Source organism: Ursus arctos, unplaced genomic scaffold (assembly GCF_023065955.2).
Source record: "Ursus arctos isolate Adak ecotype North America unplaced genomic scaffold, UrsArc2.0 scaffold_29, whole genome shotgun sequence".
NCBI classification, from domain to species: Eukaryota; Metazoa; Chordata; class Mammalia; order Carnivora; family Ursidae; genus Ursus; species Ursus arctos.
Window position 1 is genome coordinate 3,716,101 of NW_026622974.1, and position 505,954 is coordinate 4,222,054.

The 505,954-nt window shown below is 44.3% G+C and overlaps 6 protein-coding genes across 16 annotated transcripts; 2 read left to right on the forward strand and 4 right to left on the reverse strand.

The window, feature by feature from the left end:
- Positions 1 to 3,946: 3,946 nt before the first annotated feature.
- Positions 3,947 to 9,843, forward strand: GUCA1A (guanylate cyclase activator 1A). The gene is made up of 4 exons (XM_026506966.2): positions 3,947 to 4,147; positions 8,832 to 8,981; positions 9,307 to 9,400; positions 9,674 to 9,843. The coding sequence occupies exons 1-4, from the start codon at positions 3,947 to 3,949 to the stop codon at positions 9,841 to 9,843; spliced, it is 615 nt and encodes a 204-aa protein (XP_026362751.1).
- Positions 9,844 to 12,300: 2,457 nt separating this feature from the next.
- GUCA1B (guanylate cyclase activator 1B) lies at positions 12,301 to 22,909 on the reverse strand. The gene is made up of 4 exons (XM_026506955.4): positions 21,762 to 22,909; positions 14,805 to 14,954; positions 13,098 to 13,215; positions 12,301 to 12,521 (listed from the first exon to the last, which is right to left on the reverse strand). Exons 1-4 carry the CDS (start codon positions 21,966 to 21,968, stop codon positions 12,394 to 12,396), a joined length of 603 nt encoding a protein of 200 aa, XP_026362740.2. The 5' UTR covers positions 21,969 to 22,909; the 3' UTR covers positions 12,301 to 12,393.
- Positions 22,910 to 29,140: 6,231 nt separating this feature from the next.
- Positions 29,141 to 47,347, reverse strand: MRPS10 (mitochondrial ribosomal protein S10). The gene is made up of 7 exons (XM_026507448.4): positions 47,020 to 47,347; positions 36,688 to 36,752; positions 36,527 to 36,599; positions 34,216 to 34,352; positions 32,696 to 32,804; positions 31,350 to 31,439; positions 29,141 to 30,861 (listed from the first exon to the last, which is right to left on the reverse strand). Exons 1-7 carry the CDS (start codon positions 47,065 to 47,067, stop codon positions 30,778 to 30,780), a joined length of 606 nt encoding a protein of 201 aa, XP_026363233.1. The 5' UTR covers positions 47,068 to 47,347; the 3' UTR covers positions 29,141 to 30,777.
- A 4,953-nt stretch (positions 47,348 to 52,300) lies between these two features.
- On the reverse strand, positions 52,301 to 256,678 carry TRERF1 (transcriptional regulating factor 1). Of its 5 annotated transcripts, none has more exons than XM_026507445.4 (18): positions 256,479 to 256,678; positions 255,975 to 256,056; positions 177,706 to 177,788; positions 123,701 to 123,815; positions 95,279 to 96,964; positions 93,793 to 93,839; positions 92,734 to 92,884; positions 91,443 to 91,697; positions 87,637 to 88,021; positions 86,957 to 87,023; positions 85,326 to 85,465; positions 85,090 to 85,193; positions 83,497 to 83,572; positions 75,769 to 75,857; positions 73,772 to 73,882; positions 67,500 to 67,700; positions 58,382 to 58,593; positions 52,301 to 55,250 (listed from the first exon to the last, which is right to left on the reverse strand). In XM_026507445.4, the coding sequence occupies exons 5-18, from the start codon at positions 96,869 to 96,871 to the stop codon at positions 54,926 to 54,928; spliced, it is 3,756 nt and encodes a 1,251-aa protein (XP_026363230.2). In that variant the 5' UTR covers positions 96,872 to 96,964; positions 123,701 to 123,815; positions 177,706 to 177,788; positions 255,975 to 256,056; positions 256,479 to 256,678; the 3' UTR covers positions 52,301 to 54,925. The 5 variants fall into 5 exon arrangements, with proteins under 5 accessions (XP_026363230.2, XP_044243157.2, XP_026363232.2 ...); XM_044387222.3 differs by having other exon boundaries at positions 58,382 to 58,629; XM_026507447.4 differs by lacking the exon at positions 91,443 to 91,697.
- A 104,846-nt stretch (positions 256,679 to 361,524) lies between these two features.
- Positions 361,525 to 476,606, forward strand: UBR2 (ubiquitin protein ligase E3 component n-recognin 2). Of its 7 annotated transcripts, none has more exons than XM_026507436.4 (47): positions 361,525 to 362,017; positions 370,597 to 370,856; positions 399,561 to 399,639; positions 401,477 to 401,590; positions 406,063 to 406,193; positions 408,489 to 408,627; positions 409,113 to 409,175; positions 413,634 to 413,754; positions 415,482 to 415,589; positions 415,968 to 416,056; positions 417,169 to 417,267; positions 427,035 to 427,198; positions 427,288 to 427,387; positions 429,279 to 429,407; positions 430,508 to 430,691; positions 433,132 to 433,193; positions 433,838 to 433,948; positions 434,936 to 435,001; positions 436,569 to 436,691; positions 436,829 to 436,892; positions 437,862 to 437,986; positions 440,718 to 440,770; positions 441,721 to 441,823; positions 442,811 to 442,859; positions 443,267 to 443,421; positions 445,169 to 445,271; positions 447,853 to 447,962; positions 448,073 to 448,153; positions 448,481 to 448,659; positions 449,574 to 449,773; positions 451,914 to 452,007; positions 452,672 to 452,833; positions 454,307 to 454,410; positions 455,112 to 455,190; positions 457,579 to 457,727; positions 458,092 to 458,147; positions 461,144 to 461,240; positions 461,487 to 461,554; positions 462,780 to 462,915; positions 463,611 to 463,701; positions 464,766 to 464,896; positions 466,481 to 466,589; positions 468,307 to 468,363; positions 469,639 to 469,716; positions 470,544 to 470,714; positions 472,708 to 472,809; positions 474,424 to 476,606. In XM_026507436.4, exons 1-47 carry the CDS (start codon positions 361,940 to 361,942, stop codon positions 474,563 to 474,565), a joined length of 5,268 nt encoding a protein of 1,755 aa, XP_026363221.2. In that variant the 5' UTR covers positions 361,525 to 361,939; the 3' UTR covers positions 474,566 to 476,606. The 7 variants fall into 7 exon arrangements, with proteins under 7 accessions (XP_026363221.2, XP_026363222.2, XP_048075663.1 ...); XM_026507437.4 differs by lacking the exon at positions 417,169 to 417,267 and adding an exon at positions 417,000 to 417,098 and having other exon boundaries at positions 361,533 to 362,017; XM_048219706.2 differs by lacking the exon at positions 417,169 to 417,267 and adding an exon at positions 417,000 to 417,098 and having other exon boundaries at positions 361,533 to 362,017; positions 463,614 to 463,701.
- A 2,252-nt stretch (positions 476,607 to 478,858) lies between these two features.
- On the reverse strand, positions 478,859 to 497,398 carry PRPH2 (peripherin 2). The gene is made up of 3 exons (XM_026507444.4): positions 496,130 to 497,398; positions 483,742 to 483,988; positions 478,859 to 480,685 (listed from the first exon to the last, which is right to left on the reverse strand). Exons 1-3 carry the CDS (start codon positions 496,708 to 496,710, stop codon positions 480,473 to 480,475), a joined length of 1,041 nt encoding a protein of 346 aa, XP_026363229.1. The 5' UTR covers positions 496,711 to 497,398; the 3' UTR covers positions 478,859 to 480,472.
- Positions 497,399 to 505,954: the final 8,556 nt, after the last annotated feature.

Sequence of the window (505,954 nt, forward strand, 5' to 3'; positions counted from 1 at the left end):
TTCTTAAGCTGGCGCAGGTCCCACATGGGTGTGGGCGGGGTAGTTCCAGAACGCAAAGACGGGGTGCTCAGAGCTCTGATCTGTTTCCGTGGAGGTGGAGGGCGGGGGACGGGCAGCCTCGGAGGGGGATCAGTCAGGCCTGGGATTGCTGCCCCTCCCGTCTCTTCCCAGCCCGCCTCCGCCTCCGCACACCTGCCCCACACGCTCCTTCCCCTTGGCACCGTCCCGCCAGGCGGATCCTCTCACGCTGCTCTGGCATCTGTCCCGGGAGGGATTCCTGCAGACAAAGCAGCCGGGGAAGCCGCAGGCCTCTCTCTGTCGTGTCCACCACACCAGCTGCCCGCTGCCCCTCCATACCTCTCTCGTGTGTTCTCCTCTTCTCGGAGGCCTCAGTGTGGACCCCAGCCCTCCGGACTTGGCACCCGTATCTGGGAGAAGAATGGAGAGCGGGACTGAGAGAAGCCACAGAAGGCTCTGGGATTGGGAAGCTGGAGGGTGTCGTTCCCACCCTGGGTCTGAGAAAAGGGATGGGGAGCCCCACCCCCAAACGTACTGAGACCCTGTCACTAGAATTGTCCATGCAGAGTGGCCACGGGGAAGCTGCTGGCGTCAGGGCTGGAGGGCCTCTCCACCTCCACCCAGGCCTTCCTCAGACATTTGAAGGCTCAGGCTAAAAGCATGGTATTGAGGTGTAAAACTTTGGTGTCACCACTTTGAATTTCAGTGAACCTCAGAATGATTTTTCTGTCCCCAGTTCCTCTTGTGTCACGTGGAAATAATCCCACCCCACAGGGCCGTTGGAAGCCTCTTCCGCAAGCGTAGCACGGTGCCCTGAGCCCAGGAGAGGCTGGGTGGGAGCTCAATCCTACTCTCGCCTCCTTCAGTCCCTCCTCCAGTCAAGCACACGCGCTCACTCAATGTGTTACAGCTCTCAAGCCCCTGTCAGTCAGGTGTGTTGCCCTCAGAAAGGTAACGGAGGAGTGTTTATGGAGGGGAGTGTTTGCAGAGAAGCGGCCTAGCCGAGGGACTGGTGACATGCCCAGAGAGTGGCCACAGAGGGCAGCCCGTCTTACTTCCAAGCCCGAGCGGTAAAGGGAGGGGGCTTTGCCACAGGAGCCCAGGGGAGTTTTCCTAGGAGCTGTGGTTGAAAGTAGAGTAAACCAGCCGGGGCCCCAACTGTGACCCAGCAGGGAGGGCAGGGAACAAATACCCAGCCTTCTCTCTCCCACTACCCGCCAGTCTCCTTCTACTGCTTCCCAGTGGACGAACCGCTGGGAGCCAGAGGGCAGGGGAGGCCGAGTGACCCAGTCGACAGGGGTCAGCCTCCTGGAGCTCAGCGCACAGAGAAAACTGGAAAATGAGTGGGGAGGGGGCCAACAGGATAACCAGCAACACAACCTTGTGGAATCCATGGTACTAGGTATCGGGAGGGTGCAAGAGATGTAGTATTCATCTGACGATACACAGCTGCTTATGATTCAAGAAATAAATGAACATTACGTGTGTTATTGTGGAAGTGTGAACGTTGTCATAGCTGTGGAGGTGACCCCCAGGACTTCCATCTCCTGCTGGTCTGCCTTGGCACAATCCTCCTCCTCGGAGTTTGGGGAGACCTGTGACTCGTGGCTCACCCACAGAACTTGACAAAGGAATGGGATGGCATCACCTTGTTTACTTATATAACTTTCCGTGTAGCAGATTGGAGAGAGGTTCTCCTTGCTGGCTTGATGAAATAAGCAGCCGCATCGAGGAGCCCATGTAACAAGGAACTTTGGACAGCTTCTAGAAATGGCAGGCAGCCTCTAGGACCCGAGAGTGACCTCCAGACAACATCTAGCAAGAAGCCAGGGCCCTCAGTCTGATAGCCAGGAAATGAATTCTGCCAACCACACGAATGAGGTAGAAGTGGATTCTTCCCCAGTCAAGCCTCCAGATGCAAACACGGCCCACACGACACCTTGCTCACAGCCCTTTGAGATGCGGGGCAGGGGACCCAGGGAAGCTACGCCCAGACTCCTGGCCCACAGCCACCGTGGGATAATCGATGTGTAGACTTGGCAGTTATTGACTCTGTGGTAATGTCAAAGCAGCGTGGAAAGCTAACATAACACGTAAGCAAACAGTGTGCTGAGGCAAGAAAAATGAATTCGGCAGAGGTTCGAGGGGCTCATGGAGGACAGGGGATATAAATAGGCAGCGATGGAAAAATGAGCTGTCACCTCATCCTCGAGCCCTTCAGCCCAAAGCCCGAACGTGACAGGACTCCAAGGACAAGGATGCCAGCCTGGGCCCCGGGTTCACTGGAGGAGTGTCCCCCATCCCATATCCAAGACGCTCGCCAGACAGCTCGGCGGAAGCAGGCGGGCCCCAGCGCCCCCGCCCAGTGCGCCCTGCGTTCACCACTTTAGGCAGAGAAGAGGCAAAGCAGTCCTGTTCGGTTTCTTTTTCAAAAATAGCTGTCCTCTGTTCTTGTGAGCAATATGTGTTCATTATAAACCACTTAAAAATACAAATAATTTTTGGGGGCGCCTGGGTGGCGCAGCGGTTAAGCGTCTGCCTTCGGCTCAGGGCGTGATTCCGGCGTTACGGGATCAAGTCCCACATCAGGCTCTTCCGCTATGAGCCTGCTTCTTCCTCTCCCTCTCCCCCTGCTTGTGTTCCCTCTCTCGCTGGCTGTCTCTATCTCTGTCGAATAAATAAATAAAATCTTTAAAAAAAATACAAATAATTTTTAAAAAGCCAAAATTAAAATTTCACTGGTGATGTCATGACCCAGAGAGGAGCCCTGTTAATGTGTTGGCTGCTTCCTTCTAGTTACAGGTATCATGAACACAACAGTGTTACGTGACAGGGACAACTGTCATCCTAGATGGGCCCCTAGGCTTGGCCTGGGAACTTTCCAGGACGAGCAGTAGCAGCTCACCATGCACCTGTGTGCTGGCGCCCTCTTTCTCTCTCTCTCTCTCTCTTTCACACACACACACACACACACACACACACACACACACACACACACACGTTCCCCAGGCCACTAGGCACACACTCAATGTCCCCCATCCCCATGCCCCGGGGAGGGGATGGTATCACGTGTGGATCAAATGCAAGGTTGAATTCAGGCCTCCTGGGACGAGAAAGATACAGTCTCTGGGAATGTAAGAGTGGTCAGAAGAAGACTAGAGAGTGTGTGTGTACATGGCCATGTGTACTTGTATGTGTTATGTAGGAGGGGGTTCCCCCTAGCTGCTCGGGACTCATCTTGGAAGCCCACAAACTCAGCATCACTCAGGTGCTCTATATATTAACGATCTGTGGTGTGACTGGAACCCCTTAGTTGTGACGGCCAAGTGCAGTGCACAGCCTGGATAACTGTACACAGCAGCCCTGTCAGGAGCCCACAGTTGGCCCAGCCGGGGAAAAGGAACCAGCTCTATCTCCTATGGACCCCAATTCCATGTCTGAAGGGAGGAACCAAAAACACTGAGAACCCACTCAAAGCAGGATAAGGGAATGGAGGTAACAGGATCAGAACAGCCACGGGCTGGCCACCCATTCTGTCCTGGTAAGAAGGGATAAGGAGATTGCAAAATGGGTAAGAAAATCCTCTCACCAGCAGCTCAAGGCTGTAATCCTGGGCCTCTGCTTCCCTAAGCTCTGTTCTATTTTCACTCCTCTTTCCTAGGGGCAGTCCCCATTGGCTGCAAGGGTTTAGCAGGGACTTAACACCGGGTCTCCGGTATCTCCTGGATTTGGTAGTGGGGTTGCACAGCCCCCCATTACCTTCATCCCTCTGCTCACCTCCTCCCGACATTTCCCTGCTCTGTCGGATTCATCAGACCCTCTTTGCTCAGCTCGGGACAACTCTGGCTGTGAGCAAGGAGGGCCCAGGGTTAGAAAGCCTAGCCACCCCTGCCTCCACCGTGGGTGCCAGCCCCCACAGGCCTGGGAGATGGGCAATGTGATGGACGGGAAGTCGGTGGAGGAGCTGAGCAGCACCGAGTGCCACCAGTGGTACAAGAAGTTCATGACCGAGTGCCCCTCGGGTCAGCTCACCCTCTATGAGTTCCGCCAGTTCTTCGGCCTCAAGAACCTGAGCCCGTCCGCCAGCCAGTATGTGGAGCAGATGTTTGAGACCTTTGACTTCAACAAAGTGAGCAGAGGTCTGGGTGGGGGGCGCTGGAGGCCCGGCCAGTGAGGGGCTGGGAGGGCGCAGGTGCCGGAACCTGGCCTCTGCCGGAGGAGGGGGCGTGCTTCTCTGTGTGTCTGGGGCTACGTTAGGGAGTCAGCTGATCTCATGTTCACTGAGCACCTGCTGGGACTCAGGCACTGGGGGTTCAAAAAGGAACCAGACCCCATCTGCGCCCTCACCTTCCAGGGGAAGACAGAGGGGCCCACAGGTTAGTGTACCCAGAGACCCAGCCTCATGGCTTCCTCCGCCTCGTCCACACACACGTCTCGGTTTACTCCAGAGCAAGTGCAAACCCTTACAAGACAGTCGTCGAGCACCTATTAAGCGCTGGGTGCTATACCTGGCGCTTTTGCCCAGGCCTTTGGAGGCTCACAGGTGCAGGAGGAGGGGGAGCGGAGAGGAGAGAGCAGGGTGATACGCCTCCAGCCCCGGCTGGCCTGGCCCAGGCAGGCCCGTGTTACGTGGGTCGTCCCTGATGCTCTGGGGACAAGTCAGGCTGCCTGGTCGCTGGGACGTCCAGGTGCTCCCGACTCCAAGGTGCCCAATGACCTCAGCTCACCTTCTCTCAAGTGGGTATGAAGTTCTGCACGATGGTCAAAGGGTACTCTCCCTGAGTCATCACCGGGACACGGGTGAGGACTTCCTGATCGGCTAGAGGGAGCATGGGGGGGCTGGGCACAGTGAGTTAGGGCCCTTAGTTTTCATCAGCTGGGTGGCCGTGCGCCCAACATCTCCCCATCAATCCTCCGCTCAGTACCCGCGTCTGCCATGATGTTGAGAGCACGAGTTAAGATGTTTGTTGGTTTCAAGAGCAAATCTTCCATTTATTTGGAGCAATTTGGTCAAGACGCAGTGGTAGAAGGACCCAAATCGACAAACCTGTCTCCCCACCCCACTGGGCTCCACCCAGGATGTGATGATGCCCTACCATGGGTCCACTTCAAGCTGGGGACAGGCTGCCCAGCTTTCTCGGTCCCCCTCCCTGCCCAGAAGGTCCAAACACCATTGTGGGCGGGGCTTCTAAGGACAGCTGGGGCTCAGAGGCTATTTAAAACTCAGTAATATTTAGGGTCAAGGGGCCAAAGCAGATTATGGACTTTGAGTCCCAACCTCAAGGGCAGCATCCTGGTGCCCAGTGGCTTTCCTAGAGGGGGTGCTGGGGAGCAGGGTACTGGAGCCCATGGCATGGAGACCAGAAGGGATGGCATCAGCATGCTGGGCCCCCCAGGTGCTCCAGAAGAAGGAATAATTCCTGAACAGGAGGGAGGAAAGTCAGTGGTGGAGCCTCAAAACTTTATGCCCAAAATACCGAAACATCTCAGCTTCTCACCTGCTAAGGAAACCCTTTCTCCAGAAGGACCCCCTAAAATCACATGTATGACACCAGCGAGGGACAACCCGCCAACCCTGTACTTGCAAGCATCACCTCCACTGTCCCACACCTGACTTCCTTGATTACGCCACGCACACCTTCACCTTGGGGCCTTTGTGATGCCTGCGACCCTCTTCCTACAGAATTCTGCTTGGCTCACACCTTCCCCCGCTACAAGTCTCTGCCCCAAATGTCTCCTTCCACTGACACCTGCCCTGATCTCTGGGTTGAAACCCTGTTTAACTGGGGTAGCCCCTACCCCTGCATTTCCTATCCCACTGCCCCCCTCACCCCACCGCAGAGCACATCTCATCTTCTAAGATGTGTTGAATAACATTTAGCTACTGTGTTTGTTGTCTGTCTCCCCGCTGGAATGTGAGCTCCAGGAGGACAGAGATTTTTGTCTGTCTGGTTCAATAGTGTATCCCCAGCACCTAGAACAGTGCCTGGACCACGGTAGGTGCTTAACAAGTATTTGTTATATGAGTGAATGAATATAGGAGAAATCATGAGTTCTATGGGCACATTTGCGTTTTATAATACACATTAATTTACATACATAATTATTAAAACAAAGAGTATCTTCGTAACATCTAAAGGGCCTCACAAAGACCAACGGTGTAAATCCCACCTGGGGCAGTATTGCCTTCTACCCACTGTCATGAGCGCAGAGCAGTGTAGATCGCGACGTGATGGGACACCAGAGCGGGAAGTTAAACGGGGCTGTGCAAACGATGGCCTGTGGGCCCATTTTTATAAATGAAGCTTCTGAGAACACACCGGGCTCACTTGTTTGCACGTCCCCCAAACTGAAATATTTGCTCTCTGGCCCTTCACAGCAAGCGTTGGCCAGCCCGTTCCTGAGTTAGCAGGCAGTCGCATCCTGGGGGACTGTGCTGGGAGGGCAGGGTTGGGGGTGCAGCAGTGTGAGTGGGGAGTGTGCCCGGGGGATAAGCAAGTACTTTGCTTACTTCGGATTTTGCCTGGGCTTGGCCGTGCCGGCGCTCACACAGGTGCGCACAGATCCATGGAAAGCTTCACCCCGCCGCGTCTGAGCCCCGGGTAGGATTTAGGCCATGCCTTTCCAGCCAAGGCTCGCTCGTTCACTGGTTGTGGGGTCTAACTCCTCTCCACTGCGGTTTCCATCTGAAAATGGGGACGAACATCCCACCTCCCAGGGGGGGTCGTGAGATTAAATGACGGAAGCAAATAAAACACCGGCAGGAAAGAAGTTAGTATCCTGCGGTATCATCGCTCAATCTCACCCAACCACAGCCTCGAAAAGCGGGCCCTGTCGTTCCCTACGTCCAGCTGAGGAACCGAGACTCAGAGAGGCCCTTCACTTGTCCAAGGCCACACCTCCCCTAAGACGTCAGTTAGCTCTTTCTGGCACGAGAGCCCCTAGTGTTCCATTGACCCTTTTTAGCCATTTTTTGAAAAAATTATGAAAGTAATTTTGTACAGCTCGCTGTAAACATTTCCCACAATAGAGAGAAAAAAACCCAAAAGTAAGGTGTCCTCGCCCCGTGTCCTCTTGCCCAGGGGAAACTCCTTGGCCGTTTTTCTTGCTTCTCTGAGCATTGTGGCATGGGGGGGGGGCTTGCTCTGTTCTGAGGACAACGCCGGGGGTGGTGGGACAAGGATGGAATGAGCTAAGGCGCACGTGAAAGCTTACGAACACCGCACAAATGTTCACTATGATCACGACACCCGCTGTGGCCTCACCTGAGGACCAGGGTGGGCACAGAGCCAGGAGATCTCAGAGGCCATCCTGCCTAGCCTCTGCTTGCATGCTTTCAGTGACAGGGAGCTCATTACTGCGTGAGGCTGGCCCGTCCGCCAGGGCAAATCTGCCGATTAGAGGTCTTCCTTCTGACCCCAAATATGCCTCTGGGTAACTTCCCAGTTCCAGAGCCGGGGTTGTGAGTAAGTGGAGGAACAGGGGCTGGACTCCAAGTTCACACGCTCTGAATCCTGTGCTCCTTACCTTAGAGTGCTCGGCCTTCCTGCAAAACACAGGCTTCCTCTCCCAGCCTCCCTGAGATGGGCAGAGGCAGGCCTACGTTGCCCGCTTCCCTGACGCCACTGGTGGGGCTGGCGGGGGGGGCAGAGGGTCAGCCTGTGAAATTTGGGGGGCCCTGGAGAAACACCTCACAGGCATGTCCTGTGCTACTCTCTTGCATGGTCAACCCCTCCCAGACTCCAGGGCATCACCTCTCCCAGGAAGCCTCCCTGAGCCTCTCCTCCGCCCCTGTCCTGGCAGAGTCCTGTGATCTTGTCCTGTGATTCCATAAAGTCCAGTCCAGACATGCTGTCACTGCATTACAGCATGATGGCACAGTGATCTCTCTCTTTTTTTTAAAGACGTTTATTTATTTGACAGAGAGAGACAGAGCACAGGCAGGGAGAGCAGCAGGCAGAGAGAGAGGGAGAGGCAGGCTCCCCACTGGGCAGGGAGTCCGATGCGGGACTCTATCCCAGGATGCTGGGATCATGACTCAAGCTGAGGGCAGATGCTTAGCTGACTGAGCCCCCCCCCGCCCCCGCGCCCTAGTGACGGCTCGTAGAAGCGACCCTACTGAGTGCAGTAGCAGTAAGAGCTACCATTTCCTGAGCACCTGCTATGTGCCAGCCAGTGTTGAGGGCTGCAGGTCCACGTAATCCCGCCACAATCCCACGGAGGGAGGTGCTATTATAACTATTACAGATGAGGAAATCGAGGGCCAGAGACATTGAGTTCTTTGTCCAGATCCCACAGCTCTGAGAGCGTGAAGGCAGGATTCAAACCTGCACCCCAACATGGCACTCCCTCAGGGCGGGTTCATATCTTACTGAGTTCTGAAGCCTCTGTCACCGAGGGTAGGACGTGCTCAGTAAAGGGAGAAGAATGAAGGGAAGAGGAAGAGAGGGGTTCCTTGCCTCCCTATCTACCCCTGCCCACTCCCCCCCTCAGAAAACTACTCCTTTCCCTGGGGGTTCTGTTCCCCCTCCCCCACCTCCACACACCTTCTTGCAGCCCGAAGGGCTCAAGTGGGAGAGTCACATGGGAGCAGCCAGTGACCGCTGGCACCAAAATGCCAGTGAAGAGAGAGCACCACCGTTCACACCCCGGGTGGGCGGGGGGCGGGGGTTGGTTCACCAGAGCTGCTGGCAGCCTCTGGGGCAGGCCGGGTGGGCTGCCTGGAGGCAGGGACAGAATTGGTGGGGCCACGCAGGAAGAGTCCTGGGGCCTCTCTGGGGCTCGGGCTCAAGGCGGCCGCGCCTCTCGCCCAGGACGGCTACATCGACTTCATGGAGTACGTGGCCGCGCTCAGCCTGGTCCTCAAGGGGAAGGTGGAACAGAAGCTGCGCTGGTACTTCAAGCTCTACGACGTCGATGGCAACGGCTGCATTGACCGCGACGAGCTGCTCACCATCATCCGGGTAACTCCAGGTGCAGAGGGCCCGGCCGGGCCGGGGGCAGCGGCCCGAGTGGACCCGGAGCTGCCAGCCAGCCTGAGGGCGGGTGTGGTGGGTCTTCAGCCGGCAGAACTGTAATCTCAGAAGGGGACACATTGGGACTGAGGATCCGGCAGGGGCGGGGGGAGGGTGCACGCTGCGTGACCCGGGCCACGGGCCGTCCACTCCCTGGGCCTCTGTTTTTCCATCTGTACCGAGACAAGCTCCTAAACCCCAGCGCTGCCTCTAGTGCCCACTCGGGCGCCACTGAGGCCGAGCGAGGATGGGGCCTCTCACTCTTTCTCCCCAGGCCATCCGAGCCATTAACCCCTGCAGCGACTCGACCATGACCGCCGAGGAGTTCACCAACACAGTGTTCTCCAAGATTGATGTCAATGGGGATGGTGAGGGGCCGGGATGCGGGCCTGGGGGGAGGGGCGGGGCCTCTGCGGGCCACACCCTCCGTCCGCACCTAGCCACAAGAGCTGGATTTAGGGACCCCTGGGCCAATCTTTGGGCTCTGGCCCCTTTACCTGCTCCCCTCACAGCCTCACTTCCCCTAGCGTTGGCTCTGTCCTGCTTGCAAGCTTCGGCTCTGGGCCCCCATACAATGCTACCGGGGAGACTGGGGAGACGGGAGCGCCCTCCTCCCCTGACTCCCTTTCTCTCTGCCCCAGGGGAACTGTCCCTGGAGGAGTTCATCGAGGGCGTCCAGAAGGACCAGATGCTCCTGGACACGCTGACACGGAGCCTGGACCTCACCCGCATCGTGCGCAGGCTCCAGAACGGCGAGCAGGAGGAGGGCGGGGAGGGGGCCGGCGGCGGCGAGACTGAGGCAGCCGGCTGAGCTCACCACCAGGCTGCTACTGTATTGGGGAGGGGACGTGTGTTGGTGCCTGGGTCGTCATTGTAATACTAGATGCAGTCTACTGAACTCAAGGGCTCGGCTCACCTCTTTGGGGTGCAGGGCAGCGGCAGAAGGGCAGGGGTGGGGGTCCAGAAGGATGGTGTCTGAGCCCTGTGCGTGACTCAGCTGGTGGTGACTGCCCCTGTTGGGGGGCCCTCAGGGCCCTTCCCCAGCTTTTCCCACTGACCTGCTCCAGCCCCCTCTTTCCGAGTCCGGGCAGCTCCGCTGCAGAGCTGGGCTTTCACGGACTCCGATGGAATCCTTGGAATCCTACAGATCGGGTGCTGGGATCACACCCCCGACCTGCACCGCCGCTCCCGAGCCCACTTGAGTGGTCTGTTGGTTTGTTCCTCCCTTCCACAAGCATCTATTGGACACCTCCTTTGTACGAACGCTAGACACTGGACGCACCAAGAAGAACTAGTTCTCATCCCTAAGGAACTAACAGGCTAAGCATCATTATAATAAAATACAGGAAGGGAAGCTATGATACTGTAGAAAGTCCTCATTCATCCAGAGGAAATCCGTCTTTATTCAGAAGTGACGGCACAGCATCCCCACTTTCCCTGCTGGCCCTGCAGTGGCCTGTGGCGCCCCGGGGTTTCCCACAGCCCTGCGACTCATTGCCCATGGCAAGTGTCCCAACCGTTCCTGGTCTAACCGAAATCCCTCTTGCTGCAGTGACACCTGACATCAGTTGGGAAGTGGGCCTGGCTGTTACAGGTGGGCCCCATTCCCATTCTTTGCACACCCCAACTTTAGGAATACCTGTCCAAGCACTTGGGGAAAGACACAGGCTGGAGCAGTTGTGATCATTTTTGCAAAGATGCTCCTTCTTCTGGCCTTTGAGTCTTCACTTCAGCTGGGTGTGGGGGAAGTAAAAGGAGGGAATAAAAATCCAAGGATAGGAGAGAGAAAACCAGGGGCAAGAGGAATAAAGCTCCCAGCTTGGCGAGAGCCCCCCCCCCCGTGGGCGGGGCGAGGAAGAGAGGGTCCTACGGATCACCCCAGACTGGGAAGTCAGCCAGGGCCTGCCTGAGCACAGACCTGGCGGGAAGGTGGAGATCAATGCCAGGGGCAGCCTGGGAAAAATGGGAGTTGGTATTTCTGCTCCTTCTCTTGGTGGCTGCCTCTTGGGAAATCCTGAAGGTGGGAGGTGGGAGGGTATTTGAACAGAATTAGGCCATTTCCCCAATGTCCGGCCCAGACCACCTCTTGACTGGCCGATCTGTGTCCCACCTGGATTACTACTCTTTTTTAATCGACCGTTTTTTATTTTGTTTATTTTTTATTCTAATCGACCTAAAATGTATTTCTAAAGGAAACTTTAGGACTATCACGCCTGCGAAACTGCAGTTCAGTAGGTGGTTTTATTGGTCCGTCAACATAAAGACGTATCTCTTTGAACGAGTTCCTGTTCTGAGTTCCTCACACACACCCCTCCCCCATTCAACCAGAACGACTCCCTTTATTTAAATCTGGTTTGTACACTGGGGCTGCACATAGAGTTTGTATGACAAAATAATTCCACATCTTAAAAAATTATAATCAGAAAACCCCCTGTTTTGTCCAACTTGCTCACTGAGCAGAGAAGATAATTGAGGTCAGGGAGAGAGAAAGGGCCATCTTGGGTCACACAGCTGCTGGAGGCAAAGCCGGGCCTCGAACCAGGTCTCCCCAGAGACAGAAAGAGGTTTCCCCATCCTTCAAGGAGTCTCCTCTGGCTTGTGGCTGGGAATCGGTGCAGGTCCGTGTGGGGGTTGGAGAGGCCGGTGTGGGATGAGGGGTAGGCAGGGGGAGAGCAGGGGTGTGTGGGGGTGTGGGTTGGCAGCAGGGGCTGGGGGACAGCACCAGGGCAGAGCTGAAGCAGCTCCTTTAAGCACAGCCGACCCCTCCGAGGCCGGAAGACCACAGCATTACTGGCTGCAATCTTCCCTTGCGGACACCCCTGGTGAAGACGAGTTGGGGAGGGGGAGGCAAGAACCCTCCCCATGAACTCCTCAGGATCCTGGGAGGATGTAATTACGATCACACACACACCCCAACTGCTAGTTTTTCTTCGGGCTCAACACCTTCCAGCCCCTGCCTTCACACCATGTGAGCAGTCTCATGGCTAACTTGGTCTATGGGACCCCCCCCATCCCTCAGTATTCCCCTGCTTCCAGCTAAGAACTAGGTAGGAAATTGTCGACGCCCCACAACCACCCAGACGAAGCATACATTTCCCAGAAGCAGCCGAAAGGAGAGAGGAAGCTGGTTCCCTTTGCCACCCCAGTAAATCCTCCCAGTGGACTGTGTCCTGTTGGCCACTTGAGACCGACAGCCCCTATCCACCCCCCTCAGCCCCAGTCCCTTCCATAGAGGACGCCAGATAAGACTGGGCACAAGCAGGCTGAGCCAGGGACCCTCTCACTATTCTGGAAACCTGGAGAGCCTGGAGTCTTGGAGGAGCCTGTGGACTCGGAGCGGGCTCCCAGGTCCCCAGACCCCTCAGAACATGGCACTTTTCCGCCTCTGCTGAGAGACCCAGCCACCGGGATTCACGTCCATTTGCAGCATCTTCATCACCCACTTGTCCCGGCGGGCACCTTCGATGAACTCGTTCAGAGACAGCCGGCCTGAGCAAGGGTAGGAGAGATGGTCGTGCGGGAGCGTGAAGAACTGGGGCTGGGGGCAAGAGCAGAGGCCTCCTCTCCCTCTTGGACAAGGCTACACCTCTTCACAAAGGAGCCTGCTGTCTGGGGGCCCGAGCTTGGGGGCTGGTCAATTCTCCTGGAAGCTTCGAGGGTTTCTTAAAGGGACTAGCTTTGCAAATGAATTTAAGTTTACTTTGGCCCCCTTCAAAATGTTCCTGAGGGCTCTTCTGGGGGTGTTCCCAGCCAGCTCGCTCCCTCCACTCGCCTACAGGGCAGAGGGCCTCAGTAGCCTGAATGGGGGGGGGGCCTGCCCTCTGCCCCTCTCTCCAATACCTCACCCCATGGGTTCCCCGGAATTATTATTATCCCATTTTCCAGATGAGGAAACAGTCCAGGCGGAGCGGTGAAATGGTTTGTCTGACTCTAAAGCTCCTGTGCTTTCCCCGCGCTTTGCCCAGCCTCCGTCGGCAGCTCCGGTGGGAGCTGAAATCACTCTTTCCAGCATCACGCGCCAGTGACAGCCCTGTCGTGTTATGCCCCCATCTCCGCCCCCGTTACCATCTCCGTTCTCATCCACCAGAAGGAAGATCCTGTCCACCACCTCCTCGGGTGTGAGCAGCTGGCCCTGCTCAGACTCCACTTCCACCCTGCAGGCTTTCTTCAGCTTGTAGATGGCCTGCGGGAGGGGACGGGGCTGCGGCCTCTGCTGCCGAGCGAGCTCCCTGCCTCCCTCTGCCAGGACCCCAGGCCCTCAGCCCTGCGTCCCCAGCACTGCCCGCCCCCCCCCCGGCCCAGCCGGTGCGAGTTAGGACCACAGGACCCAGACCCTACGAAAAACGGACCCGTCCTAGGGCTGTTCCCTCTGGGTCCCGCTGGCCTCGTTCCAACTTCCTGTCAGGCCTCACAGGCCACCCCGCCCTGATGCCAGTGGCTTTTCCCAGGTGAGTGTCACAGTGAACCCCAAACCTTCAGTGAGGGAGGTACCCAGCTGTGTGGTCTCAAATCCACACGGGGGGAGATGGAAATCTAGAGAGGGGAAGAGCATGTGTACTTGCGGGCGTGTGTGTAACATAGGGTGATGGGAGGCTCGGAGTCTGGACTGGAGGGAAAAAAACAGGTTTCTCCTTCGCACTGTGTCCCCTCCCCGTGAGGCACCGTTGGTGAAGGGAAGTGGGGAAGAGACAGAGGAATGTGAGGGTTTTCCTTAGTTCCTTGACGGGGCGCTCGGCGGACAGACGCCTGTCTTGTCAATCCTAGGGCCTCATGGCCCAGCGCGGCGCCTGGGACACGGTGGGCCCCACCGACAGGGTCTGGGCGCCCCGGAGCTACAGCCAGGCCTGGCACTCAAGGGATGGATGACCTGGGGCAGACCACAGAGCTGCCCGGAGGCGACTTCTTTATCTGTGACCTGGGGGGACGACCCCCACTTGGGAGTGCAGTTCTGGGAGGGAACAGGCTGACTCGGGTCAGCCGTCAGTCCGCTGTACTGGGGACTTTGTTCTTGTTCGTTCTTGCTAATTGAATATCAGCGTGGTGGGTCCTTCAAAGAACCAGCTTTTGGTTTGGTCGACTTTTCTTCTCTGGGCGCTTGTTTTCTATTTCATTCATTTCTGCTCTTTAGTATTTCCCTTCTTCTACTCTCTGGGTTTAATTTACTCTTTTTTTTTCTAATTTTTTTTAGAAGATTTTATTCATTTGTCAGAGAGAGAGAGAGAGCACAAGCAGGGGGAGCGGCAGGCAGAGGGAGAAGCAGGCTCCCCGCCGAGCAGGGAGCCCGATGCGGGACTGGTCCCAGGACCCTGCGATCATGACCTGAGCCGAAGGCAGGTGCTTAACGGACTGAGCCACCCAGGCGTCCCGTTTTTTTCTAATTTCTTGAGATGGCTTCTAAGATCATTGATTTCCAGTCTCTCATTTTCTAGCATATACATTTTCGGGCTAAAAAGCCTCTGCGAGCGCAGTGTTGGCTACAGTCCCCAGTTCTGTTACGTTAGGTGTGCGTTATTATCCAGTTCGTGTGATACAATTCCTCTGATTTCTGGAATATATAGGAGTGTGTTGCCTTATTTCCAAACCGATGGGGATTTTTAAGCTATCTTTTTTGTAATGGATTTCTAGCCTAATTCTGACTGTGGTCGGAAAGCACCCCCTGAATGCTTCCGATGCCGCTCCCCCGCCCCCCAGCCGCAGGGGCGCCCACCTGCGCGGCCAGGCCTCGAAGCCCAGCGGAGCTCCCGTGCGCAGGCGCCCCGGGCAGCCGCTCACCTCCACGATGTCGAGCAGCTCCAGGCGGTCGATGCAGCCGTTGCGGTCCTTGTCGTAGATCTTGAAGGTCCACTTCAGCTTGTGCTCCAGGGTGCCCCGCAGCACGAGGTTCAGAGCGGCCACGTACTCCAGGAAGTCGATGGTGTTGTCCTGCGGTGGGAGCGCGAACTGTGAGGCCCCTCCGGCCTTCCCCGGAGCGCCGAGGCCGGCCTGATTCTGGCCCGTCCATCCCCACACACTCCGGCCATCCTTGTGGCCTCTACCGCTTCGCTCATGGCTGTTCTCCAGCTCAGCATCCTTGCCCAGTCTGGGATCCCCCCATCCTACCCGCCCTTCCAGGCCCAGCTCAAGGGTCACCTCCTCCAGGAAGCCTTCCATCTCCAGCCACTTCAGCTACAGTGGTCTCTCTCGCTCTGTCTTCTAGCATTCACAACCCCTATACTCCGTTCCGCGCAGTTTGGGTCTTACTCTGGAGGCGTCACTTAGCCGTTCGGTACCTACGTCTCATTCTCTAGCTCTGTCCTATGTTCCTGGATAAGCGAGGGGCTTCCATTGCCTTTGTCTCTCCTTTGTGCTTGGCACAGGGCCTCGTCTGTGCAGAGTCAGGGTCTCATAAATATGTATGAATTCATGGATATGTGATTGACTTAATTTGAATTTGGGACTAAGGCAGTTCTGGAAGATTAGCTCACACTAAAAATGTCCTTCATCCTTTCTTTTTTTTTTTTTTTTTAAGATTTTATTTATGTATTTGACAGAGAGAGAGACAGCCAGCGAGAGAGGGAACACAAGCAGGGGGAGTGGGAGAGGAAGAAGCAGGCCCCTAGCGAAGGAGCCTGATGTGGGGCTCGATCCCAGAACGCCGGGATCACGCCCTGAGCCGAAGGCAGACGCCTAATGACCACACCACCCAGGAGCCCCCCTTCATCCTTTCATTCCCTCTGAGCCCGAGGGAAGGCAGTGGCTCCAGCTCGGCTTATCTCTAGGCCCAGGTGGGCATTACCCGCCCTGCAGGACAGGCCTCCTCCACCCCCACCCAGGAAAGGGCAGGGGAGACAGAACTCAGGTGCTAACCGCAGGGAGGGAGAAGGGACCAGAGTCCGCCTCTGTGGTGACTCTGACCAGGTCACTGAAACTCCTAAGAAGAACGTGCCAACAATGATTCCAAAAGCAGCCAACAAGAGGCAGAGGGACACTTGCTTCTTGCTCTTCTATGCCAGTCGAGTTGGAGGAGAGAGGCTGCTGGTGTCCGCAGTGGGCTGGTCAGGCTGAGTTTCACAAGGTGCTCCCACTTCCAGGAGCTCCTGCTTCTGAGGCCGGGGACCTCAGCTCTCCAAAGCCACAACCCAAGGGGTCGCTCTCCCAGGAGTGGCTGTCACGCACGGGGCTTTGTAATTGGAAATGACATCGCTGGCCCAAGCACCCCTGTCCCACTGGGCCCTGCCGCTCAGGAGCCCCACCCCCAGATAGATCAAGGGGTGCTTGGGCGAGCAAGGTGTAAGCAACAGAAGACGACAGGAAATGAGGCATATAGCAAAAAGTCTGAAAACCAAGAAGGAAACAAAACAAGCCCACCTCAACACCCAAAGTGTCTTATTCAACAGCTTTTATGTGATTACTTCTGGTCCTCCACAACCCCCACCCTGGATTTCTCTAACTGAGGTCAGACTGTAGCTATGGTTTTATCTCCTGGATTTTGATCTTAAAATGCCCCATGTCTTTAAAATTATTTGAAATCATTTTATTTTTTTGAGGGGTACTCTGCAGTCCCTCTTGCTGATCATGATTTTAATATTTTACGTTACACAACGAATATCTTTGTGTATAGATATGTTTTCTTATATCTCTGGTAATTTTTTTAGGGTAGATTCTTAGCGATGGTTTTTTTTTCCTCTTTTTTTCACTAGTCTTTAATGCACTGTGTGTGTAAGTCTACCGTTCTGTGAGATTTTGTCACATGTGTAGATAGGAGTAACTCTCAACACAAGGACATTGTCTTGTGTTGATAGTCACATCCTTCCTCCAGCCATAACCCTGGGCAGCCACTGATCTGTTCTCCAGCACTGTAGGATGTCCGCTTGGAGAATGGTATACACATGGGACCACACAGCGTGCAGCTTTAAGATTGGCTGGTTTTACTCGGCGCGGTGCCCTGGAGACCCATCCAAGCTGCTGAGCGTATCAACACCTCCTTCCCTGCTATTGCCGAGTGGCCCCCACTGCACGAATGGCCCCTCGCTGTTCTCCTCACTCACTGAAGGTTATCTGGCTTGTTTCTAACCACCCTTCCCTAGCTTTATTGAGATATAATTGCAGACTAGCCATTTAAAGAACATTGTGTGAGTTTAAGGTGTACAATGTAATGATTGGTTGGTTCTTTAAAAGGCTATTTTCGGCGTGCCTGGGTGGCTCAGTCGTTAAGCGTCTGCCTTCGGCTCAGGGCGTGATCCTGGCGTTATGGGATCGAGCCCCACATCAGGCTCCTCTGCTAGGAGCCTGCTTCTTCCTCTCCCACTCACTCCCCCTGCTTGTGTTCCCTGTCTCACTGGCTGTCTCTCTCTGTCAAATAAATAAATAAAATCTTAAAAAAATAAAATAAAAGGCTATTTTCATTAGTAATTGCTTATTAAGCTTACTAAAAATCAATCTTATGTTTCTTTTTTAATAAGAGTAGAAAAATGTATGCAAAATGGCTGGTAGGAGCCATCAATGTCACACATGCCATCACCCTCGGGTTTGTTATACCCACTTTATGGACGAGGAAGCTTAGGCTCAGAGGTTAAGTACGTTGCCCAAGGAAAACCCATCTAGGAAGTGGCAGAGCCTTTCAAGCTACATGTCTTCTCTAGTTCAAGTTGGAGAACTTTCCTTCTCCTCTCAAGGTCTATTACTGTCTGAAAAATGAGCCTCGTATCTAGCACCACAGAGAGAAAAACAAAACCACAAAACCACTGACAAATCCTTACTCCCCAGACCTACAGATTCTCCCACATTCTTTGTCTAGAACATTCTGTTCTCACAACATCCTCCCTCAGCATGATACGGTCACCACAATGAGCCCCTGCCTTCCATGAGGCACACTGTAGAGTAGCCCTTCCTGAGGAGTGACCTCACCTGTAAGGATGCTTCAACCCCAGGACCAGTCCTGGGAAGCTTCCAGCGGGGACTGATCTCATCCTCTGTGCCCGGCCCTCGTCAGCTTCAATTACCCACAGCGGCAATGGGAAGGTGATGGAAATGCCTCTGTCAGCTCAAGAGCAAGAGCAGAAGTGACAGGCGTGTGATCTGCTCTGTGGGATAATCTGCCCCATTTCTCCCTGAATTGGCTGCATTTGCGCACCAGCCCTGACCGTATTACCTCAGGTTACATAAAGATCCCAAATGACATTTGATTTCACCCTCCCTTTTCTTCCGTCCCAGTGCATCACAGGGCAACCGCCAGACAGAAGAGTGTTACAAGGGAGAGGAGTGGCAGAGACAGGCGCACCGCGCCAACCTCGTCTCCTCCAAACCCCCATTTCGATCCCCCTAGAATTGACATGTGAGCAAGATCTGTGGCCTCTTGATGTTATTTGCCTCAGAAAGTTCAGACCAATTGCCCAGAAATGAGACTCACTCATGTAAAGATTGTGCTGACGTGGGGAGTGGAGATGGGTATGGGTTTGGAGACAAAAATTAAGTGGGAAAAGAAAAGAAGGAAGTGTTCAGTCCCTGACAGAGGAACTTAACACACTTCTAGGAAAGCTCTTCCTTAGTAGTAGAATTCCAATTAATAAACAAAGAAGGGAGGGTAGAATTAGAAAATTATCGATGGGGCGCCGGGGTGGCTCAGTCGGTTAAACATCTGCCTTCGGCTCAGGTGGTGGTCCCAGAGCCCTGGAATTGAGTCTGGCTCCTTGCTCAGCGGGGAGTCTGCTTCTCCCTCTGCCTCCGCCTGCCACTCCCCCTGCTTGTGCTCTCTCTCTCTCTCTGCGTCAAGTAAATAAATAAAATCTTAAAAGAGAAAAGAAGTTATTGATGGATGCCAAACCTAGCCAAAGAAAATCTGAGCAGCAACAGGATATTTACATAGTCTCAGAATATCTCCCTGTAAAATGCTTGTTAATTACAAAGGAAGGTAACTTTGCAGCAGAGGAAACTGGCAGATAAAATGATGGAAGTTACCCACTTGGGAATGGGACAGACCAGTATCATGCGCCCTCAACAGGAGGCCCTGAGAAGGACATGACCTCCCTTCTGGGGCATCTGTGCCAGAAACGGAAAACCTGAAACTAATCACAAAGCTACACTGAACAAACCCAAACTGTGAGACATTCTACACAATGAATTGGCCTGCAATCTTCAGAAATGTCAGGGTCAAATAAGATAAAGAAAAGCTGAGATTAAAGATTCCGAATTAAAGGTTAAAAAGACAGGACAAGTAAAGTCAATGTGTGATCAGATAAAGAAAGAAGAAAGAAAGAAAGAAAGAAAGAAAGAAAGAAAGAAAGAAAGAAAGAAGAAAGAAAGAAAGAAAGAAAGAAAGAAAGAAAGAAAGAAAGAAAGAAAGAAAGAAAGAAAGAAGCTATAAAGAATATATTACGTGTCAATTTTTCAAAACTGGAATATGGATTAAGTAATGAAATTGGGTCGATGTTGAATTTCCTGATTTTTTAAAAGGATATATTTATTTATTTGAGAGACAGCATGCAGATGAGCAGAGGGAGAGGGAGAGACACTGAAGCAGACTCCACCCCCAGCACAGAGCCTGACATGGGGCTCGATCTCACAGCCCTGAGATCAGGACCTGAGCAGAAACCAAGAGTTGGATGCTTAACTGACCGCACCACCCAGGTGCCCCCGAATTTCCTGACTTTGATCTTTGTATTAGGTTATTTAAGAGAACGTCCTTGTTCTTAGGAAAAAACACACTGAACTACTTAGAGGTAAAAGGGCATGACGTCTCCAACTTTGAAAGAGAGGCACACACGTACACACAGCAGATAAGGCAAAATGGAAACAACTGGATGAAGTGCACACAGGAGCCACGTACACTACTCTTTCAGCTTGGGATACATTTGAAATCCTATCAGAATAAAAGTTACAGGGCACCTGGGTGGCTCAGTCGGTTAAGCGACTGCCTTCGGATCAAGTCATGATCACAGGGTCCTGGGATCGAGCCCCGCATCCGAGCTCCGTGCTGGAGTCCGCTTCGCCTTCTCCCTCTGGCCCCTCCCCTGGCTTGTGCTCTGTCTGTCTCTCTCTCTCTCAGATAAATCAATAAAATCTTTAAACAAAGTTATAAAGAAAGGAAAAAAGCAATCAATGCCTATCATGTGCTAACTTGTAAGAAGAGATGAGGTAGGTTTAAGGGGTTCAGCTATGTTACGCCCACGAGCTTGACAACCGCTTTTGGATCTTGAGTTGTTATCGTACTGAATTTTTAGATGAATATGGGCAAGATTGATGTATTTATGATAGTAAGTCTTGTCACGTATGACCTGTTTTGTTTTGTTAAAACTCATTTTCTCTCTGGGGCGCCTGGGTGGCTCAGTCGGTTAAACGTCTACCTTCAGCTCAGGTCATGATCCCAGGGTCCTGGGATCCAGTCCTGCATGGGGCTCCCTGCTCAGCGGGGAGCCTGCTTCTCCCTCTCCCACTCCTACCACTCCCCCTACTTGTGCTCTCTTCCTCTCTGTCATGTAAATAAAATCTTTAAAAAAAATCATTTTCTCTTTCTCAAAAAATTTCAAAAAACAAAAAAACCCAACAAAACCAAAGCCGCACTGCCTTCTAAGCAGGCCCACTTGACTGGGAGGCAGGACCCTTCCGTACATGATCTTGGCCAAATCAGTTCACTTCCTTTTGTCCTGCTTGTGTCATCATGTAGTTTGGATAAAGAAGTAGGCTGCGGTGGGCTTGGAGGAGAGGGAGCAGAGAAGGAGCTGGAAGAAGTCTGAAGCTCGGTCTGGGCCCTGCGAGGGAGTTTGTAGGGTTCAGCTCCAAGGAAGTTTCTGTTGCCCTGAGGACGCTCGCCCCACCCTCCATTCCCCAACAGCTGCTGAGATGCACGCTGACAGGTACCAGGCCAAGGTCAGCCCTGAAGGGCATTTCCAGTGATTCAGCCTAGAAAGTGAAGCTCTCCATGCATGGAGAAGTGGGGAATAGAGGCTTTCTCCAGATCAGTTATCTAGGCCCATCACCCTCCCCTCAATTTGGGGGGCAGAAATAGTACTTGAGGCAAATCTAATGATCTGAAGGATCATGGAGGCACTGGACAGACAACCTTCAAGAACGAAGGGATTTCTAAATTCAATCTCCAGATACGCACTTACAACATAGAGCATCTTCTCAGCTGCAGACGCCATCGGAAGGCTTGAAGAAATCCTGTGGCTTAATGATTTCTTGGAACCTTCCATGACTTGGAGACTCGTAAAGGACTTCTGCATTGCCTGTCCAGTTGCCCCATAAGCACAGGAGGCCCCTCCAGCGTGCTGGGTGGGAAGACTTGACTGGGCTCAACTCCAAGGACCCCAACGAGGGGAAGCTCACGGTCCCTTTGGGAGCTCTTTAGCTCCTTATCTTTAGGGTGACAGGGGCTCTGGTGGGTGTGAAAAACCACGCCCTTAGGCTGTAGGGCCTTGGCCAAAAATACACAGATTGCAGACTGCCCTGTGTGCCCTTCTGCCCAGCCTACCTTCAGCTCTCAGCAGGAGGAGAGGGGGAGTCAGGAAGAGCATAGAGACGGAGGGAGAGAAGGTGAGACAGAGAGGAGGGAAGGAAAGATGGGAAAGGACAGAATGATGGGAAGAGAGAGGAGTACGGGGGAAAGAGAGACAGAAAAGGTGGGCATGGAATGGAGAGAAAAGAGCAGGAGGCCTGGGGACGGGGCACTCCCTCCACCACGGATGGTCCTTCAGCTCAACAGGACATGAGCCAGGCGGGCTGGCCGCCGTCCTCCCTTCGGTGCCTCCTTACCCCATTCTTGTCGAAGGCTCGGAACATGCCCTCTACATACTGGGTGGCCTCCTCGTTGCCTGTGACCTTGAAGAAGCGCTTGAACTCGTGCATGAAGAGAGAGCCGCTGGGGCACTCCACCACGAACTTCTTGTACCACTCCTGGAGCTCGGCCACGTCCATCTCACTGGCCGCCTCCGCCTCCTCCCAGCTGAACTGCTGCCCCATCCCAGCCTGGGGGCGGGTGTCGGGGAGCCAGGCTCCGTGCCGCCTCCTGGGCTGCTGTGGATCGATGCCTTAGGCGAGGGCCCCCTTCCTGCTGCTCCTCTGCTTTGCCAGCCTCTTCGTCATCTCCTGGCGACTGAACACGATGGGCAACATCGGGGCAGGTGGCAGGGGGCGGGACCAGGCCAGCTAAGAACCCTAAGATCATTAGAAGATTCCTCTGGAAGGTCTGACCTCTAGTCAGCTAAGCTCCCCCAGCCGCACCCCTCCCTTCAGTCTCGTCAACTATGCAACTAGTGACCCTAGCAGATTCTGAAGGGGGAGAAGGGCCGGAAACGGACACCCCACCATCTCACACATGCTCCCTGTTCCTTTAGGTGGGCACCGTGCTGCTCCAGAGAGGCCCGACTTGGAGACCCAGGAGACTCTGAAGTCCAGAGAGGGAGCAAGACCGACTCCTGGCCCATAAAATAGAACCCGCTGGGGAGCTGGGGCTCACTCCTCCCCACGGGCCAGTGAGAAGCAGCAGAATCTGTGATGTGAACGTCCCCAAGCTCAGTCCCAGCAAGTCACACCCTTGAGTCTTGGAGATTTTCCATTTTCCAATTTAAAGGACAAATGCTTCCCTCCAATAGACTTCACCCAAGACCTAGGGACAGGGACTTCTTCTACTTTCTCTCCCAAGTGTGAGTACGTGAGAAGGATCTAGTAGCGTGGCTTAAAATATCTCCAAGGCTCTTGCTTTTATATTAAATGTCCTGCAAATTTCTTTTTGAATCAATTATATATTTGTGCTTATTTCAACGTAATATTAAAATGATACCTTCAGGAAACCAGAAGATCTGATGCACTTTTCTAGATTTTAGGAGCGGTTGTTCCAGTGAGTCTCACAATCTCAGGGGTTAACACTGCCTGTCTACTGTTGGCTGTTTGTTCCTGAATTGTTCTATATGCCTCCAGGCCTGCCCCCCTCTCTCACATAACCCCCCCCATACATCCTTAATCTCTTGACGTTCTTCTACGTTCTTGCCCTTCTGGAAGTAGGATCCCCACTTCCTGTCATCCTTTCAAGCGCTCACGAATTTTGCACCCCACCCACATCCCTTGGGGTCAGGAGAGTAGGGCTAGTTGCCTCTCTGCGCCTAATTGTTGCCTCCACTTTTTCTCTTTTCTGCCTCAAAAATGCTAGTCCCTTTGAAGCCATGTCCGACTCAACCCACTTGCCATGACTCACTGGCGACTCCACCACTTTGTCTCAAAGCACCAGATTTAGATTGGACCAGCTTTGGACATGGACTTCCACATTCAGGTGGAGAGCAGATCCATCCCCCACTCCGGCCTCAAAGGTCCCTCAAAGGTCTCCTTCATTCTGAAGAGCTTTTCTCCCACCCCAACTTGGCCTCCCATTCACTGTGGCCCCTTTGGCCAGCAGCTGCAGCATCTGGGAGCTCATTAGAAATGCCAATTCTCAGGCCCCACCTCTCCCACTGAACCCAGAACCCTGGGAATGGGCGCAGCAGTCTGTGTTTGAACAAGCCCTCTGCACGCTTCCAACACACGCTGAAGTTTGGGCACCACTACCGTAGGCTTTGGAAGCACACATTTCTGAACTGCCTCTGAGACATTCGCTTCCAGCTCACTTTCTAACACCTTTACCCAATAACGCACCAGCCTGAGCCCCGCAACCTGCTAATCTCGTTTTTTAACACCGGTCACCTTGTTCAAACCCTGGCCTTCCTCATCCTTATCCTTATCCACAGCCCAGCACTCTTGCCATTTCCTCGCCATGACCTTGACCTTCGTGCCCCTCTCTCCCACTGAGTACTCAGTTGGCAAAACCTGAACCCTGGCTAAAGCCACTAACCATTCACTAACAGCTCACCTGTACCTGGGAGGCAATATGCTCATCCCTGCTGATGTCACTCTCCCCCTCCTGAGATGACTTCTCCCCGAGCTGCCTGCCCTCAAACCTTCCACTCTCATGTCCAGCTGATGACCTTGACACAAACTTGGCTGCACAGGAGTAGATGCACCCGATGACCACTTCACCTCCCACGAGACTTCCCTGCACCTGTGCCCACGCTCTCGCCCTCTTCCTGGGCCGATGGAGGTGGGGTCCCTTTCCTCCTCCTCCAGCTGTGGGCTCCTCTGCTGGGTGTCATCTCTCTGGCTAGCGGAGCACTTCGCTCCCTTTCTCTGCTGCGCGCTCAGTCCGTCCTTCTCTAACGGACCCTTCCTGTCTGCAAACTGCCTTAGCATTGCCTTTACTAAAACAAAACCAAACAAGAATCCTTCCTTGACCCCAGCTCAGGGTCCCATTGTGGGGCTTCCAATAAGCCTTCATGGGTCAGAAGATAAATAGAGTAAATAAATACTAAATAAATATTAAAAATAGTTTATCACTCATTGGTCTAAAGATTAACATAATCCAGTGAGGACTGTACTTCTTCCTCATTCTTTCTTCTGATTTTGAAAGAAATGAAACATTGAAAAGAAATTAAAAATCTGGGGCGCCTGGGTGGCTCAGTAGTTAAGCATCTGCCTTCAGCTTAGGATGTGATCCCAGAGCCCTGGGATCGAGCCCCGCGTCAGGTCCCTGCTCTGCTATGAGCCTGCTTCTTCCTCTCCCACTCCCCCTGCTTGTGTTCCCTCTCTCGCTGGCTGTCTCTCTGTCAAATAAATAAATAAAATCTTTAAAAAAAATTAAATTAGAAATCCCGTGGGCCCCAGGCATGGTGCCTACTTGCCCCCTTGGACCTCCACCTACTGTCTTAATTTTGGCTCTTCTCACTCTGTGGCTACTCATTGGAGAGAACAGGCAAAAGGGACACTGGGTGACTTCCAAGACTCGGCCATCAAAAGCGATAGGGCTTCCGCCTGGCTCTCCCTCAGGACCTGCCCTAGGAGCTCAGCCCCATATTGTGGGAAGCCCAGAGCACTTTCAGGGGTTCCGGCTGGCAGCCCACCTCAACCACCAGGAACGTCAGGGGGGGTGTGTGAGTGACTCTGCAGATCACTCCAGCCCTCGTCTTGCAGCCACTGCAGCTGATACCAAATGGGGCACTGTCCCCACAGAGCCGCGACCAAGCTGTAATTCGTGTGCAAAGTGTCACTGGAGCCCCTAGGGGTTGGGTGTTTGTCATGCAGCAAGCGATGACCGAACATTCTCAAAACTGTTCTGCACCCTCTTCTTTCTTACTCACTCAGCTTACTCCGGCCAGATGGATGCTCATCCTCGTCACTCCACGGAGAAGCGGTCACCAGTGACCTACCTGCCATACGCACTCCGCCAACAGACGCTTCCCAGTTCAACCAACGAATTCTTTCCTCTAGTACTCCGGGTTTGAAGAACCTACGCTCCTCTGATCTCACTCCAGCCTCGCTCCCCTCCTTTGCTCCCACCTCTTCCTGTTTAACACATCTCTTCCTGCTTGGGGCTCCTAGGCTTGTCGTCGGTACTCTTCTCACCTCCCCACACTGCCCCTCCAGGTGAGCTCACGCACCCCAACATTATATACCATTGGTAGGCTGATAGCTTCCCAATTTGTACCTGCAGCCCAGACCTCTCCCCAGAATTCCATTTATGAGCCTAGCTGCCCACCGGCCATCTATACTCAGATTGCAGCCCAGACCTCTCCCCAGAATTCAATTTATGAGCCTAGCTGCCCACCGGCCAACTATACTCAGATTGCAGCCCAGACCTCTCCCCAGAATTCAATTTATGAGCCTAGCTGCCCACCGGCCAACTATACTCAGATTGCAGCCCAGACCTCTCCCCAGAATTCAATTTATGAGCCTAGCTGCCCACCGGCCAACTATACTCAGATTGCAGCCCAGACCTCTCCCCAGAATTCAATTTATGAGCCTAGCTGCCCACCGGCCATCTATACTCAGATTGCAGCCCAGACCTCTCCCCAGAATTCAGTTTATGAACTAGCTGCCCACCGGCCAACTATACTCAGATTGCAGCCCAGACCTCTCCCCAGAATTCAGTTTATGAACTAGCTGCCCACCGGCCATCTATACTCAGATTGCAGCCCAGACCTCTCCCCAGAATTCAGTTTATGAACTAGCTGCCCACCGGCCAACTATACTCAGATTGCAAACATGGCAAAGCCAAAGCCAAGCTCCCGATTTCCTGCTTAGATCCCTCCAGCCTTTTCCTCCTCTGTGATAGCAATACCATGTACCCAGCTGCTTAAGCCAAAAATGAGGAGTCAGTCTTCAGTCTTTTCTTCCTCTTAGATCTCGTTTCGATCTACCAGTAGGCCCTTCCGTCAGCTCCAGCGCCAAACCATATTCTGAATCCAACCATTTCTCGTCGCCTGCACTACCGCATCTCTCACCCAGGCTGTGTCCTCACACCTGGACCCCGCAGCAGGTCCTAGCTGGCGTTTCTGCCCCTTCCCAGTCCGTGCGCAGCAGCCAGCACACCGTGCTCTAAAGCACCAACCTGATCGGTCACTCTCCTGCTCCCAACCGCCCTAGGGCTTCCCAGTCACACTCAGAATTAAACCCATGCTCCTTCCCACAGCCGCGACACACGACGCGGTCTAGCCCTTGCCTACTTGGTCTTCGTGTTCCTCCGTCGTTGTCCCCAAGACACACCGAACTCATGGGCCCTTGCCACTCACCGACCTTGCCGCCCGGACTGCTCTCCCCCTACGGCTTCACGTGGCTGTCCTCTTGACACTCTTCCCTCCTCAGAGAGAAATTTCCCAAGCCCACCTCGAGTAGCCACTCAAGTCATTCTGACGCTATCCTTTCTTATTTGCTTCATAATGCTCAACTGAATCTTCTCCCCATCTCCTCACCCCTGAAGACACGTGCCCAGCAGCTGCTGCGGCTCTGCCCCGACAGCACCTTGACTGGCTGGGTGTGGAGGGGGTGTCATCCCTGTCTCTTTGCGTTTATCAATATTTAAGCAACACTGAGGAGGGACTGATGTATGGCACCTGTGCTCATGTTAAGAAACTATACGAATGGGGAGCGTCCGGGGGGCTCTGCTGGTGAAGTGTCTGCCTTTGACTCAGGTCATGATCTCAGGGTTCCAGGATTGAGCCCCACATGGGGCTCCCTGCTCAGCCAGGAGTCTGCTTCTTCCTCTCCTCCCTGCTTGTGCTCTCTGTATCTCTTTTTCTCTCAAATAAATAAAATCTTAAAAAAAAAAAAACAACTACGAATGAAATAACTTGATAAGCCTCTGGTCAAGGAACCTAAAATTCAATTGGCATTTTTCACGTGGGTCAGTTGCCCATGACCTGCCCTTAAATATTGCTGAGCTGTTGAGGTATAAATATATCATTTTAAAGAGGATTAGGAGCCATACAGAGAAATGATAGCTGGAAGTGAGTAACAATAGCAAGGATTTAAGGAGAGCAGGGTTAGGCATTGAGCAGGGATTTGCAGAGAACCCTGGGGATCGCAGGCAGTCAGCCATAAGCCTGGCTCCAGCAGCTGAGAAATGTTTGAGAGCCACAAGCTGGACTCTGCTGAACCCTGGATGGGCCTGGCCTGAAGACCTCCTGTAAACCATCTCCATGCTGGTTGTTCTCGTGACCCAGTGGGACCCCCTTGCTGAAGCCTCAACTCTCCTGCTGCCCCATCGGACACCACAGGGACTGCCTGTGTGTTATGCTTCTTGCCTTTATTCACACACATTTACATCTTTTATTCTTTAGGTATCTCCCCCCCCAAGTCAATCTCTTTACTTCTTTTTAAGTCAGCTCCACGCCGAGCGTGGAGCCCAATACAGGGCTTGAACTCACGACCCTGAGATTAAGACCTGGACTGAGATCCGGAGTCTCATGCTTAACCAACTGAGCCACCCGGGTGCCCCCAACTCTTCTAAGCTTTAGGGAAATGAGCACATTTTGCTCACGTAAAGGGGAAATGAATTTGGATTTCAGATTTGAACATTCTGCATTGAATATGTGGGTATCCGAGTACTTCCTACCCTTTCTAGGCTGTCCCTGTCTTGAACTGGACTCACACCAATCAGCTGCACTTTGGGGCTCAGCTTCTTCTGTGAACTGGGTGACCGAGTGGGCTAGTCATCACTTGGTTTTCTCTCCTGTAAAATGGAGGTGATAATTGTAACTACTTTACTGGGTTGTTATGAAGATTAAGTAAGATAGCATCCGTAATGACTATGCAAAATGCTTGGTATAATGGGTGGTGGTGATTATAATAAGCATGTTCTGTGTTTTCTCATCTAAATTAAACTTTGCATCAACTTCAGTGAGTACATAAGGCTTTGTAGCCACTGTAAGTGTTGTCCTTGCCTCGGAGATACTCTGAGGTCCTTTCCAGCTGGTTGTAAACAGTACCCACAGCACGCCAACACCTGAGCCTCACCAGATCTGCACGCCATCCGGTTAACAGCTGTCACATATCGATGCCTATTACCCGTCCGGTATGAGAGGCGCTGCTAAGCGATCTAATTTAACACTCCTAACCTTAATAAGTAGGTATTGTTTCCTACATTTTACTCATGAGTACACTGAGGCTCTGACAGGGTTAAGTATCCCACCCAAGTGTAAAGCAGTTAGGGGGTTAAACTCTTACCTGACTCAGGCCTGACTCCAAAGGCTTTGTTTTCTCTACTCTGCTACTCATTCATGTTGTGGTAAAACTAAATAATACCATGTAGGAAAGGAGCAACGGCAGCTTTAACAAGAAGAAATGTTAGGAAATCAGACTACTGGCTGAAAATAACTGCTGGATGTATTTACTGTGACATGTTTGAGTGGCCAAGGGAACCCATCTGTGATTTGCTTTGAAAGCATCAAAACTAGGCCCTGACTGAGTCTGATCTATGGAGGTTTATCGATAACTTTAAACAGAGGGTAAGATTATTTTATTTAATATAAAAGAAAATATATCTAGATCAGAGAAAGCAACAATGAACCCAGGGTTACACTTCAGTAACAAAAAATAATCTCACTTCCTTCCACCTGCCTTGTGATTCATTCAGTCAGGTCCTTTTCTCTCATGACCTCCCTTCCCCACATGGACAAAACATGGGGACTTGGGTATTAATTCTGATTTTCAAGCAGGTATTTTTCTAGGGAGAACCAATTAAAAAAAGCCTGTCAGGATGAAGAAGTTGTCTTGTTTATTCAGGAAGTAGGTTTCAAATATGCCAAATACTTTTGTCAAAGAAATACCACTAGTTTTTGTTATGTATGTAGTTTATTTGTATATTCACCTTAAAACAGGATTTTAATGTCATCTGAAGTGCTAAGCTAAGTAATCTGGTTTAGACTGATTTCGTCTGAAAACAGCTCGAAGTTGATGCATACCTTTCAAGGAGCTCACACGCAGAGTCACTGGAGGCAAATCTGTATAAATCATCTTATGATACAGTGATTAATACTGTTTGTAAACAAAAAAAAAGCTTAGGTGTGGATCTATATTTAAGAGATGATTTCAAGTAAAAATGGGTCACAGACTGCTGCTTTGCTAGATATAGTTCCATCATTATTGCTCGTTTTATCGGCTCGTTCTTAATCCCGAGGCTTAAACCTGGGGTAAGGATGCGTTAGGCGTTTGTGAATGACACCGTCAGCAACTGAGCTGTGAAGTGAATGGGGTCAGGGGCAGAAGGCTGTAACTGTTCTCTTGTTACCAACAGTACTGTAAGTCTGATACGTAAGCGGTGTGCGTTCAAATCGCTGGTATCTGATAGTAGGTCGGGGAAAAGAGAACCAGGACTCCAGTTTAAGGGGGGAAAAACTGAGAAGTCATAAGGACCCCAAAGATGTGAAGGAAACCGCAAGAAGACATGGACCCGACTGTGCTGTAAAAAGGAAACGAATCACTCCCTTGGGGTTGATACACCAGCAGTTTCAGCACATTGTAGCCTTGCCTCTTTCAGGCCTTTAACTCCGATTTAATTTCATGGAAAAGTAGACCTCTCCAAACAAAAAGAAGGCCATTTACCAAAAGAAAGAGGCCTTATCAATGTGAGGCTTAATAAGGAAAAATATGTATCTGTGCTCTGCACAGTTTTCAAAAGCCATTATTTCCATTCAATGTCTGGTATTTCCTACAGTGCTGGTTACAGAGCTAACAAAATAAAAGCCTGTTGAATGAATGAATCACAGGATGAAAAAGTGATAGTGATTTCTCGAGAGCTCAAATTCCTTAACAGTGATCCTCCCAGGAGGCCTGGTAAGGGTTTGGGCAGCAAGACGAGTTCAGTGCATGCCACCAATGTGCGTGAGCTGCTGCGTGATATATTCACGGTCAAGAATGTCATGCTTAATGACATTTAAATGAGGTAAAATTTGGAGGTTACCATCCCCAAACTAGCATCTGCCAGCTTGCGCTGAGGTACATACAAAGAACTTTAACTGTTCGGTGTTAAATTAACCAAATTAACCGAAGGTTCCTTCTAGGTGGCTCAAAAGGGAGAATGTGCGTAAGGGATATTTCAAACATTCACTTTCAGATGAAATGATACAAGTTAAAACCAGTGCGAACTAATCCTTGAACAGTAACAGAGCAACAAAATATAAACTCGATTCTTTTGGTGCACAGTAGTCGAAGTGGTTTGCTCACATTTGTTAAAATCAGGACTGAAATGATGACGTGTACAGAACAGGTCAAGTGGTTTTTCACCAGAGTCCAGTGTGTCACTGAAGTCCCACCCCTTGCTTTGAGCAGATCAGGGCATGTGGGCTTATGTGGGCTCAACGGGGCGGTCAGGTGGACTCACAGTCTCCCCGACTGGAAGCCTCTCTATGTCAACACACACGTCTGACCCCATCTCGGGGCCAATGCCGGCACCAGTGCACTCACTGAGCCTTTAGGACTTGCCTTCTTCTTTTTCTTCTGGTACCGTTTCCCAGACTGGCTCCTTGATGTGTTCTGGTAATTGTTCTAATTTGGTCTAAAAAGAGAAAAACAGAACTGTAACACAATGTGGACTTAGATCTTCAGCCACAAATTGGATTTATTCATTTTGTTCCCTCGAGTCCTCCTGTCTTCTTTTTTCCTTTTACCCCCCCCCCCCCCATCTCTGTGTAGGGCTCTGAAACAAGGAGACGACCCGGAATGGTACATAAAACACTCTCACGCAGACAGCCTATTTGACCCTCAGTGATCCCCAGGGACTGCCGAGGAATGGGGGCCCCATGCCTACAACTACTAAGGGGGAGGGAGACTCCAGGGGCGGCTTGGGGAGGACGTGGGCTGCACTGGCAGGGTTCTGCTGGGCTGCCAGCGCTGCACAGGGGGCAGAGACCCCAGCCACTGTGGCAACTCTGGCTCCGGTCCGCCTCAGGCCCTCCCCGCCACTCAGTGGGCCGGGACAGGGCTGCAAGTATCAAAACGACAATACAGATCTCTCTCCAACGGATCTAGAAATTCAAGTCATACCTTTGTCACCTCCATGGCAACTCCTTCAGGTAAGTTACGCTGAATATATTCCAAGTAGACATCTGCTGTACTTCCAGTTAGATGTTCTAACTAAAATTTCAAACATGAAATTGGTTCACGATATGCTGTTAAAGCAGAAATTTTAAGTTTTCTTTTTTTTTAGTAAAAGCGGTATAGCCTTTTGTCTGTGAAATCTTACAGGAATTCCAACTCTTTTTTTCTTTAGAGAGAGAGAAAGCGTGCATGCTGGTGGGGGTGGGACGGGCAGAAGGAGAGGGGAAGAAAGAATACCAAGCAGCTCCATGCCCAGTGCAGAGCTCAACTCGGCTCGATCTCATGACCCTGAGACCATGACCTGAACTGAAATCAAGAGTCAGACGCTTAACTGACTGAGCCATGCAGGTGCCCCCAGACTTCCAGTTTAAAAAAGTACTGGGGTGCCTGCGTGGCTCAGTTGGTTCAGCAACTGCTCTTGGCTCAGGTCATGACCTTGGGGTCCTGGGATCAAGCTCCACATCAGGGTCCCCACTCAGAGGGGAGTCTGCTTGTCCCTCTGCAACCCCTCCTCCCCCTGCTCATGCACTCTTGCTCTAATAAATAAATAAAATCTTTAATAAAGAAATAAATAAGCGGAGAGATGGACAGATCTTCCGGTTGACTGGAAGGGGGGAGCATGGCCCAGAACACCTTAAAACCAGGGCTCTATGGAACCCAGCTGGCAAGTGTGTGTGTTTGTTTTCATTACACTTACTAATAGTCATTTACTATGTGATGGGAGCATTCTAAGTGCTGTCAGGAAATATCTCATTTAATCCTCACACTAGCTTTATGAGACGCATACCATTATTACTCTCATTCCACAGATGAAGGAACCGAGGCGCAGATCACGCAGCTGGTACGTGCCAGTACTTGGACCTGCATGACTCCAGAACCCTTGCTCTCCTTAATCACAGGACTATGCTGACCCTACTGGACGCACAAATGAGTAATTGATGAGCGAAAAACGTTAATGCTTCCCATCGTGGACATGGAAGACCCATTAGTGTGTGAAAACAATCACTAGAACTATGTAAAAACTTGACTAGAATTTATGAAATATAAGCAAAATTCTTCCAGTTATTATTTTATGAAAATGAGCATAATCTGCATTGCTAGGTTAAAGTATGCACTACTCTAAAGGATGGCTTTATTTGAGTCTGACTTCCTATCACTAACCTTCTCTACAGCTATCGGTCACGGGCTGACCGACAGGAAGTCCATGCAGTCAACGTTAAAGGGCAGTTACAACGTGCTCGTGTGAAATTGTGGGCATTTCACAAATGCTTGAATGTCTGAAATAAACTCACCTCTAAACATCTGTAGAGTGTTCTCATTTCATACTGAACTCTGTGCTTCTTGAAAATATGCACTGATTTGAGAAGAGTAAACCGCTCTATTTTCCTTGGAGGTTCATGTCTGAAATGTCAATGGGCGGAACGACATCCTTAAGCTAAGTGATGTTAGAGCCTGAGTCACTGCTACCGAAGCAGGACTGCAGTTTTGCAGGTGAGGCTCATCCGCAATTACAGGCACCAGCTACCACGTTCAGACTTCCAGCTGTCAAGCCTGCTGTGCGCAACAGCTGCTGTCACGAAGCTCAGGCCAAAATATACACAGCACACAGCAAGGGAGCAGATACTGCACAGACCCAAACGAGCCTTGGCACGCAAGGGCACAGGCATATGCCTCCGGCTTTTACCCCCCACCGCCCCGAAGGCCGGCTCTGACCAGATGTATCAACTGTGAGGAGTAGCACTAGTGTGCTGCTGGGTGTGTTGTTTTAGGGGATTCTGCAAATCCACCCATAACCACAAAACTAAAAAGTCTGTTATGGGAAAGGTGTGGTTCCTTCTGTTTTCTTATAAGGCAAGACTGGCAAAGCCCTAAATGCGTCTTGTCCAGCATCAGAAGGGGCAGGTGACTAGACGAAAGAGGTGTGGTAGTCCCCCCTTATCCATGGTTTTGCTTTTAGCAGTTTCCGTTGCCCGTGGTCAACCGTGGCCCAGAAGCAGATGACAACTCCTCTGCGAGAGTCAGAAGGTTAATAGCAGCCTAACGTGACGCCTGCATCATTCACCTCCCTTCATCTCATCACCTGGGCATTTTATCATCTCACATCATCCCAGGGGTGAGCACAGCACAAGATGTTTTGAGAGAGGGAGAGAGACAGAGAGCCCATTCACGTAACTTTAATTACAGTATATTGTTGCAATTGTTCTATTTTGTGACTAGTTATCGTTGTCAATCTCTACTGTGCCTAATTTATAAATCTCTTCATCACGGGCATATAGGTATAGGAGAAAACAGACATGGTGGGTTCGGTACCACCCACAGTTCCAGGCATTTGCTGGGGGTCCTGGAAGTATCCTTCACGGATAAGGGGGAGACTACTATAGTTACACTTGACCCAGCAGTGATTTCAAGGCCATACGAAGCTAGCCTTGCTCCTGTATGAAATGACTGGGTGAGTGATGTTTCTGAAGGCAGTTCTGAAACAACAGTATATTAGACAAAGATCATCAGAGTCTAAAACGACTGCTTGTTCACCTCATTCACCACCCTGCCCCATGGAGTCCAGACATGACGGCTTCGTGGGTCTTCTTATGTCTGTGCAATTGCTGAAGAAAGGATTTCCTTTATTTTCCTTGTTCACTCATTCTAGTATTTAAAAATTCTAGTAGGCAGGAATACTGATTAGGACACTATGACAAACCTAAACTCTACCCACCGTGAGTTTCTATACTATTTTAAGGGCTCAGACCTAGCTGGGATCAGCACCATCTCGTTATAGCAGCTAACAGGTCAGATTAGGAAAGATCATACTTACACTTTAATAGAGATACCAAGTTCTTTTGCAGCAAGCACGGCAAAATATTCGTAACTGTCCAATACAGCCTTATCATGGCCTTTTACTAAAACTGACAGGCGCTTATATAATGTATCTGGTTCATCAGAAATGGTTATCTACAATTTTAAAATCAAAAAGAAAAGTTTCAGTTATGGTTCCTCTAATATTTATAACTGGAAAATTTCATGTATTATCCTCAATTGAACAATTTCAGAGTTTACTAATAAATGAGGAGAAAAATGCTGAGTAACATCTTAATACTATTAGCTTAATTACCTAGCTACTATCACATTCAGATCTCCACAATGACTCTTATAATCCGTGAAAATATAGTTTAAATCAAAAGGACTTTCAAGCAACCTACAAAGTCACGAGAGGAACCTTCTAACTTCATAGTTACTGAGCCCCAAATACACAAAGGGAAAGGGTTTTGGGGTCTGTTAACAAAGTAGGCTGGTCACAAGGTCGGAAGACTTGGACTGGGAGTTAAACTGCCACTCCCAGCTGAACGATAACAGGCAAGTCCCAGCATTTCACCGCACTGCAGTTTGCTCATATGTAAGATAGGGTCACACCTATGCCAGAGCTCACAGCATCACTGTAGCGAACTAGTAAGTAAACACAGATTAAAGTGCTTATAAATTATAAAACGTTGTCATACAAAGGCAAGCTATTGCTATTCGTATTTTTTATTAGGTTTTGGGTTTTTCTTTTTCTTTAAGATTTTATTTATTTATTTGTCAGAGAGAGAAAGAGAGCACAAGCAGGGGGAGCGGCAGGCAGAGGGAGACGCAGACTCCCCGCTGAGCAGGGAGCCCCATGCTAGACTCAATCCCAGGACCCTGGGATCATGACCTGAGCCGAAGGCAGACACTTAACCGACTGAGCCACCCAGGCGCCCCTTATTAGGTTTCATTCATGTATGTTTACCTGCCCTAATAAAAAAAACTACTCATTTCTAATTAAGATGTTACAGCACTGACTGTACATTTAACTTCTCCCTCTTCCACTCTAATACTTAAAGATCTTAGGAATAATGGGTCTGACATTTCTGACTTTCTTCCAAGAGATGAATTACAATCCCCTTCATTCATCCATTAGACCAGTAATTTATCTTACTAATCCAATGATTCAGGGTTAAATTACTTCACTCCTGAAAGAAGATCTACTTATTAAACCAGGAAGCTAGCTAGACATTTACTCCCAATTACCTCAAATAGGGTTGCTGGAAGAAGAGAATACACTGATATTCTGTATCATAACTCGTGGGGCAAGGAAAAGGGAATACAGCCCCAAGATGTGTTTTGATTGGTCCCTTCAGGGTTTTAAAGATAGTCTGAATCTGTCATGATAGGAAAAATCAAGAGATTTTGAATGAAAATTTGGATTTCAGGTTAGCTTGGAAAATTTAAGACCACGTGACATCACTAGGTCTGACGTCTCACACGGCAACAAGTGGCTGGAGTTAAGTGGCAGCTTTCTCATTTATAAAGGGCACGGACTGCCACTGTGCCCACCCCAACACCTCTCCTTACAGGCCTGCCCATGCGAAGACCTGACGTAGAGGCCCAGGGTTCGTGTGCACTGTCACGGAGACAGAGCCGCATCTACTCAGCGGGGACAACCACAGAGCAGTGCATTATGCATAACACAGTCCCCTTCCGGGGAGCGCGCGCGTGGGTAAGGCGGTCACACACGGACAAATGTCTAGGAGGAGTCATACCAAACTGTCACAAGGGATGATTTTTGAGGGCTGGAACTGAAAAGATTCAGAATTTGGAAGGACTGTTTAAACCACAATTTACACAAAAACTGGGTTGATAAATCATGGTTTTTACTTAAAGGAAACAAGGTTACACAGCTACTTCTACATTTTCTTTGCTTGTGGTCATGTTCTTCCTCACTGTGAACAATAAATGACTGTCCAGGCCCAGGCTCAATGCCTTAAAATGGACTTACGCTTCTAAGAAAAACATTTTCTATAACATAATATCAAGAATTCTGCATCATTAATTATGACGACCCTTCACATTGTGCTGAGCTGAAGCAAAAGTCTGCTTATTCCCACAGTAATGGTTATCTGGGGTAAAGAACTGATTCCTCGACTCCGTGATAGATGACATGAGCGCGCAGAGACATTAGAGAGTACTTCACTCAGGCACACCGTGCACCTGCCAGTATTCGAGAACAAAACACTTATTCATAAAGTGTTTGGGAAACAGCCCCAAATGAAATAATGAGAAAAACTTATTGCTAATATAGCTCCTTACCAGAAATAGGGAGTACATACCGTAGGCTTGGTCAAATCCTTGGGAATATCAACGTGTAGGTTTGAAAACTGTACCCATTTCATACTGGTGCTGCTATATGTGGAAACAAAGAAACACCTAAGTGAAACAGCACAAAAGCCCATTTCCCTATTCAATTTAGCACATCCAATTATATACTTACAGGAGAAAGCCACCATTTCTGGCTGTACTGCTCTTAGAACTGTTTACAGAAAAATTCCTTGAACCCTAAAAAAAGGGGGAGCATGTGTTAGAATTAAAGTCAATCCTCAAACATTCATAGTTTCCACTAAAAAAATCAAAAGATGTACAACGCTTCAAATTAAGGGCTATCTCATTATTTCAGATGAAGATACTAGGGTAACTAAAATGCCAGATTAGATTTCATTTAAAAACAAGAGGACAACTACAGAGTTGATCATCAAAACAGATACTCAAAATACTAGAGAATCTGTATGTCTTAAAGCTTTGGAGTAAAAACTTTTTTAAAAAGCAATTTACACAGACACACACAAGCAATCTCACATTGAAGCCACACCTATGATTTAAATATGTGGACATCAAGGAAAAACTGACTTCATTTTCCCATTATTTTTTTACAGATTAAATGTACTTTAATACTTATCTTGTCTATTCCCGAGTAATAAAGTCTCCTTAATTTATTAAGAGCTGAAATAAGAATTCTAAAGTACCCTTTTTTGAAGCTTTCATACATTTTTTTCTAACCATATGTTTCTTGGCTTGGCTGGGAGAGCTTAGCTTATAAATAAACTGAAATTCACAGTGAAACTGACACCCATCTTACACCACTGCTGCACCTCATACTCCCAGCAACCCAGGCTTTCCAAATCCTTTACTGTGGGCTCCCCCTGGTGGACAAAACTTCTGGTTGTAGGAGACCTATAGTACCATATATAATAATGTCATTTGCCATCTGTTTCCCCCTTGAGCTTTCCTGAGATTTAAAAATGTAACCTGAGAGGGGCGCCTGGGGGGCTCAGTCGATGAAGCATCTGCCTTCAGCTCAGGTCATGATCCCAGGGTCCTGGGATGGAGTCCCACATAGGGCTCCCTGCTCAGCAGGAAGCCTGCTTCTCCCTCTGCCTGCCACTCCCCCTGCTTGTGCACTCCCCCTGCTTGTGCACTCCCCCTGCTTGTGCACTCCCCCTGCTTGTGCTCACCGCGACAAAGAAAATCCTTAAAAAAAAAAAAAAAAGTTGGAGCCTAAAGTGCTGTTACAACCACAAATGAACCTTAAGAATTTTTTTAAGGTTTATTTATTTATTATTCATTTATTTATGTGGGGGCAGAAGAAGAGGGACAGAGACTCTCAAGCAGACTCTGCACTGAGTGCGGAGCCTGACACGGGGCTTGATCTCACGACCCTGAGATCCTGACCTGAGCAGACACCAAAAGTTGGATGCTTAACTGTACCGCCCAGGTGCCCCCGGCCTTAAGAAGTTCTTAAGTTTTTTTTGTTTTTTGAGGGGATGGAGCAGAGTCTGGGGAGTCCAGGTGTGCCTTAGTAGTTCAAAATTTCAACCTCTACTGCCACCTGACTTTCTTTAAGAACACTGGTTCTCAAAGGATGGTCTGAGGACCTGAGGGGCCCACGAGACACTTTCAGGAGGCCTGGGAGATTAAAACTATTTTCATAATAACAGCCGTCGTTTGCACTTTTCCACTCTCACTCTCAACCGTGTACAGCGAAGTTTTCTAGAGGCTACATGCTATGTGATAAAGCAACAGACTGCGGAAGCAGACAGGAGAATCCAGTTGCCCTCCATTAAGCCAGACATTAAAGAGTGTGAAAACCCATAAAGGGAAAACCTCATCAGAGTACAGTAGGGAGGCTAGAAGGAGGAGCCATACCACGGAATGTCAATTATAGAAAGAACTGTCAATTATAGGCCCCAACAGGAAAAGATATTCACTGAGTCTTCTACAAGAAACTGACTACCTCTTGCGCCTCAGCCAATGAAAAGCCATCACTCTGAACTCTTGCTTTTCTCCACTGGACTTTCATTCAAAACCCTTCCCATCTTCTTCCTTTTTCTCCATAAAATAATGTTTCCCTTCTTTGTTTATGGGACTTGCCTATGGTTTTGCAATAGCTTGCATGTCCCAAACTGCAATTCTCTGTCATTCCCAAATAAACCAATTTTTACTGGTAAAATAACTTTCGTTTTTAAGGTTAACATTACTTAGTGATGAGAAGTGGGATCCAGGAATGACCCTCAACAACTCCGGGGCTGGTGAGCAAACAGGTGTCAGGGCCCACAGAGCCAGTGAAGCTCACTGCTCTCTTACCAGCCCTAGAGTTGGAGGCTAAGTTTCTCCTGGACTTCAAGCCCTACTCTCTCTGTTTTGAGCTCTCCAGGCTTTATTTGGGATCTGTTTTAAGGCTTTGTCCTTTCAGAGAGTACTTGTCTGACCTTGGTCTGACTCCTTTTTGGAACCAGACGGTTCCTGTTGTAACTGTGCCTGCTTGGAACTGTGCTAGTTTTGGTCTACCTCCTTTCCAGAACTGGGCTGTTCCTACTGGTACTGTGCTGGCCTTTGGTCTGATTCCTTTCGAACCAGGTGTTCCTGCTGAAACTGCTGTTCAGGAATTTTTCTTTTTTTACTCTAGAGAAAAACCTCTAAGAAACAAGATCCCCAGTCATTAAAATACTTTGCGGGCAGCTCCCCTTCTGGAATACTGGTGGTTTTATGTTTAAAAGCTGCGGTTCCTCCTCATGCCCACGTCTAACTAAATGAACTGACTTAATATTACGAAAGTAATTTAGAACTTCAGTGGCCATCACGGGGAACTTTTTTGGTTTCCTCAAAAGTAAACCAGGCAGCCAAGTCTCCAAAATTGTCGAAATTGAATGGGATGCCTATTTTGATTGGTACCTTAAAGCTTCTAAGCATTATCAAGGAATCTAAAATTGCCTCTCTGCAAAATACAATTTCTAGACTCACTGAGGCAAAGACAAAAAGGCTCCTGAGTCTGAGGGACACGCCCCCACTCCCAGGAGTGTGGCAGCCACTTTATGCTCAGGCCCCACCTGTGGCGCCATCACCCCCCTCCCCCTTCTGGTGCCTCCACCTCGTCTACACCCTCAATCTCCCCATTCTACTTCTCTCGCCAAACTTCCCTTTGCACCCGAACCTCACCCTGCTCCCTCCTCTACTGAACCTATCAAAACCTGCCCCTTTAAAGTTAAATCTTTTTAAGACTTTTTAAAAAATTTTTTGAGAGAGAACATGCATGCGCCCAAGCAGGTGGAGAGGTAGAGGGAGAGAGAATCTCAAGCAGGCTCCCTGTCGAGTGCGGAGCCAGACGCGGGGCTCGATCTCACAACCCCAACCCAAAATCAAGAGTCAGATGCTGAACCGACTGAGCCACCCAGGCGCCCCTAAAGTTAAATCTTTTGAGGATCCAAATAACCCCCAAATTCCTTATGTTCCCTGGAGCGATGCAGAATTGAGAGCCGTGGTTAAAGTTCCTTATAGTGACTGAGAACCCCCATAGGCTTGCGGAAGCATTTCACATAGTTACTCAAACTTACCAACCCGGTTTCTCAGATTTTTTAGCAATTAGCCCACATGCATGTTGGTGGGGGCCAGGCCAAATACTGGCTGTAGCTAGCCCGATGGGAATATCTTGAAAGGAATTTAGAGGAACAGACCCCTAACTTTTGGTAAGATGCCAGAACATTCACTGGAGATCTCCACCAAGCAATTACAGTAGCTTTTCCTAAGCCTGTTGATTGGAACCAAATTCAGTCTTGCATACAAAAGACTGATGAACCTCTTCATGACTATTATAATTGCTTTCGGATTGTTTTCTTTTCTTTTCTTTTTTTTTTTAAAGATTTTATTTATTTATTCGATAGAGATAGAGACAGCCAGCGAGAGAGGGAACACAAGCAGGGGGAGTGGGAGAGGAAGAAGCAGGCTCATAGTGGAAGAGCCCGATGTGGGGCTCGATCCCGTAACGCCAGGATCACGCCCTGAGCCGAAGGCAGACGCCCAACCGCTGTGCCACCCAGGCGCCCCTTTCGGATTGTTTTCGAAGAAAATTCTGGTCTTCCTTCTGATGTTGAATCCATCAGGGTAATGTGATTCTTAATGGGCTGAACTGGGCTAACTCTTTTAGTTAAAAAAAAAAACCAAGATGGAGTGCGAAACTGTGTCCACTCCTGATTTAGTTAATTTGGAAAAACAGCTTGCTAGTACCCTAGCGCAGTCACCTAAAAGAAAGACCACTAAAATTCTTAATTTTCTTTTCATCTACTTTTTTAAGGAGGCTCCATGTCCAGCATGGAGGCCAATGTGGGGCCTGAACTCATGACCCCAAGATCCTGACCTGAGCTGAGATCAAGAGTTGGACACTTAACCAACTGAGCCACCCGGGCACCCCAAAATTCTTAATATGCAACTCCAACAAATGAAGGCCCTTAAACAAAACCAAAACTTCCTAGTTTCTACTATTGTTGCAAAGAGCCAGAACACTGGAAAAATATTGTTACCAGGGCGCCTGGAGGGCTCTGTTGGTTAAGCGTTTGCCTTTGGCTCAGGTCATGATCTCGGGGTCCTGGGCTCAAGCCGTGCATCGGGCTCCCTGCTCAGTGGGGAGTCTGCTTCTCCCTCTCTCTGCCCCCCGCCCCTGCTTCTTCTCTCTCTCTGAAATAAATAAAATCTTTAAAAAAAAAAAAAAAAGATTGTTACCATCTTAAGTGCTCCAGATGCCTTCAGCCCTCTACAGCCAGCTTTTCTTTTTTTTTTTTTTTTTTAAGATTTTATTTATTTATTTGACAGAGAGAGAGACAGCCAGCGAGAGAGGGAACACAAGCAGGGGGAGTGGGAGAGGAAGAAGCAGGCTTCCAGCGGAGGAGCCTGACGTGGGGCTCAGATCCCAGGACCCTGGGATCACAGCCTGAGCCAAAGGCAGATGCTTAACGACTGAGCCACCCAGGCGCCCCTACAGCCAGCTTTTCCAATGTCCTCATTCCCAAGACGGGGCTGCGAGGAACTACAGGGGCTCTTCCCAAAACTTCCTCTTACGTGGTTCAGAGAAACCACTGCTCAGATCAGGAATAAAGTCTTCATCCTACTGACACCAGAACTACACTCCTGGTGCTCAGCCCAGTGCTATAAAGCAGTCCCTGCCTTGGAGTTCTAGAACAGTTCAAACGGGTCTAACAAACTTCACCAGTTTCCTGTCTCTGAACCTGTTCTCTTTGGTCTAGGTCCGTTAGGAGATACGGTAGATACACACCCTTTTCTCCTTAGTTCCTCTGCTCCTATTCATTCATTGGGCCAAGATTTTTTATAAATATATCACGCTGGAATTTCTTTCTCTCAAAAAGGAACATAATTCTAGCATTTGACAGTAGTAATCAAAATGGCCAACCAGCGGGGGTTAAATGACCTTTTGACACCTTTCATTTGCTCCACATCTGACAGCACTGTAGTTGCATCTGGGGACACGGTCTGTCCCTATTGGGACAAATCCTCTTTCTGGGCAAAATCTTCAACTGACTGGCAGAACCCACAGTGCACTTCCCATCAAGATTCAAACAGATCCCTCAAAACCTCCCCCCAGAATGAATGAATATCCTATACATAAAGAAGCCCTGTAAGGCATCAAGCCTGTAACAGAAGATTACAAAGCTCAGGGCCTCGTTATCCCCTGCACTAGTCCTAGTAATACCCCTATTTTACCTGTGAGAAAACTCAATGGCCAAGGAAGGTTTGTCTAGGGCCTCTGAACAGTACATTGTTATCCCTTGGCCCCCTGTTGTTCCTCACGCCCATATGTTGCTGACATCCATTCCCACTGAAAGCAAAATCCTCATTGTGATTGACCTACATCGTGTGGTTTTAGTATCCCAGCTGGTAAGGATAGACAGTATCTTTTTGCTTCCACTTGGGAAGGATGGAAAGACACCTGGACAGTAAGGCCTCAGGGTTGCACAGAGTCCTTACTCTTCACCAACCTTAAAAACGGATTTGGATGACAGCCTTCTGCAGGATCTACTTGGTTATAATATGTACATGATTTGCTTTCTGCTGCCCTTCTCCAATCTCTTCTCAGTAAGGCAGCATCTACCTATTAAAGCTTTGGGCCTTGGCCTTTATTAAAAGAACACAAAGTCACTGAAGAAAAAACTGCAGTTCGCTCAAAGTCAGGTTTGATACTTAGAGCACGTGATCTCAGAACAAGGACTACATTGGATCCAGGGAGGCCTCATACCATCCTGAACTTCCCCAAACCTAAAGAGAAGTGCCAATTATGAGGTTTTCTTGGACTGGCTGGCTGCTGTCGAAATTGGATTTGAAACTTCTTTTATGGCTCAATCTCTATATGCTTTACTAAAAAAAGAAAAATGACAAACCCAACCCTATTATTTGGAAAAATCGAGAAGACAAAGCTTTTGGGATTTTAATAAAGCCCCCTGCCCCTGCCCTCAGATATCCTAATTACCAACTTCTCTTCTTACTCTTTGTATGTGGAGGGGAAAGAAACACCCTTGGAAGTACTCATCCCAAAACGTGGGGACCATGATGGCCTATAAGGTATTGTAGCCAATAACTAGACCCTGTAGCAGGGGGATATTCCCCTAATTTCTGAGCCATTCCTGCCACTGCACTTAGTTAGGGCCACTGAAGAAATAATCATGGGATCCCCTTTAACTATCCTTGAATTTTGGCTAAGGGTAAAGCTGCAAATTTATACCAATAGTAAGTGTGCCTTTGGGGTAGTTCATAACTTTGGAATGTTAGGAAGCAGTCAAGAAGTTTCCTAATCTCCAATGGGGATAAAATTAAAAACATCTCCTATATCCAAAATTTATTTGATACCATACTTTGGCTGGCTGCTCTGTTATTAAGGTTCCCAAGCATTCCAGACTCAACTCCCTGGGCACCAAAGGAAACCACCTCACTACTATTTTCAACAAAAATAGTGCTTTCAAAGAAATCAATAACCAAACCTCTGTCACGGTCCAAAGGGATGTTCCCCAAAATGACAATTTGGAAAAATTAACCAGAGATACCCAACAATTGGCCCCAGAGAGGGAAAAACAATATTGGAAAGAGAATAAGTGTTGGCTCGATAAAAAGAGAACTGTGATTTGGACCAAATAACAATCTGGCCTTACCAGAAATTCTAACATTCCCACTACTTACCACTGTACATGTATTAAACCACTGGTCTACTGACAAAATGACAGCATCACGAACTAATATTCATGGGGAAATATTAATAAGGCTGCAAAAAATGTCTACCTCATTCATCCCACCTGTCCAAAGTGCAATGCAAAGAAACCTGTTTGCATGAATTTCATACAACACCCCCATTTCATGGATATAAATATGTTTCAGTCATGGTTTATATGTTTCTCACTGAACTAAACCTTTCCCTTATAGATAGGCCACTGCTTCTTCTGCGGCTAAAATTCTGTTAGAAAGGATTATTCCTACCGGGGGAACCCCTCTTAAATTTCATAGTGACTGGGGAACCCATGTCACCAGTCAGGTGCTTTGACAAGTCTGTGCTGTTTGGCTGGTTTTACAACACTTTTATTGTATATATCTAAGCCTCAGTCCTCAGGGTTAGTTAAACTAACAGTACTATTAGAACTCAATTGGCAAAATTTGTAGAGACTCTCCAAATACCTTGGCCGAAAGCACTGCCATTAGTCCTTCTGAATCTCGGATCCACCCACACTGGAATGCAGACTCTCACTCTCTGAGCTAGTCACAGGATGCCCAGTGCACCTGGTCCCTGCCTCCTTGACCCACAATTGATAAAAGGATATATACGTCCTATTGTAAAGGCCTCATTATTTCTATAAAAAACAACCATGCTTTGCTAGAGCAATCTCTTCACAGTGCACTCTGGGGAGAGAGACCTTAACCATCACACCTTGCAACCTGTAGATTTCACCTACCGGAAAAGATACATCCACACAGACTCTCTTTAACCTCGCTGGGAGGGACCTCATCAGCTACTGCTAACCAACCCTTGTGCTGCCAAACTCCAAGGGAGAGAATCCTGCGTTCACATGACACATCTAAAGAAAGCATCAAACCCTGACTGGATCTGCACACTGTCTGATGACCTAAAGTAAACATTTCTGAAAACTGAAGTAGACGTCACCTGAAGAGGCAGCATTCCCAAGATGTCCAGGCCAAGCCTGTACACCTTTTCCTCACTATTTACTTCTACTATCTCTTTTGCGGAAAGAAAATGTCCTTGTCTGCATTTCCCAAACCCTTGTGAAAGCGGGAAACCTCTTCCTTTGAGTATGGCCTTTGAAAACAGCTGCATCATTATCCTGTGACAAATTAACCTTTCACGTGCCTTTTCTGAAGGCTGCGTCTCTTTGTTTAACCTGACTCCAGCATCTTACCCAAGTTCACCATCTCTGAACTTGCAACCTTCTGTGCTGTATTATTGGATTACATTTGGTTCCAAACAGTTGTTTTGAGGTAACAATACTGTTTGCATATATCTTTGAAGTTTTGCTATTTTTGCAAAAAGTTAATTAGCTACTAGCTTCATGTTTATGACTACATTGTATTTTCCCAAATGCACTCAGTTAATTATTTCAGCGTGTTTTGGCAGTTTCACTATTTTGTCTTCACGGCTACTTTAAACAGGGACTTCCAGGAGGCATACATGATCCCAGGTTTGCCTCTGCAGGGGGAACTTCTCTCTCCTAAGTTGGAATAAGTGCCAATAAATATTTCAGTTGGCTACCTTTAGACTTAGGGTCCTGGTTTAGAACCATCATACAATTTGGAATAGTTATATTACTTCTTTTGTATAATTATTTAAGTTTTGTACTTAGCCTGTCCAACTTTTGTAAAAACGATGTAACCAATAAGGAGATGATCTCCAGTGCTTACAAGCTCGATAATGTCCTGATAGATGGAAGTGCCTGAGCATTCTCCCTGCCACCCCTCGTTACTTGAATGTGACCTCAGTAGGCTTCCCATCTGCCCTTTCCCTTAGACATAAGACACGGCAACCCGGAAAAGTCCTTCCTGGTACTGAGGGACACAACTGCTAAACATGGAAATCGGACTCCCAATCAGCAATGCTTTTGAAGAAAGATCTTAATCAAAAAGAGATGTAAAAATAAAGGGAAACCTCACTCAAGTAGAGGTGGAGGCTAAAAGGGGGACCCACACTACTTAAAATCAATTACAGAAGAATTGCCAATTACAGGCCTCAATAAAAGAATCAACAGGAAACAATGATCAATTACAGGCCCCAACAGGAAAAGATGTACACTGAATATTCTACAAGAAACTGACTACCTTCCAATTCAGCCAAGGAGAAACCATTTTAACACTGAACTCTTGCTTTTCTCCACTGGACTTCCATTCAAAACAGCCCCTCCTAACTTCCTCCTTCTTTCTAAAATACATTTGTGCCTCTCCTTTATTTGGGGACTTACGTATGTTTTGCCGTAGCTTGCATGTCCCAAATTGCAAATCTGTTATTCCTAAATAAACTCATTTTTGCTGGTAAAGTCATTTTTAAGGTTAACAAGAAATTTACAAAAACATAAAACACTGCCACTCTTGGAACTAATTGTTTTGAAAAACTGAGTTATCTTTCCATAAAAGTTAATTAACATATGAGTTAATTTAATTTTTAAATAAATAAGCATTTTTAAGATTCTCAGTTTTATTTTCAAATAAGCTAAATATCCATTGCTAAAACCCACAAAAACAAAAGCTCTTTGAAGTATTAGAATGTTAAAGGGGTACTGAGGCCAAGAAATTTGAGAATCACTGCTTAAGTTTTTGCTTTGTCTCCAAAGAACGGCGAATCCTTAACCCATTCCTACGACTTCAGCGCTCTCATCTAATCTCAGAACCCCCGGATATCCGAAAAGTATCCCAATTTGGTTCCATGAGAGGTGTCTAAGATCTTGCACCAGTTCAGTCCCTAATTTTACCGAAGCAGTTCTTCTCTGAGCTTCAGTTTACTTTGCAAATCTGAAAGGAGGGGTTTGGAACATATGCTGTTCAATATTCTTTCCAGCTCTGACATGCTACGATTCTTCTTGTTCCCGTCTTTGCCCTCTTATGGTTTTTTTTTGTTTTAACATTTTATTTATTCATTCGACAGAGAGACAGCCAGTGAGAGAGGGAACACAAACAGGGGGAGCGGGAGAGGAAGAAGCAGGCTCCCAGAGGAAGAGCCTGACATGGGGCTCGATCCTGGAACACCAGGATCACGCCCTGAGCCGAAGGCGGACGCCCAACGACTGAGCCACCCAGGAGCCCGTGCCCTCTTATGTTTTTATCCCACGAGAGAATTCGAAATAAAACCTGCCCCTTCTCGCCACCTTCGGGCAAACAATGCGCCAGGATGAGGAATAAATACCGGAGAAAATTTCAGATGGCCAGGACGACATCTGGCAGTCAGATATTGTGGCTACTGTCCTGTCAGCCGGCTTAGCACCCCCAGCCCGCCAGGTACCTGCCAGAGACGCCGGCACATGGAGCCGAGCGCTGCCCGCGCCGCCATCTTGCCGTCCAGGCCTCCCAGGACCGCTTCCGGGGTCACAGCTGCGTCCTCAGACTATAGAGTTCCGCAAAAGGAGAGAGTGTAGCCTTGCGTCCCGGCACAGAAACAACCATAGAGACACGATTCCGCGGTTTTTGAGGGTGGGACTGAGAGTACAGCTGGCTTCCTTAGAGTCTGACGACTGGCCCGCGCTCGGTCTTGATAATATTGCATCAGCCCATGTCTAGATAGTTACCAAGTTTCTTCAATGTTTCCTCTTCAAATCCTGTTTGTCTTATGTAGTTCCTGTTTTGTTGGAGGCAACGTAATACATGCTTTGAAAACCATATAGTTAATATATTAGCAGCAGTTATTTCTGGGTAGTGGATTATTAATGGTTGATTTATTTTCCTATTTCTGTGTGTTTTAAAATTTTAACAAAATTTGTATTTCATTAAAAGGAAAAGTACCAGGGGTGCCTGGCCTGGCTCAATCACCAGAGCATGTGACTCTTCATCTCAGGGTTGTGAGTTTGAGCCCCATGTTGGGTGTAGAGATTACTTAAAAATAAAATCTTAAAAAAAAAAAAAAAAAAGGAAAAGTACCACTGCAATGAGTCTACGTCCTAACCCTTTACTTCATTTCAACAGCCTTGCTATGTTCCTTAATCCCATATTCCTTCCTCACACCATCTGACATTTTTGTGCCCCCTGCCACCCTGTACACCACTGTCCTACAGATCTTCCTAAGTCTTCATTTCCTTAAGTTACTCTAGTATTTCAGAATTTACAATTGCTGCCATTACCCAGTACCACAAGCCAAAAAGTTTTAAATCAAAAAATGTCTGGTTATTAATGTCCATCACAATTTAGCTCCAACTAAAAAGGCTTTTAACTGGGGTTTGCTATAATAAAAATCTCTTCCATTTGTGCAATTCTCTAAGCTTTATTTCCCCCAGGTGTTTTCACATATGCAATTCAGCGTAATGGGAAATTCTAGGCTTATAATTGGGAGATCTGGGTTTACCACTTAGCTGAGTGACTGTGGGCAAGTTACTTCTTCACGCTGAGCCTGAAGTTTCTCATATATCAACTAGAGATGATAACAATAGTTCCCACTTCAAATAGTTGCTATGCAGGATAAATGAGATGCTGATATGTGATGGTTTGGTATAATGCCCAGCACATAATGATGCAAGATAATGTCATCCACTCTTCGTAACATGAAGTTGCTTCTGGGGCGCCTGGGTGGTGCAGTCTGTTGAGCGTCCAACTCTTGGTTTCTGCTCCAGTTGGGATCTAGGGTTCATGGGGTCAAGCCCTGCATTGGGCTCTGCACTTGGCCAGGAGTCAGCTGGAGATTCTCTCTCCCTCTGCCACTGCCCCCCCTCCCAATCAATCAGTCTTTAAAAAAATTGCTTCTATCTCACCTGCCTTGCAAGATTGTTGAACAGGTTAAAAATAAAAAGATCAAGTTTATGAGAACATTTTGTGCCATCTAACTAAAGTACTATGCAAATATATCCCCCCACCAAGTGGGTATCACTTACCCTACTTTGTAGGGAAGAGAACCAAGGAAGAAGTAGCATGATTTTCCCAACATCACACAAATTGATGAGAATAGGAACAGAAACCAGCTTGGGGGCTCCTCGGACTAGCCTCTTCTCACTGGAACTCTGTCCGTGTGGAGGTGTGGCAGAGACGCGCAGTCTGTTTCTACGCCAGAGTGTGTGTAAACGCCGCACCTTACAACTGCACCTCTACTGTCCGGGACTGCGTCCGACGTTGGCAGGCTCCCCAGTGCCCTTTTCAGAGCTAGGCTCCCTCTCTGAATTGTGGCATTCAAAATTGGCTGGTCTTTTCCAGCCAGTGGGGTTCTCCAGTAGCTCTCCAACTCTGTTGTTGCTCCCCAAGTTTGCATGACTGCTTTTCAGCCTGCCTCCTGCCCGCTTTGAGTAGTCTCTTCTGGGTGACTGTTCTGCATCCACAATGATGGTGACATTCACCTAATTTGATCCTCACAGGAAGACAAAAATTTTATCCTAATTTTATAGGTGAGGACACTGAGGCTCAGAGTTGAAATGACTCACTCAAAGTCCTATGAATTAGTTACAGCTGAACCAATAACCATCTTCAAAATCCTAGCTCAGTACCCTTCCTCCTCTGCAGTGGGTTACTCTGTGATGAGTTCCAGTTCAATTTAAGTCCCTGTGGATTCAAGGAATAGAGATTCCCACTCCCCCAGCTCCCTGCAAGAGGGAAGGGCTTATTTTCATTTTTAAAGACACATGGCCTGAACTACTCCTAGAACTGGAAAAGTGGGTTCAAAGCAGCCTTAGGGACTGGATACCTTCTCCAGTTTTGAGGCCACACAGGGTCTCTCTAATGGTGAGCTTTCCCTGCTTACAAATAGCCTCTGCTCCCCCAGAACTCTGCCTTGCGCGTGGCCATTGCTGGTTGCCTCTGGCTCACTGAGTTTCCCCCTGCATACCCTCAAATATGGAGATTTGATTTGGTCCTCACATTTTCCTGGTCAAGATATATTGTATATCACCAAGCAGACTATGGGCCTAATAGTGTGGGATCAGGTGCCAGACCAGGTCCAGTTAACTGGGGGCCAAGGGGAGAGTCATTGTAAGGGGCAAAACCAGGTCTTGACAGCAGTGGGGCCGTAGACGGGGTTCTTTGCCATGGTGTGTAGGCAAGGACAGCGTTCTGCAGCCTGACCCCGCCATTATGGGCCTCTTCCCTACTACCTAAACTTTCAAACATCTGACTTACTGTAAGATGAGTAGGAGGCCAAATGATTCTAGGCAGTTGATGCCAGTACACCTTGCTTTATATTCAGGAAGGATAAAAGTCTGTGAGTCATATGCTTCTAACTTATACTTTGATTGCACCAGTTGTTCTGTTTTTTAAAAGTCAGCCCTTTTCCCTTGATTGTGATGGTTTCACAGGTATATACTTATCTCTAAAGATACAACTCACCAAGTTGTATACGTTAAACGCGTACAGCTTTTTATATGTCATTCATAGCTCAATGAAGGGATTTTTAAAAATGCCGATTTCTGCTAAATATAAAGTCACACAGGCAGAGGAAGTAATGACCTAAAACAGCCCAAAGCAGGCATCAGTGTGGTAAGGGTATGTGTGCTGCGATGCAAAGCAAGCATGTAAAGCTGTTCTGGCCTTCTCAACTCAAACGGAAGCATTAAACGCTTACCTTGGGGCAGGGGGTGGGGTGGGAAGGATCCTCTCTCTTATGTAAAGGAAATAATCAGTACTTTGGTTCTTTTATGCAGGGATGTCTGTGATCCAGAGATCATCTACGGTGCACTTAGGAACATCTTATTCAACTTCTTAACATGTCTTCTTAGTTGTGTTTTGCTTGTGTCAACATTAAAACTCGTGCTCATTCCCAGGGCACACCTCAGCTGGCTGGCCGTGACTGAGGAAGGTAGACTGGGGGTCTGTGAACTCCAAGAGGCTTTATTTACACACACACGCGCACACACAAATGGATAAGCATACCTGGAAGAGTAGAGGAAGTTAATCGATTTATTTCTAGTAGTATTATTTATAATTAATCAATTTAACAAATCGTTGCCGAGCACCTGATATTGCTGGGGGAGGCAGTGGTGGTAAGGGGGTTCAGGTTATTAATAAAACATGACCTTTGCTCTTCCCAATGGTGAAATTAGATCAAGTCCCAGGCCCCTGTAGGTTCTTTCTAAGTACTAATTGACAGGAAGGAGTGTTGGGTCTTTATATACCCTCTTCCCTATGGATAATACAGTGTGGAATAGTATCTTCTACATGGGGCTCACGAGTACTGAATGAATAAATATAAACGTAGGAAAACGTCTTTGGATTGGACATGTGAACCTCCGGAAGCCGAATTTAGATTTACAACACAGCTACATACACACTGCTTCTAGAGGGATAGCTATTTTATTTATACAGAACTGTCTAAAACTGACAGCAAAATATTAAAGTAAAATCCCCCCCCCCCCGCCAAAGAACCTAGATCAAGGTCTTGAACAGGTATGCCCCACTTAAATTGTGTAGAAAACCCAGAACTTTCAATTTCTCCTGAAGTTTTTCTTTCAAGATTTATTTATTGGGGCTCCTGGGTGGCACCCCGAGTTTGTTTTTAATCGTTAAAAAGTAAACACGCTCTGGAATTTGGAAATCGGGACTAGCAATGCATATACACCAGGGTGGACGGGACTTTGTGGCGAGTGTGTGATACTGAGCCCCCTCCAAGCTGCGCTCTGGGCAGTATGGTGTAGAGACCACCAACCCACCAAGGGGCTCATCCTATCTTTGCAGCAGAAATGTTATGTCCTGGCCTCCAGGATGTGTGTAGGGGGTGCTTTAGTGAGCCATTCAATCTCATCGGCAGACCTCTAAACTGGTCTAAGAAACCAACTAACAGGTAAGTTAGCATTTATCCAGCATTGAGAAGTCACTTCAGTGGCTAGAAAGAAGGAATGTTTAAGCCAAATGAAACTCAAAAAGATAACATTTTATTTTCAGAGCAGCTGATGCGGTATCGAATCAGGTTTTCACAAATAAACAGGACAGTGTCTATTTGCTTACATCTCTGTTTGATGAACGCCTATCTGTAGGAACTGTAATAAATGTCCGAGAAGGCTAATGCCCGGAATCTTTTAAGTAAAATTCTTCTGGCTCTCCTTCTGAAAAAAGGATTGTGAGAACTTAAAAAAATGCTTTTCACTCAGGGGGAAAATCAAGCTAGAATGCCTCAGTGTTGTTTTGAAGGAATGCACCTTTTTAGGACAAGTCTATAAAACATCTTTATTTGTCACATATGATGTTTAAATATAACTTTGCTTTCAAGCTTCAAACTTTTTTTTTAAACCCCTGGTAAAATAAGACTTTTGGTTCACCTTAACAAAAACTGACCTAGGAAGAAACATTTTTAGCAAAATGTATTATAAAATTCACTAGAAAATACTGTCCTCTTTTTGCCAAAATGTTACATAAAATCCTTATTAAAAATACACACGTTACAAAAGAAAAAATGGTGAAGATGCTAATACATAGTGCTCTGGATACGGGCCAAGGGACCTGCATTCCGGGGAACATACAGTTAAGTACACTAAATATTCTGATGTCAACTTATAATAGTGCAAACCTGAATAAATTACATCCTGAAATGGGAACGCATGCAAGTCATTTGCTGAGAACAGAACATAACGAAGTCAGAACAGGAAGCAATCACAACACTATTTAAAAATGTTTTCGTTTTTATTACATTAATTTTTTTCAAAAATACTTTTCTTTACAATAGAACTCCTAGAAAATATTTACAACCTTCCTCTAATAAAATATAACAGCAGTTAAATATATTTGAAAATAAGATGGGTTTTTCCATAAAATATATCTGTTAACTTTTTATATACAAGCTTTCTCAAAGAGGTCTAAATTCACTAATGAAAAACCATCTGATAGTAAACAGTAACGGTGTTGAAGACATTAATCTTTAGGAAGAGAAGTTCTTTGGGGTGGGGAGGGTGAGGGAAGCCAGGACACCACACGTACATGCAGGCGGAATCATCTCAGAAGAAATGTAAGTGCAATATTTTACCATGAAGTCAATTTTCTAAGTTGATGTTGTCAAGAGATACTACTCCAGGAATTTGAACTGTCTCGTTAAGGAGGAGTTCTTTGGTTATTTCAAGTCAAAGATGCTTACGTTATACTGCATGAAAAATCAAAATTAAATTGTGCATTACATTTTTGCCTTGGCAACTCCGTTTATTTTTAATGTTTAAAACTGGAACGGCTGGGCAAGTCTCCAAACACAGCAAGTACATTTGCTTTATAAACATGTTTCTGGGTGTTTGCTTCTCTGATAGAGAAGGCTTCATAGACCCGAGAGCAGACCCATTCCAGAATCACGCTCAGAAGCCGGCGCACGCAGAGGGAAGCAGTCACCGGGACAAGACGCAATCGGCTGATCTTACGGGATGGTTCTGGAACAATTCTGCCACAAAGTTGCTGCACACTGTCTAAGCAGTTCTAACTCGAAAACACGAGAGTATAACCTGTCTCAAATGACAGCAAATAAAACCTTTCTTTTGGCCTATAGGGAAGGGTGAATGAAACCTCCAAGACTTTTTTTTTTCCTCCCCGAAACGAAAAGAACCTTTATATTTATCTTCTGTCCATGGCTTTCCTGAGATTCAGAGAACACTGCCTATGCGGGGCCACGGTGGGCCACGAGTGCGTGCTAAAATGCTTCTGCCAGAGTCAAACTTAAAAGATGCTCACATCCTGTCCTCATGCTTCGGCTGACATTCTAATGTCAAGCTATTAATTAATGTACCAGCAAAGTAGCCTGGCACGATGGCACCCACCTACACAAGCTGGGGGAACCAGCCTTCCTGGGGTGGGGCAAGGCCTGAAAGCCCTCCTTCCAAAAGTCAGGCAGCATTAATGCTCAAGGGGAAGCCGCCAGGGGCAGTCCTCTCTGCTGGGCTGCGTCCCAGTCTGAAGACACTCATTTGCCCTAACGGGGGAGGGGACAGTCTGACTCGGCTCAAAAGCCTGAGCTAAATGCCATTTTTGAAGGATTACAGGCTTATTACCTTCAAGTACAAACAGCAACCCTGCTACAGGGACAGGAGGAAGCAGAGCAGAGTTCTGTAGCTTGAAGAATTCTAGAAGCGCTTTGGTAAATGACTTGAATGAATACATTCCTTGTTTGAATGCAAATATTGGTAGCTGAAGTGGTATCTGAAACCACTATTATTGGCCTTTAATGCTATTTCACTTGTATTTGCTATTAAATTGGTTAGGAAACAGTCCAGCAAAGGTGAATGACAGCAAAATCCCCGTGAATGAGGTTTCACAGTCATTCCAAGTGACACAAAGTAATTCCAGAACTCCATGGACCATTAACAGTGTTGCAAAAAACAATGGGCTCTTCCAGTCTAGTTTTTGGGCAAAAGAACACTTCTCGGTGTTCTGGAATGTGTGCCCCTCAACCACTCTCCCTAAACAGCCCCGGCAACCCCAGAGTTGGGGTTATTTTCCTCTAGACGGCTCACGCCGAGACATGGCTCTGCCAACCCACGAATTGGAGCCACCTAGTTCCCCAGGGGAGCACGGAAGAGGAAGCACTTGCGCTAGGAACCAGGTCCTCAGTAAAGCGTGGCCTTGGAGTGAAAGCCTGAAATCGTACAGTACGCCTGGAAACAGGCCAACGGTGAGAGGTGAGACAGGGAGAAAACTCATTTTCACATTTGGTCAACTTTCCAAATGGTGTACGTGCTAGGGGAAAGCCGTGTAACACAAGGGCTTGCTTTGCTCACTGGAAAGCTATCCCTTAGCACAGAATCTTCTGGCAGAGACTCCAAGTTCACTGCAAACTACAGAATGAGGTCAGAACAGAACAAAAATAACTCTTAGTGGGGAAGGGTGGCCCAAGGCCCCAACACGACGAGGGTAGCCTGCTTCACACACGCATACACACCCACACGCTCACGGCAAGCTTTGGGGTCAAAGGCAGCGAGGATGGTGGACATCTGAAAGCAAAAGAACATTGAAGGTCAGGTTTATTCCCTGCCAGGAATGAGTTCGTGGGAATGTAGCCCAGATGAAACACCTCTTAAATAGAGTTGTGCCAATTATTTATTCCCTCCAACCTCCCACAGAAACATTGATTTTTTTAAATAAAAGGAAAGAAACTGAAAAAAAAAATTTTTTTTTTCTCTAAACCTGAATGAAACGACCACTTTTTTAAACAGGTAGTTTAAAATGGTTACAAAACGAGCAGGGAGTCCCGGTTTCCTGATTAACGAAGACGTTGGCCGTGGGTGTTGGCTGTCTCTGCGTGACAAGCGGGAGCCTTACAGTTCCGCGTCACCCTGAAGCAAAACCGAATCTTGGTCATCCAAGAGGAGATCCGTGTCCACGACCTCGGCCTCTTCCATGACGCCTCCCAGCTGCTGGACAACGTCGCCATCGAGGATGTCCACGTCCTTCATGGGTTTGATGAGGCTCAGCTGGTCCAGGGGCAGCAGCCCCGGCGTCCCCGCAGGCCCCGTAGTCCTCTCGATGGTGGCGGCCATCTCGGCGGCAAAAGCCGCCTTCTGAGCCTTTTGTCTCTGCTGTTCCTCCTGCTGCCTGTGTGTTTTCATGTGTGCATTTCGGCTCTTGATCTTGAAGAAGACTCTAAAAATGAAGCAAAAGCAGCACGTGAAAGGTGGGAGATGGGAGTTCTCGGAAATCTGGGCGTCCTGAAGGGAATAGGGGCTGTGTGGTCTAACATCTGGTTTGGGGGGCTTTGACAAGAGTCCCCGGGTCCCCTAGGACCTCCTGCCCTGTGACTTGTGGCCTCTCCTCTCCAAGCTTTACCAGGGAAAGCGGGTGGGGACAGTGTCAGGCTTCCTCCCCGTGACAATGGAGGATGGATTCTCAAAGGTCTTCCCGTCCACCCGTGGTCCGCAGCACGTGTCTTTCTCCTCCGTTAGCTTCCCCGTCTCTCCTCATCACAACCCGAGAATCCCTCAATCATGCTGCTGGGCTCTGACAGTTCCCATAATAAAACCCATCACCGGCATTTGCTTCTCTCCCTGCTCTTCCACAGGCAAATTTCTTGAAGGCTCTGCCTGGTCCTTCACACTTGGTATATTCCTCTTTCCTCCACCCTCTCCAGCTGGACTCTTGTACCCTCCACTGCAGCTCCAACCTTCTTCTCAAGGTCACCAGTCACTCTCTGTGGCCAAATCCAATGCCCCCCATTCCATCTTTATTGTACTTGCCTTCTGAGCTGCACCCACCACTCCTTTTCGCCTAAGACCCCTTCTCGTTGGCCATTATACTATCATAATTTCTACCTTTTAGGTTTAGAAGGAAATAGTAGCTCTCAGTTGTGGGTAATTTTGCCTCCCCAGGGGCACTGGTGACGTCTGGAGACATTTCTGACTGTCACAACTCGAGGGGAGGATGGTATTTCTCGAGTCCAGTGAGCAGAGGCCAGGGGCATGGCTACGTATCGTATAGTGCGGAGGGCGGCCCCTTTTTCCCCAAACAAGGACTTATCAGACCCAAATGTCACTGCTGTGGTTGAGAAACTCCGAGACAAGGGGCCCACAAACGATGGTCAGTGGACCAAATCCAGCCCGCTGACTTTTTCTAAATGAAGTTTTACAGGAACACGGCCAAGTCTATTTGTGTATGGCCCGTCTACAGCTGCTCCGCCCGCAAACATACAGCTGAAGAGCCGTGACACAGACCGTACGGCCTGCAAAGCCTGAAATATTTCTCCCTGAACCTTTTCCAGAAACCGTTTGCCCAGATGTGAGGCTGCCTCTTTTGGGAGAGGGGGTGGCACGAACACCCCGCATTCATTCGTGAGCTCATGAAGGGAAATGGAAAAAAAACCCTCTGATTTCGAAGACAAGCGGACTTGATGAATCACAATTGCACATATTGAAACCGTTTCATGTAATGAACATAATTTCAGCAGCTAAAACAGGCGCTCGGCAAACATTTGCCTGTTATTCCTACTCCGGAAAACCAGAGAAAATATTTCTATTCTCCACAAAATCGTAACTGGAGTTATGGTATTAAAAGGTCCCAAGCAACATAAAAACAAGACAAGAAAAACACTTAATGGATGTCACTGAGAGAGAGAGCCAGAAAGCACAAGATGCTAATTCTGGTCTGAAAATGTCCTTTGTCTCCACCTGGTGGAATAAGGAGTTGCAGCCTGTGTGGAGCCCACGAGTGTGTGTTGGCTCCCCTCAGGGGACAGGTGGGAGATAAAGAGCATCAGCCTGGAGACGGTTCCTTTCGTCAAGTCAGGAAGCCTAATGATCCATCTGGGGGGCTCACCTCCCCATGGTAGGATGCAGGGGATACCTTGTCCCGGCTCCGCAGGGTATGAGAACGCGGGGCAGCCACACTAGAGCCATCTCCCCCATCTCTGTGCCTCACGGAGAGAAGATGCCGCTAATTCCCCCTCACCGTGGCGCGTCCAGCGCCGCCAGACGGAGTCAGGTTTACTCAGAGGCTGAGAGAGCCGGCCTGGGTCCGGCTGCACGGCCTGAATCCCGACTCAGATGTGCGCTGTGACAAACACCTCACCCTTTCTGTGCCTCAATTTCTCGGCTTGTCAAAAACAGCTACTGAAAATGCCTACCCTATCGCGCTCAAGATTCCATTAATCAATACCTGTGCAGGTCCTTTAAAACCGTGCCAGGCAAACAGCACCTGAGAAATGGCAGGGGCTAGCAAGTTGTCGGGAATAGCCTCACGAGTATTACCAGCGAGGTCCCGGCTGGCCTCAGTCACACAACGAAGGGTGCTAAAGGAAGTCACTCCCGGCAACCCCTCCAGGTCAGGCGGACTCGCTGAGAAGTGGGGTTCTGCCCTGGACGCCGTGGGAGGGAACCGTCACTGATACTTTCCACCTCAGATAAGCAGACCAACAGGATGGAGCAGTGGTCAGGAGCCCGGGCTCTGGCCTTCAACAGAGATAGGTCCAAATCTCAGCTCCGCTCCCATCGAGGGTGTGACCTGAGGCCAGTCATTTTACCTAACTTTCAGTCTTTATTTGTATGACCAGGATAAAAACCACCTCTGCATCACATGGAGTTTCTGTGTGAGGTGTCTGAGCGCTCGTGCATAGAGCATGTCACAAAACACGTGCTCAGCAAGTGCTGGATGCTACTATCACTGCCTACTGTCAGTTTTCCTTAGTTGTCTTAAATTAGACTTAAAACGACAGGCATGACAAATAGGCTTTATCTCCTGAGTCAACCCCAACCATTGGTTGTGCCTGCTTGATGCATTCACGTGCAAAAGATCTGAGGTCCTGTCTTAAGATGACAGCGAAGGGTGTAGCAATCGGTTAGTGATGTCTGCCCCAGACGCAGGACGGGGCCAGCAGTGGGAGGATAGTTCCTGCTAGGTGTTTCAGAGCCAGTCTCAAATCACTCAGCGGGAATGCAAGGAGAGCAACACTTGTGAACATGGTTTGGGTGTGAAGGGATGGAGTGGGAACAGAGTCCTACCCATCATTTCTTAAAAAGGAGTGAAGTTTTTGTTACTAGAGGTTTGCCCTGAAGTCGTCTGTCCTTATTAGGCATGAGGATATCAGAATGACCATATTCTGAGTCAGAGACGAGGTCCACCCACCCTGAGGCTCCGTGCAGACTGCAAGGATGATATGAGGGAGTATCTGGAAACACTGGGTTCTTTTTTCTAGCTGAAGAAACCTCAGACCATCTTGGCCCGGTCTCCACAGAGCAATTATTCATCACAAACTCAGATTCGGTCCCTGGTCCAATTGCACGTACTTGCCACACTCCTTGCAGGGGAAGATGGTAGTGGGGTCTGTCTCGCCGCTGGTGGTGCTGTGAGAGGGGGAGCTCTTCACCGAGCAGTACCCACTCTGGGCGCTGCCCGGCTTCTGCTTCCCGGAAGGGACGGCCCCCCGGGCTTTGGTCACCTGGTTGGTGCCACCGTGGATGCGAGCGTGGCCGTTCAGTGCCTGTCGGGAGCTGAACACCTGGGGAAGAAAGGGAGTGACATGACATCTACAGTCCTGAAAAGGAAATTAGGGTTATTAGTTACTCAATGGTGAAACACATGATACTTGAAACAGTGTCTAATGACGGGGCGCGGGGGTTTTACGTAAGCAAACTTTGGACACAGGCATGAAAAGGTCAAGGTCAAATACTACCACCACAAACACCATGCCCGTAAAAAACCACATTGTTGTTACACCTGGAGGACAAGAAACACTGTGGCACAGTCTGAAGGACAAAGCTCCTGTCTAGCAGTCGGGGGGCTGGGGGGCGAGATCCAGCATCCCTGTCTCACAGGGAGGGCCGCTGGGCCATTTCCCCGCTGCACACTTGATTTTTCCCCCATCTGTAAGGTGACGGAGTTGACCAGCTCTCAAACTCTTTTTTTTAAGTTGAAAATGGCCTCCCCTCCCCTGCCCTCCCCCCTTTTCTTTCCTCCTTCCCTTTCCTTTCTTTCTCTTACTTTAAGAAAAACAGAACAAAACAAAACAAACCAGGTCTTGCTCAAAAGCTCCAAGTGAAAAGCAGAGGTGCTTTGGCTGCAATAGAGCCAGCACCCCCGAAGGGAGCCTATTTGCTCAGCTCTGTCTCTGCACCATGGAAAGCCCTAGCACCCCAAGAAACACAGTTGGAAAGACACTGATAAATTCTGTTTATTATATCCAAGCCTCAATCAGTGGCCAACTGTCGAAGCAATGTTTCAGACTCCCGAATTTTCCTGTGGGACGATAAAAAGGGGCAGGACCTGGACAGTCTTTAGAAACTTGCCATAAAGCAGGCCCTCCTGACCTCAGTACGACTGACATTTGGGGCTGGATAGTTTTTGGTGGAGGGGGGGCCGTGTGAAGTAGGACGTTTAGCAGCGCCCCTGGCCTCTTCCCAGGAGAGACCAACAGCGCCTCTCCAAATGTGACAGAAATATCTCCGGACATTGCCACATGTTCTTGGGGAACAAAACCATTCCCAGTTGAGCACCGCTACTGTAAAGAGATACAATCCACTCCCCTGAATTTGAAGACCCCCAACTTCCAGCTTGTTAAACACATCAGCCAACAGGCATACCCACGGAGCCGTAGGTGGTTTGCTCTGGGTGAAATTCCTGAGTTCTGTTTACGGCCTTCCTGGGGAAAAAATAAAGCTATGGCTGATTGAGCAACCAAAACCTCCATAGGCTCAGGCAAGGAATAAGACCAACATGCTTTTTCCCTGTGAATTTTAAAAATCATTAAAAAAATATCCAGCTTGCCGAGCATTTCTGATGGGGAAAAGTGAAAGATGACTTCCCACTCAGTCAAGAAGCTACCGTACACAACTATGAGTTGATGAAACAGGGAATTTCTAAACAAATTCACCCAGAAATGCTGTCATTTAAAGTTACATCTTAACCATCCCTGAGAGGAAGAGCTCTACACAAAATGGAAATGACTCGGTGATGCTTCCAGGTCATTAAATATCAAAGAGAGAAACAAGCTAGCAATTTCTTATGTTCTCTTCGAAGCTAATGCAAAATGTATATATCTTTTTTCCTTACTTTTTCATTTTCTTTCTCAAATGTAAAATGAAGTGAATTTTTGCTTTGGTATCTAAATATTTTAAAGACTATTGCCTTTTCCATCTAAGTGACAGATTCATCCAGCAGCATTCTAGAAGACAGTATTGTCCTGTATAATATACAAGCAAAGATAAACACCAGCTTGGAGAAAACAGGGTTTCTTGTAAGGGAGTAACATTCTCATTTTTTGAGTAATACCTGTAGAACTCACCTGTACAGGTGTGCCTGGCTTTAAGAAATCTAATGGGAAAAGTTCAACAATTCAGACTAGAGGGGGACGGGTGGGGGTCTGAAAGTCTTAAGTTAACAGCTTAAAAAAAATATACCCTTTAAAATCCACTGGGAGCCTTAGACCAATCAGTATAGGTTCGTAAGGCCTTCCTTAGTGCTAAGAATGATCAAACGGTGCATCTGTTTTATTTTAGCTGAATAACATTTCCAACGTACTTGAAAAGTCCTGGGTCAAATAATTATACAGACTCCCTTTCAGCTTGTTCACATGATTAATTTGCTTAGTAAAAATATTTTTTTGGTTCTCCCCAAAGAATACAAGGATAAACTTTGGCTACATCTTTGTAATGACTTTCTCAAATTTCAAATTAATGACACTTGAGAGAATTAAGATGGCAGAGGAGTAGGGGACCCCTTTTTCAGCCGGTCCCCCGAGTCGAGCTGGATAGGTACCAGACCAGCCTAAACAACCACGGAACCAGCCTGAGACGCAGGAAGACGCATCTGGATCTCTACAAATGAACACCTCCAGCGCTGAGTATTGAGGTACGAAGCAGGGAGCCGTGAAACCTCGCACAGATATCGGAAGATAAACGGAAGGGGGAGGGAGCCGCCGCGTTCGGGCGCCGGGAAGCGGTAGCCACTTGCACGGGAGAGCGGGCGGGCTCGAGGTCGGCACCCGCAAAACAGCAGACTGAGACCGTGAGCCGGGTGCGCGCGCCACCAGGCATCTCGCGGAACCCCGGAATCCCGGTGCGCTCACTGGATCCAGACTGAGACCGGGAGATCCGGGAGCGCGCGCGGGGCGGCTGGCGGCTGGCGGCGTTAGAAACACAAAGGACAGAGACGCGCCGGCCCTGGAAGTGAGGGCTGGGACGCCGGGTGTGGGGCGCACATCCCGGGACGCTGCGGGGTTGAGCAGCACCAACAGTAACAGAGTTAAAGTGGCCAGAACATTAGTAGAGAACGGGCCTCAATCCTTCTGTTCTGTGACAGAGGCTGAGATTAGGCCGCTGCTGCTCTGACTCTCAGAAGAGGCACAGCAAACCGCCAGGGAAAGCCGCCAGAGAACAAAAGCCTGGAAATACCGGCTCAGGGAGTGCCCATCGCCATCCCCCCTCGCAGGGGACACGGAGACTCTACCCAAACAGGGCTGCCTGAGTATCGGGGCAGCAGGCCCCTCCCCCAGAAGGCAGGCTGAAAAATCAAGAAGCCCACAACCCGAGGCGCCTGGGTGGCGCAGTCATTGAGCGCCTGTCTCCAGCTTAGGGCATGATCCCGGCGTTCTGGAAAGGAGTCCCTCATCGGGCTCCTCTGCTGGGAGCCTGCTTCTTCCTCTCCCACTCCCCTGCTGCTATTCCCTCTCTCGCTGGTTGGCTGCCACATAAATAAATAAATAAAATCTTTAAAGAAGAAGCCCACATCCCTAAGATCCCTATAAAACAAGGGGCACGGCCTGGGACCCAGTCAATAATTTGGGCTCTGGACAACCCCGCAACCTCTCCTCATCAGAATGACAAGAAGGAGAAGCCCCCGCCCCAACAAAGAAAAGACAGTGAGTCTGTGGCCTCTGCCACAGAAATAATGGATATGGATGTAACCAAATTATCAGAAATGGAATTCAGAGTAACAATGGTCAAAATGATGAGTAGAATTGAAAAAACTATTAACGAAAAGGTTACTGAGAATATAGAATCCCTAAGGACAGAAATGAGAGCGAATCTGACAGAAATTAAAAATTCTATGAGCCAAATGCAGGCAAAACTAGAGGCTCTGACGGCCAGGGTCACAGGAGCAGAGGAACGGGTTAGTGAATTGGAGGATGGGTTAATAGAGGAAAAAACCAAAATAGAAGCTGCTCTTAAAAAAATCCAAGGCCATGAATGTAGGTTACGGGAGATTACTGACTCAATGAAACGATCCAATGTTAGAATCATCGGCATCCCTGAGGGGGTGGAGAAAAACAGAGGTCTAGAAGAGATATTTGAACAAATTGTAGCTGAAAACTTCCCTAATCTAGCGAGGGAAACAAACATTCGTGTCCAAAAGGCAGAGAGGACCCCTCCCAAGCTCAACCACGACAAACCTACGCCACGTCACGTCATAGTGCATTTCACAAATATTAGATCCAAGGATACAGTATTGAAAGCGGCCAGGGCAAAGAAATCTCTCACGTACCAAGGCAAAGGCATCAGAATTACGTCAGACCTGTCTACACAGACCTGGAATGAGAGAAAGGGTTGGGGGAGCATTTTTAAAGCTCTTTCAGAGAAAAACATGCAGCCAAGGATCCTTTATCCAGAAAGGCTGTCATTCAGAATTGATGGAGAAATAAAGACATTTCAGAATCGCCAGTCACTAACCAATTTCGTAACCACGAAACCAGCCCTACAGGAGATATTACGGGGGGTTCTATAAAAGTAAAAAGGCCCCAAGAGTGATACAGAACAGAAAGTCACAGCCAATACAAAGACTTTACTGGCAACATGGCATCATTAAAATCATCTCTCTCAGTACTCAGTCTTAATGTGAATGGCTTAAATGCTCCCATAAACGCCACAGGGTTGCAGATTGGATAAAAAGAAATGACCCATCCATTTGCTGTCTACAAGAGACTCATTTCAAACCCAAAGATGCATTCAGACTGAGAGTAAGGGGATGGAGTACCATCTTTCACACAAATGGACCTCAAAAGAAAGCTGGGGTAGCAATTCTCATATCAGATAAATTGGATTTTAAACTACAGACTATAGTTAGAGATGCAGAAGGGCACTATATTATTCTTAAAGGAAGTATTCAACAAGTGGATATGACAATTATAAATATATATGCCCCCAACAGGGGAGCAGCAAGATACACAAGCCAACTCTTAACCAGAATAAAGAGACATATAAATAAAAATACATTAATAGTAGGGGACCTCAACACTCCACTATCAGAAATAGACAGAACACCCTGGCAAAAACTAAGCAAAGAATCAAAGGCTTTGAATGCCATACTCGACGAGTTGGACCTCATAGATATATACAGAACACTACACCCCAGAACCAAAGAATACTCATTCTATTCTAATGCCCATGGAACATTCTCAAGAACAGACCATGTTCTGGGACACAAAACAGGTCTCAACCAATACCAAAAGATTGAAATTATCCCCTGCATATTCTCAGACCACAACGCTCTGAAATTGGAACTCAACCACAAGGAAAAATTTGGAAGAAACTCAAACACTTGGAGACTAAGAACCATCCTGCTCAGGAATGACTCGATAAACCAGGAAATCAAAAATCAAATTAAACAATTTATGGAGACCAATGAGAATGAAAATACAACAGTCCAAAACCTATGGGATACTGCAAAGGCAGTCGTAAGGGGGAAATACATAGCCATCCAAGCCTCACTCAAAAGAATATAAAAATCTAAAATGCAGTTTTTATATTCTCACCTCAAGAAGCTGGAACAGCAACAGAGGGACAGGCCTAATCCACGCACGAGGAAGCAGTTGACCAAAATTAGAGCTGAAATCAATCAAGCAGAAACCAGAAGTACAGTAGAGCAGATCAACAGGACTAGAAGCTGGTTCTTTGACAGAATCAATAAAATTGACAGACCACTGGCAACACTTATCCAAAAGAAAAGAGAAAGGACCCAGATTATTAAAATTATGAATGAAAAAGGAGAGGTCACGACGAACACCATTGAAACTGGAAGGATTATTAGAAATTTTTATCAACAGCTATATGCCAATAAACTAAGCAATCTGAAAGAGATGGAATCCTTGCTGGAAACCTATAAACTGCCAAGATTGAAACAGGAAGAAATTGATTTCTTAAACAGGCCAATTAATTATGAAGAAATTGAGTCAGTGATAAACAACCTTCCAAATAACAAAACTCCAGGCCCGGACGGTTTTCCTGGGGAATTCTACCAAACATTCAAAGAAGAAATAATACCTATTCTCCTAAAGCTATTTCAAAAAATAGAAACAGAAGGAAAGCTACCAAACTCATTCTATGAGGCCAATATTACCTTGATCCCCAAACCAGGCAAAGACCCCCTCAAAAAGGAGAATTACAGACCGATCTCCCTAATGAATATGGACGCCAAAATCCTCAACAAGATACTTGCTAATAGAATCCAACAGTACATTAAAAGGATTATCCATCACGATCAAGTGGGATTCATACCTGGGATGCAAGCGTGGTTCAACATTTGCAAATCGATCAGCGTGATACATCATATCAACAAGAAAAGACTCAGGAACCATATGATCCTCTCAATCGATGCCGAAAAAGCATTTGACAAAATACAGCATCCTTTCCTGGTTAAAACCCTTCAGGAATAGAAGGTACATTTCTCAATCTCATAAAAGCCATCTATGAAAAGCCTACTGCAAATATTATTCTCAATGGGGAAAAGCTGGAAGCCTTTCCCTTAAGATCAGGAACTCGACAAGGATGCCCACTCTCGCCACTATTATTCAACATAGTACTAGAAGTCCTTGCAACAGCAATCAGATGACAAAAAGGGATCAAAGGTATTCAAATCGGCAAAGAAGAAGTCAAAATGTCTCTCTTCGCAGATGACATGATACTCTATATGGAAAACCCAAAAGAAGCCACTCCCAAACTATTAGAAGTTATAGAGCAATTCAGTAACGTGGCGGGATACAAAATCAATGCTCAGAAATCAGTTGCATTTCTATACACGAATAACGAGACTGAAGAAAGAGAAATTAGGGAATCCATCCCATTTACAATAGCACCAAAAACTATACGTTACCTTGGAATTAACTTAACCAGAGACGTAAAGGACCTATATTCTAGAAACTATAAATCACTCTTGAAAGACATTGAGGAAGACATAAAAAGATGGAAAGATATTCCATGCTCATGGATCGGAAGAATTAACATAGTTAAAATGTCCATGCTACCCAGAGCAATCTACACTTTCAATGCTATCCCGATCAAAATACTGAGGACATTTTTCAAAGAACTGGAACAAATAGTCCTTAAATTTGTATGAAAACAGAAAAGGCCCCGAATCTCCAAGGAACTGTTGAAAAGGAAAAACAAAGCTGGGGGCATCACAATGCCGGATTTCGAGCTGTACTACAAAGCTGTGATCACAAAGACAGCATGGTACTGGCACAAAAACAGACACATAGACCAATGGAACAGAATTGAGAGCCCAGAAATGGACCCTCGGCTCTTTGGGCAACTAATATTTGATAAAGCAGGAAAAAACATCCGGTGGGAAAAAGACAGTCTCTTCAATAAATGGTGCTGGGAAAATTGGTCAGCTACATGCAAAAGAATGAAACTTGACCACTATCTCACACCATACACAAAAATAAACTCCAAATGGATGAAAGACCTCGATGTGAGACAGGAATCCATCAAAATTCTAGAGGAGAACATAGGCAGCAACCTCTACGACATCGGCCAAAACAACCTTGTTCATGACACATCCCCAAAGGCAAGAGAAACAAAAGATAAAATGAACTTATGGGACTTCATCAAGATTAAAAGTTTCTGCACAGCCAAGGAAACAGTCAGAAAAACTAAGAGGCAGCCCTCGGAATGGGAGAAGATATTTGCAAATGACACTACAGATAAAGGACTGGTATCCAAGATCTACAAAGAACTTCTCAAACTCAATACACAAGAAACAAATAAATAAATCAAAAAATGGGCAGAAGATATGAACAGACACTTTTCCAACAAAGACATACAAATGGCTAACAGACACATGAAAAAATGTTCAAAATCATTAGCCATCAAGGAAATTCAAATCAAAACCACAGAGATACCACCTTACACCAGTTAGAATGGCAAAAATAGACAAGACAAGAGACAACAATTGTTGGAGAGGATGTGGAGAAAGGGGATCCCTCCTACATTGCTGGTGGGAATGCAAGTTGGTACAGCCACTCTGGAAAACGTGTGGAGGTCCCTTAAAAAGTTAAAAATTGAGCTACCCTATGATCCAGCCATTGCACTACTGGGTGTTTACCCCAAAGATACAGACGTAGTGAAGAGAAGGGCCATATGCACCCCAATGTTCATAGCAGCAATGTCCACAATAGCTAAATCGTGGAAGGAGCCGAGATGCCCTTCAACAGATGACTGGATTAAGAAGCTGTGGTCCATATATACAATGGAATATTACTCAGCTATCAGAAAGAACGAGTTCTCAACATTTGCTACAACATGGACGGCACTGGAGGAGATAATGCTAAGTGAAATAAGTCAAGCAGAGAAAGACAATTATCATATGATTTCTCTCATCTATGGAACATAAGAACTAGGATGATCGGTAGGAGAAGAAAGGGATAAAGAAAGGGGGGGTAATCAGAAGGGGGAATGAAACATGAGAGACTATGGACTATGAGAAACAAACTGAGGACTTCAGAGGGGAGGGGAGTGGGGGAATGGGATAGGCTGGTGATGGGTAGTAAGGAGGGCACGTATTGCATGGTGCACTGGGTGTTATACACAACTAATGAATCATCGAGCCTTACATCGGAAACCGGGGATGTACTGTAGTATGGTGACTAACATAATATAATAAAAAATCATTAAAAAAAATTAATGACATTTGAATGAGTAACACTTGATGGAATACGAAATGCAAAACCTTCCAGACAGGTGAGATGGCCAGGAACGGGGGGCAAGTTGTTATAAAAGGGCAAGCCTTTTCTGTGGGCTCCCTGCAGGGCATTTCAATGCCTGCTTACAGGGCAGGACCCAGTGTCACAAGGCCCTGAGGGGTGGAGGGGCACCAAGAAACACGGGGTGTAAGTTCTGGAGGCCAAGGCTCATTGCAGAACCATGCATGGTGGCTCTGAAGAGCTCTGGATCCCATGCTTCCTGAGGGTAGGGACCTTCTCTGCGGCCCCTGAGTGCCCAGCACAGCAACATCTGCTGGCTGAACGAGTAAGGAAACGAAAAGACAGCGGAAAAAACACACAGCAATGTGGCATTCTCTTTGTGAAACTTTCCTTGCTGCAACTGCACCCTTTCTAAAATGCATTGCCTTAAAGCCAGGCACAGCCCATCGCCCTCCTAGTCCCAGGTCCCCGAAGGACGCAGCGACACTTACAGCCCCGCAGTTGGGCATCTCACAGATGAAGGAGCCGGAGGGCTGGCCGAGGGCCTGCAGCGGTGGCCCCTCCGCGGGAGCCAGCACGGGGCCTGGCGGTGGTTCGGGAGACTTGGGCACTTCGCTCTCCTCTTCTCTGGCGGATTTCCTATCTTCTTCCGGGTCCTCGTCCTCCTCTAACTCCTCTTCTTCTTCACTCGTCTGGTGGTGAGGCAGTAAAAGCAAGAGAGGGGACATCCCCAAATGGCACTTTTAGTGATAAACAGAGCCACCAGCCAGAGGAGGAGAGAGGGGCTGAACACGGGGGCATTCTTTCTGCCTAAGGGATTGTGACAGAGCCCTATGGGGAGGGCTATGGACTCTACCAGGTCAGTCACTGGGCGCTTAAGGCTTTGAGGTCGAGGAAGTCCCCCTGCCCCACTCTGGGTCCCCTCATCACTTATATAAAAATATGCTAAGGCAGGGAGGAGAGATTTCTGTGTGTAGAGTTTCTCCCCCTTGTTCAAGACCAGCAGACCTTGAAACGAATTAAAACTCACTTGTGAGCAGCTCTGTCTCCCCAAGAGAGGGTTTTCAAGCAGCAACGATACAGTGGAAACCCCTCTGGAGAGACACTAAAAGCCCATATAATGATTTGTTTCCAGGCCTTAGGATACATTTCCATGCAAGATGCCCCACATATCTGGTCTGACCCATGGCCTGTAGAAAGCATGGGACCCATGGTGCTCTGATGGGCTCCTGCTTGCTCTTGTCAAAAAAGAATCCAAGAGTGAACAACGACTTTGTGGAGAGAAAAGGGGAAGGGATAACCCCCCTTACCCTGCTTTTTTTTTTTTTTTTTTTAGACTGTCATCATGGGCTTGGAGAAATGCCTGCTAGAGGCATTCTATGAAAAAGAACATGGAAAATATTAGTAGCCTCGCTGCTACTGTGCCCCCTCCCCCTACTTCAGAACAGCAGCCAGGTGGAGAACAAAGCAGAAAGTCCTGCCTTCCCCAGAGTCGCTGGAGCAGCCCGGCATCCTGCTGTGGGAGGGTTGGGATGGAAGGCAGGGACGCAGGAGGCCCTCAGCCTACTTCTTGTTTAACTGCCTTACTCTGCTTCCTCCGTCCTCACGGAGGGATGCTGGCTCCTCCAGGCTGAGGAATGACTGAGGCTCAGGCTGAGAAAGGTTCTATGTTACATCAATCTCATTCCAGCTTCTGTTTCACAGCCCTTCACAGTTTACAAAGCATTTTCACGTTTGCGGTCTCACCCAACAAGCCAGAAACATCCTCCCATTTTACAGATGAGTAAACAAAAGGCATGTCCTGGTGCCTCCAGCCCTGACAGGCCGGTTGGGTCTGCCAGGCTCTGCTTAAAGCACAGGCGTTCCGGTTTGGTTTATCCCAGACAGTGATGTAACTCTGGGGGCGCCTACCATTCATAGAACCCAGAAGGGAAAATTCCCGAAAAGGACGAAGATTTCTAAGAGTAAAGCAGTGGGGCGCCTGGGTGGCACAGCGGTTAAGCGCCTGCCTTCGGCTCAGGGCGTGATCCCGGCATTATGGGATCGAGCCCCACATCAGGCTCTTCCGCTATGAGCCTGCTTCTTCCTCTCCCACTCCCCCTGCTTGTGTTCCCTCTCTCGCTGGCTGTCTCTTTGTCGAGTAAATAAATAAAATCTTAGAAAAAAAAAAAAAAAGAGTAAAGCAGTACCCTGGGATCCAGAAACCACAAGCTTTCTATCTCCAGTCTGGGTTGGGGGCAGGGGAGAAAGACAATGCCAGTCAGTACGGGGCCTCTGACATTCCCACACTGTTGCACTGCTGTCCGCATTTAATACCGTATACGTGCATATTTGAGATGATGCAGCGACAGGGCGTACTTAAGAAATGGCTTCAGTTTCCAGTGGGTTCATTACGATGAACTAGTAGCGATTACATTTGCTGAAAGACTTCGATGAGTACAGATGTAGGCCTGCTTCATTTTACAGAGTGATTCATGATACAGACCTTGTAGGCCTCTTATGAGTACAGAACACACGGGTTGATTTTACTTAAATGGTCTGATTCCTGTGTGAATCCTCATCTTTGAACCTCAAGGGTTTTCAGGTAAAACTATGTTATGTCAAACTCCTAACGATTCACTCCATTCCTTTCTGGAACTGGAACTCTGTGGACTCAATCTTGGTTTATTAAGCAGGCCATGGTCTATAGCTTGGCACTTAAGATAGATTACACAAGAACTATTAATGACCACAGTGTCTGTTTTACAGTGCTTGTTACAGTTACAATTTTCTCACAATACCATTTTTTTTTGGTTTAAAAACTCTTAGAAAGAGACATTCCATAATAGCCACAAATTTACAGATTAAATTATACTGTACTGTGATTATATACGTCTCTGGAATTTAGATGGGTTTTATTTCAACTGGCAATTTATACATGTTCACAAAATGATTTATCGTCAAGCCATATGGCTTACCGAAGTGACTAAGAGATACAAAGATAGGAGGACAAAAATCCTAACATGTACCACTTTGTATCAACAAGTTGGCCATTTCATGATGTATTGTGAAATGAAACACTGAATAATATTCCAAAATTGGGAGAAGGTGGGCAAATACAGGATGGGGAGGTGGTGATATATTTAACATGGTGCTTAAAACCTTGCATGTCTGCAGTAAGAGTTTCTTGAGGAGAATGATATTCTTATTTCTCAGGCATGCAAATGGAATTCACATTTTGAGACATTTGTAAGTTAAAATACAAATGCTCGACAGCCCAAATTTCCTGAGACATAAATCTGAGCGTCACAGTACTAATGATGATGATGATGGGGATGAAAACATGTTGAATGCCTGCTATGAATTAGGCACCACACACACACACACACGTGTGCACACGTACATATACACGAAATTTCTGGTGTGCACGGTAACCCCGTACACATTTTTCTTTTTTAAACAAATGAGGAAATTGGCCTGAGAACAACTTTCCCCAAGGTCACGTAGCTGGTAAAGAAGCTGAACTGAGCCTTCTTCATTTACTGGCCCTGCAGCAAATGTCCACAGGGGCACATGTGTTCATCTGCTTGCAGTTTAGATTTTCAGCCCAAACGCAGAGATCCTAAGCCCCTCCAAACCACTGGAGACAGCTGCCTGTAAATATCGAAGGGCAGCAGGAGGTTTCCCAAGCCCCCATCAGTGGACCATGCTGTAGTAACTTAGACCATGGGTGAGCTCTGCCCTTGGAGTCCTGACTGCTGTCCTCCAAAGTCAGCTACTTTTCTCACTTAGTTTCTCGAATTATGCAGAATTTACAACCAGATCCACAGACTGGCCGTGAGTGGAAGCATAAGCAGGGGTGGGAGACACGGAGGTGTGATCAGTACTTTCCTCCTACGTCCTTAACACAGCCCACCGTGGTCCCTTTCTTTTGCCTCCAAGGTGGAAGGACTATCATGGCTTCAGGCCAGAAGTCTACTCAGCTGAGTAAGACACTGTGTTCTGTTGGCCTTCTGGTTACCTCAAGAGCAGCCATTCCTCACGAACTCTCCTTTTCCCTTCTCCGCACAAAAGTCCCTGAACGACCTGAGTGTGTTCCATCATGTTTCATCCGGGATAAAACACTGAGGACCCATACTCAGGAAGCTATCCCAGGTGTCTAGGAAGGCCCAGAGGACAAAGGGACCGCTAGGACTGTGCTTTCTGCACCCTCCCCATCTCTTGCATGGTCCCAATTTTTCGTCTCTACTTTGAAAACTTTCCTTAGAAGTTTGGCTGTGCCTTTACAGTGCCCAAAAGGGAGCTGTGAGCTACCGTGTTGGCTTTGAATCAAGATTTTCCTTCCTTTCTGCCCTCCCACCCCTTTCTTTCTCCTTCATTCTTCCCTTACTTCCTCCCTTGCTTCCTTCCTTCCTTCCTTCCTTCCTTTTTTGTGGGCCTGAGTCATCTCTGCACCATAGCTTTTTGTTCTCCTTAAGGTAACATGGGGGGGGGTGCTTCTGATCCAGCTTAACACCGGCTCCTGGTGAATAAGCCCAAGAAGGTGTGGTTCCTTGGGCATCGTCTTAACCTCTCCTCTTTAGTCTGAGGCTACATGCTGGCCTGGGCCTTTCTGAGATCCAGAGCCCTGCTGGCTCACGACAGCCCCTCTTCCTTATGTGGTAACATCTTCCTTAGCAGCAATCCCCTGCTCTGAATCCCCTTGTGCACCCCATCTCCCTGCAGTGTGTTCAGAGAGGGACTGTTGCTATGATCCACAGTGACTCCTATCTGGGAATGATGTTCACTCAAAGCGTTCAACAAATATTTAGAGTATCTCTATTATGCCAGGAACCCCCCTAGGCACTTGGTAACACACAGCTGGAAAGACATCAATTTGCCATGATTTTGCCTTCTTCCAAAACATGACTCTGACAGAGGCCAGAATGTTTCAGAGCTGGAAGGGGCTTTCCAAATCAGCTAAGCCATCTGCCCCATTCTGTAGGTCAGTAAGCTTAGGAGCCAGGTCCTAGTTCTGCAAGGCCAGGATTCTTCATACTTCCTTGTTTGCTCTCTGGTCTGCTCATCTGGAAGGTGATGCTGTGTGTGACCTTGGGCAGCCCTTCCCCTCTCTGGGCCTCAAACCTTTGCCTGGGACATGGTGGAGCTGGATGAGAGAGAGGCCATAAGGCTCTATCCGAGCCTTTCTGGTTCTCGTCTTACGCTGCTTGTAAACACCCTTGGGGTTCATGCTAAAGCTTCCATTTGCGTATGCCACACCCTCCCAACTTCAGTATATGCTCCTGGTGGAGGGCGGGGCCCAGTTAACATCTCTGGGTCACCCACGGCACCACATACGTATTGTTTACACTGCGGGAACTCAACTGCATTGAGCTGATTGAGCCAGAAGAGGCCACATTGCTTTTTTTAAACGTTAGGCCGCAGGTGAGAACAACGCTCTTCAGATATAAGACAGCACATACTTCAACCACTCAGACAAAAGCCCTGGTCACGGGAAACCGCAAACATAGAACACCATCATCTCTAATGCAGATGTCAAGTTTTTCCTGATATCTGGGTCCAAATATAAATTCAAATATGTGTGTATATTTCACAGCTAGGATCATTCTTAGGTAGGAACCTGGACCTTGAGGCACTAATGAGTGCAAGAGTTCTTACACTTCTCTGAAAGAATTTGCATTTGACTGCTCGTGAAGTATCACACAGGGAATCAGGCTCAGACAACATCCTCACCAGCCATTTGACCACAGCTAAGTTACCTAGGCTCTGTGCCTCAGTTCCCCACCTCACAGACTGGCTATGAGGATTAAGTGAGTCAATACTGGTAAAGGGCCTAGCACAAGGCCCGGCACACAGAAAGTGCTATGTAAGTGTCCGTTAAAGAAAATAAGCCACGTTCGTGCTAACACTCACAACTGGGGCACGACCGGGAATGAACGTGTAGTTACAGATACTTACGACAATCATGAATTCCAAACACTTTCCCCGATGGTGACAGCCTGGAGTTTACTAATCTGTTCTAAGACATGACATTTTTACACACCCATGCATGGCAGGCGAGGTTTCCCCCAGCGCGTGGAAAGACTCCCCCTGGCTATGGATACATGAAAAAGACTGAACCGCAAGGACAAAAGTGATAGTAATTCCCGAAGCCACACATTAGGGGTTCGGAGAAGATTTCAATGTCTTCAGTCTTCAGCGTGTCATGTCTTTGGTGTATACTTAATATGCAGTATACTCTGCATCGTCCGCCACTGAAGGAAAGCAGTCTCGAGGATAAATGGTGATTAAGGATTAGAATAACACACACACTGCTAACTATTCCTTGATAACCGAGAGGTCCTGGCACTACCCAGAGGCCAGAGCTCCGCCTTGGTCGTGCTTCACGGATGCTGTGGTAAAACCCGAGGGTTCTGGTTCTCTGGCCAGCAGCATCTGTGACATGGGTGACTCAGAAAGGATATCCTGGGGGTCAAGGGCACCCACTTGCAAGCCATCAAGTCAAGGCTGGGACCACCCAGGTTTCACTCCCTTGGCCTTGCCTGCCGTGGAAGCCAGGCCAGCCCTCACCTCCTGAACTGAGTGCTGGGCAAACCCAGGACCACCTTCCTTCCGGCATCTCTATGCCAGGGAGTCGAGGCTTGAATCCCCCCAGGGAGCGGGCCCGTCAACCCACTCCCTGTGGTCACCTCAGTAAAGCCGAGCCAAACACCAGCCACTTACTAACCTGGGTGTGGGGCGGGGGCGGGGCCCGCATAAGCAGCGACCGGGCAGCTTCACTCACCACAGAATCATCGATTTCTGCCAGGCGTGTCCGGTGTTTCCGCCCCAAGCGCATTATCTTTTTCCACGTGTAGTAGTACTCCACGCACTGAGCCACCGTCTTAGACTTCACCTGCCGGGAAAGCCAAGTCCAGATCAGCGCAGCAGCGCCGGGTGGGCCAAGCCACAAGCTTTTGTGAAAACGTAACTTTGTAATAGCTAACAGGTGTATGCAATGCAATAAAAAAAAATGTAGATCCTAAAAACCTTCCTTCCCGTGCCTGGTCTCCGTCCATCCTGTTCTCACCCCCCACCCCTGCCACACAGCTAGCCCCTCTTCTTCATTTCTTGGGTCTCTTTCCAGAATCTCTTTACGCATATACCAACGAACACGAAATATATTTCTCCTCACAAGAGGCGGCACACTGTCTATGCCACATATGTCTATGTTTCGCAACTTGATTTTTTCTTTTTCACAATATAGCCTGGAGATCTTTTTTCATGTCGGCCCGTAGAGAGCTCCTTCCTTTTTTAACCCATAAAGCAGCATGCTTTTTCATTTAATGTGCTTGAGCGTATATGGCTCTCTGGCTGGTTGACCTTCAAAATCTATTTATGAAAAATGTTCCTTAGTAATCGAACAGGAGTGTAAGGCAAAAGTTACGATGGCAAGAGCTTAGTTTTTGCAGGAAACAAACTTTGCCCTGTCCTCCCCCAAGTGGGCAAAGGTACATGTACTCTAAAGAGAAAAAAAAAATGCCTTGTGGTTCATAGATCTCCAAGCTCAAGGTGGGGTTCAATAACGTGGGTTTTCTGGAGGCAGATAAAAGGCTGGCCATACTTCTGGAGGGGGGGCTATCGGTTACCCCAAACGTGAGATCAGAGGGGCACCACCCACAGCCCTGTCTTCCTGAAGTCGCCCCCTTCACATCACTGGATATCCTGAATTTCCACATTAGAGCTGCACAGGGAGTGAGGATACTGTCTCGGAGAGCACGTGATGAAAAAGCCGCGTGGCCTGGCAAGCATGACACATGACTCCATCACCAGTCCACACCGTGCAGGCCTGCAAGGGGTGAGGCCTCCAACAGGTCAGTCCCGGGGGAAGGGGACTCAAAAAGAGGACAGCATGGAAACTACTGAGCTTACGGGGGAGCCAAGAGCATGGTGGCCTCCAAGGCAGGGAAAGGCAGGGGTGAATACAGATCTGGAGATGGGGGAAAGAGAGAGAGAAGAGTCTACCCGTTCTGATTCTTGTCCATCAAGGAAGGCCCTATGTTAAGGACAGGAGACAGACACCCAGTGGGTGGTATCGGCTCGACTCACCCCAGAGCCAGTGGGAGTTATTACCTGCAACTCTGTTCTCCGTGGACCTGAACATTTTAATGACCTTAATAATACAATATGGCTCCAAGGTTCACTGATTTTCTGAAACACTCTTGGAATCATTTTAACTTTTAGCCTAAACCACCTCTTACCCAATTAAAGCCTATTAAGTTCATTATCTTCTGTCAAAGTGCTATTTCATCTGTGTAGAAAAGTTCTATTTTGTTGTGAGGTGCTGTATATACAAAATATTATTTTTATTATTACTGTCCTGATTAGGGGCCCAACACCAGAAACTCCGCTATTGGCTAGGGGGAAGGCACCGATCTTCCCTTCTCTAATTTCCCAGGAAAAAATGGTCAAAACACAAAAAATCTGTCAAATATACATGAAGTAAATTATGTAGATTGTTAGCCAACAGCCCCAGTTCTATTTATTCTGATAGGATGTATAAATTACACGTATTTATTAAGATAAATATAACCTCCTACCACTGCTATGTCCAAATAACTAGGTTCTGCTTCTCCCTCACATCCCCAGCACCTGAGCGACCCTAAGATCCTTCACCAGAGAGAGGTGGAAGACATCCTTCTCGTGAGAGTGTTAACTGAGTACCAAATATTTCCGTATGTCTTTAGGTGTCTAATTTCCCGAATTCGATTTCAAGTGAGCGATTGGAGAAAGCATGCTTACCATCTTCTGTACAAAAATAAAGTCTTTGCTGTAAGTGGCTAGTGCTTTATTAAACAGTTTTCTTTCTAGGGATGTCCACTTGTCCGAACCTACAAAACAGAAACGTCGTAAGAACGGCGCACGATTCTCCCTACGTTCAGGTGCTGGCTTACTTCGTTACAAAACATGACTGTTCAGCAAGTGATAGAACACATATCCAACTCCCGTTTGAACAAAAAGCCAGTGTAGTGTAATGGTTAGCAACCCTGACATCTGGGTTCAAGTACCAGCTATGGCCTTGACCTTGGCAAGTTACTGAACTCCCGAGACTTGGTTTGGTGACCCACAAATGGGAATAATTCTAATTGTCCTCGGCTTTTGAGATCTTTGTGAAGGTTAAAGAAGATAATGCACCACAAGTGCTTAGCTTAGTGACTGGAAAACAATGATGCCCCACAAAGCGTAGCTACGGTTTATGCTGCAATTATGAGTGCGAGCGTTCACATGGCGAGGGCTCCTCAACATGTGGCGGATTCGGCAGCACCCCCCCCCCAAGATGCTCGCCATCTAGCGGGGAGACAAACCAGCAGGCCACGGTGCTCAACGCGAGCCTCGTGCTCAGACTGGGGTCAGGTTTCCAGGTAGAGAAAACACCTGAGCTATGTTTTAAAGGACCCACAGAAAGAGTTCAGGCAAGGAGGAGATGGAAGGGAATTCTGGGGAGAAAATGTGGCTGAGGCAAAAGTGAGAGGCAACAGTGAGATCATTCATTCGTTCATTCATTCAACAGGTATTAGGTGTCTACTACATTCAAGACACTGTGCTAGGAAAAAACAACAACAACAAAAACCCTAGCATTTCCAGGTGCTTACTATGCCGGGTTCTAAGTACTTCACAGATAATAGTCATTTGGCTCCACCAATAGCCCTATTACCCATTTTACAGCTGAGGAAACGGAGGTGTTCAGAGAAGGAGCAGTAATCCAGTGTGGTTTAACTACAAGCTCCCAGTGAAGAGAAAGCAGATGAGGCTGGAGAGGTGAGTGGGACCAGCCCCTGAGAGGTCCACAGACCAAGGAGGAGAGCTCCCCCCGCCCCCCGCAGGCTGGGTTAGTGCGTCGGCGCTGGTGGCTGAACTTGATTTTCACATTCGTTTCCCCTCCATATATGAGAAAGCATGATATGCAGATCACCAGACAGGGTGGTCCTGGCCTGTTTGGGATAAGACATAAAGCTTATTTCTAGGATAAGTCCTATTTCTGGGGGCTTCAAGGAAGGCTCAATTCCTGTGGCTGCTTTGCAGAAAACTCTGCCTTGTTTTTCTGGTTTGTTGAGTTCTCCACATCTCTGATTCTTTGGACGGTATACGGTTAGGCCTTTGACATTCGTCCACTTCGCCGAGCTACGATCCCCCAAACCATAGCACTTTCCCTCCTAACCGGGATAAGCCTAGGATTTCCACGTTGCTATGGCTGACTGATGAAGATGAAAACACAGGAAACCTGAACTGTTTCTCCCATTGGAAGGTTCAGCCAAAATTAGTGAATCAGGCTCCTTGAGAGAATTTGTGAGTCAGTGACATAAACTCAGGTTTCTGAAATAAACACCTTCTCCGTGTGACTGGGTGACGCGTGCCCAAGCCAAGAGCTCTGGCTCCAGACTCAGAATATGTTCTGTGGAGTTGGGCTGGCTCAGCCCTCCAAAACACAGGGCCGCCACCACCTGATTTCTTCGGTTTGCAAGTTTATCTCCTGATTTTTATTTCCAGAAGGGAAGTGGTTTTCTGATTAATCCTCAGCAGAAAGAAGCATCTTCCACACCTTCTGGAGGCTGGGACATCTCTGGCTGTGTAGCCATCACAATAGGGAGGAGAAGAGAGGCTGGGTGTTTGGGGAAGCTTTGCTGGAGTGGACGTGAGCAGAGGAGGTCTGTGGGATTTGGGTTTCTAGAATGGTTCCATCAGTGTTCCTAAAACTCTGTGTACTATTCAGGGCATTGGAGTGCCAGCAACCATATTCCTCTTGCTCAGGAACAGAGGTAGAAGGAGAAAGACAGAAAGGATTACCAACAATTGAATTGAATAACCAAAGAGCAGTCATGGTTCTCTTTAGGTATCCATCAAAACTGCGAAGAGGTGAGAAGAATCAGAAATACAATGGTGGAAGAGGATCAGGATGGGGACTCGTCACATCGGCTGAACCCCTGGTCAAGCGACACCTCTGCAAGTCTAGAGCCCACACAGCTCTGGGTTGCATCTCAGATGGGGAATAAAGGGACATCTTGCTGATGAAGACACCCAACTAGATCGATGAGAGTCCTTTCCGCTCTCAGCCGGACCATACGTTTCCTAAGTTAGAGTGGGGCTCTAAGACCTGGTGAGACACTAACGGGGCCATGCGGCCTTCTCAGGCCAGCACCTGAGTGGGTCTCTATGGCAGGCACACTTGCTTCCACCTTCCACCCCACGCCAGGAATGGAATCATCACCTGATCACTGCCCAAGCAGCAGTGTCAAATGCCTGGGTCTACTTGTAAGAAGCATATCCCTTCGTGCTTTGAAGAGCCTGCCAGCTGCAACCTCACTGAACGGGAAGCTTCCTGGACCATCTGTCATGGGGGCCCCAGGCCTCCTGAGGGAAGGGAACTCCCCCTGCTGATTCCTCGGTGGTTCTTAGGGTTGCTGCTCTGTGATAGGGTCTTCAGTCTTCCCATTCGAGTGTGTTCATTCTGTATCCCAGTCCTGGATTGGAAGTGGGCAGCACGTGCCCAGAGAGTAAAACATGGCTCCTGTATGAAGTCCTCCAGGTTGTGCTTTTGTGCACAAGACAGCACCGCGTACGTGTGTCTGTCCAACAACGGCGTCCATGAAGTGAGAGGCAGAGGCAGGCCCAGACAAGCAAATCCATTCTTACGCTCACACCACAGCGGGGTCCATCTTCATGGCATCCTGATCACGAGATCGCCCACGGGGCTGAGAATCCACCCTTGGGCTCCTGGACTGAATTCCCAGGCCCAAGCCTAGAAATACCCGAATGTGCTCTTCTCAGATAAAGTCACTGTGCTGTGATAAAAACAGGTGACTTCAGGGACGCCTGGGTGGCTCAGATGGTTGAGCAGCTGCCTTTGGCTCAGGTCATGATCCTGGGGTCCTGGGATGGAGCCCCATGTCGGGCTCTCTGCTCAGTGGAGCCTGCTTGTCCCTCTCTCTACCTGCCGCTTCCCCTGCTTGTGCGCACGCTCTCTCTCTGTCAAATAAATAAATAAAATCTGGAAAAAAAAAAAAAAGGAGGTGACTTCAGTCAAGAGACCCCAGTCTGCAAATCTGGTCCTGCCACTTACTCCTGTGGCCTCAGGCAAAGGTACTCAACTTCTCTGGCTCTCAGCTTCCTCTTCTCTGACAGACAGCACCTTTGGTCCTAGGCAGGTACACAACAACTGTCACTGGCCACTTGGAGAGGAGATTCCAAGTCAGCCCACAGCTATGGGATACACACTGTCCCCTGCTGACATGCATTAATGGCACTGGGGAAGACTGCTGGTCTCTACTGGTGTTCCTAGTTCTGTGTGAGTATAATCCCACATCCTTACTCCTGGCTGCTGGTGGCTCCCGACCCCGGCAATTCCTTCTGTAATCCCATCAAGGAAAGGCTCAGGCGTCTCGTTCCCAGAGGCTCTGTCGGTTGGGAGCACTTCATTTTTAGACAAAGTTCTAAGCCAGCCCTTCCTGGATTCGGTGTCTTGGACAAAGTCCAGGATAAAATACAAAACCGAGGCAGGGGGCTGCCTCTAACCCTCCCCTTGCTCTGCCCTTTCTTCCTCTCCAAGATCCCTGCTGTCCACTCAGCATGCACGCAGGGTTAGTGGGCTGACATTCCCCCCGTGCTCATTTGTCCTACCTGGGGATTCCCGGCTATTGGGCTCTTATCAGCGGGGGCCCCTAACAAGCCGATTAAGGCTAATTACAAAGGGCCTAATTAACTGAGGAAACTGGTGCTGGAACAGTATCCAGAGGAAAAATGTTCTGAGCTTCGGTTGCTGGGAAACAGGCTCTGGACTGTGGATAAATTTGGGGCGATCTATAGCGAACCCAGGCAATTAAAAAGAGACGTGGAGCGGTGAGAGAATTGGGCTCAGAATCTTTTAAAGAGGGCCCTTCCGTCGTGCTCTCAAGACTTACAAAACTTTTGTGATGGTGCTGTTATTGCACATACACAAGGAAGACATGTGCACTGCAGGAAAAGGGGGACGGTTCTGAAATCAGATCTTCGTTTCTGTGAAAGGTTAAAAGGCTGAATAATTTTTTAGGGGTGGAGGATGAAGTTGGCTGCTGCCAAAGGCCCCCCTGGAAGCAGAAGGAAGGGAGGCCTCCTCCATCTAAATCCAGACCTCAAGCTTGTCCGCTGACCCTTTCTTTGCCAGCGTTGCGTCAGGCAAAGCTGGACAGTAAGTATTAACTCAGGTCCTGCCCTTGGGGTGACCACTCTCCAGCCAGAGACATGAGCTGAGAATGCCTGGAAAATGACGTCACAGCTGTGTTTCTTGCAAACTATTCTCTTGAGTACATAGTTCTGTCTCCTCATCAAACTGGGGAGCTTCTAAGAGAACAGGTCTTCACCAACTGGGTATTTCCTCCAGGAATCCTGAAGTCTGGAGTCAGGTCAGGGTTTGGGACCCAGGAAGAGCCTGGGCTGTGGTGGGAGCCAGCAGTGGACCCCTGCACCCTTGCCAGGAGGCATAAGGCCAGTGTCCGCACCCATCTGCAGGAACGATGGTTTTTTGATGGAAAAACCAAGGATGCAGCAAGCCCCTTAATCGCAACCAGGCGTCCTCCTCACCCTGAGTCCTCCATGCTCTGGCCTTCCCCACCCAACCCAAAAGCTAGCAGGGAGCATCTGCAAACTGCTACCCACACATGGGTGGACGGTGCCAAGAGAGGGCCGGACTGTGAGCCTGGGTGTGGATTAGCACGCTGGGGGCCACTGCAAAGGCACGTTCCTTCCTCCAAGGATCTTGTACAGGGCTCCTCTGGCATTGGCAAGCAGCCTCCACATCTGGGCAAGCTGCCCACCCACACTGGTATCTCTCCTGGGCCCCAGCACTGGTCATTTTTTCCTTTTCTTAGTGAATTGCTTGGGATGGGGCGGGAAATGTCATAAGTAAAGTAGGGGAAGTGATTTTTCATAGGCCTGGGGCCGTCTGTCTTCCCCAAACTTGTAGCCTCTGACTCCAAACTCAGTTGTTCTGCCTTGCCTCCAGGGCAGGGAGCTGGGGTGGGGTGACATTGGCCACACCCACAGAGCCAAAACCAAAGGCAATCCAGAAGACAGTGTCCCAGTGATGCTGATTTGACCTGACAAGAGTCCTACTGGAGAGCAACCCAGCAGGGCACAAAGGCCAAGGCAGGATGGGGCCGTGGGGATGAGATTCAGTGATACCCTGGAACCAAACTGAGGGAAGGAAGTGGTGGCTGATAACTAGGACATGTGATCGGGGTATACTCTGGGGCCTCCTCTGTGGCCTGGAAGGGAACTATAAAGGGATGGAGTCAGGCCAGACTTTACGGACCAGTGACCTCTGACCTTTTTGTTCATAGTTACACCAGATTCTCGGAGGCCCAGTCTGTGATCGCTTCCTGGAGAAGGCAGATGTCTGGCAGACATATGTGAGTAACCTTTTCAGATGTGAGACAAACGGCTAATGGAACACCAACCCTTCACACCTCAGCTCCACCTCTCTTGCCTCCAAGGGCTGAAAATTCCAGGAGGCAACTGAGCACTTCCTGGTTTGCCTGTGGGGGAAGGAGGCTGAGGCACATTAGTTCGGGACCCTAAAAGACTGGTAATTTTAGCAGAGTTGAGTTTCAAAATCCTTACTATTATTTTAGTATTTTTGTTTTGTTTTGTTTGGGGTGGGGGCGCGGCTTCTAGTCCATAGCTTTCCAAATGTTATTACGTCATGACACACACAGAACAATATAATACTCGCTTGGCATGGGGGGAAGAACCGGAGGGGGTTTGGGTCTCAGACGAGGCTGCTCACAGCTGGAGCTGACCAGCCCAGCGGCGCCGGCTACCCTGAACACCCCGTGGGTGAGGGCAGCTACGGCAGATGCCTGGGAAGCCGCCTGTCACCAACTGTCTCGCCCACTATACAAAGAAGCCTGAGACAGGCTCCAGGAGGCTGGACAGCCTGTCAGGGTTTAATGGGCAGCAGATGACCCTGGGAATTAAGAGGACTGAATTGTTTCCATGGCAGATTAGGGAGAACTTCCACATCTTCCTACCCACACTCGGGGCTGACACCAAGCAGGAAGTGATGGAGACAACATGAAGAAACTGGCTGGCTTAGGCCCTAGTTAAATGATGGATTTCTTATCCCTGTGTCCGTTCTGTGCTTGCCTACTTCCGGTAGTGGCCTGTGTGCTGACAGTGACCCACAGGCAGACATCCGGGGTTGTCTGTGCTCAGGTGAGTGGCTTCTGAGGCCCTTCCCCCGCTGTGACGACAGGCGGGAAGGCTGGCTCACGAGAGGGGCACAGTAAGTGTGGCAAAGGGTGGTGGGCCCAGTGGGCTGCCCACTGAGAACACTCTAGTATTCGTAGAGCAGTGCTCACCTTAGGCCACAGCCGGCTGTCTGGACCAAGGACTGGAGAAGGTTTGACCGGGTCCCCAAGCCCACTTAAGCATTTAGCACCTACCTATGCAGGGTCTGCCCAAGGCACCAAAGGCCCCTTCAAATGATTAACAATCCCAGCGGCACTGGAGGATTTAGCCCCCTCTGAAATGGAGGACCCCGGAAGGCTCATGGACGCCCTCAGAATGGATGGGTTTACCCATTACTGGAAATTAAAATGTTGATTTCAACTTCATTTTGTCACCTCAGGCTCCCCGACCTGTCACCTTCTCTCTTCATGATTCTTACCACATTCAACTCTCAAAGGTGTTTTCTCCTTCCCCCTTCCTGGTGATGCCATTGTTAACCCACACCGTCACCGGACACACTGTATACGGACATGTGTGTGTAATGTGTACATACAATATACATATATGCAAGCATATATATGCACGTAGGTATGACCGTACATGCAGACGCAGATGTCCTTCTCGTGCCTTGAGTGTGATCTGCTGTTGATGACTACTTCCTCCTCAGACTGCGAACTGCATGAGGCAGGATTCCATCTATGTCTGTCTTAGCACTTAGCACAGTTTCTTGTATGCAGCAAGTACTCAATAAATAATTACTCAATAAATGAATAATAATAACTACTGGAATATGCCGCACATTGTGCTACATCTACTATCTAAATCATCACAAAAATGCTGCAAGGGATGGAGCAGGAGCCCTGTTTCACGGGTGAGGAGACCAAGGTTCCAGAAGGCCAAGGGGTGTAGGCCAGATCTGAACCCACACCCACTGATTCCAAAGCTGAGGGGCTGCTTAGTGCTGGCTCTGTACTGTCCCCTCTGTGGTTCCTTCCCGCCTGTGCACCAGTCTCACCACCACACGTGCAGACACCATCCGCTATCACCCAGCTCTTGGCACAGCCACGAGGGGCGGGAGCCGGTACACACGCGCGACAGTACCCAGACGACAGACACAACCGCGCCACCAGCTATGCCCCAGAAGGCCTTGAGCTCACAAGGCACCATTAGGACAGGATTGGTCGATCTACTGTTAAAAAGTGACCCCACCAAACATGCAAAGAGCCTGCTGTCAGGAAGCAATGGGTCACAAGGCTCCCGGCAACCTACCGGCATAGTGGTAATTTGCTAAAGGATGACATTTTAACCTGACTGGCTTCCGCAGCAGCAGCGTTTCCAGAGCAGCCTGCAGACCCGGGGGAGAGAAAAGGCGAGAGTCAGTCACAGGTCTGTGGGCCACGGAAAGGGCGTTACCTACGGGGGAAAGGAGTCTGCACCGCAGAGCCAGGAGTTGGGGGTGCTGGAAGGAAAACCAGAGGGGGACTCCGCTAACTGGGGCTTCCTTTCTGGCCAGCACCCCACAGGTCACGGCACTCAAAACACCTCCCCCCGCCCGTGCCTGCCACCAGTTGGTCATGTCAGAGAAAAACAGGGGGCAGTGGAGACCCCACTCTTTCCATGGTGAAGGCTCCAGCTTCAGAGAGATGGTGGGGCCTCCTCTGAATGGAGACTGACTTTTTTGGGGAAAGGCTCCAAGGAAATGAGTGGGTGACTTATAACTGTTTTTGCAGAGGAACCTCATTTCATTACAATTAACATAAATAGTTGTATTAGTAATAACTGTACTATACACTGTCTTTCCAGAGAGCCTAGGTGAAGAACCCTTTCAAATATGCTTCCTTCAGCCTGGTCAACTTAAAAAAAAAAAATGGTGCCTGTGGAATTGTAGATGGGAACAGTAGATGGGTTAAGGGCACAGCAAGGTCTAGAATCTTGCTTCTCAAGTGTGGTCCATGGAACAACAGCATGGATGGGCATCCACTGGGGGCTGGTTGGAAACGCAGGACCTTGGGCCTCACCTCCAGAATTGGTGAATGAGAATGTGCATTTTAACAAGAGGCCCCAAGTGACCTGTGCGCACATTAAAAGTTCAAGAAGTGCTTCTCTGCAACACTTGTCTTGAAGGATTAAGGAGAGTTCTCTAACATTCTAGAAAATCCATGAAGCATACCAATAATCTCATAAGGTAGTACTGGGACACTTGTTTACTTGCACATTTTCATAAAATCAAAAAGCAAGAGGCTAGATTTGGTACCAAAGCCATGTATTTACTAAAGGGGAAACTGAGGTTAGTGACTCAGTGCCCTTGCCAGGAGGCCAGGTGGGCAGGCATATGATCCGCTAGGATCCTGGGAAAATGGCACCAAAGGTCTGAGTGTCAAAAGTGGAAGAATGACCCCAGTTGGTGCACAGCAAACCCTTTCTGTTGGTTAGGGAAGAAAGAGTTCTATGAACATCAAACTGGATGACTTCCATAGTAGAGGAGAAAAATCAGCAGAGTGGGATAGGCGGCTTCACACAAAGTCTTGTCTCAGTAAGGTTTTCTACTTCTATCACCAGAGGCCAGGTTTCTGATGTGACTCAGAAGACTGCTGAAAAGAAATTCTAATTTCCCAAGACAGATGTGACCATAATTATTACTTGGGAACAGACGCATAAACAGAAGTCCAACGGCAGGTTCTCCCGCAGGCTTTAAATCCTGACCCACTCAATGAGATAAGGAATATAGTGGCATGTTGATGGGTCCTGATCTGAGGAACTGGTTTTCTGGCATGTGGGACAACGCAGAAACTCAGGAAAATACTTTGCAGAATTCTGACACGGAGAATATGAATTGTGAAGTCTATTTTCACCGTTCCTTACCATCACATCACCTTTGGCCTCGAAAAGAGAGTGCAAAGCAAATTCAGAATTGGTCCCTCCACCGGGCAACGCACTTGAACAGCACAAATTCAGGAGATTCTCCACTGTTGGGGACAATGAGAAGCCACTGCATCAGAGAGAGCTTGGTCTCATGGACCAACACATGCAGCCTGGAGCCAGAGACCCCTGTGAGAGGATCAAGCTCTTCCCACCCAGTTCTTCCCACATGCCGATACCTCTTTGCTGGAGGTCATGGTTTTCCAGCTCTGGCCAGGGCTTCCATACCAGCGTGGCCTTGTGTGTGTCCTGGGCCAAGGCAGAGACATCCTGAAGTTCTGGGATCTCTGCTTGGAACCTCAAGCCAATGTTGATGCGTCTTTAAGGACAAAAACGAAAACAACAGTGTGGTCTTCAATTTGAGGTCAAGAGAAACCATCAGGAACTTGAAAAAGAAGGAAACCAGTTCCTTCTGCAAGAAGAATGCAGGGGCATTTCCTCAGAGTGTGATCCTAAGATTCCAGGCATGGCCTTTTCACTGGGAGAAGGAACAGCTTTAAGACTGGGGAGAGATGCTGCAGGGCGTGGGGGAGAAGTCTGCCTGGAGTGTCATAGCTCGCTGTAACTCAGACAGGGAGGCTGCTAATTGCAAGGCAACAGCTGCCCAGAGTATGGCCGCTGGCACCATTTAACCAGGAAAAATGGAACAAACATAATGTGCTTATTGTATTTGTTATCCCTTTCAGGCCACTTTCACGTAAATCATCCCATCTGAATCTCACAAAGACCTGTGATGTAAGCGAGGCAGTGATAATTATTCTCACTTAATAGGTGAGTTAACTAAAGCCTAGAAAGGTTGGGGCGCCTGGGGGGCTCAGTTGGTTAAAAGTCTGCCTTCAGCTCAGGTCATGATCTCAGGGTCCCGGGATTGAGCCCCGCATCGGGCTCCCTGCTCAGCAGGGTGCCAGCCTCTCCCTCTGCCCTCCCCATTCCCACCCCTGTGCATGCACGCGTGCTCTCTCTCTCTCTCACATAAATAAAATCTTAAAAAAATATATAAAGCCTAGACAGGTTAACTTCATCAAGGTCAAATAACAAAATGGTGCTGGAACACAGGTTTTCACATTCCTGACTCAATGTAGTTACCACTCTACCACCTGGTTTTTTTGAGCTTGTCTATGAAAATAGCACCTTTCTTGGGGCTCCTGGGTGGCTCAGTCAGTTGAGCCTCCAGCTCTCGGTTTGGACCCAGGTCGTGATCTCAGGGTTGTGGGATCAAGTCGGGCTCCTTGCTCATTGGGGAGTCTGCTTGAAAGATTCTCTCCCTTTGCTCCTCCCCCACTCACCCACACATGCTCTCTTTCTTTCTCTAAGTAAATACATAAATCTTAAGAAAGAAAGAAAGAAAGAAAGAAAGAAAGAAAGAAAGAAAGAAAGAAAGAAAGAAAGAAAGAAAGAAAAAATAGTACCTTTCTCTTCCATTATACCCCCCAGCCCCACCCACACCAAGCCTATTTGGAGGACCAGCCAAGAATTTTAGGGACGGGACATGGAAGGAAGGGCATTTGGATGGAGACTTGTAGAGATCTCAGTGTCACTGGGGATGTGCAAGCACGTGGCCACAACCATGCAGCTAGAGATGGGGACACTACGTTCTCCGAATATAGGGCTTCATGCTTTAGTACGCGTTTAGTCTTTGGCAGAAGCCTGTTAAAACACCAGTACATAAGAAATACCATGATCCTATAATTCCTCTAACTTCTCATTCGGTGGTACTTCTCAAAGCTCCTCATCCTCAGCTGAAGCTTCTGTTCTTAAAAAAACAAAACAAAACAAAAAACCCAAAAACCCAAAATTGGCTTTTTCTTACGGTTCCACATCAATGGTCTGCTCTCCAGGCCCTGGGGTGACTGTCACATTGCTGCCATCAATGCTGTCTGAAGCACAAAAACCAGAGGTCAGTGGTCAACAGGAAAGGGTACCGAAGACACTAAAGCCAATGAGCAAGCGACCTAAACGGTCATAATGGGATCCCTCTCCCACCCGACCCATGCCAGAGTTACCCCCGGTGGTCCTCTAGGGACCGGGTGGCATGTGGTGCTAAATGGCTCAGGGTGACTCATTTCTCACACTGGGGAAGGAGAAGCGGGCGCCCCCATTCTGGTTGGCTAAGCTCTATCGTTCTTCCCTGAAACCATTCTCGCTCTAGTAAGAGATACTGGCTGGCTCCCGGGCTCTCCAGGCTCGATCTTTACACGGCGTGTGCACAAGATGCGGAAGCCGGGTCCTGCAAATAATCCCTCATGCTATCTACCTACTTCGCACATGTACTTGGGGACGCGTCTCCGACGATTATGTGCGGCACAGGCTTAGGGAGCGCGTGCACACGTCAACTGTTCGCTTATGCCAAAGAGACCGTAATTCTGACTCCGGGGTCTCCCCAGCCGGACCGCGGTTGCCCCGAGGGTCCGCATCGAACACGCAGTCTCCGTAGAGACGACGACGACGAGCCGGGGCGGCCGTGGGGGTGTGGGGGGGGCGGGGACTCACTGGAGCGGCACAGCAGCACCCGCGGCGTGGGCGTCAGGGGCGTGAGGGGCAGCTGCGGGTGGGCGCCGGGGCCGTGGCCCGCGATGAGCACGTTGCTGAAGAGCCCCGAGCCCTGGCGCACCGGGCTCAGCATGGGCGGGGGCGTGTAGGGGGGCAGCTCGCGGGCGGGGTCCAGCAGCAGGTGGTCGCCGAGGACGCGCGGGGAGCGCAGCTGGCTCTGGTACAGGGTGGCGCCCGAGTACGAGGCGGCGGGGTTGGCGTTGTAGGAGGGCGGTGGCGGGATGAAGAGCGGCTCGGGCCGGTGCCGGAACTTCTTCTTCTCGGGCAAGCTCTTGAGGGGCTCCTCGGCTTTGGCCGCGCCCGGCTGATGCTTCTTGGGGATCTCCTAGAAGGGCAAGAACGGCCCGATTCGAATCCTCAGGCTTTCCCCACAGGCCGTTTCCACAGCTTGAGGGAAGGGAACCCCCAGGCCACTTGTCTGCCTCCCCCGCCCCCCATCCCCGGCCTCGAAAACCAGCCCCCTCCACTTCCCACAGGGCGAGTTCGGTGGCTTGAGGGGGGGGGCGGGGGGGGCTTGAAAACTTGGGTTCGGGAGGAAATCCCTAACGTCTGGAGATGGGGGTGGTGGGAACGGTGGGTGGGCAAGAAAGAATAAATTCACATTCTTTATTGCTTATCACCGCATTCCCATCTGGTGAGTGGAATCCAGCCGAGTGGGCCCTTTAATTCCCCAGCGCTCCCAGGGGACAGACATCAGGGACAGATAACACATGTTCTGAGAAGGGGCAGAATCGTCTATTCAGGGAAGCCGGGCAGAGGCTGCGGGGCAGGAAGAGGGGCCAGGCCTAGCCAAGGCTCCCGGGGCCGGTGGCCCACGCTGGGCTCTCCTTCGAGGTAACGCTGGGGCTGAGGGAGAGCCGTCTACGGTCTTTCAGGCCCGGTTCACGTGCTCTCCTAAAGACGGATCTGGTGACCCCCCCCCCCCCCCCAACTGCTCCCAGGACGGTGGCTCATTTGCAGCAAGCCCTTCTGGGTTGCTTCCTGTCAGCAGTGTTAGTTTATTTTATGGCAGCGGAACCAAGCATAGTCTGGAAGGAAGATCTGCCACATGGATACATATATACTAATAAGTAAACATATGCACATAAATAGATAAGCAGGGCATGCCAAAGCCAAACAGAAACAGACTCGGGTGTGTGCCAGCACCAGCCCAGAAAACCCGAGGGCTGCGTGTAGCTGGGTGTGGCTGGGGAGGGAGGTGCGGTTGGGAGAGGCAGTGGGGATACCTGCAGAAAAGTTCTGGGCAGTCTGTGGTACCCTCCCAGGCCCTGCAGGCCAGTGCCTGTCACAGCTGCAGTTCCTGGCAATTCCTGCCCCCAGGGTGGCACCCGAGTAGGAGGCAGCAGGGGGTGATGGGAAGGGCTGGCTGTGGTCATGTGACCAGCTGCCTCCAGGCCATGTGACCTGCTCCAGTCACCCCTCAGCTCTGGGCTCCCTCTGCTGCCCCTCCTGTTTCTCCCTCAGCTTCACTGTCTTCTGGGGTGCTGTCCCAACCCCTAGGAGGGAAGTCTAGGGAAGCTGAGGGGTGGGGAAGGGAGAGGGGACAGAGGGCCCCAGGGGGCTCTCAGCTCACCCCCAGGGGGCTCTCCTTAGGCCAGAGTGCCACAACCTGCCTCCTCTCCCCACCAGAGGGCTCACCACCTGAGGCTGAGGTGGAAAGAGAGGTCTGAGGAGAATGGGGAGTGGATGTTTCTGCCGCCCAAGTTGGGAAGCAATCTTGAAGCTTTCTACCCTGTTCCCAGGGAACTGATGAGGCCATCTGAGCACAGGCTGACCTTGCATGACTTCAACACAGTGCAGGAATCCAGACCTCTGCTCACAGGGTCAAAGATCCCTTTCACGCTCCCTTTACTTGAGCCTCTGGTCCTGTTACTCCAGCTCTCAACTCCAGGCAAGGCTCTTAGACCTTGGGCCAGGAAAGCCACCCAGAATGTCAGGTCCGGATGTCACTTGAGAGGAAGCATTTACAGGGTTCCCCCTCTACCAAGTTATTCCGACTCTGGAGGTGGGACTACTCACTGAGAGGTTTTAAAAGCTCCCAGAGCAGGGAGAACCACTGATGAGTCCAACCCCAAGCTCAGGGGAGAAACCCAGGCTTTTCAAGGGGGAGGGTCTCAGTTGCCTGCATCCCCAGGGTGCCAGTAGCAGAGTGGGGATTAGAACCCAGGGCTCCTCCCCGGACATTTTCATTTCTTTACATTAAGGGTTAGGACCTTGCTCCTATTTTTACTCAAACTCAGATACATGCTTCTAGTTCAGCTTATCTCCTTACTTACGATGTCTCTCTCACCTTTCCCACAAGGCCAGCTTCATCTCTGTCTTAAAAACCCGGCTCAGAACTGTCCCATGGTGGTCTTCTGAGCAAATTCATACCGAACTCTCTGCGTCTCCCCAGTCCCTAGTCACTTTAGCTGCCCAGGGGTGCTCCCCTATGGGGGAACCACTGTTTTTTCTCTGAGACCTTGGTTTCTGTCTTAAATTGGGGCAGGGGGTGCTGCCTGGGGCCCCTGTGTGACTAGGAACCATAGTCTCCAGCTTCAGGCTGTGAGTTCTCTGGGGGTAGAAACAGTGTTTCTCCCACTAAATCAGGGACTTTCCTGGGCAAAGAGGGAGCTTGGCTCTGTCATTTCATCTCTCTGCTTGTTACTGGCCACCAAGTCCTGCCAGCTTATAAGAACCGTGCTCACTCCCAGAGGTTCCCCCTCAGCCTCTCCTCTTCTGAGGCCTTGGTATTGCATACAGAACAAAGAAGGATCTTTCTGGACTTTTCTAGTTCTCCTAATTATCCACCCTACCCTTATTTTGGCCCAACCCCACCCTCATACCACCTGGAATCCCAGCAGCCACTTATTCTTTGAGGACAAATATGACCCAGGACACCACTTTGTGAAGAGGGAACAAATCTGATGCAGTCAACCACATGGGTTACAGACTCCCCCAGGGGACAGAAGGAGGGAAGAGGGAGGAAGACAGAAAGAGAAGGAGGGAGAGAGAAAAAGAGAAGGAGGGAGGGAGAGAAGGAGGGAGAGAGAGAGAGATCTCTGCCCCAGAGCCAAGCTAAGCTGCTTGGGTGAAGCACTTGGAAATTGAGAAAGAGAGGAGCTTCAGAGTGAGTGAGAAACACAGATCTCTTTGCTTTCCTGAGATTTGGGGGTGGGTGTCTCTCAGTGGAATTACTTTGGGAACCTGAGTGAATTAGGTCCTCTGAGGCTAATAATGCAGGTAGGAAGCATCCGGTTAGGCTGCCCATCAGAACGGATGCCAGGGCTACTGCATGGAGGCTTGCTGGGCCAGGCGTTCCATCTGTGGCTGCTGGATTTGAGGAGGTCTGGAGATCCTGAAGGGGGGGGCAGGGCCCCCGGAATAGCTATTTATTATGTGGGATGGTACTTCCATATTTTAATAGCTGTGATTACCAGCTGAGTTATCATCTTTGTTTTCATCTTGGAATACCTTCAGGTCTCTCAGAATCTAACCCAGACCGTTAGCCTGGTAGAGTAACAGGTGTTTACTGGGTAGCAGGCAGTGTGGACAAGGATGGGACGCCCAAGGCAGCCAGGGGGCTCACCCCGAGAGGCCAAGCCATGTCTGAGCTCAGGCCAGTGACCCTGGAAGGGCTACCCCATCTCCAAGAAAGCAAAGGGATGTTCCCACCCCAGGCGGGTGGGGGCAGAGCAGCAACTCACAGCAGGTGGGTGGGGGGCAGCCCCTTGGGGTGAGTGTGGGGGAGAGAGGGTCATCCTCACGAGCACGGGCATCTCGTCGTCCGACATCGAGCTGGCTGGCTTCTCTCTGGTGGAGGGGGCGGCAACGATGCTGTTGGCGAAGCCCTGAGAGCCTGGCTTGGGCGGGAGAAGCTTGACAGGGACAGACACGGGCATGACCATAGGCGTGAGGCTTTCTGCCTCGGGAGGGAGCTGCGGTGGTGGCGGAGGCGGCAGTGGCGGCTGGGGCTGAGGCTGAGGCTGAGGCTGAGGCGGCAGGGCCTTCTCTCCTTCCTCCTACACAGACAATAAAGGCTTTGATCCTGGGCTGAGAGCAGCCTTCCCAAGGGGGGGGGGGGGGACGCACTTGGCTTTTCCTGAAATGTTGCAGGACATCATGCATGGGTGACAGAGAACCACAGCAGGGTGGTTTCCTTCCTGCAACCCTGAGACCCTTGGCTCAAGTGATGCCAGTTGGCAGTGGACAAGGTCATGCACTCTATTTTCTATGTTTAAAGAATCCTGACTGTTATCACTTGTATAATTAAAACAGGTATTAAAATTTGGTGGTTGTCGTCACTTTTAAAGAAAAGGATATGGACTGGTAATCAGGCATAAAACAAAACAAAACACGTAAGCTCTTGTGTAGGACCTCTTAATTCTACGAGCCTCAGTTTACCCATCTGTCCAATGGAAGACAAATCTCTTTTATCTGGAATGGTCGGGAGATGGAGTGACCCGCGGTGTCCAGAATTTTGGTGAACAGAGAGTTAATCCAATCAACTAACATTTAGATCAACAGGGGCTAAGGAATTTAAGAAATCCTCCGAATTTTAACCTTAGTCTAAATCTGCATGGACAGTTCACCACATGGATATCCTCCCTGGATAATCCTGAGGGTATTTAAAGGCCTTCCACTGCTGGAGTCTAACACTAGTGCACCGGTGAGTAGAAAGTGCTGACCGAGAGCCCGTTGGTCACGTTAGCTTTCCCTGGCCATCGGCTACTGGTCTTAGGTGCTTTAAGCAACAGGAGTTAAAAATAAAATGGCATCTACGTATTCTCTTTGCTGTTTTTTCAGGATGTAGAGAGACTGGGATCCCTCAAAAGGTTTCTAGTCCCTCTGTTTTTGATCCTTGTTCATGAAACCAGTGGAAGTGGGGTCTGTTTGACGTGGCTGGCTCCTAGAGGCAAAGCTTAAGCACTCCGGTTAGGGAAGGACAGTGCCTCCCCAGGTACCCACCTGGGGGTCACATCACTCTCTGTCTGACGGCAGCAAAGCAAAGCAAGCAACACATGGCCTGGGAAGGGCCGGGCACTGGCTCCTGCTAACCTGTTTGAGGCTGGGGGAGGCTCTCATTCCCCCATGGGACCGCATGTGGCCATTCAGGGCAGGTAGGCTCTTGAATTCCTTCAGGCAGATGGAGCACGTCAGTTTGTTCTTGGCATCAAACTGCTCCCCAAACACTCCTTTTGGTTGGCTACTGTTCAAGGGTAGGGCCAAATGGAGAGGGCACACATGTTGACAAAGAGGAAGGGTGACTTATCACAAGACCTTACACCCCACAGTGAACGCATTTCATTCATCCAGGGCTCCCATGGCCCCACTTGTATTATCCCAATACCCATGGCCCCACTTGTATTATCCCAATACCCTGTAAGCCCACTCTACAGGTGGAAAACTGAGGCTCAAGAGTGGGAAAGGGCTTACTCAAAATCATGCAAGGGCTGAATAAAACGTCCTTCATTCCAGGCCATCAGGTGCTGTTTTTTTTTCCACCTCTGGCCTATTATCTTTCTAGAGTCAGCTCAGGCTGCCTCTTCCAGAAGCCTTCCCTTAGAGACACGGGTCTAAGTCCTTTGGTTCAGCCTCTAGACCACATGTCTTAGCCGTTTGTCAGGTTCTGGCTAAGAATTTACCATGCCCATGATGGGGGGGGAAACAAGTCTGTACTATTCACTGCTGATTCTCAAAGCTTAGCTCAATGCCTGGTATACAATAGGTACTCAATAAATACTGACTGAATAAACAGTGGACAGAACATGGCCTCTGGAGTCAATCCCACTATGGCTACTTACTTGATGTACGACTCGACTCCAAGCTCTCTGAGCCTGTTTTCTCATTTGTGAAGACACAGGAATAAGACCAAGAATGGCTGAGTGCTTACTATGAGCTAGGCACATGGTAGTCCTACCACCCCACTGAGTTGCTTTCTCACACAAAATGCAGAGTGCCGAGCGCACAGTAAATGCTCAGACACAATAGCTGCTATTATGATTATAAACTTCTCTGAGAAATTAACTTTGAATTTGAAAATGAATCTGGAGAGACAACCCAGGAAAACATCCCACTCTCCCAAAATGCCAACACGCCTTCTTGCATCCATCCTACCTTGACTCAGGGGACCCTGGCTGGGCTCTGCCATCAGGTAGGTGCATCTAATTTTGAGCCATGCAGGACATGGGAAGAAAGAAGAAAGAAAAAAAAAAAACTGTGTTTCTGATGGGAGGAGTCTTTGAGCTGAGGGAATCCCAGGGCCTGCGCTTCCTAGGATGTTTCCCCAAGCTCACAGGGGCCTGACAGTTCACGTCCAGATGCTGGGTGCACCTGACACTTCTTTCCCTTGCTTCCCCCAGCCCCCCAACTCGGTAACACACCCACTCCAGGACCTGCCGCCAGCCACCAGCCCACCAGGACTCAATCCCCCGCCTCGTCCCTTCCTTTTCTCCCTGTCCACCACTGTGTGCACACAGTCTCGATTCCCAAGACAGATATGGAACAGAGAGGTGGATGACACGGCATCATGCCCAGAGACCTCCTACTCATCGGGTCAGCACTGGCCATGTCCCCTTATTCTTACATTCGTAAAGGCTCTCCATTACCACCGGGCCTGAGTCTCAAGCAAGACAGGCTGAAGGGGAGCTCAATTCCAGCCTCCAGCCGAGCTGTCTCTCCATTTATCCTGGTCCCCTTCTCCCCTGAGCCTGTTCTCACATGATGGTAGCACCTAGAACATGCCAAGGCATGAACAGTGCCCAGCACACAGGAAGCAGTTTGTGGCTAATACCTTTGGGAAACAATCAAGGGTTAACAACCGTGGCCCACAGGCCTGCTGACGGTTTTTGTTTGGCTAGACCGTTTTGAAAAGTCCTGAATTAGAATGCCATCAGATGGGGCATGTGCCCTCCAGGCCACCACAGCTGGCACCACTCCTCATTCTCTCCTAACAAGACACTTTGCTTACTCCCTTTTCTTGCCTGGATCCTGAGCTAAGATTCTCATCTCTGAAGCTACAGGAGGTATCCCCTCTGGAAGGTTCCCAGCACCCCTTAGCATATTAAAGGCTCTGAAAAGCCCCTCAGCATTGCAACCTGATTCATTACAGGAGCCCCCCAAATGTATTTATCTGGAGAACCCCTCCCCCCAGCCATAGCTGTTAAACATTCTACGGTATTCCTGGTCTGAGCTATATACTTGGAGAAATGCTGTCGTACTGTGGTCTCCTTCCCAAAGGGGCAACAATTTCACAAAGGAATTCCTGGGAGGCTCAGACCTAAGGGGACCAGACACCCCCACTGTGTGGTCCCGGGCCCCTGACCCAGGCCTTGACCCCTCCATGCATCATTCAGGACCTCATGTGGTATCCCAGCCACTTCTGTAGCAAGATGAAGCTCAGCGGGCAGAGGACTGAGTCGAATCGATTCTGTGTTCCACGTGCCCGGCAGACAGCGTCCGGCACGTGTGGGTTCACGCCCGTGGCGTGAACAGAGAAAAGCCCGGGAGGGGCTGGCGAGAGGCCCGGGCGCGATCTCGACTCAGCTCTGGCTGGTGCTGCGGCCCACCGGGACACCCGGGGCCACTCCCACCCTGAGCATACCTGGGGCCACAGGGCGTTGGGAGACAGCTGCTGGTGCGGGGGCCCCATGTTGTTGAGGTGAATCCCGCCGGGGGACAGAAGCGGCCGATGGGGCAGGGCCCCGCCGAGCCGGTTCAGGTCCGAGCTTGCCGGGTCTCCCATTCCTGCATCGGGAGGCCCCAGGTCGCCGTGGGAGCTTAGCATGGCCTGGGCCTGCCTGTCGCTCGGGTAAGTCTTGGGCTGACTGTCCTCGCGCTGCTGGTGCTGGGGCAGGTGGCTCTGCTGGCAGAGGTGGTGGCCGTAGGGCTGCTGGGGCTCCTGGTAGTAGTACTGGGGCATGGAGCCCAGCTGGATCAGCTGTACGGCATGTGCCTGCTCCGGGCCGTACTGGTGGGGGTCCCTGTGATAAGAGGGGGGCTGCAGGTGCATCTGCGGCGGCGGCTGCTCTTGCAGGTGCTGCATCACGGACTGGGGCTGGTAATACTGAGGTATCTGCATCGGCCCCTGCCGCTGCTGCAGCTGCTGTGGCTGCTGCTGTTGCTGCTGCGGCTGCGGCGGGCGCGTCTGCTGCGGCTGTTGCTGCTGCATTTCCTGCAGGGACATAGGCTGCTGCCCAGCCTGCTGCTGCTGCTGCTGTGGGTAATACTGGTGCTGCTGCATCTGCTGCACGTGCTGGGACAGCATCTGCGGGGCCTGCAGTGGCTGTCCCCCCTGCACCGGCATCTGAGCCAGCGGCTGCTGGTAGTCATAATACAGGTGCCCCTGGCTGGCGTGCGGCCCGACCTGCAGAGCTGGTTTGGACAGCCCACCAGGGAAACCGGGGTGAGCCTGCTGGGCCACCTGCTGGTAGCGAGCAGGAAGAGCCGGCGCCGGGGGCTCCATGGGCTTCTGGGACAGCAACTGGCGGAGGGCACTGTCAGGGGCCCCATCCATCACTGCCGACTGGGTGTGCAGCACCTGGGCCATATTGTTGACCTGAATTCGCAGGTTTTGGTTGGCGAACACCTGGGTGAAGGAGTCTAGCTTGTGCAGGACACCGCTGGTGAGTTTCTGGGTCCGGATCTCACTGGCCTGGGAGTAGGTATATTGGTAGCCATCGGCGGGGTCAGGCTGGGCCGGGGTCCCCCACATCATGTTTGAGTTGGTCAGGTTGCCGCGTAGCTGGACATGGTTTCCAGGCCCGGTATGACCTCCCCACCCTCCCTGCCTCGAGGTATCCACTTGGCCCAGGTTTTTGGAGCCAACAGGCAAGCCTAGACCATCCCGAGTATCTTGAGGGAAGTGGGGGGAGATGGGTGATGCCTGAGGGGCATCCATTCCGGCCCCTGTGACTGTATTCCCATAGTTGTGGTTCAGCCCGCCATGGATGCCAAGCGGTGGCTGTTGGTAGAAAAGGTTCTCACCACTGTGGGCCACGTGATTGGTCTTGTAGAGTTGCTGATCTCCCATGGCACCTGCCTTGGCCGTGAACGTCCAGCCACAAAACCATAAAAAAAGGTCAATGAAACAAACCCAAAAGGACTGAAACCCTGAGAAGCTGAGGGAAGGCGTCCACACTACTCCACGGCTGACATGTCTGTGAACGTGGCTGCAGCCAGATGTCCCTGTTGGCATGTATCACTCGTGTGCAGGGCGGGGGGCTTTACATCCTCGCGCAGGCCGAGGTACGGACCGAACACCACCGGGGTGCAGAGACGCCGCTCACACCTACAAGACAAGGTGCAAAGCACAGGACAGGATTGACTTGGATGCTCTGCACGCACGATGACATCTACCCGGACCGATGAGAGAATTAAATACAAAACGGAGACTTGATTCGAAATAGCCTGTTTCATACACGGCACACCCTTTACACCGATTCTGCAGATCTGCGCCCTCATGTGAGACGTGAACTGTCTTACTTTCCAGCCATCGTTCAATGGCTCATTAGTTCATTGATTTGCTAATTCATTGTTTTGCTCACTGATTAATTTCTCCATTCTTCTGGGACTTGACACTATCCTAGGACCTGCAGAGGATGTGAAGGAGTTTAAGGCATTCATTTATCAACGTATCTGCTCAACAAATACTTACTAGACACGTACTAAGGGTAAGGCACAATGCCAGGAAGTGACGACGACATGGGCCAGCTCTTGAGGTGTTTATGGTTAGAAAAGGTGATGATGGGTCACGTGAATAAGTACGATACCAGAAGGAAAGATGCACGTAATAAAAAGGTAAAAATAACAGATAGAGGAACTCAGACTGGAGAGCTTATGCCGGGTAAGAATGGAACTTCCAAGGAGGAGTACTGCACACATTAGTTTGCCTGTCCTGTCAACACGGTTCTCTGCTTTCTGAGGTCCCCGCTCAGCAAACATCTCCGCACACTGCTGACTTGGCACAAAAACCATACTGGGGCAAGTCTTAGAACCGTGAACTAGGAAATCTGGAGAGACTGGTTTAGTCTGGTTTGAGTCGGATAGGTTCTTTAGGGGACTTCTTCTAACTGGGGTCTATAAGTGCCTGGGAGTCCACGAAGACTTTCCAAGCGCTACACACATGCACTTGAAGTTTTAAGAGAAAGTTTTCCTTTCTCTTAATTCCCAGGTCCTCCAACCTCCATAGAAGCTGCTTTCTAGAACTGATGGGTGATGAAGGTACAAGTTGATGTTTTATACTTGCACTCTCACGACGGCCCTCCTCCTCTACAAAAGGAAGACAGACCTCTTGCTCACCCCATCCCACATCTTAACTGGGCTTATTATTGCCCCAGTAACCCCCCGGCCACCATGTAAAAGGACATCTAGAAAACAAGCAACTCTAATAAATGAGTAGTGAATCTTCTTTGAAGCTGGATGGTTTCCAGTTCCTTTTTTTCTTAGGAAGGCCTAATAGAAGTAATTAAAGTCAAATTGTTAGTGACAGACTGCTATGTGATTTTCAGCATAGAACTCAGAAGCAGATCAAGAGCGGAGTGATCCTGTTTTTACAAAACTTCTCTCAGTTCATGAGAGTGAGGATACTCAGTGCTTACATACGTATGACGGAAACACGGAAATGCAATCAACGTTGGCCCCTGTCTCATATCTCATACCATACGTAACAGTCTCCCATGGATATAAAAACAAACTGAAGAAATAACCCAACGACATCAATATTCTATTTCTGGACGGGGTGATAAGTGTATGCGTGTGTTCACTCGGATAATTCGAGCTGTACACTCTGGTCATATCTAGGTACGTATGTTGTAAGTTAATAAAAAACTTTAATTTGAAAAGTCACCCAGCATCTCACCAAGAGATGCATCTTCAATATAATTTTAGGTTTTCTGTTTATTAATTATTTATCCAAACTAGCAATACATTTACGTTATTTTGACCAATTCTGTCTTATTAATAATTGTTAACAATAACTCAAACCAGAAGAAAATTTTAATACTTAGAGCTTTATGATTTCAGGAAATTGAAGAAGTTTTAATTTCATATAAAGTTGTTACAGAGAAATATGATAGCAACAAAACAAATGAAAGAGTTTCAAGCATAAAATCGATTACATATATATTCCATTAGGATGAAATTCCACAGGGGAAGTGAACAGAAATAAAATTTCAAGAAGAAAAAGGAACACTGACTATTAGTGAAGAGGATGTCCATGCATTTTTAAAACGGATGACGGCTGTTATCAAATGCTACGGTGCTTAGATTCCGCTGGATACACTTAAAACACTGACGTAACAGTTTTACTTAAAAACATCAATGTTTATAATATATTGGAAATTGCATCTTCTGCAAATGTCTCATAAAAAACATAGAGGGGGGTCATTACATTAACCACATCCGTTTATGGGGGATTTTAAGCAGCCAAGTGTGAAGACCATTGCAGTCGCCCCTCCAGCCAGGAGCTAGACTAAGTTGGTCTCTGTCTCTTAGGGACAAATCGAAAGCAAGGGATTTGGTTTGGTAGAATGACGGGTAGATGAAGGGAAGCAGTGGGAGGAAACCATGGTTGGCCAAGGACAGCTAGAGTAGGTCCTGAATGTGACCGCAAGTGGCCGCTGAAGGCTTCCGAGCAGAGGCACAAGGATGCTGGGCTTGATGGCGCTGAGCTTTAGAAGCCGGGAGACCCGCCCCCCTCCCTGAAAATGCGGTCTGCATCACCTGGGAGCTTGCCAGCAACTCAGACTCTCAGGCTTCTGCTCCCATCTACTGAATCAGGATCTGCATTTTATCAAGACCCCCAAAGTGATCTGCGTGCACGTTAAAATTGAAAGCAATGGATCAGCAGGCTCTTGCTGCACCCAGGTGAGACATAACTGAGACCTGAACTTGGATGACGGCGAGCAGAACAGAGGGAGAAAAGAGAGAATGTCTCCTGTGCTGCCAATGGGAAGTGACTCTCTTTCAGGGGCTTATGACCCAGTCGGGGGAGACACCCCTCATTTTCTCACATAAGCTCTCCTCCTTGACATCCCTGCTCATTCACCACTCTACCTTGCTGACTCCCAGTCACTACTCCCAGCCCAGAGGGTCTGGGCTCCTGCCCAGCTTGACTCCCCTGAATTCTACTTCCATGTTCAAAGGCAAAGTCAACATGATGCTCCCCAGAATGGATGCTCCTCTAAACTCTTGCCCTCGACTCCTCCCTCTCCCTTAACCAACTCCACAACCTATCAGTTTACCTCTTCATCTGTCTTCCAGACCATCCCAATAGCCTCCAACTCATCTCCCTGCTTTCAGTCTTGTCCATGCAACAGACACTAGCAGCAGAGTGAACTTTTCAAACATAACTCTGATCCCCTCACTGTTCAAAATTCTTTGATGGCACCCTAGTGTTCGTAAGGTTAAAAATCAAAATCATGGGCAAGGCCGATTGGGCTCTGCAGTTTGTCCCAGTCTGGCAATTAGCTCTCTACCCCCTTCCCATCCCACCACCCAAGCCATTCTGGTTGTCTCTCAGTTTCTTGAAGCTGCCACACTGCCTCCCACCACAGGACCTTTGCACATACTGGTGTGTCCACACACCCCTAATTTGGAAAGCTGTTCCTTTTCCCATATGCTCTTCATCTAGTCACATCCTGGGCATCCTTCATTCAGATCTCAGCTCAGACTATATTTCTTAAGGAAGTCTATCCTGACCCCAAACACAAGTCAACATCAGGGTCATTTCTTACACACTCCTTTCTTTCAAACCACTCTTCTTAGTCCATAATTGTACTTCCACCAGTGCCATTATTTGATTAATGGATTTCTCTCTATCAGAGCAGAGGCCCTGTCTATTATGCCTATGATTCTATTCCCAAAACCTACCGTAATGTTCAGCATATTGTAGGTCCTCCAATATGGATTTGCTAAAGGAGGGGTGTAATATTTGTTGAATGAATGAACTGATGAGTGAAAAAAAATAAAATAACAATGATCAAGTGTCCCACTGAATTGGTGTCAGCAGAAAAAGACACTCCGTGTGGGGGATGAATGTTAAGTTCTTATGGAGAACAGTTAGACTTAGCTGGGTCTTGATGGACAAACGGGGTTCATACAGAGATGAGAGGACCAGGAAGGGTATTCTGGCTGAGGGCATGGTGTGTATAAAAGAATGGAGTCAGGTGCAGGTGTCCTTGTCAGGAACTGAACTTGTAAGGCAGGGATAAACTGTGAGGGCTTTAAAATGACCTCTAGCGGTGTTATCCTGTGGGCATTAGGCCTGGTGATAACGGAATGCCCTGCCTAGCTTAAACTTCACCACCTAACCTTCCTCAAAAGGCTTTGCACCACGTTACCTCCCACAGGAAGAATTACTTATCGAAACTCACCGGATTCTGACCATGACCTGATTTCATGTCCCTCCACCGTGCCCCTGTGGGTGGAATGGAAGCTAGATAATGTTACTTCTGTTGATGTCTCTGCTTTGTGTTCTGAACTACAGGAATCTATTCTTTATTCTCTAATACTTAAGAACTGGAAATGCAGTTTATTTACAAGTACAGAACCCTACAAAGTCAGAAGTGGTCCCTGGGTCAGCAGCATAAGCATCATGCGGGAACTTGTTATAAATGCTAATAACTCTTGGCCCCCACCAGACCCACTGAATCAGAAACTTGGTGGGGGGACAGCAGTCTGTGTTTAAATGGGCCCTCTGTTGAGTCTGATGCCCTCTCCTGTTGAAGACTGCCGTAAAGCTCATCTCGTCTCCCCACACGACAGCTTTAGAAGCTGAGGCCCAGAGAATAGTGCCTGGTTCACAGTGGCAGGGATTCAAGAATCATACATCGAATGGAAGAGAAGGGAAAATAACTTCCCTAGGAAGACATAAGGAGGTAGTGGCAAAACTATGTGCTATTTATTTTATGTTAAATTTATTTATTTATTTTTAAAGATTTTATTTATTTGACAGAGAGAGAGAGTGCACAAGCAGGGGGAGTAGCAGGCAGACAGAGAGGGAGAAAGAAGCCCCCTCTGGATCAGGGAGCCGGATGTGGGGCTTGATCCCAGGATCCTGGGATCATGACCTGAGCCAAAGGCGGACACTTAACTGAGCCACCCAGGCACCCCTCTTTTATATTCAGTTTATAGATTTTAAAATTTTTATTTATTTACTTTCCCCAAGAACTTAAATACTTCCTGTGTGTGTGTGTGTGTGTGTGTGTATATATATATATACATATGTATATATATATAAATATATATATATAAATTTAAATAGGAACTATGCTTATGTGGTTCAAAATTCAGAAGGCATAACAGAATGTACAAAAGAGTGAAAATTACCCCCAAATAAATAAGTGCTTAAAAAGAAAGTGAAGAGTCAGAGCAGATTTTTTTTAAAAAGGGTATGTGTGAAAAGTCTTCCTCTTGCCTCTATTCCCAGATACCCAGCAGCCCAGCCCTCTTGGGACAATCACTCAGATTCTTGTGTATTCTAGAAACATTTGCCTTTTGCAAAGACGACAGCATGCCACAGTTCAGCATCTTGTCAAAAGGTATTTTAAACATACATTTCCAATCTAGAAATTGTTCTTGTCGATCTCCTAGAATTGTCATAATACCATCTCAGGATTCAAGTCTTAATGATTTTTCTAATAAGGTAACTGCTTTGCTCATTATGTAAAACATTTCCTATTGGGTAACTGGCACCAGGAGCTTTTTCACTCACGAACTAATTAACAGAACTACTACGTTCACATTTCTTTGATCAATGCCTTCCTTAGAGCAAGACTCTGGGATTCCAGAGTGGAATCAACAAACGAAGGCTTCCTTAGAACCCGAGATGCCCTCTCTGTCCTCCCCCCAAGCACGAGAGCCACACGGTCTGCCTCCACACCCATCTGCCCGCTGGCTGTCCCGTCATTCCAAGGCAGGGACAGCCTCCTACTCATCTTGTGTCCCAGTGTCTGCGACACAGCAGAGGCTCAATCAATGCTCATTGACCTGAGACGCTGAGCCAAGCAAACGAGACGGAGAGCACTTCACCCCTGCCATTGACCCAGGCACACCATCCATTATTTTTTGTTTCAGGCCGAGTGCCCTACAGCACCAGAATCATGGGGTACCGTAGATAACAAGGCCCTGCACACTTTCCAGCACAGGAGTTTTTCCGCACGGGGCCAGCTGGTGAGTATTCTCAGGTTTGTGGGCCATACGATCCGCTGCAACTTTGCAGCCGCGGCGTGAATGCAGCCATAAAATGATACATGCACAAATGGGCATGTCTGTGTTCCAATACAACTTTATTGACAGACACTGAAATTTGAATTGTACGCATTTTTTATATATCAAGAAGTATTACTGTTCTTCTGATTTTTCTTCAACCATGTACAAATGTAAAAACCCTTCCTTAGCTCACAGGTGGTATAAAACCAGGTGTGGGCTGGGTTTGGCCCCGCCAAAGTTTGTCTATCCCTCTTCTAGTGAATTAAAGTCCCTCCCTGCTCCCTCTGCACCCCCAGGAGCACCAAGAGAGAGCACAATCTGCAAGGAGGATATCTGTCCAAAATGACTGTCCTTTGAACCAGAAAGAGAAAGAGGGAGGAAGTTGACTTTGGCCAAGGGCTCAGCAGGACTTGTTTGCTTATAATTCAGCTGGGGTAACACCCTGCTCCTGCTGGACCACCACCACTGGTTGGAGGAAGAAAAACCAAAAAGATTTTCCTTTTTCCGACACTGGGTCATCATTCAGACACTGTATACACAATCCCCCAAATGACTTGGCTTGGGTTTTGGGCAAGCCTTCCCCTCAGGTCCGTCAAAGGAGCTTCATTTGGGTTCTCCTGGGATTCTTCTCACTCCAGCTCTCTCCCCAGCTCCGCAAAGGAGGCAGAGACCAAGGGCAATTCTCCAAGGAGTGAGCCCATGGTTCATGGTCTCCTTTACAACAATGTTGTCGTTCTAAATGCTTTCTGATTAGTCTTCTAAATAAAGCCGGTGGGTATTTTATGATTCTATAACCCAATTACCGCAGGCGAGTTCGGCCAATGATGGCTATTAGCACCAAGACGTTGCCCCTCGCAGGGTGACTAGTCTGTTCATTTCCTTGGCGGCCCACTGCTGCTCCCTGCCCTGGGTCTCTGCTGACTCCCACAGCGGGAGGATTTCCAAGACATCCTTTGTGCTCCAAGGGACACTTATTTCTCCTTCTTTCAGACTCACCCTGTGGCATCAACTGTCCCTCTAAGCCCAGGAACCAGGAAGAAGCCTGACGCACAGCCCAGGAACTTGCAAAATGGGAGTTTGGATTTTGCTTCCTGTGGACAGCTCACCATCAGTAAATGGCGACCGGAGATATTTCACTTTATTCTGTGCAGGGTCCTGGTCCTCACTGTCATTGCTCACTCCTTTGGGCTAGCAGTAGTCCCCGACCAGGGAATTAATTCTGTCTTCCTCTGGTGACAGCCACATGCCATTTCTTCTCACCCCCCCCCCCCCCCCCCGCCAAGCTGGCATGGAGGACATGGATGCTGAGGATGTGGGGAGATAAGGGATCACAGGAATCTAGGATGTCTTCCTGGAGGAGGCAGCTATGGTCTGAGTGTACCTTGTTGATGTATTCCTGTATATAGTTTTTCAAACCACCCTCCTCCAAAAATGGCTAGGCCTGGGGAGGGATATTACAAGTACGGGCTTTGACTCTGTGGCTACGGTACAATTAGATAGAGGGGCGCTGGAGGAGCAAACAGGAGACTCAGCTTTGCCTCCACTGACTCTCTGTGTGACCCCAGGCAAGTCATTTGTCCTGTCTGGACCTCAACCATGTTTTTATGTATTCAGATAATTAAAGTCAAGTTTTTCTAGAGGGAGCCTGAACAAAATCCATAAAATCCCTGCCTCACCTTTTATCAACTTTTAGAGGCTGAAATTAATGGTTCAGCATCTAATTAGTAGTCAAGGTGTAGAGCAGACAACTGTTCAGGGGTGATGCTACGGGGTGTCTATCTCCCCTAGCACAGTTAGAGAGATTAGAGAGGAGGAGGCCGCTGAGGGGAACCGATGTGGCCCAGCCCTTCCTGACTGCTCAGCACCACGTGGTGTAACAGCTCACGTGCACCAGCGGGATCCACGTCCGTCACGTCAGGACAGAGAAAGCCAGTTACAACCAGGCAAGAAAGCGCCATGTGGGGGCAGCGTGGGAAATTTATCCCCCAAACTTAGGGCTCCTTAGATCTCAAGGGAGAGAGGCAATAGGCTCTGGGGCGGTAATGCCAGGGGCGAGGTCCACACGGGCTACCTGACTCCTCCATGAGCGCTCCTTCCACCCACAGCTGGCCCCTCCTGGTGACGGGCAGCATGACAGATGACGCAGCCAAGAGGTCTGCAGAGAGAAGGCAGGGCAGGGGGGTTCACCTGAACGAGCCGCGCGGGAGGCCCTGAACACTGGCTACTCTCTAGTAACATGTTTCTCCTAAGGAGTTGCTAGCAGAATTTCAGAATCAACCACCAACCATAATGAAGACAGACCTGCGCCAGGAGACCTAACCGGGTCATAGCTGCTGGCCTCAAGAGGCTTACAGCTGAGTAAGGGGACTGGGGACTTCATGGCCCGGAGACTGGCATCCATGCCCTGCCCGTCCTTTTTATTCTTTCGTACAGCCTCACCCCAAGGACCTACTGCCCCAGGATTCTGCTAGAGGAGATAAAACCCTGAAAATCTGCATCTTTAAGCTCACAGGTCTGGGGGAACGAGGCTGGGGTGGGGCTTCCTAAAGACTCCAAAGAATTTCACAAGGAAGAGGCAGAGGAGGGGCCTCTAAGGGGACGAGGTCGCTCCAGCCAGGGCCCAGGAGGCACAGTGGGCAGACCCCTGCTGTTGGGGATGGGGGTGGGTATCTCTGTGGGGTGTCCAACTGGAGGGGTCTGGACCTAGGCCCACAGGGAGGCTCCACCACTCCCGTCCCCAAGGAGCTAGGACGTGGGCTTTGTGAACCCACATGTGGGACTGCAGCCAAAGAAAGGATCCCTATCCCTGAAGCTGTCCAGGGCAGGGCAGGGCGAATGGAAGATTCCCCTCCAGCTGCTCTGACGACGCCCTAGGGAGTTGGGGGGTGAAGAAGGACTGAAGGAGTGCTGGCTGGTGGGTACACCTGAAGCTTGTACTCTGTCTCCAGCCTCAGAGTGAATTAGAAATCTAAGAACACACAAGTCAAGCATCTGAGAGCTCCATTCCTGTCTATCCCTCAAGCCCCGCATCCAGCACCTGGGCTGAGCTGCCAGGAGAGTCTCTAGCAGGTCAGTGGTACGGACTGGCTTTCTCTGCAAGGGCCGGCGAGGAGGGGAGAAGCCTGCTCGGCCACCTGGCATAGCTCCAGCCCGTAGCCTCTCCCGCCTTAGGACTCTAAGTAGGCTGCCTGGTCAGGGGTTCTGTTCCCAAATGGAGCAGCTGGCATGGCTTTGGTCTGTGGCCTTTCAAGTCTGATGTCTATATAGAAAACAAATGCCCCTGGTACCCAAGGTCTCAAAGATGGGGGTAGGTGTCTTGGGGAAAACACAGCCCTTCTTTCTGGAAAACAGCTTACAGCTCACTGGGTTACAAAGTAAGTGATGCCCCCTGTATGTAAAATAATTGTGCCTTAGCGTTCTTCGTGCTGGGGCTGTCTGTCGGTCTCTCTTGGCTCTCTCTCCTGCATTTCAGACAGGGGGTTCCCCGGGTTATGACGTCAGTGCCGTGTCTGGGCATTCTGTAAACAGCAGCAGCAACACGGCCCCATCCTGGGGCAATGCCACGGCTCCTAGGCTCTTCACTTGTATGATTAGGGGGCTAAGACAAGCATCCCCACAGCCCTTTCTGGCTCAGAGTTCTAAGACTTTGGGGGAAATTCTGGGAGTCAAGAAACAAGCCAGAGGGACCTCTGTGTCTGGGGCTGGAAGCCTTCCCAGAGGCACTTCCTGAGTGGCTCCCTCCGCCAGAGCCCTGTAGATAGGATTCCAGCCCATCATCATGGCTCACGCCCCCACCTTTCCAATGCTGAGGGCAGCGGAGGCCCATCCTGCTCAGCTCTGGGACCCAGCGTCTGCCTCATGCCTGGCCCCGAGCTAACTAGGTGTTTGCTCAGGGAAGCCAGACAGAGGGCCTCGTAGACCATCTCAAACCTCCTGTCACCCTGTAGCCCCCTGACCAAGGTTTGACTCCGTGGCTTGGCTGCCCTGAGATGTCTCCTTTGTCCTTCATTGTGCGGAGGGAGGCCAGCCTCCATCAGATGAGAGGAGCTCCTTGTCCCAGGGCTCTCGGGAAGCTACTGAGCACAGGGCAGCAAACAGTGAACAGACCACAGGGGGGAACATCCTGTAAGAGGCAAAGCTGCTGGAGCTGCTGAGACCAGTTTTGTCAGGAGGGCCTCGTGCCAAATCACAGCATGCCCAGGCGACGAACAACCGTAGGCTTTAATCTACCGATGCTTCTAAGAATTCAAATATTATAAGCGAACATTCCCAACAACCTCCTCACCTGAGATTCCCACTATTGAGTTCTGTTTGCGGATGATGGGAGGGTCACAAAGCTTGGTTTCCGTCTACCCAAAAGCCTGCTGACAGGCCTCAGGCAATCATGAGGGTATCTTGCCCTTTTCAGGGTTTGCTCCCTCCTCTGATAATCCTTTCCATCCTGGGAAGCCCCCAAAGCTGTCTGGACTTGTCCAAGTCCAATATCCTGTTGGTCACTGGTCCCCATTATCTCACTGTCTCAAATTCTTACATATATATTTTTAAAGATCTTATTTATTTATTTGAGAGAGAGAGCAAGTAAGAGAGCAGAGGGAGAAGGGGCAGAGGGAAAGGGACAAGCAGACTCGCCCCTGAGCAGGGAGTGGTGCTCAACGTGGTGCTTGATTCCAGGACCCTGGGATAGTGACCTGAGCCAAAGGCAGACACTTAACTGACTGAGCCACCCAGGAGCCCCTCATGGTCTCAAAGTCTTGCCCAACCAATGTGCAGTTGCTGCTCTAAGACCAGAAGGCTGCAGTGATGCATGCACTTGGGGCCCCTCTGGCTGACATGAGAGGGCAGAAATGGGGCCCCTAGAGCCTGGGGGCCTTGGGGGGAGTGAGGACCAAACGCTAGAGGAAGGACTTACAGGCCCAGGGACACGTCTTTCTGCTTGTTAGAAACATGACTCCATCACGGGGTCACCTCAGGTATTCTATTTGTCAACCAATGCTAGATTTTAAGTCCTAAAGGGCAGAATTGTGTCTTAATACCTCTGTTTGTACGTCTCTCCCTCCCCTCTCCACTGTGCCATGACCAGCGTTGGGCCCGAAGTGGATCTGCTCAATGTTCACAGAATGCAGCAACAAGTTTGTCAAACATCAACGCTGTGTGCCTGGCTAAGGATTAGGACGTGAAGGAGACAATCCCCTTCCCAGGAAGCTGACGTGGCCCCGTGTTAAGCCTAGGTAGGACGCCAGCCTAAGAATGTTCTCCACAGTGCCCAGACGTCCTCCAGCCCTGTGTGGAGATAGACTGAAAGGGGCAGGCTACAGGCGGGAGGAGAGCATCGAAGACCATGCCCCCCTCCCCCCTGCATCACGCTGATGAGCTGGACTAATGCTGCTGAGCAGAGGGAAAGGAAGAATGATAAAGAAAGATAACGTGACTAACACGCACGGGATGCCGACCTCGGGCCAGGCCCGGTGCCAAGTCCCTCACATGCCCCCTGCCCCCCCCACCCCGGTGGGAACCCACACCCATCACACTTCACTACCTTACCAATCTCCCACAGGCACCCTGAGATAGCATTCTCGGATGAGTCCCCTTACGAACGAACCTCTGTGAGAATCTCTAGGATACACGCCCAGGAGTTCAGAATTCCCTTCCTAGGAAGTTGGTTACAGAAGCGGCAACAAATGACACATACGAACGACCTACAGACAAGCATGTACACTGCAGTAATGTTTTGAATAGCCAAAGACGGGACACCTCCCAAATGCTGACCAGCAAGGGGCTGAGTGAAGACCATTATGGAATAACCGCATGGTGGAATATTATGCAGCTGTGAAAAAGAACAAGGAAACTCACTATGGACCGATAGGAAAGCTCTCCAAAGTTAAAACAGAATATACACATATCTGTAAGTAGTCGACTCTCCGTATCAGCAGTCATATGTTCTGTGCAGTCACCGGGAACATGGAGTGCGTGAACACTCTACCACGAGTTCTAAGGGAAATACAAGGTAGGTCTCCGTGAGCCTCTGGTCACATTTCCATCAGCTCGTCAGTGCGCGACCTCGTTTTATGTGTGTAACTGCTTAAAGGCGCCTTATTTAATATATGTCGCTGGTTCGTAAACACCAAACTCACAGCTAACAGCCCCATAAACTTATTCAAATGAAGCTTATCTAACAAGTATGTTCTCCATAGGTCATGCGCAACCGTGCACTTAGGGGCACTAGCCAGCGTGTCTGCACCACACTGGAGCCACTTTAAAACAGCGAAATCAACAGGAAGCACAAAAATGTGAAAAATGTGGCATGAAACAGACTGGGAAAAGGACACCTGTTTATAGCACGGGAGTGGCAACAGGAGGGCAGCGCGTCACGCTGGACAGCCTCAGCTGGGGACGCGTGTCGGGCAAATCCAATGTCCCACTGCTCCTTGTGTGTCCATCAACGACTTCCAAAGTGTCGCCAAGCAATGGATTTGGGGGTTATACATAAATTTGAGAGAGTAGAAGAATTTGCAAATATGGAATCCGTGAATAGTGAGGACCCACTGTATATTCATGGTCGTTGTGCATAAAGAAAATCTGGAAGGATCCAAAAAACCAGTTAAGAGTTGTCTGTGGGGAGGGCCTGTGTCTGGGCTGCATGGGAAGAGAGTGGGAAAGAGACTTCATTTCATAGCTTTTCATGTCTCTCAATTATTGAACCACGGGAAGCTATTACTTCTTCAAAAATAAACAGACTCATAAAACACTGAAAAGCTTGCACGTACACTTAAAAGCCCTACGTTCGTGCCTTAAAATTTTATTTTAACTTCAAACACAAATATCTTACGAATCTTTCTGAGGCGGGGTCCGGCCTCTGCGCAAAGATCTACTGACTAGAGCTTTGCATTTGTCTTTCCAGCATCAGTCACCCCACCATGCATCATCGGTCATTTTCTAGTCCGAGGCCTGTAAAAACGAGCTGGAAGGTGAGGGCGCCCGCCGAGGAGGCACGAGGAGGCACGGCGCAGACTCCTGACAGGCACATCGTCTCTCTCCTCCCGGGGCCGGTCTCCAGCCGTGGTCATGCACACACCTGGGCAGAGATTTTTCTCAGAGCGTCTTGCGTCTATCAATTCTTTCTAAAGCATTCAGTTCACTTTTCACAGAAGGAGCATTTGTATTTCTTTCGTGCCCTCAGAGGTCATCGGCTCATGTCACGTCGAATTTGCGCAGTTCTGCTACCGAGCACAACTGGCAGAAGCAGGTGCTCGTGTAGCCCGGGCCACCCCTGTGAGGGTGGGGGCTGCGTGGGGGGGCTGGGGGCAGAGGGAGGAGGGCAGCCGGAGGGAGGTGGCGGCTGAAGCCTGCCTCACCTGGGCGTGAATGTGCTCTGTGAACCTGAACACACCACAAAGTGCAGGATGTTGTCGGGCCACGTCTTTGTGCGTCATTCCTCGTGCATGTTACGTGTCGGTTATGTCTATGGGTCACACAGACTCTCTGGGGCAGAGGGCTGGTCCCTCTGGTGCTCAGAGCAGAGCTGGGTGGGGGGCAGGACAGGCCCTTGGTGAACATCTTCTGAAGGGAGAGACCTTCCTCAAAGGCCTTCAAGGTCAGATTTCTGACAAAGCGGACATTTAGCCGTCACATTTTTAGGAAAAGGTAGAGGAAAGGCAGGTCTGTAAAATCTCCTTAAGTGCTCAACGAACCCCCAGAGAAGCTATTTGGGATTTAAGTCCTCAGTCTGGGCGTCCTCCCAACACCCCGCCTACACCTGCACCTGGCAACAGGGAGAAGGGGCCAAAGCTCATGATCTGAACCCAAAAGGCCTTTGTCTCAGCAGATGCCCCTGACTCTGCTTCTCAGAGGAAATGGAGGCTGCAGGCATTTACTCCCTCTGCTTCCTGGGCCCAAACGAACTTTCTCGCCTCCACCCCTGCCTCAACTCTTTCCTCTTCACTGAAGGGGACTGAATCACAAACATGGGACCCTGAAACACTATCCCCCCTCACTTACAATAGGTTATCAATTCCCGTCGACCTCTCCTCCATGGCATTCCCTGACCATTTGCTCCCCATTCCCCTGCTAACTCTACAATACAGTCTCTTCGTGGCCGGCCTTGCTCCCTCCAGCCCACTTTCCCCCCAGTAGCCCTGCCCATGCCACCCTGCTGCTCGAAAACTCCAGTGCTCCCCCGGCCGACAGGAGAAGGGTCCCCAGGGCTCAGCCTGGCACATCGGGCCCTCACAATTTGGCCTCATTTCCCTTTGCAACGATTTCCCCAACCATTCACCCATATACACCCCAAGCACCAGACCTAGGGAGCTACCCGAGTTTCCAGAATGGTGGTGCCTCTGCCTAAATCGCATTCTCTCATTCTCCATCTTCTCAGCCTACAAGTTCCTGTTCAGCCTTAGTGCCTTTCGTGAAAACTTCCCTGATTCTCAGACATGCACTATAACAAATATCTGGGTGTCCACTTTTTACCAGGCATAGTGGATATAATGGGGCTGGGGACATGCCCCGGCGTCAGCCCTCATGGGGCTTGCAGTCGAGAGTGGCAGCGTCAGACACAGACAAATGTAATTCTATGACCGTGATGAATGGCTACAGTATTGGGTCATGACCTCAGCAGAAAGGTCTGGGAAGGATCCTCTGAGGAAGTCATAGTGATGATGCCATCAGAAAGATGAGAAAGGGTGTGGAAATGGTGTGAAATGTCACGTTCCAGACATTGTCAAGGGCAGTACAGCCAAAGGCCCTGGGGCAGGTGAGAACAAGGTAAACATGAAGAACAACAACAAAAAGCCCAGAGTGGCAGGAATGCAGGACCAAGGAACGTGGGGATGAAACTGGGAGGGGGGCAAGGGCCAGGCCACCCAAGGTTCTTGAGCGTAAGGAGTTTCATCTTTATCCTAAGAAGTAATGGGGAACCAAAAAAGTGTTTTGAGTGGTGTGTCTGTGTGTGTGTGTCTTCCAAGCATGTGTGACTGACCAGATTTCTATCTTGAAAAGGCCACAGTGTAGACTAGAGGTCAACAAAATCTTTCAAAGTAAAGGGGCAGACAGAATACATTCTAGGGGGGGCACCTGGGTGGCTCTGTTAGTTAAGCGTCTGCCTTCGGCTCAGGTAATGATCCCCCAATGTCGGGCTCTCTGCTCAGCGGGGAGCCTGCTTCTCCCTCTCCCTCTGACCCTCCCCCTGCTTGTGCTCTCTCTCTGTCAAATAAAAAAATTAAAAAGAAATAAAGAATACATTCTAGGTGTTGCAGCCAGATGACAAAACCAAGGCTATGATGTAGACGCGTATGTAATGAGGGAAAAACATTTCTACAAAATTTTCAAGGAAACTCAAAATATAATAATAACTGAGTACTTTTTTTGGTAATACAGATCTGCTAATGAGAAGAGTGGAAATATTTTTTGGAGGGATAATATCTTGCTTAACTGGGGTTCAAAGCTAGTGTTCCCCCCATATTATCCAGTGTTCCTATGTACAAACCATTTTTAGCTCATGGGCCATAGTTTGTGGACCCATGGTGCAGACGTGGACTGGATGAGGGTGAGTGGGGACACAGGGGGCACTCAGCTTTACAGTGGTCCAGGCCAGGCAGCTCGCATGTGGGAGGTGATGGAGGGGCATTTCGGCTTGAACCCGTCAGAACTTAGTGATGGGGTGGGTATGGGGGCACAGGAGGAGCGGGTGTCAAGGTGATGCCCAGATGTCGGGTTCGTGCCTGTGAAGAAGGGGCACTGTGAGAGTTCAGTTTCTTTCGGAGACCTACAACAGGCGCTGCCCCTGAGTTAGCTGGACCGGGCGCTCCCAGGCTGAGAAGTCTGTGAGTTCCCTGGCAACAGGGAATACGTGAAGGCAGGGGCACGAGGAAGAAAGCCTGGAGAGAGAGCAAGGATGGGCCCAGGGCTCTGCGAGTCATTACAGCACCGGGAGCGCTGTGCCCCACCGGGCTATTGCCTCCGCCATCAGGCTAGCACCTCTTCTGAGGAGTGCCTCACCAACTCTGTATTCAGAGGCTGGCATATTACGTGGTACCCACTGGGCACTAAGGACATGAGAGGGAGGGTGGGAGAGAGAGAGGAAAGGGAGACCTTATGTTTCTACAGAATAACGTGGAAAAGACCCCCTCAATTCACAAGGGAATCCTTCTCTGAAGAGCAGACCACGTCCTTCCCAAGAGCTGCTTTTGATAAGGGTCACTGGACCCTCTGCAATCATGTTAAATCATGCAAGCGTGTGAGTACACACGCACACGTACACACAAATCTCCTCCCCACCAACCCTTGCAACAGGATTTGTGGTGATGGTGTATTAATAACACACCCATCAGCTGCCAGTTCAACATGTCTAAATATTACGTTCCATCACCCAGAATATCATTTTTTTTAATTAAAAATAAAAAGGAAAATGGCAATTCCACTCACAGCAAGGAGGGGAGAAAGCAAAAAAAGCCACAGCTTAAAGAAAATCAATTTTTCTCTTTTTCCCATTTTGTTTGTTTGTTTGTTTGTTGTTGTTGTTTAACGGAAGAATAAGAAGCTCATGGTTCCATCTCTTGAACAGCCCAGGGATGAGGTCAGTGCTGAGTGACCTGCCCGGATGACCATGGGGTGTGTTTGCTGACACCTGTGGAGCTCAGAGCAGACTGGTCCCCTGGTCCACAGCCACAAGTCCTCTGGCCCAGGGTGGGGTCTCTGACAGGAACAGCAAGGAGTTCACAGGAGGGTGTGTGTGTCCTCATGGCCAATAGTATCATTCTGGAAAGCAGCGCACGAAGCACAGACGTACGCTATTTTGCTTTGTCCCCACAACAACCTGTGAAGGCAGAAGTGCTTCCCCTATTTAAAAGATGAGGGAAGGGGCGCTTGGGTGGCTCAGTCGGTTGGGGGTCTGCGTTCGGCTCAGGTGATGATCCCAGAGTCCTGGGATGGAGCCCCGCATCAGGCTCCCTGCTCACTGGGGAGTCTGCTTCTCCCTCTGCCTCGGACCCTCCCCCCTGCTTGTGCTCTCTAATAAATAAATAAAATCTTAAAAAAAAAAAGATGAGGGAATTAATACGGAGGGGATAATCTGCCCAAAGTCACACAATTAGTGACAAAAGGCGGGGCCTCCATCGCTCTGACGCCCGAGCGTGAGGGTTCCTGTGGTTTTCTGCAGGGTCCCGAGTTCCCCGTCCCAGATCTGATTAGCATGAAGGTCCCCCCACCCCCCCCCCCCGAGTTGAAGACTTCCAGCTTTCTCTTTGACTCCGGAAGGGTCGAGGAAAGCCAGTTTTACCACAGTACAGACATGCCCTGGGAATCTGGCCATCAGCCTTTAGCAGCCTTCCACCCTCCAGCATACAGCCCTGAGCTTGAAAGTATGAAAAAGAAGCTGATGCCCTTCACACCAAAAAAACTTCCTATTTCTAGTCTGAAAGGGCTAAGCTACAGCTATCTGGAATTTTTTTTTTTAATTTTTTATTTTGTACACATCAGGAACTTCTCCCTGGAGAGAGACACACGGGTGATGCGGCAGGCGTCTTTCTCACAGAGACGCTCAGACCACCATCTGGAGTCAGAAGACCAGAGTTCAAATCCTAAACTTCCACTGGCAAAGTCAGAGCCCAGCAGACTGATCTTGTCTTTTTTTTTTTTTGGAGCCTCAGTTTGGACTGAGGAATGACAATACCTACTGCTCCATTTTTTCCCCCATGAGGATTAAACAAGAGAACGTTCGGGACGTGCGTGGCACCCAGTGAGGACTCAGGGAGCCTCACCACCCGGGGTGGGGCTCCTGTTGTTTTGTTTTGACTTGGGTACAGTTTAGATCAGGCCTCAATGACTCAGTCGTGATTGAATCGGTTTGGTTATTCGTTTCCTGGGCAACCTTGAGCCCTCCCTTTGTTTCAGTTAGCAGATCGGTGTCTGGGGCCGGCGCTGCCAGAAGTGGACACCGTAAGGAAGAGAGAAAAACTGTAAAAACCGTCCGCTGGGAAACCTCAGCTGTGCGGGGCCCTCTGGTGCAGGGACCAACAAGCACACCTACCCCAGTACCCTCTGCAAACACCACTGCATCACGGTGCCTTCACTTTTAGCCCTCACAAAGATCCAGAGACACCAGGGAGAGCCTCACGCGCACATAGCATATTCTTCCCTAGGCACAGAAACAACCAGAAGAACGTAAATGCTCACGGGACTTGCTCATTGTTGAGGGAAGGCCTCCCGGGCAGGTCAGCCCCCGCAAGAGAGGCCTTCGGCCCTCCCAGAGTCAGTGCAATTCAGGAGGTGCCTGAGAGGGACCTGGAGTGGGGCCACAGGTCAGGCCAAGTTCTCCCACGCGGTTACTGGTAATGAAGGAGGTGTTCTGCTTTCTGGGGTCTAGCCCTCAAGCAGGTCAAGACCCCCGGAGAGGAAAAGAGAAGTAATCATTTAGTGGCCATCTAAAGCTTAACAATATCCGTGGTTATCATTCGAGAAGAAAGAGTGCGCCCCAGTTACCCAGAAAGAGTCATTTCATCCCCTCCATGATACCAGATAAGGAGATAGTCTACTTCCTTTCCTATTTCAAGAGGGCCCCCAGCTCTCAGATTCCTGGAAACTGGCAGTAACTCTGTCTCTATCTGCAGTTTCCTGACTTTTAGTCACAGCCTCTCAGCCCACCTCAACAACGGTCCCTCGAAGGAAGCCTGGACAAGCCGTGCGATGGGGCTGTCCCAGGAAAGCGGGCCTGGGGTGGCTCTGGTGGCCCACGTCCGCCACCTGATCCCATGGGAAAATGAAAGCCTGCCCAGCGGAAGCACCGAACTCTCTCAGACCTCATGCCAGGGCAGGTGCGAGACAAGGAAAAAGGAGGCCAACCCAAGCCTTACGGTGTTGAGGACACTCACAACCCATTATTTTTCTGTGAGGGAGACCAGGCAAGAGGCTGCATTCCCATTCTGAGCTAAGCTATGGAAGCTCTGAGGGAGGAAGAGATTTCCAAAGGATCACCCATGCCAGTAGGAGCAAACTCGAGGGACTCGAGGGCAGAGGCCTCTGGTCCCAGGCCAAAGAGAACCCCAGAGACCACAAAACCACTGCCACTAAAACAGGACTAGGGCCTCCACATGACTTGAACGTTCTCCAAAAATACTCACAAGAAGGCATCACGAAAGTGCAAAAAACAAATCCTATTTATTTCTATTCCATCGATAAAAATGTCCCAGCCATCTCTGAATAGCTCCCATTTTGTTATCTTTCTCCCAACGCCCTCCCCCCCCCCCCCCCGCTGCCCCTGACTCTCGTTGGTCTTTTGGACCTAAACCAAGTCTTCCCTCTCCTTTTGATTATATGCACATAGATTATCTCCCTCTTCATGGGACACTCACAGGAAATTTAAACACTCTCAGATGGGGTTCTTTTAAGCCCACTTCCCCTGTCCTCCACCCCAACCCCCCACCCGGTTGCTGGTGTATTCAGGAAATGCAAACCCAATATAAAGATAACTCGGACCAAACAGAAAAAGAGACTGGCCCTGTGACCTTGTTGGGCAAATGACTTCCCCTCCCTGCACCTCAGACTCCGCTTCCGCAGAACGAGGAGGTTGGGCCCAACGGGCTGCAAGGAGGTCCCTCTGGCTCTGACCTTCGAAGGCTCCGCTGGGTGAGCACCCTCAGCCCCTGCCTGGTCCCAGGGCCACCCAACAATCCTGAGCCAGGATGCTGAGGCACTGGGGTTTTCTACCACTCACACCTGATCCCTAAGGATCCTACTACAGCGGTTCAAGAACACTGGGAGTCCGGACGCCCAAATCCAGTCTCAGTTCTGCCATCTTTTTGAAAAGGGAAGAGAGTGAGTGGGAGAGGGTATCTGAGCAGACTTACACTCCAGCTACTGTGTTTTAATTTTTAAAAAATAGAATAATGTATAGGACTAGTATAATAAAGATTTCTTTAAATAGATTTTATTTATTTATTTCTCAGAGAGAGAGAGAGAGCACAAGCAGGGGGAGCAGCAGGCAGAGGGAGAGGGAGAAGTAGGCTTCCCACTGAGCAAGAAGTCCAACATGGGACCCAATCCCAGGACCCTGGATCATGACCTGAGCCAAAGGCAGAGGCTTAACTGACTAAGCCACCCAGGTGTCCCTATAATAACGATTTAAAAAATATTTTTAGAGGGGAGACCACCCAACAGTGAGAAGCAACCAACAGTCAATCTCCAGAGCAGAGCTTAAAGACTCAGTTTATAACATCTGTCCACTGGCTTTTAGTGGCTCTGCCAGCACATGAATCCTTCGCCTGGGGCTCCTCCTGTCTGTGTCCATAGTAATCCTGGCTCCCCAAACTCCTAAGATAGCCCCAGATATAAGGTGTCAGACTTCCTGGTACTGGAAAACGGCACTGCGCAGGGCTGACCTGGAGGACATAGGCTGGGTTATCACCCAATGAAGACTACCAGTTGAGCTCCCCCTGGGCAAAGCCAGTTTGGATGGTATAAGTAATCAATCTTGGCTCACAGCTCTGAGTAACTAGAATGGAGGAGGGACAGGAAGCATGAGTCATCATTGGGAGAGTGCTGTTAATAGACTTTGAGGTTTGCAGACAGGGGTGGGGTTGGGCCTGGCCCCTCAGCTGGGTGGAGAATATCCAGGACATCATCTTGGGAGTTGTGGAGAACAAAGAAGACCCTCTCTAACCACAGCAACATCAATGCTCAGGCTCCTAGAACCTTCATCCTTCTAGATAGTAGAGTGACACTTAGAAAAGGAGACAAGTGGTTGACTCCAAATAAATCTGATACTTACAGACTGAATTTTTATTTATTTTTAAAAAGATTTTATTTATTTATTTGAGAGAGAGAGAAGGAAGAAGAGAGGGAGAAGGACAAGCCGACCCTACATTGAGCACAGAACCTGACTTGGGGCTCGATCCCACAACCCTGAGATCACAACCTGAGCCAAAATCAAGAGCTCAACTGACTGAGCCACCCAGGTGTCCCCTTACAGACTGAATTTTTAAAGAAATTTGCCAGTCACTGTTTTATGATAGTAAGCTGATGGCCTGGAGTCAACTGAAGCATTTGTTAGAGAGATAGAAGCCAAACGCTAATCAGCTCAAGACCACCATGTTCACTGGCCACGAGTGGTCAGCCACACTTGGGAAACCTGGTGAAACACAGTCAAACATTAACTGTAGGACTTCTCAGGGCGTTTGGTATGCTAGTCGATGCGGCTCTCCAAGAGGGGTCACAGAGGCCATCTGTCCCACTGGCTCATGAGAACACCCGGCTCGATGCCTCAGTTCGCACCATAAGGCCAGCTGCAATCTGCCTGCTCCCACCTTCCCTGACCACTGAGGAGCGCACAGTGCAGTCCCTCATGACAACCCACTCTGTACACCGAACACGTAATCGCACAAAGACGGTTTATCCTTTGTGTCTGATTTTGGTAGTAAAGTCTTTTAACATTAATAGACCTTATATTTCAGAGCAGTTTTAGGGTCACACCAACTCTACACATTTTTCAATGCCACTTGCTTACTGTATAAAGTCTAGAGTCACCATGAACAGCAGGCGCTGAAAAAAGGTGTTGCCTGATAGCTATCAAATCAGGAAGTGATACAAAACTGAGAGTGATATAAAGCCACTTAATTGAAAGCAGTGAGTGAAATAAAGTGTCACATCAGCTGTAAGAATGAAAGCAAAATGGGACCACCTCTCTTACCCCCACTGAACATGTGTCCGGCAGGGTAGCTGTGCCATCTTTGACCTGGGGAGGGGGGGTCCACAAGGGAAAAGTCCCCAGTGAGTGGTGTCATCAGAGGGCATGGCTTGGAAGGAGGGCTGAGATTCTGGAGTACCCCATTTCCAGAACCCACAGTTTATATCCTCTGCAAACACTGCCCAGATGGGTGTGCTCTGTTTTCCCTCAAACTGTCTTTAAAAACACCCCCCAGTTTGAAGTACATAATAGTGAAGCTGGGAATCCTACACTGCCCCTAGATTTCTGCCTCCATTTTCATTGTGGTTGACAAACCAGCTCTTGTCAACTTAAAAGCATCACTGAACGAAAGCTCGGGGCTCCAAGGGTGTGTCTTAGTCATAACAGTACTGACTATCATAGACCAAGTGCTGTGAGGCTCCAAGCTCCTGTCATGAGCTCCATGTGCACTGTCTTTTTAAAAAATTTATTTATTATTTGAGAGAGAGAGAGACAGGGTGCATGCGTTCATGGAGGGAGGGGCAGAATCTCAAGGAGACTCCACGCCGAGTGTGCAGCCTGATGTGGGGCTCGATCTCACCACCCTGAGATGATGACCTGAGCCGAAATCAAGAGTTGGATGCTCAACCCACTGAGCCACCCAGGTGCCCCATGCCTGCACTGTTTTATTTAGTCCTTGAATAGCTCTGTCTATTGTCCCCATGTTACAGATGAAGAAACTGAAGCTCAGAGACACCAGGCTAGTAAGTAGCAGAGCAAGGTTCAAACTCAGATCCTTCTCCCTGCCCTCAAAGCTCAGCATGTCTAACCGTGGTGCTCTGTGGCCTCCCCTCCGGTGAATGGCACACACGAGGAGACAGAAAAACCAAGAGCCGAAAGGATGGGGGCGGGGGCAAGGGGAGGGAGGAAAGTGGGAAGGAGAGAGTGGCATGCGGAGGAGAGGAAGCTGGGATCTGGAGGAGGTGCACATGGCGTCTGGCAGTGGGTCCAGCAGGCCTTTGAGAAGTGGGAACGAAGCAGGAAGGTTGCTAGTGACCGCTGGAGAAATAGGCCACAAAATATGCAGAAGCCATTTCCTCTCTCAAGGAAGATAAACAATAGATTCATAAACAAATTTTACAAAGCTGTCCAGCTATTTAAAGCATTCTGGTAGGGACTCATATCCTTTGTGAGCATAAAGTTCATCCACCAAAAATGGTCAACAGTTACCCTGGGGACAGGGAAAGTGGGAAAAGGGGACATGAGGGGATATACTCTTCACAGTGCATCACCTGCTAGCCCTACGACAGCCAGTTACGTGCCCTCTCTGAGCTTTGGTTCACTCTTCTACAATAAGGACTAGTAATTCCTGCCGTACAGCGTGATCGTGGAGAAGAAAGAAGATATACTTTCGGGCAATATGGCAGACCTGATACCCTACTTGACCTTCCCAATCGAAACAACTAACATGCTGGACAAAATTTAAAATATAAAAACTGTATACACTTCACTGAGCTCGTACTAATGCAAGGATTCTTCAAAGACCAAAACCAAACCCAAAGCAGGAACCCTGGGAGGTGAGCTAGCAGCAAAGCTGACTTTTGCCCTGAGGGTTCCTGTCAGACCCTAGAGATTCTATGCTTGCTGGGAGAGCTGCACAGTGTTCAGGAGACAGGAGGAAAAAACCCAATTCCTCCATAAAGTTGGGGCTCCACACTCAGTGAATGAGAAATAAACGCATAACACAGAAGGAGAATGCAAGGAAACTTGACCTTGGGCTGGTGGAACTGGAAACAAATCTCTCCTGAAAATTTGTGGGGTTTTTTTGCTCTCTCTTTCTTTTTTTAGAGAGGGAGAGAGGGGGAGGGGCAGCGGGAGAGGGAGAGGGAAAATCCCAAGCAGGCTCTGCGCCTAGTGCGGACTTGATGCAGGGCTCCATCTTATAGCACTGAGTGGAAATCAAGAGTCTGCGGCTTAACCAACTGAGCCACCCAGGCGTCCCTTTTCTTTTAGAGAGAGAGAAAGCATGTGCACGTGTGAGGTGGGGGGTCAGAGGGAGAGAATCTTAAGCAGACTCCGTGCTGAGCATAGAGCCCGACGTGGGGCTTTATCTCACGACCCTGAGATCATGACCTGGGTCAAAATCAAGAGTCGGACGCATAGCTGACTGTCACCCAGGCGCCCCTCTCCTGAAAATATGTAACCATAAGCTAGACCTCACATAGGTTTGGAGTTTGAATTCATGCTTCTTACATAGTCAGAGAAATCTTAGGTAGAAAATTGAAGTGATTTTTGGTTGCTAGTGACCCCAAACAATTAGCAGAAATTAATACAAATTCGCTCTGGAAAAGTCAATGTCAACGAATACTCAAATAAAATTCTCAAAGTTGCAAGGAAAATAAGCAGCTTGCAGGAAATAAGGCACCATGAGTAGTAGCCAGCAGATACAACAGACAGTAGAACTAGACCTCCAAGGATGTCAGAGTCTGGAATTACCAGACATGAGAGTTTATAATTTCTAAACAGCTACTTCAATATATTAAGGAATAAAAAAAAGAAGTTTGGAAATATGAGCAAGAAATAAGAGACTAGAAAAAATCACCAAGCAGAAAATTAATGAACCAGAACTTCTAGAAATGATAAATAAAACAACCAAAAGGAAAATGGATTGAATCAGTGGGTGCATTAAAGAGCGTTTGAGACCCAGAATACATGAGCTGAATGGAAAGCAGATTTGAAGAAATTATTCAGAGGTCAGCCCAGAGAGACAAAGAGATGAGAAGTATGAAACAGAGGTTTAGAGCTACAGAGAACATAGTGAGAAGGTCTAACATAAGTCTAACAGGAGTTCCAGAAGAAGATACTAGAGAGAATGGAAAAGAGGCAATATTCAAAGAAATGAAGGGTGGGAAATTTCCAGGACTGTTAAAAGACACCCATCTTCAGCTCTAGAAATTCCAACAAAACCCAAGCAGAATGAAGACAGAAAAACTTACGCCTAAGTTACATGGTAATGGAAGCTGGAGAACACCAAAGAAAACAATGTGGTGCTGTTGTTGTTTAAGATTTTATTTATTTATTTGAGAGAGAGAGAGAGCGAGCACAAGCAGGGGAAGGGGCAGAGGAGGAAGGAGAAGCAGACTCTCTGTTGAGCAGGCAGCCTGATGCAGGATTCGATCCCAGGACCCTAGGATCATGATCTGAACTGAAGGCAGACACTTAACCAACTGAGCCACCCACGTGCCCAGAAAACAATGTTTTTAACAGAGCCAGGGAGAAACAACAGGTCATTTATAGAGGAACAGCAATTGGACTGACAGCCGACTTCTCAACAGCAATTTCAAAGCCAAAAGCAGTGAAATAATGGCTTCAGTGACCTAAGAGAATAAATTCAGCAAAGCCACCTTTCAAGACGGAGAGCAAAAGAAAGCCATTTTCAAGCCAACAAAGGCCAAAAACCAAACCAAATGAAACCAGAACAAACCCTTGAGAGTTTACCACTACCAGACTCTCACTAAAGATTAATGCTAAAGGATTCATTTCAAGCAGAAGGAAAACGATCTGAGATTCATGAAAGAATGGTAAGAAAAGATACTGATAAGTATGTGGGTACACCTGTACAAACACTTACTGTATAAAACGGTGATGTCTGGTCGAGAAAAACAGGTCAGAATGGAAACACGGGATAATAATTATATATAGATTGGGAGACACAGTGACTAGAATCGAACCAGTCTATGGTTCTTGCATTGTTGGGGAGGAAGGTAAAGACCCTGATTAATTTTAGGCTTTGGTAAGCATGCCAGCTACAATAGCTGCAGTAACCAGTCCAAGAACAGAGCGAGCACAGCACAGAACTTCCAAATAAGAAGATGGAGAATGGAACGAGGGGGAAAAACATCTCAGTCGAGAAGAAAGAGCAGAAAAAGCTGCAAGTATATAAATGTGGTAGAAATCTATCTCAACCCATCAATAATATACACTGATTCTAAGCATCCAGACACCAAATAGCATTGCCTTAAAATATAGAAAACAAACATTTCAGCACTACCAAGAGAAACCGACAAATCCAGTGGGAGAGTTTTAATACATTTCTCTCCATAATTGGTAGATAAATCAGGTAAAAATAGAAAAGGACATACTATAGACCATTTGAACCGTACAAGGAACTAATTTGTTTTGACCATCTCATATAGAAAACTATATCCAACAACTAGAGAATCCACATTGTTTTCTAGAGCTCACGAACATTTGAGAAAAGAGATAAAATATGAAAAGGGAGCACGCCGAAGGGGTTTTGCTTCTTTCAGACTCGCCCCGAGGATCCAAACCTGTTTTGCCTTGACGTGCCTCGAGTCTAGCACAGTGACTCTCACAAAGGAGGCTCTTGAGATGTCCTGACCAAAGAAAGGTCAGTGGAGGATTCTCTGTGGAGGCTAGCAGAGGCTGAGTGAGCACAGGAGCCCTTTCCAACATGGAGAGAGACAAGAGGACAAGGTGAGTGAGGAAATTCTCCCTGGAGAATGGATACAGACAAGAAAAGCAGAGTCATGACCGCCTTCTTCACACCTGAAGACAGAGTCACGTGGAAGAGATTTTGAAAGCCCAGTCTTTGTGGTTCCAAATGGCAGAGCAGAGAAAGGCAGACAGGAATCACAGAGAAGAAGAGTTGGTTCCAAATTGGGAAGAATTTTCTAATAATTCACTGCTCAACTTCGGTTAGGAATTGGCCTGGCTGGTCCTATAAGACCCCTTACAACCCTGTGTGGGACAGGAGTCTGTCCGGGCTGTCCTGGGAGCCCAGGCCACAGACTAACCGTCCTTTCAATGCCATTCTTTCCAGAGATTCCTTCACCCCAAATTCCCTGGATATACAATCCCTAAAAGATCTGCCGAAGGTCCCAGATTCTGGAGGTGGTGGAGGAATAATGAGAGCTTTCGTCCCCAGATCCTCAGTTTGGTACCCTTTCTTCTCCACCACTGGCCTCTCTACTAACTGCAACGAGCCTGCTTTGCCCTGCTAGGCTGCCACGCACTTGCTAAGCCTACCCATGTGCCAGTAAACCCCATTCTGCCAGCACATGGTGCGAGATCACAGAAGCACAGAGAATTAGTTAAAATAAAAATGCCTGAACCTTCCAGGAGAAATCCAAGCAAGCTTACCTTGACCTCCGCAGCAGATGGTTGAGTTGGGGGCCTGGCTCTAGGGGCTTCTCCTGCGGCCGGCCAGTCATGCTGCTCTCATGCTGCTGGGCAGTTGGGAAGAGGAGGCCTGGTTCTGCGGGGGAAAGAGCAGGAAAGGTCACTCCCTCATCGTTTGCTCCCAGCTCTCCATTACCAGCCTGCAGGGGACACTATCTAAAAGCCCAGGGAGTTCCTGAGGCTGGCCTCACGCACTCTCATGTCCTCGGGGAGCAGGCAGGCATGGACCGGACAAACATTTCCCACACCCTACAATGTGCCATGCGGGGATCTGAGGACTGAGGCTAAAAAGATGAATTAGATGCACTCCCTGCTCTCAAGAAACAGTCGAGAGAGAGAGAGAGAGAGAGAGAGAGAGAGAGAGGCACATTTTTCATTACAATATAATTTGGTAAGTGCTATGATTTCCCCAAATTCATTCAACAGCCTACCTGTCCCACAGGGGAGCAGAGGCAGCTCGCAAGTGCTACCCACAGGCCTTCCCAAATTACTCGTCAGGAAGGATGAGTTGTCTTTGTTTGTGTTTTAATTTCCAATCCATTGCAGATAACTCTTTTTATAAAAGGTAATGAAAATGAACTGGTAGACAAATGAAATGAAAAAAAAATGCTCATACAAAGTATCACGTCTTCTGATTCAACAGATTACTCTGTCCAATCGGGACGAAGTTTCTACGGGCTTCCCCGCCATTTCTGTACTCGTCCCATGGACGGGTAAGCCATGTGCAGCCAGCGCCATGCCGCCAACCAGAGTGGAGCGGCATCGCTAGAGCAGAAGTTGACCCCGAGTTAGGCTTTCCCAGGATTCCTGGCTGATCTCTTGAGAGGGGGGCTAGCAACGCACTGAGGCCAAATTCACCCTGTGGACTACAGATCAGAGAGTCTCTCTCCGGGAAGGAGGGCCACTGCAGGAACATCAGGGAAAGAGCCAGTGTCGGGACAGAGCCAGTGGAACTTGCTGGGTTCAGTTTACAGAGCACGGGGCTCAAAGAACCTGGTCAAAACCTCCCAGCCCTCACTATGGCAACCCCAGCCGAAGCTACTGCCCCGAACAGGAAGAACAAAGTGTTATCTATGAAAACGGACTGGGACACTTCAGAAAATAAATCAGTTCGGAAATGTCAAGAGGGCTGCTGGTGTTCGTTCCTACTATTTAATGCCATAAAAATGATTTTTTTTTTAAATTGAGAAATCCTTTGTCTGTGACAGCCAGCTCCAAAAAAAGGCTTTAAATGCCTATTGCCTTAATACTTGAGGGAGAGATTACAAGTCATTTTCACCCATTTGAATGCTTAAGAGAAAGTGTTCATTCCTCTGAACTCTCAGCTTTTAAGTAGTTCTTATTTTAAACTTTAGAAGATAACTCCACAGAAGAAAAACTTCCCCTTTCAAAGTCTTTTTTTTTTTTAATCTCCAACACTCATATAGTCTCACTCCCTGCTTCCAATGCTAAATCATCTGCAATTTGGGAGTTTGTTGCTCATGAAATTCTAGTGAGAAGCATATCATAAACAGTCCTATAGCAACAGAATGCTTTTGAAGTGATGTCTGTGATGTTACAAAGATTGTATATCATTGTCTCTGTACGTTGGAGAAGAGAAGGTTATGGGGATAACTGTTTATGTACAAATAAGTCAACGTAGTAACTGGCAACCTGCGTCGTAGACGTTAGCAAGAAGCTAAACCATGGCGTGGGGTGGGAAGCAGGGACGTATTTCCCCCAGTTTCCATGACTAACACGCTGTCCTGACCCTCAGCAAGCTCTCCTGCCACAGCCCGAGTCCTTGGAGCTGGTGGTGTCATGGGCGAGAGCTATGCTTAGGCAACCAGAGAGTCAGATGTCATTGGTCATCTACTCTACGTCAGGTGCTGGGCTGGCCGCCGGGGCTCTCAAGAGGGGTTCTCCTTCAAGAGGGCCCAAGGCAGACATGGAAGCAGGTAACTACAACCTCCCTAACCTGTTTAAAAAAAGACCATACTGGCTGGAGTTAAGGCAGAGGAAAGCAAATCACTAGCTCAAGCCCTCTCTCCAACCATCCATTCATCCTCCAATGGTGGCTGAGTGATGGTATGTATGCACCATGCACGGGCAAGGCACTAGGCAGAGAACAGGGGAGACCAAAGTGGTCCCTGCCTTCATGCAGCTTATAGTCTAGCGTGAGAAACAAACATTAACAAATCAGAAATAACTGGAATAGCGATGTGCTCTAAAGAAGTATGGATACCGCTTTAAGAACATGTGATGGAGGGGTAGACCTACCATGGAAAAGGGTCAGTGGTGCTTTCCTAAGGAACCAGTCTTTAACCGGAGCCCTAAGAATACATTAGTGAAGCAAAACAGAGAGGGCAGCAGAGAAACAAGAGAGGAAAGGTGTTTCCAGCATGATGAACAGCCTGTGCAAAGGTCCTGTGATGAGAAGGAGCAAGGCACGTTCTAGCTATACGAAAGGAGGCTTATAAAAAGGACCAGACTGGTTCTTGGCCTCACACCACATTTCACTCACTGTGGTGTTCAAGGCAAGCATTAAAGATGTGCGGGTTTTATAAAGTGCCCCGGAGGTGCCTGTGGCAAGCCAGAGATATGTGGTGCACACGTAAGGGGCAGCTCTCTCACCCTGAGCTGGCGCAAGGCATCCAAAATAGGGGCCGCCTTGCTCTCCCTCCAATTTTAGACCAAGTTTTTGGCGCTCTTACCTATTTTCTTCCCAGCAGTGGTGACTTGGTTAAATTCAGTTTGGCCGGTAGTAAAAATTAGTCAATCAGCACTGATAAGACAGACAACGTGTGCATTTTGGAATGTGGACAAGCATTCCATTATTAAGATTATTGCTGGAGAAGCATCCTGGACGGGGTAGTACTTTAGGAAAATTCATACAATTTCATGCATGGAACATGAGCTTTGGGGCCCAGCAGACCTGGGTTCAAATGTGACTCCATCCCTCATTGGCTATTTGGCCCTTTTTCTTCTGTTAAAACAGGGTTAACTGCACTTCCTTGCAGGGGTCTCAAGGAGATCAGCAAAAAGCACACTGCGTGATTCCCAAAAGACCCTGAATAAGGGGCAGCATTACCATCATTGCACCCCAGTGAGTGGGGACAGGGACAGCCATGCCTTCCCTCAATGTGAAAACCAACAGGAGTCCACGGAATGATCTCCCTAACCACTACTGGGGCCGTCGGGTAGCTTTACAAGGGCTCAGGCATTACCCATCAGTGGCCAGGTATCCTGATGACTCACCGTTTCTTGGTGTGTACCCTCAGTGGTCCCCATTCACCTTGCTGAGAGTCCCCAGCAGGAAGTCCCACTCCATGCCAGGGCTAACCCTCACTGAGTCATGCCTCATCTGCCCCAGGCTCAACTGCATCAGAGGAATCCAGATGTCCTTCCGGGGATTGACGGGGAGCCCCACTCAGGAGCTCTGGCCCCCCACCACGAACAACGGGGGTTCCTTTGGACAAACAGCTGAGTCCCAGAGGGTAGAGGAAAGGGACCAGCTACCACATCCTACCACAGACTAGGCATGGTGTGGAGACTTCCCAGCGATCGCCTCTAATATTTACGACAATCCTGCAGAGTCACTGCGGGTATCACAATTTACCAAGTAGGAAACTGAGGCCTGCTGACTTGCCCAAGACCACAGAACTGAGTGCTGGAGCCAGAACCTGAAGCCTGGAAGCCTTTCCTCTTTACTCCATCACCACGCCGCCTTACAGGGGACAGAAATCTTATTGCCTCTTTCCCAAACGACCAAGGAGGACACGGTCCTGGAAGGTTGTGTGCCTTTCCAAGGACCTGCAGTCAACAAGCCACCAGGCAAGGCCAGACTCTTCCCACTGCCCCACGCTGCTGTCCGGGCCTCAGTTTCCCTTCTGCACACTCGTGGTGACAAACGCCACCTTACATACCACACTACTGTCAGAGTTAAGGGGGAGAACAAAGATTTAAAGAGCTGGGGGAAGGGAAAAATTAATATACAGAAACAAACACTTAAAATGGGTACTGAGAGGCTCAAACCCAAGAGGGAGGATTCTTCTCAGCCACGAAGCAGTTGTAATGAAAAGAAGAGCTCAGGGGCGCCTGGGTGGCCCAGTCGGTTAAGCATCTGCCTTCGGCTCAGGTCATGATCTCGGGGTCCCGGGACCCAGACCCATGTCGGGCTCCCAGCTCAGCGGGGAGCCAGCTTCTCCCTCTGCCTCTGTCCACCACCCCCCATCTTGTGCTCACACTCTCTCTCAAATAAATAAATAAAATCTTTTAAAAAAAAAGAAAGAAAGAAAGAAAAAAGAAAGTAAAGAGGAGCTCACATCCTGCCCTGATGGGCTGGGGGAGGTTTAGCTGGGGACACAGGATATACAACAGGGAGCCTCTGAAACGGGAAACAGGACCAAATGAAGTGTGAAGAATTCCCTCCATGCCACCCACAATAAATTAGAAATTGGCACCGATTTTAAAAAGAAGGAAAAGGAGGGGGGAGGATCCAATCTGTAGCTTTAAGAACAGCTAAGAAACGGTCAGAAGAGTAATCGATGCAATGAGCAATCTCAGACTCCAAGTGCTTGGGGGCCAGCCACTCCGCTCACTGACCACTGTGCAGAGACAATGGTGGCATGGAAGAAGATCTAATTTTCAAGTGAGACACATTCCCCCAACAGCCAGGGGAGGCCCAGAAGCTTTTTAGATGTGGGGGAAAAGTCTCATTCTCTCTCTAAACATCTCTTCTCTTCTTTTGGTGTCCCACTCCCACTCCCATGGCGGTTGAGAAAAACACAGCTGTCCTGCGTGGCAGGAGGGGGTCCTGTCCAGACCACTATGAGACAGAAGTGGACCATTTAATCCAGCCTTCTTGCACCTGGTTCATCCAGAACACAGAAGCTGGGCCATTCACATCAATAGCAGAATAGCTGAAACACAGAACATATCATCAGACAGACTCATTGTAGACTGCTGATGAAAGCAGGCTACTAGCCACACCGCAACCTCCTCAGGCCTCCCACCCCTTTGCTCACGGCCTCAGCCAGCCTGTCTTTCGGGCTTTACACACCCCAAGGTCTTTCCTACCCCAGGACCTTTGCACATACTGGTCCCTCTGACAAGGATGCTCTTTTCCCAGCTCCTCCCACATTAGCATCTAGTCAAGCTCTCAGGTTACACCTTCAGTGAGACTTCTCTGACTCTCCCAAAATATAAGTGTGTGCAACAGTATTTACACAGTTGCAATCAGTTAATTATTTGATTAGCAAGTTGGTCTCCCCAGTCGGACTGTAAGCCCTACTATCGCATGGGCAATGTCTGGTTTTTGTGTTCTGTTTTGTTTTTACCGTTGTGTTCCATGGGCTAACACAGCAGTTCTCAATCCTGACTGCACATCAAAATCATCTGGGGAGTTTAGAAAACCACGGATGCCTGGGTTCTACCACAAACCTATTAAACGATAGCGTTTAAAGCTTGCCAAGTGGTTGTAATATGTGGCCAAGGCTGAGAACCGCTGACTTGAGGAGGTCGTGAGTGCTGGGTTTATGCCCTAGAACATCTTGCAGCGGCCCAGGGAGTTACAGTAGGCCCTCGCTCCCTTCGCTTGTGTGTACAATGTAGCACTTAAATGTTGCTTTTCACTCCAGAGATTAAAGTTGAGGAAATTCCGGAAGAGGGAAACAAAATCCTCATTGTTAGGGAGGAATACTATTCCTTTCACTAAGTTCTGCCCATACAGTCCCCCACCCAACACACCCCTGTCCTCTCACCCTGCTTTATCACCTTTATCCTCAGAGCCACGGAATTAACCTGATGTGTTCCTGAAATGTACTTAAATATCTGGGATGAAATCTGCTCATTTTTTAAAAAATTAAAATAGCCCCAGTTACACAATGCAATAGGATGCAAAATTTCACACTAAGTTGTATTAAAACAGGAGAGTTCAAAGCCAGTTTGTACTGGGACACGCTTGCTGAATCAGCCGCTCTGTCCCTAAGTGATCTGTGTGCATATGTTAAGTGTGAGCAGCCCTGCTCTCCCCAGCTGTGCTGTCCAACATAGTAACTACTAGCCACAAGTGGCTATTTCAATTAAAATAATCTGAAATGAACTTAAAAACTCAGTTCTTCCGTTTTACTTGCCACATTTTAAGTACTCAGTAGCCACATGCGGCTGGCGGCTGCCATACTGGCCGGCACAGAACAGAACAGAACACTTCCATCAGTGCAACGAGTTCCGTGTGACAAGCATTCTTCTAGAGGGCAGTATCACTGCCTGGGCACTAGTGACGTTAGGGGCAGGATAATTCTTTGTTGTGGGGAGCTTCCAGCATATGGTAGAGCGGTAGTTCTCAACCTTGGGTGATTTCTGCCCTACAAGGAACACCTGGCAATGTCCAGAGACAGCTTTTGGTTGTCATAGCTGGGGGTTCTAATGGGCAGAGGCCAGGGGTGCTGCTAAAATCCCCACAGTGCATAAGACAGTCCCCACGACAAAGAATGACCTGGTCCCAAATGTCAGTAGTGCTAAAGTGAGAAACTCTGCTCTAGATTAACCAAGAAAACATAGTCATTCTCAGTAAAACTGGGGGCAGGAGACTCACAGACCAAAGTGCCCCTAACCCCTACCCCCCCCGCAACTTTGCCAAATTCAGAACCCTGAGAACAACTGTCTAGGAAAACTGGTGTCTCTATTTGTCAAGAATGAAGAATAAGAAGTCCTGGTTTCCAGAATAATCTATGAATTCATTTTTAAAATGAAGTCCCGGCACTTGGAATCTTAAGGACTGGGAAAAGTTGACATTCACTTTTGGCACTGTGATTTGGAATGTGTGATTAGTTCCATAGGAAACCACAGCCTGCCTGTCAGTCAGATGTAGATATTAATTCCTTTGTTCATGCATCTACTTATTCGAAAGTATTTACTGAACACCTACTATGTGTCAGGTACTCTTCTAGAGTTGGAAACAGAGCAGTAAATAAAAGAAACCAGGTCCCTGAGCAGTGGAGCTGACTTCCGACTAGAGAAGACCAACAGTTCACAAGGAAACACATACACCAGCAGCGGAAGGGTGGGAATGATAATGTCAGGAAGGAAAATAGGCCAGGGTAAGGAGACAGAGCGGTGAGGGGGTTGGATGTCTGAGGTCACCATTCTGAAGAATGAACAGGGAAGGTCAGCTGAAAAAGTGACATCTGGGCAGAGACCTGAATGAAATGAGATTGAACAAGGTAATTCGAGGAGGCAAGAGAGTCCCAGGCAGGGCGAAGAGTGGGTGCTGGGTCCTTTGGTGATACAAGCTTGAGGGAGAAGGGGGAGGGCTGGCAGAGAGGTCAGCGAGGCAGGCAGGGGCCAGGCGGCAGAGCTGGGAAGCCACTGGATGGCTCTGAGAAGAGGAAGAGATGGGGCCAACTATGGGATGACAAGAATGGAAAAGGACAGACCAGTCACGCGGCTGCTATGGCCTTCCAGGCAAGACATGGCGATGACATTATTAATCAATCAACGAAATCATTAATACTAAAACTAGCTCTCCACTTGGCCAATGCTATTCATATTCTGTCTCAGATAGCTCATGGGCAGGCCAAGCGTCCTATTCAAGCTACCTGTATGGGAAAATACACTCTGAGTTCCAAATGGTCAACTTGGGTTTTCAGCTGGGGACCGTGTGACCTGAGAAGAAACAGCACGAAAGGGAGTTGGGGGTTGGGAAGATTTGCAGGAGGAGAAAGGGAGGATTCCCCAATTGTCCCCCTTTCTCCAAAGCCATCAGAGAAGAGAAGTCTGAGAGGGGCCTTCCCACCATATTCTTCCAAGGGTGGTTGGGCAGCGAGTGGCTAAGACCCACTCTCCCACTACAGGCAGAGCAGAAGGGGAAGGACTGGTTCTCCTGGAAGGACGGCATTGCAGCTGAACAAAGGAGGGTATGAAGTCTCTTCCAGGAGCAGGAAAGCCTCTCCTTCTGGGATTTCTTGGGTTTCAGGGCAACACAGGGTCGGGGAAGCCGTGGAGTCAGCAGACGTAGCGCGCAATAACCCAGCTCTTCCTAGCTGCACGACACTGGGCAAGCCGCTCATCTCCCCAACCCTCTGATAAAATGGAAACGAGACCCTGCTTCTCAGTGTGGTTAGGAGGGGTCAAGTCAGACGCTGCCCATGTTGAGAGTAACAACAACGTCCAGCCCGCATGCCCAAATCTGGGCACGCGTGTCTTTTGGAACAGATGCAGAGCCCACCGTGGTCCACAGGCATGTCTGGGTCATTCCATGGAAAGGGGCTTCTCTTTCATTAATTTATCTATCCAACACACATTCACTAGGTCTTAGTGCTGGACGTGGTTTCTGGAAGTAGGCAGCCTCTACTCTCTAGGAATACAGGAGCAGTGGGGTGGTGGGAGAAAGAACAACAGGTTCCTCCAATCCTCTCTTTCCCTTGGTGCCTGGTGACCACTGCTCAGATGGTTTTCATACCTTTAGACTAGAACCAGCAGCCTCCTAGGACCTCCTAGGACTAGAGCTTGAAGCCTCCACCCTGGGGATAGTGCTATGTGCTCCCGTCCAGACTGGCAAGCAGGCCTGATCGTTTCTCCTGGAGGAAAAGGACAGGGAGGGAAAGGCAGGGCTGTCAGGAAGGCCTTCCTTCCAGCCGCCACTTCCTCCTTGCAGTGGACATAGCTCCAAGAGAAAAAGAAGACCAGGACAGGTCCGGGGCAGGCAGGACACCCACTCCTGACCCCCCGATGGCCCAGCGCTCAGCGTCTTCTCTAGCGCTTCCCAAGGAACGTCTTCAAGAGAAGGCCCCAGCTCTGAGTCATCTGAAGCAGAGAAGGGACCTTGTAAAAATAACTCCCAAGTATGAGGAACCTGTATTCACATTATTCACGAAACAAAGAACAAAAAAGCAGGGCAGGAAGCAGAGGAGGAAAGTGTCGTTCACATCAGTTTTCTTCACATGACAAGCAGCCAGGAACTCATTTGCTGAGCCCCATCTCTCTCTCTCCCCCCTCCTCTCCTCTCAGAGCAATTACATAAGCTGGAGAGAGGGTCTCCTTTTAACCTTTTGACTCTCCCACCCACCGTCCTTCAACTGTCACCCCCAAATCTGAGCCTTCCCGGTAATCCTGGACAGTATCCGACGGGTGCAGGCTGTGCCTTCCCCTGGTTGTCTGCCCTGACACAGGGAATCCCCTTGAAGCCCGAAGAGCCTCTGCCAAGTGGCAGGGGTGGCCTATCTGCCACTGTGACCAGACGTATTTTAGTAAACATTGATAAAATCAAAAGGAAAATGCCTCTTAATCCCATCGCTTTGTGAGAATATTTATTCCTATTTTTCTTTTTTGCTAAACTTTTAAGAAACTATGGTTGAGATCATATTGTATATACAATTTTGTATCCTGTTTCTAACATAAGCATTTTGTCATGTTATTAAAAGCTCTTTGTAAATATTAGCTTTAACTATCGGATAATAATTCACTAACATTATGGTACATTCCCTAATGTTATGAGAAACAGAAACCCGTATCCTCCCCGGACTTATTTTACCTAACGCAGGTACTTTTAAGTGACCCCCGACCACAGAATACTGCAATCATCACCCATCTCTGAGCACTTACTACTCTGTGCCAGGGACTCTGCCTCCCGCCATGTCAGCGGGCTGGGAAGGTCAGACGTGGGGATGGCTCCCTAGCATACCATCACACGCAAAATAGATCTCCTTTCTCCACACTTGGAACTTCGACACCTCCCTTGGTTGAGGGCCATCTCCCATTCCATTCTTCTCATAGGAAAACCAGGGCCTTGCCCTCACTCAGCTGAGGGGAGGCTCCAGGTCTGAGAAGCAGAGGACATGTGGACAACCGAAAAGCCTCGGATTGGTCATCAGGTACCCAGAGCTGGCCAACAAGAGCCTGCAGGCCAGCCAGCACCCTATTTATACAAAGAGAGCTTTCATGGAACACAGCCACACCCATCATTTACATATTGTCTATGGCCGCCTTCAGCCACAATAAGCAGACTAGCTGTGACAGAGACCATATGGCCCACAAGCCTAAAATATTTAGAACTTGGCTCTTTAAGACCGTTTGCTGACCCCCGTGTTTGGAGGCCAAACATCCTCCAAAATCCACGCTCCCCATTATTTAGTGAAAGGCGTCCCTCAGAGGCAGCTGTCCAGTCAGGAACTCCGTTTCCCACTCCTCCTGCTGCAAGATGGGACCTATGACTAGTTCTCATCAATGAAACGAGTGTCCGGGGAGGTATGTCATCTTGGGGCCATGCTGGTGAAGAGGTGGGTGAGCTTCTAACTACATTCTTTTTTCCCTTCCACCTGAACCCCGGGGCCTCCTGGGCTGCAGTAGTGTTTCCATCCTTTCTTCATCATTATTCCCCAGAAAGGAGCCATTTTGGACACTTTTTTCCTAATTGCCTTCCTCCATGAAATTATACCACAGGTACACTGTATATCTGGTTAGGTACTATGCATGTGTCCGTCATATTTATATAAGGAATGTAAGATTTGGCCCGTTGAGGGTGATATTGCCCCCACTGAGAATGTACCCTCTAAAACATAGCAGAATCACAGGACAGAGGTACCTGGGTCCCTGAATAACCTTGTAGAGGAACGCCAGGCACACCAAAACACTTGCATTTGACTTATAAGGGCAAGAAATAACTGATCATGTTAACTTCTCCAAAACTGGAAGATGAGTATGGTGGCTAACATTGCCTTAACACTGTTAATACGAGATCTAAATTTAATCATTTTTTTCAAAAGGATGGACTGGATAGGTATGTAACATTATAAACAGGGAATCTCTCCTAAATCCCAAAGAGGATAAATTTAGGATTAAAAGCCCCTCCTTGGACGGGGGAGAGTTTAGCCTGTTAACTCTTGAAGTGTTACAGGCAAAAATTTTAAACAGATGCAAGAAGGGTTGAGATTCCATCTTGATTAGGTGGAACATGGATAACACATGAACTGCATTCACTTATGTCCTTTTCATATGGATCCGTCATTGCAAAGATGAAAGTGAAAGAAAAACATTTTAAAAGACATCATTTCAGGGCGTGGCTTGGTTGGTTAAACATCCAACTCTTAATTTCAGCTCAGGTCATGATCTCAGGGTTGTGAGATCGAGCCCCTTGTCAGGCTTCATGCTGGGCAGGGAGCCTGCATAAGATCTTCTTTCTCCCTCTCCCTCTGCCTACCCCCCAACCCGCACTCACACTCTTTCTCTAAGAAAAAAAGAAAAAGAAAAGACATCATTTCAAATGACAAAGAGAACAGGTAAGGGCTACTAGGAAAGAGACTGGAAAAAATTTGTGGAAAATTAAGATTACAGAAGGTTAGAAACTGATGATGCAGGCCCAGGAAGCCTGAGCCCAGAGTAGACGTGAATATCATGGGAGTCCATCAGTCTGGCAGAATGGCCAAGAGGCTCATGACTCAGGGCAATGGAGGGCAGAAATCAGATGTGAGGCTGAACAAGGGGGATTATATGAAATCTGGAGTCAGAGGAGTTGAATCCTCCATGGGTGGCTCATGGGGCAGCCAGATATCCACTCTCCCCAGCGAAAAATGGCATTTTTTTTTCTCTGAAGAAACTGAATGGACTCGAAGAAAAGATATGAGATCCAGAAAGCAGTAGAACTAGTAAAATAGTAAAGGAAAATCCCAGATGACAATTGTGTAGCAGGCCTAGAGAGCAACCAGATCAAACTTGAGGAGAATAGAGGCTCTGGGAAGAAGGGAGGATATGTAAAATACCCAACTGGCTGGTGGGCTTGGGAGGAAGAACAATGACAATATGATAACAACAAATGGTTTAAAAAAAAAAGGCAATAAGATACTCTTGGAAAAATAAAAAGCTGTCAAAAAAAAAAAAAAAAAAAGACTCCTAATATATTATTACTTGGCTCCAAAGAGGATAATAGATCAGGCATCAGAGTCACACACTTAAATGCCTTCATGGTGAGGCAAGTAACTTAATGATCAGAGCAGGTGAGGTATCAGACAAGACCGGGCGTGTTCAGGGTGGTATGGCCGTAGACAGAGCAGGTGAGGTATTAAGCACACGCATACACTGAATGAGTGGTGGGGACTGTGGCAAACTGGGGTAGGCAAGCCCATTCTAAAGGAGGCATCCTCAAGCAGGGTTACCATTTGGGAAGTCAGACCATATGTGCCAGAGCTTCCAACTATTAAAACAATATCCCAAACTCTAACTCTTTTATGAAAATTCTATTTTAAAATATTGGCTGAAATTGAAAAAAAATTAGTAGGCAAACCAAACAAGTATGTCCAAGGGCAGACTGTCAATACACAATTTACTATCTACATATTCACAGTAAGACAAATCCTATCTGCTGATTTTTCAGTCTTTAGGATCAACCTACAGATAAAGCATAGAAGATTTAATGGCAATTAGAAAATAAAAATGTAAATGGTATCACCTTTGTTGTAAAGGTGAAAATAGAGATGACAGAAATTGGAAAACGGGAGCTAGCTGGGGTAAGAACACTAACATCTTCATCTTACTGAGAAGAGAATCAAGAAAGATTGTTGTTAATGAGCAAGAAATACGATAGCACATCTCACTTATAATGCTAACCAAATAGAGGAACTATAAATAACAATACAACTATGTTGTGAGGATGTGGGGAGGGAGGTAGAAGGGTGGTATGAGTGAGCTAAATCATCACCTATCACAACAGGAAGTAAGCTGATAATTTCTAAAATAGGAGTGAAATAAAAGCACCTTATTTTCAAATATGGAGATAAGTGCCAGAAAGAAGTAATTGAAAGAGTTAAAAGTGGTTGCCCCCAAGGGAGTGGGGCTGGGTTAGGGAGACAAGGGGACAGAAGACTGTTATTTTTATTATAAATTCTTCTGAATATAAACACCCCCAACCTTGGGGGGGAAAAGAAACTTTTGAAAGAAAATGAAACAGACCAATTCATGGGGTTGACTACTGAGATAGATAAGTAAGCCTACAAGCTGATTGAGTAACATAGTATAGATGGCACTCAAAAGGGTTTAAATGAAACTAATTAAATGAATGGACAAGTTACAGAGTTGTGGGAGGGTTAAGGGAACCAACAATATATGGTGCAGCACTCAGAGACTAACACCAGCAAGACGTCCTTACCACCCCTAAATCTGAAGGGCAAGAGGACGGAATGGTGTTCCGGGGGCCCAATGAGGCTGGAAATCTGGGAGAGGGGCTGAAGCTATTAAACACACACACACACACACACACACACACACACACACACACACCGGCCACTGCCAGAAATCAGATAAAGCAGAGAGGGAGCAAGAGGATTAATACTCCAACCTTTCTCTCCACCTGTTCTTGACTCTCCTGCTGGCATCTCCCATTAGTCAAACCCAATTAAACCTAGAAGGTAAGGTAGAGGAGTACAGCTGATGCTATCCACAGAGGTCAGCCTCCCCAAGACACAGCAAGGCAGAGAATGGATCCAGAAGGAGATGGGCAAAGACAGAGCAACCAACACAGACCCTCACGCTCTCCACTACCTGAAAATAAAAAAATAGATTAGATACCCAGAGTGGTAACTTTGACCTCCTCTAGTTCAGTAGCAGAACTAAGGGTCTGCCAGAAAGGGTCTGCCAGAAAGAAGTGACAAAGGATGTGTAATTTCCCCCCAATTTTCATTAGTAAATATAGATGGGTGACTTCCATACATAGGCTGCACATTTAGTCAAAGAGGAGAACCGAGATATATGAAGTAAGAATCCCATCGACATGAAAAAGGGAGTGAGACAGGCCTACACAGAAAGGTAATGATACAATGTGGTCTGATGGGCATCCAGAAATGTGTAACCACACATCTCCAAGCCCCAAACCAGGAAGCAACATACCTCCTCAGGCTTTCCGAAACAGGCGAGACTTGATTGGCCCTTGAAGGGCAAGTCAAACTAGACGAACAAGAGAAAGCAGCATCTGAGATATGTTCAGGGGCAGTGAGTAAGTGTGCTTGGTCACAGGAGGAATGAGAAACAAGCTGGTCATCAGGCTGGGACAACCTAAAGGAGGGATCCGAACGTCAGGCTCAGGAGCTAAAACCTTCAGATCAAGTGACATGACCGAAGCTGTAGAGAAATTACATGGGTGGAATGTGAACCAATGTCAAAGACAGAGCAGGTGGGGACATAAAGGACTTGCTCCTAGTAGATGCTTAATATCTGTGGAAAGATGAGAGGCCAGGGGCTAGGAAGGAAGGGAGGATGCATATAGGTAAGCACTGAGCTGTCATTTAAGATTGAGCTATAAGGTCTAGTAAATTTTTCTTGACCAACCCCTGCCTTTTCTCGTTAGTGGGAATGTTAAGGCCTGATTATCGGAGCTTGGAACATTTCCCTGAACTCATGTTTCCTGCTATTACTGTATGAAATCTCTTGAAGGCAAGAAGGGTGATTTATTCACCTTATGTCCCCATATCCTAGCTCAGGGCCTGGCCCATTAACAAGTGCCCCCCTGGATGGATGGATGGATGGATGGATGGATGGATGGATGGGGGATGGATGGGGGTTGAACGGGGTGACAGGGGTCTGCATTAGGATAGTAACAATGCAAATGAATGAAACAGGAGAATCAAGAGCATTTGGATCGTCCCAGGCCGGATGCCTGTCTCTTTTGGAAAGTGGGAGATTATAACTTAATTGCTTTATGATTCTGCAAACACTCCCCAGCTTGTGAGGGCATGTTTGGTTATTAACAGATCGTGCAACAAATTGGACACAGGAAACAAACCACGGATGACAGAAAGGTGGGTGGGGCTCAGGGCAAGAAGCAGACACCAAAGCGCCCTCTTACATACCATTTAGGAGGATGGGTCAGACATGTTGGCTCACTTTACTTTGAAGTTTTGGTTGCTTCATTTTTTCAAATTCATCTCAAGAGAAGGACAAGGAACATGAAGGCCGTTTCCAGAGAGCTGTTTCTCTACCACACACCAACATCTCATCTATTACCATAGGCTTGTTTCTAACTAATGGTCTTGGCAAAAACCGTAGAAAGCAAAACAGTGCCCTTACGTTAGGTTCCAGAAAAATACCAGCTGTTGAAATTAAACAGCCAGACTAGTGGCCTAATGATGAATAAGAACAACTTCCTTCAAAAAGTGCCATCACTACGCAAGAGACTTTGGGTCCTTGGACAATATAACAGTTCTAATCAGATGAACTATTGCCCTAAAGACCATAATTCTATTGACCAGGTATATAAGTACAGGATCTCCTACATCAGTGGACCAAAAAGTGATTCTGAGATTCTAGCTGGAATCTTCGAGACATTTAAGAACCCCTTGAGAGACGACGAGATGCCTACAAGTAAGGGAAGGCGATGGCATCTGATAAAAACTTCCAGTACTGCCCCAACAGAGTTGAGTAGTAGCTAATTCTCCACCTTTCCTGTGTTTGGGTAGGCAGAAAGAATATGTTTGCTATCTCTATCTCCTTGTGTCGGAGTGAGGTTGCCCAATGACACCGTGCATCTCTTCTGCCCTATGTATGTCCCCGAGTGATTTCAACAACAAAACTCCCAAGAACCCAGAGGAGGAACTGGGGCAGGTTCCTCGAGTCACATTTGACAGATGGAAAAATAAACCTGCATGAATCTGGATACGCAACTCGCCCCAGGGTCTCCAAGAGGGTTCCCTGACCCAGCCTGATCTGGAACACTGCTCTCCGGATGACCCGAATGCAAGGATGTGACCTCCTCAGTTTTCTGCCTCTGAATCCTAGCACAAAGCCTGGTCCTGGTCCTTAATCAGTGCTCAAGAAACAAAGGATGAACAGATGACTTCTGGCGTCAAACTACTGCATTAGCCTCTCTTGGGGTTGATTTCTTTGCCTGCAAAATGGGAATAACAATATGCTTCTCACAGGGTTAACGTGAGGAGCTGAAGCATTTGTACACGTATAGCTTTTACGACACTACCTGGCACAGGGTGGACACCCCTTACGATTAGCTATTACTATTACTGTCAATGGTGTCACTACTGGGAAGGAGAGAGTCAGGTAACACGACATAGTGGGGGGAGAACGACATCCTGGGGGGAGAGGCGGACCTTACCTAGGCTTGTGGGTAAGACACTCCTGAGGATGTGACATTGGAGCAAGACCTAAGTGACAGAAAGGAGTCAGCCCGGCTGGATCTGGGGAAGCAGGGGGTAGGGTAGGTGGGAGGGTGGAGGTGGGGGTGAGGCCGAAGTACGGCGGGGCAAAGGCTGAGAGACTGGAGTGAGCCTGGTGTGTCTGAGGGGTGGAAGGAAGTGGCAGTTTTGTAATGGCCACAATCCATTTTATACATCCCAATTCCTATCCCCAATTTTCAGGAGGAAATGTGGAATTATCCCTCTGAATAGCCAGCCCATTGTAGACAGAATAGTAAAGGCCACTCTTGAGGGTTTGGTCAATGTATCTTGAAAGACCCACTTTGCTGAAAGTTTTTTAAAAAGTCCCTTCAGCACCGTTCACACATTTCTAAAACAGATCTTATTTCTAGCCCACAGATGACTGGCCGGGGAAACTGAGGCTCCAAGCCACCTCAACCGTGGAAGTCCCCAGCTTCCGCTCAGCAACAGCTGCTGACAGCAACTTGCCAGCACCCACTGCCCCCGTCAGCCTCCTCGCCAAGCCTGTCTCACCAGGAGTAAATCTGGTAAATGTGGAGGAAGGAGGTAAGTCAATTCAGTAAACACTGAGGGGAAACACAAATTGCCAGGTAAAACCACTGCACTGAAACAGCACTGCCCGTAGCATTTGAGGTTATCCTATGCTATTATCACAGGAAGCCTCAGTTGAACTAACTCACGTGAGCCCTTTAAAGCCCTGGTCTTTAATTGGTCTTGTCCTGACTTTCTTTGAGGCTCAATCAGTCAGAGCAGATTTCAACAGGAACAGCCCCTCCTCTTAACCACCAGCCCTAGCGAACAACACTGCCCCCTAAGGCCAGCTCTTAGTGGCAGGAGAGATCTGGGGCCCTGCTGGTCTGAATCAGGTCCATACCCCTCATTGACATTCATCCTCTGCTTCTGGATCACCCCAATGTGAGGTGGGCTCTGCAACACTCCAGCCAGCAACTCCCCGGGTCACATAATGCTGAGTCCCAGACAGGGGCTGCCTCTTCCCCAGGACTAGCCTCCCACCCCCACGTGGGGCTAAGCAGTCCCAGGAGAACTGGCATTCGTGACCTGGCCTCCTTCTGAAAGAACTGAATGCAGCCGCGCTGACATCGGCAGCCAGCCCATCACTCAGGGCCCAGCAACTGAAGAAGTAAAAGTAGCCCCAGGAAACTCAAGGTTGAGGTGGTTCTGGAAGCACACCATGAAGGCAACAGACTGATCAATTCTACTGTTTAAAACTTATCAGTTGCAGATGCAAACACACAAAAAAGGGTAAACAAAATTAAAAGTCAACTAAATAAAAAAATAATTTTCCATATGCATATTAGTATCCTTCATATATAAAGAGTGTTTAAAAATCAGTAAGAAAATGATAAACACACAAAGGAAAAAATGGGTTATAGGCCATCCATGAAAGAAGAAATACAAACGGCACAAAGATATGAAAAATTGTAAGCCTTAGGAGACATCAAGAAAATGCGGATGAAAAGAACCTATATCAAACTGGGAAATATTTTTTATACCCTAGTGCCGTGTTGGCAAGAATGTGGAGGAAATAAGCATGCTCACACGTGATGGTAAGTTGACCAATGTCTATCAAAACTTTTAATGTGCACGCAGTCTGACCCAGAAATCTATCCCTTAAAATGTTCACATTAGACACACAAAAATATATGTTACATGATCTCCAGCACTGACAAGAATGTGGAGAAGCGGGCACACTCATTCCTGCTGGTAGAAATGAAAATTAGTATCATATTTATGAAGAGACATTTAGCAATATGTACCAGAAACATCTTAAAGTTTTGCATATTCTTTGACCCAAAAATCTACTCGCAGAAATTCACCCTTCAGAAATCCTCATATGCCTGAATATTTACTACAAGGATGCTCATGTGCTGGCTTTAATGGGGAGGTGGCAGGGGGGCAAAATTAAATGTGCAAAACACAAGCCCGGGGAAAGAGAAGGTGCAGACAAGGCATGGGATACTATGAAGTTGTTTAATGACTCCGTAGCCCCTCTGGTTAAAAAATGGAAGACTGTGGGGGCGCCTGGGTAGCGCAGTCGTTAAAGCGTCTGCCTTCGGCTCAGGGCATGATCCCGGCGTTATGGGATCGAGCCCCACATCGGGCTCCTCTGCTGTGAGCCTGCTTCTTCCTCTCCCACTCCCCCTGCTGTGTTCCCTCTCTCGCGGGCTGTCTCTGTCAAATAAAAAAAAAAAAAAAAAAAAATCTTAAAAAAAAAAATGGAAGACTGAAAACGTGTTTATCCCTCACCCCTTCTAGGACTCCATTAAAATGACAGTAAAGGAAGTCTTTTAATTGTACTAACTGAACACCATTAAAGAGAACGGGAAAGAGGCAGTTACCGAAATTATAGGAAGATGGCAAATGGACAGGAGGCAGCACTAAGAAAGTGGGACAGGGCGCTCCCAGGGAAGGATGTGGACGAGAAGGGTGTATGTGCTCTGTAGACTCCGGACAGTGCGGGAGGCAAGGATGTCAGGAATGCGGAAGGGCAGAACGAGACGAGGCTGGAAATGGGGACTGAGGGCAAATCAGAGAACGAAGACTGGCACACCCACAAACCCTCATCGCTCCCTCCCACCCACCCACACCTCTCTTGCAGGTGGGAGACTAGAGGCTCCTTCTCCAGATTCACTGAATGACAAGCAGGTCATCCCAAAGGGTGGCCGGGTCCCCTGTGGGTCACCCAAAAAAGCTCCCCAGCTGTGAACCACAAAGTCAGAGAGGGCAAAGGCAGAAGAGAAGGAAGGGCCACTGGAGGGCCTTAGAAGGGCCAATAGAAAGGAAGGATTCAGAGCCCAGGGTACGGTCTGACCTCCTTAGAGAGGTACTGGGCTGGATGCTGGCTGCCGTTCCCCCCAGCCCTGATGTTCTGGGCCACTCCGAGCCTCGGTCTAACCGAGGTCAGACCGTACCCTGGGCTCTGAATCCTAGCCATGCTGCCAGAGGCAGGTGCACCCCCAGGCGCCACGCACATAGTCACTTCTGCCCTTAGCCCCTCTCCCCTTCCCTTGAGCTCTGCCAAAGAGCTGGGAATGGAGAAGCTGTTTCCAGGGAAGTAAAATGTGTCACCGGCCATTCTTTTCCTGAAAAGTCAGGAAACATTCTAAACCAACCATGACATCCTTATAAAGAAGAGGCCCAGTGGGGCACCTGGGTGGTTCAGTTGGTTAAGCATCTGCCTTTGGCTCAGGTCATGATCCAGGAGTCCTGGGATCAAGCCCCACGTTGGGCTCCCGGCTCAGCGGGGAATCTGCTTCTCCCTCTTCCTCTGCTCCTCCTCCTGCTTCTCTCTCTCAAATAAATAAATAAAATCTTAAAAAAAAAAAAAGGGGGCGCCTGGGTGGCACAGCGGTTAAGCGTCTGCCTTCGGCTCAGGGCGTGATCCCGGCGTTATGGGATCGAGCCCCACATCAGGCTCCTCCACTATGAGCCTGCTTCTTCCTCTCCCACTCCCCCTGCTTGTGTTCCCTCTCTCGCTGGCTGTCTCTATCTCTGTCGAATAAATAAATAAAATCTTTAAAAAAAAAAAAAAAATTAGAGGCCCAGTGAGGGCCAGGGTGAGGTGTCACGTATGGGGCCAAGCCCAAGGAAGCCGTAGCTACTCCAACTTTTCCAGAGATCTCTACAAAGAGAGGAAAATGGCTTGGAAAACAGACTATCCATTACAGGATTCCCTCAGATGGGCAAGGCTCTCACAGATGGGAAGCTCACAGCAAAGCTACCCTACGCCTCCTTGGGCTGCAGGCGATACTGAAAGGGTAGAACTCGCATGGGTGGGGTTGGGGGTGGGGGCTGGGGGCAGGAGCAGCTCTCCTCAGCCTATTAGGCAGGTGACAGTCTTCCCCCGATGGGTGGGACAGTCCCATCTAAAGGCATGGAGACAACTCTTGCTCCTTTTCTAGGCCTCCTCCCCTCCACCGTTAACGTGACCTCTGTAAATGTGCCCAGAGGCTCTCAGAATTAGTCAGGGTCTATCTGAGAAGACTCCTTCCACTGGCTTCTTCAAGATGGTCAGTATTTATTTTCCTGTTTCAGTGCTTACTCTAAGAATTCCAAAAGGCTATCTATGTTCTGGCCACTAAGACCTAGGTCGAGAAGGAAATAGGTTCTAATTCAGTGAGAGGAGGGTCCTCTATGGACCCTCTGACTCAGTAATGCCAAGTCTTTCTGCTAAGCTGGGAGCCAAGGACAGGAAACTGGCCTGCTTTTATGGATCTGGTCTCCCATCGTGTTTCCAGCAAATAAATACACACACACACACACACACACACACACATATATATATACATAAATACACACACACATATTTGAAGAGCACACCCATGATGTTCCAGAGACTGGTGGACAGCAAAAAAAAAAAAAAAAAAAAAAAAAGGAAAGGGAAAGGAAAGGAATAGAGAAAAGAAAAGAGAAGAAAAGAAAAAAAAGAAAAAGCCCTTGCTCCCAAGGAGATCCTGGTAAGTGACGAGGTTGTAGGTTAATACAATACAAAAGTCTGATGCATGAGCCGGCAGAATGAACGGACTTCCCGCGGCCCATCACAGAAGCACACACTTACCAGTTACCAGCTTGCTCCTTAATAGCGACCAATCACGTGTTGGCCGGTGTTAACTCAGATGGTTCCTGATTAAGTTTATTTCCCCTCCTGCTTTTATCTTTCCTGGATTCCAAATAAACTGGGGAGCTAGGTTCCGGCAGCATTTTGGGGCACTCATGACTGCAGTCAATGCTTAAGGCCTCACTTGCATAAGGAAGTTACCATCCTCCTTGTCAGAAGTGAATGGGGCATCTGAAGGGATGTTTTCTGAAGGTCTTGTAACGTGGTTCCCTCAGGCACCTGACTCACTGGTCACTTCAGCTCCTTCCCTGCCGGGGAAGGTGCTCACTTGCCCGACACAAACTTTCGGCAGCCACATCAAAGCCAGCAGCTTCCCTTCATCCCGGGGCAGCTGGGCACAGGTGTCCTTTTGCCAGAGAAGAACTGACCTGGGTCCCTGAGTGAGGATGCAGAGCTCCTGCCATCATTAAGCAAAGGGACCTACCCCCAATTCCAACTGGCACAAGGGGCAGAAAATAACCACAAGATCCCAAGGGGGCCCCGTTACTGACTTTATCCTCCATGGGAGGAAAATGTAGGAGCCTCCAAGGGCCACATGGGCCCCTCTACTGCTTACTTAATGTGAAGAGGAAATTGCCCCAGACACCCACCAACGGACGCAGAGGCACCGAGGCCAAGAGGAGTGACGAATCCCAACGGCCACATCCCACCACGTCTCAGCCAGAAAGAAATGGAAAATTCCAAGGATACAGCAAAGATACATTTTTTTTTCTTTTAGGTTGGCTATCCTAGGTGGGCTTTCAGCAGGGGCCAGTGAAAAAAGAAACAATACAACTCTATAGACACACGTAGCTCAAAGGGGTGTGTGTGTATGTGTGTGTGTGTGCACGCGTGCCGATGTGTGTGCTTGTGTGTGTATATATTGGAAGATGTGTGTGTGAGTGTGTATGTGTGTGCGTGTGTTTGTGCGTGTGTATACACTGAAAGGGGTGCCAAGTCAAGAAGCCCTGAAAGGATAAACATGGAAATCTAAAATTAAAACAAAGAAAACTTCGGGAAGGCAAGTGGAGCCCCATGATCTGAAGGTAGTTGAGCCGTGGGGGTTAAGGCGAGCTTAAGACAGGAAGCACAGATGGGCCTGCGGCAACCCCGGACACGCTCACTCCATCTACAGCAGCTCCCAGCTCAGGCTCCGGGGCGACCTCCACCATCACTAGCCTCTCTCACATTTTAAAGCGACTCAAGCCCCAGCTCTAACATTCTCCGCAATTCTATTACCTAACAATATTATACAGGCCGATCTCGTGTATCAAATCTCATTACAAGAAAGAATTGCTTGGATGGGCCAAGTCACGGTGATGTTTTGATTTGGTTAGAAAAGAGTCTCTTTGGGAATTAATCCTATACAGCAAATCCTCTGTCTAGGCCTGACCACTTAGAGTGGTCACTCTCTGCACTGAAACGGCTGGTTCTGAGCGGACAGCAGCACAGACCAGAGAGAGGGGACAGGTGGGGAACACCATGGCCTTGCTTATGGCCACAACTCCCTAAGGGGAAAAGGGAAGGAAACTCCGAGACCCCGGCCAGGTAAGGCCCACTGGTGGTGGGGCGGAGAAGGCTCCCTCTGATATTTCGAAGCTGTGAGTAATCGATGTGGCCGTGGTCGAGGCAGAGCATAAGGACGCCCGCCCTGCACCTGAGTGACGCCCCCTAGGGGACAGGAATCGGAGCTGGGGCTCCAGTCTGAACTCACTCAGCCTCGTCATGGCTGAGATGCTTCCCCCTCTCTGGAGTCCTAATGTTCATAGGGAGGTGAATCTGACACACTAGTGTCAGGACTGACCTTGCTGGATTGTTACGAGGCTGCGTGACACCCAGGTCCCAGAAAGGACGACAACTACTGTGACATCTATACCGCCAAACCAAGCATTTGCGGGGTCTGATGGGAGGACTGACATCAGTGAGGCCAGAACGGGGCAGGGTGGGGAGGGGTCACTAGCAGCCAGAACTCTCGGTTCACCTGACAGTGGGAGCCAAGAGTCGGAAAGCCCTAGTCCCAGGTGCTGGGGTCTGCACCACGTACTCCTTGTTTCCGTAAGCACCTGGAGGGAGGGCATCCCTCTGCTGACGAGTCGGGGGCCCTGGAAACAGCAAGAGTAACAGCAGCCAGCACCCAACGGCGCTTACAGTGTGCACTCCGAGGTGTTTTCCATATGTTAAGTCATCTAATCTTCACGCCAATTCTATCATGGCCATACTATTTTGTCCATTTTACAGATGAGAACACTGAGGCACTAGGAGTTCAAGTAAGCAGATTTGAGCCCTGGCAGGGAGGACCCAGTCTGTCTGTGCTCACCAGGGAACGCCAGGGCCTGTGCTCCACACAGTTCTGGATTAAACAGTCTCCATGAGTGTGCACGGAGCATGCTGCTTATCGATGCCAGGATGGGCTCTGTCTGAGCACTTCTCTGTGCATTAACACTGGGATTCTCTCTCTTCTACTCTCCTCTCCAACCTCTCTGCTAACCTGGCTCCCACCTGCTCCAACTCCAGTGCAACCACCACCTCCTCGGGGAAACTCCGGCTCCCCCACCTTGGTTCAACTCCCATTATCGGCTGACAGACTCTCTCTACTTCATCTTCCCATCCCTTTCCATGGCTCCACATTATGTGTTTGTCTTTTTACCTAATAAATGCTCTTCTCGGGCACCCGAGGGGCTCAGTCCATGAATTCTCTGACTCTTGACTTCAGGTCAGGTCATGATCTCAGGGTCGTGAGATCGAGCCCCAAGTCAGGACCTGCACTCAGCACAGAGTCTGCTTGAGAGTCTCCCTCTCCCTCCCCACCCCCACTTGCACACTCACTCTCTCCTCTCTCTCAACTAAATAAATAAATAAAATATGTTTTAAAAAAGGAAATGCTTTCCTCCCTGGCTAGACTCTAGGCCAGCATCATCCAAAAAGACTTTCTGCAGCAGCAGAAACATCTTCTGTTTGTGCTGTTCAGTGTGGTAGCCCGAGCCACGTGTGCTTGTTGAGCACTTGAAATCTGGCTAATTAACGTAACCAGGGAACTGAGTTGAAGAATTCATTTAATTTTAATTAATTTAAGTCTAAATATCCACAGGATAGTAGTGGCCACTATATTCCACAGTGCAGGCCTAATCCCCACAAGGGCCCGTTTTTGCAGTGCAATATCCCAGAGTCAGGAGACAATAAACACTGACACGAATGAATGAGGAATGAACAGATGAAAGGAGGCAGGAGAGGGAAGCTGATGAGGAAGAGAGCAGCAGGATCCCAGGGGGCACCACATTCTTGCCTCCCATTCGCTCTGGGCCTTCCTGCCCACCTGGCCATCATGCCCCAGTGCTGGGCCTTGAGAAGCTTGTAGAGCCCTTCCACAGCCTCTCGGGTGCAGGAGAGTCTGGAGCCATAATGCCCATTTCTACCCTTCCCCACCCTTGACAGGAAGTATGTCTTCTGCAAGCTGTCTTATTCTACCTACTGGGGACGCACTGGGGTCAACAAGCCATCACCTGCAAGAAAAATTATCCCAAAGGAAGGATCATCGTTTCTTCTTCCGCACTTTAAGCTTTGCATCTCCTGTGTTTTTGGGGTGGGGGGTTCACATCACGCCTGCACAGAACTGAGTGGGGCAAATGATTCCCATCAGACCCTCAACACCTGCGTGAGAAACGTGACCTAAGGCAACAGTGGCTTGTGTGGCTCAGGGCAAATTCATAGCACCCCAGACTGGTGTTCAGCAGCCAGGGCTCTAGTTCCAGTTCTGCCCTTAAGTGTCACATGGCTTGGCGAAGCCGCACTGCCCGTCTCAGCAGCCGGCGCTCCATGTCCATGCGGGTCATATTTATTAAGCTCCTACTGCATGCAGGCTGAGCGTACGGCAGGGTATAGTGGTAGTCATGGTTCCCGCTCAGCGGAGCGCAGACCCTAGGAAATGCCAAAAGAAGAAAAATACAGAATGGTTTCCTTTCTTGAAGGAGGCCAGCTGGGGGCAATGGACTTGGGGGCAATGGAGGTATATCCGGAAAGGGGAGAGAAGTAAGGGATATAGGAAGATGCCAGAGAAACTCTAGCTACTGATGCATCCTTTGGACATCCTGAGCTGCTCTGTGGAACTGTGAGCACCGAGGAGCCCTGCTCTCTCTTTTTGCAGAGATGCGGCCCAAGGCCCAGTGGAGAGGGAGCCAGTCAGAGAAGGGCAATGGGCAGATGGTCAAGAGTCTTGAGGGCAGTGAAGCAAGAACTGTAATGTCTGCGACCTTCTCCAACATTCAAAGCACCTCTTTTCACTTAGACTTCTCCTCTTGGAAAAACTGGGTTCAAGTTCTGGTTCGACTGCCCCTCATAGAAACACTGGAGGAACTCACGGTAGCAGGTCGAAGCCCCTGTGGTTTGTCTCTTGTCCCGGTAAAAATCTGATTCACTCCTATTTAGGGAGTCCCCCACTTGAAGAGGAGTAGGTGTGGTCCATCCTCAAAACCAGCCTGGTCGGTTGCAAGAGGCAGCCATGCCCAAACCATCTCTATTGTGAGGCACGCGTGATGGAGAGCGAGAGGGGTATCCTGGTGGGGACTGAGAATGGCTCCAAGGAGACATGCCTCTGAGCTGAACCTTGAAAGACAGACAGAACTCTCACAGTTGGAAAGAGCGAAAGGTGTAAGCAGGAGGGACAGCCTAAGCAAAGCGATGGAGACAGGCAGGTCCCAGGTCGGTGGTTCTCAACCTGGCTGCATATCAAAACCACTCACGGAGATTTTAAAACGGACGGATGCCCAGGCCCTGCCACCCAGAGATTCTGATGTGACAAATCTGGGGTGGGGTCCCAGCACTGGTATTAAAAAGTCCCCAAGGCCAAGGGTTGAGATCCCTGCTACCTGGGCCCCCAGCACCACCATCACTCAGGAGCTTATTAGAAATGCAGTGTCTCGGGCCCCACCCTAGACCTCCTGAGTCAGAATCTGCACTTTCACAAGATCCCCAGGTGATGCGTGTGCACATGAAACTTTGAGAAGCCTTGCTCTGGGGCACTGGAGGAAGAGCGAGGAGTTGCATTTAAATCAACAGGCTTACATCTTTTTGTTCAAAGGCATCTGGCGCCCTGCTGTGGGGAAGTGGCAGGACCCAAAATGATAACCAAATGACCCAAAGGAGCCAGAGCTACGTATCAGAGAGCTGGCCTCCACTGAGCGCTGTGGGGAAAGGAGTGTTGCCATATGGCACAGATATGAGAAAGACGGAACTAAGAAGTTGGGGGGGGGGGGGCAGAGGAAGCAGTGTACTGACAAGACTGGGATTCTGTGAGGCAACGAGAAGAAAAGGTGGGCCACAGCGATGTGAATTCAGACTGCACACGTGCACGCATGTGCACAGACACATGCACACAGAGGCATGAAATTCAAAATGGCGCTGAAGATGTATCAGACTTTGAGCTACTTACCAGAAGCCAAGCATCCTAAATTAAATGCATCATTCATTAAACGGAATTTACAAAGAAATTAACAAGGCTCTACTATTAACTTCTGAAAAGCAGCAAGCTTTTTTGCTTCTGAGTATTATGGGCTAGAAAACGGCACTCGTTCACCTCCTCTCTTCCTATGCCCCACTCCCACCCAGGAGGATTTAAGATGACTTTCCTTGAATCCAATCTGCAATGTTACACAGACTTTGGAAGTGATCAGCCACGTTGCTGGAATGGGACCCAAAAGAGGCCCTTCCATACCATAACATTCTTATTTGGAACTCCATTCACAGCCCACACATAGCGAACTCCCAGGAGCATCTGGTTTTCTGTGGTGAGGATTCAACACACATTTGTTTTTACTTATTTTGCACAACTGGTCCACGCCCAACAGTTGGCTGGACAACCCACCAGCCATTCCTAACTCCTCCTGCCCACCTCCACTCCTGAAAGGCTGGAAAAACTAAATAATCCTTCACCAGCTTCCCTTGCAGCTAAGGGGTGACCACGTCATACTCACAGAACTGACGAGAAGAGACGCACAAGGACAGAAACCCAAAACACCAAGGACGGCGAAGCAGGAAGACTGAAAAGACCCCCACCCTTGATGTCACTGTTGATAACCACTGCGCCCATCCTAACTTCTTGCTTTACGAGAAAAAGTGTTGCCGTTATTTATGGCCCAAATCATGCCTGTGGGCTTTTCTATCCTCAGCCCCTCTCCCTTCATCGGCTTCACTTCCTTGTCTATTTACCATTTCCATCTCGTTTTTGCACCAACCTCTAGACTGCTACGTTTTCCCTTATTCTTTTCCTGGTTATAACCTCCACCCCCAACTCAGTAATAGAACAGCAGGGTCAGATACACAGCCCCCACTTCTGAAACACCAAGTCTGAATGTCCAATCCTTGATCCCCACACAGTAGCCTCTTCTTATCTCTGGAAACTTCCACATTGCTACAGATTTTACCCAAAGCTGTAAAAACAATGAGTAAATTCCACTATCATGTTTCTTTACATTTTGGGTTATCGTTATGAGCCAATAAATATGCAAGGATATTTCTCGAATGTGTTTATATTTTAACAGATCTTGAATTTCATAGCAGGTAACAAGACTCAGCTAACTCATCCAGGCTGACATTATCAACAAAGACAGAAGGCCTTGAATAAGTAACTACTCCTGAGAATGGATATGTAAACAGAAACACAATTTATGAACTAGCCCAGCCCGCTTCCCAATATTGACTCACGGAATCCCGACACTACCTGGCTGGCCCCGAACATTTAATTGGATATATGATTAGGCAAAACATATTCTAATCTTGATGAAGTTTAAGATTTCCTTCTTTCAGTGAGCTGCTTAACATACACATTCAACCGACATGTTTTCTGCAACTGTTGACCTGTCTTGGCTTCAGGCTGTGAAATGCTCGAAGGCAGGAACTGTGTCCAAATGGCGCTGCGTCCTTCCTCGCTGCACCCGCCCCAGGGCCAAGTCTGATCCCGTCCCCAAAACACCAGCAACCAAGTCAAAATCAGAAATAACATGGCAGTTGCCAGTCACAACCAAACAGCCTTTTCTTACCTGTACACGCTACAGAAATTAGTCACGTTTTCAGGGCTCCCTCATTTCAAGAATGATTCACCATTTTTTGTGACTCAGACACACCACCCCATTCCTGCTCTAGCTCATGAGGAGTGTGGAGCGAAAGCATCGGGGGATGGACAAGCACCCCAAGAGTACGCTGGGAGTGGCGAGCAGCCGGGCGGACCACGGAAGGGATGGGAACTCAGCAGGCCCATCGCAGGAGGTCAAGCGTTCTAACGGCAATTCTAACCGTTCGATTTCCCCCACAGGAATATTGCTGCCATGGTCAACCTCTGTTCATCGACACACAGACTGATCTATTTATTCTTTGGCAAGTGGCATTTTCCCCCCTTTCTTAGCTTTGTTTCTTCTTCACACACAACACGTGAAGCTTCAGGAGGTCATCTCTCCCCAACCATGTACATGAGCAAAAAAGAAAACTCTCTTATCAGATCACATCAAATTAACATTCTGAAAATTCTCCTGAAATGATCGACTTCTTTCTGGAACTTACTCTGACCAGCACCTCACTCCTCCATCACATGCCCATCTGACTGGGGTTTTTTTAGGGTTAGCCGTTATGCACTCAGCACTTGACCATGGCTGCTGGGAAACGGTTCAGAATCTGTTACTCCAAGGCAGGGGACTGTTCGGAGATGCCAAGAGCCCATCCGTGCTGACTAGCTCCCCAGTAGTCCCCCGCGTGCAATGCTAAACTCAGCCTGGTGGCTTCCCCGCACATCCTTCCACATCTGGGTGCGGGACTTTCAAGACCCCAAATCATTCACCAGCAGAGCAGGGAGTGGAAAGAACAAGGGGCTTTATAGACAGAAAGCTCTGGGCATGAACCCAGCTTTGTGTGACCCCAGGCATACCACTTAACTTCTATAAGCCTCTGTTTTTGCGTCTGTAAATTAATACCTGCCCTGCAGGGTTGTTTTAAGGATTACAAATAGTGTGGGAAGCTTCTGGCCCAAAGGGGATGCTCAGTCTTGTCAATTACCAATAATCGTCCTTATCACCATAGTGAGAAACACTTCAAAAACACACCCATGTGCTTACGGGGTACCTCAGTCAGAGGAACCCCCTGGTCTGTGCGCGTATCCATGCGGGGTTTTCATCCTGTGGCATGTCCCTGGGTCTACCTTCGATTCTAAGGCCCTGGGGATGCGAGGGGGTGAGGGCAGGGCAAGGTTTAGACAATACAGCAGAGGAAGGCAGGTTCCCTTTGGAGATGAGGCACCTGTTATTCTTGCGGGAGATCTGGCTTACTATGAAAATTCAGCAGGTGAGCTGTAAACTGTCTGAACAATGCCAAGACCTCAGGTCTAACCCTGACCTGGCTCCCTCTTCCACAGCCATGGAGCCCACACCCCTTCCAAGGTCAGCAGCTTCATGAAGTCACAGCGAGTTACCACTACCTACTGGCACTACCAGAAGAAAAACAAACAATCTGTTTTTCAATCCATCTTGGAAGCAACGGGGATAGGAGTTTCAACTTCACTTGTAGGAAGGACAGCATTTAAATGTTCAGTATCAATTCATAGGTTGACATCCCCCCTCCTGCAACTCCAGGCTTTGGTAATTATTAGTGAAGCCATCTGCTCAGCCTAATGAAATGTGCAATCTCCTGCACATATAATTAGTGAAGTCATTTTAATTAATTAAACAAATTAATTAATTGCAAGGATACTGCAACCATTTCCTAGGAACTGCATCCACCTCATTTATTCTGCATGTGTCTACTGGGCTCCCACCGAGGGCAGAGTCCCACACTCGTGCTCTGAGGAGATAAAAATACACCATGAGGAGAAGCGGAAGCCCCGTGTGTACAGTTTGACCGATGCCCATCCTCTCTCCTTCGGGTGACCAATTCATCTTGGTTTTCCTGGGATTGTCTTGGTTTGAAAGCTAGAAGTCCACGTCCCGAGAACCACCCCCCTCCACCCAATCCCAAGCAAACCAGGATGGTTGGTCATCCCACTACTGTTCAACTGGGGTCAAAGTTCACCACTACACAATCTCCACTGGAAAGGAGATGGCTAATACCGGGCATCCTGCAACCTGGCCTCCTGTCCAGGTAGACACTGTTTTTTTGTTTTTGTTTTTTAAAAAGATTTTATTTATTTATTTGAGAGAGAGAAAGAGAATCCAAAGCAGATTCCGTGCTGAGTGTGGAGCCCGACACAGGGCTCAATCCCGTGACGCTGAGATCAAGACCTGAGCCAAAATCGAGCGTTGGACGCTCAACCAACTGAGCCACCCGGGCACCCCTCATGGTAGACACTGTTAATTAATCAAGGAGTTCCTACTTACTGAGCCAACCCCAAATCTTTCTCACCTTTGCTCCGGGAGCCACTATTAATAATCCTGATTAAGAAGCACAGAAAATTAAATTTATTTTCCATGTATGACCTAGAATCATAGAAGCTCTAGGCTAGCAAAGGCCGTTGAAGTCTAGTCTAATCACTCATGCAGAGCTTAAATCCCCTCTATAGTATCCTCCGTAAGTGGCCAGCCAGCCTCTCCTTACATACCTCTAATGAGGGGGAACTCACTATCCCTTAAAGTAACTCTTCCTATCTTCAATAGCTTGGGCTATTATTATTATTATTAAACTCCTTCCTTTAATTACTGAAATGTCTGTCTCTCTTACCAGTCTCTTTTGGGAGGGAACCATATCATGGTGCTTCAAAGAATGAAACACATTATTAAATTCTTCCCTTGTCTTCTCTTTTCCAGGCCCAATTTCTCCATCTGTTCCTTGGTTTAAAGTTGGGAGTGCTGTCCCAGTCCTCTCACATCCCATTTAAGCCCCACCTGTGGTACAGTACCCAGGTATGCCCCCCCATGCCAGTGACCAAGCCACCGGTGCATTCTCCACTCTGTCATAGCACCTGGTAACTCCAGCACGCACTGACTCCTACCAGCTGCCCGACGCCATTTCCAAACGCACAACTGTTAGGCCACAGCTCCATGCACCTGCCACAGGACTTCCCAGGAGCTTACACTCCATCTGGAGTCCTGGGATATGAGAAACCCCACCAGACGGTAAGAAAAGAGACTCTAAATGACTGACTGCCAATTTCCCCGTTACAAACGACTTGCTCTAAAGGTTTGCTTAAAAGTGATTTCTTAAGAATCCTGACAGCCCGTAGCCACAGAAACCATATTTCAAATGATGGTTAGAACTCCTAGGCCAGCCCACAAAAGCCTTCTGAACTCACAATGCACCTGCAGCACAAAACCAAGAGTGCTGTTTTCCCGACACATAGCGGCCACTCACACAGCGGTTGCCACACGAACACACGCTCGCTACATCCCACTTCAGAGAACTAGCCAGGAGGTATACCCAGGGCTGTGTTACCCTGGGCTGTCCACGCGTGGGGTGTGTGTAGAGGGGGGCGGTGTTGACCTCGGAGGACAAATGACGACACGAGTTCTCCTCTGGTAAGACTCGCAGGTCCTTTAAGGGTGTGGCCCACCTACCCGAGGGCCTGTTAGGGCCAGGTTTGCTGTGAGGCTGCTGCCAGGAGACCTTCTGGAAGAATTGTGGTAACAGTTATGGAGCTTGGCTGTTGTCCGTGGCCGTGTTCAACAAACTACGGCAGACGCAAGAGTAGGGGTATTGCTCAAAGTCAGAAATTTAAAACTAGAAAAGTCACTAACTGTCGTGTTCCTGAGTCTTTAAGAGGGATCTTTACAAGCTGCTGTGTATGGTGACTGCGGGGAGCTGGGGGGGAGGGCGGGGAAGATGTGCTGACACCCCATTAACAGCAGTGAGGATGCTGAGTAGAGCTGCCAAGCCTCAGCTTTTCCCAACGGAAGCTCTATATCCTTCCTTCTTCCCACCTTGACCAACCCTGCCCCCCAACCCTTGCCCGGCCTTGGGCTGCTTTTCTTCTGAGGAGTCTACGGAGCAATCAGGAAGGCAGTGAATGGAATCTGTGGCCATGTGTCCTGGGCATCCGCCTAAAGCAGGAGCAGCTGTGCCCACCTGGAGGAAGGCAGGTGCTTACCTGGACTGAGCTGGACCTAGAGTCTAAAGCCTGCGATTTGAGACCCCACTCCACCATCCACTAGCACCCTGAACTTGTTCATTAGTGCTGCTAACCTCCCGGGCCTCAGCTTCCCCATCTCTAAACTGAGCTTAACATCCTCCTCTCAGGACTGTCCCAACTACACAAGAAATACAAGAAGCCAAACTTCTTGTAGGAGCTCTTTCCAGCACCGTTCCATGCACTTGGGTTAACTCATCTAAACTGTACAACAATCCTAATACTTTATAAATGAGGCCCAGAAACAGAGGGTTATCTGCCCCAAATTGTGCAGGCAATAAGCAACAAGGCCAGGACAACAGACAGAAAGCTACTCTGGAAACAACAGTGTGTTATGTAAATGGCAATCACTGTTATTGGTAATGAGAAACAGGAAAATGCACGGATGCTCACGTCTGTATTTCCTACCACGAGGATCTGAGTGGCTCCTGCCCAGCACCCCTAAGGTTCTGACAGTGGTTGCCCTCCAGCCCCTAACCCCGTAGGCATCTTAGCGGCTCGTGCTGTGCGCCCAACATTATAGCCCCACTTCATGTCCAAGACCTCCCCATCACCAGACCACCCTGTTTAAAACTGCAAAACGCATGTTACCCCTCCCCGCACTCCCACTCCCCTTCCTTATCTCATTTTTTCCCCCATAACATGTATCACCTTCTATCCTACCCCATATTGTATAATTGGTTATCGCCAGTTACCCCAACCAGACTGTAGGTTTCCCAAGGGCAGGGAGTTTTATTCTTTCTGTTCAATGTTACATCCCCGATACCCTGTATCCTGCTGGACACACGGGAGGCACTCCGTAAGTGTTTGCTGAACGAATGATAAATTAATCTTTACAGACAGAGAAAATGTCCTTAAGATACTGCTAAGTAGAAGAAAGCAGGCCCCTAAATTTTATATAAAATGATCCCATCTGTGTAAATATACCAGCGTGTGTATGTGTGCATGTCTGAACACATGTGTGAGTACACAAAAAAGAATCTAGAGAGATACATGTGAAAATGTTCATTGTCGTTCTTTCTAAAACATAAAGACAGCTTTAACTTCCTACTAAATGTTTTACCAAGACCATATATTATTCCTATAAATTTTTAAAGCTACTTACGTTGGAAAACAAACACTGTGTATACGCACACACACACACAGCAGAAGCATCAGCTGGTTAGGGGAGACCCAAGCCAGAGGTTAGGACCAGAGAAAGCTCGAAATACCCACCCTCCCAGTGGGGGGCCAGAGCTGCATTTCCACTCATGGATCAGCACTGCTGAGACAAATAACAGAATTCGGTTTATGGGGTCTGGGACAGCACATAGCACTTCCTTCAGAACTCCTCCAAAAAGGGAATGAATCAAAAAAGGAAAACTCTATAAAAATCAAACCCACTTTACTGCCTTTGTAAAGCAGTCTCAGAATTGTTTAATCCTCTGTGATTATTTTTAAATTACATTCGAATGTTCCAGAAACTGTAAAGCAAACCTAATATATAAAGTGAAGTATTTTGCAACCGAAACTCGGCTTCACGTTCAAGCGGCCTCATTCTCCCGCGCCAGCGTTCCAGAGGAAGTCGGGATCACGGAATTCCGCCCAGGACCCTGGGCCTGGCTCCGGCCGGTCTGCAGTCCCGCCTTCCTCCTCCTCCACGGTACCCACATACTCTGCACTCAGCCGCTCCCAGAGGACCAACCGACGGACTTACACGCCCTCTGTCACCCACGAATCACCGAGGTGCCCTCCACAGCACTATGTACACACGCCAGGGCCAGCTGTGGGCCCAGCGCCGGGCCAGGGGCCGCGAGGTGGAAGGAAAGGAAGCAAGAGAAGACGCCTGCCTTCAAGGAAGAAGTAACACGCGAGAAACGCGGAAGCAAACAATCAGACTCACTGAATGGAGCGGCACTAGATGGGTACTAAGAGCTCCGAGAACAGAGGTAAATGTGGGCAAGAGGCTTCGGAGAAGAGAGCCGAGCGCCGGAGGCCACAGGCCACAGGGCACCCAGGAGGCAGGAGCTGAGGGCTGGGGCTGGGACGAGGGAGGTGGGCCTCGGATCGCACAACACGGTGCTGCTGTGGGCACAGCGACGCCAGCGCTGCCACTTCCCCTGCCCTCCTTCCAGGCGTCACACGTGTGCAGAGAGCATCCCTCAGAGAGGAGTTTCAACTCCATGTGACAGCAGCTTCCACATCTTGGTTGAGTTTAGGAGCCAGGCAGAACCAGAGAGGAGGAGAAGGCAGCACACCAGCAAGGATATCTAGCCCCAAGGACTCTGGTCAACCCACAGAGATTCAGAACGCTGGTCTGGAAGGGCCTCTAATAGCAGAAATGCAAGCAGGGCTTGGGGCTTAGCATAAAAGAGCTGGGGAAGAAGCAGTGACGAAGGCAAGAGGAGAGGAAGAAACAGGCCCAATCAAGGACCTTGCAAAGGGAAAAGAAATAGGGAAAGAGCTGGCCAGGGCAGGGAAGGGAGCAAGTGGCATGTAGTTTGCCAGGGATAGAGGGGTGTCCTGGGACTCAGGACTTTCAGTATTGAAAGTGGGACCGTCCCAGGCAAACCAGGATGAGCTGGTCCACCCAGTGGTATCAATACCACTCAGGGATGCTAAGGGGGTGCTGACCCCTTGGTGCTCTCTGTCCCCTCCTTTGTGGGTCTGTCCTTGTTCATCAGCACCCCCTAGGGCAATGGGAAGGACGAAGATGTCAATGCAGGGAGGTGACCGTGCGCCCTTCTTGGCTTGGGTCCTCTCATCTCCACCACGAAGATTTCTGAAGGGCTCAGGTAGAAAATTCTTTATTGTTGTTGAAATAAAAGCTAGAATTACAGCCACTATCCTTTACTCAACTGTTTCTCTCTCAGGCATTAAGCTCACCAGCCACCCGCCAGGGCAGGACACAGCACCCTGCCATTAGGGAAGTGCCTTATCTGTACCTGGAAATCAAAGAAGGAGGGGTGGGCACACCCTGCTCTCGAAACCATCCCCATCCAGTCTCCGTCACTCTCTTTCCTCTCAGAGCTTCAGTTCCCATCTGTGTCTCCCCAAAGCAGGTCCCGAGAGGGTACTGATCCATGGCTTCTGCCCACCCATGAAATCCATTCATTCCACAAGACTTTACTGAGCATTTAGTATGGACAGACACCCTTAGGGACTATAAAGAACACAAAGAACTATAAGATACAGTCTCTGCCTTCCAAAAACTTATGGTTTGGGGAGGGGGTTGGGGAGTGGGGTGGAAAGGGGGTGCTATAGAGAAGGCGAGAATCATTTAATTAGTGAACACATATTTCCTTTGTTGTTAAAATGTGCCGAGACCTATACTGGAGGAATAGAGACAATAACCAGACGACTGCATAAACCACTGTAGGGACAATGAGGGTGATCTGGGAGTGCTCAGGAGGAACATCTACCCCGGGCACTGAACCTGGGATATGATGATCACCACTTCACTTTAGCATGGAGGTAAGTGCTGTGGAGGGTTACACACACACGCACACACGCACACACACACACACACACGATCACCACTTCACTTTAGCATGGAGGTAAGTGCTGTGGAGGGTTACACACACACACACACACACACACACACACACGATCACCACTTCACTTTAGCATGGAGGTAAGTGCTGTGGAGGGTTACACACACACACACACACACACACACGATCACCACTTCACTTTAGCATGGAGGTAAGTGCTATGGAGGGTTACACACACACGCACACACACACACACACACACACGCAAAGTGGTAAGGCCAAGCACTGACCTCAAATAGTTAACCAAATGATCACAGAGATAAAACCCATACCTAGGAAACAATCAGTGTATCACAGGACACAGGGTGAGGTGCTAACTGTAGAGTGCAGACCTTCGGCACCAAGAGAAACAGATGGAGAAGGTCCATAAAGCTGCCCAGAGGAAGTGGAAGTAAAATCAGAGATGAAATATTGATGGGGAAGGGTTTTCCAGGCAGCGAGAAGCCAATAGGTACCTGTCATTTTTCTCAAAAAGGAAAAGCAAATGTATAGTTACTCCTAAAAATGTTTCTAAGTGGAACACCTATTCACAGGTCTTTGGTTTAAGCAAATGAGGACCTTGCCAATAGTAACTTTCACAGACGTAAGTTACATTTAAATGAAAAGATAGGCATCAAATCTAATTTCAGCTGAACTGAAACGTACTTAATTTTGTAACTGCAGGTCCATGTACATACCTGCACGCATGCAGACACTCTCGTGCACGCACGAGCGCACACACACGCACACTCACACACACTACACTTGGCTCCTTTCTGTACGTCTGTGCTCAAGCCATCCAAACGCCATCCTTCCCTTAGAAGAACCCCATAATTCAGGGAAAGAAAAACTGAATTATCAGGAACAATCTACAAATTAATGACTGAGCATCGACCACATTGGTTTTTGCTATAATGATATTCACAAAGTATGAGCAGAAAGGTCACATTTGGTCTGATGGTACACCAGTCAGTCAATAACAAGTTGACAACTATTGACTGGCTGTCCATTTAATGAAGAGCCCTGTGCTGGTGTTGGGGGAATGGGAAGGAGGGGCTGGTGAGAGGGATCGGTAGAAAGAAGGCGTGATACAGTGAAAAGAAATGGAAGACTCATTAGACAAGGAGTCTGGTCCTAGTTCTATCATTGACAAGGCCTTGGGTAAGCCGATCCCATGGTGAACTTCACCTCCTTATCTGTGAACAGACCCCACCAACCTCTTAGGGTCATTTACACTTCAAAGGAGAGAACGTAGGCGTACAGTGCTCAGAAAAGCAGAGGGATCTACATAATGCATCATGGAGGTACCTCCCTGACTTCACTACCCCATCGACTTGTCTAACAGTCCCCTGAATCTTCCAGGCAGTCAATCTGTCCCATCCCCTCCACATGGTACTCATACAGGGAAGCAGAAGATTCAAATTAAGCCAACCAGGGGCAACTGGACTCAATTCTACACCTTTGGTTGATCCATTAAGGATCTTTCCTCCTACTTGATGAGAACAAGGAAACAGGCTGACCGGGAAGCTGTGGGATACCATTCTGAGGCTGGGAAGGGAGATCATCCCTGGGGAAGGAACCAACATTGAAGGAGACACACTGGGTCTTGGGTACTTCATTTGAGCCCCTGGATAAAGCCTCACCTGATGCCAGCTTCTAGTCCTAGACTGAAACCAGTCTGGGTTGGTTTTCAGTTAATCTGTCACCTAACAAAAGGAAAGAAACTATGGCTAATGCAACGTTATAAATGTCTCTAGTCCCTCACCAAGTCCTCATGGTTCCATAAACTACCCAGGGGACACTTCCTACCAAGTGTCCACCTGAGCTGGGAAGACATGAAAGGGCTCAGGCAAGGAACAAAATGAAGAAAGGCAATCATAAGAATAAGACTCAAGTGAATCCTGGGCCTGCCAATAATTCATTTGCTTCCTGTCCTCCAAGACCAGTGAGAGTAGAAGTAGTGGAAGAGGAAGGAACTCTCCACAATAAGCTGAAGGATCGGAGCTTCTGTCTCAGCTCTGTTTCTGCAAGCTTCCTCCAGATGTTTACCTACTCTCTTTTATGGTAACCACCGAAGAGCCCAGAGGAACAATACCAGTATCCTACTGATTTATTTTATATCTTAAAAAATTACTCAGGGCCTGCAGTACTGAGCTCATGCTCAAATTAAGTTTGCTAGAAATCTAATTTGGGATGAGTAATTTAATTTGGCTATTACAATTAAAAGTGGCACAGTTTTTGTGTTTTAGAGGAAAACCATATTAGATTCATCTAATCTTATTAGGTGAATATCACATTTAGATCACGTTATAGCTGGAACAGATATATACGGGATTGATTTCTTTCATAAATCACTCAGGAGACCAAAGGGACTAACCTTCTTCCTGCTCCCCACACATGCACCTGACACGGGTCAGAACTGGTGGTGAATGTCAACGAGGCCTCACGCAAAACTCCACCGCACAGCCCGGGAGATCACACGTCCAAAACATCGCCTACGACAACCTCGCGAGGCCTGCGGATGAGTGACTGAGGACTCCAGGGGACAACTGACTTGCTGAGGGTCACAGTCAGTGGCAGAGCTGAGACTCCCACTCAGCTCCCTGACCCCTACTTTGGCAACTGCCATTCTACCACGTGTGTTTTTAATATGCTCTAACATGAAAAACAGCCAGAGGGCCTCTGAGACCCCACTGCTTACTCACTTAGCTAAAACCATGGAGTCCTTCCGAGACCATCGACCTGTCCCCCTGCTGCTCTTAACTATCCTGCGGAGATAAAGAGGGCAATCTCATTATCTCCATGGGGGAAAAAAACAGTGCCCCAACTCCTCCTTCTTGAGTCTGTTTTCTCGATGACGACTTTAAACTCACTCACTTCAAGATAACTAAAATTTCAAAGTAAGAACATTCAAACCCTATGATGTGTCAAAAAAAGAATCTGCTTTGCTTCTTAAAAATGTTATTAATCTCAGAAGTACTGCTAACCAGGCAGATTCAGTGCGTATGATAGCACACATCGGGGTTCCAACTGTAGAGTTTAATCTTAAAAAATTAGGTCACAAAGCAAAATCAAGGAAAGGAGAAGCTAGATAAAAATATTTATAACATGACAACTTAATCAACACTGAGTAAAAATCTCTTATACATGATTGAGAAGAAGATGGAACACTTCAAAATAAAAATGGAAAAGGATGCAAAGAGGCAATTCACACACACACACACACACACACACACACACACACACACACACAGATACTGAGGGTCTCATGAAAAAATGTTCAAACCTACTGTAAGGAAAGCTTACAAATTAAAACCATGCAGTACCTTGTTCAACAATCGAACTGGCAAAAACCGAAACAACTCTAACGCCCATGGTAGTCAAGAGTGCTCTGAAATAAGAATCCTCAGACACGACTGATAAGAGTGTAAATAAGTCCACATTTCTGGTAATATGCATCACCAGCCTCAACGTGGAGCAAATTCATTCCCAAGAACTTTCCCTGAGGAAATAATCAGAGGAATACTCAAAGATTTATGCATAAGAACATTTATAGCAGCACTATTCGGAATAATAAAAATCTAGGAAAACCTAACTATACCATAATAGAAAAGTGGCTAAATCAATTATGATATATCAAAACAAGGAATAAAATGTAGACATTAAAACTCTTGTTTTTGAAAAAGATTCAAATACACAAAAGTTCACAAAATGATGCTATGGGGGCGCCTGGGTGGCTCCGCTGGTTGAGCGTCTGCCTTCAGCTCAGGTCATGATCTCAGGAGCCTCGGACTGAGCGCCATGTCAGGCTGCCTGCTCAGTGGGGAGTCTGCTTCTCCTCCCTCTGCCCCTCCTTCCCCTCGTGCACGCTCTCTCTCTCAAATAAATAAATAAAATCTTTAAAAAATGATGCTAAAATTGAAAACTCTTGACAGGATGATTCCATTTTGTAAAGAAAATACGTATCAGATACATTATAAATATAACAAATGGTGGCAGATTCAGCTAAATGTCTAACAAATATTCATGCTCTTTCCAGAGTGTAGAGTTTTCACTGGAAAGCTGTTACCCTGCCAGGGACTACATTTCCCAGTATCCCTTCTACTTAGGTATATCCATGTGACTATTCCCACCAATGGACTATAGGCCGAAGTGACAGGAAGCACTTTCAAGCTGAGGTGGTTAGTAAGTGACATGTCTTCTCCATGCTCTCTTCCTCCAATGGCCAACTAGATGCAGAGGACCCCAAAGCCCTAGAGAATGGAAGAATCATAAGATGGAAGGACCCTGGGCCACTGAATCACTCACTGGAGGGCTGACCACCAATCAGAAGCACCTATGCTGGATTAAGAAATAAACTTCTACTATGTCAAGTTATAATTTGGGGTTTTAACTGTTTCATCAGCAAGTGTTACTTTAACTAATATACAAATATAGAAGAATTACTGAAACGTAAATTACCAAATTTTACCCAATGCACTGTATGACAGACAAGTTACAGGTAAATTTTTTAAAAATGTATTCTTGGGGTACCTGGGTGGCTCAGTTGGTTAAGCATCTGCCTTTGGCCCAGGTCACGATCCCAGGTTCTGGGATTGAGCCCCACATCGGGCTCCTTGCTCAGTGGGAAGCCTGCTTCTCCGTCTCCCTCTGCCTGCCGCTCCCCCTGCTTGTGCTCTCTCTCTCTCTCTGACAAATAAATAAATAAAATATTTAAAATAAATAAATTAAATAAAATGAAAGGAAAATAAAAATGTATCCTTTCCACCATAAACACCTTATTTAATAACCAATAAAGACATTAAAAAAGCAAACTTTAGAGTGCAATCCTATATAATGAAACTCTTCAGTAAAATATTGAATAAGATTACAAAAATAAAAATGTAGAAAATTACAAAGGCTCAAAGGGAAAAAAAATCTAGACTTACAATCTTTAAAAATCTACTAAAATAATTCCAGACAAATGATTGTTCAAAAATGACATAAGGTTAAATGACAACAAACTAGGGAGAAAAGCTGCAATTTATACAATATATGAAATATTAGTGTCCTTTAATATGTAAAGAGCCCTGATGAATCAGTAAGTGGGGGGATAAATACAATAATTGGGGGGAAAGATATAAACACCTAGTCATAAAATAAGAAATACTGATGTACACGTAGAAAGATTTTCAACTCACTAATAATTCTAAAAATGCAAATTAAAATAAAATATTCTTTATCCCTCTGTCAGATTGACAAACATTTAAAATATTTTGACTATAGGGGCGCCTGGGTGGCACAGTGGTTAAGCGTCTGCCTTCGGCTCAGGGCGTGATCCCGGCGTTCTGGGATCGAGCCCCACATCAGGCTCCTCCGCTATGAGCCTGCTTCTTCCTCTCCCACTCCCCCTGCTTGTGTTCCCTCTCTCGCTGGCTGTCTCTATCTCTGTCGAATAAATAAATAAAATCTCAAAAAAAAATATTGTGACTATAGCACCCAATGTTATTGAGATTATGATGAAATGGATAATCATGTATGCTACAGGAGGGAGTTCAAAATGGTATCATATGTCCAACAAGTAGTCTGCCACAATAGAGGAAAAAAGGCCTTAAAAACTCTTGGATTTTCTAGATACTTCTCAGAAGAAATGAGTATGCAAAATTGTTTGATGAGGAAAAAAAAAGAAACAACTTAGATATCCATTTGTAAAGGGCTGGTTAGATCAATAAATTATGGCATGTGTGTGTGTTTTCCCATATTAGAATACACATAACTTAATAATATTAAGTTATGAGGAAGATCTAAATATACTAAAGCACAATAGTGTCCACAATATAAAAAAGCAGGATACAAAACAATATAGGGAGTACAATTTCTTGTTTAAAGGTGTGTATGTATAAGAGTATATATTGTAAATGCATAAGGAAAGAGTATGGAAGGATTCTTATAAAAATATTGACAGTAGTTATCTCCAGGGGGTGGGAATGTGGGTGACTTTCATTTCCTTCTTTATATTTTTCTATACTTCATACATTTTCAGCTGTGAATATGTATTACTCTTACCTATATTTTATTATGAAAAATTCTAAACATATATACAAAAGTAGCAAGAATATATGTACTCACTGCTCAGCTTCAATTTTCATACATGGCTGACCTTGTTTCATCTATACCCCACTACGGCCCCTATACCTGGATTATTTTAACATAAATCCTGGATATATCATTCAACCATAAATAACCCCCAACATACAGACTTTTTGTATTTAATAAACTCTCCACTGGATTGTTTTAGAGTATCTGATATTATATTGGTTCATAAACACTACAGCACATATCTTTAAAACATAACCATAAATAAAATTGTCACATCTAAAAATTAATAATTTTGCAATATCAAATATCCAATCAGTGTTCCAATTTTCCCAATTGTCTCATAAACGCCTTTTCACAGTTAGTTTGTTTAAATCAGGATCCAAACAAGATTTGCATTGGTATTTGGTTGATATGTTGTCTCTCGAGTCTTTTAAAATTTATTACATAGTGCTGCCTCTCCTTTTCCATGCCATTTTATTTGTGAACAACGTATGGGTCATATGTTCCAAGAACTTCCTGATTGCATCCTTATTGTGTCTTTTAACATGTGCCTCTATCCCCTGTATTTTCCTTCAACCGAGGTTTAGTTCTAGTGTCTGCTTGACTTCAGGTTCCATTAAATTTTTGTAAGACTATCTAAAATCATTGTTATTATTTTTGTAACCAAATAAAATAGTAAGCTAAAAAATGTTCTAAAGGAACCCAAAGAAATGCCAGCCTTTCTAATTCATCCATGTCAGCAATGCAATAAACTCAGTATCCAAGAGATATTTTTCAGAATACAGGCTAGGTCAAGGCTTTCTCACACAAGAAAGATGCTTGGTGACTATTCATGGATGCACTTATTTTTGCAAATGCATTTCTTTTACATTTTAAATCCCTGTTGGAGCACCTGGGTGGCTCAGTCAGTTAAGCATCTGCCTTCAGCTCAGGTCATGATCCTGGGGTCCTGGGATCGAGCCCTGTGGGGGGCTCTCTGCTCAATGGGGAATCTGCTTCTCCCTCTGCCCCTCCCCCTGCTGTGTGCTCTCTCAAATAAATAAATAAAATCCTTAAAATCAATCAATCAATCAATCCATCTCCCCTTCTGCTTCAGTGGTGAAATCTATCACTCTCTGAGCAATGGCACGCACTCCACTGGAAGCTTAAGTCATCCTATAATTGCAGAAGTCTTCTTTCATTTTCTTTTCTTTTTAAAAAAATGTAACGTAAGCACATACAGGCATACCGCAGAGATATTGTGGGTTCAGTTCCAGATCAATGCAATAAAGTGAATGTAGCAATAAAGTGCTTCAGATGAATTTTTGGTTTCTCAGTGCATATAAAAGTTTTGTTTATAGTATACTGTAGTCCATTAAATGTTCAATAGCATCATGTCTAAAAAAATACTATACATAACTTAATTTAAATACTTTATTGCCGGGGCGCCTGGGTGGCACGGTCCGTCAGCTGAGCATCCCGCTCTTGGTTTCAGCTCAGGTCCTGATCTCAGGGTCATGATCTTGGGGTTGTGAGATCAAGCCCCACATCGGGCTCCACACTCAGTATGGAGTCTGCTTAAAAGACTCTCTCTCCCTCTCCCTCTGCCCCTACCCCCCTCAAATAAATAATCTTTTAAAAAATAAAATAAAATACTTTATTGTTAAAAATGCAGACCATCATCTGAGCTTTCAGTGAATCATAATCTTTTTGCTGGTGGAGGGCCCTGCCTCCATGTTGATGGCTGCTGACTGATCAGGGTGGTGGTGGCTAAGGATTGGGGTGGCTGTGGCAGTTTCTTAAACTAAGACAACAGTGACATTTGCTGCATCATTTGGCTCTTCCTTTCAGAATGATTTCTCTGTAACATGTGATGCTGTTTGACAGCATTTTACCCACAGTAGCACTTCTTTCAAAACTGGACTTAATCTTCTCACACCCTGCTGCTGCTTTATCAACTATGTTTACGTAATATTCTAAATCCTTTGCTGTCATTTCAATGATCTTCCCAGCATCTTCGCCAGGTGTAGATTCCATCTCAAGAACCCACTTTCTTTGCTCATCCACAGGAAGTGACTCCTCATCTATTAAAGTTTGATCACGAGACAGGAGAAATTCAGTCGCCTCCTCAGGCTCCAAAAGTAACATCAAAGAACACCGACCACAGATCACCGTAACAAATATAAACAGTAATACGCGAGTCTGACGTACTGTGAGAAATACCCAAAGGTGACACAGACACACAAAGAAAGCAAATGCTGTTGAAAAACTGGCACCAACAGACCCCCCTCAACACAGGGCTGTCACAAAACGCTGCAAATGCAATAAATTGAAGGGCAGTGAAGCAAGTACGACTGTAAATGAAAATTTGGAAATGCGAGAAAATGAAAGACCCAAGCATCCATAATTTCACTCCTCTAACACAGTCACTGTTACCTATATGCTTTCTTACCATCTTTATTAGGGATACAGATTTTATACATAATTGTAATCGGTGAATATGGGTTCTAATACTCTTATTAAATTAACACTAAGTACATTAAAAAATACTTGTAGTTTATGTTAAGATATAAAAAAAAGAGCGGTAAGGGGATGCCTGGGTGGCTCAGTTAGTTAAGTGTCTGCCTTCTGCTTGGGTCATGATCCCAGGGTCCTGGGATCGAGTCCCGTGGCGGGCTCCCTGCTCAGAGGGGAGCCTACTTGTCCCTCTCCCTTTGCCCTTCCCCCTACTTGTGGTCGATCTCTCTCAAATAAATAAATAAAACCTTTAGAAAATAAATTTAAATTTTTTTCAGATTTAAAAAGAGCAATAATACATACACCATGTCCCTAGTCTGGCTTGAGAAGGAGAACTTTACCATCCCCGTGATAGCTCCCATGGGCTCCTCCCTCATCCTCTCCTCTCCGCCCACCACTAGCCTGAATTTTTGTCTATGCTCACTTGTTCTTATGGGGTTTGCCACATGCGTGTGGATGTCTAAACATTTTATCACTAATTTTGCATGTATCTGAACTTTATGTAAGTGGGATCAAGTTGCTATTCTGCAACTTGCCTTTTTAATTTTATGTTTTCATTTTAATTCCAGTTAGTTAACATACAGTATTATATTAGTTTCAGGGATACAATATAGTGATTTAACAATTCCATATGTCACCTGTGCTCATCATGGTAAGTGCCCTCCTTCATCCCCATCACCTATTTAACCCATCCTCCTAACCACCTCCCCTCTGGTAACCGTGAGTTTATTATCTCTAGTTGAGTCTGTTTCTTGATTTCTCTTTCTTTTTCCCTTGGCTTATCTGTGTTTTTCCTTAAACTCCACATATGACTGAAATTATATGGTATTTGTCTTTCTCTGACTGACTTATTTCACTTAGCATTAGACTTCCTAGCTCCATCCATGTCACAGAATAGAAAACCCAGAAATGAACCCACAGCTCCATGGTCATTACTCTTCAACAAAACAGGAAAGAATATCCAATGGGAAAAAGACAGTCTCTTCGAGAAATGGTGCTGGGAAAACTGGACAGCAACATGCAAACGCAAGGAATTAGACTACCTTATTACATTAGACACAAAAATAAATTTAAAGTGGATTAAAGACCTAAAAGTGAGACCTGAAACCATAAAAATCCCATAAGAATACATACAGGTAGTAAGCTATTTGACATCAGCCATAGCAACTTTTTTCTAAACAGGTCTCCTGAGGCAAGGGAAACAGATACAACTGCTTTTTACTTAACAGCTGTGTTCCTGAGACCTTCTGTGTCGTCATCGGCAGCTACGGTTCCTTCGATTTAACTGCACAGCTACATAGCTGTGTTCTGTAGGGAAACTACACTACAATTTATACTGCAATTTCTATATGTAAAATTATGACCATCATGTCACATTACTACGTCTCTTCAAAGTAATTGTTAATTATAGTCCAGTATTATGCTGAGAGAAGAACTATTTTATTTTATAGTTATCCAACAGTTGGACATTAATTTTGTGTGTGTGTGTGTGTCTCCTTTGTAAATAATGCATCAGGGAGTATCTTTGTCTAAATAGCTTATTAAGTATCATGTATTATTTCCTTCATAGAGGGGATGTGGGAAGATGGTTCACAAAAGTGGTATTACCGGATCGAAATGTATGAATAAATAATATGTCTCTTTAATATGTTGTATAACCGTTTCACAATATTGCAATACCACCAAAATTGGGCATTACCATTAAAGATGTATTCTTTGGCTAAAATGTTAAAATAGTATTTTGCTGATGTTTTAATCTACATATCTCTTATTACAAAGTTGACCATTTTCCATATATTTGTATGGCACTATATGTAATCATCTATTCGACTGTTCCAACAAGGTTTTAATTTTTTTAATTAGGCTTTTTTTTTATTTGTTTGAGCATGTCACAAAATAAAAATACTAATTCTGTCACGTTACTGCAGATCTTTTCCCAATCTATTGTTACCCCACTGGTTTTTTACATGAAGAAATCTTTGATTTTTTTTCTGTAGTTTGACTGACTATTCTTTTCCTGTTTGAGTGTTTTTCTTTTGTTTCTAAGCAATATTCAATTCTATAGCTTTCCTATACCTCTACATTTTGCACTTAATTGTTTAATCAATATGTAATTCATTTTGGTGAAGTTAGAATGATTTTTTCCAAATTGCTAACTATGCATCAAAATTATTTATTGAATAATCTTTCCTTCCCCGCTGATTTCTGATGAGTTCTTTATGATTTATCGAATTATTTATGAGAGGGTCTGCTTTTGAACTGTCCTGGTTCACTTACCTACTTCCTCCTCTTATGCTGGCATCACAGTGTTTTAATTACAAAGACTTCATTACGCACTTTAATATGTGGTAGTGCTATATATTGTAATAGCCAATAGATCTAACTCCCTTCTCTTACAGCCATTTCCAGAATTCCCCTGAGGTTCTCATCTACTTGTTTTTCCACATAGACTGATAACCATCTTGTCAAATTTTAAAAATCCTGATGGGGGCCTCCTGGGTGGCACAGCGGTTAAGCGTCTGCCTTCGGCTCAGGGTGTGATCCCAGCGTTATGGGATCGAGCCCCACATCAGGCTCCTCCGCTATGAGCCTGCTTCTTCCTCTCCCACTCCCCCTGCTTGTGTTCCCTCTCTCGCTGGCTGTCTCTATCTCTGTCGAATAAATAAATAAAATCTTTTTAAAATTAAAAAAAAAAATAAAAATCCTGATGGGACTTTGAGAGGAATGGCATTAGACTCATGAGCTGATTTCAGAAGTATCCAAATCCTTAGCTTAGTGGTTTTTTTTTTTTTAAGATTTTACTTATTTATTTATTTTAGAGAGAGAGCATGCGAGAGAGAAGTGGGGGTAAGAGCAGTGGGAGAAGGAGAGAGAGACTCTCAAGCAGACGCCACACTGAGCGTGGAGCCTTACACGGGGCTTGATCTCAAGACCCTGAGATCATGACCGGAGCCGAAATCAAGAATCGGACGCTCAACCTAGAGAGCCACCCATATGCCCCTCCAAATCCTTAGTTTTTACCTCACCATCTAGAAGGAATCGCTTTAAGTCTTCTTGATCTACAACTAAGCAATCTGTAATGATAATTTTATCCTTTTCTTTACAATATTTCTTCTCTAAAGTTAATACTTTCATTACTTTCTATATTGGCTTTTTGTCTTGATCTCAGGCATATCCAATAATGCCTTTATTGAGGCCCCCCAAAAGTATAATGAAAGTCAGCGGTATGAACCCAATCTTCCTTCTCATATGAAGGAACGGTCATTTTATATACTCGTTTTTAAGCGGTTTGTAAAAATTAGAAGTCGAATTGACTGAACGTTCTTTTGGAATTAATGAGATTATTGCATATTTTTACTTAAATAATTTATGTGAATCAAATGAAAATCTATGTATATGAAGCCATGCCTGCATTCCATAACCTACTGGGGCTTGGTGGAACATTCACATACCCCATTGTTGAAATCTACTCACTAGAATTTTATCTAAAATTTTTACATTCCTGAGCGAGACTGGTATACAGCCTCCCTTTGGGGGCTTGCCAGATTTGTTATCAGGGTCATGTTTGCTTGAAAAAAGAATCTGGATATTTTCCATCTTTTTTCTAAATCCTGGAACAGTTTATATAACACAGAAATTATCTTGTTCCTTGAAAGTTTAAAAGAACTTTCAAAGGCCTTTTGATATTTTAAAACATTGCACCTGGCACAGGTGTGTGCTTGTGCGTGTGGGGCAACCACGCACACCGGTGTCCATGTGGACACTACCATGTTTGTATATATTCCAAATGACACTCTAAGATCTTGATCTCTAATGTAACAGGGAACAGTTTTAGTATAATTTACTGCCTTCCTTTCCCCATGAAAAGGAAGTAAATGCCCAAGAGGATAACGTGCTAAGAAGTAACCCATTTTCCCAGGCTTTCATTCTAAGAGTCTCCTTTTTAGAGGCCCAGAAGGGAGGCTATAGATGGTGGTCAGGGAATACTGAATGCTGACCTATCCACACTTCACTGAGGCTGACCAAATTTGGCATCCACAACTTTACCACGGACATTTGGATCCAGGAAACCCAAGCTCTGAAAAGAAAAGGAGATCACCAGTCTACCTAGGTCACCTTGAATTCTGTGGTAAAGGTCTTCCAGTTTTGTAATCCACCAAGCCACCTGTGGGACACCATACCTGTTCCACAGCAATAATTCTAAAGCTTTCTCTACTTACTGCAGGGCTCCTGGACCAACGGCCCTGCAAGCATTCAAGGGAGCCACAAATAAAGATTCAGAAACATTATAGACAGAAAGTTTGTGTCGGTTTGTACCCCCCACCCTGCTCCAACCCAGATTCATACTTGAAATCCTAGCCCCCAATCTGATAGTATTAGGAGGAATCAACTTGGTTAAGATGAGTCACAAGGGTGGAGCCCTCTGATGGGATTAGTGTCCCTGTAAGAAGAAGAGTGTCCAGAGCTTCCTCTTTTTGCAAGGGCACAAAGAAGAGGTCAAGTGAGCACACAGCAAGATGGCGGCCGCCTACAAGCCGCCATTAAGAGGTCTCAGAATGAAACCTGCCTTGCCAACATTGATCTTAGACTTCCCAGCCTTCAGAACTGTGAGAAATAAATTTCTATTTTCAGCCACCCAGTCTGTGGTATTTTGCTATGTCAGCCGAAGCTGACTAAAGCAAGAGGGTTGTGGTAACGTCAGTCCAATAGAACACTGAGCTGTAACTATACGCACTGAATAGCCTGCCATAGAGAGAGATATACCTGAACAGAAACAAGTGTTAAGGAGTCTGAATAAAGATGGAGTGTCTACTAGAACAGGCAAGGGCCGTGCCGTAGGAGCATATGTGAGAATATACACAGGACACGGTGCCCAAGAATGAGGCTGTGAACAGGGCACTAACTGCATATGTGGTGTGTTGCAGAACGGTCTGCTTTTTCTTGAGAAAGACACATCTTAGTTCCTGTCCTTGTCCACAGAGGATCCATGAAATGTTAGAGGTCAACGACACATTAGGATTAGGTCACCTTTTGTCAGTCAAGATGATGAGCGTTCAAACAGCCTGGCGGGAAGGCATGGACCTCAAAACCCTCCTTGGCACTACGATTCCATAATTCCATTCAGGATTTCACACAGGCATGCAGGCAGTTTGTTCTCCCCCGCAACAATCACAGAGAAGTTGCTTTCACACCAGTCATGGCCTCACACAGAAGCTTAATCCCTGGCTGGAAGGCAAAACATGTTTGTGGCAAAGCCAAGCAGGCATGTGAAGTGAAGCAGAATGAGGAATGTTTTATTACTGTTTTGGATGCCAGGGGTGGTTGGGTGTATGTTTGGGGTTTTTTAATGACTCCAAAAGACATCTTAAAAAGTCATCCTCTTTTGGCAGCTCCAAGATGTAATTGTTACTACAAGTACTAACGCTTACCAGCGACTGACTGAGGCACACACCGATTTTCTCACAAGCACCCTTTCCTTTCTGGGGCTTTTCACCAAATTAAGTTCTCTCTTTCTCTCCCTCCCTTCCTCCTTCTGTGTGAGTGAGTGTGCGTGTCCGTGTGTGTGCTTTCCCACACATAGAGGCATATACCACACAACTGAAGGCCAAATCCAATTGAACAGACTTACCCTTTTTAGGGTTAAATTGTGGAAAAAGAAAAACTGAACTATTTAGTATTGCAAGATTTTCTTTCTACTGGTAGAAAATTACACTAACAATTCTAGGTTAATGACTTGAGAGTGAACAGTTTCTTCTTTATAAAATGAACTGGATTCATCAAGACTTGTGTTCAAGTGAATTTCTCCTCCTTTAAGCCAAAAAAAGACATGACTTAAGAGAACTCCTAGGCTCTAAGAGAATCTTCAAAAAAGTAGGATTTCCCCCCTACACGGCACATTAAGTAAATAATTTCCCATCTCCCCAACACTTGCTACCCATAGATTACAGCACAGGGCCCAAATATAATGGAGTTTTTATAGGTGATATCAGAAAAAAAAAATGTTCCTTTCTTGTATGATAACTGTGGTAACAGATGTTAGATATTTCAAAACATCCTTCCACTAAGGACGGCAAAATAAGAAGTTGGTAGCCCTAGGCCGACCCCTCCCAATGTTTTTTTGACAGTTTCCTCATCCAAGTGGAGAACCGCTTGTCTGAACCAAGGAATTTAGGGTCAACCATCTAGTTATCACTAGTTCTCACCTAGTTATCACAATGGTGACCTTCATCAGGGCCAACAAACAACCTAGAGAAAATTTAAGACTAATTGTAGTCAATATGCAGGGGAGAGGGTATGAAAAGTTTTAAGGTCTATAAACTTGTGGTCCATAAGTTCCGGGTTGTTCTGGAAGTTTTTCCTCTATCTGCAGGGCCCTCACTGCACCCTATCCACCCCTCACTACCAAGTTATCTCCTCCTGGTTTTGAAACACAGATGCTAAAGCTTGAAGGTGCCACTAATCTGGGAACCCCCAAATCAAGACACCTCACCCTGCTGAGATTCTGAGAGGTCAGCCTTATGGTACTAAAGGCGTTAGAGAACAATTCACAGCATTTTGTCAGTTAAAATTCAACTGAAATAAATGCCCAAGACTAGCTTCTTGCTACTGCAGCACCTCATCCAATCCAAGTGGTCCTAAAATCCGTCCAACCGGAAAAGCCCACCGGCGTGGTTGGTTTGGGAAGCCAAAGCTGAGGAGGGTCACTTGGCCCTCCAGAGCCTACATACTGAGAACAAAGACAAGAACATCAGCTGGGATAACGTCATCACAGGCCTTCAACTACTTATAAAACTGTTCAACTAAGGATACGTTAATAAGTGACTGTAAAATGAAAGTCCCCCTTTTTCCCAGGGATTCCATCTACCTTTAACTTAACTATATGCTACCTAAAATTTTCTCTTTTTAGATTTCCCCCAAAATGAATTCTAAATTAGAAACCGTTCCGGTGAAGAAAAATCCATAAACACTAAATTTTTTAATACCTTTATTTAACTCATCTCTAACGAATCCGTGATAAATAATATATTTGTTGTGAAGAGAGTTAATTTCCTAGATTAAATGTGCACTGAAACATAAATGTGACAGTATTTTGAGATACAGGATATTAATAAAGGTAACATTTATTGGGCCAGCTACTGGGACACTGGGCACTTTACTTGGATTACCACAGTTAATCCTTACAACAGACCTATAAAGTAAGTGCTATTCTTACTCCCATTTTATTTTTATTTTTTTAAGATTTTATTTATTTATTCGACAGAGATAGAGACAGCCAGCGAGAGAGGGAACACAAGCAGGGGGAGTGGGAGAGGAAGAAGCAGGCTCATAGCGGAGGAGCCTGATGTGGGGCTCGATCCCGGAACGCCGGGATCACGCCCTGAGCCGAAGGCAGACGCTTAACCGCTGTGCCACCCAGGCGCCCCTTTACTCCCATTTTATAGACAAGGTTTAAATGAGGAGACTCATTAATGTCATTTAATCTCCACCAACCCAGAATTTGAATTCAGTGTTTACTCTGGCTATAAAAAGGTTGCATACGCATATGAGAAATTAGGCAGAATTGTAGAAAGCATGGTTAACCTACTAGAAGAGCCTATGTTTTCAGACATACTGCAAAGCAGATGCTAACGGCAAGCCTTCCAACAGGTTCTGTCTAAACTATGCTACCGTAAATACTTTAAGATTCAGACTTGCACTAGTTAAACCCAGGTTTCCTCTCACTGTTACTTCCAAGTCAGTAAGGTTTCTATAGACGATACAGTATAGTGGATGTCAGCTGCCACTCTCCCGGGACCCATTTCCCTTCTCCCCTGGCAATACTCAGTTCTGTCCCCTCCTCTCCTCCCAGTCCTGGTGCTTTAGGGAAAGCTTATGCACTTCCCCAGGAGAGGGATAGACCAATCAGAAAAACCTCCCATCCCTGCCGATCAACAGACTGCTTTCACCTGACTACTGTGATTGGCTGAGGAATGAGCACGTGGCTTAATTCCCGCCAATGAAATGCCAGGGTTGGCTTGCAGGGGATGGAATTCTGGGAAAGATACTTTCTCAGTCTTTTAAGGAGTTACTGGCAGAGGGATGCTTTTTTCCTTCTGGCCAAAGGGATGCCACTATGAGCCCAGGAACTTCCGCGACCATTCTGCCTCCCTGAGAATGAACTGACATCATGGAAGAGTGACAGAGAGATGGAAAGAAACTTGATGGCTGATGTCATGTTGGGCTATTTCACATCCACAATGCAGTCAGTCCACCCCATCCCTGAACTTTGCAGATTACACAAGCCGACTAATAAATTCCCTGTGCTGTGGGAGCCCCTTTGAGTTGGGTTTTGTGATGGTCACAACCCCAGAAGATCCAAACTGATAAATGAGAAAAAAAAGCACTAATTCACAGCTTTCTCCTGCATGTGCTTAGATTTTACTTGACACTGTTTCTTAACTGTTTCAAGTGGTTTTGTGTTGGTCTTCTTAAAATGTAACAGGTTTTCAAGGAATGCTTTCAAGAATTCATGAGTGGCCTTGGGCAAGTCACTTGACCTTCCTGGGTCTTCCCAGCTGTAAAAAGGATGAAGTTTAACTAGAGGATTTTTGTTGCTCCACCCAGCCCTCCCAGCCAACAGTTCCATGTAGCTGACCTAATAATGCAAAGCTTCGCTTACTCCACCAGACAAAAACCCCTCTTTGGATAGAAACATCGTTTGCAATACAATCCAAGCCATCTGCATCTCTTGTTTGGTCAGCTATTTTCCACTTGCACCCCTACTTCCCCCTTCTGCAGTCAGCTCTGTGTCCCCCCCGAGGGTCTGATCTCAATGGACAGCACCAGTATGGTTCCCTGCCTTCTAGCTTCTGGCTGAGTGTGCCTAATGGGAGGCACCATGAGGAGACGGGAGAACTGACAAGGGAGTTCTATGAGGATATTTATTCTCTTGGCTCTTTCCCAGCTGTGCGGCTGAAGGTTGACTGCATCCTTCCACCAGAGAGAGCCTTTCCATGGAGCTTCTCTTTCCAGTTCTAATAACCAATCCCTCCCTCTTTCTTTCAGGACTAGGCATGGTAACAGCTCCCTGATACCACTAGCCCCGGGATACTTCCACATCCTGTGCTCGGTTCTCTTAACCCTGTCTACACCACTATAAACAGTCCCTTCAGGAGCGTCTTTGGGATGACTCCATTTGAATGCACCATCTGTTTCTTACCGGAACCCCAAGACATGATGGCTTAAAAATTAAATCAAAATCAAGCACAACAAAAAAGAAACAGAAGCAATCAACTTTGAGTCACATAAGAGAGATGAAAAGTGTGGCCCCTGCCAAGAAAAATAACCTGCACATACCAAGAGAATCAAATTAGACACCCACCACCCTCCTTTCCTCGCTGTCACTGAGAATTGTGGAAAACAGCCATCCCTTGCTATGCCAGGGTTTAAACATTTAAAAAAAAAAAAAAAAAAGTCTGTTTATACACAAACTTATTGACCCTTCAGACAACTTCTGTGTGGGACCTGGCAGGGGAATCCCAGCTAAGTGCCCACTTTCTAGAGGGACAAACTGAGCCTGGAAGAGAACACAGGGCTAGAGCTGATTAAAAGCAAAAACAAGAACACTAGAAATGTCCCAGGGCCAGCTCAAAGGCTCATTGGTCCAAGAATCTGCGTTTTCCAGGCTCGGCGGGGGGGGGGGGGGGGGGGGGGTGTCTCAGAACGGCCTTCTGTACTACCATTCTCCAGAGAGGTCTAATTCCCCCTGAAGACATCTAGAGCTACCATCCGTGAATGTCCTTTGGCTCCTTCACTGCTCACAACTCTGCAAAGTCAAGAGAAACAAGACGCAATGCCCTCAGCCCCATTCCGAGTAACGCCGAATGCCAGTATGTGAATCCACGATCACCGACTACTTCCCAAAGAAACTTTTCCAGAAATTTATGGCTGTCTAGGTGCACAGCAGCCTTCCTTCCCTTCTCGGGACATTTTCTGTTCCACAGATATCCAAGGAATGCTTTCAAGGACCCCTTCATCACAAAACATTTCAGAGCAGCTACCTGATTCAGGATTAAGAAGCTTAATCGTTCAGGGTCGTCCTGCTTCCATGTCTTCCTCCTTCAGCAACCGCCAGAGCCAGGGCCTGTAGGAGTGACCCAAAAAGCACATTCAGGATATATGGCTTCAACACGGGAAAGATCCTATCGATCAGGAGAGACTGGAGAAGCAGCCAAGGATGGAGCCCTGCAGAATCCAACAGCGAATGGACCGGCCCAGGAGGAGGCCCCTGCAAAGGCTGCTGAGGAGGGTCCCCGAGGAAGAAGAGAATGTAGGAGAGAAAGACACCCAATGCCATTCTGTTCCTCAGGCCTGAAACGCAGGAGTCACTGTGACTCCCCTCTTTCCCTCACACTCCACATCCAGTCCACCAACCAGCGAATGATGTCAGCTGATTCTTCAAAATACATGCAGACTCACCCCTTCTCATTCACCTCCACACCACCACTTTGGTCCAAGCCAGCAGCTTTTCTCCTTGTGTTATTGCAACGACTTCCTCACTAGTCTCCCTACTTCCACCCTCGCTTGCCTCTCTAGAATCCACCTATTAGGGGGATTGAATTGTGTTGTGGGTTGAACTGCATCTCCCCCAAATTCCTCAGCTGAAGTTCTAACCCCCAGTATCTCAGAATATGACCTTATTTGGAAATAGGGTTATTGCGGATGTAATTAGCTGTTGAGATGAGGTCATCCTGGAGTAGGTTGGGTCTCCAACCAGTATGACTGGCGTCCTCATAAAAAGGGGAAATTAGGAAGTAGGCACTCACATGGGGAGTACGCCACTGTGTGAAGATTGGAGTTCTGCTGCCACAAGCCCGGCAGCTTTCAGAAGCTGGGAGAGGGGCCTGGAACAAATCCTTCTCTAGCGCCTTCAGAGAGAGGGAGACCCTGCCAACACCTTGATCTCGGACTTCCAGCCTCCAGAACAATGAGAAAATACACTTCTGTTATTTAAGCAACCCAGTCTGTGGTACTTTTGTTATGGTGGCCCTGGCTAATACACCATGCTCCCCACAACAGCTTCAGTGACCATTTAAAAATCACTCTTCATGGGGCGCCTGGGTGGCACAGAGGTTAAGCGTCTGCCTTCGGCTCAGGGCATGATCCTGGCGTTATGGGATCGAGCCCCACGTCAGGCTCCTCCGCTGTGAGCCTGCTTCTTCCTCTCCCACTCCCCCTGCTAGTGTTCCCTCTCTCGCTGGCTGTCTCTATCTCTGTCAAATAAATAAATAAAATCTTAAAAAAAATAAAATAAAATAAAAATCACTCTTCTGCTCAAAAGACTCCTACATTGTTTTAGCTCTCTCAAAATAAAAGACAAAATCCTTGAAATGACCTTGGGGGCCCACATGACCTGGCCCAGCCTCTTCCTTGACCTTTTCTTCTACCGTGCCCTTCTTCAATTTCCTCTAGCTAGAATGGCTTCCTCAAACATCCCAAGCAGGCTCCTCCCTCAAGACCTCTGCACTTGCTCTTCCTTCTGCCCAGAAGGCTCTTCTCCCAGGGCATCCTTTACTTTCTTCAGGTTCCGGTGACAATGTCAATTTCTCGGTGAGACCTTCCCCGACACCCCCCAGCACCCTTCCTATCCCCCTTCTCCATTGTATTTTTCTTTGTAGCATTTATCAGCTCCTGACATTTGTTTATATTTTTTACCTTCTTCCCTCACACCGGTCTACAAACTCCCTGACAGGGGCATGGTATTATGGAGCACAATTCCATAGGGGCTCAAGAAATAGTTGCTGGGAGATTTATTTGTGGAATGAAAGAAGCCAAGAGAAATGAGAGGTGCAAAAAGGAGGCAGCTGTCCAATGTCAAAAGCAGCAAGGAGTCCAGAAAGATAAGGAGTGAAGTGTCTGTTGGGTGTGGCAATATGGAGGCCACAGGTGACCTGACAGGGGGCAGTTCCTTTGGAAGGAAGGAGCCCTCTGCAGCAAATCCAACCGGGACCCTCCCCTGGGCCCAGCACACTTCCCACAGGCAGAAAGCAGCCCGAGTGCGCTGTGTCAACTAAGGAGCAAAACCTGAGGGCAGATTCTTTCCAGATATCTGTCTCTAATGGGAGGAGAAAAGGGAATGAGAACTAGAAAGGGTGAAGGTTTGAGGTTTGGTTTCAGCCAGCTGACCGAAGGGGGTGAATTCCGAGGAGCTACAGGAGATGGGGAGGACTCAGGTACAGGAAGAAGGTTCTCTCTGGCCAGGAGGAGGGATGCATCCATCTCTGAGTGGAAGGAAATCAGGTTGGGATGAGCCCCAATGTCAGTACCCACAAGGGAGCAGAGGCAGGAACCTAAGTGGGGTCCAAGCTGAGCTGTCTGGAACTTGTCAATGAATAAATGAAGCCAGGTTGTCTCCTGACTGAAGAAGGGCAGACAGGAGCTTGATAGGGGGTGTGGTGTGGAACATCCCACTAAGGGGAATCATGTAGGTGCCGGGGCAGCCCTAAAACCGGAAGCCTCCTTAAATTGTATGCCCTTAGTGTCCTACTGGCCTCAAGTAGCGACAGGGGTTGGACAGCAGCAATGGTTTCACAGATGCACAACTCGCAGGGCTGTGGGGATTCTGGACAGACCTTCAGCAGGCTGGATTAGGAGAGTTCCCAGCACTGAATCTGGAGGCCCCAACACGCTCCCCGCTGGAGAGCCCTCTGAACACTCCCCCCACTCCTCCCCCAGGTCACGAATTGGGCCTCGTCCTCCACAGGAGGACTCACACTCTGCTGAGCACCCGCCACAACATGTGTGTGGGCCGCCACGCAAGCCAAACCCTCAGATGACCATCCCGTGAAGTGTTTTTAGCTTCCACACACAGACGATGAAACCGAGATTCAAGAAATGAAGTAACCTGCTTAAGGTCACACGGGCAGCAAGGGGCAGAGCTAGGGCTTGAATCCTTCCATTTCTCTGTCTTCCTTGCTATACTCATGTCACCACCCTAGTCCAAGCCCTCAAAGGTTCTCTCCTAAAATTCAACGGATAAATGTGTTCTTAACTCGCCTCCAGGCATTCCCCGTTTCCAGGGCAGCCAGCCAGGTGAGCCTTCCTCCTGCACGGTTGTTACCTAGCCCCATCCTGTTCAGTTGGCTTTGGCAGCTCCCGATATGGGAAGATTTCCAACACCACAGCCATTCCTTGGGATTCTTCACGAACACTTCTTCAATCTTGTTTCCCACAGGCAGCCTCTGCTCCACCCCATCCGGTATGCCCCTCCCTTTTCCAGGCCCCTCAGGCCCCAGGCCCCCCCACTTTCCTCCCCCCCAGCAGCCCCGCCCCTCTGACCCTTAAGGGTTTTGCAGTCTCTGTGGAAGGGAAATGCAGCGAGCTCAGAAGAGCCAGGAGGGCTAAGAAGCTGGGTGGTGCCGCTCAGTGGGCTGCAGGCTTGCTCTTCTGAGCTCTTCGGAGCTCACTGCATTTCCCTTCCACGTAGACTTCAAATCCCTTAAGGGTAAGTGATATTTGTGTTGAAAATGCTTGGAATTGCCCACTGTTCAACACAGGGACGCTTGACTGGTAAACACTGCTTGATCTACAGAACAATGCTGATGAAGCTCAGATGATACAGTTGTAGAAGTTCTTCAGAAAACAGAAGAGAACTGGGACGGGCAAGGGAAGGGACACAGGGCTGTCCTCAAGTTTCTGGAAGCGTACTCATTGTTCCTCTGCAGGAGCACCCGGAGTCTGGCATCCTGTAAGAGCTATCCCAAGAGAAGGAGGGTGCTAGATTTAGCTCCCCCTCTTCTTCCTGCTCCCACATATTCAAGGTCTTGGCATCCTTCCTTAGCTACCCCTTCACATGCTTTCATAGACATAGACAGATAGCCTCTCTTCTTCCCGCTTCAAGGGAAGAGCTTGAGATGTGAGAAATCCAGCTCGGTGGGGTTTGTGGTGACCAGAGGAATGGTCAGAAGTAGGAAAAAGGACACTCCATTTCTGGGGAATTGGGAGTCGGCCCTAACCCACTTCAGTCGTCAGCCACGGACCACACGATAATTTTGGGCTTCGTGGGGCCACCGGGAGAGGATGAGTGGGAAAGATCAAAGTCAGCAAAACACTCAAGGGCCATCAGATCGCACCCCATACCGACAGAATGGGCAGCACCTGATAACAGGTCTGGGAGAAAACGATGGGGGTCAAGGTGATGCTGTCTGCCAAGAGGCCCAGTGAGAAATCACGATCTCCTCAAACCAGTGGAACCAAAGGTGCAGCGGGGTCCTCGTGACATAGCTGAAATAAGAAGTTCTGGAGCCAGGCCTGGAATCCAACCCTGACCTTGTCACCCAGGGGCTGCCCAATCTTAGGCTGGTCCCTTCACCTCTCTGAGCCTGCTTCTGCACGAGCTACTGTGAGGCCTAAATACAACACACGTACAGAAACATCTAGCACAGGGCCCGGTTTTATATAAGGGGCCCAATAAATGTTACCCCCTCCCTCCTCCCAGCCTTCAAACCTCACAGCTCTCAACCCTGGATAATGAGAACAAGAACAGAAGCTACCGAGCGCTTCCCAGAGAGAAGGTCTGCAAAGAAAGATGGCAACCGTCAGCAAAAGGAAGGAGAACAAAGGGGCCACCCCATGGCCTCTAAGAGAGAAGCGCCGGACCTCTGTGAACGCCCGGGTTTCAAAACACAACAAAGCTTCGAGCCTCAGACCATACCCAAACAGGAAGTTTGTGACAAACTTAGAAAACACGCAGGCACGACTGCAGGAGGTTGCGCACCCCTCAGCAAAGATGAAAACCAGCACCTCGCGGGGGTCCGCGTGGAATAAAAGGAGCTTCCGTGCTCGGCGTTCCCAACGCACAAAACTCTTCCTGGGCATCAGGGAGCACCCGGCCTTGTGCTCCTCCTCACCTCGGGCACGTGGCCCGAAGCACACGGAGCTGCTCTGGTTTTCCAAAGCCGGGGTCTGGCAACTGCTCCCCACTCTCTGTCCTTCCCCTACCTCTGCAGGCATCGAGGACAGCGGACACCCTGGACAGCCGGGGGGAGGGGGCGGACTGAGGTGCGTGGGGTCACTTTTCAGCCCGGAGAACTGAGCACAGAAAGAGGAAGTGATGTGTGGAGGTGCCCGGCCAGTGTATGGTTCATCAGGGCCCCCCGGCACTTCACGGTGGGGTCATCAGGCTGCCATTTCTCCTCCTCCGAAACGCTGCCTGGCACTAACATTTGCATTTGCACTGTTCACACTGGCATGGGCACTACAGCCTCAGTTCACGAGTCTGTAAGCGCAGCCAAACAGGGACACACCTAACCTCCACCATTTATGTCCCACGTCCCCACCTAGAGTGAAAACCGGGAGGTCTCTTCCCGGTCGTTCACGATCACCCAGCACCTGTGGGAGCCTTGACACCAGGCCACACGCGTGGTGAGTGTGCTCCAGAAAATACCTGATAAATTAATAAACAACGTCAGTGCCCTTTCTACTGCCTCACCCCCTCCCAGGTTGTGTGCCTCTTGTCTTGATACACCCTCAGCAGACAGGTCCCCGGTTCCAGCCCTTCCGGGTGAAAGGCCAAGTGTAAACTCAGTCCCCTGATGATCCGCCTCACTGCCCACCCCCTCCTTGGCACCTCGGGCAGTGGTTTCCCCACCTCCCCAAGTCAGGTTCCTTTAAAAAAAAAATGACTCATTTAGGAAGAGACAAAACCAGAAACTTCAATGGTAAAGATAAAACTGCACCAAGTCTCTTTAAACAGCCCCTACTCCATGTAGAAATTAGATCTGATAAAGACGCCCCAAACTGGACCTCTTCATGCGGAACTTACGGTATATACAATTCTTCCAGTGAAAACATTTCCAGTAATGTCTCCTCTCTGAACTTTTCAGGGTCTTCTTCTTCTTCTTTTTTAAGATTTATTTATTCACTTTAGAGAGAGTGGGCAGTGGAAGAGGGAGAGGAAGAGAGAAACTTTAGCAGACTCCTTGCTGAGCCTGACAGAGGGCTCGATCTCACGACCCTGAGATGATGACCTGAGCTGAAACCAAGAATCAGACGCTCAACCGACTGCGCCCCCCAGGTGCCCCCAGGGTCTTCTTTATAAATGGAGGTGGACTCAGGCATCTAGTCAGTAGCTTTTTCAATTGAGAGAATGAGAAATAAAGTCCATGGTCTCAACTCCTGGTGCAAAAATTAATTATTTGATGTTTCACTATGTTTATGATTCCAAGTCACTGGACAAAGGACGTTGGCATTATCTCACTGGCCTACTGAGAATTATGGGGAGTTTTCCTTAAAAGTAAAACTTCTCGGTAGGTAACAAGTTTATAATGTTTGTGCACAGTGTTCGAAAGGAGTAAAATTATATAATACCATACACAGAACTGTAACATTTTGCGGCTAAAATGAGCAATTAGGAGAATCCTAACCCAGGGGTTCTCAACATTGGCTGCATTTAAGAAATTCCCAGGCCCCACCCTCAAAGATTCCGACACTTTTGGGCTGGAGCGGGGTTCTGACACTGGGTATTTTTTTAAATTCCCTAGTGATTTTAATGTGCGTCCAGGATTGAGAACCACTGATCTACTGCAGATAAGAAAACTGAGATCTAAACAAATTAAGGCACAGTCCAAGACTGCATAGCCAGAGACAAAACCAGAACTAAATCTGACATTTAGGACTTCTCGTCCAGTTCTCCAGGCTCGCTCAGGTTCTCAGCATTCAAAGGTTTGTTTAAAACATTTTTTTTTTTAAAGATTTTATTTATTTATTTGACAGAGAGAGACAGCCAGCAAGAGAGGGAACACAAGCAGGGGGAGTGGGAGAGGAAGAAGCAGGCTCATAGCGGAGGAGCCCAATGCGGGGCTCGATCCCAGGACTCCGGGACCACGCCCTGAGCCAAAGGCAGACGCTCAACGACTGAGCCACCCAGGCGCCCCTAAAACATTTTTTTTTTTAAGTTTGGGGTACTAACACAGAGTTGCCGACTTTTTGTCAAGCAAGGGTATTTTTATAAATATCTACCAATTACTGTCACTGCTTCCTGACAGGTCTCTTATTTGCATCCGGGTCACCCTCCCTACCCCAATCCCCGCCCTGGAGGTTAAGATTTGATAGTATCTGGCCCCTGCCTGCAGTCCCCCTCACCTCCACTCACCCTACTCCTCAGGGACATCCATGTGACAAATCCAAACAAAAGCCAGGCCTCAACACTTCGGCACCTCCTCCTTTCCCTAAGTCCACCATATCTATTTCTGAAAGCCCCTTCCCTAACTACAAACTACTTCCCGGTCCCTCTAAACCCACCCTTCAGCTTCCTCCTGACACGTGACAGCTAGTATTTGCACGAGTGACAACAACCAGTATTTCCAGTTTGTTATTTCATGCATATTGTCCCTTCTGCATTGTTCCCTAATCAAGGATATACTGGAAACTTTTAAAGAGGACTACCTCTGAGGAATAGAATTAGGGGTAAGGACAGGAGGGCAAGGGGAGTTCTCTTTATCCCCTTCAGTTTTAATGTGGGGCAAGCGTTTATTTTTTTTAATGGGACAAAACTCTCTCTCTCTCTCTCTCTCTCTCACACACACACACACACACACACACACACACACACACCCATAAGTGGTTTGCTTCCACTCTGTAAATACAGAAAATCGCCTGGGAAGTCTCCCTACCCAAGTTCTAAATGTAAATGATATCTGGGTGGCAGGATTATGGGTGACATTAATTTCAGTTCCCTTTTTCTTTGCTTATCTCTATTATGTTTTATTTATGTAATGAAGGAATCATGAAAGTTTAAAACCTGAACCAAAGCATTATGTGATCTCTGAAACCTACACAGCTTTGAGAAGTAAGGTGCCAGAGCAGGTCCCCATCTGGTACGTAGAAAATCTCCTTTTTGTAAAATGAAAGCTGTCTCTCTCCAGGACCGAGCCTACTGCTGTAACTGACCCCGAACCACACCCAAGCCCCGACGGTCCCCAAGAATAGATGCAGAAGAGGTGCCTTAGCCCAGCTGTTGAGCTTCTTCCAGGACCCATCTGGCCTCCTCAGCTTCATCTCCCCCTTCTCCCTGAATTTCAGCCCCATGGACCAGTTGTCTCGCCTGAGTGTCTCCTCCGGTCCACGCTTCCAAGCTTCCACCTAGGCTGTGTCACCCACCCCTACTGGTTTTCCTTCGTGAGTCTCTGCCGAGGCAAGCAGCTACGACCACTCCAAGGAACAATCAAAGCCACAACTTATAGATCAGGAGCTCAGAACACTTCAGATGGAGTGTAAACCATGGAATTCTCCACAGTCCCCACTGCTCCCTACTGTCTAACAAGTCAATGAAGAGGGGTGAGAGAGTCTTCCGGGCAGAAAGAACCATGAGCTCAAAGGCCTGGAGGTCGGCGGATGTGTGGTGTGTTCAGAGAAGGAAGGGGCATTTAGGAAGTTAGAGCATCTCCTAGTATGCGCAAGACCCAGCAGAGAGAAAAATCCAAAGGAACTCAACACAAAAATGTATAAGAGCTAGCAACGAGAGGCCCAACCCAAGGGTCTTCATCCTTCCAAGTGCTCGCCTACAATTCACTCTACCCTTCCAGTGTCTAGTTGGGTCTAGGCCAACAGGAGTGGGTGGAAAAATAGGAATAGAGAAAAAAGAAATGAGATTAAGCAACACCATTTGGAGGAAAACTGAGGTCCTCCCAGTGCAACTTCAAATCTTCCTAAATGGCTCTTGGCGATTCTTGGCTGGCGTGGGGGACATGGTCCTTAAGCCTCTCCGGAGGTCAGCCCCAGAGATGAAGGATGTTTGCCAATTATTCAAACTTCTGGGACCCTCAAGAGACATTTTTTAAGAACTCTGAAACTTCAAAACTGCAGAAACACAGACTGACCATGCTCTGTGGCCTGCGTGAGGCCTTTTGGGGAATGCTCCTGGAGGTCACTGAGCTCACACCACCTCCTATCTTGTAAGAAGGAAGCCTTCCACAATTTTGACTCCTCGAATGTCCACCTCCACTGGGCTTGAGTCTTGGCTAATGGTACACTCATCTGTCCGGGGAGAAATACCGCTCTGCCGAAGTTGTGTGCTATTTTAGGTAGGGGTATGTGCCTGTCTTCTCTCCCACAAACACTCAACTAGACTGTAAGCTCCTACTGGGCTCTGCTCTAGCTTATTTTCTTTCCTTTAATTTTTTAATCCTCCCTGTTGGCTTTCAGTGGGCATTTACTAACTGAGGAGAAAAGCAAGCCTCAGATCCATCAGTTCCTACCATGTGGCCCCTCTCCCAGGGTGACAGCCATCACTGGGCTCCATGACCGCTCACTCTGAGGAAATTCCTTCTGGCTCTGGAGTGGTAACAGCTTGCTTCCTCCTGCCCCCACCCCTCCCCCTCCCCCTGGTATTGGTCCACGGGCACCAGACCACCACTGTTGTATCCCTTAACGCTATAGCTCTATAAATAATTACTTTAATAAAGTGTCTTCAATTCAACCTTTTGAGTGAGTGAAGAGTTCAAAACAACGCTATCAATGACAACTGGAGTCTTCTTGGAGACTGAGGAGAGGTACACTCAAAATAGCCAGATATCCCCTGAGGGTGCGGCAGATCATTACCTCACGGGTTGCTGAAGGAGAGGTGTGGGGGGCTGAACGGGTTGGAGAAAATCTCACGGAGAAAATGAGATCTGAGCTGCGTCCTAACAATGGGTTCAACTGGGCCAAGTGGAGAGGAAGTAGGAAAACCATCCCAGGCAGTGGGACCCGCACACAGGCGGCATCGATCACAGGGTGGGGAGGGCCCCACTGCAGAGGAATGAGACCACGAGGCACTGAGAGGTCACAAGTATGTGTTCAGGAGTCAGACAGAATTGCTCGGAGCCCACCTCGGCCTCTCGTTAGCTACGCCACTGGGCAACCTACTGGCTCTCCCGTGTGTCGGTAAAGTCCCATGACTTTACCAGTAACATGGTGAAGATGAGGAGAGTAAGAGTGCCTACCTGCTGAGGTCACCGTCAAGATTTAATGAGGATGCACATAAAATGCTTAGGATGCTCAGGTGCCTGCCATCAATGAACATGACCTCTTTTTCTTGCTATCGTCAAAACCACCCAATGCCTATCCTGCTGACCTAATTCCACTTTCTTCTCGATAACAGCCCTGATTCGGGCAGGAGTGAACACTGGTTGACTGGTCACATGCTGAATTATCTAAGAAATGTAGGAGTCAGCTAAGCATTAGAATGCCCAGGCAGCCAGGGCTGGGTATTCTCAATTTGACACGTACACACTGTTCCTGCTCTGACCGGACCACCGACTGCATTAACGGAGCTCCCTAGGCTTCCAGGTGGATTTGGAGAAAGGGAAAGCATTTATTTCCCTCTTCTTCTTCCCTCGCCAGTTTGGCAGTAGCCGTAGCCCTTCAGGATCATGGCTATTGTTGGGGGCCCCTTCTCTAGAGCTCCCTCCTCCCGGCCCAGGGGAGGTAACAGCTTCCCGCTGTGGCCAGCTCTGGCGTGCCCCCTTATCCTCTGCCTTGTCGAACTCTGACCACACTTCTCTAAATACTCCTCGTTAAAGTCTCTCCAGCTAAACCCTTCGCGTGTGCCAGCCGTCTCATGCTGGGTCCCTAACCAACAGAGCCAGGGCCTCCATCCGTCATCAGACGCACAGGGCTGAAAGTGCAGCCCCGTCTCATGCCACTTTCCTCCTCCCCACAGAGCAGGATGTGAACAGCAGTGTTCACGATGTAAGCACCAGTGCCTTTGCCCAGGAGCAATCGTATGGGAATTTCACATCCCTAGGAATCTGGGTAAAACCCAAGAGGCTCAGGGAAAAGCAACTCTCCTAGCCCAGGCAGGGTGTATTCAAAGGCCCTGGGCTCCTCCACATTCATCATACAGTGGAGCCTCTCTGGATGTGCCCCTCTAAACTCATCACACAACAGAGCTCGAACAAAGTGACGGAATCTAGATCAGCGCCCGACACACAGTAGGCACTCAATAACTGCGTGTTCATGCAGGTCCTCTGACTAAGGATGCAAGCCTGAAATCGAAGAGCTCCTTCAGGAAAGGATACTCCAGGGAAGCCTCTACTGCATGTGGCGGCCCTGGAGAGGCCCTTTGTTCACCATCTCACGTGACAGGAAGCTCTGAGACGCCCCCACGTACAGGCAGCTGGCTTCAGACTTCAGTCCTGCACACCACAAACACTATTCTCTTGCCTCTTATCCAGTCATTCCAAAGGCTTGTAATCTCCTCAGCATCTCTTACTGATTCTGCTACTCCCCACTCCCTCATAGGACCAAACACAGTCATGGTTCAGTGCAGTTCAAAAGCATTTAAGCGATGGGATCCTGGGTGGCTCAGTCAGTTAAGCATCCAACTCTTGATTTTGGCTCAGGTCATGATCTCAGGGTCTTGAGATCAAGCCCCTCGTTGGGCTCCATGCTGGGTATGGAGTCTGCTTCAGATTCTCTCTCCCTCTGCCTGCCCTGCTCATGCTCTCTCTCTCTCAAACAAATAGATTTTAAAAAACATACACACACTTATTAAGTGCTTACTGTGTACAAGCACTGTGTCAGGCATTGTAGATCCAAAGATGATTTATTTTTTTTAAAGATTTTATTTATTTGTTTGAGAGAGAGAGTGATAGAGAGAGCTGGGACTGGGGAGGAGCAGAGGGAGAGGGAGAAACAGACTCCCCGTTGAGCAGGGAGCCCAACACCAGGCTCAGTCCCAGGGCCCTGAGATCATGACAGATTAAGGCAGACGCTTAACCAACTGAGCCACCCAGGCACCCCGAAGATCCAAAGATGATTAAGAAAAAGATCTTAGGGGCACCTGGGTGGCATAGCGGTTGGGCGTCTGCCTTCGGCTCAGGGCGTGATCCCGGCGTTGTGGGATCGAGCCCCACATCAGCCTCCTCCGCTATGAGCCTGCTTCTTTCTCTCCCACTCTCCCTGCTTGTGTTCCCTCTCTCGCTGGCTGTCTCTATCTCTGTCGAATAAATAAATAAAATCTTTAAAAAAAAAAAAAGAAAGAAAAAGATCTTAGAATCCAAGAACCACAAAAAACAGGAAGAAAGAGCATTTACTACTGAGTAGAGGGAATTCTCGAAGAGCTAGAGCTTGAACCACACTGGGTCCTGAAGGATGGGGCTATGAAAGGGGGACGGAGGGGAAGGCAGCAAGATATGAGAGGGACAGGGGAGGAGGAGCAGCCCTGGGCAGGGACAAGTAGGCCTGAATTGATAGCGACAGGAGCGGAAGCACTAGGTGAGGGGTTTGTCTCAAATTGGGGCCACCTGACTCAAGAACCAAGCATATTAACAAAGCAGAAATGAGACCTGACGGGAAAGATGTCCTCCCCCCCCCAGCAGTCTTTCACAAACTGCCCCCTTATCCCCCCTCCACCCCCTGGCTGGGAAAACAATAAAGGAAACTGGAGGCCTGGGGCAGAGACGCCTGTCCTGAAGGGATGTTTCTCAGCCCACCCCTCACCCACGGCCAGCCTGGCCCTGCCCTGTGGTCAGCTGGCTCGGCGAGCAGAAAGGGCACCTAGCCACCCCAGCTCCAGAGCCACGGAGCAGCCCAACCCCATGAAAACTAACAACCTTCCACACTCGCTTGCTCTTACTTGGAATTCTAAAATTATATGTTCACTCCTCTTACCTAAAAGCTTTCTCCCTTTGTAAGCTAATATGCAAATGGCTTGGATGAGGCTAAGTCTTAGCAGCCACAGATCCGCTTAGCACGAATGCTTCCAGAAGATCTTTCCTGGAAAACAGTCTTTGTATGAGGGATGCCCAAGAGATTATCTGTGGTTGGAGGAGAGGCAGGAAGAAGAGGGAGGGGCTCATGGAAGGAGAGAAGGCCGCTCTTGCGCTGAGCCCACAACACCCACCAAGGGCAGAGGGTAGAGAGCTCAAGTCCAAGCCTTCAAAAGACCTTTATTTTCAGGTTTTTCTTTTTTAAAAATTGAGATATAACTCGTCAACTGTAAAATTTACCCTTTAAACCACACACTTCAATGGTCTTTTAGCACAGTCACAAGGTTGTCCAACCATCGCCACTAACTTCAGGATTATTTTCATCGCCCCCCCAAAAACCCCACACCCACTAGCCATCGCGTCCCATCCCCCTCTTCCCCTGGCAACCACTTTCTGTTTCTATGGACTCGCCCATTCTGGACATTTCCTATAAATGGAACCATACAATATGCAAACTTTTGTGCGCAGCTTTTTTCACTTAGCATCACGTTCCCAGGGTTCCTTTGTGCTGCAGCACGCGCCAGCGCCTCGCTCCCGTCTGTGGCTAAATCATGCCCCCTGTACAGACATACCACATTTTACCCATCAAAGGACTTTCTGAAGGGCAAAGCAAATGATGTATCAGCAGAAAGGAGCTTCCAATATTCTTGGGGCTGCTTGGACAACGCAACCATTTCTAAACCATTGTCTTCTGAGCCTCCCACCAGCACCCAAGGACACCGTCCAAACCCTCCCCACAACACACGCATGATTTCCCAAACACACAGTGGCTCAGGCCAGAAGTCCTGAATCTCACCATAGGCCATGACAGCAACACCTCAAACTCCTACTGAGGAAACTTGTCATGATCCTTCATATGTGTTTTATAAATCTCCACGGTCCTGGGAATGGAAGATGGAAGAGCAGAGCCGGCCCCAAGGGCATGCAACCGGTGTAGGTTTAGAGGGCCCCACACTTGGCTAAAGGCACTACTGTCACCATCTTGAAAGTCTTCACCTTCAAACAAGGGGCCCAGCAAAGTATGTCGCTGGTCCTGGGCAAGAGGCTGGGGTTTGGGAGGGGGTTGGAACTTGACAGTCTCCCCAAAGAGACTGCTGTATGACGGCAGCTGACTGAGTCAGGTTGGGGTGCCAGGGAGGGAGATGGCAGATAAATGGGGAAGAGGTGCCGGGTCTACACGGGTGCTGAAAACCCAGCATCCAAACCGCCCAAGACCAAGCCTTCCTACCCTGACGGCTGAGCAGTCGTCTGATAAAAAGCCTCCCCGGAACAGCCTGACTAGTTGAAAGTAAACGTGGTAAGTCAACGCTGTAGAGACTCAGACTGTAAAGCAGGGTACTCAAACTGAAACTTGTTTGATCTTGTAATCGCTTACAGGTTAAGACCAAGAAGAAGAAAGAAAAAAACCCCACACTTACTACAGTAACTGGCACTGAGAAAACTTTTTAACATTTACTTTTTTTTTTCAACTGTCACCTCTATTTCCAGCATTATCAAGGAAGTCATGGTTTCACCAAAAACCCGGTATTCGATCCAAAGAGTGTCAGAGTACCGATGTCAGTATGAAGGGGAACCTTAGGAACAACCCATCCGCAAGAATCCCCAGGAGCCTTGACCTCCACCCAGGTTCAGTCCAACCTTTTATTTTATAGATGAGGAAGCTGAGCTGTGAGAGGGGAAGTAAGTAGCTAAGGCCACCCACAAAAAGAGGCAGGACCAGAGCCGGCAAGCTTTCAGCTTCCCCTTCCAACCTCCCAGCTTCATGAGTCCAACCAAAATTCATATATTGGGTGTATGCGCCCCCCGCCCCCAATCCACTCCTGGATCCTCAAGACAAATCGTGGGGTACCTGTCTTTGTCCTTGCGAAAAGGGAGTCTGTCTGGTCGTGCAGATAAGTTTAAGACTTATAAATCCCAAGGGAGAAGATGCAGCTTCCTTCCACCAGCACAATCGCTGTTCCATCATTTGGCAGAAGGCGAGAAGAGCTCCAGGGGAGGGGTCAGAGCCTTTCCATGTCCAGGGCATTTAAAAACACATTTCTTTTCTGGTAAGGGTGAAGGTTAACCGATTTTTTTCTAGTTATAGGCAAAAGGATAATGCAAGGTGGATGGGGTGAGGGGGCAACAGGGACTGCTGCCAGCCACCACACCCAAGACACAGGTCCAGATGGCCACCTGAAGGTGATGGGATCTCTGCCACCCACGAAGTTTTGTCCTTTTTTTTTTTTTTTTTTTGGCCTAACCAAATCAAACCATCCTTAACACCAAGTGATTTCAATTTGTGCTTTATACTCCCTTCCTCCCTTCCTCTTTGAACAGATACATATTAAGCACTTACAATGTGCCACACACGTTCTGGTTGCTGGGCATATAGCAGAGAAGAAAACAGACCATGTTTCAGTATTTACATTCCAAAGGGAAGAAACAAGGGAGAGTTGAATAAATGAATACATGCCTTTTAAGATGGTGACAAATGCTCTGGAGAAACATAAAGCAGGATAAGAGACATAGAGAATGGCAGGGAAGGAAGGCATTCTATCTAGGATGGTCAGGTTAGGGCTCTCAAAGAAGTGAGCCACCTGGGAAAGATATTCCAGGCAAAAGGACCAGCAAGGGAAAAGGCCCTAAGGTGGCAATGTCCTGGGATGTTCAAGAAACAGCCAGAAGTCTAGTGTCACATGAATGAGAAGCAAAGTGGCAGACAGAGAGGCAGTGCGATGGGAGCCAGATCAGGTCAGCCCTGAAGCCACAGAAATACCTTTGGTTTTACTCCAAGTGGAATGGGAGTGTGCAGGCTCTGAGCAGGGGGAATAACTGACCTGGCATAGGCTTTAGCGGGACTTCCCTGATTGCGACTGTTACCAGCCTCTTCTCTAGAGACCAGATGGAGCAGCTAGGCCATAAGCCCAGCACAACCTCTAAGCAACCATGAGAAAAACACTTCCCTTCTCTGGGCCTCCACATCCTCCTCTGTGAAATGGGAAGATAAGACGAGATGATGTCTAAAGTTCTTTCCAGGATATTCTTATATTCTGATCTTAAAACAGATTGTCCAAAGGGTTCCCAGGAGAAGGCAAGGGACCGCAGCCAAGTTTTAGAAGCCCTCAGTCACCCCACACTGCCTCCCCTGCCCCAAGCCAAATTCTCACCCAGCAAAAAGCACAGCTCTCTAGGGAGAGAGGTCCAGCCCAGGAAGCAGCCACGTCAGCAACGGCCTCTAAAGATTACAAAGGGTGACCACTAAAGATAGTGCAGCCTCCACGTGTTTTGGTGTGGGGCTGGGCGGGCAAAGGCCGGTAAAAGCGCCTGCAACAGCCCAATCAAAGGGTGCTGCTGAATCTGCCCCTTCCCCGGGCTGCCAGGGTCTCTCCTATCTCCCCCACGTCTATCGTAGACAGAGAAAGAAGGCTATGGGGCTAAGAACTGCTCCATCCAGCCCATTGCTTTGAGGGTTCTGTGTGCATCATACAGCATCAAACCAGGTCAGAAAGCAAGACTCAGGTCTCCTCCATCAGGCTAGATAAGCAGGGTTTGTTTCTCCCCCGTCAGACTGGGAGCTCCCCGAGAATATGAGCTATCTCACCATCAGACAGTGAATTCATCCTCTGCCTCCTCCATTAGACTGGGACTCCAGAGGGTAGGGCTGTATTTCCCCCAAGAGACTGGGAACAGCTGATGTCAGGGGCTCTGCCACCTCCACTGGACTGGAAGCTCCCTGGGGACAGGGCTTACGTGCCCCTCCACCTCCATTACCCCACTGCATTCCGTAAGTGTTCTGTAGGTTGTGTGAGTCCTTAAAAGAAGGTGCCGATTAAAGCATTCAGACTGAACCACCCACCCAGGCACAAACTCTTGTGATCTCCAGCCATTAAATGATCCATGAAAATTATCTGGATACAAACCTTCAAAGTGAATGAAAACAAAATGAAAACTTGGCTTCACCCAACGACATTTTGGTAGACTGCTTATAGGTTCCGGCCAAAGACGGTCCCCATTTTATAAATAACCCTTTCTGGTGGCTGTGGCTGAGGCCGAGCGAAAATGTACCTTGAGGACCAAAAGCAACGAGCTCACGAGCCCAGGCCTGACCGAAGCCAAGTCCTTCATGGGAGGGAAGCCCATGGCCCAGACACAACCAACCAGCCTCTCAATTTCCAACGTGGGCTTTTCCAAAGCAGTCACACTAGATGATGGTGGGAGACAGGAAACTGACCCCGGGATTTGGAAAGAGAAAAGTGAAATGAGGAGACCCATCTCAGACAGGCAGGCCCAAGCCTCCCTCGAAGGAGGAGTTCAGGGGTGGGCGGATGGAGATGGGGACAGAGAGCACAGGGCTGGCTCAGTAAAGCTCCTGGCGCCTCCTGGGAGAAGTAGAGCCCACCTGAGACAAGGCGAGGGGCGCTCGTGTTCATGTGGACTCGGGGAAGCCACCAGAGGCATCCCGAGAATCAAGTATGCTGGGTCATCTTAGCAAAGGGTTTCCACAGAACTGCAGAGGAGGGGCAAGAAGGTTGGAACCTCCGAGGGCCGAAACCAATAATTACAATCACAGTACTAATGGCGAACACCAAAAGGTACGGTGCTGAGTACTTTCCGTTCACTAACTCAGTTCATCTTCAGAGTCATGCCAATACTGCTCCCTTTTTACAGAAGAGGAAACTGAGGCCATCCCAAAGCTGTGGCTAGGTGAGGAATAAAGATTTCAACTGGGCAGTTGCCCTCCCCGGCACGGGCTTTTAGCCCCCTCCCTCTCTGAAAACAATGAGGGAAATCCTAGGGTATTTCTGCTGGTTCCTCTGAACCTCTGGGGTTAACGGCCACCAGCAACAGGCCTGCTGAGGGCTGGGGGACTCAGACAGGGCCCAGCAGGGTCCCAGTGCTGCCTCCCACTGTGCCAAGAGCCTGGATAACTGAAAATGCCATCATGCTGGCATCCAGGTCCCTCTCCTCTCAGGGGTCTCGGATTTAAAAAATCCGCCCCCCACTTTTTATGTGCAGGTATGCACAGGGCAAAGAGTAAGAAGGGTAGGGACAGGTCTCTGCTCCCACTGGAATCCCACAGGCGGTCCAAAACCTCAGGCAACATAGGATTGACTTATTTTTAAACAGTGTGCTGGTCACATTTTCAAATCAAATTTTCCACGTTTTTCTTCAACCTCCACATCTTTGCAAGTGAAGTTCAGCTAACTGTGACACTACAGAAGGTCCGAAACGTCTGAAAACTGAAGGGAACCGAGCACCTGTTTGTTTTTTTTTGTTTTTTTTTTTCAGATTTACCACTGGATCCCATTGCTTTACGAGGGCTTTTCATGTATTGACATTATTGGTATTTCGGGCTGGAAATTCTCTGCTGCGGGGGCTGTTCTGTACATTTCATAACGTTTAGCACCATCCCTGGCCTCCACCCACTCGATGCCCATGGCATTCTCCTTCCCCCCTGTCCCCAAATGTGACAGCCAAAAATGTCTCCAGATACTGCCCCAGCACAGGGGCAGGACAGTGGGGCAGAAATCGCTCTTGGTTGAGGAACGCCGCTTTAGGTTTGGATAACCCTCCTCTGGAAAGGTGTCTGAAGGTTGAAAAATAAAACCATATTTAACATCGTACTGAAAATGTGACTGACATACTACTTAAAATTAAGCGTATCCTATTTTCCCTGACTTCTCAGACACCACGTATTTGAACATTTCCAGTGCAGTCGCTATGCCTCTTTCCTGTGAATCTGCCTAAATGTATTTACTTAGCGCCCCCAGTGCCCGTACGCCACTCCACCCCCTCCCGACCTCGGCCTCCCCGGTCTCATTCATGTCCAACCCCAAAACCAATCCATCCTCACACGGCCATCACACCAGCAGGCACTTGCCGTCTGCGCGAGTCAGACTTCTCCCAGCCCTGAAGGAGCCGGGGGCCACCAGAAACCACTAGGCTCAGGGATTCCAGCAGCCTCCGAGGCAGCAGTGGCCACACCCAAGAAAACGGACCCATTTTCATCACTAGCGTGGTGGAAACATCCTACTCCCCAAAGCCTCATTTGAATGCGAGCATCGTCGGCCTCGGCCCCCCAGGAGTGAGCTCCGCCAAGTACAGAAATGGGTCAGACAGAGAGTGAATCTAAAAGATGATGAAATTTTGATCAACAACCTGGTAGAAAAATGGGCAACAGATATGAATGGAAAGAAAAGGAAATACAAATGGATCTTAAACCCGTGAAAAATGTTCAACCGCACTCATAAAGGAAATGCAAATTAAAACTGAGATACCAATTTTCATCTATCAGATTGGCAAAGATCAAAAACTTTGATAACTCGCTGTGTCGGCGAGGATGTCTCATTCATTGAGGGTGTTGGTGTAAATCGTTACCAACTCCTTGAAAGGATACTTGTAATGTCTACCAATATCACAGACATATACACACATGCTTCTACCAGCAACTTCGCTTCTAAGAATTTCTTCTGCAGACATACTCCTACATATGCAAAATGGTGTGTATACAAGGATACTACGGCAGGGTGATTTGAAATGACAGAAGACTAGAAAAAGCCTCAATAGCCACTGCTGGGGAATCGCTTTAATACCTCTCGGCTCATCCATAAGATGGAACGCTATGCAGCTATAGGACCCAGTGAAGGCATTCTCTTATGTCGTCATGCGGACGAATTTTCCATGTGTGCTGTCAGGGAAACAGGTGAGGCACAGACTGGCACGAACAGAATGCTAGCAGTTGTTGAAAAAACCCTATGTGTTCCTATGTGCATTTATGAGAAAGATAAGCCTTGAAGAAAGATAACCAAGAAGCTAGTAATACTGGTTATCTCTAGAGAAGGGAACTGGGAGGCACTGGGCAGAAGCATCTTAGACTATTGGTCACTTCCAACTTTTATGCCATGTGCACGTATTAATAAATAAAGAAAGGAACAAATAAACAGGAAAGGACTTTGAGTAATGCTCTAGCCCCTCTATTGTTATGCATGGACACACGCAACAGATATTAAAGGTCAGCGTCAATTATACATTTTCTGTTCCTGTAAGTATCCATTCTCGTCAGTTCAAACGCCCCACGTGGTTTTGATGCAAACGGAGGATGAGCTCCACATCCAAGAACACACTAGAAACTCACCAGCCTCCCTCCTCGCCTCGGTTTTGAAAGCAACCCTCCACAGAACTACTTTCCATATCTGAGAAATGTACAGTCTTGACACTGGAACCACCACCTTGAAGCTTCACATGTGGGCAAGTGGAATCCTTCAGAAGGTGCATGCACGATCCACCGTGAGGGACCCGGGGGGACCCACACGTTTAATAGTGCCTCAAAGCGCTATCAGCTGGGACCGTACATCACAAAAGTGACCTGGACCCCAATACCTATCAGGAGTGACAGGAACCCCCAGCAGCCACCCGCTTCCTCCCCGCAGCTCTGCCCGCGGCACCGTGTCAATGGCACATGACTGGAAGGGGCCACAGCCGTCACTGATTTTAAACCTATCCCACTACCACTGCCACTTCATCATAAAATAACCCTTCTATATATTTTAAGCTGTAAATCGCATTTGTCAAGTTCTAAATTGGGCTACAGCAATATTTATTCATCAAAGGATAAATCTGTGCTGCACAGCCATAAAACTGCCTAATAATTTAATACGCTATCATTCTTACCTGAAACTTGTCAAAAAGTGGCCTGAAAGAGGCGTGTGTGTTACAGTTGACTGGCGGTAGGTCTATAGTTTATGAAATAGTCTGTGTTTTTAATTCTCTCTATGGGGGGAAAATGGCACCCAGGACATGTCCTACACAAAACGGCAATTTGGAGATTCACTGAGCTCGTTTGGGGTAGAGAAAAGCAGATTCCCCAAAGAGGCCCAGGGACTTGTCCAACAGGGCCTCAAGATGGGTGGTAGACATAGAAAAGCAAAACAATTCAAATTATGGCATTTTGTATGGGGTGGGAGCAAAATGCACTAAGTTAGAGAATTCGTGTTGGGGGCAGGGCCATGGTGCCACAAGATAAGATGGGAAATCGTCAGAAGGGGGAAAAAAGATGCCGAGCTGCAAAATTAGTACAGCTGGGCCAAGATGCCAATTCCTGGGACCCTTTCAGATCTTCGGAGCAGTAAGCTTTCTGGACCTGGGGTTTTCACTTCATTAGGAGTATGTCCTTCCCACAGCCCAGCACCAAGCCACTGCTGTCTCGGGATGAATGCACAACCACCAAGCCCTGAGATCAAGGGTTCTCAACCTTAGCACGACTGACACCTTGGACTGAGAATCCTTTTTTGTGGGGCTGTCCTATGCATTGCAGGAGGTTGAGCAGCTATCCCAGGCCTCTACCCACTCACTGCCAGTAACTCCCCCGCCCCAAACCATTGTGACAACCAAAAATGACTCCAGACATAGTCAAATGTCCCCTGGGGGCAAAATCACCCCCAGTCGAGAGCCACTGGCCTGGAAGAATGAAGTCTAACTTGACCAAGGTGGGCCGATGGGGATAAATCCACTCTGCTCCAGCAAATGAACTGTCTGCCTGACACTGCTTTTTCTCTGAAGTTTTAAAATACGACTCTAGGGGCGCCTGGGGGGCTCCGTCGTTAACATTTGCCTTCAGCTCAGGTCATGATCCCAGGGTCCTGGGATCGAGTCCTACATCAGGCTCCTTGCTCAGTGGGGAGCCTGCTTCTCCCTCTCCCTCTGCCTGCTGCTCCCTCTGCTTGTGCTCTCTCTGACAAATAAATAAAATCTTTGAAAAAAAAGTACAGATCTAAACAAATGAAGACATGACGCACTGCTAACCTTCTCTCAATAGTGACGTCCAAGCCTGCCTAAGGGCCTAGAGTACCTAGCCAGACTTTGTTTCCCTTTCTCTTTGGTCTATCCTTCAACACCCCTCCCACCACACACACACACACACATCCCCCACCCACAAGCTTTACCTTTTACTACCAACCTACCCCCCCCCATTTCCTTTACGTTTTTCCACAACCTTGCGGTTTACGCGGGCACAACTACACGTTTCAGACTGGCATCCACTGGTGGTTAATGACAAGGTGGGTTTCTAAGCCACAGACACTATTAATTTTAAACCGTTCAAATTGACTCTCCTTGTTCATGGGCAAACTGGGGAGGCAATCCCTCCGCAGTGCTGAACACTGAACTCCTAACAGAACTTAACACAATAATCAAAGAGGGCGCGCCACTTTCTAATTAAGAAAAAAAAAGGCCAAGTTCATATATGTTCATGTTCTAGGCCACATTTCCCACAAGAATTTTATAGTCAACAGAGCAGGAGACTACATATAACCCGCGAGATTCCACCCAGAGAGCTGTCTAGCTCTCGGGCATTAAAACCCTCATGGGAGACAACAGAACCTGGACTGAACTCAGCTAAACGTGGTTAAAAGCTTCAGCTTTGATTTCATTGCGGAGTTTGGGGGAAAAAAAAGTTGGCTATATGAAGGCACAGGGTGGGAAAATTTCAAGGAAACTGGACTGGAGGTTTTGAATGATCTCTCGTGTATTTATACTCGTCCGTCAAGCAGTGAGACTGGGCGCAACCCCCACTGGCAGAAGAACAAGAGAGGTGAGCTGAGCCCCGGCCTCACACCAGGACTGTATCATGGTCACGGACTACAGTCAGTGGGTCAGCTCCCAGTCATGCAAACCAACCTCTCTGCGTGTCTGATTCACAAACAACGGAAAACCAGCCTGCCATGAGATTTGCCTGGAAGCTCTACCTTCCTCCCGCCTGGTTCATCCACTCGAACGTTACCACCTCAGCCTTAGCATACCTCCGAAGAGCTTGCTGTAATCACCAGAGTTAGAGACACCTAAGGCTGGGGCTCTTCAGAAGGTGGGGACTCCAGGAGCAGGTTGGTTAGAACTCCCCAATTAGCCCATGAAGGCCAAAGTTCTGCTGGAAGTGATCCTGTTTTGTTTTTTGCGGGGTTTTGTGTTTTTTTGTTTTTTAAAGATTTTATTTATTTATTTATTCATGTGACAGAGAGAGCACAAGCAGGGGGAGCTGCAGGCAGAAGCAGAGGGAGAAGCAGACTCCCCGGTGAGCAAGGAGCCCGATGCAGGGCTCCATCCCAGGACCCTGGGATCATGACCTAAGCCGAAGGCAGATGTCTAACTGAGCCACCCAGGCACCCTCCTGTTTGGGTTTTTAAAAACTCTTCTAGTCTCATGCCCTACTCCTTCCACCTGTCACGTACAAGTTTGCTAAACTGCTGATGCTCTCCATACCTCTACCCCAACAGAGATTTAAATCAAACAATACAGAAATGAAGTCACAAGAGGGTAGCAAGGTGCCCAAGTCTCACTGGTGCAGAAGGCCTCTGAGTATAACCTCTCCATCAGAACTTGGACTCAGACTCTCAGAGCAGTCCTTACATATACTCTGATCATGGCAAAGCCAAATGCCACAGACATAAAACAGAATTGGGGGGGCGCCTGGGTGGCACAGCGGTTAAGCGTCTGCCTTCGGCTCAGGGCGTGATCCTGGCGTTGTGGGATCGAGCCCCACATCAGGCTCTTCCGCTATGAGCCTGTTTCTTCCTCTCCCACTCCCCCTGCTTGTGTTCCCTCTCTCGCTGGCTGTCTCTATCTCTGTCGAATGAATAAATAAAAAAAAATCTTAAAAAAAAAATTAAAAATAAAACAGAATTGGGGAGAGAGGTAGCTTAAAAAAAAAAAAAGAAGAAGAAGAAGGGACGCCTGGGTGGCTCAGTTGGTTGAGCATCTGCCTTCAGCCCAGGTCATGATCCCAGGGTCCTGGGATCGAGCCCCCTGCATTGGACTACCTGCTCAGCGGGAGTCTGCTTCTCCCTCTCCCTCTGACCTTGCCCTTGTGTTCTCACATGCTCTGCTCTCTCTCTCTCTCAAATAAATAATATTTTAAAAAAGAAAAAGAAGACCTTAACTCTTCTTTGAACTAGGCTGTTCCCCAGTGTGTTTCCAGGGGCATCAGCCCACACAAATCTGCAAGGCCTCGGCAGGGGTGAGGTGCACCTGTGTGCTGGGGGCCAGGATGGCCATCCACCAGCAAAACTGACGGAGTCAGGGACGTGCCTTGGAGCGGCGAGCTTGCCCCAGAGAACCATTCTATTGCCAGGCCACCAACCAAACCCCCAACCTAGCCGTGTCGGAAATCAGTGCCAACGAACACAGAAGGCAACACAGGAGACGCCAGGTGTGACACATGTGAACTGAGGGACAGGACACCCGCTCCGTTATTTCAGGTCCCTGACTTATTGTTCCCGGCTTCCGTGGCCCATCTGTACAATGGAATTCCCTCAGCATCGAAGAGTGTGAGATCATACGCGTGACCCCGGCACCAGGCTCCTGGACGCAAAGAATGTGTATTATGTTGTTTAATATTAGCCAGCCACCAACAATGGAGCGCCTGTCCCTTCCCTCCCGACTTCATAGGCTTGGTGGAAGGGTACACTGTGGAAATGCAGGTGAAGAAGCTTCTACAAACACACGGCTCCTCTCGCTCGCACCGCTATTGTTGCTTCAACTCCCCAAACTCAAAGCCCCAACGGAGCTAATCCAACCTGAGCTGAGCGAGCTCCGATATCCGAACAGCCAACACCTATCAGCAGCCTCCACCCTCGGACCATATCCGCTCCTCAAATGAAAGCTGTCTGTCTACACTAACGATCCTTCTCTCCCTCCGGCCAGCCAGCGATCTGTCCCCGGGTGTGTGAAGTGTGCCCTCCCCAGCGGGAGGCCTCTGAGGCAGCGACGGGCCTGACGGGGGTCTTGTTAGAGTCAACACGGGTGGGCCCTCACCTTCCAGGAAACTAATGGTTAAAATGTGCGCGCTCTCCTTTTGAAGTCTGAGTGGGAAATGAGAAACTGAGGTAGAAGCAGACGGAAGAAAACCCGTGGGGGCAGAATTCCACTTTCCCCACCGTCTTTCATCAAGCACTAGAAGAGCTAAATCGAGTCTCCAAAGGAAGGTCTAAAAAGAGGAGCAATTTAAATAACTTTCCCCAGCCCTTAGTAGAGAAACGGAGAGAGGATCAAACAGCCTCCAGAACCCTGCCTGACATGAATTTGCATAACTTTGGCCAAGCGAGGGAGGAGGAGGGTGGTTTGCTTCTTCCCTAAACTTGTTTGACACCCACCCTGCACTCTCTCCAGAGGTCTCTTCACAGGCTGAACCTTTTCAAACAAACAAGAACTTCGACCTCAACAATCTAACAGAACTATATGATTTTAAAGAGAGAGAGAAAAAAAAGGTCAACAGCGTTCTGAGTACACAGCGCAGGCTTTGTTCTGCTCACTTCCCCACTTCCTGTTCCCTCCTCACCTCATCACTTTTTAGTTTTGAAGCGTCTGTGTTTGCTCTGGTGTCACTGCACGGTTTCAGTGGGAGGCCATCGGAGCGACCAGGATGAGGACTATACCGTTCTGACACACGAAATCACCCCCCCCCCCCCGACCATTAGGAAAGTACACCCCAGATTTCACTCCCCTCCCGTCAACAGTGGGTGTGCTAGGAAAACACTTGTGGGCGAGCTTTCCTTTGTGGGGAAGGTCCTGTGTGGGCAATGGCCACCTAACCGCTAGCGAATACCAGGTGGCTTAGAACTGGGAACCAAGGCGGAAAATACTTGGTACCCACAGACCAAGAAGTACCCTCGAGGAGGCACATTCCAGCCCTGAAATTCTTCCCCAAACCCTGCACTCCGGGCAGCACACAGCACTTGGGAAAGGAACTGAAAGATTGAAATGCTTTGTGAGGGGGCCCTGTCTAACCTCCGCCTTGGAGCAAAAGGTCAGAGCAAAAAGAGACATGAAGACCGTTTGGACAGCCCCTCCTATTACAGAGGAGGAAACCGACACCGAGACCTGTGTCACACAGCTCATTTATTAACAACACAGCAGGTCCTGGATTCCGGTTCTCCATCTCCCAGGGCAGGGTTTTTCAACACCTTATCCACTGAACACGGAAGGGCTGCTCAGTAAATGTTGGCCTGGCCACAAGGGACACATGAGGGGCAGGGAGGGTGACTCTAAAACGCTTTTGTCTGTTACGCACCAGAAGGTCCCATCTTCTAGAAGGACGATAGAGTACAGCCGGTCTTCCTAACCCGCTCTGACTCCTGAATGCCTGGAGTTAGGGGCTGTCCTTTAATGGGTCCCTCAACTAACTTACTGCATCCATCCACCATTATTCCCCAGACAGGAATAAAAAATTAAAATAAAATCTGGAAGGATGGTGTTGCATAAGGCATGGGACTGGGAATGGAAAACTGGGCTCCACACTTTGGTGTCTCGGGGGGGTCGAGGGGGAGTCATCCTGCCTTCCACACCTTCTTCCTGTGTCCATGTGTTCCACGAGAACGTTGACCTCCAAGAAGGTGCTAGCTGTGTGGGTCCTAAACCTGTGTCTCCTCTCCTACCCGCTGACGACCACAGAGCTCATTCTCGTCCTCCTACCTTCACTGCTCAGCCTTCCTGCTCGTGCTACCTGCCCAGAACACCTGGGGGCCCTCAGAACGGAGATCAGCACACCAGACGGGTCCAGGTGCATTTGCACCTGATTTGAGCTTACCTTAAGCCCTCGGCACGCCTTCCTGTGTCATCCCCATGCAGTAAGGCTCCAATCACCCAACCAATAAATATGTGACATGAGGCTACTGGGCTCAAGGTGCCTGGCTACCTACGGGGTGGGCTGTGTTTTAGGGGTGATGAGGCAGACATCCAGGACTGAACTCTAAACAGCCAAACCCAGCCCTTGCCCCATCAGCCTCGAGCTCCCTCCCTGGACTGACCATCTTGCAGCCATCTGCAACACCTGACTTTGTGGCCGATGTTGACATATTGACTTATCTGTCCTGCTCACTAGAAGGGATGCTCCATGAGGGGCACAGCCTGGTTTTACTCCTCCAGGCAGCCAGAGCAGCCCTCGGCACACAGCAGGGGTCACAGTCTGCTGAACGAAGGCACGAGCAGTCAAACCTGGATCTTCCTCCATCACGACCAAGGTACTGGACATCTCTGAATGTCCCATTTTCCTCATTTCTAAAACAAGGGTAATGCGAACGCATTGTTTATATGACTGGAGTAAAGATTAAACCACAAAATGATTGTAAAAGCATTTAGGATATACCTGCCACACAGCAAACAATCAATGCTAGCTATTACTTGTTAGGCAGTATTATTATAGTCACTGATGGAGACACAGGCAAATAAAGCCTCTTTATGATACCCTGGGCAGTTTTAAGGCTAAACAACTAAAATTCTGTGTAAGGAAGACCCACCCATAAAGAATCATTAAGAGAGGACTGGGCCACGGGCCTGCATAACTACTAGGAACCTCTTGGAGCTAAGTCTTGGCATAAATTTTTTTTCATGTAGTTTAAAGTCATGAGCTCATTTGGGTAAATGCTGCTTTATAAGGCCCTATTGTTAAATATCTTAAAGTTTATCTAATGCCTGCTTTTAAGAGCTTATGGTCCAGCTGGGGAAAATGAGACATTGATATATGAAAAAAAAAACCTACCAATTCAAACCCAAACAATGTATGTCAAATAAGAGCCCTGGACATTAGGGACGACTCAGTCGTTGAAGTCGGTTGAGCCATCTGCCTTCAGCTCAGGTCATGATCCCAGGGTCCTGGGATTGAGTCCTGTCAGGCTCCCTGCTCAGCGGGGAGCCTGCTTCTCCCTCTGCCTCTGCTGCTCCCCCCGCCCCCCGCTTGTGCTCTCTCTCTCTCTCTCTGACAAATAAATAAACAAAATCTTACCAAAAAGAGAGCTCCGGTCAGTAGGACTGTAAAGTACTGGTGAACGTTTAACAATCACCTTGAAAGAAAAGAAAGAAAAGAAGGAAGGAAGGAAGGAAGGAAGGAAGGAAGGAAGGAAGGAAGAGAAAGAAAGAAAGAAAGAAAGAAAGAAAGAAAGAAAGAAAGAAAGAAAGAAAGAAAGAAAAAGAAAAAAGTCTCGCTTGTAGCATTTGTCTATTTCCATGGTACAGATACACTCACTATGGCCAATCTCAAGCTCCCAGCGAGGGCCAGTGGACACGGAGCTGGGAAGAGGTGTGCACAATCGACTCTCAAGAGCTGGTGTGTAAGCCGGCTGTAGGACACCACTGGACCAGGTCCTACAATTATTCCTCAAGGTCAGTGCTGACCACTAACATCTTTATGTACTTCAAGTTGCAAAACGCAGCTAAGGCCACAGCTATACTTCACCCTCATCATTTAGTCAAAGGGTATATTGCCCTCATTCTGCAGATAAGGAAAACAGAGTGCCGAAAAAGTACCAAAAATGCTCAGGGTAGTTCTGCCAGTAAATGACATTATCAGGGCCCGAACCAGTGTCTTCCTGGGGAGCCGTGACCTCTCGCGGCCCCCACTGCCCCTGATAAGTAGGGCTTCCTAGAGGAGAAGCAGTTGCAGGGTGAGCGGTACGTGGAGACCAGGGCAGAAATGCAGGAGAGGTACCGTGGTTTTACCCGAGATGGTGAATTCACCAGCAGAGCCCAAAGGTCTGGGGAGCACATAAGATATGAAACAACTTGAAACTAATGAAACCGTTTGTTCAGCATGCTTCACTGGAGAATTGCTCTCCTAAAAACAGTGATCCAGTTATTAAAATCTGCATTCCCAAATTCACTGCAGCATAAGGTGAAGGAGCACAAGAAACGGAAAGCAATTTAAATGACAAACAATGGGGGGCTGGTGAAATCACTTATGGAAAGCTGCATCATGGAACGCTATGCCACCATCCAAAGTCGTGTTTCAGAAGAACAGTTTACAACTAGGAAATGCTCACAGAATATTGTTTTAAAAGCATATTACATAACAGTATGTGCAATGTGACTCCAGTTTTGTAAAAATGGACAAGCAGGCAAACACGCCCTATGTATAGATGCAGATAAAAAATGACTGGAGACATAGATTTCAAATCCTCGCACTGGTTTCTTCTAGAAAGGTGAGATTATGGATTTTTGTTTCTCTTCTCTATGATTTCCTGTATGCTCCAACTTTTCTATACATGTGTCGCTTTTATAACCAGAGAGCTAATAAGTGGACCCAATATTTCAGTGTGGATTTTAAAAGGCTGGGAAGAATAACTACGAAGAATCAGAGAAATAAACCCCAACGAGACAGTCCTCTGGAGCAAAGGTGCAGGTGTTCAGGACTCTAATACTTTCCTCCTATTCCCCAAGGAGAAAAGCCCCCCAAACTCCAACTCCGCTGTGTGCGCACGTGCACACACACACACACACACACACACACACACTGACCAGCACCTGCCTCACCTCCATACCAGCCCCTCCCCTCCTCCTTTAGGAGATCATCCTCTCAACCTCATCCTCTGATCTACTCCCAACCTGGATGGGGGCAAAACCTGGAGGACACAAAGGAGGATGGACAGCCACTAACAACTCGTGAGCAGTCCCCATGTGCTGTGCGTCATGCCAGGGGTTTCACACGTGTGAATTCAGTTGGGTGGTAATTCTAAACTGTAACTACCGATACCAACCTTTTAAAACGAGGAAAAAAGAAGTTCAGAAAAAATATCCAGCAGCCAGCAAGTGCCCAGAACTGGGAATGAAACCCAAGTCTAATCAAAATTGGCCTGTAGATGCTTAAGAGGCTTGCCCAATAACTTGACTGTCATGAAATGCAAAATAATAATACGCCAATTCAACCTACTTTAGTTTCTATCCAGGCTGGAAGTGAAATGCACCACCAGTCCTGAATTGAGAATATACAGATATTTAATAATTTAAAAAAGAAAGCAAAGGAAAGGGGGGGCCAACCCTCAGCTCTGCACTCATCCCTCATTCAGTGAAGTAAAAATAAAAATCGAACCTTCCCCCAACACATTGTGCTTTAATGAAAGCACCAAGCCAATCTTCTTCACTACCACCCACCCCAGCCCACTTCGTTTAAATTTAGGCAACCACCAGGCAAACTGCACCCAACTGCATTATCTGAAATGAAGTCATAAAGCCCTCATCTGTAACACCAGCGCCTGCTCCAAGGAAAATGGGGCAGGGCACCCAGGGCCGGCGTCCCTGGGGGGCATCCAGGGCTGTGCCTCGGAAGACCCTTTGCAAAGAACGAGGTCTACGACCAGCTCTGCCCGAATGGTGCTGTGTAACCTTGTGACAGCCAACTTGCCCTCTCTGGGTCTCAGTCACCAGTCTACAAAATCGGGGAGGGGGCCTCCTCCATGTACAGCTGTACGGCTCTCCAGGTCCTAGGACCCTGATGTGCAGAGGGCAGCCTGCTGGGCAAGGCCTGGATGCCCCACCCCACCTGCCAACACCCAGAATGAACAAACAGCAGCAACCCAAGATGTGGGTGATGGGGACGAAGTGAGTTGGCCAGACCTGAAACTGCCACAGTTCTTAATAAGCTCCAGCTTTGGAATATTCGGTTCCCACTGGGTGTTTGGTAACAGGAAGGAGAGACAGGGCTGAACAGCCAGAAGGGCTTCAGCAAGGGGCCCTCTGGTCCCACCCAGGCAGCCCTGTAAGGGATTTTGTCCACTGGGACTCAACAAGCTCCAAGTCCCTGACCCTCTCCCCACACTTGACTTTCTAAATGGGATCTGGCTGGAGAAAGGGAACTTACTAGCAAATGAAAAACTCTTTCTGGTTTTCTGGATGAATGTGAGGCTCTGGGGGTCCACAGGCTAGCTGGATTTTTCTTCCAGCAACCTAGTCCATAACTGTCTTTTCAAAGTTTCCTGCTAGTGTTTCATGAATGTGTCTAAGCCCTTATCTGTGGGTCTAGAGCGACTCCCTCAAGAAGAAGTACGAGGCACCTGGGAAAGGAGGATAAAATTAATCTTCCCAACTCAAGGAGAAGCACAGTCTTCACAAAAGTATAGCTCACAGCTCCACATTGGAGGCGACATTCAATGACTGTGCGCTCACTGAGACCCATGGATTGACAGCACTGTCTAGCCAACCTGGGACTCCAATCTCTGCAATTAATGGGTGGGCCGTCAGGTCTGATCAATGGTCTCTCGCGCGCGCACGGGCTCTCTCTCTCTCTCTCTCTCTCTCACACACACTCATGCAATTCCAGGCCTCCTCCAGCCCTGTCCCCTTCACAGCCAGACTCTCCCAAGCAGGTTGTCACTGTTTCCTCACCTGCTGAGCCAACGCTCTAAGACTCCATCAGACGGCCAGTAGGTGACCAGAACGAGTCAGAGACGAGAGTTAAGAGAACACAGAGGGCGACCAGTGGCCTCAAGGTTCTGAAGCTCTCAAGACCAGTGACTTTACTAATCAGCCTCAGGACGTGGGCGGCAAGCCTCTCAGACCTCTCTCTCCTCACCATGAATCTGACTGAACGGAGACCTCTGAGCCTGAGCCCCCTCCCCCAACACTCCCACCACGGCCATCATCACAACCCAGAACGTCCCACCCTCCAAAGGCAGCACTTTCAAGGCGAGTAAAAGTGAGACACACGTATTACGCTATTTTACCCAGTGCTAAATTTACCCAGCCCACATCCCCAAGAGGGGGAAATGACAGAGAATAATAAATATTTTTGATTGTAGGTAAAAGTATGACTGACGCATAGAGTAGCAAAAACCATGAACTCTGGAATCAGATCTGGATTCAAATCTAGACCTTTTCATTGAAAAGCTGTGTGACCTCAAGCAAGTTACTTGATGTCTCTGAGCTTCCTCATCTGTGAAATGAGAGTGTCTATAACCTGGAGAGAGTGTATAGAGGCGAGAGTATATATATAACTTGGAGACAATATATAGTAGAGAAAATAAATATAACTTGTGATTTATTCATTAGTTTCGACTGTGAAACTCCCAAGTTGTTCTCCTCAGCAGCCTGGGCCAAAAGGAGGAGAATTATGAGTCCCCCAAGAACTAGAAGGACCCAGACTCAAGAGGCAGAGTAAGAGCAGCAGGACAGGCACATGGGTCCATTGCCCCCAACACGCACAGTGCGGCAGGAGGTGTGGCCCTCACTCACAAACCCTCTGGCCCTTGCAATGAGCACTGCAGATATGCTCCAGGCATCTGGTTTTCAAACATTTTTAGCAGCAGAATCCCAGACCCTAATATAGAGAACAAAGATAAAAGGCAAGAGGCTCTTGCAGAAGCGGATTCTAAGATTAACAGATCTGCAGCCCTGAGCGAGCCTGGCAAACTAAAACTGCACTGTAACAGAGAAGAGGGGAAAGTGATGAGGGAAGGAGGAGAGCAAGTCATCGGAGCAGGGTGTCAGCTGTGTCACAGGATGGGGACCTCGAGGCCACTGTACCCATTTGCCTGACAAAACTGACAGCCCCTCAGGCACCTTCCTCGGCCAGTATTTGCTCCCCAAACCCCTCGTCAGAGGGTCAAAATGGCAAGACAGAGGCACCACGGAGACGGGGTCCAGAATTAAAGTATTATTTCATTATTGCCAAAGGTTTCTGAAGATTCAAACACCCACCCTGCCCCCTGCATGACGTTCACAGTCCTGACACCCCTCGTGCCTCAAGACATCTCTTGGGAAAGATGGGCCTGGAAGTCCCAAGGCCCAATCTCCAGCCTTCGCCCCAGGAAGTGCCCCCTCCCACTCCACCACTGCTCCTCGCCCGGCTCACTCTCACTGGCTCTCCTTTCAGATTTCGTGACATGGCATTCGTTCGTCCAATAAAAACCTCGCCCCAGCAAACAAGAGGATTATCGGCCGATTCAGCCAGCGGTCAAAAGCTTGTCTCCATTAGAGACGCATAAACAACCCATTCGAGCACAGAATGTGACTTGGTTTGGTCAGAAGATACCCGCAGAAGATACCCGCTCATCGGAGAGTAACATATACAGCAACTGTCTGATAAACCAGCCGAACAGCAACACTGCAGGAGAGCAGCACCCATGGAGGGCCTTCCAGAAAAGCATGGCCGAAATGAGACTAGTCCTTCCACCAACCACACCAAGTCTGAATGACGGGAGTTAAGACAGCGAAATAATTTCCCAGTATTCCTGCCAGATAGAAACCAACTCCACTTTGCAACCTGAACGCTACTGCTGGGGAATGACTGCTTCGGCATCCACAACTTCCGGGGAGAAGGTGATAAGGCAGTACGGTGGGAAGACCAGGGAGGAAGGAGCCACAGGATCCTGTGTTCAAATCCTAGCTCCAGCACTTGCTAGTGGTGTGCCCTCGATTAGCTGATGCAGGCAGACCGGATAAATGTAAGTAAAACACTCAGTAAACGCTCGCCCACTTTTAATGCCAACCTTCCTTCCACCTCCGGCCCTAACCCCAAAGGGAAGCAGCTCCAAGCATTTTGCGAAATTGGGCAAGCGCCCTTCAAGCCAGGTCAGGATCACCTCTGCGTGTGCGTGCTGCGGTATTAAGGAATCACGGTCATGGCATGGCCTTAGTCCTTACTTCCCCAAGTGCCTCCTTACAGTCTGCCCAGCACCAAAATTCTATTCATCCTTCAAACCTCACTTCCGATGGCTTCTTTGCCAACTCTCAACAAAAATTAACCCCTCTTCCGCTACTCCATCTTGCTTGTATGTTTCTTACAGCACTTAGTTGTTCGGCTTGGTATTACAGTTGTGTTAGGGTTCTGTGCCCCAACACCAAAGAAAAGATTACTCAGAAATGTAACTTTGTCTCCCTCATCCCTCAAAAACCTTCTGGGCCTGGCGCATTGCCTTGTCAAGAAATATTTCAGAAGGATGGATGGATGGGGAAGGAAACCATTCACATAAAATGCATTATCGTGCACGTGGTGAAAGCCCGTGTTACATAAGCCGACCAAACTACGAGGAGGAAGGGCTGACATTCCACAAAAAACACCAGCACTCCGGAGGGGAAACAGAAGTACTGATCTGGAACCTAAGCAGTATAGACCTGACTCCAGTCCTTCTGTGGTGTGAACTTGAACCGACCGCCATTATCTCCATGGGGCCTCAGTTTCTCTGGGTCAACTACCACCTGCTACCCCATGAGACAAATGGACAGACTCAACCAGATGGTGGGAAGGAAGGCACTATGGTGGGAAAGTGTTGTGTATTCCCCAGGGTGCAATTTTATTTTCTAAATGGTTTGGGTTTTTAGAGTAGGCTGTTTGTGACTTTTCTAAAAGAAAAGTCCAGAGGAAGAGAAATGAAACAGAATGTACAGAATTTTTTAAAAATAAAACAAAAATCAAGAGGAAGTGGGTCTCTCTCAAAGGTTTCTCATTAAACCAATAGTCAAATTTTAGTAATCAGCTTGTGTTATGATTTCCATGACAGATCAGAGCACATTAAACCTAAAATGATCAGAGAACGTATGGGCCCCCACCACAACCAGATTCCGCCCCTAGAGCTGCCCTGACGGTGAGGTCTTATTTTTCTCTACCACTAGCCGGGGACCCTGGGTTTCCTCGTGTACCTGCCTGCAGGGAAGAGACACTGATGAGCAGGAACGGACTGTCCAAATGCCAACACATAACCAGAAGATAACCTACACCTTCTGAACAGCCACGGCGCTGGGGGTTCTGGACCAGAGACTTCTTCCAGACTGAAGCCTTTAGGAAAGGAATGTGCGTTGCTGTACCCAGCACCAGACCTACTGTTGATATCAAGTAACCAGAGACTGACAGGAGGGACAGAGGGAACACGGGAAGGGGAGCTCCAGCGAGTCACTGCCACTGGAAGCAGGGGTGCTGCAGTGAGTGAGGGCTCGGAACAGAGGCCAGCTCCTCCTGCCAGACCCTCTGTAGTGCGGCAGGGAGTGGAGAAAGCCACTTTTGGTGACCACCACTTATCCACGCTCTTTCCGCTCTCTAAGCAGGGCCCACAGGACCGGCGGGGGGGGGGGGGGGGGGAACAGGTGGATTGGATTCCGGTACTAGAGCATTCTAGTAGTCCAGGAGTCGGTGTGATGCTGCGGAGGGAACGCTATCTTTGGGGTCAGAACTGTGTTAGTACCCTCAGTATCACACATACTCGGCCTCCCTAACGGACTTGACATGAGTAGGTTTTCTTCCTCCCACCAGATCCAGTTATCACAAACCCGAGGTCACAGGACCCACATCTTCTGTGCAGAGAAACACTCCTAGTCCCAGTTATGGGCGGTACTCCAACCCCAGCCGGCCCAGCCTGAACGCTGCACCATTATACACCAGGGAGAACCAAGCAAAGGCATGGATATGGCTCAATGTGCTACAACTCCAGAGACATAAAGGCCTAGAAAGAAGAGAGAGTACCAACTTATAAATTATCTCCTTCCCATGGCGGGATGCGGTAATCTCACCCTGAATCGTTTCTCGTCCTGAGCGCCCTTCGTTCACTGGCTTACAGAAGAGACGTCTCAACACGGGCTTACAGAGGGGATGTCCTGGGTGAGGGTCACAAGTAAGACACCAAGCACCCCCCAACCCAGGACTGTACCCTCTGGAAGGGCAGCAAACATGGGGTTGGAAGAGGCGGCAGTATCACCAGACAGACAAATTCCAGAAGCAAGGGGGCTCTGCTGTAGGAAAACAACCCCCACCACTGAAAGCTGAGGACGGCAGAAGAGGGGCTCAAGGAGATGCCAATGTGGGAGGAGGCAGAGGCAAAGGATGACCCCTTTATCCCACGGCCTTCACGGCAGGTGAGGGCAGCTACGGCAACCATCACCCTGAATGTCCCGAAGTTCCGATCGCAAACACGGCGTCACGACTGCCCCCATCAACTTTGGTCAGTTCCCAGAGAGGCCCAGACAGATACCCTTCACAGCCTGCTGTTTCAAGGGGAGGCACAAAGATCTCTGGGAGACCCAGGGCCAGACTGGCCAGAGCAAGGCAGGAAGATGTGCACTAAACTGCAAGGGTTCGTGGCCATCCTCTCAACACACCAGAAAAGCATGGTCTGGCCAGTCCCAGGAGACGCTCAGGAGGAGAGAGGATGGGAAAGGGGGTGTTCTACAAGGGCCAACAGCAAGTCCAAGGTGGAGAGGCAGAAACTATTAAGTGAACACAGAGGCCAATTTAAGATACTGAATTAAGTACCATCAAAACCAGGGAGTTCACTAATTACCCAGAAGGAACATCGTCTCCCCCCTCTTCTTACCACAGGGCTCCCTCCATCATCCATGCTCTCAAAATACAAGATTCACAGCACTTCTTGTCATTATAACTACCACTTTTTCTGCACCAGGCCTGTACTGAGTGCCTTAATTATCTCATCAAATCCTTGTAACAACCCCATTGAGGAAAGTTCCCATTTTACAGATGAGCAAACTGGCTGAGAGGTTACATAACTTACCCAAGGCCCGTGGCACAGATATGCGCGCGCGCGGACACACACACACGCACAGAAACATTTTATCTGTTCAATCAGATTTTAAATTCCATCAGAGCCCCAGGCCCCGCCACAGAGCCCGCCTGCAGGGAACCTCGTTGCTAGAACGGTTCCAGGCACGTACAGGGCACCCTGTGGCTGTCTCTGCAGCCACTCACGACTCCCCACGCCCTGCCCCACCCAGCCGCACCTGCAAGAGGGAACACGCTGCCCTGCGAATCTTCTCGAGTCTTCACAACCGAGTTCATCCTCAAAGACTAAAAATGCCCCAAGCCCTGTCTACCACTGGAGACCAGATGGAATTTCACAGGTTCATCTCTTGAAAGGAAAAGAAAACCATCACCTGCAGGCAGAGAGGAACCAAAGACATTTTTACTTAAAAGGAAAAAAGGTCTCTGGCTTTGAAGCGTTGCTCTCAGTGGCCGATAACCAAGAGACAAGAGTCGCTCCCTTAAAAAAAAAATTAATATTCCACTCAAAACCAAAAGCAGACACAAGCACAAACCTCCCGTTTAGAGGCAGGCGCACACAAATTTGCACAGACTTAGTTAACTGACTTCAAAATATGCCTACCACTGTTTTCTGGGTCAGAATAAACCTCCTGCAGGAAATTTGGGAAGGAGGAAGCTGAGAAGGCTACAGACCCTCACCCACGACCTTCCGACTACTTGGGACCACCACGAGTACTTTCTCTCTTTCTGCGATACTGATGGCCGGGCTGCCTGATGGCAGAAGGCCCTGTCCCTCCCGACTGGCGCCTGCCGGGCATCTGAAAGCTTTACAGTAAACGGTGACTCATCTACTACAGCCGCCATAGGCACCGCTAATGTAATGAGCTGAAGTTTGTTCCATCCACATGAAAGAGAAACACTGGGTGCAGGGCTGGGAGCCTGACTCAAACTGTGACCCCCGTTCACCGCCTCTCGTCAGCATTTAGCTGAAACCCAAACTGTAATTACCCGACTCTTGGGGACCAAGGGCAGGAGGAAGGGGGTTTTTCTAAGGAAGGGTCACATCCATAAACACAGAAGTGTCACTTCTCATCACTCTAAGTCTCCTCGTGCAACCACTTATTTGACAAATATTTAGGGAGCGTCTACTATGTCAGACGCTGGGCCAAGTGCCAGATAGACAGAAGCAAGTAAAATAGCATGGCCACGACCCTCATGGAGCTCCTAAGTCCTGCACTAGCTGCTTCACGTACTTTTTCTCACTGCATTTATGAAATTCTCATGCAACAGCTCCGTCCGACAGAGGCAGACACTGAGGCTGGGAGGTTAGAGCCGGGTCAAGGGGCTAATTTAAGTGGAGAGCCAGGACTCAAATCTACTTTGATGGCACTCTCGGGTCTGGGCTCTCAAACACCACGTTACCCTGCAGCACACAAATAAATAATTACAAATAATAATTACAATAAACTGGGTGCTGGCAGGGCGCCTGGGGGCCTCAGTCGGTTAAGCGCCTGATTCTTGGCGTTGGCTCAGATCACGATCTCAGGGGTGGTGGGATCGAGCCCCGGATCAGGCTCTGCACTCGACGGGGGCTCTGCTTGAGATTCTCTTTCTCCCTGTCCCTCTGCCCCTCTCACGTCTCTAAAATACATACATACATACATACATACATAGGAAGCTGACAGAGGGAGAAGCTCATGAGACAGAAACAATGAACCTCAGATAGGGTGGATTCTGGACACCTTCCCAAAAGGAAGCCATGGTCGGGGGAGGTGGGAATAAGGCCAAAAAAACAAGTAGAGGCGAGGCCTATCCTGGGTCGAATAGCGCCATCCCCTCTCCTAAATTCACGACCACCGGAAACCTCGGAGTATGATCTCACTAGGAAATAGGGTCTTGGCAGCTCAAACTCATCTTAAGCCCACCGATGGCCATAGGAGGAGTGAAAACAGACACAGAAACACACATGGGGAGGTCATATGACAATGAAGGCAGAGACTGGAGGGATGTGTCTACAAGCCAAGGAATGCCAAGCATTGCCGGCAGCTGCCGGGAGAAAGGGAACAAATTCTCCTTCAGAGCCTCGGGAGGGAACCAACCCCGCCAACACCTTGATTTCCAACTTCCAGCCTCCAGAACTGTGAGAGAACACGTTTCTGCTGTTGGAGGTCACCCAGCTAACACAAGGTCAGCTCTGGACAGGCCTTACACAGCGGCATAAGGAGTTTGGAGGTGCGGGTACATTCGGGGGCGTGTTTTATAAAAACCAGTCTGAAGCTTGCGCCCTTCAAAGCTGGGGACTCCAGTCCTATGGATACCTGTTAGTGACCTCCAGTGATTGTCCCGCCCACATGCTTGCTGGTCTCGGCCACACCTACGGTTTCAAGTGCCAGAAGGTACAGGCAGAGGGCATCTGACTTCAGCCAGGACCTTCTTCTGAGCAGACACCTGCCGCCCTCGCGGGTTTCTCAGACTCAACGTACCCAAGGTGTCTGGCCCACCGTGTTACAGCTGGGTTGCTTCCTACCTCTGTTGGTGGTACTACCTGCTGGACACCCACCCACCACCCCAAATTGGGGCTTACCCTAGACCTTCCTGTTCACCTCCACACCCAGAGGGTCACCAACTGTCCACTCGACTCCCACTTTTTCCACCCCTATCACGGGAGCGCTATGCTACCTCCGGGATTTCTCTATGGCTGCATCAGGAATTTTCATTCCTCTGGGACAGCCCGCCCCCCTTTCCTTACCAGCCCCCACCCCAATCCAGGTGTCCCGAATAGCACAGCCACGGCTAACTCAGAGAAGCCCAGCTCCCAGAACACCTGACCTCTGGCCCCACTGCACTGGCCTCAAGGCCTCTGCGGCTGATTCACGGGCCTCTAGCAGGAGCCCCACCCAAACTCGATTCTCGGTCTTCTCCTCCCACCTCTCGCTCCAACCCTCCAACTGTTCTCTCTGCTAACTCCTCCTTCCCGTGCTCGCTCAACGCAGAGTCAAAGGCCCCAAGAAGTCAACACCTTAGGACAGCCCGCCTGCTCTCCCTAGGAAGCTTTCTCATATTGAGTGATCTTTGTATCCGTCCAGAGTGGAGCCACGTTCACACTTGCTGCACTGGGGGATCTCCTCTGGCCTGGGGGCACCACCGAGGACGTTTGGAGGGTCGTGGAAGTGTTCACATGTTCAGTCAAGGCTAACGTACCCATTCCCCCCCACTAATGCCAGTGACTAGGTCCCTTTTCCACGGGGCTGGATAGTGCCTGACACTCCACCCCCACTTCCAGCTGTGCTCCAAAGCTTTGGCTATTATCTTACTCTTCAGAGTAACGCTGCGCCTTACTGCCCTTAGCACTGCCACTTTCCAGACAGCAGGGTGAGGCCCTGGGGGGTCAAGCACCCTGACTCCAAGTCTTACGGTGAGGAAGGGAAAGGGGACAGTCCGAGACAGCCGAGCTGTATCCCAGCTCACCACGTGGGGGGGGGGGGGGCCTGACCCCAGAACACAGTGCCCACTGCACGTCCCCAGGGACCGAGACAGCTTGGAATCCCCTCCTATGGGACTCTCCGAGCCTCAACTGCTGTATCTGGAAAACAAGTATGATGACCCCCTACCTCCAACAGTTACTGGGAGGATTTCAGTGAGGTACTGTGGGTAAAATTACGGAACAAAATGCCTGACCCACAGAAGGTAACTAATAAAGCACAGCTGGTTTAAATCGAAGAGGGGGAGAGAGAAAAAGAAAGAGGGACAGAGAGAGGCAGGCAGAAAGAGAGAAGCATCCACCTGGTCCTGGGAAGTAAAAAGTGGTACTGACCCCCTAGGCAGCAAGGCCAACGACACAGAAACAAACGCCACCGTTTCCCAGAGGCCACAAAATAATCACATCGGCAGCTATCACTCGTGGAAGGCTTGCGCTTTGTGCAAACCCTTTCCACAGATAACTCTAAATGAGTCAGTCCTCCCACACGCCTAGTAGGGAAGTTGGTTATCCCTATTTTACAGAGGGAAGGGCAGAGGCTCAGAGAAGTTGATTAACTTCGTCGAAGTCACACAGGCTGCCAGTCATAAAGCTGGGGCCGACCCCCAGGTGACTGACTCCAGGCCCCATATCCCTATCACTGCCTCCCTAAAATCAGTCAGACACCCATCATGACGCTCACCTTCCATCTTCTCCACCTCAGAAATTCCCTGCCTTTCGTCCTCTTCTCCTCACTCAGAGGGAGAAGCTGACTGCTCACTGGACAATGCCCACAACTCATCTTCTTAGGAGGGCATGTGGCACAGATGAAGGAGCACAGGAGAGGAAGGGGACTGTCCTGGACCCCTGTGAGCCCAGGAAGGAGCTCGGAGCCCTTCGGTCCCCTCGCTTCACAAGCTGCTATAAGGCTCATGTGAGGTAACTGACCTGGATGTGTTCAGAACATCCCACAGGGCTGCACAAATCCATCTCTGGCCTTCTGGAACCTTCCCTAGAAAATACCGCCCCTCTCTCTGGCATCCCCACACTCTTGTCTCTTGACTAGTCACTAGCTCCTTGCCCTGAGTAGCTCCAATTTCCCTCGTCCTAACATGCCACCTCTGATCTTGCTGTCTTCTCAGGACACTTGCCCCTTTGTAGAAATCTGTGCCATCCCCCCTCTGGGCTGTACAAGCTCCCCGCAGGCAGGGACCATCAATCAGACGGCTCTGTATCCCTAAGAGATTCGGCATGGGGCCTTTTTGGGGCAGGCATTCGGGGAACACCTTGACCAATAATAACTGAAAGCACAGAGAAATCCTAAGTCATTCTCACAACCAATGAGGGAGAGAGAGGTTACCCTCGTTTCACAATGAGGAAACTGGGGGGTCAGGTTAAGAAATCCAAGGACATCCAGCTCCCAACTAGGGAAGTCTGACACTAGAATTTCTTAGTGAGGCCCCAAAGTGTCCCAAACAGGCCGAATAAGGGGCTGACCTCCTTCCCTTTCCGCCTTGTCCCTAGGCCAGTCTTCTAAAAGCTTCAACTGCATGGTAAATCTGAACCTGTTCACCGGAAGATTCTCTTGAAGTCCCTGTCTCTTCCTCTTGGGCCACATCTCCCATTCCAAAATGGAGGCGGCACGTGTCTCTGTGTAATGTTTCCTGGGGCTGCCGGTGCCTTCCCAGGAGTATTTCAGTGGCTCTGCCGGCTGCCTTGTTTGGGGGTGTATCTGTCTGCCTCCCTCCCTCTGCTGCCTCGCTAGAAGTGACATTCTGCACAGTTGGGGACAAAACGAGGGAGAGTGGGCAAGGGCTCCCAGCGCTCTGCAAAGCTGTTAATGAAAAGAGTGCTCGCAAGAGCCAAGAGCTCCTGGGATCTAATTTGTGTCACCATTACCTCCTTCTGGGTGGAGACAAGGGGGCTGCAGAAGGTGTGTGACTAGCCCCAAACCACATGGCAACTCAGTGACTCAAATCCAACCCCTGCGGACGCCTTGCCCAGTGCTGTCTCTCCACCACAACACGGTGCCCACGTTTCCGCTCTTTACTACCAGAATTTCCCCTCCTTTCTTCTTCTAAAAACCTGCATTGCATATCAACAATTTTACAGGGGGAGGAAAAAAAAACCTGATCAAAAAACACATCAAATATGCTCTGCACTTTTCCGGAGCCGTATCCTTAGGTGTCATGGATTTTTCCCCGGCCTCCATCAGCGCAGGTCAGCTAGGCCTCCCTCTCCTCGTTCCACCTAACTTCACCCCACGCAGCCGCACACGGGTGATCCCACTGGATCGCGGTCCCAGAGTTTACGTAACCCTTCCCTAATTCCCTACACGTGGGTTACTTCCAGTTTTTTCCCATCTGTGGACAAGCTGATTGTCGGCCCCTTTGGGATTACTTCTGTGGGACTTATTCCCAGAAGTAAAACTACTGGTCCCGAGGAATGAACCGTGCCAGGGCCGCTTAAGCCCCACGTCGTCATGATGTCCAGAAAAACAGCTCCACCTTTCAGACACACGAGAGGCGCCCCGAGTTCTTTCCCACAGGCTTCCGCGCTGGGCTTTGTAAATCTCACCTACGTGCTCCTGATTTTATAGGCCAACTGAGCTGTTTGAACTCACGCATCTTTTGTGTTGAGGAAGCAAAACACTCCACATCTCAGGGTATTATCTGGGCTTCGTACGAAATGACCCTGTTACGTTACCAACAGTCTGAATATCTGCCTTTAAAATCTTTGCCAGTTCTGCGTATGCCTTTAACAACACGTTCTTTTTTTCTTAATTTTTTAAACAAGTTCTTACCCACTGGTTTATGGCACCTGTTTCCCTCGTACCCTCCGCTTCAGCACGCTTTTTATTATTATTTTTGGGGGGGGGAACCACCCACTTTACTGAGTCACACATAGCATAAACATGTCCCAGGGAGAGCGCCACCCCAAACCCTGGGGCCACACAGCCCGCCCTGAAATGACTGGGTACCCACGTATTCCTTTCACCTCACAGATTTCATTCCTGTTTAGCTGAACACATCCCGGCTTTGTCAATGATCATTTGTACGGAATTTTCACAAACACAGTTGCTCTCTCCAGCAAGGATAAGTATTCCATCTGCTTCCTCTGAGAGATGAAGAGTTTTTAAAACCACATTTTTAATATGTCAAGATTTTATTACCTATGACGACACGTAACTCGGAGTGCACCTTCTCCGTGTGGCTCTCTGGTGGTTCCCGAGAGCCACTTGAAAATAATGTCCTTTGCTATTGTTCGCCTTTCCAAATTTGCCGTGTGTGAATGTCTTCCATTTCTTTAGGTCCATTTCCTCGCACCAACCTCCCATTTTTCTGTAATACTGCACGGTTTTAATAACCACTGCTTGCCTGCCCCGTTTGCCAAGAGGAGCCCGCTGCTAAAAGATTTTCAAAAGATATTTCGGTATGCTTACCCACCAATTTTTCCTGATTATTGCTATTATTATCATTTTGCATGCTTTAGAAAATATGTCACTGGGATTTTAACTGCCGGGGCATGAAATCGAGGCAAAAACCTTGGGATACTGACTTTTCAGTACTTTAAACTTCTGATCAGAAACAGCCATGTAGGATTTTGTAATTTTCTTTGAATAGAAATTGTGTCATTTGCAAACAGTGATATTTTTATCTCTTCCTTCCCTATACCAATCCCTCTAGTTTCTTTTTGTTCCTATATTGTTATGACAAGCATCTGTTAAACTATGTTAAATAAAAGTAGCGATAAGGGACATTCTGGTTTAGTTCCTGTTTTTCAGGGCACGCTTCTAGTATTTCTCCACTTGGTATCTGCCATCCTGGAAGGCTTGGTGCGTGATTATATACAAGCAGGCTTTTTATCGTATTTCGGAGTAAATCCCCCAACAATCCTATTTTTAGTCTTAGGATGCTTTGTAACGCATCTATAATTATGTATTTTTCGGCATCTACTGAACCTAACTCATTCATTCATCGAATATTTGTTGAGCACTGATTAGACTCCAGGCATTGTGGTAAAATATTGGATGTTCTGATTTTTATGGCTTATTTCTATTAATAGTAGTCTCTCTGTATTAAACCACGCATATATTCCTGGGATGAGCCCTACTTGGTAATGGTTCAAGATTTGTTTTCCAAGAACCTAAGTGGCTATAAAATTCATCTGGAAAGGGGTGCCTGGGTGGCACAGTCGGTTCAGTGTCCAATTCTTGGTTTCTGCTCCGGTCATGATCTCAGGGTCACAGGATCGGGCCCTGCACTGGGCTCCGTGCAGCGCTTGGGACTATCTTTCCCTCCCACACGCGCTCTCTCTCTGTCAAATAAATAAATCTTTTAAAAAAATTCATCTGGAAAAAGTAATAGACAAGGATATTGAGTTATCAACCTCCAAGAAGCAGTTCCAATGTCGCCTCCCCTTTCTGAAGCAGAGGTCCCAGCTCCCTCCTCTGGGCCCCCTCTCCAGCCATTACCGCATTCACTGCAGGGACTGAAATACACTCAGATGTCCACCTCTCTGCCCCACCTCTCCGCTCCATCACTCCTGCCCTGAGGACAGAAGCATGGGTGTATCACTGGTGCTGAGCGCCAGGACTAGTGGATGAGAGTTGCTCAATAAATATTTCCCGGAGTAGTTAGGTCATTCATCTATTTGTTTATTTCACTGATGATTTTTTGCAGCTGTATTTCCAAGTGAAACTGATATGTAAAATCCTTCTGGGGATCAGCAGGACATGGACAAGCTGGCCCAATTATACACACACACACACACACACACACACACACACACACACAGAAGCTGTGGTCTGGGGCGCGGGTCTCCCGTCGGAGGAGATCCTGCAGATCTCCAGCTAGAGGATGGGCTCACAGTGACTTCCGGGAAGGGGACAGCATATGATGAGGTGATGAATACTCTCTACCAAAGGGCAAAGCCCTGTGACGGGGAGCCCAGGCAGTGACCCTTGACCACACAGGCATCTGGACATCTATGAAAAGGTTACCAAGGCTCCAGCTGGCAGGATGAGGCAAGATTCCAACGCCGGGGAGTAGGACCAGTCTTGTTAGTTATTGCTAATCAACACACATCCGTGCAGCAGACACCTTACACAACTGTCTTTCCAACCACCCCGTGAGGTATACTCAGTAGTTCCCGTCACACACACAAAGAAACTGAGGCCAGGCGGGTTATGTAATTACCCCAAGTCACACGGCCAGTAAATGGATGAGCTGGGATTCCGGCCAATGTCTTCCCACCACACCTTGCCATCTCCAGCAAGGGGCCTGGGCAAGGTCTTGGTCCCCGCACAGGACCCACATTATCAGGCACGTTAGCAGAACAGGAACCAACACAGAAGCCTCTTAGAAGAACTGAGACTCAGAGAAGGAAACGGGACACAGGAACAAGGCAGGAGGCCCCTGCCATGTCAGAGCCAGAACAGTGTCTGAGCCCAGAATCCTGGCCGGAAGGGACTGGAGTCTCTGCTTCCTCAGACCAGACGTGACTCTAAGAGCTGAGGGCAGGGCTGAGCTGCAGGAAATAACCCATGGGGCTGTCCTCCCCCGAGATGATGCAGGCTGGTTCTGGGGGGGGCACGCCCCTTTCAGCTCCACAGGCTGCAAGGGGAACCAGGGTCAAGCCAAGCAGGCCTTCCACTGCCACAGGCAAGTGTCTGGAATGGGAACTCATGGAACACCAAGAATCCCTCTGAATCAACGCCCAAAAGTCTTGGGCTTTGGTTTCCTTCTCTGTAAAGTGAGGGGGGCTGGACCAGATGCCTTCTGCAGGTACCGTGGGTTCCAGTTCTCATTTTGGGATGCTTCACCTTCACAGCACCATTTCAATCAGGGGTCTTATGATCTATAAATAGGCTTCAGGACGCTTGAAGCCCAGACAAGCAAAAGAATTGAGGGTTTCAGTGTGCATTCTGTACCTTCCACCGTCTAAGAGCACCTGGAAAACGTGTGGTCACTAATGAAGCCAGAGAAAGTGATGGGGCGGCGTGGGGGGAGGGGCATCCCATCTCCACTACTTCAAAGGACAGCAGTATGGATTTCATCACAAGAGTTAGAAGCGTCACCTTTAGACAGTTGATGGGTTCACTGGATACCGCTCACTCGGGAGACTTGGTGCCCAAAGATCAGGGAAGGACAAAGTGCCACTTTCTCTCCTTTCTTGCTCCTCAGCGGCCCGCCCCACGTGGAGCTGGTTAGAAACGCAGAAGCAGGGGTCCCGGCCTGCTGGATCAGAAGCTGCATTTAACAAACCCCAGACCCCATGGGATTCATGTGCACCTTAAAGTTTGAGAAGCGCTGTCGTACCTGTGTGGACGGAAATTCACGGGGAGAAAAAAAAATGAAGGATAACAGAAAAGTGAAAATAGAAGGAACAAATAAGAATGTGAGCAAATGTCCGGGAAGAGAAAAAAAGCCAAAAGTTGGCTCTTTGAAAAAATAATGAGGGGCGCGCCCGGCTGGCTCAGTCGGTAGAACAAGTGGCTCTCGATCTCGGGGTTGTGAGTTCGAGCCCCATGTTGGGTCTAGAGATTACTTAAAAATACAATCTTAAGGAAAGAAAAAAAGAATGAAAGATGTAAACCACTGGGCACAAGTAATTTCAAAAAAATACACCAAAAAGTCAGAAAAGAAACACAACGTGATAAATAAGCCACTGATACACTCTCTCAGGGTTTCAGGCACTCGTAAGCTAATCAATGAAAATTAAGGTGATGCTGACAAAAACAGAAGATGCCCAAATTAGAGCAAAAGGAAAGACAAGTAAACTCATCAGAAACTGAAGACAGGGCACAAAAAGGCAGAAACAACCAACGGAAAAGTGCCTGCGCCTAATGGCTCTGTCGAAAATCTTTCTGCAATGTGTAAACATTTTTGAACGTTCAAGTAAACAGCTAAAGCATTCATACTTTCCTTTTGACAAATTAAAGCACGCCTTTCAAATCTGACTCCAGTCCCCAGAGGGCTCCTCCGACAGGAGGTGCACATCTTTCAGGCCGGTTTTATATGAATACACGATGCCACCAAAAACACGAAACTGTCAAAAAGATACCTTTTTCCTTTTCAAAAATGGCATCACACACCTGTATCATCCCGCAACTGGCTTTCTGCACTCACCATGACATTTCCGAGATCTACTCTTCATCATAAGATGATCAACCTCATCTATTCCTTTGAACCACTCCTGCAGTGTTTTTCCAACTTTCTGGACTGAGTCCCATAATACGAGATCTATTTTATATGGTGACCCAGTTCACGCTTGGTGAACATGCAAAACTGAAACAGAAAGTCTCCCCAAATATCAGCCCGCACTGTGTACAAGGCTCTCCTGATTTTCCAGTTTCGCGCTGCCTCGCAACCCACTACGTTGATTTTCCTGGAGCCCTCGGGTCTGAGCAGCCCAAGTCGTATTTAGCCCTCAGCAAACACACACATACTTATTTATCCATCTTACTGATGGATGGATGCTCCCCTTGTCTCCAATCTCCTCCCACTACGACAACGTTCCGTGAACACTGCACACGGATGTGAATGTTTCTCTGGGGCAGATACCTAGGAGTGGGGCCACTGGGTCCTGAGACATGGGCATTTGTAATTTCACAAGAATATCACAAACTGCCTTCCAAAGCCATTGTATCCATTTGCTCCCACCAAGGATGTACAAAAAGTACCTTTCCTTTACACACTCACTAACTCAATATATTCTCAAAGGCTTTCATCTTTTCCAGTCTGACAGATGAAAATGCCATTTTACTGTAGTTCTGATCTGCATGTTTTATTGGAAGTTTGTGCATCTTTTCAAGAGTCGTTTATCCTTCTTTTCCTGTGAATTTCTGTTCCTGTCCTTTGTCCCATTAAGTCAGCAATCCTTTATTTCTAAGAGCTCTTCACATATTAAGAAAATTAGCTCCTCTTATCATATATGTTGCACATACTTTTTTTCTCAGATTATCACCTATCTTTCTGTTTTTTAAGATTTATTTTATTTGAGAGTGAGAGAGAGCACGCACACATGAGGGGAGGAGAGGCAGAGGGAGAGGCAGAGGCAGACTGCTCCCCACTGAGGTGGAGCCCAGTAAGGGGCTCAGTCCCGCGACCCATGAGATCACGGCCTGACCCAAAACCAAGAGTCAGACGCTCAACCATCTGAGCCACCCGGAGCTCCATTTGAACAGCTATCTTCTGACTTGGCTTATCATGGTCTCCTCATGCAAAACTTCTCATTTTTCTGCTGTCAACTTTATCAATCTTATATGTCCTCTGGGATTTGTGTCAAACTTAGGAAGGTCTCTCTACTCCAAGAATGTAGAAAGATTCTTCTAGTGTTTTTATACTTTCACTCTTTATTTAAAAATTTCCCCCATCTTTGATAAACTTCTTTTGATCTAAGGCACAAAGTAGGGATCCTACTTTCTGCACCTCTCCCTACCACAGGTGGCTATCTAGATGTGAAGATATTATCTTTCCCCATAAAACCTGAAATGCTGCCTTTATCACAAATGACACACACAGACACCCCTCCTATTTATTTTGGGGCTCCCTGTTCTGTCCCATTACTTGTTCAGTCTACTCAGTACCAAGTTATCTTAATTATTGCAGCTTTTAAAATGTTTACTATCTGTTACAGCTAGACCCTTCTCTCTTTTTCTTTGTCATATTTTCATGCAGGTTAATTTTTCCATATGAACTTAGAATCAGATTTTCTACTACCAGAATAAACTTATTGGTAATTTTTATTGCGATCACATCTTAAATGTATAGGAGAACTGATATTTTTCTAATGCTGACTCTTTCTAGCCAAGATTATATTCTCTTTCTAAGTATTTTATGTTCCTTTCTAGCACCGAAGTCACATAGAAATATAAGTTTTGAAGCTTATAACTAGAAAGTTAATCACTTTTGTTGCTTACATAAATGGAAATTTTTCTTCCATCATGTTTTCTAGTTGTGATACTGTTTATATGGGAGAGCTACTGACTCTTGCACATTAATTTCACACTCAACTACCTTAATAAATTCTGTTTGCCTTTAGTCTTGCCTCCCCCTCTTAGTTTCTATACCTCTTATTTCTTTCTCTTATCTAATTTTACCAGCTTATCCTTCCAAAACCAGGTGACGTAATTATGGCGTTTAATCATGATTTTATTGGGAATGCACCTACTACCCACCATTTCAATGCGAAGCAAATTTTGGCTACCAGTCTGACAAAGATCTGGTAGGTATCTAATTATTCCCACATTCTGAGTTTTTCTTAGAAAGAGATGCTTAATTTTTCGTAAACCTTTTCAGCATCTTAGACCCTTGCATATGGTGAATTTTATTAATAGAAATCCTAAAACGAACCTATCCTTGCATTCCTGTTCTGAAACCCACATGCCTATGCAGTGCCTTCAGTGAGCTGCTAGATTCTATTTGCTAACTGGTAGAATGTTGCACCGATATTCAGAAGTGCGATCACCTGGTAGTTGTGCGAGCACATACCGCTCTTTTGCCACATTTTATTACACTAGTTCACAGGAAAACTGTAAGCATTCCTTCCTTCTTTGCTCCAGAACAACGTAAATAGCATTAGAATCACCTGCCCCTTCAATATTTGAAAAACCCTACTTGTGAAACCCATCTGGTCCTATGACTATTTTAAGGAACAGCTCTTTGATAACTTTCTCAATTTCTTCTATGGTAATTGATCTGTTTAAATTTTATTCTGTTCTGGTGTCAGCTTATTGTGTGTGTTTTTTTTTTTAAGGACTGCATATGCTCACTTTCCATAAACTATTTCTAAACACAGACAAAGACCCTACCAGTGTACCTGTAAGAAGTAAACATAGCCTCCACCCCAAACCTTATCAGGACAACACCCAGGTGGCCTGGTTCCTAATATCTGCACCTGTCCTCCTGGCCCCTCCTTAACACATTATCTTTCCTCACCACCAGACTCATGGAAAAAGAGAATAGACAGATTTGCAATAAACCAGAAACACGAGGGCACTCATTCTCTCCCTCCAGTACCATTGGGGAATGGCTGTAGACAAGGGGCCCAATTCCAATCTCCCCTCCAAGGAGTCCCTTCCAGTCTCTTCTAGGCTTCTTTTCAGAGCCCTCACCAATCCCCACCCCCAGCTGTGAAGCCGCCCAAACCAAATCCTGGGCCTCCTGATGGACAGCCTCAAGGAATCCACAGGCGTTCATTCATCGAGGACCAGCTGAACGCCTGAGGCACGCCTGGCATACAAGGCTCCTGCACTCTAATAAAAGTGTGTTATCTGAGTGAGGGGTTAAGACCGGCCCACGAGTAACAACAAGATCTCAATAAGCAGCCCAAAATAACCAAGTACAAAATAGCACAGCAGAGCAAACCAAGGGTACAGAGAACAGAGAAATCACTGGACTACCCGGAAGGCTGCAAGAAAGAACACGTCAAACAAGGGGCCCAAAGCCAGGCTCAAGGAGAATCAGCCCAGGGCACTGATGGTATATGGTGGCATGCTGCCTGGCCAGGGGAAGGGGCAGATAAACCCGGGCCCCGGGGTGCAGAAACCCCAGCGAGAGGTTTGGCTATGACACAGCAGGCCATGGGAGGTACCATGGGCTCCCGTGCAGGGGAGTAACAGGAAGAAGTGGTGTTTTGGTCATCCTCCCCCCAACATTCTATGATGCCAGACTTGCATTCAAAGAAATGACTAGCTGTGCCAAGAACTCGGTGAGCTGAGGCGGGTAGGGGCACAGGAGGCATAAACCACAACCCTATGCTGATACCACAAGTGACAATGGACACACACACACACACACACACACACACACAAATCCAGGTTCTAATTAAAGACACCAGGCTGGAATCATACTGCGGTGCCAGCGTTTAAATAGTTTATTGCACTACACAATAAAAACCACATTGCCACAAATCTCTAACCTCAGGGGGCATCTGTGCTGGCCCAGAGCTTCTCCGGCGTTAAAGGACACCCAGATCACCTGAGAAGCTTGTTAAAAACGCAGATCCTGACTCTGCAAGTGTGGGTTCTGCATTTGCTCTAAGAAGCTCCCAGGTGATGCTGGACAGCACTGATCCAGGGACCATGCTTTGAGAAGCAAAGGACTACATGAAACTGAGGCTCTGATGGGCTCCCAGGTCATAGGCATTTAACCACAGGCGGAGAGAAAGCTCAGAGTCTCTGGGGTCTATAGCAGAGCACCCAAACTAACCAGCTCATTTTCTTGTTGAAAAACTCACCATGGGGGTTCAGTGCCAGGCAGGGCTCCCTCAAAGCCATTAGTAAATGGAAACCACCCCCCCGTTTCACAACTACCATCTAATTACTCTCCCTGTAACCTTCCACAGCAGCCCTAAGCCAGCTCTTCCAAGTGCTGATGCCATTAATCAAGTCATAAAGCCTTAAGCTCATATTATCAGCCTTGATAACAGAGGGTAAAATCAGCTACAACAACGGCCTTACCTCCCAGCTGAGACCGTCAGTCAGGCTAACGGACCGCACTTGCTTTCCATCCCAGGCCACGGGAAAACACACCTAACCAGTGAGGATCTCCTATCCTGGACAGGTCATGTAAGATAAATTTATCAGCTCTTGTATGACCCTCTGAGAAGATTCTGGAAACTGATCATGATCCACCATAATCCTAGCGACTTCTTTGCTGTCCCCATCTCTTTGGGTAATTTGGAAGCCGGAAGAAGCTTCTCCCCACTCCTTCTATTGTATCCCCTCCCCTTGGGTTGCCTACTTAGGCACAGAGTGACCCACTTCAAATCAACCCTGTCACAAACCACAGAGCTCCTCAACACAGCTCAATTCTTAAATCAGATGGCCTGTGTTTCAAGATGCAGGCCTATACCACTTGGAGATGAGGTGACTGGTCGATCAACAGAGCAACAATAACAGAAACTGTTCAAGGTAGACCTGGACCCTACCTCCATGTGACTCACAAGACACACACACACACACACACACACACACACACACACACCAGTTCAATGACGCAGATATCTAAAGTATATAGAATCTCAGCACCCTACTCAGTGCTACGGGATTTAGGAAAACAAAAATCCCTGAACTTGAGGAGTCAGTCAAAGAGGAGATAAAGTTCTTCATGGTCACGTAACAACTGAATTATAGTCCCCCAAAGGCTGACATCCACCAAGCAGGAGGGCTTCCTGTACTTGTGGCCCAAAGTCTATAGAACAAGGTCAATGACAGCTCCATGAAGACTAGGCCATCGACTCTAGAAGGAAATAAGCCTGAGGACCTGCTCTGCTTGGGGACAGTACTCCCACCATCAGTTGACTAAGCAATATGTGAAGAAGAAGAATTAATGTCCTCCAATGGCCACGAGCAAGTGACTCACCAAAGATTACACAGAGAGTTTTAAAGCTGGAAGCAGAACCCGAGTCCCTCAACTCCCAGATCAAGATTCTTTCGACTAAATCCCACTCCTCTCACCTCTGCTTTGGAATTACCCCATAAAATCAGAATTTGAAGTCGGCCACTTCTTTGCTTTTTATTCCACCCAACCTCAACCAACCTTTAGGACCCCCTTTCTTTTGAGGAAGCAACATAAAAACCCATCTGAACCTGGTCCCATTCTGCTCTCCATGGGATGGGTCAAGGGCAAAACAAAGTCACATCCCCTCTTCAGGACTTAGTTTCCTCTTCTGTAAAATGAGGAGGTTAGTGGAGATGACTTCTAAGATCCTTTCCAGCTTTTTTTATTTTATTTTTTTAAAGATTTTATTTATTTATTCGACAGAGATAGAGACAGCCAGCGAGAGAGGGAACACAAGCAGGGGGAGTGGGAGAGGAAGAAGCAGGCTCATAGCAGAGAAGCCTGATGTGCGGCTCGATCCCAGAACGCCGGGATCACGCCCTGAGCCGAAGGCAGACGCTTAACGACTGCACCACCCCGGCGCCCCAGATCCTTTCCAGCTTTAAATAAAACCAGTGGAAGCTTCACATTGCAGTCAGGAGGGAATAGGGGCTCCCCCTAACCATGGTCCCTGCATCATCCTGTTTTGTGCAGGGAGGATGGGCTATACAGACAACTGATAAGAAGCTACAGTTCACAAAAAATCTGTCCACCAATCACCTCCCATGGTCCACAAAGAGCTTCTCCAGACCACATTAGAGGAGGAACGGCCAGCTGCCAGCTATCTTCACAAACTTGCCAGGAAGAATTCCTAATTAAAGTTTTTGTTGCATTGCACTATTATTTCCTTTTTAATGACTTTTTAAAATTATAAAATTGATGTGTGCTTGTTTCACAAAACCGGAAAACATTTTATTTTTCATACCTTTTTAAAATCATAAAATAGTCATTCATTACAAAAAAATCAGAAAATTTGTTGAAAGAAAATCCCTCCTGTAAACAAGCCTATATCTATGTTAATTAAGTTAAGTCACAGTCCAGTCAAGGATCAAAGAAACCCAGGAGTTGGAACTGGCCCTCCAGAGGAACAGGTTGCATTCAGGGCTACACCACATAACATCTGAGGGAGCAGTCGGGGATCCACGGTAATGATCCAACCCAACCCCCTATCTCCACCGTCCCACAGGTGCCAGCCAGCCTCTGCTCAAAGACTTCCCACTTTCCAGCCCTTCTCCAAGCTTTGGGAAAGCTCGATCAATGCTTCTTCCTGCGGTAGACAGCAGTCATTACACGCACAGGTTTATAAAAGGCCTGAAGTTGGGTTCAATTCCAGACTCAGCCTCTTATATGTGCTCCATGACCCTGGGAAAGTCACTTACCTTCTCTGATCTTGATTTCCTCATCTCTAAGATGGGACTGGATAATATCTGCTTGAAAGAGTTGTCCTGAGATTTAAATGAGAAAATGTATGAAGAGTACCTAGCAAAGTGCCTGGCACAGTGTAAGTGCTCAATAAATAATAAAGACTAGTATTAAATCGTGGCTCATAACGAAGGCTTTCAAACTTTCTCCACTTTACCCCTAAAAAGAAATTATACTTTCTCTCATGACTCAGAACCTAAAATATCTATATATCCATACAAATATATAAAACCGAACAAATATTCTCAACAAACAAAGCTGACCCATACACCTCTGAGCCACTGAAAATCTGTCTTCCTGTTCTATTCTTTCCTTTCTGTTCTATTTCATCTTTTTGAATTGCTGGACTTCATCACTTAATTGATGGCACAACCCACTAATGGATTGCAAATTGCAGTTTGAAAAACACTGACTTACACTAAGAACCAATATCTCCTCCTGGAGATTCCACCTCTAGCTTTACTTTCTGGAGCCCCCCCCCGCCAAGAGCTCCACTCCACCTGTTCACCTCCTAGTCACTCCCCGTTCTCTCAAGCACTCACTGCACGTGGTCTGGCCTCCGATCGCCCTTTAGCCACCATCCCCCTCCTCTGGACTCCTCTCCTCTGCAAGCTTTCCCCTGTAATCCCTGCTGCCTGGTAGGGCCACGCTCGGTTACCAGGGGCTCTACGGCCCTGGCAGCTTCTACGTCACCTCAGGTCAGGCAGCCTGACAGGAGGATCTCCTCAAACCTTCCCACCAGGTGAAGTGTTCTTCCCCAGAGGAACACATCTAGGTTTCTTCCAGCCCGTCCCCAAACCCTCTCCGGCACTTTCATACAAAAAGACGCTCCCTCTACTTCCTCTGTCCGTCCACAGATGAGATTAGGATGCCTCGAGGCCCATCGATGAGAAAAGCGAAAGTGAGGACGAGTTTCAGTATGCATACGCGAGCCTGAGTCTACAACCAGAGACTGCTCCCTTCTCACTCATCTCTGAACTTAGCTCTGCCTGCTAAACCTGGAACCGAACCCAGAAGGCCTCCTCGCCCTGCCACATCTGGCTCTTCACGGCGAAGGGGGCCGATCCCACAGCTGGCTGCAAACACAGCCCCCCTCAGAGCTGAGATCCGCCGGCCCCACTTGCGCGGGCAGGAAACGGCAGACAGCACGTACGGCCACAGGTTCCCATATCCTATCTGCATTTGTGGTCGCCAAAAAAGGCATTCATGGTAATAAAAACATATATATATATAAAATGCACACACAGGCACCTCGAGTCACCACTCCGATAGGTAACATTTCGTAATCTGGGTTAAAAAAAAATCAATTCCAAAGCAATAACCAAAAAAAAAAGGCTACTATGCCTACAAAACCAAGCTGGCTCCTCCCCACTCCCCTCTCCTCACTGAGTGTCCAGGGAAACACATTCAAGAGAGTTGCCCCCACCCGAGGAATCTTCACAAGCCCAACACCCTCCATTTATTATCTTATTAGATAGAGCTGCGTCCCAAAACAATGTATTTTAAATTTTTTGTTGACTGTAAAATGTACTCAAAAGGTAGTATGCTGCATGGGCTGTTCAGGTCTTGCTTTAACTCCCACCTCCGATGGCTAATTTCACTCCTGTCCCTGCCCGTAGATGCTGTTCATTTATGACACTACCTGCATAACGACCCGTCACGTGACCACAAACTCATTCTCCAGCGGATCCAGCGTGTTGCTCCTATCAACAGTGCTCGGAGGAGGAACACTCTTACAGGACACGTCTCCAGGTGCCCCTGTGAATGAGTTTCTCGTGATTTTGTACACCGAGGTCACACAGTACTTCCAGGTCACACAGTACGCACACATACAACTTTACAAGACGATACCAAACCGTTTCCCAAAGTGGTTGCATGAGTTCGTGCCCCTACCCAGCTGTGCACGGGAGGCCCCGGGGCTCCACACTCTCTCCAGTGCATGCTTACGGCACAGCTTCCTCACGTCTGACCACCCAATGGGGATAAAACGGAATCAGTGATGTGAGTCGTATTCCCCGATTCCTAATGAAATTAAGTGTCTCGTAAAAAGAAAGATACTCTCCCAACCTAAAGCCCTGTACTCTTCTTTCACTGTTCTTATCACAGTCTATAATTACACATTTGTGGGATTATTTGATTAAAGCCCATCGCCATGCCTGCTTCCTTCACCACTGCACACTGAACAACAATGGAGGGCCGCTGTGTGCGTGTCGAATGAATGAATGCATGAGTAGCGGAGTACATGAGAAGATCCAGTTGGTCGTCAGGCTCCAATCTGATTTTATTAAAAGCCAGGGCTCACGAGTCTGGGTCTGACCTCCCCAGTGGAATTATCAAGGGGGTGAGGGGAGAAGTGAAGGGATGGTAGGGAAGGGAGGGGAAGTCCAGTCTTGGTCCAGGGTAATTCCCGGGGCCTCCCCAATAATGATAACACTAAAACGACTGCTGCTGTGAACTGCTGGCCTAACGTGGGCCACTCACTTGGCACCAACAGTAACAGCCATCATTCACACAGCGTGCTCATAAACCGAGCACTGTGCTGGGCGCCCACTGGAGTACCTGTCTGATCCCCACCATCTCTAGGGAATGGATGTTATTACTTCTTTTAAAGATTTATTTTATTTATTTTAAAGAGCCCGCACTCGTGGGCAGGGGGAGGGGCAGAGGGAGAGAGAGAATCTCAAGTAATCTCCCCACTGAGCCGGGAGCCCAACGTGGGGCTCAATCTCACGTCCTGAGATCATGACCTGAGCAGAAACCCAGAGTTGGATGCTCAACCGACTGAGCCACCCAGGCGCTCCACTACGAAATGGATATTATAGCCCCATTTTATAGCAAAGAAAATTGAGTCTCAGAGAAGCTAAGAAGTGCCAGCCACAGGACGTGAAGGGCAAACACACCTGCTGCCAACCCTGCCCCCTGGGCTTTTTATCTTCTCCGCACAGGACTGCTATTCCTCCCCGTCTCCCCCCACAAAGCTCTGCAGAGTCCAAGTTCTGCTCCACAGCTCACGAATGCTTCCCCTGCGGTGAGGGAGCGGTGCTTGAGTAAAAGACCACCCTGCTATCTGTCATTTAAACGTTCACCCTGAGGACACACTTACCTGGCAGGTCCCTGGCTACAAGGTGCTGAGTGTCCCCCAGCAGGCTGGCATGAGGACATCATCCACACCCGACTCTCCCAGAGTTCTCCCAAGTCAACACTTCTCACCAGTGGACATTCTGCAGAAACGAGCTCCTTTTCAACTTTGAAAGGGTTTTCACTGCAACTGGAAACAAACACCTGACAAATAACTACTCTACCAGGGCACATAACATGCTTTAACTCCGCAAGAAATACTATGTAGCCACTACAATTATACAATCCAGGCCAATGCATGGAAATATGCATGTGAAATTATGTTAAGTGAAAAAAAAAACCAACAACAACTCAAAAATAGTATCTACCTGCCAAATTAAGTACACAACGTGCCCTCAGACACCAGAGGGTAGTATAAATAGAACTGCCTGTTCACTAGGACCTTCCTTCAGTAAAGTTACTTAGGTTTCCATGGCCCCCCCAAAAGCTACTCGTCAACTATTTATAACAGGTGTGGGTTCAAAGCAATGCTACTAACAGTAGCAAAGAATCATCCCCAGCAAAAATGAAAGTTCCCTGAGGGTCATGCTCATGTCTGTTTTGTTCATGGCTGTATCTTTAATGAAGGGGTTGAAGGGGTCAGACTAGGGGTCAGTAGCTGGCCTGCTGCCAAATCCCACCACCTGGTTTTGTAAATAAAGTTTGATGGGAACACAACCCCACATCCAATTACGTGTTGTCTGTGGTTGCTTTTATGCTACAGTGGTAGAACTGAGTCCTTAATCCAGAGGACAGAGACATGGCCCCCAAAGCTGAAAATATTTACTCTCTGGCCTTCTATAGAAAGTCTGCCAATCCTTGATTTAATGTCTAGCCTGGTGTCTGCATACAGTAAGGATTCAATAATATGTATTGAATTAATTATTTTAAATAAGCCAAATCAAGCTAATAGATAAGAACAAAGACCTTATTTACCCAGGACACATATAAACAGATGCCTAACAAGTGGGAAATATACCCCTATATATTTAAATCAGAAGTAGGACTCCTGACACCCTCAGCAGGCGGTATACGCCTTGAGCATTTTCTTCCCCAGTGGAGACAGATGACACCAAATCGCGTGCACCGCAGAGCTACAGGGAGAGACAGCTGGTAAGGGCTTGGCAGGCCACCTAAGGCCAGGAGTAGGAGTCAAGTCTGGGTAACTAGTCAAGATGCTGCAATAATCCCCATGTGGGGCTCAAAGCAGGATTTTGGCCTCCTTAGTCGTATATTCTAAACAACTAAGCTACAGGCCCCGAACCACCTAGGGTGAAATCATTTCATTTATTTCCCATGTAACTTCTGGTCGGGACAATGCATCAGTAAACAACGGTAGGCTCAATTATTTTCCCCTTAATTTATCAGTACATCTGCATTATAATGCAACCGCGTATTTTTAGTTCTGCAGCCTTGATTATTCAGAGGCTGATCATTTGGCTGGTGGCTTTTGAAACTCATTATGGCCCCAGTACAGAAGACAGGAGAAAGGAAATGAAAGGAGGTGAAACTCACATCAGTTGGTGTTGCTACTTTATTAGCAGATGAAATGCCAAGATTGGGGTGGAGGGGGTGAGAGAGGGTGAAACCCCAGGTCTCCAGAGCTGAAGCTCTCCCCAGGGCTCCCATATCAGACCCCCACGTCTCACTTCTATCACTGCATGCTGACGGCCTATTGATAATTTTGTTATACTGGCCTATCTCTATGACGGCCCAAGAATATTACAGTTGACCCTTGAGCAACATGGGTTTGAATCGTGCAGGTCTGCTCCTACACAGATTTTTTTCCCGATAAATACGATACAGAACGATACATGTATGTTCTCTTATGATTTTCTTAATAACATTTTCTTTTCTCTAGCTTATTTTTTCGTAAGATTACAGTATGCAATACATATAACATTCAAAATGTGTGTTAACTATTTGTTATTGGTAAGGCTTCCTGTCAACAGTGGGCAATTAGGGGTGCCTGGGTGGCTCAGTCAGTTAAGCGTCTGCCTTCGGCTCAGGTCACGATCCCAGGGTCCTGGGTTCTACTCCCACATCGGGCTCCTTGCTCAGCAGGGAGGCTGCTTCTCCCTCTGCCTGCCGCTCCCCCTCTGCCTGTGCTCTCTCTCACTCTCACTCACTCTCTGGCAAATAAATAAATAAAATCTTAAAAAAAAAAACAGTAGGGGATTAGCAGTTAAGTTTTTGGGGAGTCAAAAATTATACACAGATTTTCGAATGTCCCTAAACACCTCCCAGCGTTCAAGGGTCAACTGTACTCTCTAAGCTCCCCTCCTTTGTTCATAGGGAGAAAACAAAACTCAAAAGCAGATTTGGAGTTGAAGCTCTCGATCGAACGAAGCCTTGGCCTGCTGAAGTCAGAGGACAGGTCTGCCCTGCCTGAAAAGCCAGAGCATGGATTCATTTAGGGAAACGTCTGTAAAAGAATGCTGGGAGGAGTCTGAGCCCCTTCCCCATCCACCACACACATTAATTACTCCCAGCAGGTCTTCCCCCTTCCCAGGAACCCACAGATCCAGAAGAATTTCAACACACTGGCTCTGAGCCACAGGGTTCCAAACCCAGGGCCCCCCAGTAGGGTCCCTCCTGCAGTAGAATGAGTACTGAGTGACCCAGGGCCCAGGCCCACAGACCCTTCAGGCCTGTCTGTACCATAACCACTGCTGAACAAATCAACCAAATCCACTCATTATTTTAAGTGAAAACTGACAGTCACACCCGTGAAGGACCACACGTCTACTTTCTCCTTGGGACGTTATTCCTCCAGCTGAATCATACAAAACACACCTCACTTCTCTCCCTTCTTGCCAGCCTGCCACCTCTGACCCCTTCCCTCCTGAGTCCTGCTGACCAGAGAAACGCTTCGATGCAGGAAGGCAACATTCTCTTCTCTGACTGACAACAAGTTCTCCAGCTGGTTGTACCCCGGGAGGTCCGGAACCCCTGCTCACCTCAGCCCGGTGGGCTTCAGGCTGTCCTAAGGGAACCAACCCCATGAGACAACCAAGGACAGGGGGAAGTGGAAGGAAGTGCCCGCCACGGCCGCCTCCTCGCACTTTCCCTGGGGCCTTAGCTCTGTCAGATTTTGAAGCATAATGAGTTTTGTTTCATAACAGTCTTAAATGAACTGGAAGGGGGAAGGGGATGACAATGATAAAAATCTTAATTAAAAAAATTCCTACAGGCAAACACTTTTCAGATCCTAAGATGTGATAAAAGTCTCTGGAGCTGGGGGCCCTACAGAGCCCCCAAGGACCCAGCACGCCACATATATTTCCTGGGTGCCTACTATGTGCCTGGCACGATGCTGGGTGCCTAGGAGCGGCAGTGAACACACACAAAGCTCTCTGGCTTCTCGGGGCTCATGTTCTAGAAGGGAGGAGACAGTAAAGATAAAGAACAAGTAAACTATATGGAATGTCAGATGGTTAAAGTGTTTTTTTTTTTTTAAGATTTTATTTATTTATTTGAGAGAGAGAGACAGATAGCGAGAAAGAGCATGAGCAGGGAGGAGAGGGAGAAGCAGGCTCCCCACTGAGCAGGGAGCCCAATGCGGGGCTCGATTCCAGGACCCTGGGATCATGACCTGAGCCAAAGGCTTAACCAACTGAGCCACCCAGGCGCCCCTACAGTGTTTTTAAAAAAAATACAAAGAGCAGATAAAGGGAACAGAGAATTCAGGCAAAATATGTTAAAGGGGACGAGCAATTCAGGGCGTGGTGCTGAATATGGTAGAGAGGAAAGCCTCAGTGAGAAAGATATGTCTGAGCAAAGACTTCAAGGGGGAGACAGCGAGCAATGCAGATGGGTATCTAGGTTCTGGAAGAGCAATCCAAGCATAGAGGACAGCCTATGCAAAGGTCCTGAGGCAAGAGCATGCCAGGTATGTCCAGGGAATGGCTAAGAAACACGGTGTGGCTGGAGCTGAGCGAGGGAAGTAGAGAACAGTAGGAGACAGTGTTGCAAAAGCAAGGTGGGGGAGGGAGCAGAGTGTCACCAGGCCACTGCAAGGACACTGGCTTTCACTGACTAAGGTAGGGGCCACTGAAAAGTTGTGAGCAGGGAAGGGACAAGTTCTCCTTCAATTCTCTGCCACCTTGTCATCCTTCCTACATATCTCCTTTGATACCACTTAATCGACATGCTCAAAGCCACCTCGCCCACAAAGCTCTGACAAACCATTCCAAGTTACAAACCCAACAACCCTAAGGAGACCAGCCAAGCCCCACACCCACCTCTCCCCCAAATCCATGTTAGACACAAAAGGGGAGATGAGCAGGAAGACGAAAGGGGGGAATGGGTAGGAGGAACACATCACAAACAGAGAGGGACAAGGAGACAGACTGGGACACAAACAGAAAGCTCCGAAGAGAGGCAGAAAGACCAACGTCAATGAGTTCTTCACTCTTCACCCGCACCCTGCAGCTCCTAAGGTCCAAGGCACCTGCTCTTCGCCTTCTCAATCCCTGCTGCCCCGGGGCAGCGCTGGTACCCCCATCCGCGGGCAAGCCCTCCCTACCCCTCACTACTCGTTATCCTGACGTCAAGTGGAACTGGAGGAAGGGAGAGAAGAAAAGGATTACTTCATTCTGCCTCTCTAAACTGCAAAGGCAGCGGCCCAGCTAACGCTAGCCGGTCGAACCAGAGGTGGAAGCCGACTTGGCTGTCATTCGATCCAACCCGGGATCCCCAGCAGACACCCTGTGAGCCCCCAGGCAAGCTTATCTGGTCAACCTCTAAAGCGAGCTCCCGCCGCACCCACCCAGTCCCAACCGCATTTCTGTCCCTGGCACCTCTTCTCCCACATCATCCCCACATTCACACTCATCCCCCAGCAACCACACTGCAGAGAGAGAGAAAAAAAAAGGCCAATTAAGAAAAGGCTGGGGAAGCTCTGGGATGAGCTAAAATGGGTAGAAAGGAAGTGATAAGTTAGAACAATTAGCTCCAGGTGGTATAGGGTAGGAGCTAAAAGTCCGGGCTCTAGAGCAGGAACTCATGGCTCAGCTCTGCCACCGACAGGCTGTGTGACCTTGGACATGTTACCTGTGTGACCTTGGGCAAGCTATCTTCCCTCTTGTGCCTCAGAGTCCTCATTTTAAAGCCATTATCATTATCAGTACCTGTGTCCTAGGGCTCTTAAGAGAATTAAAATTAGTATTATAAAGCATATAAAAGAATGTCTGGCTAGATGAATATTTTTAAAGGAATAAAAACACTTTTGAAAAACGAATGCTTCTCTCTGAACCATCTGAGATAGAAAAGTTCTATATTTATTTTTGTACCTGACATAGACATGGAAACAATCACTACTGATTAATATTTTCAACTCGGATCATTCATATTCCATGCTTTCAAATATAACAAAATGCTTTGGCACAAAGACGTTTATTGCAGCATTATTTTTAAAAGCAAGTTATGGGAAATGACCTAAGCATCCGACACTGGAAAAATGGTTGAGTAGATTATAAAAGCCATATGAAGCGGTTTTGCACTGATATTTTAAAAATCACCTAATAAAGAATTTTTATTTTTTGTTTTTTTAAAGACTTATTTATTTATTTTAGAGAGAGAGAGAGAGAGCAAGTCGGGGGAAGGGCACAGGGAGAGAGAGAATCCCGAAGCAGACTCCCCCCGAGCACAGAGCCCAGTGCGGGGCTCAATCCCAGGACCCTGAGATCATGACCTGAGCTGAAATCAAGAATCGGCTGCTTCACCAACTGAGCCACCCAGGCGCTCTCTTAATGAAGAATTTTTAAAGACATACAAAATACTTAAAATGTCAAATGATAAAAGACAAAAAAGCTAGACTTCCCTTTCAACTCTCATGACAAAACTGCTATTAAATTAGCCCTCCTGTATAGAACAAGTGTAAAAGGTAGATAAAATGTGAAATAATAATAAGACGTTTGAAGGTATGGGAGTGCAACAAGGCAGCTAGGCCGTGAAGGACCACGCCCCTAGAAGAAAGGGACGCTTGCTGAGGTACATATCAGTGCTGTTAGTTCTCCCCAGAACATTTGCTGACCTGGTATAACAAGCACTAAGGAAAAAGGCAGCAAGTTACAGCTTGCCGCAGCTTTCTGCCTGGACAAGGAAACAAAAGCTGGAGTTCAGGGCTAGAAAGACATCCAGGATTTGAGAGCCAAGATCCCAGGGAAAAGTGAACCACTCATACGTGAACCCAATGTTCTGCAGCAATTTCCCCTCGAGGCATTTGCTGACACCTAAACCACGTGGTTACAGGGCTAGGCCCTGGAAATCCTAACAGAAAAGAAAAAAAAAAAAAAAACTGTTAAAAAACCGAAAAGCTAAGCAAAGACTTAGGTAGTTTCACAGAGGTAGAAAAACAAATTGTGAGTATCGGGGTCTACCAAGGAAGTGGGACCCTAATATACACCTGCCCTAAAAGCAAGGGCAGATCAAAAGTAGAGCAGCCTTAACAGAATCAAGGTGATACAACCTCCTGAGCCTCCCCTTTTTCCACAGGAAATGCCCAGCATTCAAACAAAAATTACCAAGCACATTAGGAAATAGGACCAAACCAAGAGAAAAATACAATAATTAAAAACAATCGAAAAATATCTTTTTATAACTAAGATTTATGAACAATAAAAACAAACAAATTAAGAACTAACTAGATAGGTTTGACAACAAATAAACAGGAAAGAGATGACTAATGAGGTGGAAGATAGGTCAGTAGAAAAATATTCATACTGAAGCACAGAAAGTACAAAAACAAGCTTCAGGGATACCATGTAGGATACCATGAAAGAGTCTAACATATGCAAAGACCAAGAGCAGGAGAGAAATAATGGGACTAAAGCAATATTTGGAGAGAACTCCTCCCAAATTTTCTAAAATGGACCAAAAAAAATCAAGCCATGAATTCTAGAAGCTCTCCAAACTCCATGGGGGATACACACAAAGAGAGCCACACTTATGCACACCGTAATGAAATTGCTTTAAAAACAAAAGCAAAGCTAAAGAGAAAAGAAAATATTACTTTCAGGGCACCTGAGTGGCTCAGTCAGTTAAGCTTCTGCCTTTGGCTCAAGTCATGATCTCAGGGTCCTGGGATTGAGTCCCACACCAGGCTCCCTGCTCAGCAGGGAGTCTGCTTCTCTCTCTCCCCCCTGCCCCTCCACCCTACTCATGCTCTCTCTTAATTACTCTAAAATAGGAGCGCCTGGGTGGCGCAGTCGTTAAGCGTCTGCCTTCGGCTCAGGGCGTGATCCTGGCGTTATGGGATCGAGCCCCACATCAGGCTCCTCCGCTGGGAGCCTGCTTCTTCCTCTCCCACTCCCCCTGCTTGTGTTCCCTCTCTCACTGGCTGTCTCTGTCACATAAATAAATAAAATCTTTTTTTAAAAAATTACTCTAAAATAAATAATAAAGAAAAGAAAGTACTACTTTCAAAAGAAACACAATTACAACTGACTGATGACTTTTTAACAGAAATGAAGGAAGCCAGAAGACAATGGAATGTTATCTTTACAGGATTAAAAAAGGCAACCGAGACTTCTATACCCAGTAAAAATACCCTCCAAGTACAAAGGTGAAAGACATTTTCAGACAAACAGAAATTCAGAGAATTTGCACCAGCAGACACCCCCTCCACACGTGCACTCGCACACACACACTCCACACACAACTAAGGGGATTTCCTCAGAAAGAAGGAAAATACTCTGAGAGGAGAACACGAGCTTGGTCACACAGGAAGAAACGAGGAACATCCAAGTAGAGTAGAGATGTGGATTAACTTTAATTAATTACTGACTTTTTAAAACAATGTCCCTTGGGATTTACTATAGCGAGAGAATCAAAATCACAAGACCACAAAAAGCATAAAGGAGGTAAAGGGAGCCTAAGTGTTAGAAGTAGCTTGAACCATCCAGGAAATGGTTGAAGGACTGACTGGGGGTCAGCTCTAAAAACAAAAAACAAACTCACTCACCGATGCAAAGATACATATGTTGATCAAAACACTGGAAAGAAACACACCGTTTGTTTAAAACAGAGGTTCTATCTGGATGATGGAAAGCTGACTGGTTTTCATTGTCCTTATACTTTTCAGCATTTTCAATAGAACGACTTCTTTCTCAATATTTGATTTCATACAAAACTTGTACACTATTATACCCGTGGGAGGTAAAAGTAGCCTTCATTTTCTTATAAAGTTTCAAAAAGAACAAATTCCTAAAACTTTGGACAGGGACCCCGTAATTCCGCAATTATTAGCAACCATTATTCGTGTGAGCTGAGAACCCTGTTCACCCGCCAATATGAACCAGCTATCTGACACATCTCGTGCCCTGGGCAGGGCCTGACAGCTCACACAGTCTGTGTGTGGTAAGAAGAAAGCACTTCTCAAGTCTTTGGATAAGCATGAAGAAATTCTAACTCAGTTGAAAGAAGCACTTTTGATAACAATTCAGGTCATCTGCACAGTCTTTCTACAACAGAAATCCAAAGATCCTGCTAAATTAATAAATAGTAGTTATCATGCAAAAGACAGTTGTAACTCCACCTTGTAGCAGGAAAAAATTGAGCCCCAGAGAAGAACTGCTGTATATGTTCGAAAGGGTAACCCACACTACCCAGGAATTACCATTTTTTGAAAAATAATATTAGAGCTGATGAAGTGAGGTCGGGACTCTCACACGCTAAGAGTATGAATGAAAATTAATTTTTAAAAATGTTTTGAAGAACAATTAGGAAATATTACTGAGAACCTTAAAAACACCCACTATCTTTAACATAGCAATTCTCCTTTCCAGGAATTAATCCTAAGAAAATTATCTGAGATGTGATCAAAGATGTACGTACAAGGATGTCTATTGAAGCATTACTTGTAAGAGTCAAAGTAATAAGCTAAATTTCTCATAATAGTAGTTAAATAAATTCCGGGACCCAGTGCCCGGTACACAGTAGGTGCTCCATAAATATTTGTTGAACATAAAATCCATATGAGACTATATTTAAAAACTATGGGGAAAAAAAGGATCCAAAGAGTATTTAATGAGCAAGATACTAACATTAAATCCCATTCAAAATTAGCCCAATACTATTTTAAGGCGTAATATCATAGCTAATGTCTCCTTGCTAAGTGGCCAGCACAGTCGCTTACATGTATCGTCTCATTTCATCTCACCCAACCCCATTATTTCCATGGAGCGAAGGATCCTGGATCCAAAGCCAGGCAGTCTGACTCCAGAACGTAAACTATTAATCACCAGATTATGCTGTCTAGAAAAAATACTGGAAGGAAATTATTAGAAAGGTAACAGGAAGGAATTAAAGACAACTGCTCTTTTCTTCCTAAAACTGACCAATATTTTCCAAATGCTCTATCATCACTACGTACTATTCGTAGTCTCGCTGTCCAAACTAAAAAGTTCTATGAACCTTACCATTTACAGAATTTCAGTGAAAAAGTCTCAGCTCCAAAGACGCTTTGAATGGTGTCTTCTCTAGGTCTTCAAAACAGGAGAACACTGTAAATCTGAGCCATAACATTTTGACCAGGAAAGGGGACGGGCTGACAGTCTGCTCAACAGACCATGGAGCCCACGACCTCCACTGCACAGATAGCTGTCACTATCTGGCTGACAAGGTGCTGATTTATAAACGTATTCTGCCATTTATCCTCCCGATGACCCCTCTGAGCAGATCTGACCATCTCAGGAAAGCGAGGTTTAGGAAGGTGAAGTGACTTTCCGAGCAAGGTCATACCGAGCGCTCCAGCTCCGGTCAAAGGTCCAGCCACCATGTGCCCAGCCACCAACCATTCCCCCAAATCACGCTGAACAATCGGGGCAGACCTGAGAGCATATCCTGGCCCAAGCACGTCAAGGGAGATTGTGGGACACGCACGCACACACACCTCGTGCCCAAAACCCAGATACAGCACCGGGACCCAACCGTCACAGGGCTTCGCTCCTTCAGAAAACAATTATGCAGAAGAGTAAGTACATGGCTTTGTATTTGTCAGAGCACTTGTACATCCTTTCTCTCCTTTGATTCTTAAAATAAACCTTTTCAACCAGGAAAGCAAAGGTACTGAGAATAAGGGAAACGAAGCTCTGAGAGTTACACTGCTACCCAGGAGTACCCCACGAGGGTCAGTGTGGTGCCCCTTCCTCTGTGCTATCCCAGCCACATTCTAAACAGAACTCAGGCCACACTGACTGGTGAGGCTAAATGGGAGGCAGGATGAGGAAGGGGGAAAGGCACCTGCTTTTACAGTCACACAGGTCTAGGTTCCTGGGTTTGAACCCCTGCTCTGCCATTCACTAACTACCAGACCTTGAGCAAGCCTGTTCATCCCTTTGTGCCCCCACCTGCCTTCCCTTTATAATGGAGATAATAATGCCCTCCCCACCGAGTTGCTGTGAGGCTTAAATGAGGTCACATATATAAAATGATATCATGTGTCTGCACTAAGGAGGTAGCTGTCGCATTCTGCAATGCATCCTACCCCCAAACGTGCACGGCATGAGGTCACCAGGGCCAGCACACCTTAACTCACCTTCCTAAAGAAATGATCCTCTTACGCTTCTCTAATTCAGCCATCCTCGTTCCTTTCCATTACCTCAAAGAGCCTAGATTGAGCTCCGCTACTTCCCAGCCTCCTTTGCAAAACTCTCCACACGCTTCTTAAATTTAGGCCCCCAGAAGTGTCCTCAGAGGAGAATCCATCACAGGCTGAAGAAGACAGAAGGCTGAAACCCCAGCCTCTGTGCTCTGAGCTTCGGATTTGCCACAAGGGTTCAGACATGGAGCCCTACTGAGAAAAACGTACCCTGAAGAGAAACGAACAGGTGAGCACAGGGCAGATTTGGGAGGGGGGGGGGCCATCTACAGAAGTAGAGAACAAGGCTGGGGGCCCCCAAGAGGAAAGAGGTTTGAGGGTACCCAGAAGTGAAAGGGAATGCTTTCTGTAGTTTTCCTTAGAAACCAAAGAGGGCATCTGAAATGGAGACAGAAACGGTAGGAAACCCTGACTTGGTAAGATGGTGATACACTCCTTTGAACTCCTTGGCACAGCTTAAGAGTGCAGACCCTTCCCTTCCTGCTCCTGTCCTCTGAATACTTTCCTAACTGATCTCTTGGCCTACAGGCTCAGCCCCTCCAGCCTGTCCTCCATACCTCTGAGTGACCTTCTAATACAGAAATCTGACTTGTCCACATTCCCCATACACCTCTCCTCACTCCAAACCCTTCCATGACTCCCCTACTGCCTACAGGGTCAAGGCTAAGCTTCCTATCATGGTATCAGGTCCTCCCAGCCCAATCCCTTCTTACCTCTCCAGCCTCGTCACCTGCAACTATCACTGGGAACTTCCCATGTGCCAGGCCCTGGCTGGGTGCTGGGGACACAGTGATAAACAAGACGTGGCACAAAAATGAACAAGACCTAGCTCATGCCCTTTAGAAGCTGAAAGTCCTCTTGGGCAGACAGACACAGAAAGGGATCACTGCAATCCAGATGGACAGTGGAATGGTGACCCAGCCTGGGGTGCAAAGGGAAGGCCTCTGGAGGAAGGAGGAGTGAGCCAGGTAAGGGACAAAGGAGGAAAACATTCCTTGCAGAAGAAGCCTCAGGGCAAAGTTCATGAGCAGTGCTATCTAACAGAACTTTCTGCACTAATGGAAATGTTCTATATGTATGCTCTGCAATATGGCAGCCACCAGCCACATGTGGCTCCTGAGCACTTGACATGGGGCTAGTGCCACTGGGGAACGGAATTTTTTGTTTTATTTAATTTTTAATTAACCTAAACTTAAATGGCCACACATGGCTAATGGCTACCCATACTGGATGGCACGGTTCTAGAGCGCTAAACCGAAGGTGATGGAAAATAAGAGTAGATGGGTAAGCTTTTTTATTTTTTTCCTAGAGAGAGAGAGCTTGGGCAGGGGGTGGGGAGCAGAGGGAGAGGGAGAGAATCCTAAGCAGGCTCTGCGCTGAGCCCATCGTAGGGCTCAATCTCATGACCCTAAGGTCACGGTCTGAGCTGAAATCAAGAGTTGTATGCACAACCGAGCCACCCAGGCGCCCCAGACGGGTAAGCTTTGAGTGACGCTTCAGTAAAGCCAGACTACCTGTAGCTTCCTATACTCACCATGGTGTCTGCTAGTCCCTCCCCCCCCTTGCTTACCCGGCAAGCCCCCACTGAACCCACAAAACCCCACCCATGTACCACCTCTCTCTGAAGACTTCCCTGGCTGCTCTACACAGTCTCTCCCACTTACCCTTCTGCAATGTGATCGTTTTCTAGGCGGCATCACTGTGTACCAGATTCGTACGTTCTCCCACCTGTCCCTGCCAGACTCTGAGCTCCTTCTCTTACTAGTCCTGGTATTTCCAGCCACTGGTACGATCCGGGCCCATGGGAAGCACTCAATAATGCTTGAGGAACAAATTGTCAGCACTGACAAAGTCACTGTAGCCTGGCAGGGTGGGGAGGAGGGCACGCGGACAGCTTTGTCCAGGGGCTCGGGAAAGGCTCTCAAGGACATCCTGAGCACTCTACCCTTCACGGTCAACACCAGGCCTGGTGGTAGCTCTATTTTGTCCAGATTCCTAGAATCTAGGTGTCTGTACGGGGAAGGTGACTGCGCAGGCTTTGGGGGTTAGTCCTGGGTCTGGAGACCGGCTCGGCAACTCAGCACCGGCGTGTTCTTAAGCAAGGTGCTGAACTGCCCGGAGCCTCAGTCTCCTCAGGTGTAAAGCGGGCATCCCATCTGCCTCTTACAACTGCTGGAAGGCTGAAGCGACTACCACATCTGCGCAGGGCCAGGGACACCCAGTAAGCTCTCTGGCAACAGTAGCGACGACTCCTAAAGCATCTGAAACCCTCATTTGGATACCCCACAGCATATGCAAATTCCCAACCCCTAAATAAGGCTCTTCTTGGTGCTCTCCTGGATGCAAGGGATATAATCCAATCTCTGACTCACAACGTGTTGCCAAAATTCTCCTTGAGTTCCCAAGAGAAAATTTATTTTAATTCCCTCCAACTTTAAAAATTAAACAGTCCTTACAGCATTTTGGGGTGGCAGGGGTGACAATGGAGACCATGAAATCCGACAAGCAGCTTTAAAAAGGTTACAAACTGATCGGAGAAAGAAAGGAGGCAGCCGAAAGGGGTGAGCAGGGGGATGGAGGCGATCCCCTGAGTGTCTGCTATTATTGAATACCCCAACTCTCAAAGCAGCCCGGCCGCCCCCTCCCCCACGCGAGCTAAGCTCTGTTAATGAGAAAGCGGAGCTCTGCCTACATTTTACCACAATAATGATTTCCCCATTGCATTTTTACATGCCTGCCGCTTTATCATAGCAGAAGTAGACATATATTTTCAATAAATCCCTTCTCTCCTTCCTCCTCCCCAACTCCGGCTCGCCCAGTGAATGTTGTTCCCTCCGCGCCCTCCCCCAACGCAATCCCAACCCTGAAGCACAATGAGTTCCACTAATCAAAACAGAAAGAAAAAGAAAAATGGAAAAATCACAGCTGCTGAAAAACAGCATTCGCTACAAGTCAAAGCCCTCCACGTTTTTTCTGCACGCAGCATTCACTTCTTCAAGGACACATCACCCCCGCCCCATCAGAAACCTTATGTAGAGTTGCTCCAAGGGGAGGGGGGAGGGGGGGCGGGGAAAGAAATCTAATATTCACTCTCTTTCCTATTTTGACTAAGCCAGCACAGACAGAAATATAGATAAGGCCTCGAATAACTGATTTAACAAAATGTCACTTATTAAAAGAGATGGGGGATGGGGCTGCACTTGAATTTGAGAGCTCAGTTAAACCACCCCAGCTAAGGCTGCCAGGCCTCGCAGAGAGGCAAGGGGGAAGGAAGCATCCCCTACCTGGTCTCCTTCAGTGGCTGCTAGAGCTGACGCTGGTGGCACAGAGGCCAGGTCTTCTCCCTCCAATGAGAACCAATGGGGGGGGGGGGGAGGCAGGGGAACCAGAGGAGAGACAAAACCCAAAAGAATCCCCAGTTGATTCTTAAATATGTAAGTATTTATACCGCACCAACTAGTGCCAGGTGCCGGGGGTACACGGTGAGCGATGACCCAGTTCTGCCCTCCCCAGGGCAGTGCAGAAGGGGGAAGACACACCTGGGTAAGTATGACAACAGCATCCTAAGAGCCCGAGCCAGTCCTCCGGTAGCCCACCCCACAGCCCTGGCCCGGACCAGGCCCACGGGCCCGAGAGAGAGAGAGAGAGAGAGAGAGAGAGAGAGAGGTAAGGAATGAGCGTATGCCACCGAAATTGTCTGAATTCCATACCGGTTTCTAAAGAAGCTCAGACTCTTCAAAAGAAGAGAGGCCTCTAGATGTCCTTACCTACTGTGGCTCCCCATAACACCCCCTCAGCTCACATGTGTTCCCCCAATTAAGAAAGAAAAGTGAACGAGTCCCAGTACTTGAGAACCAGCCTCACTACTGGTGTCCTTGAGAGGACTTTTAAGGGAGTTTGGTATCTCCCATTGTGATGACATCAGAGGGAACTCAGATGACACCCCTATTTAAACGCCTAGGGCATCAACTCCAACTTTTTTTTTTCTTTTCCTTTTTAAAACATCTTTCAAAGAAGTTAGGTTGGAGGTGGTTTCCCAAGGGGAGAGGCCCTCAGAGCAGTCCCTGTTATGACAAAGATCTCCCCACCCAGGGGCCCTCAGGAAGCTTCCGAGGTAGCAAACGGCTCAGGGCCCAGTGTGGCCAAAGCCGGAGCCTGGAAACTAAAGGCCAGGCTGTCTAGAGACGACCGTGGCTTGCCCAGGTTCCTCCACTTAGGAGCCCCACAAAAAGGACAGGGCTAAGGGTAGGAGGCTGATGGAGAACAGCCGTGCAATTTGTTAAAGTCAAGTTTTGGCTTCAATTATGAGGCAGCCTTCAAGCTGTGTGCTCCAGAACGAGCCAGACGACTCAAGTTTTTAAAAAATGTAATGCCCAAAACATGCTTAAATCATCTGAGTCTTTCCAACTAAGGTCACTGGGAGTTAGAAGCCCAAGTTCCCAGATGATCGTCTTGGTTGCCCTGGCCCTCTCCATCTACTCAGCACCATATCCTTATTTATACTAGATGGCATTATCTATCTGAGGGTACACAACATTTGGAGACCATTCGAATTCTGGCATTAAACCAGGATGCTGGCTGGACATGTGGCTCTGGGTTAATCACTTATTTATATTTTTTTCAATTCTATGTCTTAAGCCTCGCTTTCTTCCGCGGTCAAATGAGAATATCAACCTCCCACGGTTGTTGCTTCTGTTGTCAGATAAAAGAAGACATACCAAAGAGGCTTTGGACCAATAAAAAAACTAGGTAAACACTGGTTACTTCAGTGATGGCATCCATTTCCTCTCCCCCTGATTTTTCGTTGATTATTTTCCCCTTTATGAAACCAAATTGGTATCAGTTCCACTGATCTCTCAAAACTGACAACTTGTATTTATTACACAAATACAAGGAGTCCCACTACCCACAGGTGAGCAAAATCTCAGTAACAGCGGCCTCTCGGTGACAGGTACAAGGGGGTTCATTACACCAGCCTGTCTGCTTTTGTGGCGTGGGAAAGTTTTCCCGTAATAAAAATTAATTCAAAATTAAATCAATGGAGCCTCACCCTCTGGCTCAGAGGCGAGAGGTCTGATGAGTGAAAAGCGCAAGGTATTTTTTAAAACTGGAAATGACTTTTTCCAGCACCACAGTATGAGAAAGGGCTGAGGGCTGTTTTTTTTAGGGAGACCAGCTTTCTAGAACAGGCTTCATTTGCAAAACAAAAGCCGAATGCAGATGAAGACCTGCGAGGACCCTCAGACCACAGTCCGGTTTCCTGAGGAGGCTCAAGGCTCCCCTGCACCCAGGGCACAAGCCAAGTGCGTCTGTCGCCTTGGGTGGGCAGGTCTCCAAGTTTAAATCCGGGAGCAGAGTCTGAACCGACACCGCCAGCAGGTCCCGGCCAGCAGCTCGGACGCCAGCCCTCCGACGGGAGGAGCGCTTTCGCTACCAGGATCCCAGCAGACTTGAAACCCCCAACGGGAAAGTGAGGCGAGAACCAGAGCCGGAGAGGGCCTGGTGCACGGAGGTTTGGGTCGAAGCTCTGGGAAATTAAGGGGCGCGTTTCAGTGGTTGTCAGGTTTTATATCTGAAAAGGCGATCTGGCTGAAGATCAATTCACCTCGCTGCTGTCGGTGCACGATGCCTTACAGTTTACATCGCACTTTCCGTACATTATCTGATGGCATCTCACAAGTGCAGAGGAGAGGCGCCAGATGGTATCACCCTCTCTTTACAGATGCGGACACCGGCTTGGAAGGCCACCTTGTCCGGAGCCAGCAGACCACGAGGGTGCTGGACCCCAACCCAGATCTTCAGCCACCTGCCTCACCCACCCACTCCTGTGCACACCCCATGGCGGGGGGGCGGGGGGGGGGCCAGGCTGGCAGGCTGTGGCACAGTCTCGTGAAAGGCAGCTCGAAGGAGAGGCCTCTTTTTTTTTCTTTTTTGGAGCTTCTTGCTCAAAACCTATGACACAGTGCCCACCAACTTTCAAACAGGGCTGAAAATCACAGATTTTTTTTTCCCAATGATAGTTTTCAAAGAAATCTAACGCGAGGCCCAAATTACTTTAACTGAAGACTCTTCCTCAGGCAAAAGAATCTGCTCTTGCCTCTATACGGCTCTGTAATGCAGTCAAATGTTGAGAAAAATGCAGTCGGATTTTCTGATGCAGTCTTAACCCTTGCAAGTCTCCGGTTGGCGTCAAGTCCTGAGCCCAAATACCTTCCCAAAGAGGGGAGGAGGGCGCAGCCTCAGCCTGGAGCACAGCTCCCTCACTTTCTGCTCATCTACACCTGTCTTCTCAGGTTTTCCCTCTGGTCTGGACCGAAGGCCCTCCCTGAGGCCAAATCTTCCGGAAACCTTCTCAAGGGCTTTAGTCAGCTGACCCAACTCCACCCATTGCTCTCCTCAATCACTCCCTCTCCAGGATCTTTCCCATCAATACACAAAGGCAACACCAGCACCCAAAAAAAAACCCTTTCCATTATGCGCATGTTCTTCCAGCTCCTGCTCTGTATCTCCGAACCCCTCTTCACAATCAAACTTTGCCAGGAAGTTGTCCACACATGCTATGACCAGTTCCTCACCTCCTAGTCCCCTGCGAACCCCTCCAATCTTGCCCCCACCCCATCCATTGCATTCCACTAAAGCTGTTCTTTGGAAAGTCCCCAGTGGCTTCCATTTTGCCAAATAATCCAGGGGTGACTTTTCTGGCCCTTATCAACCTCATGAAACATTTAACCCCCATCCCCTCCCCAACAACACACCAACACACACACACACACACACACACACACACACACACAGCCTTTCCTTCTCTCTCTATAGGCTCCTTAAGGCATCTCATCCAGTCTGCTGGATTTAAATACCACCCCCTGGCTGATGGCTCCCACATTCTTACCTCTTGCCTGGCCACTCCTCTGGTGCTGGACACCACTGTCACACTGCCTGCCTGACATCCCCACCTTGAGTCTAACAGGCACTTCAAACTTAGCAGCGCCCAAACGGAAACAGCTTGATTCCAGTCCCCTCCATCGCCATACCTGCCCCTCTCCACCACTGCAAGCCCCCTTACCAAGAGTTGGCAGTGTTACTTCCCACTGGAAAGTTCCAGTGGTTTCCCACTACACTTCAAGTGAAACGCAACCTTTCCAGAGGCCCCCAGAGTCCTGCACATTCACCTCACACTGCCCTCTCTCTGTCCCCCTTGTCTGCCTGTGCCTCTCCTTAGATCCCTCCAAAGCCAAAGTCCTTCCACACAGGCTCCCCTCCTCCTGGTGCTCTCTGCCAAACCTCAGAGCACGGCCAGGTCACTGTTCCCTGTGGTATCTTCAAAGCATTTATCACATTTTGCAATATGTATTTCTATACGTGTCTGCCACCCGTCTGGATGGTAAGCTAGAGGCTGGAGTGGGGGAAGGGGAGAGGGAGTTGATTATGTCTATTTTAATTACCATCATATTCCCGGAGCCTTAAGACAGTGTCTAGAATAGCAGGTGCTCAGTAAAGTAGCCACTGAGCATACCAATGAATAAAGTAGATCCAATCATGGCATGAAAATAATTGTTACCTTCTACGAGCCCAGAGTTACACTGCCGTTTAGGCACACGGGTTCTCTTCCCCCTTCCTCTCCAACAACAACAACAAAAAAGTTCAGTGTTGTCGTACCAACAACCCAACCGCTCAGCATAATCCCACCCATCCCCAGCTTGTTGTCTTCAACAAGGAGAACACAAAAACCATCCTCTGGCTCGGTAAACCCAAAGTAACCGGAAGACCTTATAAGCAGATACCATGAGCGCTAGATTCTTAGAAAATACCACACGGTCTTTTTGTTGTGCATTTGCTTTAACGCAGAAGAAAAGATACATTGAGAAGCCATGGGATCAAACTTGGGTTACCAGGACCGTCCTACTCCTTAAAATACCACAGGATCCTTGGTGACAAGTGCGTGCCAATAACTGGATGGCAGCTATCCCTGTCACCTCCGCCCCACAAAAGAAATCAACTATGCTTTACTTTCCCCTTTATTTCTTTGGTTCCCCTCCAACATGCAAATTCAAAAATATTATCAATCCACAAGATGCCAGCTAATTCTAATCCTCCCTGTTCCCTAAATCACACAGTTTTATGAGGTCATAAATAAAATGAGCTGAATTCGGCTGCTTTTAGAGCAGAACGACCAGCATCCATTCGTACTGCCTGCGGTCTGGGCCACTTGTCCACAACCTCACTTTTCTTGTCAATGTTCGAAGTCAATAAAAATATCAAGTGCTTTCCCCCCAAAAAATGCTCATGGTGAAATACAGGATATCCCAGAAATGACAGGAATCCAACATCATTATTATGAACTCTATCACTCACATACGACCAAATCCCAATTACCCATATGGGAATTCTCCGCTTTCTGGTGTCCCACTCCTCCTCAGGACTGCCTCCTCCTGTGGCCTGGGGATACCAGCTCAATTAACCTTAGACTTGACCAAGCATAATTAGGCAGGTAAGCCAGCTGGCTGGAGGGGAAACTTCCAAGATTAAGTGAAATTATTTTGGGTGCCTGGGATTATGTGCCCCCACGCTCTATTAGCACATTTTATTGGGAAACAACCATGCACTTTTTTTTTCCGAGACAGTGGCAGACTTTCGTTAAATATTTCCTTGTATTTGACGGTAAGATTATCAGGCTACTCAAGAGTCCTTTTCGGAATGCCAAGGTACAAATCCACTCTCTCCATGAAAAGACAAAAACAGAAGTTAATCAACTCGTCCTCGTCCGTGAAGCAATTTGGCCGTTGGCCCAGGAAGAGCCTGTCGAGACCTCTTGAGACCTCTCTCCACAAGACCCAAGTCACAGAATTTCAGAGATGGAAGAAAAGTCATGGATCAAATATGCATTTTTAAGATTAAAAAAAAGGCAAAACCCAGAAATGGCTAAAAACTGGTACCCTCCCAACTTTTCTTTTCACAGACATTTACTCCCTGCTTTGAGAATCAAATCACCTTAAAAGTTCTTTGTCACTTTACAAACACTGTAAACTGAGCCAATGACCCAACGCAAGACAATCGTAACACTTTCTGATTAATGGACTTGATGGAGAACCCTTAAACTTTCAAAAAAAAATCAATGCTTTTGATTATTACGACCAACCTATCAAAGGAGAAAAAGAATATTCTAAATAAGCTTTGTTTTTGTGACCACACATTTTATTATATAAGCAGCAGTCTGCTCTTTTACAATGAAAGCTCCTACTTCACCAAAAACCACAGGCCCAAGCCAGTTAAAGGAGGTAAAACTGAGTACTTTCCACACAGTTCATAAAACAACTGTTTTCACAGCAAGCTCACATAAACGCTATGTGATATTAACACATGCCTGCTATGTGGAAGCCAGCTTACCAAGCTGTGAAAAGACCCATGTTCACTATGGAACCTGCAAAATTAATATTCTCAATGCCCATAAAGCAGAAGGGAAATGTTCTTTTTTTGAGATGTCAAGCTGGCTTCTAAACAATCCTTTGGCGAAAATGGACATGCCTAAAAGGGCGGGGCCCCAAGAGGTGTGTCACTCCCGGTATCAATTCCTATAAATCAAATCCTGACAATCACCACAATATTTTAAAAAGAATGAATTATGATTCATGGGCCTTCAAACCTTTATTACCACAAGAACATTCTCAGCAAAAGAGAAAAAAAAAAAGCTACTGTGCCTTGATTAATGGCCAAAGCAAGACAATAAAATAAATCTCATAAATATAAGAAAAAAAAAAAGAATGACTGCTCTTGGCTTCAAGGGTAGACATGTAAATAATTCTACTACCCTGGGATAAACACACATAGAGATTTTGTTTACCCTCCCAGCATATACACCATCCAGCCTAAGATTCTCAGCAGGGAAAAATAATAGCGAATTTGTTTAACTAATGCCTAGTTAAGAATATTCGATAAGTGGCAATAATATTTAATTCCCAACGAACTCAACTCTCAGGCTGCTAAAAATCAAATTCTCAATCTGGAAATCTGATGACAGGAAGGAAAGAAGAAAAGCACCGTCCAGCAGTAACATGTAGAGAGATCTTTTTTTTAAACCCTCTTTTTCCCCTGCTAGAATTGAGCCTGTCCACAGAATTGCACAAAGCTTAACCAACTTTAGTTAACCACACACGTAGTAGGGTTTACTACCTGACCCTAAGGAAACATGTCTGGGTTTGAGTCCCTGGAGCTAAAATTATCCTGGCAAAGTTAAAACTCCCAGCATAATCAAGGCACCTGACAGCCAAGACCTAGAGTTCATCTGCAGAAAGCAGCAGGCTGGAGACCAGGAAAAGAGAGGCCAGGGGAAGCAAAGACTGCTGGTTAACTGGTTAAGCTTGGGAGTCCGCCTGTTATTCTTAACAGTGGTCATCAAAACCACATTTTCCATCACCAGATTGCTTTCTTGAAACGGTAAACGATGCAGAAGGTTGGTACCAACTGGGACAACTTAAAACTCCTTTCTTAAAGCTCTCCTCCATGGCCTGCTACAGTGAGCCTAGCCGGCTGTCGGGAGGCATTTGTTAAAGAACTCTTCAGTCACCCCTGGCTCCATCATTCCTAAGCATCACCTCCCCATACTTCACCAGACAGCCCAGGCCACGCTGTGAGCAAGCCGCTTCAACACTTCACTCGCCAAAGCCGTGTCTCGCCTGGGGAAGAGTTTCCACAAAGCTGGCTCTGACAGACCGGCCGAGGGCCCACGGAGGAACCAGAAGTCATTTTCTTTAACCTAAGGATGGCAGGCGCACATGCTCCAGCCCAGTGCTGGCCAGAGGCTGCCCGCCAGGTGCTCTCGGCCTCCGCCAGTGAATGGGTGGTTTTGTGTTATTTTTAAATATCTATTTCTTCAGCCCACCAGTAGTAACTTCCCAGTCTCCCAAACTGAAGTTAGGGAGTGAAGGGGCAGGCTCACCCTCTTACACATTTCTCTTATCTGGGTGGCCACTGTAACTTGGGGGAGTACCCAGCCCCCAAAGAGCCTCCAGGCGCAAATCCATACATATATGCATCATGTCAAAACCCCCCAAAGGCACATCCCTAGGGTCCTGCGGTTGCTTGGCTGGAAGAATGAAGGCTTTATAACATCACAACCCTCAATTGCAAGCCCCACCACCACCACCCTTTAAGCCGGGGCTGCCAATTATAGCGCCCACCTCAGCCCTCCCTCTTTGCTGGGATGCTGGACAGCCCGCAGAGGGACGAGGGAAGAAGGAAAGCAGAAAGAAGGCCCTGCTAACAGACTGAAAGTAAAAAAGTGGGGGGGAGACTTTTCCCTTCCCCTCCCCCGTCTTCTCACGGAGCATCCCCCAACTAATTTTTTTTTAAATGAAACTTAATAAGCTTCTTGCCTACCTTGGCTGTTTCTGCAACAAGTGCACGGGCAATCCGACAAGACCAGACTCCGCTTGGGGGGTGAGATGGGGGGCGAGCAGAGCTGATGGAGTAATTTCAATATTAATTTATGTCAGAGCCGCCTTCTCGAAGCGCTACTCACTTACAGTACTGCCCTCAGCCTGTAAACAAATATCGCTCCGCCAGGAAACATACTCCCCAGATGCAAGCCCCTTCCCCAGCAGGGAACAGGGCCCTGCGCCGCCCCCACCCCACCCCCAACAGTATGCTCCCCCACCCCGGGGAGGAAGCTCCGGGTTTCCAAAGCACCAACCCACCACCTCCGCCACCACCCCAGCAAGAAACTTACTCGGTCCGTCTACGCCTCCACCCTCCCTTCAGGAAATCTACTCTCCATATGCATTCAGCCTCCCCGCAGGAAATCTGCTCCCCCCTCCCCCCTTCTATATACATGCACCCCTCCCTCTCCTCCTCCCCACGCGCCCTCCCCAACCAGAAACTTACTAGCGTGCAAGCGTGCAGGCTCTCCTGATCCTGGAAACTTACTCCCAGATATAGCGCCCGCCAGCCCCCTTTCCCGGCCCTGCTCCCGTTCCTGCCCTCCGCGGCAAGCAACTCCAAACTCTCCGCATCCAGCCACTCTCCCTCCCCGGTGGAAATTTGCGGCGCGGGGCCGCGCGCGTGCATCCACCCTCCCCTTCAGGAAACTTACTCCCCATCTGCATGCACCGCCTCTCAGCCATCGCTTAGAGGGAAGGGGGTGTGCTAGGGAGACAGAAATACATATGTATCTCTCGCCCCTCCCCCGGCCGCAGCCCACTCGGGGCCGAGCCGCGGTAACCTGGCCTTACCTTTTGCATTGCTCCCCACCCTCGCCCCCTCCCTTAAACCTCCTTATCCGCTCCCCGGCGCCCCCCTTTTTTCACCCATTACCCACCCCTAGCAACCGTTCCCAAGCTCCTCTCGGCCTTTTTTTTTTTTTTAATCCAGGATGCAAATTCCTCCCCTGTCAGCAAATCGACTGTCAAATTATTTTCTTGCAAAAGGAGAAAGGCGGGGTGGGGGGGGAGCAGAAGCAAAAAGGGGGAGGGCGGGGGAAGGGAGAGAGGGACAGAGGAGGGGAGAGATATCCCTCCGCAGAGCTGGGTCTGGCGGCGGGCGGGGAAGCAGGAAGTAAGGTGTCCAGCGCCGCGGCCGGCGGGTCCTCCGCCGCGGCCCCCACCCGCGCCCCCTGTCCCCCCGGGCGCCGCGCTCGGGCGGGCGCAGGCAGCCTGGCGCATTGTTCGCAACCTCCCCAGCGGTGCGCTGCCGACCTTATTTGTGCGCTCTGCATGTGCGTGAGGTTGCACCTTTTGTAGGCTGGCGAGACTCTGGACGAAGATGGGGCGGGGGACGCGGACCGAGTTGCGGCCCCGCGCGGGACCTGTCAGCCCCGGGGTGTGGCGGACTCTCCGGCGTGACCGGAAAATCGAGGCCCGGGAGAAGGCGGCGTGGCCGGGAAGCTGCCGCCTTAGACCCGACCAGTGCAGGATTGCTTCCTGCGTAGCCGTCCCGGTTATTGTAACGCGCTTTGCAATTTAACGACGGGGATTGGGGGGGGTATTTATTTTTTTAAGGGGTTGCAAAGATGCCAGGGTCTAGGTGGAGTGCGGAGAGACGGCCTGTGCCTACCCCCACTGCGCCAAGGCTCGGCGAGACTGGGAGAGGGGCTGGGGCTCCCGGGAAGGGGCTGGAGGTTCGCGAAGCGCGCGGCTCCATCCCTCCGCCCCGATGGGGGCGGGGAGGGGGTGCTGCAGACGGCGCTGGAAACGCAGCTCTCTGGGGAGGGGTCTCCATCTCCGCGGCGCTGCAGGCCGGGGAGGGAGGTTGCCTAGGAGAGGAGCCGGGGCCGAGAGGGGAGGGGAGGGGGCGCGGGTGCCGCGGCAGCGCGCGCTCGCCCCTCCTCGCGCGCCATGACTGTGGAACGTGGTGCCGGGGAGGAGGGACGGCCGCCGGGGGCCGCCCGGGGCTGCTCGGTATTGGTGCGGAAACCCGAGCCCGGAGTCGCTCCTCGCGCTGTCTCCTCCTCCTCCTCTGCGGGGGAAACCGCTGCACCCAAACCGAGAGCAGCTGCGAGTAGGGGGCAGGGCGCGGGCTGAAAGGCGAGCCAAGGGTTCAAACCTCGGCGGCGCCAGGGGGGCGAGGGCAGGACGGGCCCCGGGTCCCGCGAAGGCGCTGCCGCCCGGCGGTGCAGCGCGGGAACCCAGCGTCTCCAGGCTTCTCTCGCGGTCGGAGGGAATGGGACCCCAAGGTGGCCTGGGTAAACAGACCACCTCGAGCCGGGTCCGAGGCATCTGTCTCATAAAGGGCCCACAAGACAGCGAGTAGTTTTTGCTCCAGGGAAAGTTAAACCATGCTCCCCCGCCCCCCAGTGTGGGGCAATCGGTGTGTCCCTCCCCCCAAATCTCGCGCAGGATAAATGAGGTGCTCCCCTCCCCAGACCTTCACCGCGGTCCCCCACCCCACCCCCACTCGGGCCTGGGTGGGGACAGGGCGGGGGAAGGCTATATGGGAGCTTAAAGCATGAGGTCATGGGCGGAGGAGGCTGCTGCCAAAAGCGGCCGAGGTTTGTGTGTATTTTGAGGGGTAACGGTTCTTCTTCAGCAGTGGTAAGTTCTCCTGCCTAACCCTACCAATTCTGGGGCCCCTGGGCCAGAGAGCCCCCGAAAGAAGAGGGGGCTCTGGGCTATTTCGCTCAATGAGTGTTTGGCCCGTGCCCAGCCCTTTATGAGGTCCTTCCATAGAAGCAAAGAAAGCTGAGGGACAGCACACAGTGTCGCGGGGACTGAGAAAGGCTTCAGATGCTCTGTCGCCCCCCCCCCCTTCTTCTGTCCTCTTTTCAATCGGACTGCTTTCTGTGATAGCCTCCTGCCCCCTTCTCACCCAGTCTTCCCTAGCGGCCGGAGGAGTCTCTCAAACTCTTACCCACACTCCTTCAAAACCTTCCCAATTGCTCTTAGAATAAAGGCAAGCTCTGACGCCCTTGCGTGATTTCGCCTCTACGGACCTCCCCACTCTCCCAGCTCCTCCCCTCCTGTACTGTAAGCCCGGTGGTGCTTCTTTGTTCTGCGTGGGGCGGGGGGTGGAGGGGGATCTCTAACCCTCACGCCTCCACCTCTTATTACTAACTCCTGCTAGACCTTAAGGATTCGACTCAGCTGTCGCTACCTCCAAGAAGCCTTCCTGAGCATACAATCTCATCTCTAACACCCTCGGGGGAGAAAGACCCTCCCTAGGACACCCCTCCCTCTCCCTTCAGCCCAGCTGCAGCCGGAGCTGGCCCCAGTTAACAGCCCTTTTCTAGCCGGGGAAGAATAGTTAAGCTTGAGCGCCATCATTGCGTGGGGGCCTAACCTCCTGGGAGGGAGTTAGCCAGGAAAGAACCTCCAAACACCCTGTTACCTCTATAGACCGGGAAGCAGCAGCGCACCTCCACGCCCCACCCCCCAGCACACACCCGTAAGTGTAAGGCAAGGAGAGGTCTTTCCATCTGAAACTCTTCCCTGGGGCAGACAGATAAAGAACCTGAAGCAAAGAGGGAGTAAGTAAATTGCCCAGGGTCAGTGCAGAAATTCACACTGTGGTCTTTCCTGTTCCTAAACCAGAAGATGCAGAAAAGAAAGGGTTTAGGATTTCGAACCCAAGGTTTCGCTGCTACCCAACCGACCATGCTTGAGTCACCTTCAGAGAACCCCTGCGTGCTTGGGCCAGTACCAACAGGGAGGTAGTATGCCTAATGGTTAGTCCAGCAGGCTCTGACCTTGAACGAGTTACTCAACTTCACTTGATTCAGTTTCTTTGCATGTAGAATTGGAATCGTGGTATCTGCAGTGTAGTGTGGTGAGGTTTAAATGAGTTAATATATGGAAAGGCCTTAGAACAGTGTCTAGACAAATTCTTGATTATTTGTGAGGGGGGTTAGGTGCCTCCTCCCTTCCCAAGGACCCTAGAAAATCAGGTCCCCAGAAACTACACTGATAAAACCATCAAAGGTGATCTATGGCCCAAAGAACTCAAAAACCCTGATAATGCCCAGGTAATACACAAAGACGCTATGTAGCCAATGGAGTCAACCTCAACAGTGCATGTGCTTGAGGACAATCCACGGGGTAGATAACCCCAATTCTGTGAGTGTCAGAGGGAGGACACCCGAAATTAAAAGATCACCTTGGATCTTTGAAGTTACAGTCAGGCTCGGGGCACCTGGGTGGCTCAGTTGGTTGAGGGCCTGCCTTCGGCTCAGGTCATGATCCGGGGGTCCTCGGATCGTTGGAGACCTGGTCTGGGTCATCTCCCTGCTCAGCAAGGAGTGTTTCTCCCTCTGCCCTTCCCCCTGCACGTGTTCTCTCTCAAATAAACAGATAAATAAAAGCTTTTAAAAAAAATCAGAGTCAGGCTGAAATACTCCTAATACTGTTGCAAAACCCACCTCATATGACCTAGACCCTCTTAGGGCTGCAAAAAATATAAGGGGATTATTTTTATTATCATTAGATCCTAGTCTTACCATTCTCAGTACCCCCTATGATAAGGGTTTTTTTAAAAAATGCATTCACATGGTTCCAGATTCAAATAAACATTGAGAAGTCTCTCTCCCACCCTGTCTGACACCCACTGATTCTCCCTCTGTGGAGGCAACCAAGGTTAGCCTTCAGAAGACTTGTTTAACTTTTTCAGCTGAGGCCTTCAGAGAGCTCCTTGGATTCCTATTTAAATCTTTATGTCCAGGGCTCCCTTCTCGAATCCAGGCAATCACTACCCCACTCCCACCCTAGCCACCCTTTTCAGGTTGTATTACTAGTGATGAACCACCATTTCCTGAGCTACCAACAAAAGCAAACACTTTGCAGTTCTTTCTCCTCCTTGACACCAATAATAATCACTAAGGTTTATTGAGAGCTTTCTATGTGCCAAGCGCCGTGCTAAGCACTAGACATACATAATCCTATTTAATCAGCCCCAAACCATCATTATCCTTACTTTACAGATGCAGACAGAAGTGGAGGATCGGATGACATAACTTGCTCCAATTTGCAAGCCAACCCGAGCCCAAACCTTCTCTCCTAACCAATAGTCCTCTCGCCTCTCTGCAACACAGGAAAAATTCTGGTAGCCTGAAGGGGAAGGAGTAGAATGGAGTCTTTGGACTTTATCAGACCTCAATTCAAATTTTGGCTCTGGCTCTACCAACAATGAGTCCTTGAGGAGGTTTCTTGAGCTGAGTCCCAGCTCTCCTGCCTGTGAACCAGGAATGTACATTTTTTGTGGGGTTAGTGTGAAGATCAAATGCAGGTACATAATGGCTTTGAAAATGCCTAGCACACTAAATGCAGTGCTTAGATCTTGTGTGGCTCTGATTTGAATAAACCAATCGTGGGGCGCCTCGGTGGCTCAGTCGTTAAGCGTCTGCCTTCGGCTCAGGGCGTGATCCCGGCGTTATGGGATCGAGCCCCACATCAGGCTTCTCCGCTATGAGCCTGCTTCTTCCTCTCCCACTCCCCCAGCTTGTGTTCCCTCTCTTGCTGGCTGTCTCTCTCTCTCTCTGTCAAATAATTAAATTTTAAAAAAATCTTAAAAAGACAAATGAATAAACCAATTGCTAAAAAGACATGGTTGAGACAGACAAAATGTGGACTCGATGTAAATGTTAAGAGGTTATTAATGTGATATAGATGCGTCACTGTAGATATCATAGACAGATGCAGGTATTACAGACGTGATAATGGCGTTGTGGTTACGTTTTTTCTTCAGTTCTTATCTTTTAGAGATGCATAACGAAGGATTTGGGGTGAAAGTGTGTCTAGGACTTATTTTCAAATACTCTCCCCAGAAACAGGAGATAAATAAAACAAGATTAACAAAATATGGATAATTGTTAAAGCTCTTTATTATAGTGTTTTCCCTACTTCTGTTGAATGCTTGAAATATTTCAAATCAATTTGAAAGAAATTTAAAAGTAAAAAAATTATATTCTAAAACATTAAAATTTAAAATGATCAGGCATTCAATTACTAGGAATTGTTAATCATCATAAACTTTTTTAAATTATTAAAATACAGTACTAGTTTATCATGTGCTACATGCAAAAATGGCAGTTTGGTTCCCGGGAGACATTAGGACAGGTCTTACCCGCCTTTGGCAGGTAAGCTGGCAGCGGGGGCTCGGAAGATGGGAAAGAATGAAGACTGCAGAAAGGAAGGTGAACAGGTTAAGGACCCATTCAGCTGTACAGAGGACAACGTAAGGTAGGTAAGTGGCAGGAGGAATGGGTCACAGAGGCACAGGCAAATTTAAATTAAGCGTAGATTTTCCCCTAAAACGTACACCCGCACAGGCCACTTCAAAATTGAATGGCTTGGGAATCAGTCAGATGCACTGCGCGAGATTCTCAACTCTGCCCGCCAGTGCTGCCACCCAGTGCAGAGGGCCCTGAATTCCCTCGTTCGCAGTTTGGGTGCAAGACCTCTCCGGCCCCCTCCATTGTCCAGACTGGAAGTCTAAGGAATGCTGTTGGCCTTCCACAAGAAAAGGATCCTTTCTGAGGCCACTCTGGTTATTTGCCTATCTCAAGAACAGATCAGAGCTGAATAGAAGTGGAAATGTATCCAACTCGTAACCAAATAAAATGTTTTCGGCCCAGCGAGCATTTGTTTATTGTTCTAGGAGTCATTTTTTTTGTGTGTGCTCTGGATTCAAACAGCTGGAATTATTTTTACCTGTGACCCCATTTTGAAATAGAAGTTTGTCTTGAGAGAAAATTCGCATTTCAGAGAAAAGATGAGACAATATATTTGGGAACACTTTAAAGAAGGGAACCCTTCTGTCCGATATGTCCCTTTATGTAGGGTAGCTCTTGAGAACTTCCTAAAAGCTGGAAGAACGGGAGGTTTGGAGAAATAGGGGAGAAGCCCATACCACCCTGCTTCCGGCTCTACCCGAGGCTGCAGAGTGAAGGCTCTTCCGGGCAATGTGAGCAAGTCAAGGGACCACGGAACACGTGGGGTGCGCTTTAGGGAGAGATGACGGATGTAAGGGTGTAACTAACGCAGCAATTGAAGGAGTCTCGTGGTGAAAGCAAGTTAAAGCAACGAACAGTACGGTGGTAGGCTGTTACTCAAGCTCTCGTTTCTGTCTCCTTCTTAAATCTGGAACAACCAAAGTAATGAGAGCAAAAAGTCATGGCGCGGAAGGGCTTATGGGGCTCCCACTTCAAAACCTTTAAAGCCAGTAAGATAGCATAAGTCGCCTCAACTGCCAAGGCTGTTAAGGATGGTGTTGACAGAGCAGACCTTACTCAAGACGGGAGGCCTAACTGGTGTTTGTGTAGTAATACTAAGAGATTGCTATCTCGGGCAAGCTTCTAGCCAGAGAGAGAGAATAGTTCCAGGCTATGAGAAGGTTCTCAGTTTCAGTCAGATTTCCAAAGGGAAAAAAAAAAAGCTAGGATCTATAGTAGATTTGGTGTCCAATACAAAAAGCAAAAAGGGACTAACTGGTGGAAATCACTGCTAAAAATCCCTGCCCCTGTCCTGAAGGCAGGCGTGGGAGTCACATTTCAGCCGTGGTGTTAGTACGTGGTGGGGGTGCTTAAGGGCTGTGGGGCCCACGACGGCTCCCACATGAGTGGCTTCGATAGCTGTGAGGGCGAGGAGACTGAATTTCCTGATGAGGATGCAAATCTGTTAAGAAGTTTTAAATTGCACCCCTGTGCGACTTAAATGTAGGTATACATCACGGCTACTTTCCCAGAACCCCTAATGGAACCACCATTTTTCTAAGTGGAACGAGGACCCATGAGACCTCGCATTAGGAAGGATCCTGGCGGGAAGCAGGTAGCCCACTGGACAAGCAACCGAAGACTGTTTACGGTAAGGACTCTCTGTAATCGTGTGCACGCAGGGCAGGCTTCATGGATGTGCAGCCTGTGCGATCACACAAGCTCCCGCACCTAGAAGGGTCCTGCCCTGAGTGTAATGCCTTGTGGTTACCATCTTGCAGTTCTTAGTAATTTTTGAACAAAGGGTCCTACGTTTTCATTTTGCACTGGGCCTCACAAGTTCTGTAGCCAGTCCCGTGTGCAAGGTTAGGGGAAACCAGCAAGAGATGGGGTAGTACCAGAGGATTAAAGCAGTGTAGAGCCTTGAACCATCCCTAAGACAGAAAGGGCAGACAAGAGAAATATCTGGCATGGAGAGAGAGCTGTTACTGAAGTTGTGCTGTGGCCGCAGCCGCAGGAGAAGATCACACCGGAGAAGCAATGGCCTTTGATAGAAGAACAGCCATACTCAACCCATAAGCTGGAGGGAGGGAGGCAGGGGAGTAGATACCCCAGGTTCTCTCTGCTCCTCCCCTCTGGTCTCTTGCATGTGCCTCCCATCGGTTGAACCCTACAGGAAACCAGAGGGTCTGCAAGCCCACCAATGAAATCAGTGGCTATTGGCCTGCCAGGGCATGGGGTACGGTAGAAAAAGGTAAGCGCGAACCTGGAAAGGGCAGAGATTATCCAGCTCAGGACTTTTCCTGAGATCTTCAGCATCAGGGTTAAGAGTACACAAAATGGAAATACCACAAACAATGAATTTCAGTAAAGGACTTTAAGTTGTGATGATTTTTTCAAAAGTTTTATTCATTTACTTGAGAGAGAGAGGGCAAGCGCACAAGAAGGGGAAGGAGCAGAGGGAGTAGGAGAGACTCCCAAGCACACTCCCCGCTGAGCGCAGAGCCCCATGCGACACTGGGCTCAATCCCACGACCCAAGATCATGACCTGAGCCAAGATCAAGAGTCAGAGGTTGAACCGACTGAGCCCCAAATTGTGGTGATTTTTAAAGGATAGTCATTTGGTATGCATTACGCGCTGGTTTTTACATACTCTCCAAAGAAAAACAAGATGATGTAAGAATTTTCAAGAAAAGAGGCCTGGGCGGTTGAAGGAACCATCATTAGCAAAGAGATAAGCCTGAGATTTCAAAAGTTTGAGAAATATTCCAGGCCCCAAAGTCAAATTTTGCAGACCACCCCCCACTCTCCTTTATTCTTTCTTTTCCTCCTCCCCTTAGGCCAACATGACAACAAAAACGGCCTTTGACAGGCAGAGCATCCCAGAAGTTGCCAGAGCCGGTAGGGCAATAGCCTCTGAATAGAATCTATTCCAAAAGAGGCTTTTGATATAATTAAATATTTGTAGATACCTTTTACAAATGAGGAGCATTGAAAAGCTCATACAAAGGGAGTTCATTATGCCGATTTGTATCTCTTGCAAGTACTCAATTCCTCTGAACATTTTGCGCTATCTAGATCACGTTCAAAAAGTACATATCACATTAATTTGGATTCCACTCAGAGTTCCCAACTATTCAGACACGGACGGAACTTAATTTATCCTTAGGGTTTCCATGAAAAACAAAGATTTTGCTACAAATGCGAATAAGATTACAAGGGGCACACCTCATCTTTTTTCAAAATCAAGACAAAAATCACAGAATATAAAATTAATGAGTTTAACGTGTACAACTCAGTGGCGTTTAACACATTCACAAGGTCGTGTAACCGTCACCTCTAGTCGCAAAACACTTTTATCATCCCAAGGGGAAACCCCACACCCATTCTGTAGTCAGCCCCTATGCTCCCCTTCCCCTGGCCCCTGCAACCACTAAGCTGCCTTCTGTCTCTAGATTTATCTATTGCAGGTATTTGACATCAATGGAATCGTGCAATATGTGACCTTTTCTGTCCGGTTCTTTCCCTTAGCATAACGTTTTTGAGGCTCATCTGTGCGGTAGCATACATCAGTTCTTCTTTTTTAGAGCCGGATACAAGTCCATTGTATGGATTTACAACATTTTGTTATCCATTCACCAGTTGATGGACATTTGGGTGTCTCTACCTTTTGGCAATTGTGGCTAGTACCGCTCTCAACGTGAGTAGGCATGTACTCATTTGAATACCTGTTTTCAATCCTTTGGGGTCTACACGTAGAAGTAGGGTTGCTGGGTCACATGGTAGTTCTGTTTAACTTTTTGAAGAACCGCCAAACTGTTTACACTAAATCTTTTTCAGAGAACTCCCCGTTTGAAATCCCTTTAGAAGCACTCAATTACAATCACTGGAGAACGGAACCTAAATTAACTAAACCCATTCTTGTCTACAAAATAAAACACAGTCCAAAAAATACTTCTCTGTGGAAGATACTCTACTTAGCAATTGACTTGAGTACTTACAATTTGTTTAAGTTATTAGGTTATAGAAGTAACACATGCTCATAAGAAATTTTTTAAAAAGACAAAGGGGCGCCTTGGGTGGCTCAGTGGATTTAGTGTCCGACTCTTGATTTCAGCTCAGGTCTTGATCTCTCAGTTGTGAGTTCCATCCCCGCACTGGGCTCCATGCTGGGCATGGAGCCTACTTAAAATAAATAAATAATAAAGAAACAAACACACGCTAAGAGGCCCTTGACTAGATGTAGGCTTTCTTTTCTTTTTTAAAAGGACATATCGTAAAATTGAGCCCGTGCATGCGCACACGTGTGCGTGTGGGGGTGTGTGTACAGAGCTATGTAGAAACATCATCACAATCAGGATACGTGCAGTTCTATCATCCACCCCAAAAGCTCCTGTGCGATCCCTGGAGAGTCACACTGTCCCCCCACCCTAACCCTGGCAACCACTAATGTGTTCTCCATCACTCCTTCACTTTGCCTTTTTCCCAAATGTCATATAAACGGAATCACACAATATGTAATCTTTTGAGACTGACTTCTTTCATGCCACATAATGTCTTTGAGACTCATTCATGCTGCTGCATATAATAATAGCTAGTTCCTTTTTATCGCTAAATAGTATTTATATTATACTAGCAATAGTATATATTGCTAAATAGTATTTTAATGCTAGATAGTATGAATGTACACAGTTTATACACCCATTGAAGGACTTTTGGGTTGTCTCCACTGTTTGGCAAAGATTATGAATAAAGCTGATATAAACATTCCTGTACAGGTTTTTGGGTAAACATAAGATTCATTTCTCTAAGGTAAATATTTAGGAGGGGGATTGCTGGGTCATATGATAAGTATGTGTTTAACTTTATAAGAAACAAATAAATTGTTTTCCTGAGTACCATTTATATTCCCAACAGCAATGAATGAGAGTTCCAGTTGTACTGTTGGGCTTTTGTTGTTATTGTTTTTTTCCCCATTCTTAATAGGTGTGTAATGGTATCTCATCGTGGCGTTAATTAGCTTTTTCTTAATGGCTACTGGTGTTGACCATCTTTTCATGTGTTTTGTTAAATGTCTAAATGTTTAAGGCCTTTGCCTGTTACCTTTTTTTTTTTAACCATCTAACAGACTACATATTTTACCTATTTATTTTACTTATTGTCTGTCTTCTCAATTAAAGTGTAAGTTCTGGGGCGCCTGGGTGGCTCAGTCCATTAAGCATCTGACTCTTGATCTCAGCTCCAGTCTCAATCTCAGGATTGTGAGTTTGAGCCCCACTTTGGGCTCCATGCTGGTCGTGGAGCCTACTAAAAAATAAATAAGTAAATAAGTAAATAAATAAATAAAATAAAATAATGAAATGAAATGAAATAAAATAAAATAAATAAAATAAAATGTAAGTTCGAGAGAGGAGGAATTCTGGTCTATGCTGTGCATTGCTCTAACAGCTATAACCTAAAATGCTTGTAACTTGCAATATCTTATCACCTGTAACAGTGCTTCACACATAGTAGATATCTAATTAATATTTATTGAATGAATGAACTAACATTTGTTGAGTATTTACTATGTGTCAAGTGCCATTCTAAAAACACCATAATATTATCAGATTTTTTTGTTGCTGTTTAATTGTTTCATCAATAATTTTTATTTATTCTTTACAAGTCTTGTTCAACAGAGTGGTTATTATATGTCAGTTACTATGGGATAAAAGTGAAATAAAGTACCATAATTTATAGCTACCATTAAGAGAAAGACAGGCTGGCGTGCCTGGGTGGCTCAGTCGGTTAAGCATCTGCCTTTGGCTCAGGTCATGATCTCAGGGTCCGGGAATCGAGCCCCACATCAGGCTCCCTGCTCGGGGCGGGGGGGCGGGGGGGTGCTGCTTCTCTCTTTTCCTCTGCCTGCCTCTCCACCTGCTTGTGCTCTCTCTCTCTCTCTGTCAAATAAATAAATAAAATCTTAAAAAATAAATAATTTTTTTTTAAAAAGAGAGAGACAGGCTGATACTCTTAAGGAAGGCACTGTGATAAAGATATCTGCATGGGGGGGCGCCTGGGTGGCACAGCAGTTAAGCGTCTGCCTTCGGCTCAGGGCGTGATCCGGCGTTATGGGATCGAGCCCCACATCAGGCTCCTCTGCTATAAGCCTGCTTCTTCCTCTCCCTCTCCCCCTGCTTGTGTTCCCTCTCTCGCTGGCTGTCTCTATCTCTGTCGAATAAATAAATAAAATCTTTAAAAAAAAAAAAAAAGATATCTGCATGGGAACCTGCCAAAGCACAGGGAGGAATACTGAAATCGCATGTAAGGGTCAAGGGACGTTTTCTGGACAAGCTGATTCCTTGAATTAAACTTCAGTGAATAAAATACTTAGCTTATACTTGTCCCATACTATTAAACAGAATTAAAATTTAAAATTATTTTTATTCCCACTTACGGTAACATAATTATCCAGGAAGCACTGTATTTTTTTTTTAAGATTTTATTTTTAAATAATGCCTACACCCAAGCTAGGGCTCAGACTCACAACCCTGAGATCAAGAGTCGCATGCTCCCCTGACAGAGACAAGCCAGACACCCCAGAAGCACTATATTTTAAAAAGACAGGGGAAACAATCAAAAGGCAAAAGGCGTTGGTCATTGTTTCTTATCATGGTAGGTGTCTTGCCTTAAGGATTATAAGAACTCAACTATAGCAAAATGGTTTCCTTTTTTTTTTTTTTAATAGAGAGAGAGAGAGAGCTCACTCAAGCATGGCCGGGGGTGGAGGACAGAGGGAGAGGGAGAGAGAGAATGTTAAGCAGGCACCACACTCAGCACGGAGCCAGTCATAGGTCTCAGTCTCACGACCCCAAGATCATGACCTGAGCCAAAATCAAGAGTGGGGTGCTGTTAAGCACCCAGGGGCCCCACGCTTCCTCATTTTTTAATTAGGTTTTTTATTTTCCTATCACCGAGTTTTGAGAGTTTTGTTGGATATGTGATTTGAAACTATATCCCCTGTCTGTAGCTTTGCGCTGCTAGTGACTTTCACAAAGCAAAAGTGTTTCATTTTCATGAAGTCCAATTTAATGATTTGTCTTTTATGGGATGTGTTTTTGGTGTCAAGCCTAAGAAAGCGCTTCCTAATTCCAAGTCCGGAACATTTCTACTATATTTTCTTCTAAAAGTTTTATAGTTTTACCTTTTCCATGATCCATTTTTTTGTTAATTTCTGTATCAAGTATGAGACTGAGGTCAAGATTTTTGTTTTTTAATTTTAAGTAGGCTCCATGCCCAACGTGGGCCTCAAACTCACACCCCCGCAATCAAGAGTCATATGCTCCACTGACTGAGCCAGCCAAGTACCCGAGGTCAAAATTTTTTTAGGTTTTTGTTTTGTTTTGTTCTCTGTTTCTGTGGGATACTTTCGTGTATGGATGTTCAGTTGCCCCAATACCATATGTTGAAAAGACTATCCCTTTCCCTTTGAATTGTTTTTTACCTTTGTCAACGATCCCCATTTTGTCAGTCAATTGCTAGGCGTTCTATTCTACTCCATTGACCTAGGCCTCTATCCCTCCACCAATACCCCACTGTCTTAATTACTGTTTCTTTACAGTAAGTCCTGAAATCAGGTAGACTCATTCTTCACATCCTTACCATTTTTTTTTTCAAAATCGTTCTGGCTGATGGACAACTTAGGGAATATAGCCAATGATATTGCAGTAACTCTTTGCCAGAGAGTAACTAGACTTACCGTGCGACTCGTGTATAAAGATATCGAATCTCTATGATGTACATCTGAAATTAATAGGGTGGTGTCTGTCAAGTATACTTCAATGAGGAAAGTCGTTTTCATTATTCCAGTCCCTCTGCCTTTCCAAAAAATTGTAGAATCAGCTTGTCTACATCTGCAGAAATCCTACTGGCATATTTATTAGAATTGCATTAAGTCTATAGGTTTACTTGGAGAAAATGGATGTTTAACTAACTTGAGTCTTCCAACCCCTGAATACAGTATGTCTCTCCATTTATTTATGTCCTTTGATTTCTTTCCTCGGTGTTTATAGTTGTCAGCGTACAGATCCTGCACAAGTTTGGTTAGATTTATACCTAAATATTGCTCTTTTAAAATCTTCAAATGATATATATATTTTTAAATTTTGGTTTCCAATTTGTTTATCTTAATGTATAGAAATACCCACTTTTTGGTGAGGTGACCTTATACCCTGCGGTTGTGCCAAACTTGTTTATTAACTGAGGACTGTTTTTGTAGGCTCCTTGCGATTCTCTATAGAAAATCATGTCACCTGCATATAGGCACAGTATTCTTTCTTTCTAATTAATATGCATGTTATTTTCTTTCTCTGCCTGTTGCACTGACTAGGACTTTCGGTGCTATATTGAATAGGAATAATGAGAGGACATCCTTGCTTTGTTCCAGATCTTAGGGGAAAGCATTTAGTCTTTCACCATTAAGCATCATGATAGCTAATAGGTATTTTGTAGAAAATTCCCTTTTGTTTCTAGATTTCTCAGAGGTTTTATCATGGATGGAAGCTAGATGTTTTCACATACTTTTTCTGCGCCGTTCGATACGCTTTTGTCATTTTTCCTCTTTACTTTTTTAATATAGTGAATTACACTGATTGGTTTCTTTTTTTTTTTTTTTTAAGATTTTATTTATTCATTTGACAGAGAGAGACAGCCGGCAAGAGAGGGAACACAAGCAGGGGGAGTGGGAGAGGAAGAAGCAGGCTCATAGCAGAGGAGCCTGATGTGGGGCTCGATCCCAGAACGCTGGGATTACGCCCTGAGTCAAACGCAGACGCTTAACGACTGCGCCGCCCAGGCGCCCCTACACTGGAACCTGCCTTAACATTCCCGGGATAAACCCTACTTGGTCATGGAGCATTATTCTTGTTATAAATTGCTGGATTTGATTTCCTAGTATTTTGATGAGGATTTCTGTGTACTGTTCATGAGGGATACGGTCTGTACTTTTCTTGTACTGTCTTGGGCTAGTTTTGGTGTCGAGGCAATTCTAGCATCATAAAATAAGTTGGGAAGTGTTCCCTTCTCTCCCATTTTCTGGAAGAGATTGAGAAAAACTGGTGCTATTTGTATTTCTAAAGTTTGATAGAATCCACCGTGAAAACACCTGGGCCTGAAGGAGTTTTTGTGTCTTGTGTTTGTTTGCTTTAAGAGCCTGATGCGGGGCTCGATCCCACAACGCCAGGATCACGCCCTGAGCTGATGGCAGACGCTTAACGACTGTGCCACCCAGGCGCCCCCCAGTATTTCTTATTACTATCTGTGGGGTCTGTAGTGATGTTCCCTTTTCCTTTACTGATATTATCAGTTTATGTCTTTTCTCTTTTTATTTGTTGTATGGCTAGAATGTATTAATTTAATTCATCTTTTCATAGAACCAGCTTTTGATGTCATTGATTTTCTCTGTTTTTCTGTTTTCAAAGTCATTGATTTCTCATCTTTATGATTTCCGTCCTTCTGCTTTCATTGTGTTTATTTTGCTCTTCTTAGTTTCTTAAGATGGAGGTGCAGTCTGTTGATTTGACACCTTTCTTCTTTTCTAATATAGGCATTTTAAATTTATAAGCATTATAAGCTTTTATAAACCTTCTAAATTCCCCTTTGGGCACTGCTTTCACCTGATCCCACAAATTTTTATGTGTTGTGTTTTCATTTTTGTTCAGTTAAAAATATTTTAAAATACCTTTTGGGACTTTCTCATCGACCCATAGATTTATTTAGATGTGTATTAGTTTCCAAGAGTGTGGAGATTTACCAGGTATCTTTCTGTTGTTGAATTCTAGTTCAATTTCCTTATGGTCGAAGAATACACCTTATATGATTTCAATTATTTTAAATTTGTTGAATTTTGTTTTATGACCCAAGATGTGGCCTGTCTTGATGAAGGTTCCATGTGTACTTGAAAAGAATGTGTATTCTGCTGTTATTAAGTGGAATACTTAACAAATGTCTATTAGATCCATTTGTTTGATAGTGTAATTCAGCTCTTTATACCCCTGCTGATTTTCTGTCTAGCTGTATCATTTATTAATGAGAGAGGGGTAGTAAAATCTCCAGTTACGATTGTGGATTTGTTGTATTTTTCTTCATGTGTCTTGAAGCTCAGTGGTCTGACGCATATACATTTAGGATTATCATGTCTTCTTGACAAATTGACCCATTTATTGTTATGTAATGTTCCTCTTAATACTTGTTAATTTTTCTTGCTTTAGAGCTTACTTTTTCTAATGTTAATTTAGCCATTCCAGCTTTCTCCTGTTTAGCGTTTGCCTGATAAATCTTTTTACATTCTTTTATTTATGTTTCTTATGATATTATATTTAAACTTGTTTTCCTTGTAGACAGCATATCTTTAGGTCTTTTTTTTTTTAATCGAAAAATAATTCTGGCAATCCCTGTCTTTTAATTGATGTGTTTAGACTATTTGCATTTTATGTAATTTTTGGTATATTGGACTTATATTTACCATTTTACTATTTGTTTTCTGATTTTTGTTCTTCTGTTTCCCCATTCTTATTTCTTTTTGATTATCTGAATAGCTGATGAAAGATATATTAGAATTTTAGGTATGCTTTCATGAATCCCTGAAGTTCTGCTTGTTTTTTTCTTTTTTTTCCTCTCTGTTGTTAAGACAGAATCACTTTTAGTGATTTATCTTTAAGTTCATAGACTCTTTCTTCCATCATCTCTATTCTCATCCAGTAAATTTTTATTTTAGTTATTATATTTTTCATTTAAAAATTTTCCATTCTTTTTTTTAAGACTTTTTTTTTTCTTTTTAAGTAACCTCTACACCCAATGTGGGGCTCAAACCTACAACCCCCAGATCAAGAGTCACACACTCTACTGACTGAGCCAGCCAGGTGCCTGGTATTCCTTCTTCATATCTTTTATCTCCTTGCTGAGATGTTCTTTGTACCATTTGTTTCAAGAGCATGCATCTGTACCTCTTTGAGCACTGCTGTCTAAAAGTCTTTGTCTCATTATTACAAAATTTGTGTCTCCCTAGACTTGTTATCTATTGATTGTTTTTTCCCTTATCACTTGAGATTTTCCTGGTTCTTCATATACTGATTAATGTTGGATTGTATCCGGGACATTTCTAAGACTAAAAACAGGAGGCTCAAAAATTAGGATTTGTTTGTACACCTTTCAGGCTTAACTGAGTTCTGTAATATCATTACAACCCAGTGGAATATAAAAGAGGATTGGGCACACTTAAAAAAACAAAACAAACATGTACACTATGTATGTATGCAAAGGTTCGTGTTGAACTCTTGATTTTTAGAAAATTAACAATTTTCTAAAAGAAAATAATTTTCTAAAGAAAATTAATAAAGAGTACTGCTCTTTTTCTAATATTTTTTAATTTTTATTTATTTATTTATTTTTTAAAGATTTTATTTATTTATTTGACAGAAATAGAGACAGCCAGCAAGAGAGGGAACACAAGCAGGGGGAGTGGGAGAGGAAGAAGCAGGCTCCCAGCGGAGGAGCCTGATGTGGGGCTCGATCCCAGAACGCTGGGATTACGCCCTGAGTCAAACGCAGACGCTTAACGACTGCGCCGCCCAGGCGCCCCTACACTGGAACCTGCCTTAACATTCCCGGGATAAACCCTACTTGGTCATGGAGCATTATTCTTGTTATAAATTGCTGGATTTGATTTCCTAGTATTTTGATGAGGATTTCTGTGTACTGTTCATGAGGGATACGGTCTGTACTTTTCTTGTACTGTCTTGGGCTAGTTTTGGTGTCGAGGCAATTCTAGCATCATAAAATAAGTTGGGAAGTGTTCCCTTCTCTCCCATTTTCTGGAAGAGATTGAGAAAAACTGGTGCTATTTGTATTTCTAAAGTTTGATAGAATCCACCATGAAAACACCTGGGCCTGAAGGAGTTTTTGTGTCTTGTGTTTGTTTGCTTTAAGAGCCTGATGCGGGGCTCGATCCCACAACGCCAGGATCACGCCCTGAGCTGATGGCAGACACTTAACGACTGCGCCACCCAGGCGCCCCACAGTATTTCTTATTACTATCTGTGGGGTCTGTAGTGATATTCCCTTTTCCTTTACTGATATTATCAGTTTATGTCTTTTCTCTTTTTATTTGTTGTATGGCTAGAATGTATTAATTTAATTCATCTTTTCATAGAACCAGCTTTTGATATCATTGATTTTCTCTGTTTTTCTGTTTTCAAAGTCATTGATTTCTCATCTTTATGATTTCCGTCCTGCTTTCATTGTGTTTATTTTGCTCTTCTTAGTTTCTTAAGATGGAGGTGCAGTCTGTTGATTTGACACCTTTCTTCTTTTCTAATATAGGCATTTTAAATTTATAAGCATTATAAGCTTTTATAAACCTTCTAAATTCCCCTTTGGGCACTGCTTTCACCTGATCCCACAAATTTTTATGTGTTGTGTTTTCATTTTTGTTCAGTTAAAAATATTTTAAAATACCTTTTGGGACTTTCTCATCGACCCATAGATTTATTTAGATGTGTATTAGTTTCCAAGAGTGTGGAGATTTACCAGGTATCTTTCTGTTGTTGAATTCTAGTTCAATTTCCTTATGGTCGAAGAATACACCTTATATGATTTCAATTATTTTAAATTTGTTGAATTTTGTTTTATGACCCAAGATGTGGCCTGTCTTGATGAAGGTTCCATGTGTACTTGAAAAGAATGTGTATTCTGCTGTTATTAAGTGGAATACTTAACAAATGTCTATTAGATCCATTTGTTTGATAGTGTAATTCAGCTCTTTATACCCCTGCTGATTTTCTGTCTAGCTGTATCATTTATTAATGAGAGAGGGGTAGTAAAATCTCCAGTTACGATTGTGGATTTGTTGTATTTTTCTTCATGTGTCTTGAAGCTCAGTGGTCTGACGCATATACATTTAGGATTATCATGTCTTCTTGACAAATTGACCCATTTATTGTTATGTAATGTTCCTCTTAATACTTGTTAATTTTTCTTGCTTTAGAGCTTACTTTTTCTAATGTTAATTTAGCCATTCCAGCTTTCTCCTGTTTAGCGTTTGCCTGATAAATCTTTTTACATTCTTTTATTTATGTTTCTTATGATATTATATTTAAACTTGTTTTCCTTGTAGACAGCATATCTTTAGGTCTTTTTTTTTTTAATCGAAAAATAATTCTGGCAATCCCTGTCTTTTAATTGATGTGTTTAGACTATTTGCATTTTATGTAATTTTTGGTATATTGGACTTATATTTACCATTTTACTATTTGTTTTCTGATTTTTGTTCTTCTGTTTCCCCATTCTTATTTCTTTTTGATTATCTGAATAGCTGATGAAAGATATATTAGAATTTTAGGTATGCTTTCATGAATCCCTGAAGTTCTGCTTGTTTTTTTCTTTTTTTTCCTCTCTGTTGTTAAGACAGAATCACTTTTAGTGATTTATCTTTAAGTTCATAGACTCTTTCTTCCATCATCTCTATTCTCATCCAGTAAATTTTTATTTTAGTTATTATATTTTTCATTTAAAAATTTTCCATTCTTTTTTTTAAGACTTTTTTTTTTCTTTTTAAGTAACCTCTACACCCAATGTGGGGCTCAAACCTACAACCCCCAGATCAAGAGTCACACACTCTACTGACTGAGCCAGCCAGGTGCCTGGTATTCCTTCTTCATATCTTTTATCTCCTTGCTGAGATGTTCTTTGTACCATTTGTTTCAAGAGCATGCATCTGTACCTCTTTGAGCACTGCTGTCTAAAAGTCTTTGTCTCATTATTACAAAATTTGTGTCTCCCTAGACTTGTTATCTATTGATTGTTTTTTCCCTTATCACTTGAGATTTTCCTGGTTCTTCATATACTGATTAATGTTGGATTATATCCGGGACATTTCTAAGACTAAAAACAGGAGGCTCAAAAATTAGGATTTGTTTGTACACCTTTCAGGCTTAACTGAGTTCTGTAATATCATTACAACCCAGTGGAATATAAAAGAGGATTGGGCACACTTAAAAAAACAAACATGTACACTATGTATGTATGCAAAGGTTCGTGTTGAACTCTTGATTTTTAGAAAATTAACAATTTTCTAAAAGAAAATAATTTTCTAAAGAAAATTAATAAAGAGTACTGCTCTTTTTCTAATATTTTTTAATTTTTATTTATTTATTTATTTTTTAAAGATTTTATTTATTTATTTGACAGAAATAGAGACAGCCAGCGAGAGAGGGAACACGAGCAGGGGGAGTGAGAGAGGAAGAAGCAGGCTCCCAGCGGAGGAGCCTGATGTGGGGCTCGATCCCATAACGCCGGGATCACGCCCTGAACCGGAGGCAGATGCTTAACCGCTGTGCCACCCAGGCGCCCCATCTAATATTTTTTTAAAGATTTTATTTGAGAGAGAGAGAGCATGAGCAGAGGGAGGGGCAGAAGGAGAAGTACAAGCAGACTCCCCACTGAGCAGGGAGACAGACAGAAGTGGGCCCCAATCCCAGGACGCTTAGATTATGACCTGAGCAGAAGGCAGACGCTGAGCCACCCAGGCACCCCAAGAGTATTCCTCTTTTTAAAGAAATAATTATTATACTCACGTGCAAGTCAAAATACTTTTTAAAATATTAAAATATTTTCTGATAGCTGTGACCCTAGCCCCCCGAGTCTCTTTCCACTAGGACCATATTACCTCAGCTTCTCCTTCAGGAAACCCCAAACCTGCCTTTTTTCTAGCAATTAAAGAGTTAATGTCTGGCCTAGGAGGAGTTTACCCGCCTCTGTTCCAGGTTGAAGACTATTCTGATCAGTCAAGGGCAATGCCTACGGGTCATTAAATATTTGCAATATCACCTCTGCCAGTATCTTATGTTTGTATCGCATTTTATGGTTTACAAACGATGTTTACATATATTGTCTCAGTTAAGCTTCATGCTAACTCTGACATCAGTAGGAATTATTACTGCCATCAGAAAACGTCTTAATGTTAAAATTAATTCACACATGATGAGTGTGGGAAATGAATTATTATTGGGGAACTCTAGGCTCAGAAAGGTTATCACTTATCCAAATCACTTATCCAAATGGTTATAGGAGTTGGAGTCTAAACCTCTCACAGCGTCAAGAGTGGCACCTGTCTTAAGTGCCCAGTTTGGGGGAGGGAGATTTCACTCTGGGTTGACTGTATCTGGGAAAGTTGACTGTATCTGGGTTGACTGTATCTGGGAAAGTAGGAGGAAAGCACTGAGCTTGATACTGAGGGACTGGTGGAATCTGGTAGGCAGAAAAGAGGAGCAAGGGTATTTTACTCAGGAAGTGTGAAATGTGGCCCAAGTGTTGTAAAATATCCCATTTCCACCACCATTTCAAGACTCCTTGTCTGGAGTCTTGTACTAGACTGAAACGCCCCAAGGTTCCATCACAGAGAGTACCTGGGCAGAGCCCTCCTCCACTACATTGTTTTCTCAATCCTGGATTACTGTTGACTCCTTTGAATATTCATGAGCCACTGAAAACAAATTGTACTTACTGGGCCATGTGTCTCCTTCACAGTCTGGTCCCTCCAGATAGAGTAGTTGATGAGAAAGAAGGTGAGGAAGTCTTAAATATTATTCATAGCTCCTGGGCTGCTTTGCCAAGTCCACAAAGGCTTATCCAAGAGGAGAACGTTGCTCTAAGTCTAAGCATGGCAACCATGGCCCTCAAGTTCTTTGGGTGTCTGTGTCCTGTCTGCAGCAGTGAACACTCCTGGTAGCTCCTTGGAGCGGCAGGGTTGAATCCAGGTTTTGTGGAGCACTATTCTTACACAATTTGGGGCCTCTTTAAACACACACACACACACACACACACACACACACACACACACACACAATTATAAATAAAAAATTCGATACAGGACTTTGGAAAGAACCCTGTGAGGGTCCAGAAGCCTTAACTTCATTAGCCTTACAGGGCAGCTGACCCTTGAACAATGCAGGGATTCGCTGAAAATCCACATATATTGATTCCCCCAAAAACTTAATTACTAATAGCCTACTGTGTCAGGAAGGCTTAGATAATCCAAGCTCAATGAACCCGTATTTTGTATGGTATAGGTATCATGTACTGTAACCTCGCAATCATGGAAGCCAGGGAAAAGAAAATGTTAAGAAAATTATGAGGAAGAGAAAATACATACGCAGCCCCTGTACTCTAAAAAAATTCATGTACTGTGTGGACCGTCACAGTTCAAACCCGTGGTGTTCGAGGATCAAACGGTCTATCTACCTGTGCTTAACAGTAATAACAAATCGTACAAAAGGAGGAGAAACTATTCAATTAAAGAACACAGAAGTCTTTTTCACTGTATATTCACGTCTGCTTAACAGTAGTTTTACACATCTGCTAAAAGAAAGGGAAATTATCCAATTAATAGCCAATTAATTAATAGGAGATTTTTTTTTTAATGGTACCTGTGCTCCCAGGCTGGGGTTTTTTTTTTTCCTCAGTAATTTTTAAACAGTTTTATAGAGATCTAGTCGACATACAATACACTGCTCATATCTGAAGTATACGATCTGAGTTTCGAAACCTGCATATACCTGCGAAAGCTTCAAGATAACGAATATATCCATCACCCTCAAAAGCTTCTTTGTGCCTCTTTGTAATCCAGCCCCTCTGTATATTCCCTCCCCACCTCTGCCCATATATTATGTATGCTTTAACCTGCTTTCTTCATCTTTTTCTCTTTTTTTAATTAAGTAGGCTCCACGCCCAGCGTGGAGCCCAACACAGGGCTTGAACTCACAACCCTGAGATCAAGACCTGAGCTGAGATCAAGAGTCAGACGCTTAACCAGCTGAGCCCCCAGGTGCCCCAATTTGCTTTCTTAGTTGTTTAAAGAAGAATAAATTTGGTCCTTGCTATTTTATCTTGTGCAGATAGATGTCTCCAGGCTTATTTTTTAACACAGAGAAAAATATCAATCCAAATATGAAGAAGTGAAGAGATGCTCCTTCAGGGTAAGTATGGTTTTGAACAGAGAGACTAGACCAATAATCCAAGAGAACTCTCTGATTTTAAGAGCAAAAGTAGAGAATACATCTAAGAAGTATGTCCAGTCCAGAGGGGTCTTCGTCTGCAGACTCCTGGGTGCGCTCAGGGGATGTGGTCATCAGCGCAGAATCATGTGAAAAAGATGACAGACTTCTCTCCCATACGTGACTTGTCATAAATCCACAATGAAATATATTTTGGTTTCTGTCTATGCCAGGTGTGTACTTGTGCCCAAGCAAAGTTTCTATATGAATTCAATAATTTTTCAAGTCTTCACTTCACTTCAACTCTTCAGCTCTTCACGGCACACTCCGTGTGCTATGTGGCGGAGTCACCGCGGGGATTTGCGGGGATGCTTGCACCCGTCCCTCGCCCTCTGCGGAGGCTCTGGCAGATGCCAAGCTGCTTTGTCATCCAAGGCTGGGCCCGCATGGCCCTTCTAGGGCACCCCGATCCAGTTATTATTTCCCTCCGAAGTACTTGCCAACTTGCCAACTGTACAGTAAGTCCTCAATGCATGCTCTTTCCTGAATCTTATTACTGAATATTTTTCCAACGTATGTTCTCTCTTTTGAATGAATGAGATCATAAACCTCTTAAAGGCAAGTACGTATTCATATTACTTCTTAGCATCTCTGTCCTCATCACAGAGCCTAATACAAGCCAATATATATTTATTTTACCATTATATCCTTTCTTTCTTTCTTTTTTTAAGTAAACTCTACACCCAACGTGGGGCTTGAACTCACGACCTCGATATCAAGTCATATGTTCTACCCACTGAACCAGCCAGGTGTCGCTATTATATATGCTTATTATATAATTAACACTTGTTCATAATGGAAATGTTCATCGTGGAAATGTTAAATAATGCGGACAAGCGAAAAGTTTTTTAAATTACCTGTAATTCTACCACCTCCGAATAACTACTGTTGACATTTTGTGTAAGATGTGCAACCAAACAGGATGTATAATTTCCCCAAGGGAGCTCAACTTTTAATGGAATAAATTGAAATATACACAACTACCAGTAAGAACGGATGAATAGATGGAGTTACATTTTTGTTGTTGTTGTTGTCAATTTATTTATTGGGACGCCCGGATGGCTCAGTCGGTTAAGCGTCTGCCTTCAGCTTAGGTCATGATGACACAGTGGGTAATTGAGCCAGGACAGCTGTACCCCCATTGCTGACCGACAGCAACTCTAGACTCTTTCCATTAATCCCCTCTACCTTCCAAGGCCATGGCCTCCATGCAAATAACAGCGAGCACAATAGCTTATACATGCCTAGTACTTGCTGTGTCCAGACGTGGTTCCTAAGGGTTTTCCACTTGCTAACTCTCCGACCGTACAACCCTCTAACGTAGGTACTGTTCTTTATTACACAGGTGAGGAAACCAATGCACGGAGGGGTTAAGAGATCTTCCCAAAGGCACACAGCTGATGTGTAGCCCAGTTAAGATGATCCCTGGCTGTCTGGGATCATTTCAGCCAGGGATTATTTCAAAGACAGGGTCAGAAGCCGGGCAAACCCAAAGGAGGCATTTGGGCTGTAGAAATGGAAGGAAATGGACACACCCAAGCCATACCATGGCTCAAGGAAGAATGTCCCCGGATGAGTTTTGGGGGTTATGTGGATCCCCTAACACTACGTGCAAACTACAGATCTATGTGTGTATATCTGCACAGTATTTTAGTGAGCAAGTTCACGGTTCTCGTTTGATCATCAAAGCAGCTCCTGACCACAGAAACGTTAGAAGCACTGGTGTAAAGAAATACCGGCAGGACTTGGTAAAGAGGAGGATCCAGGCCCAGACCCTCCGAAGCCAGCCCCGGTGTGCAGGGACAGACTGAGTGCTGGGGTAGAAACTCCCTTGGCTAGAACTTCTCTGCTCTCAGGCATCTCCATGTAGAAGCAGCCTCTCAATTTCTGCTCCCCGCAAAAGCAAACCCTGAGAAAGTCAACACGCTGCGCAAATAAGATCCTTTCTGTGTGTCCAGTTACTTGCAGAAGATCAGAAGGCACTGACTTAGAGAGTAGAGAGGGAAAAGGACCATGTTCTAAGAGCATGAGCGAGGGGGAAAGGGCCATTCAGTACCCAAATGGCTCTCCAGCTTCTTCTGCCCCCACGCATCAGGGGACGTAGAGAGGGCACAGACCACCAGGGGCCCTCTCAGAATCTGATGTGCGAGTAACAGCTTCTGAGGGGGAGGTGGTCACTGCTCCTCGAAGCTCTGTGACTGAGCCCCCTCCAGTTTGGCGGAAGTCCCTGTACACCAACAGCTTCAGCTCCCAGAGGCTGGCTTGTTTTCTGCCTCTGAGCTGTCTCTGGCCCCAGCGCCCCATCAGTCCGCACTCCCACACTCAACGAAGAGGGGAGTTAGTAAATAAATGCCTCCGCTTTCCCACCCTCAGCGGGACAAATCTGAGGTGTGTTTTACACAACCTCTCAGAGTGTCCCCAGTGGGCTGGGGCCCCACTGCCCACGGCAGTAGCCTGCTCACTGACGCAGCTTTTACTGACATTTTCCTTACCTTATGTCTCCATTTCCCAACCCCTCTTCCTGAGGCCAACTCCAAAATAACTTGTATCCAAATCTTTATCTAAGGTCTGCTTTTAGGGGAAGCCAAGCTAAGACAGTCCCCTTAGAGATCATGTGTCAGCTGTGAATTGTGCCTAAGTGAGCCAGGCCTCTGGCAGACCTTGGCGGGTACCTCACCAGAGGCACCATGGGCATGGCGGTGCGGGGACGGGGTGCTCACAAGATCCTGGTAGGAGGACTCTAAAGTGCTCCAAAACCAGGGGGAAAGCATTCGCTCAAATCCTTAAATGAGAAATTCTATAATAGAGGACCTTCTCACTAAAAAGGCTGCATCTAATGAGGCCTGTCCCAGGATGGACCTAACGAAGAAAATTCCAGAGAGTCACCTTATAAACTAGCCTTAAAAAGAGCAACCTTGTGCCACCAGGGGCCTCTGCAAAAGGCTGTGCCCTGGCCGCGGGGGCAAGGGGAGCTGAATTCCGGCCTACATTCTGATCACCAAGCTGTGTGCCCGTGCAAAGGGTCTGTTTTTTAAATGTGCACAGAAGGGGGGTTATTCACACTTGGGCCCTCATGAATCCACCATGGTCTTTGCCGGTTAACTCTAAAAAATCAGCTAGGTGTCGTCTTCAGATCCAAACTATCATCACTAGCAATATATTCTTTATAACAAGATTCCACCGATCTAGAACAAAAACAATTTGAAAGCCCCGGGCTGTTTGTTGTAATGGAATTTTCCTCATGTGAAAAAGTAAGCATTGCTGTTGTATTATTAATGGAGTTTATCCCTTTTCCACCAAGTTGACAGTTTTAGTATCATGTTGGTGCAATTTATCCTGCTGAATGGTTAGAATACTTCTCTGTCACATTTCTATCTTCCTTTTCTAAATTGGAAATGCTGTGTTCTCGCCGCAAAGTCTGATATTTAATGAGATTTGAACTTGTTTGCTTTGTGTTGAATGGGATTAACCCCCCTGCCAGTGCCCACTCACCAGTCTTTGTGTTGGGGAGGCCCCAGTTATGGGGGCAAATGGATGGTTATTCTCAGCCATAAAAATGAGCAAATAACGTGAAAGCACCCATACCTCAAAAAGCAGAAGAGTGACCTCAGTTTGACCTTGAGGTCTGCACGCTGAAAAGTTCCCTAACAGACAAAACAAGCTTTGAGCCAGAGAGAAAGAGAAAGATTGCTTACTTTCTGATTACTTTGTTTAAACCAACCTCCTCTCTAGTTTATAATCCTTTACGGGAGCATATTAAGAAGGGGCAGTTTAAGGTCTGTTTAGAGCGGCGAGGAATCATGAAATAAACAATTAATATTTAGGAAACGGGCCCAGAACCTTTTTGGTAGGCTTTGTCCTCTCCCCGTTTAATGAGTAATAGCCTCGAGCTGTGGTCTTAGGCACCCATGTATTTATTTTGATTACTGCTGTCACATACTCAGGGTTACGCTCTTTGTGCTGTCTTACACAATCCAAAACGAGGGGACTTGATTGGAGTGGATAACGCCATGATTCTGGCTGCTGTGCGTTGCGGATGGGACATAGCAGTGTCAGTCCCAGGACCAGGGAGGCAAATTCGGCATTCACGTGTTATCCTGGCAAAGTGGCTTTGGAACTTTTGCCTTGGGTTGTTTTTAAAAATCAGTCGGTATTCCTTCCCTTCCAGCCAAAGCCTCCACGACATCGCAGTGTCACACACGCTTGCTATTGCTCCTGCCAGGCCTGCTCTGCACTGTCCCGTTTCTAGCTCGGCTCAGGTCGGTGCCTCCCACCGGGGAGCCTTCCGTGGGCTTTCGTGTCCAACGACTCCTTCCCATCCTCAGAGAGGAGTTCAGGGGCACCTGGGTGGCTCAGTTAGTGGGTGGCTCAGTCGGTTAAGATTCGGCCTTCGGCTCAGGTCATGATCCCTGGGTCCTGGGATCGAGCCCCACATCGGGCTCCCTGGGAGCCTGCTTCTCCCTCTCCCACTCCCCCTGCTTGTGTTCTCTCTCTCACTGTGTCTCTGTCAAATAAATACAATCTTAAAAAAAAAAATAAAAATAAAAAAGAAAGCCACCTTGGACCATGAGGGGACCATCAGGATGGACGCCATGGTCAAGGACAGCGGAGTTAAAAATAGGATGAGACCATGTCCAGTGACTTTGTGGAGACATTATTCCATCCCTGGCTTTCCCCTCTAGACTTCTTTTCTGGAAAAGAATAAACCTTTTACGTCTAAGCCACTGCTGCTCCATACAGTCAAATCCACTTCTTCTCTAGTCCAGCTTCTTAAGGGCAGATGGGCTTTTTAGTCATTGTACCGCGAGCAGTGCTGACACAGTACATGATAAATTCTAAACAGCTATTTGTTAAAGCTGGAAAATATTTTCCTTCTGACTCATAACAGTTCTCATCCTCCTCACTAATAGGATGGCCCTCTTCAAAATCATGCTTATTGATCTAATGCTCCCATTTCGAAAGTTGATATTGTTTCCACTGTGTGGAATTTGTATCCTTACAGATGAAGTCATTGTTTATTTAAGAAATGGAAGACATCACAGAAAAGAAAGAAGAAGGCCATGATTAGGTCAGAAGTGGAATGAGGTAAGCTTACCATACGATCCAGAGGAGCCCACCTGGAAGTATCTTGGGCATGTGTAATTCCACCTGGTGAATTTCGCTCCACTGCCCGCAGAGGAGAAATGAGGCATTTGTATACCTGGACAATTCTTTGCGGCCACGTCTTCTTTCATTAACTTGACCTTCTAATGCTGACCTCCCTGAGTCAGTATTTGTGACCTGTGATATGAATCCTAGTCCTCCATCAACAAGAAGTGCTACTATAGGTTTTGAACCACAAAGATTTTGAACCATGAAATACAAGAAAATGATTGTCAAATTGTTCCTAGGGATCTGTAGTTTGACCTTTGACAAATCATTTAGCTTTCCTTTGCAGCCCTTGGCCGTGTAGAACATCTTCACGTACGTGTGTACCGGCCCTCCCACACAAATGTGGCTGGGATTAATAAGGTCACCATTTCCAAATGCGTTTAAAGGTCCTTCCGTGGACAGCCGCTTTCGAGGCAGAAAAAATAATTATTGCCCTATTATCGTTTCCTAGAATATCGATGGCTGCCAACCTTGAATAAAAACTTATTTAGAAAAAAACCCTCTTTCCTATGTCTTTCTCCTGAATGTAATAATTCTTGGGAATAAATGGCGGAAGAATTGTGTTTTAAAGCCAGATAGCTTACGTGGCAGGTCATACGCTTTGTTATTTTAAGGAAAAACAAGTTTCAATTCAACTTTATATTTTTTCTTTCCATTCACCACTTCCACGGTCAATACCAAACTTATGTACCTTGAGAGCAAACAAAATGGGAAGCTTCAATTTTGTTTGTGCTCTTAAATTTTAAAAATGTAAAAGCTCAGAACTAGAAAAGGACCCTGAAAGAGTACCTGATGGTTATTCTTCCTTCGGAGAGATGAAGAGCTAAACCATCAAGGACAACTTGCAGTTCGTCCCATTCATAAAGGTCTCTAGGAATCAGAAAATTCTTTGTTTTCCCAGAGAGTCTTGTTCAGCATTTTAAAGTTCTCTTTCATATTTAACTAGAATAGCTACATCTGCAGTCCCACAAGTGCCCCAGAAAAATAGTTTTCCTAGAAGGTCACCAATATGTGGAATCTTTCATAACAAGCCCTATTACACATAGTGAAATGGCAGGCATTTCTGACCAGCTATTTTCTTTGAACATAAATGGGAACCTCTACACATAGGACCCACAATTAGTTAAGTTGCAAAAAAATCAAATCCATAGCTAAGTGGACAAAGAAGTATTAATGTCTTAAATAAGGAGCCTTCTCTCCCTTTGCCAGGTCATGAATTCTGTCCTGGAAACTGGTTTACAGAGGGGAGTGAGTTTTCTATAAAATAAGGGAACAATTTTCCTAGGAAAATATTCCTCAAAAGAGAAAAGGATTAGTGAGAAATTAGGTTAAGATCCAATTTATTTGAAACCCATATATAAAATTAGGTCATTCATTCTCTTTATACCCAAATAATTATGACTCAAGCCCCTAGCAGACTACTTACTATATATTAACGCACACATCCCCCAAAGTGTTGGAGGCGGTCCTCCTCAGCCTACACCCCGTGGCTCACCATCCTCCTGGACACGACTCTCTTCTGCGGACTGATATTGCTAACCAGCTCTGCCAGAGGTCCGGGCTTCCACTTCTCCTTCTAAGTCCTCGTACCAAGGCTGAACACCAGCTCTTTCCTAAGAGAGCTGAGAGGAGAGGCAGGGTGTACCATTCAAAAACAACTTAGAGGGGCCCCTGGGTGACCCAGTCGGTTAAGTGTCGGACTCTTGATTTCGGCTCAGTTCATGATCTCAGGGTCGTGAGATCGAGCCCCGAGTAGGGCTGTGCACGGGGTGTGGAGCCTATTTAGGCGTCTCTCTCTCCTTCTCTCTCCCTTTCCCTCTGCTCCTCCCCTTGCCCCACTCTCCCCTCCCCTGACCTCTTGTTCCTGCTCTCTCTCTCTCTCTCTCTCTAAAAACAAACAAACAGGGGCACCTGGGTGGCTCAGTCGGTTGGGGGTCTGCCTCCTGCTCAGGTCATGATCCCAGGTCCCTGGGATGGAGCCCAGCATTGCGCTCCTTGCTGGGTAGGGAGTCTGCTTCTCCCTCTGCCTGCTGCTCCCCCTGCATGTGCTCTCTCTCTGACAAATAAATAAACAAAAATTTTTTAAAAATAAAAACAAACAAACAAAAAACAACTTATAATTACTTTATAAGCCCAGGTGGCTCTCTGGCCCTTCTCCCGGCCTGAACCTAAGCCGTTCGCCCTCTACCACAAAAGTGCTTCAAGTCTTTCCTTTCTATGAAGAATTAACATTCCCACCACCAGTCATGTTGTAAATAGGTTCATTTTCAGTTAGAATATAAAAATATAAGAAGGCTCTTAAACGAGAGAGGGAAAGGGGAATTTTATTTTCCTTTTGGGGATTAAAGATCAATTTTTCCAGGACATGAAAATGAGGAAAGACCTAGAATGTTAGCCACTTGGATACCAATAGGATGAAGGCGAGCAATAAATAAGTTCAGAGCCAAGAGAAGTGCAAGGAGCAGAGCTAGAGGTACTGGGTTGGCTCAGTTTTACACTTACCTGCCTCTTGAATTTTAGTTATCAGAGCCAAAACATTTCCTTACAATCCAAGTCAAATTGAATTAGGGTTATTTTTGTTATTGGAAAAAAGCACCCTGATATACTTCCATATTCCTAATTATACTTCTACGGCCATTTCTTGGTTTATCAATATTAGATATTATCTATTTAATCTGTCATGTGATAAATGAAAAAAAAAGGCTCTTTTCAACACCTTCCCTACCTCCCCTTTTAGTCCCTCTATTTTTTTTTTCCTTAAAGATTTTATCCATTTATCTGACAGAGACTGAGAGACAGCCAGCGAGAGAGGGAACACAGGCAGGGGGAGTGGGAGAGGAAGAAGCAGGCTCCCAGCAGAGCAGGGACCTGACACGGGGCTCGATCCCGGGACTCTGGAATCACGCCCTGAGCCGAAGGCAGACGCCCAACTACTGAGCCACCCAGGCGCCCCTCTTTTTGTCCCTCTTTTGGTAACCTTTACAACTTTTAAAACCTTTACCTTATAAAGGTCATCCTAACAGCTTTATGTTTTTGGTCCATCAACTTTTCTTTTCTTTTCTTTTTTTTTTTTTTTAGGATTTTGTTTATTTATTTGACAGAAAGAGAGAGAGAACGCGCACAAGCAAGCACAAGCAGGGGGAGTGGCAGAGAGAGAGGGAGAAGAAGGCTCCCTGCTGAGAAGGGAGCCTGACTTGGGGCTCAGTCTCAGGTTGCTGGGATCATGACCTGAGCCAAAGGCAGACACTCAACCTACTGAGCCACCCAGGCACCCCCATCAACTATCTTTTAATGCTTTTTATAAGATTAAAATATTAGCTCTTCAACCAGTCTACTCAGCAATCAATAATACCATCTTCCGGGGCACCTGGGTGGCTCAGTCGGTTAAGCATCTGACTCTTGATTTCGGCTCAGGCGTGATCTCAGGGTCCTGAGATCGAGCCCCACGTCAAGCTCTATGCTCAGGGGGGAGTCTGCTTGAGGTTCTCTCTCGCCCCTCTCCCTCTATCCCTCCCCACAATAAATAAATAAATAAATAAATAAATAAATAAATAAATAAATAAATAATAGCATCATCCATCTCCTCTCATTTTAACTCCATGGAAGTCCCTGAAAACTTGACTTGCTGTGTAGCTGAGATAGACAGAGGTAGAATGGAGACAGAAGCAGAAACACACAGAGACAAACAGACAGGGCTGATGTGATTGTAAGAAGCAAGCATATAGTCTGCTTGGGAGTTATATTTCACACCATAAATGAACAAAATTTATCATGGCATGAATAATGTAAGCATATAATACTTGTGGAAGTTAACATACTCATGAACACGTAAACACATACATACATCATTCACACGTACCTGTGTAGATTGAGAGAAAGAGAGCAAACAAAAACAAAAATAAAAACCTCTATGTTATTGTGACTGAAAATACTGCTCATTGCAGAATCAGTGATCATTAAAGTTACATTTTCTTTCTTACTGCTTTTTGTTTTTCCTAAAATTTCTATCTGCCTTTATTTATATTCCAAACTATTTATAAATTTATATAATGTGAGAAATTTTCCCGCATCACTGTTTATATTTTTTCCATAGTTATCTTTTCCAAAACTTTCTCTGTACATTTGCATACGTGCGTGCACGCACATGAAGTTTTATTTTGCGGTTTTGTTTAACATAAGTGTTATAACATTGTACATATTCCTTTGACTTGCTTTTTTCACTTAATAATATGTCTTGGAGAACTTTCTACATCAAAAAAATATAGCTCAACTTAATTATTTTCTCTTAACGATCACCTGAGTACTGGTATGGTTGTAACACAGTCCTGTTCATTCGTTTTTTGTTTTTCGAGTTGTGTTAGACCCCAGTTGTACAAATAGATTGACATGACTTGATTATTCATTTATAGCCAATTTGGGGTTTTATTCCTTTACTTCCACTCTTCTCCTTTCACCATAGGCATCTACTAGCAGATATTCAATGTATATCTTTCCAACCCACCTGCCATATTTTTCTGTATATTTACAGCATTATTTAGTGAGCTTAGGCTTTTTATAAAAATAGTATCATACTACATGTCTCTACAACTTGCTTTTGTCATGTAAATTATGTTTGAGATCCATCCACCTTGATAAATGTGTTTATTTATTCCTTTTAACTGCTGTGTGGTAATTTATCATATGATTAGACCACATTTTATCTATCCATTTTGACTATTTGCTATCAAAAACAGAGATGCAATGAGTATTATTATACATGTCTCCTTCTGCATATGTACAATCCATAGTTATTTAACCATATCACCACTGATGGACATCTAGTTTGTTTTAAATTTTTATTATTATAGATCTGTCATGTGTGCATATATTCCTCCAGCAAGTGCTGTATAAGTCACATTCTTACATAAAAGGGTATGCATTTTTAGAATTTTGATATCCCTAGATTATCTTCCAAAAGATTATATGAGTTTAAATCCCCAACAACAGAATATAAAATATCAATTTTCTACACATTTGCCCGCACTTGGTATAATCAATGTGAAATTTTCCTCTATAACACAGTTAAGAAATAGTATCTCATTGTTAACATTTGCATGTCCCCAATTGACTGTAAAAGTGGGGTATCTTTTAATATCTTCACTGGCTTTTCGTTTTGCCTCTTGATAGCCTTTGGGAACTTTTTTTTTTTTTTTTTAAGATTTTATTTATTCGACAGAGATAGAGACAGCCAGCGAGAGAGGGAACACAAGCAGGGGGAGTGGGAGAGGAAGAAGCAGGCTCATAGCGGAAGAGCCTGATATGGGGCTCGATCCCATAACTCCAGGATCACGCCCTGAGCTGAAGGCAGGCGCTTAACCGCTGTGCCACCCAGGCGCCCGCCTTTGGGAACTTTTCTATTGAATTGCTTTTCTCTTTCTTGTTGACTGTCTAACATATTTGTGACATTAATTTTTGTTATTGTAAATATGATACAAATCTTCTTTCTCGCCTTGCTTTTTATTTTATTTGGTTATGGTGTGTTTTGTAAGAACAAGATTTTATTTTGAAGTCATCAAATTTATCACTCTTTCCTGTGAAGATTTTTGTTTGAGTTTGAGTCTTTCTTAATTTAGAGAATTTTCCCTACTCCATGGGTTGTAAATATTTGCCTGTATGTTCCTATGATTGTGTGTGTGTTAGGTTTAGACAATCTTTCCTTCTCAGTAGTTATATATGTCTGTGTTTTTATCTAATATTTTCATAGCTTATGGGTTTTTTTTCTTTTAAGTTTCACCCTTTAATCCATTTGGAATTTAATTTTGGGAATGGTATATGCAGGGATATAGCTTTTTTCTCGCAATTATCCCAACACTATTGAATTTAAAATAATGTAATATTATATACTACTAGGTTCTCACATATAGACAAATCTACTTCTATAGTCTCCATTCTGTCACGTTAATCTCTTTATGAATTCCTATGCCAAAACCACACAATTTTAATTGCTTTAGTGTTATAAAATATTTTTATATTTGATATGGAAAGTCATAATGTCTGTTTCTAGGAGTATAGTAGACCAGATACCTTGAATAATTTCTTGCTGCAAGACAACTAAGAATTCTGAATAAAATAGATTTCAATTTTATTTTTTTAAGATATTTAAAATTTATTTATTTGAAGGAGAGAGAGAGAGCACACATGAGGGGGAGAGGGGGAGAGGGAGAGGGAGAAGCAGAGTCCCCACTGAGCAGGGAGCCTGATGTGGGGCTCAATCCCAAGACCCTGGAATCATGACCTGAGCCAAAGGCAGATGCTTAACCAACTGAGCCACCCAAGCATCCCAATTTCTTTTCAATTTTAAAAATAAGTTAGCAAGAAAATTACAAAAAGTTACATAGGCCAAAGGAGTGAAAGGAGAAATCCAAGTAGAATGCCAGGTGCCTTATAGTCCTCTTTTATGAGCTCAAGTTTCCATTTCAACATCCTCCCAAGGTCTAGAGCACTGAAGTACTTCCAAAGTGAGGAAAATGAATAGAAGACCCATGCACAAAGCTAAAATCCAAAAGATGTGTTAGAAAAATCAAGCCCACAGAAAAGTACAGTAGGAAAACTTCTCTGCTTCAAAGTTGGTGGTGGGTGGGAGGGGAAATAAAAATATCCTCAGAAAATATAGAACTACCGCTAGCCTGTCCATTGATGCGTGGCCTGAATGCATGTGGCCCATGTTTTCTGAGAAACCTCAGTTTGATAATTTATTTGTAAATGGTTTGAGAGCAAATATTACATTGACACCAAAACCTGACAAGATTGCACAAAGAAAAAAAAATTATAGACCAATCTCACTTACAAATATCAATGTAAAAAACTGAAATAAGATATTAACAAGTAGAAACAAAGGGTACATTAAAAATAATAACCAAATAATGTTGATTGCATGAATGAAAAGACAGTTCCATATTAGGAATCTATCTATATTAACATATCTGAAGAGAAAAATTATATGATCATCTCAACTGTTACTAATAAGTATTTACAAAAGATAAACACCCATTCTTGATTTTTAAAAACATTCCTCAAAATATAAGTAGGTGATTTATTTTACATGACATTTATTTATTTATTTATTTATTTATTTATTTATTTTTAAAGATTTTATTTATTTGACAGAGAGAGAGAGACAGCCAGCGAGAGAGGGAACACAAGCAGGGGGAGTGGGAGAGGAAGAAGCAGGCTCCCAGCAGAGAAGCCTGATGTGGGGCTCGATCCCAGAACTCCGGGATCACGCCCTGAGCCAAAGGCAGACGCTTAACGGCTGAGCCACCCAGGCGCCCCATGACTGACATTTATTAATCCAGAAACCGGAATCAGTCTGAATGGAGAGCACTGGAAGAAGGCATGCTGAAGTAAGAAACAAAACAAAGATGCTCGCTATTACCACTGTTATTTAATATTGTCCTGAAGATATAAACATATAATTAGATGAGAGAAAGTAAGGAATTTTCTTTTTATTTATGTATTTACTTATTTATTGAGAGCGAGAGAGTGAGTGAACACAGGGAAGTGGCAGAGGCAGAGGCAGAGAGAGAGTATTAAGCAGGCTCTATGCCCAGTGTGGAGCCTGACATGGGTGCTCGGTCTCAAAACCCTGAGATCATGACCTGAGCCGGAACCAAGAGTCAGACGCTTCACTGACTGAACCACCCAGGCACCCCAAAAGTAAGGAATTTTTAAAAAGATGGTTAAAATGTCACTATTTTCAAACGATTTGATTTTATAGTTAAGAAAATCAACTGAAAAAATTAGTACAAATAATCAAAGAATCCAGTAAGCTGCAAGATATAAAATTAATATAAAACAATGAATACCTTTCTTATGTAAAACAATACCGGTTAAAAAATACAACGGAAATGAAGACCACATCTGCAATAGCAAGAACAACAACAAATGGATACAGTACTTAAGAATAAACTTCATAAGGAATATGCACTTTGGGAGGAAAATTTCCAAACGCCATGGTTGGACACTAAAGCAGAATTGAGCAAGAGAAATATATGGCCTGTTCTTCAGTAGAAAAAGCCAACATGGCAAAAAGTGCATTCTCTCTGAGTCAATTTATAAATTCAACCTTAATAAGATTACCAGTGGATTTTTCCCCCCAGGAGATGGATAAGGTGGTTTTAAATTCATTAAAAAAATATATAAGCAGGGATAACCAGGGAACCCAGCTGGCTCAGGTGCAAGTGTGTGTGATTCTTGGCTCTCAGGGTCGTGAGTTTGAGCCCCACGTTGGGTGTAGAGATTACTTACCTAAATTAAAAACTTAAAAAAAAAGTAGAGTAACCAGAAGCACTCTGGAAATGAAGATATGATGGATTTACCCCAAACAGGTATTAAAATATACTAACAGGTCCCCCAAATTAAGACAGATAACGGTGCATGACTAGACTAGGCTAAAGGAGGAAAATATAAAATGCAGAAATAGAACCAAACGCATTTAAACACTTAATATATGAAAAGATGGCAACTCAAATCAGAGTGACAAGAAAGAATTTTAAGTAAACAACTGGGTAGCCACGTGGAAAAAATAATGTTGAATCAAGACCTCTCGTTACATACCAGAAAAAGGCAAATATCTTCAAAATCTTAATATTAAAAAAAATGCACCTGCCTGGCTCAGTCAGAAGAGCATAAGACTCTTGACCTGGGATTGTGAGTTTGAGCCTCATGTTGGATGTAGAGATACTAAAAAAATAAATAAACCTAAAAAAGTCTTATTATTAAAAAATGAAACCATAAAACTACCAGAAGAAAATCTGAGTGAATTTCTTTAGGAGCTAACTATGACTTAAAATACAGACACATACAAAAAGCTTAGTAATTTTGACAACATAAAAAAAGGTTTAAGAGTGTGGGAAAATATGCCAAAAGCAATATTGAAAGACAAAGGACAAACTGGGAAAATATATTTGCAACTTACGTCATAGCCAAAGAGCAAATTATCCAAATATGTAAGGAATAACAGTAGATTAATATAAAAAAGACCAATGAAGGTCAGTACTTTTAAAGAAAAATGAACAGGGGTGCCTGGGTGGCTCAGTCAGTTAAGTGTCTGCCTTAGGCTCAGGTCATGATCTCAGGGTCCTGGGATCAAGGCCCAAATGGGCCTCCCTGTCCCTTTGCCCCTCCCCCGACTCATGCTCTGCCTCTAGCTTTCTCTCTCTCTCAAATCAGTAAATAAAATCTTTAAAAAAAAAGAAGAAAAATGAACAAAGTACAGGGAACAGAAAGCTCACTGAAAAAGATAGACAAATGGTCCTAACGCATATAAAAAGAAAGCAAGCTTTCTTTAACTCATAATAAGAAAAATGCAAATTGAAACTAAACCAAGGTAATTCTTAAATTAGGAAAAACCCAAAAGTTGAACTGAAGTTTCTGTTAGCAAGGCTGTGGGGAACCAGGTCACCTCAGACATTGGCCATAGTAGAGAAAACCGGTACAACCATCATAGAAGGCAACTGGCAGTAATGGCCAAATTTACAACGCATTTACCCTTTGACCTGGCATTTTCACTTCCGGAGATTTTCTTCGTTCCCCTAGTCACTGACAAAATGATGTATGTACAGGGTAATTCATCACCGCATCATTGTCTGCAATAGGAAAAGATCGGAAGCAAGTGTCCACCAGTAAGGAACTGCTTAAGTAAACTATGCCCTATTCACACAATGGAACACAACACAGCTGTAAAAAAAAAAAAAAAAAGGAAGTTTTCTAAGGGATTGATGTGAAAGATCTTTAAGATCTACTTTAAGAACAAAAGGAAGGTATGGAAGAGTAATTACTATAATTTTCTGCCTTTTTTGCAAGAAAGAGGGGAAATGCATATATTCTTATTCGTTTGTATCTGCAAGAGAATATTGGAAGTATCAGATGAAAAGAGTTGATGGAAGTGCTCAGCTGCAGAGAGAAGGAGGGAGTGGAGGGTAGCATATCAGTAGGCAAGGGAGCGACTGGATTCTTTGTTAAAGAGGATAAAGATGTTGGTTAACTTTAGATTTTGTTGATCGAGTCAGAATAGGTTTGGTTATGTACGTCGCAGGAACAAACACACCAAAATCTCAGTGGTCTAACCATCAAGATTTTCTTTCTTTCTTTCTTTCTTTTTTTAATTTGAGAGAGAGAGAGAGCAGAGCAAGAGAGAGAGAGAGCACGAGCGGGGGAGAGGGGGTTGGGGGAGAGGTAGGGGCAGAGGGAGAGGAAGAAGCAGGCTTCCGTCTGAGCAGGGAGCCCAATGGGAGGCTCAATCCCAGGACCCTGGGATCATGACCTGAGCTGAAGGCAGACACTTAACCGACTGAGCCACCCAGGTGCCCCTAACCACCAAGATTTTCTTTCTTTCTCCCACTAAATGTCCATTCCATCATGGGCATACGGGGAGGTCTATTCCATAGTTCTGGGATGGTCATAGAACCTAGTTGGCACCAATGAGATGTGACAAAATATCCTGGAGCACTTCCAGCAAACATTTCCTCACTGTTGAGACGAGTCAAACAGGAAGCCATCACTGCCGTGTCACAGGATGCTTGGTGGTATGGAAGCCATGTTGTTGCCTCGGGAGGGGCAAGCTTGAGAGACTTACGTATCTGACCTCCTGGATGTGGTGGAGTTAAAAATAGAAAGAACCTGGGCACTTAATGATGTCAGTAAGACACTGAACTGGCCAACTCTGGAGACTTCCTACCTCAGGATTTCTTATTACGTGAGATAATAAAATTTATTTTATAAACTATTCCAAATCAGGTTTTCTGTTAGTATTTGTAGATGAAAACATCATCATTTATAGGTTTCTTATTCATTTTTCTTATTTTATTGCACTGACTAGATCTCCCAATGTAGTCTTATATAGTAGCCTGAAAGCAGGCATCCCTGTCTTATTCCTGACTTAATAGGATTACCTCTAAAATCATCTCTAAGTATTGCGATAGCTGTAGGTTTTCGGTAGGTCCTTTATTAAGATAAGGAATTTCCCTTCTACAGCTAGCTGCTTCAGGTCTTTTTTCATTCTTAATAGATGTTAAATATCAATTATTTTTCAGCATTTATTAAATAATCAGATGCTTTAATCTATGAATGCAGTGAATTATATAAACTTTTTTTTTTTTTTTAAGTAGGTTCCACACCCAGCATGTAGCCCAGTGCGGGGCTGGAACTCACAAACCCGAGATCAAGACCTGAGCCGATGCTGAGAGTTGGACACTTAACAGACTGAACCATTCAGGAGCCCTGTGAATTATATTGACTTTCTAAGTTAAAATTAGATTCACGGACTTCTGTAATTAACCTCCTATTGTCATGATAGACTCCTTTGATGTATTGTTGTATTTGCTTTGCTGAAACTTAAATAGGATATTTGCATCTATGTTCTAAGGCAGTTGCTTTTATTCAGTTTTGGCTTCCATGGCTTGCTGGTCTTACACGATGAGTTGGATACCTTCTAACACTAGAATGATGCGTATAACAGAGAATTTTTTTTTTTTTTTTTTTTGGCAAGTTTTGTAGTACTCAGCCATAAACCTTCTTAGGCTTATCATCTTTTTTTTTAACTTTAAAAAAATTATTAAAATGCAAAAATAATATAACCCCCCATGTACTAACTCATAACCAAACATGTTTGATTCATAGCAATTATCATTTTGAAACAAATCTCTGACATAACATTCCATCTATAAATATTTCAGCATGTATCTCTAAAATGTAAGAACACTTTTTAACCCTGCCCCCACCCCACCCACACTTTTCTTATTGCCTAAGAATTTATTTGTTGACAGAACTGAGTCATTTGTTCCATAGAATTGCATACTGTCTGGATTTTGTCAATTTTATATCCTATAGTGTTGTTTAATTTCTTCATTGTCTCCTATTTCTTGTAACAAGCAGCCAATAAGAAATGGTCATTTGTTTTAATTATCACAGATTTGTAAACTTATATTTGAAGTGTTTTAATCCAGTGCATGTATTATTTTTATTAATGCAAAATGGTCACATCTTTAGCCAGGAGGACCCTCTTTATGTTGGTTCCCAAGCGGTTTGGACACTCTCTGTACTCTTTCACTTTCTTGCTTCAGATAGGACAGCTTTTGCATTTCCTGCCCCTGACCTGGAATCAGCCTTTTCTCAAGTGAACCTTGATTCCTTTCAGTAGAAAATAATGTTTAGAGACCACTATTGAGGCACCAGGGATGCTCACTACTACTGGGTGAATCTATTTTCTAGACCTTCCTTGAAATGTGTTTTATTTGTTTTAAACATACTTACACAGAGTTTCTTTCCATTCATTTCTTCTTTGAATATCGTTTTCCACCACTTTGTTTTCAACATTCAAAGCTGACTTTATTTTACAGGAGTCTCTTGTAATAGTTGGATTTTTATTTTTATTTTATTTTATTTTTAAGATTTTATTTATTTATTTGACAGAGAGACAGCCAGCAAGAGAGGGAACACAAGCAGGGGGAGTGGGAGAGGAAGAAGCAGGCTCCCAGCAGAGGAGCCTGATGTGGGGCTCGATCCCGGAACGCCGGGATCACGCCTTGAGCCGAAGGCAGACGCTTAACGACTGCGCTACCCAGGTGCCCCAATAGTTGGATTTTTAAAAATCCAATATCAGATTCTCTTTTCATCCATGAACTTAATCCAGTCATACGTAATGTAATATTGACTCAGCTGAGCTCTCATCTTATTTTGCCTTTTCTACTTATTCTGGATTTTTGTTGTTTCCTTTTGTCTTTTGTAAGATTTATTGAATTATCTTTGTCCTATATTGTCCTTAAAATTTGGAACTTGTACCTGCTATTTCTTCCAGTGGTTACCCCCATTTATATGGGTTTTACAATAAGTTTCACTGATTTCTTTAATAAGATACTGCTTCTTATGTCTCTATGGGATTACGTTTGGTTTTATTTATTTATTTTTAAAAGATTTTATTTATTTATTTGACAGAAAGAGACAGCGAGAGAGGGAACACAAGCTAGGGGAGTGTGAGAGGGAGAAGCAGGCTTCCTGCTGAGCAGGGAGCCCGATGTGGGGCTCGATCCCAGGACCCTGGGATCATGACCTGAGCTGAAGGCAGACACTTAACGACTGAGCCACCCAGGCGCCCCATGTGGGATTACATTTAAATTAAAAATTTTTTCTAGGGGCGCCTGGGTGGCACAGCGGTTAGGCGTCTGCCTTCGGCTCAGGGCGTGATCCCGGCGATCTGGGATCGAGCCCCACATCAGGCTCCTCTGCTGGGAGCCTGCTTCTTCCTCTCTAACTCCCCCTGCTTGTGTTCCCTCTCTCGCTGGCTGTCTCTATCTCTGTTGAATAAATAAATAAAATCTTTAAAAAAAAATTTTTTTTTCTAGGTAAGTACATCCTGTATTAGTTATTTGTGGGTGGTAAATTTTCTGAGTCCTTGGATATCTATAAATGTATTTATTTTGCATTCATACCTGAATAACAGCTGAGTATAGAATTCTAGAATTGTAACCATTTTCCTCTCAAAAATGTGAAGATATATTTCTAGTGCTTCTTGTTTTCAACTTGTTCTCATTGAAAATTCTGATATCAGTGTTTGTAGAAATGCTTTTACGAATCTTTGGATGCTTTAGGAGATTCTCCTTACGCCTATTGCTTTAAAATTCACCCTACGTGTCTAGATGTAGTCATTTCTTCCTTCCTCCCTCTTTTTTTTTTAAGATGTACTAATCTTTCTTTCTTTCTTTCTTTCTTTCTTTCTTTCTTTCTTTCTTTCTTTCTTTCTTTCTTTCTTTCTTCTTTTTCTTTTTAAGTTTTATTGGAGAGAGAGAGAATGCAGGGGAAGGGGCAGAGAGAGTGAGAGAGAAAGAAAAACTCAAGCAGACTCAACGCTGAGTGTAGAGCCCAATCCGGAGCTCGATACGAGAACCCTGAGATCAAAACCTGAGTTGAAACCAAGAGTCAGATGCTCAACTGACGGAGCCACCAGGTGCCCCAAAGATGTAGTCATTTCTTATTCATCCTATTCAGTTCCCAACCTGAAGACTTGTGTCTTTATTCAACTCTGGACATTTTTCTTTTATTATATTTTGAATTTTTCTTCCTTTTCATCTTCTCTGTTTTTAAAATTTTCATCTGGAACATGTATGACTAGGTTTGGGAAGCTCCAGCTCTATTGTCCATGTTTCTAAACATTTCTTTCATACTTTCTGTCCCTTTATACTGGCACACTGGGAGAAACCCTCGGCTATTGTTTCTAGCTCGCTGAAGAGCTCTTCATCTGTATTCATTCTGCTATCACCCCTTCTTCTGAATAGTTTTCACTTCTAAGATCTTGATTCTTGGTCTTTGGGTCCTTGGTACTTGGTCCTTTTTCATACTTCCTTTTTATCTCATGGAGTCAATTACATTTCTTACCCCTATGAAGATTTTAATTATATTTCCCTTCAAATCACCTTCTGTGATGTCTATTAACTGTTTCTTAGGTATCCGACATGGGTTACATTTTGTGCTTCTCTTTGATGATGTGTTGGTAACATGTACCCCATGCACATCTTTTCCTTTGAGATTCTCTGTTAATCCTGCCCGGGGAAGCTGTTTATTGAAACCCACTGCCAGTAAACGTTGAGGAGGAAAATGGGGATGGACCTGTATCTGGCCTTCTGAGTGTGGAGCTGCTGTCTGTCTCCGGGTATCAGCAGCCCCCCAAGATGCTGCCTTGCCTCTTATACTCAAAGGTCTCTTCTCACTTTTCAGGGGCAGATACCTCTGCTCACGTCTATATAACAAAGTGGAAAGTGGTGCGGGACAGAACTATCAGTCTCCTCCTACCTAAGTGTACTGGATTGAGTGGTGTGCCCCCCAAAATTCATGTTCACCTAGAACCTGGGAATATGACCTTATTTGGAAGTAGGGCCCAAATGCAGATGTAGTTAAGATAAAAATGAAGCCGTACTGGATTAGGGTACATGAATGCGATACGACTGGTATTCTGATAAGAAGAGGAAAATGGGGATGCAAAACATAGACACATGGAGAGGCCACGCGAAGGCAGGCAGCAGACTAGAGTGATGTACATACAAGCCAAGGAATGGCGACAATTACCTGCAACTACCAGAAACTAAAAGAGGCAAGGAAGGATTCCTCCCCCAGAGCCTTCAGAGGGAGCATGACCTCACTGACACGTTGATTTCAGACTGGTAGCCTCCAAAACTGGGAAAGAAAAACTAAACAATTTCTGTTGTTTTAAGCCACCCAGTTTGTGGTACCATGTGCCAGCAGCCCTAGGAAATGAATACACCGTGTAACCTACCAATCATCCTCCATCCCCTCTCCAACCCACTTTCCATCTTTCCAATCTTTAACTGAGACGATCAGTTTCCTCACAGACGCCCTTTTCATTTCCTTTGTAGATGACAACAGTAAGTTGACCACCACCACCACCCACCCCCCACCCCACCCCCGCCTTGAGCCAAAAGAAATTTACCATACAAGACAAGAAATTGACCCTGTAGTTGAAACTCAATATGTCCTCGTAAATATCAGGTCATAAAGATTTAACTCTTCAAGTTGCAGTTTACTCATCTAGGAAGTAGGAATAATAATACCTCCTACCCTACAGAGTTATTATGAGGATCAAAAAAAATAAGGATGGTACAGAGGGCTGTATGAGTCAGGGCATCGTGTTTTCCCTTACGGTAAGTGCCACACAGAGAAGACTAGCAGTGATGACACAGATCAAAAGTAATATGTGTTATCCTGACTTTTGGACTAAGAACCCTAATTCTATAAATATACCTCAAGAAAATAACAAACTACAAAACAATCTTTATGCTTGAAAAATGTTCATCGTAGTAATCCTTATTAAAGCAAGATGTTGGCAGTAACCCAAATAGCCAACAATGAGGAAATCATTACATAAATCTGCCTTTCCCTATAGATATAAATATAAATACATATACAGATTTTTTCACTGTCTCCTTTGCCCATTCATAATAATTTCATAAAATTCATCACATTTTAAAAAATCATTTTGTAATTGTTGTATTATTTTTATTTAGCAAGCGCATATAGTGCTTAATATGTGCCAGGCATTGTTCTAAGAACTTCAAAAGTATTTTAAAATGTTACATTTAGGAACATCTGGCTGGCTTAGTCGGTGGAGCATGCAACTCTTAATCTAGGGGTGGTAAGTTCGAGCCCCACATTGGGTATATGTATTGCTTACAATTAAAATCTTTTTTAAAAGATTTTATTTATGTATGTATATATTTATTTAATTAGAGAGAGCACACATGAGCAGGGGAGGGAGGAGGAAGGAGAGAGAGAATCCCAAGCAGACTCCATGCTGAGCACGGAGCCCAATGCAGGGGCTCGATCCCACAACGCTGAGATCATGACCTGAGCCAAAACCTAGATGCTCAACTGAGCCACCCAGGAGCCCCAAAAATAAAGTAAAATTTACATTTATAAATATTAACTCATTGATACATTTTAAAAACTTTTAAAGATTTTTTTTTTAATTTATTGATCAGAGAGAGAGAGAGACAAAGGGCACAAACAGGGGGAGCGGCAGGCAGAGGGAGAAGCAGCCTCCCCGCTGAGCAGGGAGCCCGATGTGGGACTCAGTCCCAGGACCCTGGGATCATGACCTGAGCCGAAGGCAGATGCTTAACTGACTGAGCCACCCGGCTGTCTCTATTTTAGAAACTTTTTGTAAAATATTTTATATTTAATGAAATAGTATTAAAATTGTGTGAAAAAGATTGTTTTAATACAACGGTCATTAATATCTATTACTATCTAAGACAAAAGATGTAACTTGCTATTAACATGTGATACATACTTTAAAATAATTACATAATTACATTTTAATTATATTAAAAAGCATAATTTGTGGTATACATTTTGAAATGGAATTGCTTAATATGTTTAGGGACGAAATCTGTATTTTGATTGAAAGAAGCTACATGCTGTGGCATTACAATGGGTAAAAATTGTTTTCATGGCCTAATGTTTAGAATTCTTGCATTTTAACTTAAAATCTCAACTATTTTCTCTTTATAATTTTCCTGTTTTGTTTCCAAATGAAGAGATGAGAGAGACTTTAGACTCTCATTTGCAAATATTTCTCTAAAACACATCTGGAAATGGAGGTTGAGTGCAGATAATCATTATTCCTACCAAATGAATTGCTCCTTCCCACTTTTATTTTATTTTGTTTTAGATTTTAAGTAATCTCTACACCCAACGTGGGGTCCAGCTCACAACCCCGAGATCAACAGTCACGTACTCCACTGCCTGAGCCTGCCAGGAGCCCCTCCCACTTTTAAAACAGACTTGAAAGTACCAGGCATGTTTTGATGTTTAAATTCACGTTATTGGAATGATGAAATAACCACAACTTACATATCTGGTAAGAACTCTTTCAAGGAAAAAAATTCAGAATTATAAATTTTTCTTTCAGCAAAATACAAGTAACATAAAATTTGCCATCAGTGCCATTTCGTACATTCACAACGTTGTGCAACCACCACCACTACCTGGTTTCAGAGTATTTCCATCGCCCGTTCCCATTAAGCAGTCACCCCCTTTTCCCCTCCCTCCCGGCCCCCAAAACTGCTAATCTGTTGTCTTTCTGGATTTGCTTATTACAAACATCTCATATAAATGGAATCATGCAGTATGTGGCCTTTTGCACTTGGCCTTTCATTTAGTATGTTTTCAGGGAGCACCCATTTCATAGTATGTATCAACACAGAATCATAATTTTAATGCTTCCCATTAACTTATTCTATCTTAATATAGCAGTATTCCTTATTCTTTCTGTTGTTAGCCTCCAATCTATTCTGTGTGTAGATTAAATAATACAACAGGAATAAAGGTAGTTTACAACTGCCCAATAGCTTTCTTAGGGCTTAGGGTCCAAGGTGTTCTATTGAGTAGAATAAGGACTGGGGATTTCTTCACGATCTCTGCTAACCCTGTCTGGACACTGTCTCCACACACACACAGACTTTCTTTTCTTTCTTTTATTTTTTTTTTAAGATTTTATTTATTTCTTTGAGAGAGAGAGAGAGTGAGAAAGAGAGAGAAGGAGCAGGGGGAGGGGCAGAAGGAGAGGGAGAAGCAGACTCCCCACTGAGCAGGGAACCTGATGCGGGGCTTGATCCCAGGACTCCGGGATCATAACCTGAGCCGAAGGCAGATGCTTAAGCAACTGAGCCACCCAGGCGCCCACAACCAGAGAGGTTCTCTCACTACTCGGTGTTAAAAGGCAAATGTTTTTGGGGGTGCCTGGGTGGCACAGCAGTTAAGCATCTGCCTTCGGCTCAGGGCGTGATCCCGGCGTTCTGGGATCGAGCCCCACATCAGGCTCCTCTGCTAGGAGCCTGCTTCTTCCTCTCCCACTCCCCCTGCTTGTGTTCCCTCTCTTGCTGGCTGTCTCTATCTCTGTCGAATAAAGAAATAAAATCTTTAAAAAAAAAAAAGGCAAATGTTTTTGGGGGCGCCTGGGTGGCACAGCGGTTAAGCGTCTGCCTTCGGCTCAGGGCGTGATCCCGGCATTGTGGGATCGAGCCCCACATCAGGCTCCTCCGCTAAGAGCCTGCTTCTTCCTCTCCCACTCCCCCTGCTTGTGTTCCCTCTCTCGCTGGCTGGCTCTATCTCTGTCAAATAAATAAATAAAATCTTTAAAAAAAAAAGGCAAATGTTTTTTAATAACTCATTGAGCCACTTTTTACTTTTTTTACTTTTGAAATTCAAACAAATGCCATTGCCAACTTTGAAAAAGGAATCATGTTCCACATTCTCTGGGATTCCCTGGAATGTTCACACATCTTGCAGATGGTCGCAGACACTTTACGGGACCCTCCTGAGGTGGACTGTTTTGCAACCATTAAACATGATACTTATGAAGACAACGTATTACATGAAAAATATGTATGCTATAATGCCACAGGGGAAATCAGAGTACAAGTCTGTAAGCATGCTACAGAAATGAGAAAAAGTGCAAAACTGTGTAAAAAAACACTTCTAATACAAAAGATAGAAATGAAATATTCAAAATAATAACAATAACATGATGGATGGTGAAATTATGATTATATTTTTTCTTTCCTAAATTTCCCAAAGATCCGTACTGTGCTTATTACGTTCATAATTTAAATAATTGTACAAGAGAAAGGTCCCAGCTCATGATCACTGACCTTTAGCTACTTTCTGTTGAAGCCAACCTTGATTCAAGTCATCATAAAAAGACATGCAGACCCACACGTACTTTAGAGATAAAAATCTTGACGTTCCATGATTGGAAAATTACACAGGCACTGCTTTCTTTCTTTTTTGGAGAGGGAGAGAGAGCCCACGAGCAGTAGTGGGGAGCGGGGCAGGAGGAGAGAGAGAATCTTAAACAGGCTCCACACCCAGGGAGGAGCCTGATGGGGGGCTCAAATCTCATGACCCTGAAATCATGACCTTGAGATATGACCTGAGCCAACCCAAGAATTAGATGCTCAACCGACTGAGGCACCCAGGGGCCCCCACAAGGACTGCTCTCTCATGTTCGCTTTGGAAAGGTAACTGCCACGGGCTTGCCGTTTACAGGCCGGCTCCTTTTGATGAGGCCCTTTTTGTACTTCATTACCCCCCCCCCTTGGGTGGCCTTTAATTCGACCAAATTCTGCTTGCTATCTGCTTCTTAAAACAAAAGCACAGCGCATTGGCTTCCAGTACCAGGCCACTTACTGTCAGGTGCCGGGAAGGACACTGACAGAGGTGTTAAGTGGCCTGAGGTCAACGCTTAGCTCTGTGGTCTCGGGCAAGTCAAACCCCAGGTCTGAACTTGGTCTTCCTTATCTGCAGCAGGGGGATGGGAGTCCTAGCTTCTACGGAGCTTTGCTACATGTGAGAAGGAGATTCTCGGCTCTTCAAAAGATCTCTCATTTCACCTAGGTTGGGACACTCCAAAAATGTTGTAGTAGAAACAGCCGGAGAGCAGGAAAAGGAAGAAAGATCAAAAGAGGGCACTTGAAAATCAGCCTGGATCGGGGAGCACTAGAGGGTGAATCTCAGGAGACCTGAGTTCTAGTCCTTGCTCTGCCACTGGCTAAGGGTGTGATCCTGGGTTAGTCATTTCCCTTCGGCAGCCCCAGTTTCTTCCTCTGTGAAATGAGGTGACAGATGGAAGGCCCCTCACGGTTACAAATTCTATTAATACATGACTATACCATAGGACAAGGGGTGCTGGTCATAGCCTCGCCTGGTTCTCACAAGGCCTCATGGTTACTCCAGGGATTCAGCACAACATTGACTTTTTAATCTTTTCATTCATTCTAGTGTCATCATCGAAGTAACTCAGAAGAGAAAAGCCAGGTGAATGTTCCCATTTAAACCAGTTTCTTGAGGCTGATATTTTAACAAACAATAAACGGATGAATCATGAGATGGCCTTGGAAGATACTAGACACCTAAATCCGCTCACCATTTTTCAGGAAATAGGCTGTAAATGGGGGAAGAAAAAATGTAAATGCGTTCAAAATGGGGAACTGTCTTGAATAAAAATAACTACATTTTACTTTTAAATTAAAAAAAAAAAAATCTCCTGACAGAGGACTTGGGATGGGTACAAACATGGTGTCAGGGAATTTCCTGTAGATCCCACAGCCAACTCGGACTGTGCTAAACAGAGCGCTTGGGGAAATTTGCATCACGAATGCAGACTGAGGCAAGGCGGTCATGGAGATGGGTGACTTCTCTAGCCCTTTCTCAGTTGTGTGGTTTTCCTGATGGTCACACTCCGGGCTAAAACCAAGCCCCTTGCCATCAGGAGAAGCTGCGAGTAAGTGGGAGGGGGCCAACATTTATCTTCCGGCTCAGCATCTGGTTCTGCTCGCTCAGTGGCAAGTCCTCTCCAAGGCTGCCCTACATAGCGGGAGTCTGTTCATCATTCCTTCCTTCCTCCCTCCCTCCCTTCCTCCTTTCCTCCCCTCTTTCTTTCTTCCTCTCTCTCTTTCTCTCTCTTTCTTTCTCTCTCTCTCTCTTCCTTTTCCTTTCCTCCTCCCTCCCTCACTTCTTTCTCTCTCTCTCCCCTCCTTCCCTTCCTTCCTTCCTTCCCCTCTGTCTCTCTTTCTCTCTCTTTCTTCCTCCCTTCTTTCCTTCCTTCCCTTTTTTCCTTTCTTTTTTTCCCCACCTTCTGCCAGGAGAAATCTTCTGAATATATTGTTCTGAGCTGTAATGGGTTGAGAATATCCTACAACAGGTTATATCTTCCCAGGTTCCATAAGCTTTTAGAGGATTCAAAGTCTCAAACAAATGCAACACACTTTCCAGCAAGAATTATGGCCCCCAGCCTTGGTTGAGGGAATGTGAGAGGAAGAGGTATTTATAGGGTCTATCAGTCAGGGTAACAGAAGCTACTACTTTGGCTGGTTTAAACAACCCTTTAGGGGCACCTGGTTGGCTCAGTCATTAAGCGTCTGCCTGCGGCTCAGGTCATGATCCCAGGGTCCTGGGATCAAGCCCCGCATCGGGCTCCCTGCTCAGAGGGAAGCCTGCTTCTCCCTCTCCCTCTCCACCCACTTCCCTCTCTCACTGTATCTCTTTCTGTCAAAGAAATAAAATCTTAAAAAAAAAAAAACACCCAACCCTTTAATAAGGGAGTTGGGTGCTTACCAAATTGTTTGAAGGGTATGGGAAGAGCCGCCAGAACACGATGGTAGAAGTGGCCTCATGAAGGGAGCTGTGGCTGTCGATACCAGCAAGTTAGGGAATCCGGAAGGTCTAGTGCCACATTGCGCATGTGTTAGAAGGTGGGGGAGGGACAGTAAAGTACCCTCCAGACCGAGAAGGCACTTGGAGACGGTAAAACGAGGCAAGCCACTCTATACTGTTTACACGGAGTTTTATTTGGGGTAACTTACTGATGGTGGGGGGCAGGGCGGGGTTGGGCAGACAGACCATCCAGCCATTCTCCAGCCCCATCTGGACCTTAACCCACAGGTTTTACAGGCAAGGGGATCGTTGTGGTGAGGTGAAAGGTAGCTCCCTAAGGTGGTACCATCTGGGCACCAGAGGGTCTCTACTGGTCCTCTGCAGCGGGCCACCTGTAAACCAGTCACACCCACTAGTTACCCACAGCGGATCTCCGCTCCTTACCTACAGTGATGTCTTTTGTGCACCGCTTTCAGGAAGATCAGAGCAAGCCTCCTCGCATTCTGGTCAGGGCGTGCCTTAATCTCCAAGGGGCCTGGAACACGTAGTCCTGAGCGAGGTCATGGTGTGATCATGAACATGACGGAGGGTCAAAGATGGAGTCAGTGTTGTCAGCACTGCTACATCCTGACCCCCACAGAGCTAAGAACCAGCCCCTGGGACATCTGGCACTTTCACAGAAGAACCCAATTCATCTCTACTTGCAAGCAAGCCAGCAGAAATGACGACAAACAACAGAAGTACGGCCTCCCCCTCTTCCTGACTTTCAAATCCCAGGTGTGTTTCCATGATGGGCTTGAAACTCCAGTTGTCAAGGACTCTAGAAAACAGGCCGTCTTTTACTTTTTATGTGAAGCATTTAGCAAGGCATATTACAAGGGAGTTGAAATGGAGCTGAGCGAGCGTACTTGTAATATTTGACATGAAACGAGGGAGGGGGAGTAACTTCATTTTCCCCAAGGCCCCTGGAAGTTCTGCCTCATACACCAAGGCCAGCCATGAACGTCTTGTGTACAAGAAGAAGCCATGCAGAGCATAAGGCCTTCTGGTAGGAGGACTCCGGCCACAGGGTGAAAATCACTCCTGGCCACCTGAGCTTACAGCATCTCCTTTGAAAAATAGGGATACACACTCAGATTGGCGGGCCACCACTATAGACAGTATATCTCATATATATGACAGCCTTTAAAAACAAATGCATTAGGGAATTCATAATTTGCTTTTTAAAAAAATCTCCCTTAGGTGACATCAGTACGCAGAGGCTAGAGATAATGTCTAACTCACAACAGCTTTTTGTTCTGAGCCTACAGGTACCAAGAAATACTTTCGTATTTCTTTTTCATTTGATCTTCATAACACATGAATTCGGAAGTCCAGAGATGTGAGGCTTATTACACATATGAAAGGTTATTGGACTTCCCGGAGGGGGCAAGGTGGTGGTAGAAATAGTATGTGTAGCAACAACTCATTTATCTACTAGAGAAACAAGAATTGAAAGCAAAGCACAACTATTTAGAGAGGATGTCAGATTTCCAAAAGCAGAAATATGTAAGGAAATTTAAATGTACCTCTAACCCGCATGACCTTGGACTGCTGGACTTAATCCTAACTTTAAGTTAATGGTGTTGCAGAAGAAGTGTACTGACCTTGGTGTTTCTGCCCAGTTGGGGTGTGCGTATGTGGTGGGGTGACAGGGAAGGATATTGCTTCAAAAGACACCATAGAGAAAGTTCTTTTCTACCGCTGAAGAAGCAGAAAACCACTAGCCCATGAGCTCAAGTCATAAAACGTAGATTTTATTTATTTATTTGACAGAGAGAGAGAGCACAAGCAGGTGGAGAGGCAGGCAGAGGGAGAAGCAGGCTCCCCGCCAAGCCGAGAGCTCAACACGGAACCCCAACCCAGTGCTCCAATATCACGACCCCAGCCGAAGGCAGATGCCCAATCTACGGAGCCACCCAGGAGCCCCTGCAGCTCTCATATTAAAAGGCACTTCTGCTATGACCAGCAGCCAAAGATTTAAGCCATATTCTGGTAGAATAACTATAGGAAGGCATTTTTCAGAACCCTCTTGAGAAAATCAAAGGCTTTCTGGCCAAAAAAAAAAAAAAAAAAAAGTAAGTGTTCTATGTTCATAGGCAAAATATGTCAAAAATGGATAGAGGTCAACTTTTTGGTTTTAGGATGTAGGTCTTTAAAAAAAAAAACTTGTAGGGGGCGCCTGGGTGGCTCAGTCGTTAAGCGTCTGCCTTCAGCTCAGGGCATGATCCCAGAGTCCTGGGATCCAGCCCTGCATCGGGCTCCCTCCTGGGAGCCTGCTTCTTCCTCTCCCACTCCCCCTGCTTGTGTTCCCTCTCTCGCTGGCCGTGTCTCTCTCCGTCAAATAAATAAAATCTTTAAAAAAAAATTTTGTATTACTGAAGTATAGTTTTTAAGAGGTAGGTCTTGTCACTGAAGGGCACACACCATGTTTTTTCTTGTCCTTTTTTATTTTTTATATTATCTATATTGATACTATTAATAGTGCTATCTACTGAGTTCTTACATCTGTATTTTGTGTCTATTACCTCATTTATAGACATGTCTTATTATCATTCCCATTATATACATAGAATATGGAGGCTTAGAGAGTTTATCAAAGTTATACAAGCAATAAGCATGGGCTCTGGGATTTAAAGCCAGGAGTGACTCCAGACAACCATTGACATCCTAGCATCATTAGAGTGAGCTGAGCTAACATGGATGTGGGCTCAGTTCTATCACAAATACATAGAAGATGCTGAATAAAATATAATTGAAATATATATTTAAGTAAATAAGCTTCAAAAAAGTAAAAGAAAATGTCTAAATACTAGGAATGAAGAGAGTCATCAAAGGCAGAGCAGGCATCAAATGAACCAATGTTGCAACAGCCCACAAGAATTTGGATCTGGAGTTAGGGCCAAGGGTTAATGCCCATAAAGGGCAAGAGGAAGGTGGCGAGCCATGACTGCACTCTCTGCTTAAAACCTAAGGTCTTGGGGGTGCCTGGGTGGCTCAGTCAGTTAAACGTCTGACTCCTGATGTCAACTCAGGTCTTGATCTCAGGGTTGTGAGTTCAAACCAGAAAAAAAATCTAAGGTCTTGAAGAACTCTTCCCTCTGAAATGGAAGTAGAAAAATTGCACACAGGGATTTGGAAATTGTCCAGAAAGTTTACCACTTGTCAATGTGCTTAGATGTGGAGCAAAATGGCATCCAGGAGAAATCTAAACCTTAGGCCTATGCCATGTGCTGGAGTAGAGATCTAAATTAAGCCACCTGCATGGTGCAAATTCCAAGATGAAAATTTGACATAAAAACTGGCTTAGGGCCATTGAGACACTTGGCATTCTAGTAGACACAGATATGAATCCGCTCCATGGAGATAAGCTACTATCCGGAGCTTCAGAGAGTCCTATAGGAAGAAACAACCCCTGTAGAAGATAAGTTCACAAGAAATTAGAAATATCTTGCCACGCTGGTGAGAAAGTAAAATCATGTTTGGGATTTAAAGAGTGCAAATTTGTTTGAACTGGAAAACAAAACAAAACAAAACAAAACAAAACAAAGCAAAATGGCAGCTCTGCCAAATTAGGTGAGAGGGCAGGAGGCCAGGTACTGACACAGCCAGATGGAGTAACCAAGAAACACTGTTGCTGTATAAAATGCCACAGTGACTCTCCGAGTGACTACTGCTTTCCTACCAACCCCCGATCACTTTGCCACACCCGTCTATTGCTGGGGTACCCTATTGCTAAACCACCTTCTCCTCATGATGACACCCAATCCCTAGTTAATCCACACGTCCCCTAATACCCCATCAGTAACAACAACCAATCCTGAATTGATACCCACTTCCTCTAGCACCCTCAGAATTCTCCAGTGGACCTGAACCTTACAAAGGATGCTCCCCTCTCTCTCTTGTGGAGTGACATTCCACAGACCCCCTGGAACGCCCTCCCTTGCTGCACTGAGTCAGTGACTGACATGGTCAGACTACGAGGAGGTCTGTAGCTGATTAGGCTTTATCAGTAGAGAGTTTGCATATGCAAGAAACAGAAAAATTGGCCCCTCCTCCAAAGTCAAAATAATAGAAAATCTGAAACTATGAATCATAAGCAGGTTTTAAATGATGAAGATAGTAGTAAAGATAGCTAACACATAGCACCGTTCAAAGCGCTTCACAGAATGTGAATTCGTGTAATCTTCCTGAAATCCCTGTGAAGTAGATGCAGTGACTTTCTCCATTTTACAGAGGAGATGTTAGGGACTTTACCCGTGGTCACGCAGCTATTAGGGTAGCGGAGCTGGGATCTGAACCCAAGCAGTCTGGTCCCAGAGCACATGCTGCTCACACTACAGACAGAAGGCAATGGGACACTCTTCACTAAGAACACGCAGGTTTGAAGGAAGAACCAAATCAACTTTCTAAAATAAAAAAATAGAGCACTCATTCATTCATTTACCCAATGTTTATTGAGCCCATATTGTACGGCAGACGTGGGCTCTGGGAATATTGCCGTGAACAAAATAGACAAAAAGCTTCATCTTAACAGAGCCCACATTTTAATGATGAAGATAGATAATAAATATAGTGTATGAGGTAGGGATACACCTAAGGAGAAAAAATAAGGTAGAGAAGAAGGGCATAAGCTATCAAGAGGGAGTGGGTGAAATTTTAGATAAGGTATCTAGGAAAGCCTCACAGAGTAAATGAGTTTTATTTAAGACCTGAAGAAGTGAGAGAGCAAACCATATAGATGTGTAAGGAAGAACGTTCCAGATAGAGGAAACAGCCAGAGCAGAGGCCCTGTAGGGGGAATACGCCTGGTGTTTTTAAGTAACAGCAAGGAGCCCAATGTACATGGAAGTGGAGAAAGAGAGAGGGAGATTGAGAAAGAGAGAGAGAAATCAGTGGGAGGTGAGCCCAGGAAGTAACAGGGGTCTGGATCATGTAGGAACTTGCCGACCAGAGTAAGGACTTTGGTTTTACTTTGAGTGACAAGAGAGTCCTGGTGTGGTCTCAGTAGGGGGAAGTAAGGATCTAGCTAACATTCTGGCAGGATCGCTCTGGCTGCCATGTTGAAAAGAGGCTATAGGCAGACAGGTCAGGAGGTTATTGCAATAATCCAGGCAAGAAATGACAGTGATCTGAACTAGAGGGGGCAATAGAGAGAATTGTTTAAAAGTGGCCTAATTGTGGGGGTGCCTGGGTGGCTCAGTCAGTTAGTCATTCAACCTTGATTTCAGCTCAGGTCATGGTCTTGATTGTGAGGTTGAGCCCTGTGTCAGCCTCTTTCTAGATTAAAACCTGTAGGATTTGTAATATTTATAGTACGAGACAAAGAGAGGCAATAAAGCTGATTGGAGGAGTGCAGCCTGAACACCTATAATAACATTACTATTAACTCAGATAAGAGGGGAAAAAAATGCAGGATTTGGGAATGCAGATCAGGAGCCCAGATTGTAAACTTCCAAGCGGAGAGGTCTCGAAGCCAGCTGGATATAGAGGTCAGGAGTTTAGGGGAGACGTCTGAGCTGGAGATATAAATTTGGAAGTCATCAGCATATCTATGGTATTTGTAGTCACAAGACTGATGACTTCATCTGGAAAGTGGTTTAGGTTGTGAAAAAGAGAAGAGGTTCAAGAGCCCAGCCCCAGGGACTTCATCATTTAGAAGTAGGGACGATGAAGAGGAACCAGCATGCAAGACTGAAACAGAGCAACCAGAAATACAGGAAGAAAACCAGATGAGTATGTGCCTTCAAAGCCAACTGAAGGAAGTTATTAAGGTATATAAGTCCGTAGATGGGTTCAACAGCAGTTTAGACCCACATGAAGTTAAAATAAGCAAATTCAAGGAGAGATAGAAAGATGAAAAATAAAAAAGACTGATTACGAGAAATGGAAGATAGAATGAAGACATTCTACATGTGTTTATTTAGTGAATGTACTGGAAGGAAAGAATCGAGAATGCGAGAAGGTGATATTTCAAGAAAATACCTAAGAATTTTCTATAATTAAATTTAGAGAGACATTTGTGTTGCAGGTTAGCTTCCTGGGGAGGTAGATTGAGACAGAGGGTGGTGAGCTGGAGGCTTATTATGGAATACTTCTGGAATCAATTCCAGTGGAGGGGGTGAAAACTGGACCAGGCAGAGGGAGAAGGGGAGCTGCTTTGCAGGCTCAACAAAGACTTCACTCACCTTCATGGGAAGGATGACCAACCGTCCTGGTTCGCCCGGGATCAAGGGATTTCCCAAGATACAAAATTGAGGGGTTTCAGAGACACGAGTCCCTGGCAAACTTGGATGAATTAATCATCCTATCATGGGAGCTGGGAAGCTAAGACAAACATTTAGAATTGTCCCATGTGGAGACAAGAGGGCTGGCTCTTTATACCCCTGCATCAACCAATCATTGGACGCAGGCTGCATTCGGGAAGGGGGGTGACATCGTGGGTGAAGCAGCCCTATTGAACCTAGGGCAATGCCCAGAGAGGGGCTGACAGTGTGCGTTGTCTGCTGGAAGTACCTCCAGCTTCTAGCATCTGGAAGATTAGGATTAGGTCCTTCAGGCCTGAAGAGGAATCCAGATGATGCAGAACGGTGTCAAACACCATGAGTCTTGGGGCACCTGGGTGGCTCAGTCAGTTGAGCACCTTACTCTCGGTTTCGGCTCAGGTCATGATCTCATGGGTCGTGGGACTGAGCCCCACATTGGGCTCCCCACTCAGCGAGTGGTCTGCTTGAAGATTCTCTCCCTCTGCCCCTCCTCCCGCTCACACTCTGTCTCTAAAAAATAAAGAAATAAAATGAATTAAAAAATAAACATGAAAGTATAAAAAGCATTTTGAAACACCATAAGTCTTTCTAATTGAAGTAGCAAATCGAGTCTTGAACAGAATAAACAACTACAAATCCATACCTAGACACGTCATCACACCTGCAGAACAATAGACAAAGAAGAGACAAATCCAGCCCAGTTGGGAAGACAGAATGTCTACAAAAGCAGGGTGATTACTGAGAGCCGCCTTCTCATGAGCAATAACAAATGGGAAAAGAAAATGAAACAGTATCTTCAATGTAGCGAGGGAAAGTCACTGTCAACCTGGAATTCTATATTCAGCTAAATCATGTTTCTACTCTGAGTTCAAAATAAAATAAAGACATTTTCAGACAAGCAAAAGACGGAGAGAGTTCACTTCTCACGGACCCTCAGTGAAAGAATTGCTGGAGAACATTCTCCAGTAAGATGGTTGTTGAAGGAATGGGATGCACGAAGTAGTGGTGAATAAGAGGCTCTTAACTCTAGAGAACAAACAGAAGGTTGCTGGGCAGGGGAGGTGGTTGGGGGATGGGCTAGATGGGGGATGGGCATTAAGGAGGGCGCTTGCGATGAGCACCGGGTGTTATATGTAACTGATGAGTCACTGAAGTCTAGTCCTGAAACCAAAAAAAGGAAGGAAAAAAAGGCATCATGACATTAAAATAATTACTTTTCTCTTAAAAAAAAAAGAGCAGTGGTGAATAAACAGGTAGATTGGTAATCTAAACCCCAACAAACCCTGACTATTAAAAATTGCTAATTCGTGTGGGGGAGGTTTAGAAACAAGAGGGAAATAGGCTTTAGGCATCAGTAATATGAAATGTGCGAGAGGGGAAAAGGTATTAAATCATTATAAGACCTTGCATTTTTTAGGAAGATAGCAATACCAATTAACTTTGTAATTTATTATGTCAAAATTGCATATTAAAATGCCAAGTGTGACTCCTAAAAGAATAAAAAGTAGAATACATAATTTCCAAGCCCATAGAAATAAAAAGGGGGACCATAAGAAAAACTTTATTAATACAATAAAAACATTTTAGAAAAGGAAAAAGCTTGAAAAAGAAAAAGCACAAAAAGAGGACAGAGACAACAATCCAAATAGATTACTAGTCCCAATGCATTTATTTATTTCTTTTTTATTTTTTTCCAACAAATTTAAACAACTAAGTCCAGCAGTTAAAAGACAAAAATTCAACAACAACAACGAAAAAGGACAAAACTTCTCAGACCAGGTGATAAAATCCAACAGTTATGTTCTTTTTAAAGAGAGAAATCTAGGGGCGCCTGCGTGGCTCAGTCCGTCAAGTGTCCTGCCTTTGGCTCAGGTCATGTCCTGGGATCGAGCCCCACGTGGAGCTCCCTGATCAGCGGGAAGCCTGCTTATCCCTCTCCCTCTCCCTCTGCCCTTGCTCGTGCTCTCTTTCTCACTCACTCTCTCTCAAATAAATAAATAAAATGTTTTATAAATAAATAAATAAATAAAGAGGTAAACCTGAGGGGCGCCTCAGTGGTTCAGTCAGTTAAACTGCCTGATTTTGGCTCAGGTCATGATCTCAGGGTCCTGGGATCGAGCAGATCCCCGTGTCCGACTCCCTGATCAGTGGGGAGTCTGCTTCTCCCTCTCCCCCTGTCCCTCCCCCTCCTTCTGCTCTTCCCCCTCCCTCTGCCCTTCCTCCTCCCCCTGCTTGTGCTCTCTCTCAAATAAATAAATAAGATCTAAAAAATAATAATAGTAAAGAGACAAATCTGAGAGTGTTCAAAGTAAATAGATGGCAGTATCCACACTGGGCAAATGCTATAGGAAGGACAGCTGGTGCGGCAATAGCAATACCAGGCAAAGAAACCTTACTAGAAATTAACTGGACTTCAGCTTGCAGCAAAGATGGAGTAACAAGACCCAGATTTACCCTCTCACCTGAAACAACTAAAGAAGCGGGCAGACTATTTGGAACAACGGCTTTTCACTCTTTGGACATTAGATGGCCCAGATAGTGATGCCTGAGAGGGGAAACAAATTTGGCAAACTGCCTGATTATTCCAGTTTCGCGCCTGGAGAGTTCCCAGGAAGGCAGGGAGAGCCCAGGCAGACCCGTGGTCTCCCTGAGATGAAGAGAGGAATCTGGGAGTCTGAGGCAGGGAGGCAAAGCTGCTTGAGTTTGCAGGCACAGTGCTGGACAGGAGAGAATTGCACACAGAGAAAGACAGTTCCAGAGATCCATGCAGGATCCCCCTCAAGTCTGCAGCTGAGTGCTCATCACACACGAGTGAGAGAAAGCTACCAAAAACCAGAGGAGAAATGACCCAAAGGAACAGAGGGAACAGTCCAGGGAGATGACACAGGGCTAGGAACAGTTGGGTTCCCATCAGACAAGTGGAAAACCTTGTCATTCACAGAGCATTGAGTAATCAGGATACTGCCTCAGTAATGGGGACTCAAGACTACTGGAGTCCCATCAAGCAAAGCTTAGAAGTAATAAATCTTGGGGTGCCTGAGTGGCAGAGTGGGGTAAGCACTGACTCCTGGTTTCAGCTCAGATCATGATCTCAGGGTCGTGAGATCAAGCCCCTCATTGGGCTCCATGCTCAGTGGGGAGTCTGCTTGAGATTCTCTCTCTCTCTCTCTGCCTCTGCCCCTCCCCCTGCACTCTCTCTCTCTCAAATAAATAAATAAATAAATCTTTAAAAATTAAAAAATCCTTAGAAGGATCAACTGTTCCCTAGTAATGTAACTGAACAGAACAAAGCTCAAGAACGTTTATAGAAACACAAAACACCTAGCATCTAACAAGGTAAAATATACACCGTCCAGAAACTAATCAAAACTTAAGCCCCAGCATACAAAGGAGCAGGAAACTACAACCCATAATGAGGAGAAAAGTCACTTAATAGAAACACATCATCCAGAAACAGCACAGATGACAGAATTAGTAGATAAGGACACTAAGTTACTGTAACCACATTCCATACGTTTAAGAAGGTGGAGGAACAATTGAGCACGATAAGTAGAGACACGAGAGATCCAAAAAAGACCCAAACTGAACCTCTAGAGATAAAAACTACGATGTCTAGGACAATGTCACTGGATGGCGTGAGCAGCAGGTTGGCCGCTGCAGGAGATAAAAGAGAGCTCATTAGCAAGTTATAAAAATCCTGACGGGCCACGCACCTAAGGACGGAGTCTCGAAGTATGTGAAACCAAAATCTGACAGATGTAAAGGAGGATGTGATGATGTCATGACCGTGGCGAGAGACTTGAACAGTGCTTTATCAAAGTCCGATAGGAAGAAAGGCAGAGCTTTAAATGAAAACAATAACAAAATGGGGCGCCTGGGTGGCTCAGTTGGTTAAGCGTCTGCCTTTGGCTCAGGTCATGATCCCAGGGTCCTGGGATCGAGCCCCGTATCGGGCTCTCTGCTCAGCGGGGAGCCTGCTTCTCCCTCTGCCTCTGCCATTTCCCCTGCTTGTGCGTGCTCTCTCTGTCAAATAAATAAGATCTTTAAAAAATAAATTAATTAAACAATAACAAAATATAAATTAAAAATACAAATTCAAAGTAAAAATAAACTGGCATTGCTGGTCATATATCCTCATGGATTGAGACATTTGTCTTCTACTGTGAGCTCCCTGAGGGGCAGAATTCAGGATTGATCCCTCAGATCCTAGCAAGAGGCCTGATGTGTTTTAGTTTATCAATAAATAAATATTTATTATTTTATTATTTTAATTCTAAATAAAGTAACTAAAACATTTGTAAGGCCATAGAGCTTATAAATGCACAGTTAGCAAGCTTGAGTCAATGGATATATGTAAAACTGTACCCTAACAACAAATAGAGTGTACATATTCTTTTTAAGATTTATTTATTTATTTGAAAGAGCAGGGAGAGGTAAAGGGAGAGACAGAGAAACTTTAGCAGCTTCTGTTTTGAGCACGGAATCCAACGTGGGGCTCGGTCTCACCACCCTGAGATCACGACCTGAGCCCAAACCAAGGGTCCGACGCTCGAGTGACTTCACCACCCGGGCGTCCCGCATGCATACTCTTCTCAAGCCCACGTGAGACATCTGTGAAAGTCAACCATGGAGTAACCATTAGACAATGAAAAATGTGCTATCATGCTGTTCAGAGTCACACCGTAACTCGTTTTCTTGCTATGCAAATAATGGATTCAGATACTTTTGACGGTTCTTGGAAACACAGTTATGAATATTGTTTTGCTTTCTGGGAAGTTGAGGAAGGGGCAATACTTCCCTCTCCCCTTCCTCATGCTGACAAGCTACTATCACTTCATAATCAGAACACAGCAGATCCTAAGAGCTGGTTTAAACTTCACAATCAGAGAATGTAAGAATTCAGACCAAGTCTCTGTACTGATCGTCACCTTACTGATAAGAGGAATATAATAATATTAACTGTAATATTACACTGTATTAACTGTATAATAAACTGACATTCAGTTCTCATTTCATGTGTTAGTCCTATAAACTCCTCCATCAAAAAGCCCATTAAAGTGTCATTATTGTTAGCTATCTGGGTTGATTTCTCTTATCTGATGACAGGCAGGAGTCTGGTGCCCAAAATAGTCAAAACAAAATAGGCATCAGTCTCCTAGACTATTGGCTTTTAAAAAAACACCTTTGGGGTGCCTGGCTGGCTCAGCCAGTAGAGCATGTGACTCTCCTTCTTTTTTCAAGATTTTATTTATTTCTTTGAGAGAGAAAGAGAGAGCAAGTGAGAGAGCACAAGCCGGGGGAGCAGCAGGCAGAGGGAGAAGCCGGCTCCCCACTGAGCAGGGAGCCCAATGTGGGGCTCGATCCCAGGACTCTGGGATCATGACCCGAGCCAAAGGCAGATGCTTAACCCACTGAGCCACCCAGGTGCCCCGAGCATGTGACTCTGGAACTCAGGGTCATGAGTTTGAGCCCCACCTTGGGTGTAGAGATTACTTAAAAATAAAATCTTAATTTAAAAAATTTTTAAACACCTTTATTGAGATAAAATTTATACCATACAGTTCACCCAAGTGTATAATTCAATGTTTATAGCATATCCACAGTTTGAAATCATCAAACGATCAATTTTAGAATATTTTCATTACCCCCAAAACAAATTCTGTCCCCATTAACAGTCACTCTTCATTGTTCTCCGCCCGAGGCAAACCCTAATCTCCTCTCTGCCTCCACAGATTTGCCTATTCTGGACATTTCATATAAATAGATATGTGGTCTTTGTGGCTGGCATCTTTCATTTAACATAACATTTTCTTTTTTAAAATTTATTTTTATTTAAACATTTTTTTAACTAATCTCTACACCCATTGCGGGGCTCGAACTCACAACACCAAGATCAGGAGTCGCATGCTGTACGTACTGTGCCAGCCCAGGCGCCCCTAACATAACATTTTCAAGGTTCACTCACGTTGTAGCATGTGTCAGTACTTCAAGCCTTTCTACCGTCAAATAATATACTCCGTTGTATGGATAATACTACATGTGATTTATCCATTCATCACGTGATGGACATTGGGGTTGCTTCTGTTTTTCAGCTATTATGAATTATGTTGCTATGAACAGTCCCGTACAAGGTTCTGTGGGGACGTACGTTTTCATGTCTCCTGGTCATGTGGTAATGGAATCGCTGGGTCGCGATCGAACTCTATGAGGAACTACCAGACTCCTTCCAAAGCAGCTGCACCATTTTGCACTCCACCAACAGTGTATAAGGGTTTCGATTTCTCCGCATACTTGTCAACACTTGCTATCATCCGTCTTTGGTCATTGTAGCCATCGTGATGGGTGTAAAGTGCTATCTCACTTCACTGTGGTCTGAATATTGCTTTACTGAGGCTTATTTCTGATTGGGCATTTTGCAAGATAAAGGAATGTTTTTAATTACTTTGCTACCAAATGCATTGTTATTAACCTCGTTTATCCATAAAAATAATCAGGTTTGATGTATGAAAATGAAAGGTGTTTGGTTATCTATTACTATGTGACAAACCACCCCACAACTCAGGGGCTTAAAATAACAACCATTTTATTACCTCTCATGATTCTGTAGGTTGACGAGACTCAGCTGCGTGATTCTTCTGCTCTGTGTGATATCGGCTGGTGCTACAGTCATCTGGGGGCTCGACTGCACGGGACCATCCAAGATAGCTCATCACCATGTCTGGCACCTTCTCAGAGATGGCTGGCAGGCTGGCCTCAGCTGGAATACTTGGACAGCTGGGACTCTTTCCCTCTCCACATCGTCTCAGGGCTTCTCTCTCTTTCTCTACCTGCCCTTTCTAGCAGAGTGGCTGAACTTCATACCTGTTAGCACAGAGCTCCCCAAAGTCCAAAGTGGAAACTTCCTACAGCTTAGGCCTAGAACTGGCACAGCATCGCTTCTGCCATATTGTATTGATTCAAATGAATTGGAGTCAGTCTAGACTCCCAGGCATGAGTCCTAGGGGACCATCTCTGTAGTCTGGCTATTGCAAAAAGAATAGCTCATTCAGGTACTAATATCAACAAATGTTCTAATTTACTAACATTACTGTTACATGCTTTTAATTTTTCAGGCATTTCTGGCATCTATCATTCAGGACCTTTTGGGAAGCAGGAAAGAACTTGGTTTCGCAAGATACTCTAAGAAAACATCCTCCCCCACTTCCCAGATTTCGTGTTCTTTCATATGTAAAGGGGTACAAAAAGGATCATTCTTACAAAAGAATTAGAGAAAAAGACCCCTGTGGCAGCTAAGAAAAATTTTGCTGTGTATGGAAACTGTCGATTATTCCCATTGTCAAAGCATACCTTCTTCTGAGGCTTTTGGAAGATTGCCCTACCCACCATTCCACATGTTAGATTATTTCTGGACGTGCATGCTTGTATATCCCAAAGCAGTCCACTTTCCCCCACGCGCCCAGCTTTGAAGAGAAGTAGAGGCTCCGTGCTACAGAATTTCAGAGCCTAGCCCTAGACAGCACGCTGAAGGTGTTCATTTTACAGCATTTGACGGCAACTTGCCAGCATCCAGTCCTGACGTAAACCGGGGTTTACTATTTTAAAAGCACTCACTAAGTCCAACAACGTTGCTGACTCCTGATCAAGTAAGAAGCTCCCATCCCCAGAGGGGCTCATATGGAACTGGGTCACCTGTCCCGGATGCTGTTGTAAGGATTTGGGGAAGTTGGAAAAACCCTAACAAATTCCAGATTATTTTATTCTGTTGTTGTTGTTGTTTGGTTTTGTTTGTTTGTTTTTCAGATCTTATTATTTTAAACCTGTTCAAAGTAGACAGAGTATTGCCCACTAATGAAATGTTCCATTTCTGAAGTCACACAGATCTGGGTTTATAACCCGGATTCACCATTCGCCAGCTGTGGGACTCTTGGGTGGGTCATTTAAACTCCGTCAGCCTGTATTCTCACCTGTACAACGGGGATGACAATATTACCTCTGGTTCAGGTATGGGTCCTGCAGCTCATCCAGAAAGCAGGCGGGGGTTCCAGCCTTGGACCGGGAGCCTTCGCTTCCGAGGTCACAGACTCCTCTGAGGATCTAATGAGAGCCGCGGATCTTCCATATTCCCCCCACCCACGTTCGTCTGGTGAACATGTCGCTACAGGTTCATGGGGTTCACAGACTCCCAGTTGCCCATCCATGGTTCTTCTAGGGAGTTCCAAGCCCTGGCTCTAGACTAAACACAACAGCAAGAAGTCTACCAAGAAAAGGCAGTGACTCCTCCTCATGAAAGCTGCAACAGCTCCCCAGGCAAACGTACCCGCGTCGTTGAGGATCTCAGCCTCTCTCTGAGGCCTGCAAGGGTCATCCTCTGAGACTGAGCTGGCGCTACGGACATTTTCCCGTTTTGTGGTTTTAAGAACTATCTTGGGAGAAAAAAATTTTAATAAGCAACACATGACCATCTTACCTTTAACACCTTAGTCATCTTTCTATAATCTAAATAATGTTTTGAGACGTTCTCTGAGGAAAATCTAATTTTATTCTTTCCAGAATTTCCCCTGGATCTTCACTCTCTGTTCTCCCACGTAAAGACTACAAGCACAAATAGATTGAGAAGCTGAACTTGGAAGCCAAGTCTGTCATTAAGAAGGAGGAAGGGAACTTGGCAAATTTTCCAAGTTTCTCACTCAAGCCCTGGCCTGAGTATTATTTAGAAGCTTACCAGCTTCTGAGCATTTATTTGATGGTGTCAGGGTTGGAAACTCTGAGTGCCCACTGCCTAAGGAGACATGGTCCTATGGCAGATGGGGAGAAATACCGGTAATCCATCTCAGGAGTAGAGAGAGCTACTCTTCTAAGTCTGTCCTCTAGAGGGGTGCAGCAGGATCTCTGCATGGATGAAGAAACATTACGATATCTTCTGCACATGTTATTATTGTTAGTGACGGACTGTTCTCAAGGAGCAAATGGATAACATCTCTTGTGTCTGACTAGAGTCTCTGTGTTCCTTACATAGTTGTAAACATCTCCACTTGTGTTGTTTTAAGCTAGAGCTTAATTTTTAATAATTCATTAATGAATCTTGCTTAACCTCGCTTAATCTTCTTGCCTAATTCTCCTTTACATTAGGGATTAAGGACAGAAAAGGCGTAGCCAAGTGATGACTCACTCCTCTTTCAGTGCTGATCCCCAAAAGCAGATAGATGAAAATGTACGTCCCAGGAATGAATGAAACACACAAGTCTAAACTGAAAAATAAATCATCTGAGTCTCAGTCTATTTATTCTAACTTCCCCTTTCTCTCATGGCACAAAAATTAGTTTTACAAGGTTTGCAAGTGCTATTCACTCCTGCACCTTCCACAGAATACTCTCGAATGAAGCTGACATTACTAACTCACTGCCACGAACTACTTGCCCTGAGCTGCTTCTCTAATAATGGGGATGGGCCACACTGAGTCATCCACACTCTCCCCCAGGCCCCTAAGAATCCAGGAGATTGTTTATTTGACAATTGGCCAGGGTTAGCAATGCAGGGACTGTGGCTGGGGCAAGGGGGGGACAGGTAGGCCATGGACCTTGGGGCCCAGAGCTGTACTAGGCTGAGGAGGCTGGAAGATGAGGCGGAGTTTCAGACTGGTGGGTTGGAACCTTACCCTACAGAACCCAGAAATGGTGCCCTGGTCACATTGGCGGAGCTCCGTGTTGCCCTTACCTACTTCCTGTTTCTGCCCAAGCCTGCGAAGTGTAGCCTGACGTGGTGCGGCTCGAAGGGTCCCTGCTCTGAGGCCACCTGTGATTTTTGATCCTTCTGAATTAAACCTGGAAAGCTTCCCCTTTTCCACCACATTCTTACAAGAATCAGCTTCGTGTGTGGAAGAGTAAGGCAAGAGCTTCCTATACGCCGTGATTTAGGGGTGCCAGATAAAGTCCCGTTCCCTGAGGAGACCTGCCACCTGGCTTAACCTTCCCACAGGACACCCTCCTTCGAGGTAAGGCATCGAAAGCGACTGCTAGAAAACAAACGAGGTTTGGGTGGTCTGACAAATAAACCTGTTCTCTGCCATTAATGCCTGTCGATTTCCTTGGTAAGATTTGCCCATTGGGACATTTGAACTCTGAAAATAGCCCTCTAGACCGTTGACTTTTACTGCAGCCCAGAGCCCAGATTTTCAGATTCGGATTCTTGCATATTTTCGCCAGTGGTAATTCCGGCGATCACACTGAGACTTTGCGTAGGAAGTGTGGAATCATGATGACACCAAACATGAAACAGTCCATGCTCTGCAGCCCACATTCCTCAGCTGGTTCAAAGGCTGAGTTCTTCGTGTTGTAAGAAGGCAAAAGCCAAACCAAGATTGGGGGAAAATGTGTATATACTCTGACCTCCCTGTGATCCAAACGAGGGAAGGAAAGCAAGAGCAATTCTGAAGAACGCAGAGGAGAAGATAGCAGTGAGGAAGCTCACGTCTTTAAATAGTGCTCACCCCTTCTCTGTGGGGGATACATTCCAAGACTGTGGATGCCTGAAACTGTGGATAGTCCTGAACCCTATAGATACTGGGTTTCTTCTACACGCACATACCTATGATAAAGTTTAATTTATAAATGCACGGAAACAGATTAACAATAATAACTAATAGTAAAATAGGCGATGATAGCAATGTGCTGTAATAAAAATTATGTGAATGTGCTCTCTCTCTCAAAATATGTTATTGTACCATAATTCAATATGATAAGCCGGAGAGGGATAACCTCCGTCCCAGCAGGGGTGGACGATGGCGTTTTGGAGGGTAAGTTCAAAATAGGAGAGTGTTACCAAGGCCGTTTGACTTCACAGCTAGACCACACTCTCCAGCCCAGTTTTGTAACGAAGCCAGCATTTTAATTAATTTTTTTAAAAGATTTTATTTATTTATTTGAGAGACAGAGAGAGAGAACACAAGCAGGGAGGATGGGCAGAGGGAGAGGGAGAAGCAGGCTCCCCGCTGAGCAGGGAGCCCCATGTGGGCTCGAAGCCAGGACCCTGGGATCATGACCTGAGCTGAAGGTGGATGCTTAACCGACTGAGCCCCTCAGGCGTCCTAAAGCCAGCATTTTAATCTCCAAAATTATTTCTTGAAAATAAAATTTAAAAAAATATATAATGTATATATAAAAACATATATAAAACTAAACATATATAAACTTTATATCTAAAAGTAATCCTAAAAACTCAAAGAGAAGAAGAGACGTACTGTTCTGCTCTCACCCTGCATCTAGACCTTTGCTTGCATCTCCCGGTTTTCCAGAGTGCACCTCCAGGGGCTCAGAGCTTGAGGCGAGAGTTCACAAGGCTATTTCTGACTCAGCCTTTCCCGACAGCCTCACCCAGGCTGAGATTACTCCTGTGTGTGTGCACGAGCTGGCTTCACCACTTCTCCACACTCTCAAGAGTGTCCTCCACACCTCCCAGAAGAGTGAATATACAGAATCCTGATAGCCACTAAGCAAATGTTTCTGTGTTGGATACCAGGAAGGATCCTGAGGTTACAAAATGAAAGAAAAACCACGAATTCTTTGGATGATCTCACAAACAAGTTGCATCAACGACTGACATAGAGATACATGCAAGGGGTTGTAGGCACAGCCAGGAGGGGATTTTTTTTTTTTTAAAGATTTTATTTATTTATGAGACAGAGACAGAGACAGCCAGTGAGAGAGGGAACACAAGCAGGGGGAGTGGGAGAGGAAGAAGCAGGCTCACAGCGGAGGAGCCTGATGTGGGGCTCGATCCCAGAACGCCGGGATCACGCCCTGAGCCGAAGGCAGACGCTTAACCGCTGTGCCACCCAGGTGCCCCCCAGGAGGGGATTTTTATCTCTATCTAGGGAAGGAAGGGCTTCAAAGAGCATAAATATACTTTTTGGCTTCGAGTAATAGACTGTCCAACTATAGTAGTTGAAATAGTAAAGGTGTTTATCTTCTCATATGACAAGAAGTGTAGAGACCAGAAGTGCAGGGTTGGTCTGGATGCCATTAAGAACCGGGTTCCCAAAAAACCCCAAAACCAAAAAACAAACAAACCAAAAAAACAGGTTCCTTTCTTCCTGACCGTGGGGAGAGAAGTCTTTGTTTACTTTAAATCTTCCCCATTGTGGACTTAATATGAAGGCTCATTCTTATATTCATCATTTCTGATCCAGCAGTTCTGGATTTCTCCAGCGACTAAAATACATTCCGTGGTTTGTTATTATTTTATTTATTATTATTTTATTATTTTATATTATTTTAATAATACACTTGAGCCAAATATGTTTCTTTTTTTTATGCTACACGCATGAAGAACCTTTCAGTTCTGCAGCGGTGACTGAGTGCCCCGTTTGCCTCAAGCGTTGATGAGTGCGCCTTGTAACAATCATTTTGGAGTACCAGAATAATTTCTTTCCCACTCTAGTAAAAATGCCAAACGAGGTCAACATCAGTTGTCTTTTAAATGTTGTAGCAAGAAAAAGCAAGGCTGCAACGTATTAAAACTGCATTTGTCTGTTTGATTACACAAGAGCAATACACATGCATTTAGGAAGCTGTAAGCGATCAGGGAGGTTGTATAAACCGGATGTGTGAAGAGGAGCAAATGGGGCCCCCTGGAGTTGTGCAGTGCACATCCTATGAGACTGTATATGGCAACTGATTTCTGAACATATAGCACACAAATGAAAAAATTCCCCACGATTCTACCTTCCAGCAACAATATTAATATTTTTCTAAGTTTCCTTCCAGTCTTTCTTCTAGGTACATTGTGTTTTTAAATGATTTTACAATGTCATCTGCTTTATAACCTCCTTCACTTAACAATTATGAACTTTTCCATATTTAAATATTCTTAAAAACATCATTCTCAATTGTGCCACATTTTATGATTTCTTCTAACAAACACCTACGCAGTTGACCCTTTGAACAATGTGTTGGTTAGGGGCACCAACTCCCCTGTGCAGTTGAAAATTCACATATAACTTTTGACTCCCCAAAAACCTAACTACTAATAGCCTACTGTTGACAGGAAGCCTTACTAATAACATAAACAACACATATTTTGTATGTTATATGTATTCATGCCATAAAGTAAGCTAGAGAAAAGAAAATGTTATTAAGAAACTCATACAGAAGAGAAAATACATTTATAGTACGGTATTTACCAAAACAAGAAATCTGTAAGTGGACTCATGCAGTTCAAACCCGTGTTGTTCAAGGGTTAACTGTACAGTATTTTCTCTTTTTTTTTAGATTTTATTTATTTATTTGACAGAGAGAGAGAGAAAGAGAGAGAGCACAAGCAGGCTGAGTAGCAGGGAGAGGGAGAGGGAGAAGTGGACTCCCCACTGAGCAAGGAGCCTGATGCGGGACTCTATCCCAAGACCCTGGGATCGTGACCTGAGCCAGAGGCAGACGCTTAACCAACTGAGCCACCCAGGCACCCCTGTACAGTATTTGTACACGCCCGTCACTATCCTAAACTCATTAAAAATATTAACTCATGAAATCCAGCACAGATATCTTTGTCTGCCTCTCCAGACACCCCTACCGTCTTCCACCCTGCTCTGTGCCCTGGAAGGCCGACCTGCGCAGATCAGCAAGCTTCTGTACCCTCTCACTTCCCTTGGGTTTGGCCAGTGACGAGTTGTGGTAGAGTGGATCTCATTCCCAGCTGCACTCGCTCCCTCTCTTCCTGTGTTAGCATTTGCCACGTGCCTTCCAGTAGAGTATAGGGAACAGAAATAGTTCTACTCCATTAACCTGAGGCTCGGTCATGCGACGTGCTTGGCCAATGGAATGGTTGTAGACGGGGGGTCATCAGAGGCCTGACTTGGACTTGCCTGTCTGGTTGGCATCTTGACTGCGGGCCCCACAATAAAAGGCCAACCGACCCAAATCCTGAAGCAGAGCCGCCCAGTCAGCCTGGGAGTGAGAAAAACAAATGTTTGCCTTTGGTCGCCACTGAGATTGGGAGCTGTTTGTACGGAGTGCTGTCGCAGCAATGGCAGACTCCTCACAGGTGTCTCAGGAGGACCCTAGAGAGGGAGGGCAAGGTATTCATGAAGGCTCAGTGGGCTCTCATCAAAAAGCACAGCCCCTCCTAGGATTGACCTCTTTCTCCCTCTCCCTCTCTCTCCCCCTCCGTCTCTCTCCAGATTCCAGTCACTGCCCAACTGCTTCCTAGGACTTCCTGCTGTTCTAGCCCAGAGGACGGCCCTCTCCTTGCCGCTTGCCCGACACCATGCCCCCACGTCTGTGAAGAGTCCCTTGGTCAAATTCTCCTCAAATTTCAGTGTGTCATCGGTTTCCCCTGCGGACTTGAACGCCTAAACATCCTCACCACTATCCTATGAGGGAGGTACTGTTGCCGTCCCCACCTCACTGACGACGCTGGCGCTCACACGTCGTGCAGGGCCACACAGCAAGTAAGCGGCGGAGGCTGGGGTCCCGCTGACCTCGCCCTGTGACTCCAGGGCCACCTGATGGGCCCGGCACAGTTCAGTTATCTCGCTCCCTATCGTCAGACGTTTAGTTGGCGTTTGTATGTTTGCTGTCAGGTTTTTTGTTTGTTTTTTCTGCTGTACATACTTCTGTTGTGAGCAATCTGCATAAATATTTGCTCATTCTCGGGGTTAAGAGCATTTCTTTTTAAAAATTTATTTATTTATTTTAGAGAGAGCACTCGCGTGCGTACAGTGGGGAGGGGCCGAGGGAGAAGGAGTCTTACCCAGACCCCAGGCGAGTGCAGAGCCGGACCAGGGCTCGATCTCATGACCCTGAGATCAGGACCTGAGCCAAAAACAGGAGTCAGAGGCTTAACTGACTGCCTCATCCAGGCACGTCAGGGTTAAGAGTTGTTTTTTTTTTTTTTTTTTTTTTTTTTTGCTTTTCTTTTTAAGATTTTATTTATTCATCTGAGAGAGAGCACAAGCAGGGGGAGCAGCAGAGGGAGCAGGGAGTCTGATGCGGGCCTCAATCCCAGGACCCTGAGATCACCACCCAAACAGAAGGCAGTCATTTAACCGACTGAACCACCCCGGTGTCCCAAGAGCATTTTTAAAAATGAAATCATTGAATTAAAGAACATGAACTTCTCTGTTCTCTAACCCTTTGTTTGTTTGTTGTTTTTATGTGAGAGAGAGAGATAGTGAAAAAGAGCACGAGGGAGTGGGGAGAGGTAGAAGCAGGCTCCCCACCGAGCAGGGAGCCCCACACGGGGCTCGATTCCAGGACCCCGGGATCATGACCCGAGCCAACAGCAGATACCCAACCGACTGAGCCACCCAGGCACCCCCCCTTTCTTTGTTTTTAAAATTGTTTAACTATAAAAATAACCAGATTTGATCAACAAATTCAAGCATTATAGAAGCTTGAATAACCCTGTAATTTCATGCCCCCAGAAAACCACTGGCCCCAGATTTGTGAGGTTCTCTTTAAAAACAATTAACAGTAATTATGAATTTTTCTTATGGGAAAACCAACAAATATGCCCTGTGGAAGTGCAAAAAAGGAAGAGGAAAACAACTGTTTGTAACGCACAATTCCTGCTGTGTCTGTGTGTAAACAAACATGGGACCGTATTGCGTATACAACCTAGTAACATGCATTTTTCACTTTGCAACACACATTGTCAGGAATACTCACCACATCACTGAACAGTCTTCCACAACATCGGCAGCGTAGGGCCTTCTAGAACTACCTGTATTCTCCTGCTTACAAATGCACCGGCGTTTGTGCAACCAGTTCCCCAGAAACGGACATTTAAGTTGTTTCTCCCTTGTAAGTGCGATAAATATAGTTCCCGTGGACATAATTATAAAGAGATATTTGCACATACTTGTGATTATTCCTTTAAAAAATATTTCTAGATAAGAAAAAGTGCTGGATCAGAATGAATGTACATTGATAAGGCTTTTGATTTATAATACAACCGGCCCTACAGAAAGGCTGCCAATTTAGTCTCCCACCAACAAAGGATATTATTGTTTAAAATTTTTTTGCCAGTGTGATTAAGCTAAAAAAAAAAAAAAAAAAGGAGGAGGAGATCTTCTGGGTGGTTATTTACTTTCATTTGTTAACTGAGGAGATAGGACTTTTCCTAATTTTGTCGTCATTTGTACTTCTGTGGCAAAGTATGTACTTCCCCATTTTTCTGTCAGCATGTGAATTCTTTTCTTATCATTTGTAAGAAGTCTCTTAAATTGTCATATGTGCAGCAAAGGTTTTTTCCACATTGTCATTTCTATTGTACTTTTTTAAAACGGATTTTTCATAAAGCCATGTTTAAACTGTTTTTACATTTATGGTGTCTGCCTTTCGTGTTATATTTAGAAAGGTTTTCTTCACCCAAAAATCACATGATCATTTATTCTTCTAATTCTTCCATAGCTTTATTTTTTTGTGTTAAAAGTTGTAAGCCATCTGAAGTTTATTTTGGTATTTTGGGAGAAATAGGAACCTAGTTTAAGTTGTGTTCAAATGATCAGTCTATTCTCCCAACATCATTTATGAAGTAAACCATCATTCTCCAATTGACCTGAACCGCGTTTATCATATACCAAATTTTTGTATATTTCCTGGACTTTTTATTTTCTTTCATTGATTGGAGAATTCTGTGCCAACACCTCACTGCTTAAAGTACTAAGGTTTATTATTATTTTATTTTATTTTTATTTTTTTAAAGATTTTTATTTATTTATTCATGAGAGACAGAGAGAGAGAGAGAGTGTGGCCGAGGGAGAAGCAGGCTCCCCAAGGAACAGGGAGCCTAATGTGGGACTCAATCTCGGGACCCTGGGATCACTACCAGAGCTGAAGGCAGATGCTTAACCGACTGAGCCACCCAGCCACCCAGTTTTATTTTATTTTTAAAGATTTTATTTATTTATTTATTTGTTTGTTTGTTTATTTATTTATTTATTTGAGAGAGAGAGTACGCAAGGTGGGGGAGGAGTAGAGAGGAAGGGAGGGTGAGGGGGAAAGAATCTCAAGCAGACTCCTCCCTGGGTGCAGAGTCCCATGTGGGGCTCAATCTCATGACCGTGAGATCATGATCTGAGCCGAAACCAAGAGTCGGGTGCTTAACTGACTGAGCCATCCAGGGGCCCCACTTTTTTTTTTTTTTTTTAAGTAGACTGCTTGCTGAGTGTGGAGCCCAATGTAGGGCTCAAACTCATGACCCTGAGATCAGGACTCAAGCTGAGATCAAGAGTTCAATGATTAGCCAACTGAGCCACCCAGGTGCCCCCAAAGTACCAAGGTTTAATAACTTCTAATAACTAGTAGCGCGTAGCACAACCCCCGCCCCTTCATTCATAATTGTTCTTTTTCAAAAATTCCTCACACTTCCCTTCAGGGATATTCTAGCAGATGAACTTTAGAATCACTTTGGCTTCATTCCAAAAAAAAAAAAAAACTTACTGAGATTTTTTTTTTTTAAAGATTTTATTTATTTATTCGACAGAGATAGAGACAGCCAGCGAGAGAGGGAACACAAGCAGGGGGAGTGGGAGAGGAAGAAGCAGGCTCCTAGCAGAGGAGCCTGATGCGGGGCTCGATCCCATAACACCGGGATCACGCCCTGAGCCGAAGGCAGACGCTTAACCGCTGTGCCACCCAGGCGCCCCGTTACTGAGATTTTTTTTAAAGATTTATTTATTTTGAGGGGGCTGGTGGGGAGGGACAGAGAGAGTGGGAGAGCGAGACTGTCCAGCAGACTCCCCACTGAGTGTGGAGCCCAATGTGGGTCTCAGTCTCACAACCCTGAGATCATGACCCTGAATTCATGACCCTAACCAAAACTGAGAGTAGGGTGCTCGACCAACTGAGCCACCAGGCACCCCCTGAAATTTTAAGTGAAAACTGCACTCAAGGTATTAAATAATTTTGAGGAAGCTATCTTTACAGTATTGAATTTTTCCATTTGGAAAGACAATACTCCATGCTCCACTTATACAGACCGTTTGGGTATCAAAGTATAATTTGTGTTTTCTTCACAAAAGTCTGGTGCAATTATTTTAAACGCTGGAAGATATGGGAAGTTGAAGCTCTATGGTGGCTATTTTCAAATTCCAGGGAGCCCTGATTAGGAATCAAAAGACCTAAAAGAGGCTGGCTCAGTCGGTAAGAGTACGCGACTCTTGATTTCAGAGTTGTAAATTCAAGCCCCATGTTGGGCCTAGGGATTAGTTTAAAAAATAAAATCATGGGGTGCCTGGCTGGCTCAGTCAGTAGAACATGTGACTCTTGATCTCAGGGTTATGAGTTCAAGCCCCACGTTGGGTGTGGAGCCTGCTTTCAAAAAACAAAACAGAACAAAACAAAACGAAATGTAATGAAATGAAATAAAATAAAATCTTAAGGGAAAAAAATCCCTAAATGATAGGCTTTAGCTATTCACTTAATACTTAGAAAAATTCACAAAACTTTCCTCACCCTCGGTTTCGTCAACTGGACTAATAACCCCTACCTTTCCCTACTTGCCCTACTTCCAAAGCTGGTCTGAGGATCATCCAAGCACTGGAGTAGAGAGAGCCATGTTAATACAGGGTTATTATCTTGTCCATATACAGCTAGCCATGGGAACGTGCCTAGGAGGGACTTTACCATATGAAACAATGCAACGAATCAAGAAATAATTAGCCAGTAAAGTGCCCGACTATCTTGCCAGAACTAAGTGGTTTTTTTTCTGGATCTGTTACCTTTGGTACTTTTAGACCAGGAAAAGTCCCAGCAGACCGGAATGCATTGATTGTCCTAGCTGGCAGGCATCCCCTTCGAACTCTAAGATGCTATAATTCTGGAGACAGAACAGGCCCGTGCTCACAAGGTGTTTCCAGTCTAGTAGTGGTGGAGATCTAGAGTTTGCCTATGACACGAAGAGGGAATGTGTACCTACTACGTTGTTCCATGAGGACTGGTGGAGCAACAGGGCTCTCAAGGGGGATGACTGGTTTGGACTGGAGACTCCACTGGAGGTGCCTGAACTAGACCTAAGAACCAGATCGTATGTGTAGGATGGGATTCCAAGTGGGAAGGGAACAGGAGGTAAGAGTCAGAGTGCTTCAGATGGAAAATAGGATGGAGCATTCTGCCCCCAGCCTGACACTAGGGGGGACTCAATGAACACAAGTTCCATCTCATTTAATGGATCTGGTGACACAGAATGGAATACGCATGGAGCATCAGTTTAGGGTTGCACACCCTGAAGTTTGCAAGACTGGACGACTGGAAATGCAGAGCACCCCTTGAGAGGCTCTCTTATAAAAAACTAAATGAAATAAGGAGACATTTATGCAACCAGTATGTTTCTCTTTTTCCTTTGGCGTGCAGAGTTTTAAGGCTAAATTTCGTGCCCTGCACAACTTCAAGAGCCACCCCCTCCACTTCCTTGAATCAGGCATTGTTCTTTCATATCCTGAAATATCAGTTTGCGTTGCTTTAAAAAAAAAAGTCTACCTCGGGAGGAGGGGCTGCACCCGACTGGCTCAGGCGGCAGACTACATGGCTCTTGATCTCAAGGGTTGTAAGTTTGAGCCCCACGTTGGGTGTGGAGATTGCCTTAAAGAAAACTTACTATCTCAAAAACACGTTATGTAAAATTAGAATATAAGAAAAAGGTGAAGATGAAAGTTAAAATTTCTGATATTCTCTCTAACCATAGCCACTGTTAATGTTTCAGTGTTCCCTCCCTCCCCCTACACCCCTGCCAACTTATTCTCTCTGGTTATTGAACTGAATATGTTTGTTTCTTAATTTTAAAGATTGCATTTATTGGGGCGCCTGGGTGGCACAGCGGTTAAAGCGTCTGCCTTCGGCTCAGGGCGTGATCCCGGTGTTCCGGGATCGAGCCCCACATCGGGCTCCTCCGCTGTGAGCCTGCTTCTTCCTCTCCCACTCCCCCTGCTTGTGTTCCCTCTCTCGCTGGCTGTCTCTATCTCTGTCAAATAAATAAATAAAATCTTTAAAAAAAAAAAATAAAGATTGCATTTATTTATTTGAGAGAAAGAGAGAGAGCATGAGCAGGGGGAAGGGGCAGCGGGAGAGAGAGAAGCGGACTCCCTGCTGAGCAGGGAGCCCAACGTGGGGCTCGATCCCAGGACCCTGAGATCATGACTTGAGCCGAAGGCAGCTGCTTAACTGACTACATCCCTCCAGGAGCCCCTGAATATGTTTTCTAACTTGCTTTTCAATTTTTTTTAAAAGATTTTATTTTTTTATTTGACGGAGAGAGAGACAGCCAGCGAGAGAGGGAACACAAGCAGGGGGAGTGGGAGAGGAAGAAGCGAGCTCCCAGCAGAGCAGGGAGCCAATGCAGGGCTCGATCCCAGGACCCTGGGATCACGCCCTGGGCTGAAGGCAGACACTTAACGACTGAGCCACCCAGGCGCCCCATCTAACTTGATTTTTGAACTTAATAATACTTCATGAAAATTTTTCCATTTCAATAAATTGCTTCTATATCAGCACTCTTAGCTGTTACTTATCATTCCACTTTGTGGTGATACACTAATTTATTTAACTGGTCTCCTACAACAATAGGACCATTGAGATTTTTCTTGGCCTCGTTTCGTTCTGCATTATGCAGTTGTCTGGTCATTTCCTTGAATAAAATCCTAGAACTAACATCACTGGGCAAAATCTAAGTGTGTTTTATACAATATCACTTAAGGTTAAGAGGCCAGTTCTTGGGGCAGATTGCCTAGATTCAAATCCTCTATTTTCCAGCTCTGTGGCCATGCGTCTCTTCTTTAATCCTTCCAACCCTTGTTTTTCATGTGAAATTAAGATCGTAATTGTACCCACTGCATAGGGCTGTTGTGAGGATTTAAATGAGATGATATGTGTAAAGCACTCAGCAGAGTGTCCGACACAGAGTGAGCACCACGTAAGTTCCGCCATTATTTTGCTAAAGTGATCTCCAGAAAGATAGTATCAATTTGCACTGATACAAAGGTCATGGCCTTTGAGGGAGCTGATAGGATTTAACTCAAATAAAAGTTAAAAAGTAGCAATACATGCTAGTCCCTTGTCCCCCACATGACACTGAGCAGTGTCCCCAAGAACATCAGCCTACCCTTTGAGAGTGTTTTAATCCAGTCCCCCTAGTGGTCAAGGGACTGAATTTTCAACATACCTAAACTAACGCTGTTCTTTCAAGGTTAATTCACAAAAGGGAAATAAAACAACGTCAATTTTTTTTAAAGATTTTATTTATTTATCTGAGAGAGAGCATGAGCTCAAGCAGGGGAAGCAGCAGAGGCAGAAGGAGAAGCAGACTCCCCGCTGAGCAGGGAGCCCGATGTGGGGCTCCATCCCAGGACCTTGAGAACATGACCTGAGCCGAAGGCAGGTGTTTAACCGACTGAGCCACCCAGGTGCCCCAATTTTTTTAATAGAAAATTTATAATGATCCAAGTAACATCTTCAAGGTCATCTCAGGTCTCTGCCTTCTGAAAGTTGCTAGCCTACTTTCCCAGATAGCTGTACTTTGTCCCTGATGAAGAAGAATAAATCTGGCTAAAGCAGGGGTTCTCAGTCTTGGCTGAGCCTCAGTATCCTGAAAAACAGCGATTCTCCCAAGATTCTGATTTAATCAGACAGTAGTGTGGCTGAGTATCAAAATTTTAAAAAGCTCCCCAGGAAATTCTAATGTTCAGCTGAGGCTAAGACAGTTGGCAAGAATGCCCTCGAATTCGTCTTCACCTCTTTTCCATCCATTCTTCCATCAGACAGGCTACAGAGAAGTTGCATCCTCTCTCACCAATTCCTCTGCTCTTAGGAGGGTTCCAAAGAGAATAAAAAACAAGCGTGAATAATCGTCCTGGGTCTAACTTCCCGATGCCTCCACCTGGCTAGAAGTAAAGTGTGAGCCACATCAGCAATTTAAAATCTTCTGGCTAGTCACATTCAACCCAGGGGAAAGGAAACAGGTGAAATAATTTCAATAATACGTTTTATTTAAGCCAAACATATCCAAACCAACACCATTTCAATGTATAATTAATATGCAACATTATTAACGAGCTCTTTCCTTTTCTTTTTTTCATACTAGGTTTTCGAAATCTGGTGATATTTCACACTCAAAGTACGTATCAATTTGGACTGGCCATTTGAAAGATTCAAGAGCCATATGTGGCCAATGGCTGCCATATTGGACAGCGCTGGGCTAGGGATTAAATGCAAATGAAACTACCTCGCTAAGGCTCAGCCTCCCTTAAAATGGAGATATTTGTAGTGCTGCTCCTTGACATTGTCACAAGGATCAGTGAAATGCCTATTACAGTGCTGGGTGGTTAGTGAGCTCTGGGCAATGTGTAGTTTGTCTCATGCTAAGGGGAAGCACTGGCTTAGGTGGTAGATGGAATGACTCCTCTTATCTCTCCAAAACCAGGGTTTTTTTCAAAATGCTTAACCCATCTTCCCTTTTGCTAACCACAAAAAGCCCATGCTTTCCTTCTGTGATATTTTTAATTTCAAAATACAATTTAAAAATTCAATATTGTGGCTAAAAATAAAAGAAATAGCGCAAAGATTGCTTTGTCGTCACCCTCCGTCCTCCAAACCTGGAAGCGTGTCCCTCCCCTGTCTATTGTGAGTCCTGCTGTAAACCATCTTTCTCATTTCAAGGCTGCTGTCTAAACTTCAGAGGAGCCTTACATTGATGGAAGGGTTTTAAGTTTAAAATAACTCCTTTATCATTACAAAAGTAATATAGGTTCCCTAAACAAAAATCAGAAAATACAGGAAAGCAGAAAGCACAACGTTGGAACCATGGGATCCGGGCCATCCACAGGATCAGCACACTAACACCTGGGGTAGATCTGTGGAGCAGCTGTTTCCTAGCCTGGCTATTCGTCAGGCTCACCTGGGCATTCTGAGCTATAGGATGCCAACCACCACCCCCAGAGACGGTGATTTAATTGGACTGGGTGCCACCTGGGCACCAGGATTTTTTTTTTTAATGCACCTGGCTGGCTTGGTCAGTGGAGCATGCAACGCTTGAGCTCAGGGTTGTAAGTTCGAGTCCCACGTTGGGTATAGAGATGTGTTAAAAATAAAATCTTAAATAAATAAATAAATTTATTTATTATTAAACTTATTATTATAAAATAAATAAACTCACCCCAGGTGAGTTCTAATGAGCACCGAAGGTAAGAATCAATGTTCTAGAGCCAGCAAGTCTCAGACTTGAATGTGCACACCAACCGCGGTGATCTCATCAAAATGCAGATTCTGATGGAATCGGTCTGGAGTGGGGCCCCAGGTCCTTCCTTTTTTTAAAGATTTTCTTTATTTATTTGAGAGTGGGCGAGAGAGAGAACACAAGCAGGGGCAGAGGGAGAGAAAGGAGCAGACTCCCCCGCTTAGCAGGGAGCCAGACACAGGGCTCGACCCCGGGACCCTGGGATCATGACCTGAGCTGATGGCAGGTTTTTAACCCACTGAGCTACCCAGGTGCCTGGGGGCCCTAGATTCTAATTTCTGTTAAGGATAATGCTGTAGCGGCAGGTCTACCAACCATATTTTTAATATTCCAGACCCTTAGCTATGCCTAGATATCTATATGTACTTCTCTCTCTAAAAATTCTTACCATAGTCCTGTTTTTTAACCTGTTTTTTTCAATTCAATGGTTCATTATGACCTCCTTTGCATTTAAAATATATATATACTTCTGCAAGATCATTGTAATTGGCTACATGAGATTTCATTGCAAGGACACAGTACTTAGTACAGTGCTTTTGGGAGTACGGGTTGCAGCTGGTGTATCCTATAGTCTGGGAAGTTCTACCTTTTCCTCTATTCTGAAGACAAAGATCAGTGATAGAGCTCCGCAAACAATTCTTTTTTTTTTTTTTTTTTTTTTGAGAGAGAGAGAGAGTGAGCAAGAGAGAGAAGGAGCAGGGGGAGGGGTAGAGGGAGAAGGAGAAGAAGACTCCCCACGAAGCAGGGATCCCGATGTGGGGACTCAATCCCAGGACCCTGAGATCATGATCTGAGCCAAAGGCAGACACTTAACCGACTGAGTCACCCAGGTGCCCCACCTCAAACAATTCTTATATACTATCCCTCTCTCCTCTTCCCAGAACTTGTGAATTTAACAATTTCCTATTTTAGGGGGCACTAAATTTCCAACTGTTTTTTTCATGCAAACATAGCAAAAAAGAAGATCACATCAATCTCATAAGGGTTATTACTGTTTCCATTTTACAAATAAGTAAAATTTTCATGTGTAAAAATTTGCCCCCGAGATTCTGCTATTTACTTGGTTTGAGAATCATCAAAATTCTGATTTAACCCTTTCGTACTTGTGGGAAGGACAACAGTGTTTCCTAGATAAAGCCAAGCTCAGAGTGCTGGGCACACTCACAGCCCTGCTGGATCCCTGCGTCGAGGAGCAAGACCCCAGATGAAGCCACATGTCTTCCACGGCCACAGGCAAAAGGACCAAAGAAACCAGTGCAAGGTCAGCCAGTGAGTGGCCAAGCCAGCCGCCTACGAGGAGCTCTGCTATAAAACCCCCCGCCCATCAGACAGGAGGTAGTCATGAGACATAGAGGCTGTAAAGGCCCAGAACTCTTGAAAAGCAGAAGCTGGGAGAGAGCAGAAATCAGGAGGCAGAGAAAAGAAGAGTGAGAGGCGGGCTGACAGCAACAGAAGTGTGAGAAGCAGAAGCAGAAGGGGGCTGTGCCATGCCGAGAAATGGGCACTCTCCTGCCAAGGTGGGAAGAAGTCCCCGTCCCTGCCCCTCTGGCCCCTGGACACCCTCGCGGTCCCTGAGCTGTGTTCCAATGACGCCCAGCTGCGAAGCCACTCTAGGTGCCTCCAGGGCCCTGATCCCCACAATTACTAGGGGGACTCTTTGCAGTAATTGTGTACCCTCCTGCCCAATAAGGGAAGGGAATTATTTAAGGTAAAACAAAAAAGACTTCATTACAAGCAAAAGAGTCCAATACGCACTCCTCATAATTTGACTCATGTCTTACATTTTGTGACTAAAAAATGTAAAATCTGATTTTAACGGGAAGAAGAGTGAAAACAGGGTGACTGAATGAGGTGGTGACTGGGGGATTGCTGGGGAAGCAAGAGAGAGGGAAGACATTGAGGAGAGGGTAGAATAGGGGAAGATGGGAACAGACCTTTCCATCAGTAGCCAGTCTAGACTATTCCTGGAATGTTCCACTGCCCAGTCAGAAAGAGGACCCAACCGGTGGCCAGAGTCAGAGGGAAGGGAAGGGAAGGGAAGGGAAGGGAAGGGAAGGGAAGGGAAGGGAAGGGAAGGGAAGGGAAGGGAAGGGAAGCTGGGCTGCACAGTGTTGTCCAGAAGGTGCCCAGGGGGTGGTGTGATGACCAGAGCAGGCCAGATGGTGCAGGAAGCAGGTGACTCCCCCGAAGTGGCCTTTGCTCTGTTGATGACCCATCAGAAGTAGCAACCAGATTTGCCCACCTGGCGTCCAGTCTTTACATCTGGAACAAGAATAAAGACCCCGCTGCACTTTCAGAGGATGGAACTTAGGCATCCAAAAAGTCCCCACCATTTCCCTGAAGACAAAAGATTCACAAGCAAGAACTGGAGAGTCGGGGATCAGCAGCTTCCTGTGAGCAGTGGGCTGACTGGTAGATACAAGTCCTCAGCTACCGTCTAACTCCCAGAGAAGCCTGGATTTTGCACATATCTCTCCCAAAGCTCCTATTTAGTGACATAAGAAAAATAGCAATAGCGAATATGTGGTAAGTCCTTCATGTGGGCCAGAAGCCAGATCGTAAGCCTCAAACCCATTATCTCATTATCTCTAAGACTGTCCCCACTTTACAGATAAGCGGATGCTCGGAGAGGCTCATTAATTTGACCAATGTCATATAGCTAATTAGAGCAGAAATGGGATTCCCACTCTGTCTGAATCCAGAGTCTGTACTCTTGGTCACTTGAGCCATCCTGACCCTCTAATCAATTACGATATTAAAAGGGACTACAGAGATGATCTGAATTCAAAGCTCCATTTAAAATATGAAAATATGTTCAAAACCTCCCCATTTCATAGAGTTGTGGACTTGGAAAATTACAAGAGTAACCCGGCAACCCAGTCTGGCAACCGATGGTAAAGTCAAGCACCTAGAGGCAGCGACTTTCACTTGTAAATACAGCCAGACGTTTCTCATTTACAATGTACCAAACCCTTTCCAGAACCTTCCACCTCAGCGTTTCTCCTGGTGGTAGAAAACCCTGAAAAGCCATTAGGTCTTGAATCAGACAGGCAAATCAAGCTGGTATGGTGAACTACACACCATCTTTCATCGGAGAAAGGGACCAGCAAGTCCCTAAACCGACACAGGGCTTTACTGTTTATCAGCAAGTGGCAACTGCAGACCCCGTTCCAGTGGTGCAGAGAGGGCCTCACATATTTCCTCTGGGGAAGTGTCTATAAAGGTGACTGGGGAGAGACCACGGGATTGTGGGGCCAAGTCTGAGGACTGTGGAGAAAGGAGTGGTAGAAATTCCTTTTACTTTGTCCTGTTTTATCAGGCCTGCCGAAGAGAAACATGGTCTGTTGAACTAAATTCTTATCCAAACAATACAATTAACTTCCTCCTCCTCCTTTTCCTTTTCCTTCTCCTCCTTTTCCGGCTCCCTGAAGCTTCCAGAAAGTAAATTTTACATCTTTCATTCAATATAACTCCTGTGCCTGCTGAGACTACAGCTTACAGTGTGCGTCCGCTTAGAGATAGGCCTCACCCTACCAACTGTGATTTGATTTGAAGGACGGTGAAGGGCCAATCTGTCCAAGCGCTGGACCCTATTATTTTTCAGATTTACTCGCCAGATGGTTCCAATGCTGTTAGACTATTCAAAAGCATAAGAGAGAAAGCCAGCTTTCAGACTCGTTTTTACAAAACCGGTATTATACTGATACCAAAACCTGAAAAGTACAGCACCCGAAAGAAAGCTACAAATTTCACTCGCAAGTAGAGATTTTAAAAGTCTGAAAGATTCAACATTAATTTCTGATCAGATCCCTTAATAAAAAGGAGGGATAGCTCCTTAACATAAGAAATGTATGCAGTCACACCAAAGCCAGCATCACACTTAAACGTGAAATACTAAAAGGACACCCAGTAAACCTAAGAAAAAGACAAAGACGCCCTCACTGTCACTACCATATATTTCATATTATAGTGGAGGTATAAGCCAGTGCAATTATAGAAGGGAAAGAAATAGGGAAGTATAAAAATTAGTATAAAAATTAGTATAAAAATTAGTAAGGGTCTGGGTGTTTACCCCAAAGATACAGACGTAGTGAAGAGAAGGGCCATATGCACCCCAATGTTCAGAGCAGCAATGTCCACAATAGCTAAATCGTGGAGGGAGCCGAGATGCCCTGCAACAGATGACTGGATTAAGAAGTTGTGGTCCATATGTACAATGGAATATTACTCAGCAATCAGAAAGAACGAGTTCTCAACATTTGCTACAACATGGACGGCACTGGAGGAGATAATGCTAAGTGAAATAAGTCAAGCAGAGAAAGACAATTATCATATGATTTCTCTCATCTATGGAACATAAGAACTAGGAAGATCGGTAGGGGAAGAAAGGGATAAAGAAAGGGGGGGTAATCAGAAGGGGGAATGAAGCATGAGAGACTATGGACTCTGAGAAACAAACTGAGGGCTTCAGAGGGGAGGGGGGTGGGGGAATGGGATAGACCGGTGATGGGTAGTAAGGAGGGCACATATTGCATGGTGCACTGGGTGTTATACGCAACTAATGAATCATCGAACTTTGCATCAGAAACCAGGGATGTACTGTATGGTGACTAACATAATATAATAAAAAAAACATTAAAAACATTAGTCAGGGAAAGACGATTTTCACGATTTGCAGATGTTATGAAGGTACATTTTGAAAACTTAAGGGTAAGAAAATTCACTACAGTGTCTAACTGCAAAATATATATACCAAAATGGACAGTTCTCCTATCAGTAAATGACTCAGACCCGAGAAAATAGCATTCTAAGGTGGCGGTGGGAAAGATAAGAATCAAACCGGTTTGCACTGCAGAATCCCCCAGAGGCTGAGGAATTGGTGGGACTGGTTCCCTTCGGAAGTGAAGGAAAACTTAAAGCAAAGAGAACTGATTGAAATACTATTTGAGAAGCAGTTAGGGTCCAAAATTCCCTCTGAACTGCCCACCTCGCCACGCCAGAAGACTGGAGGTTTCTACTCTGGAAAGGGAACACCGGGGAGGTCTCTGGCTTGGAGGACATTAGGCATGCTTGATGGAAGGGTACTGAAAGGAAAACAGGATTAGGTGTTAAGTATTCGTTGCTGAAACGTCTGCCCTCTTCCACCTCTGCTCCTAGAAGATAGCAGCCTGGCTTTCTCCCTTCCAGAAGGAGGGTGGAAAAGACCTACCTGGGGGACCCAACCAGCTCACAAGGAAAGACACAAAGTTATAGACAAGGGTCCCCCCAATGAAACCAGCCAGCCAGAACATGCTGCAGAGCCTTCCCTACACCTGCAAAGCTTCCAATCAGCTTAAATAAGAGCAATTGACCAAAGATCGCCAGGCATCTGAGGAAACCTTCTAATATGCAGCATGGAAACCAAATGTGCAAACAGAGAAAGGAAGTCGGAGGAAATGGATTATGCGATTATGCAAGGGGAAGAACATGAAAACAAAGACAGTAAAAACCATTATTAATATCCTTAGAAACATAAGAAGGTATTGTGACACTGCATCCACAAAATAAGAACAGAATGCTCTAAAAAAATAGAAAAAAAAAAGAGTGAGAGAGAGCTTTTGGAATTTTTTTTTTTAAGATTTTATTTATTTGAGAGAGAGAGAGAGAGCGCGCGTGCGCACACGCGTGCGTACCTGCCAGCGGGCCGGGCGGGCACAGAGAGAGGGAAAAGCAGACTTCCCACTGAGCGGGGAGCCCCACACAAGGCTTGATCCCAGGGCCCCAGATCCCAGAGGTCATGACCTGAGCTGAAGGCAGATGTTTAGCCAACTGAGTCACCCAGGCACTCCAGAGCTTTTGAAATTTAAAGACATGATATCAGAGATTTGTTTTTAATGCACAGAAACTTTGGAAGATGGGTGTGGAGAAAATCTGCCAGAGTGTAAACCCCAAAGACAAAAAGAGATGGCAAATACAAGAGAAAATATAAGAAAGTTAGAAGCCTGGTCCTGGAAGTCCAATACCCAAACCACGGGAGTTCCAGAAAGAATAAACAGTGAACATAAAAGGGAGGGAATTATTGAAGAAATAATTTGAGAAAATTTCCCGGAACTGGAGAGCATGAGTTTCCAAATTAAAAGTGTTCGACACAAAGAATTAAAATAGACTTGTACTCACGTATCTCATTGTAAAATTTCAGAGCAACGAAGACAGACAGACAAACAAAAAATCCTCCAAATTTCTAGTGAGAAAAAAAAAAGACCATATAAAAGATCAGGGAATAAACACAGTTTCTGACTTCTACCACAGGAAGCTAGAAAGCAACAGAACAATGTTTTCACAATTCCGGAGTGGCTTGCAACTTAGAGATCCATGCTAATAAAACCATTACTCAAGTATGGAGTCAAAGAGAGACATTTTTAGATGTGAAAAAAATGCACCTCCAAAGCTCCCTTCCTTATAAAGCTATTGAAGGATATGCTTCACCAAAACATGATACTAAACCGAAGGGGGGAAAAAAAAGAGGAAGATCTAATGTCCAAAAACTTTTATCACAGAAGACAGGCTGAGGGGATTCCCCAGGACAAATGCCCAAGGAAGGCAAATATGCACCAGGCATAGAGACCAAGTCCAGATGTTTTTCAGGAAGATAAAACTGATAAAATAGTAAACCTTGAGAAGAGATTTGTAAACTCGCAAAGAATTTGAAGTGGACTCAGTCATAAAGACACTACGAAAAACAGCTAAGCGAATGAGGGGAAAGAAACAATTATGAACTCGGAAATGGAAAACAAATACTGAATACTAAAACACATTCTAAGTCCACCTATTTGAAACAATTTAGTGCCAGTTCAGGAATACACAAACAATTATAACAGATTAAAGAGTTTAGGAAAAGTCCCATATACAAATCAGAATTTAAAATGTGATTCAGGTGCCATTCCCAGACAGTGGGGAAAAAGATCGTTTCTCAATAAATCATGTTGGCTAGTCATTTAGAAAAAAAAGAAAAAAGGTATATGTCTTTCTTACCCTCTATTCCTAAGTAAATCCTAGATGGATTTAAATAGAAGAAATAAAGTTATAAAAGGTACTAGAAGAAAACATGGGTAAATAGTTTATAAACTTATTGTGAGAAAGAACTTTTAAATAAAAAAAGTCTAGGGATGCCTGGGTGGCTTAGTTAGTTAAGTGTCTGACTCTTGGTTTCAGCTCAGGTCAAGATTTCAGGGTTGTGAGATCGAGCCCATGATGGGCTCTGACTCAGCAAGGAGTTTTCGTGTCTCCTTTTCCCTCTCCCTTTGCCCCTCCCCCGCTCATGCTCCTGCATGCTCGCTCGCTCTCTCAATCTGTGTCAAATAAACAAACAAACAAACAAACAAAACAAATAAATAAATCTTTTTTAAAAATACAAAATCTGGGGCGCCTGGGTGGCTCAGTCAGTTAAACATCTGCCTTTGGCTCAGGTCATGATCTCAGGGTTTGAGGATAAAGCCCCACGTAGGGCTCCCTGCTCAGCAGGGAGTCTGCTTCTCCCTCTCCTTCTGCTTCTCCCTCTTGCTCTCTCTCTCTTACTCTCTCTCAAACAAATAAATAAATAAATAATCTTTTTAAAAAAAATACAAACTCTAATACCGTAAAGGAAAAGATTAATAACTTTGACTACATGAAAATGTAATTCATTCCTTCAGGGGGAAAAATCAGGAAAAATCAGGAAAAAGTCAAAGACAATTGAGATAATTGTTGTAACACATATAATGACGGGAGAGTTATTTTCCTTAACATATAAAGAGTATTAATAAATCAGTAAAAAGGACCAGCAATCCACTTGAAAAATGAGGCTAGGGAATTTACTTACAGAGAACATAATTGTGCTTAATTTTGCTCATAATTAAGAAATATAAAACAAAAATAAAAAGCTATTTTATCTGTAAGATTGGCAAAGATTAAAAAGTGCTATAATCCTCAATGTTGCTATGAATATGGGGAAATGTTAATTCTCACATACTTTTGTGGGAGTGTAAATCAATACATTGTCTTAAAAAGGGAAATTGGCTATATACATCAAAACTTGTAGTATAAATATTAATTGGGCCAGCAATTCTACTTTCTGAAATTTATACTAAACATATATTTTCATGTGTTTACAAAATCATATATACAAGATTTGTCCTGTTAGACAGATTACTTCAGGATTGACTCCTGTTGTGTAACAGGATTCAAGATAAATTCCACAAGTGGCATAGTGTGGGCTAAAGAATAGACTTTAGGGGTGCCTGGGTGGCTAGGTCAGTTGGGCATCCAACTCTTAATTTTGACTCGGGTCACAATCTCAGGGTCGTGAGATTGAGCCCTATGTCGGGCTCCATGCTCAGAGGAGCGTCTGCTGGAGATTCTGTCCCTCTCCCTCTACCCCTCCCTGCTCTCTCTTAAATAAATAAATAAATAAATTTTAAAAATTAAAAAATAGACTTTAGGGACACCTGGGTGGCTCAGTCAGTTAAGCAGCCGCCTGCGGCTCAGGTCGTGATCCCGGGATTCTAGGATCAAGTCCTGCGTCCAGCTCCTTGCTCAGCAGGAAGCCTGCTTCTCCCTCTGCTGCTCTGCCTGCTGCTCCCCCTGCTTGTGCTCTCTCTCGTTCTGACAAATAACTAAACAAAATCTTTAAAAAAAAAAAAAAGAATAGACTTTAATGAGGAAAGGTCAGGGTCAACAAGAGAAGGCCCATGATCCCCATCAACCCATTTGCTCCTGGAGAAATGTGCTAGGCCCCTGCAGTCTACTGTATATGCAAGTGGGGTTTGTGTTTCATGGGAGGGACTCCAGTTCCCTGACAAATCCCTTCTTTTAGGAGAAACATGAGAACCACCTTATCAATGAAGCACAAGCTTGGACATTGTGCCGTCTAGAGATGTGTCAGCCACTTCAGACACAGGGTGAGGCAAACGAGGCACCTATTTCTGGTGCAAAATTTAAGAAGCCACCCCTACCTCAGTAATCAAGATAATTTATATTTTAATGAAATATTTTAAAATAAAAATCAGTATATAAGCCAATGTGACTTGGCACGGCACTGTTACTGATTCTGTCTTTATTTAAAATGTTGATATTTTGTTCATCATGGATTTTTTGCATTAATATTGATTTTTTTAAATATTGCATCAAATCTTATTTTTTCTTGATTACCGAGATTTGAGGGCCCTCTTACATGTTGCATCCAAGCACTATAGTCTCAGTCTTTTGGCCGTTGTTGGCTGTGTTGCCTGGGAAAGCCAGCCCCCCAACCCCGCACCTGGATGAGAGCACTCCCAGTCCTACTGGCGAAATCAGGCACAGCCCTGCCCACTGGTAGAGTAGCATGGAGGGAGACTCCAAGTTCCGACTGGTTCATTTTCTAGACCACCCAGAAGAAGCACTTGAGTACAATCATTGCACCACAAAGACGTTCACCGAAGCAGTAATCAGAACAGGGTTGAAAATAACCCAAATGACCATCAATAGAAACAAATTAATCTTTTAAAAGGAGTTCTATGCATCTGTGAAAAAAATAAGCAAGACATAAAAGGTGAATAAAAGCAAGGTATAGACAATACAGTACAGTGGTCCCCCCTTAATCCGAGGTTTCGCTTCCTGCAGTTTCAGTTAACCTCAGTAAACCATGGTCTAGAAGAAAACGATCTTCCTTCTGACATGTTGTCAGAAGGTCAATAGCAGCCTAATGCTATCTCACAATACCTACATCATTCCCCTCACTTCCTCTCATCGTGTAGGTATTTTATCACCTCACGTGATCACAATAAGAAAAAGGTGAGTACAGTACAATAAGGTATTTTGAGAGAGACCACATTCACATCACTTTTTACCTAAGATTTTATTTATTTATTTGCCAGAGAGAGAGAGAGCGCACAAGAGCAAGAGAGCGTGAGAGCACAAGCAGGGGGAGCAACAGGCAGAGGGAGAAGCAGGCTCCCCACTGAGCAAGGAGCCCAATGCGGGGCTCTATCCCAGGACCCTGGGATCATGACCTGAGCCGAAGGCAGATGCCCAACCAACTGAGCCACCCAGGCGTCCGCACATCACTTTTATTACAGTATATTGTTATAACTATATAAATTTTATTATTGTTTATCTTTTATTGTGCCTAATTTATAAATTAAACTTTATTATAGGTATGTACAGGAAAAAAACCAGGATATATATATGTTTAAGGTTGTATTTATTTATTTGACAGAGAGAGAAAGAGAGCACGAGCAAGGGGAGTGGCCGGCAGAGGGAGAGGGAGAAACAGGCTCCCCGCTCAGCAGGGAGCCCCAGGAGGGGCTGGATGGCAGGACCTTGGGATCTGTCGCTTAACTGCCTAACTGACTGAGCCACCCAGGCACCCAGAAAAAACAGTATATATAGGGTTCGGTGCTATCCATGGTTTTAGGCATCCACTGGGAGTCATGGAACATATCCCGCATGGATAAGGGGGGACTACTGTATGTCTCTATTTGAATTTGTAACACATGAAATATAATATTAATGGTAATATTTATCATTATTGATAATAATCATTCAGTGCCTTATATGTGCCAGACTTCACCTTATGAAGTAGATACTATTATTATCCTCATTTTACAGATAAGGAAACTAAGATGGAGAGAAATTAAGTAACTCTTTTAAAGTCACCCAGCTAACAGTTGAAGGAGTCAGGATTTGGACACACAGATAAATATTTGTGTATATTCAAGAATAGTTTATGGAAAGACCCAACCAAAACCCTTCCGAGTGGTTATCTCCATGCTGTGAGACTGAGAATCCAAGGTCTTTTAGATTGTTTGAACTTTCTTTTTACAGTTAGGGTTGCCAGATAAAACTCAGGACACCCACTTACATTTTAATTTCATAGAAAGAGTAAATTGATTTTTAGTATAAGTACATCCTGTACAAGATTTGGGACATGCTTAAACAAAAAAGAAATTATTTGTTGTTTCTCTGAAATTCAAATTTCACTGGATGTTCTCTGTCTGTATTTGCAAAATCTGACAACCCACTCTTAGTGAGCCTTCATTTGGCAAGGCCAGAAATTCCCTTGTTCCTGCCACGGTGAAATACCAGTGATCCAACAACATGCCTCAATCTGATAAGACAGGATTTCAACAGGTGGCATAATGCAGATATTGAAGTTACTCAGTTCAATTACAACATATTAATTAGGATGATTCAGAAACAACTGTGCCTGAAATTCCGCCTTCCTTGGATTTTTTTGACTGAAAAGGGATGAGTTGTCAACCACAAAAAAAAAAAAAAAAAAAAAAAAAAAAAAAAAAAACCTCGGGCGCCCTCCATGATACAGTTTGGCTCTCTCTAAGCCCTAGAGGAATTCCCCCGGACCAAGCAGAGGCTTTTGTTCAAATGCCCTGCCAATAAAAAACAGACCTATATGAATGGGAATTTGGGGCTCTAGAGACAGCAACTCCACTTCTGGATACAGTCTCAGAATTTGTGTAGGGTCTGAACCACACACAGCTTCGGAAGCCTTACAGACAGCTATACACGCCGCCCTTCCGCTGGGTCCATATCACAAACCAGAATAGGAGGTGTGTCTCCTTGACCAAAGGAGGCAAGATCCTCTCCGGGATTCCTGAGGGAGGGGAAGGAATCGGCCCCAAACTTCCGGTCCTGAGGATGCGGAAAACCACGCTCCTTTGAATGTCAGTAACCAGCTGCTTATTGAATGTAAAACAACAAAGGGACATCAAGTACTTCTGCGTCCCAAGCTGTGCAACGGGAATCGCTCCTCCTCTAACAAATGCAAGCTCCATTGTTAAAGACGAGGAACCCCAGGGATAGGAAAGCCCAGCCCCGAGGATTCGTCCCTCCCCGCGGCGCGGCAGAGGCCAGCCTGGGCAAGAGCGCCCCCTGCAGGCACCCAGCATCCTTGCCCAGGAAGCGCGGTCTAATTCAGAATGAGTGGATGGCTTTGGATCACTTCTAAAACCTCCTTGGGTGGGAGTCATCTTACACGTAGCTTGGGGGGTGGGGGAGAGGGGGAGGCCCTGCACTTGGAAAGGAGAATGAGGGGTCCCATCACAGTGGGCCGATTAAAGGCAGTACCAATGACATGACTCTGGACTCTATAGAGATAAATCGGATATCCTCTCATGAATTCAAAGCCCTGGGCTGTGATGAATGTTGACCCTTGACTTTGCTGCTTGCTTCAATCAACTGTCAATTATGAGAAAACTAAACTCCTGGTTCTTCATGTGTATGCCGCCAAATCCCTGGTGAGGAATCCTTGTTCTGGCTAGATGAGGGAGGCAGGCAAGTGGACACCAATGGAGTGATCACAGAGGAACGAACACCACCTGGGCAAACCCAAGGGTCCAACATATGTTACAACGAACATGCTATTTTCAACATCCCTGTGAGGAGACTGGCCTTCCCCTACCTACTACTGTGCCTGGAGGTAACACCCTGCCCATTGCTGAAATTTCACTGCTACTCAGCCTATCAAAGTCAAAAGTGTGTTGTCACAACAATTAATGCTTAATTAAGAGAAATCAGCCATTATGGAATTAAGTCTTCGAGCTTTCCTAGGAAGTTGTACAGGAATATGACAGTCCTGATTTCTTTTCTTCCTTTCTTTCTTTGCTTCTTTGCTTCTTTGCTTCTTTCTTTCTTTCTTTCTTTCTTTCTTTCTTTCTTTCTTTTTTTCTTTTCTTTTCTTTTCTTTTTTTTTAGAGGGAGAGATAGAGAGGTGGGCAAGAGGGGCAGAGAGAGAGAATCCCAAGCAGGTTCCACACCCAGCTCAGAGCCTGAGGCGGGGCTCAATCTCACAACACTGAGATCATGACTTCAGCTGAAACCAAGAGTCAGACGCTTAAGCTTAACCGACTGAGCCACCCAGGGGCCCCGACAGTCCTGATTTCTTAGCATCTGATTTGGAAACACAACTTCACAACTGGTATGATTCAAGAATGGGTTTATAGGGGCGCCTAGGTGGCTCAGTTGGTTAAGTGTCTGACTCTTGGTTTCTGCTCAGGTCATGATCTCAGGGTCCTGAGACTGAGCCCCACATCAGGCTCTGCGCTCAGTGCAGAGTCTGCTTGTCCCTGTCCCTCTGCTCCTCCCCCCACTATCTCTCTCTCTTTCTCATAAATAAATAAAGTCTTAAAACAAAAAAAAGAATGGGTTTTTAATCTAAATATAAAACAACCTTCCATGTGCCCATCTCACCCAAGAAGCAGGTAAGGAAAGACAAAGGAATTGATCCCTCATCTCATTGCTGAGGATATCCATTAGGTTAGGAACATGCATGAGGGGGCCTACAATTCTATCATACACCAGTCACTCTCATGATAATTGTTCTCTAGCACATTCTGCCATGTTGGCAGCACCAAAGAATGAGTAAAAATAATGGGGTATAGGTAAGAGTCCTAATAAATGGACCAAATCCCCAAATATATCTGGCGATGTCACCTATGAAAGGACCTGATAGATACAAATAAGGAAGGTTTTTAAAATTTATTTATTTATTTATTTGAGGGAGAGAGAGAGCACGAGCAGGGGGAGAGGCAGAGAGAGAGGGAGAAGCAGACTCCCCACTGAACACAGCGCCCAACGTGAGGTTTGATCCCAGAACCCTGAGATGATGACCTGATGAAGTCAGACACCTAACAGACTGAGGCACTCCCAGATAAGGAGTTAGCTTTGAGAGGGGTGCCTGGGCACCTCAAGTGTCCCACTCTCGGTTTGGGCTTGGGTCTTGATCTTAGGGTTGTGGGATCGAGCCCCACATCAGGCTCTGTGCTCAGTGCGGAGTTGCTTGAGATTCTCTGCCTCTCCCTCTGCCCCCCCTACCCTGCTCATGTTCACTCTCTCTCTGTCTCTCTAAAATAAATAAATAAAATATTTTTAAAAATAAAAAATAATAATAAACTTAGCTTTGATAAAGCACAAGTGAAGGATGTGGGCAAAAAGTGAGAAAAGAATTTCATGAATTAGGAAAAATAACAACTAAACATATGAGTCTCAAATGAGATTTCCCTCTATCTTTTGGGTTTTACACAATGGGGGTGACCAATCTGATGACAGTTTACTGGGTAAAGTGGGACAGGAAAGATTTAAAAGATTAATCAGAAAGATTAAAGTAAACTCAAAGACCAGCCCTAGATGTATGTGGGATTAGTCCCTCTACTGGGAAACAACACAACCTCCAGCATGAGCTGACTCCTCATCCATCAACTGTGGACAGACCGGGCACGTAAGAATCTCCCAGGCCAAGGTGGGATGTGTATAGAGAACAGTCACATACTCTAATTAATAACATTGAATTATTTGAGTGTTTGCAGATATAAGACCATATGGGAGTAAGATCAACTATGGAAGGATTCAACTGTTGTAGCCGCTGGCAAAAATAGGTAATGGATGGAAACAAAAGCCAACAGTAATTGGTGTGTATAGATCTGAGATCAGAGCATGATTTTTTAAAAAAGTATACTGATCCTTTTTAGCAATAAGAAATGAACACATTCATCCCTTCCAGTCTACAGTGAGTTTGTTTAACTGACTCAACTTGGGAACCTGGGAACTGTGTTCCTGCAGGTTCTGGTAATGGGTACCATATTGGACCACTCCATTGACAGTGGGAAAAAGATACGACCATTTTACCATCCAGGCAAAAGACTAAGTATCCTGTATGAGAAATCTGACTAGACTAAGAGGAAAGACCTAAAGATATTGACATCAGAGTTTCCCAGCAAAACCTCCCAGGCAGATCATCCGACAGCAAACTTCACAGCTGACGTGCTCGACCCACCGTTTCAGAGCATCTCATCAGTTTTTCTCTCACTCTTAAAAAATGACAAATATCCACAGATTACAGCCTCTAGTATGAAACATAATGACCAAAACTAACAGAAAAAAAAGAACCTGAGTAAAACAAACTCTACGGGAGAGAAGAATACTTCAACAAAACGCCTCACCACACCTACCATTTGATATCCTCAGAGACAAGCTATTGAAACCATAAAATAAGAACAAGATATTGGGGGCAACTGGGTGGCTCAGTTGGTTATGTGTCTGACTCTTGATTTCAGCTCTGGTCGTGATCTCAGGATCATGATCTCAGGGTCGTGAGATTGAGCCCCATGTTGGGCTCCGTGCTCAGCAGAGAGTCTGCTTTTCTCCTTCTCCCTCTCCCTCTGCCCCTACCTCCTCAAATAAATAAATAAATCTTTAAAAAAATAAAATACAATTTTCCAGACCTTAAGGATCTGCGTTTTCATATTTTTTTAAAAAGATTTTATTTATTTGAGAGAGAGAGTGAGAGAGAGCAAAAGCAGGGGGAGGGGCAGAGGGAGAGGGAAAAAGACTCCCTGCTGAGCAGGGAGCCCAATGTGGGGCTCGATTTGGGGTTCGATCCCAGGGTCCTGGGATCATGACCTGAGCTGAAAACAGACACTTAACCGACTGAGCCACCCAGGTGCCCCAAATTTTCATATTGAAAGTGTTCACTCAGTGCTCAGCACCAATGAATGGAAACTGATCCACATCAAGTCATGTCTTTGCAAAATTTCAGAACTCCAGGCATAAAAAGGTCACTTAGGTTTCCAGAGATAGACAAACAGATCATAGGGGCGCCTGGGTGGCGCAGTCGTTGGGCGTCTGCCTTCGGCTCAGGGCATGATCCCGGCGTTATGGGATCGAGCCCCACATCAGGCTCTTCCACTATGAGCCTGCTTCTTCCTCTCCTACTCCCCCTGCCTGTGTTCCCTCTCTCACTGGCTGTCTCTCTGTCAAGTAAATAAATAAAATCTTTAAAAAAAAAAGAAAAAAGAAAAACAGACCATAAATAATCAGTAATCAGAATGGTTTTAGATTTCTCCATAGAAATACTGGAAGACAGAAGACGACTGCCTTCAAAATTCTAGAGGAAAAGTATTTCCAACCTAGAATTCTACACTCAGGCAAACTATCAATCAAGTGCGAGAGCAAAAGAAAAATCATTCCATAATGAGACCTGCAAGGTCTCAAAAATGAGTTTCCCATGCAACCTTTCTCAGGAAGTTACTGCACTATGAACTCTACCAAAATGAGGGTGAATCCAAGAATGAAAAAGATAAGAAGACATAGGAGCCAGTAAACAGGAGCTTCAACAAAGGAGGAATGAAAGTTATCTTAAGGTCAATGGAGATTGGAGATTCCAAAGAGAATGGGGAAAGAGATTTCAGAATGTTGCCTTTATACCAGGCAGGAGCGGGTCTAGGCTTTGTGGGGCCTGAAGCTTACACAATTTGGGGGATCCTCTTTAAGAAAATAAAATACAAAACTACAGATATAAAATTAAGCATGAAAATGCATATTATGCAGAATGAGAAAATAAATCATAACAAATTATAAATTTTTAAAAGCTGAAAAATACCACAAACATCACAAAACCCAGAAAAAGAGAATATTTTTGAGTTAACTGCTTGATCCATGTCTTTATTTATTTTTTTATTTTTTAGAGACAAAGAGAGACCCAGAGTGAGCTGGGGCGGGGGGAGCCGGGAGGGAGACAGAGAATCCCAAGCGGCTCCACTCCTGGCTCAGAGCCCAACGTGGGGCTCCATCTCACAACACTGAGATTATGACCCAAGCCAAAAATCAAGAGTCAGACGCTTAACTAACTGAGCCATCCAGGTGCCCCTGATCCATATCTTTAATACCTTTTTTCTCCATATTTTTCAGCTGCATAATTTTCCTCCCCACAACCTATTGTGAAAAATTTAAAAACTATAGAAAAGTTCCAAGAACTTCATGATAAATTCTATCTACCTACCACCTAAATCCTACACTAAACATTTTATTCTACTTAATCACCAATCTGTCCATCTATCCATTCTTCAGAGTTTATGTTATGACGCTGATAAAAATTAATTACAGCTGAGCCATATGGTAAATTACGGTGACGTCCTGAACAGCTTTTTGTTTTCCATGGAGTTAATAATTGTCTTGTTTTTTCATTTTCACAGTTTTCTCTGAACACATCGGAATGTTCAACTCTCAAGTCTCCACCAATTGGCTAAATCATTCATTATACTGAGACACATCCAGTTACCTATAAATTTTATCTTGTCGAGATCTCTCCTGGAGTTTTCTGACCTACTCCTAAATGTGCTGCTTGCCCCGTTAGCTTAGAGCCAGCAGTGGATTTCTCATGAAGCTAACGAAGCCTGAGCTTCAGGAGCCCTCCACACAATCATGAATTTGGTAAAATTTTGCAAAGAAAGGTATTTTAACTGTGATCGGTTAAATTCACTGTTTCCTATCCAACTTTCCCTCTGTCCTACTTTTTCTCACACTGCAGTTTGGGGAACCAAGGGAAAGTAAATTGGAGATGCATTCAGTTTAGATCTAGTTGGATTTTATTTATGTAGCTTGCAGTCACATCTGTATAAAGTTAGCTTATGGTCAACCATCCCTGTAGGAATTGCTTTAGGAATATTTCCACCTCCCACGGTACTAACTCACCTAGGGCTATTCCAGGAAGGGGCGGGGCCAGAGCTTATAACCAGATGTGCTGTGGTGCCTGGCAGCAGAAGTAGGTGAGCAGGGGCAGAGAAACAAGGTCTGAATGGAAGGAGCCAGAAGCTAGTCTGTGGAAAACTTTTCCCATTAATCAGATATAGGAAATTGCAAGTGATGGATTTGGTTCTCAGCAATTCAGTTTTCTCCTATCAGGAATATACTGGATAATGCAACACATACAATTGTAATGCACTGTACAATTTTTTCTTTTTTGGTGAGAAACACACACAAAATTTATCAGAATTCTGCTTTAGCCTGTAGCAGAGCAACACAATGTGTATACAAAGTTGTTTATTTTATACTTCTCTACTCGCAATAATAAAAACAAATTGTGATTAACCATACTCAAGAAAAGATTGAATTATCTCCCTATTCTCTCTAGAGAAAAATATCACAAAATCATTGTCATCTAACTATATTAGGAGGAAGGGTGCGTGCGTGTATGTGGTGGGGGCAGGGGCTGAAGGAGAGTGAAATTCTCATCTTTCGTTAGAGGAAGTGCATAAACGATACCTAAAATGGAAAAAAAAAAAATCAAGAAGCAGTACAGGGAAGCTATTTTGAGATATGGAAGCAGCTAAAATAATTCAAAGTGATTGCCTCTGAGAAGGCAGAGATGGAAGGAAGGAGACTAGGGACTGCTTTGGTTTTTTTCTTCTTTCTTTCTTTCTTTCTTTCTTTCTTTCTTTCTTTCTTTTTTTTTTTCTTACCAATCTTTGTAGAGCCCTATAACTCTTGAAATTTGTGCATGAGTAATTTTGATAAAAAATTAAAATTAAAAAACTCGTATCCTGTAATTGAAGGATTCCAGCTTTGAGAATTTATCTATCCCACAGATATACTTACACATTCGCATGACATTTTTACAAAGTTATTGATTGCAGCATGGTCTACAAGAAATGATTTAAATATCATCAATAAGGGATCATTAAACAAATAAAACACACCCGTTGGATACTAGATAGCCTATTTTTAAAAAGAAGGGAGTTGATATACATGTGGAGGAATCTCCTAAATGAAAAAGAAAAATGAAGAAAATGTGCATGGATGCTACCATTGGTATAAGAACAAGAAAATGCTTGTATAGGAACTCTAGAAGGACACACCCCAAAAAATGGAAATAGTAGCTGTCTCCAGGAAAGATAACTTGATGGCTAATGGAAGGGGTAGGAGAGTGACTTACTTTTCATTACTACACCCTTTCATACTTTTAAAATTGCAGGCTGTGTAATAATATTATTTACTCAAAATAAATTTTTAATTAGAAAATTTTTAATATGAAATCCAAAAACCATACAGTTAATTAACGGAGCCCAACAACAAAGTAAATGTGTATTTGCTAATTAATAACTGTATCAGTGAGGATTCTCCAGAGAAACAGAACCAATTTATATATACAGAGAGAGATTTATTGTAAGGAATTGGCTCTCACTATCAAGAGGGCTGGCAAGTCTGGAAAATGTGGGGCAGGCCAGCAGGCTGGAAACTCAGATAAGATCTCTGTTACAGTTTGAAGCAAATTCCTTTTTCTCCAGGAAACCTCAGTTTTTGTTCTTACGGCTCAGTGTTGTTCTTGACTGGATGGGCCTCACCCACATTATCAAGGGTAATCTTTACTTCAAGTCAACTGATTATAAATGTTCATCACATCTGCAAAATACCTTCACAGCAATATCTGTACTAGTGTTTGACCAAACAACTGGGCACCAAATTAACACCTAAAATCGACTATCACAGTAACTATCCATGAAGGTCTAGTTGCAAAACATAGAAACTGCTACACAGGTTTTTTAAGTAAGTAGGTTTTTGATACAAGAAAGTAGACGCTCACAAGGGCAGAGGTGCAATTTTAGGATGAGCATCTGGGAGAGTGATCCTGGAACTGCTGAACTTACTGACACAATAATGGCCTGTTCATATTCTAGAAACGATAGACTGTAGTCTATAGATGCTGAAGATAACTCAACATCTCCATGACCATGCTTGATATCCATTAGCCATGGAAACAGAAAGACAGCCTCCAACTCACTTCCAATTTCTAAATCGCACCAGAGGACATATAACTGATTTGTCTCAGAGCCCTAGGTGCAAAGGAAGGTGGGAATGTAGTGTTTAGCTTACCATACTTGGTAGCACATGAACGCATACCCCAGACAAAACTGGCTGGCAAGCCAGTCCACAGCATCTGCTACAGCAACTAAACTTGTCAATGACGGTTTCGGAGAGGCCAGTAGAATAGTACCATTCCTAGCACCCTTAAGCCTTTGTCATTTTTGGGTTGGGTGTCATTGGTTTACCAATGCCTTTGCAAAGCCAGGTGGATAGCAAATGCTTTCTTTCAATCACATAATGACCAAGTACAATCATTTACACACTTTAAAGAGTATATTGCACCTGTCAAGAAAAAATATTCATGATACTTGTTTAAAGATGGTAAAGAAGATTTTATTCAAAGAGGCTACTCCAATGGGGTTTTGTGGTGGAGGAGAAAGATCAGGCTCAGAATACAACAAGGGCAAATAGAGATTTATAGCCAAGGAGCACGAGGGACTCACGGGGTAGACAATCATTAAGAGGAAACATCAAAGCTAAGAGGAGTCTTGCTAGACCAACTCAACCAGATTCTTGCTGAAGCCAGGCTACAAGGATGAGGAATGAGGAATTTGATTAAGTAGCAAGGTGATCAGACCAAAGGTGTGAGATTCTTGCCAAACCAACTCAGCAGAATTCTTGCTAAACTGGAATAAGCAGGCCAAGGACAGAGCCCAAGGCCTAATCAAAAAGAGAACTCAGAGGAGCCTCACTAGAGGCAGGTCAAGGCCGAAGTCTTTGTCACACCCCTCCACACCCCATGGACAGAAATAATTGGGGAGAGACGGAATGTGCCAGCTGGACAATGCTGCCTCACAGTATGCCATGTGATAATTCTTCCCACATCTGGGAAAAAAGATGGTCTTGAGAAGCTGCCTTTAGGGAGCAGAAAACCACAAGACTCCTAACGTCCCATTCCCAAGAGGTAATTTACATCAGTGATAATAGATATAGATTAATGAAATATTCTTCAAAGCCTTTATTTATTCATATATTTATTTGTTTACTTTTTTATTGCCTAAGGACTCTACATACCAGCTGTTTTATAACATTTTTTTTTAGAGACTAGAGGAAGCCCACTTTCAATACCACCAATGAGAAAAAGACGTTACAGTTGGCTGTCATCACTGTCAATTATCTCAGTATCAAAAAGGGAGCTGGATAACCTTGTTCCTGAGAGCGCGAGTGACCCTCCTAAGATAGGAAGATCTCAGTTCAATGCTTTGAAGTAATTCAAGGACAAACATTCTTAATCTTTTACCCGTAGCCTTTAAGAAGGGCCAACTAATTATTTTAGGATCTGTCAAGGAAAAAAGAGACTGGATTTTCTCCTACTACTCATGAGTTTGGTTATTTTAATTTTGAAAAATCTAATAAATAAATTTCCCTAGAAATGGGTACATGAGGGGAGCAACATGGCATGGAAAGAATATGAGAGCCTCAAAGTTGGAGAGACCTGAGTTCAAATTTCAGCTCTGCTACTAATCCATGTGACTGAATCGATTAGCTATTTTTGTGTGTAAAACCACTTCATAACTCAGTGGCTTAAAACAACAATCATTTAGTGCAAATCTACAGGTCAGCAATGTAGGCCAGTTTTCCTGGTCTCCCTGGACCCCTCACATGCTTGCAGCTACTCACAGGTCAGCAAGGTGACTCTGCTTCCAAGAGTTGGCTAGCTACTAACCTGTGTACCTCTGCTCTCCTCCATGTCGTCTCTCATCCTCCAGCAGGCTAGCCCAACCTTGTTGCCACAGGGAAAGCAGAAGTCCAAGAAAGAGGGTGGGAATGTGCAAGACCACATCTAGGGAATCTAGGCTTGGAACTGGCATACTGTCATTTTCATTGCATTCTATTTACTAAAGCAAGTCACAAGGCCAGCCCAGTTTCAAAGATGGGAAAATAGATTCAAAGATTGACAGAGTCACGTTGTAGTGGAAGTGGTATGGGGGTATTAATTAGGGCCATAAAACTGCAATCAAGGGCGCCTGGGTGGCTCAGTAGGTTAAGCGTCTACCTTTGGCTCAGGTCATTATCTGAGGGTCCTGGGATTGAGTCCCGCATTGGGCTCCTTGCTAAGCAGGGAGCCTGCTTCTCCCTCCGCCTGCCACTCCCCCTGCTTGTGCTCTCTCTTGCTCGCTCTCTCCCTCTCAAATAAATAAATAAAATCTTACCAAAAAAACCTGCAATCAATCAAGCACAATGACTTTGAGTAAGTTACCTTATCTATATGAGCCTCAGTTTCATCATGTCTTAAGTGAAAATGATAACGCATCTGAAAGGGTTTTAGTAAATAGGAATAATAAACCTGTTATGATTACTAGTAAGCACAGCATTTATTTATCTGAAAACTTTTTTTAATATATATTTTTTAGGGGGGGATGGGCAGAGGGAGAGGGCAAGAGAGAATCCCAAGCAGGCCCCATACCCAATGCAGAGCCCCACACAGGGCTTGACTCCATAACCCTGAGATCATGACCTGAGCTAAAATCAAGAGTCGGGCACCCAACCGACTGAGCCACCCATCTGAAAACTTTCTGCCATAAAGTCATAGCTTTCATATTGTTCTTGATTCGTTTCAAGTCTGTTTCAGCCTCAGGGCCTTCGCACTTGATGCGTCCTTTGTCTAGAATGTTCTTGTCCCAGATCTTCATGTGACTAATCTTTTCACTCAGGGCTCAACTCAATTCTTCCCCCCCTCCCACATATGCCTCCCTTACCTGGCTATACTTAAAAAGAGTTTGCCAATCTATATGAACAAGGAATTTCATTATTGTTTTAATTACACAAAACACCAAAAAAAAGCCAATGAGTTCATCAGTAAGGCTAAATACATTATGATGCATTCATACCATGGAATACTATGTAGCTATGAAAAATACTGAAGCATTATGGGGTTAAAAAAATCAATGTGGAGGGGCGTCTGGGTGGCGCAGTCATTAAGCATCTGCCTTCAGCTCAGGGCGTGATCCCAGAGTTCTGGGGTCAAGCCCCACATCAGGCTCCTCGGCTATGAGCCTGCTTCTTCCTCTCCCGCTCCCCCTGCTGTGTTCCCTCTCTCGCTGGCTGTCTCTGTCAAATAAATAAATAAATAAGATCTTTAAAAAAAAATCAATGTGGAGGCATACCTGGGGGGGTCAGTTGGTTGAGCATCTGACTCTTGATTTTGGCTCAGGTCATGATCTTGGGACCGTGAGATCGAGCCCCATGTCAGGCTCTGCACTCAGCGCAGAGTCTGCTTCTCTCCTTCTCCCTCTCCCTTTGCCCCTCCCCGGCTTGCACGTTTTCTCTCTATATATAAAATAAACAAACAAACAAATAAATCTTTAAAAAAGATCAACGTGGATTTGTGGTTTACTCATTGATCTGGTAAATATTTATTGAGCACCTAGTATGTTCCAAACACTCTTCTAGGAACATGGACATGTACGTGCATAAAAATAGGGTCCCTGCCTTCATTCGACTCACATCTTAGCTATTCTGAAAATATGACGAACTTTATCACCTAAATAACCACCACTCCCAACACAAATACCTAGAAATGGTGGATACAAATATAATAAATATGATTGTAAATGCATATTTTAAAGATTGGTACCATTCTGATTCTGTGGCCTTTGTGTTTTCTCTTTCTGGAAGTTTGTAAGATTCTCTCTTTGTTCTTGGTGCTCTAAAAGCCCAGAGCTATGAGAAAATACATTTCTCTTCTTTAAGCCACCCAGTTGGTGGTATTTTGTTATGGCGGTTCAAGCAGTCTAATATAGAATCCCACTCCTCCGATAGATTTTCTTTCTTTTGGGCTGGTCAGTCTCTCTGCAGAAGACTCTCTCGAACTCCTACCTGGGAGTTACAAGCAAGCCACTGATGTTCTGAGTCAAGTGGGGGGAAATGCATTGGAGTGAGCCTGTTCAGTGGATAGACTTTGAATTAATGTTCTAGTATTTAGTACAGTGTTCCTGTCCTTAGCTGTGCCTGGTATCTCACAGTCCAAAGACCTCAGGTGCAGCCTCTCTAGAAGAAAAGTCTCCAGTCTTCTTCCAGGGTGGAAGATGGGGTGATCTAACTTCTTGCTATACAGACTTTCAAACGATATGTATTGCCTTAATAAATTTATGATTCTAAAGTTGGTCCCCAGGCCAGCAGGATGACCCAGGAACTTGATGAAAATGCAATTTTTTTTTTATCTCCACCCAAAACCTATTGAATTAGAAATTTTTAAGGTGGGATCTAGAAATCTGTATTTTATCAAGACCTCCAGGTGATTCTGATGCATGCTTCAGTTTTAGAACCACTGCCTTAAATGTATATATTGAAGAAAAGAGAAATATTAATAGCAAACATCCAACTCAAGAATTTAGAAAAAACATTAAAATCAATCTAAAAGTAATAGAAGGAAGGAAATAATGTTAACAGCAGAAATTTTCTTTATAATCTATTTTAATGGCTTTAATTCTATGTTAGGACCCTTAAAGGGGCAATATCTTTGCTTCCAGGCTGTAACAATCCCAATTTTCCTCCAGTTTGACTCTGACTAGGTAGAGTTTTAGTGCAAGAAAATTGGGCAAAAAAGAAAGTAACACATAGAACATTTCAAAATATCTCATTCTAGATACCTATGCAGATATATGCATATTTTTTTCTAGACAGAATCATAAGAAAGCATTAAAAATTATTTTCTTTGAAGAGGAGGGACTGGGGGTAAGTGGAGTAGTTTTCATTTTTTCTTTTAAAATATTACTACATGGGCACCTGGCTGGCTCAGTCGGTGGAGCATGTAACTCGTGATCTCAGGGTCAGGAGTTCAAGCCCCATGTTGGGCATAGAGCTTACTTTAAAAATAAATAGAGAAATAAATAATATTCCTATCAGGGCGCCTGGGTGGCTCAATAAGTTAAGCATCTGCCTTGGCTTAGGTCATGATCTCGGGGTCCTGGGATGGAGCCACAAGTCCAGCTCCCTGCTCAGTGCAGAGCCTGGTTCTTCTTCTCCCTCTGCCCCTTCCCCCTGCTTGCGCACTCGCTCTCTCAAATAAATAAATAAAATCTTTAAAAAATATATTCCTATTAAATTTGAATTTCTTTTTTTTTTTTAAGATTTTTTATTTATTTATTTGACAGAGAGAAAGAGACAGCCACCGAGAGAGGGAACACAAGCAGGAGGAGTGGGAGAGGAAGAAGCAGGCTCCCAGCAGAGGAGCCCGATGTGGGGCTCGATCCCAGAACGCCGGGATCACGCCCTGAGCTGAAGGCAGATGCTTAACGATTGCGCCACTCAGGCGCCGCTAAATTTGAATTTCTAATCTTTCTTTTATTTTCAAAAGTGACAGCAAGACTTGTGTGACTATGAGATTATGGGTAATTTTTACTTCCTAATAAAAAAAGCAAAAACAAAACACTTGGTTAATATTATTGTTAAAATAATAACAACAAAAACATTCCCCAGGCCTGGATTGGGTCAGATTTTTTTTCCTCCTAATTCACAATCTCCTTCTTGGAATAAATTAGCATGCTTGATAAAATGTGTAAGCAATTTTCTGATAAATTCTAAAGGAACTGCAGACTTGTTCTAAGAAACCCACTCACCCAACTGTCAGTCAAGAGCCTAATTACCTCTAATCAAATATAATTTTCTTTCGTACCTAATCTATTGTTGTAAAATGTTCTTATCAAGAGTAAATCTTGATAGACTTGGCTTGGTGGGCTACTTTTCCTTTGCAGCAACATTTATAATAAATATTGATAAGTGACCATAACTAAATTACGTGGAAATATTTTCTTTAGTAGCATTTAAGTATGTTTTTAAACCCTTAAAATATCTGGGTAATGTCCGCCTCAGTTACGGTCTAAAAGATGAGGGCATGATGAATGACAGAGCCATAGAACTATAGGAATAGAACGTAATTCTTCCATTCTTTCCACGAGTATCTGACTGTCTACCTATGCCAGGCTTTTAAAAGTCCCTGAGCGGCTACCACGTGCCAGGCACCGTTCTATGATCTGCCGATACAAACTGGAACAAACGGAGTTGGGGGTAATAAAACTACAGTTCCCACAATATCTCGCACTTCTGCTTCTTCCCAGGTGAGCGCTTCTTTCCGCTAGTCTCTTCCCAGGATTCTAGTTGTACAGGAAAGCCCCGCCCGCTTATCTGCCATTTGCCCGTGCTCTGGTTAGAAGGTGGACTACAACTCCCACAATGCTTTCGCGGGGTCCCCCGTAAGGGCTCCACCTGCTTCCCGGCCGTGTGGAGGAGGACTACAGTTCCCAGACTGCTTTGCTTCCTCTTTAGGGTGTTATTGCCCCTTTCCCGGTGCCGGACGCGATAGAAGCTAGCGAGAGTGCCAGGTTCTGGGTTCTATGTGTCCTTCTCCCGGGCAGGGACGAGGCAGTGACTTGACTCTTGGGCGCCGAGCCCGAGAGGCAGTGCAGGAGTCCGCTTTCCCTCCTGTCCGTCTTACCTCACACTACTTTCCTTCTTCCCCACCCGCGGCCGCCTGGACGGCTCCTGACTGACTGCCTGGGGCACGGGTGGCAGTCTCGGCAGCCGGAGCTGAGGCGAGGCCGCGGCCCTCGGGGCGGCGGTAGCGGCGTCAGCGCTGGGGAGGAGGAGGAGGGAAGATGGCGTCGGAGCTGGAGCCCGAGGTGCAGGCCATCGACCGGAGTTTGCTGGAATGTTCGGCTGAGGAGACCGCGGGGGTGAGTGCCGGGACCCGGGCGGGGACGTTCGGCCCTCGCAGGCCGCGCCCCGGGGGAGGAACCGACTCCTGGAAATCTTGGAGCAGCCTGGCCCTGACTTGGGGCAACGACCTCGCCGGGTTCTCCGGCCTCGCCTTGTGGGTAACAGCCCGTTCAGGCCACCAGGCCTGGCCTTCTCCTACCTTATCTTCTAATAGCCGGCAGAGCCTTTCTGTGCGCCGGCCACCTTTGCATTCCCTTTCTGTCTGGCAGAACGGACAGGTCTTCCATTATTCCTTTATTTTTCTTCACCGCCCTCCTCCCCCCCCCCCCCATTAGGTCTCCAACACCGGGGCCTTTGCCCTATTTGTCAGCCCCTGGAAGAGGGGAAAGGAAGACGCTTCCTGGTTTGAGGGTGTAATCGCCCTACTTCATCTAAATAATTCCTTTTCCGTAGATTAGCGGAGCATTGCCGCCTCCACCGAAACATGCTGCCCGAACCGGGTTCCTACTTTGTTCTGGGACTGCCCTAGGCACCAGAGGATGCAAACAACCCTATTCTCCCTTTATCCCCCCGTTCAGTGCATTTCTGCACCGGTTTGGTCAGTCGACAGCGGTGATGAATGTGCGGAAAGTAGTGTCTGGGCATGTTTACTGAGTGTGAGAAAGCAGTAGTGGAAGCTGGGAGATTAAAAAAATAATTTTTCTAGGAGTTGGGGATAGTTGGGTGGAAAAGAATTGTTATATAACTTCGAGAGTACAGCTTTCAACAAATAGAAACCAATAAAGTGAAGTTTGATCACAGCATAATAGGAGCAGTTAAACCCCAAACTTAAACCGTTCAAACCCAGTATTGTAATGAAAGTGTATTACGAATATGCTCATGTGAGTAAAAGAGTTGTAAAATGATTACTTTAGTAAGCTTGATGGCACTTTGCTCAAGAAGGACAGGGAACACCATTAGAACAAGTTGTCCAGAGTGATTATGAATGGACCAAAACAACCTAGGCCTCACCTCTAAGGTCTCCGATTTAAGAAGCTTAGTTTCTGGGGAGGGAGTGACATTTGAACACTTGTCAACAATCTTAATGTTATGAACAAGATTTTAGTGGGACCCTTTGAGCTGTCGGTCAGTGAGGAGTTCTTTGAGTGAAATGATGAGGACACTAAAGTCAGAGTAGAAGCAATTGACAAGAGTAGAGGTGAAAAGTTTAATACATTGTTGAATGATGACTCTTGGATTTTTTTTTTAAACCAACTTGTTTAGGTCTGTTTTCATTTACTTTCTACTTAATATCGCAATAACCTGAGGATTTTCATCTCACATCTGCCTTTCATTTATCAAAGAGATTTGAAAAAAAAAATGAAAGTGTTAAAACTAAACAGTAAAATGGTCAGAATGATAGCTATTATTATTATTCCCAATCTGTCACTCTTCCGGTATCCATATTGATATTTTAATCTGTTGTCTACCTCAAAGTGTTGTTGTTTTTACTCCCGCTGAATTGTGTGTGTTGGCCCAGTGATACAGGCTGTGTGCTATATTTTTCCAATTCTGAGAGTGCCAGCTATCAAGTGATTGGAATTTCTCCAACTCGAAGTTCCTGTGGAAAGTAGTTATAAACGGTGTTAGAGACCAGTGCAGTAATTCTTGTGCAGTGAAATTCTCAGGCAGTTGCAGTGGGAGAAATTAAGGGAAAAGCAATCAATTTATTAATTTGGACTTAGAGTCTGTGAAGATCACAATCTGAGCTACATTTTACTTTTGTTCTATTTACTTTTAAATGGCTTTCTGAACAGTAAGATGAAAAAATATTTAGTCTAAAGACCAACAGATGTCCTTAAGTTGCAGACTAATATTAGAATACAAGGTTCTTCCAGCTATATAACCTGGCCTTACTTTGTGAGGGATTTATTGTCTGTATTTAGTTAAAACCACATAACACTTAAAACTGTTCAGCTTAGGCTACAGCAGAGCTCTTTATCACAAATTAAAATGAATTAGTAAAGTTTTCTCGGGTCAAAAAGTAAATTTTAGAGTAAAAAAGTAGTTATTGCATCCATTAGACCTTTGTTACTGGTAATTTGCGGAATCATGTCCATTTAAAATTACTTGATAAGCTTAGTGTCACTTTTCTCACACTTTATTTATACACTGCTTTTTAAATTTTTGTTATGAGGAGGAAGGACTTTTTGTGATCTTGTGTATCCTAACAAGCATACCTCACAAATAAAAGCATTTAAGCACTCTCTTCAATAATTGTAACCTTATCAATCATCTTAAAGTGGCCCTCTCTTCACAGTTTTCTCCTTTAATTGGTAGAATTGATTCCACAACAGTATGACTTTTCCAGCACTTCTCAAGTCTATCTAAATTTTTTGCTCCACAGATTTTATTATCATGTGTTCCAGTGGATGATTGTGATTTAAGAAGTATATATATTGTTTTTCCCCAAACATTAAAGAAATACATATCATAATAGAAGCTTTATGTAGAGTTTTTTGTCTATATTGGATATGTTTTGCTTCTAAATTTTGATAGTTTCATACATAATTCACATAATAAATTCAATTCAGTGGGTTTTTAGTATATTCACAGTTTTGCCACTATCACCACAATTTTAGAACATTTTCATCACCACAAAAAGGAAATCCTATACCTCTCAGTAGTCACTCCCTCTTTTCCTCTAAACTCCCAAACTAAAGTGCTTCTCTATTTTCTGTCTCCATTGATTTGCTTATTCTGGAAATTTCATATAGATGGAATCATAACAATATGTTGTCTTTCTGACTGGTTTCTTTCACTTAGCAGATGTTTTCAAGGTTCATCCTTGTAGCATATATCAATACCTCATTCCTTTTTATTGTCAAATGATATTTCATTGTATGAATATACCATATTTTATTTATCGTTTCATCAGTTGATGGCCATTTGGGTTGTTTCCACTTTTTGGATATTATGAATCGTGCTGCTGTGAACATTTTGGTCCGTTTTTGTGGGGACATACATTTTAATTTCTCTTCGGCATATACCAGGCATGGAATTGCTGGGTTCTATGGTAATTTTATGCTTAATGTCTTGGGGAACCACTAAACTTTTCCAGAGTGATGCATCATTTTACACTTTCACCAGCAGTATATGAGGGTTCCAGTGAATTTGTCCACATCCTTACCAACACTATTATTGTCTTTTTGATTATAGCCATTCTATTGAGTGTGAAGTGGTATCTCATTGTAGTTTTGATATATATTTCCCTCATGACTGTTGATGCTGAACTTCTTTTCATGAGCTAATTGGCTGTTTGTACATCTTTAGAAGTGTCAATTCAGGTCTTTTGCTTATTTTTAAATTAGATTTTTTTCTTTTATTGTTTCTGTATTATTTTGATTCGTGAATGCTTTTACTTCAGTTCTAGAACTCTTAATATGATTTGTTTAAAATTCTTAAGATAGCCTTTTTTTTTTTTTTAAGATTTTATTTATTTATTTGACAGTGAGAGACAGCGAGAGTGGGAACGCAAGCAAGGGGAGTGGGAGAGGGAGAAGCCGGCTTTCCGCCAAGCAGGGAGCCCGACATGGGGCTCAGTCCCAGAACCCTGGGATCATGACCTGAGCTGAAGGCAGACGCTTAACAGCTGAGCCACCCAGGCGCCCCGAAAATTCTTCTTAATATAGTCTTAAAACTTCATTTCAGCACTAGTGGTTATTGTTTTATAATTAACTTACATGTTGGTGATTCTTGTTTGAAAACAAAATCAAATGTGGTTAAAGGATACAATTTTAATTGGGTATAGAATAATAATTAGATACTGTAATAAAAGGATAACCTCTGGGGATTCTTTCATTTTTGTGTTTATTGTACTTGCTCTCTATCCCAAGGCTTAAATTTAGCATTCAAAAAAGGAAAGCTCCTGGAAACGTTGTCATAACATGTTTACTTTAGTGGAATGAGTTGACAGTTTCTTTACTTCCCTTATGGAGGACTTCTAATAAGATAGTGCTTATTACTTTGTTGGGCACATTGGTATGACAGCCACAAGTGTCTGAAATAAAGACAAATTAACATGCAACCAAATTAGAAATCTCAGTAGTGGGGCGCCTGGGTGGCACAGCGGTTAAGCGTCTGCCTTCGGCTCAGGGCGTGATCCCGGTGTTCTGGGATCGAGCCCCACATCAGGCTCCTCCGCTAGGAGCCTGCTTCTTCCTCTCCCACTCCCCCTGCTTGTGTTCCCTCTCTCGCTGGCTGTCAAATAAATAAATAAAATCTTAAAAAAAAAAAAAAGAAATCTCAGTAGTTTTTCCTGTTGAAGAAACGGTTACAGTTAGCTTATGTTAGTGAGAATAGGAAAAGCTGTTGATTGTATTTTTTTGAAAAATATGTGAGCCATTATTATGAAAGGTGGCCAAAAAATTTTTTCTTCCTGCTCAATTTCTCTTCACAGTTTTTTTTCTTTTAAGCTATACTGTTGCCAGTCACTAATTCAATATTTCTGGCATAGAATTTTTGTGTAAAGGTACTTTGCTTTATATATTAAGTGTTTAAATTTAATGAAGTTTAAAATGCCCGGTATAAGTCCTGAATCTGTTAGGTGGTTTTAAATTTGAATCATATGCCTGCTTTTCTTAAACCAGATATTTATATTTTCTTAATAATTTATAATGGATGAAATGCTTTACTAATAATATGTAATATCAGTGGATATTTTATACAGTAATATATATACATAATATAGTAATATAGTATAAATATATAGTAACTTATAGTAAAGATTATAACATATAAAGCATTTTATATAAGGTTGGTGATTTTTTCTTAACCAGAAGCTGATAATAGCTTCTGAATTTTTTGTTTAAGGAATCTGTGAACAGGGAGTGCCTTGCTGGCTCCTTTGGTAGAGCATGTGACTCTTTTTTTTTTTTTTAAGATTTTATTTATTTATTTGACAGAGAGAGACAGCAAGAGAGAGAACACAAGCAGGGGAAGCGGGAGAGGGAGAAGAAGGCTCCCCGCCGAGCAAGGCTCGATCCCAGGACCCTGGAATCATGACCTGAGCGGAAGGCAGACTCTTAATGACTGAGCCATCCAGGTGCCCAGAGCATGCCACTCTTAATCACAGGGTCATGAGTTCAAGCCCCATGCTGGGCATGAAATCTACTTAAAAAAAAAAAAAAAAAAAAAAAAAAGAAATCTATGAACATATTTGACCACAAAACACATAATTTCTTTTAGAAAGTGCTCACCTTTTATTCTCCCTGGATTAAAATCCTGCAAAAGTGTTTTTTCTTAAGAAAAATGGGAACATAAGATACAAGAAAACCAAAAATTATTCTTAAAATAAAACCTTTAAATGTGTTATAAATTAACATTGCCTGAAGTATAACTTTCTAGGACCATAGGAATGAATTCTTTGAATCTTAAAGCTTAATTTTTTATCCAGAAACAAGTTACTTAGGTTAATTTGACTATCTTCATTCATATTTTGAAATAGGATTTCTGCCAATGGGTGAAAAACTAGACATTTATCCTTAGATGTAGCCAAAAAAGTATTTTTTAGCTCAGAGAATTAGATTTTAGGTTGCTTATTGGTTGATGACTCTTTGCCTTTTACTATTGACTTTTTTTTAACTCATCCTTTATAATTGCTGAATTTAGTGTGTGTGTGTGTGTGTGTGTGTGATTTTGATTACAAATCACTTCTCTAGAGGGAGCTACTCCTTAATCCTATGGGATTATCTCCCAAGAAGTGCTGTTGTTTTAAGAGTAATGTAGTCTCTTCCTACTTGCATAAAGCAAAAAACTAAATTGGTAACATTTGAAAAAGATAGTTTCTTTTCAGGGGTGAAAACTGTTTCACTCTGCTCCCTAAGAAGCTTGGTTCAGCCCTGTAATTTACAAACAAGATTTTTACATTTTTAGTACACATGAAAATGTGAGGTCGACTAGAAAGTTAATATATGCCACCTCAGGAATATTTAAAATCTCACTCTACATATTGTTATTTTTAGAAGGAAGGAAGTGGGTGAAGACTAAGAGTTAAAATGAAGACCTTATATTGTTGTCTTACCGTGTTAGACATTACTAGAATGTAAACTCTTTAACAAGGATGTAATGTGAACTTTGGTTGTAATCCATAGGTAAGCATTTGACCTATAAGTTAGCAGTTCTGTTAACTGCATCTTTGTACAAGTGAGTCCTTTCATGTATTCTGATTTTAAAATTTTTACCTGGTTTAGAGTCAAAATAAGTTGCAATTACACAAAGCCGTATGGGGGACAAGTAAACATACAGATAGAATTGACAGGGATAAATGACGATACAGGGAAAAGACTTAAGATATAAGGAAATAAAAAAGGAAAAGAAAGGAGGTGGTTTGAAGGATGCCTTATCTAGGGCTTATTTGGTTTGGGTTTTAGAGACTGCAGGCCTGGATCTATTATCTCGGCTTTCATCAAAGCCACAAGGAGCATCTTCCTGCAATATCAGTGTTATATGACAGTAAGTACTATAAGCATATTTATAGTCATTCATTTAACAGATTTTACTAAATGCCCACGGGGCTGAGTTCTGTTTTAGACCTAGGGGAAGTGGGAACAGGTGGTGGGAGTGAGGAATGGTCTGAGCAGGCATCTTAGAGAAAGTGAAACATACGGGAAGTTCTGAAGAATGAGTAGAAAATAGGCCGTAAAGCAGAGAGAGGAGCACTACCGGTCAGGAGGAGGGAGCTAAGTATGACAGAGGCAAAGGACCTTATAAACCATGTCAGGGGACTTGACTTGATCCTAAATACAAGGGGAAGCTGAATGATATGACATTTTGCAAGAATAGCTCTGGTAGTGAGGTTGGAAAATGGACTGTACAAGGGCAAGACCAGCAGGGATGCCCAGTTAGGACATTTTTTCACTAGTATTGGTGAAAGATAGGAGTAGGGGTTTTGGACCAGAGTAGTGGGGATGGTGCCTGTAGAGATGAAGAGAAAGAAATGGATAGAGTCAACAGATTATTTGCCTAATAGACAAGACATGATTAATTGGATGTTGAGTTGAGGAATAAGGATTTCAGGTTTTTCTGGTGTGGGTACTTAGTTAGATGCTGGTCTCTAAAATAAGGAAGTGGAGAAAATAGGTTTTTGAGGAGGGTTAGTGGAGATCATAAGTTCAGTTTTAGACCTATTGAGTTGGTGTTTGAATCAGGAGAAACTTTATTCTTTTTCTCTCTATACTTACCAATACTTGTGGCCACCGAATATGTGAGGTTTTTCCCATACCAAGCAATTCTCTAATTCCCTACAGACACCCAAGTGGGTGTCCTACAATTCAGTTCAATTCTGACACCATATACCTGGAGTTAGCATCAGATCCCACAGATTAAGGGCTCAGTCCCACAAGACTGACCCTCTCACTACTTAAGATGCCAATCACAAGCAGCAGGTCCTCAGGTTACCCAGAACTTCTGTCTGACTTGGCTACAAATCGAGAGTTCCCCTGACCCCCTCTTCGGGTTCAATAATTTGCTAGAATGGCTCACAGAATTCAGGGAAATGGTTTATTTACTAGATTAGTGGTTTATTGTGAAATGATACAACTCAGGAACAGCAGACGGAAGAGATGCATAGAGCAAGGTATGTGGGAAGGGGTGCAGAGCTTCCATGCTGTATCTAGGTGCACCAGCACTTTTGTGTTCACCATTCCAGAAGCTCTTTGAACCCCAACATAGAGATTTTTATGGAAGCTTCATTATGTAAGCATAATTGAATAAATCATTGGCCGTTAATGATTAGCTCAACCGCCAGCCCCTCTCCCTTCCCTGAGGTAGGGGGTGGAGGCTGTTATTTCCAACCTTCTTATCACATGCTTTGTTCCCCTGGCAACCAGGTCTGCATCCCTGGGGGCTTTCCAAAAGTCATCTCATTAACCTCAGCTCCAGTTCAGTTGAAAGGAGATTAATTATCACAGGTAGTTGGACATAAAAGTTTGGTACAGAAAAATGGCTTTTGTTTTTGAGCAGGGAGAGCAAAGGGGAAAGGATTTATAGAGAGGTTGATCAGGGAAAGAAGGCATGATTGATAGAACAAAGTCTCTTGTAGACTCCCATTCATAAGAGACTGGTATATCATTTATAAGTGTAAGTAGGCATAGTGTAAGGCTGTTCATGTTCACTGCATATTCTTCCTGTCAGCAAACTGACATGAGAATCCAAATACACAATCCGTGTATCATTTGAGCAAAGCATTAGAAAGGAAGTCAGATGGGCATAATAAAGCTGGTGTCTTATATGATGATTTGTTGTGGTCATTTTCCTGTAACTGCCTACAGAAGCTTGCTTCAAGAGTAATTTTGAGGAGACAGATCATTTCACTTTAAAGTAGAATTCTGAAATACTTGGCATTTTAATAAAGTTCTAAATGAATTTTACCCTTTTTGGAAAGAAAACTTACAGTTGTGAGTGATGTCAACAAAATAGTTTATATGACTCTCTTAACATTGTTTTTGTACCTAAAAGAATATATAGTAGGTTTATCCAAATTAGCAGTTGGACATTGTTTAAACCTAATTTTTCTTTTTTCTTTCTTTCTTTCTTTCTTTTTTTTTTTTTTTTAAAGAAATGGCTGCAAGCAACTGACCTCACTAGAGAAGTGTACCAGCATTTAGCCCACTATGTACCCAAAATCTACTGCAGGGGTCCCAACCCTTTTCCACAGAAGGAGGACATGCTGGCACAGCATGTTTTGTTGGGACCAATGGAGTGGTACCTTTGTGGTGAAGATCCTGCATTTGGATTTCCAAAACTTGAACAAGCAAACAAACCTTCTCATCTTTGTGGTCGTGTTTTTAAAGTAGGAGAGCCTACATACTCTTGCAGGTAAAATATTATAATTTTCTTTCTAAAAGGCTCTTGTTTTTACTTTTTTTTCCTGAAACCTTGTTTTTGTTTTAAAATTATGAAATACATATATATTAAGTCTACACAACAAATATATATGGTTTATTAAATAATCATGAAACAAATATTCATGTAATTATTTTCCAGGTCAAGAAATAGAACATCAGCATTCCAGAAAACCACAGATGCTTTCTTCCTTCCCTCTATTTAGCTGCTACCCTGACTCTCGTAGTAATCACTTCTTTGCTTTTCTTGATGGTTTTCTAGTTCGTGATTTTTTTTTTAATGTTGAGAATTGAGTGTACAAGGGCAGAAGATGGAGAGGCAGGCCCTGTCTCCTTTAAAACCCATCTATTCCTATTTCACAGAACTAGTCATTGTCAACAGTTTCTTATGTATCCTTCCAGAAATTTTTATGCATATTCAGGCCCATATATGGCTATCTTATACACATATGCAAACATACATACAAAAGGAAGTATGTGTTATATATTCTGCGTTAAATTTTCCCTTCTCTGTTTAACAAAATCTTGACTTCTATCCATATCAGCTGATATAGCTAGATAATATTCCATTGCATGGGTGTACTATCTATAGAGACATTATGTAACATTTCTTTTCCTTAACACTTTTTCCTATAAGACTTAAACTTAATAAGTTCAATTTTGGTTAAGGCCTATAGTCTTTCTTTATAAGCATGTTAGAATACCAGTGGAGATCTTTTTATATTTTGAAATACTGTTAGCTTTAGTTTTTTGTTCGTCTACATAAAAACTTCTTTGAGTTCTCTATTGATGTTTGAAGCAGTAGATTTAGTTTCACGTCACGATGTGCAGATGAGGAAACTGAGATCCACTTGTTCCAGTAGTGTCTTTTGTAGCAAAAAGGTCCATTTCCAACACATGTATTTGAATGTCATATCTTTTAATCTTCAATCTGGAATGTTTTCTCAGGTTTTTTGTTATTTTGGTTTGGTTTGGTTTGGTTTTGGGTTTTTTTACTTCTGTGCTCTTGGTACTTTTAAAGATTACAAGCCACTTATTTTTTAAACGTCCATTTGGGTTTGTCTGACCCACTCATAAGACTGGAGTCAGTTTGCATCTTTCACAGGAATATCACAGAAATCACATGTTCTCATTCTTATTTTAGCCTATCAAGAAGCATGTGATTTTGATTTGTTTGATAACTGGTGATGTTAATTTTGGTCACTTGATTAAGGGGGTGTCTACAAGACTTCTCTACTGTGAAGTTACTCTCTTACCCTTTGTAATCAATAAGTATTTTGTGGGGAGGTACTCTAAGCTATTAAATATCCCGTTTCTTATCAGACATTCATTTTATTCATTTATTTATCTCAGTATGTATTGATGGAAGCCTATTATCGTGTTCAAATAGTTCTAGATTTGACCAGTGGGATGCCCTTCAAGCTGTATTCTTTGTTCTTTTCATGTCCTCATCATTCTTTGAACACTTCCTTGTTCTAACACAAGATGTTTAGGACACATCTTCAACTTTCTCCTGCCCCAGACCTGAAATCAATCATTTCTTTAAGGAGCGTCGTTCCTTTTCAGTAGTCATTAGTGTTAAGAAATAAGATACTAGGTGTGCTTATTTCTGTTTGTATGTCACTAATCCCAGGCCCTCTCAGTGGATCTGTAATTTATATATGCCTATAGATACATATTGAAAGAAGTATTGAAAATCATGCATTTACAGTAATCTCTTCAGTTCCAGTCTAGTGCCACAGGCTTCTCTCTTGGTTTTTCCCTTTGCATATTTGTAACTTCCTTCCCTGATGAATCTGATTCTCATTATCCTAAAAATATTTACTAATTTGATCATTTACTTATATACAACCATTTTTCACTGCCATCGCCACTGCCTTGTCCCATTTGGGCTCCACACCCTGGTAGCCTTCCTCCACCCCACGTTAGGGCAGATCTAAAAGAAGTCTTTAAGACACATGGTCACAGCCTTTGTGTTGAATCACCTCGTTGTCTGCCTTGACAGGAAGTCCAGAGTCTGCTAGCAGTGTTTGCTGGACTTGAGGTATCTCTGTGGCACTCTTGGAGAGTGTCATCCTCTGTGTGTGCAGCCCAACCCTCAGCCAAGAACTCATCCGTAGGTGACCTCCACATAGACTTCTGTCCTTTCCTGGCCCCTCCCGTTCTGCATACATTCCCGCTGTGGTGCCCTGACCCAAGGCTTCTAGCTCTTTTACCTGCCCCCAAATTTGATCTAGTCTCAGCTCAGTGGGACCTTTCTGCACTGCTTAGATTCTAGCTCACTGTGTCACAGGTGGGAATTTACCTCCTCAGTGAGAGAGCCTTATGTATTCATCTAGTTTTATGGCTGTGTAGAGTGGAAGGCTGGTTGAGTACCAGTTACTCTGTTGTAACCAGAAGTGTAAGTCCCAGTATTTCTTTTAACGAAGAAAGTGCCTTATGTTTGTTGAGCACCTTCTAGCGCCACATTCAATGCTGAGAGCTTAATATGAAATCATGTTTAATCCGTTTACAGACTTCTGAGATAATATCCCTGAGGAGACTGAGGCTCAAGAGTCGTTAAGTGACTTACCTGCAGTCATAAAAATTGAAACCCGGGCTCTCAGACTCTAAAGTCCATTATTTTTTCATTTTACCTTTCATTGATTCTCATATATTGGTCTCTTAGAAATTTTTCATTCGTGGGGCGCCTGGGTGACACAGCAGTTAAGCATCTGCCTTTGGCTCAGGGCGTGATCCCAGCGTTACGGGATCGAGCCCCACATCAGGCTCCTCTGCTATGAGCCTGCTTCTTCCTCTCCCACTCCCCCTGCTTGTGTTCCCTCTCTCACTGGCTGTCTCTATCTCTGTCAAATAAATAAATAAAATCTTTAAAAAAAAAAAAAGAAATTTTTCATTCGTATTCAGTAAAAGGAGAGGAAAAAATAGGAAAAATGTTCTGTTTTTCTTGAAACTAAATCTGTCTAGCTTCTAAATCCTGAGAGGTGTTCTTTGTTGTTAAAATATTAGTATATGTAATGATGACGATGAACTAGTTTTGTTTCTAAATGTTTTTAGAAAAAAAAAATCAATCCTCTCTGTGGTCATTCTACTCGTCCCTGAAACTCAGAAATCTGGGAACTACACACTAACACTTGTTTCCTAAGCGGAAAATCAAGTTACATTGCAGTACTTTTGTACTACAAAGTACCTGCGAAGAATATTAAATAAAAATATTTGGGCTGGAGAAAGAGCTTTTGGTGACAGTATTGTGAACTTGGCCTGAATCCCTTTCTCCCTCATTATCCCCAGTTAGACTAGTCTATAAGCTTATTTTTCCCCATTGCAGATGTTTGGCACTTAGAATAGCCTCATACATGTTAGGTGCTCAGCAAATATTTGTTGAGGAAATGTCTGTCACATTGTTCAAAGTACAGAGGACAGTTTAGAGATATTTTGCTGTTCCTACCTTAGTTAAATTGCTTGAGTATTCCTATTTTTTGCCCATTTCCATACCTGTCCAGTGGCAATATCATATTTATTGTAAGCCAGCTACTTTGGGAGATGTTATTCATGATTATGTATGGGAAATCCCTCCCATTTTAGATTTTATAACTTTGAATATTCGTTCTTATACCCAGCCAACTAATTAATAGGACAGCTGGTGCTACAGGTACACAGCACATTAATCTCTCTTACGAATTTATTGCCACTTTATTTATCTTTTAACCATAGGCACAGTATACAGGAATTTTGTTAGTCCCAGGAATTCATATGTGTCCATGTGGGTCCATCCCAGGGCAGAAGAGGTTTGGTACAGGTTTGAATGCTTTATACGGAGGCCTTGATTAAATTGACAGAGTTCTGGGATCTTCCATTACTAGAAGAAGAGGAAGTAAGAAGACTCTTATCTTCAAAAGTGACCGTGGAATAGGCTTTTGGAAGTTTGGAGGAGTGGAGTGGGATGGAGGAGGAGGAATATATTTATTCCTTCAGTGAAAATGTTGTACTGAAAAGGTATTTGCCTGTATTGGAAGGTTAGGTCTGCGTAAAGGATTTGTAGGTGAAACCCAAGTCAGAGATGATCTTAGTAGATTTTTTTCAGTATTACATGTGGTCAAGTTTGAACCAGGCTATGTCAGTTTCTCTGAGATATAAGTCCATTTCACTGTAGTCCAGAGGTTTAGGTTAATCCATCATCCCTCTTCTGGATATTCTGTGTATTAAGAGGATGTATGTAATCAATGGAAAGGAAGGCACAATGGGTAGGGGGGATGCCTCATGTTGTGAGGAGAAAATTACTTTGTTGACATCATCTAAAGAGAGTCATGAGGGTATATTAAGGATAGAGAACACAAAGAACAGCCTCAGCTACTGCTTTTTAGAAATTAAAAACCTAACAGGCAAAACATGCATTGGTTATATCTTTCAGAAGGTACAAAAGTGTACGCCACGAAAAATAACCTTCCTTCTCCACCCCTTAATTTCCCTGTTTCCTTATCCAGAAGTGACCACCGTTAGTAGTTTCTTGTGTATTCTTCCATATATCCTATGCATTTGCAAGCATTTATATTTTATTTGGTAAATGCTAGCATGTCACTTAAACTGTTTTCACCTTGCTTATATCATTTAAAATTTGTTCTTAAAATGTTACATAACATTAGAGAGAGAGTATGTGTGCTGACTTTGTCTTATGTTTTTAATGGCTGATTATTCTATTGTAGGATAGTCTATCCTTTACTAACTAGCCTTCTATTAGTAGACATTTAGGTGGTTTCCAGTATTATAAATAATACTGCACTGAATATCTTCATATGTCTTTGTGCACATATAGAAGTAGGTTCACAGAATACATTCCTTTAAGTAAAATTTCTGTGTCAAAGGATGCATACACTTATTTCTCTTTTAATGACCAGTAGTAAAAACCTATAAAATGAAAAATAGATGGGGACGCCTTGGTGGCTCAGTTGGTTAAGTGTCTGCCTTTGGCTTGGGTCATGATCCCAGGGTCCTGTGATGGAGTCCCACATCGACCTCCTTGCTTGGTGTGAAAACTGCTTCTCTCTCTGCCTGCCACTCCCCCTGCTTGAGCTTGCTGTCTCTCTTCTGACAAATAAATAAAATCTTAAAAAAAAAAAAAGAGAGAGAGATTATGTGCTAGTTTGAGGAAGAGAGGCAGGGTGGGGGGCAAACAACAGAAACTACAATGGAGATTATGGGAAAGTTTGGAAAATCTGTCTCCTAGCCCACCTTATGGGAAGAAGAAACCAGGAAGAACAGAACTGTGTGTGGAAGCCAGAAAGAGGAGGCAGATTAGCCAATTGCCTGAGCTGTAGAGGAAAGAAAGCAGTGTTTGGTGAGAATCTCACATGAAAGAACAGAAATCTTTCTTTCTCTGGGATAGGAGAGAAAGATTTAATCTGTAAAGGGTCCGGTAGGACCCAAGTTTGGACTACACTCTTAACAGATATTTCTAAACTTTGCTGTTACCTGAAGTTGGCCACACTGCAGGTTAAGGACCTTCAAGACTGTCCAAGATACAGCTGCAAGTTTAGTGATTCTCAGAGGCACCTTCAATTCTGATCAGCTGGCGGCAAATTTCAGGTATCTCCACAGACTGCCGTAGGGTACGTAATTCATTAGAACAACTCCCAGAACTGAGGAAAATGTTGTAGTTATGATTAAAGTTTTATCACAGCGAAAGGATACAGATCAGAATCAGCCAGAGAGATACATAGGAAGATTTCCAAATGCAAAGCTTCTCTTGTCCTCAGGGACACATTATCTTTCTGGCACATTAATGCATGACAGTACACACACAGTATTTGGCAATTAGGGACTCTCATCCAGGCTTTGGTGTCCAGAGTTTTTATTGGGGTTTCATTATGTAGGCATGACTAACTGAATCATTGCCCACGGACTTAATATCTAGCTCCACTTCCCTTCCCAGAGGTAGGGCTAATATGTGGCTGAAAGCCCCAACCCTCCAGTCACGTGGTTTGTCTTTCTAATATGGCCAATCCCCACTCTGCCTCATTCATTAGCATAAACTATCATGTGGAGGGGGCAGCATGAATAACAAAGATACTCCTATCACACAGGAAATTGTAAGGATTTAGAGTTCCCTGCAGGAACCATGGGACAAAAGCCATCCAGATTCTTTAATTACACAGTTGTTGAGAAAGTAAATGAGATCCATTGTGTATTGCTTTCCGTGATTCTTAGCACATGGTAAACTCTTAGTAAATGTCCATGCTGAGGTCCTGGGGATGATTGTCTTCTGTTATTCCCATGTCTCATGTATTCCTGATAAAATGACATAGAGCCTATCATTTGGAAAGATGAAATATGGTTATTGAAATTCTAGGGGAGTTTCTAAACTAGATCCTTCAAGGATAAAAGTGATTCTTGTCTGTAGGATAGAGGTTTTCTTGAACTAGAAAAAATGATATTCAGGAGTTTATGTGTGGTACTTAGGAAAGGGATTTGTGAAAGGACTTAAGTTAGTTTTTCTCTAGAGAGGTATTTGTTCATAGTTTCTAAACTTGTGTAGGTCACAAATTATCTTGCTAAAGCCTCTGTGATATCAGAAAAAGCTATCTGTTTTCATGCAGTAGGCTAATATTTATATTTGTCTATACTTAGTTTTCTATTAGGAAAAGTGTAGTCAAATTTAACACTTGTTATTCCTTTCTAAATAGAGATGGTTGTTACTAGGGACAGTAATCTTAGTATTGGTTTTGATCATAACTATTTACCATTTCATAACCATTAAGAAAAATAAAATATTAGTAGAATATGAAATCATACTTTAGTGTGGTATAAATTTTGAGTTTAACAGTTCTGATAGATGTAAAGAACTTAGGTTTAATTTCACTGATTTCTTTGTATAGTTAGATTGAGAACTTTTTTTATTAGAGTTTTATTTATTTACGTAATCTCCACACCCGGTGTAGGTGTCACATGCTCTTCCAACTGAGCCAGCCAGGCGCCCCGACAATATTTTTTTTAACTAACTAACTAACTATTTATTTATTTATTTATTTATAAGATTTCTTTATTTGAGACCAGGGGTGGAAGGGCAGCGAGAGAGGGAGAGAGAATCTCAAGCAGACTCCCCTCTGTGCACGGAGCCTGACGCAGGGCTCGATCTCATGACCCTGAGATCAGGACCTGAGCAGAAACCAAGAGTCAGACGCTTCACCAACTGCGCCACCCAGGCACCCCTTAACTAATAATTTAAAAACTTACTGCATGAATGTTACAGATAACTAGCAGTTATGGTTGGGGAGTTATGCTGCTATCAGGAATATTCTTAGCATATGTTTCCAGATAATGCTTTATGATGCTTTATTATATAATAAACTATTAAATGGTTTTGCTCAGATTTAACTTTTTTTCTTAACTTTGATTCTGCTAGTCATGATAGATGATGTTATGCTGAAAATAACAAACCACCCTACAGTCTTGAAGACCTGAACTACCTAAAATACATGTTTTACTCAGACAGTGTGACCCGTTTGGATCAGTGAGGGCAATGAGTGGAGGGTTCTACTCTGATTAGTTACTTAACACCATATTACATCTTCATAAACTTAACATAATGCTTTTTCGGGTTCAGCACAGCAGGGGAAGAGTAGAGCTGGAGAGTCTTGCCCAGCAAATAAATTGCACTAGCTCAGAATTAGCAACCACGCCCACATCCCTTTAGTCAGAACGAATCGGAAGGCCTCTGTCCAACTGCAAAACAGGGTGGGGAGGTGAAATTCTCCTGTGTCTGGAAAAGATGCAAACTCTCTCTGTGGATGAACATTAGAAGTTTCTTCAGTGATTTTTTAGGGGTTTTGGGTTATTTTTCCTTCCTCACAGAGCAGTTAGGAAAAATGAGGTAATGTATAAATATAGCACTTGGGGAATTATATTTACATAGGTAAGAATTTTTAAACCAAACACTGAGTCTTCGGATGAGTTACTGAGCCATGATTAATATCTCAGGCAGAGGGGTAGACATAATTTCATTTCTATTCTGTGTGGAAATATAAAGCTCTAATGTGGAAGAAAGAACCGCTTATTTCCAGTGAGAGGAGTTTGTTTAGTTTCTTGGCTTTAAAAAAAAAAACTTGAAAACTTGATCTCTTTTTAGCTGAGTTCTATTTTAAGACCGTTTCTTTTTGCTGTGAATAGTCCAGAGATTGAAATCAGTGCTGTGTTAGTTTTAAAAATATTGGTTACCTCTAATTATGATGTGCTACATGAATGAAATTATACTGTGTATATTGCAATCGTGACTTTTTTCCATTTAACAATTTGTCTTAGAGATCTTTCCCTGTCAGTATATATAAATCATCATTCTTTTAACTGCTGTGTTTCCATAGTACATTCAGGCCATAATTTATTTCATTGCTCTGTTAATGAAATTAGAAATGGGGAACTTCTAGGGTGTTTTCCCCATAATGAACTATGCTACAAAGAACACCCTGTACATATTTGTACACATCTCTTTTGTACACTCACACACGTGTCAGTATTTTTCAAGGTAAATACCTTGAAGTAGAATTTCAGTGCTATGTGTTAACCACTGTGAGCTTCAGTATATTGGAAATTCTCTTGGCTGCACTGCTCGCCTTGCCCTGGGAAAATGACAGGGAGTGGGCAGTTGATATCTCCTAGATAGTTTGGATTCCTGTAGTTGTCTAAAATGAGTCTTGTATGCTTATTTTAGAGATCTGTGATCATTTTTAATTACTCTGTGCCAGTTTGTTGCAGGATTGAACATAGGCATGCATGGGGTATAATATCAACTTTATATGTATGCCTTTGTCTTGATGTTAGGAAATACTAGAACTATGACTAGATACTCTGGGCTGATCCTTTCAGGTAAGGAAACTCAGACTTAATGTCTAAAATTTTCCTTTTGATACCCAATTGAGTTTTGGTTTTTTTTTTAAGGGAAAATTTACGTATTTCAAAAGGCACAAATCTTAATTACACATATTTGACAATAGTTAACCTCATGTAACTCACATCCCTTCAAGATACGAACATTTCCATCTGACTAGAAATTTCCCTCTGAGTAGCTCCAGCCCCTAGGTAACCACTATTCTGATAATTTCACTGTAGATTATTTTTGCCTGTTCTAGAACGTCATAAAAATGAAATCATTCTTTTGTGCCTGGCTTCTTTTACTCACATAATGTCTATCAGATTTATCCATGTTGTTACGATTTTTGGAAATTGGTCCCACTCTAATTGCTGAGTAGTAGTCCATTGTATGAATGTACTTATAATTGCCCATAATCCATTGTCTTGTTGACGAACATTTGAGTTGTTTCGGTTTGAGGCTATCATGAGTAAAGTTTCTATGACCTTTTTTTATGCTTTTTTTTTTTTTAAGATTTTTTAGTTTTTATTTATTATTTTTTTTTGAGAGAGAGTGCGCGCGCGCACAGGAGTGTGAGCCCAGCCCAAGCAGGGGGAGGGGTTAGAGGAAGAAGCAGACTCACCACTGAGCAGGGAGCTCAATGCAGCACTTGATCATGACCTGAGCTGAAGGCAGATACTTAACCGACTGAGTCACCTAGGCACCCACCTTTTTTTTTTTAACAATTATATTTTTTTAGTGAAAAAAATTTAAAGGAAGGAAAATGCTAATTTTCTTTCATAAATCATATCAGGTTTTATTTTTATTTCTTTATCCATTTGAGAGAGCAAGAGAGAGAGAGCAAGCAAGAGCCAGGAGGGGGACGTAGAGGGAGAGGGATAAACAGGCTGAGCGTGGACCCCAGCACGGGGCTCCATCCTAGGACTTTGAGGTCCCAACCTGAGCTGAAGCCACTTACCCAGCTGAGCCACCCAGGTGCCCCTAAATCATATCAGTGTATGCCGACATCATTTTAAATGCAGCATACTAAAGTAGTAGGTGTTATTATTCTGTACTTAACCATACTTCTGTGTGTTTATTTTTTTTTAAGATTTTATTTATTTGAGAGAGAATGAAAGAGAGAAGAGAGAGAGCACGAGAGGGGGGAGGGGCAGAGAAGCAGACACCCCCCCCCCCCTGCTGAGCAGGGAGCCCAATGCGGGATTCCATTCCTGGACTCCAGGATCATGACCTGAGCCAGAAGGCAGTCGCCCAACCAACTGAGCCACCCAGGCGCCCATTCTGCGTGTTTAATATGCCAAATAACATAAATCTCGAACTATTAAAAATCTTCAGCTTTTTATGACACATTTTAGGAATATTAAGATACCCTTAAAATAGGCCTTTCTGGCAGTAATCTAATACAGTGAACATTCTTATCTGATACAGTAGTTACTGTTACTATTTGCAAACAAGTCTTTTTCTGGACTTATGTTTAGTTTTTCATGGATAATCCTTATGAGTGGAATTGCTGAATCAAAGGGTAGGTATATGTTGAACTTAAGAAACTGCTGAAACTTTCTTCAAAATGTTTTTTTGTTCCTACCCATAATGTATGAAAATTCTGTTTGCTCCATATCCTCACCAACATTTGATGTCAGTTTTTTTTAATTCTAGCCATTCTGTGTAGTGGTATCTCATTATGTTTTTAATTACCCCAATGACTAATGATGTTGGTGGAATTTTACATGAACTCATTGTTCATTCATCTAACTTCTGAAGTTTTTTTCCAGTCTTTTGTCTTTTATTGGATTGTTTGTCTTTTTATTATTGAGTGTTAGAGTTCTTTAGATATTCTGGGTATAAGTCCTTTGTTAGACATGTTTTGTGAATGTTTTCTCCTAGTCTGTGACTTGTCTGTATGGTATCTTAATGACAGAAGTTTTAATTGTGATGTCATTTTACCAGTTTTTTTTTTCTTTTCTGATGATTTAAGAAGTGTCTGCCTTTTCCCAGGTAGCAAAGATAGTCTGCATGTTTTCTTCTGTAAACCTTGAAACGTTAGATTTTATGTCTGGGTTTATGATCTGTCTTGAACATTTTTTTATATGGTTTGAGGTAGGGGTTGAGCTTCACTTATTTATATGTGAATATCCAGTTGTTCCAGCAGCATTTGTTCCTCTCCCTATTGAATTGCTTTGATACCTTATCAAAAACCATTTGACCATATAAGTGTGGGCCTATTTCAGAACACCCTAATCTACAGAGATAAAATCTCTTTTATCCAGGGGCGCCTGGGTGGCACAGCGGTTAAGCTTCTGCCTTCGGCTCAGGGCGTGATCCCGGCGTTACGGGATCAAGCCCCACATCAGGCTCCTCCCTATGAGCCTGCTTCTTCCTCTCCCACTCCCCCTGCTTGTGTTCCCTCTCTCGCTGGCTGTCTCTATCCTGTCGAATGAATAAATAAAATCTTTAAAAAAAAAAATCTCTTTTATCCACATAGGATATGTTCCAAGACCCCCAATGGATGCCTGAAACCACACATAGTACCAAATCCTATTTATACTGTGTTTTTTGCTATACATACATACTTATGATAAAGCTTAATTTAGAAATTAGGCACAATAAGAGATTAACAGCAATAACTAATAAAACAGGATAATGATAACAATATAGTGTAATAAAAGTTATGTGAATGTGGTCTCTCTCTCAAAATATCTTATTGTACATATTCATGCTTTTTGTGATGATGCGAGATGATAAAATGCCTGCATGATGAAATGAAGTGAATGACATAAACATTGTGATATTATCACATTAGGCTATTGTTGATCTTCTGACCATATGTCAGAAAGATGATCATCTGCTTCCAGACTTTGGTTGACCACAGGTAACTGAAACTGGTGAAAGTGAAACCGCAGATAAGGGGGGACTAGTGTATTCCATTCATTGAGATGGCTATTCTTACAGCAATAACCACATTATCTTGCTGGTGGTCTTGCTATAGTTAGCCTTCAACTGATTAGTATAAATCTTAAACTTCCTTAATTTTTTTAAATTAATTAATTTTTTAATTAATTTATTTTTAAGATTTTATTTATTTATTTATCAGAGAGAGAGCACAGACGGGGGGGTGGCAGGCAGAGGGACAAGCAGGCTCCCAGCTGAGCAAGGAGCCCCATGCGGGACTTGATCCCAGGACCCTGGGATCATGACCTGAGCCGAAGGCAGAGGCTTAACCCCGGCATCCCAAATTTCTGTTCCTTTAAATTTTCTTTTGTCTAGTTCAAGTCATTTGCATTTTGGGAATTTCGGAATTACAGCTTGTCAGTTGTTTCAAGAAAGAATGCTGAGGTTATGATTAGGATTGTGTTATTGTTTCATTTTGCTTTTTAAAGATTTTATTTATTTATTGAGGAAGAGAGAGAATGTGGGAGGGAGAGGGAGAGAGAATCAAGCAGGTTCCGCCTGAGCACAGAGCCCAATGCGGGACTCGATCCCATGACCACAACCACAAGATCATGACTTGATCTGAAGCCAAGAGTCGAACACTTAACCAACTGAGCCACCCAGGTACCTGTAGGATTGTGTTTAATCTAAAGATTGATTGTGAAGAATTGACATTTTAACAATATTGAATTTTCCAATCTGTGAACATCATAGTATTTCTCCAGTTATTAAGGAATTCTTTAATCTCTTTAGCAATATCTTAAAGGTTTTATGTAGACGTTGTGTACACCTTTGGTTATGTTTATTCCTACATATTTTATGATTTTTTTTTCTTAGTTTCCATTTTTTTCTGTGAGTATAAAGAAATACAGTTGGTTTCTGATATTGAATTTATGTCTTGTGACCTTGCTAAATTGGCTTAGTAGTTTTTGTTTTGGTTTTATCCCTCAGGATTTTTACGTAATCAGGTCATTTTTGAATGGGGACAGTTTTACTTTTTCCTTTCCAACCTTTTATTTCTTTTTTGTACCTTATTGCACATTGAAAGTGGGACATCCTTGCCTTGTTCCCAATCTTAGGGGAGGGGGGGAAGGGGGAAGGTATTCAGTCTTAAACTATTAAGTATAATGTTAGGTATTGTTTTCTCTTATATACCCTTGATCTTATTGAGGAAGTCCCTATTTCTGGTTTGCAGAGTTTTAAAGAGTATTATAAATGACTGTTGAATATTGTCAACTGCTTTTATATTGCAGCTTTCAGAATTGTTGTAATTTTCCTTTTTTATTCCATTAGTGATTGCATTAATTGATTTTTCAGATGTTTTTAATTACTGAGATACACCCAACTTGATTATTATATAACTTTTGTATATTGCTAGATTCAGTTTGCTGATATTGTGTTAAAGACTTTTGTGATTGTGTTCCACGCAGTATACCAATCTGTCATTTTCTTAGATTGTCTTTGGTTTTGATATCAGAGTTAATGCTGGCCTTATAAAATGAATTAAGAAGTATTTTTTCTGGGGTGCCTGGGTGGCATAGCGGTTAAGCGTCTGCCTTTGGCTCAGGGCGTGATCCCAGCGTTATGGGATCGAGCCCCACATCAGGCTCCTCTGCTATGAGCCTGCTTCTTCCTCTCCCACTCCCCCTGCTTGTGTTCCCTCTCTCGCTGGCTGTCTCTATCTCTGTCGAATAAATAAATAAAATCTTTAAAAAAAAAAAAAAGTATTTTTTCTATATTTTCTGAAAAATCTATGTAAAAATGATAGGATTTCTTGCTTAAATGTTGGATTGAATTTGGCAGTAAAACAGTCAAGACCTGGGGTTTTCTTTGAAGGAAGTTTTTGATAACAAATTTCTTTGATACTTATTACAGTTATTCACAACTGTATTTCATCTTGTGTCAAGAAATGTGTTTCATTGTGTAATGTCAGATTTATTGATATAAAGTTGTACATAATATTTCCTTATGCTATTGATGTCTGTGGTATCTATAGTGAGGTCTCCTCTTTCATTCCTGATATTAGTAATTTATGTTTTATGTTGTTAATCAGTTTTATAAATCTTTCCAAAGAATCCATTTTTGGCTTTGTTAATGTTCTCTTTTATGTGTTTTGTTTCATTGATTTTTGCTCTTACTGTTATTCTTCTTTCTGCTTGCTTTAGATTTAATGTGCTTATATTTTATTCTTTAATCCATCAGTTATCTAGAAGTATATTATTTAATTTCCAAATACTTGAGGCTTTCCTAGATATTGTAACTTATTTATAACACAAATGTTCTATAAGGTTTCAGCCTTGAAATTTATTAAGACTTGTTTTATGTGGGGTGCCTGGGTGGCTCAGTTGGTTAAGCATCTGCCTTCGGCTCCGGTCATGATCTCAGGGTCCTGGGATCGAGCCCCACGTCGGGCTCCCTGCTCGGTGGGGCGCCTGCTTCTCCCTTTTCCTCTGCCTGCCATTTCCTCTGCTTGTGCTCTCTGTCAAATAAATAAATTTTAGAACTCTTTAAAAAAAAAAATAAAAAGACTTGTTTTATGATTCAGGACCATGGTCAGTCTTGGACATTCCATATACACTTGAAAAGAAGGTGTATTCGGCAGTTGTTGAGTATAATATTCTGTAAATGTCAGTTAGGACAAGGTGGTTGGTAGTGTCAGTCAGGTCTTCTGTATGCTTATTTATTAATTTTTATGACTAGCTGTTTTATCAATTACTGAGAAAAGGATATGAAAATATCCAAATGTGATTGTGGATTTATTTCTTCTAGTTCTATCAGTTTATATTTCAGTTACCTATAAGCCTATTATTAGCCACATACATAGGTGTTTATAATTGCTGTGACTTCCTGATGTATTGACCCTTTTATCATTATGAATTGTCAATGTCCTTTATTAATTCTGGTAATATTCTTTGTCTCAGGTCTATTTTATCAGATGTTAATATAGCCACTCCTACGTATTATAACATATCCGTTATACTTTTTTTTCCTTTATTCTGTGGTTGCCCTAGAATTTGCAGTATGTGTTTACAATTAATCCAAGTTTTCTTTGTTTGAGAAAATTTTTCTTTCTCCTTCACTTTTGAAAGATAATTTTGCAGGTACAGAATTCTAGGTTGGTGGGGTTTTTCCTTCAGCATTTTAATTATTCCACTCTAGGGTGCCTGGGTGGCTCAGTCGTTAAGCGTCTGCCTTCAGCTCAGGTCATGATCTCAGAGTCCTGGGATTGAGCCCTGCATCTGGCTCCCTGCTCAGTGGGAGGCCTGCTTCTCTCTCTGCCTGCTGCTCCCCTGCTTGTGTTCCCTCTGTCTCTGTCTCTCTCTCTGTCAAATAAATAAATAAAAAATCTTAAAACAAAAAAATTCCTCTCTACTCTCCTCTAGCTTGTATGGCTTCTGAGAAATCCAGATATAATTCTTATCTTTATTCCTGTGTAGGTAAGGTGTTTTTCTCCTCTGGCTTCTTTTTCTTTATCTTTCATTTTCTGTAATCTGAAAATAATATGCCTAGGAATAGTCTTTTGGGGATTTATCTTACTTGATGTTCTCTGAGCTTTCTGGATCTGTAGTTTGGTGTCTGACATTATTTTAGGGAAGTTCTCAGTAATTATTGTTTCAAAGAGTTCTTCTGTTTTTCTTTCTTTCTTTCTTTCTTTCTTTCTTTCTTTCTTTCTTTCTTTCTTTCTTTCTTTCTTTCAAGATTTTATTCATTTACTTGTCAGAGAGAGAGAGGACCCAGGACCCTGGGATCATGACCTGAGCTGAAGGCAGACAAAACCAGCTGAGCCACCCATACATCCCTCCTTTTTCTTTTGTCTTTTTGTCTTCTCTGGTATTCCTGTTGAACATACATTATATCTTTTGTAGTTGTCTCACATTTTGTGGATGTTTTGTTCTGTGTTTCTTTCAGTCTTTTTTCTGTTTGCTTTTCAGATTGTTGAGATATCCTCAAACTCAAGGATTCTTTGCTCAGCTATGTCCAGTCTACTAATAAGCCCATCAAAGGCATTCTTCATTCTGTTACAATGTTTTGATCTCTAGCATTTCTTTTTGGTTCTTAAGATTTCTATCTCTGCTTCCATTGCCCTTTTGTTCTTGCATGCTGTCTACTATATCCATCAGAGGCTCTAATGTATTAGTTACAGTTGTTTTAAATTTCAGATCTGATAAATCCAACATTTCTGACATAACCTGAGTCTGATTTTGATGCTTAGTCTGTCTCTTCAAACTGAATTTTTTGCCTTTTAGTTAGTCTTACAATTTTTTTGTGATAGCCAGGCATATGATATACCAGGTAAAAGGAATTCCATAAGCCTTTAGTGATGTGGTAGTAAGGTGTGGGGGAGGGAAGCATTCTATAGTCCTATGATTAGATCTCAGTCTTCTAGTTGGCCTGTATCTCTGGACTCTGAACTTCCCATGTGCTTTTTATTGCCACCCCCCACACCTGTCTTTATGTGGGACAAGATGGCTAGAGTGGGCTGGAAGTGGATATTTCTCTTTTCCAGGTCAGTTAGACTCTGATAAAAGCCTAGCAGGTTAGGCTCTGAATATAGTTTCTTCGGAGGGCAGACTTTTTAAGAACAGAATGCCTTTGCATATTTCGGAATGGTTCCTTTTTTTCCTACCTGCTGGAAACAGGAGAGGATTTTTCTCTGATGTTCACTGTGAGAACCTAGTAGAATTCCAGGAAATAAAACTCACTAAAATGTTAGGGCCCCCAATGACTGGGTCCCCCTCTCGTTCCCAGTGACTGGACTTTTAATCTCTCAAACATTCACACTGAGCCTCCAGCAGCTTGTCAGGTAAATTTGTCAGGTAGGTTTCCCTATCTCAGCACTGGTTCCTGTAGAGGTTTGCATTTTTGGGTTGCTGCTCTCACAAGTTGTGTTTCTCTGTATTCATTTATGGGTCTCTGTAATTTCAGGGATAGCAGTTTGTCCTGTGACCTTACTTTTGTAAATCTAAGAAGAGTTGTTGGTTTTTCAGTTTGTTTAGCTTTTTACTTGTTAGGACAGTGTGGCAACCTCCAAACTTCTTACATGCTCACTGGAAACTGGAAGTCTGCACTCATTTTTTTAGGGATATTTTCCTGAATATAGAATGCTGGGTTGATACTTTTTTTTTTTTTTTTTTTTCCTTTTCAGCATTTTAAAGATCTTGTTCCATTGTCTTCTGATCTCTGTTGTTTCTGATGATGTCCACTTTTATTAGCATATCTGTGTTGCTCTGTATCAGGTGTGCTGGTTTTCTCTAGCTGCCTTCAAGACTTTCACTTTATTGTTGGATTTTAGCAGTGTGACTGTGATATGCCTAGTGGTATGTTCTTTGTTTTTATCCTTATGGGATCCCTTGAGTTTCTTAGATCATAAGTTGATGTCTTTAACCAGATTTGGGAAGTTTCGGTTATTACTTTTCAAATATACTTTTGTCTCATATTTTCCACTCCTGGGATTCCAGTTACACAGTAGTATAATTGAGGGACTAATTAGTACTACATAGTAGTAGTGCCTAAATAAACTTAAAAATATACGTAAAATTACTATGAATACATGTGTGTAATACAAATGTATTTATGTAGACAGTACACTCTGAACATTCTAATAAGAAGCATATGATTCAAGAGAGTTTGGAGATGACTGCTTTTGCGAAAGCTCTAAAACCTCAGGGATCTGTGTGTGCTTTCACCAAACCAGCATACCTTTAATATGGCAATTAACAACTGGTCCTGTAATCGTACACATTTGTCTTTTCTGTTAAGTGATGGACTCTTAGAGAACAAGGGTCTGGCTTTACTTTTCTTTATAATTATGTAAAGACAGTGGCTCTCAGGTTGATTTTTAGAGATCCAAAAATGCTGTCTATGAGAGGCAAAGTAAAACTGAAAGTCACTAAAAATAGGAATAGAAACAGTAGAGAAAAAAATACCAGCCAAAAGTATGATACAGTAGGGGCGCCTGGGTGGCACAGCGGTTAAGCGTCTGCCTTCAGCTCAGGGCGTGATCCCGGCGATCCGGGATCGAGCCCCACATCAGGCTCTTCCGCTATGAGCCTGCTTCTTCCTCGCCCACTCCCCCTGCTTGTGTTCCCTCTCTCGCTAGCTGTCTCTATCTCTGTTGAATAAATAAATAAAATCTTTAAAAAAAAAAAAAGTATGATACAGTAGAAAGCTGGAATAGCAGCTTTCATATCTGATAAATAGAAATTATGGTAGAAAACTAAGGGACACAAAAAGACAACCAAATTTAAAAAATGGGCAAGGGATCTGAATAGACATTTCTCCAGACATTCTGGTTCATTATGTTTGTGCAACCTTGTAATACTACAAACTACCAAGTTGGACACTGTTTTTTTTTAAGTAAGAAGCCATTGTATTTGTTTTTGTTTTTAAAATAAGCCCTACACCCAACATGGGGCTTGAACTCATGATCCTGAGATCAAGAATCACATGCTCTGGTGACTGAGCCAGCCAGGCGCTCCTAAGGTGAACACTTTTAAAAAGATGAATTTTATATGTGAAGTACATCTCAGTTTTTAAAAAGCGATCTGTATATTTGATGTTAAAGGAAACTTCAGTTAATTCTCAAGGGAGGCTCAGAGCCATACAGATTGTTCTCCCACTGTGTTTAATAAAATTAGAAACAACAAAAGGGTAGGCTAAATAAATTTTATGTTTGGAAACTAACATTGCTAACATTGAGTAAAAGAATATCACTGAAATCACTAAGGAAATTTAGAAGTAGAACTGAATGATAACATTATGTGTTGAAATTTAGCTAAAGGAGTATTTAGTAGGAAATATATACTTTTAAAATATTTGCCAAAAAAAAAGAGAAAGGTTAAAAATACGCTATGTGGTGGAAACAAATGACAACGAAACCACAATAGTCCAAAATCTTTGGGATGTAGCAAAAGTGGTTCTAAGAGGGAAGTTTATAGCAATACAGGCCTACCTCAAAAAGCAAGAAAAATTTCAAACAAACTAACCTTATACCTAAAGGAGCTAGAAAAAGAAGAACAAAACCCAAACCCAGCAAAAGGAAGGAAATAATAAAGAGCAGAGCAGAAATAAATGATATAGAAACTAAAGAAAAAAAATAGAACAGATCAATGAATCCAGGATGTGGTTCTTTGAAAAGATCAACAAAATTGATAAATCTGTAGCAAGACTCATTTAAAAAAAGATAGAGAGGGAAGACCCAAATAAACAAAATCATTAGTGAAAGAAATAACAACCAATGCCACAGAAATACAAAGAGTTGTTATAGAATATTATGAAAACCTGTATGCCAAAAAATTGGACAACTTAGAGGGAATGGATACATTCCTAGAAAGGTACAACCTACCAAAACTAAAACAGGAAGAAGAAAATTTGAACAGACCGATTACTAGCAATGAAATTGAATCAGTAATTTAAAAATTCCCAATAAATCAAAGTCCAGGACCAGACGGCTTCACAGGTGAATTCTATCACACATTTAGGGAAGATTTAATGCCTATTCTCAAACTATTCCAAAAAATACAAGAGAAAGGAAAACTTTCAAATTCATTCTATGAGGCCAGTATATCAAAACCAGATAAAGACACCACAAAAAAAGAGAACTACAGGCTAATATCTCTGACGAATATAGATGCAGAAATCCACAACAAAATATCAGCAAACCAAATCCAACAATACATTTTAAAAAAATCGTACACCACGATCAAGTGGGATTTATTCCCAGGATGCAAGGAGGGTTTGATATTCACAAAACGATCTATATGATACATCACATCAGTAAGAGAAAGGATAAAAACCATATAATCATTTCTGTAGATGCAGAAAAATCATTTGACAAAGTACAGTATCCATTCATGATAAAAACCCTCTGCATGGTGCGCCTGGGTGGCTCAGTCATTAAGCGTCTGCCTTAGGCCCAGGGCGTGATCTCGGCGTTCTGGGATCAAGCCCTGCATCAGGCTCCTACGCTGGGAGCCTGCTTCTTCCTCTCCCACTCCCCCTGCTTGTGTTTTCTCTCTCTCTGGCTGTCTCTCTCTCTGTCAAATGAGTAAAATCTTAAAAAACAAAAACAAAAACAAAACCCTCTGCAAAGTAGGCCTGGAGGGAACATATATCTCAGCACAATAAAGGCCTTAAAAGAAAAACATATAGCCAACGTCATACTTAATGGTGAAAACTGAGAGCTTTTCCCCTAAGGTCAGGAACAAGACAAGGATGTCCTCTCTCACCGCTTTTATTCAACATAGGACTGGAAGTCCTAGCCACAGCAATTAGATAACATAAATAAAAGGCATCCAAATTGGTAAGGAAGAAGTAAAACCCTCACTGTTTGCAGGTGACATGTTACTATATATAGAAAACCCTAAAGACACCACCAGAAAGCTATTAGAAGTGATAAAACAAATTCAGTAAAGTCACAGTTTATAGAATCAATGAACAGAAATCTGTTGCATTCCTATACACTAATAATGAAACAGCAGAAAGTGAATTAAGAAAGCTGTCCCATTTATAATTGCACCAAAAACAATAAAATATCTAGGAATAAACTTAACCAAAGAGGTAAAAGACCTGTACTCTGAAAACTATAAAACACTGATGAAAGAAATTGAAGACAATGGAAGGAAATGGAAAGACATTCCATGGAATGTTCATGGGTTGGAAGTACAAGTATTACTAAAATGCCTCTACTATCCAAAGCAATCCATAGTCTTAATGCAATCCCTATCAAAATACCAACAGTATTTTTCACAGAACTAGAACAATCCTAAAATCTGTATGGAACTACAAAAGACCTTGAATAGCCAAAGCAGTCTTGAAAAAAGAAAATGAAAGTATCAGAATTCCAGATTGCAAGTTATATTAGAAAGTGGTAGGGCACCTAGGTGGCTCAGTCCGTTAAGCATTTGCCTTCAGCTGAGGTCATGATCCCAGGATCCTGGGTTCAAGTGCCGCATCAGGCTCCCTGTTCAGTGGGGAGTCTGCCTCTCCCTCTGCCCCTCCCTCCTCCCCGCTTATATGCTCTTTCTCTCTCTCTCTAATAAATAAATAAAATCTTTAAAAAAAGTGGTAATTTTTTTTTAAAGATTTATTTATTTATTAGAGAGAGAGTATGTGTGCGTGCATGAGCAGAGGGAGAGAAATCCTCAAGCAGACTCCCCGCTGAGCATGGAACCCAATGCAGGGCTCTATCCCCAGACCCTGAGTCGGAGGCTCAACTGACGGAGCCACCCAGGTGCCCCAAAGTGGTAGTAATTAAAACAGTATGGTACTAGCATAAAAATAGACATACAGATCAGTGGTGGAACAGAGCAGAAAACCCAGAAATAAACCTACAAGTGTACGGTCAATTAATCTTCAACAAAGAAGGAATGAATATACGGTGGGGAAAAAACAGTCTCTTCAACAAATGGTGTTGGAAAAACTGGACAGGCACATGCAAAAGAATGAAAGTAGACCATTTTCTTTCATCATGCACAAAAATAAATTGAAAATGAATTAAACACCTAAATGTGAGGCCTGAAACCATAAAAATTCTTGAAGAGAGCATAGGCAGTAATCTCTCTGACATCAGCCATAGCAGTGTTCTTCTATATGTTTCCTGAGGCAAGAGAAATAAAAGCAAAAGTAAACTATTGGGATTTCATTAAAATAAAACTTACGCACAGCAAATGAAACAGTCAACAACAGTAAAAGACAATCTACTGAATGGGAGAAGCTATTTGCAAATGACATATCTGATAAAGGGTTAGTATCCAAAAATATATAAAGAACTCCTACAACTCAACACCCAAACAACAAGTAATCCAATTTAAAAATGAACAGACGTTTCTCCAAAGAAGACATATAGGTGGCTGACAGACATGAAAAGATGCTCAACATCATTCATCAGGGAATTACAAATCAAAATTACAGTGAAATACCACCTCACACCTGTCAGAATGGCTAAAACCAACCAAGTGTTGATGAGGATGTGAAGAAAAGCAACCCTCACGGACTGCTGGTAGGAATGCAAACTGGTGTAGCCATTATGGAAAACGGTATGGAGGCTCCTCAAAAACTTAAAAATAGAACTACCCGGTGATCCAGTAAACATACCTACCAGGTATTTACCCCGGAAATACAAAAACACTAATTCAAAGTATACATGCACCCCTGTGTTTATTGCAGCATTATTTACAATAGCCAAAGTATGGAAGCAGCCCAGGTGTCCATTGATAGATGAATGGGTAAAGAAGATCTGGTATGTATTATACAATGGAATATTATTCAGCCATTAAAAAAAAAAAAGAAATCTTGCTATTTGCAACAGTGTGGATAAAGCCAGAAAGTATAATGCTAAGCGAAATAAGTCAAAGACAAATACCATATGATCATAGTCATATGTGGAATTTAAGAAACAAAGCAAACGAGCAGAGAAAAGAGAGACAAGCTAAGAAAACAGACTCTATAGAGAACAAACTGATGATTACCAGAGGGGAGGTTGGTGGGAGATGGGAGAAGTAGGGGATGAGGATTAAAGAATACACTTACTACGATGAAAAAAAATTTAAAAATAGCTATACATACATACGTTTCCCGGTTTTGTCTGCTGAAGGGGCCTAGAAACAATGGAACTCCTGTAGCAGTGAGCACATCTAGTGCGCAGATACTGGTTTCTATTTTTTTTTTTTTTTTAGATTTTATTTATTTATTCGACAGAGACAGAGACAGCCAGCGAGAGAGGGAACACAAGCAGGGGGAGTGGGAGAGGAAGAAGCAGGCTCATAGCAGAGGAGCCTGATGTGGGGCTCGATCCCATAACGCCAGGATCACGCCCTGAGCCGAAGGCAGACGCTTAACCGCTGTGCCACCCAGGCGCCCCAGATACTGGTTTCTAAATACCAATGTCCAATAAAAGGAATCAGAGCTCCATGATGACATGATTGATTCCAGGGCCGGGACAGAGAAAATACAAATTAAGTTTGGAACATCTTGTGTTGTTCCCTCCCCCCCAAGAAGAGGAGGGGGCATGTTGAAAGGGCACAGGGGCCAACCTGAAAAACCTCCCAGTGGCCACAGTTGAAACAGTTTGAACAATAAAATAATGATTGGATTAAACTGAAACCCATAGAATAAAATAAATATTCATGAGTCCACACTGATAGAAGTATTTGGATGAATGAATAAATGGGAGAGAAGAGATGTTTTCAGTAGTTTTCCCATACTGAAAAATTCCAATTAATAAGACAGGAATGCAGGAAATAAAAAGTTACCATTAGGCAAATAACACAGCAGGAACTGTAGACAAGATCCATTGGTAGATGCTAAAAGTAGTGGATGAAAGTTTGAGATATGGGAGGATATTTGCATAGTCTCAAAGTATCTCCCCAAATATATTTAATTATTAAAGGTACAATAGCAACTTTATAGTGAAGGAATCTGGCAGACACCATCCTAACAAAGTAAACAAAGTTAATGCCACCAGTACTACGGCATATCAAATCAGCATCGTGTACCCCTTGTTACAACGTACTGAGAAGGACAGAGCATCACTTCCGGCAACACCATTTCTGTAGTATCCTTGCCAAACATGCATAACTTAATCTGATCATGAACATGTCAAACAACCAGATTGTGGGACCTCTACAACATAACTAATGAGTAGTCTTCAAAAGGGTATGGTCACAAAAATCGAGAAAAGACTGAGGAACTGTTAGAATTTGGAGGAGACTAAGGAGCCATGATGTCTGATACAATGTGGGATCTTGTATCCTGAAAGAGAAAAGGGGACCATAGTGAGAAAACTGATTACTTCTGATTAAGGGCTGCAGTTAATAATATTGTGCCAATATTAATTTCCTTGTATTAACATGAGGAAAAATTTGTTTAGGGTATAAAAGAACTCTGCTATTTTTGCACCTTTTCTATGCGTAAAATTATTGCAAAGAAAAAATGAAAATAAATAGGGTAAACATTGAGCTCAGTAGGTTAGAAGAACAATTGAGCAACACTTAAAGGAAAAAAAAAGAAATTAAAAGGTCAGAAAATAAAAGTAAAATGTTGAGCTATACTGACTCTTTGGAATTGTTAAGCCAATTTCCTTGCAAGACTGAATAAGAAGAATGCAAATACGTAAAATTCAAAATGAAAATTGAGACACACTGCATTCCTTTTGATGATGTCATGTCTTAAGAAGGTAGGTCCTCAACATTGCTGTGATTGAAAAGCAGATACTTTGTGGAATAGGCAATGAAGGTGGTAGTGTCCGGTTTGATTCTAAGTGTTAAAAAATTGTTCAGTGACCAACAGTACTAACTTGTTTGAGCCTTATTTGATAAACAGAATAATAAAGTGTTTCTTTTAGTCTAAGGGTACCCTGAAAAAAAAAAAAGTATGGAGACACTAAAGAAAGTTTGGCAAACTCTGAAATATAAGAATTATGAACAACTAAATGCTAAAAAAAATTCAAAAACTTAGATGAAATGGATAAATTCATAGAAAAATGATAGCTTGAATACAGTATAAAAAACATTGGAATGGTAATCAAAGATCTTCCTTCCCACAAATCAGGTGACTGTAAAGGTAAGGTCTAACAAATTTCAAAGGAAAATTAATTCCTCTTTTACACAGGTTACTACAAAAAATGGAAAAAGTGAAAACGGCCTTAACTCTTTATGAGCCTAATATAGTCTTGTTTTCAATCCCTGATAAATTCAAGAGATTTGAAAGCCATCTCTTTTATTAATGTAGCTGAAAGGATCCTTTATAAAATATTAGCAGTCTGAATCCAGGAATATACTAAAAGAATAATGCATTATAACCAAATGGAGTTTAGTTTAGGAATCTAAGTAGTTCATCTTTAAAACAATTATTAATGTAATTCACCATTTTAATAGAGAAGAAAACTTTTTCTGAGTTGATCCTGGAAAGCATTTTATAAATTTCAGCAGTTGTTTATGATACAAATTCTTAGCAAGCTACTGAATATTTGGGTGTTGGATTTTTAGAAACTTTTTGTTATGGACATTTTCAAACATATTAAAAATAGAGTGAAAGAATGGTATAATAAATCTGACATGTAGTCATTGCTCAGCTTCAGCAATTACCAGTATATTTATGCACACACATATACACACACACATTTTTTTTTCTTGCCCTGCCAGATTATTTTTTTAAGAGAGAGAAAGAACAGGGACGCCTGGGTGGCTCAGTCAGTTAAGCGTCTGCCTTTGGCTGAGGTCATGATCCCAGGATCCTGGGAGAGAGAGAACAAGAGCGTGGGGGTGGGGAGAGGGCAGACAGAGAATATGAGCAGGCTCCATGTCCTGTGCAGATCCTGACACAAGGGACTCAATCTCATGACCCTGAGATTATAAACAGAGCCAAAATCAAGAGTCTCATGCTAAACCGAGTGAGCCACCTAGACGCCCCACCTGCCAGATTATTTTAAAGCAAATTCCAGACAGCATGCCTTTTTACTCAGAATACAGCTTTTTTTCTCTGCAACCATTAACATCCCAAAAAAATTAATGCAAATTCCTTAACGTTATCTAATACCTAGCCTGAGTGGAATTGTCCTGATTGATTCACATGTGGATTCAAAAGTCCACACATTGCATTTGGCTGTTATTCCTCGTTTTTTCTTTTAATCTATGAAAGCTCCTCTCCCTCTTATTTTATTTTTCTTTTCTTTTTTTCATTTGTGTTACTAAGAAACCAGGTCATTTGTCCTGTGGAATTTTCCGCAGTCTGGATTTGTTTATTGTGTCCCCATGGTGTTGCTTAACATGTTTCTTCTTTCCCTGTGTGTCCTCTAAACAGGTAGTTAAGCATTATGATTAAATTGTTATGTGGGATTGGGGGGTGAATAATAACTTCATAAACATTGACGTACTTAATTCTTCACGTGAGGAAGCACATGATGCTTGTCTGGTTTTTTTTGTTTGTTAAGATGATCAGTGGGCTTAGGTACCTGGCAGATGCAACCATTAAAAAGGTCTTCATTAGGCTTTTTATCTAATGTTTTAGCGGTCACTGATTCTTGTTGTCTAGATCATTATTTTATTAGGAGGTAGCAAAATATTCTAACTTACCATTTCTTTCTTTATTAGCTTGTCTTTTATAAGAGAAACACAGTCCTTCCTCAGTCCTTTGATTAGCTTCAGGTACAATTTATATAGGAAAGGCAAGATATAGACTGGTTTTTTTTTTCTAGGACGCTTTCTTAGTAAACCTACTGTGAATATAATACTAATGGAGAGCCTTTAGGTTTTTTTTTTTGTTTTTTTTTTTTTTTATATCTAAAGCAAAGCGAGGCTGCCTACTCTTACTGCTGCTGTTTAATATATCACTGGTGGTCCTTGTCAGCAGTATAAAGGAAGAAAAAAGGTGTAAATACTGTAAAGAGATAAAATTGTCATTATATGCAGACTATAGATTCATTTACCCTGGGAGATAAACACAAGGGAATTGAGCAAGCTGTTAGAACTGCCTTGAGTTCATCAAGGGCACTAAAATATCAGTGCTATTTCTTTTCATCATCCTTAAGTAACAAGAAAATGAGATTTTTAAAAAATATGTATCCAGGGGCGCCTGGGTGGCGCAGCGGTTAAGCGTCTGCCGTCGGCTCAGGGCGTGATCCTGGCGTTCTGGGATCGAGCCCCACGTCAGGCTCCTCCGCTATGAGCCTGCTTCTTCCTCTCCCACTCCCCCTGCTTGTGTTCCCTCTCTCGCTGGCTGTCTCTGTCTCTGTTGAATAAATAAATAAAATCTTTTAAAAAAAAATATGTATCCTTTAAAATAAAACCTAAAGTGTATCTAGATATTAATCTAATCAAAAATATAAAGGATTCATATGAAGAAAACTTTATAACTTCAGTAGAAAACTTAAGAAATAATCATGGTTGTGATAATTTTCTCTGATAATGATGTTCTTACCCCTGAAGTTTATCAATAAATTCTAACTAGCCTCTGTCAAAATTTTAGCTGGATATTTTTGAGAGACTCTATACATTTATCCTAAGTCATGTGTGAGAGAATAAAGAAGAGTTTGTGAATAGCTAAGTCAACATTTTTAAAAGAGAGAATAAAAGGGAACTTACCCCACGAGATATGAAGATATACTACAAAGCCATAGTAATATAGTGTGGTATGGTATAGGAACAAATAGACTACTCACACATATTAGAGAGCTTAGCTATAGACCCAAGGAGATGTGGGAACTTAATGTATTATAAAGATGACACCACAACCAATAGATAAAGTTAGATTGTTTAGTACATGGTGTTGGAAAAAAAGAGCTCAATATATATTGAAAAATAAAACTTCATTCTACATCATATGCAAAGGTATACTGTATTCCACCTAAATGTGGAAGATAAAACCAAAAGGTTAATAGAAGAAAATAAAGAATGTTGTGACCCGGGTTTGGGGAAAGAACTACTTTTTTTTTTTTTTTTTTAAGATTTAATTTATTTATTTGACAGAGGGAGCACAAGCAGGGGGAGCAGCAGAGGGAGAGGGAGAAGCAGGCTCCCTGCTAATCAGGGAGTCCAACGCAGGGGCTCAATCCTAGGACCCTGGGATCATGACCTAAGCCAAAGGCATACGCGAAACAACTGAGCCACCCAGGTGCCCCAGGAAAGAACTTTTTAAAACCTCAAAATACAAACCAAGTGCATGTGTATGTGTGAATTTAATTGCATCAAAATAGGTAGTTCTATTTAACAAAGGACCCATAGGCAAAATTAATACACAGGTAACAAATGGGAGACAATATTCGCAGTGTTTAATATTGCTAAGTGATTATATCCTCTAGATTAGATTGCGCAAATAAAGAAAGCAATCCCAGCAGGAAGATGGGCAAAGACAATTTATAGAAAAGGAAACCCCAAAAGCAATAAGTATGTGAAGAGTTGAGCAAACATATTAACAATCAGGGACATGCAAATTAAAACAATAAGATACCGTTTCAAATATGTTGGCCTTGCACATATTGGAAAACTATATAAAACCAAATGCAATGAAGATGCAGGGCTATAAAAACCCTCATACACTGGTGGGGGATGTGTAGCCACTCTGGACAGTAGCATAGCATTTAAATTAAGAACTTGACAGATATATGACCCAGCAATTCCGCTCCTGAGTTTATATGCCAAAGAAAGTCTTAGACACATCTGTAAGAGAACATTTATACTGTTTTTATTACAGCATTATATATTGTAGAAAGGCGTTGGAGGTGATCCAGGTGTCCAGTACAGGGGGAGTAGAGAGAGAAAATATTCTGGAAAAATGCCATGGCATATTATGTAGCGATTAGAAGCAGCAAATCAGATGTTCACGTACAAAATGAATGGATTGTGTTATGGAAGTGAAAAAGTAATGAGATTTATGACACAGTAAGAGTTACATGCATTTAAAATACATGTACTCAAAAACATTTTGCAAGAACATATATAAATGAAAGGGCACACAGTAAGCACAGAAGAATGTTTGCCTATCAGGTTACAGTAACTAAGATAAGGGGAAATTTAAAGATTTTTGTAACTCCCTATCTCATTTCATGGAAGTATAGGGATTCTCTTGTTTAAGATATGATCTGTAAATGTATCTAACTGGCAGTATGATGAAAGCAAATGAAACAACCAAAATGAAATGAAAATGTCATTTCCCTGAATCTAGAATGAGATATACACATGAGATATACACATCCAGTAGTTTGAGAAGCAGGTTCTTAAGCTGGCTTCATTGCTCAAAGATCTGACGGCTCTTTGGAAATAAGATTTCCTTTCTCTAACACCAAGGCAGTTCACTATTCTGGCTCTTCTAGGATGGATTCAGACTGAAATATTATGTTGTGAAATACACAGTTATTTTATGACACTCTGATTTTTTTTTTCTTTAACTTTACAGAGACTGTGCAGTTGATCCAACTTGTGTTTTATGCATGGAGTGCTTTTTGGGAAGTATTCACAGAGACCATCGATATAGGGTTAGTAATGTCCAGATAATAACCATACCCACTATTAAATTTTATGTTAGATACCTTTTCTGCCTTTTTTAAATTCCAAGATTTAACATTATAATGGAGGAGAGTGGTTTAAGAAATGTGTTATTTAAACACTGTTAAGCATATGATAGCAGTATAGAAATGAATTGTGAATCCAAACTTCTTGAACACATGGTTTGGGAAAGACAGGACAGATACCAATTCCTGCATATTGGTTTTTAGCTAGTTTGTTTTGCTATTTCCGTATGTTTATTATTTTCATAATTCTAGGTTTATGCAGAAAGTTATGAGAAATTAGAGGGTAAAGGTGAGAGGTAAAAGTGGGAGGGAGGTTCTGATGGGAAGGATGTGAGAAAAGGAGTAGGGAAAAGTGTCAGGAAATTTAGGAAATATTCTATCTGTTGGTCATCTTCTACAGAAGATTTGTCATTTCTTAATATTAAAGAGGCATCTGCTACATTGTAGAAGAGGGCCCAACCCCAGAACATGAGACCCACCAATTTTATTATTTTTCTACTGCTGTAATGCAGCCAGTACTTTTCCAAAAATCAGGTATGTTTGCTTTTAAATCCGGGATATGAGCAAAGGCAGATTATTGCTAAGCCTATCCTGGTTGGTTCCTCTACTGGATGTTGAAGAGAAAGCCTTGAACATTCGAAAGTTAGGGAAGTGTTAGTAGCTGGAGCTTTGTACCCTAATTTCAAATGAAATCACAGAGAGGGATTATTGCAATCTTATTAATTCAGGAGCCCTGTTGGCTCAGGACTTTTCCTCCTGTTTGTTTTTCTTCACTCGACCCGAGTATTGATAATGATGAACTAAAACAGATACAAAATTGGACCCCTTGGATCTTTGTATGGTCTCTTTATTTTCATAAATCAGTAAAAGAATCCCAGTTTCCTTTAAGATGCTCTGCCTATCTTGGGTAACCATAAGAAGCACAGAGAAACTGTAGGGTTATCATTTTCCAGATGGCTGCCTGCCCATGTTTCTTGGCATATATCCTTGCAGCCCTTGGGAATAACTGTCATTTGTGGGTTTGCATTAATTATATTTTGATATATAACACACAGATACTTTTTTGGGGCAGAATATAATAGGACTCATTCTAAATTTGCGTCAAATACCCACTCCTAAACTCTCACAGTATTTTTTTTTAAAAGCATAATTTCTAATAAATAATAAGTTCTGTCTTGCCAGATTCCTTGAATCATTGCCATATTTTAGGGAAGTATGAATAATTCTTAAACCCTGCAGGTGGTGAAAACTTCCTCACTAGACAGTTTTACTTTTACATTTCCTGAGCTGCTTTCCTTTCAAAGAATGCTATTTAGAGGGTGTTAGAAAAGGAAAACAAACTATCTCTATAGTTTTTGTTGGTCCCTTTCTCTAATGCAGATATAGTACTCTCATTAGACTCTCCTGGGGGAAAGCAACAATAGGTATCTTTATAAGTGGAATCTGTTATGTTACGTTAGAGCACTATAACCTGGGGGCATTGATACCAGCATTATACCCAGCAGGAAAACCCTCATGATTCTCCTAATTAAGGAAGTCCTATAGGTGGACATATTTTACCTCTTTAAAATATCTGTGGTTTATTAGACATTACAAAGTAGCTTACTTTATTTTGAAATTGCTTAAATTAGCTTAGGCTTATTTAAGCTTTAAAACATTGAGAGGTTTGGCCTTTAATTTTACTCCTCCAAAGACATTAAACACTTTAGCAATGTTACTTCCTTCGCACTTGATATTATTTATAATCTGATAGCCCTCAGTAAATATTTATTGACAAGATACTTTACAATTTTTTTTCAAGATGACAACATCAGGAGGTGGAGGTTTCTGTGACTGTGGTGATACTGAAGCTTGGAAAGAGGGTCCTTACTGTCAAAAACATGAACTTAACACCTCTGAAATTGAGGAAGAAGAGGTAAAAACATTTTCACAAAGTTGTTTTTAAGGAAATACTGTTTTAACCACAAGTTTGAAATATTTTCAGACATAGGAATTAGGTTGTGAGAAAGGGATAAGCAAAATAGTCCTGTCACTGTTACCAGTGACCAGATACACTTTGCAAGTTCTTTGCATTTTATGGATGCCATACCGTTGCTGGTAGTAACTCACTTGAAATTCTGGTAATTTAATTTAATTTGGGTTTATTATTTGAGGTTTTGCTTTAAGTCCTCATTTATCATTGAAGGATTGTTTTTCCTATATGTAGAGACTAGTTACCTTGGTTGGTTTTTGTATATTTTTTTGTGTTGTGACTAAGATTTTGTAGGCTAGATACTTTTCTTTTCTCTAAGTGTACATGGTAGCCAATCCTCATCACCATCTGGCCTATCAGTGTCATTGGATATGTGATGGGACCAAGTATAAAGACAGTATACTGCTCAATACAGATTATAGTCACTCCAGCTGTAAATACGTTCTTTTTAAAATTGTTGATTCTGCATTATTTTTCTCTAAATGATATTTGTAATGATGTAGTAGACTCTTAATAAATACTTAAATTTCTGCTGCTATTTCTGACAATTTGAAGTTTGATTCAAGATCCTTATTTCAGATTTTATTTTTAAATGGCAGAGAGGTAGGTACATTCAAAGTACTTATGCATTGTTAGTAGGTCTGATATGGATTTGGGACAAGTGAACATTAATAATACTTCCTGGTGCACATACCTTACAGGTCTCAAAATTTAACCAGACTTTATGGTGTAGGACAATGTCTTTTAGACTGTGTTCCACTGTGTTTAGGACAGATTAAAATTTGTGTGAAATGGTTGAATGCTATGGAAAACATATATTTTGTGTTTCATTTGCTTTGTGTAAGTGTTCTAGGATTTGTGACAGATAGACTCCCAGTGATGAGAATTTCAGATTTCTCCACTTCTATTGGAGGAGCTCTATTGTTATCTCTTTTATGTATTGGAGTTCCATTTGTAAAAATACAAATAGACAAAGATATATTTGACAAAAAGAGCTGTACTTTAAAAAAATTTCAAAACTGGTATAAAACTATGGGAGAAAACATTTGTAAATCATACACAGTAGTCCCACCTTATCTTGTTCCAAGACCCCCTGTTAATGCCTGAAATCATGGATGGCACCAAACCCTATATATACTATGTTTTTTCCTATACATACATACCTATGATAAAATTTAATTTATAAATTAGGCACAGTAAGAGACTGACAATAACTAATAATAAAATAGAACAGTTATAACAATATATTATAATAAAAGTTATGTCAGTGCACATTCACTCATTTGCTTTTATAATATTGTACTGTGATGATGTGAGGTGATAAAATGCCTACTTTGATGAGATGAAGTGAGGTAAATGCCATAGGCATTGTGACGTAATGTTAGGCTACTGTTGACCTTCTGACCGTACATCAGAAGAAGGACTATCGGTTTCCAGTCTGCAGTTGCGCTGGGAGTCCCTGAAGCTGTGGATAGGGGGAACTTAATATATCTGACAAGGGTCTAGTATCCAGACTACATAACAACTCAACAACAAAACCACAAACAACCCCATTAAAAATGGGCCAAGGGCTTGAATAGACCCTTCTGCAAAGAAGATATGATACAAATGACCAATAAACATATGAAAACATCATTAGTTATTAGGGAAGTGCACATTGAAACCACTTCACACCCACTAAGATGGCTATAATCAGAAAGAAGAAATGTATGTGTTGGTGAGGTTGTAGAAAAATTGGAGCCCTTGTACATTGTTAAATGGGATGCGAAATGATTCAGTGCTGTGAAACAGTTTGACCGTTCCTCCATAGATTAAACAGAATTGCCATATGAGCCTGTAATTTCACTCTTAGGTGTATACCCAAAAGAACTGAAAACAAGTATTTATAAATAAGTATCAGCCATAATGTCTATCAGTGGATGAATGGATAAATGAATTATGGTATATAGATACAGTGTAATATTACTCAGACATAAAAAGGAATGAAACACTGATACATGGTACAACTTGGATGAACCTGCCAAAACATGCTAAGTGAAAGAAGCCAGACATAAAAGATCATATATTGTATGATTCCCTTGATATAAAATATCCAGAAGAGGTAAATCTGTAGACAGAATTCATACTGGTGATTGCCAAGGGCCCGGGAAGGGGGTGGGGGACTGCCTAATGGGGAAGGGGTTTTACTTTGAAGTAATAGAAATGTTTTGGAGTTCTATAGAGGTGGTAGTAGTACAATATTATGAATACCACAGAGTAGTTTACTTTAAAATGATTAAGTTTATGTTCTATGAATTTCATCTCAATAAATTATTTGAAAAGAAAAAACCCTAGGACTTTTATTATCTTTTAATGTTTGTTTTAGAGTAGACTTAAAAAATTGTCTAAGAAAATTTGCTTGCTTTTACTCTGTTGACTTTATCCTTGCGTATTAGTGGGGTAGCTATCAAATAGTGCAGACATGAGTTAATTTCCTGAATTTTAGATAGATGTTAGCAAGATCACCTTCCTGGCTGAAATTATATTGTCCTGCCTGGAGAATACATACTTCAGCAACTTGGCATTTAATTCCTCTGGACTCTACCATTTAATTCCTATTTAAGAATTCAGTTAAAAGAAATGAAGTCCTCAAGGATGAGACTGTAAGAGAAGCTATTTTTAAAACAGCATTATGTTTAGCATTCCTGTTCCCCACTCACTAAATTTATACATATATCTAGGTTTTTTATATTTTATGCTTGAAATGGAAGACAGCTATATAATTTTTGCAGTGTACTTTTTTTAATCTGTCATAGACCTGTTTTTATTGAATGTAATTTTTGTTATACATTTGGCCTTCATCTTAAGAAAAAGTTGGAAAAAACTTGATAATATACTTCTGTAGGGATAATGCCTAGCAGTTCCATAGGTCTTCTCAGCTCTTGGCATTTGGGATGGGACATTTTTTTATTATATAGGCCAGGGATCAGCAAACTGTGGCCCCGCAGGCCACATCTTATCTTCAACCTGTTACTGGCACTACCGTAAGCTAAGAATGGTTTTTATATTTTTAAATACTTGGAAAAAATCAATAGGATGGTATCTGTGGCATGTGAAAATGATAGGAAATTCAAATTTTGATGTCTAGAAGCGGAATTTTATTGCAACACAGCAATGCTTGTTATTGTCCAGAATTGCTTTTCCACTACAACAGCAAAACCGAGTAGCTACAACAAAGACCCTATAGTCTTTAAAAACTGAAAGACCCTTGAGAAGAGTTGTAGGTACAAAGCGCTTTTATAAAACTTAGAAAAATCTTCTTACTCTTCTTACTTTTCCTTACGTTCTTCAAGCTCTACACCCATTCCTTTTATTCCCCATCTCCCCATAAGCCAGTTCCACTAAGCTTATCTTTGGTGAGGATGTACTCCTTTATGTATATTTGCAATAATGTGTTGATTCCCAGTCCATGATGTTGGAATATACTGATTTTCCTTCTTTTAAAGATATTTATTTTAGAGAGAGAGCATGTGCACAAGCGGGGGAGAGGCAGAGGGAGAAGGAGAGAGAATCTCTCAAGCAGACTACCCACTCAGTGGGGAGCCCAACGCCAGGCTCAGTCTCACAACCCTGAGATCAGGACCTGGGCCCAAATCAAGAGTTGGAAGCAGAACTCACTGTGCCACCCAGGCACCCCAGAACATATTGATTTTCTTATTTGACAAATGAATATAATATTACCTAGCCATTAAGCTAAATAACATGCAGAGCATTAAGATTAAAATTGCGTAAAACATTTTGCCTAAAAGGTATGATAAACTTAGTGTGTATTTATAGTCATACTTTTTCACATTAACCTAGAATTTTTGTGACTTACTCCCTGTTAAATATAGGTGCAAAGTTCCCCATTCCATGCATACACGATGTGTACTGCTGAAAGAAAGTAGACAAGGGAGTGATTCTTACAGCATCAAGGGGGCAGTTTTCTGACCTTATTGACTTATCCCCTTTAGAGTCCTGAAAATCAGGCATTCCTTTATACCTGTAAAACTAAATGTTGCTTGTCTGTCCTTAGATAACATTCCTTTGTTTATTCTGGAAATTGGGGATTAGTAGGATATGAAGCTACAAAGATGGTTTGATGTTAGATTTTGAAGATCCTGGAATGCCATTCTAAAATTTTTAGATTTATTCTTTAGGCATTGAGGTGCCATTGATTATGTTCATTTGATTCAGTAATTGGAATCATTATGAACAGAATGTTTCAGGAAGCCTCATTTGGTGGGATGTAACATACAGGATCAAACTGAAGAGAAGCCAAAGCTGGAAGATCAGTCAGCTGGTTAAAGAAGTATTTTGAGGGGTAGAGGCAGAGCAGGAAAGAGGAGAATTAATGTACATTTAAGATGGTTGTAATTTTTTTTCTGTTCTTTCAGGATCCTCTTGTGCATTTATCAGAAGATGTGATAGCAAGAACCTACAACATTTTTGCTATTATGTTTCGATATGCAGTGGAGATACTAACCTGGGAAAAAGAAAGTGAACTGCCAGCAGATTTAGAGATAATGTAAGTACAACCCATTTATTCTTTATATTCAAATTTGTTCAAGCTCTGTTTTAACCATTTTGATTCCAATTCCTCAAATTAAGTTTAACACAGCTAGGATAGAACATACTCTTTTCTTTTTTAGTAATTAGTTTTCAGTAATACTTTCTTTCGTAGTTTTTAAATATGGTTAGTTTACTTAAGCCCCGTGTTTCAAGCACAGGCAGTTTTCTGTTCTTTGTGTAATAAACCTGGTAACTAACATTTTTACCGTTTGCATTTTGATTATTGAGGAGGTCGCAAGCTTGTGACCAGAGAGCTGGATTCTTTCATAGCTGTATGGAAGCTGTTAAGGGCTTACTTTTTCCACGTGATGTACTTGCCTCAAGCAACCTTCCCTTTAACTTTTAATTCTAACCAAGTTTTTTGGAGTCCTATTCGTATTTAAGGTTGATTACAAGTTGAAGTGAGGGTCTGATGAATATCAGTGGTTTCTTTTTTTGCTTTTTCAGTAGTGTTCTAGATACTTAGGTGTGGGTTAAGTGTTTTTAATAAAGTGAGTTGTTAACTATACTTTTTTGGAAATGTTGAAAATAGTGCCTTATGAAATTATCTTCACCTATAGGCATACCTTGTAGGTATTGCAGGTTGGTTTCCAGGCCACTGCAGTAAAGCAAGTCGAATGAATTTTTTGGTTTCCCAGTACACATGAAAGTTATGCTTACACCTTGCTGTAGTCTAATAACATTATATATAAAAAACAAAGTACATAACCTTAACTTAAAAATATTTTATTGCTAAAAGATGCTAACCATCATCTGAGATTTCTCAGGTTTCTTTTTGCTGGTGGAGGGTCCTGCCTCGATGTTGTTGGCTGCTGACTGATCAGGGAGGTGGTGGCTGTGGGTTGGGGTGGCTGCGGCAGTTTTCTTAAAATAAGATAGCAGTGAAGTTTGCCACATCGATTGACTCTTCCTTTCACTTGAACACTTAGAGGCCATTATAGAGTTTCAGTGTTGTGTCTCGGAATACAGAGGTCCAGGGAGGAGGGAGATGGGGAAACATCTGGTCAGTGTAGCAGTCAGAACACATGAAACGTTTATATTTAAGTTTGCAGTCTTAAATGAATGTGGTTCCTGGTGCTCCAACCAATTGTGACAGTTAACATCAAAGATCACTGATCACAGGTCACCGTAACAAATACAATGATGAAGAAGTTTGAAGTATTGCAAGAATTACCAAAATGTGATGCAGGGGCATGACATGAGCAAATGCTGTTGGGAAGATGGCATTGAAGAGGCTTGCTCAACACAGGGTTGCCGCAATATCTTCAAAGCGCGATAAAACAAGATGTGCCTTTACTTCAAGTTGGGAACCATCTATCAAAGATCCAAATTTAGACCCTAGAGAATAGAAGAGTTTTGTTTTTATCTTTTTGCTTCATTGTAGGTTTAAGACCACCAGTACAGAAGGGAAAAGAATGTAACTTGCTTCTCTTGTACTGTTTTCCTATCTTAGTAAATGGCATTCCATCTACCCAGAAACCTGAATCACCTATACCCATTTAGATTTCAAGTCCAGCTGGTTCTCCCTCCATCAGATCATTCTACTTCTGTTCCTCTCCATTACTGCTACCCTACTCCAAATTAATTAATTTCATCATTGACAACATTGCCTAACTGAACTGCCATATCTATTCTTGTCCCTCACGGTTCATTCTCCACATGGTAGCAAAGTGAACTTTAAGGCAAATCTTACTAATATATTTTTTTTTAGTATCACTAATGTAAATTCCAACGTGGGGCTCGAACTCATGACCCCGAGATCAGGAGTCATATGCTCTTCCAAATGAACCAGCCAGGTGCCCCAGTGGATTGTAGAATATTTAGCAACATCCCTGGCCCTTAACCACTAGATGCCGGTGGTACTCCTACCCCAATCATGACAACAGAAATGTCTCTAGACATTGCCAAGTGGTCATCTATGGGAAGTAGAGGAGAATTGCCTCCAGTTGAGAACCGTTGATAGCCAATTTTGACTTTGGGTCTCAGATTACTTCTCTGGCAGTTCTCTGAAGTCTCAGACTTGTTTTACCCTGTTGCAGCATTTTGTTCTTCTTGATAAAAGCCAGTTCACTTAGAATTATGTGTCTAATATATATCTCCCCCAGTAGGTGGTAGTGTCATAGAGCATGGGGACCACAGATGACTACCTAGCACGTTCCCTAGAACTAGAACCAAGTATGCTCTTACTTAATCAGCCTGGAGCTAGAGAATATGCAATTAGTTAATATATAATTAATGTTTTATCCCACAGAGAGAAGAGGGATACCTACTATTGCATGCTGTTTAATGATGAGGTGCATACCTATGAACAAGTTATTTATACCCTTCAGAAAGCTGTTAACTGTACACAAAAAGAAGCCATTGGCTTTGCAACTACAGTAGATCGAGATGTAAGTAATTTCATTATATTGATGTCACGTAGTAAATTTGAACCTTTACTACAAACTATTCTGAGAAAATTGAATAGACTATTTTTGTTTTAAAGATTTTATTTATTTGAGAGAGTGAGAGAGAGAGAAAGAGCACGAGTAGAGGGGAGGAGCAGAGGGAGAGGGAGAAGCAGACTCCGCACCAAGCAGGGAGCCTGATGTAGGCTCCATCCCAGGACCCTGCGATCATGACCTGAGCCACCCAGGTGCTCCTAGGCTTTTTTTTTTTTCATTTGAATATTGATGCAGATACATATTGGGTATAAATGTAAGCTGTTGTCAGAAAGTTTAGGAGGAAATGTAGATACAGTTGCCCTCCTTCTACCCAGTGATTAGAAATATTTGGTTATAGGGGCCCCTGGGTGGCTCTGTTTACTGGATAAAAAGTTATTAATACTGAATAATAATATTTTTACATGTTAATTTAAAATATCTTCATTTACCAGGGACGTAGGTCTGTTCGATACGGAGATTTTCAGTATTGTGAACAAGCAAAGTCAGTAATTGTGGTAAGTAATTTAAAAACATGTCTACACTATTACTTTTTTTTATTAGTTTAAAACTCGTTCCATGTTTTGACATTTATGAACACATTTTTCTGCCTTCGTGACTGTAAAGCCAACATCAACCAAAAATCATGTTTAGTGATATGTTTCTTAAACATTGCATTATTGCTCTATCTAGTTTTTTTAAGGTGTGTAAGATTAATATTGAAAATGAATGTTTACATGAGATACAGATTTTCTTCCTTTCTATTTCTTTATCAGAGACATCTTAGAAAGTGTTTCATTTTTGTTTTGTTTTTGATAGGGTGTCACATTACTTCATAGGACTTTAACTGGCCTTTAGCACCAAGATTAGAGTTCAAGTTATTTCTTGGTAACTTATAGCAAGTGTGCTGCATGTACTAATAGCACTTAGTGTATTATTTCTCTAAAAGAAAACTATTCCCCACATTTATATTTATTTTAAAAGATAAGAATTATTTTAAACTAGTCCATGTAAATGAACTTTATGTAAATGTCCTTTTTTGTAAATATTTTAAATATGCAGATAAAAATAGAGATAACACAGCAAATGCCTGTATGCCCACATTGTAGAGCATTTTCTTCATACGTAAATAAAATAGTGTAGACAACCCTGTATTGTCCCTTCTCTATCCTATTCCCTTTTCTCCTACCCTAGAGATAACTACTTTTATTAACTCATTTGTTTGTTTTTGTGTGTGCCTTTATACTTCCATTTATTAAATCTGTCAACATTATATATATATATATTGATTTGGAGGCCTTTAAATATTAATTCATAATGTTTCATAACAAGATTCATACCGAATGTATTATACTACAACTTTTCATTTCAGTGTTGGTACTAGGTTAATGTGTGTTGATGTATGTACCTGTGAAGAATTCTGTTGATAACTTTACCATAATTTTTCCATTCTCCTGCTGATGGACAATTAGGATAATTCCTTTTTTTTTCTTTTTGCTATGACTACCAGTTCTGCTATGGCCATTGTTTTGTCTCCCTGTTGCAAAGATGAAAAAGGTTCTCTAGGGTATATTCCAAGAAATGGGATTTCTGAGTTGTTAGGGTAGGAGCTTTTTCATCTTTACTACATTTTGCTAAGTTAGTCTCCAAGATGGTGGCACTAATATACATGCCCACCAGAGGTGTATAGAGAGTTCCCATTTCTCCATAACTTTGTCAAAACTATATGTTGTCAGATTTTTAAATTTTTGCCAATTTCATGTGTATGAATGGCATCTCGTCAATTAAATTTGCATTGCCTTAATTATGAGTATCTTATTTCATATATTTTTTTAAGATTTTATTTATTTATTTGACAGAGCACAAGTAGGAAGAGTGGTAGGCGAGGGAGAGGGAGAAGTAGGCTCCCCATTGAGCAAAGAGCCTGATGCAGGGCTCGATCCCAGGACTCTAGAATAATGACCTGAGCTAAAAGCAGACACTTAACCAACTGAGCCACCCAGGCACCTCATCTTATTTCATATTTATTTATGTTTTCTGTGAGTATCCTATTCATACCCTTTACCCATTTTGGAGGTTGTCTTTTTTCTTACTCTTTTGTTAGGGGTTATTTATGTAACCTGAATTGTGGTCTTTTGTTGCAAATATCTTTTCCCAAGATGTGACTTAATTTAAATTCATCTCTGGTGCCTTTCGTTGATCAAAAGCTTTATTTATTTATTTTATTTTTTTTAAAGATTTTATTTTATTTATGTGACAGAGATAGACAGCCAGCAGAGAGGAAACACAAGCAGGGGGAGTGGGAGAGGAAGAAGCAGGCTCCCAGCGGAGGAGCCCGATGTGGGACTCAATCCTGGAACGCCAGGATCATGCCCTGAGCTGAAGGCAGACGCTTAACGACTGCGCTATTCAGGCGCCCCTGATCAAAAGCTTTAAATTTTAATGTAGCAAAATATATCTTTTTCTTTATGATTTCTACATTTTATGTCTTATTTGAAAATTCTTTCTTTATATCTGGACATACTCAGTTTAATAATGCACGGGAAACTATACTGTGGTTGGGTAAAAGAATATTTCCATTTTTAGGAAATGCAGACTAAATATTAAGGAATAAGGAGGCATGATGCATGGTGCATATAACATACCCTCAGTGGTTCTTGGGGTTTTTTGTTCTTTTAAGTGCGTGTATGTATATTTGTGGAGAGAAATGATAAAGCAGTTGGGATAAAAGGTTTACAATAGATGAACCTAAGTAAAGGAAAGAGGGTATTTTTTCTTATATTGGTTGCTTTATAACTTCTTACGTTTAGTACGTATCATTTCAATTTTTCCTTTTTAAAAAAATTAGTATTTGTAAACTCTCGTGTCATTTATGTAGATACTTTCATAATATAGAAAAGAAAGTCCAGAAGCAGATACTAGCTAGAAGGAAAATATAGGAAACTATAGATACATTCTAAGGGAAGAGGAGAGCTTCTAAACCAATACTAGAACCCCAGGATTTAAAAACGGAATGTATTTTTTGGCTATATAAAAAAATAAGCATAGCAAGATATTCCATAAACAAAGTCAAAAGACAAACAGTAGATTTAGCAAAATTATTTCTAACATAAAGGATGGACATTTAATGTTTATGATAAACAGAATAGCCATAGATTATCAAGTAGGGGACAAACAACAAAATAGAAAAATGAACATAGGATATGGAAAGGCAATTACGGCAGAGAAAAATCTAGGCAATCAGTATACATGAAGAGACTCACTTGTTAGTAATCAGTAAAATGACAGGGAGATTTCATATTCATCAGGTTGGAGAGGTTAGAGTGATAATATACCTTACTGGCAGAGATGCAGAGAATAGGAATGCTTGTGTAAAATAAATTGCTACAGCATTTGGGGAAATAATTTAGTAGCATCTGTTATTAAAGTTTTACCTTTCCTAAGAATTTATCCCATAGAAATGTAAGCACTAGCAAGTGTGTATACAAAGACGTTCAGTGCTGCTTTTTTTGTAGTCACAGAAGACTGAAAACAAAGGGAATATGAATGCCCTTCTCTAGAGGATGTTTGAATAAATCCACACCACAGAATATTATGAGTCATTAACCCAAAAAAATCGGTTAACGCAAAGATGCACAAGAGTATGTATAGTATCCCATTTTTGTAAATCAAATAAAAATCTTTATGAATGTATACATATATAATATATAGGTAGAGAAAATATGCAAAGATGTACTGTGTTAATGTGGGTTATGGGGATGGGATGAAGTTTGGGGTAGAAAGATGATCCAAACAAAAAGTGAGAAGGGGGAATAAAAATTTAAAAATTGTGGTAGACTTAAGTAGACATTTCTTCAAAGAAGGTATATAAATTTCCAATAAGCACATGAAAACATGGTCAACATCACTAATGGCTAAGGAAATGCAAATAATAACTATGATGTGATACCATCTGATAACCATTTGAATGGCTATTATAAACAAAGAAAAACCATAACAACGTCACAGCTGTTGGCAAGGATATGGAGAAATTGCAACCCTTGTGCACGCTGCTGGTGGGAATGTAAAATGGTATAGCTACTATGGAAAACTGTAATGTGGCTCCTCTAAAAATTAAAAAGAGAATTATCATATGATCCAGCAGTTTTGCTTTTGGGTATATGCACAAAAGATTTGAAAGCAGGGTCTAAGAGATATTTGTACACCTATGTTCATAGCAGCATTGTTATTCACAATAGACAAAAGACAGGAGCAACTCAAGTGTCTATTGATGGATGAATGGATAAATAAATTATCTATATACATACAATAGAATATCATTCAGCCTTAAAAAGGAAGAAAATTCTGATGCATGCTACAACATAGATGAACCTTGAGGATATTATGCTAAGAGAAATAAGCCAGTCACAAGAAGATAAATACTGTATGATTCCGTTTATATGATACCTATCGTGTTTGGTGGGTATAGAGTTTGGTTTTTTCAAGATGAAAAGAGTTCTGGAGACTGGTTACACCACAGTGTGAATGTACTTAAAAATGGTTACGTTGGAAATTGTAGTTTATTATACAACAGGGTTTTTGTTTTTTTTTTTTAAGTATTGATAGCATCACTTCTGTACAGTGAAGCAAATTACTTAAATAAGTATGTAATTGCATTTAAGAAATTAAAGACCTAAAACAAATGTAAGCATTTAAATAATTTCTAGTTGGTGGGGCTGATTTTCAAGTATAGGACCAAAGATTCAGGTTACTCATATGTTAGAACTTCTTACTTTTTTGTAAGAATCCTAAGATTCTTTCTAGATCATTGGGATCTGAGTAAGGCAAGCCAAGTGGTATTTTTCTTACACTCATACATGAAAAAAAAAATTCTCTTGTAATAATGAGAGTATAGTTACATTAAATAAAAATACTTGCTTTTTTCTATAAGATAGCCTTTTTAAGTTTGTTTTTTCATTCTGCCATTTCTTTTTAAGAGAAATACCAGTAGACAGACAAAGCCACTCAAAGTTCAAGTTATGCATTCGTCTATTGTCGCACATCAGAATTTTGGTTTGAAACTTTTGTCTTGGCTGGGAAGTATTATTGGATATTCAGGTAGGTTCACAGAACTATTTTGGAGAAAATATCAAGTGAAATAATTTATTTAATTTCACATTTTAAAATACCATCTCGGAATATCTTTATTCACAGAAAAACCCGTGTTTCTCAAAATTTGATCCACAAGATTTTTTTATATGCATGCAAAGGAGTCTGTGTTCAAATAAAGGCAAGAAATATTGGATTAAACAATAGTAAATGACTTCAATATGCTAATGAAACCTAAATCTCGCAGACTTAATGCAAGAACCTTTTTTTTTTTTAACAGCATTCTGTGGAACTGTGTTCCACTGAGCAAGCTGGAAAATAATACTGTAAATAATAAAAAAAACAAAACAAAACAAAAAACCTAAATGATTAGCAGTTTAAAGGATACAACGCTAATGTTGATATCTTTGTTTGACTCCTCCAGCTTTTGGTTACTAATAATTTGCAACTCCAAACACTTGCCGATTTGAAATTACTGATTTATATTTGGTATGTTTTGTCTTTCCACATTCCACAAATTAGATAATCTTTTTAATGTGGTGACAGAATGAAGAACCCACATGGCTAAAGCCAAAAATACAAGTTTGGTGTATAAAATGTAACACTAAAGAGAAAAACAGGAGTAGATCTAAGCTATCTGTCATACTGTTCTTTAGAAAGCAAGAGAGGTGGTTTGGATAAATGACATTCTGATCTTTAAAGAGAAGGTCTAAAATATTTGAACTAAAGGAGTATTGCCACTTTGTGAACAGACCGTTGCAAAAAATACGGAGGTGTTGAAATTTAGGAGACCATGTTTGCTTGCCTTTTTAAGTGTCTCTTCAATTATTTTTCTTATGCTCAATGTTTTAGTTTTGGTGTTGTCCATTGGATACCTGTGCACCAAGTTCTGTGCTAGAGAAGTAATGAATGGAAGCAATTTCCTGCCAAAATTTTTTTTGAGATATTTGCCATTAATTATTTAAAGACCTAGACTCTTATTTAATACGTACATACGTATTTCTCTTTAGTGTTATAAACAACTTATGTTTGGTGGCTTTTAAAATTTTTAAAGTACTCCATTTTTTTCTGATTATTTGGCATGCTTATAGAAGACTAAAAGCTGATTTTAATTATAAAGTATGAAACATAAAGGTATTAAAGTTTTGGTTATGTTAATGCTTATGTTAATATTTGAAGAACTTTTTTTTTTAAGTTCAGCATTTAGAAAATGTAGGAATTTGTTTTCCAGGACCTTTCACATAGTAGGTACACATAGGTTCACAGAGAACATTTGTTTAACGAGTGGAAACATTTTGCATAGCACTGATAAATGGACTGCTATTTATTATAGTACAGAGGCCATGCATTCTTTTTTTTTTAAATGGCAGCACAATTACATATTATAGCTACCTTCAGTTATCATGGGATGTAACAATTTTATTATTATCTGGTTTAATTAGCATAGGTGCTTAAAGAACTGTATTTAAATTCTTTACAACATAAGAGGTCGTTGCCCTTCTGGTAGGCTTATATTTTGGTGTTCTGTTATAAGTGTTGCTGTATAATGCGAGATTTGGAATTTTTCTTTTTGTGAAAATGTTAATAAAATAATATGTTTACTTTTTCTGAATAAATTTGACCTTTAGTAAACATGTAGAACTCTATAGATTTGCTGGAACGGTTCTATTGAAATGTCATTTCATTTTAATACTTGAAGTTCCTGTTTCACTGACTGCTCTTCTTCCTGTTTTAAGATGGGCTTCGCCGAATTTTATGTCAAGTTGGTTTACAAGAAGGGCCAGATGGCGAAAACTCTTCTCTAGTGGATAGATTGATGCTTAATGATTCCAAATTGTGGAAAGGTAATCTAACTACTTTCAGGGTATAGGAAAACCTTAAATAGGTAATTGGGAAAAGTTTTTTTTTTTCATTTGGGAAGGTATTTAATAAATATATTTATAGTTTTTAGAATTAGCACATGCAGTTTTATTCTTTGGAAAAAACATAAACAGATTTTGCAGTCCATGACCCAAATTAAATAACCCTTATATTTTGTTAGGAAACTATTTTTAGAAAAACTAATTTTTCAAGGAGCAGATTGCAAATATTTTATACTGAAGAACACAGTTTGAGTTTTGCTCTTGAGACTTAAAATACAATTGAACATATAAAAACTTCGGAAATGTAATTTTTGGCTTGTTTGATACATCTTTATTTCACATCTACTCTTTTTGTAACAGGTGCTAGGAGTGTGTATCATCAGTTGTTTATGAGCAGTCTGCTTATGGATTTGAAATACAAGAAATTGTTTGCTGTTCGATTTGCAAAGGTAAGTAGTCTCTCAGTTTGAAATTTAACAAAAGAGTCAGGTTATATACAGAGTAAATATAACCCATGATTATATCCAGGCTTTATAATATTAGCAACTAATAGTATTATGTCACTGTGTTGATTTTAAATTCTAAGAAACTACAATAGATGATCTTTTTATCTTTTATAAATAGAGTAAAATTCCAGCAGTAAGGCTTTTCTTTTTCATCACCTGCCATAATAATAATACAAATATCCAACTGTGAAATGTATATGATATCAAATGGTAAATGAAGAATTTAAACCTATGCCATTGTGAATTTTGTATGGTATTATTCCCATTAAAATTTGTATAAGGAAAAGATAATCTTAGCTGAAATGACATGTATATATGGATATGATTTAAGAATCATGAACTCTTGGTTGTTGGTATTGTTGAGTTATGTTCTTCTCCCTTTTCATAGTATGTGCTTATTTTTTCTTATTCACCTCAATTAGGAGTTCTTAATCAAGGAAGCATGTAAGGATCATTTGGGGAGCTCTTTCAGAATATATGTATTTGTGTCCCATTCTCAAACTTAAGCAAATTCACCAAGAATGGGGTCCAAGCATGTGTACTTGGAAAGAGCCATCAGGTGATTCTGGTATACATCCATAAGAGATAAAAGCCTGGTTTCATCAGAGACCATGTGGAGCTGCTGTAGTTTAGCCCTACCTGTGTACAATAACGTCCCAGGATTTTAGAAGCTCTTACTCCTATTTGAGCTCATAAATTGCCATTGTGCTCAAGAAGATTGTATGGTGAATCAGTATTTATACAAAACTTAATTGGTAGAAGTCATTTCAGTTATCATTCTCATAGCAGTGTTATCTTATTGACTCCTCCAGCACTGACTTTTCATTATAATCCTTAAACATTTGGTCCATGTGGATTAGAGGTGAATCTCCCCCTTGTTGTTTAGAGTTACCAGCAGTTGCAGAGAGATTTTATGGAGGATGATCACGAGCGAGCAGTGTCCGTGACTGCTCTGTCTGTCCAGTTCTTCACCGCACCTACTCTGGTGAGTAGTGCTTGCCTTTTCTTTGTAACTGATAGCTGGCACTCCTTGCCTTTTTTTGCCTTCTTAATAGAACTATGAGCGTTTGCAGAGTGATTATGTGACAGATGACCACGACAGAGAGTTTTCAATCGCAGACCTCTCGGTTCAGATATTCACGGTTCCTTCACTTGTAAGTACTAAAAGACTAAGAAGAACTTTCTTGTTTGCCATTGACAGAAGTAAAGCCTTAAAATACTAGAGAATGAAGATCTGTATATTCCTGAATAGAGTAATATTTTATTAATGGGTGATCGGACTTCAGACACCTTCAGCCATACTAGAACATACCCTTCAGTATGTAATCTAGAAAGAAAAAGTTATTTAAACTTAATCTGTACCTTCTCATACTACTTCCCTGAGGTTTTGAACTGATAAGTTAAAAATTTAGCTGATTGGTTTAACAAATGTATCCATTAGAAACAGCACATTATCTACAATCTCACATTTTGAGAAGCTGCCTCCCCCCGCCGTAAGGGAAAGGTAGTTAAGGCAACTGAATCACAGTGATTGTACTAAGTTTCACTGGTTGCCCGGGAGGCATCACTATGTTTTAGTGCTATTCAGTAATTAAAATTCATATTTAATTTATTTAACAAAAATGTATTGAGATCTATTATTTATTGGGCATAGTTCTAAGCTTTGGGTATACAGCAGTGAACAAAAACAGATGTGGTCCTTACCCTCAGGGAACTTAAAATAATGGGAAAGACTCATAAAATTGGTTAATTAAAATTATAATGAAAACTCAAGAATTTGGTTGTATTTAAAGAGAATAGTAGAGAGATCAGACCTTTTCTCAGAGTTCAGAGAGGAATTCTATAAGGAAGGCACCTTTACGTGGGGTCGTGAAGGAAAGTTCACTTAAGGGGCTAGCACTTGAGCAGGTCCTGAAGTAGGAAAGTTCCTATCTAGGAAACAGAAGGAAAGCCAGCACAGTTGAAGATCTTTGAATATGGAATAAAATGAGACCAGAAACGAAGGAGGGTGCTAAATTGTATAGGATTCTAGGGTTATTTTCCTACGAGGTGCATTTTCCAATTGTTTGTTTGCTTGCTTGCTTGCTTTTAACAAGTGTTTTTCCCAGGATTACCTTTACGTCCAAGGATGTATTCTGGTACAGTTGAAGCTGTCTGTATCCACTAATGAGATATTATAGGCCAAGTGAAGGATTTTGGTTTTATGGGAAGGCAGTCAAGGTTTTAAGTGGCATTTACATCATCATGTTTGTGATTTTTAAAAAATCATGCTGTTTGTGATTTGGAGAACAAATTGACGGGGCAAAAGTGAGTGTGGGGAACCTAATTATGAAGCTGATGCAATGATCCAGACAAGAATTGGTGGTAACTTGAGCTGGGATTGTGGCAGTGGATATGAGTTGTGAAATAGATTTAAGTAGTAAAATCTACAGAATTGGCTAGACTAGGGTTTGAGGGATCAGTTGGTGATTTGTTGGTTGTTTGGAGGGAAAGGGTAAAGATGACTCCCAGGTTTGTGACTTGCAGCCCAATGGATGTCGTGCCACTTGCATAAGAGGGTTTTGGAGAATGAGTAGGATTTGTGAAGAGAGACACTTTCATTTTAGTCAGGGATGTCTGAGAAGCCTCTGAGATAATCCTGTGTGTGTTCATATCTGTGCTTCCTCCATTGATCTGTTTGTCCATTTCCATGTCAGTACCCAGTTTTAATAATTTTAGCTTAATACTCTATTTTGATACCTTGTAGGGCTAACTCTTCCATTATTCTCTTCTAATAATTTCTTTAATGTTCTCAGGCTTTTTTTTTTTTTTTTTTTTTAAGATTAACTAAAATCACAAAAAAACACATTAGGATTTTGATTGAAAATGTATTTAAAGTTTTGGGAAGAACTGATATCTCTGCAATATCGAATATCCCCATCCAAGAACATAATTTGTCCTCATTTGTTAAGTTTTATTTTATGCTCTTACTACAAACTTCATAGTTCTCTCGTTATGGGTCTTACACATTTTTAATCTGGTTATGTCTGTTATGTAGGAAAAGCACTGATATTTACATATTCATCTTGTATCTCTCTGGTCCTCTTAATTAACATTTCTTCTAATATTTTGTGTTGATTCCTTGGGATTTTGAGTAATCAGATTACAAGTAATTTTTGTTTCTTCTAATATTTCAACTTTTATTTTTTGTTTCTCGTCTGATTCCTTTAGTTAAAAACACTAGAAATAGCGTATGTACTCATTTATTCAGAACTTACTTATTTAGCACCTTTACTGAGTAGGTACTGTCGTGGGCTCTAGAGGTAAATATTGCAGTGAACAAGCAGACAAAAGTCCCTGTTCCCATGGAATTTATAGTCTAATTGGGAGGAGACAGATAAAACAGTTGCATACCGTTTATAAGTCAAGTGTTGATAAGTGCTATGAAGTAGAAAAAGCAGGTTAAGGGAATAGAGACTGACAGTGAAGGGGTGATATTTTATACAAAGTTATCAGAAGGCCTCTCAGCGAAGTAGTGTTTGGACAGGAACCTGAAGAAAGAGACAGATGAGTAATGTGACTAACTGGTGAAAGAGCCTCCTGAGGGAACAGCAAGTACAAAAGTTCCAAGATGAATGTGCACTTGGCATTTTGGAAGAAAGAATCCCAAACAGGACAGTGTTTCTAAATAAATGAAGAAAATGGTCAGTGACATCATTGAGTTTGGGGATAGGGTTGAAGATGAAATGGGCAAGGCCATTGTGAGAGCTTAGGTCTTTTGTCTAAAGAAATTAGAAAAAGGGAAATAATAAAGAGCAAGAATTAATAAAACAAAGCAAATATACATAAGGGGAAAATCAGTGCAACCAAAAGTTGGTTCTTTTAAAACACCAAGGGAAAGGAATAGATATTTAGAAAGACTAATAAGAAAAATAGAAAAGTTTGTGGGGCGCCTGGGTGGCACAGTCGTTAAGCGTCTGCCTTTGGCTCAGGGCGTGATCCCGGAGTCCTGGGATCGAGCCTCACGTCGGGCTCCTCTGCTGGGAGCCTGCTTCTTCCTCTCCCACTCCCCCTGCTTGTGTTCCCTCTCTCGCTGGCTGTCTCTCTCTGTGTCAAATAAATAAAGAAAATCTTTAAAAAAAAAAAATGGGGGAAATCAGCTGGCATGACTCACCTTATTAACAGAAAAAAAGATGTATCAAATGCTTTTTTCTGAATTAATGAAAATTCAGCACTCGTAATTTAAAACAAAAAATACCTCATACCTACGAATGAAACAGAACTTTAACAAAACAAACTTTAACAAAACAAAACAAAAAATAAAAACCTAAAGCAAACATTCTACTTAATGCTGAGTATTAAAAGCTTTTCCCCTGAGATCAGGAATGAGAAAATTCCTGCTTTTATTCACCACATGATGACTACCATCCTTTTTATAATTCCTTGAGGTGTTTAAGTTGTCGGCTTTCAGCCTTTCTTTCCTGATAAGTGCATTTAAGTCTTAAGTTTCCATATAAGCATAACGTTAGCTGCATCCCACAATTTCGTAATGTCCTATTTTTATTATTCAGCTCAAAAAATTCACTGAGTTCCTTCATGATCTCTTTCTTGACCCATTTGTTCTTTGTGATTATACTTCTTAGAGATATATGCTAAATTTCAAAGCATTTGGGTATTTTCTAATTATCTTGTTAAGAATTCTGCTTAATTTCTGGGGGTGGGGGGATGGGTGAAATAGGTGATGGGGATCAAGGAGTACCCTTGTGATAAGCACCAGGTGCTGTACAGAAGTGTTAAATCACTATATTGTACACGTGAAACTACTATTACATTGTATTCTAATTGGAATTTAAATAAAAACTAAAAAAAGGTGGAAAAAAAAAGAATTCTGCTTAATTTCACTGTGGTCAGAAAACATGCTGATTTCAGTCCTCTGTTGAGTCTAGTTTTATGGCCCAGAATGTTTTCAGTTTTGATAAATATCCCATGTGGACTTGAAAATAATATATATTCTCTTATTTGGTGCAGTATTTCTATATGTCAAGTAGGTCAAGTTTGTTCATTTTCATTGTGTAAGTCTTACATACTTACTAGTTTTCTGTCTACTTGTTCTGTCAACTGTTGAAGTATCTTAGAGTTTCCCACAGTGATTGTTGGATTTGTCTTTCTCCTTTTAGTTCTGTTTTTATATACCTGCTTTATATGTCTTTATGTTATTGGATACATACAAATTTAGAATTGTACCTCCTAGATTAACCCTTTTATCATTACGAATTACCTTTTTCATCTCAGATAATACTCCTGACTTAAAGTAATTTATCTGATACTACAGCAAGAGCTCCTTTCTTTTGGTTAGTGTTTGCATAGTATGTCTCTTCCATGGTTACATTTTACCTTCCTTTTTTTTTTTTTTTTTTTTTTTTTGAAGAGAGAGAGAGTGGGGAGTGGAGGAAGGGGCAGAGAGAGAATCTCAAGCAGGCTCCACGCCCAGCACAGAGCCCGACATGGGCCTCATCTCACAACCCTGAGATCATGACCTGAGCTGAAATTAAGAGTTGGACGCTTAACCAACTGAGCCACCCAGGCACCTCACATTTTTAACTTTTTTTGTGCCCTTATATTAAACTTACAACACTTTTTTTTGTTTACCCAATCTGACACTCCTGATGATGTAATCAGATTACTGCTCTTTTAATGTAATTACTAGTACATTTGGCTTTAAATTTGCCACCTTGTGATTTGTTTTGTTTGAACCACGTGTTTTGTTTCTTTTTCTCTTCTTTTTTACCTTCTTTTGGATTAAATAGTTATTATTTCTTTCCCCCCACCCTTTATTAACTGGTTTGTTGTACATTCACTTACTCTTCTCCTAAGAGTGACTCTAAAGCAGTTTTATTCCAAAGTGCCAGTAATGACAGGATAAACAACGTGTACCAGAATGTGAACCAACAGCATTGCTCTCGGCAAAACTCTTGCTGTGAGAAAAAAACGTCGGCTAAATTAAACTGTGACCAGTAGTTGATTTATCTTCTCGTCACAACTGGCAACAAGCAGTTTGCAGGCTGCTGGTCCATGGACCATACTTCGAGTAGCAGTGCCCTGGAGGTTATGGTGTGCATCCCTGACATGACAGGCAAGCGCCATGTTTCAGCCCCTGAAGGGTGGGAGTCTAGACTTCTCCACTCAGCCTTTACTGGTGTAGGTGGGTACGGAGCTACAGTTTTTTCTGTAGCGGTTGCCTAGAGTAAAGGGGTTATTGTCTGAAAGTTTTCTGTCCTGCTGGATTACTTCTTCCTGTGTTTGAGAGAACGGGCTTTTATTTGGGCTTTTTAAAAAAAATCTGTGCCCTTTGGCATTTTCAGGTTACCAGCTTCTTAGAACTCTCTGCCATGTCATTTCTTGGGTCCGCTGAGGTCCCTAGCCAGTCTGCCTTCTTCTAGCCACCTTTCTGAATCTTCTGGTGTTATTTTGCATATAATCTCCAGAATTTTTAGGGGTACTTAGTGAGAAAACTACACCTATTCTCTCTTACCTGATTCATGAAGCAAAAATCCATTCTTTTTTTTTTTTTTTAATGGATTCCAGTTTTCTGGTGAAATTCTCCATTTTTCCCTCAATTTTCTGAACATGTAAATCTTAGCTCTTTTGAAGTCATGGTGTGGGAGTGCCTGGGTGACTCAGTCGAACTTCCGATTCTTGATTTCAGCTCGGGTCATGATCTCAGGGTAGTGGCGTCGAGCCCCATGTCAGGCTCTGTGCTCAGTATGGAGTCTGCTTGGGATTCTCTCTCTCTTCCTTTCCCTCTGTCCCTCCCCATGGTCACGTGCACGCGCTCTCTCTCTCCAAAACGGATAAATAAAATCTTAAATAGAGTCATAGTCTGATAATGTCATTATCTAGATCATTTGTAGTTGTATTCCTATTTAATTTTTTTATATTTTTGCCCCTTTTGATTTTTAGCCATTTGAAATGCTTAATAACTTTTTATTGACATTTGTCTTAGGTTTCAGCAGTCTTGCTATGATCTATGTAGGTTTGGTTTTCTTTATAAATATTGGAATTTGTAGCTATTGTATCCCTAGGCTGGTGGCTTTCTCGGTTTTGGAAATTTTGGAGTCCTCTCTCCTCAGATATGGTCTCTGCCCCGTTCTCTTTCTGATTGCCTTCTGATAGGATGTTTTTTATTACAAAATCTTAGACACTGCATGATATCTTTCTCCTAAGAAGATTCCCCTTAATGTTAGGCAGGTGGAGTGAGGCCCATCACCCTTAGTCTAGTTAGGAATTGACATAACTCCAGATTGTTTTGATAAGACTCTATCTTCTGAGTCATCCTCACCCCTGCAACATTACCCTCTAAGGGTTCCTAGGCGAGAGCCTAGAAGGTTCACTAGAGTTCCTCCTTTCTCTAGGGTCCTGAACTTGTTTTGTTTCCTCCACTTGCTAAAACTGCCACATCACTCCTTTGCTCTTCTAGTCTTTCTGCTCTTAGACTCCTGGCCTGCACAGCTTCAGAATTTTGCAGATGTCTTATGGGGAAAACTGGAAGAAAGTTGGACTCCATTCCTACCCTTCTGTTCTTACTAGAGTCCTGGCCACCCCACTCCCCGCATCAGCTGAAATCCCGGATTTTTCTCCCTGTTAGCACCTTTATCAGACTCTTTCCTGGGATCTTCTATCCCATTTTCCCCTGCTCCCAGAAGAGTCAGATGCTGAAGGAAAAGCAGCTACAGGATGTTGGCTCGCCTCCCTCTGCCGTGCCGCTTATCCATGGTTTTATCCCCTCTAATCCTTATTGCCTCAGCAGCTCTCTAATGATTTCAAACTTTTTTTCCCTTATTGATCTTTTCTGGTTTTTCTTGGGTGGGGGGAGATGTTGGTTAGCCTCAAGCTTCTTCCATCATGACTGGAAGCAGAAGAGTACATTTATAGTTTCTTGAAAAAGCATCATTAATTCTGCGTATCCCTGCTTAAAAATCAATTGCATAGATATTAGTGAAATGTTATATATCAGTGATAGAATCCCATATATTGGTCTTCTGGGTTAACTGAAAATTCAGTCTTTAAATAGCCTTGTCAAGAACCAATACCAATAATTCAAGTGATCATAGTATCTTACTTGTTCTAATTTGTTTTTATTAAATGTGCCCTAATTTATAGTCAGCATTACCCCTGTATGCTCTGTCATGTTTAGTTTAACATAAAATTGAGCCTCATTTCGGGCTCTGTGCTCATTTTGGAGTTGGCTTGGGATTCTCTCTCTCCCTCTGCCCCTGCCCCTCCTGCTGCACGTGCTCTGTCTCTCAAAATAAATAAATTCTTTGTAAAAAATAAAGTTTTTCAGAGTCTTAGGAGGGACTACGGCCCATTCTGAATATGCTGTTAGATATGTAATGAGCTTTGCAACCCAAGATTGAATACAAATTACATAAAATGAATAAAATCCAAATTAAGGTAAGTAGCAGTAATATATTTTAAAGCAAAGTGAGTTGTAGGCATTTAAAAATTAAGCAGTTTTTTAGGGTGATAAGAAGTACTAGAACTGTATAATAATGTTACATATTTAATCTCAAAGATTACCTTGAAAGTTTAGCAACAATCTAGGCATGAGATGATAAAGCCAAGCACTTTTTAACAAGTTTTTTTTTCTTCTTTAATGTTGTAACCTTGGAAAATACGCTTTCTCTAGTTTTCTTTCTACAAGTAGAAATGCCTGAGTAACTCCCCTGTTCTAATGGAACAGTACTAATGGTGTCTTATTGATTTTTTTTTTTAAGTTGACACCCATGACAATCAGAATCCAATCCAAATTACGCAGTGGATAAACCATCGCTCTTAACAGTCATCTGAAACTGAAAATGCCAAATAAATGCCTTCATTGGTGAGATTTACATTCCACCAATATTAAATTGTCTCTACCAAACTTCCTTCAACTATTGGTTGTAAGTCTTATAAGCATGCTCTTCAGAGTTTTTTCTTAGGTCATTCAAATTGCATTATACTCATTTAAGTTTCTCAAGGTCAACTAATATAGCAAACAAAAAACCAAAAAGGAATATCCTTTTATCTTAACATATCGATACCTCTTCTTCTTCAAACTTGACCTTAGTCTTCGCTGTGTAGGAAAATGAACAGAAATTAATCCTGTTGATTTTTGAGGTTTTTGTGGCCTGTGTCCTGGCAATGTGATAATGACTTTTGAGTTTTTCAAAGGAATATTTAACTATATAGATTTTCTCTTTATCTGATGACCTTAGAACTTTTACATTAGAACACTACTATAGTCTTAGACTTCTATCTTCTGTACTTTTTTGTCCTTTTTTTTTTTTTTTAAGATTTATTTATTTGGGAGAGAGTGAGTGTGCGTGGACAGGCAGGGGGAGGGGCTAAGAGAGGGTGAGAAGTATGGAGCCTGAAATGTAACTCAATCCCATGACCCTGAGATCATGACCTGAGCCGAAATCAAGAAGTCAGACACTCAGTCGACTAAGCCACCCAGGCACCCCTGTCCTACTTTTTGATGCAGCTTTCTGTATTGCTTATTGATTAATGAGAGACCTAGTTATATAGTTTCCCAACACCAATAATACCCTTGAACCTGGTGAGGCCAGAAAAGTAGGAGAAAATCCATGATCTTTTATAGCAGAGTAATAATGAGGTATTCAAATAATATTAGGCCTTCTGACTTTATTATGGAGCAAAAAAGGAAATGCAAATTGTTATAAAATAATGTCCAACTTCCTTCATAATAAGATGCAAGTTAAAATCATCAGAATGGCAAAGATCAAAATGTTTAAAGTTGCATTGTGTTACTGAAAGTATGAGGGGAAAGGCACACACTGCAGATGGGCATATAAATTGGTAAGCTTCGTTGTGGAGACAATTTGATGATACCCGTAAAATTTTTAAAATTTATAAACCATTCCTAGAAAATTATTCTATAAATATCCTTGCAATTATACACAGCTAATATTCGTTGCGACTTTTTTTGTAGTAAATGCCGTAAGACTAGAAAAAACCCAGACGTCTCATGTCTCACCATTAAGGGCCTGCCTGGCTAAATAAAGAATGATAGAAAAACATACCTGGTGATAGTTACAAAGAATGAGGGAATTCACATGAACTGATATGGGACGATCTCTAAAATACATGAAGTTAAAAAACAGGTACAGAACAGTGTTTATAATATGCTGTCCTTTGAGGGTGAGAAATAGATATAATTAAATATATGCATACTTCTAGCTACTTAGCAACACTTAACCCATATATTATAAATGTTCATACGTGTGTGTATGTGTAAACATATACGTATGTATTATACATACACATACCATTTCTGGAAGAATATGCAAGAAAACTAACAGAGATTGGGACCTTGGGAGTTAGGAGACTCTTCACCTGTTTTTTTGTTGTTGGTTTTTGTTTGTTGTTGTTGTTTGTTTTTTTGCATCATTTAAATGTATTTGCTTATTCAAAAATACCTAGATATGTATATCTATACATAGAAACAGAAACAAAAAATAAATTTTAAAAGGAGATTGAGGAAATATAGTTTCATACTGAGTTCTACAGAATCTGTGATATGAACCTCTGGATCCTAGAATAATTATACCATACCATTATAGGTGTCTAAATGTCTCAGTTAAGGAAAATTTGCAACCTGGTTCAGACCCCCCACCCTGAATTGTCTTTGAATAATGAGCCTTGGATCTGTCTCCTAACATTCTGGCATCTTTCTCCGTGATATAATTGTTGCTTCATACACATGGCAATTGGAGTAAGTAATTGTTATTTAGAAATACACAGTAATGCATTTATGATATTATATAGTTGCATTGGAAAGGTTTAAACTTCAAAGAGCTAATCAATGTTGGTGACTTTTTTTGAGCTTTCTAGTAAGTAGGTTTTGATTACCCGTGTACTCTGATATACTTTGTTCTAGGCTCGGATGCTTATCACAGAAGAAAACCTGATGACCACCATCATTAAGACTTTTATGGATCATTTGAGACATAGAGATGCCCAGGGCAGATTTCAGTTTGAACGATATACTGCTTTACAAGCCTTCAAGTTTAGGAGAGTTCAGAGCCTTATTTTAGATCTCAAGTAAGCTTTTGTTTAATTATCCAACCACTTGCAACTTGTAATATGTCAGTGTTTACCCAAATGTTCATTACTATTTTTATCTTGTACAGGTATGTGTTAATTAGCAAACCAACCGAGTGGTCAGATGATCTGAGGCAGAAGTTCCTAGAAGGATTTGATGCCTTTTTGGAATTACTCAAATGTATGCAGGTATGCATAAATGGAACATTTTAAAGAGGAGCACTTTTTTTCTTTTTTTTTTTGGCTCATTGAACTCAACATCTTTTCTATTTATGTATTCTTTTTACTTGGGGCACATTTCCAAAAGAGTAATTTAGATGACTACAGTTTGGACCAAGAAGCTCCTCTTTAATTGGAAACTCTTAGAATGATACAGAATGAATGACATCCAAGCAAAAGTTCTGGCATCTACTATTCTTTTGTATTTGGTGGTTCTTTTGGTTACCATTAACATTCTTTCTTTGAGGATTGCAAGTTAACTGTTTTTAATGTGCTTACGTGGAAGTATTATGAAGTTAATTATTTAAGGAACTATAATGTTTAATTTTATTTTTAACGTTTCCATAATTATTTTTCTTTCCTTGATATGATTTTACATAATACGGTATAGAGCTTGTTCCCCTCGGTTTAATTCTTTTTTGGAAACAGCCCCATATATACAGAACAGAATCTAGAAGCAGAAGTTAACTGGTATATGGTTTTAACTGTAAGAAGGTAGATGTCTTCTCAAAGTATCTGAGCCATACCATTTATAATTCTTTTAGTAGCTATCTGGCTTTGTTAAGCAAGAAATAAAATCAACTTTCATTTTTGGAAAATATTTTGATTTCTGCATTGGGTTGGGATCTTTAATTTATTATAATACTTCTGTGTTTTCCTGTCTGTAGAAACTTTGGTCATTTTAAATACTTGAGGTATCCTCTGTTTTCTATAATCAGTTCTGACACACCAAGAGAGTAGTTAGGCTAGTTTGTTCGTTTGTTTCTTTCTTTTTAAGATTTTATTTATTTATTTGACAGAGAGAGCATGCCAGCAGGCAGAGCAGCAGGCAGAGGGAGAGGAAGAAGCATGCTCCCCGCTGAGCAGAGAGCCTGATGCGAGGCCTGATCCCAGGACTCTGGGATCATGACCTGAGCCGAAGGCAGACGCTTAACTGACTGAGCCACCAGGCGCCCTGTTAGGCTAGTTTCTACAACATTATATTATTTAAAATTATTTCAAAACTGTATATTCTTGGGGTGCCTGCTTCTCCCTCTCCCTCTGTCCCTCTCCCCTGCTCGTGCTCTCTCTCTCTCTTGCTCCCTCAAATAAATAAATAAAATATTTTTTTAAAATGTGTATTTTTATAAAACTATTTTATCTTTTTGTTTTGCATTTCTGTTTTTTGGGGGGGTTGGTTTTTTTTATTTTGCTTTCTTTTAGTCTGTGAGAACTTTTAATTGCAGATGAGGAATAAATATGAGAACTTTATTCTAGGGGTGCCTGGGTGGCTCTGTCGTTAAGCATCTGCCTTCAGCCCAGGTCATGATCCCAGGGTCCTGGGATCGAGCCCTGCATCGGGCTCCCTGCCCGGCAGGGAGCCTGCTTCTCCCTCTCACACTCCCCCTGCTTCTGTTCCCTCTCTCGCTGTCTCTCTCTGTCAGATAAATAATAAAATCTTTTTAAAAAAAAAAAGAAAAAAAGAAAACTTTAGTATATTATAAAATGTACTTATAAATTCAGTAACATTTTAAAAGCCTGTCTAATTCTTCTGGCAGTTTGGTCTATAGATGATAGAGCTAAAAAATAGTTTGAAGGATCATTGCAGTGAATTATACATTTTGTTGTTTAAAACAGATACAAGATTGCCTCAAAAATATTTGTTCTATACTGGGGTTTTTAATTTATATTTTAGAGAATGTTAATATAAACATGCAATTTAGGAAGTTGGATTTCTTATAGTGCTTGAAGCTTCTTGTTAAAACTTACTTTATATGTTTTTATAATCAATATAGATTTTTTTCTGTATTATTTCTTAAGTTTCCATGTAAGAGGACAAACATAATTTTAATCCATTTAAAATCTTTTTGCTTTTTTTAAGGGAATGGATCCAATTACACGTCAAGTAGGACAGCATATTGAAATGGAACCAGAGTGGGAGGCAGCCTTCACTCTACAAATGAAATTAACACACGTCATTTCAATGATGCAGGACTGGTGTGCTTTAGACGTGAGTTTCTTCAAGGGGTAGGGGGTAGGAGATAAATGGAAGAGGGGGAATAAACAGATTCCAAGAATTCTGAGGAGATTTGGAGAGGATAGTGGTGATACTTACCTCATGAAACAACATCTTTTCCTCTCTTACCTATAAATTCCATAAAAGTTAAAATTCTGAAGCCTCAGAAAAAACTTGGAAAATAGAGGAAGAAATTATCCACTCTCTCTTATGTTACTATCTACATTTTTTTTCTACAATCCCGTCTAGATTTTGAGTATATAAAAAGAAGAGTTTAGAAACTTATCCAAAAATAAAGCTTTACAACTGTTTCATTTGTTCTGTCTTAAAATTACTTTGCTTTCCTTTGGCTATAAAGTCTATATGAGAGTCTGTGTAAGTTAAGAGGTAAGAGAAGACGTCTATGAGATCTGAATTATGTGTCAGAGTTAACTGGTCAAAGAGTAAAGAATATTCCTGACTGAGAGACAGCTTCATCGTGCTCTGTGATCAGAAAGAGTATGGTTGGTCCAGGAGCTGTGAGAAGGCCCAGGTTGGAGCACAGAGGTTGGAGGTAGAGAACTGGAAAGGGGCCTGACTTGCAGGGCCTTGGAGGCCATGGAAAAGAAGTTTAGGTTTTATTCTAATGGAGTTGGGACGCCACTAATGGCTACCAAGCAGAAAAGGTGACATGATCCAGTTTACGTGTTTTTTTTTTTTAAATTACTCTGTGTGAGAACAGATGGAGGGGGGCAAAAGTAGAAGCAGGGGATTTAATAGATGGTTGGCTTTCCTTTGAGTTACTGGAGATGATCAGTGGCGAGGTTTGAGAGAAATTTAGAATATGAAATTGCCAGTTTAGTAATAGATCGGACAGTGGGAAATGAGGGAAAGGAGGGTATTGAAATAACTTCTAGATTTCCACAGCTGTATGGTGGTGTCGTTCCCTGAGACAGGGCCCTGGAAGAGGGACCAAGTTGGGGGAGGGAAGATTGAGTTTGGTGTTGCCTATATTGATATCTGAGGTACTTACTCATCGTTAAATTTGAGGTGCTTATTCAATGTTGTTAGAAACCCAACCTTTTGAGTAACTTACAGAAAACCCTCTTTTTTAGGAAAAAGTGTTAATTGAAGCTTACAAGAAATGCCTTGCTGTATTGATGCAGTGTCATGGTGGTTTCACTGATGGTGAACAACCAATCACGTTAAGCATTTGTGGACATTCAGTGGAAACTATCAGATACTGTGTTTCCCAAGAAAAAGTTAGCATTCACCTCCCAGTTTCTCGCTTACTTGCAGGTAAAGCATTTCTCCCCAAAAAAGAACCCTGAAATTATCTTTTAAATTGTTGTTTGTGGTTAATATTTATTGAATACTTACTATACATTATACTGAGCGTTCTATAAGCATTGACTTATTTAATCACCATATCAGCCTATGAGGTAGGTATTATTATTACATTTGCTTCCCAGAGGGAATGACTGAGACACAGAGGTGACTTCCTTAGTGTCATGCGGCAAGAAAGAGGCAGAGTAGGAATTGTGAGGTACTTTGGCCCCAGAAGCCATGTTTATAACGTCTGTACCATAGTGCTGCTTCAGACTTCTAAACTGCACATACCACATGTTGTTATTGCTTAACTCAACCCACATTCAGAGTCTGTGTTGTTACCATTCAGATCACCCTACTGCTTAAGTGATTGCTGATAAATTGAAATCACCCTAAATTTTTTTTTCTTTTCCTCTAAGCTGTTTTTTACTCATTTATTGATAACCTTTTTAAGCAGTGGGGCAAGAGTGAGTCCCACATTGGAATGATAGTTTTTTAACCATAAGTAGTTGATTTACAAACCCTTTATACTTGGTAGAGTATTTGAAACCGCTACCTTGCAGCGGCCAAAAACTTTGAATATGCACTTGTCCGTCTCTGTCTACAGACTCACTCCCGTGTAGCTTCCTTCCATATTTCTTGATTGCAGGAATTCTTATCCTGCTCACATACTGTGCTGTTCCCCTTTAGTTCCATTTTTAACTTTTAAGGTAGAAAGACGTTCTAAAGGGTAGCTATTTTTACTCATTGAAGAATTTGTAATTTATCTTAAGTGTGTGGCTGAATAATTTAATATGATGTGAAAGTGGTGTGTGTAAGAGATTGTGGAGAATTTATATCATTTCTTCCTTAAATGTTTGGTAGAATTCCTCAGTGAAACCATATGGACTTGATAATTTTCTTTTTTGGAAGGTCATTAATTACTGATTCAATTTCTTTAATGGATTTAGGTTAGTTCTAGTTATCTGTTTCTTCTTCTAGGAGTTGTGGTAGTTCATGTTTTTCAAAAAATTGTTACATTTCATCGAAGTTATCAAATTTGTGGGCATAGAGCTGTTCCTACTATTAAGGGATAATGGTCAGGAGATCAGGAGTAATAATCCCTCTTTCTTTTTTGAATGCATTTTTTTTTCATTGTTCTGAGCATTGTCACATTTTCTTGCTGCTGGAACCTAGCATTCCAACAGTTGTGGAGATTTAAGATAACTTAGACATCTAAATATCAGTAATGCAACAAATAGAACAACAAAGAAGTACTTAGTATGAAACTTGTTCAGGCCCCGTTTTGTTTCCGTCAGTGCTTTGAGCATACTGATCCTGTGGATACTTGATGCGAGCAGGTAACAGCATGGTGTTGTGGGAAGGTATTCAGTTGGGATGCCAGAATGTTGGTCCTGTTTACAACTCAGCTGCTGATCTTTGCTACCTTTAAAAATCTGGTTGTATTTTGGAAGCCAGTGCTGATAGTTATCCACAGGAAAATGGTCAGTACTCTGAGAGTGTACTTATTTCTGCCTAGGTCTTTACCGCTCTCAGACCTCAGTGAACGTTTTTGAGCGTTCTGCTGACTGTATTTGACAAAACGTGGCCTAAATGCTTACAATCTAATTGAAGAGCTTACTTAGTAAACACACAAAAAACAGTTTAAGAACAACTTGGAGTATGTACTCTTCTTGGAGCTTGAGTGGCAGTTGTCGATTGCCGGTCGTTAGAATGAGACTGAGGACGCAGGTCTTCTTCTCGGGTACGAAAGCCTCAAGCCAGGCTCAACCAAGTGGCCACATCTATTGATAAGATTGTAAAAAACATCCCTGTGTAGACAACAACATCAACAGGACTACTAATTCTTAGTTAACAGAATTAAGCAAGGTTGAGCTATGCAAGAGCCCTTTGCAGTTAGGAACTAGAGAGGCTTTGATCTTACACCGGAAGTTCTGGGGAACTTAAATCTGAGGTCAGAATCAGCATGGACCACAAATCCCAGGACTAGTCTCTCTGTTCACTTGCCAGAAGGATCTCTCCTGCTCTACTTTAAATGGGAACAAACTCCACAGCCCAGTGAAATAGGACCCTTAAAATGGGCATAATATACATAAATTGTTTTGATAATTACAGAACTGCTTTTGCTGTGTTTGTATACCTAACATTTACTCCTATAAAATGTCATCAGTGTGTATTAGTAAAGGTAATTAGGACTCCAGCTCTAAGTGTACCTTTGATACAGAGGTTTATGAGAATATCAGTTCAAAAAGCTTCATTTATGGATGCAATTTTTTTTTATCTTAATTTGTAATGGCATAGGTTCCCACAGAGAAAGAGTAGTTAGATACAAAGTTGAATGAATATTTAGGACTTTTTTCTAAATGATTTGCAGTTGTAGAAATGCTTTTTCGTTTGTTCTCCTGTGCAGGTTTACATGTATTATTAAGCAAAAGTGAAGTGGCATATAAATTTCCAGAGCTCCTACCTCTAGTAAGTAATGTTAACATTTAAAAATAAATGCCTATTTATTATGTTCCATGTACTTAAAATCACTTTGAAAAAACTTTATTAATCAGGGTTCTGCAGAAAAACAGAACCAATAGAAGATTGGCCACATGGGTATGTAAGTATGGAGAGAGAAAAAGACAGAAAAAATAGATTTATTGTAAGGAATTGGCTTATGCAGTTATGGGGCCTGGCAAGTCTGAAATATGCCCGCATGGTAGTCTGAGAGGCTGAAGACCCAAAAAAGAGTTGATGTTGTAGTCGGAGGTCCAAAGGCATTCTGGAAACAGAATTTCTTCATCCCTGATCAGGGGGTCCTCACTGTTTCTCTTAAGGCCGTGAACTAATTGGATGAGGTCCACCTACATTACAGAGAGTGATCTGCTTAACTCAGAGTGTACTGATTTAAATGCTAATCACATCTGCAAAATACTTCTCAGAGCAACATCTGGACTGGCATTAACCAAAAACTGGGTACTGCGGCCTAGCCAAGTTGACACATAAAATTAACCATCGCGCAGACATACTTTAAGTAATTTTAACTACTGTTTTACATAAAGTTTCCATCCCTATCACCCTGTCTTCTTTATAGAGTTGGGATTTTTATGAATTTTTTTTCTTTTTAATAGAGTGAACTTAGCCCACCCATGTTGATAGAACACCCTCTTAGATGTCTTGTTTTATGTGCCCAAGTACATGCAGGCATGTGGAGAAGAAATGGGTTCTCTTTAGTAAACCAGGTAAGTGTTTTATAGTTTATGAAGAGTTTTTGATCCATCTGTTCCTTTGGCTTCTGTGAAGGTTGTAATTTTCAACGTACTTAAGTCATTGAAAGTTGAGTATCTATATTAAAATTGTTCAAGAAGATTAACGTTAAACCAAAAAGTTTCTTAGAACTTTTACTCGTACTTTGTCAAGAAGCAATATCAAAAGTAGAAATGAACTTAATTTTCTTGATTTTTAACTTGAGAGCATTTTTAGAACAGTTTTACAAAACATAATATAATAAAAATCCAGATTTCATCTGTTTAAATAAAATTGTGGTAAAAGTTGAAAGTTCTCTTAGAAACTGATGGTTGCCAGAGGGGAAGGGGTGGGGGATGTGTAAAATGGGTGAAGCAGAGTGGGAGGTATAAGTTTCCAATTATGGAACGAGTAAGTCATGAAGATGAAAGGCACAGCATAGGGAATAATATAGTCAATGGTATTGTGATAGTGTTAAATGGTGACGGATGGTAGCTACACATGTGGTGAGCATAGCATAACATATAGACTTGTCCAATCACTATGTTGTACACCTGTAACTACTGTAACATTGTGTGTCAACTATACTTCAATCAAAAAAAAGGTTCTATTACTATAGCTCTGAAATTGAGGTTTTATTTTTAGACCTTATCAAGGTTTGATATAGGTTTTCGGTTTTTTTATTTTTTTTCATTTTTCGTAGCCATAAGCCTTACACAAAAGTAGCTTTGTTGGGGAAACCCAGAAATTTGGCTGCAAAATGTGAACTATAGAGTGAACACTGAAATCTGGAAATTTCTGATTAATTTCTGCTAAGGTAGTATTAACTGTTGAGAGAACCACATTGTGTGTGTCTGTATACATGCACGCGTGTGCACCCGTATTCACACTTGCATTAAACCCATGTGCTCTTGGGGATTGGGGAGAGGAGGGAGCTGCACAAATAAAAACCTATTTACCCAATGTAATTAATTTTTTTTTAGATTTATTACTACCATAATGTGAAATGCAGACGTGAAATGTTTGACAAGGATATAGTAATGCTTCAGGTAATGAATTAAAGCATTAAACTTAAAGATTGTAGGGAATGTTTTTCTTCTTGTCATTTCCACAGAACCCAGTCACTTACAATTACTCCCAAATCTATAACTCTAGCCCTGTCTGCTGAGCTCCAAACTCATATGGCTAACAGCCTATAGAACATTTCCATCTAGATTTCCTGAACACATCTCAGATTTACCATATTCAAACTAACTCCTCTTATTTCCTCCATTCCTTCCTCCTATCTTGGGTTTCCTACCTTGGCGTATTATTTAACAATTTATATAGTTGTTAGAGTCAGAAACCTGAAAGCCATCCTTTTTTCATTGTCCTCTGGTTAAAGACCCAAATCCCTTAAACTGATTTCCAAGGCTTATGAAACTTAACTATGTTAAAATGCCCTGAAATTGCCAGGCTCTCTCTTAAGTCTTAAATTCTGCACACTTAATTCTTTTGCTCCCTAGTTTGCCTATCCCACCCTCTTCCTTTTCTGTTCACCTTATAACTTGTTTTCCTGAACGTCTTAGTGTTTAGTGTCACTTTCTCCAGAAAGCCTTCCCCAACACACAAAAATGGAGCTAAGTATCCCATTTGGGAAGGCCGATAGTGTGGTGGTCATCCCCACCATAGCATTCATAGCTCGATTTACTTTTGTCCCCTCCACTAAACCACGGCAACTATATCTTAGTCCCTTTTTGTTCATTGTGTGTAGCACAATGCTTATCACATAGTAGTTTTTCCATATTATTGCTAAATGGATTTAAATATTATAGAAAAGGTTATGAAATGTAAATTTCAAAAATGTCTCAAAATGAAATCCAAGTTGGTTTAGAATGTATACAAATGGAATTAAAGGAGAATTAAAACTAATATTTAAAAGCTGTTTCAGTTAGTATAGTTTTTTTTTTTTTTAAGATTTTATTTATTTATTTGACAGAGATAGAGACAGCCAGCGAGAGAGGGAACACAAGCAGGGGGAGTGGGAGAGGAAGAAGCAGGCTCACAGCGGAGGAGCCTGATGTGGGGCTCGATCCCATAACACCGGGATCACGCCCTGAGCCAAAGGCAGACGCTTAACCGCTGTGCCACCCAGGCACCCCTCAGTTAGTATAGTTTTTATCACCAAAAATTAGTTTGAGAGTTCTTGATAAGAGTTTAATGTTAGGTAAATAAAAAGTACTAGAAGCTTAATTGCCATAGCACGTTTCTCTCGGAGTCCATACACTGCTAGATAGTGATAAGAGAGCCCTGAGATAAAATTTCAGAGCTGAATTCATAGGACTGCAGTTAATTTAGAGCATTAAAAGGCAAGAGAATATATAGTCCATGTTATCCTGATGCGTAGGGTTAGGATGTTTTTGTTTTGTCTATACTTTATTTTGTTTTACCAGCTTAGATTCTTGTCCACACTTATAGATTCCACAGGTAGGGAATTGACTAAGTGGGTTTTCATCTTTTATAGGGATTGGTATTTTCACTTATTCGACCCAAAATATCTTTCACTAATTGTTTAGTAGCCCTTTTGACCTCCCTCTTTTCCTTTATCTCAAACATTAAAAAAAAAAAAAAAAAAAGACAGGTGTTTCCATGATGGACCCAAATCATTTCCTGATGATAATGCTCAGCCGCTTCGAACTTTATCAGATTTTCAGTACTCCGGACTATGGAAAAAGATTTAGCTCTGAGATTACCCATAAGGTAAGAACATGGTTTATAAGACCACAATACAACATTAAAGAAGTATCTTTCATTCTTTTTGGATACGCTAATCGTCTGACATAATATAGCGTTTGTATTTGTATCTCTGAACTTTCTCTCCCCTCCACTTGTTACAGGATGTAGTTCAGCAAAACAACACTCTGATAGAAGAAATGCTATACCTCATTATAATGCTTGTTGGTAAGTTTGGATTGTTTGCAATATTTATCAAATACATTGGCTTTTGTGATAACAAATAGTTCTGAATTTCTAAGCTATGTTTCTTTTGTTTGAGCAGTTCTTCAGTTTCGGGGAAGATTAGAGCATCCGTTTCTTTCTCTCTTCTGGTTACTGTAGCACTGAGAGTGATAGCGCCCTGGTGCTCTGGAACGAGAGAGTACAAGTGCTGAAGCAGAATAATCTGAAAGGCTCTTTGTTTGGGGAGAAAAAAGTAGGACAGAAGAGTTTAGCAAGTAAGAATAGGATATTTGGGAGCTATTTACTGTTACTTTATATCTTAGGATTGTTTCTTTCCATGGTTTTGTGTTGCCGAAGTGCCATCTTGGCTTTAGATATGATAAAAATGAGTTAATAGAGACCTGTGGCTAATAGATGCAGATTTCTTTTCTTACTGCCTATATTTTCAGTCCTGTCTCCTCCATCTTTCCTGTTCTTTTACTCTTTACCTTCTCTGCTGTTTTAGACTTTGTAGTCCATAGAGCAGAGAATCTTGGCTACTTACTGTCAGGTGGTGATACTAACAAAGGTCTCAGAAGGTGAGATCTTACTCGCCACTAGATAAAAAGAGAAAGGAAGGCTCTCCCGCCCTGTTACCATGTGGCAGATGGCGTGAAAGCAGTTTCCTAGTGCTCTGGTTACAGTTAACTGCTCTCCCAGTTTTTGACTACATCCAGTCCCTTCCTGCCTTCTGATCCCATTCTTTCAAAATGGCGTCCAGAGTTCTCTCTCCTGCCCAAACCCTGCACTCAACGTGCTTTGTCTGAGCCTCAGAAGTATGGTTAGGAGCTGCTCTCACCCTAGCTTGTTGCCAAACCAATTACTACTTTCCCACTGCACAGAAAGAATATATTGTGTTGCATGAATTAAAAGTATGCTGCTTAAGTATTGTGATTATGTTAAATGTGTGTATATATATTTTTGCATTGACAGGAGAGAGATTTAGTCCTGGAGTTGGACAGGTAAATGCTACAGATGAAATTAAGCGAGAGATTATCCATCAATTGAGCATCAAACCTATGGCTCATAGTGAATTGGTGAAGTCTTTACCTGAAGATGTAAGTACCTACATCTTACAAAAGAAATTACAGAAATTCTTCCCTTCCTGTCAGGCTAGTATGTTTAGGTTTACTTCTGTATACCTTTTCCACAGTGGTAAAGACTGCAGTTCTAGGACACCTGTAACTCCTAGTCACTCTTATTAGAAGTAATTAGGGCGGCACCTGGCTGGCTCAGTCAGTAGAGCATGAGATTCTTTGATATTAGAGTCGTGTGTTCGACCCCCACACTGGGTGTAGAAGTTAATTTTTTTTTTTTTAATGTTGGGAGTTGTGGGAAGAAAAGAATACTAGTGATTGGGAATAGAAAGCAGCATAGAAGTAGAATCTTTTACGGTGAATTCTTAGAAGAGATAAGGATGCTGAATAAGAGTACACCTGATCTTGAAAACTGAATTTCTGTATCCAGTAGACAGGACTTATTATTGAGTCCTTACGACAAAGTTGCCATGGGTGGAGATAATGCTTCAACTTAATAAATAGGAGAAGGAAGTGAGAAATATCTGCTCATCTCTGTTGAGGATACTAAAGTTTTTCAGAGCTTTTTCCTTCTGAAGCATCCAAAAACTCTCCTTAGGGAGCCATCTCTTTCATTTTAGTGAATGTAAAGTAATGTTCGCATAGGCATTCATAGGCTAATCCTGTTTCTCATCCCAGGATCTCAAGTTCCCTGGCCACCAATTTTTCAGCCACAGGGCTTTTCAGATAGATACCCAATACCTGTAGTTAGGAGAGATCCTTATTTCCTTGAGGCTTTTCAAAATGTTTCCTCAAATTTGAAACATAGATCAAAACTTTCAACCTTAATGTTCATTCTTCTGGGATTTAAACCTGTATTTGTTGTATAGTAATACTTCCTTTAAACTTTATATTATGAAAAGTTTCAAATATCTGTAGAAATAGAAAACATAGTGTAACAGAACCCATCACCAGTTTCAACCAGCCTTGTTTTATCTATACCCTGACCACGAATCCCTGCACCCTGACTGGATTATTTTGTTAAGAATACCAGGTTTACCCGCAGATGACACATGGTCTCCACCACCCAACCAAAACCACAAAATGAGTTTGCCACGGGGGAGGAAAAAAGAACAAAACTTCCGAGGCCCTGCTTTTTTTCTTAAAAGTACCTTAAAAAGGAAAATTTGTCTATATTTTTTATTTACATTTTCTATTTTTCGTACATATTGCTAGTGCTCAGCCGTTTTTAATGATCTTGGTTGACCAAACCAGCCTTCAGAACATTCTCTCTCCTACTTCTGACTTTATCTGTGGTGTGACCATGTTCATTATCATTTCAAAGGAGAAAAAAAAATCTTGTAAAAAAAAAAAACAACAAACCAAAACCCAGCAACAAAAAAAACCAGTCTTATTCCAAGCATTCCAGTAACTTTTTTTGTGTATGTACTCAGCTATTATATAAGTAGTTGGTTTATATGAAATGGATAAAAAGGCCAAAGATGAAAGATTTCTTTTTTTCCTTTTTTGTGTATGAAGTTCCCAGGGGTTTTCTTGGCCTGTTTGGTGTATGTGTGAAACAATGTTGTGCAACAACAAGTGGGAATTTTATTTTGCTGAGTTGTTCTAACAAAACAAACAAACAAAACAGAAAACCAGAATATGAGGCTTACCATTTTATCTATAAACAGAACTGTATATATGTTAAAACAGTGCTTTTCAAACAGGGACAATTTTTCCATCCAGGAGACATTTGGCAGTGTCACTACTCGGGGCAGGGTTGTGTGGTGCTCCTGGCATCCAGTGAGCAGAGGCCAGAGATCGAGCTAAACATCCCGCAATGCGTAGGACTAACCCCCACAACAAAGAATTATCTGATCCAGATATCAGCAGTGCCAAGGTTGAGAAACTAGTCTGAAAGGCCTTTCCATATGCCAATGATAAAAGAACAATAATTAGTAATTTCTTAATATCACTATCTAGTCAGGATAAAAATTGTACTTTTTAATATAGGAAATGAATCTTGAGTTGTTAGATGAGGAAGCAATTTCAGTTTCACTTAGACTTTAGAATAAAGAAGAATATAATTTGGGGGTGGGAGGAGAGGCAGAGGGAGAGAGAATCTCAAGCAGGCTCCGTGTCCCTCACAGAGCCCAACTCCGGGCTCGATCGCAGGACCCTGAGATCATGACCTTAGCCGAAATCAAGAGTTGGACATTTAACCAAGCCACCCAGGCGCCCCAAGAAGAATATAACCTAAAACAGCATTTTAAAGTGTACCTTGTACAAAGTGATGGCAATTATATTTACCAAACATCTTTGACCAGAGAATTCCTTAATCAGAATTCCTATTAACATCTTTTTATGAATGATATGATTTAGGAAATGTTGTTTTACTAAAAATAAATAAGGAATCAGTGTAACTTTGATGAAATAGTATAAATGTCTTACATAAATTTTGTTTAAATGTTATATGTACTTTGTGTTTTTCACTTAATTCCTTTTGAAAACTGTCGTCACCTTGAATCCATATGGTAGTGACTTGTTTTTAATTATATGAGTCTGAATGAATGTTAGCTTACAAAATAAGTTTCCCTGGTTATATATTAATAATTATGTTTACTGTGGAATCCTCATCTGTAGAAATTGGGATAATAGTATATCTGCTTCATAGGGTTGCTGTGTAAGGCCTAAGGAGAGAAAAGCACAATGTTCAAAGTGCAAGCAGATACTCTTAACATGAAACGCACTTACTTGTTTCTCGTACTGTTAGGAGAACAAGGAGACTGGCATGGAGAGCGTAATTGAAGCAGTTGCTCATTTCAGGTGAGTTTACTTCCTATTTTTTCCTGTTTAATTTTTTTATATATATTTTTCTTAGTGTTTCCTTTGATGGAACTGAGAATGAAATTGTTGCTTTCAGAGAGTGACAGACATTTTCAGATACATAATTCTGAACTAGATTTTTGTCATTTCACTCTTCTGATCTAGCTCTGCACAGACCAACCCTAAATTGGTTTATAAGAATTTTCATTGTGCTCAGAACCGGTGTTCTTGATAGTTTCAGATAATTGACATTAAACTGAGCAGGTGATGTAAGTCAGTGCATTGAATTTTCTTAAAACTGCTCTTCGTTTCTATCTGAATGTGCCTCCTAAGCTGTGAGATGGCCTCTCAATACTGTCTTCACTCTCTAGTGGCCAGTGTGTTACCCACTAGACATTGAACCCCTGGGGTTGTTGAGGCACTTCCTCAATCCTGCCTTTTTCCCTTCTCCCACCTCAACAGTAATGTCTTTGTTTTTGTTGATTATAAAGATACAGTACATGCTTTTAGAGAAAATACAGAAAAAAAATATATATGTATATAAAATTCCCTAAACCTTAAAATTGTACCTCCTTTTTCCGCTTGATAGAACTTATCAGAGACATCTTTATATGTCAAAATTTAGAAGTTACCACTTTAAGTGATGTTCAACTGTGTGGAGGTGTCATAATGTATGTACTCTATTCCCTGTTGTTAGACTTTGAATTGTCACTATAATGACCATCACATTCACCTGTCCAGTTAGGATAAATTCAAAGTGGATGTGTCAGATAAGATGATGCATGTAGAGCATTGGATGTGGATTACCAAATTAACCCACAGAAAATAGTACCAGTATACGTTTATCAGCAGTAAATGAGAGCTCTGCTTTTTTATTCTGTTATTTAAGACTGTCTCATAAATTAGGGTATGATTTTAGTAATAATATTTTAAGGACTTTTTTTCCATAGAAAACCTGGATTAACAGGACGAGGCATGTACGAACTGAAGCCAGAGTGTGCCAGAGAGTTCAATTTGTATTTCTATCACTTTTCAAGGGCAGAGCAGTCCAAGGTAAAAGTGTACTGGGGAAGGAGCTGTGTTTGTTGATTTGGTTTGTTTGTTTTTCCTAAACAACTTCTACTGCTTTTCAGAGATTGAAAAAGGATACATTTTTATTGTAGGAAATTTGAAAAATATAAAAAGATATAATGAAGAAAGTATAGATTACCTAAAATATCACCACCTAACATTTTGGGTCGTCCCCCTTCCCTGCCATGTGTGCTACATACATATATAAGATTTATATAATTATATACATAAACTATATATATATAATTGTATTTTATTGGCTTTCGAAGACTAATTGTCAACCTGTATAATAAAGTTAAGCTATTTTATGCTCATTTAAGAATTGCTACTACTTAACATTATGCTTTTCCGTACTTGGCTAAATTTTGTCTTTTTAGCAGTCTCTTTTTTTTTTTTTTTTTTTTTTTTTTTAAGATTTACTTATTTATTATTTGAGAGAGAGGTAGACTGCATACACTCATGGGAGGGAGGGGGAAAGGGAGAGGAAGAGAATCTCAAACAGACTCCCCACTGAGCACAGAGCCTCACATGGGGCTCAGTCTCACAATCCTGAGATCATGATCTGAGCCAAAATCAAAAGTTTAACACTTAACCGACTGAGCCACCCAGGCGCTCCAGTAGTCTACTCTTAAAATACTTTTTCGTAAATGTCATTAATTAAACTTAAACATGAAGCATTGTTTAGTTTTAGATGCATGTCATAGAGCTTAAGCCTGAGTAACATTTTGGTTTGGTTTTGTGCATGTTTCCGCTGCATTTTAAAATAAGAAGGAACTCCTTGGAGCTTGGTGGGGTTGAGTGGGGGGGGAATAACCTTGATGTGTCATTTGGTATCTGGGGGAGGCACTATAAAACTAAGGGTAAATATCTTCTAAAATCAGAAGATAATATGACCGAGATTAACTTAGTGTTTTGGATATTAGGTTGTTGTGTATTACTAATTCCCTATCCAGATTTCTTTTTTATTAGGCAGAGGAAGCTCAGCGGAAATTGAAAAGACAAAACAGGGAAGATACAGGTATTTTAATCTTTCTAAAAAATCTCTTGTCTCTTGTACTTGTTAAATGCTGTTTTCTGTTGACTATGATAATTATCCTTGGTGAAGTGGAAGATAAATGTATGCTTTCCGAGTGAACATTCAAAAGACTAATAAATGTGCAAATATAGAAATAGGCTGTACTGAGTCACCTCTGGGTTAATGGTTTTATCTCTGATCCTAGGACATTTCTAGGGAAAAGAAAGACTTTCTTTGTACTGCTACAGTTAATGTAGCTGTTTTTACGCATTTGACTTTGAGAAGGTAAAATACAGCTTTAAGATACGTGTTAATGAATATTCTTTGAGTGAAGACTATCAAAAGATAGCGTTGGTTTTTTTTTTTTAAGCATGTTCTACAAAAGAAGCCAATAATAACCTTATTTTCAGCACTTCCACCTCCAGTTTTGCCTCCATTCTGCCCTCTGTTTGCAAGTCTGGTAAACATTTTACAGTCCGATGTAATGTTGTGCATCATGAGGACAGTCCTGCAGTGGGCTGTAGAACATAATGGATATGCCTGGTCTGAGTCTATGCTGCAAAGGGTAGGTTTGAAACATTTATTATTTAAATTTTAGTGCTTTTTTCGTAAAAGCCAAAATACTGTTGTCAATATCTATACACAGACAACCTAGCACAAAATGTAGTGTTACCTTAATTTGAAATACACTAATATTGTTACGGCTTTTGTGTCTGACAATGAAATGATAGCCGGACAGATCATTTTTTTTATACCACTTGGTTGTGATTACCTTGGTCTTGTTGGCCGGTCTTCGTCTCATTGATTGCTCATGATATGTCTCTGTTTATGCAGTACTCTGATATTTGTATAATGTGTTATCCTTAACATGTTTTTTTTAAATTTAATCCCCTCAAAAAACCTGGGGGGTTCATCAGTATCTATATTTTACAGTTGAAGAAATTGAAACACAGAGACTTACAGTCCTGTAGCTAATAAGTGGCATGTCTAGAATCTTGTTTATACTTTATAGCTTTGATGTGTCATTCTTGAACTGTTTATTTCATTGAATTCATACAACACCCGTTTGGGTAGATACAACTTCTTCCATTATATAGAGGAGGAAGTCAGGTTTCAGTGAGATTCAATTAACGTGTCCATGTTACTCAACTGGGAAGTAACGTAATAATAATTATCCAGTTAATAGAGTTAACCTGTTCTGTGCCTTAGTCTGTGGTAGGTACTTTTACATACATACAATATTTGCAATTCTCAAAACTCTAAAGGGAAGCTGTTTTTTTTCCATTTTGAAGATGATGAAATTAGGCTCAGACAGATTCCCTGAAGGCAGGTTAGCTTGAAAGCTGTGAAGCCAGGATGCAAATGAAAGCAAGCGTTCTTCCAGAGCCTTCCTCCAAAGCTATTTTTCTTTCCATTGTCTCAGCAGGCTCAAGTGTCTCATTGGCTAAGATATGTATATACTTACACCCCCTCTCATTAATAAACAGACACTTAAAATATACAAGCATGGAGCTGTGGTCTACTAGAGACCATCAATATTATGTGAGCAAAGCATTTGTGGGAAATGATGGAGAAAAGAGGAGTGAACAGCATTTACCTTTTGTGTACATTTGTTTCATGTCCTTCAAGGTAACCTAGTTCATCCAAGTCTCCGACGGCCACGGTAGATCTTTGTGTGGGGAAACATACAGACACCACACAGATACCTCCTTCCAAAACTGGGGAGCAGGATAAGAGCAATAAAAATGCAAATAAAATCAGTGTAATTCTATATTTTCTTAGAAGTCTGGTAAGGAATTTTTTGTGAGATACAAGGAATAACTGTAAGCATCTTCATAAATTATGTGGCATTAGAAATGAAGGTGCGTATCTTTCTCAAATGATTAAGATTTTTAGTCCTTAGAGAAATTTAACTAGAGAGTATTATAGACTAGATCATTACATGATAGATGCTTTCAGCTCTAATTATTCGGCTGCCAATTCTTAGGAGATTTTTTTTAAAGACTGTAGTGTAGGGATGTCATAAAACTGAAAAGGACATATTGTATGAATTTACCCTAAGAATATGCAGTTGAATTTTCTTCCTGGCTGACATGGAAATTTTTGTTTCCTTACTGAGAATTTTTTATTAGGAGATGAAATTTAGAGTTAGAATTTAATAAAAATTAGTACTTTAAATTGTTTTTCATTGCACTTAGTCTTTAGTAGTTTGCTTTATCTTTTTTCAATGGTGAATTCTTTTTTGTTACTGCTTATAAAAATATGTACCTTGATTTTTGATTTACTAAAAGTTACAAAACATTGTATTCGAGGTGTTACATTTAATTGGAATGGCACTACAAGAAGAAAAACAGCATTTAGACAATGTCACGGAAGAGCATGTAGTAACATTTTCCTTCACTCAGAAGATATCAAGTATGTATACACTTTTTACTAAACTAATCCAAGATACTAGTGATTTTAAATATGTAATATAACTTCTTATTTGCTCATACAGATTCTAAATAAATTTTAATAAATCCAAATTTCTGAGGTTACATGTCTTTATCTGTGTTAAAGGTACTATATGAGATCCTGATGTATTTTCATAAAAATACTTAGGGACCACACATACTTTTAAGTCATAAAGTGAAAACATTATTGAGGTGTCCTTAGCTTGAAATCAGTATAGCACATACATTTGAATTCTCCGATATGCTTTAAGAACACAAAGTATGCTATGAGGATTTCAGTTTTAAATTGTTGCTGTTATCTTATAAAGACATAATGAAAACAAGAGAATTAGTTATAGGGGTGCCTGGGTGGCTCAGTTGGTTAAGAAAATTAGCTATAGAGGGGCGCCTGGGTAGCGCAGTCGTTAAAGCGTCTGCCTTCGGCTCAGGGCGTGATCCCGGCGTTCCGGGATCGAGTCCCACATCGGGCTCCTCCGCTGGGAGCCTGCTTCTTCCTCTCTCACTCGCCTGCTGTGTTCCCTCTCTCGCTGGCTGTCTCTCTGTCACATAAATAAATAAAATCTTTAAAAAAAAAAAAAAGAAAAAAAAAGAAAATTAGCTATAGAGGATTAGATTATCATTTTTTTATATAAAGTAATGTGACTTTTTTTAGAAGGCCAGGAGACTTTTCTAGCTTTTTATTATTAAAAATTTTAAACATACGGGCAAAAGTTGGTACGGTAAACATCCATACACCTAGATTCAATAGTTAGTATTTTGCTGTGTTTGCTTTAATATTTGCACACTTTTTTAAACCATTTGTTTTAGCCATCATGTTTCACCTCTAAAGAAAAGCTTTTCCTCTACTGACTTTCAGAATGAGCAGTTGGTCTAATAGTTGCCTTCAGTGGTGACAACTGTGAATCTTTTTTATTTGCTTAGGATTGTTGTGCTTTGTTTTTTAATATTTGATACTCTTGGGGTTTTTATTCTGTGTTTTATAGTCATGTATGATCAAGGTTCCTTAAAAAAAAAAAAAGGTTTTTATGATGCTCAAACCATCAGTTTTGGTCAGTGGGAATTTGTTCAATTGGCTTCACTGCCCTTTTGACCCAAACCCATTAGTATTTGAGCACCACCTTGCTTTCTGGCACAAAAGATACCCCAGGCTCATCTTATACTTTCCCTGTCCCAGACCTGCAATCAACCATTTGCTGAGATATTTAAATGAATTTATGGTGGTATGCTAGGAGTTACAGCAGTCGGTATAATGGGTAGTGTGACCCATTATAGGTAGTATAATGGATAATACGGTCTTGTTTGCTGCTAGATCTCTATTTGTCCCCTTTTTGCCCTCACCCAGGAAAGTGGGAGGAGGAGGGGAAACTGCCTTTCCCCACTGAAGACTACGTTCTTAGGTGCCAGCCTTTCCCTCTTCTTTTCTCTGTCAGTATTTCTTTCTATGGATTAACATTGTGTCTTTTGCCGCCTTCATCTCTGTGCTTTTACTTGAGGATAACCACACAGAAAATTCCCTAATTTCATCCATTCATCACTATACAATCCCAGATTCTCTTTCTTTCTTTCTTTCTTTCTTTCTTTCTTTCTTTCTTTCTTTCTACAATCATCATTTTCTCTAGACATTCCTCATATTTCTCTTTAAACATTTTATATAATTAAAACACACTGTTGAGAGTCAAATCCCTAAACTATAGCCACAGAACTTTAGATCTGAAAGAATATTAAAGATCACATAGTTAGTCTCTTCCCCTCGTCGGAATATTTTGCCCAAATGACAGCACTTAAACCAAGAAAATCAATAACTGGACATTTCTGACTATAAAACTAAATTAGCAAACATTAGATTAAGTGTACTTTCGAGGCTCTGGACTTGACTTGTATGTCTTTTCCTCAAATAAAGAAATAACTTACAGAGAAAGAAATGCATTTTTTAAAAAATTTTTTATAAAGGTTTTATTTTTTTTAAGAGAGTGAGAGACAGAGATAGTGACGGAGAGCAAGAGAGAGCACAAGTGGGGAGGAGAGTGAGAAGCAGGCTCCTTGCCAAGCAGGGAGCCCAATGTGGGGCTCGATCCCAGGACCCCGGGATCATGACCTGAGCCGAAGGCAGACTCTCAACCGATTGAGCCACCCAGGCACCCCCCAATATGCATTTTATTTTAAATATAGGTTTTATTAAAAGGAAAACAAGTTGATGTATTTTTACACACACACCCCTGTAAATCCAGTTCATTTCTTAGACTTTGTAAAATCTCAGGTAGAGCTTTTAGCTGGGTTTTTATTGAATAGCTAAAGGCTATGTTAAAATAATCATTTGGTGTAAGATGTCCATTTTGAATGATTAAAGCATTCTACTTGTTAACAACTTGTTTGTAAAGTACAGATACATCACATTCTCAAGAAGTATTGAAAATCTCTAATAAGTAGAGCTATTATTAAATGATGGGCAGATGATGTTATAAGCAACCTTACCCTCTTGTGTATAGTAATAAGCACTGTGAAGTGTCAGTTGTTACTGTGCCTTTTATTTTTTTCTGCCTTAGAACCTGGTGAAGCACCGAACAATTCCCCTAGCATACTAGCTATGCTGGAAACACTACAGAATGCTCCCTACCTAGATGTCCACAAAGATATGATTAGATGGATATTAAAGGTACGATTTCCGGCATCAGTCTGCTTTTTGTGAGAAACGTTCTATGTTTGTTATCTTTAAATTTTGATAATATTTCATGGCTTGCAAATAACTGACACTTTTTGTCATAGACTTTTAACGCTATTAAGAAGATAAGAGAGAGTTCATCCGCCAGTCCTGTGGCAGAGACTGAAGGAACCATAATGGAAGAGGTATAAGAAGCAAAGTGTGGTCCTACTGAAGGATTGTAGCAAGTTCACTATGAACAATTGAATTTATCTGTAATAAGTTGGTAGTCGATATTATTCACAAAAAATGTGAATTCCAAAAAATGTGCCACTATTTATTTGTTGTAGCAATTTTTTTTTGCTCTACCTGTTCTTTTTTCTAAAAACAGGTTAAAAAAATCTTTTATTTAGTTAGCTAAGTTAGATTATAAAATAGTTTTTAATTAGTATTTACAATCAAGGTAGTTCTGCTTTGGGGGAAAAATGTGCATTTGACATCTAATGGTCTAATTAAATGAAGCATACTTTTAGAGTTCAAGAGACAAAGACAAAGCTGAGAGGAAGAGAAAAGCTGAGATTGCCAGGCTGCGCAGAGAAAAGATCATGGCCCAGATGTCTGAGATGCAGCGGCACTTTATTGACGAGAACAAAGAACTCTTTCAGCAGACATTAGAACTGGATGCCTCTACCTCTGCTGTTCTTGATAATAGGTAAAAAAATTGGGGCGCCTGGGTGGCACAGCGGTTAAGCATCTGCCTTCGGCTCAGGGCGTGATCCCAGCGATCTGGGATCGAGCCCCACATCAGGCTCTTCTGATATGAGCCTGCTTCTTTCTCTCCTACTTCCCCTGCTTGTGTTCCCTCTCTCGCTGGCTGTCTCTATCTCTGTCGAATAAATAAATAAAATCTTTAAAAAAAAAAAAAAAAAATTAATAAACATTTTTTAATCTCTGGCCATTGGTTCTCAACTGGGAAAGATGTTGCTTTTTTCCTTATAAGTACACGTTTAGTCTTAGAGTAATTTAGAAGGGTTGATAGGTAAATTTTACAACCTCCAATTAGAGGAATTACTCTTAGAATTTGAGTTTATTAATATATGTTTATGAGTATATCTCCAACCATACATGAGATACCATGTGTATGCCCAAGATGATGTGTCAGAATACCCTCGACGTTCATAAAAGAATGAGTGCACAGGGGCGCCTGGGTGGCTCAGTTCGTTGAGCATCCAACTCTTGATTTTGGCTCAGGTCATGATCTCAGGGTCGTGAGATCGAGCCCTGCGTTGGGCTCCGTGATCAGCAGGGAGTCTGCTTGAGATTCTGTCCCTCTCACTTCTCACTCGCCGCCCCCCGCTCACTCGCTCGTTTGCTCTTAAATAAATAAATCTTAAGGGGAAAAAAATGAGTGCATTAGGCTCAGTTAACTGAGCGTCTGGCTTCTGTGTTACCTTATTGGATGCTGTGAGAATGACAGGAGATAGTTTGATATATATGAATAACTTCTGCCAGTTCATGTCATCAAAATCACATGTGTTGAATATGTACATACCTAAAGTCTACTATTTTATGATTAAATGGAAACTTCTTAGGCTCATTAATGAAACTTGTACCCTTTTTTTGCAGCCCTATGGTTTCAGATACGACACTTACAGCGTTGGGCCCAGCACAAACTCAGGTCCCTGAACAGAGACAGTTTGTTACCTGTATATTGTGTCAAGAGGAGCAAGAGGTGAAGGTGGAGAGCAAGGCAATGGTCCTGGCAGCATTTGTTCAGAGATCAACTGTATTATCAAAAAACAGGAGTAAATTCATTCAGGATCCAGGTAAGTCATAGTTAGAGCCCCTCCTCCCTCTTAATGACTGCCACTCAGTGTGGCACAGGAATTTTATTAAGCTAGTAATAACTCCATATGGTTGGTGGTATCTTAGGCAGCTATCTTAGAAATTTTCCAGTTGACAGATGTGGAAACACTCCAGAAAGTTAAGTGACCATCATGAATTAGATAGCTGGTAAATAACAGGAATTCAAAAGAAAGCTTTTCTTTGTGATAATAACATTAACATACATGGTACTTAAGAGTCTTTCCCATTCTTCAATACACTTGTAAAGTCCTAATCATTAGTTGACGCACTGAAATAATAATTTTGTCTCCTGGGTAGATGCAAAGTGGGATCTCTTGGGAACAGTTGCGTGAGTTACCTATGTGAGAAGTGGTCCTTGAGCCAGATTCTGATGCAAAGTAGGGCACTGATAGGGCTCCCCAGAAAGCAGACTCTTGAAATAGAGATTACCATGCAGGGCATTTATTTGGGAGAGCCTTGGAATTAACATCTGTGGAATGGAGAGGAAGGGAGCAAGTTTGGGCAAAGGGAGAAGTTGAACTATAATGCAGTCCCCCAAAGGCTTCATCCCACCCCATTGGAACTCTGGAGCTGGATGGCCCTTCCGGAGATGTCCTGAGTTAGAGCAAGGGGTATTGGGTCTTTAAACCCCAGCACTCATCAGTGACTGGTCGTGGTCCACCTCCGGAAAGAGGTGAGATTTTGAGTGAAGCAGTTGGAAGAGTAACAGTGAAGTGCCCTCTTCTAACTGCTAAGGTGGGGGAGTAAGTCATTCATTCCTCCAGGGTCATCTAAGCTGCACATTATTGTTTCCACCACAGACACTTTTATATCTCTACTCTTAGACTTGATGATATGTGCATATGCCTCAACAATTCCAGTAAACCTCTTGAGAGTGGGAACTGTGTCTTAGAATTTCCAAAGCACTTTTTTAGCAAGTGCCTTTTACATCGTAGTATTGAAAACCCACTGGTAGGATAGCCTTTTCTCCATAAGGAAAGTCTTCGCAGTGTGGCATTCAAGCACCTAGTTGAGTAAGATTGGTCTGCTTCATCTTAAAAAATTATCATTTGAACTCAGTGATTTATTAATTTCATTTCAGGCCAAAGATTAAAGTTACCAATTTTATTTAATTAGTTATTTTGCATAGAAAAAACTTTGGCTATAGGAAGGTTTTCCAAATGCTTTCACAACTTATATCTGGAAAGATTTTCTTTACGCTGTGACATTTGCACAGTTCTAGGATATAAAGCAAATTGAAACTTGAGTAATTCTTTATAGAATGTTATGGAATTTCTAAGATCATACTAATTTATATAGAGAATTCGAAAAATTCTAAAAAGCGAGGCACCCATTTTAAGTTTGTCTTCATGTTTTCATCTCCTTTGGATACAAAAAATTAGTACCAGGACGGAAGACTGTCTAAATTAGTCTTTTTCCCCATCTGGGCTGCTGTGCTGGACATTTTGCTCCTGCTTTGGCTTTGGTACAGTGATTATGACTGTCCTTGCATGAGTGTCTTTAGGCAGAATCTCCTCTAGGGGGCGCCCCATTACTGCCAAAACACCTTTTTTGTTGCAGATACTGTGACCCAGCTGCCCTGAAGTATTCAAGGGTAGTAAGGAGGGCACGTATTGCATGGTGCACTGGGTGTTACACACAACTAATGAATCATCGAACTTTACATCAACCAGGGATGTACTGTACGGTGACTAACAATATAATAAAAAAATATTATTAAAAAAAAAAGGAAATAAAAAAAGGCAGCCCCGTGAAGAATATCCCTCTTAACAAGCTTGGGGCTTTTGGAGGGGATGGGAGTCTCTTAGTCCCCTGAAAGCATGGAATGTTCAAAAGAGTAGATATATATAATACAGAATTCCAGTTTCAATTAACAGTTCAGGGATGTTTCATTTGCTCGGGGTGATAAAAATTAGAGTCCTGCTTTCTAAATAATCCAGGGTCTTGCAATAAATTACTGGTATCTTGAAGGAATAAACTAGCATTTCATTTCAAGTTTACAAGCCCTTATCAAGGATTTCACAATTTAAAGTTGTACATTTATTATAGGAAGATTAAATGCTTGGTTTTTTGTTTTTTGTTTATTTGTTTGTAATGCAGAAAAATATGATCCATTGTTCATGCACCCTGATCTGTCTTGCGGAACACACACTGGTAGCTGTGGGCACATTATGCATGCCCATTGTTGGCAAAGGTAATTTATATTCTTAATATTAGTCAAGAGAAGCTTATCTGAAGGCTCAAAATTAACTTTTTAAATAAAGGACATTTCATTCTAGAAAAAGGGAGAAAGAAGTAGAGATGCTGAAGAAAAACCTGCATATCACTATCTAATAATTAAAATTGAGCTGCTTTGTCATACAATGTTGAAGGAGTAACTTAGAAATTTCATAGTATATCAGATATATCTTTTAATGTGGGGATCCGTATTAGCCAACAAACTGGAGGAAGAAAAAGATTTTTATGGTGGCATAAACCCTAGATGAGTAATGTCTTTCCAGGGTGTTCACTCTTGACTCTAAAGGTATTAATACTTGCCTTATTACTTCCTGAGATTGTCCTGCCTCCCTGACCTAAGATGGGATAACCTCACATTTGTTCTACTTTGGTGCTTTCTATTCTCCTGCAAAACCAGTAAATCAATGCTATTATCTTAGCACTGTGCCCATTCAGTGGTCATGCACTTCTAGCATGTAGCCACCAGCCCTGGGAAAGTGACAAGACAGCACTGGGACCAAGAAATGTGAAGATTTTAATTCTTATATTGTGGAAGCAAATTAGTTAAATGTTGAAGCCTGTGGCTCTCATTGAGAAAAATTACCGTTGTTTTTGATACCTCATGTTCTCTAATTGTAAAGGTATTTTGATTCCGTTCAAGCTAAAGAACAGCGAAGGCAACAGAGATTGCGCTTACATACCAGCTATGATGTGGAAAACGGAGAATTCCTTTGTCCTCTCTGTGAGTGCTTGAGTAATACTGTAATTCCTCTGCTGCTCCCTCCACGAAATATTTTTAACAGGTAAGTTTAGGCCAGTAAAACCTTTGTATTTAAGCAGTAGTTTTCCTTTGAAGATAATGAGATGATAAACCAGAGAGGGGGGAATCACTCTAGGTAATCACAGTATGTTTTCCAGATATTTTTTTTTTACGTAGTCATTTCTTGTAGACCTGTGAAATACAGTCTTGGTTTTCAGAAAGGAGTGGGCCAAAATTCAATAGTTTCTTGGTCATCTGTATACATTATAGAAGGTATAAAATTCCTATGTGTTATGAAAACTGTCTCCTTTATTCCCAGGACCCTATTTTAAATATCTTCCTCATACTTCGCAAGATATGCTCAGTAAATTGATAGGGGATGGCAGAGCTGCTCAAACTAAATTTATTGAATATCCTAACAAATATAATTTTTTGCAATTTACTAGCTGATTAATACCTTCTGGAGTTGGACCAAAAAAATGAAAATCTGTTGATGTTTTTAAAATGGAAAATTTTTGTTATGTTATTTTGTAATTTCTAGGATGCTTCTAGTTAATGGAAGTATGGGACATTCTCATTTCAAATATGAATTTGATACTGTCTGCTTTTCAAATCTGGTTTTTATATCTCAGTTTAGAATTATGCTGTCTACCTTACATGCACAAATACTAATTGAAATTTTGTGAATATGAACCATCTATTAATTTCTGTGCTGTTTGTATTCAACTCAAAGCAAAGTTCTTTTCTCTTCAATTCTAGGAATTCAAACTATGGTGTCTTAGTTTATGCTACCACAGAATCTTAAAACACTAGTAGATTTGACTATAAGCTCGTGCTTTTTAATCATAACAGGAAATCATGGTGACTTACATCTGCATTTGAACTGATAAATTAATCATTGTTAGATTAAGGATTCACTGCATATAAGAAAAAAAATTACCTTTGTTGTGTTTCATGGATCACTTTTGTTTTTTTCCCCCATGAAGGTCAATTACATCATAGTCATGAAGAGGAGGGCTTTTTTGGAGTCTGATATAACTGGGTGTGAATGCCAGATCTGTCCTTTATGTGGCCTTAGTCAAGTTACATAGCTCTAAACCTCAGCTTCCTCATCTGTAAAATGGGGAAAATAATACAACCTATTATATAAGAGTATTTTGAGGATTAAGTCTAATACTGTAAAATGCTTTTACTAAGTGTTTGTCACATAATAAACAATAAATATTAGTGGTGGTGCCATGATTGTTTAAGAATTATTAGCAAATTCCAGTACTGTGAGAAAAGTGAAATTTTTGACAAATAATGTTATTATCATCAGAGTGACAAATAATATCTTTTCATTTCTATTGGCAAATATCTATTATTTTTTTAAGGCACCAAATTTTCCCCTAGCTTTTTTAAAAAATATTTGAAGTGTGTTTAAATTATTATGCCCATGAGCATTTAAAGAGTCTTTTTGTATCTTAAACTAAGCAGCAGCAACAGAATACTAAACAGTCTCTATAATCTTCTCTAGCAGGTTAAATATTTCAGACCAACCAAAACTGACTCAGTGGATTAGAACAATCTCTCAGCAAATAAAAGCATTACAGGTTCTTAGGAAAGAAGAAAGTACTCCTAGTAAGTTCTGATAAGTTCATTTTTCCCCTAAAGTCTGAGATTGTTGGAAAATGTAGCTCCAGAAGAAATATATTCTTAAATAAGAATATTTTAAAAGTGAAACCTCTCATTTTATAATTTGACTTATTCTAATTTTCTTTGTCTTAGTGAACTAATTTTGACTTTACTACATTATTCTTATTCCTTGAAAAACGTACAAGTTCATGTGAAGTTTATAATAAATACTTCTCACTTATTCCCCCATTTTATTGAAGAGCTTCTGGGGGTGGGGGAATGTAACTGAGTGTTGCAGAGCCAGCTTTAGTTCTTGGTGGGCTGACTCACTTTATTGTTGGCATTACCAGAGACTTCCCAAGTTTCATAAATATGGGCTGCACTTAACAACCTCTCAGGAAAGCAGTCTGAGCAGAATTTATGTCATTGGTTTTAATTAAAATAGCATATTCTCCTTACCTTCCCTAGCTGTGTTCTAGTGGCTGTACTATTAGGAAACACGTAGTTGACTGCAAAAGGTGCCTCGGTCAGTCAGCAGTAGTATTTCTCATGCTTTGAAATGTACCTTAGGACAGTTTTTATTAATGGGATTCTTTCCTGTCATTTTTTTATTTCTTTGATGTACCTATATTTAGAATGAAATTTATGACTGAAGTTTACAGAAGTACTGTAAACTGATGAATAAAATAAAATGCTTATTTCTTTAGATACTGCTTCTTCAAAGAATTCAGAAAGTATGGATGAATTGCAGCTCCCTGAAGGGTTTAGGCCTGATTTTCATCCTAAGTGAGTATATCATTTGATTTCTTTCCAACTTGTTCCACGTGAAATGAAAAATTTAGGGTTTATAAACGAATATGTGTCAAACTAGGGAGCAAAATATTATGATACATTGATCTTGAAATCTGAGGTTTAAGGATTACATGATGATATATATTGCAGGTATATTAATAAAAACCAAAGAACCGTGTGACGTGCTTTACTCTCACCAACCTCTCCTAGTCTGCATTGCTGCCTCCCTGCTCTACCCTTCATCTGGCTCTCCCTGACAACAGCTAATCTAAATCTAAACTGTTCAGCTTCCCCACCAAGTCCTGTCCTTTCCTTCTGACTTTCATATTTCTAGTGATGGCCCCACCAGTGTCTTAGTAACCCAGGATCAAAACAAAAATATTTTCAGCCCTGTTTTAAGCATATTAATTATATAAAGTGTAATACAGAGTCTAGAGCCAAACTGCGACTGCTTGATTCAGTTCCCAGTAGCACTACTTACTAGCCGTGCAACTTCTTTCAGATTGCTTGACCTCTCTCATCTGTGAAGTGAGAGTACTAATATTTACCTTGTCAGTGTTGTGAAGATAAAGTGACATGACATGTGTAAAGCCACCTGGATGGCATGCCTGGCATATACTAAGTAACTCAAGAAAAACCGTACAGAAATGCTTAACTAGAAAAACATTGGTCCTTTGCCTCCCACATCCCTTACCTCTATCCCCATCCCCAGTCCTGTGATATTGTTTGTTCTTCTGCCATTTACTTCCATATATCTAGTTAAAATGCTTAGTTGACTATCTCTTGATTTATCATTTTTAAACCATTATCTTTCTGTTGACTAACTGGCAGTTTAAAATTCAGCCCTTACCTCTACCCTATCTGCTGCTCCTCACCAGTGTCCAAGTAAGAGTTATTTCAGTTTTTAGGTAAATCGGTTGGCAATTTTTACATTATAATTGTCTCTGCTGATAGAAGTTATATGTTATGATTTTATTTCCTTATATAATTTTGTCTTTCTAATGGTTGATAACCACCTTATATCTTTCAAGTACTTGGTTTTCTATGTATGTATTACTTTCTTCCGCAGACGCCTATGGTGTAATAGATCTGTCAGATGTCTAGCAGTAGCTTTTCTAAAGTGCTCGGATGCATCAGATGATCCTCTGTCCTGGAACCCCCGTCCCATAACCTGTGTCCTCCTGTACTGATCAGGACAAGGCACAGCTGTCACCCTGAGACTTCCCCGGGCCATGCCCCTCATATTTCCCTGCATCTCACGTCATGCTCTTTCTTAATTTACTCCCTTGTTTTGCACAGGTGCACCTTTCAGCAGATTCCTAAGAAAGGGTGCCTGGGTGTTAAATTTTCGTGTCTGAAAACATACTTATTTATCTATTTGCTTGGTTGATGGCTTGGGTATACATAGAATTGTAGGCTAGAAGTAATTTTTCATCTAGATTTTTAAAGTATTGTTTTACCAAATTCTAGCATCTGTTGAGAAATTAATTCTATTCTGATTCCTGTTCCTTTGTAGCTATTACTTCTGGAAACTGTTGGGATCTTCCCTTTAATTCCTAGTGTTCTAAAATTTCTCTTTGATGTTCCTTGGTATATGAATCTTTTCCTCATCCATTTTGCTACAGTTTCAGTAGACTCTTTGAAGATTCATGTCCTTCAGTTGTGAGAATTGTTTTCTGTTTCTTAAACAATCTTCTCCTTTTCTTTTTTCTGTTCTTTGAGATAGCTCACTGTTGGCCCTGTTGGACAGATCTCTAAATTTCTCATAACTTTGCTGGTTTCTGCACTGTCTCTGTTTTCCCCGTGTTCTTTGTTTCTGCCTCTTTGTTTGGGTTTATCTCTTTGATGTTTGATTCTTTCCTTAAATGTTTACTGTTCCTCTGGTGGCTGTTCAAGAATAAGTCACTCAAAAGCTCATTGGATACCTGGTGGGCAGGCTGGAGCTTGCTGACCTATGGACTTCATGGTGAAATGATCAGGCCTCCACTGGCCTTTTACTTGGGATCCCCAAATGCCAGTGTGTAAAACGGCTTGCCCCTGAGGAGTCTTCCCTGGAGAAACTAAAATCTATGTCAGTGGGTATATGTTGCCAATGTTCTTAAGACGGAGAAAGAGTCACGGGTCCTTTGTTAAGGTTCAGTATGTAGGCTTCCACCAGATGGCTTGTTTTCAGCCGTGGGCCTCACCCCTGCCCACCAAAATAAAGTATAACTCCGCTCAGGCAGAGACAGTTTGCATGCCTTTAATTCCCGCTTTGCACACTCTATTTTTAAATAGTGTAAGTGGTTCAATTCCAACATTAATAAATGGCTGTTAAGAAACTGAACCATTTGATAACACGAGCACGTTCTTTTGAGCTAATTCTATACATGTTCACTTCAGGAACCCTTATTCTGAGAGCATAAAAGAAATGCTAACGACATTTGGAACTGCTACTTATAAGGTGGGACTAAAGGTTCATCCCAATGAGGAGGATCCCCGTGTGCCCGTAATGTGTTGGGGCAGTTGTGCATATACCGTCCAGAGCGTAGGTAAGAGATTTAACGTTGTGTCTCTCCTTATGTCACAAGCAGATGCTAACATGAATTATGTGTAGAAGCCTGTGTTTAAATGAGATGTCTAAAGTGGCAATCGTCAAGAAATAAAGACTTTGAAGCAGGAAGTATAAACTGACAAAATATTAGATTGACAGTGTATAAATTAAGCACAGCAACAGAGAACTCATTTTGGTGGTGCTTATAGCTTCTTGTCAGTTGAGAGGATGTGTTTTCAATTTTACTTTTCATTCAGAGTTAACTCTTCTGAAATGACTTAAAGATTTCAAAACCTGACAATATTGTGCTTTCAAATATACGTAACATCAAGCTTATCATCTTAACCATTTTTAATCTGCAGAAAGAATTTTAAGTGATGAAGATAAACCATTATTTGGTCCTTTGCCTTGCAGACTGGTAAGTTATCAGTTTACTCAGTTCACAGAATGGTGGGATGGAAATTCAGTTGTTCTGTTTTTTTAATCGTAAAAACCTGAAATGGTCATTTAAGAGTAGGTTCATTACCCCTTTCATAGTAAAACCCATTTTCTGTAACGACAGTGAAGAAGTAATGTTTGTTGTTTTATTTTTCATGATTTTCTTTTAAATAGACTTGAGCTTTTCTCATCCAGAAATCTTAAACACATGAAAAGTGGGAAAAAAGTAAAAACAGTTCTTGTTCTTGAATTTTAATGTTCTAATTTTTAATAAGAAATATAAAACAGAACATACCCTCTACCACATTTGACTGCCTTTTATGAGCAATATGTAAATAAGTACAGATTAGTGTCAAAATAGTGCATTTAATACTGAGAAGAATGCAGAAGGAATATACAAAGCTTGCTAATTTTCACTGTGTAGTTAGTGTCAGTGTGATACACTGTCTGCTATTCAAGTTTAAAATCATAAAAGTGCACCTAAGAGCAAAATCATGTAATTTTATTCACGTAGAATCACATGGGGGGTTTAAAAAATGCCGGGGCTCTACATGAGTCAATTAAATTAGAGTCTTTCTCTGGAGATGGGCCCCAGGCATTAATATTTTTTTAAAAACTTCTTAGGTGCCACGATTGACAACACAGCTGTAAGAGCCTAACCAAGAAACAACCAGTATAGAAAATACAATTCAGGATGATCACTGAACAACTAGTTAATTTGCTAACTTTTGTTTTCATTGCAAACGCTAGAGTCCCAGGACTCTTTTTTTATGGTTTAAAGAATATAGTTTGTGTATCGGAGGTACTCACCTAGGGGTTGTGCATTGAAATCCTCTTTGGAACTTTTTAAAAATAGAAATACCTAAACCACTTTGGACTTGGAATATCTGGAAGTAGACCTGGTATTAAAACTGTCCTGAATTGTATCTTTATAGTAAATCAGCAGAATGGTAATTCTTACCTTTAAGATATATGATATAATGTTATGATATATCAGAGTTGACTGTGATATTTTTTGCTACAGTAAATAACAGTTGGTAATATGTTGATTGTTAAGAAGGCTGTCTATGTATCCATCAAGTTGCTCAGCAGAGTCTGTTAAATTCCTCCCCTACATATTTGTCCTGTCCCTTTCATTCTTACTCCTACTTGTTTTGTTCGTATCATTTCTTGCCTAGATTATTATAGCAATCTCTACCCTGAATCTTTTTCCTAATACAGTATCAAAGGGTTCTTCCAAAGTGTAACAGTGACTGTATCTCTTAAACCTTTTTTTTTTTAAGTTTGTTTGTTTGTTTGTTTGTTTAAGTAACCTCTGTACCCAACTTGGGGCTCAAACTCACAATCCCAAGATCAAGAGTTGCATGCTCTACTGACTGACCAGCCAGGTGCCCCCATCTCTTAAACTTCTTAAACCTGTTTCTCTATTATCCTCTCCTGCCAATCCCTACATCCATGGTCCAAGCTGGCAGAATAATTGCCAGTCTCCAGATGTTAGTTCCCAGGCCTTCCTCTCTGTTAGAGTGCCCCAAACAGACTCCTCTTTATGATGGCTCTTCAAGCTTTGCCTTCCCTGGGAAACCTATGAGTGGGATATCCCTGTTCTGTGATCACTGCCTCCTTCAGTTGTCTCCTCCTCCTTTCCTTCCCCTCCCTCTCTGCTCACCCCAATCCCCCATCCAGCAGGCTGTGAGCTTCTTAAGTACAGGAGAAGTGGGGTGAGTTTTCATTTTCAGATCTTCAAAACCAAGACTAGGGGCGCCTGGGTGGCACAGCGGTTAAGCGTCTGCCTTCGGCTCAGGGCGTGATCCCGGTGTTATGGGATCAAGCCCCACATCAGGCTCTTCCGCTATGAGCCTGCTTCTTCCTCTCCCACTCCCCCTGCTTGTGTTCCCTCTCTCGCTGGCTGTCTCTATCTCTGTCGAATAAATAAATAAAACCTTAAAAAAAAAAAAAAACAAGACTAACGTATATTAGTAGTCCTCAATATCTGGTAAACCAAACAGCATTACAGAAAATTTTGAAAATAGAAAATCAGGCAGGAAGAAGAAAACTCATCAGTTCACCACCTTTTTTTTCATTAGCATGTTGAAACTTGATGATAGTTGATATTTACATGTAGTTTTGTTCCTGCTATATTCTTCACTTTACATCAAGATTTTTCTCATTGTTGCTACGTAGTCCCCATAATAGCTTTTGCTGGCTGCAGACACCCTGATTTGTTACATCCATCTTCTTGCCCATAGTTTCCCCAATATTTGGAGGATTTCCCACATTTTAGAGTATCTCCTTAGAATAAATACAAAGAAATGCTGCATCACCTTCTTGGGAGTCTCGGTTGTTTACAATTTGTCTTGATGCAGGTGTCCTTTGCCTTAGAGAACCAGCAGCTTGGTTGCGAGGAGATAGCTTTGGTTTATTCTGCATATGATTAGATATTCTTCATTCCATTCATTCCACATTAAAGACATATCATTACAGATGTGATGGATTCAGTTCCAGACCCTGAGAAAGATCCTAGAGAGATCTCATATGCATCCAGATTTGCTTTGACTAGCTGTGCTTTGAAATAGGATTCCTAAAAGGAGAGAACTGCAGTTGACCCTTGAACAACACGGGTTTGAACTGAACGAGTTCACTTATACATGGGGGGGGGGGTGTCTGTGTACAGTGCCATAAATGTATTTTCTCTTCCTCATGATTTTCTTACTATTTTCTTTTTTCTAGCTTCTTTTATTATAAGAATATAGTATATAATACATATAACATATAAAAATGTTAATCAACTGTTATGTCATCAGTAAGGCTTCTAGTCAGCAATAGGTTATTAAGTTTCGGGAGAGTGAAAAGTTATATGCAGATTTTCAACTGTGTTGTGGGGGAGGGGCTTCGCTCCCCCACCCCCACGTTGTTCAAGGATCAGATGTACCCTATATGCTGGCTTCTTTGTTCATTGCATCAATCTCTTTATTTCAGGATGACTGTCTTAGGTCACTAACAAGATTTGCTGCAGCACATTGGACAGTGGCATCACTGTCAGTGGTGCAAGGACACTTTTGTAAACTTTTTGCATGTGAGTATGAACACTTGTACCATATATGGTAATTTCTCATCTGTGATTTTGTTCTTAGTGGTGCAGTTTCTCTCCCCATTAGGAAAAATATATTGGTAATACCGTTTATGTACAGGTTCTAGCTTATAAATTCATATATATCTCACAGAAGAATATATTTAAACTTAGGGTATATGCATTTTTAAATAATTTAATATTTATGTTGGCATATGAGATGTGCTAATGTATTTTTCTTCAACTATTTAGCATTGGTGCCAGATGACAACCATGGAGACCTTCCATGCATATTAGATATTGACATGTTTCATTTGTTGGTGAGTATCTTGTGATTTGTGTTTGAAATTCTCTTTATCTTACTATATTTTAGACTTGGTGAGTAGTGTAAAGGCAAGCAGGAGGAGTTGTCACCTGTTATTCTCAATATGCTTCTGAATATAATTCTTTTCCCAGGAGCCTCAAAAAAGAAAATGTTAAGGAATATAATTGAGAGGCTTGACCTCTCTTATTTTGCTTTGTGACTGAGGTCAGTAATTTAATCTCTTTATGTTTTTTACACATAAAGAAGTAATAACACTAGTAATATAAGGGCTGTTGCTGACCCGTACAGTGCGTTAGGGCAGATAAACCCTGTGGTCACATTAGTTGGCAACAGACAGCCCTTTTCGGTGATTTAAGGAAAGATTTGTCTTCTGAGCAGGTGCATTCTAGTGCCAGGACACAGCACTGGCCAAGCAGTGGGTGGCTAACTTTCACCCCACATCAGCCGGGCCCCCTGCATGGGATGCTGAGTGCACCACCACACAGCAACCCCACGTGCTGTCCCCTTAACCTCTTTGGGCATCAGATTCTGAACCTTTAAGTTGGTTAGTCCCTCTCATATGATTGTGTCAGGACTCTGTAGAACAAGCAGTGTGAAGAGCTCAGAGCACGTCCCCCGTAAATGTTAGCCGTTGTTACTGATTCTAGGACTCCTATAAAGACCATCGCCACTAGCACCACTGGACAGGCAGCAGGAGGGTCACAAGCAAGCTAGCATTTATTGTGCACCTGACTTCTTTCACATCCATTCTCCGTTAGCCCTTACATCCTTACTACCGAGGTATTAAAAACATATATGTATTAGGTCAGTTTACCAGGAGGAAAATCGAGGCCCAAAAGTGTTAACTTATCTAAAAAGCCCATAAGAGGAGCTGGGATTCATATCTAGGTTTTTGTGTGTCCAAAAACTGTGGTGTTTTTTTTTTTCCACTGCTCACTCCCTAGAAAGATTTCAAATGTTATCTTTATTATTACTAACAATAAGGTATGTATTAGGAAATTACTGGACATGTGAAATGATGGTGCTTATGCAGACCCCATTAGTCCATAAGTCATTTAATTTAGCCAATCCTCGTGGAATTTCTGGCATGTGCCCTTTAACAATAAAGATTTCTGAAAGGGAGGGGCTGAGCTCAGAAGGGGATCATGTTAAGAAACTAGAAATGTCTTCAGCTGTGGAAGGAAAGGTGACCTGTCTGACCCTTGGCATTTGGTATCTAGGTGGGCTTGGTGCTCGCTTTCCCTGCGTTGCAGTGTCAGGATTTTTCTGGGATCAGTCTTGGCACTGGAGACCTTCACATTTTCCATCTGGTTACTATGGCACACATCGTACAGATCTTACTTACCTCTTGTACAGGTAACTCCTTTTTTTCAGCTTCTTGAAGGGCGGAAGTACTTGAGTTTTCTGTTTTTTAAAAAAAATTAAGGGATGGGATGCCTGGGTGGCTCAGTCAGTTAAGCGTCTGCCTTCGGCTCAAGTCATGATCCCAGGGTCCTGGGATGGAGTGCTGCATCGGGCTTCTTGCTCAATGGGGAGTCTGTTTCTCCTTCCACCTGCCACTCCCCCTGCTTGTGCGCTTGCGTGTGCACACACACACTCTCTTTCTCTCTCTGACAAATAAATAAATAAAATCTTTTTTTAAAAAAAAAAAAAAAGGAAGAGGAAGAGGAGCCTAGACAAGAATAATGCATAAAATATAATTAGGCTACTTCTTTTTTCTGTTCATCCTTGTGTGGAAAGTTTTGAAACCAGTTCTTTTCTCCTAGTAAAATCCCCTGGCAATGTGAATGTTTTTACTTATTTTTTATTTCATAAGTTCAGTAATGGTCAGTTACCATAGAATGTGTATTTAGCTGATTTTCTCAAAGCCTGCTGGCTCCTTGTTATGATGGAAATTGACACTGTGCTCACCCCTGGGGGTTAAAGTTCTTTCTATTTTGTGGGAGTATTTTCAGGTATGTCCAAATATAGGAATCTGAGCGCTTAAATGATGTGGTAATTAATCCACTTCATAAGCAAATATGGGGTACTAATATTCCCATATCTTTCAGAAGAAAATGGCATGGATCAAGAAAATCCTGCTGGTGAAGAAGAATTAGCAGTTCTTGCTTTGTATAAAACACTTCAGCAGAATGCAGGAAGGTGAGATCATCCTCTTCACATCATCACAGTTCCCCAAATATTAGTAGATGATAGCATGAGAAAGGAATTCCTTTGTTGAAATAGGGAAATTGCTGCATGTCGACAAGTTTAAAAGAGAAGATGAGTGAGTGATCTGCAGGACTCCTGAAATTTTAATATACTAACATGAGTAGAAATCTCTGAGAAAGGAGTAATATGTGGAGCTTCCCACATGTATTTGTTGGCCCTGGAACCTGTCTTTTGCTCAGAGGATCTGGCACGGACTCGTGGAAATACGGAACTTACTTTGAAAAGTATATTCTAAAATATATGTTGTCTCACTAGGAATTTTAAAATGCAAATTAAGTCGACATAATACATTTTTAAGGTAATATCCAGGACTGGCTGGAGTGCAAGGAAATTATTAGAATTCCACGTATTGTTGGAGTCATTTGGGTTTGGTATAGCAGTTTCACTTAGCTTTTTAACAGTATGTGTCAAGAACCGTAATATTTATTCTTTGAGTTATTCCATTTCTGAGAATGCACATTAATAAAATAATTCAACATATAGAAAAACCTATAGGCATAAAGATGTACACTGTGATATTGTATATATTAGCAAAAAATTTAAAGCAATCGCAGTGTTTGCTTACAGGGGATTAATTTGCTGAATATTATGGTTGATGTATTCCAGAATAGTACAGTTCTGATAAAAAATATGTTTTATGATGTTCTGAAAAACAGTTTTATATTTCATATGTTACAACTATAACTATGTAAGACATAGATGAGTGTGAAAATAAAAATAGCCAGAATAGTAGTACTGATAAAAGTTTCTAGAATAGTGGATAGTTTATTTTCTAAATTTTCTCTTTATACAGCTGTATTACTTTTATGTATTTTAATAACAGTATTGATGGCTATAGCACCATTTATACCTGACATCCCATAGTGGGGCTGCCCACTCCTTTTAAGCCTCTGTGCCACTGATTCCACATAGCAGTTGTCCCTGTTTTCACGCTGTGCTATAACTAGAATGACCTTTCCTCATTAGATTTCCCTATTACATTTTTCTCTTTTTAGTGCCTTGAAAGGAACACCATCTGGCTGGCATCTGTGGAGGAATGTCAGAAATGGAATCATGCCTTTCCTGAAGTGTTCTGCTTTGTTTTTTCACTACTTAAATGGAGTTCCTGCCCCGCCTGAAATTCAAGGTAATTTCTAATTTCTTTCAAAATGTAGCAAATGTGCGTAGTTTTTCACTCCAGCAGTTTATAATTAAAGGACTTGCAAAAATGAAAGCTTAGGGGGCGCCTGGGTAGCTCAGTCATCTAAGCATGCAACTTTTCATTTCAACTCAGGTCTTGATCTCAGTCTCCTGAGATCAAACCCTGTGTCTGGCTTCATGCTGGGTGTGGAGCTGCTTAAGATTCTCTCTCTAGGGGCGCCTGGGTGGCACAGCGGTTAGGCATCTGCCTTCGGCTCAGGGTGTGATCCCAGCGTTATGGGATCAAGCCCCACATCAGGCTCCTCCGCTGAGAGCCTGCTTCTTCCTCTCCCACTCCCCCTGCTTGTGTTCCCTCTCTCGCTGGCTGTCTCTATCTCTGTCGAATAAATAAATAAAATCTTTAAAAAAAAATTCTCTCTCTAAAAAGAAAGAGAGAGAGGGAGAAAGAGAGAGAGAGAAAGAAAGGGAACTTAGAACATAGCTAATTGGGGGCACCTGGGTGGCGCAGTCGTTAAGCATCTGCCTTCGGCTCAGGGCGTGATCCCAGCGTTATGGGATCGAGCCCCACATCAGGCTCCTCTGCTGGGAGCCTGCTTCTTCCTCTCCCACTCCCCCTGCTTGTGTTCCCTCTCTCGCTGGCTGTCTCTCTCTGTCAAATTAATAAATAAAATCTTTAAAAAAAAAAGAACATAGCTAATTGACTGTGGTGATGTACACGATTGTAGAATAAAAATGCGTGTTTATGTATGTGATTTTATTTGGCTCAGGAAGCGTACTGTTTTTATGTACAAAAACATACTAGTTTTGCTTTCAGGGTTAGAATGTTCAATTATATGTTATTCATAAACTGGGTTCTTCAGATAATAAAAGGGGAAAACTCATAATGTCAGGTGTTTGTTAACTTGAAGTGTGTGGCATGTATGTTCAGAATACCCGTAATTGCACATACATGATTTTAATGTAGGAATTTATATGCTATTTTACAGTTATTTTCTATGTTCTGTTTTGATTCATTTCATAAAAGTGTGGTATCAAGGCAGACTTAAAGTTTACTGTTTCTGTACCTCATAGTGTCTGGTGCAGGGCAAGGGGTGCCCACAGATGAGATTGCCCTTTCAGAGTCTGTTGCCTGGCACCTTCATTCAGCTAATAGTCTAGACTTCCTAATCATTTGCAGTGATGATTAAAGGTAGTGCTTAAATCCATCTCTCATGATAAAATCATCTTCTATTTCTGTACTGCTTTATACTTTTCCAGAGCACCCATATGTTATTTTTGTCATTTATCTGTTCACACATAACCCCAATGAAGTAGATTGGGCTGGTACACCATTTTTCAAATGGTAAAACCAAGACACCAAGAAATTGTGACCAGTTTGGTGTGGGAGCTGCCTGGTTCTGCTCTCAGTTATGCCATTTTCTGTGGACCCCTTCCACATGCCCTTTTGTGAACTTCCTACAAGTAAATCCAAACTCTTTCATCAGGCTTTTTAAGTTCTGCTATTGCTTACTCTCCTTCAGGATCTACTCTTAGTTGTTATATACATCACTGTTCTCTTCTCTGTTTGCAGTTTCCGGAACAAGCCATTTTGAACATTTGTGTAACTACCTTTCCCTGCCAAACAACCTCATTTGCCTTTTTCAAGAAAATAATGAGATAACAAAATTACTGATCGAAAGGTAATAATCATACACTTTTCTTCCATTATATAGAATAGTTCTGTGGGAACAAACTTAGGTTTATCGCATATTACAGAATTCTCAGATAGTGAGCCTGGCAGAATTCAATCTGTGTTATTCATTCTGTCAGGATTAGGCCTTCTTAGCTAAGAATTTACCTTTGTGGCAAGGTTTTTGCCAAGCTAGTAGTGAATAGCATAAGCAGATTTGCTTGAAAGGAGACTAGTGGTAGGAATGTTTATTTCCTCGTATTAACTTACTTGTTAAGGACTCTGGTCCATAAATTTTTGGAACTGAAAAACCTTGAGGGTTATCTAGTCCATACCCTCACTTTATATTTGAGAAAATTGAAGTCTGGAGAAAGTTACTTGTCAGTCATATCAAGTTAGTGAGTTAAGATTGACTGTTTTACCCACAGAATTGGGGGAAATATTTGCAAATCATGTATCTGATAAGGGATTAATATTCAGAATGTATGAATATAGGGCCAGAATTCTTACATCTCAACAAAAAAAGTAACCACCCATATAAAAAGGAGCAAAGGACTTCTCCAAAGAAGATATACAGTGGCCAATAAGCATATGCAAACATGTTCACATCACCTAAGTGGCCAATAAGCATATGCAAACATGCTCACATCACCTAAGTGGCCAATAAGCATATGCAAACATGCTCACATCAGCTCACCACGGTGAGGTACTACTTCACACCTATTAGGACGGCTGTGATCAAAAGACAGACAATAATAACACATGTTGGTGAGGATGTCAAGAAATTGAAATCCTTCTGCATTGCTGGTAGGAACAGAAAATAGAGCAGTTGCTCTGGAAAATAGTATGGCAGTTCCTCAAAAAGTTAAACGTAGAATTATCCTATGATCCAGCAATTCAGCTTCTAGGTAAATATTAGAACAGAATTGAAATCAGGGACTCAAATAGATACTTGTACAACCATTTTCATAGCAGCATTAGTCATAATAGCCAAAAGGTGGAGCAACCTAGTTGTCCACCAACAGATGAGTAGATAAACAATATATGTATGTATGTATATACCTCAGTGACATTACTATTCAACCTTAAAAAGGAAGGAAATTCTGACTTCTACTACAACATGAATGAAGCTTGAAAATATGCTTAGTGAAAGAAGCCAGTCACAACAGAATAAGTATTATATGTTTCCATTTACATGAGGTATCGAGAGTAGTCAAATTCATAGAGACAAAAAATAGAATGGTTGTCAGAGGCTGGGGGGAGGGAGGAATGGGTCAGTGTTTACCGCGTGCAGAATTTCATTTGGGAAAGTTGAGAAAGTTCTGGAGATGGATGGTAGAGATGGTTGGCCAACGGTGTGAATATACGTAATGCCATAGAACTATACACTTAAAAATGGTTAAAATGGTAAGCTTTATGTTGTGTATATTTTGCCACAATTTAAAAAAAAATATTTTATAATGAGTATTCTAGCTCCAAATAGTAAGAGCCTGTCATTAATTCTTACTGGTTTTTCCGGAGTGTCCAATTTAGTGGGATAATAGTGTATGCTTTTAGGAAATTACAGGTCATATTGTAGCAAAATATGTCATCTTCCTTTTGATGTGGTAAATATATTAAGCCAAGATTCGTTTTTCTCTCACTGGATAGAGAAATAGAGGGAAAAATTCTATTCTAACCCTTCAAAAGTTAAGTTTTGGTTTTCTTTTTTTCCATTTACATTGAAGTTGGTGTCATAACATTGAAGTTAAAAGATTTCTAGAAGGTGAAAGAGATGCTATGAGGTAAGTTAAAGGTTATCAAAGATTTGGTTGGGCAGGAGGTAGGGAGGAAGCAGGACGTAAGTGTGCCATTCCTTGAAAATTGACCTCCCAGGCATTCAGTGATTCCAACAGGAAGAACATCTTGCCTTCATACTTTTTTCTTAGTGTAATGATGAGAGTTTTTAAAGAATAAGAATTATGAATATAAGTATAGTGCATTATTCTTGGCAGAGGAAACAAATAACAAAATCATTGTATTTTGGAATGTTTGCTTTTTTAAAAATGTAGGTCCTTTTCCAGGTTTTTCTTAGCTCTGTTTTTTCCCTTTTATTATGGAAAACTTTAAATATCCAAAAGTATGAAGAATCGTACAATAAGGCTCTACATTCCTCTCACTCAGTTTTAGTGATTGTCAAATCATGGCCTTTTTTTTTTCTTCCTTCATTCTTTTTGACATTAGCTCTATTGTGATTCCATAGATAGGTATGCTATGCTGGTGATAATAGATGTATTTCATCTGTTAATCTCTCCTTGGTTCTACTAAATACATTATCCATAAAACTCAGAAGGCTAGAGGAGATTATCTGTTCTATTTCTTTGATTTTATACAATCCAAATCTAGAAATGATAGCACCCTAATTTTATTAAGCCATATGAAATTCCAGTTAACTTAAATAAAAAATGGTTGAATATCACCAGTTTCTTATTGTTCAACTCTGCAGTCGGAAAACTCATGTGGAACAGTAGTTCTCTACTTGAGACCTACATGAGAATAATTTTGGAAACTTTTAAAAATACTCAGGCCTAGAGATGTCTGACTGGCTCAGTCAGTAGAACATGTGACTCTTAATCTTGGGGTTGTGAGTTTGAGCCCCTCATTAGGTATAGAGATTACTTTAAAAAACTCTTTAAAAAAATTACCCAAGCCTTACCTGCCAAATCTAATTTCTCTAACATTGGCATGTGTGTCTCCCCAAAATTCCCCCCAGGTGACTCTGGTATAAGATCTGCTATCTCAAGGGCACCTGGGTGGCTCAGTTGGTTAGATCAAGCCCCCGTGTTGGGCTCACATGCTGGGCGTGGAGCCTGCTTAAGATTCTCTCTCTCTCCCACTCCCTCTCCCTTTTTTTTTTTTTTTTTTTTTAAGGAAAAAAAAAAATCTATCTCAGTCCCTCCGCATTGGCTGCCCGCCCCTGCCTCATGTGTGATGAGTGAGTTACCTGTCATTGTTATAATATGACTTCTAACTGGTTTTATGTGGTTTTTTGTTTGTTGGTTTGTTTTGTTTTGTTTTAGCTATCCAAGAGAATCCAACAAATTAATAGACCTTCCAGAGGATTACAGCAGCCTCATTAATCAAGCATCTAATTTCTCGTAAGTTCTGATATTCAAGTGTTGAGCATTTCTTACCACTGGAAGCACTCACTGCTCTATACGGAATTGAAGGGATTTTGTTGTTGTTCCATTTTGTTCAGTCTGGGTAGTGTTTTTTGCTGCCCGTCTTAGCACCATTCCAGTACACTTCAGAATAAGGTACGGGAAACAGGGTGACGGGTGACAAATTCGTTTCATTACAGGTTATCTAAATAACCATTTACACTTTAAAGTAATAGGAGCTCTTAGTAATATTTGTAAATGTTTGACATAGAAACTGCATAGGAATAATTGGTAGTGTAAAAAATGGAACATTACCGAGGCAGTTGAAGCTGCCTGTATACCTCTTTGCTGCGTCGTCCTCCTCCCCCTGCAGAGACCCGCTGTTCTTCACAGAGTATCAAGCTTCCTCTGCATTTACACTTTAGCAACAAATGTTTATATTCCCAAGCAGCATATTTTGCATGTTTTAAGCTTTAAAATGGCACTCTACGTACTCTACAGTTTCCTGCACACTTGTTTGTCAGGGGTTTCTAATACAGTCAACATACATAACTATTAATTCATCAGTTTTCACCTTGTGTAGTATTTCATCATATGACAGCAGAAGTTACATTTTTTTTCTCTTACTGATTTTAATTTACCTCTTCTCTAGTCGTTGATTGAATTTTTCTGGTACATGGTGTTTGTGAGGGATGTTCCCAGTCTTCGAAATAAATTTGTCTGGTTTTGATGCTGCAAAATTTTTCCCAGGGTGGCTTTACCACCGTCAGCTCTTTAGCCACTCTTTTAGAGCAATGACTTGAGGTTTTTTTTGTCCCATGGAGGTGCCCTAAATCAGGTGGTGATAAGAGCAGAGCCCCCACTCTGTGCCTTGTGTGTGGAACTCTGCTGTGCTCCCAGAGCTACTGCTGTCAGACTGAACTGGAAGGGGAAGACGTGGGAGCCTGCACAGCTCACACCTACTCCTGTGGCTCTGGGGTGGGCATCTTCCTCAGGTAAGGCCCTGACGGGACCTTCGGACTTTGCATCAGCCCTGGTGTATGCATGCTGAGGGATAGCACAAGAAACTACTGTGTTGCAAAGAATGTTGAGACTGCTGTCCTCCTGTGTTTTTTATTCATTTAAGGAACAGGGGAGCCTTGTCTCCTCACATCTTGTATTTGGCTCATGCTGTGTCTTTGCTGCTGCTTCCATTGTCATCCTTCCCACTCCGTGACAATTCAGTTCTGCTTTCTTTGTGCCTCATTCTAATGTGAAACTTCAGTTGTCTTTGATTTTCTGCCCTGATCCGTCAAAATTACTTCTTTTGTTGTATCCTTATGGTTTGGGATCCATACATATCACTGGCTAAAGTGTATACTGTTGACCCTCGAACAACACAGTTTGGAACTATATACAAGTGCACTCATACACAGATTTTTTTCAATAAATACAGTATAGTACTGCAAATGTATTTTCTTTTCCTTTTGCGATTCTTAATACTTTTCTGTAACTTGCTTTATTATAAGAATACAGTACATAATACATAAAACGTGCAAAATGTGTGTTAATCAATTGTCTGTGTTATCGGTAAAGCTTCCAGTCAACAGTGAGCTATTAGTAGTTCAGTTTTGGGGGAGTCAGAAGTTATATGCAGAAATTCAACTGCATGGGGGAAGGGCGTCAGCACCTCTAACTGCCGTGTTCTTCTAGGGTCAACTATGGTTGTATATATTGGCCAACATACCACAAATACTAGTGACTACTGTGTACTGGGCTTTGAGAATGCAGTAGTCAGCAAAACACAAAAATATCTACCTTTGTGGAGTTCATTTTCTAGTGTGGGAGATAAAAAATAAACGAGGCTGATAAGAATTTAGAAAGTGATACACTCAGAGGAGAAAAAATAAAGCAGGAAGAGGAATATGAAATGGCAGATGGGGAGTTGGATTTTAGTTAGGGAACCAAGAAGGTGACTTTTGAATAAACACTGAAAAAGTGGGGAGAACACTCCGGGCAGGGAACAGCAGTTGTAAAATTGCTGGGGAATGTGCCTGCTGTGTTCAAGAAACAGCAGTGAGGCTCGTGTCACTGGAGTGGTGTGCACAAGGAGGGGAGTCCTGGGGCCTGCTATGTCCTGTTATGCGCTGAGTGAGATAGAGCTCAGTTCAGGGTTTGAAGGAGAGAAGTGACATGAGTTTGAGCTCCCCTGAGGCATAAATCAGGTTTGTATCTTAGGTACCTTATTCCCCTGGTGCCTGACAATTTCTTGTATATGACAGGTTCTCAATAAATGTTGAATTGAGCCGAATTATTAATACCCGAAAAAGGTCAGGCAAATCTCTCAAAGGGATGGGAGACACATTTTTAAATAGCCCGTAGGGGAAATTAAAAAGCAGTTTTTCTTGTCTCACATATTTCAAAATCCTTTTAGTCATGTACAGTGTTGCTTTGTGTTTCAAATCAACCTAATTCAGAACGTTTTTGTACATTTTTTTAAATGAACAATTTCTTCACAATAGTGGTTAAAATATCAGTAGCTATTTTATGTTTAGAAATTAACTATCAGGGTGCCTGGGTGGGTCAGATGGTTAAGCTTCTGCCTTTGGTTCAGGTCATGATCTCTGGTTGTGGGATCGAGCCCCAGCAGGCTTCCCTCTGAGCAGGGAGCCCGATGCGGGGCTGGATCCCAGGACCCTGGAATCATGACCTGAGCCGAAGGCAGATGCTTAACAACTGAGCCACCCAGGTGCCTGGAGCCATTGATGGCTAATCCAAAATGTTCCTCTCCCTCGCTATATTGATTTACAGTGCAATCATTATTGGTTACAATGCAGTCATTTTAGTTATTTTTTAAATTTGGGCAGATGTATTGATAACTTTGATGTGTCTCTGCTATAAATTCTGTTTCTTCTAACACTGGCGTTTATTTTTATAGACTTCAGTCCATTAGAAACTGAATCTAAGCAGCAGTTACTAATCTATAATGTATAAATGGTCTCTCTACAGAGTGCGGGAATGTCAGGTGCTGTTTTTAGCTGGCAAAACCAAAGGCTGTTTTTATTCTCCTCCTTACCTTGATGACTATGGGGAGACCGACCAGGGACTCAGGTAAGGGCCTATCCTGGGGAGGGGGGCTGGGTTGGCTGACCCTGGGTCTCCAGAGCCTTCAATACACAGTAAATGTGATCAGCCTCAGGCCCTACCTGCTAACAGCCTGGGAGCATAGAGCTTCTGTTCTGGCAGAGATGGATTCTTCCAAGAAGGGCACCCTGGCTTCCTCATTGGGCATTCTCTTTCCCAGCCCTCAGAATGTCATGAGTGGGGGCACCTGGGTTGCTCAGTTGGTTAAGCATCTGACCTCGGCTCAGGTCATGATCTCAGGGTCCTAGAATCAAGCCCCACTCAGCGGGGAGTCTGCTTGTCCCTCTGCCCCTCAGCCTGTTTGTACTCTCTCTGTCTCTCTCTCTCCTCTCTCAAATAAATAAAATATTTTTTTTTTAATGTCATAAGGGCCATCAGGACAGATAAGGGAAAAGAACTGGATAGAGTGCATTTTTTTTTCCATTTACCAATCCAGAGAACCATTGAAATTGCCACGTGGCATCCACAGCATCAGAACACTGCAGGGATAGCCTGTTGTGATCTGTGTTGCTTTGTATGAGGAGACCCAGTGTTGTTCAGATGATGTAAAAGAGCAAATCTTAATTGATAAGAGATGTGCTTGGGGCGCCTGGCTGGCTCAGTCAATGGAGCATGCAACGCTTGATCTCAGGATCGTCAGTTCAAGCCCCACGTTGTGTGTGGAGCCTACTTTACAAAAAGAGAGAAATGTGCTTATCTTATTAACTTAAGAGTCTAGGACAAAGATTTAGAACATATAGAGCAATACAACAGTATTTGAGGCTTAATCACTTCTACTCTGGTTGCTTCCATTACATCAAGAGAAAATGCTAACAGCGGTTCCCTCAAGCACTGTTAACTTCTTTTAGACAATCTCTGCCCAAAGGAGGTGAAAGTCTTAACCTAGATAGAACCATCCAGCCTTGGGGAGCAGAAAATGAAGATCTGGAAACCAAGGCAAGACAAGTAGGGGGCGGCCCAAGAACTCGGCTGCAAGGTTACAGACATATGCCACCTGGTAATGGTTCTCCCATTGCCGTGAGGAATGTGGGCTCTTAGGAGGAAGAGCCCTGGTTAGAGGGTAAGAGGACTGATGTGCTCTGAATCAAGAGCAAAGGCCACCAGCGTCAACTCACCAAAACCTTTTCTTTGGTTAAATTAGACCCAGAAGTTATTCACATTTGGCTGCTTTGCTTCTACTTTGTGGCTGAAAGAGCCCTCTGGAGAACATTTTTATCCCCTTCCATCCTCTCCCTTGCCTCCTCCCTTTCTTATATTTTACCAACAAAGTGAACAATGAATGGGTAGTTTTAGCCTCTCCACCCGGACCCTCCTGCTCAACCCTACCCTCTCTTCCCTCACCCCAGTCTGAATAAGTGTAGCTTGTGTACGTTTTCCTCTTCTTTGCAGCATTTACTCCTTTCAGCTGCTCCTAGCCAGCCTTCAGAGCTAATGTGTTAATAGCCACAGTCTCGTGCCAAACAGGAATTTTGCAGAGGATCTTAAACCAGTAACTTGTAACTGTTCCCAAATCAGGAAAGGTTGGGGTATAATAGATGAATAAACAGAATACATCCTCAGTGACATGCGTCTTCCTTCTAGACGGGGAAATCCTTTACATTTGTGCAAAGAGCGATTTAAGAAGATTCAGAAGCTTTGGCACCAGCACAGTATCACGGAGGAAATTGGACATGCACAGGAAGCAAATCAGACACTGGTTGGCATTGACTGGCAACATTTATAATTACTTCACTACCAAAAATACAAACTTGGATTTTTGTAACCCAGTTGGCTTTTCAAGAAAGAGAATAGGAAATCAATTCTACTGAATTTGGAAATAAATTCTCCTATTTAAGCTTTTGTTCCCAGTTTTGTTTTCATAGTTTCTGGCTTCAGGGACTGATGAAAATCATCTTCCATCGGTGGATTTTCTTGCACCGTTTGCTGTGCCCCTCAGACGTAACTGCTTGAGTTTTAGGATCCAGCAAGGAGCTTCTCTTCCCAGGCTGAGCACAGCCCCTTTGTGGGCATCTGACTGTGACCGTTCCCAGTAGTCTGAGCCATGTTACGTTACTGATCACAAGGAACTCCAGGCCTGAAGCTGATTCGACAGCAGCAGGAAACAGTCTCTGTGGTCTGTCAGGGTCGCACTTCCTGGTCCCTTTCAGTGACTCTCAACACTGGGACTGGGTCGCTATCCCCTCTGCTGGCAGGACCCTACCTCTAAGAGCAAAGCAGTGGATTTTGAAAGCGGCTATCCCTTGTCTCCATTGGCTCTGAGCGGGTTGGGGCACGTGCAGGAGGAGCCTGTGGGATGAAGGGGAGAGCCTGGTTGCTTCGCATGCTGGGTGGTTTTCAGGGCTACAGAAGTTGGATTTTTATTTTTTTATTTTTATTTTATTTTAAATTTTTTTGCAAGGCTTTTGGCTTTGAGAGAAAAAACTCATTTTAAAGGGCTTTTTGAAAACTTAGAGTATCCTAATTTTTCAGACAGTATATTCCCGTTTCTAAGGCTAAACTGAGAGATTGTATGCATCTAGAATCAAACACTAGCAGAAAAAATGAGAACTCAGTGTTTTGAGGTTCCCCTACCCCTTCCCGCATTTCCTGGACTAGATGAATTGCTGTTTACCTGCTGGCTCACTTAGTACCTTCCTGGGACAGCCTGTGTGCCCAGGCTTTTTATTATTTTTAAACATTACTCTTCTTACTAAGAGGTGCCTTCCTAGAATGATAGCCGCTTAGTAAAATAGCTTTTAACTGTTACATACCACACAGCCACTCTCGTTTGATATATGTGTGCTGAGAGCTTGAATACACAGAGAGTGATTGCACATTTAGTGGAGGAATAAATTCTGAGCCTCTCTAAGGTGGGGCTAAGGGACAAGTGAATATTAAGAGGCTCTTGGAATTTTTTTAGCCAATGCAAGTAACCTTTTCAGTTTAAATGCCTCTAAAAGCTCTGTTCCACTCAGCTTTGCATACATTGCAATAAACCCAGGAGGAAGGTCAGAAATTTCTAAAATAAGTGAGCTAAAATAAGTGGGAATGCAGAAGCCACATTCATTGCTGCTTCTCCAAAGTAGTGTGTAACAGGATCCCTCCTCTGGAACTGGCTCACCAGCTGAGAGGAGGACCAACAGGAAGAAAATACAAATTAGAACTCAGCATTCTACCCCCTTTTCTGGCCTTTCTTCCATTTGTAAGATCTGGGGCTGTGGATGGCATAATGATTTTAATGTTTATTTTGGCCTTTGTCACATCCCCGTTCCTTTAGCTTTTAAGCCCAGCTTCTTTTGGCTTTTCTCCATACGTTCACCACGCTTAAATTTAAAATAGGACCAGGTTTCGCCCTCTGTAAATGGATTATAAACATTTCCACCAAATCATAGCAATACTCTGGCTTTCAGGAATGACTTCATAGAAGTCCATTGTTAGCAGAGGGTGTCCCTGGATTTCATTCTCTGAAAATGTCAGGGAGTCTGAGAGAAGAGGAACTTACATGAAATAGCAACACACGTACCCCTTTATCTTCTAGTGTGTGCATCATTAAGCTAATTGTCTTCCCTACCTAATGAATCATCTTAGTTTTTATGATTTGTTCCGCATGTATTATGTTCATTGTAGAAATGTTTATATAACATGCTTTCCATATCAGGGAAAATCATATCTGTTTAATAAATTGGCTATAACTTTAATATCTGTGGACAACTTGTAAAATTTGGAATGTATCATATGTAAAAAGTTTAAAGATATCCAAATAAATGCTTCAGGTGTTGACATTACTTTGGATCTGCCTACATTTTCTTTGTTTTGTTTCCCACATTTAAATGCCATGGAAATGTTCCCCATGTCACCTTGCTACAAGTAAAGTGGCACATCTGTCTTAGCTTGAAAATTAAGATGCTTATGTTATTAGTGTCAATTATGGCCATTAGCCAAACCATCTTGACCTTCCCAGAGATAGCTGGATCATCATTTCGGCTGATTAAGCTTCATATTCATTGGCTATGGCAGCTCGTGACCTTTCTGAACCATTTTGGACTTCAAATCACTGGGGAAACAGAGCACTCAAAAGTCTCTCCCAGCAACAAGATCTGTCTTCAGGTTTATACTCTTCTTCTCTTTCTTCCCTGGTAATCTCCAAGTCCTTGTTCTTACACACTCCCCAGACACACTCGGCTAATGAGAGACAAGTGTAGGAAGGAAACTAAATCCTTTATTTGCAGGAGAGTTATTGCCTACAAGAGCTTTGCTCTGTTTTTCAAAATCGTCTTAAAATGGAAGGTATAAACTTAGAAAGCAAGGTTCACGTGCACTTTCCCTGTCTCTTGGCCTTTCATGCTGCTCCCAGCTTACTCCCTTCCCTGGCCCTAATGTTAGCATTAGGCCCTCTGACTCATTAAGCCCTCTGACCCTTTGCTTGCTCTGTCCTTGTTTTTTTAAGTCAAGATTATTAAGGTTTATTTTACACATAGTAAAATTCACCCTAATTTTTAGTGGACAGTTTTATTCATTTTAACAAATGCATACAGTTGTTTACAACCACTACAATCAAATAGAACAGTTCTCCTCATGAAGCTCCCTCAAGTCCCTTTATGGTCACCTTCTTTCCCCATCTGACCCCAGGCAACCACTAATCTTTCCCTTTGTTTTGCCTCTTCCAGAATGTTATATAAATATATATCACATGTAGCCTTTTGAGCCTGGCTTCTCTCACTAAGAAGACTAAAGCATTGGAGAATCATCCGTGTTCCTTTTGGTTGCCGAGCCACGTTCCATTGTGCAGATGTTTATGCAGTTACCAGGTGTGAAGGATGACATTTGGGTGGTTTTTGGTGATACGAAAAAAGTGAAAACATTAATGTTTTTGTGTGGATGTATGTTTCCATTCCCCTTGGGTAAATAGCTAGGAGTTGCCCCTTTATCTTAACTGACTGTGTACCATCTTTGCCCAACATTCTCTAACTTAGCTGTTTATACTCATCCTCTGTTTGGGAGGACAAAGCATACCATAAGGATTTAAGGACTGATGTTTCCTCCCTTCAAGCCAGTTTCCTGTCCACTGAGGACCAGGAAGGCATCCGCTCTCCCTGACTTACATACTGTCCCCACCCCCCACCCCTGCCACATTCCTATTCCTAACACACAGTGCTGCTGTTCGGCTGCACTGTCCTCAGGAGCCATGTTCTTATCCAGTAGTAGGTCAGAGGCCCTAATTGTCTTGGCCCCCGTCCCTCCACCTCCAGCTCCCGGCTAAGCTGCAAACCTGCTGCCCTAGCATTACAGATGCCCGGACAAGGAGGGGCAGGGGAGCGTGCAGAGCAAGCAGTTAATCTTATTAACCTGTATTGAGGTTACTTGGGGTTTATTTACTGGTGGCTCAGTCCTGGGCTTGAAAGTGTTGCAAGAGACTATGGGTTCTTAAACTGAAGCCACAGATTCTAGGATACTTGCCTTCCTAAATGTTCAAAACCAAACAGCTAGTACCTACTTCACTATGGGGTGGTTAAGTTTTAAAAGTGTAAAAGCCCTAAAGTGCTGCCTTTACCTCTCATCCTATCAGGGCTGGGCCTGCCAAACTTGAAAACCTAGCTGAGTCCCTTGGGAGAAATGAATTTACACTGGTCCCAGGAAAGACTGAGGTTAGACATAAGGAGGTCCTGGTACAGTCTTGCCGGCAGCTACCCGAGAAGACCAGAGAAACGCAGCTCGCCCTAAGGCCGCTCTGAACCAACCAGGGATATTCACTGTAGAGTCAGTTCACCCTTGGTCGTCCCAGCAGCTCTCCGATTTATATCTGCCCTATAACCTGGCCCAGAAAGACTCATAGTTCCTTGTTCGGGAAAATAGGTTTTGACCAGAGCAGGAAAAAAGATGGTTTGGAATTTTTGCTTGAATCACTAAACTACGATTCCACATACTAAAATATTAAATGAATTCAGCTGTGGTCTAAACTAGCAAATGTTTAGATTATTTGGATAACCTTATAATCACCGTTCTTACAGACAGGAGATGGTAAGAGGGAGAGAAGTAACACCCACCTTGTTGAAACATAGCTACCCTGATCAGTAACTATGCTTCCTTTTAGGGTCAGTTTGGTTTTGTTAACAAATACTAGCTGGAGTTGGGGATGCTGTCCTATACTGTCAAATAGGCTAAGATAGGCATTTAACACAAGCAGTTTTCACACCATATAATTTTTAATGTCTATCATGCAGCTGTTAACAGCATAGTTACACGTGGGCCTAGAGCAGCACTTTCACGATGTTTCTCAGCACTCCTGAGGGGGCAGAGTTCCAGGACCCTCGTCAGAGGTGGCTGACTCCCTCAGCATTTTCAATGTGGACCATTCTTTGGTCTCAAGGAGACTCAGAAGTCTAATTAAATTAAACCTGGGACCAAAATCTGACAGTGTCCCAATATCTTTGATCTGATCCTGTGCCCGGGAGAATTAGAGCCCCAGAACATGCCCCAGGCAGCACCAAAAGTCTTTATTTTCTCCCCACTAAACGCCATTAGAACAGTAATGAAGTCATTCTCTTCTTCCCCTAAAAGCTTCCTTTTTTCTCTTAGAGAAGTTGAAATTTCTCTCTCCATCACTAGCTCAGGAAGATGGACTGTCTCAAGGAATCTTCTTCAACACAGAGGCATTCCAGAAATACCGTTTTGCAGGATGGGTATCTGGGGAAAGAAACAGGAAGCAGGTCCCAGAGGATGCTTTGCCGTCCCCTGTAGACCATTCGTGTTGTCCATGGAGGCTGTCATGGCCACCTGTGTGGGTGTTCCTGGGCCCTCCAAGAGGTGAGGCCTAGTCTCCAAAGCATGGCCTCTTATCTCATTGTGGCTCCTCTTCCAGTAAAGGGCAGCCACCTAACCCAGTGCTTCCACAGACAAGCCAGGAGATCAGCTGGCACTTGAGGGGGTGGGATATTGCCAGAAATGCCAACAACCGGAATTCCTCAGCCCATGGCTCACTCCAGACTAAGTGAGGGCATGGGAATGTGACACAAAAGTAGCCTTTAACTACGTTTTTGGTGAGGAAAATAATCCCATCTTTAAGTTATTTTGCCCCATGATTGAAGAATTCCTCTTGTGAAGCCCTCAGTGCTTTGGAGAGTGCATTACTCTTAGAAAAGTATAATGTCCCCCTCCTTCCACAATTACACAAATAAAATGGCTGACCTGTCAATCTTGGCATTTAAAAAAAAAAAAAGACAACATGGCCAGTACATTTTTTAGATTCCTGTGTTTATGCACCAAGTGATGCTTTGGATATAGAATGAAGCAACTTGGAGCTTGTAATGGCAGACTCTTAAAAGAGAAGCTGTCCTCAGGTGTGGCTGGTAGCTTCAGGGTGGTGCTGAATTCCTGTGCTGTGAAGAGTGATCCACTGAGAGGCCCCCTGAGTCCACCATGAGGACATACCCAAAAGTAGTGGGCCTGACTAGGGGCTCATTCATTTTTAAGTCAGTCATTCAACAAATGTTTGCCAAATGCTTTTAGGGATCCTAAACTTTAAATCCCACCATCAAGAAGAGTCTCTGTAAGATGGCCGTCCTTGGGAGATTCAGATTGGATGAGGGGGATATCCGCTTTCTTGGAGTCTGCTACTTCTCAGTGTTCAGGAGGGGAGGGGGCCCCGGGGCCATCAGCCAGCCTCTGGGGCCTGGCCTGCGTCTGCACCCTCAGCTTCCACCTGGTTACTCTTGCCCAACTTTTTCAGGCTCTCCAAAAAGGCCTTCCATGTCTCTGACATGCTCTTTTCCAGAAGCCAGCCCTCACTCTCACACTCAGGGTCTTCAGGGTTGGACACACCTTCCAGTGCTGTGTGTAGATAGCGCAGGCCAATCGTGATGGTCACCTGGTGGGGAGAAGAGACTTAGAGAAGGTCTGGGAGAAGGGGGTGGGGCCTGGAGCTATTAGGAAACCGTGTAAGCCACCAGCCTCCTCATCCCCAGGGCCCTTCAAGTGTGGCAGGATCTATTGAGTGTGGGTTGGTGAGGGCCTGCCCACTAGCCTGGCCTGGTGCTCAAGATAGCTGCCTCTTCTCCAGCCTCATCTCCAGCCCCATTCTCCTCTCTGGCCACCCTGGGCTTCTTAGGGTCCAATCCACGCTTTCTCCCCTCTGGTCTTTACCATTTGCTGTTTGCCTAAAACATTGTTCTTCTCCACATTCACCTGTTAATCCAGCTTCAGCCCTCAGTGAGTGGCCCTGCTACTCATTCTCCCTCTTCCTCTCAGGTCTCACCCGTTCTGGGGCATTAGTCCTAGGCTCCTCCTCCTCATGCCCCCACCCCACTCCTAGCACAGTGCTTGGCACCTATTGGGTGTTGGGTAACTATTTGCTAGACAGAATTAAAGTCACCCCCTTCTCAGCACACAGTATCGTTGTATGTGGTTTCCTCTACTTCTGTTGTTTTGATTAGTGTGGGGATGAGTGGGTGATTTATTTGGATTTGTTCACTAGCAGTCACTGCAGCAGGCTATCGTGCCAAAATGCCTGGGTTCAAACCCCAGTCCTGGCGCTTAGCCAGCCATGTGACTAAGAAACCTCAGTTTACTCACCTGGTTTACAAATTTTCAGATGGAGTTTCTCCTGCCTCACGTGCATGCTGTGACATGTCAGTAAGTGTAGAGCGCGGTACGTGGTGTGCAGTAAGGATGAATAGATGTGTCAGCTGTAATTGGTTATTAGTGTGGTAAGTACTGTTTTCACTGTTCTATTGTATTGTGTTACCCACTTGTTCCTACACATTCCTGGTTTACTCTCTGTTACACTTCAGGTGGTGAAGCCTGCTAATAGAGAATGTCCACCCCCTGATTCATGTCGTTCATTCAATCTCCCAGCCCCTAGAACAGCACCCCCGTCATGGTAGGGCCTCAGTAAACATCTACTGAATCAGTGTTCAAGGAGCAATTTATCATTGCAGTAGTTGATGACATTAGTAACTAGTGGTTTTAGGTTTTCGTTATTGTCATTGTCTGTTGAAAGTTTAATAAAATACTGTTATGGTGGGAAAACTCACCTCCTCCAGGAAGTCCTCCTGGTGTGCATGCTCCTACTCTGATCCCCTCCTGCTTTCCTGAAGGAGGCTTACTGCTGCATTATGAATTTTGCACTTGGTAATGGTTTTCCCTTTGGTTCATGAGTAGATATCACCTCCTAACTGGATTATGAGGCCCAGGAGGGCAAGGCTCAGGCCAGAGTCTTAGCGTTAGTTCAGCCACCCTCGTGCCCATTACAGAGCTCTGCTGACCAAAGACCTCAACTAAAAGTCAAGGGCATTTACTACTCCCTGTTTCTAGTGAGCTGGTCCTCATCTCATACAGTCACTGGCTTCCTGGAAAGGTGAGCAAACTGAGAGGCAACCAGTGGAACCCCGTTTTCCCACTGACTTCTGTTATCCTTTCAGCCCTCTTTTCATGGGTTTTCAGGGGACATGACCTTCTGACCTTCTAGCAGTAAGCTTCTTGCCTGTCTCTACCCACTCATTCCCAAGACTGCCTCAAGGACTCAATGACCAATAAAATGTCATTCATTTGCGTCGACATTAAAAGAAGCCCTCCCTCCCCATCCAGCCCACCCCCCGCCAGTCTGTACAGTACCTCTAGTGTGATGTGGTGAGTTAGAAGTAGTCATCTCAGCTGAGGGCACAGCTACGTATGAACTTCCATAGCACTAAGAGAGCAACTTACTTAAACGAAAATTTCAGTGAATCTCTCTAATGGACAAACTTTCCCCACCTAATGTTTCTGGCTTTGTACTTCTGAATTTTGGGGTCTGGATTTTCTGCTGTCAGCTCAAAGCAGGAGCCCCTGAGTCACCCTCTGTACCACTTTGGTTTACTACTCACTGACACGTCCTCTTGTTCAGCACCCAGGACAGCGCCTAGCACACCTTAGGTGTTTAAGAACGAACTCTTCCAATAAATGAATGAATGGCTACAATCCCAAACTCTGTACAGAGAGGAATTAAGCCTTACAACTCACAAATGATTAGAATAACAGGTAGATTGCTGCCAGAGTTTCCAGAGAAGCACAAATCCAAATAGCTCCCATTTCCTGAACACAATGTATGTATTATCTCCTTTTGCCCCCCAGGAGTCCCAAAGCTAAGTGCTGTCGGCCCCCTATAACAGAAAGGTTAAGTAACTTTCCAAGACCTCAGACTGAAAAAACGAAGACACAGGATGAACCTCTAAAACATGCAAAGTGAAGGAAGCCAGACAGGAAATGCCATGTATTTTATAAATTTTTTATGATGGCATTTATATAAAATGTCCAGAATAGGTAAATGACAAGGACAGAGCACAGATTAACGGTTGCCAGAGGCTGGGGGGGGGGGGGGGGAAGAGGTGGGGAGTATGCTCCTTGGTGGGTATGAGCTTCTCTTTGGGAGTGATGGAAATCTTTTAGACCTAAATAGAGGTAGTGGTTACACAACATTGTGAATGTACTAACTGCCACTGAATTGCTCACTTTAAATGGTTAATTTTATGTTCTGTGAATTTCACCTACAATAACTTTTTTTTTTTTTAAGATTGTATTTATTTGACAGAGATAGAGACAGCCAGCGAGAGAGGAAACACAAGCAGGGGGAGTGGGAGAGGAAGAAGCAGGCTCATAGCGGAAGAGCCTGATGTGGGACTCGATCCCGTAACGCCGGAATCACGCCCTGAGCCGAAGGCAGACGCTTAACCGCTGTGCCACCCAGGTGCCCCTACAATAACTATTTTTTTGAGTGATAGGAAAGAAACAAAAAGTAGTGGAGCTGCTGGGATTCAAACTTAGGCCTGCCTGAGGCTGAGGGCTGGTTCCGAGGAGAGAGACAAGCACTCCAGGCCAGGCCCCACCCATTCAATCCAAAAAGGGCAGGTGACTCCGTCTTCCCTCCCCCCCACGTGACCCAAAGCCTACCTCGAAGAGCCAGACGAGGAGCGCGACAGCGCCCGTGGAGTTCATGAGGCTGCTGTAGTAGCTCAGCAGGGCGGCCCTGCAGCCGCTCACCCACAGGTTGAGCTCCTCTGTCTGGTGGTCATAGCTGTAGTGCGCCGAATTGTTGGTGAGCTGGTACTGAATGCAGGGCCGTGGTGAGCTGGGGTTGCAGCAGCTGAAGGGAACACCATCCACCAGGTATCTCCCATCCACATTGCTCTTGATGCGACTAGAGGAGAAAGATGGCTTGAGAGGGGCTTCTTGGATTTCTCACCAGGGGCCAGTTCCCCCCCCATCCCCTGCTTCTGAAAAGCTATAATATTCATTCATCCATTTGTTCATTCATTCATTCATTCTCGATAAATATTTGCTGTGCGCCTACTATGTGCTGGCCACTGTTCTAGGAGCTGAAGATGGAGAAATGACCCTAGAGAACCAATGTCCCTGCCTTCCTAGAGCTTATGTCCTGGAGGGTTGAGACAGATGATAAACCAAGAAGCCAGTCAATAAGGAATACAGAACTGCATCCAACCACACTGTGTACTACCAGGCCCTGGCAAGCAGTGATTATTTGGAACCATGTCAGGCTGGTGGGAAGAGGAGCAGGACAGGTGGTGACTGGGACAAGACTGTCTAGCATTCATGGCCAACAGCCTTTAGCTAAACCTCAGCCCCCTCTCCAACCTTTTGTATCCCAATAACAAGTCACTAAGGACAAGTCCCCCTCTGGCCAGATCTGTTCTGTTCAGGAGATGTTTCCAGAAGTCCTGCTATGGCCCAAGGCCTGTGTGGGTGCAGGGAATGAGACTGGAAACAGTTACAGTCCTTGCCCTCAGCTTGTTTGCTGTCCACAGTGAACTGTGCCCCTAGCCAGGTGGGATCTCCTTACCTGAAGGATGCAGCACACATTCCTTTTGCATTTCCATATTTGGTTAGGGCACAACATACATTCATGTGGGTTGAGAATTCAGAAGGGGCAGACATCTTTACAGTGAAAGCTCTCCCCATCTTCATCAGGCATCTGGGTGTGTCCTATCTGACCTGAGTGAGGTTACCCAGGTGTCTTTATGTGCCAGAGTTCATCAAGCTTCACCCGTAAGATTGTGCACCTGAGTGTATACATGTTATCTTGAGTAAAAAGTTCAAGTTGAACATGAACATTGCATGACATAATAGCAGCATACTTTTACAACATAAAAATAGAAAACCTGTAATTATGTAAAATAGAAATTGTAATTCGACTTCTGGGTACTCAAAGAAAATGAAATCATAAACTCAGGGGGCACCTGCTGGCTCAGTCGGTGGAGCATGTGACTCTTGATCTCGGGGTTGTGAGTTCAGGCGCCACATTGGGTGTAGAGATTACTTAAAAATAAAATATTGAAAGAAGAAAACATTAAGTTGAAAAGATATATGTGTCCCTGTGTTCATTACAGCATTATTTATAAAAGCCAAGACATGGGAACAACTTAATTGCCCATTGATGGGTGAATGGATAATGAAACTTTGATATACACACACAATGGTATATTATTCAGCTATAAAAAAAGAAATGTTTAAAATCTTTAAAAGAAATCTATAAAAAAGGAAATCTTGCCATTTGCAACAACATGGATGGACCTTGAGAACATTGTGCTAAGTGAAATAATAAAGACAAATACCATTTGATCTCACTTATATGTGGAATCTAAAAACAAAACAAGCCAAAAAAACAAGTTTATAGATACAGAGAAAATTTCGTGGTTACCAGAGTCTTGTGTGGGAGGTGGGTAAAATGGATGAAGGTGACCAAAGTACAAGCTTCCCGTTATAAATAAATAAGTCCCGGGGGCGCCTGGGTAGCGCAGTCGTTAAGCGTCTGCCTTCGGCGCAGGGCGTGATCCCAGCGTTCCGGGATCGAGTCCCACATCGGGCTCCTGCGCTATGAGCCTGCTTCTTCCTCTCCCACTCCCCCTGCTCGTGTTCCCTCTCTCTCTGGCTGTCTCTGTCAAATAAATAAATAAAATCTTTAAAATAAATAAATAAATAAGTCCCGGGGATGTAAGATACAGCAGGGCAACCATAGTTAATAAGCTGTATTGCCTATTTGAAAGCTGCCAAGAGAGTAACTCTTAAAGTTTCTTATCACAAGAAAAACATTCTGTAATTGTGTATGATGATGGATGCTAACTAGATTTATTGTGGTGATCATTTTGCATGTTATCCAAACAGCAAATCATATGTCGTATCCTGAAACTAATATAATGTTGCATGTCAACTATACCTCAAAAATAAGTAAAGAAATGAAAGCGAGAGAGAGAGGAAAAAGGAAAGGAAAGAGAGAGAGGGAGAGAGGAAGAGAAAGAAATTGTTTTCAAGGGGCGCCTGGGTGGCTCAGTCAGTTAAGCATCTGCGTTTAGCTCAGGTCATAATCTCAGGTCCTGGGATTGAGCCCCACGTGCTGCTCCCTGCTCAACAGGGAGTCTGCTTTTCCCCCTCCCTCTGCCCTTCCCCCCACTTGTGCTCTCTCTCTTTCTCACGTTCTTTCAAATAAACAAAATCTTTTTTAAAAACATTTTAAAAAAAGAAATTGTTTTGGGGCGCCTGGGTAGTGCAGTGGTTAAGCATCTGCCTTTGGCTCAGGGCGTGATCCCAGCGTTCTGGGATCAAGCCCCACATCAGGCTCTTCCGCTGGGAGCCTGCTTCTTCCTCTCCCACTCCCCTGCTTGTGTTCCCTCTCTCGCTGGCTGTCTCTCTCTCTGTCAAATAAATAAATAAAATCTTTAAAAAATTGTTTTCAACAATGTTCATTGAAATGATAATTTCAATGTTTAGCTTCTAAATGTCCATGTTTAGTCTCCCTCTCATTCTTGTCCGTTGACCTCCAGGTCCCCCCAACTGTAGCCAATTGTCTGTCCTTCTAAAAAGGCTTCATACATGACAAGCAAACACAGATTCTGCAAATATTCTTATTCTTCTGTTTTTTACCCAATGGAAATGTACTGTCTTGAACCTATCTTTTTTCCCTTAGCAGCACCTTAGAGATTTTTTATGTCTACTAGTGGAGAGTGTTCTCAGGTTTTTAATGAGCTGCATGGTATCACCATTGTGCAGATGGTCCATGGGTACTAGTCAGTTCCCTACTGCTGGATATTGAGGATTTTCCCAGTCTCCTGTCAATATTTGGATATTGTGAATATATCTACGGGGTCAGTTCCTAGAGGAGGTATCCCTGCATCAAAGGGTGGGTCCATCTGTGATCGCCCTAGATCCCTGCCATATTTCTCCCTGGAGTTTGTACAATCACATCCCCAATAGACATGCATGAGACAACCTACCGTTTATGGCCATACCCACACAGGTCTGATTTTTTATCTTTGCCACCCTGATAGATGGCAAATAGTATCTCAAGGTTATTTTAATTACCACTTTCCTCATTATGAATGAAGTTGAGTATCTTCTGATATGTTGAAGGGTCATTTGTGTTTCCTTTACCGTGAACCGTCTGTTGATCAGTATGATTAAGACTTTAGGAAGGTTCTGCACAATGTGGCCTCCTTGGTTACAGAACAATCATCGCCTGGGTTATGGTGACCATATTTCCACACGCTTTATAGTCCCTGACCTCTACTTCCTGGGCAGGACCCTTGCCCAGAGAATGGGTGGCCCTGGGTACACAGGGGACCCAGGAAAATGATAAGAGCGGGACCACCTGAATTTACTCCCAGTTCATTCCTCTGGACAATTGCTTTCGCCTCTCCAGTTCTCAGCTTCCTTATCTGTAAAATGGAGCTGACAGGATAATATGAAGGGATGCATGTTAAAAGTCTTAGAAGAGTGTCTGGTATGTAATAAGGGCACAATAAGCGTGGACTCATGGCCACGCCTGGGTGGGTTGATGGAACAAGAGCCTTCACATGTGCTCTGTGTGCTCTCAGGAAACAGCTGTGACAATGGAACAGACCACTCAACACCACTGGGCAAGAGTCACTCGTGAGCAGGTGGCGGGGTTTCTGCCAACCAGGAAGAAGAGACTATGAGAATCTTCTGCGAGGACAGCAACCATGTCTGTGAGAGCAGAGCTCACCGCTGGCCTGAGGCAAGCCCTATTAGACATTTGTCACTGACTGAAATGGTTGCTACTGCAGTTCTTGCTTGAGCCCAATTGAGTGCACCAAGAGCACAGTGGGAGCAGAAACCACTCTGCTCTCCCCCTGCAGCCCCAGCTCAGCATCTGGTAGTGGGACCCTGGGTAGTCCAAGGTGGGAGGACTGAAGCAGAAAGACCATCAGTTTGGGAGTCCTGTCCCCCACTTGAGCTTGCACAACTGAGCAGACAGTAGTCTCCCACCCCCAGTCTCCTTGAGGCTGGGGGTCTCTGAGCTCAAATGCTGTTTGTCCCTCTTCCCTACCTGCAGGCTGTCCCTTGAGCCTACTCCCACCGGCACAACATCCCACCTGGGCCATTCCCAATGTTCCCATGGGAAGAGTGGGTATAATAGAGTGAGCCAGCCTTTGAGTCCCAAATCAGCATTTCTGATCTGTGGAACTTCATCCTCTGGACCTGTGTGAGGTGGGGTTTACCCTCTTGGGAGCTGTGGGGGAGCTTTAAATGAGGCAAGGTGTGAAATACACTTGACACAGGCCCTCAAAGAATGCCCACCTATGGCCACCTGGGCAGGACCTTGCAATCCACGAGACTGTTCTACAGAGGAAGAAGTGGTGCCCCAGCCTCACCCAAAGCCAAAGAGGAAGTGGAAGACCAGCCCCCAGTAGTCTCCCATTCCTTCCCCCAGAGATTCTTCAGAGTCTCTCAGGTTCTTCCTGTCTGTTGGCTCTTCTGCTTAAGTTTCCTGGGAAAGCATGATCTCCTCCTTTGTTCCCTGTCCCAGAAGCCCTTTCCTGTCCACTGTTCTCACTCCTGATGCACTCTCCAGGTGTATTAAGCTGGGGTAAAGCCTACGGACCTGCCTCGTACATACTACATGTGTATCTGAAGTGAAGGCCAGGCCTGCAGTCATGTGAGCTGAGGCCAGTAAAGGCTCTGAGCTACCCTCACTCTGCACACTGGCCTTCTGGGGAGCCCTTAACTTCCCACCTCACCTAACTCACTCCCCCAAATGGATAAGTCACCTTGCTAGCCTTGTTAAGGCAAAGCTATGTCTCGCCCCTCAGACTGGGACTCCCAGGGTCAGGACTGTGTCTCTCCCCCTCAGATAGGGGCTCCCTGAGGGCAGAGCTCTGTCTCCCCCTCACACTGGGGTCCCTGGTGCAGCACTGTGTCTCCCCTCACCACCTGCAGTACTTTAGTCCATAACTACTCAAAAAAGAAACCTTCAAGGGAATACTAATACTGTACTGCTGTACACCAACTGCTCTATGTGTCTTATTCCATTTACTTTCTCCCGCACCCCTGTCATGTCATTTGTCAGATGAGAAAACTGAGTCTGACAGAGGTCAAGTGAATTGCCAAGGTTCCACAAGTATCACTCAGCTAGCATTCCAGTTGGGGACTGACTCATTATCAGTTATACTCCTGCCTTCCTCACTCCCCTCTACTGTTTATTTCCATATGGCTTTCCTTGATGATTTATTGATTTACCTCCTAAATTATGTTGGTTTTTCCAGGAAAATTCTGACATGATGATTTTCCCAAGTCATATATGACTTGGCTGTGGGAGAGTATTCTAGAAAACAGTCTTTTCTTAAGACCCTTACAAGCCCTGGTGAGCCCTGAGCAGAGCAAGATTTGTAACCTGGGAAATACTCTGATATAAATAGCCAGCTCACCACCTAAGGAGCTCTCCTCGCCTGGCTTTGTCTTAAGAGGGTGAGTGGGGTTCTTAATCTGTGGTTGGAACCAGGGCAAGCACGAAGTAAACAAGGTGATGCTTCTAGAGGAGAAGGAGGGCTACTTCCAGAGGTGTAGAACCCCAACAGATCCCAGACTAGGGGCCCAGGGAAGTTCCAGCCTCCATCAAGCCAGTCCTGCCTCCCCATTGCTGTCCTGGGCCTTGTCCTCAGCAAGCCCCAGTCTGAGAGGGAGAAACCACACAGCCCTCAGGAAGCCGCAGTCTGAGCAGGGAGATATAGTCCTGCCCTCAGAAAGCCCCACTCTGAGGGGGAGACACAGCAAGGAACCCCAGTCTGAGGAGAGAGTCAGTCCTGCCCTTGGGGAGCTCTAGCCAAGGTCTAGTCATCTTGAGATGTCTGTAATTGTTCAGAAAGAGTGAACAGAAGCCTGTAGCCTGTGGATTCCCTGAGTAGGATGGGAAGGTGAGAGAGCTTGGTGCCCACTTCTCCTTCACACTGAGGGTTCCAGGCCAAGCCCTCCTGGCTGACAGTTCCTGGTGCCAAGGCCTCTCACCCCAAGACACTAAAACTCTGCTCATCCTGAGAGCAGGGGGAAGCTTTAAAGGAATTGTTATAAACTAGCCGAAGACTTCGTCCCTCCTCACGCGATGTATTAAGATCCACAGGACACCCTAAGAAGTGTTCTTGCTAAAACCAAACCTGAATCCAAGCACACCTTAGCCCTAACTGATGGGGAAATGCAGGCGACAGAAGAACAAGTTAGATGACACCACTTGGCTGCAATTGCCAAATTGAGAATGTGAGGAATTCTTCAGGACAAATAGCCCAGTTCCTTCAATACACACGTGGCATGACAGTAACTGTTGTAGAGTAAAAGAGGCAAAAGTGATCAAAGAACCAAATGCAAAGTGTGGGCTTGGTTCAGATCCTGATTTGAACGAACCAACCGTAAAAGATAGCTTGAGACAATCATAGAAAGTTGAACAGACTAGATATTCGATGGTCTTGTTGCTACTTTAGTTGGGCATGATTACTCTTGTGCTTAGGTCAAACAAAAACAAAACGGCAAAAAACAAACCCTCTGTACCTGTTAGAAATGCCTCCTAAAGTATTTACAGGTGAAAGGAAATGACGCCCAGGATTTGCTTTGAGATACTCAGAGGGGATAATGTGTGTTTGGGAGAGTGGTATAGATGAAACAAGAAAGTGAAGATGTGTGTATTTGTTGAAGCTAGGAGAGGTGTACATGGAAAGTCATGATCTCTATTTTTCTTGAATGCTTGAAATTTTCCATGATGAAAGTTGAAAAATGCAATAAAATAAAAGAAGCCTGGCTGAGAACTACAAATCTGTGTCCCGATAATGCTCTGAAGATGCAGTCGCTGAGGGAGGCATCTGCTCGCTGAGGACTCTGCTCCTCCCTCGGAGACCTCCCCCGGTAATAAGGGGGCATGTCTCCCCACCCCCAGGAGCACCAGGCCAGAGCCAGTGAGAAGGTAAACACACAGGGTAGAGCAGAGCCCAGCCTCGCCGGCCGCAGGCCGCAGGGAGCCTCTGCGGCGTCTCTGGTTTCTGCGCGGCCGCCTCACGATTACCCGAGACCCAGGCACAGAAGAACTGGAATTCAGTCTTAATGCACAGAAGTTTCTCAAGCTAGGTCATCTCCGCCCACACCTTCCACTGTCGCTCTGGAGGAGGACGACATGGAGGACAAGAAGACCGAGAAAGACCGGATGGGAGAGGACGGTGTGGCCTGGATGACGCAAAGCTTCAGTCAGTCAGCAGAGCACACGTTGCTGTAACACGGAAGCTATACGAGGCGACCAACATCGCCGGCGAGCAGCACAGTCGAGCGGAAGGGGAGAACTACAACCTGGCGCTCCGTACAACGGGAGTTTATTTGTCCATAAAAAGGAAGGATGTTCCAACAAATGTGGCAACATGGTTGAACTTGGAAAACATTATGCTAAAGTCAAAGGAGCCAGGCCCCAAACGGACCAATATTATATGATTTCATTCAAATGAGATGTGTAGAAGAGGGAGGAATATAGAGACAGAGAGGAAGCTAGTGGTTCCTTAGAGCCAGACCATGGGAGCCATATTCACCATGCCATGTGGTGAATATGTTCTAAGATGGGCCGTGGTATTGACTGGTAGCACGACTCTGTGAACATACCAAATCCATTGAACACTCCTCTTTCAGTGGGCGAGGTATAAGGAATGTGAATCATCTCAGTAAGCCTGGTTCTTAAAAAATGGCTCCTGCTTCTTGCTGTGAGATCCAACCTGAGATCCCTCATATATAAAATAGAGATAACAACACCTAAAAGAATTACAAACCCGCCAGGGAGGGGTTTTGTGCCGAATAAATGTGGGACCTGGCAACATAGTGATGGGGCAGACTGGGGTTGGGATGTGGCCAGCGGGCTATTTGCCTAGGACGGCTGCGGTGGCGCGGGTGGGGAGATTCTAAACTCATGAAAAGTCTGGGGTGGGGCGCGTGGTTGGCTCAGTCAGGTAGACATCTGCCTTCGGCTCAGGTCATGATCCCAGAGTCCTGGGATCAAGACCCACACTGAGCTCCCTGCTTAGCGGGGAGTCTGTTTCTCCCTCTCCCTCTGCGCTTCTCCCCTGCTTATTCTCTCTCTCTCTCTCTCACTGTCTCTCTCAAGTGTATATAAAAAAAAAAATCTTTAAAAAAAATCTTCAATTGATATTGTTTAAGCCAGGAGCCTTCAGGAAACAGTCCTTGATCTTAAAGATCCCCCAAAGAAATCTCCAAACACCCTCCACGAGCCACCCCTCCATGTTACCAGGACTACAAGCTCTGTGCTCAGTTTCCTGCAGGACCACTGGAGGAGGGGCATAGCTGGGGAGGTCCCAGGGAGTCCTGTGTGCAGGACTCCAGCTCCACCTCTCAGGAGCCATACTGGAAGTGTTTTCTGTAGCCCAGTCCAGCGATGTACATATGGAATGGAGAGAGAGGCTCCAGGGGCAGAGCCTGCAGAAAGGACCAGAAGCCATGGCCACTAGACACTGCCGCCACCCAGGACCAACGTCACTGAGGAGTTCAGTGCATTTTCTGTAGACTTCCCACCCTCCGACCAGCTCACTGCTCCTGGGATCGCCTCCCAGAGTCAGGGTCAAGGAGGAGACTGACGCCCACCCCAGGCTTTTTATTGGCTCCTCTGAATTTGGTGGGAAGAGGAAAAAGAGAAAAGGGTGAAGAAATCTTTAAAAAAAAAAAATCTTGCTGTAAGGGGTGCCTCGGTGGCTCAGTCAGTTAAGCATCTGCCTTCGGCTCAAGTCATGAAGTCAGTGTCCTGGGATTGAATCCTGCATCGGGCTCCCTGCTCAGCGGGAAGCCTGCTTCTCCCTCTCCAACTCCCCCTGCTTGTGCTCGCGCTCTCTCTCTGTGTCAAATAAATAAACAAAATCTTTTTTAAAAACTCTTGGTGGAGGATAATGCTGCTCCCTGGTCCTGGCTTCCTGCCAGGCCCCACCCCCAACTCTCTCTACTTCTGCTGCCTAGTGATCCTTGCCCTGAGGCTGCCTCTGAGAAAAGCCAGAGAAACGTAAATGCTTACCACTTCTCAGGGCTTGGCCTCTCAAAAAAATAAATACACTTTAGATTGTTCAGAGAAGGATTTTCGGTGGCCAGCTTGGTCAGGAAAACTTAATAATCCTCCTAAGTAAAGCGGTCAAGATAAGAAAAAAAATTTGAGGATCTGGAAAGGGAGGAAGTGCCACCCCATGGCCCAGGAGCCTTCCCTCGCTCACAGGTGCTGTCCACTGGTTATCAATGTGAGAAATTGTGGAAAGCAGTGACGTGGTCCTCTCTCTGTGAAGGTGACCCTACCAGGCTGTGCCCTTAGCAGCACAGGAGTATGACTATCGTGGGAGATTCAGGAGAGGAGAAAGGCATTTCAGTTCTACCATTGTGTCTTAAGACCAGCTTTGTGGAAAGTTACAGCCAATAAATACTTTTCCACCTGGAAAGAGAGTGATAGAGACAAAGAGAGAAGCAAAAGCCTCAAAGAAGCCTACTCTAAGGTTACCAATAGAAGCAAATAAGAACAGCCTAAATGCCTGCCTTGGTGTGTCCATTCAGTGAGTGTAATATGATGAACCAGTAAACATGATCATTTTACACAAATACCGCGTGATATCACTTACATGTAAAATCTAAAACACCAAACACAGGGGCACCTGGGTGGCTCAGTTGGTTAAGCATCTGCCTTCGGCTCAGGTCATGATCTCAGGGTCCTGGGATCCAGCCCCAAGTTGGGCTCCCTGCTCAGTGGGGAGCCTGCTTCTCCCTCTCCCTCTGCCTCCTCCCCACTGCTCATGTTCTGTCTGTCCCTCTCTCACAAATAAATAAATAAATCTTTAAAATAAAATAAAAAACCAAACACATAGAAACAGAGACTAGACAGGGGGTTGCTGGGGGCAGAGAGAGGGAAGGGAAGATGTTGGTCAAAGCGGACAGACTTCCAGTGATAAGTTCTGGGGACCCCTGTACAGCATGGTGGATGTAATTAACAGTACTGTATTATATCCTTGAAACCTGCTCAGAGAGTCCATCTTCAATGTTCCCAGCACAAAAAAGCAATGGTCATTATGTGCCATGATGCTGCTGTTAGCTAAAGGGACAGTAGTCATCGCTTTGCAGTGCATAAGTGTATGAATAAACGTGTTCCACACCTTAAATGTACACTGTGTTATTTGTCAATTATATTTAAACAATGTTGGGAGGGAACGATTATTTTGAACATCACGCAATACTGTATTATCAAATTACAAAATGGGGCGTTCGCTTGTATTTATATCATGGTTACACAATTGACTATGTAAATGTTAACAAGACTAAATCAAAATGGGGGAAAATTAAAGCCATTCCTCGGTTGTGGGTGAGAATCTGGCTTGAATTCTTTTTCCTGTTTTTGTTTTTTTCTTAATGTTGTCACCGTATTTTTTTGTGTAACTGAGAAACTTTTTTTACATCAGTGGAGTTAGGATAGTTTCACTCCAGTGAGTTAGTATGAAACGGGGAGGTGGTTTGGATCAAGCTTACTGTTTACCTGAAAATTTAGATATGCCAACCATTGGGAGTAGAACAACCTGGAGAATTTCTCTGCTCTGGGACAAAAGGAGATTTGGGGATTACAGAGAGGCTTTGTAAGTCTCTCCAACGACTAACTCTGTGCAGAAGGCAATCAAGGGAAATGACAGGAAAAAGTGAAAGTCCTTTCTTGTTTGCTCACAAAGGCTGTTTCCGCTTCTCCCCCTCTCCCACTCCCATCCCCAGGAATTCTGCTTGTCCCTCCTGCGGCACCTTGTGTAAGTCCTACCACCTTGTGCTGTCCCTGTAAGACCTGTCACCTAGAAAGGGCAAAGCGGTTTACAAGCCTCTCCTTGACTAGGGATTTATAGCAGTAATCCCCACCCACAGAGAAAATAGAAGCCCAAGCAGTGACCTTCAGTCTGACTTCCCTTCCCCCTGAGCTGCAGCTAAGCTAGCCCATCTGGGCTTCAGCCGTGCCCTGCTGCCAGTGTGCCCTGTACCCTGCGTGCAAGTCCCCCTGGACTCTGCAGCCTTACCCAGGACAACACTGGATGAACACCTGACCCCTTGCTTCAGCCAGGGAGTGGGCTGAATGGGACAGAAAGAAGAGGACAGGATGAGCCATGGGCTCAGGGCAGGCTGCCCTTTCCCTGGAAAATGACTTGAGACCCATAATGGTGGGTCTCTTGGGGAGAGCAGCATGCCGGAGTCAGCCGCTGTCACCTCCAGCTCTGGCTCACCAGTACCTCCCTACACTGCAGCTCAGGGTTTTATTTTTATACACACCACAAATACTTTAGAAATGTCGCGGTGTCATACTGTCGTGATTCAAGAAGTAAACACCAGCAGGTATTTAATGGGCACCTGCTGTATGCCAGGCTCTAGACGGAGCTAGGAGGTGACCCCCAAGATTATCTATTCTGGTGCCTTCATTTAAAAGATGGGCGACCAAAGGACCAGAGTGGCAAGTGACTTACCCAAGGTCACAAGCTAATTTACAACACAGCCAAAACTATAGCCTAGACCTCCTGACTGCCCTGTCCTCTGCTCTTTCCACCACACCCAAGGACAAACACCTTGAGATGCTCCAAGTCAGAAGGCTGGAAAACAGGAGAACTAACCAGGAAATTTAAGCTCCTGGGACTGAATGCATACATTTTGAGTGAGTAGGACAAAGAGCCAAATAACATCTCCGTATCTGTGACCTGCGAATGCCCCATCCCTACCGTATGAAGCAGACACACATTCCTGGCTGGGTCTTCCTCCCTGGAGACTTCTATCCAAACAACTTCTATAACTTGACACCTTCCTCCCAGACATTCCTTAGCCAGACATGAGGTGGCGCATATGATATCGCCATCTTTATAGGTCAGAAGTGTTAGCATATTGGCAATTTCATATGGGCCAACTGAATCCAGCCTCACACGTACAGTACCAAGTTATGCACACAGTGCACCCCCATGGGCCTCCGAGTCCCCGTCTAGCTCTGACCCCAGGACCGGAGACCACTCACTCTTTGACTTCTTTGGAGGAAAAGTCCAGGTAGCGATTGCTGATCCACTGAATCTCAAACCAATCTCGAAAGCCATTGTTGCCACAGCATTTGAACTCAATCTGCAGCATGTCGATGGTCTTCTTCATGAAACACCTGCCAGGGGTGTCTGTGTCTCGGTAGTACTTCATGCCGTTCTTGAGCCCGTGGGCCAGGGTGCTCTCCAGTGAGCCCCGCATGAGGAAGCAGCAGAGGGTCACCAGCAAGAGGGTGATGTTGAAGAGGACACAGACAGCCAGGTATGGCTTCAGCCAGGGCTTCCACCTGGCGTACTTGGTAGGGTCCAGGGCGTCATAGCAGATCTTGCCAGCCAGAGAGTTGAAGACACAAGACAGCACCCCCATCCCTATCAAGGAGTTGGGCACAAAATGGCTCTCTGAATTATTCATCACATCGCTCCTCTTCCGCAGTTCGATCTTAAGGAAGAGCCCTAGGCTGAAGATGATGATGCCGGCCAACACAGAGAGCCAGTTCATGAGCCAGAGCCCCTGGGCCAATTTCACCCGCTTCTTCTGGTCAAATTTGACCTTCAGCAGCGCCATGCTTACCGAGTGCAGTCCAGGCAGCTTCCCACCGCGCAGCTCCCACTCCTGACCTTCGTGAGCCCGGGGGCTGAAAACTCAGGGCCTTGGGAAGGGAGCGGATGGCCCACGCTGCAGGGAGCTGCCCTGGGAGCTGCCCATGTTGAGCCCCTTAGCCTGGGACCCCCGTTAACTTAGTCGTGGTAACGGGCCGCAGAGGCGCAGCTCATGAAGGGGCCGGGTCTCCGAGATGATCCTGCAGCTTCCTTCCCAGCCAAGCAGGGAGAGCCTGAACGCTGCAGATTAAAAGTGGGGACCACAAGACATCTCGCTAATCTCTTTAGCCAGGTTCATCCCATTAGATAAAGCTGTGCCAGTTTCAGAACATGGCCAAGAGGAGCCTAAACAGACACACTGCAGCAGAGAGCTCAGGGTTCAGCTCGAGGAATCTAGAACAAGATCGAGACCAGCCAGAGAAATGGGCTCTCCCTGAGCTCTGGCTCAGATCACGTGGCTCCCCAGAGGCCCATTTCCAGGCCAAACTCCTTCAAATTTAAAACTCTCCATGGGACAAAAGATATTATTATCCAAGTTGAAAAAGAAATGACAGATTGTGGGAAAACATTTACAACAAGTTTTTTAAAAAAAACTTTTTTAAAGCTCCTACAATTCCACATTCAAAAGAGCAACAATTGACTGGAAAAACAGGTAAAAGATAGGAACAGGTGATTTATAATAGGCAAACTTGGAAAGTTCCAGTCTGGAAAAGATGTTCAGTCCGAGTAGAACACAGGGAAATGTAATTAAGATAATAATAAAAGACTAAATTTGATCCATCAGATTGAACATCTGTCAAAATTTTGTCACCAAAAGTATAAACAAAGATGGAGATGTACACTCTTGATGAGTCTGTAAATTTCTTATGTTTTTAATTAGCAGATTTTATTTCTTAAAGCACTTCTAGATTTACAAAAAAAAGAAAAAAGGGGGGGGATACCTGGGTGGCTCAGTTGGTTAAGCATCGTCTGCCTTCAGCTCGGGTCATGATCCCAGAGTCCTGGGATCGAGTCCCACATCAGGCTCCTTGCTCGGCGGGAAGCCTACTTCTCCCTCTGCCTGCTGCTCCCCCTGCTTGTGCTCTCTCTCTCTGACAAATAAATAAATATATTTTTAAAAAAATACTTTAAAAGATTGAAAGTACAGGGAGTTCTGATCTACTCCTTTCCCAGAACCAGTTTTTCCTGTAATCACCATCTTGCATCTGTGTCGTGCATTTGCTATAACTGATGAACAAATATTGGTATTATTATCATCATCATCGTTATTATTAATTAAAGCCCGTCGTTTACTTTAGGGCTCACTTGTGCATTCTGTGGGCTCCGCCAGATGCATAATGTCATGCATCCACACTTACCAGATCATACAGAACCCTACAGGATAATTTCACTGCTCTTAACAATCCCTATATTCCACCTATTCTTTCCTCCTTCCCTCCCTGCCCAACCCCAGGCAACCAGACTCCACGGTGGTACCTTTTCCACTACAATTGGAATCACAGTCTTTTCAGACTGGTTTATTTCCCTTAGCAATATGCACTTGGTATTTCTCCACGTCTTTTTGTGACTTGATAGCTCATTCCTATTTATTGCTAAATAATACTCCATTAATATGGATGTATCATGGTTTATCAGTTCACCTATGAAGGGGCATCCTGGTTGCTTCCAATTTTTGGCAATTATAAATAAAGCTGCTATAAACACTTGTATGCAAGTTTTTGTGTGGACATAAGTGTTAAGCTTATTTGGGTAAATATCTAGAAGCTGGGTCACATGGTAAGACTATGTATAGCTTTGCGAGAAACTGCCAAAATAGCCTCCACAGTGCCTGTACCGGGGTGCACGCCCCCAGCAACGGGTGAGAGTTCCTGTTGCGCCACACCCTCGCCGGCGCGTGGTGGTTAGCCTTCTGGATTTCAGGCATCTCACTGTGGCTTGAAGGTGCATTTCCTTGATGACGCGATGTTTTTATGCAATGTATTATATGCCTTCTTTGGTGAGGTATCTGTCCGGTACTTTGGCCCCCTTTTTAAAAGGGTTGCTTCTGGGTTTTTAGACTGTAAATTTTGGGAAAGTAATTTCTCTCTCTCCATTAAAATTTAAAATTCACATTCCCAACGGTTCAGCAATGCCACGTCTCAAACAACCTGTGCATGTAAGCACGAGGAGTTTCAGGAACAATCAAATTTTGTCCTCAAATTCAGGTGCACTTAATACCAAAGAAGGCTTCATGCTGCCCGCAAGCTCAGGCAGTAAGTGGGTCAGGTCTCCAGCCTGGAACCGCGTTGCTTCCCTTCTATGCATTGGAGCCACTGAATCTACAACTTGCGTGTTCCTCTTTAAGATCGCCAAAGCACTAAGTAGAATCAAAGAGTATTTCTCCAGATAGAGGAGGTATGGGAACAAAGCAATGAGTTTTCCCCTCCAGGGCAGTCACCTTAGAACAAAACACCTATTTCGTTGCTCCACCCAGTTTGGACTCCAACTTGGGAGTGGCCGAAGCCCGGTTCCAAGACATATAGGAAACCCAATCTTGTAATTTTATTGTCACACCACATTGTGGGTCAAAAACAACATTATGCAGAGTGCTCAGTCCCTTAATAGCCAAGACTTGGGAACGCCTGGAGGGCTCAGTCAGTGAAGCGTCTGCCTTTGGCTCAGGTCATGACCCCAGGGTCCTGGGGTCAAGCCCCGCATCCGGCTCCCTGCTCAGCACGGAGTCTGCTTCTCCCTCTGCCTGCTGCTTCCCCTGCTTGTGCTCTCTGTCTCTGACAAATGAATAAAATCTTTATTTAAAAAAAATAGCCAAGACTTGGCTTCTAAGCAGCTTTGGAACTTCAAAGTGTTTCAACTCTTCTCCATCAGAAGCAGCATTGAAAAGAACGTGCTGCAGTTTCTGGAGTTTGGCTTTGTTTTTGGTTTTTTCCCGAGAGAGAATGTTCAGACAACCAGAAGCATGACCTGACTCAGACCTCATACGCCCAGAATCTGAAGACAGCTGTCCTGAGAGAAAAAGGGTGTGGGTGACTGTGAAACTATCTCAGAGAACCTCTTTGGAACATGCATGTGGACAAGAGAAAATCAGAAGGACGGAGAGGAAGAAAAAATTGATGTAGAAGCCAGAAACAAAAATTTAAAAATAGCTCTACCGGGGTAACCCGATTAGCCAAGGACTTCTTTTCTCCTCAATTGACCAGTTGTACAGCTGAGCCCTGGGCTAGTCTGTGGATGCCCCCTGGTGGCCAGAAATAGAATGGCCTCGGTGTTTAGAAAAGGGGAGATTCCCCTCTCAGGATAGAATGGGCTGTTTCCTAGAAAAGAAAAAGAGAAAGAACAAACATGAGAAATGTCCCTGGCCAGACCTTTCAGGGGAGAAGCAAGGCAGAAGATGGTGAGGGTCAAGCAGAGTAGAGTAGACTGCAGAGGAAGGAGTAATGAATCTCTGCTGGAGGATCGGGGAAAGCTGCTCCCTCCCCACTGGAGCCACGGATGTGAGTCTAGACGCTATCAGTCTAGTATAAAGACAATAGAATAGGTTAGTGGAATTAAGGCCGATTCATTTTTCTTCTTTAGAATTCCTTTGATGCTACTATAATAATGAAATGAAAATAACAAAAGTATGCAATTAAAAAAATAATGAAGGAACCAAAGAGATCATCTCTCTGGACCTCCCAACAAAGGAAGAATGCGGCATGGGTTTGACTCTTTGAGTAATTAACTGACTTTGGTTTTTTTAACCTCTCTCTTTCGATCGTCATCCTTACTTCCTTAACCCTCTACCCTTTTTCCTTCTCTCTTTCTGCCTTCTTTCCTTCCTTCCTTTCACTTTTCCTGTTATATAGATCATACATAGAGAAAAAGATAGCATTTAAATGAGGAACTATATCCTCTCCCCCACATAAGAAACAATATCACCAATACCAGTGAAGCAACCTGGGTGTCCCTCCTTCATTCTCAGAAGTAACCTGAATTTGGTATTTATCCTTCTCTTAATTTTCTTTAGTGTTACCACCTGTACGTGCTTAGACAATATATCGTTTAGTTTTGCATGACTTTGAACTTGACATAAATAGAATCATGTAAGTATTCTTTTTTGCCCTTTCTTTTTTCACCCAAATGTCACATTTAAAATTTTCGTACCTCCAGGGGTATCTGGGTGGCTCAGTTGGTTAAGTGTCTGACTCTTGGTTTCGGCTCAGGTCATGATCTCGGGGTCATGAGATTTAGCCCTATGTCAGGCTCCAGGCTCATTAGGGAGTCTGCTTGAAGATTTTCTCCCTCTGCCCCTTCCCCTATTCTCGCATGTACACTCTCTGTCTCTCTCAAATAAATAAATCTTTATTTTTTTTAAGATTTTTAAAATTTATTTGAGAGAGAGAGCACAAGTGGGAGAGAGGCAGAGGGAGAAGCAGATTCCCTGCTGAGCAAGGAGCCTGATATGGGGCTCGATCCCAGGACCCAGAGATCATGACCTGAGCCGAAGGCAGACACTTAACCGAGACACCCAGGTGCCCCAATAAATGAATCTTTAAAAAATGCTTTTCATACCTCCAGGAAGCCCACATATCATAAATGTACAGCTTGATCGATCAGCATTAGATTTTTCGTTTGAATTTCATCAACATTAACATACAGCTCTAAGTTCATTAATTTTTTATCTTTAAATGTAATTCTTCAAAGATTGTATTCATTTGAGAGAGAGAGAGCACGAGCGGGGAAGGGGCAGAGGGGGAGGGAAAACCAAGCCGACTCCCAGCTGAGCAGAGAGCCCAAATTGGGGCACAATCCCCGACCTGAGCCGAAGGCAGACGTTTAACTGACTGAGCTACCCAGGCACCCTAAATATAATCTTTGATACAAAAAATACATGTAAGACATATAAATTGTAATAATAACTTAAATACTCATCACCCAACTCGAATTTCACAAGTAACTTGCACCTACATGACATTCGCCTCTGGTAAAGACTGATTGTGGCCCCTGAAAATTCGGCTGTGGAAGCCCTAACTCCCACCGTGACTGTATGTGTTACCGCTTAGGGAGGTAACTAGGTTAAATGAAGTCTTTTTTTTTTTAAGATTTATTTATTAATTTGAGAGAAAGAGAGCGGGGGGCGGGGAGAAGGAGAGAGAGAATCCTCAAGCAGACTCCCCACTGAACGCAGAGCCCGACGCAGAGCTCAATCCCAGGACCCGGTTAATGATAGCATAGGAATAAATAGATAAATAAATTAATTAATGAAGTCTTAAGTGTGGGGCTCTAATCTGATAAGACTGGTGTCCTTATAAGAAAATAAAACAAGATGAGGGACGCCTGGGTGGCTCTGTTGGCTAAGCATCTGCTTTCGGCTCAGGTCATGATCCCAGGGTCCTGGGATCAAGTCCCACATCAGGCTCTTTGCTCAGGGTAGAGCCTGCTTCTCCCTCTGCCCCTCCCCCCCGTTCATGCGCTCCCTCTCTCCGTCTCTCTCTGACAAATAAATAAATAAAATCTTAAAAAAAAAGTTAAAAAAAAAAAAGAAAACAAGATGAAATCAGAGAGGGACACAAACCATAGGGAACTCTTAATCATAGGAAGCAAACTGAGGGTTGCTGGATGGGAGGGGGGTGGGACAGGGTAGCTGGGTGATGGGCATTAAGGAGGGCACGGGATGGAATGAGCACTGGGTGTATAAGACTGATGAATCACTGACCTCTATTTCTGAAACTAATAATACACTATATGTTAATTAATTGAATTTAAATTTTAAAAAAATAATTAAAAAAAATAATGTATGTAAAGCTCTTTAGCACTTAGTAGGTGCTCAATAAATATTAGTTTCCTTTCCAAAAAAAGAAAGAAAAGGAAGAGAGACCAGAACTTCACCCCACCCCCCTCTGCCAACACACACTGAGGAAAGGCCATGGGAGGCCACAGCAGGAAGGCCAAAAACGAGATTTCACAGAAACCAAATCAGCAGGCACCTTCATCTTGGACTTCCAGCCTCTAGATCTAGGAGAAAATAAATTTCTGTCGGTTAAGCCCCCCCTGGTCTGTGGGCTTCTGTTAGGACAGCCCGAGCTGACTAAGACACCTTTCCTCCTGCTTACGAGGTAGTAGCCGTTATTCTGGATACGTTAACGTTTTCTCTTCATACAAAAATCATGTAGTGTTTCCCTGCATATATATTTTTGCTTATTTTTGAGATTTACAGAGTTGTACTCATGCCGCACATATGCCATACATGGCATATATAATCAGACCACACGTGAGCCGTTCTCGTGTCACTGGGTGTATGGGTGCTTTCCGGTGTTTTCTCTTTTTTTAATGATTTCTAGTGTTGCTTTTATGAGCAAAGTTGCTCTTGTTTATTTATTTAGTTTTATTTTTTATTTTTATTTATTTATTTGTTTGTTTATTTATTTATTTATTTAATTTATTGGACAGAGAGAGACAGTGAGAGAGGGAACACAAGCAAGGGGAGTGTGAAAGGGAGAAGCAGGCTTTCCCGCCAAGCAGGGAGCCCAAGCCGAAGACAGGCACTTAACAGCTGAGCCACCCAGGTGCCCCGGAGCTGCTCTTATTTAAAAAAAAAAAAAAGATTTTATTTATTTACTTGAGAGAGAGAGAGAACACAAGCAGGGGGAGCAGCAGGCAGAGGCAGGCTTTCTGCTGAGCAGGGAGTCCGATGAGGGACTCGATCCCAGGACCCTGTGATCATGACCTGAGCTGTAGGCAGACGCCTAACCATCTGAGCCACCCAGGTGCCCCCAGAGCTGCTGTTAACATTCTGTACAAGTCTCCTGCCGAGCAGAAGTTTCTCTGGGACATGATTGTAAGAGTGCTGCTGGGGAGGACGGTGTATGACTCTTCACGTTTATGCAGCAATGCCAAGCGTCTCCTTCAGCAGCCGGTGAGTACAGGACCCGCAGCCTCTCCAGCTCTTGCTATTGAGTCACACTTACTCATGTCCGTCTCCCTGATTGTAGCTGTGGCCTCAGTTTGCATCTCCCCGTTTACTAATGACATAACTTGTCCTGAATTGCTTGTCTTTTGTGTTTCCTCTGTAAAATGGATGTTTTTTTGTGTTTTGCACATTTTTCATTTGGGTTGTTGGTGTTTTTCTGACTGATTTGCGGCACTTTCTTATATTTTCTACATAATATTTCTTTGGCATTTTTATGTGTCACAATTACTTTATGTCATCATTTGAAGATCATAAGTTCTTATTAGTAAAATTTAATATGCGTTCTTAATAGAATTTTCTGACTTTTCCTTTGCAGTTAGTGCTTGTTTTAGAAATTATTCCTTGCTCCATACATAGAAAGATAACCTCCTTTGCGCTCTAAAAGGTTAATCGTTTTTCTCTCTTTAAGATTTTAATGTTTTCAGAACAGATTTGTGTGTATGGTATGATGAAGAGGTATGATTTAATTTTCTTCTCTATGGCTAGGTAACCCCAGCACACCATTGATGGAATAGTCTGTCCTTTTCCCAGCAGTCTGCACTGCCCAGTCCTAAATCAGGTTTCCATACGTGCACGGATCTATTTTTGACTTCTCTCTTCTGTCCCATCACTCATTTTATTTATTCCCATGCTATCATCATACTTTTTTCTTAAAGATTTATTTTTTTTTAAAGATTTTATTTATTTATTTGACAGAGAGAGACAGCCAGCGAGAGAGGGAACACAAGCAGGGGGAGTGGGAGAGGAAGAAGCAGGCTCCCAGCGGAGCAGGGAGCCCAGTGCGGGGCTGAGCCGAAAGCAGACGCTTAACGACTGAGCCATCCAGGCGAGCCCTTAAAGATTTATTTTTTTATTTGAGAGAGAACACGCGCGCGTGAGTGCACAGAGGGGCAGAGAGAGAGAGAGAATCTCAAGCAGACTCCCTGCTGAGCACAGAGCCCGTCTTGGGGGCTTGATCTGGAGCCCATGACCTGAGCCAAAATCATGAGTCCGACACTTAGCTGACTGAGCCACTCACGTGTCCCTGGTTTTAGCAGGATACCCTTAACAAGAAATCCCCTTCTAGTTCTACTTTGCCAAAAGTGTGTTCTCATGAATGGATGCTGAATTCTACCTCTAAGATAATCATATGATGTTTCCCCTTAATCTCTTAATGTGATAAATTAAATCAGTCCTTTTTCTAAAGTCAGGCTAGCCTTGTCTTCCTAGAATAAACCCTGGTATATTATCATCTTACATAGTTCTGGATTTTGTCTACTGATAAAATTTTATGATCTTCACAAATTTACTTGAGTTAGATTGGCCTATAATTTTCCTTTCTCATAAAGTCCATGTCTGATTTGGGTATCAAGGTTATGCAGCCTCATACCATGGAATGGGGGTAAATTCCTTCTTTTTCTATATTCTGGAAGAGTTGTACAAAAATTCTATTATTTCTTCCTTACATATTTGATAGACTCTACTGTCAAAACCATTCTGTGCTGACGTTCTATTTGTGGGAAAGTTTCAGTTATGGCTTCAATTATTTAATAGTTATGGAACTGTCTGGTTTTTCTATTTTTTCTGTGGCAAATTGTATTTTTTTAGAAATTTATTCATTTCATTTAGGTATTCAAATTTATTGGCAGAAAAGTCTTCACAGTAGCCCCTTATTATCTTTCTAGTATCTGTAGCATCAGCGGTAAGGTCCCTTTTATTTCTTCCCTGGTTTATACTTTGCCTTCTCTCTTCTTTTCTTGACCAAGTAAGCCACAGCTTGGTTAGTTCCAGTAATCTTTTCAAAGAATCAGCTGGTGGATTTTTTTTTTCAATCTTTCTATTGCATTTATGTCCTTGCCTTTGGCTCTTCTCTGTATTCCTTTTTTTTTTTTTAAGATTTATTTATTTATATTTATTTATTTGTCAGAGAGAGAAGAAAAACAGGGGGAGCAGGAGAGGGAGAAGCAGTCAGGGCCTCATCCAAAGACCATGAGATCACGACCTGAGCCAAAGTTAGATGCTTAACCGACTGAGCACCCAAGCACCCCTCTATTTGTAACTTCTTAAGCTAGACACTTAGCTCATTCATCTTTAGACTTTCTTCTTGTACAAGAAATTCAAGGGCGGGGCGCCTGGGTGGCACAGCAGTTAAGCGTCTGCCTTTGGCTCAGGGCATGATCCCGGCGTTATGGGACCGAGCCCCACATCAGGCTCCTCCACTGGGAGCCTGCTTCTTCCTCTCCCACTCCCCCTGCTTGTGTTCCCTCTCTCGCTGGCTGTTCCT

Coding starts and splice junctions, on each gene's coding strand:
- PRPH2 (XM_026507444.4), bottom strand. CDS start 496,710: ATGGCGCTGCTGAAGGTCAAATTTGACCAGAAGAAGCGGGTGAAATTG. Junction 483,989..496,129: donor TCCTCCAAAGAAGTCAAAGA/GTGAGTGGTCTC, acceptor TTTCTCCTCTAG/TCGCATCAAGAGCAATGTGG. Junction 480,686..483,741: donor TCCTCGTCTGGCTCTTCGAG/GTAGGCTTTGGG, acceptor TCTCCCCACCAG/GTGACCATCACGATTGGCCT.
- MRPS10 (XM_026507448.4), bottom strand. CDS start 47,067: ATGGCGGCGCGGGCAGCGCTCGGCTCCATGTGCCGGCGTCTCTGGCAG. Junction 34,353..36,526: donor AGGATTTGACCAAGCCTACG/GTATGTACTCCC, acceptor TTAAAATTGTAG/ATAACCATTTCTGATGAACC. Junction 30,862..31,349: donor TTGCCATGGAGGTGACAAAG/GTATGACTTGAA, acceptor TTCTCTTTTTAG/ACCAAATTAGAACAATTACC.
- UBR2 (XM_026507436.4), top strand. CDS start 361,940: ATGGCGTCGGAGCTGGAGCCCGAGGTGCAGGCCATCGACCGGAGTTTG. Junction 449,774..451,913: donor TAAATTCATTCAGGATCCAG/GTAAGTCATAGT, acceptor TTTGTAATGCAG/AAAAATATGATCCATTGTTC. Junction 464,897..466,480: donor TGCCCCGCCTGAAATTCAAG/GTAATTTCTAAT, acceptor CTCTGTTTGCAG/TTTCCGGAACAAGCCATTTT.
- GUCA1A (XM_026506966.2), top strand. CDS start 3,947: ATGGGCAATGTGATGGACGGGAAGTCGGTGGAGGAGCTGAGCAGCACC. Junction 4,148..8,831: donor AGACCTTTGACTTCAACAAA/GTGAGCAGAGGT, acceptor CCTCTCGCCCAG/GACGGCTACATCGACTTCAT. Junction 8,982..9,306: donor AGCTGCTCACCATCATCCGG/GTAACTCCAGGT, acceptor CTTTCTCCCCAG/GCCATCCGAGCCATTAACCC.
- TRERF1 (XM_044387222.3), bottom strand. CDS start 96,871: ATGCCAACAGGGACATCTGGCTGCAGCCACGTTCACAGACATGTCAGC. Junction 73,883..75,768: donor TTATTTTTGTACAGAAGATG/GTAAGCATGCTT, acceptor CTTTCCCGGCAG/GTGAAGTCTAAGACGGTGGC. Junction 67,701..73,771: donor CAGAAATCGATGATTCTGTG/GTGAGTGAAGCT, acceptor CCTCACCACCAG/ACGAGTGAAGAAGAAGAGGA.
- GUCA1B (XM_026506955.4), bottom strand. CDS start 21,968: ATGGGGCAGCAGTTCAGCTGGGAGGAGGCGGAGGCGGCCAGTGAGATG. Junction 14,955..21,761: donor GAGCCTTCGACAAGAATGGG/GTAAGGAGGCAC, acceptor CTCCCACCGCAG/GACAACACCATCGACTTCCT. Junction 12,522..13,097: donor GGTGGATGAGAACGGAGATG/GTAACGGGGGCG, acceptor ACCCTTGCTCAG/GCCGGCTGTCTCTGAACGAG.